At 42.7% G+C, this 447,847-nt stretch overlaps 7 protein-coding genes across 13 annotated transcripts in view; 4 read left to right on the top strand and 3 right to left on the bottom strand.

The window, feature by feature from the left end:
* Positions 1 to 17,753: 17,753 nt before the first annotated feature.
* On the bottom strand, positions 17,754 to 20,059 carry chst7 (carbohydrate (N-acetylglucosamine 6-O) sulfotransferase 7). Its single transcript, XM_078222425.1, has one exon. The coding sequence runs from the start codon at positions 19,984 to 19,986 to the stop codon at positions 18,760 to 18,762; it is 1,227 nt and encodes a 408-aa protein (XP_078078551.1). The 5' UTR covers positions 19,987 to 20,059; the 3' UTR covers positions 17,754 to 18,759.
* Positions 20,060 to 33,313: 13,254 nt separating this feature from the next.
* tubgcp5 (tubulin gamma complex component 5) lies at positions 33,314 to 93,578 on the top strand. 2 transcript variants are annotated; one of them, XM_078222423.1, is made up of 23 exons: positions 33,314 to 33,499; positions 41,124 to 41,177; positions 41,267 to 41,375; positions 44,495 to 44,591; positions 47,022 to 47,101; positions 48,814 to 48,949; positions 52,378 to 52,495; positions 53,514 to 53,603; positions 55,225 to 55,318; positions 57,509 to 57,755; positions 59,397 to 59,599; positions 61,453 to 61,568; positions 63,510 to 63,784; positions 69,010 to 69,214; positions 73,575 to 73,763; positions 74,537 to 74,719; positions 77,432 to 77,516; positions 77,639 to 77,759; positions 82,232 to 82,398; positions 86,697 to 86,822; positions 87,097 to 87,185; positions 88,492 to 88,592; positions 91,562 to 93,578. In XM_078222423.1, exons 1-23 carry the CDS (start codon positions 33,378 to 33,380, stop codon positions 91,606 to 91,608), a joined length of 3,054 nt encoding a protein of 1,017 aa, XP_078078549.1. In that variant the 5' UTR covers positions 33,314 to 33,377; the 3' UTR covers positions 91,609 to 93,578. The 2 variants fall into 2 exon arrangements, with proteins under 2 accessions (XP_078078549.1, XP_078078550.1); XM_078222424.1 differs by having other exon boundaries at positions 33,323 to 33,499; positions 61,453 to 61,578; positions 63,520 to 63,784; positions 91,562 to 92,853.
* Positions 93,579 to 106,667: 13,089 nt separating this feature from the next.
* Positions 106,668 to 295,028, top strand: cyfip1 (cytoplasmic FMR1 interacting protein 1). Its single transcript, XM_078222422.1, has 31 exons — positions 106,668 to 106,941; positions 145,345 to 145,468; positions 146,931 to 147,020; positions 148,721 to 148,798; positions 151,405 to 151,506; positions 154,490 to 154,671; positions 156,686 to 156,782; positions 159,878 to 160,006; positions 162,481 to 162,585; positions 167,188 to 167,279; positions 168,832 to 168,949; positions 177,542 to 177,664; positions 179,058 to 179,183; positions 181,254 to 181,420; positions 188,510 to 188,657; positions 192,043 to 192,196; positions 194,663 to 194,819; positions 198,843 to 198,939; positions 199,108 to 199,184; positions 199,280 to 199,388; positions 200,384 to 200,503; positions 202,218 to 202,417; positions 221,564 to 221,651; positions 268,400 to 268,543; positions 271,015 to 271,105; positions 279,262 to 279,392; positions 284,150 to 284,222; positions 287,750 to 287,844; positions 290,839 to 291,077; positions 292,784 to 292,931; positions 294,226 to 295,028. The coding sequence occupies exons 2-31, from the start codon at positions 145,352 to 145,354 to the stop codon at positions 294,388 to 294,390; spliced, it is 3,762 nt and encodes a 1,253-aa protein (XP_078078548.1). The 5' UTR covers positions 106,668 to 106,941; positions 145,345 to 145,351; the 3' UTR covers positions 294,391 to 295,028.
* An 8,279-nt stretch (positions 295,029 to 303,307) lies between these two features.
* On the bottom strand, positions 303,308 to 352,595 carry nipa2 (NIPA magnesium transporter 2). Of its 4 annotated transcripts, none has more exons than XM_078222445.1 (7): positions 352,440 to 352,595; positions 323,582 to 323,673; positions 316,210 to 316,446; positions 315,097 to 315,153; positions 310,667 to 310,757; positions 307,878 to 308,038; positions 303,308 to 304,363 (listed from the first exon to the last, which is right to left on the bottom strand). In XM_078222445.1, exons 3-7 carry the CDS (start codon positions 316,346 to 316,348, stop codon positions 303,720 to 303,722), a joined length of 1,092 nt encoding a protein of 363 aa, XP_078078571.1. In that variant the 5' UTR covers positions 316,349 to 316,446; positions 323,582 to 323,673; positions 352,440 to 352,595; the 3' UTR covers positions 303,308 to 303,719. The 4 variants fall into 4 exon arrangements, with proteins under 4 accessions (XP_078078571.1, XP_078078573.1, XP_078078572.1 ...); XM_078222447.1 differs by having other exon boundaries at positions 323,589 to 323,673; positions 352,440 to 352,570; XM_078222446.1 differs by lacking the exon at positions 352,440 to 352,595 and adding an exon at positions 350,936 to 350,990.
* A 29,082-nt stretch (positions 352,596 to 381,677) lies between these two features.
* nipa1 (NIPA magnesium transporter 1) lies at positions 381,678 to 395,106 on the bottom strand. Of its 3 annotated transcripts, none has more exons than XM_078222451.1 (6): positions 394,990 to 395,106; positions 394,730 to 394,911; positions 389,868 to 389,915; positions 386,813 to 386,903; positions 385,417 to 385,577; positions 381,678 to 382,319 (listed from the first exon to the last, which is right to left on the bottom strand). In XM_078222451.1, exons 2-6 carry the CDS (start codon positions 394,854 to 394,856, stop codon positions 381,808 to 381,810), a joined length of 939 nt encoding a protein of 312 aa, XP_078078577.1. In that variant the 5' UTR covers positions 394,857 to 394,911; positions 394,990 to 395,106; the 3' UTR covers positions 381,678 to 381,807. The 3 variants fall into 3 exon arrangements, with proteins under 3 accessions (XP_078078577.1, XP_078078578.1, XP_078078579.1); XM_078222452.1 differs by having other exon boundaries at positions 395,004 to 395,100; XM_078222453.1 differs by lacking the exon at positions 394,730 to 394,911 and having other exon boundaries at positions 394,990 to 395,092.
* An 18,407-nt stretch (positions 395,107 to 413,513) lies between these two features.
* LOC144499855 (macrophage-expressed gene 1 protein-like) lies at positions 413,514 to 416,833 on the top strand. The gene has a single exon (XM_078222420.1). It carries the CDS (start codon positions 413,614 to 413,616, stop codon positions 415,786 to 415,788), a length of 2,175 nt encoding a protein of 724 aa, XP_078078546.1. The 5' UTR covers positions 413,514 to 413,613; the 3' UTR covers positions 415,789 to 416,833.
* A 5,627-nt stretch (positions 416,834 to 422,460) lies between these two features.
* Positions 422,461 to 447,847, top strand: part of LOC144500100 (uncharacterized) — a 51,924-nt gene continuing 26,537 nt past the window's right edge. Inside the window, exons 1-2 of the mRNA XM_078222877.1 lie at positions 422,461 to 422,512; positions 446,030 to 446,401. Coding sequence (XP_078079003.1) covers positions 422,467 to 422,512; positions 446,030 to 446,401 — 418 coding nt within the window. The 5' untranslated portion in view covers positions 422,461 to 422,466. The remainder of the gene's footprint in view (positions 422,513 to 446,029; positions 446,402 to 447,847) is intronic.

The raw sequence follows: 447,847 nt of genomic DNA, 5'->3' as shown, positions 1-447,847 counted from the left end.
GCTGGCGTGTTGTTTATTCCAGTGACGTTGAAACACCCACCTTGAAAGACAGTTTCACTGAAGTGTGGTTTATAGACATCTGTTGAATGATGGAACAGTATTGTATCAGATGGTACTGGGGGAGTTTTTGAACCTCCTCCCCAAGTAGGTTAAGGGCTGGTTCAGGGCTGAATTTTAACAGTTTTGCCCGCATCCACAATTAATGATAATGAAGGAAATGGGCATCTCTCTTTTTCAGAAAACGGGTAACATTCTTGTTCTTGCATGATGCACAAGATACCAAGCTTAAAGCATTCTGACAACCTTAAACTTGATTGGGTCAATACTTTTCAGGATTACTGAGGCAATAGTGCTCACATTTCTCCGCTGCAGTCGAAGCAAATTGAATAGCTTTTCTGGCGACAGTGGGTCTTTCTCAATGATGCGGTCTGTTGTTGGTAGGTTTGTAACTTTTTAAACACACTTTGTTGGTTGAAAACCAGAGCTTGTTTCATTTTGATCTTTATCTTTGGAATTTGATCTGTTTAAAAAAAACACTGCGCGTACTCTGGCAATTAGAATTTATTCTGTGCTTTGAAGACTAAATGGTGCATAAAGGTAATCTTTACCAATGTGCAAAACATTCTCCAATTTCATGAGTTATATCGCTAACCTGGCAGCTTGCTTTTATAGCTTCTTCGATATAGAAAGATGCCTAAAGGTTGTTGACATAAATGAAATTAGATAAAAATTCACACTAAGCCAAAGGAGGCTTATTAAGAGGGGTGACTAAAACTTTGGTCAAAGAGGTATGATTTAGGAAGTGTCTTGAAGGAAAAGGCAAAACCCAGGAGGTGTCACGCCCAGACAACCAAAAAAAGATGGCTGCCTCTCAGGAAGTGGAGTTCTCTTGAGATTAGTAGAGCAGGAGGTCAGAGAGACAGGGCCAAGAAGGAATTTGGACATTGGTGGACTGGGAGCCTATTAGCAACTACAGAGATAGTGGGTAGATGGGACTTGGGTGGGAGTTAGGTTAGGAGGAACAGAGTTTTGGTTGATAGGAGGGTGGAAGGCTGGTAAGATAATTGCACTGGAGAGAGTATGCAGATAATCTTTAGCACGCTATTCCATGAAATGAGAGTGAAATTGAGTCTTGAGAGATGGAAGGCCGGTAAGATGATTGAAATGGTCATGCCCAGAGGCCGAGCAAGGCATGAAGGAGGTTTCAGCAGTGGGTGAACTGAGGTAGTGATGAAGACACATGGTATTAGAGAAATGAAATGGAAGAATAGGATCGTTGTGATGATGAGGATATGGGGTCAGAAGCTCAGCTCGGGGTCAAATAGGCTGTCAAGATTGCAAACTATCTAATCGACCTGAAGCAGTGGCCAGAGAAAGGGATGGAATCGGTAGTGACAGTGCTCCTTTTAAATTATTTCTACTTTCAATGTGCTCAGTTAGAGGCTGCTAGACACTTGAACAGAAACATGCTCTTCTTGGGATTGTTTCTCATGTTAAGAAACCTTCTCTTGAGTGGCAAGAAAATGGTGCCGATTTACACAGATATACCTAAACCAATTACCTAACTGCAACAAATATAATTTCACTTGGCTGCTCGTCCAGTATCATCGGCCAACGATGTTCAAATACAGTGAATAGGTTTTCTGATTTCTCCTGTTAAATGTAGAACCACCTGTGGATGTGTACCCGCACAGAAATCAACTTCTGCATCTGCTGCACTTGGCCTGGTTTTTCTACAGCCTTGCCTCCGCATTAGCAGGCCAGTTCTTGCTAAAGTGAAAGTGTGATCCTTTCCCACCCTCCTCCCCCAACGAGCCTTTTTAAAGACAAACGCGTGTTGTGCAAGTTTTTTTTAAAAAATGTCAAATGAGAGGTGTTCTGTCATATGGTCACTTACAAAATCACATGACGCATTGTGACCAACAAAATGGTGAGGTGGGGAGAAATTTCTCTAAGCAATTTCTCAGAAACCTTAATGGTTCTTTGGGCCAGTGTCCAATTGCTCGCATGTTATCAAATCACCATGATTTGTTCTGTGAAAGCCAGAACTCTGGCGTTTGGCTCTACATTTTCAACATGCACGCTGTTACCATTCGTGTCATTTTGTTCCCACACTGTATCACAAAGCAATTGAGTGCAAATGTGAAAAAGGGATCTGAGATCCTGTGGCATACAATCTGTGGTAATCTCTCTGAAATCGCAGATGTAACATTTTTCACATGGAACCATCTCTTGCACTCGAGAGAGTATGGCAGATAATCTTTAGCACTCTATTCCATTATGTGTGAGTGAAATGAAGTCTTGAGAGAAAATAGGAATTTAAATGTCCTGTTACGTGCAAGGGTTTCAGATGCCAGTTAGTTAAAATTCTGTTGCGTTTTAACAGAATCAGCACTTTAGCAACCAGCCCTCCGCGTTTCTCCATTACATTTTAAATAAAAAAACAACTGGGTTGGAGTGAAAGTTTAGCATATGTAGAGCTTCTATTTAAATTGCAAGTAAGTAACTGGTTTCAGTGTGGTCTTTGTGTATTTTGTGATTAGCCGTCCTCTGCTTTGAAAGCTATGAGCTTTGAATGAAGAAGCAGCCAGTTGTTAACAAGCAGCCCTGTGTATAAGACTCCATGCGAAAAAGTCTTGCCAAGTTCCCAATATGTCTTGTATTCAATCAAACCCATGAGTTAAAGCTGTGGGGAGGGGAAGAGCAATCTGTATTCTTTTCCTCTTGGTTCTACAGATCTTTAGTATTGTCGCCTATTTCTCCTCTGCTCACGCCTCTATCTGCAGCCAACAGAAGATATCCCAGAAAAAGGGAAACCCCTACTCAGAATTTATGTTCCCGTCTATTTTTAAAGAGTGTTTCTAGTGTTTCCGGTCTTCCAGCCTTCAAGAGTCTGTGACGGTTCCTAGGGGCCATTGCTATCATGGAGAGCTTAAGCAAACTTTAAATGATTCGCGATTTCCGTCCTGGTGTGCTCTATCAATATGGAAAGAGTTGCATCTAATCACAGACTGAATGAATTATGTGTTAAATATTTTTTTTGTCTCCTGCCCAACCTCAGCACACACACACACCAGGGAAAATGATGGGGGGGTGGCAGGGGGGTAAATTGGGTGCACTTACAGTCCTACTAAACGCATCTGTGAAGATGAGCTTTGTTTTTCCTTCTTCAGTCTATTTGTCCAACTTGGTGTGTATAGGAAGTTTGTTTCTTAGCCACCTACCCCAGCCAATGGCATCCCTAGCATGAGGGTTTGAGGCGGGTAGTAAGCAATCAAAGCACTCCATAACCCATCCCATTGCATCTTAGTGATCGTTGAAGTGTAGTTCTTGGATTTTTGAAAATAAATATTAATATATATTTTTCTGCTATGCAGAACTGTGCAAGAGATTTGAAGATGTAAATCGTAACAGGTCTTTAGAAAGTCATCTACACTGGGTGACGCTATTGTTGACTCCTATTGTTTTGTAGTCCTTTGCGTCAGGTTTAATTGTCTGCCCCATGCAAATTGTTGTATGTCTTGGGTCTGCTTTCATTTTACCTGAAAGGAAAGGGAAGAAAATATTATTTGTTTAATAATCTGGTAGAATGTGTATAGAATAGAAATTGTAGCGGGGGAGGGGGGGGGTAAAAGTAAATGTCCACTATAAAAAAAGAAAATTTATGTCTGTGTCGACAGTACTCAGTACAGCAAAGGTCAGTCACATTGGCAAGTTATCATTCGCTATTTTAAACGGTTGCTGTTTGTTGACTTCGGAGCTTGTTCATGTGCTTGTGCCATAAAAACAATGATTCCTTTAGTCGAGTGTAATGTCTTTTAATCGGTTGCATTACCGAGACCATCTGGACCCAAGATGACACTGAAATAACTAGCGTCCATTTGTCGAATGGTAGCTAACTTGACCCTGTGTTTCCAATCCAAACGTGAGTGGAGTAGTTTTCCTAATTCTAATAATGTGTACCACAGTGAAGATTAATGTACTAACGTAATCATGTCTCATCATGCATGGTACAGAAAGATTCAAGTGTATGTGTTGTCATAAAAATAAAAATGAAGATAAAACCAATTCTTCACATTGTTTGGCGGTTGTTTGCATCAGCAAAATTTATATTGCAGGGAAGAAAGTTGTTACACATGGCTCCATGTAAATAATGCACAGTCCAAATGCAAGTTGATGTGTGTTGTGCTAGCGTGGAAGGACGTGCTTTTGTGTCCACAGTTTTCCAGTTGTCTTCAGTGTCCGCTTTATCGTCTTGGTTTTGAAGATTGGATTGTTCCCCATTTCCACAGGATGAGGAAACTAAGGATAGAAAGTCTGTCTGCATCACACTCCTTTAAATAGTGGCTTTAGGAAGCATCTGGGTTACCTTCCTCTGAGGGAGTAACTAGTTAGTATCCAAAAGGAACTAACTTTCAGTCCTGTAAATAGAATCTCTACAGTGCAGAATGAGGCCATTCAGTCCATTGAGCCTGCACCGACAACAATCCCACCCAAGCCCTATAAATCGCGTCTGATTTTATTTGCCCTTGGGTCTGACAAAGGGTCATCCAGACTCTAAACGTTGGCTCCATTCTCCACAGAGGCTGTCAGACCTGCTGAGATTTTCCAGCATTTTCTGTTTTTGTCTCCAGCCCTATCCCTGTCACCCTGCTAGTCCCCCTGACACTAAGGGGCAATTTAGCATGGCCAATCAACCTAACCCGCACAGCTTTGTCACGGGAGAGGAAGTCGGAGCACCCGGAGGAAACCCACGCAGACACGGGGAGAATGTGCAAACTCCACACAGGCGTTGACCCGAGGCTGGAATTGTAGCCGGGTCCCTAGCGCTGTGGGGCAGCAGTGCTAACTACTGCGCCACTATGCCACCCAAAATGCAAAAGATAAAATCATACGAACCACTCACCTGCTCTGCCATCTAATAAGGTCATGGCTAATCCGATAGTACCCTCGAAGCTGCATCCTTTCTAGTCCCAGTAACCTGTTACCCCCTTGCTTACCAAGAATCTATCCACTTCTGCCTTAAAGATATTCTAAGATTCTGCTTCCAACGTCTTTTCAGGAAGAGAGTTACAAAAACTCTCAATGCCCCCAGTGAAAAAAATTCTCATTTCTATTTTAAATGGGCGATTCCTTATTTTTAAATAGAGGTTGCTTCAGGCTCTGGAGGATTTCACTCAGAATGAGTGTGTATGGGCACAGTGCCCTTCGCTTCTTCTGGTGTTACTATAGTAATAGGGAAAAAAAACATGTTTGTCTTTGTTCCAATCAGTTGAGACAAAACAAGTCCATTATTTGTATCGGACGTCACATGGATGAAAGCCAAATTTTCGACAGCGGAAGATAACCGGAGATTGAGCATTTTGTGTTCTACAATGTTGATTTGTGGATGAAACCAGAGTCATTGATAAAATCTTACAATGAACGTTGAATGGATTGTTCATGTCCTCATTTCAAAACAAAGAAAAGCACATACATTCTCATGTTCACCATTACCAGTTACACAACAATCATTTTTAAAAGTCATTTACCTCCTGAATGTGAATCACAAGTAAGACCAAATATTTAAAATGAATGTAAGCCAAAGCCAAGGCCAAGTATCTATTGCTTTTAAACCCAGTCTAACCATATGGCTAAACAAAATAGGGTGAGAAACTACAGCTGGATTTCGGACCTTCTGTACACTGCTCATTAAAGCCCTGAACAGCGGAAAACGAGCCAAATATCCTGTAATTTGGTAAGATTAGGTTGCTTAACAGAAGCTGACAAAGAAACAGGGAAGTTGGTAGGTTATATATCATGAGGATAGGCAGTTTGTGGTATGCTGTACGTAAAAACAAAAATATCTTGCTTAGTTCAGGCTAGGGCGGCATGGTGTCACTGTGGTTAGCACTGCTGCCTCACAGCGTCGGGGACCCGGGTTCGATTCCCAGCTTGGGTCACTGTCTGTGCAGAGTCTGCACGTTCTCCCCATCCCTGTGTGGGTTTCCTCCGAATGCTCTGGTTTCCTCCCACAGTCTGAAAGACATGCTGGTTCGGTGCATTGGCCATGCTAAAATCTCCCTCAGTGAACAGGCGCTGGAGTGTGGCGACTAGGGGATTTTCGCAGTAACTTCATTGCAGTGTGAATGTAAGCCAACTTGTGGCACTAATAAATAAACTTGAAAACTTACTAGCCATGGCTCCATTGGTAGCGCTTTCACCTCTGAATCACAAGGTTCCGGATTCAAGTTCAACTCCAGGGCTTGCAAGGCTGACACTCCAGAACAGTACTGCCAGAGTGCCGAACTGTTGGAGTTGCCACCTTTTGGTTAAGGCGTTAAACAAAGACCCCATCTACATACTTGGATGAATGTAAGAAATCTTTTGACACACTTTCAAGGAGAAGGAAAAGGCAAATTTTGATGATAACCAAATAGAGTAAAAATCTAGACCAATTGGCCTTTTCCAGTTCGCAAAAAGATATTCTCATAGTGTGACCATCAGAAAGTAGACATGCACAAGACCCTATTACACAATTGCTTTGAATCAAAGGGGTTAATTTAAAAATAAATTTGGCATCAGAAATTATTTTACTGTCAAAATTTGATTCCTCGAACAACTGATAATTATATGATTATTATTGCATGATAATTATAGCATTATCAACATGGGCCTGTGTTCTGGACTACTTTCGCTTTGTTGACCAGGTTAACATTTATGCACTGGGCTTTTTGTTGATGTGTGCACCAATCTCTTGTTACTTGATTGGAGAGGTCATAGCAACATAGGAATTAGGAGCAACAGTAGGCAAATTCAGCCCTTCGAATCTGCTTTGCCATTCGATCAGATAATGGCTGATCTCTCCCCAGTCTCAAATCCATCTCCCCGATTGTTCCCCATATCCCATATCTTTTTATATTCAAAGTATATCTATCTCTTTCTTGAAACCATTCAACAATTCGGACTCCACCGCGCTATGGGGCAGTGAGTTACATATATCACCAACCTCTGCGAGAAGTAGTTCCTCCTCATCTCAGTGTTAAGGTTTCTGTCTCTCAACCTATTCCTGTGACCTCTTGTTCTAGATCGCCCCATAAAAGGAAACATTTGGTCTACATTTACTTTACCAATCCCTTTTTAAAAATTTTATATACCTCGATCAGATCCCCTCTCATCCTAAACTCCGGTGAATATAAACCCAAACTGTTTAATCTCTCCTCGTACGTCAACTCATCGCGGAATCAATCTGATGAATCTCCTCTGAACTGCCTCCAATGCTACCACATCCTTTTGCAATAAATGCCAACATCACATTTTTATTACATGCTGCAAGGTTTGTAAGGTTTTTAAGGGTGGTCCACCTTCAACTTAAAGTTGGGTCCTTATTTGAGAATGCGCCATATTTTGACCCTGGTCACCAGAGGAACTCGTATAATTTGATTTTCCACTGTATTTCTGAATGCTTTTTAGTCTACTTTTGTGTTTTTAAATTTTCTTCCATGCATCTTTCCTTTTTCTCATCGTCTCAACTAGACATGGGAATTATTTAGGAATGTTCTTAAAAATGGTTTGTTTGCTGCTAAAATGATTTGAGTTGCTCATAGTAAGATCATCAAATAATGTGACCATTGTGTTACTTCTGGAAATAAAACAAAATGCAAGTCTATGGAAGGAAAGGCAGGGGAGTGGGGCTATTTGGATCAACACAACAGCCGCCTCCTGCACTGTATGATCATCAAATGTTGTTTTTACAGGTCTTGGCTTTAAGTTAACCCTCTCACTACTTTAGTGTTAAGCAATTGAACTGCCCCCAACCAACCAAGAGTATATTTCAGCAAGGTGAAATCCCGAAGGCAAAATCTCTACTAGTGAAAGCAGCAGACATATTCCAAAGATGTGCAGGTCCGAATTGTTGAATGGTTTCAAGAAAGAGATAGATATATTTTGAATATAAAAAGATATGGGACATGGGGAACAGGTGGGGAGATGGATTTGAGACTGGGGAGAGATCAGCCATTATCTGATGGATTAGCCATGCTAAAATTGCCCCTTAGTATCGGGGGACCAGCTAGGATAAGTGCATGGGGTGATGGGGATAGGGTCTGGGTGGGATTGTGGTCGGTGCAGACTCGATGGGTCGAATGGCCTCCTTCTGCACTGTATGATTTTATGATTCTATTCCCACATCTATATTCTTTTTCTGAATTAAAATGGTTGCTTAAAATCCAAATCATAATCCTAATCAATTTAATTGCATTTCAAGTGTTCTGTTCTTCACCAATCTATGTTAAATAAGCCTTTGCGATGAAAACTCGCAAAAATTTTCATATTAGCAGCTTTTGACTGGGAATCATGAATACACACAAGTGGTTGGAGCCTATTCCTTCAACACTTTGTCAGACTGTAAATCAGACAAAGGTTTTGCCACTGCTCTGTGAATCTATGAGATTATTAGTGTCAATGAGTTCTCTCATTGTGTTGGTGTCAGGGATGAGAAAAGGTGTGGAAAGCATCATAACTGGGCAAATAGGTTGAAGGAACTTGCCTTAGTTGCAAGGACACAATCAACAGCCAGAAAGTTGTAGTGCATTGCTAAAGGTCCCTATCAGATTTAGCTCATTTTGACTTTAACGGCTGTGATATTAAAACTTGCAGCTTCGAAGATTACACCCAATGTGCATTCCACACGTGCTTCAAACTTTCCACACGAGGATAAAAGCAAATTACTGCGGATGCTGAAATCTGATACCAAAAGACTTCCGGGGTGTGTGGGGGTCCTTAATTATGCTGGCTGCTTTGCTGAGGTACCAGACAGAGTCAATGGATGGGAGGCTGGTTTGCATGATGGATTGGGCTACATTCACGACATTTTGAAGTTTCTTGGGGTCTTGGGCAAGAGCAGGAGCCATACCAAGCTGTGATACAACCAGAAAGAATGCTATCTGTCTAGGTTGTAGAGTTTTCCAATCTTCCACCACACTTGGTCATCATCCCCACCACTCAGAATTACTCTGGTCACTTCTCACCTTCTCCATATCCCTTTTGTGCACAACATTCAGTACTATACAATACTTGGATCTAAAAGTAAAATTAGGCTATCAGTCAGTAAGTGAAGTCTGCTACAGACATTGTTTTTTCAACAATAGTTCATTTCCTTTTTGAGTATCAAGATAGGAAAAATTGAGAGGTTGGAGTGGGGGAGGGGCAGGAAGAAAATCACTCGAGGGTTGTGGGTGTCTGGAATTCACTGTCTGCAAGATTGGCAGCGGCAGAAACCCTCAATTTATTTAAAAGGTGTCTGGATGTACACCTCAAGTGCTGTAATCCACAGGGCTACAGATCAAATACTGGAAAGTGGGATTCTGGGTGGCTCAACCTTAGGTAGTGCAGATATGATGGGCCAAGTGGCTTCTCTCTGCTGTAAACGTTCTATGGTTCGAAGAGATCTAAGATCCGTGGTTCCCAACCGCTTTGCTGTAGCACACTGGTCTGCTGCAGGAAGCTTGCAAGTATGTCACAACCTGGAACAGGTTTTAAACTGACAAAGATTAAGAAAAAATCCGAGACTGGGACTTGAGAGTGTGGTGCTGAGAAGAATGGGGGGGAGAGAGGAGGCAGTGGGAGTGTGGTAGACCCAGAGCAGGAGTGTGGCAGACCCAGAGCAGGAGTGTGGCAGTGAGGAGAGTGGGAGAAGAGAGGAGGTAGTGGGAGTGCGGTGGTGAGGAGATAACGGGACAGCTGTGAACTTGGAGGTCAGGAGCAGTGGTAATGGGCTGCCAAGTTTAGAGATGTTCTTTCTGCAGTTGCATAGCCCATGGCCTCGGGAGATGCAGTGTCTGATGGTGAAGACCTGTCTCTGCCACTGAGGCAAGACTGTTCTCTTCCTGTTGGGGAACACTTCAGCGGTCACGGGTATTCAGCCTCTGATCTTCGGGTAAACATTCTCCAAGGCGGCCTTCACGACAACACAGGGTCGCTGAACAGAAACTGATAGCCAAGTTCCGCACACATGAGGACGGCCTCAACCGGGATCTTGGGTTCATGTCACACTATCTGTAACCCCCACGACTTGCCTGGACTTGCAAAATCTCACTAGCTGTCCTGTCTGGAGACAATACACATCTCTTTAACCTGTGCTTAATGCTCTCTCCACTCACATTACATTGTCTGTCTGTACCTTTAAGACTTGATTAGCTGTATTAGCATTGATTAGCATTCCAATCATTATTCTGTAAATTGAGTTTGTTTCTCTGTATGCCCTGTTTGTGAGCACATCTCCCACTCCACCTGACGAAGGAGCAGCACGCTCCGAAAGCTAGTGGCATTTGCTACCAAATAAACCTGTTGGACTTTAACCTGGTGTTGTTAGACTTCTTACTCTGCCACTGAGGTCCAGTTTCCTGTTAAACTGACCAAGCATTGCGTCGCTTTACAATCAGCCACTTTTACCACTTTTGTTTCATCACCTCTTTGTGCTATTTAATCTCTCAAGCCTTCTACACTATCCCAGACCTTCTCTTTCGACTTCCTCCCCATTCCCTTTCACATCACATCCCGATCTTCCTTCAGTTCCAAAGAAATCATTTTCAACTCGGTGAGTTTCAGCAGTGCATCTTGTAGATGTACACACTGCTATTACCGTGTGTTGGTGATGGAGCGAGTAAATGTTTGTGCAAAGGATGCCAATGAAGCAAGTTTCTTTGTCCTGGATGGTGTCAAGCTTCTTGAGTGTTGTTGGAGCTGCACTCACCCAGGCAAGGTGAGAACATTCCATCACACTCCTGACTTGTGCATTGTAGATGGTGGACAGGCTTTGGGGAGTCAGGAGGTAAGTTACTTGCCACAGGATTCCCAACCGAGTTGCTCCTCATTGCCTTAGTTTGGGTCTGTAGAACCTATGAGTGGGATAAATAGGCCCTCAAGCAGCCCATTTCCTTCTCAATTCTTTAGTCCTGTGCTATTCCCGAAAGCTCCTGCAGCAGTTTCTGTTGCTTGGCTTGTTCCTCCTTTTCCTTCAGACATGAGCAATAGCCAATTACTCCCATTTTCCAATAGTGCAAAAAGACCTCTCTCCAAGAGAATGGTGGTAATTACAAAAACACAATTTTAACAGTTATGTGAAAACAGTTATCATTACACCACCTTCGACTGTCTGGCTAGGTATCCAATGACCTCACAGTTTGCAGTGCCCACGAGTGTTCCTTTAAATGCCACCAGAAATGACCAGTTTTGACCCATACATTATTGGGTGGGTCCCACGCTGAACATTCAGTCATTATAGACATCAGAAGATCACAATTTGCACATTTTAACAAGGCCCCCATCTGTTTCAGCCTGTCATTCTGACCACCTAAGTCCATAGGACCAAGTGGCAAGTGCAGAGGACAATCTGCAGGCATGGTTTTTATGCCTCAGTTAGCATAACACAACCAGCCTGTTCTCACTCAGAAATTGGATGAAAATCTGCCAAGAATCATAGAATCCCTACAGTATAGAAGGAGGCCATTCGCCCTATAAAGCCTGAACCGACAACAATACCACACTATCGTCCTATATCCCCACATATTTACCCTACTCGTCCCCCTGACCCTAAGGGCCAATTTAGCATAGCCAATCAACCTAACCTGCACATCTTTGGAGTCTGGGAGGGAACCAGAGCCCCCGGAGGAAACCCACGCAGACACGGGGAGAACTTGCAAACTCCACACAGACAGTGACCCATGGCCGGAATTGAACCCGAGTCCCTGGCGCTGTGAGACAGCAGTGAGGCACTTTGCCACCTAGTCAAAAGGAAAACACACTGCAGGAAATCACATGGAGCATGAAAGAGGAACTAGGAATGTGGAAATCGCTACCATAAGCAATTGTTGAAGAGCAGTCCATGATCATTTCTTTTTACACGATAATTAGGTAGTTGTTTGAAAAAGATAATTAAAGGGTAATAGGATCAAGCAGGAGAGGAGAAACTAGACTTCATGAATCATGGAGAAAATCCTCGGTGCAGATTTGATGGTGTGAATAGCCTATTTACTTCTCAAATTTACCCCTGCCTTGGCTTCGATCAACTAACTCAGAATCAACTGGGTTTTGTATAAGGCACTTCCCTATTCTATAGTTTACACGTCTAAGAAAAAGACTTAACCTCTAAACTACAATGATGGTTAAGATTCGAATTTCATGTCATTACTATTGTATTTCTATCACCTGAAGGTACTAATTTAATGCTGGGTACAGTTTCACATTCCTTAAGTATTCCACCCAAGTGACTATTTTTCGAATATCGACAGGCAATTGATCTGGCTTTATGCAAGTGGGATAAACATATTCTGTTACCAGGTATCACCAACAGCAATCAAAAGCAGGAATGTCTATTGGCGTGCTCTCAATTTTCTCCCTTTAGAAATCTTAGAAGTCCTACAGTACAGAAAGAAGCCATTCGGCCCATCGAGTCTGCACCGACCACAATCCCACCCAGGCCCTATCCCCATATCCTTACATATTTACCCACTAATCCCTCTAACCTACGCATCCCAGGACACTAAGCGCAATTTTAGCATGGCTAATCAACCTAACCCGCACATCTTTGGACTGTGGGAGGAAACCGGAGCACCCGGAGGAAACCCACGCAGACAATGTGCAAACTCCACACAGACAGTGACCCAAGCCGGGAATCGAACCCAGGTCCCTGGAGCTGTGAAGCAGCAGTGCTAATCACTGTGCTACCGTGCTACCGCCTCAATTGACAGACTGTGAACCTTACTCTGTTTCTGTGAAAAAAGACAGAGACTTTAATAAAGTATTAAACTTCATCTGGGAGGATTGGAGAGAGCCAGCAGATCATGTATGATCAATGTACCTCGGTACATTTTACACCTTGGTGGATAGAATCATAGAATCCCTACAGTGCAGAAGGAGGCTATTCAGCCCATCGAGTCACCACCGACCATAATTCCACCCAGGCCCTATCCCCATAACCCCATACGTTTGCCCTAGCCAGTCCCCCGACACTAAGGGGCAATTTAGCATAGCCAATCCACCTCACCCGCACATCTTTGAACTGTGGGAGGAAACCGGAGCACTTCTTAATAATTTTCTTTGATCTAATGAATTCCGACTTTGGGCTTAGGCTGCACACCATTGCGCATTTACAAACTCTTCCCCACCCCCCTCCCCAACTTGCACAATGTCACATGGTGAGTAAATCGAAGGAAACAGCTTCCATCAGGGAACATTCAAAGTTCTATCTGACCGCCACAGATACTTAACCAATAAAAGTCCATCACAGACTATCTGTGTGACTGAATACTGATCATATGCATTTCATAGATAACATTCACTTTGTTTCTGGTGCCATTGTGTTCTGTAGATTTTCTGATCTCCTTATTAAAGACCTTTGGGCATTTTCAACCCAACATATGCCTAGCTACTCTTTAAAGAGTTGAATCGCCTACTAACCTTCATTGTGACCTTGTCCAAGACCTGCAGCACTGTAAAACTCCAATTGACCATGGGATTTCCCCACTGTTGCCGCACAGTGCCCAGGGACCCGGGTTCAATTCCTGGCTTGGGTCACCATCTGAGTGAAGTTTGGACATTCTCCCCATGTCTGCATGAGTTTCCTCCGGATGCTCCGGTTTCCTCCCATACTCCAAAAAGACATGCTGGTCAGGTTCATTGACCATGCTAAATTCTCCCTCAATGTACCCGAACAGGCGCCAGAGTGTGGTGACTAGGGAATTTTCACACAACTTCATTGCAGTGTTAATGTAAGCCTACTTCTGACATGACTAAAGTAAACTTTAAACTTTATTAATGATTCATTTTTAGGGGAAATATATGTATCATATTCAGAAAATAATAGTAAGTTCAGAATATCGTACTTACAGTGCAGAAGGAAGCCATTCAGCCCATCAAGTTAATGGTAGGGTGTTGGGGAGAGTTACAGAACAAAGTGATCTAGGGGTACATGTTCATAGCTCCTTGAAAGTGGAGTCACAGGTGGACAGAATGGTGAAGAAGGCATTCGGCATGCTTGGTCAGAACATTGAATACAGGAGTTGGGATGTCTTGTTAAAGTTGTACAAGAAATTGGTCAGGCCACACTTGGAATAGTGTGTACAGTTCTGGTCACCCTATTATAGAAAGGATATTATTAAACTAGAAAGAGTGCAGAAAAGATTTACTAGGATGCTACCGGGACTTGATGGTTTGAGTTGTAAGGAGAGGCTGGATAGACTGGGACTTTTTTCTCTGGAGCGTAGGAGGCTGAGGGGTGATCTTATAGAGGTTTATAAAATAATGAGGGGCATAGACAAGGTAGATAGTCAATATCTTTTCCCAAACGTAGTGGAGTCTAAAACTGGAGGGCATAGGTTTAAGGTGAAAGGGGGGAGATACAAAAGTGTCCAGAGGGGCAATTTTTTCACACAGAGGGTGGTGTCTGGAACAAGCTGCCAGAGGTAGTAGTAGAGGCGGGTACAATGTTGTCTTTTAAAAAGCATTTAGATAGTTACATGGATGAGATGGGTATAGAGGGATATGGGCCAAATGCGGGCAATTGGGATTAGCTTAGGGGTTTTAAAAAAAAAGGGCGGCATGGACAAGTTGGGCTGAAGGGCCTGTTTCCATGCTGTAAACCTCTATGACTCTAAGTCTGCACTGACTCTCCGACAGAACATCCCACCCAGGCCCTCTCCTCCAAACCCTACATCTTTACCCCACTGATCCCCCAAACCTACACATCTTGGGACACTAAGGGGCAATTTTAGCATGGCCAATGTATCTAACCTGTACATCTTTGGACTGTGGGAGGAAATTGAAAGGCAACTGGAGGGAGGTTTGGAAAACTTGGCTTTATGAGCCAATGGTCTTCTGATACTTAAAGCATTATTATAACAAAACCTGAAAATGTGTGAAAAGACAGACAGGAAAAGACCAGATTGTCCATTGAGCCTGTCAAAGCGATCATAACATAAAAAGCATCATTAATCAATCCCTATTAGAATAGATACAATCTCCTGGGAAAAGCGTAAAAAAACACAATTTTAAAAATCCTGAACTAATTCCGAGTGAAAAATTGAAACATTCCAATTTGTTCATAAGTTCATAAGATGTAGGAGCAGAATTAGGCCATTCGACCCATTGAATCTGTTCCGCCATTCGATCATGGCTGATATGCTCCTCATCCTCATTTTCCTGCCTTCTCCCCAGAACCCTTCAACCCATTATCAATTAAAAATCTGTCTAACTCCTCCTTAAATTTACTCACTGTCCCAGCATCCACCACACTTTGGGGTAGCGAATTCCACAGATTCACAACCCTTTGAGAGAAGTAGTTTCTCTTCAATTCTGTTTTAAATTTGCTACCCCTTATCCTAAGGCTATGACATCTTATCCCAGAATGCCCCACAAGGGGAAGCATCCATTCCACGTCTAATTCATCCATACCTTTAATTATCTTATATACCTCAATTTGATCTCCCGCCATTCTTCTAAATTCCAGAGAGTATAGGCTTAAACTGTTCAATCTCTCTCGTCATACGACAAACCCCTCAGCTCTGGAATCAAACTAGTGAACCTCCTCTGAACTGCCTCCAACGCCACTACATCTTTCCTCAAATAAGGGGATAAAAACTGTGCACAATACTCCAGGTGCTGTCTCACCAATGCCTTGTATAGTTGCAACAATACTTCCTTACCTTTATATTCTATTCCTTTAGCTATAAATGCCAACATTCCATTTGCTTTCTTTATTATCTGCTGTACCTGCATGACCCCATAAAATTATCATAAACAAGTTCCAAGAGAACGACAGGCATTTTTATACAGTGCCTGTTATGCAGTAAAATGTCCCAAAGGTGTCTCATAGCAGCATAATCGGATAAAAATGGCACTAAACCAAAAGAAGTAATATTAGAACAAGAGAGAAAAGCTTGGTTAAAGAGGTCAGTTTTAAGGTGCGTATTAACGGGGAGAGGTGACGAGGGGAGGTTTACAGAAGGAATTTCAGAGCAACAGCCTTAGTATTGCTGAAAAGAGACATGCTGTCGAAGCTTTTCACCTTGCACTCATCAGGACAGAATCGCAAGAACACCAAATCTCAAAGGGAACAACAATTTATACTGCATGAGGAAAGGGGGTTAATTCCTTGGCAAAATGAAGAGGCAATGCCATGGAGAATGTACAGGAAAATACAAGCCAGTCAGTCTAACCTCAGTGGTGGAGAAACTGTTGGAAGCAATTCTAAGAAACAGGATCAAGTTGCATTTTGAGAGGCAGGGATTAATCAAGAACAGTCAGCATGGTTTTGTTAAGCGGAGGTCATGTCTGACCAACTTGATTGAATATTTCAAAGAGATGACTCGCTGTGTAGATGAGGACAATGCATGTGACATAGTCTACTTAGACTTCAGCAAGGCTTTTGATAAGGTCCCACATGGGAGACCGATAGCAAAGGTAAGAGCCCATGGGATCTAAGGAAATTTGGCAAATTGGATCCAGGATTGGCTGAGTGGCAGGAAGCAGAGGGTGATGCTCGAGGGGTGCTTTTCTGGCTAGAAAACTGTGTCCAGTGGGATCCCGCAGGGATCAGTGTTGGGGCCCTTGCTGTTTATGGTTTATATAAATGATTTAGACTTGAATGTAGAGAAAGGTGCTGCTTCTTCAAGAAATGCATTTGAACACAAATATCAAACAAAAATATTTCCTCTACTCACCCTCATTGTCATGATGCATGGAGATTATGCATTGCATGTTCACAGTAAATCTGGTAGATATGTAACAATGATGGAATATGCAAAGAAGACTGGTGGTATCAAATGTACTTCTGAGTGTTTGGTAGAAGCAAATATATTGCACAATTTGCTAAATACTTCAATTTTTAACATCCTTTTATTTACATTTTTAAGTAAATGACAAGGGCATCGAAAATATGATAAAATTGGTGGAGAAAAGCCAAACACTTGAAATGACCAGGTTAACATCAGTACTAAACCAGGGTTTATTAACCATGGAAACTAATTCATTTGTAGGTCATCATGTTCACTAAACGCCACTACCACCCGCTCCACCACAATTATGAAGTTGACACTTGAAAATGAAAGAACTTGCATTTATATAGCACCTTTCACATCCTCAATACTGACCATGAACGGCTCGGTGGCACAGTGATTAGCACTGCTGCCTCACAGCACCAGGGACCCAGGTTCGATTCCTGGCTTGGGTCACTGTCTGTGTGGAGTTTGCATGTTCTCCCCCGTCTGCGTAGGTTTCCTCCGGGTGCTCCAGTTTCCTCCCACAGTCCGAAAGACGTGCTGGTTAGATGCATTGGCCATGCTAAATTCTCCCTCCGTGTACCCGAACAGGCGCCGGAGTGTGGCGACTAGGGGATTTTCACAGTAACGTCATTGCAGTGTTAATGTAAGCCTACTTGTGACACTAATAAATAAACTTTAAACCACTCTTCCCCAAGTGCATTTATCGTAAAATCATACAATCTGTACAGCGCAGAAGGTGGCCATTCGGCCCATCGAGCCTGCATCAACAGCAATCCCACTCAGGCTCTATCCCCATAAATTTACCCCAGTTCCCCTTGACACTAAGGAGCAATTTAGCATAGCCAATCCACCTAACTTGCATATCTTTGGAGTGTGGGAGGAAACCGGAGCACCCGAAGGAAACCCACGTGGACATGGGGAGAATGTGCAAACTCCACACAGACAGTGACCCATGGTCAGAATTGAACCCGGGTCCCTGGCGCTGTGAGCGCAGCAGTGCTAACCACTGTGCCACCGTGCTGCCATGAAGTATAACTTCGATTTGCATAACACCTTTCACAACCTCAGGACATTCCAAAACGCTTTGCAGCTGATGTGGAGAAAAACTGTAGGCAATTTATGGACATTAGGGCCACACAAATGTCAATGAGATGACCTCGTCATCTATGTTAGTATTATTGACGGAGGGATGTTTACAGTGTTGGAAATCTCCGTGATGTTCTTTAAATAGTGCGGTGAGATCTTTATATCCACCTGAGGACAATTGTTATTTTGTACTCAAATATGACAATTAACATATGTACAGAAAGATCCCGCAAACAGATGAATTTCTAGCTTTGGTGTTGTTCCAGAACGGGAATAGGAATGAATCGTTAGGAGACAGTCTGTCAAAAGACCAGTTTCTCTCCTGTGCATCTCAGCATCTTCTGTTTTGTCTTATTTCTGATTCCCAGTATTTTGTTTTCGTTTCTCGTGTCTTGTCCATTTTAGGAGGGGTGGGGGATATTTCAGGTGTACCTGGACAAGCAGGTGTAACTTCCCATCCAAAAAAGTGCAACTCTGACAGCCTTGTATTGTGTAAAAGCAAATTACTGCGGATGCTGGAATCTGAAACCAAAAGAGAAAATGCTGGAAAATCTCAGCAGGCCTGGCCGCATCTGTAAGGAGAGAAAAGAGCTGACGTTTCGAATCCAGATGACCCTTGCCTAAAAATTGTGTGCTCAGGTGGGCTAAAGTGAAAGTGAAAGGTCGTTCAAGGATTCTGATGGCATGAACGCCTCTTTTAAACTCTCTAAAATCAAGAGCCAATGACTTATATCCATCAGGTAAAGGGTACAAGGCAATTTGTTTTTTGCAACCTAAAGTTCATTGGCTGTACTTCAGTCACAGTTGATGAAGCCTCCGCTACTTACATGTTGTTTCCACTGAGTGAATGAGGTGATGTTGTGTTATTATTAATGTTACCTTGTTCCAGTCTCTGAAAGCTACACCCCGGGTGGCTCTACGTGTTGTCCACCTTGCTGGGGGGGTAGCCCAGCACTTGCATGGCCGCCTGACAGCTCTGTTCCACCTGCTGGATCTGCCACAGGCTCAGTCTTTTCTTCCAGGCGCTGACGGCCTCCTTGGCGTCCCTGGACGAGATGAGGAAGGGCTTGTCGGAGGAGTAGCCGGCGCCGCGGGTCATGTTCAGCATGTACTTCTCGGTGGCCGGCGTGACGGTGAGGTTGGCGAAGCCGTAGAGTGTCCTCAGGCCGCTCAAGGGCTGCAGCACCAGGTCCTCGTAGCGGATGGTGAGGTAGCGAGCCCGCAGCCAGGCCGGGGAGCCCTTCACCAGCTCCTGGTCCCTGCTCCAAGCCTCGCAGATCACCTCCAGGGCTTTGGCCACGTAGGTGTCCGCCCGCTGGGCTCTGTTGGACAGCCATGGCCCTTGGTTCTTCTGGGCCAGGTGTTTGCTCCTGAGCACCTGGATGCTCTCCTTGACCAGGGACTGCTTGGATTTCATGCGGGAGTTGTGCACGGCCCTGGGGTCCCTCACCAGCTGGACCACCTTGAGGTTGAGGGAGGGGTCGCCCATCAGGGGGAAGAGCACGGCGGCGTCCAGCACCCGGACGTCTTTGATGACCATCACCCCGTACCTCCTGCACTCCCTCTCCAGCTCCTGGATGTCCCTGGGCGCGCAGCGCTTCTCGCACACGCCGCCGTCCACCAGCTCCACCCGCTGCTTGCTGTAGGCTCCGCACAGCGGGGCCGAGCAGATCACCTTGTTGTTCCTCCAGCCGAAGACGGTGCGGGTGGTGAGCGGCCCGCCCGCCGAGTACAGCCGCAGCACCGAGAAGTCGCAGCGGAACAGCGAGCGCAGCATGTCCCGCACGGCGCCCTGCAAGCCGGCCGCGTCCCCCGGGTACAGCGCCTGCCACATCAGCCACATGGGCTCGTACAGGTAGAAGACCCCGGGGTGCTGGTTGAAGAGCTCGCCGGCGAACGAGGAGCCCGTTCTCCAGGTGGCGTGCAGGTAAATGTGCTGCCTGCCCTGCCCGTCCCGGCTCACGTTGCCCCCCAAATCCCCCCAGGACACCGGGGCCAGGGCGCCCGGGCACTCCCGGGGGAAGGGCAGCCGCTCCCTGGGAGACGGCACCTGATGGCGGCAGTCCTGGAAATAAGAAATCGCCAACAGCAGCAGGGAATAAATAACGATGATAATCAGACATCTGCTTTGGAGCAGCTTCATGGCATCTGCTGGTACCCTCCCTCCCTCTTTCCAAATGCCTTTTTTTTTGTTGCTTCTTTCTTGCCTTGCTTTATATCCTGTGAGAGTGTGTGTGTGTGTGTGAACGAGCGCCCCTCGCAGATGAGTTTACAAGAGCTTACAGGCAACAAGCTGCTTGTAACACCAACACAGCGGGGAAGCTGGTTCCATTCTGGCGGCCGTCATCCGAATAAACACGGGAAACCCGCCCAGAGACCACACAATATAAACAGCGTGTGTGTGTGAGAGTTAGGGGTAGAGATTAGGAGGCGTGTGTGAGTGAATGAGGGACAGAGTTTGAGAGGAGTGTGTGAGAGAGAGAGAGAGAGAGATAGGGGTAGAGATTAGGAGGCGTGTGTGAGTGAATGAGGGACAGAGTTTGAGAGGAGTGTGTGAGAGAGAGAGAGAGATAGGGGTAGAGATTAGGAGGCGTGTGTGGAGTGAATGAGGGACAGAGTTTGAGAGGAGTGTGTGAGAGAGAGAGAGAGATAGGGGTAGAGATTAGGAGGCGTGTGTGGAGTGAATGAGGGACAGAGTTTGAGAGGAGTGTGTGAGAGAGAGAGAGAGAGTTAGGGGTAGAGATTAGGAGGCGTGTGTGAGTGAATGAGGGACAGAGTTTGAGAGGAGTCTGTGTGTGTGTGAGAGAGTTAAGGGTAGAGATTAGGAGGCGTGTGTGGAGTGAATGAGGGGCAGAGTTTGAGAGGAGTCTGTGTGTGTGTGTGTGTGAGAGAGAGAGAGAGTTAGGGGTAGAGATTAGGAGGCGTGTGTGCAGTGAATGAGGGGCAGAGTTTGAGAGGAGTGTGTGAGAGAGAGAGAGAGTTAGGGGTAGAGATTAGGAGGCGTGTGTGGAGTGAATGAGGGACAGAGTTTGAGAGGAGTGTGTGTGAGAGAGAGAGTTAGGGGTAGAGATTAGGAGGCGTGTGTGAGTGAATGAGGGACAGAGTTTGAGAGGTGTGTGTGTGAGAGAGAGAGTTAGGGGTAGAGATTAGGAGGCGTGTGTGAGTGAATGAGCTCCGAAAGCTTGTGTGGCTTTTGCTACCAAATAAACCTGTTGGACTTTAACCTGGTGTTGTTAAACTTCTTACTGTGTTTACCCCAGTCCAACGCCGGCATCTCCACATCATGAGTGAATGAGGGGCAGAGTTTGAGAGGAGTCTGTGTGAGAGAGAGAGAGTGAGAGAGTTAGGGGTAGAGATTAGAGGCGTGTGCGAGTGAATGACTTTAACCTGGTGTTGTTAAAACTCTTACTGTGTTTACCCCAGTCCAACGCCAGCATCTCCACAGAGTGAATGAGGGACAGCGTTTGAGGAGTCTGTGTGTGTGTGTGTGTGTGAGAGAGAGTTAGGGGTAGAGATTAGGAGGCGTGTGTGAGTGAATGAGGGACAGAGTTTGAGAGGAATCTGTGTATGATTGATTTATTAATAGATCACATGTATTGGGAGACAGTGAAAAGTATTGTTTCTGAAGTGTGTGTAAGTGACTCGAAGAAAGAAAGGGGTAGAGACGGAATATGTAGTGGGTGAGGGAGAGATATTGAGAAGTGTGTGTGTGATTGAAGAGCCTGTGGGGGGTGATATTAGAATGACTGTAAGAGATAAAGCGGTAGAAAGTGTGATTGAGAGTATAGAAGTGAGCGAGGGAGAGAGTTTGAGAGGAGTGTGTTGAAATGAGATTGAAGAGTGTGCAAGTGACTGTAAGAGATAAAGAGTTATGGAGGACTCTGAGTGTGACTGAGAGTATGTGAGTGAAGGAGAGAGATTGAGGAGTGTGTGTCTGTGTGTGATTGAAGAGAGTAAGTGACTAAGAGAGAAAGAGTTAGCGAGGACTTAGTGTAACTGAGAGTATGAGTGAGGAAGATTGAGAGGAGTGTGTGGGGGTGATATTAGAGTGTGAGTTACTGACTGCACAAAAGCTCAGTTGATTGTGCTCTAAAAGTGAATACAAACAGAAATATTTTGTTTAGATACAGGGCCAAACTCCCGCGCCAACAGCGCCGTCGCCCGGGTAACAATGTGATTAAACAACGGGGGGCGTTGCAGGATTTATAGCTTGGCGGCGCAAGTGGAGAATGGTCTGCTCTGAAATCTTCCAGGAGGCAGTCATGGCTTCAATTTCACTCGCAGGCGGTTACAGATTATTTTAAAGTTTACATTGACTTTAGTTTACACTAATGTTAAAGTGCGCCTCGCTGCAAGGCTGGGCAGAAACCGAGCAGCGTTTTGGTTGTTCCTTCTGCATTGTATTTCTTGGGGATTTGTGTTTGCGTCACGGAGGAAATCGCCAGCTAATTATGTATAATCACCAACCCCTTCCGAGCAGAGCAGGAGCCGATGTTCCGAAGCCCCTCCGCCCTGGAGCCCTCTCAAGGGATGTGTATATGATGAAAGAGTGAATGATTTGTAAATTCATGTACTCATGTTTTAATAATGCATTTGCCCGCCGGCTGTGGTGTTGGTGCGAAGTGCCTCTGTTTCACATTAGCGCAGCAGTTCTTGTGGGTGAGCAGCTTTCATCCGGAATTAGCAGAGCAGGAGCCTCGGTGGAAGCGGAAATCCCCGGGGCTTCAGAGTTCAGTTCAGATCTCAGTCAACGCCCGATTTAAATGCTGTCCAGTACCAGTGCGGAACATGTGTGCACAGACTTGTTCGAATGTCATGATGTGGAGGTGCCGGCGTTGGACTGTGGTGGGCACAGTAAGAAGTCTCTCAACACCAGGTTAAAGTCCCAACAGGTTTATTTGGAATCACGAGCTTTCGGAGCGCTGCTCCTTCATTAGGTGAATGTAGCTCTACTGTCGGTTTGAGATGTGTGTATGGGAAAGGAACAACACGAGGCGAGCTTCCTCAGGGATGCTGGGCTATATTCTCAACTTGCTGCTTGGGTAGCTGCTCCTGATAGAAGCTGCGCCATTCCCTTTGATTTCCGTGTAATGGGAAATCGGGTCATTCCTGTCACCTGATGACCCTTCAGGTGGCAAGTGAAAATCTACAAAAGCGAAATGCTGCGGGTGCTGGAAATGTGAAATTAAAGGGTGGCACAGTGGCACAATGGTTAGCACTGCTGCCTCACAGCGCCAGGGACCCAGGTTTGATTCCCGCCTTGGGTCACTGTCTGTGCGGAGTCTGCACGTTCTCCCCGTGTCTGCGTTGGTTTCCTCCGGGTGCTCCGCTTTCCTCCCACAGTCCAAAGATGTGTGGATTAGGTGGATTGGCCATGCTAAATTGCCCCTTAGTGTCAGCGGGACTAGCTAGGGTAAATGTATGGGGTTGTAGGGATGCGGCCTGGGTGGAATTGTGGTCAGTACAGATTTGATGGGCCGAATGGCCTCCTTCTGCACTGTAGGGATTGTATGAAAACGGAAAATGCTGGAAATGCTCAGCAGGTCAGACTGAATCTGTTAACATTTCAAGTCATTGATCTCATCAGAAAAGGGTAATCGGGTCTGTTCTGGTGAAATAAAGGCAAAATCCTGCAGATGCTGGAATCTGAAACAAAAAAACAGAAAATGCTGGAAAATCTTAACCGGTCTGACAGCAGCTGTAGAGACAGAATAGAGCCAACGTTTCAAGTCCTGATGACCCTTCCGAAGACTTGCTGAGATTTTCTGTTTCTGTTCTGATGAAAGGTCATGAACAAAGATGAACTCTGTTTCTCACTCTCTACAGAAGCTGCTTGACTTGCTGAGTGAGTTGAAAATCTACTGGGTTAACTTACTGCTCATTGAGTGCAGCATAACTCACATCTTATCAATTCCTTAGATCAAATCTACTATCTACAAGATGCACTGCAGCAATACACCAAAGAAGCTTAGACAGCACCTTCCAAACCCGCGACCACTTCCATCTCGAAGGGCAAGGGCAGCAGATACATGGGAACGCCACCACCTGTGAATTCCCCTCCAAGCCACTCACCATCCTGACTTGGAAATATATCGACGTTACTTTGCAGTCGCTGGGTCAAAATCCTTGAATTCTCTCCCTAATGGCATTGTGGGTCAACCCACAGCATGTGGACTGCAGCGATTCAAGAAGGCAGCTCACCACCACCTTCTCAAGGGCAACTAGGGATGGGAAATAAATGCTGGCAAGCCAGCGATGCCCATATCCCACAAATGAATTTTAAAAAATGTTTTCAATCTCCATTTTACAGCTAATTCACAGATCTATAAGGAATGCCTTGGATTTGCTAAAATTAGAAGTGTCCCACTCTTCAGCATTAATCTAACTTTATTTTAGAACCATGTTACTTAGCTTTTCGGTTATTGAGACGAACAGACACAATCATGTTGAAATGAGCAATCCAGCACATCATTTTTCCAATTCATTTGCAAACACGTGTCCAGAAGATCAACTGAAATGGCATGAGATCGCTGATCGCAAAGTCAGTTGAACTAGATGAAGTTTATTTATTAGTGTCACAAGTAGACTTACATTAACACTGCAACTAAGTTACTGTGAAAATTCCCTAGTTGTCACACTCTGGCGCCTGTTCGGGTACACTAAGGGAAAACTTAGCATGCACCTGTGACTGTGGGTGGAAACCGGAGCACCCGGGGGAAACCCATGTAGACAACGTGCAGACGCTGCACAGTGACCCAACCCAGGAATCGAACTCGCATCCTTGGTGCTGTGAGGCAGCAGTGCTAACCACTGTGCCTCCATGCCGCCCCATGACAATTGCGAGAGTTTTCAGAACTGCCCTTCCAATAGTATTGTGTTACAAAATCTTGGCTACAAAAATTGCCTTCACAGCATCTGCTATTTCAGCACTATGAATACTGTTTTGGTGTAAGCCTGGTTTCATTTATGATTGGGTGTCAGCAATTGTACAGGGGGCGCCTGCCAGAAGTACGCAGAGTAGGAATATTGTGACACCAATCACAATACCACAGATTTGACTCCAGCGCTACCATTTTGAAGCTCAACCCTCCGGCAAATGCCTTAAACATGCACGGCTGAACACGTAATCAATCATCAGCAGGAAGGACACAGCACCAACACAATTTAAAAGGATCACCAACTACTTATAACTTAGTTGTTGATTAATCTCCACTGGTGGTTGTTGCAATTGGAGAAAATCATAGAAACCCTACAGTGCAGAAAGAGGCCAATTGGCCCATCAAGTCTGCACCGAGCACAATCCCACCCAGGCCTTACCCCCATATCCCTACATATTTACTCGCTAATCCCTCTAACCTACACATCTCAGGACACTAAGGGGCAATTTTAGCATGGCCAATCAACCTAACCCACACATCTTTGGACTTGAAGTACTTGGTTGTTTCCAGAACCCTTCAAAGCTGTTAAAGTCAACAGGGAGTGGTGTGGCACATACTGAAGAACTTAGTCCTGACTTCCATAAACCATTCGCTTCCAGGCTTGGGTGCAGTACAATACATTTCTCTTGAGCTAGGCAAGACAGAGAAAATACACAAAGGTGACACAAAGCAGGACACACTGCTGGAAGAGGGAGGAATTAAAGGTAGAAAAGGGCTCTCAGCAGGAAAGGGAGCAGTTCTACCTGAACCTCAGCAAGGAAAAGTGCGTGAGATATTCGTGCTTCAGTAAACATTTTGTGCTGAGATAGTAGGAGATTCTATAAATATTTAAAAAAGAAACAAGTTAACGAGATGAGTATTGGTCATGTAGGAAGTGAGTTTGGAGAATTGATCATGGAAAATCAGGAAATGGCAGATGAATTGAGCAGGTAGTTTGCATCAGTCTTCACTTTAGAGGATACAAGTAACATTCCGGAAGCAGCTATAAATCAGGAAATGGAAGGGAGAGAGGAACTCGGGCAAATTGCTACCATCAGCTAAGTGGTACTAAGCATATAAATAGTTGAAACTACGGGCTGATAAATGCCTGAGTCCTGATGGACTTCACCCGAGAGTCTTAAAAGAAGTGGTTAGTGGCTAGTAATAGATACATTTGTTTTAATTTTCTGAAGCTCCTTAGATTTGGGAAAGTTCAATTAGGATGGAAAATAGCAAATATAACTCCATTCAAAAAAGGATGGAAACAGAAAGTGGGAAACTAAAGGGAAGTTAGCTTAACATCTATCTGTCAGAGGAGAAATATTTGAAGCAATTATTAAATAAGTTATAGCAGGGCACTTGGATAAGTTCAAGGTAATCAGGCAGAGTCAACATGGTTTTGTGAAAGGGAAATTATATTTAACCAACATATTTGAGTTCTTTTAGGAAGTAATATGTGCTGTGGATAAAGGGAAAAAATTGGATGCACTGTACTTAGATTTCAAGAAGGCATTTGAAAAAGCGTCACATCAAAGGTTACTGCGGAAAATAAAAGCTCATATTACAGGGTAACATATTGCCAAAGTTAAAAGACTGGCTGGCTAACATGAAGCAGAGGGTAGTCATAAATGGGTCTTTTTAAGAATGACAAGATGTCATGACTGTCATGTCACAGGGATCACTGCTGGGACCTCAACAGTTTATAATTTTTATAAATGACTTGGATGAAAGGATGGTTGCCAAATTTGCTGATGACACAAAGATAACTAGGAAAGTAAGTTGCGATGAGGACATAAGGAAGCTCCACAAAGATACAGATAGGTTGAGTAGGCAATGAGCTGGCAAATGGAGTATAATGTGGGAAAATATGGAGTTGTTCATTTTGGCAGGAAGCATAAAAGACAAGCATAGTATCTAAAAGGTGTGAGATTGCAGCTCTCTGAGATCCAGAGGGATCTGGGCATTTTAGTGCATGAATTGCAAAAGGTGCGGGTACAGCGAGTAATTAGGAAAGCTAATAGAATGTTATTATTTATTTTGAGGGTAATTGAATAAAAGTATTCAGGAGGTTATCCTTCAGTTATACAGGGCATTGGCAAAGCCACATCTGTAGTACTGTGTACAGTATTAATCTCATTTAAGGAAAGATGCAAATGCATTAGAAGCAGTTCAGAGAAAGTTTACCAGACTAATATCCAGAATGGGTGGGTGGTCTTGTGGAAAGGTTGAACAGGCTAGGTTTATATCCGCTGGAGTTTAGAAGAGTAAGAGGTGACTTGACTGAAACATGGAAGATCCTGAAGGATCTTTACAGTGTGGATGTGGAGAGGATGTTTCCACTTGCAGGAAAATCTAGATTTAGGGGTCTGAGTTACTATTTAAAAATAAGGAGTTGCCCATTTAAAATGGAGATTAGGTGAATTTTTTTTCTTTGAGGGTCGTGAATCTTTAGAATTCTTTTCCTGAAAAGGTGGTGGAAACAGAGTCTTTGAATATTTTGAAGGCAGAGGTATTCTTGGTGAGCATAGTTTATCGGGGGTAGGCGGAATACAGATTTGAGGTTACTATCAGATCAGTCATGATCTTATTAAATGTCGGAGCAGGCTTGAGGGCCGAATGGCCTACTCCTGTTTCTTGTTTGTGTGTCCCTGGAACAGGACATGGACCCATAACCTCACTCAGAGGTGAGTGTGCCATCACTAAGTTATGGTACGAGTAGAACTTTTAAGGCTGTGACTCTATCAAATTAAATAGTTCATATTTTATTAACATAAAAATATTATCAGTTGTAGAGCATGTCCTGCTAGGTCTAATAATTTGAGAGCTGCTGCTGTATATAGTCTTATTCCTTGTTATCATATGCTGCAATCACAGATGATCACAACGACCTTCGCCCTAACAGCATAGCACTATCCTTTTTTTCTCCAATTAATTTTCTCTCATTCCCATCACAGGTACCAAATCTTGCTGGGACCATTTTATGTATTCTTGGGATTTGAGTTACATGAGCAAGGCTCGTGTTTATTGCCCTTGAGAAGGTAGTGGTGGGATGCAATCCACGTGGTGTAGGTACATGTGCACTGCTATTAGGGAGGGAGTTCCAGGATTTTGACTTGGTGGCAGTGAGGAATATGAATATTGTTCCAAGTGAGGATGTGTGCGAGTTGGAGAGGAACTCACAGGCGGTGATATTCTCAGGCGTCTGCAGCCCTGGTCCTTCGAGGTGATGGAAGTTGTGGGTTTGGACAGTGCTGTCAAAGGAGGCTCGGTGAGTTACTGTGGTGCATCTTGTGGGTGTTAGACTCTATGCTGCTCTGGTGGTGAAGGGAGTTCATATTTAAGGTGCTGCATGGGGGCCAATCAAGCGGGTTGCTTTGCTTTGGATGATGTCAAGTTCTGAGTGTTGCTGGAGCTGCGCTCATTCGATCAACTGTACGTCATTCCATTACACTCTTCACTTGTGCTTTATAGATAGTGGCCAGGCTTTGGAACATCGGGAGATGAGTTACTCACCACAGAATTCCCAGTCTGTGACCTGTTCTTGTAGCCACACTATTTTTATGATTAGTCCAGTCAAGTTTCTTTGAGTGCCAGTGTGATAAATGAAACTTTGCCTTGCTTGATATGTTATGTTTGGGTTTCTTTATTATTTTATATGTATGTGTACCTGAACACAAAAACAGGAAATGTAGAAAAACGGGCTATTTTCTGGAGAAAATGCTGGATGTACTCTGACATTATTTGAGTCAGGAGAGGTGTCTTGGATAAAAATCCTGAATACAGAGATGATAAATGAATAGTACTCCTTTCGTCTCAAATCCTGTTAGTGAAATCTTGGGAAAGATGTGAGTTGGCTAAATCATTTCTTATTCTTAGTCCTCACTAGAAAGTTAAGAGGGAAAGTGATAAAGGATATGAAAGTCAAAGAGAGAGTAGGGGAAGAGACTGGCAGCTAACCTAAAAGGGAATCCATTGTTCTTCTATAGGTTACAAAGAGCAAAAAGATAATAAGAAGGGTGGGGCCAATTCAGAACCAAAAAGGAGACCTATGCATGGAAGCAGAGGGTATGGATGAGTACCAAATGAGTACTTTGCACTGTCTTTAATAAGGAAAAAGAAGCTGCCAAAACAGTAGTGAAAAAAGAGGTAGAGGAGATACTGAATGCACTACAAATTGATAAAGAGAAGGTACTGGAAAGACTGGTTGGTTGATAAATCACCAGGAACGAATCGGATGTATCCAACGATGTTGTGAGAAGGGTAGAAATTCAAAGATACTGGTTGTAATTTTTCAATTCTCCTCAGATACACAGTGGTGCTAGAGCTTCCTATTAATATTAGAAATATAAGGAAAAGACATGTCTCATTGATTGACCTATTGGAATTTCATATACAATCTGGGGTGGTGACGGAGAACGTGACTGGAATTCTCTGGCCTCCCATCAGCAGGTTTCTTGGCAGCAGAAGGCGGCACATTATTCACTTGCGGCAGGATCTTCTGGTCCCACCGTTGTCAATGGGATTTCCCATTGTAGCTACCCAATGCTGCCGGGAAACCCAGGGTGGGGATGTGCTGCCAGTGGATCCAGCGAATCCGCCACTAGCGAATGGTGGAGAATTCCAGCCCATATTGTTTAACTGCTAGGGTACGGAAGTTAGGATGACAATCAGTTCCACAATCAGTTCCTATTTATTGACTACAGCTCAGCCTTCAACACTATTATTCCCACGAAACTTATCTCCAAACTCCGTGGCCTGGGCCTCGACACCTCCCTCTGCGACTGGAGCCTGAACTTCCTAACTCACAGACCACATAAGGATAGGCAGCAACACCTCCTCCACGATCATCCTCAATGCTGGTGCCCCACAAGGCTGTGTTCTCAACCCCCTACTATACTCCTTATACACCTATGACTATGTGGCCAAATTCCCCTCCAATTCAATTTTCAAATTTGCTGACGACACCACTTTAGTGGGTCGGATCTCAAACAATGACAAGACAGAGTACAGGAATGAGATAGAGAATCTGGTGAACTGGTGCGGCAACAATAATCACTCCCTCAATGTCAACAAAACAAAGGAGATTGTCATCGACTTCAGGAAGCGCAAAGGAGAACATACCCCTGTCCACATCAATGGGGACGAAGTAGAAAGGGTTGAGAGCTTCAAGTTTTTAAGTGTCCAGATCACCAGCAATCTCTCCTGGTCCCCCCCATAATCATAGAAACCCTACAGTGCAGAAAGAGGCCTTCTGGCCCATCGAGTCTGCACCGACCACAATCCCACCCAGGCCCTACCCCAATATCCCTACACATTTACCCGCTAATCCCTCTAACCTACGCATCTCAGGACACTAACGGTCAATTTAGCATGGCTAATCAACCTAACCCGCACATCTTTGGATAGTGGGAGGAAACCGGAGCACCCGGAGGAAACCCACGCAGACACGAGGTGAATGTGCAAACTCCACACAGACAGTGACCCAAGCCGGGAATCGAACCCAGGTCCTTGGAGCTGTGAAGCAGCAGTGCTAACCACTGTGCTACTGTGCCGCCCAAGCCGACACTATAGTTAAAAATGCCCACCAATGCCTCTACTTTCTCAGAAGACTAAGGAAATTTGGCATATCAGCTACGACCCTCACCAACTTTTACAGATGCACCATAGAAAGCATTCTTTCTGGTTGTATCACTGCTTGGTATGGCTCCTGCTCTGCCCAAGACTGCAAGGAACTACAAAAGGTCGTGAATGTAGCCCAATCCATCACGCAAACCAGCCCCTCATCCGTTGACTCTGTCTACACTTCTCGCTGCCTCACAAAGCAGCCAGCATAATCAAGGACCCTACGCCCCCCGGACATTCTCTCTTCCACCTTCTTCCGTTGGGAAAAAGATACCAAAGTCTGAAGTCACTTACCAACTGACTCAAGAACAGCTTCTTCCCTGCTGCTGTCAGAGTTTTGAATGGACTTACCTCGCATTAAGTTGATCTTTCCCTACACCCTAGCTATGACTGTAACACTACATTCTGCACTCTCTCGTTTCCTTCTCTATGAACAGTCTGCTTTGTCTGTATAGTGCACAAGAAACAATACTTTTCACTGTATGTTAATACATGTGACAGTAGCAAATCAAATCAAAAATCAAACAGGGATTCCACTCTATGTAAGCTGACTAGTACATTATGGTGGGATAGTACAAACAAGTCAGATTGGCTCAGTTGGTAGCATTGTTGTCTCTGAATCAAAGGGTTCTGAGTTCAAGTCCTACTTGAGCACAAAAATCAAGGCTGACACTCCAATGCTTCTCAATGAGATATCCACCCTCTCAGGTAGATGTAAAATAATCCAGAGTGCTATTTTATCTCTGGTGTCCTAGCCACAGTTTATTCCTCATCACAAAAACAGATTATCTGGGCCTTATCACATTTCTGTTAGCAAGAGCTCGGTGTTGTGAATTTACTGTTGTGTTTTCTACATTACAACAGTGACCATGCTCCTAATGTACTTATTGACTTTGGTAAAAATCCTGTACCTGCAATTTAGGACAGGTTCGATGTTTCTTGATGTGGACAGCTTGGAGTTTCATTCTGCCATGTTTTTGTTAGTGCAGTAGGCTTTCTGGAATTTCGTCCAATATTTGTTGCATATTTTATGTGGAAGTGTTTATTAATTGTACCATGTTCCAAAAGTTGCAGGCAATGCATTTTATATTCAGGCCACTATGAGAATTCTTTAGGGCTGGAAAGAATCCTTCTTTCTTCCTAAGTGGTACTGCTCAACCAACTGACAGATTATATGTCATTCCGTTGCCTGGGGTAGCAGAAACAATCTGTTGGAACAAACTTTAATGCGATGAAAGATCAAGTCGCGTCATCAGAAAATTAATAGACGAGTCATCAAGTCCATGACCAAACGATTGGGAAGATGAAAGGATATTTTAGCACGAAGAGTTGAAGCAAACTTGCTACTTTAATTGAAGTGTGGACAGCCAAGAGGGAGCCCATAAGGCATGGACTGGGTGTTGGGCAGCAATAGAGAAGCTAGCAGGGGAAAGGTGCAGCTTAGGTTCACATAAAGGGCGGTCTAAACTAGGCGTGGGATTTTGGAGTTTGGGTGAACAGGTTGAAAGGGGGACATAGGTGGACAGAGAGATAGACAGACACATTGTGAACCAAGAGGAGCAGAACCTCCTCGGGCCAAATTACTCACTGAACATAGTAAGAAGTCTCACAACACCAGGTTAAAGTCCAACAGGTTTATTTGGTAGCACAAGCCACAAGTTTTCAGAGTGCTCTGAAAGCTTGTGCTACCAAATAAACCTTTTGGACTTTAACCTGGTGTTGTGAGACTTCTTACTGTGCTTACCCCAGTCCAACGCCAGCATCTCCACATCACTGAACATATACAGTGAATATTACATGTATCTCAGTGGGACTGAAGCACCTCGGAGTGCAACTTTTTCTATGTAGACAACCTTTAAAATACCTCTGCAACATTTGTAAGACAATTGTAAAATATCTGAAATAGTTTCCTTTACTGTGTTGAAGCATCTCAAAATGTTACTTGATGTATGTAAAGAGCCTGAATATTATTACTTTTTGTGTGATGGTCACTTTGGAATGTTTGTAATGTTCTCAGAGATGTATGAATAAAGTATATTTTTGGGAAAAAAAAGACACACCATAGGTAGAGATTGATAGAAATCATCATATCGGCAGGTACTGAACTTTGATGATCGCAATCGTAATTTGTAACAGTTATGGGCAATCGTTACAATAATAAAATAATTGCACAATTAGGTGCATGTAAGCAGACGATTGCAAAATGGCATGGTGACACAGTGGTTAGCACTGCTTCCTCACAGGGTCAAGGACCCAGTTTTGATTCTCGGCTTGGGTCACTGTCTGTGCGGAGTTTGTACATTCTCCCCGTGCCTGCGTGGGTTTCCTCCGGGTGCTCCGGTTTCCTCCCACACTCTGAAAGACGTGCTGGTTAGGGTGCATTGGCCATGCTAAATCATCCCTCAGTGTACCCGAATAGGCGCCGGAGTGTGGCGATCAGGGGATTTTCACAGTCACTTCATTGCAATGTGAATGTAAGCCTTACTTGTGACACGAATAAACTTTAACTTAAACAGACCAAAGATGTGCGGGTTAGGTTGCTCGGCCATGCTAAAATTGCCTTAGTCCTGAGATGCGTAGGTTAGAGGGATTAGCGGGTAAATATGTAGGGATATGGGGGTAGGGCCTGGGTGGGATTGTGGTCGGTGCAGACTCGATGGGCCGAATGGCCTCTTTCTGCACTGTCGGGTTTCTATGATTCTATGCTTACAGTGCAGGGCCCCCTAAAGGGGGGGAAGCGGGGAGGGAAGAGGATGACTGCCGTTTAACTTTAAATACCAGTGGCTGCATCTGCGGGCTGGAAAAGGAGGCGGCGGATGCCAAAGACGTTGAAATTGGAATGAAAACGGTGACTCGCCCGGGCCCGGGATTTCCATAGCAACGGGCCTGACCTGACCCGGCAGTGTTTCCGGGGAGGGGGGGTAACACTTCCGGCAGCGCGGGACCGGGGCGATCTGTCAAAGTGGAGCTGTGTCTCCGCTTCTAATTTATAAACATGGCGCATTGGAATAAGTTCGAGAAGGATTTGAAGAAGTTGATCCAGTGCGTTAGCGGGGCCCGGCAGGAGGAGGATTCTGACTTCCAGTTGGCGCTGCAGTTCGCCTGGTCTAATGTCAGGTAAATGTCAGGTGATCAATGACCAGACGCCTCACTATTTACCCTCCACCACATCTGGGTTTGGAAGTGGCTTTCTGTCCTCTTGAGGTTTAGAGGGATGAAAGGTGTAGGGGTGGCACGGTGGCACAGTGGTGAGCACTGCTGCCTCACTGTACCAAGGATCCGGGGTTCGATTCTTGGGCCACTGTCTGTGTGGAGTCTGCACGTCCTCCCCGTGTCTGCGTGGGTTTCCATCGGGTGCTCCGGTTTCCTCCCGCAGTCCGAAAGACGTGCTGCTTAGGTGCATTGTCTATGCTAAATTCTCCCTCCCGTGTACCCGAACAGGTGCCGGAGTGTGGTGACTAGGGGATTTTCACAGTAACTTCATTGCAGTGCTAATGTAAGCTTACTTGTGGCACTAATAAATAAACTTTTTTTAAAAAACCTTCCCCTCTGCCCCAGGGGATTTGGAAGTGTGTTGACTTGGCTCTGTGTCCACTGAATTTTAGAAGGACAAGAGGTGATCTTATGGGAACTTATAAGTTCCTGAGGGGACTTGAATCTAAAACAAAAAATGCTGGAAAATTAGCTCTGATGAAGGCTCTGTTCTCTCTCCACAGATGCTGTCAGGCCTGCTGAGATTTCCAGCATTTTCTGTTTTTGTTTCCTGTTGAATTACTGGGTTGCAATAAAATTGCCTATTTCCGCTCCAAATCCCTATGTTCCTATGTTTAACTAATAACCAATAATCCTGGTGTCGAGAAGGCTAGTATACAAGATGTACTTTTGAGGCTGAATAATGCTTTGATCAAAGCCCATTTGGAGCATTGTGAGCAGTTTTGGGTCCCATGTCTAAGGAAGGATGTGTTGGTCTTGGAAAGGGTCCAGAGGAGGTTCACAAGAATGATCGCTGGAATGAAGAGCTTGTCGTACGAGGAATGCTTGCGGACTCTGGGTCTGTACTCGTTGGAGTTTAGAAGGATGAGGGGGGATCTGATTGAAACTTACAGGATACTGCAAGGCTTGGATAGAGTGGATGTGGAGAGGATGTTTCCACTAGTAGGAAAAACTAGAATCAGAGGCACCACCCCAGGCCAAAGGGATGATCCTTTAAAACAGAGATGAGGAGGAATTTCTTCAGCCAGGGTGGTGAATCTGTGGAACTCTTTGCCGCAGAAGGCTGTGGAGGCCAGGTCATTGAGTGTCTTTAAGACAGAGATAGGTAGGTTTTTGATTTATAAGGGGATCAGGGGTTATGGGGAAAAAGCAGGAAAATGGGGATGAGAAAAAAATCAGCCATGATTGAATGGCAGAGCAGACTTGATGGGCTGAGTGGCCTAATTTTGCTTCTATGTCTTATGACCAGGGACTAACAACAAAGAGGTACTGAGCAGCTTTACTTGCTGTGTGTCTGCCACACCCATGGGAGAACATCTCTGCTCCCACACTTTTTCATACTCGCACCATCCCAGCATCCGTGTGACCACCGAGTCAACATCTTCTCCGTTTAAGTTGGGACAACTGGTAGTGCTGAGGCGTAACGGGAAAAGAGAACAGTCACAAGATGTAAACTATTTACAACATAAAACGTTAAACAGAGTTAACAACAAATTGCTGACGCATAGGCCACTGTGTGTCCTTTCCCTGTCCTGCCTTTTAGAAAACCAGGTCCATTTGTAGACTACTGCATCATATTGTTTTTGAACCTTGTAAATGGTTTACTTGTGCACCCTAAGCATGTGATTGTGCCTGTTGGCTGTGCTTGAGATGCCTTTGGGTTGATGTCCTCAGTGTGGGTGGTATCAGGTGTCCTTACGGTGTGCCCAGTTGCTACAGGGCTTGCTGTGTTGGCCTCTGGAGGAGCCTCCATTTCCTTTGGCGCAGGGGGCCTGGAATGCAGGCTGGATGCATGAGGTACTGTGGTGGTGGTTGGAGCTGCTTCAGATAATTGCAGTTGGCAACACCGGTTTTGTACTCAGTGAGCATTGTCCAAAGCAGCCACATAGCTGTTTAGCTGTGGGGTATGCCTGTGTACCACTGCCAGTTTGTCATGGCTGCATGTGGTCTGGATCCTGACTGTTTGACCAGGCTCTAAAGGGCAGAGTGCGAGCATTTCAAGACCTATTGCCCCTTTGTCCCCGCTAGATGAGGGCACCATTCAAGTTTTTTTCAACTTTAGATTGCAAGAGGGTCTTGGCAATGGGGATCGTGGTCCTGGTGTGCCTGGAGAACATTTGCTGTGCCGTCGAGGGCAGACCCTGTCTCGGCAAATTTTGCCGGCTAGGGAGAGCAGCATAGATATCTGTGTGTTCTCGGACACATTTCTCAAGTGGGTGCTTGGCTGAGCGTACTGCCTGCTCTGCCAGGCCATTGGACTGTGGGTACAGGGGGACTACTCGTAATATGCTATAAGTCTCAGGTGTTTGCAAAGTCCCTGAACTCCCTGAAGACGGATTGGTGAGCATTGCCGTCATTATCCTCTGAAGGATGCCATATGCGGCAAAGTGTCTCTTCAGCTTGATTATGATCATGTTGCACTTCATGTCTGGTTGGTGGTCAATTTCGAACCAACCAGAGTACAAGTCGACTCAGACCAAGTGCTGTTTATTGTTCTATTCAAAGATATCATCCACCGTGAGCAACTATAGGAAGCGCAGTGGTTCTTTGGCTGTGCCAAATCTATGCTGGGAGGCATTTGCTGATGGGAGTAAAGCTGCTCAAACGACCAAGTATTGTAGCTACAGAGGGGCTGAAAGTGCCTGCTTGAACTTGTTGAATGTAACAGCGTGCTGCTCCTCCCAAAACCCTCAACATCTTGGTGGAGGAGCTGACAAAGGGGTCCATCATTCCAAGGAAGTGCTGCAAAGCGTACTCGTCCTCAGAAACGGACTGCTGTTACATAGCTGTTGTCTTGTCTGAATCTGGCTTCACACATGATCCACGTGAGAACCTAGTTGACCCTGAATCTGCACTTAGCAGGGTTGAGTTTTAACTGTATTGTCCTGATTCTGTTGAGGACTAAACTAAGATGTGCTTCATGTACTTGCGTTGTATGACCCCAGACCAGGATATAATTGACGATGATTTCGCAGGATTGTCCCACGAAGAGTTGCTCCATGCACCGTTGGAAGACCTCACTGCCAGTGGAGATTCCATAAGGCTTGTGGAGGAAACCGTATCTTTCTACCAGAGACATGAATGTAGTGAGTTTTGAGGACTATACATCCAGTGGGATTTGCTGGAACCCGCACTTTGCTTCCAAGATGCTGAAGACTCTGGCATTGGGCATGTCCGTTATAATGTGTTCGACCACCTGCAGAGGGTGATGAGGTATGAGCAATGCCTTCTTTAGGTGAACTTGGTGGATGCAGATCCTGACCATGCCATCGTTCTTTACTGAAACCCACTTTATGGCCTCGTCTATGGGGGCTGCGACCCCCCCAGTATTGTCATCTGGTCCAGCTTATCAACTGTTTCCTGCTTCATTGCTAGGGGAGCTCCTCTCCGAGCACAGACTGTCAGAGGTACCAAGTCATCAAGCATCTGGTGATGTATTACAGGTAGCTTCCCAATGGTGTTGCAGTTGAATAGATCTTTGTGCTTTATCAGTTCTGGTGCTTGGTGTTGCAGAGTGTGTGCATCTGGACCAAGTTGGATTTGCTCCATTGTGATGATGTCCCACAGACCCAATAGCAGTTTTACTTTTTGGTCAATGACATGAAGCTGAAAGCTGCATTGCAGGTAACGGAGGATAGGCACACCTTCTGTGCAGATAGTTTATCTTCTATACGCCACGAGATCCAGCCGAGTGTTAGGATCTGATGCAGTACATGGGTCGATTTCCCACAGCACCGTTGTATTTTATTTCAGTGTCGATCTTTACTTTTAGTTTTGCATTGCTGCAGGCAGTGTTTAATGTGAAAATCTCACCCTTCTCTGTAACGGTGTCCACGCTCACAGTAGAGTATTTTTGGAGGCTCAGTGCCTTGATGGGAGGGTGAGCTGTGAGAGGGAAACAGAGATCCTTCAGTGTGATTTGGACAAGTTGAGTGAGTGGGCAAATCAATGGCAGATGCAATATAATTTGGATAAATGTGAGGTTATCCACTTTGGTAGCAAAAATGGGAAGGCAGATTATTATCTGAATGACCATAAATTAGGATGGGGGAATGTGCAAAGAAATCTGGGTGCCCTCGTGAAGGTAAGCATGCAGGTGTAACAGGCAGTAAAAAAGACAAATGGTATGTGGCCTTCATAGCGAGAGGATTCGAGTGCGGGAGTTTGAGTGGGTGCATATGTGTGTGGGGGATGAGAGTGAGTGAGAAACGAGACTGGGCGTTGGAAGACAGATTCACAGTCATTGCCGTACACTCACTCTCCCTTGCACTCACTCTAATATGCAGATGAGCTTTTGCTCTCTCTTTTCCCCCCCACCCCCACACTCTCGCTCGCTCTCGCTCTCGCATACGCAACTTCCCACGGACAGCTGTCAATATCTCCACCCATCACTCCCCCCAGCCTTTGACTCCACATCTCAAATATGGGCCTTGCAGCCAGCATCTCCTCAAAGTGGCCCCGGCCTACTGGATTTCTCGGGTCTTGCTCTATGGCTCACTGGGTCCCCCTTTTCTAGCTTGCTGGGTCATCCAGGCTCCCTCTATCTGGCTCGCTTGGGCATTCCCTCTCTGGCTTGCTGGGTCATCCAGGCTCCCCCCTCTAGCTTTCTGCTCCTCTCTCTTAACCTCAACAGGAGCTTTTTCTTCCAGATTCCTGTTCTTTTCTTTGACTTAACAGTTATCATGGAACTTCCTTCTGTCCCATTCCCAGGTTTCTGGAACTTTCTTCTTTAGTTTGGGACTTGCTTTCTTTCTCTGTTCCAATAGATTCATTGAAAAACTCCTTTTTCACAGGATTTATCTTGTTCCAGCTGAACTCAAACTGCCTTTGCTGCCTCCATGGGCCCTTGGTTGCTCTGCAACAGGCAGTTTTTTTATACCCATGTTTGTTTGAGGGTTGTATAAACCTCATTTAAATGAAGAGCATTTTTTAACGTGAAACTAAAACTCAGGATTTCTTTAGCTAAACCTTAACACCCACAAAAAAATTACAAATTATTTAAGGTTACCTCTCTTTCCTAACCCAACCAAGAATCATCCAATTGAGTCATGAAGTTCTTTCCAATTGGCCATTTGGTTGGAGTGACAGGTGACTAATGGTGCGAGTGTGGGGCTGGGGCATTTGGTGACAGGAGGTTAAGTGATGACGTTTGCAAGAATATGTCTAACCAGAGTTGGCAACTCTAGAGTGTTAAGGAACAAATGTGACACTGAAACACACAAGGGAGCTAGATGAGGCCAGATTACCAATAGCTTGGTCCTTATGAAGTGCCTTAAAGGTGCTAAGAGATTTAGGGAGGGAATTACAGAACTTGAAGCCAAAGAGCTGAAGGCACAGCTCCCAGTGATGGAGCAATTGAAAATGGGAACGCAGTAGAGGCCAAAATTGGTTGCACGTTGAGATCTTGGAGGGTTGTAAGACTTGAGGGATTGCAGAGATATTGAGGGATGAGGCAAGGAAGATAAAGATATGAGAATGTTAAAATCTGGGCACTCTTTGTAGAGTAAGAAGTCTCACAACACCAGGTTAAAGTCCAACAGGTTTATTTGGTAGCAAATACCATAAGCTTTCGGAGCACAGCTCCTTCGTCAGATGGAGTGGATATCTGTTCAAGATATCTCTTTGTAGGTCAGGTGTGATGGATGAGCGGGACTTGGTGGAGGGATGGACTCGGTGACTAGGGAACAGAGTCTGTGACGGGGACTGAAGATAAAGCCTTCTATTTTCCCAATGCTGGAGGAAATCTTTGCTTGTCTAGTACTGGATGCTGGACAATAAATGAGAGTTTTAGGATGCTGGACCAGAGCCTCAAGTTATATTAAAATGCCAGATTATAATTTTTTTTCTATTTTGGCATAAATGTGAGGAAAAGATACTTCCTTCCAGGAATGATTCCACTGATAAATTCGGGATTTTTAAAATAGTGAAACAAACTTTATTTAATAACACAGTTTAAATATAAATCTATCAAATGAAGCAGCCCAACTATTAACAGTTGAACAATATTTAAAATTGAAAGGAAGCAACTTTACTTTGTAGCTTACGACTGTTTCAGTTCCAAATAAGCAACATTCCTCTTGGAGACTTAAATGCCACTTTAACTACAGTTAGCAACCATAAATATACTTGCTATAAATTGTGTTAAGGGCCTTGAAGCTTTCAGAGAAATAATGAGTTTCAGAGCAGCTTGCAGACCCCTATCTTCAGCAGACTCCCAGCTAGAATTGCAACTGAAAAACTGTAAAAGCTCCTTTCTCGCTGCCACACACCCGGTTTTTCACATGACACCTGTCAATCATCTTTAGTCAGAAATTCCAGGGGGATTTCTTGCACACCCAAAAGTCCATTAGCTCTATCTAAGTAATACATTCTTAGCAGGAAATGGGTTATTAACTTGCTTTTACACCCTTGAGATAAATGTTTTTCAGACACACTTGCTGCCAGCAGACTAAATCTGAAATTTTAAATATTCCCCTTAAACAAGAAAAAACAATATACTTACTTGCATTAATTGCGCTTGTATCATCACAATGGATTATAAATAAATAATACCGATGGTTGCAAATACGTGTTGGAAGGCCCAGAATTGAATACAGTGACATGAATTTAGCCCAGTGGTACTGTTACACTTTGTACATTTGCTGAATGGCATACACACTCCCAGTGTGGAAGAACATCCAGATTTGTGATGATCGATGGTTTATTTTGTGTTCCAAGTCGCTGCAGAACATCATTAACTATTTTTCTGTTTGGGGGAAACCCTCGTTTAGAAAATGCACTCATTAAAGTAGGGCAATTTGTGCTGCAGCATATATTGCCACCTAGTGGTCGGTGGGATGATTTTCTCGAATCGTGAAGCAATGGATAGGAGACCACGAGCAGGCATATTTGTGGTCAATCCACCTTTATCTGGTTTTTTGCACAGTTTTGATGTTCAGTTCAGATTTTGAAAGATGTTTGGGGGTAACGCAACTCTTCAACTTGGTTAATAGTTATCGTGACCATGTAAATGGGAAAAAGTTCATCGAATCATACAGTGCAGAAGGAGGCCATTTGGCTCATCGAGTTTGCACCAACCACAATCCCACCCAGGCCCTATCCCCATAACCCCATGCATTTACCCTCGCTAGTCCCCCTGACACTAAAGGGCAATTTAGGATGGCCGATCCACCTAACCCGCACATCTTTGGACTGTGGGAGGAAACCGGAGCACTGGGAGGAAACCCACGCAGACACGGGGAGAACGTACACACTCCACACAGACAGTGACCCAAGCTGGGAATCGAACCCAGGTCCCTGGCAGCCATGCTAACCACTGTGCCATCGTGCCACACCCTCTGGCCCCAGAGAATAGCTCTCTATTTTTGAAAAAATGATTGGTTATGCTGGTAGGATAGAATGTTTGCGACCACCAGTAGTACCTCGCTTTGTAAGAAGTAATATTTTATTCCCGGTTTAAGCTAGTTTTATCCCATTTCCTTTTCCTGTACCTGGTGTTTGATTTTTGACTTTCTAATTCTTCTTTCAGATTCCATCGGTTTCTCGATGTAGACAGCCACAAAATAACACGTGTGATTGACGGGTGAGCTCCTTCACTCACTTATGCATGGCCTTTATTTCAGAGCAGTCGTGAAATGCCAGCAACTGATGGCAACTCCTTTTACTTTTCAGAATCCATGAAAAGCTGATTATTCATTCAGAGCTCCCTAAAGCTGTAAGCTGGCGGAGGCTAACAAATGAGTTTTTGGAGTTGCCCCTTGAGACTGTCGAAGGAACAAAGGTAGCTGATGTTTTGATCTGAGGTTTTGTGTTATGTTGAACTGGACTTCACCGTTTGACAATTTTTGTAGACTCTTAAATGCTGAATAAAGTTTATCTGTATTTTTTAAAAAAAGCTTCTACTTGGACTTTCAAGATGTTTACGCTCAAATAATATTTCATGAGTGCCATATTCCCTCCAACATCTCGGCGAACAGCTACATATTTGTAATCCATTATCGTGTGTGTCATGAAGTTAGTGCACTTGGACATTATCACCACTGATCCTCGCCCTACCCTCCCTAACATCCATGCCTTTATGCTTTCTTTATTCATTCATGGGCTGTGAGCATTGTTGGCATCTCTAATTTCAGAGAACGGTTAAGAGGCGACCAAATTGCCGTGGGTCTGAGTCATGTAGGCCAGATGGCAGATTTCCTTCCCTAAAGGGCATAGGTGAACCCAGTTTGGTTCTTACAACATGTGGTCAGCATTGTTGATCCAGAAGGAACTCTTCCAGTTTAGACAATAAAAATATAACAGAACTTACTCCAACTTATAAATCAAAGAAAAGGTTTAATAAAGAAACTTCATTACTCCAGACTTGAGGCCTCACCCTGGGCCATTCCAAGTCCTCTAACAATTCCCAACAGGTTCTTATTTATGCTGGTCAGCTGATCGTCACATCATTCTGTCATTGGTTACATGGTTTACTGGGTCAGCTGACCCTTACAGATTGTTACCATTGGTCACATTACAACAGATCCAATGTTATCCCCGGTTACATTCTAGCAAGCTTTATATTCCAAATTGAATGTAAATTCCACCAGCTGCCACGGTTGGATTTGAACTCGTGTCCGCAGAGAATGAGCCCTGGATTACCAGTCCAGTGACATTGCGACTAGGTCACCATCTCCCTCCACCACTACCCGCTGGATAGCGAGTAGGAGTGCGTTTTCCTTATCTCCCTTCCCTCAATCTAACTGATCCCTGGCAAACAGCTGATTACGCACAGTGCAGGCACACTGCGCTCTTTGTGATGCTTAGTCACTGTGGATAAACCTGCTGAGCTGGTGGGAAGGGAATGATCACTGATTTTACATTCAGAAGATGATTCTGCAAGGAGTCCTTTTAAGTTTGAGCCGCGGGCTCATTGCAGAAAATGAGAAAATATTGTATTCCCCAGAACTGACGAGCTCCGTAAATGTAAATTATGAATGAGGGCACCTTTTCTCTTCTGCTGATCTGAGAATGTGTTCAGAGAGAATTTTTATACTTCAGATAGAAGTTGTGTTCGTTAGCTAATGAAACTGTGACATAACTGTACATTGCTTAACTTTGTCACAAAGTTACTAACTTTGAAACTGAGCATTACTTAGCCTACTTAATTCAAAGAGAAAATGGGCTGCTCACTCCAGCTTTTGGCCTGGTATTTGTTGAGTTTAAACAGTTCCAGTTATTTCTATTATTAAGAAGCAAGTTAGAATTTTACCTTTGTTTGAGACCTGAAGGAAACCAAGAGGTCAGTTTCACATTGACTATGCTTAATAAATTACGAAGTAAGACTTCAGGGAATAGGTTTTTGGAAGTAAATTATTTTAAACTTTTTGGATCAAGGGAAGTTAACACTGCTGATCTCAACACTGGCAAATGAGGTTCCAGGTTGAATATTATTTGTGCTGTGTTTGTTCAGCTCAGCTGTGTTAGCGACTGGGACAGGGCAGGGACCACGGTGACATGATGTGCAGAAGCTTGTAGCGGCCATTAGACCCGCCTTAACTTTTTTTTAGGAAGGTCTTCCGCATCTTGTTCCACTCAGGCACTTGACAGGCCAGCAGCAGGGCTTCCTTGGGGTGAAGGCCGGTCAGTCAGGAGCTGCTAGCCAATCAAAGACCGGCAGCTCTATTGAGTGACAGCACCACTGAGGAAATAGTGGCTGCTGCTGTTATCATAGAAAGAATCATAGAAACCCTACAGTGCAGAAGGAGGCCATTTGACCTATCGAGTCTGCACCGACAACAATCCCACCCATAACCCTTTGTATTTACCCTGCTAATCTCACTAACCTATACATCCCGGGACACTAAGGAGCAATTTAGCGTGGCCAATCAACCTAACCCGCACATCTTTGGACTGTGGGAGGAAACTGGAGCACCCGGAGGAAACCCACACAGACATGGGGAGAATGTGCAAACTCTGCACAGACAGTGACCCATGCCAGGAATCGAACCCAGGTCCCTGGGGCTGTGAGGCAGCAGTGCTGCCCCAACTGTCACCTACTCAAAGCACGATTGTGGCTCGATCCAAACCAGTGGTGAGTGATGGCTTGAGGGGACGCCAGCAGCTCAGGCAGATTGGTAGCTCTCACTGGGTCCCCTTTGCTGATGCTGGATCACTTGATCAGGCACTGATCAGTGCCTTTGAAGGAGGGACATCCTTAATGGGAGCCCACAAGCAAGCCTCCTGCACGGCGAGCACTCTGCCTGCTGCTGGGTAACCAGAGGTGGTGGGATGAGATCATCAAATGGACATTATTTCCACACTGACAAGCCTCAGTTTGTGGTGGATGGGAAGCCCTGCCATGGACCTAGGGGGGGGGGGGGGGGGGGGGGAGAGCTGGGCTTCTGCTTAAGTAAGTCACACTCAAACACAGCTCATCATGAGGAAGGGCACAAGATTCCACCCAATTAAATCTAGAATGGATAATGTGCCAGATTCCCACTTTTGATGGCTGTACAATGAACCCTCATGGAGGTGCCTGCATGTGATGCTGTATGAAAACATGCACGTCTGAGCGCTGTTCATGGGGTTAATTATACCCACTGAAGTAGTCAGTGCCTTTAGGAGAGAGGAGAACATTGAAAAGGCAAATGAATAGCAGAGTTGTACCGAACACACAAGCTCCTGGTTTGATGGTCAGATATCTCCTGAGGAGCACTGCTGTTGGCTGCAGTAATCTCTAAATTAAATTGACTCTCGGGGGAACTTTTTGTTAAATTAAAGTATTATACCTCGTGTCATTTAAAAGCAATTTATCAATGCATGGTTGCAATTGCAAGTCTTGACATCCATGTTTTATTTCTATATGTGACGTACTTCTTTAAAACTAATATTGAAGTGGCTTCCTTCCAAATCTTGCAGACTAAAGAACACTATGCAATACTCTCCCTCTTATTGGCCCTTTCTGATTCACCTTCCAATTCTCAGTACACTGAGAAGGCGAGACCGAAGGAAGAGGGTGAGTCATTATGTTAATCCTTTATTCATTTGTGATTTGATTTAGCAGACTGCTACATCAGCAAATGTCAATCCTTTAAGTAATTGTGCAGTTGTACATCTCATTAAGAAGCTTGGGCTCAGATTTGATTTAATGCGCACCTGTTCTGTTGGTTAAATGTTACACCTCTGGATGGCACAAATGTCTTTGAATGAGCTGGAAAAGCTTTTGTCTTTAACTTTTATTTCACTTTACATAATAAAAAAAAAAAGAAAATTGCCAAACTTTCTGAAAGAAGGAATAAAAGTCGAAGTTTAATGTCTTATAACGTCTTTATTAGAGTTAGAGGTCTGTTGAAGATTCCCAAGACCTGAAAAGTGAGCTTGCGCTTCTTTTTCCACATATGTGTTGAGTATTGTCAGCATCCTCTTTTTTTTTTTTGTTTCATGATGTGGAGATGCTGGCGTTGGACTGGGGTAAACACAGTAAGGAGTCTAACAACACCAGGTTAAAGTCCAACAGGTTTATTTGGCGTTTGCTACCAAATAAACCTGTTGGACTTTAACCTGGTGTTGTTAGACTCCTTACTACTTTTTTTGTTTCAGTCATCCATCTTCTGTAGCTTTTCACTTTCTGTTATACCTGAAGAAAAAACTGCAGACAGAAATTGGGGCACTTGCTCTGAAAATTGCACGGTGTACCTTGAACTATTTTGGCCCACATTCCTGAACTACTCCAATTCATTTACGTGTCCAGATTACCCCTACCAGGCTTGAACAGGTACAAAAGTCCTCCTTCAATTCGCTGCTACTGAGTTAAAGATGATTTCCCTGACACATAACTTTGCCATAACATTGCAGTGATGCCGCAGGTGGCACAGTGGTTAGCACTGAGGCCTCACCGCCAGGGACCGGGGTTCAATTCTGGCTTGGGTCACTATCTGTATGGAGTTTGCACGTTCTCCCTGTGTCTGCATGGATTTCCTCCGGATGCTCCGGTTTCCTCCCACACTCCAAAGATGTGCGGATTAGGTGGATTGGCCAGACTAAATTCCCCTTATGTCAAGTGGACTAGCTAGGGTAAATGCATGGGGTTATGGGGATAGGACCTGGATGGGTTTGTGGTCGGTGCAGACTTGATGGGCCAAATGGCCTCCTTCTGCACTGTAGGATTCTATGTAAGCTTGAAGAAAATTAGCTTCATCCCTCTCTGTTTCTCTGATTTTTACAAAGCAGCCTGGTTTCTATTATATAAACCCCGTTGAATGAAAACGGCAGGTGAAGCAGTGTTGATTGTGAAAGTATAATACGTACTTCATTTACATCAAAAAAATTGAAAGTGCAGCAGAAATATTCACCCTTCATCACACTTAAATTGTGTGTTGGATTTGAAATCTGGAGCTGATTTATTATACCTCAGAACTGGAAAATAAAACATACATTATCCCTTTGCAATCAAAATACCTTGCTCTCCTGTGTACAATATTTTTTATCTCGCTTTCCTGCTTTGGGAGGAAGGATGCAGGCATTCATTAATTTCAAAAATCATTTTTTTATTTCATCTGCATCATTATGGAAGGAGTATTTTCTTCCCTGTTAATTGTCCTTAATCATATTTTTTTCATTGAATGTCTTCATTTCATGACCTATTCCTTTTCTTTTCCTTCCTTAATTATTTTCTCCATTTCCTTTGAACTTCCTTTCCTGCAGGGCTCCAGTAACCTTGTCAGTAGAAAAATGTATACTGGCTTAACGTATTAAATTTTGCATTATAATCACAGATGGCAATTGTCTAATGTTAAATAATATTAAGCCAGAAGTGTGTAATTAGATTTAGATGGCCTTCATTATGAAGGGAGGAAATTAGGTTGCTTAATGGTTACAATTCTTTTGTTATTATAATGCAGCGGTAACCACTTGTGATTATATAACTAACATCAGAATACATTTTAAGAGGGAGATATGGGAGGTATATAAACTGAACACAGAGTGAAGCAGTTTGGGGAGATAAAAAGAGACTCAAAAATAGCCCAAAGTGTTAGCTTTTTAGGAACATTTTGGAGGAAAACATGGGTAGCAAAATGAGCCATTTTTGGAAGGAAATTAGAGCACAGGTTGGAAGAACAGCTACAGGTGGTGGACTGGAGGGTGTAGGGAAGGAGCAATCAATCCTTCAGAGTTGGAGAAAGCTTGACCGAAGAGGTGGGATTTAAAAAGCGTCTTAATGAATATGGAGTGATAGAGAGGCTTTGAGAGGGAATAATGGAGAGCAAGACCTAAGCACCCAAAGGCATGGCTGCAAAAAAGGCGGGGGGGGGGGGTGTAAAGGAAAGGTAAAGGAATTTTGATCAAGAATAAGAACTTTAAATCGGATGAATTGTGGCTCACTGTTAACTTTGATGTGGTTTTAGTGTCATAACTGCACTGACTGAGGTGTACTGTCTTTCTGCAGTGCAACATGATGATTTTGACTGGGGGAAATATCTGATGGAAGGTGAAGAAATTGATATTGGCCCATACCCAGACACTCCAGTGAGTAAACTACTTGGAACTATTTTCTTTCTTTGCCCTTTGGCTCTTCCTGTGCCATTACAGTTCAGAACCAACTTCCTCCCAGGGTTTATTGAGGCAATTGGCTATTTCCAAGATGGCTATTAAGAAATGTGTGCGAACAGCCAGGCATGATACTTAGTCCTTCTGAGGGGGGTGGGGAAATTTTCTGCTGTTTTCCTATGATGTGGAGCTAAGATGCACAACTCTGTTGAGAATTACTTTCAGAAAATTGTATCCCACTGAATTGCGTTGATTTCAACAGGTTATCCTGGAACATGAATATTTGTCACCTAATCTGGTGCTTCAGAGTATATTTTTCCCTGCCTGGTCCCTTTAAGCTTGTGGTTAAGTCATCATGACGCGAATTTGAGCAGCCCACATAGTCTACTCTCTGACGCTGTCCACTGAATTTTGATACGTTTGTTGGATTTTAGATTTGGGTTACTTTTCTATGTGATTTTTATATGGCCCATTCTTATAAAGAGTTGATGAGAAAGATTCTGAGAGCACCCTTGTGAAACACTTGGTCTTCTCATAAAATTTTACATTGAATTATAAGCATGTTAACACTGGTATATATCCAATACTCCTTGTTTAAATCTACAGGACATCAGCTTGTTTTATTCAGAAATCTACTGAAATTACATTTAATTATGTTGTTTGCATAGCTATGTAAGCATTTAGAAAGATAACATGGGTTTGCAATTAAGTGTTTGCAATTTGCTGCGTTGCTTTAGTTGCTTTGATTAGACTGGAGTACGTGCATAATCTCTTGGGTTTCCTTTCAATTTAAGATAGGTTTAGGGAAATGAGTTTTTTGTAACTTGGCCTTGTTTTCAATCTTGCTCCCTTGTGTTGCTAGAAGTCCGAGGATTGGCATTAAAATTGTGCATTTGTTTCTTAGTGGGTACTCTGCTCAAATCTTATATATTCCCCTCTCTTTTTCTGTTCTGTTTTAAAATATGCTGAGCTGTCTTGAGATCCAAAGCATAGCTTAAATCACCATATTCTACCCATCATCAAGAATATTTTCTGCAAATTCGCTCAACTCTATTCCTGTCCAAGTACTAAATCTGGAACCTTCATCTATGTTACAGACAGGTTCTTCCTCTAACACCCTTACTGCTGGCTTCCTGTCCTCCACCTGCTTTCAGCTTCAACTTGTCCATAGGTCAGCAAGCTGGATTCTGTCTTGCACTTGGGAAAAGAAACCTATTTATTACCCCCTCTTGATGAGCTGCAGCAGCTCCCTTGGTCCCTGACACATGGAACTTAAAATCCTCTATGTCTTCTTCAAATCCTCTTCATACTCTTGTTCCGTTCCATGTCTGTAGCTTTCCACAGCTGTGTGTTTTCATGTTCACACTTTAGCCTTCTAAGCATTCATCCTCTTTACTTTATCCCACCATTAGTGGCAGAGCTTTGAACCAAAAGCTCAACCCTCTGAAACTCTCTCCCTAAGTCCCTTCTTTGAGTTGCTTTTCTCTCCAATGTTGGATGCCTTTATAAGATCCATCTTTTCAATCAAGCTTTTGGTCACTTCTCCACACTTTCCAATATCCAACTTTGTTCTTCTCTCCACACTTTTTCACATTCAGCTTTGTTCTCCTCTTTCTTCTCCCCAGCCCCCATCTCTCAGTAAGACACTTTGAGATTGTTTCTATGCAATATAATTGTATTTTATTATTTAGGAGTGGTCTGACGAAGAAAGTGAAGAGGAGCTCCAAGAGTCTTTAAGCAGAGAAGATTCTGGCATTCAAGTTGACAAAACGTCACCGGAAGAACAAGCACAAATGAAGAAAGCAGCTCCGCATGTCTCTTCGAAAGGTTTGTTTTGTAAAAGCCTCGAGCTGTGCATTGATCCTGTTGGACTTAGTCCGTGTAGAAAGTTAGACCATAGGCTTGCTATGTAAATGCACAGCCTGGTGCAGAACTGGGGATCATATAGATTGGAAAGGTCCACGGTAAGATCCCTAGTCTGTGATATGTTGGTTGAACCTGAGCAGTGAACCCAAGACTAGGGAGTTGGACAAATAAGTAATGATTCTCACTGATTTTTATTCTGTATCCCCAATTGAGATAGATTATTTGGGCAGTGGGGAAGGACTGGATTGAGCTTTGCTGTGAATCGGCCTTGGTTATCTAAATTACTGACTGTCACTGTCTTAGCTGATGTGGAAAAGTGCTACCTTGGGAAATGTGGCAGACAGCCTCTGTAATTTGCAATCTGTTTATTCAACAACGAAAGGGATAGAATTGGGTGGGGGATAAGCAACAGTCTACAACATAAATACAGTTCAACTGCACTCCAAGTGTATGTATGCTTTATAGCAGGGCTTTCCACAGCTGGGAATCGAACCTGGGTTGCCGGCGTTGTGAGGCGGCAGTGCTAACCACTGTGCCACCGCTGCTGTGGGTTGCGTGACAAAATTTGGGGTTGAGAGAGCCAAGGCAGCATGGCCTCTGTGGAGTTCAGATGAGTGTTAACAGGTGTGGGACCCCGTTAAACCTTCGTGGTTTTTAAATGGTGGGCTTGGCCCAACTGACCCAATCTTTGAGCTTAATTCCTGCTCCAAAAAGCCAGTGAAAAGGTAGGTGCTTTTTATTTAAGAATCCTGCAGTGTAAACAGCTCCCGATCACACTCACCGCTCCCAACTCCCCATCACCACTGCTTGCACAGCTGTCCACCCTGACCCGTCACAGCAATTTCCAAGCCTGAAAATGGGTCACAGTGGGGGGGAAAGGTTTGGGAAGCGCTGCTTAAAGGGATGAGCGGTAAGCTATGGTTCTACTATAAACAGATTTAAACTGAATTGTGACCTTTATGACAGGATGACTATTTCATTTTTTTGCTAAGGGTTAGAAGCTATTTCATTGAGTTATGAGAGGTAGCTTTTCTGGCTCACCTTTCCTATTTTCTTGGGCTCTATAAGAACGTGACGTATCTTTTACAGAGTCATCTGATTCAGGAACTTTGCCCGATAGGGGAAGCAGGGTGGCACAGTGGTTAGCGCTGCTGCCTCACAGCGCCGGCGACCTGGGTTCGATTCCCGACTTGGGTCACTGTCAATGCGGAGTCTGCACGTCCTCCCCATGACTGCGTGGGTTTCCTCCGGGTGCTCCGGTTTCCTCTCTGTCCGAAAGACGTGCTGGTCGGATGCATTGGCCATGCTAAATTCTCCCTCAGTGTACCCGAACAGGCGCCAGAGTGTGGCGACTAGGGGATTTTAACAGTAACTTCATTGCAGTATTAATATAAGCCTACTTGTGACACTAATAAATACATTTTTAACGTGCCTTTAGTCTGTTATATGACCTTAATTTAGAAATATATAATATCTAATAATTTTGAGCTGAGTATACGGCTGCAAACACATGTGGGCACTTGGGACGTTTGTGCAAAAATGATCATAGTAGATTTGAGAGTCAAATCTAGATTGGCCTTTTGCATATATCCAAATAATGGCTCACAGAATGCAAGTTATCAGACAACAATCCTAAGTATTTATTATTTGCTTATTTTATCCAAAAGGTAGATGTGCAAAATGGTTGAACGGTCTCTTTACATGAGGAAAACACTGGAATTCATACTGTTGTTATGCTCTCCATTGACAACAAAGAACAATACAGCATAGGAACAGGCCCTTCACCCCACCAAGTCTGTGCTGACACAGATGCAACTCTAATCTAATATTTTCTTGCCACTATGTGGTCCATATCCCTCTATGCCCTGCCTATTCATGTATCTATCCAGAACTTTGTTTTAGAATCTGCTTCCACGACCTCCTCCGGCAGCGCGTTGCAGGCATTCACCACCCTCTGTGTGAAAAACTTGTCCCTTACATCTCTTTTAAATTTTCGCCCTCTCACTTTCAACCTATGCCCTTGACTATTTGACCCTTCGACCCTGGGAAAAAGACTCTGACTATCCACTCTATCCAAGCCTGTCATAATCTTGTAAACCTCTATCAGGTCCCCCCTCGTTCTCTGATGCTCCAATGAAAACAATCCAAGTTTGTTCAACCTTTCTTCATAGTCCATAATCCTCCAAACCAGGTAACATTCTGCTAAATCTCTTCTGCATCCTTTCCAATGCATCAACATCCTTCTACTTCTAAATTTCTTCAAACTCCTTCTAAACTCCTTCAACTTCTAAAAAGAGATATAAATTTCCCAGCAACTGATGGCGTTCTCTTGCTAGCAGCACTGCGAGTGTACCTACGCCAAATGGACTGGAGCGGTTCAAGAAGCAGCTCACCACACCCTTCTCAAGGGCAATTTGAAATGGGCAATAAATTCTAGCCTAGCCTGTGACGCCTACATCAAGGGTGAAGTTAAAAAAAAGATTTTGTGTTTTAAGACTTCTACTGTAACCAGCAAACTAATTCAACATAAAGTGACCTTTACTTAGTAGGCAACTGATACACCCAAATGAAAGAAGCACAACTGAAATACTTCGTTTCATGTTCCCAGTAGATATGTACTCTTAAAGATTCAGTTCCTCCCAGCTTTCCAGCATGTTCCGTTCCAGCTTAGAGTGGGCCTTCAAGTTTTGAAAGTTGTTCTATACAGCCTTTCCAGTAACTCAGAGCCATCTTGCAGTAGCAAGGCACTCTCCGGCTACTGCTAGGTTCTTAAAACTTCACAAGTTTTGTCTCTTTGAACAGGGAACCATTTCTCACCAGCATTCTGTTTGGTGTTTAACACAAAAGCTGTCCTTTTCTCTGCTTTCCACAGCAGGAGCTGTTCCTGTCTCCCTCTCCATATATCTGAGTATCTATAGGTTTGTAACTGGAAAATCAGCTGTCCCATCTTTATTGAAGCATGCAAGCTGGTCATTAGATTTTTTTTTATACATAGGTTTCAACCTGGGCCTCTTTCCCCATGACAGCCAAACCTTATAGACAGACTTCTAATCAGTAAGAGAATCAAGGGTTATGGGGATAAGGAAGGAAAGTGGAGTTAAGAATTATCAGATCAATCATAATCATATTGAATGGCGGGGTAGAATTGATGGGCCTAATGGTCTACTTTTGCTCCTACATCTTATGGTCACATGAGTCAGAGTTTAGTATGACCTCACCACCTCCCTATTTATTCAGGGCATTTTGTCTCACTTTAGATTCAAGGAAACATTTAAAACATGAAGTCGTAATTTGTAACCCTGTTCTAAAGAATTATTATAATTCAAATATTAGAAATAAAAAGCATTGGCTGAAAGGTATATCTGATGTTGTCTTCCTTCTTGATCCAGTTGGTGAGCCAGAAGCACGGTTGTGGCTGGAGCAGCATGTGGTCACCCAGTACTGGACAAACAAAGCATCTAAATTTAACCACAGCTTTCATCTGCATTCCAATTTAGCTGCTATCTGGTAAGAAAGCAGTTATAAATGTTATTTAATAATCCACATTGCGCAGCTAGTTCCTGAACAATCTACTGCGTAATAAGAGAATACTGACTCATGATTTTTATGAGTAGTTCAGCTCGTCTGAAAGTAACAATAAGATCCATTATTAAGACTGTCGCAATGAACTGGATGATGCTGTACTATTTTGGAGCGCAGCCCATAACTTGCGAGCTGTGGATTTTAGTTCACAATTGAGTTTGTAATTTCTTGTTGTGAGTAAGCACAATGAGCTGGTAGGTACTACAGACATAATGTGGGACAATCTCAGTAATAACTTCCATTTTAGTCATTCTTATGCACTTCCTGTTAGCTGGCTTTGGAATAAAATTTTCCAAAGCTTGGTGGGTGGACTGCACAGTGATTAGCACTGCTGCCTCTCAGTGCCAGGGACCTGGATTCGATTCCTGGCTTGGGTCACGGTGCGGAATCTGCACGCTCTCCCTGTGTCTGCGTGGGTTTCCTCCGGGTGCTCTGGTTTCCTCTCGGTCCAGAAGACATGCTGGTTAGGTGCATTGGCCATGCTAAATTCTCCCTCAGTGTCCCCGAACAGGTGCCAGAGCGTGGTGATTAGGGGATTTTCACCGTAACTTCATTGCAGTGTTAATGTAAGCCTACTTGTGACACTAATAAATAAACTTTAACTTTTGTTTACAATAAATTGTGGCATATAAGAGGACTCTTTTTTTGGCACCAAAAATCATGTTTAGACTCGTACTCGGCATATAAGTCAGTAGCCCCCTTTTCTATTGGGCTAAGAAGTGCTTCATTAGCGTTAGGAATCATTGGTGCCTGGACTTAAGGATACAATCAGACCAGAACCTGCTGAACCCCTCTGAACTGTACTCTTGTTAAAAGCCAACTGCACAGGAATGGAGTGACTCTATTAAAAGAATGAAATAGTTTAACGTACAGTCTATTAGTTTTGTTTGAGAACAAGACTAGGTTTCCTAATTGTTTGTAATTTACTAACTTTACTGTCTAGGGAGCAGCACTTGTACAATACTGATCCACTATATTATCCAGATGAACGAACATTTGTTACGGAAACCCAAGTGATACGAGAAACATTGTGGTAAGTATCAGCCAGTTATTACTTATGGAGGATTTTATAAATATTCTAAATGTTATATAATTCTGCAGAATGTTATGATTTTATTGCTCTTGAACGTAATGTCTTGTTGAATTACGCATAATTTGGAGTTGACTTTCTAGAAATCGCATTGGACAGTGAATCATTGACTATATTGTTGTGCACATAAATACGAGGTGATACATTTTCGTAGATCGAACCAGAGCAGGACTTACTCAGTTAATGGTAGGGCATTGGGAAGAGTTATAGAACAAAGAGATCTAGGGGTACAGGTTCATAGTTCCTTGAAAGTGGAGTCACAGGTGAACAGAGTGGTGAAGAAGGCATTTGGCATGCTTGTTTCATTGGTCAGAACATTGAATACAGGAGTTGGGACGTCTTGTTGAAGTTGTACAAGACATTGGTAAAGCCACACTTGGAATACCCTGTATAGTTCTGGTCACCCTATTATAGAAAGGATATTATTAAACTAGAAAGAGTGCAGAAAAGATATACTAGGATGCTACCGGGACCTGATGGTTTGCGTTATAAGGAGAGACTGGGTAGACTGGGACTTTATTTTCTGGAGTGTAGGAGGCTTAGGGGTGACCTTATAGAGGTCTATAAAATAATGAGGAGCATAGATCAGCCAGATAGTCAATATATTTTCCCAAAGTTAGGGGAGTCTAAAACCAGAGGGCATAAATTTAAGGGGAGAGGTACAAAAGTGTCCAGAGGGGCAATTGTTTCATACAGAGGGTGGTGAGTATCTGGAACAAGCTGCCAGAGGTAGTAGTAGAGGCGGGTACAATTTTGGCTTTAAAAAGCATTTAGACAGTTATATGGGTAAGATGGGTATAGAGGGATATGGACCGAAAGCGGGCAATTGGGACTAGTTTCGGGGTTAAAAAAAGGGACAGCATGGACAAGTTGGGCAGAAGGGCCTGTTTCCATGCTGTAAACCTCTATCACATGGCAACAAATTTGCACTCAGAGCAATGAGATGATCTGTTTTAGCACTATTGCTTGAGAGAAATATTATTCAAGCCATTCCGGAGATCTGCTCCGCTGTACTTTGAATTTGCCATCGGAATCTTTAACATTTCACCCAAAAGATGGCATCTCCAAGAATGCAGCGGAGTCCCTCAGTGCTGAACCGACATGTCAGCCTGGATCATGTGCTTAAATCTCTGGAGTGGGACTTGAATCATTTGTCTCAGAACCACAAGGGTTTTTACTGAGCCAAAGTTGATACTGAAGCCAGAAGTGCCCAAAGGCAGCAACACCTGGAGTGAGATAATCCTAAAACAGAATTGATAATGAAGAAAAAGAAACAGAGCAAGAACAAAATAAATTGATGTATATGAATGAAAGGCTCCAGCAATAAGAACAGGCAAAAGTTATGAACGGCTGGGGAAGGGAAAAGAAAAGAATAATAAAAACACAAGGGTAGCAAGAGGTAAGGAAATTTAAATAGGCAAGCAAATTTTTCACAACCAAATTTTCACATTCCTAATTTGGAGAGTCCTAGTTTTGTTTGTAGTTTTCACTATGAGCAATGCCATGATGTATCTACCAATGGATTGTGCAGTTTTTCATGTATTGTATTTCTTTCTGCATGCAGGTTATTGTCTGGTGTTAATAAGCTTTTTATGTATACTTTGCACGATGGAAAGATATCGGTGAGAACTGACATCATGGTAGCCCATCTGACCCAGGTATGTAACGCCACAGGACCATTCCTCGAGTCAGAAGATTGTGGGTTTAGTCCCACTCCAGAGATTGAGCACAAAAATCTAGGCTGATACTCCAGTTCATTACCTAAAGTTTTAAGTTTATTTATTGTCAGAAGTAGGCTTATGTTAACACTGCAATGAAGTTACTGTGAAAGTCCCCCAGTCACCACACTCCGGCGCCTGTTCGGGTACACTGAGGGAGAATTTAGCATAGCCAATGCTAACCTAACCAGCATGTCTTTCGGACTGTGGGAGGAAACCGGAGCACCCGGAGGAAACCCACGCAGACACGGGGAGAACGTGCAAACTCCACACAGACAGTGCCCCAAGCTGGGAATCGAACCCGGGTCCCTAGGCTGTGAGGCAGCAGTGCTGACCACTGTGCCACTGTGCCGCCCTAGAGAGTGCTGCGCTCTCAGAAGGGCAGAACGAGATATTAAATCGAGGCCCCATTTATTCTCTCAGGTGGACATAACAGAGCACGTGGCATTATTTCAAAGAAGGGTAGGGAAACTTCCTCTGGTGTTCTTGCCAATATTTATCCTCAATAAAAATCACTTAACAAAAAGACAGATTATACTCATTGGAATTCAGAAGAATGAGGGAGAATCTTATCGAAACATATAAAATTATGAAGGGAATAGATAAGATAGAAGCAGGGAGATTGTTTCCACTGGCGGGCGAAACTAGAACTAGGGAGCATAACTTCAGAATAATGGTGAGCAGATTTAGGACTGAGTTGGGGAGGAAATTCTTTACCCAAAGGCTTGTGAATCTGTGGAATTCCCTGCCCAGTGAAGCAGTTGCTGAAACCCTCCTTCATACCTTTCTTACCTCTGAACTCCTGGCTGGTCTCCTGCATTTTATCTTCCATGAACATGAGGTTATGCAAAATCCTGCTGCCCACGCTTTAACTCGCACCAAGATCCATTCATCTATCACCATTTTGCTCAGGGACTTGCATTGATTCCATATCAAGCAATGTCTTGATTTTAAAATTCTCATTCCGGTCTTCAAATCTCTCCGTGGTCTCACTCCTCTTTATCTCTGTCATCTCCTCCCACCCTATAACCCTCCTAGACACCTGAGCTCTTGAGCGTCCCAGATTTTAATTACTCTACGTTTGGTGGCCACCCATTCAGCTGCCTAGGCCCTAAGTTTTGGAGTACTCTTCCCAAATGTCCCTGCTCCTCTACCTCGCTTTCCTCCTTGAAGACACACCTTAAAACCTGGTGGCATTTTGTTTTCGAACGCTCCTGTGATGTGCTTTGGGACATTTTATTGTGTTAAAGGTGTTATAGAAATATAAGTTGTTGTTGTTGTGGCTTTTCGGTTTGGTTCGGTTGAAAGACAAATTCAAACTATGCAGTATTATGTATGCTGTTTGCATGTGTGGTTTATCAAGTCTCCAGTTTTGTACTATTTGTATTTACCGTGCCTTATCATGTCACTGCACCTCGAAGCTTTTGAAGTGCAGTGAATTACGAGGTAAATGCCTGTGTAAACCATTTGGACTTAAAATCGTATTATGTTTCCTGTTCATTGAAGATTTTGAACCAAATCTGTTACTTGGTGGAAATGCATTTAGTTGAAAGTCAACTTTGGTCGACAAAGTCTGAACAACTCTTATCATCATTGTGTATTTGGGGAAAGCTGGGGTGCTCAGTATGTCGAGTGATCTGTCACAGGTGGCAGTCGTCTTCTGGAGATTGTTTGATTATCTCGTGGAATTGGAAGGAATTTTCCAGCAGCTTCAGTTTTTTTCTGATATTTTTGTCTCCTTGAGCATTAGCATTAATAATAAATAGCCAGAGTGCAGCATCTGATTACACTATTTAATAGATGGGAGAATAATGTATGTATTTTGTGTGTTTTTATTAATAGGATGTTTTAAACTATTGTTTAAACTGTGTTTGGTTTAACTATGCAGTGAAAAGTACTTCACTGCTCACATTAATTATTCTTCTGTAATACATTCTTATTCAAACAGTAAGTTTTTTAAGTGTCCCTTTAACCAAGTAGGTAGGAATGAAGAAGTGTAAATGTAAAGGTCCTATTCTAAGTTTTTAATGCTGGTTCATCAACAGATTGAAACAAGTGTGATCAGCAAATATGGTGATTGGGGTTGTGTGCTTCCTTCAAATATTGGGCTAAATTCCCTTTTTTTTGCAGAATTGCCTGAGAGCAGTATTGGAACAGATTGCCGCTTACGGGCAAGTGGTGTTTAGACTACAGAAGTTCATGGATGAAGTTATTGGACACAGCTCTGAAAGTTGTCCACCTGGAACCCTGCCCGTGTGTAAAAAGTTTACTGAGCCCCCCTTTCGGACGTATCAATCTTTTGTGTGGGCCCTGCATAAATATTTCATAAATTTCAAGGAAGAACTTGTCAGCATTGAAAAGTGCATGATAACTAAAGGTATGCTTAAAACACTTCCCTTAGCTTGTTAGCTTTTTAACAAGTAATTTTTCTTGTTAAAATTATCATCCTCCACCCAACACATTACTGACTATCGTATGTTAGATGTTCTAATGTACGTTTAGTCTCAGAATTGGAGCAACAGCAGGAGATGCCCATTAGTACAAAAGATGTCCCTCAGAATTGATGCAAGAGCAGAGAAAAACAAATTGTACATCAGTATAATGATGAACATGACAGATTTTCCCCAAGCATCATCAACCTTGCTTATGTGGATAACTATTTATTCTTGTACTACATTGTACAAGTTGCAGAGTTCCAGGGAATTACATTTTCACAATGTCGAGCTCTGTAAGTAAGGATCCAAACTGAAGCTTTGGCACTGGTATTCTGGCAACTCCATAATTGTAATTGCTGCTTCAGATGCAGCTAACAAAGTTAGAAAGCAATGTATTTTCCTTTCCTCGCAATGGTCTGACACTTAACTGATATTTCATCTGACAAACTGTCTTGGAATATCTCTGTTACTTATATAGTATTCACATATACGTCATTGCCAGAAAATCAATCGCTCTGCCACTGGAGCTTATTCACTAGTTTTTATGATTATTTCTGAAGCCCTGGTTGGTTCAATCTATCTTCCATGATTTGAAATCTAAATGCCTTACTTTGCATGTTGGTTCCAATAGTTTACTGGGGAGTTCGGGAATTGTTCTAAAGTATTTACAGCAATTAGGAGGGTGGCACGGTGGAACAGTGGTTAGCACTGTTGCCTCACAGCGCCAGGGACCTGGGTTCAAATCTGACCTGGGTGACTGTCTGTGTGGAGTTTGCACATTCTCTCCGTGTCTGCATGGGTTTCCTCCGGATGCTCCGGTTTCCTCCCACATTCCAAAAATGTGTGGGTTAGGTGGATTGGCCATGGTAAATTGCCCCTTAGTGTCAGGGGGCAGGGTAAATGCATGGGCTTATGGGGATAGGGTCGGGTGGGACTGTTGTAGGTGCAGGCTCGATGGGTTGAATGGCCTCCTTCTGCACTGTGGAGATTCTATGATATTTTGAGAAAGAATAAGGATGGTTGCTGGATAGATGCTGTTACGGGGCTCCTCACCTCAGCTGTTTAGCTGATGTTAAGGAGGTGGGCAGCAGGGAAAAATATTAATCACTGTTTAAAATTTACATTTTCCCCATTGTTCCCCTTCTCGTGGTTGAAGGCTTGGACTCCTGTAGCATTTGTACAAGTGTCCTGCTAGACGGAGCTGGCTGAAGCGTTTTATCGGTGAAGATTTCAGCAGGGTCGGCCCATGACATTCTGTGCCAGTTGATTTAGAATGAGCTGGGATGGGCTGTGCATAATGATGGTTTCCAGCATTCAAGCAGGAGCTTTTAACTCATTCCTGTGCAAATATGCATTACTGACATCACTTTTGTGTGAGTTATTAAAATAATTTGTCAGGGTTTCCAAATCTTATTCTTTAAGATTGTTTAAGATCTTGTAAAAACACTGCAAGTAAGATTTCATCCCTTGCCAGAGTTTGATTCTCTAATGTTTCTGACGACTTCCTGATGGTAAAGGGCTAGACGATGTTTTTCTTACAGTTCTGTAACTAATTGACTGAACTTGTTATTTTTCTTTTTAAGATGAGACAGTGACCCTAGCAGCCGTACTTGAGAAACTGGCTCCTCGATTGTCTCAACTTAAGATGCTTCACAAGGTATTCAGTACAGGAATAGCAGAGGTTCCACATGATACTCCAAATGTAATCAGGGCTTCTCATCTCTTGAATACTCTGTACAAGGCTATTATTGAATATGACAGCGTCGGAGAAGCTGCTGAACAGACGGTGAGTGCATCTTTTATCACATCAATGCTAAGAAGCAAAATTCAATGTGTGGGACTGGGATGTTGAGTGGAAACCTATTAATACTATTGAAAGATGAAATGTTCACATCATTTTGCTGTTTTGTTTCTTTTTCGTACATTTTCTCTTTGTTTTAAAAGTGGCTGATCCATTAACTGGCGGAGGCGGGTTGGTGGATGGTCTTTCGACAACAGTAGCTCTCATCAAGTTGATTTTCCACAATGGTAAGCAATGCTCTAAGCTGTGCGACTAGCCCTGGTGCAGACTGTGTTAAGTTACCACATAAATGGCCCATGCACTTGGCCATGTACTACAAAAAATGTTTTGGAGTGTACGTTGATTATGATAGCAGGTTATCTGAATTCCAACCTGTTGTCATCCACAGAGATGCATTTCTAAAAGAGAGAGAATCATAGAACCCGACAGTGTAGAAGGAGACCATTCGGCCCATCGAGCCTGCACTGACAATAATTCCACCCAGGCCCTATCCCCGTAACCCCACGTATTTACCCTGCTAATCCCACTGACACTAAGGAACAATTTAGCATGGCCAATCCACTGAACCTGCACATCTTTGGACTGTAGGAGGAAACCTGAGCACCTGGAGGAAACCCACGCAGATATGGGGAGAACTCCACGCAGACAGTCATCCGAGGCTGGAATTGAACCAGGATGAACACGTGGGATTATGGGGATAGGGTCTGGGTGGAATTGTTGTCGGTGCAGTCTCGATGGGCCGAATGGCCTCTTGCGCTGTAGGGGTTTTATGATTCTTAACCCCTCTCTTTTCCTTCAAATCACTCCAACATTTTGGTTCATGTGTTCCAGTATCTCCTTTATGTGACTCAATGTCAGATTGTACTCCTATGCAGAATTTTGGGAAGTTTTATTACGTTAAAGGCATAATAAAAATCTTAAAATATAACTTGTGGTTACTTCTTTTTAACCAAAAAGCCATTTAATACATTAGAGATATGTTAATGAAATTAAATTACAGAGAGAGGAAAAATCACTTGGGACAGAAAAGCACCAGCTCCAACTGATCCCAGTTCACCACATTTCAGAAAGCCATTCTCCAATATATATAAAATGCCACTCAAATTAACAGAAAAAGAAAGTTTTCTGATGCAATTGTGGTACTCAAAGCATTCCTATCAGAAATTAGGGGGCAGATAGGAAAAATTAGTAAAGTGATTGATTGGCATATGGAATTGGCTACTTCTGATAACCATCACATGAACTCTATTAGAATTGCACCTCTGTGGATGACGACAGGTAGGAATTCAGATAACCTGATAACCTTCTTGTAGCATAACAGCCAAATGCATTCTGTTGCACAACTATACATTTGTGGTAACATAAAGGGGGTGACTTGCGCAAGGTTTGTGCCAGAGCTAACCGCACAGATTAGAGGGATCTGAAAACAAGATATTTTTATGTCAGAGCAGCTGAAAGTTCGGCACAGGTTCACATCTGTGCATTTAAGTTTCACTCGAAGCATTTGTAAGCAGTAGCAAGGTGCCTTACCCTAAAATTAGTAAAAGTTAGGGCTGAGTTATCAATGGTCACTCATGGGCAGTTTGACAAGTATGGCAGGGTGACAAGTATGCTCGATTGTTGAGGCAGAAATGATTGGGTAGGTGGTGATATTAAATGGTGGCATTCGATGGTAAAACTCATCACGTAGGTAGTTTTGAACCTTGACCAAGTGACTTAGAGTGACTGAGAAGGGAAACGTTGATTTTAATTTTGACAGGATTAGAAATAGGGCCATAAGAATTAATTGTGATGCTATCTTTATTTATCTTGAGCTTTAACCATCTTCCTCTCTGCAGGTATCACTTCTCTTTTCTTTATGGGTAGAAACTGTAAGGCCATATCTGGAGATTGTGGATGAATGGATAGTGCACGGAAATCTGTCTGACCCTGCAAAAGAATTCATTATTCAAAGGTACTATAATCTCACAATTATTTATTGTTTTTGATTACTTGGCTTTGATTGCTTTGGCATCCAAGGTAATGTCCACAGCAAGGTGTTAACCTTTTAAATAGGCTGAGAAATGTATCCAGTATTGCCGTTTCTTATTGCCCTCCACCGTACTGTCTTCCTCCATCGCCCCTTTGTTCTGAAAGTGCAAGCTATTATCAGGTGCCAATAGGTTTGAGATGCATTTTCCTACCTCCTGCAACTGAACATTTGTCAAAGCGGCTGATTATCAATGAGGCATGAATAATGTCTATTTGGCCAAGATATTTGAAGGTGACTGTCTCTTGTCAAATTATATTTCGGTCAGGATTCAATGCTTTCCGGAGGTGAAGTAAGAAAATTGGAAAGACATAGCTTTTTTTTGGGAAAGAAATTCAAATTTAGAAGAATGATGAGTACAGAAGGTTAAAATGATTAACCTGCAGTCAAAACATAAAGATTTGCAGCCATCAGAAAGAAGGAATTTGAATAAGTTTGACATCTTTCCATTCTCCTCGCCCTCAACCCCTTCCTCGTGAAGGCCTTGTATGCTTGGTGATTTTGGGCACTTTCAGCTTGGTTCACTTCCTGATTTCCACCACCATTGAATTGGCTGACACTGCCTACAGCTGATTTTCAACAGCTCATAGCAATTATTGCATAAATTGGAGAAGATTTAGCAGTCATGTGCCCCACAAATCATTGCTGGGCCCAATTTTGGTCACAAAACATCTATACATATAGATTATTTGAAAACAAACACGCCAAGATTGTTGAAATTTGCTAATGATAGATGGGCTTAAAAGTAGAGGGTTTGGCAAATGCTGAGGAGGATAGTAAAATGTGTAGACAGGATAGTACAACAGACAGAGAGGTGGCAAATGCGATTTAATGCAGAGAAGTATTTTGAGAATAAAAAACCGGGAATGGCAATACGCGGAATGGAAAGATGTTGAAGGGTGTGAGTGAATAATGACACCAAGGTGTTCAAATATCTAATTTCCAGGAAATAGGAGCATCTGGGTGTCAGAGTAAAAAACAAAAGGCCAATCGTGCTTTGAGTTTTATCAATCAAGTGATTAGTAAAGTGGGAATGATAAATTCATATATGGGTCATGTTAGGCTTGCAGTTTAAACACGCTATTATATAGAAGAGGCTTTAAAACCATGAAGATCATGTGCTGTGGATCCCAAGATACAGGAAACCACAGAAACTTGAAAGAGCTCTACTCTTAGATAAGGTTAACTTTAAAAAAGAAAATTTTAAAGAGCGGATTAATATAAAAAGATTATTACTTCTGACTGAGGAATTGGTGGCAGAAAATGTCCCTTAAGATGAGATGTTGAAGCCTGGAATGCTTTTCCACAGGGAGCAGGTATGTGGGAGTCATTGCAACCTTTAAGGAAAAATTGAATCAGGATTTGAAGTAGAGGAAGATACAGGGATATGAGAAGATAACAGATTATGGATTACTCTAAAAATGAGCCAGTACAAACCCGCGAGGTTGAATGGCCTAATTTGTTTGCTATAACATCCCACTTAAGTTAAAAATCATCTGAAGCTTTGATAATGTCATTTCAGTCTTTGGCATTTGGCCAATGTATGAATGTCCTTCGAGAAATTACAAATGTTAAGTAGTGCTACAACCAGCTGCAATGTGAGGCATATACGTCTTGAAGGGTGATGGTATTATAATCAGGGATAAATCAGTAGACCACAATTTTTGCCTCCTATTTATTGATATTTGAAAGATGGTGAGGGTAACTGCACAACAGGGTACAAATAATATCGCAGGAAACCTATTTAACATAAATATTGTAGCAATCACGGATGCTATAAAGTGCAGTGAATCACTGGAGCACTGCTTGTAAGGTGCTAGGTCTTTGTTTTTCTAATCTGTTCACATTGTTGTTTTTGCATGCTAGGAACAACAACGTCCCAGTGAATCACAGGGATTTCTGGCACTCCACCTGCACACTGTACAGTGTATCTGAAAAAACTGGGATGGCTGAGAACGTGGGTGATGGCGCGGGCAGCAGCTGCAGCATCGATCAAGAAAACTCCAGTAAACAACACACGATGGTCTCCTTCCTGAAACCAGTGCTGAAGCAGATTATTATGGCTGGCAAGTCAATGCAGCTGCTTCAGAACCTGGAAAGCAAAGACAACCCAGGCCCTCTGATGCAAAATGCTCACCGAGGTAAGGAAAATAGCTGCATTGGTGTAACAGTGACGATTTGGATGCATTTTCTGGCCTACGTTTCATTTCCGAATTACCACAGACAGTTTGCAGAACCTGTGAAATGCCAATTTTGAAAGTCACTGCATATTACGTTAACCGATATTGTGATAGTGCCTTTTTGAAACACATATTTTAGAAAATAACTTCTTTATTGAAGCCTTGGCTACTGCATATACTTCTCGATGTGAATCATCTGCATTCAGACGTGATCTCCAAGGCAAACCATGATCCAAGTACAGAAACAAATCATCCTTTTAAAACCTCTGTTTCAATATACAAAGTCTACCTTGTGCCTGTCCTAAAATTGGATAACTTTGGGGGGGGGGCGCTTCATAAAGCAGGGGGGGGGGGGGGGGCTTCATAAAGCATGAGGGTAGGGGCAAGAAAATGAGTCATTGATTTGTAAGTTTTTAAATGGCTGTAATGCACCAAATTCTAAGAAAAAAAAAGAGACTTCACAACCTCGAGACATCCAAAAGCACTTTACAGCTAATGGCGCACTTCTGAAATGTGGTCACTGCTGTCAGAGATGAACGAGTGCTAACACTGAGCCGTGGCTGACACAAAGCGTTACCAGATAGTCCCATCATGAGGTAGTTGATGCAGTGCAGATTTTGCTTTTAAAAGTGATGTGGTTCCTCTACTGATCAACAAGGGAATTGAAATGATTGTATTGTCCTGTCCATTACTAATTTGTCACTTTAACAATTCAAGTTAGTTTTCTCTTCCCCAAGTTAAACTAATAAGAACCCCTTTTCCTGATTATATACAATTGTGCATCCTTAAGCAAACATTTATTCGCTTGGTGCCAATTCGTAAAACGTGAAAGAGCTATAACTGATTCTTGGACAGACCGCTGCATCTCAGCTATGTTGTTTTGCTCCTGTTTGGCTGTTTGTCTCACATCAGATTGTGCTTATTAATGATTGTGGAATAGGGGAATGTTGTTGTGAATAGTGCACAAACCACCTAGATTGTTCTGTGCCCTGCAGTGTAATGCAGTACTAATTAGAATGCTGACCATCAGCACTCAGCAATTTTGTTCTTAAATTATCATGCACCAGTTAAATACTTTGTCAGCTCCTACGCACCATCCCTTTGCACAATATTGAATAAAAACTGGCATTTCTGTCAGATGAAAATTTAAAAGTTTTTAAAAACTTACTTGCATTAAGCTGTACAGGTGAAAATATCCAGTATCACTCGGGTGGATCCACTAATCATCTCATACAAATGTTATAGTTTGGCTTGCATTACTGCAGTGATAGGATTCTTGTCCTTGAATCGGAAGATCTTGGGTTCAAGTCCCAATCCAGACTCCCGTGACGAGAGGAGATAAGAATTGCAGTTGCTAACTACTGGGCTGTCATCCAGCAGCATACTTGTATCTGCTGGGAACTGACTGCTCCACCATTGTAGCCCCGGAGAACAGGACTTCAGATCTGCAGCATCTATAATTCAAATAGGACAGTTTCTATAATGTGTAGCTTTTTGATTTGGTTTATTATCGCCATGTATATTGGGATACAGTGAAAAGTATTGTTTCTTGCATGCAATACAGACAAAGCATACCGTTCATAGAGAAGGAAAGGAGAGGGTGCAGAATGTAATATTACAGTCATAGCTAGGGTGTAGAGAAAGATCAACTTAGTGCAAGGGAGGTCCATTCATAAGTCTGATGGCAGCAGGGACGAGGCTGTTCTTAAGTCAGTTGGTACGTGACCTCAGACTTTTGTATCTTTTTCCCAACGAAAGAAGGTGGAAGAGAGTATGTCCAGGGAGCGTGGGATCCTTGATTATGCTGGCTGCTTTGCTGAGGCAGCGGGAAGTGTCAATGGATGGGAGGCTGGTTTGCGTGATGGACTGGGCTTTGTTTGCCAAATCTGTAAGAGATTGAATTAGAGCATTGTTAGAGAGTTTAGAAGAGTTAAAGTTTTAAAAGTATAGAATGAGAGTAAAAGATAGAATTAGAGGAACAGCTTGCGAGAAGTCGCCACACTCCAGTGCCATGATTCACAATGCCAGTTCTATGTCCTGAGTTCGAAATTTACCCTTTTGTATTTAACAGTCATTTGAACATGATTAGTTTAAGCTATGATCTTTTATTATTCTGTCTGCTTCAGCTAAAATGCCCTACGGTTAAAAATACTATTACATTACTGTCAGATTATCCCCTTATTCATAATTTATTAAATTCACTTAGAGTTCTAAACCTGAAACTGAGACCCGGTTATAAACTCTGCCACTTTGAAGACTGAAGTAAGATTTAATGGAGGCAGAACTTAGTCCATACTTAAACGCAAATACAAAAAGATTTACTGTTCATTTTTTTCAATAGGTAACTGAAAACTGGACTAAGTCAAAGTAAGGATAGACTGTCAAGTTTTGTAGAGTTGGGATGCATGCATGTGAGTGATCAAAGCCAAAGTAACCGAGAATAAGAGTTTAATATGAATCACAAATTTAATAGACATTTTGGCGCCCTGGTCACTGCTCAACTGATGGGTCAGACAATTAACTCTGGGTCCTTTTACTTCTTTGATGTGGGTACTGAAGGCTCAAGCTAATGAACTAAATGACACACGTGTGCTCGTCCCCTTCTCTCCATCCACAACCCTAATGGATAAACCGCAGACTTTGTTGCTTTGTACTCTAGAATTGTAAGTGTGAGCTCCCATACTACAGTTCCATAATTGAACACACTGGAAGGCCATGTAGTATGTAATGTGTAGAGGGATTTTGTTTTATGCTTTGGTAATCTATTACAGATTCTACACTGATAACTGGTTCTATAGTTTTCTTGTGCTACTTTATGGTCAATGCAAGATGGGTGTGAATGTTTCTTCTGAAATGGGGAGACAGGAATCATCCTTGGATGATTTCCTTCTTAACATGCTGATTGCACAAGATTATTCTGGTTTGGTGATAAATTATTTTGATATCTTGAAAATTGGGGACCATCTTTCTACCTACTGGAACAATATTTTGCTTTATGGCGATTTTATTTATATGAATTTATACCAAATACATTTTTTTTATTGTAGACATTTGCAGAATATTTATCTGGACTATTTTTTAAAATGACTTCCAAATCCTTTTGAAGGCCATTTTCATAAGTTAATGGAGTAATTTAATTTGTTGGGGTAGATGGGGATAAAAAAATAAAAATCATGTGATGAGAGATGTTGTTATTTTTAATATTTTTCTGTGAAGCAGGCTTATGGGTCTGACTGAGTGTGGAAATAATTTAATTAAGCTGCGAACTGGTCGTCTGGTAGGGTTTGAGACATGAAAAGAGTGTAGGCGTTAGAGGCATGCATTTGAAATACGTATGGCTAAATGAATTTTCAAGAAGTAAACAAGCCGTAGGTAGAAATTTGCATTAGGAGATACGTAAGGGTTTGGATTTTCAGCTGTTGAATTCCAAAGGGGAATAAAAGATTTTACAACTTGGAAAATATGATAAATAAACAGGGGGAGGTTTTTAAAAAAATTTTTGGCCTCAAAGTGGTGGTCATAGGAGAACAAGATTTTTATATTTTGGAAAAGTTAAGTTTCAAAGAGGTGCCAAGGACAATGGAATTGAAAATGAAAGCGAAAATGGATATTTAAGAAGAGATGTTGAGCTATGTTGGGTGTGTAGCTACGTGAGACCTCAAGGGTTGTAATTCAGTGTTGGGAAAAGAGCTGTGAAGATCCAAGGTTTGAAGCAGCCATTCCACCAAGCCACAAAAAATGTCCGTTTTCCAAAGATCAGGGTTTGCTTTTGAAGTTGCGCAGCAAAATGGAAGTGAGGTTGAGAAGTTCTGTGATGCACCTTTCTGACAGTAACAGAAGATTTTCCTTGTGGTAATCTTACTGGAATTTTGTAGTTAAAATCTCTAAGTGAGTGTTGTCTGGACGATGTTTACCTGTGTGTACAACCAAGTAAGCTTCTTTTGAGGAAAGATAAACGCAAAATACTGCAGATGCTGGAATCTGAAACAAAAACAGAAAAATGCTGGAAAATCTCAGCAGGTCTGACAGCACCTGTGGAGAGAGAGTGGAGCCAACGTTTCGAGTTTAGATGACCCTTCATCAGAGCTGAGAGGAAAGAGATTTTGAGGAATGTTCTGTGGGAAAAAAAATAACTGTAACTGTAATCTTGTCTGTTTATATTTTATTGCTGTCTTGCTATTAAACCTTTTACTTTTAAAATCCCCAAAACATTTACTGAAATTTGTGGCTTTTGAATTCTTGCTGTCAGAATACAAAAACAATTGTGATATGTGGGCCGAGTTTTCCTTTGGGATTTGGTTTACGCCACAAATAACGTCTGGATCATAATTTGGAAACATGTCTCCAACCAATCCACTTTAATGGAATTGGAGGTTGGCAACTAACCCGCTCTCAGGAGTCAGGTTGATGGCTAAATACTTTTAAGGAGACTATGTGCCTCCATTTTAGCTTAAGTTTTATTTTCAGTAACTGGAGCATGGGATTCCTGGGTCTTGGGAATCCTGGCAGGTAAAAAGAGATGAGAAGGGCTGGACCGACGAGGCAAGTGACCTTGTAGCTGAGATTATGGACAGGTGGAGCCGGAGTTTGCCCCCGGCCCACCAAGCTTAACTTTTAAGGCACATCACGATAGGACCCCAGCGGTGGGTCAACCGCCACCCTTTCGTCCATGATCAACCCCACCCTCCTCCCATGATTCGCATCACCACCACCCCACCTCCCGCGAATGTTATCACTCTTTTTTCCCCTATCCCAAATAATGAGACATTCCCATCACCCCAGCCATGTTCCATTCAATCTCCACCATGATTTTCGACTTGCCTGATGTTGTAGCCAGCTGCTTTCCAGCCCAACAGCTAGCTACCCAGTCAACCTGCCTGACAGTCGAACGGGAAGTGCGGTGACAATGATTTAAAACTGGTCCTGCTATTAAATTCTTTAAGATCGGCAAGAAACCCATTCTTCTGCATTTTCCATGTGGATCATCCTCTGCACTTTACCCTTCCTCCCACCCCACTACACTGTTTATAGTTCTAAGTTATTATCAGGTGCAATATATTTAGCATTTCGGTGGTCTTGAGGCTTTTTAAACCAAGGCATCGATCTATTGCATTGAAACCCTGAATTATTTGGCTTTATAAAGGCTGTTAGTTGACAGTGTCTTATCTTTCTTGATTTGAGTGCAGATGCAGAAAGAAAGAGCTTATACGCGCTCTTCCTGGAGTCGCTTCAGTCCCGCCTTCGGTATCGAGAGGATGCTGAATCCTGTGAACATGCTGTACCAGAGCAACAAGCCACTAAAGAAAGCTTGATAAAGGTGCAGTCTATAGTGGCTCGACACCTTGAACTTGAAGATGTTCATGATCCTTTATTGGCTATAAATTTTGCAAGGTAATGTTTCTGAAATGAAAATGTGTCTGGTCTTTACTGTATCGATTATAAATTTTAGAGCCAAAAAGTAATTCAGTATTTTTTGTAAGTTTCTTTTTGGTGTAAATTTTATGCTATTCAACTTGAATGCTGGTACTGGGGAATGAGACATGTTGCGTGGGATTTTCCCCCCAAAATTCTAAGTGTCGAATTCGCGTAAAAACTGGAGTAAATCGCGCTGGTTTTTTCAGTGGGATTTTGAAAATGAGTCTCCCATAGTCTGTGAACTGCAGAGCGCACTAGCGTGAATATTATTAAAAATCAGGGGGTGGGGTCTATTCTCGCTGGAGAGGCCGGCAGCATAATGCTGAGAGGGGCCACTGTGCATACGCCGATCTGTCAGCGCCGAGAGTGATGCATGCGCAGTAGCCTTGCACTGCCAGCCTCTTGATCGCTGGCCAGCCCTATGACCTTGCATCGCTGGCCATGCGACCCCCCCCCCCCATGCTAAATTGCCCCTAAGTGTCAGCGAGATTAGTGGGGTAAATACGTGGGGTTACGAGGGATAGGGCATGGGCGGGATTGTTGTTGGTGCAGGCTAGATGGGCCTGCATAGTATGGATTCTATGCTAATACTCAGAAGGTTAAGGGATAATTTGATTAATGTTTTCAAAATATTAAGGGGAAGAAATGATAACTTGAGAGAAACTATTTCTGCTGGCTGGGGAGTCTGGGACTGGAAGGCAAAATGAAAACATTTGAAGACTGACATTTCAGGAGGAACCATAAAATCCCTACTGTGCAGAAAGAGGCCACTTGGCACATCAAGTCTGCACCAACTCTCCGACAGAGCGACTTACCCAGGCTCACCTCCCACCCCATTCCCATAACCCAGGCATTTACCCCGCTAATCCCCCTACCTACCCATCTCGGGACACTAAGGAGCAATTTCACATGGCCAATCCACCTAACCTGCACCATCTTTGGACTGTGGGAGGAAACCGGAGCATCCTGAGGAAACCCACGCAGACTCTGTTGCAGTTTCACTTCTTTTTGGGAGAAAGCTAAACGTAATGTGGCAGCTTTGACTACACATAGGCTCACATTGCAGATATGGCACAGAAGCAAGTTTTTCAGCTGTGTTTATACTCCAATTGCATCTCCTCCAACCTTTTCTCATCCAACTCAACACTTGTAACGGGGAGAATATGCAAACTCCGCACATTCAGTCATCCAAGGCTGGAATCGAACCCAGGTCCCTGGCACTGTGAGGCAGCAGTGCTAACCACTGCGCCACCTTGCAGGAAACATTTTGCCATGCAAAGCATGGTAGAAGTTCACAATTCTTCCACAAATGGCATTTGGTGCAAGATCAGTTAATTTTAAAACTTGAGGTTGATTGATCTTTTATAAGGCAAAAGTATGAAGGGACATGGGGCAAAGAATGTAAGGCAGCATGGTGGTGATACTGAATTAGTAATCCATAGGCCTAGAAAAATGCTGCAGAGATATGAGTTCAATTTAAATTAAAGTCGTTAATCTGGAATAAATAGCTAGTCTCAATAACAATGATCATGAAAACTCATCTAATGTCACTAATGTTCAGTCACTAAGGTTCACTAATGAATTTCAGGGAAGGAAATCTGTCATCTTTACTCAGTCTGACCTACATGTGCCTCCAGACCGACGCCAATCTCTTTAACTACCCTTTAAAATGGCCCAGCAAGCCACTCGGTTGCAGGTGTCTCACTACCTGCTCAAGGTCAGTTAGGGATGAGAAATACATATTGGCCTTGCTGGCAATGCTCACATCTCAGTAATGAATAATAAAAAAACAATAAGGTTGTAGATCAGCCATGATTTAATTGAATGGTGGAACAGCCTCAAGGGACTAAGTGATTTACTCCTGTTCCTATAACTGAACTAAGATGTCACAGCAATGCACCCTTTTAGCAAATGTTTCTTTTAAACTTTTTTGAGTGAACATGCGCATGCATTATTTATCCGTGAAGGAGGTCTGTGTGTTATCTGTCAGGATTCTGTGCGGCTGTTGCAGCTTAATGGTGCATTGCTTCACAGCCTCGTTTTACCAAGGCTTCTTGCAGCCAGTGGACACACAAGACTTTCATTCTATTAGTCTGGACCTAATTTTAGTCCATGGCCCAGCGATGAAAAGCCAACTCTCCGACAGAGCATCTTACCCAGGCTCACCTCCCACCCCATTCCCATAACCCCAGGCATTTACCCCGCTAATCCCCCTACCTACCCATCTCGGGACACTAAGGGGCAATTTCACATGGCCAATCCACCTAACCTGCACCATCTTTGCAAATTAAAAATGAGGCCCGTTCTTTTCGTAGCGAGGTGAAGCAATTGGCAGGAAGGTAATTGCAGCTTGCCCAGTCAGTGACTGCCTTTTAGACTGGCTTCATGCAATGCTTTCCCTGTAATTGGGGTGAACGTTGCAGTCATTTGGAAAAGATAATAGGTATCTCTTCACCACTTGGATATGACTCATTAAACAATACCTTTAAAATATTGGAGTTCATGGAGTCACCTATAAGTATAGCGGAAATGTTTATACACGGTGATAGTAGTAATATAAAATTGCTGTGAATTAAAATATTGGTTTCTAAACCTGGTTTTTGAACTTGTAGTTAGTAAAATTAAATTTGGAGGATTTCTTTCAAATGTTAATTGAATTGATGATGGGATTTTTCACTTTTATTATGTAAGAAAATTGCACCAGCTCTTTTAATATATTGACACTTTTACACAGGAATTGGTACCGAAAGCACTGCCTATGTACCGACAGTGTGGCTAAAGCTTTTTATGAAAAAGTAAATGCATGGGTATACAGGGAACGATTGACTCTTCCCTTTTGAAGGAAGGTTGAACTGTGACCTAATGGAGGTCTTTGAAATTGTAAAAGGTTTTGATAGAGTGGATGTGGAGCAAATGTTTCCTCTTGTGGACTAGAACGTAACAAGAGGCGATTAGTATAAGATAGTCACCAAGAAATCCAATAGGGAATTCAGAAAAAACTTCTTCATTCAAAGACTGATGAGTGGTTGAACCAGATGGTATAGATGCAGTTAAGGACAAACTAGGTAAAGGTGTGAGGGAGAAGGGAATTGATGGTTACAAGTGTTGAGTTGGATGAGAAAAGGTTGGAGGAGATGCGATTGGAGTATAAACACAGCTGAAAAACTTGCTTCTGTGCCATATCTGCAATGTGATCCTATGTGTAGTCAAAGCTGCCACCTTACATTTTAGCTTTCTCCCAAAAAGAAGTGAAACTGCAACAGAATCAAGCTCCGAATAAGAGACAATGATAAAGTTGCATTTACCCAGAGATGATGAGAGTGATTGTGATAAATGAAAATATCTGCAGTGGAGGTTGGAGTCCACTGTCAATGTTAAATCAGTACATAGGCAGTGCTTTCCCTTCATCTGATTTATGTAACACCTGGTCTAAGGAGACTTGATAACTTGGGATAGTATTCTATTTTTCTGCACTGATGTTCCTAATTTTGAAATGAAGTCCAAGTCCCACCCCAGGAGCATAAAAATCTAGGTTAACACTCAGTGCAGTACTGAGGGTCTACTGACCTGCCAGAGATGCTGTCTTTTGAATGAGATATTAACACAAGACTGCTCAGATGCATGTAAAAGATCGCATGGCATTATTTTGAAGACAAACAGGAGAGTTATCCCTGGTGCCCTCGCCTATATTTATCCCTCAATCCACATCAATTCCCAAAAACAGATTATCTGGGTGGCACAGTGGTTAGCACTGCTGCCTCACAGCTCCAGGGACCGGAATTCGATTCCCGACTTGGGTCACTGTCTGTGTGGAGTTTGCATATTCTCCCTGTGTCTGCGTGGGTTTTCTCCGGGTGATCCGGTTTCCTCCCACAGTCCACAGATGTGCGGGTTAGGTGCATTGGTTATGCAAAATTGCCCCTTATTGTCCTAGGATGCGCGGTTAGAGGGATTAGTGGGGTAAATATGTGGGGTTACGGAGATAGGGCCTAGGTGGGATTGTTGTCTTTGCAGACTGGATGGGCTGAATGGCCTTATTCTGCACTATAGGGTTTCTATGATGATTGGATATTATTACATTACTGTATGTGGGAACTTGCCACGTGCAAGTTGGCAGCTGGGTTTCCTGCATTGCAGCAGTGACTACACTTCAGAGGTACTTCTTTGCCCGCGAAGTATTTTGCAACAAGAACTGGTTGTGAAAAGCACTATATAAATACATATCCTTTTCTTAAAACAAAATTTGTAATGCAGTTGCTTAATGGAGAAATTGGCAATTTAACCGAACTGAGAACGTTGGTATGATGACTTGTTGATGCTGATTCAATTCTTGCAGGTTATACATGGAGCAAAGTGATTTTCATGAAAGATTCAGCAGTGGGGATGTTAACGTGGATAGGTCCTCTGAATCAGTGACCTGCCAGACATTCGAACTGACGCTTCGGTCATGCTTGTATCCTCACATTGATAAACGTTACCTGGAATGTTGTGGAAAATTAATGCAAACTCTAAAGACTGATTACAAGTAAGGGAAAAGTGAACGTGTTTCATTTAGATAGAGTAAAGTTTAACAACTTCATATATCGATTAAGGCAAATTGCAGGAGGATTTGAATTTTACTATGAATAAATTAGATTAATAAATTTGGAAGTACTTAATGAACAACTTTCAAATGCTTATTTTAATGTGAAAGGTTTTCAAAATGAGCTTCCTTACCTAGTTCAGCCTTTCATTCTTCCAAAAATTCACAAGTGTTTAAAATTAAATTTGCCTAATAATCTACTCTTGACCAATTAGACCTTCTGATCTATCATTTTCACCCTTGCTGATGCCCTGCCCTTTAATTCTTGTTTTTCACATGGGTTTCTCATTTAAAAAGAAAATTCCGTGTATAATGGTTGACCTGCCAGTAGCCTGTTGAATTCCCATCTGAAGAACATGAGATGCAACTCCAGTCTTCGCTAGCTTTTGGAATCGATGGTTTTGGGCGCGCAGATTTGCAAGTTAGAACTTTGTGCTGCTCAACCAAGATGGTAGGCAGCTGACCTATTCCTACAACTATGGCAGTGCTCCTGCAGTTGCTGGAAGAGAAGAGAATTGAGGAGCTTTCCCCTTTGAAACTTAAACAGCCAGTTCAATCTCCATCAAACCCTCTCACCATTTTTGTGGCAGCTTAACAGGTTGTAATTGTGAGAATTAAGTCACTTTGACCTACTGGATTTCTTGAACATATTGGGGGTGGGGGGAGAATGTTTTAAGTACTGAAGTGTAATAAATTATTTGTGTTCTTCCCTTTAGACTGGTGGAATATCTTCAAGCTATGAGGAATTTCTTCCTGCTGGAGGCTGGAGAGACCATGTATGATTTTTATGTGGCTATCTTTGATAAAGTAAAGGAAAAAGAATCCTGGCAGCACTTGTCATTTTTAAATGCCCGGTTACAAGAGGCTGTAGCACAGCACTATCCTGAAGATAGCTCTCGGTAGGTTGATACTTTTGGTTTCTAGCAAGTATCTGTACAAAGATATGTGACTAACACTAGGAGCCATAAATGAAACAAAAACAGAAAATGCTGGAAAATCTCAGCGGGTTTGACAGCATTGGTAGAGAGAGAATAGAGCCAATGTTTCAAGTCTGGATGACCCTTCGTCAAAGCAGCTCTGACGAAGGGTCATCCAGACTCGAACCGTTGGCTCTATTCTCTCTCTACAGATGCTGTCAGACCTGCTGAGATTTTCCAGCGTTTTCTGTTTTTGTTTCAGATTCCAGCTTCGCAGTATTTTGCTTTTATTTGAGCCCTATATTAAGGGAGTAACTGCTAAACCTAATAAGGAATTCAGGAGAAACGTCTTTACCCAGAGCAAGGTTTTGAATGTGGAGTTCACGACCATGAGGGGTAGTTGATGTGAGCAGCATAGATACATTTAAAGGGAAGCTAGATAACTGCGTAGAAGAGAAAGGAACATGTTCATGGGGTTAGATAACTAAGTATGTTGACAATAAACACTGGCATGTACCTGTTGAGCCAGTTTGTGCTATAAATACTGTGTAGTGTATAAAAATATAAGAAAACATGGATCAATAAAATTCCTTCAAATCCATTTTCCTAATGCACACTGTCATATGTTCTATACAATTTATTTATTTCCAGATGCAAATTTAAAATCACCAACCTAATTCCTGCAAATAGGCATTGAGTGAAGCTGCAGGGTGCCTTGAACCTTACAATTAACATCATTCGACACCTAAACTTGTTTTTTATTCATGATGTTCCTGTGGTTCCTGTAATTTATGAACAGTGGCATTCTGTGGAACATTTGGTTACTTCTTTCTATATTTTCACTAGAGGTTTTAGCAGTTTTAAACCACACATTCAGCCAACTTTTTTGCTACTGCTCTTTCTGGGGGAAAAAAATGTTCCCCACAGGAGGAAAGACCTTGCATTCATCTGAAACCATTGACTTTTTCCAGCATGTTAAATTGGTATGCAGCCAATGAAATTCTGGCCACTAATGTTATGTAAGCAAATACAGCAACCGGTTTTTGCACGGGTTCTCTCAAACAAAAAGGCAAATGAGATGAATGACTAGTTAATCTTGATGCTGATTGGGAGATAAATCATAGAATCCCTACAATGCAGAAGAATCATAGGACCCTACAGCACAGAAGGAGGTCATTCAGCCCATCAAGCCTGCACCGCAACAATCCCACCCAGGACCTATCCCCTTAACCCCAAGTAGTTACCCTGTCAATCACCCTGACGCTAAGAGGCATCCCACACAGACACGGGGAGCACAAACTTCACACAGACAGTCACCCAGGAAGAAGGAGGTCATTCGGCCCATCGAGTCTGCACTGGCCCTCTGACAGATCATTTTACCCTGGCCCTATCCCCATAACCCCACATATTTACCCCACTAATCCCCCTAACCTACACATCTTGGGACACGAAGGGGTAATTTAGCATGGCCAATCCAATTAACCTGCACATCTTTGGGCTGTGGGAGCAAATGTTGAGGCACAGAGAATTCTGCGCTCTTCAAATGGTTCCATGGATCTTTTATGTCGATTTCAACAGACCAAGCCCCGTTGCTCATCTGCCATGCAGCATTAATTTGAATAAATTATTCTGCAATTTAAATTTTCCAAACGTGCTCTCCTGCTGCTAGCACGTCTACCGTATCCAATTTGACAGGTGATGCACTCCTGGCTAAGTATGTGCGTGCACTTCCAGCCCAACATATTGGGGGCTTAGGCCGATTAGCCAGACTTCTAGGCCATATTATACAACTGAGATTGCTTCCATTTGCAACACTAACTTGTCTTTCAATATTAGTGATTACACCTCCCTGAGACTTGGGAATCAGTATGCAATGGGCATGTTTCCAATTAACTTATCATATTAAATAGGTGTTAAGTTCATCCTAAAATCTGCCAGTAATTCAAGAGTCAACCTTGGTCAGAAAGTCAGTGGTGACCATATTGGACTTGCTTTGTAACTACAACCATTTTAACATAGTACAATTTAAGAATGTTTCATTCTCCGCCTAACAAGCATGTTAAAAGTTAGCATTGTTATAAAAACAAATCATTAGTGGCATTGCATTAGATTCATCCAATAACTTCAAGTCAATTTGCAAAGCTCTGCTGCCAGTTTGGTTAACCCTTTTCCTTGGAAGTTCTCGAAGTCAGATTGCCAATTTACAGCTAAATTAAGGGCAATTATTATATAGTGGCCCCACGACTACCAGCAACAGGATTGAGATTGCCCAGGGACAACAGGCCTCATACAACGGGCTTTCACCCGCCTGTTTTGGCAGAATTTGTACCCATATTCCGTCCAGTGCATTCTACCTGTGGGGGCTGGGCACCACTGAGTTCCATGTTTAACTTCCATGTTATTCACCCTTTCCCAAATTCTCTTGAAGGTCAGGATGTTGAGAGCAACATGCAAATGGAAAAAGTGCCTCTTTTATTAGGCGGGCAGCATTAAGTTTAATCCTTTGTGCTGTGCGTGCAAGTCTCTTGATAAAATGAGATACTGTGACAGATGACTACCCACTATCATGCATTTGGGCTCATGTAGAATGTTGTTTTCTAAAACAAAACTTGTGCATTTGTGGCTTGAACGGTTATTAAAGTTATTACTATTGAATATTTTCATTTACTTTTGAACTTTTGCTTTCAACTGTAGGTTGTCCATATATTTAGAAAATATTGACATTGTAAAAAAGAGACTTCCAGTACATTCTATCGATGGTCTTACGTTGAGTTACAAGGTATGTTTAAGAAGTTTTTTCCACCCAAGATCTGACAAATAATTAAAGTTGGTTGCACTGATATATTTTCAAAAGGGTTACACTTTCTTATCTCTTCCCACTTCCCTATTTTTTTCAAATAGGTTCCTTGGCCTGTTGATATTGTTATCAGCTCTGAATGCCAGAAGATTTATAATCAAGTGTTCATACTTCTGTTGCAAATTAAATGGGCCAAGTACAGCCTGGATGTCTTGAGATTTGATGGTAGGATGAAGTTTCAGCATTTATTTGAAAATATTACTGGTAGATGTTTTTTAATGAGCAGATTTTGCACTGAGAACGTATTTACTCTAAACAGGTAGACTTGAAGTTAAAGTCAAAGTTTATTTATTAGTTACAAGTAGGCTTATCTTAACACTGCAATGACGTTACTGTGAAAATCCCCGAGTCGCCACACTCCGGCACCTGTTCGAGTACCTGGAGGGAGAATTTAGCATAGCCAATCCACCTAACCAGCACATCTTTGGACTGTGGGAGGAAACAGGAGCACCCGGAAGAAACCCATGCAGACACTGGGAGAATGTGCAGACTCCACACACACAGTGACCCAAGCCGGGAATCGAACTCGGGTCCCTGGCGCTGCATTTTTAATGTAATTAATTTAAAATAAATCTCTTTAAGAAGAAACTAATACGTTACGTTATTGCTCCTGTGGAACCCGGTAATTAACAGAACTGGCAGCCACTTACAAAACCCAGTCAAGCAAAGGTTTGCCCGCATAGATATTTGAATGCTGTAATTCACTGTTTCATTTCTGGCTGTTGGACCTTTCTCAGTGGATGGACAAGGTCTGTTTAGGCTAGTGAAGGGCAAGCCACACAGCTGGAGTGATATAACTCCATAATTGGAGGAAATGAAATCTATTTGTCTGTATGTGGAGATTGTGGAAACAACAGTCACCACAAGATTTGGCATCTTCTGGGGCATACACTAGCCTTTTCACCTGATACAGTTGTTGCCAACAGCTATATGGTAATTGCATCTTTACTCTCTCTACAGTTTCATTCCTTTATGGTGTGCTGCATTTTGATGGTGCCCATCTGAGCTCTGTAATTAGTGGCACTGCTTAAAACCCAGCACTTCCTCGTTAGCATAGTCGTTAGTATCCCCGCTTGTCACACGGGAGACCGGGGTTCAATTCCCTGACAGGGAGCTGCAAGATTTCCTGGCTGTGTTCGGAGAGCGAGTCTTGGCGGCACTGTGGCACAGTGATTAGCACCACTGCCTCACGGTGCCAGGGGACCCGGGTTCGATTCCTGGCTTGGGTTACTGTCAGTATGAAGTTTGCACGTTCTCCCCGTGTCTGCATGGGTTTCCTCCAGGTGCTCCGGTTTCCTCCCACAGTCCAGGTTAGGTGGATTGGCCATGCTAAATTGCCCCTTAGTGTCAGGGGGACTAGCTAGGGTAAATGCATGGGGTATTGGGGATAGGGCCTGGGTGGGATTGTGGTCGATGCAGACTCGATGGGCCAAATGGCCTCCTTCTGCACTGTAGGATTCTATGATTCTATGAAAAGATCCTACTTTTTTGTAGATGAGTGCAGAATCCAAACTTCATGCCAGATCTGGAGAGAATGTCCATTTTCTTGCCTTTGAATCATTTCTCACAGTAAACCTGCCCAAGTGGTATTTTTCTTTTTTTTTGCTGGAGTCAACTTGGAGTATAAAAATTGTTCCACGTGGAGGTTTAATCTCCTATTCCCCCTACAATTACAAAGTTAAAATAAAAGTAAAGTTTATTTATTAGTCACAAGTAAGGCTTACATTAACACTGCAATGAAGTTACTGTGAAATTCCTCTAGTCGCCCCAGTCCAGCGCCTGTTCGGGTCAATGCACCTAACCAGCACGTCTTTCAGAATGTGGGAGGAAACTGGAGCACTCGGAGGAAACCCACGCAGACAGTGACTCAAGCCGGGAGTCGAACCCGGGTCCCTGGAGCTGTGAGGCAGCAGTGTTAACCACTGTGCCACCATGCTGTATATGATTGTATACACGGTGGTGGTAGATGTCTGATCTGTTGTTAACCCATCTGAAAGAGAATTGACAAATGTTATGAAAAAAACTCAGTCAAATTTTGAGGTACTTTCAAATGCTCAGTGAGATGTGTGGGTTAGGTGGACTGGCCATGCTAAATTGCCCCTTAGTGTCAGAAGACTAGCTAGGGTAAATGCATGGGGTTGTGGGGGTAGGGCCTGAGTGGGATTGTGGTAAGTGGAGAGTCGATGGGCCGAATGGCCTCCTACACTGTATGATTCTATGAAAGATCCTATGAGAGATTGCACCATTTCTTTAATACTGTGTCATGTACATCAGGAAGAACACAAACTTTCACATTTGATCTTTGTTGAGTTAGTTGGTCTCAGCCAGAGCACTATTGACATGAACTGTTGATCTATATTCCTCGATCACTGAGAAGAAAATCAATCGCTAATCCTATTTCTAATTACTATCAGTGACCCCACCCAAGGTCAAATAGGTACTTGACACTCCATCTAGGTTTACAAAGGAAGTAATGACATGCTGGAGGAGTGGTGACACGATTGGAACTGTAGTCAAAGAACGATACAGCACAGGAACAGGCCCTTCGGCCCTCCAAGCCTGCGCCGCTCATGTGCCCAACTAGACCATTCGTTTGTATCCCTCTATTCCCAGTCTGTTCATGTGGCTATCTAGATAAGTCTTAAATGATCCCAGCGTGTCCGCCTCAATCACCTTGCTTGGTAGTGCATTCCAGGCCCCCACCACCCTCTGTGTAAAATATGTCCCCCTGACATCTGTGTTGAACCTTGCCCCCCTTGAACCTGTGACCCCTTGTGTTCGTCACCTCCGACCTGGGAAAAAGCTTCCCACTGTTCACCCTATCTATGCCCTTCATAATTTTATACACCTCTATTAGGTCGCCCCTCATCCTCCGTCTTTCCAGGGAGAACAACCCCAGTTTACCCAATCTCTCCTCATAGCTAAGACCTCCATACAAGGCAACATCCTGGTAAACCTTTTCTGTACTCTCTCCAAAGCCTCCATGTCCTTCTGGTAGTGTGGCGACCAGAACTGGACGCAGTATTCCAAATGTGGCCTAACCAACGTTCTATACAGCTGCAACATTATATGCCAACTTTTATATTCTATGCCCTGTCCAATAAAGGCAAACATGGCATATGCCTTCTTGACCACCCTCTCCACCTGTGCTGCCACCTTTAAGGATCTGTGGGCTTGTACACCCAGGTCCCTCTGTGTGTCTGTACTCCTGATGGTTCTGCCATTTATTGTATAGATCCCCCTTACATTAGATCTACCAAAATGCATCACTTCGCATTTATCTGGATTAAATTCCATCTGCCAATTCTCCGCCCAATGTTCCAGCCTATCTATATCCTGCTGTATTCTCTGACAATGTTCATCACTATCCGCCACTCCAGCAATCTTTGTGTCGTTCGCAAACTTACTGATCACACCAGTTATATCTTCCTCCAAATCATTTATATATATCACAAACAGCAGAGGTCCCAGTACAGACCTACAACTGGAAAAAGACCCCTCTGTCTTCTAGGGCTAAGCCAGTTCTCCACCCATCTAGCCAGCTCACCTTTTATCCCGTGAGATTAAACCTTTTGCACCAGCCTGCCATGAGGGACAAGCATGAGTTACAACTATTAGGCACAAGGAAAACAGAATTGGCAGAGGAAGGAAAATTGAAGATATGTTGGCCCAGAATTTGGTGGGTCCACAGTCATTATTCATGATTTTAAAAACACAATCTGTGGCAAGCGAGGGGGCTGCAAGCCAACACAAATTGCTGGATGCGTTGTGGGACGATGCCAATTGCTTCAAAAATGGAGTCTCATCTTTCGTCTCCCCATGAGTTTCAAGAAATTGCCAGATTTGCACTGTAAATATGAATTAAACTCACCCCAAAAGGCTAAGGCTGAGAATAGAGGGATCTTTCTCATGATGAGACTTATATTTCTGCAATGACACTCCACCCCGGAGGCCGAAAAAAGATACAAAAGTCTGAGGTCATGTGCCAACCGACTCAACAGCTTCTTCCCTGCTGCCATCAGACCTTTGAATGGACATACCTCATATTAAGTCAATCTTTCTCTACACTCTAGCTATGACTGTAACACTACCTTCTGCTCCCTCTCCTTTCCCTCTCTATGAACAGTATGCTTCGTCTGTATAACATGCAAGAAACAATACTTTTCACTGTATACCAATACATGTGACAATAATAAATCAAATCAAATCAGTTGAACTGACAATATCTCATTTCCCGTAGATAGCAAACTGTCCCAAAAGGTTTTTATGTTTTTCTCTTCCTCTCCGCCCGCCTCTTTTTATTTCACTCTTAATCCAAATCTTTTCTTCACTCCCTTTTCTGTATGTATTTTGGCTATACTTCACCGGGTTCCTTCTTCACCACTTTCTCCATCCCTAATTTTAATTTGTTAAGGAGATAAACTATTGGTCCTCAAGTTTCAGATGCCCCTTTGCTCTCGTTATCAACTTCCAGCAATTTGCAGAGCAAAACAATCTAGAGCCACAGGATGAGGAAACAAAATTAAGCTGTTGGGGCTCCAGCCAAAATTCTGAGCCATGGCCTTTAAAATTCAGCTGCAATATTGTATTAGACTGAAATGTAAAAGAACTGTTTTTAAAATTGTGTGTGTTTACAGAACATATCGACGCTCATGAGAAACCACAAGCAACTCCATTTGAAGATTCCAATTGGTCATTTGAAGCGCTGAAGTCGCCCGTTAGACAGCAAATTCATAGGATGTTTCTGCTTCGAGTTAAACTCATGCACTTTGTCAACAGCCTGCATAACTATATAATGACCCGGGTGAGGCTTCCTTTGTAAATAAGAGAAATGTCAAATAGATAAATGTTCAACTTTTGATTTCTTCAGTAGATCCTGGGATAGTTCTGTAAAGTTTTAACAGCTTTTTTGAAAGCTTGCCCTGCGGCTAAAGCTTATTTCTACCATTTTCTCTCCATAAAAGATTTGCATATTACAATTTCGTTCCATTATTTTTTGCGTATCTCTTCCCATACCAAACTGGGATGTGGAGTTGCTGGTGTTGGACTGGGGTAGGCACAGTAAGTAGTCTCACAATGCCAGGTTAAAGTCCTGATGTGGAGATGCCGGCGTTGGACTGGGGTAAACACAGTAAGAAGTCTAACAACACCAGGTTAAAGTCCAACAGGTTTATTTGGTAGCACGAGCTTTTGGAGCACTGCCCCTTCATCAGGTGAGTGCTCTGAAAGCTCGTGCTACCAAATAAACCTGTTGGACTTTAACCTGGTGTTGTTAGACTTCTTACTGTGCCAATACCAAACTGGTAAATAAATATGCTACCTGCAATCTCTGCCAAGATTGTTGTTGGAAAATCTTTCCCTTTTGTGACATTATGATTTTAGTGTTATAGATGAATCATAGAATCCCTACAGTGCAGAAGGAAGCCATTTGGCCATTCGGTCTGCACCAGCTCTTACCCAGGCACACCCTGTAACCTCACATACTGATCCCACTAATCCCCTTAACCTATATATCTTGGGACCCTAAGGAGCAATTTAGCACGGCTAATCAACCTAACCTGCACGTATTTGGTCTCTGCTATTTCTTCCTCAATATTTTAAAATACATAGATTCAAACACTCCAGAACAGGGACTTTATTCTCTGAATTTGTTTGACACATTCACTTTTAAATTCATTTGTCTCATTGCTCATCTTACCATTCAATGTTATATCTCCCTGGTAAACACCAAAGCAAAATAATTATTTACTAATTCTGCCATCTCTCTACCATTACCCGTATGTCTTAAGTTCATATAATGTATAATCCTAATCATTGCACATTACTGCCTTACAAACAAATGAATAATGTTGAGAGAATATTATATCCGTGGTGAATGGGGAGGAATATATTTATTTTTGTCATGTAAAGAAGACATGTTTCCTTTCTCTTGATCATCCATATGAAGGATACAGTGGCAGTATTTTTTGGGTCAGTTGTATATTTTCATATTAAATTCTTACCCAAAACTTTTGACCCCTAAGCTTCCCGCAAGAAATAAATAATTATGTAACTATACTACAGATCAGAAAAAACAGATTAAATAAAGCCACATGATTAAATTTGCATTGTAACCAGAGAAAATGAACAAGATATGATAGTTATGAATCTAAGTAGCACACACACATTCTGGAAATCACTTTATTCTTGTTATACCTTTGTATACATTATCAAACCTCTTCCTCTTGGTACTGAGAAACTTTGTACGTGATCTACCTGTAATCCCCCTGTAACATAGTGAATTTGGGATGGATCTTTGCAGTTTGGGAGAATTATACATTTATAAATGGAGTCAAAATTGAATCCCAAAGAAATTCATAATTTTTTGTACTTGCCCAGTAAAACTTCTGTATGCTACTGATCATAAGATCATAAGAAATAGGAGCAGGCGTAGGTCATTCGGCCCATCAAGCCTGCTTCACCATTTGACAAGGTCATGGCTGATCTGATTGTGGCCTGAACAGCACTTTCCCGCCCATCCCTATAATCCTTATCCCTTGTCAATCAAAAATCTGTCTAACTTGGCCTTAAATATATTAAAGACCCAACCTCCACTGCTGCCTGTGGAAGAGAATTCCAAAGCTAATAATCGTTTGAAAGAAGAAATTCTATCTCCAACTTAATTGGAGACCCTTACAAAAGTCCTCTCAGCATCTACCTTGTCAAGCCCACTTGGAATCTTATATATTTCAATAAGATCAACTCTCATTCTTTTAAGCTTCAATGAGTATAGGCTCAACCTCTCTTCATAAAGCAACCCCTCCATCACAGGAATTAGCCCACTGAACTTTTGTTGAACTGCTTCCAATGCAAGTATATCTTTCCTTAAGTAAGGAAATGAAAACTGTGCATATTAGTCCAGGTGCAGTTTCACCAATACCCTGTGCAATTGCAACTTCCTTACTTTTAGAACATAGAACATAGAACATTACAGCGCAGAACAGGCCCTTCGGCCCACGATGTTGCACCGACCAGTTAAAAAAAAAAACTGTGACCCTCCAACCTAAACCAATTTCTTTTCGTCCATGAACCTATCTACGGATCTCTTAAACGCCCCCAAACTAGGCGCATTTACAACTGATGCTGGCAGGGCATTCCAATCCCTCACCACCCTCTGGGTAAAGAACCTACCCCTGACATCGGTTCTATAACTACCCCCCCTCAATTTAAAGCCATGCCCCCTCGTGCTGGATTTCTCCATCAGAGGAAAAAGGCTATCACTATCCACCCTATCTAAACCTCTAATCATCTTATATGTTTCAATAAGATCCCCTCTTAGCCGCCGCCTTTCCAGCGAAAACAATCCCAAATCCCTCAGCCTCTCCTCATAGGATCTCCCCTCCATACCAGGCAACATCCTGGTAAACCTCCTCTGCACCCTCTCCAAAGCCTCCACATCCTTCCTGTAATGTGGGGACCAGAACTGCACACAGTACTCCAAGTGCGGCCGCACCAGAGTTGTGTACAGTTGCAACATAACGCTACGACTCCTAAATTCAATCCCCCTACCAATAAACGCCAAGACACCATATGCCTTCTTAACAACCTTATCTACTTGATTCCCAACTTTCAGGGATCTATGCACACATACACCTAGATCCCTCTGCTCCTCCACACTATTCAAAGTCCTCCCGTTAGCCCTATACTCAACACATCTGTTATTCCTACCAAAGTGAATTACCTCACACTTCTCCGCATTAAACTCCATCCGCCACCTCTCGGCCCAACTTTGCAACCTGTCTAAGTCTTCCTGCAAACTACGACACCCTTCCTCACTGTCTACCACACCACCGACTTTGGTGTCATCAGCAAATTTGCTAATCCACCCAACTATACCCTCATCCAGATCATTAATAAATATTACAAACAGCAGTGGCCCCAAAACAGATCCCTGAGGTACACCACTTGTAACCGCACTCCATGATGAATATTTACTATCAACCACCACCCTCTGTTTCCTATCCGCTAGCCAATTCCTGATCCAATTTCCTAGATCACCCCCAATCCCATACATCTGCATTTTCTGCAGAAGCCTACCATGGTGAACCTTATCAAACGCCTTACTAAAATCCATATATACCACGTCCACTGCCTTGCCCCCATCCACCTCCTTGGTCACTTTCTCAAAAAACTCAATAAGGTTAGTAAGGCACGACCTACCTGCCACAAAACCATGCTGACTATCATCTATCAATTCATTACTCTCCAAATAACTATAAATCCTATCCCTTATAATTTTTTCCAACATCTTGCCGACAACAGAAGTGAGACTCACCGGTCTATAATTCCCGGGGAAGTCTCTGTTCCCCTTCTTAAACAATGGGACAACATTCGCTAACCTCCAATCTTCTGGTACTATACCAGAGGCCAACGACGACCTGAAGATCAGAGCCAGAGGCTCTGCAATCACTTCTCTTGCCTCCCAGAGAATCCTTGGATAAATCCCATCCGGACCAGGGGATTTATCTATTTTCAGACCCTCCAGAATATCCTGCACATCCTCCTTATCAACTGTAATACTGTCTATTCTACTCCCCTGCAACCCAGTGTCCTCCTCAGCTATATTCATGTCCCCTTGCGTGAACACCGAAGAGAAATATTGGTTCAATGCTTCACCAATCTCCTCCGGTTCCACACATAACTTCCCTCTGCCATCTATAACTGGCCCTAAACTTGCCCTAACCAACCTTCTGTTCTTGACATACCTATAGAACGCCTTAGGATTCTCTTTAACCCTAAAAAAAAAGTTTTAAGTTGCATCTGTCTTGCAATCAAGGCCAGCCTTCCGTTTGCCATCCTAATTACTTGCATGCTAACGTTTTACTTAAGCGTAATTGCCGGGTAGAGTTTTAATTTTATGAAATGTGTTTTGTATAATGTATACAAAATAAAATGGTTATTACACCAAGAAAAAATTTGCTTTATGTTAAATGCTTTTAATTTCTATATTAGTAAAATCCAAGGATTTCTGTTTCAAAATTGTGAGTTAGCGTGATTTGCATGTTATGAATGCTGCCACTGAATAGCTACAACTAAAACCAATTGCTGTTTAATATTTTTCAGATATTGCACAGCACAGGTCTGGAGTTTCAGCACCAAATTGAGGAAGCTAAGGATTTGGACCAGCTGATAAAAATCCATTATAGGTACCTGTCCACAATCTATGACCGATGTTTACTTCGGGAAAAGGTGAGTTCGTTTGGAAGTTCGGTTAAATAGATTTAAAGGCAGATCCCAACTCTAGAACCAATATTGGCGATCTTTATTTAAATTAATTAACAGCATGTGCACGATTGGTGACCAACTGCTTCCACGTTCACAGATGTGGACGGCGAGCAATTACTTTACCAAAGTAACAAGTGCTTCTTTCAAATCTGCCTATTGTATTTTTGTTCCAATAAACTGTACCGGCGAGAGTATTGCATGTAAAATATTAATATCGGTGTTGTGAAATTTCTTTCAGATAAGCTTTGTAAAGGAAGCAATCATGAAAGTTTTGAATCTGGTGCTTATGTTTGCAGATCGTTGGCAGACTGGTTTAGGAGTTTCAAAGTACGTGGAGCTATTTTTTTTTTGGTTTCCATTTAAGTGTTGACAGTAGTTGCATTGAAACTAATGGCCTGATCTTTCCTCTCTTCGTTGGTTGCATAGGTGCATGTAAAGCTTCAAATTCATGCCCCTCTCCATTCCAGCATTCTATTCACCATTCTCTTTGCCAGGGCCATCAGTAAGAGAAATATCGGCTTATAGAGTTTTTAAAGTTTATTTATTAGTGCCACAAGTAGGCTTACATTGACATTCACTGACGTTACTGTGAAAATCCCCTAGTCGCCACACTCCGGCACCAGTTCGGGTGCACTGAGGGAGAATTTAGCATGGCCGATGCACCTAACCAGCACGTCTTTCGGACTGTGGGAGGAAACCGGAGCAAACCCACGCAGACACGGGGAGAACGTGCAGACTCCGCACAGACAGTGACCCAAACTGGGAATCAAATCCGGGTCTCTGGCGCTTGGAAGCAGCAGTGCTAACCACTGTGCTGCCCAAGATAGTGCAGCAAGCTTAAATCTGACACTTGTTTGATGCACTAAACCATTTCAGATTTTTTGTCATTGATTGGTGGGACACAAGTTTGATCCTCAACTTCAATTTCACCGTTTCCTAAAAGAGCACAACTGTTACCAAAAATGAGTAAATGTTACTTGTACTTTATTTAAAATGGGGGTGAGTGTTAGTTGTGTACCACAAGTCCTGTAATCCATCACTTAATCTTTGCATTTAATAATTTTGATTTTTTTCTCTCAAATATTCTCTTGAGGATTTTTTTGGTCTGTGTGCGCTGCACTAACACTTTCATACTATAGGGGCTGCTTTTGCTTATCATTTCAATCTTAAGTTTTAAACACCTGTACTTGCTCCACATTTATTTATTTTTAAAACTTCTTTGATAGTTCTAGTGTTCCAGGTATTGGAGTGTAGAATTCAAATCATATTGGGTTTGGTGAGAGTTTCAGTCTTTTTATGAGGCTGTTCCAACATTTTAATGTCCTCAGTTATTTTATCCGGGATTATTTGACTTCAGTAAAGCTTTAGCAGCCAACTTCCATTTCATAGCTGAGCAACAGAGGGAAGCTGCTGTAATTATGTATTTTCAGGTTTGTTGGCAACCAAAAAGGTTTGCAAAACGTATTGGGAAATTGAAATAACTGAGGACTATCTGATCTGACTTTTTAACCTAATGAAACAACTCTACCTAGAATCTCTTTATTCCAGAATGTTTTCTTCTTTCTGGATTAGCTGAAGACTTATTGATTGTAAACCCGACAATAATTATATATTCATTGAATTATCCCTGTAGAATTGAATCCATTGAGAAGATGGAATCGGATTTCAAAAACTGCCACATGTTTCTGGTGACGGTATTAAACAAAGCTGTTTGTAGAGGATCGTTTCCTCATTGTGAGTGTATCTTTGTTGTTTTTTAATGTTTTGACTCTGTATTAGGGAAGGGAATCGGCAGTGAACCTGATGAGGAGTTAATGCTTTAATAAGAGGAGGAGGAGAATGAGGAAACTACTGAAAAATAGGAGGAAGAGAAATGGTAGCAGTTTATTTAACCCCACTGCATTGCTGTTTGTGGAACATCAGTTCTTCAACTTCCTTGGAAGAAAATGCGAAGAGAAGTAGTTTTGTTTCAAACGCTCCAGTGAAGAAATTAGTTTGCGTATTGTCATGCCCAGCCAAGACACGCAGGCTTGCATCGAAGAAACCCATGCAGTTAGCAGTGCTGCTTATACCTTGAGAATCAACATAGCATAATGCAAACAAATTTCTCCCCCCCTTCACAAGTACCAATTTGATTGCCATAATGTCCTTAGTTGGGATATGTCCCCGTTCTAAGTTCTTTCAGTGATGTTAAATATGAGGGTGTTCTGGAGTAGCTCAATTGGAAACATCAATTGGTTCAAAGTGCATTGACTCTTGTATAGGTAATTGTGGCAACTATTTTGTGATGTGGAGATGCCGGCTTTGATCTGGGGTAAACACAGTCTCATGACACCAGGTTAAAGTCCAACAGGTTTATTTGGCAGCACAAGCCACTAGCTTTCGGAGCGCTGCCCCTTCATCAAGTGAGTGGGAGTTCTGTTCACAAACAGGGCATATAAAGACACAAACTCAATTTACAAAATAATGAATCATCATTATTAATAAATCATTATTTTGTAAATTGAGTTTGTGTCTTTATGTGCCCTGTTTGTGAACAGAGGTCCCACTCACCTGATGAAGGGGCAGCGCTCTGAAAGCTAGTGGCTTGTGCTACCAAATAAACCTGGTGGACTTTAACCTGGTGTGAGACTTCTAACTATTTTGTGCACAGATAGATTCCACAAAATAACAATGGGAAGAATCAAATGTCATTGTGATTTGTTGAGGGAATGTTGTTGGTAAGGACACTGGCAGGATGAATAGTACTGTGTGATCAGTGATATATGCATGGACAAACATTTAGGACTTGAGTTTAATTTCACATCCAAAGGACGTAATCTCAAAAATGCAACACTCCCTCAGCACTGCACTGGAATGTCATCTTAGATTTCATACTCAAGTCCTGGGGAGGGGCTTCTTTGTTAGTTTCCTAATATTTAGTGCCAAGGAGTGGAAATAGCCGCCCAATCTGAGCTGCAACAAGTGAAGAGATGTGAGCGAAGATTAGTTATCTCCTAGCAAGATGATGTGAAGTCAGACTAGAAATTTGAAGCATAGAAACAGGAGGAGGCCATTTAGCGTTTGTCAATGAGACGTAGGACCTAATTTCAGATACTCATTATTGCTTCATAGACCTCAATTATTACCTCTAATTAACAAAAACCTATCGATCTCATTTTTTAAATTAATAATAGATTTAGCATCAGTTGTCATTTGTGGAGGAGTTCCAAACTCCTACCATCTTTTGTTTGTAGAAGGTGTTTCCTAATTTTGCTCCTGAAAGGTCTGGCTTTAATGTTATCCCTGATGACTATGTCCCGATTTCCACACACCCCAACCAGTGAAAATTGTGTGTGTCTATCTACCCCCTCTGATCACCTTAACATCGTGATAACTTCTATCAAATCATCCCTTAATCTTCTCTGTTGCAGGGAGTAAAATTCTAGTTTTTGTAACCCCTCCTTGTAACTCAACCTCCCCAAAAAGCCAGCTATCACTTTAGTAAATCTATACTACCCTCACTCCAAATCCAGAATTGCTCACAATACTCCAGGTGTGGTCTGATCAGGGCTTTGTATAGCTGAAGCATTACTTCAACCCCATTGTATTCTAGTCCTCTTAATATAGAAGACAACTTTCAATTGGCCTTTGTGACCATTTTCTGCACCTGCTCATGACATTTTAATGATCTATGTTTCTTGAACCTCCAAGTTTCTTTGAACTTCCACTGTTTCTTCTACCTTTTCACCATTTAGAATCCTGCTCTATCTGCTTTGCGTCTGAAGTGGATGACCTCACATTTGCCTCACTGTCATCTCTTCGTAATGTTACATTTCTACCCACACAACTTGAAAAGCCACTTATCTTTGTGTCATCAGCAAATCTGGATATGCAGCTTTCTATCCCATCATCCAAATCATTAATAAATACAGTCAGCAGTTTGTGTCTTATCCCTTCTAGCCACTGGCTACAGAGTGCATTGCTGGTGGCATGGGAGCAGACTACCTATGTATCCTGATTGATGCCTGATGATCGATCATACAAAAATAAAATTAGAACATGGAAATGGGCAGTTCGACTCGTTTGATGTTCATCTCTCACCTAAACAATAGTTTTAATCCCATAGACCTGCACTGTTCCTATAGCCCTTTATTCCACCTTTACTTGAACCACCTACAGTATTTAACCTTCTCTTAAATGTTGACATGCTCTCTCCAGTCGTGCATTCCAAAATGCTCTATGTGGGGGAATGGATTTCTCCTGCTCCTTTCTATAAAGCTCATGCATTTAATCTTATATCTTTGTCTCACCTTTGATCTCTCATCTACTGAAAGCGGTCTGTTTCAAACTCCCTATTCCTTTATAATTTTAAACAGCTTTATCAAAACACGCTGAAATCGCCTGCATTGAAATGAAAATAGTCTCAACCTTTTAAATCTTCCTTTTGAATTACTGATCACTAATGCCAGACAATATTCTAGTAAGTCTGCTGTACTTATCTATATTGTCTCAATATCATTCCTACAGTGGGGAGTACACACAACTAAAAATATGAAAAGGATAATTACCTTTGACATTAGAGACCAGTTTGTGATGAAATGTGAAACTTTGTAAATGAATTGACATAGCTAATAAATCCTACCAAAACATTTTGAAGTACAGCTGTATTAATGATCAAGCATGACTTTAATTGATAACTTGGTTTCTCTTTAACTTCTCAGTGGAATCCCTGGCATCATCTCTAATGGCAGGAATGGAACAAAGCTAACAGTAAACATCATGAAGGCACCTGGAAAGATCTCCGTGCCAGAACATCTGCATTTGAAATGGATAATACCTAAAGTAATCTCGAAACCCATTTTTATTGAGCTCATCAAGACTTGCAAATTGTCTTCGATGGTAGGGGGGTGCATAGAATCTTCACCTAATTGTGGTGCTGGCCAATAACTCAATGTTCAACAACTCTTGTACAAATAGTTGCATCGGCCAGAAGGTGTTCATTTTACTGCAGGATTTAAGAGTTGAATCAGTGGCTGAACATTTGTTCTCATCAATGGGATGGCTGCTAAATGTTGCAGACTGCATTAGTTTTGAAGATGCTGATCATTTTATTGTTTCCAGTAAGAATCATGTAGTCTCAGTGAGACAAGTTTCTATTTTGTTTATCTTTCATTGCCTGTAAACTTCAAATCCACAAAAAAAAACATTTTAGCTATTTGGATCTACTAAATGAAGCTAATGTAAAGTTAATAATAAAGCTGTCACTTAAGGGATTCATCAAATTAACAAAGCTTGTTGTGGTCCCAGCATAAAAGCATGTAGGTGTGTTTTCTTTCATTTCTGAACCAAAAAGGAATATTCCCTGTATAAGTAACGCCCCGTGGGTACGATTTTACCAAAACAAATTCTAGGTGCCAAATGAGAATGAAAAAGGAAGAGTATTGCACCCATTTTTTTGGGCGAGCTTCCAGATGTTATCTCATGGCACTTAGAATTTTTAAAAATCCCAAATGTGATTCTCGCCAGTAAGGGTGGGGGGGAAGGCAGTTCTCACTGGGAAGCCAGCTGCTGACTATTAGGGGCATCACTACACATGCACACTGATCTCGCAGTGCGCTGTGTAAAAATGTACATAGTGCACTGGGAGATCTGTCACTCCCCCCACCCCGCTGGACATCCCCCCCACCCCCCCCCCCCCGATCCCCAATGCAGAGTACACCCCCTACCCCCCTCCACGTCTTGACCCCATTCCCCTTTATGGGCCTGCCCCCTTCAGGCCCAATGGACTGGTGTGACGAGCCGGTAAGATTGCCACACCCCCCCACCCCCCATATCTGAGATTTAACCAGTATTTTAATAATATATCTTGGACTCAAAACTAAATTTCTTGTTTCATCTGGAGTCTAGATTGTCGATTCAGCAAGCTAAAATGGGAGTAAACAGATATTTTTTTTTATATGTGGTTTTGTAAACAGAAGAAGTTAAATAAACTGAGGTTATACTCACATTCACTAAAACTTGGCAGTTTTCCACTGCAGGTGCTATCTCGGCGCTCACTTGCACAAAGGACTGATTTGTTAACCATAAGTGCAACTGGTCAGCCTTCTAGAGAGTAAAGAAAATACTGTAGACTCCACCCAGATTAAGAACAGTTTAAATATATTTTTAGTAAGATTTGCAAGATAAGACAATTTCCGTTGATCTCAGGCGGGAATTTCCGGTCTCGCCCGAGTGAGGCTGTAAATTCCTGCCCAAAGGCTTGAGACTAGCACACATGCAAATAGTTCTCTTCTGGTGAATTATTGTGCATTCACTTAATGCTTCTTACCCAATTTGTATTTCTCCCCAAGATACCCAAAACTGCACTCTAAATTCATTATTGCTTCAACTACAGAGCAAATACGTGTCTTCTCTACACTCAAACTCCCAGTAGCCTTGTAGTATTTCTTACCTCTTAGAGTTGAAATCTTTGTCTTTGCACGGTAGCACAGTGGTTAGTACTGCTGCCTCACAGCGCCAGAGACCTGGATTCGATTCCCGGCTTGGGTCACTGTCTGTGTGGAGTTTGCACATTTTCCCCATGTGTGTGTGGGTTTCCTCCCACATTCTGAAAGACGTGCTGGTTAGGTGCATTGACCCGAACAGGCGCCAGATTGTGGCGGCTAGGGGAATTTCACAGCAACTTCATTGCAGTGTTAATGTAAGCCTTACTTGTGACTAATAAATAAACTTTACTTTATGACATACATTGAGCTCTCTACTGTCTTTCTCTGTCACTTGACTACTGTCGCTAGGCAACAGCCCAATTTTTCCTACTTTTTTTCCGACATCACTAAACCTTTAACCAATTTTAAACCCATCTCTTTAACTTAAGGGGTTGTAAGACCTCATTAAAATGTAACTCACATATGTATATAAACAAACCTGAAAGATTGACCTTTCAGCTACAGGTCCACCCAGTCTTCTAGGTATCGACTCTCATCCCAAACCTACATGAAACTGAAACCTTTTTACCTTAACACACAAATATATATATTCAACATATAAATTCTACATTGTTCTGAACAATGGTAACCTCAGGAAGTTGATGGTGGGCCTTTCAGAAATGATCATGCTATTAAAAGTGAAAGGAAGATGATCTCTCTTGTTGGAGATGGCCACTGGCTAGCACTTGTGTACAAATGTTACTTGCTACTTGTCAGTCCAAGTCTGAATGTTGTCCAGATCTTGCTGCAGGCGGCCATAGACTGTTTCCATATTGGCGGAGTCAGGAATGGAACTGAATGCTGTGCAATCATCAGTGAACATCCTGACTTCTGACTATATGATGGTGGGAAAGTCATGAAGAAGAAGAAAATGATTGGGCCTGGGACACTACCCTGGGGATCTCATACAGGGATGCTTCAACAACTGCAAGCACCTTTCTTTTCGCCAAGTCTGACTCCAGCCAATGGAGCTTTTCCCCCCTGATTTCCATTGACTTCAATTTTGTTACAGTTCCTTGGACACGTGATCAAATGCTGCCTTGATGTCAAGGTCGTCTCTCTCCCATCAACTCTGGAATTCATCTTTTTGTCCATGTTTGGATCAAGGCTTAATGAGGTCCAGAGCTTATTGTTTCTGGTGGAACCCACAATAACAGCGATGAACAGATTTTTTGCTGAATAAGTACAATTTGATAACACTGTTGATGACACTATCTGTTACGTTACTGATTATTAAGAGTAGACTGATGAGATGGTATTTAGGCAGATTGGGGAGTTTTGAGGAGTGTTTTGAAGGAAAAGAGAGAGGTTAAGAATCTCTTCAGTGTAAAAGGAGGCCATTCGGCCCATCAAGTCTGCACCAACCACAAACACACCCAGGCCCTATCCCCGTTATCCCTATTTACTCTTGCTAGTCCCCCTGATACTAAGGGGCAATTTAGCACGGCCAATCAACCTCACTTAGCACATCTTTGGACTGTGTGAGGAAACCCACGCAGACACAGGGAGAAGGTGTAAGCGCCACACAGATGGTCACCTGAGGCCAGGATTAAACCAGGGTTCCTGGCGCTGTGAGGCAGCAGTGTTAACCACTGTGCTATCGTGCCACCCCAAATGAGTTCTTACTTAAGATCTTTAATTCAAGCTATAGCAGGGAAGCCTTGTCCATTAGTGACAGACAGCATGGTTTTGTAAGAGGGAGGTCGTGCCTTACAAATTTGGTGGAGTTTTTTGAGGAAGTGACAAAAACGGTTGATGAAGGAAGGGCCGTGGATGTCGTCTATATGGATTTCAGTAAGGCATTTGACAAAGTCCCACATGGCAGGTTGGTTAAGAAGGTTAAGGCTCATGGGATACTGGGAGAAGTGGCTAGATGGGTGGAGAACTGGCTTGGCCATAGGAGACAGAGGGTAGTGGTCGAAGGGTCTTTTTCCGGCTGGAGGTCTGTGACCAGTGGTGTTCCGCAGGGCTCTGTACTGGGACCTCTGCTATTTGTGATATATATAAATGATTTGGAAGAAGGTGTAACTGGTGTAATCAGCAAGTTTGCTGATGACACGAAGATGGCTGGAATTGCGGATAGCGAAGAGCATTGTCGGGCAATACAGCAGGATATAGATAGGCTGGAAAATTGGGCGGAGAGGTGGCAGATGGAGTTTAATCCGGATAAATGCGAAGTGATGCATTTTGGAAGGAATAATGTAGGGAGGAGTTATACAATAAATGGCAGAGTCATCAGGAGTATAGAAACACAGAGGGACCTAGGTGTGCAAGTCCACAAATCCTTGAAGGTGGCAACACAGGTGGAGAAGGTGGTGAAGAAGGCATATGGTATGCTTGCCTTTATAGGACGGGGTATAGAATATAAAAGCTGGAGTCTGATGATGCAGCTGTATAGAACGCTAGTTAGGCCACATTTGGAGTACTGCGTCCAGTTCTGGTCGCCGCACTACCAGAAGGACATGGAGGCGTTAGAGAGAGTGCAGAGAAGGTTTACCAGGATGTTGCCTGGTATGGAGGGTCTTAGCTATGAGGAGAGATTGGGTAGACTGGGGTTGTTCTCCTTGGAAAGACAGAGAATGAGGGGAAATCTAATAGAGGTGTACAAGATTATGAAGGGTATAGATAGGGTGAACAGTGGGAAGCTTTTTCCCAGGTCGGAGGTGACGATCACGAGGGGTCACGGGCTCAAGGTGAGAGGGGCGAAGTATAACTCAGACATCAGAGGGACATTTTTTACACAGAGGGTGGTGGGGGCCTGGAATGCGCTGCCAAGTAGGGTGGTGGAGGCAGGCACGCTGACATCGTTTAAGACTTACCTGGATAGTCACATGAGCAGCCTGGGAATGGAGGGATACAAACGATTGGTCTAGTTGGACCAAGGAGCGGCACAGGCTTGGAGGGCCGAAGGGCCTGTTTCCTGTGCTGTACTGTTCTTTGTTTGTTCTTTGTTCCACGAGGTAGCTCACAGATTCTCCAAACAAGGGAATAGAAGGGTTAATAAACTGTTAGGTTTGGTTACAGGCTATTTGCATGAACCAATAGAAATTGTACACTTACTCTAAAGTAATCAAATCTAATTAAACTAATTACTTCATTTGCTTCCCACAATAGTATTTAACCAATTACAACAACTCTACGCTTGCCTAATTACAATATCCAATCATCAACAAGGCATGCACACATAGCTATACTATCAACAAACCTGTCTGTGGTCCTTGACGTGGTACCCTGAGCAGTGAAATGGCTTCGATCAAAACGCAATCTGGGGCTGTTATCTGGAAAGCAGTGATGGATGTAGTTACAACCCTCTTTGGTCTATCAAAGCCTCCATTGTCCATTTTTTTTTCAGCTGTACCTTGTAGCCCTAGCAGTTTCTCAGGAACTTTGCTGCAGTCAATGATTTTTAACCCGCTCACCTTTCATAATAAGTGTCGTTTTTTTGTTGCGGATTCAAATCCTGCTCCAGAACTTGAGCGCCCAAATCTTGGTTGACACTGCAGTGCAGTTCTGAGAGAGTGCTGCATTGTCAGAGGTGCTGTCTTTTGGATGAGATGTTAAATGAAGGCCCGGTCTGCCCTGTCAGATGGACATAAAATATTCTATGGCACTATTTTGAAGAGGAGTGGAGGAGTTTTCCCTGATGCCTTGACCAATACTTATCCCTCAATTAACATCACGAAATCAGATTATCTGGTTTAATATCACATTGCTGTTTGTGGGGGAGTTAGTTGTCTGCAGATTAGCCACTGTGTTTCCTACTTTGCAACAGTGGTTATACTGCTCAAAAGAGAAATGTCTTAAAATGGTTGTAAAGCACTTTAGGTAACCCCCAGGCTGTGAAAGAAACTATATAAATGCAAGTCTTTTTCTTTTTAACTCGCCATATCAGTGTTTGTAAGAGCAGCAATGAATCTGGATTCACCAGTTGTAAACTTGATACTTTAACGTTAGTTTATACTAGTTACTGAGGCGAAGTAGTGAAAAAGTTGAGAACGTGAGTCATAGTTGAGATGATTATCTTATTCCGAGGGTGAGAACATATTCTATTTATAGCAATTGTAGGTTTTCAACTGGAAATAAGAACGTGTATTTTTTGTAGCTTCAGAGAATTAGCTACTGTTTTGTGTTAATGTCATAGTACTCCAATGCGGGACAGTGAGATGGAGCCTGACAGATCATGGCTAGTAGTATCTGAAAGCCAGAATACTGCACGGTGTGGAGTGCAGAACAGGTAAGAGGCAATGGTGGGGCAGCAATGGAGAAGGTGGCTTCTCAGTGAGGCACTGGCACACTGAGCTGGAGAGAGTGGCTGAGCGAATACGCAGAGTGCCGAGAATCACCGGCTCTGAGGATCATGCAGGGTTGTGACCTCAAGGGATATGAGCGGCAGCCCCAGGCTTGAGGTGAGTCCAGCAGTGGAGGTTTTATTGGAGTTACAAATAAGCTTACATTAACACTGCAATGAAGTTACTGTGAAAATCCCCTAGTTGCCACACTCCAGCGTCTGTTCGGGTACACTGAGGGAGAATTTAGTATAGCCTATGCACCTATTGGCGAGTACTAGTGGAGCCAGAGGGCAGGGATTCTGCTGTAATCATCACAATCAGGGTGACTAGTATTGTCAGTCAAAAAGTGTCACCATGTGCAGGTACAACAAATATTGGCACCAGTAAACAAGCAGATGGGTGTGTACTAAAGATGCCACTGGTGGTAAAAATTGATTTTGATTTGATTTGATTTATTATTGTCAGATGTATTAACATACAGTGAAAAGTATTGGTTCTTGCGCGCTATACAAACAAAAACATACCATTCATAGAGAAGGAAATGAGAGAATGCAGAATGTAGTGTTACAGTCATAGCTAAGGTGTAGAGAAAGATCAACTTAATACAAGGTAGGTCCATTCAAAAGTCTGACAGCAGCAGGGAAGAAGCTGTTCTTGAGTTGGTTGGTATGTGACCTCATTTTGTATCTTTTTCCCGAAGGAAGAAGGTGGAAGAGAGAATGTCCGGGGTGCGCGGGGTCCTTAATTATGCTGGCTGCTTTGCTGAGGCAGCGGGAAGTGCAGACAGAATCAACGGATGGGAGGCTGGTTTGCGTGATGGATTGGGCTGCTAGTGGGTGGATTGAACCCAATGCAAAGCAAATGAAGTTGGGCAAAGACGTATTCCAATTGACAGCAGGAATAGTGGGAAATTAAGGTCTTGTGGTGAACCATCGTTGGTTCCCACTGGATAGTACTGAGCCAGGGTCTGGCCAGTACTACAAGGATGTACATATGTTACTGTTGGGTTGTGCTACTTGTTGCTGTTGGGGTTAGGGTGGGGTTGTTACACCTTTGTACTGTAGTGTTGTGGTACATCCCAGTCGGGCTCCGCCTCCTGGGAGAGGTATAAAGGTCCCTGCTCTGGCTGGGACCCCTCAGTCTGGGATCGTGTATATAATTATTGGCTGCTTCATTACAGTAAATAAAAGCCTTTATTTCCCGAGCATCTAGCCTCGTGTTTGATAACGCGCATCAATTTTATTTACTGTTGTTAAACTCTCGTCGAAGAAAAAAAAAAGAGAGTATGGAGCAGATCCTGAAGCCGGAACGCCTTACACTAGATCCACGTGCGGTGGGCGCCTCTAACACCTTCGACCACTGGCTGAAGTGCTTCGAAGACTACCTGGCAGCCTCCGCAGCGGTCACCACAGATGATGACAGACCTCCGGGTCCTCCATGCGAGGGTAAGCGACACTGTCTACCTCGCGATCCGTGCGGCCATCGAGCTTCTGAAGAGGCGTTATATCAAACCGCCCAATGAAATACACGCTCGTTACCTCTTAGCCACTCGACGACGGCAGTCTGGCGAAACGATGGAGGAATATGCGAATGAGCTCCTACAGCTAGCCAGGAGCTGTAACTGCAAAGCTGTGTCGGCTGAGCAGAGCATGAACGACCTCGCCCGGGAGTCGGATCGTCGTACATTCGACTTAAACTATTGGAGAAAGGTAATCTTGACCTTACCCAGTCAATCGAGCTAGTGGAGATGCTGGAGACGGCCTCCAAAAGCTTAGTATTGTATCCAGAAGACCACGTGGAGACAACGTGGCAGGAGCAGTCGCCAATCCCTCCTCGTCCCTCGGGTTCGAAATGCTGCGTAATGGCGTGCTCACACTCGGACCAGACGACGGCAGCAGCTCCGGGCGGCCCGCGGTGTTACTTCTGTGGGGGAGCGAAGCATACTCGGCAACGGTGTCCCGCTAAGGCTGTGTTGTGCTCCGCCTGCGGTAAGAAAGGGCACTATTCGAAAGTGTGCCGATCTAAATCTAGGAACGGCAGTGCGGCCTGCGATTCTTCAGAGCTCGGCTCTTCGTCGTCGAAATCATCGAGGGGTTCATCCACGTGCGAGGCCAGGACGACGCCATTACGGTCGACGGAGTCGGAGGTGTGTGACCACCAGGGGTCGCTGAGTTTGGCGCCATCACCCACGTGCGACCTATGGGAGCGGCCATGTTGGTCGGCACCGACCACGAACGACCAGCAGGGGTCCTCCTCGTCGATTTCAGCTGCCTGCAGTGGCGCTCATGAACCAACGGTGGCGTCGATCATCCTGGACCAGGCCAAGCCTCATAGACTTGACAAATCTATGATGAACATCCAGGTAAATGACCACGTGATTTATTGTCTGTTTGACAGCGGGAGCACTGAGAGCTTTATCCACCCAGACATTGTGAACCGGTGTAGACTCCGGATTCAACCTGCCAAACAGACAATCTCTATGGCATCGAGGTCCCGGTCTGTCACCGTGCTAGGGAGTTGCGTGGTAACTTTGACGGTGCAAGGCACAGTTTACGAGCGTTTCAAGCTCCTAGTGTTGCCGTACCTTTGCGCGCCAATACTTCTCGGACTAAACTTCATGGTCCACTTGAGGAGTGTAACCCTACAGTACGGTGGACCACTCCCTTCACTGGCAGTGGGAGAACAGCAGCAGCCTCCAAATTGCCCAACGTGCCCCGCCTGTAGCCTCTCGACGCTGAAGATCACCACACCCTCCCTGTTCCAGAATCTTGTGCCAGGCTGCAAGCCCATCGCGACTAAAAGTAGGCGTTACAGCGCTGAGGATCGGATCTTCATTAGATCTGAGGTTCAGCGGCTCCTCAAAGAAAGGATCATACAACCCAGCACTAGTCCGTGGAGGGCGCAGGTCGTGGTGGTCAAGAGCGGGAACAAACCCCGGATGGTCATTGACTATAGTCAGACCATTAATCGATACACGCAGCTGGATGCGTATCCTCTCCCGCGCATATCTGATATGGTCAATCAGATTGCGCAGTACCGGGTGTTCTCCACCATAGACCTCAAGTCTGCCTACCACCAACTCCCCATTCGCCCAGAGGACCGACAATACACGGCTTTTGAGGCGGATGGTCGCTTGTATCACTTTCTCAGGATTCCCTTTGGTGTCACCAATGGGGTCTCGGTCTTCCAGCGTGCTATGGACCGAATGGTGGACCAGAACGGGCTGCGGGCTACCTTCCCGTACCTGGATAATGTCACCATCTGCGGCCATGGCCAGCAGGACCACGACACGAATCTCCTGAATTTCCTACGCACTGCATCTCGCCTGAACTTGACCTACAACAGGGAGAAGTGTGTGTTTCGTACGCGCCGTTTAGCCATCCTAGGATACGTGGTGGAAAACGGGGTCATTGGCCCTGATCCAGACCGTATGCGCCCCCTTTCTGAACTTCCCTTGCCTGCTAGTGCAAAAGCACTGAGAAGATGCTTAGGCTTCTTCTCTTATTATGCGCAGTGGGTTCCCAATTACGCGGACAAAGTCCGTCTGCTCATTAAGTCCACGACTTTTCCTGTAACGCCAGAGGCACGATTGGCCTTCAATAAATTAAAAGCCGACATCGCGAAAGCTACGATGCACGCTGTTGACGAGTCCATCCCCTTTCAGGTGGAGAGCGATGCATCTGATTTCGCCCTGGCCGCCACACTTAACCAGGCGGGTAGGCCCGTCGCATTTTTTTCCCGCACCCTCCAAGGCCCCGAAATCCGGCATTCAGCAGTGGAAAAGGAGGCCCAGGCCATTGTGGAGGCTGTCAGGCACTGGCGCCATTACTTGGCGGGAAAACGGTTCACCCTGATCACGGACCAGCGGTCCGTGGCGTTCATGTTTAATAACACGCAGAGGGGCAAGATCAAGAATGACAAGATCTTGCGGTGGAGAATTGAACTCTCCACCTATAACTACGACATCATGTACCGTCCAGGGAAACTCAATGAGCCCTCGGATGCCCTCTCGCGTGGAACATGCGCCATATACAGGAGGACCGTTTGCAGGCTCTCCATAATGACCTATGCCATCCTGGGGTCACTCGGCTCTACCACTTTATAAAAGCCCGCAACCTGCCCTACTCGGTGGAGGACGTCAGGTCCGTAACAAGAAGCTGTCGGGTTTGCGCGGAATGCAAACCGCACTTTTACCGGCCTGACCGGGCACATTTAGTCAAGGCCACTCGTCCCTTCGAGAGACAGAGTGTCGATTTTAAGGGCCCCCTTCCCTCAACAGATCGGAATGTGTACTTCCTCAATATCATTGACGAGTACTCTAGGTTCCCTTTTGTTGTTCCCTGCTCTGATACATCCGCTGCCACGGTTATCAAGGCATTCTGTGATCTCTTTATCCTGTTCAGGTACCCTGGCTACATTCACAGCAACAGGGGCTCGTCGTTCATGAGCGATGACTTGAGGCAATTCCTGCTCTCATACGGGATTGCCTCTAGTAGGACCACGAGCTACAACCCTAGGGGTAACGGACAGGTGGAACATGAGAATGCTACAGTCTGGAAGGCTGTCTTACTGGCGTTGAAGTCAAAAAGTCTTCCAGTCTCCCGTTGGCAAGAGGTGCTCCCTGATGCGCTCCATTCTATTCGCTCCCTCCTGTGTACGGCAACCAATGCTACTCCCCATGAGAGGATGTTTTCATTCCCTCGGAAGTCTTCCTCGGGGACCTCATTACCGTCTTGGTTGACGTACTCAGGACCCGTCCTCCTGCGGCGACATGTAAGGGCCCGCAAGTCCGACCCGTTGGTCGAACTGGTCCATCTCCTCCACGCCAACCCTCAGTATGCCTATGTGGCATACCCTGACGGGCGAGAGGACACGGTCTCGATCCGAGACCTGGCGCCAGCAGGGGACGTAGCAACCCCTGTCGCTCCCATACCCCTGTTACAAACCCCTTAACTCTTGTTTCTCCCCCGGACACGGCGCGGGCAGCATCGGGACCATTGCTTAACCCTTTTACTCCCGTGTACAGCTTGCCTGAGTCCAGAGGATGGTCGCCACTGCAGGGCGAGTCAGGACCCCATGGACTACCGTCACCTCAGGGTCAACCGGCCTGTGAGTCCGTGGAAGAACAGCTGGACGCCGCCTTGGGGAGAACGCCACCACAAGTGCCTACTCCGGTGTCACCGCCGGTATTGAGGAGGTCACAACGACGGTGCGGTCCCCCTGACCGTCTGAACTTATAGACTAATGACATTTTATTCTGTTTTTTTTGTACCCCGCCGGCCTTTGTTCTCAAAGGAGGGGTGAATGTGGTGAACCATCGTTGGTTCCCACTGGATAGTACTGAGCCAGGGTCTGGCCAGTACTACAAGGATGTACATATGTTACTGTTGGGTTGTGCTACTTGTTGCTGTTGGGGTTAGGGTGGGGTTGTTACACCTTTGTACTGTAGTGTTGTGGTACATCCCAGTCGGGCTCCGCCTCCTGGGAGAGGTATAAAGGTCCCTGCTCTGGCTGGGACCCCTCAGTCTGGGATCGTGTATATAATTATTGGCTGCTTCATTACAGTAAATAAAAGCCTTTATTTCCCGAGCATCTAGCCTCGTGTTTGATAACGCGCATCAGGTCTCTAAATGGAATTTATAAGTTAACTGTTTAAAAAACTGAAGTATGGATTGGAGAAATTCTGGGGATGAAGTCTGTTATAGAAGTAAGGTAGACCAATCATAGATACAAAAGCAAAATACTACAGATATTAGAAATCTAAAATAAAAACAGATAATTCTGGAAATAATTGGCAGGCCAGGCAGCATCTGTAGAGGGTGAAAGAGAGTTAATATTTTAGGTTGATAACCTGTCATCAGAACTGGGAAAAGTGAAAAATGCAATTGGTTTTAAACGAGTGAAAGGGGAAGGATGGAAAAATAGCAAGATCTGTGATTGGATGGAAGTTAGAAGAGACTAAAGTTGGTAGTGCCAGGCCAAAGGGAGTGGTAAAGGGACAAGAAACCAAAGATATGTTTGGAGGAGATATGAATTGCAGAATAACAAATGGTTGCCATCCAGAAGCAAAAATAAACAAAAAACAAGATTAAAATTGAAACATGCAAAGAAAATGGATGGGGGCAGAGATTACGGTCTGAAATTGTTGGACTCTATATTGAGCCCGGAAGGCTGTAGTGTGCTGAGTTAAAAGATGAGGTTCTATTGCTTGAACTCACATTGAGCTTAATTGAGACACTGTAGGTGGCTGAGTACAGAGTGAGAGTAGGGTAGAAAATTAAAATGACAGGCAACCAGAAGCTTGGGGATATGCTTGCAGAATAAATTTGATTTGCTTTATTTTTGTCACATGTATTGGGATACAGTGAAAAGTATTGTTTCTTACGTGCTATACAGGCAAAACATACTGTTCATAGAGTACAGAGGGGAGAAGGAAAGGAGAGGGTGCAGCTGGAGTTATGTCTGCAAACCAGTCACTCAATCTGTGTTTGGTCACCCCAGCGTAGACTAGAATGAGTTGTGAACAGTGAATACAGTATACTAAATTGAAATAGGTACCTGTAAGTCACTGTTCCAGCAAGAAATAGCATTTGGGGTCTTAGTGAGGAGAGAGGAGACAAAAGGACAAGTCTTGTCACCTTTGCTTCCATTGCCAATCTTGTGTCCTATGGCTCCTGACCCTTGTGTTCATGGGAACGATTTCTCACTATCTGTTCTGTCTAGCCCTCGAAGATAAGGAATTTCTTTTTTGCAGTAAATTGTTACAATTTGGAATGCACTACTTGAAGGGGTGATGGAGGTAGATTCCATGGTGGCTTTGAAAAGGGAATTGAACAAGCACTTCAAAGAAAATAATTGCAGGGCTGTGGGAAAAGGGCCAGAGAGTGACACTAGTTAAATTGCTCTTGCAGAGGGCTGGCATGGACTCATCAGGCCGAATAGTCTCTTCCTGTGCTGTAACCATTCTACCCTCAACTTCTCCTTAAGGAAGGATAGCCCAAGCTTTTCCACCTGATTGAAGCTGGTTAACCCATTCCGGCAAATCTTTTCTTGTACCCTCTCCAAAGCCTCCATATCCTTCTGGTAGTGTGGTGACGAGAACTGTACACAATATTCCAAATGTGGCCTAAATGTAGTTCTGAATCATAGAATAGAATATAGAATCTCTACAGTGCAGAAGGCAGCCACTTGGCCCATTGAGACTGCACCAATTCTCCAACAGAGCATCTAGCCCAGGCCCACCATCCCCACCCTATCCCCGTAATGCCATGCATTTCCCTGCTAAACCCCCCACATCTTGAAACAGACATTAAGGGGCAATTTAGCATGGCCAATCCACCTAATCCGCATATCTTTGGACTTGATCATGTTTGTAGTGTGAACTTTATTGGCCGCTCCTCTTCAGTTGCCATAACGTGAGATACAACCACACCAAATCCATAGGGCGCTGTGTCTCACACCAGCTGAATTTTCAAGTCTGGGTTAAAGTGGATCAATACTTCGGATTGCTTGAGCACGTCTTTAACTCCTTTGTATGCACTTTCACACTCTTTAGACTAATTCTGTTGTTGCTTAGTACAAAATAAAGTGTGAAATATCTTTAATAGTGTTGCAAGGTTTGGGATGAACTTCCCATAGAAACTAGAAGCAGGAGTACGCCATAATGCATCGGGTTATGGGGGTAGGGCCTGGGTAAGATTGTGGGTTGGTGCAGTCTTGATGGGTCAAATAGAATTCTACAGTGCAGAAGAATATCCTGATTTCCCCCCTTCCCCCCATATCCCTTGATCTCTTTAACCCTAAGTCCAAAGATGTGCAGGTCAGGTTGATTGGCTGTGCCAAATTAACCCTCGTGTTCGGAGGATTAGCAGGGTAAATATGTAGGGCTACGGGAATAGGACCTGAGTGGGATTGTGGTCGGTGCAGACTCAATGGGCTGAATGGCCTCCTTTTGCACTGTAGGGATTCTATGATACAAGAATGTTCACCCTACCACCACTCTATGATAGAAGCTATATCTAATTTCTTCTTGAAATCAGACGTTTTGAACTACTTTCTGTGATAGTGAATTCCACACATTCACCATCCTCTGGGTGAAGAAATTTCTCCTCCCCTCAGATCTAAAAGGTTTACCCCTTATCCTCAAACCATGACCCCTCCGTTCTGGACTCGCCCCACCATTGGGAACATTCTTTCTGAATCTATCCTCTAACCCGGTTAGAATTTTACAAGTTTCTATGAGATCCCCTCTCATTCTCCTAAACTCCAGTGAATATAATCCTAACTGACTCAGTCTTTCCTCATATGACAGAGCTGCCATGCCAGGTATCAGCCTGGTAAACCTTCGCTATACTCTATCTATAGAAAGGACATCCTTCCTCAGATAAGGACACCAAAACTGCACACACTATTTCAGGTGTGGGCCTCACCAACATCCTATACAATTATAGTTATAATTGATTACTCCTAAATACAGAAGCAGTTGCGTTATGCAGATTAAATCTGAGCAGTTCAGTGCAGATAAGAAAAAGGAAAAGCCACCTCAGTCAGGGCGTGGTGCTGACTGTGTGGTCGTGGAGGGGCGCGGTGGAGATACGTCGGCGGCGCACGCGCACTCCCCCTCGAATGCCGGCCCGGGCAAGCCGGCCCAACCCCCGTGTGCGCGCACGCGCAGCCTTCCTCGCCTGTCGGGCCAGTCGCCCGCTTGCCGGCCCGCCCCTGTGCGCACGCGCACTCTTTCCCCCCTCAATGCCGGCGCCCTGGCGGTCGCGTGTGTTGCACACGCATAATCTTCTAAACCCCAGCTTGCCGGCCCAGCCGTACGCGTGTGTGCGCACGCGCACAGCTTGCCGGCCCAGCTGTACCGCGTGTGTGCGCACGCACAATCTTCTCTTGCCGGCCCAGCCGTACGTGTGTGTGCCGCACGCGCAATCTTCTCCTCCGCTTGCCGGCCGAGCCGTACGTGTGTGCGCACGCGCAAGCATTCCCCAGCCTGCCTGCCTGCCAGCCCGGCCGCGCAGGCGCACTTCCCTCCCTCCCCGCCTGCTTGCGGTTGGTGCCGGGGTTTCGAAGGGGGGAGGAGGCAGCAAGAGGTAGGAGAGGCCGATAAACATCTTTGTGGTGGTGGTGGAGGAGGAGGAGGTACTCAGTCGCACTTCTGAACTCCGTACCAGCTGAGAGAGAGAGACCGACACCATAATAAAAAATATATATAACCTGTGAAGGATATAAGCAGAGCCATGGAGCCGCCCCGCCGCTGAAGGGGAGAGAGAGAGAGTCGGTAACCGGGAGAGGGATTCCTGTGGAAAAAGGCACCGCCATCAGTGGGTGAGGAATGAGCACCGGGGAAAACTCTGCCCCCAACCACCAACATTCACACCTTTTCATTTCTAGCTGTATTTATACTGCTTCGTGATTTCCTCCCCATAACTTCTTGTCTCCTCGACCGCTGCTATTATTATATATTATTTTTTAGGGTGAAGGGGGGGGGGGTTTGGATAGTGGTTGTGAACTTAGGCTCCAGGATTGGGAAAAGGCCGAGATTTCTCCACCTCTTTCCCACCACACACACACACACAGCCAGGAGTTTACTTCAAAAAAATTAAGTGCTGAAAAATCCGTGTTTCTCCCCTCAGCCGGAGTTTGGAAGCAGTTTGCAGAGTTTGTGAAGCTTGAATTCTTCATTTTCCCCAGCCACACCTACAGAAACTGGATCCCAGTCTGTCTGGAGCCCTGAGACACTGACTCCTTCACAAACTTTAAAACTCTCTGTCACTTGTTTTTTTTTCCCCACCCCATCTCTCTCTCTCGCTGTGAACTGTGTCCAGTTGTAAAGTTTGGTTGGGGTTATTTTTAAAAAGACTCTTCTTACTCGAGAGCGAAGGAAGACACGACAAATACTTAGTTAACTTGCGAGTGGGGCAGATCAGCTAAGTCGGGAGAGAATTGCGTGTTAAGAGTCTGTCGAGCCCAAAGTGCCTCCAATCACTGCAACGTTTGTTTTTCGGAAAAGTCATTTTTCGAGATAAAAAGATGGAAGTGACATGCTAGCAATTTTAAATAATAAAGGGGAAATGTTTAGTAGGTTGGCCGACATCCAAAAAAGTGTTATGGGAGGACCATGGAGGCGTGGAAGATTTGATGAAATGACCCGTTTAAAATGTCAAATTTCAGTTCCTGACTGAACATTTTCGGCTGATAGTTATACCTCTGGTTTTATGATGAGCTGCCCTCTCTTTCAAAGAGTGATTGGTTTTAAAATGATATTCTTCAGAAGTTTAAACTCGCCCCTCTTTTTACCACCTGCTTCATAATCTTGCAGCTATTATTTCCTAGCCTACCTGCTCTGGAGCTGGGATCTTGGAGAGGGATGTGTTTTTTAACGCTTTTAAATCGATGGATAGTCATGGATTGACTTTGGTCCTCCAGCAACTTGCTGCAGATGTTTGGAAATATCAACAAAAGGTCAGGGAGTAGTGTTGACTTTTACCAACTCCCTTACTCTATTTTCATTAAATGGTTTGCATAGTGCATTAGAAGTGGACTGATGGGTGAGATAATTAACATTTCATATTTGACACTTTGCTGTCTGTCAAAGGTTGTTAGGTTGTAGAGGTGTTGAAAAATTGTTTCCCACAATTAGTGTACACAATCAGGATGACAACTCTGAAGGGGTAGCAGTTTTTCAGCTCTGCTTGCATTTAAATTGTGATATGTGCTGAAATTTCACATGAATTCAGTATACATTTGATATTGTGATTTTGGTCAGTGAGAGCTCTTAAAACATTCCTTAAATATTAAGACAGGTTCTTAAGTCAGTTAATTGAGAGTATTTGTGCATTGAGGCAAATTATTTCCAGAGGCTGATGTGGAAGTTCACACGTTTGTAGCTGAAACTGTTGCTTATGTGTAAATGCATTGCAAATTGATGTGTGGTTCTGTTTTAAACATCTAACCACATCTTCTCTCCGTGTCAGCCATGGCTCAATTGGTAACACTCTTGCCTCTTGAGTCAGAATGTTGTGGGCTCAAGTAACACTCCAGGACTTGAGCACAAAAGGCTGACACTCGAGTGCAGCACTGAAAGAGTGTTCTGCTTTTAAAATAACCCTTTCGGGTTATTTTGCTGAAGAGCATGGGAGTTGAACAGATGTCCTAGCCAATGTTAGTTCTTCACGCAGCATCTCAAAAAGCTATCACATTGTTGTTTGTGGGACCATGTCCTGTGCAAATTGGCTGGAATGTTTCCTACATTATCATAGAATAGAATCCCTACAGTACAGAAGGAAGCCATTTGGCCCATCGAATCTGTACCAACCACAATCCCACCCAGGCCCTATTCCCGTAACCCACGGATTTACCCTGCTAATTCTCCTGGCACTCGGGTTAATTTACCCTAGCCAATCAACCTAACCCGCACATCTTTGGACTGTGGGAGGAAACCCACGCAGACACGGAGAAAGTGCAAACTCCACACACAGTGATCCAAGGCTGGAATTGAACCTGGAACCCTGGCGCTGTGAGGCAGCAGTGCTAACCACTGTGTCACCATGCCAACAGTAATTACACTTCAAGTTAGTTCTTTGACTGTAAAGAATTTTGGGTTCTCCTGAGGTCATGATTGAGGATATATAAATGCAAGTCCTTTTTTTCTTTTAAGATCATAATTTATCTATGATTCTTGTATCTTATCAGAATCCTTTTTATACATACTATCATGTATGTTTATTGGACTGCGAACTGATGTAGGTCAGTGAGTAGAGGGGTGATAGGTGAACAGGAATTGGTGTTGTCAAGGCAGCAGAATTTTGTATAAGTTCAAATTTATGGAGGGTACAATATGGGAGACCAGCAACAGTTGGAGTAAGTTGGAATAATTGCATCTAGAAGTAAAATAATACATGGATAAAGGTTTCAGTTTCTTTTAGTTCCTCTTTTATGCTAGACCCTCTCTCCCCTAGTACTTCTGGAAGTATGTGTGTGTCCTCCTTAATGAAGACCGGTCCAAAGTATTTGTTTAGCTTGTTTGCCATCTCCTTGCCCATTATGAATTCACCTGATTCTTGACCAGTCTCTTTCTCTTGACATATCTATAAAAGCTTTTGCAGTCAGTTTTTATGTTTTCTGCAAGCCTACTCTCATGTTCTACTTCCCCTTCTGAATTAAACCCTTTGTCCTCTCCTGCTGGATTTTAAATTTCTCCCAGTCCTCAGGCTTGCTGCTTTTTCTGGCCAATTTATATGCCCTCTCTAATACCAACCCTGATTTCCCTTATGATGTGGAGATGCTGGCGTTGGACTGGAGCAAACACAGTAAGAAATCTCACAACACCAGGTTAAAGTCTCGCAGGTTTATTTGGTAGCACAAGCCACTAGCTTTCGGAGCGCTGCTCCTTCATCAGGTGAGTGGGATTTCAGTTCACAAACAGGGCATATATAGACACAAACTCAATTTACAAAATAATGGTTGGAATGCGAGTCTTTACAGGTAATCAAGTCTTAAAGGTACAGAAAATGTGAGTAGAGAGAGGGTTAAGCACAGGTTAAAGAGATGTGTATTGTCTCCAGCCAGGACAGTTAGTGAGATTTTGCAAGCCCAGGCAAGTCGTGGGGGTTACAGATAGTGTGACATGAACCCAAGATCCCAGTTGAGGCCGTCCTCGTGTGCGGAACTTGGCTATCAGTTTCTGCTCAGCGACTCTGCGCTGTCGTGTGTCGTGAAGGCCGCCTTGGAGAACGCTTACCCGAAGATCAGAAGCTGAATGCCTTGTGACTGCTGAAGTGTTCCCCAACAGGAGGAGAGCACTCTTGCCTGGTGATTGTTGAGCGGTGTTCATTCATCCGTTGTCGTAGTGTCTGCATGGCCTCCCCAATGTACCATGCCTCAGGACATCATTTCTTGCAGCGTATCAGGTAGACAACGTTGGCTGAGTTGTAAGTGTATGTACCGTGTACCTGGTGGATGAGCATCATCTACTTACTCACTGACCATCCACCAGGTACACGGTTGTCTTAACTGTGTCACTCCCCATCTTCATGAAGAACTCTACCATACTATGGTCACTCTTCCCCAAAGGATCTCGCACCACAAGGTTGCTAATTAATCCTCTCTCATTACACAATACCCAGTCTAGGATGGCCTGCTCTCTAGTTGGTTCCCCGACTTATTGCTCGAGAAATCCATCCCTTATACATTCCAAGAAATCCTCCTCCTTCGCATTGCTACCAGTTTGGTGAGCCCAATCGATATGCAAATTGAAGTCACCCATAATAACTGCAGTACCCCCACTGCGCACACCTCTAATTTCCTGCACCCCTCTGAGATACCTGCACCTCTCTAAGTCTGGCTTCTTGACCATCCCCGATTCTAATAGTGTTCGTGGCAGTGCCTTTAGTTGTCTGGTCCCCAAACTCTTGACTACTCTGTGCCTTTCATTGTCTCTATCTTACTTTCCTCCTTTAGGACATACCTTAATAAAACCTATATCTTCAACCATACTTCTGGTCATCAGACCTAATATCTCCTTACGTGACTCTGTATCGTATCTTGTTTTCTAATGGTTCTTTGAAATACCTTAATGTTTTATTCCATCAAATGCTGTATATAAATACAAGTTGTTATATATGTGTATGTATATTTTGTATGTCTGTGGATTGATGCCAGTATCAAGCATACAAGTCACCAATAGTTGAATGTTGGAAATCTTTTGGGAGACCAGCCTTTTCTATATCTTGTGGGGGTGAAGCAGGGGAGGGGGCATTGTGTAGAAAGTGATTTGTATTGGCACGTCTCGTTTACCTTTGAGTACAACGTGCTGTTGTGGAGTCCAGCACACCTGTAAAATATGTACCTATTTCTGTAAAGGCACTTGATACAACAATGAACTGTAAACACAAATTGTACCTCAAGGGAGATAGTGATTTTAATTTACTTGACAAGCAGATGATGAAATGAGTTTGTATATAAATATTGCAAGTTGACTGATTCTTTTTAAAAACAAATTATGGAAAGCCTAATGTGGCATGAAGCTGAAAATAGCTAGTCATTCAATCAAAAGTTAAATGATAATACCATGGTAGCAACCATAAAATGTTTTACCAAACAAATGTTTGAAGTCAGTGAAAGTCTAATTTTTAATTGAAAAAAAAATTAATTGAACATACTGCTTATTGTGTGTGTAATACAATCTGGCATATAAAACTACATTCATTTCTTCAGCACTCGCATGTTTATGTCTACACTGAGCGCACAAGTCCATTTCCCCTCCCATCCTTATTTTACAACTAATAAATGCATGTTTAGGACTACACTTGTATAATGAGTTGGCCTCGATGTATGTTTAGGGTTATATCCATCTTAGAATTTGGCCCCTGGGATCATGCAGGCCACTTTGCCAAAAAGATGCATGGGAGTTTAAGACACTCTCACTCTGAGCAGGTCGTATATGGTGATGGATAAATGGAAGTGGTTCCTTCTGCAAACAGAATGAAGTACAAAGCTGGTTTTAAGCTAGAAGTTGTAACATTTGCTGACATGAGTTAAAAACTGACGTGTGAATAACTGTGAGACCAGGGACCAGCTGCTGGCCTGATCTTGAGAAGCCTAAATGTGAATGCCTCCTTGAAAATTGTAAGAATGGTTTCATTGGTACTGGAAAGGCAATGGCAATGCACTTGTGGGTCAAGTCAAACTCTGGGTCCAGCAAATTTAATGGATGGCAATGTCAGGTGTTTCGGGCACAAGATCTAAATCACTCAGACTACTGGAAGGTCTCAGTGCCAAAATTACCAGTTTCCAGTGATTCATCATCAGACAGCAACATAAACGTGAACACCTATTATGCCACATTGGTATGGATGAAATGTCCACAAATTTCGATATGCCCAGCAACATGGATGAAATGTCCATGAATTTCAGTGAACTGAAACATAGCAACTGAACTGTGAAGTGGAGCATTGTGAAGACAGTTCTAGTGAAACCCGCAGGATGTGAAATGGCGAGATTTACAGTGGTACTATCCTGCATGGTCGAGGGGACAAAATTAAACCCCGTGATAATTTTCAAATGTAAAACCATTCTGAAAATCAAGTTTCCTGCATGAGTTTGTGTGCATGTCCATGACAATGGTTGGATGGATAAGGATGCAGCGAGGTTGTGGATTGATGATGTGTAGAATAGACATCCTGGTAACCTATATAAATAATGCAGCTTATTAATATGCATATACAAATCCCATATAACTGAGATCAAGAAGCACCTATGAAGAAATAACACCCAAATTTCAGCTATACCAAGGGTCTAACCTCTAAATCACTCAGACTGGGGCGGCACGGTAGCACAGTGGTTAGCACTGCTGCTTCACAGCTCCAGGGACCTGGGTTCGATTCCCGGCTTGGGTCACTGTCTGTGTGGAGTTTGCACATTCTCCTCGTGTCTGCGTGGGTTTCCTCCGGGTGCTCCGGTTTCCTCCCACAATCCAAAGATGTGCGGGTTAGGTTGATTGGCCATGTTAAAATTGCCCCTTAGTGTCCTGAGATGCGTAGGTTAGAGGGATTAGTGGGTAAAATATGTAGGGATATGGGAGTAGGGTCTGGGTGGGATTGTGGTCGGTGCAGACTCGATGGGCCGAATGGCTTCTTTCTGTACTGTGGGGTTTCTACGATTTCTTCTATGATTCAACCTTTGTGTGCCAACATGGCATTCGAGGATCATGTTTGTGCCAATGGTTGGATGACTGATGGAGAAAATACTTTCACAAAGAGTGGAAATTGTGGGATGCTATTAATGCACAGTCATCATATCATTCAAAAAAATTCAGTGGATAGAGAGGAAGATGATTTGTTGTGGAAGAATGATTATGAAATGAAAAATGCTGCTTCTGATCCAGAGTGAGATTCTTAGCCAAAGAATCAGGATGAATTTAGTAAATGCTTTGCATCAAATGCCAGAGACAATTAATTTGATATGTAAATCATTGTTAGTGGTTCGCATTGCCCTTGTAGAATTATTCATTAAATAAAATCTGACATTGATTTAATTTGAATTATTGGTATGTTTTTTCACAAAATGGCGACCAACACCAACACTGGCGGTTCATATTCTATTTTCCGTATGTGAGTCAATTTGTATTTGTCAAAGGTTTTTTCAGAGCTTTAAAGATCAACTTGTACATTGCGATCAACAGTTTCACATAGCACAAAACAGCTACAATTTTAAACAACTTAATTGTGGAATCGCCGAGCAGGAACTGATAGCCAAGTTCCGCACGCATGAGGACGGCCTCAACTGGGATCTTGGGTTTATGTCACGCTACATGTAACCCCACCATTTGGCCTAGACTTACAAAATTCTACTAACTGTCCTGGCTTGAGACAATTTCACACTTTAACCTGTGATTATCCCTCTCCACTCGCACTGTCTGTACCTGTAAAGACTTGATTACCCGAAAAGACTTGCATTCCAACCATTATCTTGCAATTGTATCTTTGTCTATATATGCCGTGTTTGTGAAGCCTACCTCTCCACTCACCTGATGAAGGAGCAGTGCTCCGAAAGTTCATGATTCAAAATAAACCTGTTGGACTTCAGCCTCATGGTGTGAGACTTACTGTGCCACCCTAGTCCAAGACCGACATCTCCACATCATTCTTAATTGTTGTAAGGGAGGTTAAACAATTATAAACTCTGCAGTAAAAGTAAGTGTCGATGAGCCCTGCATTTTCTTATGCTAAGATATTTTGAGATATTTGAAAACAAGGATGAGAATATTAATGTCAAGATGTTACTTGGACAGGAGTCCACGTCCCTTAGGAAGCATAGGGGTAATGGGAAAACTGGGACTTGGAGCGAACTAAGACAAGGACAAAGCTATATAGTACTTTGAAAGTGAAGTCACTGTTATGTAAGAAGCTAGATTAACCTCAAAAAATGTTATCTATCTGGCGAGATATCGAATACAACTCTTTCTTGTATCCTAAAAATGTAACCAGCACTTGGATACTGCAGAACATGCCTGACTGGAGGGTGGTGGGGAACTCAGCATTTTTGGTTCAATATGGGAATAATCTTAAAGAAGCATCAACGATGTAAGAATGCTACGTCACTACTTTTTTATCAGTTCAATAAGTGTATACTTGTGCATTATTACATGTATTGTTCACATGTAACAACTGGGATAGTTTGAATTAAAGTTAGTAATGAATGAATTTAAATGCGTACTTTTCTGCATCATCTATGCCTCAAATATGATCATCTCGTTTATGTTGGTCCACAGCTAAATAATAAGCACATCAGAAAGGGATGGCTTAACTTTTATAAGACTATTAAAAAATCTTTCTTCTTGTATAGTAAGTATTAGGAACTAGTGGTGAACAGAAAAAAAAGTCATTTTGTTGCAGAATAATATTCGCAGCATTTGTAAATTACACTTGCAGTTGATATTATGTAAATCACTGATCCTCAACTTGTACTGTTAATGTAACAGTCCTGATACAGCTGAAGTATAAGCAGCTGTGATTCAACATGTTACTATTTTTGGCTATTTTTCTCAGTCTACTGCAAATTATTTGGTGCCACATCTTAAGACAGTTCCTCAATCCTGAGTTGGTTTGAACTCTTTTTAAAAAATCTTGAATCGCCTCTGCACTTATATTGACCATCCAGCAGTACATCATTCTAGGGGGTGGGGGTGATATTTAGAAATTTGGAAAAACCTCTGACTAGCTGCAGTGAATTTCAGTAAAAGTGGAAAATCTCTTGCAATCTGTCGCAAGCACCTGAATAGGTGAAAGGCAGGAAGTGGACTGTGCAAATCAAAATCAAAGTGCTGAAAATGTGCAGGTCCACCTGTGTCATTTATCTTGGATGTTGATAGGCTTAGGAAATAGGAATGTAGGAACAGAAGGAGGCCATTCAGCCCATCGAGCATCTCTGCCGTTCAATACGATCATGGCTGATTGGACACTTCAATGCCTCTTACACGCACTGTCTCCATAGCCCATTATGTTGCTGTTATAAGAAATCTATCAATCTCTACCTCAACCATACTCAATGACTGAGCTTCTACCTCTGGGGTAGAGTTCCAAAAATTCACAATCCTCTTTCTAAAGAAATCTCTCCCCATCTCTGTCCGAAGTGGCATCTACCCTATTTTGAATTTGTGCTGCTTGTTCTAGATTCCCCAGTCAAGAGAAGCATTTCACCTGAATCTACTCTGTCTATTCCTATTGTAAGTTTCGACCATTGCTTTTACTTAAGATTTACAGGGACGTCAGTTTTGTTTTAACACCAAATGAAATTGCAATGCTTATAAAAGAATGGCCTTTTATTAAAAAAAAATGCACCAGTAATAATCAAACCATACTTGCTCCTGGAAGTCATTTTAATAAACCGCCCAATTGAAGCAATTATTTGAAATTAAAATGTTTTAAAATTTGCTTGTAATAGGAAAGGAAGCGGGCATTACTGTTTTAGTTCCCTAGAACAGACTGTAAGGGATTCTAAAATGCAGGGAGCTTTGACATCGGAACAAAAAAAGTCCAAGAATCATGAGGAAATGGATAGGCTATACTTATATTTGTGGGAAAAAACTGCATAAACCAAAATGTCATGTAAATATACATATACCTCACACACAGTGTTATAGTTTACTGCGTACCACGGTATTGCATATTACTTTGCCGTGGGGGGGGGGGGGGGGGGAGAAATATTTCCCCTTCCTTTATCCTCCTCCTTGCAAAGATCATTCAACCACTCGAGCCTATTTTCCAACTCCATGGAATCATGTCTAATCTGTATTTTAACCTCACCTATTGCCTTGGCTCTGTCATGCTCGATACCCTTTCTCAACAAAAATGTATTAATCTCAAACTGGAAATTTTCCATTGACTTAGCGTCAGACCATTTCAGAGGAGACTGTGTATTTATGTTGCGTATGAACACCGAGTCCTAATTTTAGTTCTTTTCCCCCTTGTTCTGGTTTCACCAGGGGAAATGGTTTCTCTATCTCCACTCTATCAAATCCTTCAGTCACCTTGAACACCTCAATTGGATCCCTCCTTAATTGTCAATATTCAAGGGAAATTTCTCAAACCCGGCCTAGGCAACCAACAGAGATTTGGAAGGCCGTGACTAAGACATCAGCAATTTTCTCACATACTTTTAATATCCTGGGGTGGAAACAATTGGGCCCGAGAGATTTGTCAATCTTTAATTAGTTTCACCAACATTTTTATTTTTCCTTGTATAGTTGTGTGTAGTTAGTTCTTTCACCTGTTGAGTTATTTTCAGTTTCGTTTGGATCTCTGGTACTTTGACCTCATTCCTCTACTGTGACGGCTGACACAAAGAAGCTATTTAGTAAGTCTACCATTTCCTCATGTCCAATTGCAGTATCACCTGTGCATTCCAATGCACATTACACTTGGCAATCCTCTTATTATGGGACTATAGGAGCTGGACCCGGTCATTTATCCCATTGAACCTGCTCCACCATTCAATACAATCATGGCTGATCATACACTTTTGTGTCTTTGTCTCCACACTATCCTCTATCCCTTTATCCCATTGGTATATTTGTAAAAACCTTAATATCCTTCATATGCTTTTTCTCGTAATCCTTTTTTCAGGTCTTGCTACTGTTACTGTATCCCTTTGCTGTGTTTGTCTCTCTCTCCTGGTCCACAGAATCTCTAATCGAAAAGCAGAATACTGTGGATGATGGAAATTTGAAATATAAACAGAAAATGCTAGAAATACTCAACAGGTCAGCCAGTATCTGTGGAGAGAGAAAGATAGTTACCATTCAGGTTGATGAAAGGTCATTGATATAAAACATTCTTTTTCTCTCTCCATAGATACTGCCTGAACTGAGTATAACATTTTCTGTTTTACCTCAAACTGTATTATTCTTTGCCTTTGTGTCAGCCTTTCCTTTTAGTTTTGCACAATGTATCACTCAGTTCCCTTGTGGACTCAGGTTATTTAATTACATAAGTATACCTCTTGCCCTTGAGGGAGAATATGCTGATCCTTTATTCTAATGAATGCATTTTTAAAATACTTGCAGCTCTTCATCTGTGGTTTAAAGAATAAAGAAAATTACAGCGCAGGAACAGGCCCATCGGCCCTCCAAGCCTGCACCGACTTAACTAAAAACCCCCACCCTTCCGGGGACCATATCCCTCTATTCCCATCCTATTCATGTATTTGTCAAGAAGCCCCTTAGAAGTCAGTACCGTATCTGCTTCCACTAAATCCCCCGGCAACACGTTCCAGGCACCCACCATCCTCTGTGTAAAAATAAAAAAAATCTGCTTCGTACATCTCCTTTAAACCTTGTCCCTCGCACCTTAAACCTATGCCCCCTAGTCATTGACTCTTCCACCCTGGGAAAAAGCTTCTGACTCTCTACTCTGTCCATGCCCCTCATAATTGCGTAGACTTCTATCAGGTCGCCCCTCAACCTCGGTCGTTCCAGTTACTTTAGTCTATCATGGTCAGTTCTTGCCTCATCCCTCCAAAGTTTAAAATGTTGGCATGCAGGATGTGGACATAGCTAGGTAGGCCAACATTTATTGTCCATCCCTAATTGCCCACGGGAAGGTGGTACTAAGTGGCCTTGACCTGCCAGCAGTCTATATGGTATAGCCACATCCATATGCTGTTAGGAAGGGAGTTCAATTCTGTATTATGGTCACGGTTAGGTGTTCCCTTGCTGTTTAGATTTTTGGCTAATGCAGGATTATTATTTGTAGGTAAATCTAAGATTACCTATTCTTTTGGTTCAGGAAAATATTGCAGGGAAAAGTTTGAAAACACTTCAGGAATTGGCTACATTTGGAATTTGAGCTATTCTGCTTATCCAGTCTGTGAAAATTAAAGTATCTCTTAATAGCTACAAATCTGTTTTTGCAACAAGCTTCTTTGATCTCTATGCTTGTGCATCCAATTCCTTTTAAGTCTTCTATCTGGAACAATCCTCACCAAACTCATACATTATTTTCTATTTTACTCTATTCATGGTGTTCTCACTGCCTGCTCACCCTTACTGAAAGTTCTGCTTTAAATGTTGCAATATTGTCCGTTATCAATATTGCGACTTGTCTGGTTCCAATATCTTGTTCTTTCTAAAGATTATCCTTCAGCCGTGTTCTGTTTCGAGCCAGGTATTAGTGATTTAACGCTGGAAAGTTTATTTATTGTTAGTCACAAGTAGGCTTACATTAACACTGCAATGAAGTTACTGTGAAAACGGCCACCGTATCCTACCCTTTTAACTGAATTTGTGCTTATTTTACTTGTTTTATTTCTTAAAATACGTGCAGACGTGTATAGAAATTTCAGTTTGGCAGAAGACCATGTCCTGCTCTTGTGTTGCTTAGCTAAGCCATCATGCTGGGCTAATGCTGCATTAATAACCTCCAATACCTTTTCCAGTAACTTGTTCACGTGCTCCTAGATGCTGTATATTGACAGACTGCTTATCTTTCTATGAATTTTTCATAAGGGCAGTCACATAATAGTTATAAATGGCAGGAATCCTAGCCTTTTAATTTTTCTCTTAGTCAAGTATTAAAAAACTCTGCATATTCTAATCTTGCTTCTCGTACTAAATTAGAAAATAGGAGTTCATGGGCAGAATACTTGTTTTAAATTTTGTAATGCTGGTGTCACGTATCTTCAGTGACTCCATAATTTGAGATTGAGCTATTTGTGCAGTCTCCTCCGCAGCGATTTGTGTAGGTGTTGTAAACGATTGGCCTTTAGGGACCTCAACCTAGTGAGAGTAGAGAGTCTCGAATCCCTAATGTTTTATGTTTATTTTATTAGTGTCACAAGTAGGCTTAAATTAACACTGCAATGAAGTTACTGTGGAAATCCCTAGTCGCCACACTCCAGCACCTGTTTGGCTACACCGAGGGAGAATTCTGCATGGCCGATGCGCCTAACCAGCTCGTCTTTTGGACTGTGGGAGGAAACCGGAGCCACCGGAGAAAACCCATGCAGACACGGGGAGAACGTGCAGACTCCACCCAAGCCGGAAATCGAACCTAGGTCCCCGGAGCTGTGAGGCAGCAGTGCCATCCACTGTGCCGCCCTAGTGCACTAGGTGGTACATTGATGAGTTTTGCAATGATGCATGTCCATAACTTTTTTACTAAACAAATTGAGAGCATGATTGCTGTGTATCTGAAATACGAATAGAGTGGATGTTTCAACATTTGGACACTGAGCACAGGCCTGAACTTACAGAAAACTGAAAGGCCTGGATAGAGTGGACGTGGGAAAGTAGGAGAGACTAGGATCCAAGGGCACAACCTCAAAATAAAGATGTGGAGATGCGTTGGACTGGGGTAGGCACAGTAAGATGTCTCTCAACACCAGGTTAAAGTCCAACATGTTTATTTGGTCGCACGAGATTTCGAAGCGCTGCCCCATCATCAGGTGAGTGTAGAGTTGGGTTCACAAACAGGGCATATATAGACAAAGACTCAATTACAAGATAATAGTTAGAATGATTTGATTTATTATTGTCACATGTATTAACATACAGTGAAAAGTATTGTTTCTTGAGCGCTATACAGACGAAGCATAGAGAAGGAAATGAGAGTGTAGAATGTAATTTACAGTCACGGCTAGGGTGTAGAGAAGGATCAACTTAATGCGAGGTAGGTCCATTCAAAAGTCTGACAGCAGCAGGGCAGAAGCTGTTCTTGAGTCGGTTGGTATGTGACCTCAGACTTTTGGAAGAGAGAATGTCTGGGGTCCTTTGCCGAAACAGCGGGAAGTGTGGACAGAGTCAATGGATGGGAGGCTGGTTTGCGTGATGGATTGGGCACGATCTTTTGTAGTTCCTTGCGGTCTTGGGCAGAGCAGGAGCCATACCAAGCTGTGATACAACCAGAAAGAATGCTTTCTATGGTGCATCTGTAAAAATTGGTGAGAGTTGTAACTGACATGTCAAATTTCCTGAGTCTTCTGAGAAAGTAGAGGCGTTGGTGGGCTTTCTTAACTATAGTGTCGGGCTGGGGGACCAGGGCAGGTTGTTGGTGATCCACACCTAAAAACTTGAAGCTCTCAACCCTTTCTACTTCGTTCCCATTGATGTAGACGGGCATGTTGTCCTTTATGCTTCTTGAAGTCGATGACAATCTCCTTCATTTTGTTGTCATTGAGGGAGAGATTATTGTTGCCACACCAGTTCACCAGATTCTATATCTCATTCCTGTACTCTGTCTCATCGTTGTTTGAGATCCGATCCACTACTGTGTCATCAGCAAATTTGAAAATCGAATTGGAGGGGAATTTGGCCACACTGTCATAGTGTATAAGGAGTATAGTAAGGGTCTGAGGACACAGCCTTGTGGGGCACCGGTGTTGAGGATGATCATGGAGAAGGTGTTGATGCCTGTCCTTACTGATTGAGGTCTGTGAGTTAGGAAGTTCAGGATCCAGTCACAGAGGGAGGTGCCAAGGCCCAGGCCACGGAGTTTGGAAATGTTTCGTGGGAATAATGGTGTTGAATGCGAGTCTTAACAGGTAATCAAGTTTTTACAGGTGCAGACAATGAGTGCAGAAAGTGTTAAGCATAGGTTAAAGAGGTGTGAATTGTCTCAAGCCAGGACAGTTAGTGAGATTTTGCAAGCCCAGGCAAGTCGTGGGGGTTACAGATAGTGTGACATGAACCCAAGATCCCGGTTGAGGCTATCCTTGTGTGTGCGGAACTTGGTTATCAGTTTCTGCTCGGTGATTCTGTATTGTCATGTGTCTTGAAGGCTGCCTTGGAGAACGCTTACCCGAACATCAGAGGCTGAATGCCCTTGACTGCTGAAGTATTCCCCGACAGGAAGGGAACACTCTCGCCAGGTGATTGTCAAGCGGTGTCCATTCATAGCATCTGCATGGTTTCGCCAATGTACTATGCCTTGGGACATCCTTTCCTGCAGCGTATCAGGTAGACAACATCGGCCGAGTCGCAAGAGTATGTGCCGTGTACCTGGTGGATGGTGTTCTCATGTAAGCTGATGGCTTCCGTGTTGATGATCCAGCACTTCTTGCAGAGGGTGCTGTGGCAGGGTTGTGTGGTGTCGTGGTCACTGTTCTTCTGAAGGCTGGATAGTTTGCTGCAGACAATGGTCTGTTTGAGGTTGTGCGGTTGTTTGAAGGCAAGTAGTGTGGGTGTGGGGATGGCCTTGGTGAGATGTTCGTCTTCATCAATGACATCCCACCATCAGACTCACCATATGCTACTCTCCAGAATTGGTTGCATTCAAGGTCCATCAAGGTCGGTCACCTCAGTACTTCACTGTACCGCAAGCCTACAGGTAACCTCACGATGCCCCACTTCTCCAATTTCCACCTCAAACACGTTAAAGAAGCCATCCTCGATGGACAAGCCCTCCATATACACAGGATCTGCTCAGATGAGGAGGAACGCAACAGACACCCTCATAAGAACAGGATATGGCACTCGACTCATTGATCGACAGTTCCGACACACCACAGTGAAAAACCGCACTGACGACCTCAGAAGACAAACACAGGACAAGGCAGACAGAATACCCTTTGTCGTCCAGTACTTCCCCAGAGCGGAGAAGCTACAACATCTTCGGAGCCTTCAACATGTCATCGATGAAGACAAACATCTCGCCAAGACCATCCCCACACCTCCAGTACTTGCCTTCAAGCAATCCAGACCATTGTTCGCAGCAAACTACCTAGCCTTCAGGAGAACAGTGACCACGACACCACACAACCCTGCCACAGCAACCTCTGCAAGACGTGCCGGATCATCGACACGGATGCCATCATCTCACGTGAGAACACCATCCACCAGGTACACGGTACATACTTTTGCAACTTGCCAACATTGTCTGCCTGATACGCTGCAGGAAAGGATGAACCGTGGCATGGTACATTGGCGAGACCATGCAGATGGTAAGACGACGGATGAATGGACACTGCTCGACAATCACCAGGCAGGAGTGTTCCCTTCCTATCGGGGAACACTTCAGCAGTCAAGGACATTCAGCCTCTGATGTTCGGTTAAGCGTTCTCCAAGGTGGCCTTCATGACACACGACAACGCAGAATCGCCGAGCAGAAACTGATAGCCAAGTTCCGCACACGAGGACGGCCTCAACCGGGATCTTGGGTTCATGTCACACTTTCTGTAACCCCCACAACTTGCCTGGGCTTGCAAAATCTTGCTGTCCTGGCTTGAGACAGTTCACCCCTCTTTAACCTGTGCTTAACCCGCTCTCCACTCGCATTGTCTGCACCTGTAAAGACTTGATTACCTGTAAAGACTTACATTCCAACCATTATCTTGTAATTGAGTCTGTGTCTATATATATATGCCCTGTTTGTGAACCCAACTCTACACTCAACTGATGAAGGGGCAGCGCTCCGAAAGCTCGTGCTACCAAATAAACCTGTTGGACTTTAATCTGGTGTTGTGAGACCTCTTATTCCGAATAAAGAGACGACCCTTTAGAACTGAGATGAGGAGAAATTTCTTCAGCCAGAGGGTGGTGAATCTATGGAATTCATTGCCACAGAAGGCTGGAGGCCAGATCATTGGGTGTATTTAAAAGAGAGATAGGTTCTTGATTGGTAAGAAGATCAAAGTTTACGGGAAGAAGACGTGATGATAGGGTTGAGAAACCTAACAGACAAGATTGAATGGCGGAGCAGACTTGATGGGCTGAATGGCCTACTTCTATAACTTATGGCCTTATGAATGGCAGCAGCAATAAATAGAACGAGAGACCAGGACCCTCAATACAGAGTGTGGTGATGTGTAGTCGTGGCAGGAATAAATAGAACAGGTGACAGTACCCCAGCACATGAAACAAAGTCCAAAGATGTGCGGGTTAGGTTGATTGGCCAGGTTAAAAATTGCCCCTTAGAGCCCTGAGATGCGTAGGTTAGAGGGATTAGCGGGTAAATATGTGGGGGTAGGGCCTGGGTGGGATTGTGGTCGGTGCGGACTCGATGGGCCGAATGGCCTCCTTCTGCACTGTAGGGTTTCTATGATTCTATGATTCTATGAAACGTGAAGCTGAGTGGTGGCAGCATATAATCGCCAAAACAAAAATCAAGAACTGAAGTTGCAGGGCTGGTCATTGTTTGGTGAGTATTACCATAGTCTTTATTTCACTAAGTGATGCATTGGATTGAAGACATTTAGTTAGTTGTCCAATAGCTATTTCAACTTTGGTAAGCACTTTTAACAAATTTAAAATGTAAGTCTTGTGCTTTTCAAAAATTAACCTCTTTATAAAATAAAGTGAAGTCAGCATAACAGAACTGGCCGGTGAGTGCTTATTTAAGTCTTATGTTTATTTCTGTTAAGTCAATTAATAGTCTAATGAATAGAGGCAGGGCAGTTCGGTTTGATGCACATCCTACTCCATGTGAGAACTCCAAATGTATCGTATCCTGATAAACGAAGTGCATAAAGTGCAATCAGCAAGAGGAGCTTCCAGCTCCATGTTTCTGCAGCCTGAGTAGCAGCTGGCATTTCAGTGGTGCATCTAGAGGATGGATAGGGTCACTCTGTAGATTAAAGCTGTGCAGGTAGAGGCCACTATTGTCTCCAAGCACATACACCTTGCACTGCCTTCCCAGTAAAATAGTATGGATGGCCTACAATGTCTGACCATCAAACCATCTAGGCTTGCTGTCGGGCAGAGTTCAGAACAGGTTACATGATCCCCTTTATTTTACTCTAAATTTAAGGCAGTACCACTACATAACCTTAAACCTCGTAATTGTAACATGGTTTGAAATAGTGCCATTGGATCATTTCACACCAGAGGAGAGATGGAGCCTGAATTGTGTCTCACTTCCAACCAAACAGCATTGTTTCTGAACTGAAGTGGTGTGTCAACCTTAGTTTCTGCACTCAACTCCTGAAAGGGAGCAGCATATTTGCATTGTCAAGCATGAATGAAGGAATCTTTTCGTTGCAACTGCTCAATGCTACACTTGATCTGGTTTGAATCTAATGTTAGGCACCAAAAGTTCTATTTCCTTCTCTCACTGGCCTCCCTGCTACACAATTGTTTTTGCTGCATGTTTCCTGTGAGGCTACTGGAGCAGTAGAATTGACATTCCTGTCTGCAACCTTGAAGGTCAAAACTTGCGACTGTTAACTGTTTCTCTTTGCAAGTTTTAAAAAAAAATTAAAAACCCTGTGTACCTGCAATAACTCTCTTAATATTTGATTTATTATTGTCACATGTATTGGTATACAGTGAAAAGTATTGTTTCTTGCGTACTATACAGACAAAGCATACTGTTCATAGAGAAGGAAAGGAGAGAGTGCAGAATGTAGTGTTAGTCATAGCTAGGGTGTAAAGAAAGATCAACGTCGTGCGAGGTAGGTCCACTCAAAAGTCTTATGGCAGCATGGAAGAAGCTGTCCTTGAGTCAGTTGGCACGTGACCTCAGACTTTTGTATCTTTTTCCCGACGGAAGAAGGTGGAAGAGAGAATGTCTGGGTAGCGTGGGGTCCTTAATTATGCTGGCTGCTTTTCCAAGGCTGCGGGAAGTGTAGACAGTGTCAATGGGTGGGAGGCTGGTTTGACTAACATCCTTGCTGGTGGATTTGCAAGTGTTGTTGGGAAGAGTTTAAACTAATTTGGCAGGGGGAGGAGACCCAGACTGTTAGCAGAATAGGGACACAGTATAACATAGAAAAGCAATCAGATCAGAAGGAATACAGCGGTAGTAAGTTTCATGGGAGTAAGACAAGACTGGAGGGCCTCTAGTTTAATGCCAGGAGTATTTAAAGGTAAAACGGATGAGTTAAGGGCGAGGATTGATATGTGTAATTATGATATAATAGCTATCACAGAGAGTTGGTTGAGTAGGGGCAGGATTGGCAGCCCAAAGTCCCAGGATGTAGAATCTTCAGGCGAGACAGTGGAGGGGGCAAAAGAGGAAGAGGCATTGCATTATTAGTTAAGGAGGCAGTTACTGCAGTAAGGAGAGATGATATCTTGGAGGGGGCATCAATTGAAGCTTTGTGGGTAGAACTTAGGAATAAAAAAGGGACAGCTACATTGCTAGGTGTTTATTATAGATCCCCAGATAGTCAGCGGGAAATTGAAGAGCAAATATGTACGCAATTCGCAGAGGGATGTAAAAATAATAAGAGGGTAATTATATTAGGTGATTTCAACTTTCCCAACATTAATTGGGATAGCCATCATGTTAAGGGCTTAGATGGAGTAGAGTTCTCAAAATGTATACAGGAAAACCTCTTGGGTCAATATGTAGAGGATCCAACAAGGGCAAAAGCTGTGCTGGACCTAATTCTGGGAAATGAAGCCGGATAGGTGGTTGATGTTTTGGTGGAGGAGCATTTTGGTGATACCGACAACAAGATGGTTCAATTCAAATTTGTTATGGACAAATAAATTGACAAGTTTCAGAAAAAGGTTTTGGATTGGGGGAGAGTAGATTTTAACAAAATTAGGCAGGACCAGGCCAAGGTAGACTGGAATGAGTTACTTGTGGAGAAATCTATAGAAGAGCAGTGGGGGGTGTTCAAAGATGAAATGGGGAGGATATAGGCCCAACATGTTCCTTCTAGGGTAATAGGAAGGTGTAACAAACCCAGAGAACCATGGATGACCAGGGACATTCAGGATGCAATGAGAAGGAAAAGAGAGGCTTTTTAATAAGTGTAAGGGGAGTAAATCTGCGGAGGCATTAGTGGAGGACAAAGTGCAGGACGGAGCTTAAGAAATCAATTAGGAGAGCAAAGAGGGGATATGAGAAAGTAGGGAAAATCCTCAAATATTTGATAAGTATATCAATGGGAAGAAGATAACCAGGGAAAGAGTAGGGCCCATTAGGGACCAAGGGGGAAATCTGTGCGTGGAGGCAGGGGACATTGGTCAGGTGTTAAATGAATATCTGACATCTGTCTTCACCCATGGGAATGAGGAGGTATTTATGGAACTTGGGGAGCGAGACTGAGAGGCTCTGGAACAAATTATCATAGGGAGTGACAAGGTATTGGCGGGCTCAAAAGTGGACAAATCTCCAGGCCCGGATGAATTGTGTCCCAGGCTGTTGTGGGAGGCAAGAGAGGAAATTCCAGGGGCTCTGACCCAAAGTTTTAATTCCTCCCTGGCCACCGGGGAGGTGCCAGAGGATTGAAGAACAGCTAACGTGGCCCCACTATTTAAAAAAGGTTGTAGAGACAAGCCAGGGAACTACAGACCAGTGAGTCTCATGTCTGTGATTGGGAAACTACTGGAGAAGATTCTGAAGGAGAGAATCTTATCTCCATCATCTGGAGAGACAAGGTTTGATCAGGGATAGTCAGCATGTTTTGTCAGAGGGAGGTCATGCCTAACATTTGATAGAATGTTTTGAGCATGTAACAAGTGTGTATGGATGAGGGTAGTGCGGTTGATGTTGGAGACTTAGTAAGAAGGCTAATGCGAATGGGATACAGGGTGATCTGACGAGGTGGATTCATAGTTGGCTTAGTGGTAGGAGACAGAGGGTGGTGACAGATGGCTGCTTTAATGACTGGAAGCCAGTGACAATTGGCGCACCACAGGGATCCATGCTTTGCCCCCTATTGCTCGTCATTTATATAAATAACATAGATGACTATGTGGGGGTAGGATTGATAGCTTTGCCGATGACACAAAGATTGGCCGGGTGGTTAACAGTGAGATTGAGTGTCTTGGGTTACAGGAAGGTATAGACGAGATGGTCAAATGGGTGGATAAGTGGCAGATGGAATTTAACCTTGAAAAGTGTGAGGTGATGCACTTTGAAAGGAGTAATTTAACAAGGAAGTATACTATGAAAGGTCTGATACTGGGAAGTTCCGAAGAACAAGGGGACCATGGCATCTGAGGGCGGAAAGGCAGATTAATAGGGTGGTGAAACAGGCATATGGCACACTCGCCTTTATCAATCAGGGTATAGATTACAAAAGCAGAGAGGTCATGATGGAGTTGTATAGAACTTTGGTGAGGCCACAGCTGAAATACTGTGTGCAGTTCTGGTCGCCACATTATAGGAAGGACGTGAATGCACTGGAGGGGGTGCAGAGGAAATTTACCAGGATGCGACCTGGGATGGAACATTTACGTTATGAAGAGAGGTTGGATTGGCTTGGGTTGTTTTCGTTGGAGCAGAGAAGACTGAGGGACGACCTGATTGAGGTGGTCAAGATTATGACGGGCACGGACAGGGTGGATAGGGAGCAGCTGTTCCCCTTAGTTGAAGGGTCATTACGAAGTGACACAAATTAAAAGTGTGGGGTGGGAGGTTTAGGGGGGATTTGAGGAAAATCTTTTTTATTCAGAGGGTGGTGATGGTTTGGAATGCACTGCCTGGAAGGGTGGTGGAGGCGGGATGCCTCACATCCTTTAACAAGTACCTGGATGAGTACTTGGCATGCCATAACATTCAAGGCTATGGGCCAAGTGCTGGCAAGTGGGGTTAGGTGGGCAGGTCAGGGCACTTCATACGTTGGTGTAGACTCGATGGGCCGAAGGGCCTCTTTTGCACTGTAATATTCTGAGTGATGGACTGGGCTTCGTTCGCGACCCTTTGTAGATTCTTGGATAGAGCAGGAGCCATATCAACCTGCGATGCAACCAGAAAGCATGCTTTCTTTGGTACATCTGTGAAAGTTGGTGAGAGTCGTAATGGACATACCAAATTTCTTTCGTCTTTTGAGAAAGTAGAGGCGTTGGTGGGCTTGCTTAACTATAGTGTTGACATGGGGGACCAGGACAGGTTGGTGATCTGGGCATCTAAAAACCTGAAGTTCTCGACCATTTCTATTTCGTCCCCATTGATGATCACCAGATTCTCTCTGTTTTATCAATATTGGTCATGGCCGTGATCTTATTCTCAAACCGACCAGCCATGATCCTATTGAATGGTGGAGCAGGCTTGAGGGGCTAAATGGCCTACTTCTATTTTGTGTCCTGTGCCAAACTATTAAGAAATGACCACTGACTTTTTGATTTACCGAGCTACAACAAAATATGCAAGTTGTGCTGTGCTGATGAATAATACAAATTTACCTTTTTAATTGTGCACATTTGCATTTGATGATTTGAGTGTAACTCGTAATATGTCAATAGGGATTTAAGGAAAGCTTGCTGGCACAACCTCCTTTTTCCCTTGCAGGATAATAAGATGGGGCATACAATATAACTAAGATCTACGAGCAAGATGTAAACCTCAGTTCCAAACTGGAGACATGTAGAATCTCATCACTAATTCATCCAGAGAAGTTTGGAGTAGATTTTTACATAGGTCTACTCTATACCTGCTGAATCATTAGACATGGTTGCAAAGCTTAACCAAAATGAAAGGTGTGCTTTGCCCCCAGTTTTCAATGGAGAACTTGCATTATAATTTATTCAGGAGCAGAATTGAATGTGTGTGTTGGGTGGCACGGTGGCACAGTGGTTAGCACTGCTGCCTCACAGCGCCAGGGATCCGGGTTCAATTCCGACCTCGGGTCACTGTCTGTGTGGAGTTTGCACGTTCTCCCCGTGTCTGCGTGGGTTTCCTCCAGTGCTCCGGTTTCCTCCCACAGTCCAAAGATGTGCGGGTTAGGTGGGTTGGCCATGCTAAATTGACCCTAGTGTCAGGGAGATTAGCAGGTAAATATGTGGGGTTATGGTAGTAGGGCCTGGGTGGGATTGTGGTCGGTGCAGACTTGATGGGCTGAGTGGCCTCCTTCTGCACTGTAGGGATTCTATTCTAAATGTACCAATGGTGGAAGTTGAAAATTGTGTGCAAGTGAAATTGAAAAAGATGGTGATTGGTACGAAGGAATTGGTCAACGGTGGTGGCATAAACGCTTGTGAAGTTCACAAGCTCAATTGTACCATGTCAGGGATCCGGGTTCAATTCTGGCCTCGGGTGATTGTGTGCTGTTTGCTATCTTCTCCTTGTGTCTGCGTGGGTTTCCTCTGGGTGCTCCAGTTTCCTTCCACAGTCCAAAGATGTGCAGGTTAGGTGGATTGGCTATAAAAAATTGCTTCTTAGTGTCACAAAGATGTGTAAGTTAGGGGGGTTAGTGGGGTAAACACGTGGGGTTACGGGGATAAGGCCTGGGTGGGATACTCTTTTGGGGAATCGGTGCAGACTCGATGGGCTGAATGACATCTTTCTGCACTGCAGGGATTCTATGACTGTTGACAGCCTTTTCAGGGAGGGCTAAGAGAGGGGGGAGAAGGGAAAGGGCCAAGAATTGAAATGAAGAGAAAAGAAAGCTGGTTCTGCAGGACTGGTATGCCAACAAACAAAAGGAAGGTCCAGCACCTGATTCCTTGTTTAACTCATGAGGTGGTTGTGAGGAAGGTGACCTTGTTTACCACACTATTGTATATGGTTATTGGCAAGTATGATATGCTAGCTTTGTTTTTTTACACTCCCTATCACTTAAAGCACAATGTAGTGTGATTGCAGTGCATGAACCTTGCACCACTATCGTTAGCCTTTCACATATTGTACTTGTGTTATTGGTTCTGCTACTACAGCCTCCTTCGGTTATTTTGCATTCACTGATCCTCCACCAAGGTAAAGTATATGTACGTTGGTCTGGAAATGTCTGCTTCTGGGCAGGTGGATGCAAAACAGCCAAGCGTTCATCATCTTCATTGGGCAACCCATTGGTGACAGTGTTGTGATGAAAAAGCTTTGACACAAATGATAAAAGCTAATGAGAAACTCTCATCTGGGCAATAAATAAAATGGCTTTTTATACTGAAATTTCTAACTTATCTTTACTTAAACATGCATGCAAAACTGATACCCTCACAAGGTTGGAGACAAGCTACTCGTGTACTCGGGATATTGTGAAGATCCTGTTTGTTTCGGGTATACTTATTTTCTAATTTTGTTTGTTGAAATTGTGACTGGTCACCCATAGTTTCAATTCCAATGACCTGTAAATAATGATGTGAAACTAATATTTCCTCTTTCAGCGTAGCATGTTTAGCAGCAGTTTATTTGCATAAATACTTGTTGTGAAAATCGGCCAGTTTTGTCCCTCGTCTGTAACAAACCCAAATTTCTCCAGGTTCATTTTTAAGTTGATAGCTTTATTTATTCTGTTGCCATTTCCAGTTTCATGGCTTTGTGGAATCTTTGGGTGGGATCTACTGCGCAATCCATCACGATTTTGGTGGCGGGATGGGGGGGCGGGGAGAGAGAGAGAGAGAGGTGGGGTGTGCATTCAGCAGGAAGGAAAATCCCACTGGCGTGGACGGCTGGAAAGCTCTGGTCACAGTGTCCTTGTTCTGCTGTTTCTGTGCCAACTGCCTGCAAGAGCAATTCAGCTAGTTCCATTCCTCATTTTCCCTGTAGCTGTGAAAAATGATCTCTTCAGATAATTGTCCATTTCTCTTTTTTTGAAAGCCATGATTGAATCTGCCTGCACCACACTTTAGGCAGTGCATTCCAGACTAACCACTCAGCTATTCTTCATGTTGCTTTTGGTTCCTTTGTTGGTCACCTCAAATTAGTGCCCTCTGGTACTCGATCCTCCACCAATGGAAAGTCTTTCTCCTTTTCTATTCTGTCCAGATCCCCCATTATTTTAAACATCTTGAACAAATCGCCACTTAGCCTTCTGTTCCGCAAGGAGAACAGTCCAGCTTTTCCAATCTATCCATGTAACTGAAGCCCCTCTTTCCCTGGAACCATTCACAGCAAACCGTCCTGCACAATCTCTAATGCCTTCACGTCCTTCCGAAAATATTGTGCCCAAAATTGAACATACAACTGCAGTTAGAATCATAGAATCCCTACAGTGCAGAAGGGGGCCATTCAGCACATCGAGCCTGCACCGAGGCTGAAGTTCCCGTAACTTCCTCGCTTTTATATCCCATACCTCTCTTTATAAAGCCCAGGATTCTGCATGTCTTATTAACCACTTTCTCCACCAGTCCCACCACCTTCCATGATTTGTGCACAGGTCTCACTTCTTCCTGCACTCTGGTTAGAAATTTATTCTTTATTTGAGCTTTTTAAAACTTAAATAAAATAGTTGAATATTTTGGGAGCTTTGTATTTTTATTCTTTGCATGATGGATTTGGAATTGAAATATATTTGTGTTGTTCGTCAAATGAAGTCAAATTTAACAGTTACTTTTTTAAAAAAAAGCCGCACAGGACACTTTATGGACTATCCCAGCTCAGAAAGGACGAACTGTCTCATCCTTGGCCAGAGTGGTTCATAGCAATTTTTAGGCCAATGGAGAGTATTTTCTTCAAACCTCAGCCCGAGGTAGGGAGGAGAGGAAGTCAGTTCTATTGACAGGCCTATTGTCAAATCATTGGCAAGTCATGTTTTGGCTGGGAAGATAGAAATACGGACAAACATACTCATGGCAGTCAGGCAGGAACCATCTTGTTTCAAAACCTGCGATCTGGAGCTAGAACCTAAAATGCATTTTGGAGTGGGTGTTGTCTTATAGCAAGATATGCTACAATTGAGTGAGTAACCCACAAAAGGTAAAAGCACATTTATATTTTTACTTCCATTATTTGGAAGAGAAGTGAGATTGAGTTTAGTGTAATTTGCTTTTGACTGTTAATTCAGTATGTGCACTTGTTGTCTATGAAATTAATGATTTCTCTCTGGCCTCATCATATCAGTTGTTTCAATCTACCTGTAGTAACATTGAATATGCATGTGCAAAAAACACCATGCCCAGTTCAGACAATCCCAGGTTAAGTTACCTCTTGGGAAGTGCAGGTACATATCTAGACTTGAAACTTGTACTATTAATAATTTAAGAAAATTGGAGTATCTGCTTTGCCTCTTGTAATATAGGTGCTGGGGACAAGACAGTTAGCCAAGCATTGTCAAGTAGTCATTGCCAAATCCAAAGTTTGTTCAATTATCATCAATTCATCCATCAATTATTTTGGATCATGGGTGTTGCAATTCTATCCTTTTTAAGAATTAAGAGTTAAGAAAATTACAGCACAGGAACAGGCCCTTCGGCCCTCCAAGCCTGCACCGACCATGCTACCGACTTAACTAAAACCCCCTACCCTTCTGGGGACCATATCCCTCTAATCCCAAACTATTTATCTACTTGTCAAGACGCCCCTTAAAAGTCACTACCGTATCCGCTTCCACTAAGTCCCCCAGCAATGAGTTCCAGGCACCCACTACTCTGTGTAAAAATTCTGCCTCATACATCTCCATTAAACCTTGCCCCTCGCACCTTAAACCTACGCCCCCTAGTAATTGACTCTTCCACCCTGGAAAAAAGCTTCTGACTATCCACTCTGTCCATGCCCCTCATAATCTTGTAGACTTCTATCAGGTCTCCCCTCAACCTCCGTCACTCGAGTGAGAACAAACCAAGTTTCTCCAACCTCTCCTCATTGCTAATGCCCTCCATACTAGGCAACATCCTGGTAAATCTTTTCTGTACCCTCTCCAAAGCCTCCACATCCTTCTGGTAGTGTGGCGACCAGAATTGAACACTATATTCCAAGTGCGGCCTAACTAAGGTTATATAAAGCTGCAGCATGACTTGCCAATTTTTAAACTCAATACCCCGGCCGATGAAGGCAAGCATGCCGTAGGCCTTCTTGACTACCTTCTCCACCTGCATTGCCACTTTCAGTGACCTGTGTACCTGTACACCCAGATCCCTTTGCCTATCAATACTCTGAAGGGTTCTGCCATTTACTATATATTTCCTATCTGTATTAGACCTTCCAAAATGCGTTAGCTCACATTTACGAAAGCAATGTGACAGGCATGTAGAATCCCATCAGCGAAGGAAACAAACAGATTGCATGGCATAAACAGGATTGTACATGCTCTTTCTCTGCTCAGTGAGGTCTCCCATTGAACCATCTGTCTGCTGAACTGTTATGAAGAGATAAGAAAGGTGTGAAACCTGTCACTCATGGTTCTGAAGTGAGATGACAATCATCATCCGACAATAGAGACTGTAAATGTCCCCGGGACCGCATTCTGCCGGATTCCATCAAAGAGGAAAGGCGTCAGCAGAGTGGGGATGACCTCGCAATACTCGGTCTCAGCCTAACACATTGGCTTCACCTTTTGATATACAAGGAATTACTTTAGGTCATAGATAGTAAGTGAATATGATACTGGCGGCTCCTCTTTGTACTTTCTTGGATCTCCCTTGGTACCGCCTTTTTATTGGGAGGAAGTAAATAGAGGCAAAGGAAAAATTGTTCAATGTAAAAGTAAGTTCAACCAGGCTGAAGAGTAATGGCTGTGAGTGAAGGCTGGTTAGGCTTCTCTTCAGAAAGAATCAAAGAACCCTAAAAGGTTCCTGGTGAGGGATGGAAAGAGATGGTTAGAGCCAAGAAGCTGGTAACTGTTATAGTAGGGGCAGGCATTGAATGACTGGGAATGTAGGTGAGAAGAGACTAGACAGAATGAGGAAAAGATAAAGCTGAGGTAGTAAGAAATCAGCCATGTCAGGCAAGAATGGGCTGCATCATTGGGACTACCAGATTAGTACTACGTGTAGATCTTGAGAAGGAGGGAGAACAGGATAAGAAATTGGAGGTCTATGAGGATGGGGGCCCATGGACAGAAGATCTCCAGAGGAGATGGTCAGTGACAAGTCTAATGTTTAGTAGTGAGAGCATGATTCAGGGAAACCTTTCATCTTCCACTATCGCAAGGAACAACAGCAAATACTGTAGATTCTGATGGATCTAAAATTAAAACAGAAAATGCTGGCAGTACTCAAGGGGCTAGGCAGAATCCGTGGAGAGAAACAGATTTAATGTTTCAGGTCAATGATCTTTCCACCAGGTTCCTCCCATCCTAACTCAAACCTCGAGATTAATTTTGATGCACTCCTGTTAAGTGTTTAACTAGCTGAACCATTCGGGGTGTCTGTTTTCAATGCTTGCAATACCAATTTCTGAAGAGAAGGCCTCTTGTAAGTAACTATTTTTGGAAGTATTGTATTAGGAAGTTGAACTTTTCAGGAAGTTGAATGTACTTTTGTTATCTGTCCGTAGGGATATAAATGTGCCGTGCTGTATTTGGACCCTGATACTCAGAATAAGGGACTGTTTGTTTCAAGGAAATACACACATTTGCTTGAGGCAAGCTATAAACAGTTTTCAGTTCGGTAGGGGAGGGGTTTATTTCCTGAGTTTGAGTTCAAGATTCGCATCAGTACATAACCAGCAGAAAATCAGATTCTGTGAAGTAATTCTTTGCCTGCATTAGTGCATGTTTAAGCTGCTAGCCATTTTTAGGTTGCAAAGGTTCAGTTAGCTAAAAGTGCAGACACTTAAATGTTCATTGTTGTTGTTCCGAACCAACTCACCAATTTGTTGCATTCTATTGAAAGAACTCTCATTCCAACCATTATCTTGTAATTGAGTCTGTGTCTATATATGCGCTGTTTGTGAACCCAACTCTACATTCACCTGATGAAGGGGCAGCGCTCCGAAAGCTCGTGCTACCAAATAAACCTGTTGGACTTTAATCTGGTGTTGTGAGACTACTTACTCCATCTTCCTGCCCCACCCTTGCATAATTTCTCATAACACATCTATCTGCCGTAATCTGTTCTAATAAAAAAAACAATTTTGTCATGTTTGTCTTCATATTCTTGAGTCCATATCATTCCAGTCGATCTGCAGCATACCCCTTTCAGACCTTAAATGTCCTTGGACTCCCATCCTCAAGTGTGAATCATGGCTTTTGGCATATTTTGGATTCGTTGTGTGCACAGGGATGAGCACTGGGCCATAACTTGAAATTGGGGTAATGGTAGCATTGACAGCACCTGTTAAGCTGTTGTAATGTTATAATTAACCAAATGAATCAATCATTTATGATAGCTTTTTTTGCTTTGTATGCTTGTTCCCATGTTACGTTATTAAATTTTGATGGTTACCTCATATTAGAACCTATTTATAGCTGAAACTAAGTTTAAAATCTAATACCTGATTTTAAAAAAAATCTTGTGTTGTTATGGCACGGCAGATGGTAAATACCAGGCTGCCCAAATCCCAAAGGGAAACTTGGAGCAAGCTGTCACAATGGTTTGTAATTTGTATATTAGGAGAATTGTCTGAAGTGAAGATAAGTAAATTGCAGACCACTTGCTATGATAAGCATTTGACGAATTGTTAAAAATAAAGAAAATAACATTTCAAAACACAATAACACCTTTACTTGGTTAATAGTACTTTTTATAAACATTTCCTAAAATATATTGAATTAAGTGAACTCAAAGCTAAAAACCTCATGATGGCAGCAGTCCTGACAGGTTTTCTAATCTGTAAACTTCCAGTCACTTTACCACACAATGCCCTCCTGCTCTAAGGGAATTCTCATACAGACTCTCCTCTCTGAAGGTAGTGGCAAAGCTGACGTTCAGAGGTCTGGCTTCAACCAACTTTGTCCAAGGTCTCGCAGCCAAACGACAGCTGCCTTCAGTCTCTCTTAAAAATATTTTTCCATTTGATCTTCCACTTTGTTGTTTTTCAGTCCTTTAGAAGTTCATCTTCCAAGAGTTTATCAACTTTTAAATTACTTATGGCAACTATATTTACAAAGTAAACTTGCTATTTCACTTTGCGCATTTACAATCTCCCAGCTGTATACGTTTCTTTTCAAATCCAAAGTCAACTTTAAAATCACCTCTTGTCCGCCGAATGTAAATTCCTGGTCAAGCTGCTTCCCTGCCCCCCCCCTGTTCATTACCATTTCAACCACTTGACTTCACTGTCTTTAGTTGAATGAAACCAGTCACACCCATACGCTAACACACAAGCTTGTTTCTTAGTATCTCTTTACAATGGGATGTGGGAATTGCTGGCAAACAATATTGCCTATTCCTAATTATCCTTGCGAAGGTGGTGGTGAGACACTGCCATGAGCCGCTGAGATCCATCTGGTGTCCGTACATTTACAGTGCTATTAGGAAGGGAGTTCTATGTTTTGATTCAGCAACAGTGATGGAACAGCAATACAGATCCTGTGGCTTGGAAAGGAACTTGCTGCCTTTGACCATCTGGGTGAAAGAGGTCGCAAGTTTGGAAGGTGCTGTTGAAGGAACATTGAATTGCTACAGTGCATCTTGTATATAACACTTACTGCTGCTACTGTGTGGTGGTGGTGGAGGGAGTGAGTGTTTAAATTGGTGGAAGGGATACCAATCAAGCGATTGCTTTGTGTGTTGGATGGTGTCACTCAAAGCTGCTGGATCAGTTCTATTTCTGGTCAGTGGTAAATCCCAGGCTGTTGATAGGTGATGCTGCTACTTGCAGTCGCACAATCTCCTGCAATTCTGGCAAGTAACTGTCACGTTGATAAATAGAAGGGACTATTTTCCCTAGTCAAAATACCACTTCAGAATATGCTACTAGCAGCAGAGAATATGCCCCCAGTAGATATGACTTTTTGTAAATTTCTCACAGCTAATGCAAAATCTTAATTTACTATTTTAATTCTGGAAATTAGCTTCATGACTCATGTCAAGTTAAAAATCTGCCCTGATAATGCTGGGACTTTATGGTGCACATCTGTTGAGAGTCTGACCGCAGTGCAGGAGCAAATGGAAGAAATGTGCTGAGACCCTGCATATCTACAGCTTGTTATCCCTCAATCAAATCACAAAAACAGATAATTAGGTTATTATCACATTAATGCTGTTTGTGGGAGTGTGCAAAATTTACTGCCACTTTTCCTGGATTACAGTAGTGACTTCAAAAGTTCTTCATTGGCTGTAATGCACTTTGAGATGTCCAGTAGTTGTGAAAGACATGATATAAATGCAAGTTTTACTTTCTTTTGAACTTCCTTTGGAGTTTCTGGGGATCTATGCCTGGAGGGGAAAGGAATACTATATGATAAGAGAATCAGGAGCAAATAAATTGCCTCCTTATCTGGTTTCAAGGCTATTTTACTGGTCTGGATTTTCCTACTTCCACAACTGAGGCCAACTTTTTCGGAATGTTGGTATGCATCCATCTCACTTGCTTTATCAATCTTTTTGTGCCCTATCTTTTTAAAGCAGCCTCCGGAGTTTCTAGAACAGTGATGGTCAAATTAAGCTAGAAAACGGGCTGCGTGAATGGTCCTCATTCATCTCTGAGCCACAAGATTGAAATCAGGCTTGTCCATTAACCATGAATAAGATTAAATGTATTTAATACATACCAATGATTTCATAATGAGTTATCGAACAATACTTAGTTCTATTAATATATAAATAATTATCATCAATTTCAAATGGGAAAAATGAAAGAAAAATTTACATTTTGGAAGAAGAGTGAGTCTGTGGCTCTCAGTCAATGTTGTACACAATCAGCATGCACCTCACTTCATGTCCCCTTGTTTTCCATGCATGTCACTTCAGCCATACCAGTAGAAAAAAAACTAGCTGGATGGAAATCAGCGGAAAGTGGCAATTCTGCGTGAGGGCAGTGGTCAACATGTCTTGTGCATTGCAGGTTGTCCACCACTATTAAAGAATGTGTTGACTGCTGGGCACCCAAGATGTGCCAATAGTGATGCAAGTGCCCAACAGACCAATGCTAATTGAGGTAGTGAGAAGGTGCAAGTAATTTCTGGGTGCAGGTGGGTACAATTTTCTGGGATTGTGACTCTATACTGATTGTCCCATTTCAGGGTCCATGAAACTTTGAGTCCAGGTTACTGCACAAGGTGCAGTATGAATATCAACCACGGTTGAATGGTGGAGCAGACTTGATGGGCCAAGTGGCCTAATTCTGCTCCTATGTCTTATGGTCTTATAGTATGCCGTGAGTTGGAATACTAACATATTCTCCACACTGTTTTTGATTCAATATTATAACTCATTACTCAGTTCAATTTTGGTGGAAGTGTCTTATTTCTTAAATATAATTTTGAATTTGTGACATCAACAATATGGCATATAAATTTTAAATCTACTATGAAAAATTATAATTGAACTGATCCTTGTTGGAAAATAGCCACGTTAATTTTGTGTCATTATCAGTATACAAATCAGCCAACAAATTCAGGGATTAAGAGATAGATACACCTCGGATGCAAATCTTCAAAATTTGCTGGACAATTTACGTTGCTTCATTGTTTACTTTGCACAAACCCATCTCATCCTTGGTGGCCATTTATTTTAACACCGTGCCGGTATTGCACATTAATTGTCAATTAAATGTACCATAGAAATCAAGTTTTGGAATTAACCCTAAGTACCTTCTTAATAATATGATCATAATGGAATCTCAATAAACTTTGGTCTGGAAATGGTACAGTTTTTAAGTGTTCACTCATTCCTGCATGGAGCAGATTTTTCTAAGATTCTTAACAAAAATCATACTTTTTTACATTTTCTGAATTTACTTTTTTGTTCTTTTACTCCAATTTTTCTTTCCCTCAGTGGCCTAATGGATAAGGCACTAGCCTCTGGAGCCAGGGGTTGTGTTCAAGTTCTATCAGGGGTGAATTATTCTTTGGGCTGAAACAAACATTAAAAGATTTTTATGGGTGGCACGGTGGCACAGTGGTTAGCACTGCTGCCTCACAATGCCAGGAACCTGGCCTTGGGTGACTATCTATGTGGAGTTTGCACGTTCTCCCAGTGTCTGCATGGGTTTTCTCTGGTTTTCTCCCACAGTCCAAAGATGTGCAGGTTAGGTGGATTGGCCATGCTAAATTTGCCCCTTAGTGTCCTATGATGTGTAGGTTAGGTGGATTGCCCCTAAATTGCCACTTGGTGTCCAAAAATGTGTAGATTAACAGGGTAAATGTGTGGGTTCAGGGAATGGGACTAAGATGCTCTGTTGGAGAGTCGGTGCAGACACGATGGGCCGAATGGCCTCATGTACTGTAGGGATTCTATGATTATTTATGTACCCAGTTTTACACTTAATTCACCCTATTCTGTTTTTCATGTTTCCTTCTCAGTCCTGAAATCTCGTTGGTTAAGGAGCTAGGCTGTTGCTTTCCCTGGTGCTTTCAATTCCCAAATGCTCTCTCGTTCTCCCCACACTTGTATCAGCTTATACTTCCAAACAATGTATGGCCTAAAAATACTTTGAGCTGACGGATGCAGATAAATGCTGTAACCAACGGCGTGCATTGTAGATGCCTCACTCCAGCAAAATTATAATTAACTAATTGAAACAGCTTAAGCTGCTGCTATATTAGCAGCATAGGAATCGGGCAAATTTGCAATCATACCACCCGACATTTGAAGAAATTAAATAGTGCAATCTTCTCGCACGCAGTGCTCAATGATGCAATTGAAACAATTGAATCCGAGGGAGTCAAATCGCTGTCTTCATTCAGGAATTTATATTTTGGAAGTCTGTCATTCCTGAAGGTAAACTAAACATGCCTTGATGACCACATTAATTGGAAATGTTAGCTCCACCCTTGTTAAATTACTGCAGTTCCCATTACTGGCATGAGTAACACTGCGGCCTTGGGAAACACAGGAATGAAAACTGGAGTAGGCTAAGACTTCTATGAGCTTCTATGACTAGTTTTTTTTTTGAGGATCAGTTGGCCTTTCAACATTTCATATTTTAGCAAGTGATATGTTCCTCACTGCTCTTTAATTGCTTCCTAGCTCATCTTTATTCCCGATATGTCAAAATCTCTGGAGAGAAAAATCATTTGGAACTTGTCTCCTCAAGATATTATGTTCTAGCTGACAACCCCCCCCCCCCCCCCCCAATTTTTCCTACACACCGGTCAATTCTACTCAAAATCTGGTCCTAAGAAAGTACTTAGTAAAAAATGTTATTTTTTTTAGAAATCGATTAGCTGTTTGATCTTTAGATTTACTGAATTATCCTCAATTTTCAGCACAGTATTATGATGTAAATCCATCAAACAGTATAGAAAAAAAAAAGGTTTTGTTTACCTGACCAGCGCAGTATGTTAGCTCAATTATGTGAAGACTGAATTGGTGAATACTTTAGTTTGTTACCTCTTTGAATTCAGCAGAGACTGACTGATATTTAGCTGGACTGAAAAGATCCTCTATATTTTTGAATATTTTAACCAAGTTCTTACTGGCTGAAAACTCATGACACAAAATTGTTTCTAATTTGGCACTATAAATTGGTATCTTTGGATGTTGCAGCAGTTGATGAATGAAATTGTAAATGCATTAGGGGAATACTTTAGAGAATTTAAGACTACTTGCTTGGATGCAATTCCAGCCGTATAATATTCCATGGAGACTGAGTGAGAGACTGGTTGATCAGGAGTGAGTGTGACTATCCTGGTTGACCTGTGCCTCAAAATGCAACAGTTCCTGTTTATCCCAAGTGGTTTGTTTTCATACAGATGGATTGTAAGTGTGTGAAGTTAGCAAGATGGAGGAGTTTGTGCAAGGTGCCCTTGCTGTTATAAAGAGAAAAAAAACTATTAAGTCGAGTTGCAGACAATCATAGAACATAGAACATAGAACATTACAGCGCAGAACAGGCCCTTCGGCCCACGATGTTGCACCGACCAGTTAAAAAAAAAACTGTGACCCTCCAACCTAAACCAATTTCTTTTCGTCCATGAACCTATCTACGGATCTCTTAAACGCCCCCAAACTAGGCGCATTTACAACTGATGCTGGCAGGGCATTCCAATCCCTCACCACCCTCTGGGTAAAGAACCTACCCCTGACATCGGTTCTATAACTACCCCCTCTCAATTTAAAGCCATGCCCCCTCGTGCTGGATTTCTCCATCAGAGGAAAAAGGCTATCACTATCCACCCTATCTAAACCTCTAATCATCTTATATGTTTCAATAAGATCCCCTCTTAGCCGCCGCCTTTCCAGCGAAAACAATCCCAAATCCCTCAGCCTCTCCTCATAGGATCTCCCCTCCATACCAGGCAACATCCTGGTAAACCTCCTCTGCACCCTCTCCAAAGCCTCCACATCCTTCCTGTAATGTGGGGACCAGAACTGCACACAGTACTCCAAGTGCGGCCGCACCAGAGTTGTGTACAGTTCCAACATAACGCTACGACTCCTAAATTCAATCCCCCTACCAATAAACGCCAAGACACCATATGCCTTCTTAACAACCTTATCTACTTGATTCCCAACTTTCAGGGATCTATGCACACATACACCTAGATCCCTCTGCTCCTCCACACTATTCAAAGTCCTCCCGTTAGCCCTATACTCAACACATCTGTTATTCCTACCAAAGTGAATTACCTCACACTTCTCCGCATTAAACTCCATCCGCCACCTCTCGGCCCAACTTTGCAACCTGTCTAAGTCTTCCTGCAAACTACGACACCCTTCCTCACTGTCTACCACACCACCGACTTTGGTGTCATCAGCAAATTTGCTAATCCACCCAACTATACCCTCATCCAGATCATTAATAAATATTACAAACAGCAGTGGCCCCAAAACAGATCCCTGAGGTACACCACTTGTAACCGCACTCCATGATGAATATTTACTATCAACCACCACCCTCTGTTTCCTATCCGCTAGCCAATTCCTGATCCAATTTCCTAGATCACCCCCAATCCCATACATCTGCATTTTCTGCAGAAGCCTACCATGGTGAACCTTATCAAACGCCTTACTAAAATCCATATATACCACGTCCACTGCCTTGCCCCCATCCACCTCCTTGGTCACTTTCTCAAAAAACTCAATAAGGTTAGTAAGGCACGACCTACCTGCCACAAAACCATGCTGACTATCACCTATCAATTCATTACTCTCCAAATAACTATAAATCCTATCCCTTATAATTTTTTCCAACATCTTGCCGACAACAGAAGTGAGACTCACCGGTCTATAATTCCCGGGGAAGTCTCTGTTCCCCTTCTTAAACAATGGGACAACATTCGCTAACCTCCAATCTTCTGGTACTATACCAGAGGCCAACGACGACCTGAAGATCAGAGCCAGAGGCTCTGCAATCACTTCTCTTGCCTCCCAGAGAATCCTTGGATAAATCCCATCCGGACCAGGGGATTTATCTATTTTCAGACCCTCCAGAATATCCTGCACATCCTCCTTATCAACTGTAATACTGTCTATTCTACTCCCCTGCAACCCAGTGTCCTCCTCAGCTATATTCATGTCCCCTTGCGTGAACACCGAAGAGAAATATTGGTTCAATGCTTCACCAATCTCCTCCTGTTCCACACATAACTTCCCTCTGCCATCTATAACTGGCCCTAAACTTGCCCTAACCAACCTTCTGTTCTTGACATACCTATAGAATCTTCCTTGTAAGCACCGCAATTTGAAAGCCCCTGTTCAGCCTCCACACAAATCGGCTCCTTTCAACGTGCAAAGAATTTAAAAGGGCCTCTCACTTGAGTAAACCATCTGCGCACTTTCAAAAAGCAAATTAGAATTTAAAGTTTATTTATTAGTGTCACAAGTAGGTTTACATTAACACTGCAATGAAGTTACTGTAAAAATCCTCCAGTTGCCACAGTCCGGCACCTATTCGGATACACTGAGGGAGAATTTAGCATGGCCAATGCACCTAATCAGCATGTCTTTCAGGCTGTGGGAGGAAACCAGAGCACCCAGAGGAAACCCACGGGGAGAAGGTGCAGACTCCACACGCGCACACACACTGATCTGAGCTGGGATCCGGATCCCTGGCACTGAGGCAGCAGTGCTTGCCACAGTGCGGGGATGTTTGTTGCAGGTGATAGTGCAGGAAGATGGAGCTGGAAGTAGAAGGTCAGTGATGTCCCCAATGAACGACAGACTAGGCCTGAAGCACTGAATGGTTTTACATTTACTATGTATTCAAATTGCTCAACTAATTGTTAATGGACTGGACTTGTAATGAAATAGCCTTTTAAGTTTAGAGAAACTTGGTGGATGAGGTGAATGTTTATGGTTGGTGTTACAAATATCTCGGTAATGGTTCATGTTAATATTTTAGAGATTTTTCGTTCTAGGAAAATTAAGGTTTAACTATAAAAATTGGGATAAATGCAACTAAAGCAACTCTATTGCAATTGAAAGGTTGGGGCCATGTTGACTTAAGGGGTTAACAGCTAGAAAAGTAAGATCCTTAAGTACTGCAGCGGGCCAGGAATATCACACCTTAGATCTTTGGAAGTGAGGAGTTGAAATCGCTAATGAAGGAGCCAGCATTTTCGCAAGATTTTGCAACTCTGAAATTGTCTATTTTAAACAAAAGGTTACTGGTCCCTAATTTGATTGCAACACTGATTACCTTTTTTGTAAACATGTGTAAAACATGCGTATTTGTTTGTTGCACAGCTAAAGCTCAGATTCATTGAAATGTTGATTCTTTTTGCCAAAACAAAAATCCTGGAGGATGTGTCATTGGAGATTCAGGAACTATAGTACTTGGAGGATAGTTAAATATTATAATATTAGATTTCAAATATTGAACCAGTGTGAAAACGTCATCTTTACTGCATATAACTGAGCCAGCAGCACTTTGTGGCCCCTTTGCCTCTCTGTAGATAAATCATGTTTAGTGAAAGGACATGGTATTATGCAAACATTTGAATGAGCAGGAGTGGGCCACTCGGCCCCGTGAGCCTACTCCACTATTTAATAAGATCATGGCTGATCTGACTGTAACCACATTTCCACCTCCCCTGCAGAATCGTTCGAGCAAAGAAAAAGGGTATTTGGCCTATTGTGTCCATGCTGCTGTATGAAAGAGCAGGTCGGCTAGTCCCACTAGCTAACCCTGCAAATTCCTTCCCTTTAGGTAATTCCCTTTTTAAAGCCACGATTGAATCTGCTTCCATCACGCTCTAATGGCAGCGCCATGTAGATGAAAGACAGCACATATCTGTTGGTTAATTTGAGGCAGCTGCTAAATTTATTGATTCCGCTGACATAAATACTTCAAGTTTTGCTCTTGTGATTTGCAAAATAGCATTGGAACCACTCAATTGAATTACAGTACCCCGCCAGGCATCCATTATCCTATCTGAACTGTCCAACAGAGTTCTTCTTTCGCATTAAATATGTCAGTTTCTTTGTCGACTCCATGTTCATCAACCATCTCCTGTTATGGGTCTGACTCATCACTTTGCCTAAAAATAAAAGTATTACAACAGTAATGAAATTTAAGCATGATAATGGGATTGGATTTACTTTTAGTTTACACATTATGAAATAGATGGCAAAAACATATTCTGCAATGAAAATGTATATTTTTGTATAAAATGCACAGTGGAAAATAATCTGTCTCCACATGGCGTCTTCCTAGTGGTTTTATTTTGGTAAAAAACTTCCTGCGGGAAATGGTGCTGCAGAACCAATTATTTTAACTTTACTTATCTGTCTCATTATAGTGTTTCTCCTAGTCAGGCTCACAGTGAATTTAATCCATTTAATAAGCACAGCGAGTGAGTTCATTCATTCTTGTAATGCCCATAGGCGAAGAAAGGTTAAATTATGTAGCAGTAATCGGATGGAACCTACGTGTACATTTGTATGCTCGAGCCATTAGATAGACTTCATTCTGGCTTGAATTGAAAATAGAATCCTAGTTTATTACACTTGAATGAGAAAACATTATTGCTTTAAGTCTTTTCCCCACATCCCATTGGGACCATGTTAAAAAAATTAATGGTTGCTATTAATCCAATTTTATGCCCCTGCTTTTGAATAGAAATGCATATTAATGTAGGTGGCATTGTCAGGTAAGTGCTATGAAGTGGATGACTATTCAATTTCATTTTCCATTTCAGAGAGACCATGACTGCACAAGTGACCTTGGAAGATGCCCTGTCCAATGTTGACCTTTTGGAAGACTTACCATTGCCTGACCAACAGCCTTGTATTGAACCACCACCTTCATCACTGTTGTACCAAGTAAGAAGGTTTTGAATTTTTGATTAATTCGTTATCACGTTTAATCCACGCAATTTGTCGAATTAACTGATCTCTGCCACAGCAGAACAATAGTTTATAATAATACAGTTGACCTCATGCCATGAGTTAGTGAGGGGAGGAAAATCAACTGGAATTTTTCCTTCCATTTACCATTGTGACCCATGCCGAAAAGTATGTGTGCGCATGGCCTGGACATGCAAAATGTTGCCCTGGTTGCAGAATGTAGTGACGTGATAAACAAGCTCTTTTCTAATGCATTTATTAAGTTGCTGTGTTTAGTGACCAGAAGAATTCTTCCCCAGTGACTTGGCTCATTTTTGAGGCCTTTTACAATTGAATAATTTGCTGACACAGCCTTTGTTCATATTTGAAGAAAGTGGTACTATCGGCTGCAGGTATTCATTAAACTATCACAGTAAGAAATGGTAGTGTCAGAACAGGTTAGGAAAATGAAACCCCTCTGTCTTTCTCTCAGTAGCAGCTTGAGATGTTTGTTTGTACATCTAACAGAGCACAAATATTCCTTTTAAATGTTGTTCTGTGCTAGACCTTACATTGGCAAATCTCTGTTGTTTTTATTCTATCATGGACGTAGGGCATCCCCATTGATATTGGAAGGCAGTGGTATTGTCGTTGGACTGGCAATCCAGAGACCGAGCATAATGTTCTGATCCCACCATGGCAGATGGTAAAATAAAAACCTGGAATTAAAAGCCCAATGATGATCATGAAAGCCAAGTCGATTGTGGTAAATGATTTGGCTCCCGAATGTCCTTTAGGGAAGGAAATCTGCCACCCTTGTTTGGTTTGGCCTACATGTGACTCTAGAGTCACAGCAATGTGGTTGACTCTTAAGTGCCCTCAGGGATGGGCAATAAATGCTGGCCCAGCCAGCTACGCCCACATCCCATGAACGAATAATTTTTTTAAAAATGTGGTTGACTCTTAATTGCTGTCTGAAATGGCCTAGCAAACCACTCAGTTCAAGGGCATTTAGGGATGGGCAATAAATGCCCACATCCCCTGAACGAATAAAAAGAAACATTTGTTGCCCTTCCCTAATTGCCCATTCCTTGAGAGCAGTTAGGAGTCAACCTCTGGGTTACTAGTACAGTGCCATTACCACTGCACCACTGTCTACCATTGTGTTAAGTGTATCATTGAATCATAGAATCCATTCAGCCCATTGAGTCTGCACGGATCACAATCCCACCCAGGCCCTATCCCCACAACCCCATGTATTTTCCCTAGCTAGTCCCCCTGACACTAAGGGGTTATTTAGCATGGCCAATCCACCTAACCACATATTTGGACTGATTTAATATAAGCACCTTAGGGAATGAAACAGTAATTTCACCAGCAAATTGACTTGCAAGTTTGTTCTGTATTCAATCAATGTAATGCTTGGATTGACAGAATAACCTATTTTTTTTCTTTCTAGCCGAACTTCAACACCAACTTTGAAGATAGAAATGCATTTGTTACAGGAATTGCAAGATACATTGAGCAAGCAACAGTTCATTCGAGCATGGTAATGGAGATCACAGCAAAATTAATTTCTTCTGTGCAAATGTTCTCACCTCTTTGGGTCTGAGACTTAATTTGTGGCAGCACTAGCTTGACGTTGCATCTTGTCTCTGTCTTGAATTTCCTGTGTATTTCCTGTGTTTTGTGGCAAGTTCCCAAATTTCAACAGGGCAATTCTTATTTCTAAGAAAATCTGACTGGAGATCAGATCATAAGATCTGATTTCTGCACAACACAAACACTGCTCAGTCCAACCAGTTTGTTGCTTGTTAACTTCCATATCAGCACTAATACTAATCCCATGTGTTTGTCTGAATCCTAATTCCTTTATCCCCATTCTCATGATACACCCAAAAAACATGACATCACATTTACCTCAGTGACTAACTCAAGTGGCCTTACAGCTCTACTGCAGATATATTTTTTTCAAAATCTATTACATTAAGCCTTATGCCTGTGTCTCCTTATTCTGAACTATCCAACCAGTGAAAGCAGTTTGTTTCCATCTGCCCTTTCTATCCCTTCAAAAATTTTAAAACCTCCAAATCTCTCTGCATTCTGATTTCCTCCTCTGATTTAAATTTGAGCTGTATTTTGGGTCTGCAAAACTGGTTGCTTGGCTCAGTGGTGTTCTCATTTGACTTAATTTATACGTTCAAGTCTAAGTTGACATTTCAGTCAAGTTCTGTGGGAATTCTGCCTTACAGGAAAAGCTATCTTTTCAGACAGATGAATGTGCCCGCTCAGCTCTTGTTACTATTTGAAAAGGAGGAAGTTCTCGCACTGGCTAGGCTAACATTTATCCCACATCACTAAATAAAGTTAACTGGCCATCTATATTGTTTGCTGCTTGTGTAATGTGTGTTTGCCAGTTTTCTGTGGCAGTGTGTCAAAACTAATTCATAGGCTGTGAAATGTTTTGGGGATTGCTGAGGATGCTAAAGTTCCAACAAAGATAAGTTTTTATGCTGCTTTGTTTTAAGGGCACAGTAAACACTGGTTTCACGAGTGTGAAATCTTTCAAAATGACACGTTGTGTTGTGAACGTAATCATTTCTGAATCAGCATTTCTTTTAGCAAATTCGGAAAGTACTGGAAAACATAACAGATCTGGCAGCATATGTGGAGAGGGAAACCGAATTAACGTTTTGAGTCCACTACAGCTCTTTGGAAGAAGTGTTGTGTTGCACTCGCAATGTTAAACTGTTTCTCTCTGCACTGATGCTGCCAGACCTGCTGGGTTCTTACAGCACTTATGCTTTTACTTCAGATTTCCAGATCCATGGTATTTGCTCCTCTTTTAACATACTGGTTAAAAAATTTATATTTATTAGTCACAAGTAAGGCTTACATTAACAATGCAATGAAGTTACTATGAAATTCCCCTAGTTGTCACAGTCCAGCACCTATTTGGGGTCAATGCACCTAACCAGCATCTCTTTCAGACTGTGGGAGGAAACCGGAGCAAACACACGCAGACACGGTGAATGTGCAAACTCCGCACAGACAGTGACCCAAGCTGGGAATCAAACCCGGGTCCCTGGCGCTGTGAGGAAGCAGCGCTAACCACTGTGTCAAGCACTGTACCACCCCTGCTTCGAGAGCCAGCAGTGTGCTAAATAAGCCTTTTGTTCCACTTTGCTCAGATTATGGTTTACAGTGTCATTGTACAACACTGACTTTCCGCATTTCTTTTGCTTTCAGAACGAAATGCTGGAGGAGGGGCAGGAGTATGCTGTTATGCTGTACACTTGGAGAAGTTGTTCAAGAGCTATTCCTCAGGTATAGCAACCCGGATTTTCTAGAACTCCTTTTAAAATGTATTCTTTTCAAAAGAATTTTGAAATTTGGCCAGTTCCCTCTGTGTTGTTTAAAAATGAATTGGGGCAGCAATTGTTGCTAACATTCAATTTGTCAACTGTTTTTAAAAAAAAAAAGCCAGTTTTCAGTCAAACTTGTAGCAACTTCCTCTTATCAAGTTTCGGTTCCTTTTACAAGCAGGGAAAAGGTATGTTTATGATTGTATCTGTTAACACAAAGCAACTGCTTCATCAGAAGTGTTGTAAAAGTGTTTGTCATCACATGGCAATAAGTTCTAAATTCAGCAACATTTGCAGTATTATCAAAGGAAAAATTTGGATTTTTTATTGTGGAAAACTGTGGCCTTGGACTGGTGATCAAATTTTTCCATTTTACTTTTTCTTCATCTAATAATTTAATATTTTTAAGTTTAAATATTGGATTCACATTGAAGATTTAAACCTGAGAAATAATTGACTCCTGTGAATATCCTGTGCTGAGACTATCAACAAAACCAAATTCATAACCAAACCATATTCAATGAAGAGTGTAGGAGGACATGTCAGAAGCCACACCAGGCATACCTAAAAATGTGTCAACCTGGTGAAGCTGCAACACAGGACTATCTGCATGCCAAACAGCATTAGCAGCAAGTCATAGAGCTATGCAATTCCATAACCAACTGATCAGATTTCAGCTCTGCAGACCTGCTGCATCCACCTGTTAATGGTGGTGGACAATTAAACAGTTCACTGGAGGAGGAGGCTGCACAAATATCCCCACCCTCAATGATGGAGGAGCCCATCTGTACAAAAGATAAGGCTGAAGCATTCGCAACAATCTGCAGCCACAACTGCTGAGTGGATGATTCATCTCAGCCTCCTCCGGAGGTCCCAGCATCACAGATGTCAGTTTTCAGCTAATTCAAGTCGCTCCATGTGATATCAAGAAGTGGCTGAAAGCACTGGATACTGCAAAGGCCATGGGCCCTGACAGTGTTCTGGCAAAAACCCTGAAGATTTGAGCTCCAGAATTTGCCTGCCCCTAGCCAAGCTGTTCCAGAACAGTTACAACACTGGCAGCTGCCTGGCAATGTGGAAAATTGCCCAGATATGTCCTGTACACAAGAAACAGGACAATTTCAACCCAGCCAATTACTGCCCCATCAGACTATTCTTGATCATTAACAATGCTATCAAGTGGCACTTAGCAAAAACCTGCTCACAGGTGCTCAGTTTGGGCTCTGCCAGGCTCATTCAGCTCCTAACCTCATTGGTTCAATCCTGGACAAAAGAGTTGAATGCCAGAAGTGAGACAAGAGTGACTGCCCTCGACTCGAGGCAGCATTCGACAGAGTATGGCATCAAGTATCCTGAGCAAACTCAAGTTAACAGAAGCCAGGATGGGGGGGGTGGGGAACTCTTCGCTGGTTGGAGTCATACCTGGCACAAAGGAAGATGGTTGTGGCTGTTGGTGGTCAATCATCTCGGCTCCAGGACATCACTGCAGGAGCTCCTCAGAATCGTGCCCTAAGCCCAACCATCTTCAGCTGCTTCATCAGTGATCTACCTTTATGATCAGGTCAGAAGTGGGGATGTTCACAGATTACTGCACACAGATGACTGTTCAGCACCATTTGTGACTCCTCAGATATTGAAGCAGTTCGTGTTCAACTGCAGCAAGATCTGGGCAATATCCAGGCTTGGGCTGACAAGTGGCAAGTAACATTGGCGCTACGCAAGTGCCAGGCAATGACCATTTCCAACAAGATGGGATCTAACTGTCGCCCTTTGACATTCAATGGCATTACCTTTGTTGAATACCCCAATATTAACATCCTAGGGGTTACCATTGACTAGAAACTGAACGGGACTAGCCACTACTGTGGCTACCAGAGCAGGTCAAAGGCCAGGAATCTTGTGGCGACTAACTTGCCGCCTGACCCTCTCCCAAAGTCTGTCCACCATCTACAAGCACAAGTCTGGAACATAATAGAATACTTTCCACTTGCCTGGATGAGTGCAGCTCCAACAAGCTTGACGCCATCCAGGATAAAGCAGCCCGCTTAATTGCTATCCCTGCCCCATTCTATCCCTCCACTATTGATGAATAGTGGCAGCCACGTGTACCATCTACAAGGTTCCATGGACAGCACCTTCCAAACTCATGACTATTACCGTCTAGAAAGGCAAGAACAACAGTTGCCTGAAAACACCATCACCTGGTCACTCTAAGTCGCTCATTATGCTGATTTGGAAATTTATCATTGTTCTTTCATTGTCGCTGAGTCAAAATCCTGGCATTCCCTATCTAACAGCACTGTGGATGTACCTACACCTCGGGGACTGCAGCGGTTCAAGAAGGCAGCTCACCACCACCTTCTGAAGGACAACTAGGGATGGGAAATAAATGCTGGCCAAGCTAGCAATGCCCACATCACATAAATTAATTTAAAAAAAGACTTGCTGCTATTTTTGTTACATTTCCCCCATCCGAAATGGGCATTTCAAATGGTCTGCAAGGACATTTGCAGCACTGCAGAATATTGTTGTATGACAAATCTGATTCACAATTATGTTTTTCCACAGGTTAAATGCAACGAGCAGCCTAACAGGGTAGAAATTTATGAAAAGACAGTGGAAGTCCTTGAGCCAGAGGTCACAAAACTTATGAATTTCATGTATTTCCAGGTAAGCAATCAAAAAATAAATATGCATAGGAAGGCTTATTTGGTAAGCTCATTTCGCCCACTTCAACATGTCTATCCAGAATGTTTTCACAGTGCAGTGTCTAATTAAATGATTTCCAGGGTTTTACCTCCATTACTCTCTTTGGGAATCTATTTCTTCATCTTGTGTGAAGAAACATTTGCAGATATCTGTACAAAATTTGCCTTTTATTGGCTTCAACCTGTGACGTTGTCTTATACTCGCCTTCAGTTGAAAGAAATTGTCTGCATTTACATTCTCTATACTGCTGATTTGTACCGTACTCAGATCACTGTGGTTAGCTTCCTTACAAGACTAGTATTACAGAGACCCAAGGTAATGCTCTGGGAACCCAGGTTCGAATTCTTGGCAGATGGTGAAATTTGAATTCAAGAAAAATCTGGGATTAAAAGTCTAATGATGGCCGAGAAACCATTGTCGATTGTCATAAAAACCCATCTGGTTCACTAATGTCCTTTAGGGAAGGAAATCTCCTGTCCTTACCTTGTCTGGCCTACATGTGACTCCAGAGCTACAGCAATGTGGTTGACTCTTAAATACCCTCTCAAGGGCAACTAGGGGTGGGCAATAAATGCTGGTCCAGCAAGTGACACCCACGTCCCATGAAAGAATAAAAGGAAGGACCTAAATGTCTCCAGTATTTCTTTGTACCTTGCGCCTCTAAGACTGGAGATCAGCCTTGTGGCTCTTTGCTTTGTTTTCCAGGGCTTAAATGCTTCCTGAACTGGACACAGGTATGAGGAAGGATATATTGGCATTGGAGGGAGTGCAGAGAAGGTTCACCAGGTTGATACCGGAGATGAGGGGTTTGGATTATGAGGAGAGGCTGAGGAGATTGGGTTTGTACTCGTTGGAGTTTAGAAGGATGAGGGGGGATCTTATGGAGACTTAGAAGATAATGCGGGGGCTGGATAGAGTGGAGGCGGAGAGATTCTTTCCACTTAGTAAGGAAGATAAAACTAGAGGACACAGCCTCAAAATAAAGGGGGGTCGGTTTAAGACAGAGTTGAGGAGGAACTTCTTCTCCCAGAGGGTGGTGAATCTCTGGAATTCTCTGCCCACTGAGGTGGTGGAGGCTACCTCGCTGAATATGTTTAAAGCACGGATGGATGGATTCCTGATCGGTAAGGGAATTAAGGGTTATGGGGATCAGGCGGGTAAGTGGTACTGATCCACGTCAGATCAGCCATGATCTTATTGAATGGCGGGGCAGGCTCGAGGGGCTAGATGGCCTACTCCTGCTCCTATTTCTTATGTTCTTATGTTCTTATGTAACCTGACCAGAAAACTGTATTGTTGTTTTGGTTGTATTGATAAGCATTCTGTTGACTTTGTTGACCGTTGGCTCTTTATTGGTTGGATCAAGCCTCTTGGGCCCTTTTCAGCTTCAACTACAGCTATCTGAACAACATTCATGGTGTCTGTATAGTGCCCATTTTCCTTTCACTGTGCAGGATTTTACATTTGTCACCATTAAACTTCATCAAATGTTCTGCTCACTTGCAGATTTTGTTCCTCGTTCTGTAGTTTCTAAGCTGCTTCCTTCAATTCCCCAACTGTTAAGTTGAACAGTTTTCACTGGGTTTCTGAATCCAAGAGGTGGTCGTTTGCCCCCACGAACCTGCTACGCCATTCAATAATATCGTGACTGATCTGGTGTTTCAAATTCCATATTCCCTTCTATTCTCGGTAACCTTTGACTAATAAAAATCTATCTATCTGTGCCTTAAAAATATTCAATGATGCGGCCCCCACTGCCTTCTGAGGCAGAAAGTTCAAAGGTCGCACAGCCCTCTTGAGGGAAAGAAATTCTTCTCATCTCTATCCTAAAAGGGCAATGGCTAATTTTAAAACAGTGCTCCTAGTTCACCAACAAGACCAAACATCCTTTCCACGTTATTCCTATTTAATTGCTGCCTCTCTGAATTGGGTCAGCTTCCATATTACATTACTGGTCCACTATTCTGATGACCATCTCTATATTGTCAGACTGTACATCTGACATTTAAATTACAGATGAACTTGAAAATTCTACATATGGGCTTTGGGAAGAAGCTATTGTTCTCTCCTTCTCTTTAAGAAACATCACTCTTGAGATCCATCCCATCACCCTTCCTGGCTGCTTTTTAAAGCTGAACCAGATATTCAATTGACTTCTGCTTTAAAAATATTTGATGACCCTGCCTCCGTCACTCACTTGAGAAAAACATTTCTCTTCATCTCCATCTTAAATGGAAGACCCCTTATTTTTAAATTATCTCCCCTAGTTCTAGCCTCTCCCACAAGGGGAAAACGTCCTTACAGTTTCTACCCTATCAAGTCCCTCCGGATCTTTTATGTTTCAATAAGATCACCCCTCATTTCTCTAAACTCGAGTGGATACAGGCCGTCCAACCTTTCCTCATGTGACAACCCCTGTGGCTCCAGGTATCCCTTTCTATACCTCCCCCCTCTTTCTTCTCCTTTAAGATGCTCATTAAAACCTACCTGTTCTAACTGTATAAAAGTAAAATACTGCAGATGCTGGAATCTGAAACAAAAACAGAAAATGCTGGAAAATCTGAGCAGGTCTGACAGCACCTGTGGAGAGAGAATAGAGCCAACGTTTCGAGTCTAGATGACCGCTCTTCAGAGCTGAAACTCGAAACGTTGCCTCTATTCTCCCTCCACAGATGCTGTCAGACCTGCTGAGATTTTCCAGCATTTTCTGTTTCTGTTCTAGCCGTCACCTGTCCTAATATCTGATGTGACTTGAGTGCAAAATTTTGATTGATTTTCTCCTGTGAATCGCTTTGGGACAATGTTATGTTAACCACACTAGATAACTGCAAGTTGTTGTATAATTTTAACTGCCATTAGGTTTAGTTTTGCTTTTTTAACAATTGCTGGAATATGTGCATGAACTTGATTTACACTCCTAACTTTATTTGACTGTTTTCAACAGCGCAATGCAATTGATCGGTTTTGCAATGAGGTGAAGAGACTATGTCATGCAGAGAGGAGGCGAGACTTCGTTTCAGAAGCTTACCTTCTCACACTGGGAAAATTCATTAACATGTTCGCAGTGTTGGATGAGTTGAAGAACATGAAATGCAGTGTGAAGAACGATCACTCCGCATACAAACGGTGAGGCTTCATTTTGCAGATTGTCTTTTGAAGTAGTAGTACGTTGGAACCAAAGGACTGAAATTAGTAATGATGTGGAGATGCCAGCGTTGCACTGGGGTGGGCATAGTAAGAAGTCTCACAACACCACCAGGTTAAAGTCCCAACAGGTTTATTTGGTAGCACGAGCTTTCGGAGCGCTGCTCCTTTATCAAGTGAGTGACTTACCTGATGAAGGAGCAGCGCTCCTAAAGCTCGTGCTACCAAATAAGCCTGTTGGACTCTGACCCGGTGTTGTGAGACTTCTTACTGAAATTAGTATTAATTATTTTACTTATTTTAAAAGGGGAATACTTTGAGGGATGCCATGTTAATTGAAAAGTTGTAATATCGGTACATATTTTAGAAGCATGAGAAAAGAATGAATTGTGTAAGTTTATCAGGAGTAGTTAGTAATATTTAAGAGGCGCAAGTTTTGACTAACTGCAGTAACCGCTCGAGTAAGTCAGGATTTGTAAGTTTTCTGACAGTGAGCAACATCAGTATAGGAGCTTTTGAGTTTTAATCTAGTCACTTATTTTGCAGTGGAGTTACAGTTTCAATAGGTGCACCAATCTGGCAGAATTTCCTGATTGGATAGGGGATTGGGAATTTTTTTATTCATTCATGGGACATGGGTGTCGCTGGCTGGCCAGCATTTATTGCCCATCCCAAGGGCAGTTGAGAGTCAACCACATTGCTGTGACTCTGGAGTCACATGTAGGCCAGACCAGGTAAAGACGGCAGATTTCCTTCCCTAAAGGACATTAGTGAACTAGATATTTTTTTTCTGACAATCGGCAATGGTTTCCTGGTCATCAGTAGATTCTTAATTCCAGTTATTTTTTATTGAATTCGAATTCCACATCCACTGTGGGTTCGAACCTGGGTCCCCAAAACATTAGCTGAGTTTCTGGATTAATATCTAGTGATAACACCACTAGGCCATCGCCTCCCCAATGCTCAGGCAAATTAAGCAGTGCCACACTTGTACAGGTTAAACAGTCTTGTATCTACCTTCCTCTGAGAAGGGAAAGAAAGAGAGGTTAAGCTTGCAATTTTCAAATTGCAAGAAAAACCAAATTCTGTTGTAAATATCATAAATTTAATGAACATTATTACATTTAGTAGATTCTTAGAAAATTTATAAGTTGCATTTACGTAACTAATCGATTCCCTTTACCAGCAGAAACCATAATAAATTGAAGAGCAAAATAAGAACTTAAAATAGAGGAAATAATCAGGTCATCCAACATTTGTGGAGACAGAGTTAAAATATTAGGTCGTGACCTTCCATCACTGACTTGAAATGTTAACTCTCTTTCTCTTCACAGGTGCTGCCAGAGCTGTGAATATCCAGTGTTTTCTGTTTTTATTTCACATATCCAGCATCTGCAGTATTTTTCTTTTTTGAGTGTGAAATAGTTTTGCATAGTTTCGGATAAATTACAGATCAACCTGTAGTATCTGATTGGCTTTTAGTGGCGCATACACAAAGTTAAGGATCCTAAGTGATTTTTTTTGTGTTGCTGACCAAATATGTCTTTTGTCAGTGCACTGTTAAGACTTGGAGGCATTGGTATATAATGCACAAACCTCTAATTGTGACTAAAGATAGATGAACTTGAGGACAGTGCTTCATGTTGGCGTAATTCCACTGTACCATCTGCACTTCAAACTAAAGAGAGGAGGGTGGAATTGAAAATCTTCATGTTAAAAGCCTTATTTTTTGTTAACACGGGCTGGGCAATTTCTTATTGCAATAAACATCAGTTTCATCAGAGGGCAGTACTAATCATTCATTTTGAATCCTGTTGGTGACTATCTTAATAATTGCTCTGCTCCATAATGCTGAGGTAATTCTAATTTATTTTAAGTGGTTAGCTAAATGTGAAAGAACTTAAACTGCATATACAATAACTTTGTATTTTTTTATCCTGTATAATAACTTTGTGGCAATTACTGAATCAATCACCACATCTAAACTTTATTTCAGAGCTGCTCAGTTTCTTCGTAAAATGTCAGACCCACAATCTATACAAGAATCACAAAATCTCTCCATGTTTCTTGCAAACCACAACAAAATTACTCAGGTAGGTGTGTTTTATGCAATCAGTTTTGATAATTTAGTTATCAAAACTAAATTATCAAAAGGATAATAAGGACTCCTTTTTGAGTTGCTTCTACTTTTTTTTAACTAGTACATTCACCAAATGTACAAACTATTTGAAAATTCATCTGAATGCAAACTTGCCATCTTTACTTAATGCAAAATGTTATCGTGTTATTCTGTCATTTACGGTTCCTATTTTTCGTATAAAATTTAAAGTTAAGATGGCACTGTCTAGAGCAATGGCTTTGACTGATTCAAACTGGGTTCCGCAGGACCCCTGCAGGAGTTCTGCGGTTGGTTTGGCAGCGGGTCCTGACGAGAGCAGGGGCCATGGCTCCTGAGAAAAGCCGAGACACGGAGTTGGAGAAGAGCTGGGGGCTGGGGGTTGTGAGAGTGAGGTGGGTGAGGATGGGCATGAGTGCTCCCATTAAAAGTAACAAAAAGGTGAGACTTGGAAGTATTTGTTGAATAACAGAACTTTTTTTATTATAATGTATACATGTAAGACATAGAAGCATCCTTAAGTTTGTTTTTATATGTTTGTACTGATTATGCAATGGTCATGATTTTTTTGTGGTTCAATTCTTCAACATAATAAGAATTTTTCTCGGAGTTCCTTCAGTCTTGGGAGGTCTAAAGGGTTCTGTCACTGGAAAGGTTTGGGATCCTCGACTAGATCATCTGGTGGGAGGAGCATTTTTATCTATTTTAATTTGACACTATTGGATGAGCAAAAAATTTATTTTACTAAATATTGGGAAGACCGAAGCTATTACTTTCCATCTCTGCTCTAATTTCTGTTCTCTTGCTGCCGACTCTACACCTCCCTTGCATTAAATCTAAGAATAACTGGTCTGATTGCAATCTTGGTGTCATACTTGATCCTGAGATTAGCTTAGTGGTAGTGGTGCATAGATGCACCACCACTGAGACCATCTATCTTCATTTCTGTAATATCATGCAACCTTTTTCCTGTCTCAACTGATCTGCTGCTGAAGCCCTCGTTCATGTTTTTGTTACCTCTAGACTTGACTATTCCAATGAACTCCTGACTCTTCTGCCCATGTTTATCTTGTGCCAAGTCACTTTCACCTGTACATCTTGTGCTCACTGATTTACATTGGCTCCTGGTCCAGCAGAATCTTAACTTTAAAATTTGCACCTTTGAGAGGTCCTATATATGCTAATCCCTGTTTGCTTCAGTCCATGCAAAGACTTCATTTTAAGATATTTCTGCCTATGCAACTAACTCTGCTAACTTGACTACATGTAGAAACAGAAGGCTAAAGGTTAGCTAGAAATTGACTGCATTCCTGAAGGGTACACAACGCAGGCAAATAACAGTACAACCGCAGCTGCAAGGATTGTTGTTCTAAGTCGGAGACAGTCTGTGGAAAACATTTCCAATAACGAGATAACAGTTGAAATACAGTTTGGATTTTAGTGTGTGTTTTTTCAGTTTGTTTTCGAGATCCGATCCATGTGTTCAAGTTCAGTACAGGGGCTGGCAGTAAAAGCCAGTCTCCAAATTCGCTTTTCTTTTCACTTCTGTATGTTCTTTTAAGTTCTGTTCAATAAAGAAAACCATTTTAAAACTCGCATCAGTGCTGTCCCTTCATCTATTCAAACAAACAAATGGACCTAACAACCTTCTTTGGTTGAATTCCTCCATGGTCTTGTCTCTCTCTGTCTCTCTAGTCTTCAGCCCCACAACGAGATATCTACACTCTTTGTTCTGGCCTCTTCTGCACCCCTTCTGAATCCCCAGTTAAAATTGCTCTATGGTTGGTGGCCTTATCTTTAGCTGCCTTGGTCCAAAGTTCTGTAATTCCCTCCCTACACCTTGCCATGCCTCAACTTGCTTTCTTTAAGACACTCCTTAAAACCTGCCTTTGATTAAGCTTTTGGCTGTCGGGCCTAATATCCCCTTATGTGGCTGTGTGTCATATTTTATTTTGTAATGCTGCTGTGACATATCTTGGGATTTTGTTCATTTAAAGGCACGATATCTACAATAAGTTGTTTGTGAGCTGATGAATGAGCCAAGCGTGGAGTGAGAAATCAAGTTCTACACAGAGTCAAAGGGAAGTAAATTTATAGAAAAAGGAGAATTGAGAGCAGGAACTGCAAAGAGTAACACTTATGTTAGTAGTGCAGCATTTCACATGGTAAATGTGCTTGGAACAGAGTAGCCATTCTCTGACAATTATGGCAACCATTCTGCAGCAGCATGCAAACAGAATTGAGAAAAAGGATCAGTTTTTCTGTTGTTTGTGGTTTTTGCTGAGGGAAAAACATTTGCCAGAACACACTTCCATTTTGAAGTTATGCCATTTGATCTGTTACATTCACCTGAAAGCATAAATGTACCTTTGAGTTAAAATTATCCGAAGGGCATTGCATCAGCTCTCGCTCAGTATCTCCACTGAATTGTCAGTCAGACTCTAGTTAATGTAATCACCTTCAATTGTGGGAGCTCAACCCACAATCTTTTGTTCCAGCTCAATTCTAATTATGCCATATTGTCACAAAAAGATAAAAATGAACAGGCAATAAAAATAAAGTAGATTAACAGAGCACCAGGTGGAAATGAGTTCTGCATATTGGAGTTGAAGGGGTATGTGTGTATATTGTTCAGCTTTATCTTGGTAGAAATTAAATCCTTTTATTCTCAAACATAGAAATCTTAAATTGCATCTCTCTCTCTCAGTTGGCTTCTGCATATTGTTGTGTGATGCCAACCAGGAAGATCTCCTATTCCACCGTAGCTGTTCTTAGCCAAAGTATCTGAGGGTGCTAAAATGGCTCCACTACTGTCAGATCTCTCCTCCTCCTGTCTCTCCTCCTCCTCCTCCCTCTCCCCCTCTCTCTCTCTCTGTCTCCCCCCCCCCCCACCCCCCCCCCCCATGGTGGAGTAATTTTACTTCATGCCACAGCTCACACCAAAAGAATATGCATTTACATTGGGTGCTAAAGAGCTGCAGTTGCATCATAGAAAAAGTCACCTCCTACCTGAACAGCAAACTGTTTTGTGTAATAAATATATTTCTTACAAATGAACTGTTCTCTTTACAGTCGCTGCAGCAGCAACTTGAAGTCATTCCAGGCTATGAAGAGCTTCTTGCTGACATTGTAAATATTTGCGTTGATTATTATGAGAACAGAATGTACCTTACTCCTGGTGAGAAACACATGCTGCTCAAGGTATATATTTTTGCTTTCTAAGATAATTTATAGTTTGTATTCCTGAAATGTATCCTACTGGAATTAAATCTGTGCAACATTTGTTCAGTTCTAGAGACTTGCGCTGTAACTGAGTAGATTTATGATTATTTGTTTTACTTAAATAGTTTTGCTTAATGCTGCTTGTGTAGAGCTATAGCAGTACGTTAGGGTAACTTGAAAATGGTGCTTAGTAGTGCTCTCTATTGTAGGAAGAAAGTGTAAACTTACAGACAGGAAACATAATACACCCATGTAATGCAAATGCTTTTATTTTCCTTAGGGAGTTGTATTGGGAAGTAACACAATAGACATCCGTCAAGTTGAAGATGCTAATAGTTTTGTTAGTGTGTGCAGGATTTACGTTACTGGGGCTTTTCTGTGACCCTATGAAGGAGGTCTGACCCCTGACTTTGAACCTGCATACAAATGTAATTGCCATGAGTCAATTGTTTAGTGATGTTGCATGTGGGGAGTTGAAGCCAAGTGCAGGATTCGGGAGAAGCAAGGTTAGAGACTGGAGCTTGGGTGGATGTTGTGTGGGAAAAAAAGAGGAGAAATGAAGGGAGGGGTTTATTTGGACAAAGAAAATTCAGGTATAGATTTGTGCCAGGCACTGATTTGCTCCTGGGATTAGTGGAATGGTGTGTTGCCAGCCCTTAGTTACTGGCTGAGCAAGTGAGGGTGGGACTGGCTCCCAGGTCACAATTTCAAACTCTGAGGGGTGAGAGACTTGATTTATTTTTTCTTTGTTTGTTTGGGGAGGAGTGGGATTTGTGCTCTAAGGTGTTTAATATCTGATAAAGTGTGGTAATTAGTTTTCGCAGATGGGGATTTTCTGAGCAAAGAATGGGGTGTTGCCGTTTTTTCTTGTATGAGATTCTGCCTGGTGGTAGGCAATGATGGTGCAGCAAGACTTGTGCAAGGTGTCGCTCCATGCCATACTTCAATTGGGACTTTCCAGTCTGTTTTGGGGTTGGGGATGGGTTGGTGTGACTGTATCAAACAAATGTTTGGGTTCCATTTGGGCACTATTTTTAACTTTGTTGAAGTTAGATTTTTCAATGATTCCTGCAGTCTCGGGCCCTGACTAAGATTGGAAGGGGAAAGAAATGCTTCTCCAGAATTGAATTTTCTGCTCGGTTGTTGTACATGCTTGGAGGATTAATGTGTGTGCAAAAACGTGGTTGACCCTTAACCGCTCTCTGAAATGGCTTAGCAAGACACTCAGTTGTAGGAAAAAATGTAATCAACCCCAAGGACATGTAGGGATTCAAGAGGGCAGATGACCACCACATTTTCGATGACAGAAAATGCTGTCCACATACCGTGAATTAATAAAAAGAAATAGCAAACGTTTGTCTTAAGTTAGGGTGGTGGAAGCTGTGGGAGTAATTTTTTTCCACATACTGAAATGCTGGTTCAAGTGAGTGAAGGAATTGCTGTGTTCAATTGGAAATAATAGATTGACAGTTTCGATGCGTGTGAACTCTTTGGAAATTGTATTTTTGGAGTTAAAACCTAGGGTTCTTGTGCAGGGAGGTTAAAACTCCAGCTCTTTTACTGTTAGACTTGCATAAAAGAAGAAATTACATAATTTTTATTATAATGCATATTCTCTACATTGGTATTGGATGGCAAATTTCACTGCCAGTGCAGCATACAAGTGGAGGACTTCGCACTGAACAGTGTTTAAGTAGTACAAATGGGAATAGCAAGTACTGCATTTGAATGTTAACACTTTAAAAATGGATTTTCACAGTGATAATGCCATACCTGCATTTTCAGTGCATTCTGGCATGGATTAAGTGTTACTGTTTAATTGGCTGATAATGCCTGGAGAGAGCAATTTGTACGCTTGACATTTCATGTCTTCCCTGCAACACAAGAGCCATACAACTGAATTAGAGCATGCTGCTAGAAATCTGCCTACATTTTATGGTATAAGGCACATGAAGTGGCTGGCCCACATTTTCATGTCCGTGCCAAATTAGCGCTATAACTTGAATGGAGAGAAACATTTCAGGTTCGTTTTGATGAAAGATCATTGACCAGAAATGTTAACTCTGTTTCTTTCTGACCTGTTGTGTTTTTCCAGCAATTTTCTTTCCCATTTAAGATTTCCAATATCTGCAGTATTTTGTTTTTGTCTTCACCATAATTGAATGTTGATTAATTTGGGCATTTTCCAAATTATTTTTAATGTTCTGTATGTGGGTATACATTCACTCCTACTTTGCTAAGACTGGTTGGGGAGTAGAGTTCTGCTTTTGCTTGGAAGTATATGTTAAACGCCTTGACGGAGCTCAGTACAAAGACTGTATAACACAAAACCAGTGTTACACTTCGCCTACAAATATAATACGCTAGAAACTGTTTTACTGGTTTTTGAATATACCTTTTCAAGATGTTGTATTTTACGTGGAAGGTTAAAATAAAATGGGAACTTCTTGTAGGTGATGGGCTTTGGACTATACCTCATGGATGGAACAGTAAGCAACATATACAAGCTGGATACCAAGAAGAGAATAAACTTGAACAAGATTGACAAATTTTTTAAGGTAAGTAGGCACACGTTATTGCCTCTTGAACTAATGTGGGCAGCAAGAGTTCTTGTTGCCTTAGTCGGATCACTGTTACATGTATGTGTTTTTATTCGTGTACCATCAATTTTTTGTATCCATCTGTATTGCACTTCATTATTCAGAAGTAGTCTTCATTTTTTCCTCCTGCCTTGCATGTTTTAGATTAAACTTTGAGAACCCTTAAAAGCTAGTTGTTGTTCAGCAAGTCAAAATATTTTACATTAAACACTAAGAGGAAAATGTTGACGTGCATTTGTGTCAGTTGCATGCTGTTCACTTAATCTTGTTCAAAATGGGTTCCACAGTGCGGTGGAATAAAGGAAGCTGTTGGTGAGATGATTTTATATCTATGATGTGTTGAAGGGAGACATAAAACACAGCAGTTGGATCATGCAGTAAAAATACTAGTGCGTAGAGTCAGCCTTTTTTAAAAAAAAATTGAGAAATGTATGACACACTACCCCTCCACATTATTATACTGGAAAACATGGCCATTGTTTTGAAAGATGGCATTAAACCATAAGTGGTATAAAGTCAATATGTTTTGAATGAAAAGACTTAGTTCTGTATTTATCTCAATTCTTCCCAGTTGGTTAACCACTGTTTTCTCTATTGGTTTGACTTTCAGTCTTAATAGGTAGTACAATATGCAGTCAGAGACAACTGCAATAAAGGCAGATGTCTCATAAAATTGACATGTGGTTGCTTGGGCAAAACAAGGCTTTTGAAATTGTACTTTGGTTACCTATGGGAAATTGATTTATAAAAGGCTGCTTTCAGTTGCCAGTCATGTGGTATGTGATGCTTTGCTGATTATTTTCTGCCTGCTTTTTGCACTGGTACAAAATGCACCGAAGTGGTATTTTTATGTTTCTGGTGTGAAAGCCTAAATGCAAAGGACCAAATTTTGTTTTTCACGTACGCTGGTTGAATGGCTGATTGATCACAATGCTTGTATGATCTTTTCAAAAGGCTCTAACCATTTTGATGGGTTTTATTCAATGTAGTGAGCTGAACTGTTTGCAAGTTGAGCACTGACGGGGAACCTGTTCTTTGAAAGGATGGTTAATTGCTTGACAACACCTTAAAATAAAGGTTGGATATTTGGTGGGAGATGAGAAGGCTGTGTAATGGAGTGAATAAGTTAAGGTGCTGAATAAAGAACAAAGAAAATTACAGCACAGGAACAGGCCCTTCGACTCTCCAAGCCTACACCGACCATGCTGCCTGACTGAACTAAAATCCCCTACCCTTCCGGGGACCATATCCCTCCATTCCCATCCTATTCATGGATTTGTCAAGACGCCCCTTAAAAGTCAATATCGGATCTGCTTTCACTACCTCCCTTGGCAGTGAGTTCCAGGCACCCGCCACCCTCTGTTTAAAAACAAAATTTGCCTCGTACATCTCCTTTAAACCTTGCATAAGGATCTTGGAGGATAGCTGAGAGAATTCTGAGGGCTTGAAACTGCCCAGTCAATAAATAAATTCTCCTGGACCTGCTTAAAGTGGTTTGATTCAGTCCAAAAATATATTTGCAGATAACTACAAAGTCAATTATTGCTTGAACCGTCAAAACAACAAAAATGCATTTCCTGTAGTAGTTCTGAACATAAAACTGGTTCATAATATAGTTATTTTTTTACTTGCTGCATTGTTAGCACAGAACTTCTAATTTAACTGCGTCTCTGCTGACTTTATTGGAGTCATGATGTGGAGATGCCGGTGTTGCCGATAGCCAAGTTCCGCACACATGAGGACGGCCTAAACCGGGATGTTGGATTTATGTCACATTATCAGTAACCCCCCACAGCTTGCCCCTGGTCTTGCAGAATCTCACTAGCTGGTCTGTCTGGAGACAATACACATCTCTTTAACCTGTGTTGAATGCTCCCTCCACCCACATTGTCTGTACCTTTAAGACCTGGCTGGCTGTAGAGATTTGCATTCTAATTAGTATTCTGTAACTTGATTTCTGTCTGTGCACTGTTTGAGAGCAGATATCCACTCCATCTGACGAAGGAGCAGTGCTCCGAAAGCTTATGGTATTTGCTACCAAATAAATCTGTTGGACTTTAACCTGGTGTTGTGAGACTTACTGACTTTATTGGAACCAAGGGTAATAAAGAAAAAGCTGCATCTTCTGTATAACACTATTAGAAGGGAATGGTAGCATAGTGCTTATGTTACTAGTTTTTATTCTTTTACAGAATGTGGGCATTGCTGGCTAAAAGCCAGCATTCATTGCTCAATCCTTAATTGCCCTTGAGAAGATGTTGGTGAGTCATCTTCTTGAACTGCTGCAGTCCATGTGGTCCACAGTGCTGTTAGGGAGAGAGTTCCAAGATCTTGATCCAGCAAAGGTGATGGAATGGCAACATATTTCCAAGTTTGTCTGGTGTGTGGCTTGGAGAGGAACTTGAAGGCAGTGGTGCTCCTATACATCTGATGTCTTTGTCCTTCCAGGTGGTAGGCGTTGTGGGGTGCTATTGAAGGAGCCCTGGTCAGTTGCTGCAGTGCATTTTGAAGATGGTACACACTGCTGCCACTCAATATGTGATTAATGGGTTGCTAACTTAATTCTGGAGAGTGTTGAGTTTCTTGCAAGTTGTTGGAGCTGCACTCATCCAGGCAAGTGGGGAGTATTCCATTACATATTTTCACTGTGCCTTGTACATGGGGAGTCAAGAGGCGAGTCAGTTGCTACAGAATTTCCAGCTCTGAGCTGCTTTTGGAGGCACTAGTTGGTCCAGTTCAATTTCTGGTCAATGGTAATCCCTGGTATGTTGGTAGTGGGGGATTCAGCAATGGTGATGTAATTGAATGTAAAGGGGAGATGGTTAGATTCTCTCTTGTTGGAGATGGTCATTGCCTGGCACTTGTGGGCGTGTTCCTCGCCACTTGAGCCAAAATGTTGTCCAGGTTTTGTTGCAAGTGAGCACAGACTGCTTCAGTATCTGAGGAGTCGTGAATAGTGCTGAAGACTGGGATCATCAATGAGCATCCCCACATCCAACCTTATGATGGAGGGAAAGCCATTGACGAAGCAGCGAAGGATGATGTCAGTGGCCATGAGTGAATCAAACTAATTGTGAAGAGTTATTTAATAACACTGCCGCTGACACCTTCCATCATTTTGCTGATAAGGGTCGACTGATGGAGTGGTAATTGGCCTGTTTTGTCCTGCTTTTTGTGGACTGGATGTACCTGGGTAATTTTCCACATTGCCGGGTAGATGTCAATACTGCGACAACTTGACTAGAGCATGGCTATGTTTAGAGCAGGTCTTCAGTATTACTGCTGGGATGTTGTCAAACAGCCATTCGCTGTTTCTGATATCACAATGAGTGAGTTGGATTGGCTGAAGATTAGTGTCTGTGATGCTGATGGTCATCCACCTTACACTTCTTGCTGAGGTGGTTGCAAATGCTTTGGCCTTGTCTTTTGCACTGAGGTGCTGAGCTACCCCATAATTGAGGAAGGGGATATTTGTGGAGCCTCCTCCTCCTATTAGTTGTTTAATTGTCCACTATCATTCTCAACAGATTTGACAGAACTGCAGAGCTTAGATCTGATTAGTTGGTTGTCGAGTAACTATTGCATGCTGATTCTGCTAGTCGGCTTTTAAATAGATCTGTGTTGTAGCTTCATATTGGCATTTCATTATCAGATGTCTGGTGCTGCTTCTGGCCTACCCTCCTTCAGTCTTCATTGAACCAGGGTTGATCCCCTGACTTGATGATGATGATGGATTGGGGCAGATGCTGGCCATGAGGTTCCAGATTGTATCTGGACACAGTTCTGTTGCTGATGGATGCCAAGTTTTGAATTGGTCTGTTTGAAATTTATTCCGTTTATCATAGTGGTAGTGCCACATGACACGATGGAGGGTATCTTAAATATGACGACATGATTTTATCTTCACAAGGACTATGTGCATCTGTAACAGGCAGATTGGTGAGCACAAGGTCAAATTGGGTTTTCACTCTTGTTGGTTCCCTCACCAGCTGCCACAGATCCAGACTAGCACCTACGTCCTTTCGGACTCACCCAGCTTGGTCAGTAATGATGCTACTGAGCCTCTCTTACTGATGGACACTGAAGTCCCTCACCCAGAGTACACTCTGCCTTTGCCATTATTGCTGCCTCTTCCAGTTGGTGTTCAACATGATGGAGTACTGATTCGTCAATCGAGAGGGGACAGCAGATGTCAGGCTGTCAGCTGACTAGTCTGAGGGAAGCTCTCTCGATTTTGGCACCAGCCCCAGTTGTTAATAAGGAGGACTTTGCAGGGTGGGCAAGGCCAGTTGTGCTTTTGTGAAGACTTGCAAATAAGCAATGATTGATTGGCCTTGGCACTGGAGGGCCTACCCAGAATTCCTTTATAAAGCTAGTGATCTAGAGCAAGTAAAACTTGCAAACTGCCCAAAAGCAGCTTTGTGACATTTGAGAGTGACCAAAGTCGTAAAAACAACTTTGACTTCATCCTGAAATGAAATGCTTGAGTTGCAATGTGTGCATTATCTGAGTGTATCCAGAAAGGCTTCCTTCAAACATTTTATTTTGAATATGTTGCAGCAATTGCAGGTGGTGCCATTATTTGGTGACATGCAGATCGAGTTGGCCAGATACATCAAGACAAGTGCTCATTATGAGGAAAACAAATCAAGGTAGGTATCCAGAGCCATTTAACTGGTGAAGATATAAACATACCAATGCCTACTCAATGCAAACTGTTGTAGAAGTAAATGCAAGCAGCAGTTTCTGTTGCAAAGGAAAGGATAGTGGCGTTTCACAGCTTGGGTTTATTTATAACTTGTCCCCATACAGTGTGTTATATTTAGCTACCAAAGTTAGGAAGTTTGGTCAAGTGATTTAGCCCATTTCTTTGGCACCTGTTTAGGCAGTCCAAATCCAGTTGCTAATGGATTTGGGGGGTTGGGGGTGTTGCTTTGCTTAAGCACGTGGACACTGAGATTCTGGCTGAAATGTATTGTAATAGAGTAGAATGACTTCATTTTGAATCTGGGTGTGATAGACTTGCCTAGGAGTTCTTGATGTTAACACGCAGTTGTAGTACATTCCCCAATGCTAAATTCCAATTCAACGAGGTAAAGAAAACTTGACGATCTCAGCAACCTTAATTTTCCACATGATGGCGGCAGTCAGATGTCCAGCAGAATACATTACGTTACGTGCAGAAGGATGACTATTTTTTGTGGAAGGAAGGTGTCCTGGATTGCGTAGTTGAGATGTCAAAATTCATGGCTATCCCTCATTTTGGCCTGTCAGCCTTTTAAGAAAGGGGCAGTATTTAAGCAAAAATTTCCCTCAATAAATGGGTAACTTTGTACATAGCTTATGGAAGCAATGGGCTTGATGGATTGGCCCATTATCTTCTGTAACTGATAAATTATTTTTCACTGTTGAATTCTTGTTTGAACATGGGTATTAAATCAAATAATTTCAGTTATTTTGAATTTCAAATTGAAGCACACACATATTGTGTAACAAATAAATCTCCATAACGTAAAAAATCTTGCATTAATACTGCAGAATATGTAAAATAATTTTGTGTGTAGTGTTTTCTTAAAGCACCGCACTGCACTTTCGGGGAGTACTTAATGAGAAGAAAATCTTGCCAATACCCAATTAATTTTGTAGCAACTTATTTTCACTAATCGCTTGCTCTAATTCAGGGTCGCGGGGAGTCAGAGCCTATCCTGACAGATACTGGGCATTAGGCAGGATACACCCAGGACAGGATGTCGGTCCATGACAGGGTGCGCACACTCTGAGACAAACTGAGGGGCAAATTACTGTGACCAGTCCACTTAACCTGCATGTCTTTGGACTGTGGGAGGAAACCGGAGCACCCGGGGGAAACCTACGTAGAATGGGGAGAACATGCAAACTTCACACAGATCAGACACCCAAGATCAGAATTGAACCTGGGTCCCTGGAGCTGAGGCAGCAGTGTGAACCACTGCACCACCATGCCACCCGCAAATCTTTTTGTAACCTAAAAGTTAAAAATTAGGGAGGTTGAACATATTTGAGAAGTAAATTAAAGAGCTGCTTTCAAATATGTTACATTGGAAGCCGGACCATTCATTCAAGATTCTAATAACTGTTAATCTTGGACTTAATTAACATTTTTGCTCAATTAAGCAATTTTATGTCTTTTGTTTTCCCTTAATTGTGCCTGTGTTCTTGCTTAAGGTGGGCCTCCACATCTTCCAGCAGTAGTCCCCAGTACAACATTGTTGAACAGATGATTCAGATCCGAGAAGACCACATGCGCTTCATCTCTGAGCTGGCTCGCTATAGCAACAGTGAGGTAGGTGAAATTTAATTCCCAAGTTCAGGAATGCTTTATTTTGATGTAAGCATGTTTTTCCTGAAGAAACGAGAGGAGTGCTGCGGGTAAGCGCTTTTATTTTTTTAACTTACTTTTTCGCGGGTTTTTAAAAAAATATCTAAACCCGGAAGTGGTCGCGCAGGGAGGTCTGGGAGAGAGGGATTTTTTAAAAGTTACTCACCTCAGTGAATCGGCCTCATTGCTTCTTGGAAGTACAGCAGAGAGGGAGAGATTCGCGAGAGGAGTGCTGCGGGTAAGCGCTTTTATTTTTTTAACTTACTTTTTCGCGGGTTTTTAAAAAAAATATCTAAACCCGGAAGTGGTCGCGCAGGGAGGTCTGGGAGAGAGAGATTTTCTTTTCCCCAATAAATTGGAACAGAGAGGAATCCCGATACTCTACACTTGTAGAGTATCCCACCCTCCCTCCTCCTCTAACCTAAAAAAAAGACCCAGTGAGAGCAGGGCTTTGGAGAAAACAGGAGGAGGAAAGGTAAGTTTAAAATTTTCATTCACTTTTTTTTTCCCTGTGTGTTTAAAAAGGCAATTATGAGTGTGAGGCCAGTATGTTGTTCCCAATGTAGGATGTGGGAGGTCCTGGAGGCTCCTAGCCTCCCGGACAACCATATCTGTGCTGGGTGTGTTGAGCTGCGGTTCCTAAGGGACCATGTTAGGGAACTGGAATTGCAGCTCGAGGACCTTCGCCGGGTTAGGGATAGTGAGGAGGTCATTGACAGGAGCTATCGGCAGGTGGTCACACTGGGACCACGGGAGGAGGGTAACTGGGTAACAGTGAGGAAGGAGAAAGCTCGGTTGATGGTGAGCACCCCGGTGGATGTGCCCCTTAATAAAAAGTACTCCTGTCTGAGTACTACTGGGGAGGACAGCCCACCTGGGGGAAGCAGCGGTGGCAGTGTCTCTGGAGCTGAGCCTGGCCCAGTAGTGCAAAAGGGTAAGGAAAGGAGGGTAGTGCTAATTGGGAACTCTACGGTGAGGGGGTCAGATAGGCGTTTTTGCGGACACAGACGGGACTGTCGGATGGTGGTTTGCCTCCCTGGTGCAGGGGTCCGGGATGTCTCTGGTCGAGTCCCAGAAATCCTGAAGGGGGAGGGAGAGGAGCCGAAGGTCGTGATGCATATAGGTACTGCTGACATAGGTAGGAAGAGGGAAGGGGTCATGAAAAGAGAATATAGGGAGTTAGGTAGACAGCTGAGAAAGAGGAATGCAAAGGTAGTAATCTCGGGATTGCTGCCTGTGCCGCGGGAGAGTGAGAACAGGAATCGGTGGAGAATGAATGCGTGGCTGAGGGACTGGAGCAAGGGACAAGGATTTGGGTACTTGGATCATTGGGACCTCTTTAGGGGCAGGTGTGACCTGTTTAAAAAAGACGGGTGGCACTTGAATCCCAGGGGGACCAATATCCTGGCGGGAAGGTTGGCTAAGGCTACTGGAGAGACTTTAAACTAGAAAGGTTGGGGGGAGGGAATCGAAATGAGGGGACTGAGAGCGAGGAGGTTAGCTCGCAAATAGATAAGGAATGTAGACAGGGTAAGAGGGAGGTTAGACGAGTGATGGAGAAGGGAAGTGCTCAGGCTGAAGGTCTGAGATGTGTCTATTTTAATGCCAGGAGTGTAGTGAATAAAGTGGATGAGCTTAGAGCGTGGATTGCTGCTTCGAATTGTGATGTGGTGGCCATTACGGAGACTTGGATGTCTCAGGGACAGGACTGGGTGCTTCAGGTGCCGGGTTTTAGATGTTTCAGGAAGGACAGGGAGGGAGGCAAGAGAGGGGGGGGAGTGGCACTGTTGATCAGGGATAGTGTCACGGCTGTAGAGAAGGTGGACGCCGTGGAGGGATTGACTACGGAGTCTCTGTGGGTGGAGGTTAGGAACAGGAAGGGGTCGGTAACTTTGCTGGGTGTTTTCTATAGGCCGCCCAATAGTAACAGAGATGTTGAGGAGCAGATGGGGAAACAGATCCTGGAGAGATGTAGGAATAACAGAGTTGTCGTGATGGGAGATTTTAATTTCCCAAACATAGATTGGAATATCCCTAGGGCTTAGGGGTTTGGATGGAGAGGAGTTTGTTAGGTGTGTCCAGGAGAGTTTCCTGACACAGTATGTGGATAAGCCTACTAGAGGAGAGGCTGTACTTGATCTGGTGCTGGCTAATGAACCTGGACAGGTGGAGGATCTCTCGGTGGGTGAGCATCTTGGGGATAGCGATCATAATTCTATCTCCTTCACGATAGCATTGGAAAGAGATAGGATCAGGCAGGCTAGGAAAGTGTTTCTCTGGAGTAAAGGGAAATACAGTGTCATCAGGGAGGAAATTAGACGGGTAAATTGGAAGGAGGCATTCTTGGGGAAAAGTACCGAAGGAAAGTGGAGGATTTTCAAGGAATGTTTGTCTGGAGCTCTGCATGACAACGTTCCGATGAGACAGGGGGGTGTTGGTAGGGTACGGGAACCGTGGTGCACGAAGGTTGTGATGAACCTGGTGAATAAGAAAAGAGAGGCGTACAGAAGGTTCAGAGAGCTAGGAGGTGTTAAGGATTTAGAGGAGTATACGGGATGTAGGAAGGAGCTTAAGAAGGAAATTAGGAGAGCGAGAAGGGGTCATGAGAAGACCTTGGCGGGTAAGATTAAGGAGAATCCCAAGGCTTTCTACAAATATGTCAAGAGTAAAAGGATGAGATGTGAAGGCATAGGACCCTTAAAAGGTGAAGGGGGAAAAGTTTGTGCGGAACCGTTAGAAATGGCGGAGGTGCTTAATGAATACTTTACCTCTGTATTCACGGTGGAAAGGGATCTGGGTGGTTGTACTGCTGGTTTGCGGTGGACAGAAAGGATCGAGCATGTGGACATAAAGAAAGAGGATGTGTTGGAACTATTGAATGGCATCAAGGTTGGTAAGTCGCCGGGACCGGATGGGATGTACCCCAGGTTACTGTGGGAGGCGAGGGAGGAGATTGCGGAGCCTTTGGCGATGATCTTTGCATCGTCGATGGAGACGGGAGAGGTTCCGGAGGATTGCAGATGTGGTCCCTATATTCAAGAAAGGGAACAGGGACAGCCCGGGAAATTACCGACCGGTGAGTCTAACCTCAGTGGTTGGTAAGTTGATGGAGAGGATCCTGAGAGACAGGATTTATGATCATCTAGAGAAGTTTAGTATGATCAAAAGTAGTCAGCACGGCTTTGTCAAGGGCAGGTCGTGCCTTACGAGCCTGGTTGAGTTCGTTGAAAATGTGACCAAACACATTGACGAAGGAAGAGCGGTGGATGTGGTCTATATGGACTTCAGCAAGGCGTTCAATAAGGTCCCCCATGCAAGACTTCTTGAGAAAGTGAGAGGGCATGGGATCCAAGGGGCTGTTGCCTTGTGGATCCAGAACTGGCTTGCCTGCAGAAGGCAGAGAGTGGCTGTGGAGGGGTCTTTCTCTGCATGGAGGTCAGTGACCAGTGGAGTGCCCCAGGGATCTGTTCTGGGACCCTTGCTGTTTGTCATTTTCATAAATGACCTGGATGAGGAAGTGGAGGGATGGGTTGGTAAGTTTGCTGACGACACCAAGGTAGGTGGTGTTGTGGATAGTTTGGAGGGATGTCAGAAGTTGCAGTGAGACATAGATAGAATGCAAGACTGGGCGGAGAAGTGGCAGATGGACTTCAACCCGGATAAGTGTGTAGTGATCCATTTTGGCAGATCCAATGGGATGAAGTAGCAGTATAATATGAAGGGTACCATTCTTAGCAGTGTAGAGGATCAGAAGGACCTTGGGGTCCGGGTCCATAGGACTCTTAAATCGGCCTCGCAGGTGGAGGATGCGGTCAAGAAGGCGTACGGCGTACAAGCCTTCATTAATCGAGGGATTGAGTTTAGGAGTCGGGAGATAATGCTGCAGCTTTATAGGACCCTGGTTAGACCCCACTTGGAATACTGCGCGCAGTTCTGGTCACCTCATTACAGGAAAGATGTTGAAGCCATTGAAAGGGTGCAGAGGAGATTTACAAGGATGTTGCCTGGATTGGGGGGCATGCCTTATGAGGATAGGTTGAGGGAGCTTGGTCTCTTCTCCCTGGAGAGACGAAGGATGAGAGGTGACCTGATAGAGGTTTACAAGATGTTGAGAGGTCTGGATAGGGTAGACTCTCAGAGGCTATTTCCAAGGGCTGAAATGGTTGCTACGAGAGGACACAGGTTTAAGGTGCTGGGGGGTAGGTACAGAGGAGATGTCAGGGGTAAGTTTTTCACTCAGAGGGTGGTGGGTGAGTGGAATCGGCTGACGTCGGTGGTGGTGGAGGCAAACTCGTTGGGGTCTTTTAAGAGACTTCTGGATGAGTACATGGGATTTAATGGGATTGAGGGCTATAGATAGGCCTAGAGGTAGGGATATGATCAGCGCAACTTGTGGGCCGAAGGGCCTGTTTGTGCTGTGGCTTTCTATGTTCTAAACAATTATTTTTGGGGGGGAAGAAAGCAGGTGTAATGTACAGATGAGAAACCAAGCAGAACATAAAGCCATATTAATTGCAAGCGCCACATTTGTAGAATGTAGAAGTAGAAAGGGTCGAGAGCTAGATTTTAGGTGTCCAGATAACCAACAACCTATCCTGGTCCCCCATACCGACACTATAGTTAAGAAAGCCCACCAACGCCTCTACTTTCTCAGAAGACTAAGGAAATTTGTCAACTACGGCTCACAACAACTTTTACAGATGCACCATAGAAAGCATTCTTTCTGGTTGTATCACAGCTTGGTATGGCTCCTGTTCTGCCCAAGGCCGCAAGGAACTACAAAATGTCGTGAATGTAGCCCAATCCATCACGCAAACCAGCCTCCCATCCATTGACTCTGTCTACACTTCCCACTGCCCCGGCAAAGCATCCAGCATAATTAAGGACCCCACGCACCCCGGACATTCTCTCTTCCACCTTTTTCTGTCGGGGAAAAAGATACAGAAGTCTGAGGTCACGTACCAACCAACTCAAGAACAGCTTCTTCCCTGTTGCTGTCAGACATTTGAATGGACTTACCTTACATTAAGTTGATCTTTCTCTATACCCTAGCTATGACTGTAACACTACGTTCTGCACTCTCTTGTTTCCTTCTCTATGAACGGTATGTTTTGTCTGTATAGCACGCAAGAAACAATAGTTTTCACTGTTAATATATGTGACAATAATAAATCAAATCAAAATTTGTGTGTGGCAAGAACATATTTGTTATGAACTGTTGTGTCTCTACCTTCTCCCTAAGATGGAGGGAGAGAGAGAGACAGGATGCCACTTCAGCAACCTAGATTTCATACTGGTGATTGATCATGATCATAATTCAACACCGGTAAAGGAATGGAAAGCTGCATTCTGAATCCTCGAAAGAAGTAAAACATTTCAAATTAAAGGTGGTAGGAAGCTAAGAGCTCGGAATTTCAAGTTGTGATCTCAGAGGATTGTTAGAAGTCTGTGAAATCAGATTTTTTTTCTGGCTTGGGCACACTGCGTGGTGTAACAACAGTTCTGATTGAGGATTCCATGTCATTTATTTACCTGCATTTTTACCATATTGGTATATTACTTCTGTTGTCTGTATTAAATAATATTTCATACTTTGGGAGTGTGCCTATTAGGTGGTCCCAGATATTGTGCCAATATTTGCAGTCTCCTTATTCTTTCCTTCCCTCATTTTGGAATTGGAACCATCTGTAGCTTTTGTTTGGGGTTTTTAAGTCCAAGTCATTGATATAAAGTAGAAATGCCAGATGTCCCAGCAGTAAAGTACTTCACTCTAACCGCTTTGGTGTCATTCCACCAGCAAGTGCCAGCTGTTCCCCTTCTTTCAGCCAGTTCCATGTTTCATAAATTCTCACTGATGAGTTTTATGTAGCAACCTTTCACCCTTTTATCGAGAGTTCTGTGAAATTCCAGACACAGCTAGCCATAATATTTACTACAGCCCAGCTGAAGAAAACGTTAGAAGTTAGTTTGGTGAGATATTTGCTTTCAGAAGCAATAATGGCTTCTGATCACAAGGACTTATCAAACAGATAATCCTAGAGTTTGCTGTTATAACTGCAATAGCAACCAGTTTAATGAAATCCATGTTATTAAGACTTCAGTTTATTACCTTTTATGAATATTGGGACACCACTTTCTAATCAAGTAGGGCCTCCTCTGCATTCAGTCATGCTCTCAATGTCTGCCACAATTCTACAAATAAAAACCAGTTCGGCCAAATAAATATCCGTTACATTAGGTCTTTTCTCTTTTTGAGCCTTTAGTTATTATAAATCTCCATAAGTAGAGGAAAATTAGAACAACTTCTTCATTGTAGCTATCAATTTAGCTAGAGGTACAATTACTTTGTCCACAAATTGAATTTCATTGTTTAATATGCTGTAGACATGTTAATGCCAGAAATATTGTTGTATTACATGTTATAGGGTCACAGAGATTTACAGCATGGAAACAAGGCCTTTCGGCCCAACTTGTCCATGCCGCCCTTTTGCTTAAAATCCCTAAGCTAGTCCCAATTACCCGCATTTGGCCCATATCCCTCTATACCCATCTTACCCATGTAACTGTCATGGCTTTTTAAAAGACAATTGTACCCGCCTCTACTACTATCTCTGGCAGCTTGTTCCAGACACTCATCACCCTCTGTGTGGAAAAGATTGCCCCTTTGGACACTTTTGTATTTCTTCCCTCTCACCTTAAACCTATGCCCTCTAGCTTTAGACTCCGCTACCTTTGGGAAAAGATATTGACTATCTAGCTGATCTATGCCCCTCATTATTTTATAGACCTCTATAAGAACACCCCTCAGCCTTCTACGCTCCAGAGAAAAAAGTCCCAGTCTATCCAGCCTCTCCTTATAACATCAAGTCCTGGGAGCATCCTAGTAAATCTTTTCTGCACTCTTTCTAGTTCAATAATATCCTTTCTATAATAGGGTGACCAGAACTGTACACAGTATTCCAAGTGTGACCTTACCAATCTTGTACAACTTCAACAAGACATTCCAACTCCTGTATTCAGTGTTCTGACCAGTGCAACCAAGCATGCCGAATGCCGCCTTCACCACTCTGTCTACCTGTGACTCCAGTTTCAAGGAGCCATGAACCTGTACCCATATATCTATTTGTTCTGTAACTCTCCCCAACATCCTACCATTAACTAAGTCCTGCCCTGGTTCAATCTACCAAAATGCATCACCTCGCGTTTATCTAAATTAAACTCCATCTGCCATTCGTCAGCCCACTGGCCCAATTGATCAAGATCCGTTGCAATCTGAGATAACCTTCACTATGCCACCAATCTTGGTGTCATCTGCAAACTTACTAACCATGCCTCCTATATTCTCATCCAAATCATTGATATTAATGTCAAATAACAGTGGACCCAGCACTGATCCCTGAGGCACACCGCTGGTCACAGGCCTCCAGTTTGATAAACAATCCTGTACAACCGCCCTCTGGCTTCTGTCATCAAGCCAATTTTGTATCCATTTAGCTACCTCACCCTGGATCCTATGAGATTTAACCTTATGCAACAACCTACCATGCGGTACCATGTCAAAGGCCTTGCTAAAGTCCATGTAGACAACATCAACTGCACTGCCCTCATCTACCTTCTTGGTTACCCCTTCAACAAACTAAATCAAATTTGTGAGACATGATTTTCCACTCTCAAAGCCATGCTGACTGTCCCTAATCAGTCCTTGTGTCTCTAAATGCTTATAGATCCTGTCTCTCAAAATACCTTCCAACAACTTACCCACCACAGTTGAGGCTCACTGTAGTTCCCAGGCTTTTTCCTGCAGCCCTTTTATGTTGATATGTTGAATATAGTATGTGGAAATAAACCAGCACAATGCCCATCAACTGAATAAGGCAGCTTTGGGAGGAGGAGATGAAAATCTTGTCTACTCATGTTAAATTATGACTCTCAATTATTCAGTATGTGTAAAGAAATAGTGAGAGATGCAACTTAATATCATTATCTTTGTTACTGGGCAAAATTTGTTGTTTGTGACTGAGTGGGCGGCACGGTAGCACAGTAGTTAGCACTGCTGCCTCATAGCGCCAGGGACCCAGGTTCGATTCTTGGCTTGGGTCACTGTCTGTGTGGAGTTTGCACCTTCCCTCCGTGTCAGTGTGGGTTTTCTCTGGGTGCTGCGGTTTCCTCCCACAGTCTGAAAGGCATGCTGGTTAGGTGCATTGACCTGAACAAACGCCGGACTGTGGCGACTAGGGGAATTTCACAATAAGTTCTTTGCAGTGTTGATGTAAGCCTTACTTGTGACTAATAAATTATCTTTAACTTTTGGGTCACAGGCTAGAGCACTGATGGGAGGGAGCCCCTGTGTCGCCCATGTTGGGGAAAGCTGTCATGAAGTGCCCATCAGGCACTTCAATGACTCAGGATTAAGAGAACAATTGTTTAGTTGAATTGGGAGTGTATGTGAATGCAGTGCTGTATTTGACCGTAAACACCTTTCAGTGATTTATACTGCTACGTTGTGAGTTCTCTCACGAATAGGCCTTTTCCTTTCCCTTAATTCAACTCTTGCAGGTGGTGACAGGGTCAGGCCGACAAGAAGCTCAAAAAACTGATGCTGAATACCAGAAGCTGTCTGAACTGGCGCTACAAGGAATGCAGCTGCTGTCCCAGTGGAGTGCTCATGTTATGGAAGTGGTAAGAGAGCCAAAGAAGAAGAAATTATTACTGCTTAAAGTGGAACTATTTTTAAAAAAAATAGAACATTATTGCTCCAAAGTTTGGTGTGCTAATTTATCCTTCAAGTCACCTCTGCTAGCTTGATCCTGATCTTTCTAAAATCTGCCCTATCCAGACTGCATTCAAGTTGTGTACGATTTCCCTTTCTAGTTTGATCTTAAACATTATTATGTTGTGGTCCATATAATCAAAGAACCCCTACAGCGCAGAAGAAGGCCATTTGACCCATTGAGTCTGCACCGACCACAATCCCACCCAGGCCCTATTCCCGTAACGCCATACATTTACCCCGCTAATCCCCCTGACACTAGGGTGAACTTAGCATGGCCAATCAACCTAACCTGCACATTTTTGGACTGTGGGAGGAAACCGGAGCACCCGGAGGAAACCCATGCAGACATGGGGAGAATGTGCAAACTCCACACAAACAGACTCGAGGCCGGAATTGAGCCTGGGTCCCTGGCGCTGTGAGGCAGCAGTGCTAGCCACTATGCTGCCCCCATGTAGTTCCTCTTCCCAAAGTACCCATTCACAATTTGTCTATCCCTCACTTGTTTTGTTACTGAAAACCAAATCAAGCCATGCCTTTGCCCAAACAGACGTATAAAACTTGTGCTTTAGAAATTCTGCTGTCTTAATTCATTTTGAAATCTTGCTGAAAGTTTCTTGGATCACAAACTGTTCCTTTCTGTATAGCAGTGCAGATTTTACAGAAACCATTTTGATGTGGTGACACCATCTTGAAAAAGGGGGTTACATATGTAAGATATACAGCATAGAAACAGGCCATTTGGCCTAATCAGTCCATGAAAGTTTTTCCCCCTAATATGCTTGCCTAGTTTTCCTTAAATACATCTATACTATGCACTTCAACCACTCTCTGTGCTCGTGAGTTCTGTATTCTCATCTCTCTTTGTGTAATGAAGTTTTTTCTAAATTCCCTATTGGATTTCTTGGTTGCAGTCATATATTAATGAGCTCTAGTTATCTCCCCTAGGTGATCAATCTGTCTTAAGTTACCTCTGTTTAATCCTCCAAAATCAATAAGGTTTTTGAAACATTGAGAATGAAACAGCCATAGATTAATTGAACATATAGTACACGCATTCATACTTAAAACAACACTTAAGGATGCTTACAACCACTCCTACTTACAATTGGAGACTCAATTACATTTCAGTTCTAGATGCTGCACTTGGAGAGAATGAGCTGGCTGACTCGCTGAATATTTTCACTATTTTCTGTCTTTATTTCAGATTTCCAGCATCAACAGTATTTTGCTTTTGTTTAAAGTTGAAATGATTAGCTTTCAGTCTGTTCTTTGTCTCATTTTTATTTTATAATTTTACAGTACTCTTGGAAACTTGTGCATCCCACTGATAAGTACTCCAATAAAGATTGCCCAGATAATGCAGAGGAGTATGAGAGAGCAACAAGATACAATTACACAAGTGAAGAAAAGTTTGCACTTGTTGAGGTGGGACAAATAAGAATGCACATTTTAACCTATTTATTTTGAAAGGTTTCTTCCTGTAATGAAGTCCAGGATTTCTGATATAACAGGTTCAGTGCCAGTACACTTGTAATAACTCCGCGGAGGCGTAAGTCCCATCACCAAGTTACTTTATTTACACCATACATCTGCGCACAGCCAGCTCTCCAGTTGCTCCCTGCTGAATTGCAGGCTAGGAGTCTGACACACCTGTTTTAAATAGGGAGCATGAGGCTCCCTGATTTAACCATCAATTAGGACTCACCAGGTAAGTCTCTTAAGGAAGGGACTCATCGGATATTTCTTTTCATACCAACCAAATAAACTCAAATTAACTTAAGGACAAATTAAAAGGGGCAGCTCCCCAAGGGACTCATCAGGTAGTCATTAGCCTGGCTGAAGTCATTACAATACTTACGACATGCTCACTGCTTCCCCATTATAACTCTGCATTATTTTTCCACTCAGCTATATACCTATGTGTGTAATTGTTCAGCCCCGTTGGGACTACAGAGCAGCCATAATCTAAGGCAATATGTACAAGGGCAATCTATCTTGAATTTCTTTGCAGGCGTACGTGCCCGCCGCCTCCGTGTATTTTGAACACTAGGTGTCAGTCTCCAAACTTTGAACCATTGTTCCCCTCCAAATTCTTGCCCATTATTCCTGCAACTCCATGTTTGACTCTCACCAAATTACATCCTCTGATTATGACCAAGGTGCATTATCCCTCATCTTCCTGCTTGCCCTCAGTCAAACTTTGACTTCAAGCCAGCATATGACTTGAGTGTGACATCAAGGAGCCTTAACAAAATTGAAGTTGATGGGAATCGGGGTCAAGTTCTCCACAGGTTAGTATACTCAGCACACAGGTTGTTGGGAAGCCAATCATTTCCCTCAGTTCATTCCCTGGGGAAGTGTCCTAGGCCAAACTCTCTTCAGTAGCGTCACCTATGGGGATGTTTGCTGATGATTGCAGTGTTCAGTACCATTGCAACTGCTCAGATACTGAAGCAGTCCATACCTGAATCCAGCTAGACCTGGCCAGCTTTCGGGTTTGGGCTGATAAGTAGCATTCGCGCAACACAAGTGCCAGGCAATGACCCATCTCCCACAAAAGGGAACTTAATCATTTCCTCTTGGTATTCAATAACCTTAACCTTACTGAATCCTCTACTATCATATTCCTGGGGGTTACCATTGACCAAAAATACTGTGGTTACAAGAATAAATCAGAGGCTGGGAATTCTGTGCCAAGCAACTTACCTCCTGACTTCCCAAAGCCTGTCCATCATCTGCAGGGCACAGCTCAAAAGTTAGCTCCAGCTGAGAATAAGAGCCAAAAGTGATTTCTGGACAAATGCACAGCAGGATCTATAGTTGCCATGGAATTAAATGTCCACTTTTTGAAATGTGCACGTAACATTTACTAAGGCTTTGCAAAACCACCTTCATTAATGTAAAATTGCACTTTGGCTCATATTGAAGGTGGAAGGGACTTTGTAAATGCTTTTTTGCCACATATACCTCGTTAAAAAGTTGATGTTCCAATGCACCTGCCTGAATGCAATTTTAAAAAAAATTACATGGTTGGCTTTCCAGGGCTGACAATAGCAGCTGAAATTATAGCCTAATTAATGGAAGAAAAATACCCCCTTGGGAAAAGGCCTCATTACCTTGAAAAACTGGCATCATGAATTGCTGATGGACAGATTTTTAATAATCTGAAGATTCCTGAATGGTAGCACTGAACGAACTGAGTTTTGTTTCGATAAATATCTCGTCTTTTTGGTGAAATCAGTAAGTGAAAAAAATAAATTGTTAAATTTTGACTCCGACTGATTAAACTGGTCATTTAAAATTGGGTCTTATTCTGTGATGGCTGTAAGTGATTAGAGAGCATTCCTAAGATGCTAAACTTAAAATTACACCATTTTCGATTCTTCGAGTATTTAACTTTCCACACAATTAAAAAAATAACATGCTAATTTTTGTATTAAAACAAAAGTGGGTGCAGTAAACTTTTAAACTTGACTTATCTGTTTTGTGTTGCAGGTTATTGCAATGATAAAAGGATTGCAAGTGCTGATGGGTAGAATGGAGAGTGTCTTCAATCATGCAATCCGGCACACCATTTATGCTGCACTCCAAAACTTTGCACAGAAAACACTTCGTGAGCCTTTGCGCCAGGCCATCAAAAAGAAGAAAAACGTGATTCAGAGGTTTGTCTAAATTGTACATTAAATGTGATGAAACTCCTTTTCATCAGTTTTCCCCTCTTCCCTCGAAGAATATCTCACCTTATGTTGATGTCAATCTAAATATTGGCGGCACAGTAGTTAGCACTGCTGCCTCACAGCGCCAGGGACCCGGGTTCGATTCCTGGCTCGGGTCACTGTCTGTGTGGAGTTTGCACGCTTTCCCCGTGTCTGCATGGGTTTCCTCCGGGTCCTCTGGTTTCCTCCCACAGTCTGAAAGACGTGCTGGTTAGGCGCATTGACCCGAAGAAGCGCCGGAGTTTGGCGACTAGGAGAATTTCATTGCAGTGTTAATGTAAGCCTTGTGACTAATAAATAAACTTTAAAAAAAAATGTGCCTGTGATGATTGCAGTATTTTTGTAGAAATACAGCAGCACTCGGGGCTGATTTGAAAGATAGGATTGGGGACGGACGGGATTGCACTGACACATTAGGACATATGCTTTTGAATTGGGGTCTCAGCGTCTTAGTAGGTGACAATGGGATGTCAGGAGGATGGTGAGGTCATTAGATTTTGTATTTGAGTACTTACTATGTTACTTTTAGTGCGTTTGATTTTAAAACATTTTCTGGAATTCTAATGCTGTTTTCATATAATTGCATATATAAGATTTTGGTGTTTTCTGCTCCCTTTTAAGGCGGAGCAGACTTGGCAGGAAAGCTTTATTGTGAATTGATTTCATTGAGATAAAGTCAGGACAAGTTTATTAAATCCTCTGTTAAACTATGTCAACAAATTTAGGCGTTGCTTTACAGTTTAATGCAGAATATACTCATGTGCCAAGATCTGGATGGCAGAGCGCACACAGTAGTTTCTCTAATAGCTTTGATCTTTTGGTCTTCAAGCATTTTTCTAGACCAAAGAGCTACGGCCTGCTCATTTTTCTCCTAACTGGCCTCACTTTAATTTCTAGTATTATTCTTGAAAACCTTGTTTGCACCTTCTCCAGTGCCTCAATATAATTTTTACAAAATGGAGACCAGTACTGTGTTCTATACTCCAAATTACACATTTAAATAGGAAAAGAGTAACTAAAGCTAGTGTAGGTCCACTAGACATAGTGTCTGGGGAATTGATGATGGAAAACAAGGAGTTGGTAGATGCACTGAGCAGATACTTTGTGTCTGTCTTCAGGTACTTGAAAATCAAGAGGTGAAAGAACTTAAAACAATCACCATCACCAGTGAAAAAGTGCTGGGAAAACTATTAGACCTAAAGGCTGACAAGTCCCCAGGACCAGATGGCCTGCAACTGAGGATATTCCAAGAAGTAGCCGCAGAGGTAGTAGAGGCATTGGTGATAATCTTACAAAATTCTTTAGATTCTGGAAGGGCGCCAGCAGATTTGCAACTAGCACATGTAACACCTTCATTCAAGGAGGGAGGCACAAAGCAGGCGATCATAGGCTAGTTACCATACCATCTTTCATAAGGAAATTGCTAGAATCTATTATTAAGGAGGTTAAAGCAGGATATTTAGAAAATCATAATGGGATCAGATAGAGCCAACATGGTTTTGTGAAAGGGAAATTGTGTTTAATTTATTCAAGTTATTTGAGGAAGTAACAAGCAAGGTGGAAAAAGGGAACATTAGGTGTGGTGTACTTGGAAGGTTACTACACCACATATAGCACATGATGTAGGGTTACGTTTTAGCATGGATAAAGGATTGGTTAGCTGACAGAAAGCAGTATGTAGGAATAAATTGATATTTTTTGGATTGGTAAGCTATAACTAGTGGAGTGCCACAGGGGTCAGTGCTGGGACTTCAACTACCGGGGGAGATGATGGCCTAGTGGTATTATTGCTAGCCTATTAATCTAGAAACTCAGCTAATGTTCTGAGGACCACGGTTTGAATCCTGCCACGGCAGATGGTGGAATTTGAATTCAATAAAATAAATCTGGAGTTAAGAATCTACTGATGAAATCATTGTTGATTATCGGAAAAACCTATCTGATTCACTAATGTGCCTTTAAGGAAAGAAATCTGCCATCCTGACCTGGTCTGGCCTACGCGTGACTCGCGAGCCACAGCAATGTGGTTGACTCTCAACTGCCCTCAGGCAGCTAGAGACGGACAATAAATGTTGGCCAGCCAGCCATGCCCATGTCCCACCAATGAAAAATTTACAATCTATATCAGTAACTTGGATGAAGGGGTCAAATGTATTGTAGCTAAACTTAATGATGACACCAAGATGGGTAGGAAAGTAAGTTGTTCAAGAGGAGATAAAGGGATGTAGATAGGTTGTGAATGGGCAAAGATTTGGCAGTCGGACTCTAATGTGGGAAAATATTTACTCGTCCACATTGGCAGGAAGAGTAGAACAGTTCAGTATTTAAATGGAGACAGAATGAAGTAGTTCAGAGAAGGTTTGCTCGACTCACTCCTGAGATGAAGGGGCTTATGATGAAAGGCTGAACAGGTGAGCCAATTAGAATTTAGAAGAATGAAAGATAATCTTATTAAAACATCTAAGACCCTGAGAGGTCTTAATAGGTTGGATACCGGGAGGAGCTTACCTCTTGTAGGAGAGACTAGAACTCGGGGACACTGTTAAAGCATAAGATGTCTCCTTTTTAAGAAAGGGATGAGAAGAATTTATTCCCTTTCAGAGGGTCGTTAGTCTGTGAAATTCTCAAACCAAGAAGGCAGTGGAAGCTGGGTCATTGAATTAATTCAAGGCTGAGTTAGATTTTTGATAAGAGATCAGGAGTCATGGGAGCAGACAGGAAAGTGGAGATCATAAGCAAATCTGTCATGATCTTATCAAATGGCCAAATAAGCTTGAAAGGGCAGAATGACCTCCTCCTGCTTTGAAGTGTTGTGTTTCTGTCTGTATTTGATTGATACAATCTCATTTTCTTTCAGCTTCCCCTCTTTCAGAGGTTACTAGGCACCCTTCTCCATATACTAGACATCAACCTCCCACATCATGTATCACAGAGACTACTACAAGAATAATTAATTCATACTAACAATAAACTCAGAATTGAGAACTGCTGTTCTCAGAAGCTGAGACATGGAATCCCCAGAAGTCATAGAATCCTACAGTGCAGGAGGAGGCCATTTACCCATCGAGTCTCCACTGACCACAATCCCACCCAGGCCCTATTCCCATAACCCCATGTATTTACCCTAGCTAGTTCTCCTGACACTAAGGGACAATTTAGCATGACCAGTCCACGTAACCAGCACGTCTTTCGGACTGTGGGAGGAAACCAGAGCACCCAGAGGAAAGCCACGCAGACCCGGGAAGAGCGTGCAGACTTCGCACAGACAGGGAGCCAAGCTGGGAATCGGACCTGGGTCCCTGGCGCTGAGAGGCAGCAGTGCTAACCACTGTGTCATTGTGCCGCCCCGAATACCATGTCGGTGTTTGCCGTGAACACCTCAATCAAGTTTGATTACAGTTGCAATCCAAAGCACTAATCCGAGGTTGAAATAATGCCATATATTTGGGGGCAGAATAGGAAGGCTTGCATTGCACAAACAATGTGGGAATGTTTAATGTGATCACACGTGAGTGGGTATAACCTTTCCCAATCTTTGAGTGTAATAATGTGGCCATTAGTCTTTCAAGATCATATTTGAGCTGATTTCTTGACCACACTTGAGATGATGAGGGAAAATGTCAATGCAGCTTGGAAATTTGCTGAAGATATGCAAGATCAGTCGTTTAAGAGCAGATGCAAAATTGAGTAAAAATAGAAAAGGACAGTAGAATATTGAAGAGACTTTCTCCACAGAGCCTAAAAATTATAACTAAAATTTAAAAGTGAATGACGTTATGAAAAGTATCAGGGGCTGCAATATGTAATTTATTGTTGAATTGGAAGGATATTTGTCCTTCGATCAATAATCTGTGAATTATCCATCATGGGTTTGGAAGCCAAGATGTGGTTAAAATAAATCTTCATTGCTCTGGAATAAAAATGGAGCCAAACATTTATTTTTGATATTTAAGAACAAGTTTAGAACAATATTTTGAACTTTGGGTAGCCTTTGTCAATGGTTAAGTGAGTTTATCCTGTGGGTAGCTAATCATTTAACCTGAAGTCAGAGTGAGTAATTGACTCTCACTAGCTCTGACGCTGAGTGCTGTTCAATGACTGGTGCAGGATGTTCACCGGTAAAGACTTTGAGTGGAGCCAAGATTGTGTCTTGACTAAGATGCCTCTTGCCTTTTACGGTCATATAGCCTGATGGTCTTTGTTGAGATTGGCATGCAGGCTACCTATTTGAACAAGGTATCAGGGAGTAGCTGACACCAGTGGACCCATACTCCAGCAAGACATCAGCACCTTTAAAATGGGAGAGGTGAAAATGGATAATGCAATTGTAAAAAGTAATATGTTTGGATATGATTCTTCCTTTTGAAGAAGGTCCCAAAGAAAAATCATATTGGACTCATAGAAACATAGAAGATAGGAGCAGGAGGAGGCGATTTGGCCCTTCGAGCCTGCTCCACCATTCATCACGATCATGGCTGATCGTCCAACTTTAATCCTGCTTTCTCCTCATAACCTTTGATCCCATTCGCCCCAAGTGCTATACTTTGCCGCCTCTTGAATACATTCAATGTTTTGACATCAACTACTTCCTGTGGTAATGAATTCCACAGGCTCACCACTCTTTTTGGGTGAAGAAATTTCTCCTCATCTCTGTCCTAAATGGTCTACTCTGAATCCTCAGACTGTGACCCCTGGTTCTGGACTCACCCACCATTGGGAATATCCTTCCTGCATCTACCCTGTCAAGTCCTGTTAGAATTTCGTAAGTTTCTGTGAGAACCCCCCTCATTCATCTGAACTTCAGCGAAAACAATCCTAACCTAGTCAATCTCTCCTCTCACATCAGCCCCGCCTTCCCTGGAATCAGCCTGGTTAAACCCTCGCTGCACTCCCTCGAGAGCAAGAACATGCTTCCTCTGAAAAGGAGACCAAAACTGCACACAATATTCTAGGTGTGGCCTCACCAAGGCCCTGTGTAATTGCAACAACACATCCCTGCTCCTGTACTCAAAACCTCTCGCAATGAAGGCCAACATACCATTTGCCGCCTTTACCGCCTGCTGCACCTGCATGCTTACCTTCAACGACTGGTGCTCAAGGACACCCAGGTCCCACTGCTCAAGGACACCCAGGTCCCACTGCTCAAATAACTCGAAGCATAAACTCTTTCTTTCTCCTCAGATGCTGCCAGACCAGCTGAGCTTCTCCAGCACCTTTCTGTTTTTATTTCAGATCTCTAGCATCTGCAGTATTTTGGCTTCATTTTAGAGAGGAGCAAGAATGTGCCTTTCCTAAATGTATATCTTAATGTTTTGAATTGAAATTGATCATTAAATGCATGAATGCAGCAGTAGAAAATTTCTTGTTGCCAACTTTTAATGAAACCCATATATAATTAAAAATAAAAGCAAATACCTATTTTTACTTCTGCAGTTTGGAAATATTTAGATGGATAAACGTTTACAGTTGTTATAAATTTCTAGATGGTGAATTTACAATTTTAGGTAACTATCAAACAATTAAAATATACAGAACTGCGCTTGCCTAAATATAAACTATTATTGAAAAGTAACTAGTTTAAAAACTGGACAATATTGCTTTTGTTTGTTATCCACAAAAGCACTTAATTAACTCGGGATCTATCCTTTGAGTTAAAAATATTGATCCACTGAAAGGAAGAGTGATTTCCCAATTAGTATTTGTGGTTGTGATGTTTGTATCTAAAGTTTATGTTTTTGTAAAAGAACATTTTAGTTAAAAAGAAATGCAAGATAAAAACCCTATCAGGAGGGTGTGTTAAAAAAACCTGCCAGTAGGGTGTGCTAAAAAGCAATGTCCTGGATGTATCTGTATTTTGGAGGGAAAAGAATTGAAGAGACTTCAGGTTTTTCATGGGAAGCTCAGTTTAGTTCAGTTTGTGTGTGTGTGTTTGTACATTGTTTGGAGTGACAACACTTCAATGGTAATTACAAACTTGTGTTCCTTTTGCTTGATGATTAATCCACTAGGGGTTGAAATATAATTGGTTTACTTTTTAAATGCTTTTTTAAGTGCTTCAGTTCTATTTGGCAATTTTAAACTGTCCATTATAAATAGGGGATATGGCGGCATAGGGGTAATGTCACTCAGCTAGTGTTCTCGAGGCCCGGGCTAATGTTGTGTGGACATGGGTTGAAATACCAACATGGCAGCAGGTGGAATTTAAATTCAATTAATAAATCTGGAATATAAAGCTAGTCTCGGAAATAGTTTCACTAATGAAGCTTTGTGGAAGGAAACCTGCTGTACTTACCTGGCCTGGCTCACATGTGACTCCAGACCCAGAGTAAAGTGGTTGACTCTTAACTGCCTTCTGAATTGGCAAGCTACTCAGTTTAAGGACCATTGGTGATGGGCCACAAACGTTGGTCTTGCGAGTGATGTTCACATTCCATGAAGAAATAAAAATGTGTTTCAGTGCATTCACTGTTGGTTAAACTTTTAACTCCTGCATGTATAGCAATTATTAAAGAAATTATCAAATTTATTAATTAAATAGCTGTAGAAGTTTGAATGCCTAGTTTGTCATGAGCAATGCTAGTTGTCGTACTTTGCATGGGATTTGGTGTATGTATAGTGTAACACGAGTGAAGGCTTTCAAACTGTGCATACTGAATGTAATACATTTTATAAATTTGTACTTGAGCACTATAATATGTCAGATGTAAAAGTTGGAGTTTTCTTTACGCGACATAATACCTGCACTAATTTTGGAAGAGCAGATCTCCTAATGTGCCAGTGCAAGTTTCTGTTCGGCCTATATCTACCAGTGTCCATTTCTCTTCGAGTTTGCCATCAGTTGTGTAACTTGAGCAGAAATATATGGGAAATTACCATCCAGGTCACTTATCGATCATTGTCGATGATTTGAAGGTATCATTTTCTTACTGTAACTTTTCATAATTTCCTGTTCCCCATTTGACAGTTACACGGGGCTGCCAAACAGAAATGTATTACTGGAATTGATGCTGATATATTTGTCCTCTGTTTGTCTAGCGTTCTTCAAGCTATTAGGAAGACTATTTGTGATTGGGAAGTTGGACAAGAGCCAGTAAATGATCCTGCGCTCCGAGGAGAGAAAGATCCAAGAGGCGGCTTTGACATCAAGGTTTCACCCCGGGCGGTTGGACCATCCAGTACCCAGGTGTTTCTTTAGTGTAGATTTCTTGTTAATGATTTTGAGTTCAAATAAGCTAATTTGAATCTAAGCCATAGATGGAAATTGAGCTCTGAATTGTGTGCTGAACAATTGTGATTTCCTCATGATTACATGAGGGAAAGTAGCTGGAACTTAAAATTTTGCTGCTTTTTATTCTTGGTGTAGTTCAGCTAATGGAAAGGATAAGAAGCAACAAATCTGCAGGGAAATTAGAGTGACAATCATTATACGATAGTTATAACAGGGGGCTTAAATTACCCAAATATAGACTGGGATAGAGGTATTGTAAAGGACAGAGAGGGACAGGCATTCCTAGATTGTGTTCAGGAAAATTTTCTACAGTATGTGTCTAGTCTGACAAGAAAGAAGGTATGTGATTCTTGAAATGAGGTAGATCAATGTGTATGGGGGAGCATTTAGGAAACAGTGATCAAAGAGGCAGATGTCATGCAGGTCACAGAGGAGGAAACCCTGTCATGAGAAGGGTTCAAAATTGACGAGGAAGTATTGGATAAGCTGTTGGAACTTAAAAATTGGACAAGGCAATGCGATTGGACGAGATGCACCCAAGGATTTTGGAGGAGTGAGTGGAAATTGCAGGGACATTGGCCACAATCTTACAGTCCTTCCTGGACTCAGGAGGTGCTAAGAGAACTGGACAAATATTACACCCTTGTTGAAAAAAGGTTGCAGTGATGAGCTCAGCAATTACAGAGCAGTCCGTTTAACTTCAGTGGTGGGGCAGATTCTCAAAGCAATTATTCGGTATAAAATTAATAATCACATGGAAAACTGTGGATTGATTAGGAAGTGCGAGCATGGATTTCTTCAGGGAATATCATGTTTAACTTGCTAGAGATTTTTAAAGATATAAGAGAGGGTTGATGAGGGTAATGCTGTTGATGTGGTGTACATGGACTTCAAAAGGGCATTTGATACAGTGTCTCACCGCGGATCTGAGAAGTTATACAGAATAAAAAGGACAGTGGGAACATGGATTAAAAAATGGCGGAGTAGTAGGAAACAACAAGTAATGGTTAATTGATATTTTTCAGGCTGGAAGAAGGTTTGCAGTGGAGTTCCCCTGGGTTCAGTATTTGGACCCTTTTCCTGTTATATATTAATGATTTAAACCTTGGTGTGCAGCAGACAATTTCAAAGTTTGCTGATAGTACGAAACTTTGAAGCGTTGTAAACTGAGAGGACAGTGTAGAACTTCAAAAGGACTTAGACAAGTTGGTAGAATGGGCAGATAAGTGACAGAAAAAGTTCAATCCGGAGCAGTGTGAGGTGACTCCTTTTGATAGGAAGAACATAGCGAGGCAAAATAAAACAAGGGGTATAACTCCAAAGAGTGTGCAGGCGCAGCGTGACCTAGTTGTATATGTGCATAAGTCATTAAAAGTGGCAGGACTCCTCTGGAGAACAGTTAATAAAGCATATAGTATCCTCGGTTTTATTAATAGTAGCATAGAGCAAGGAGATTGTGCTGAATGTGTATAAGACAGTAGTTAGACCTCAGCTGGAGTATTGTGTACAGCTATGGGCGCCACATTATAGGAAGGATGTGAACGCATTGGATAATGTGCCGAAAAGGTATACAAGAATGGTTCCAGGGATGAGAAACTTGGGCGATGAAGATAGATTGCAGAAGTTGGGATTGTTCTCCTTGGAGAGAAGAAAGCGAAGAGGAGATTTTATAGAGATGTTCAAAATCATGAGGCAGTTGGACAGAGTAGATAGGGAGAAACTGTTCACACTCCTAAGAAGATCGAGAACAAGAGGACACAGATTTGCAACAGAAGTAAAGATGATGTGAGAACAATTTTGCACAGCGAGTGGTTTGGTTTGGAATGCACTGCCAGGAAATGTGGTGGAGGCAAGTTCAATCGAGGATTCAAGAGGGCATTAGATGATTATTTGAATAGATACAGGGAAAAGGCAGGAGATTGGCACTAAGTCATAATGCTCATTCAGGGAGCTGGTGCAGACATGATTGGCTGAATGGCCTTTTGTACCGGTGTGTGATTCTGAATGTCCCTTACTGATGCTTGATTCTTAACTTCTTAATGTGGCTTTTTACCAATTACCTGTAAAGTTGCAATTATGAAAAGCTAAATGTCATTATTTGTGCTTTATGAATATTAATTTGAATCCAATTAATGCTCTGTTTTGCTTGAATTGCAAATCAAAAAATTAATCCTTAACTGAAAATGTTATTAACAAATGCTTAACCCAGGCAACGCTGTTTTGGCTGGAGAGGAGCAGTCACTTAAGTTTCAGCTCTGAAGAACTTGATTTACAATTATTTTTAAGACCCTGTAAACAGCCAGTATAATTTGAATAGTTATTGCTACTGACGCCCCACCCCCCGTGTCTTGGTTTTGTAGCTGTAAGATTACAGAATATCATGGTACATATGCTTTATGCAATTTTGTTAATGTACCTTATACGTGGCATGTTTTGATAAGGGTGTACAGACAATCTAGACAATTGAATCAACTCTCACTTGCATTTCCTATGAATTTTAAAGGAATTTTGCTTCTCTGCAGCTCCCCTCTTGAAAATGTGAAGATGGTCTCTATCCATCCTTTCCTCTTCAGCATGCTTTTATAATTATTTTAATAGCTCCTAGCCAGTTTCTGCCTCTTTATGGGAAAAATGCCAAATCAAACAATCACCATGAGCGCTGTTTAATTAATTATCCTATTCAGACCGTGACAGTGCTGTATTTTAAAAGTTGCTGTCCTATAAGTGTAACTTGCATTGCTTGCTCTAGTAACACTGTGGAACATGGTAGTCCTAACATATTAACCAAAAATTCTTTTCTATTGCTACTTAACCAAGCTCTCACTCTCTGCTTTTCTTCCTAACTCTTAATGTCCGCTCTTGCCAACCGGTTTTAGTTGTACATGGTGCGTACCATGGCAGAGTCATTGATATCTGGAGAGCTAGCGAAGCAGCTAAAATCTCTGGGACTGGACAAAACACTCATTGCGATGAACACTTTTCTGAGGCGGTCCTACATCTATCCAACCATTTTAAACTTTGGTGGTAAGAAGAAAGCCTATTTTTATTTTGTTGCTGAAAGAAAGTCAGATTGTTCCACCGTGTAAAGGTTGAATATCCTGTAGTAAGCCCCTTCTCTATAACTGCAATATGGAAGCATGATACCTTTGTTAATTTAAAACATCAATTTGTTTCAGTTCTGGTTCTATCTGAGAATGTATTGCTGCGGCAAAAATAAATCTGATTTTGTAGGCAGTGTCCCCCAATGGTGGAACAGTTCGGCTTTCTCCCCTTAAATGTATAATGACTAATTTGCCCTTTACTTTTTCTTTGTTTTGTTTTACGTTTCCTGTTGGTGTAGCTCTACATGGTTAGAACTATGCTAGAGTCCCTCATTGCTGACAAAAGTGGCGCAAAGAAAACCTTGAGAAGTAGTCTTGAGGGCCCCACCATTTTGGCGATAGAAGAATTTCACCGGCACTCATTCTTCTACACTCACTTGCTCAATTTCAGTGGTAAGATATTTCTTCCACAGGAGACAGGGGAATGGGGCAGCTTGTATTTTGACCATATGCCATGAGAGATGTTAATAGGATTGTGAAGGAAAGCAGAGATGTTGAAGCAAATATTTTAATTGCAGGATCACTGAATGAATATTCAATTATGTTTTTAGTCTTAATGAATAAAGTTCCATTTTTAGGCTCTCAATATGCCAACATAAGAAATGGGAGCTGGAGTAGGCATTGTGGCTCCTTGAGACTGCTCTAACATTCAGTAGGGTTATGAGTGATCTTCAACCTCAACTCCACTTTCCTACCTTATCCCTCCTTCCCCTTAATTCCCTCAGAACATATGGATTAAATCAGCTTAATATCTGAAATTCTTGACAAAGCTAACTTTGCAGTTTGAGTTGCAATAGCCAGCAACACTGAAATGCCTTTACTTATTTTTGGTAAAATATTGGAGCCAACAAGACTTGTTCTTGTTTAATGCGTTGACTATATGGGAACTCATATTTCCACATCACAACTTCTCCCCCTCCCCCACACCACCACCACCATTATTTGGTTCTTTTGCTTGAATATTTTGTTTTTTGCATTTCCAAATAACTGAGCTATTTCAAATGGAGTTACTGCATTGAAACTAAATTCCTCATTTGCAGAAAGGTGAGGAAAGTGTAATTATGGATTCAATTGGTAGGTCGATTGATTATAAAATCTATTCACCGGCAGACCTGACGCAAGACATATTTATCGAAATGTGTAGTATCATCCTTATTTAGTTATGGTAGAAATTAATCATTTTAGAAAAATTGAATTATTAAAACAACGGAAGCTGTACAATGAGTTTAGGACATTGCTATCTGATAAGTGCAAAAGGCAAGATGCATTTTCCACGTATTTAGTTTTCTGGTTATCAACATTGTGAATGTGAGGACTGCCCTAATTATTTTGGTCCTTTGTTCATTAGTAGCAAAACACACACTTGTTCTGTGCTGCATCGCTGATGGAAACGTGGCACTTTCAAACATTCAAGATCCTCTGGGGAAAAAATTGTATCTTTAAATCTGTATCTCACCAGTTGAATATTGCAGGCAGTGGTGTAAACTGCTTCACTTGGGCTCGTTGTGCTTAAAGTTCTATCTTGTGTCGATAGACAAAATCATGAATAAATTCACAGTAGGGACCATCTCAACCTTGTTCGGTGTGGCAAATACATAGAGGAATTGCATCAATGCATAAAAGGCAAATTTCAAAGTCAGGATAAACACAGTGTGATATATTCTTACCCCATATCAGCTCTCTGAATTTTTGCATCCTTGCCTCTCATTTCAAGTAAAATTCAGATGAAACTGCAGTGGCACAGTGGTTAGCACTGCTGCCTCAGCACCAGGGACCCAGGTTCAATTCCAGCCTCGGGTTACTGTCTGTGTGGAGTTTGCACTTTCTCCCTTTGTCTGTGTGGGTTTTCTCTGGGTGCTTTAGTTTCCTCCTCCCACAGTCCAAAGATGTGCGGGTTAGGTTGATTGGGCATGCTAAATTGACCCTAGTGTCAGGGAGATTAGCAGGGTCAATGTGTGGGGTTACGGGAATAGGGCCAGGGTGGGATTGTGGTCGGTACAGACTCGATGGGCCAAATGGCCGCCTCCTGTACCGTAGGGATTCTCTGATTCTATCTCAATAAATTTATTTTCTGTAGTTTTTAAAATGCACTTGATTCTCATTTCAAGAGCTCTCTTACACAAGGTGGAGAAGCGAGGTGGACTGCAGTTGAGTTGCAACTTGGTCAATACTTGTGTCTGGTTTGTCTTGGATTGGTGTGTGCAGCATCCAGTGCATGTGTTAGTCCAATCAGAGAAAGTGCTAGTGCTTTCCCTTTGATATAAATTAGTAGTAAAATGGAGTAACATCCTTAGAAAATTCTGTGCCTGCAGTCACCTTCCCTACAACCATGACTTTAGAAAGCTATAAATATAGGACTGGGAAATATAAATAGATATGTTCCTTTTTATGTATACTTACTCTGGAATTGGCCAAAAGTGTTTTATTATAGGTATGAACATAGTTTACAAGGGGCATTTGATGAAAAATATTTTGCATGTAACAACTTATGCTTATGATAAATTTTTTGAAGCTTTCTTTTTTACCCCAAGTTAAATAATTTGTACTATAATGCTTCACTTGGTATAATTATAGGCATATGGCTTACAAAATACAATATATAAAATAAAATTCTTAGTTTGTTGCCTCTTTTAAGGATTGTTTAAACCAACAATACCAGCTTATTGTCTTTTAATGTTAAAATATTTAGCAAACCAAGACAGTGAAATATGATAAAAACTATCTTGCAAACATCATAGCTTTAAAGAGCACACAACAAATGTGTTACGACTATTACGAATCATTGTAAATGTATAATTGCCTACTTGTGCATGTTTGTATCTATTTAGTGATTTGTTGCCTTTGAATTTTTTTCTTAAGAAACTCTTCAGCATTGCTGTGATCTGTCCCAGCTTTGGTTCAGAGAATTCTTCCTTGAATTGACAATGGGAAGAAGAATTCAGTTTCCGATTGAGATGTCCATGCCCTGGATTTTGACTGACCATATTTTGGAGACCAAAGAAGCCTCCATGATGGAGTAAGACTTTTACTTAATTTAATTATCACTGTACTGCACGATGAAAGCATTTTGTTCCAGTAAAATTCAGTAGCTAAATGTGGTTTATGTTTCTCACACACCCCACCGCTAGCAGCCCAGCATTTAATCTGATATTTGTGGCACTACAATAATTTTTAACCATTTTACGAAGAGAGGCAAGAGAGTTAGAACAGGATAAGGTGCTCCAAGAAGAGAAGGCCTCATAGGTGTAAGGGGAATGACCAAGGTGGGACTTGGTAACGATCTTCATTTGGTGAATTCAGTATGTTTAATGCTCCGAAATTCATGCCCATCTTTGCCAGAACTCGTGGAAACATTGAAACTAGAAGCAGGAGGAGGCCTTTTGAGCCTGCTCCACCAATCATTTTGATCATGTCTGATCAACAAATTCAATATCCTGATCTCTTTCTCTCTCTATATAATCTTAACTGACTTAGTCTCTCATATGACAGACCTGCCATCCCAGGAATCAACCTGGTAAATCTTTGCTGCACTCCCTCTGTAGCAAGGAAATGCTTCCTCAGATCAGGACACCAAAACTGCACACAGTACTCCAGGTGTGGCCTCACCAATGCCCTATACAATTGCAGCAAATCATCCCTATCTTCAAATCCTTTTGCAATGAAGGCCAACATATCATTTGCCTTCTTTACTGCCTGCTGTACCTGCGTGCGTGCTTTCAGCAACTGATGCACGAGGACACCAAGGTCTGGTCGAGTATCCAGCTCTCTCAATTTACATCCAGTCAAGTAATAATCTGTCTTCCTATTATTGCTACCAAAATGGATGACCTCACTCTTATCCACATTATACAGCATCTGCCATACATATGCCCACACACTCAGCTTGTCCAAATCACGCTGAGGCATCTCTGCATCCTCCTCACAGCTCAACCTCCCATCCTACTTTGTATCATCTTCAAATTTGGAGATAATACATTTAGTTCTCTCTTCCAAATCATTAATATATAATGCAAACAGTTGGGGTCCTAGCACAGATCCCTGCAGAACCCCACTAGTTACTGTCTGCCAATCAGAAAAAGACCCATTTATGCCAACTCTTTGCTTCCTATCTCCTAACCAGCTTTCTATCCATCTCAAGACATTACCTGCAATCTCATGTACTTGTAGCCTGTTATATGAGACCTTGTCGAAAGCCTTCTGAAAGTCTAAATAAACCACATCCACTGGTTCTCAGTCAACTCTACTACTTACATCCTCAAAGAATTCCAATAGATTCATCAAGCATGATTTCCCTTTTGTAAATCCATGCTGACTTTGTCTGATTATATCACTGCCTTCCAAATATGGAGTTATGAAATCCTTGATAACTTTCCCAGTACCGACGTTATGCTCACTGGTCTATAGTTCCCTTTTTTCTCTCTTTCTCCCTTTTTGAATAGCGGACTTGCATTAGCTACCCTCCAATCTGCAGGAATTATTCCAGAGTCCAAAGGATTTTGGAAAACGACCACCAATGAATCTACTATTTCCAGGGCCACTTTCTGAAGTATTCCAGGATGAAGATTATCAGCCCCTGCTGACTTATTCACCTTCAATCAGATTCAATTTCCCCAAAACCATTTCTCTACTAATACTGGTTTCCTTCAACTCTTCACTAAAACGTGTTTCTCTTAGAACTTCTGGTACATTATTCATGTCTTCTTTTGTGAAGACTGAAGCAAAATACAAATTTAATTCTTAAGCTATTTCTTTACTTCCCATTATGAATTCTCCCATTTCTGACTGTAAGAGGCCTACATTCGTTTTTGTCAACCTTTTTCTCTTTAAATATCTATAGAAACTTTTACTCCTTGTTTGAAACCCTCCAATAAGATTTCCACTCGTCACAGTATTGAAACAGCTCTTATGAAACTCACAAATGACCTCCAATGTGACACAGTCTCAGAGAACTTTCCCTCCTCATTCATCTTGACCTGTTTGCAGTTTTTGACAACGGTTGGCCACATGATCCTCCACCGTCACCCAATTGAGCTGGGCCGCACTTAGCACTTTCCATTCTTATCTATCTCATACTAACCTGTGTATCACTGGCAATGGCTTCTCCTCCTCCTCCTCCTGTATCCTTTCCTCTGAGGATCTATCCTTGGCTCCTTCCTATTTTTTATCTCAGTCCCTCAGCAACATTATGTGGAAGCACAGTGCTGGTTTTCACATGAACGCTGATGACACCCTGGTCTACTTCACTGTCACGTCTATTGACTCCTCCCTTATTGCCAAACTATCATACTATTTATCTGACATCCTGTATTGGATGAGCTGAAATTTTCTACAGTTCAATATTAGGAAGACTGATGCTATTGTTGCCAATCCCTGTGTTCTGTGACAACTCCAGGAAGTTCCCTGTGTCCTGGTAGACCTGGTTCTTGGGAATGAGGCGGACCAAGTGTCGAGTCAGTACGTTTGGGGGGGCAATGATGATTGTATCATCAGTTTCAGGCTGACAATAGAAAAAGGGCAAAGAACAATCCAGAGTAAGAATTAACTAGGAGAAAACCAGTTTCAATGGGGTTAGAGCGTTTCTAGGCTGAATGAATTGTCGTCAAAGGTTGGCAGGAAGAACAACTGAACAATGAGCTACCTTCAAAAAAGATATTGTTCCGACACAGCCACCCACATAGTTTCAACACCAGCATTGGACACTCCTGAACTGTTTCTGCACTGGCCAAGACCTTTGTACAGCAAATTGGCACAAGTGGACCTTGCAGGGAACCCAGACTGCAGCTGTGGTGCACTCCAATCAATGACGTCCATCACTGAAGACTGCTCCCTGACAAAATTCAGCGGAGGGCTCAGAGGGCTCAATTTAGCCACTGGAAGCTATTGCCTGACTCGGTGATTACTGCACACACTAAAGAAAAGTCCAGGCATATTCCCTCGAAAGGGAAAGGTAGGACAAACTAAACCAGATCTCCATGGGTGACACAGGAAATAGAAATTAAAATGAAGAAGGAAAAGTGACAGATGTCAGGTAGAAAATACAATTGAGAACCAAGCTGAAAACATAAGGTTTAGAGGGGAGATGCAAAAGTAAAGAAGAGAATCAAAGATGGTGCATGAAAAGAGACTGGCAGCCGACATAAAAGGGAAATCCAAAGTCTTCTATAGGAAAGTACGTAGTAAAAGGGTGGTTTAAAAAAAGAGACACGATAAGGACCAAAAAGCGAATTTACACATGGTGGCACAGGGCATAGCTGAGGTATTACATGAATGCTTTGCATCTGTCTTTTCCAGAGAAGGTGCTACCCAGTCTATGGTGAAAAAGGAGGTAATTCGGACAGTAGAAGAGTTTAAAATTAATAAGGAGGTGATATTAGTTGTCTGTACTTAAAGTTGATAAGGCACCAGGACCAGATCAGATGCATCCAAGGATACTGAAGGAAGCGAGAGCGGAAATTGCGGAAGCCATAATTTTTTAGTCGTCTTTGGGCTCAGGTGGTGTAAGAGGACTGGAGAATTGAAAGCATTAGACCCTTGTTCAAAAAACATTTAAAGATAAGATCAGTAACTACAGGCTGGTCAGTTTAACTTTGGGATACCTCATTAACTCACAATGTTCTTATCTTGTACATCTAGTTTGGTACATCCGCAATTACTGATGAGTTTGCAACATCATGCAATGACCTATTCAGTAAATATGCAATTGGAGGAATTTACAAAACAATCATGGAATGCATGATGAGCACAACGATATCCACAGTTTATTCCAAAACATGAACTTTGCTTATCTATGCTGGTGTTTTGCAGTGCCAAGTGGTCTAAATATTTTGGCTTGACCCTGGGGCCAGGCAATCCGTTTTATTCCAGGGACAATTCAGATAATTCATCAACTTATCCTGTCCTGACCCAAAGGTCACATTCCAAGCCTGGATGATCCCATGATGCATCCTGATATGCCACTTCAGCCAGGCTGCTAATCCTAAATTATAAAGAAATATCTATTGAGCAGGCCTCTTTAACCATAACAATTTCTTCTTTGTAGATATGTATTATACTCCTTGGACCTATACAATGACAGTGCCCATTATGCACTTACTAAATTCAAGAAACAGTTCCTTTATGATGAGATTGAAGCAGAGGTAATTATTAATTAATTTATTCCTTCACAATTATAAATATTTTTTTCAGTTTGAATTAATGCCATTTGATTCAGTATTGATGTTGAGGTTTTTTACTTTAGTGTTGAATTTCATTAGACAAATTTCATGGCAGGTGATAATTGTGGAACATTTGTGCTTTATTTTTAGGTTAACCTTTGTTTTGACCAATTTGTCTACAAGTTGGCTGACCAAATATTTGCTTACTACAAGATTTTGGCAGGAAGGTATTGTTGAAGATCATTATTCAGATCTTTTACAACATTAGTAAAGGTTATTGCATTGAATACCTTTTATAAAATCATCTGTCCAATTTTTATAGCCTCCTTTTAGACAAACGGCTACGAGCAGAGTGCAAGAACCAAGGAGCTAATATACCAACACCTCCATCGAATCGATACGAGACTTTATTGAAACAAAGACACGTACAGGTGAGAGTTCCTTTTTCCATTATTGAGATGAAAGCCCAAGCTTCAGATTGCATACAGCATTAAAGTTAAAAAAGTGTGCTGCTGTCTGAAAGCAAAAATAAGTGCAGAAAAGAGAAAAAAACAAACTTGCAAAGGAAAGCAAACAAAATGGAATGTATCAAATTGATTAAATTGTCCTTCTCATTTAATATTAGCTACAAAAGTTGCATCAAATTTAATCATGCCAAAACCAAATTGTGAGGGAGCTAGTCAATACTCAGGAGGACTGAATAAACTTACAGGAGGGCAAAAATAAACTTGAAGAATGGGCTTTAACTGACAAATGAAGTTCAGCGGAGGCAAATATAAAAATGCATCTTGCTGGGAAGAATGGAGAGGTCAATTGTTACTTCGAAGGTGAAGTAGAGGAACAAAGCGATTGAAGAGTACAGGTACACAAATCACTAAAGATCATTCCATAGGTTAGCCAAGCCATAGAAAAGCAAACCAAGAGCTAGGCTTTATTTCTGGAGGGATAGAAAAAAAGTAGGGAAGTTATGCTCAACTTATATTGAGCCTCAGTCAGCCACGCAGAGTACTCTATGGTCGCCAAATAATGGAGAAGATATAGAAGCACTTGGAGAAGGTGCAGAGAAAATTTACAGAATTGATTCCAGAAATGTGAGGGTATACATATCAGAAAAGGAATTGACCGACTTGGCGTCTTTTCTATTGAAAAAAGAAGGCAGAATGAGGAATTCAGAAGAAATCTCTTGGCTCAAAGAATTGTAAGAATGTGAGACTCTCTGCCACAAGGAGTTGTGGAAGCAAACAGTATAGATGTATTTAAGAGGAAACTAGACAAGCAGTGCGAGAAGAGAATAGAGGGTTATGATAGATTATATGAGAAAAAATAGGAGGCTCTCCAGTGGAGCATGAATACCACCATGGACTGGTTGGGCTAAATGGTCTGTGTCATTTATCCTATGTAATATTTTAAATTTATTGTGTTGCAGCTTCTTGGTAGGTCAATAGACCTCAATCGGCTGATCACTCAAAGAATTTCAGCAGCAATGTACAAATCATTAGAGTTGGCAATTACACGATTTGAGAGTGAAGACCTGACCTCCATTGTGGTATGTATGCTATATCTTAATTAACTGGAGCTCTGTTTAAGTACTGAGTCATTTTGTCTGGGTACATTTATCTGCCAATTTTATTTTCCTAGTCTTTATTGCTCCTGTTGCCTAATATAAAAATTCTATAGCTTTACTGATAATTTCATGCTATTAAACAATAACTTTTAGATCACTCATGCCACGTGTATACCAAGTGATGATACTGTGCTATTGAGATATTTTATGTTTAAATAGTTACATGCGCCACAATTTTGTGCCTGCATTTGTTGTGACTGCAAACGGCGATGAGGGCACAAAATCTCGCGAGAGTCGGAAAATGAAAATCTCACCGGTGTTACCTTGTTTTCCAGTTGTTTTCTGTTTTCCCCTGCCCCTCGCTTGTGACATAATAAGATTCCTGCCCAGAACAGTCAGGAATCTCATTCCAATAAATTATAATACAATTAATGGGCTTCCCCGCACCGTTCCCCCAACAATAGAAATTCCCGTCAGGCACGGTTTACAACTGTCTTTGAAGAATTAGGAAGCAGTGGGCTGTAAAATCAAAGGGACCTGTGGGTGCATATTTGCAAATCTTTGAAGGCCACAAGGTAAGTTTATAAGATGATTGAGGATGCTGGGAAGTTTGCAGATAAACAAAACTCACCTAATCAAGCAGGTGCGCTCCGAAAGCTCGTGATTCCAAATAAACCTGGTGGACTTGAACCTGGCGTTGTGAGACTTCTTACTGTGCCCGTCCAAGTCCAATGCCGGCATCTCCACATCAGTACAAAACTTGGCAGTGCAGTAAATAGTGAGCAAGGTAATAGTAGACTTGATGAGATTATTGACAAGCTGATGAACAGGGAAGACTCCAATCAGATGCAATTGAATGCTGTAAATGTGAGTGATTATCTATGGGAGGAAGAATATGGAGAGGTTATATAATCTAAATGATACTGTTCTGAGGAGTGAAGAGTCTGGTGGTGAATATGAACAAGTCTGAAAGGGGCAGCTTATGTTGATAAGGCAGTTGTGAAAGCGTGTAGGATGCTTGGCTTATTAAATGGATGCAAGGAATACAAATGCATGGAAATCGTGTAAACACCTAAAATCCCTGGTAAGGCTTCAATTAGAGTATTGTCTGCAATTCTGGGCAGCACCTAGGGAAGGGTGTCAAGGTGTTGGAGATGATACAGTGGAGGTTGAGCAGATTGAGGTGTTTTAGTTACGTGGAGACATTGGTGATGATGGCATCCTAAAATTTGTGGAAGTATTCAAAATTATGAAACGTTTTGACTGAGCAAGCTGGGAGAAACTGCTTCTGCTGGCAAAGTGGTTGGTAATCACAGGTATCATAAACATCAAATAATGGGCAGAAGAGCTAGAAAGGAAATGAAGTGAAACCTTTTTACGCACACTGGTTGAGATTTGAAGCAGACTGTCCAAAAGGATGGTAGAAGCAGATTCCATTGGAACTTTCAGAAGGTAATTGGATTTGTACTTGAAGAGGACTTAGTTTACAGAAGAGTCAGGAAAAGGCGGGGACTAAATTAGATAGTACTTTCCAAGAGTTAGCACAGGCACAAAGAGCCAAATAGTTGCCTGTGCTGTAAGATTCTATAACTCAGCACAACACAATCGACCATTGGGAAAGCTGACTGTCCAAGATATTAATTGCATATTTGTGGTATTGAGGATTAACTTTTTCTGTTGTGATTTGGTTATTTAGGAACTTGAAGGTCTAGTGGAAGTCAACCGTATGAATCACAAGCTGCTCAGTAAATACTTAACCCTGGACAGTTTTGATGCCATGTTCAGGGAAGCCAATCACAATGTATCGGCACCATATGGAAGAATAACTCTCCACGTATTCTGGGAGCTGAATTATGACTTCCTTCCAAACTACTGCTACAATGGTTCCACACAAAGGTTTGATTTTTTAAATAGCATTTATGTTTAAGCGTAATCTGTCTGATAACTGGTTCTTGGTAACTTGCAAGTTTTGTAATCAACTCATTCTCAGTCATCTGCTGGTTAAAACTTTATTTATTTCAGTAATGGTCAAGATATGATGCCTATTGTTTTTGCTTAACTTGCACAAACTGTGAGTTAATGAGGAGGTGCTTGAAGCACAGTGATTAATTGTATTTCACCAGAATCGGCCCTGTCGTCTCATTGTACAAGCAATTCATAAATCTTTATCTTTGTGATTACCTTCTAAGAACCCAGCAGTATATAATAATGATAATGACATTTTACGCTCATATAGTGCCTTTATTGTTTACCCCAAGATACTTCAAAGTAATTTAATCAGATGAAAATTGACGCCGTGCAAAAGAATAGGAAATTTGAATGGTTTCTAAAAGCTTGATCAAAGAGGCTGATTTTAATGAGGGTCTTAGAAGAGCAGTGGAGACGCTTAGGAAGGGAATTTCAGAGCTTCCAAATTAGACAGCTGATGACATGGCTGCTAATAGTGGGACAGAGTGATTGGAGGATGCCTGGAGGTCCCAGTTTGGAGGAATGAGGTGGTCTTGGATGGTTGTCAGGCTGAAGGAAGTGATAGAAGTGGGGAGTGATGAGGCAGAGAATGGATTGAACAATGGTTGTTAATTTTGGAACAGGAGTTGGTGGGCAGAGTTCAGTGAGCACAGCAGTGATTGATAACCGGGATGAGATGCTGGTTGGGACATGGGGAGCAGTAAAATGTAATTTGATTTGTGTTTGTGCCGGATCTACACCAGAATGAAGCAGAACAAATCTTACTGCCCTACTCTTGCTCATTTCTTCGAATTTCCTGTGGGTTATGTTCACCTACTGTAAAAGGTGAAATGATCCCCTCTCTGCTTCTCGCTCGCACTCTTCACTGAAGTGGGAGGGAGTGAGGGGTCACAGGAGAAGGAAGTGGCAAGGAGGAAGGGAAGGAAGAGGGGTGGGAGGGAGAAGGATGTGGCAAACTGGAGGGAACAAAGGACTAAACAGAAGTAAGAAACCCCCTGTCTTCAAATGCAGTTTGGAGTTATGTTGTTTGTGTGATTTGGGACAAGAGCGTTTGTACATTCTTTCCTCAAACAGAAACATGAACAGTTGTCAGTCACAGTAGATTTTCCAAGCTACTTCTAATGTTGAAAATTTGTAAATTCTTCACATAATGTCGATTTTGTTACCGCAAACAGGGCAGATGGATCTGTCAAAATTCCATTCATCATGCAAAAAATTGGGATCCATTTATTCTGTACTGACATTATCTTGTGTTACTGGGGAAAGGAATAATTTAAAATTTGAGAAACTTGAGAATACCTACCATCTGCTTGACAGTTTCTTTCAGTTCAGTTAATAGCCATGCTGTCATGTTAGCATAATTTTATTATGAAATTATTCTTGATGGCAGTGGCACTCTTAGCTACTAGTTCTTAGATCTTAAAGTAATTCTACTGCTTTTGTGATCATTAAAGGTATTTTTTACTCAGCCACTTGGGGCGTTTATGAAAGTGGGAACAGCTTCATCTTTTTGTCGCCATCTTAGGAGTCCCTCAGAGTCGAGGATGAATTGCTTCCATACTCAAAATTAATTCTCAGGTGACTGATGAGTTCAATACGTGACTTACAGTGTCTGTCATGGGTGGGGCAGGCGGTGGTTGGAAGAGTGTTTGGGTGGGGTGCCCATGCACCCTTTCACTTTCAAAGCTTGGCTTCAGTTTGCTCTTGGCGATGAAATTCTAGGTGCTTTTCCTCCACTTCATGTGGTTTTGGGCCAGGGGTTCCCAGGTGTCAGTGGTGATGTTTTGTTGTTCAATGAGGCTTCCAGGGTATCCTTGTTCTTTTTGTACTTGTACCCAGGCAAGTTGTTTGTATTGTGAGGAGGCCCAGACATGTTTAGTTTTATCCTATTATATTTTTAAAGTCAGTGACAAGAGAGGACGATGGGCACTGTACTTCAAAACTTTTGTTTAAGCCCCTTTAACCAGTGTTAACGAACTGTTTGTCAAGTTATGATTTCTGATACCTACCCCAACATATTTTACTTCCCCTCAACCATCGCCTCTCTTACCCATTGCTGTTTAAGTCACCAGGAAATGACTGGATTGGAAATCTGATCATTTATTCTTCGACTGATTGTATTTTGGGTGTGTGCTGAAGTGTACAGATGCAGAGCTTCCGAGGGACAATATTTTTGGTACGCTCACCTGATGAAGGAGCGGCGCTCCGAAAGCTCGTGATTCCAAATAAACCTGTTGGACTTTAACCTGGTGTTGTGAGACTACTTACTGTGCCCACCCCAATCCAATGCCGGCAACTCCACATCAATATTTTTGATAGTTGCGCTACATTAAGTTAGGTCCTTACAGCTGACCAATGGTAGTGCACAACATAAACACCTGCGAACTATTTTCTCTTCTGATGAATACAGTGAATCTTTTGTCTGGGGCCATGTCTATAGTGTAATCAATATTTATGGTATACATCAATGTGCTATTCTGTTGTAAAAGCAAAATACTGCGGATGCTGGAGATCTGAAATAAAAGCAAAGTGCTGGAAAAACTGTGGTAGCAACTGTGGAGAGAGAAACAAGTTGATGTTTCATGTACAATATGACTCCTCTTTGGAATGATTATTCTGTTGAGTTCCTTGAAATATTTAGCTAACTCTCTTTGTGCACATTGCTGTTTATGAATGCATAGCAGTCAAAATCCTTGCAGGAAGGAATTCTGGAATTATTGCCACTAAAGATTCTAACAGTGGAATTGTCTTGTTTTTTATGGATTAGTAATTTATGTGAAGACAGGCCGAATTAATTAATCTTGACACAAACATAATTGCTTGCACAAAACCTTAATCACTGCAGCACCAAATTCTCTGGTGGAACAGGTTTGGGAGACCGAACGCCTGTTCTCATCACTGTTTTATCTGGCCGTTTCCTGTTTTAACAATTTATTTTAATGTATATTTGTATAAACCCTTTAAGAGCTGATGTTGTGTTGTACTTCCGCCCAATTTTTCTGAACACCGAGTTCCTGACACAGATCCAATTTGAACTCTCAGCACATAGCTAATGAGACTTAATTCAGGTTATTCATTGTGGTTTGCTCAGCATCCCACACGTTATTAGTGAGTATAGAGTTTTCTATTCTGATTTTGCTGTTTCAGCATAGTGATGAAAATCTGACCTGTTGAGATACTGGCTATTTTGAAATTAAATCAACACAGCAACAACTTGTATGTTGTGCCTTTATAATAACAATAGCCCAAGTCACTTCACAAGGGCATAATCAAAACTAAATTTGGTAATAAGCTATGTTAGGATAGATGACCAAAAGATCGAAGAGATAGATTTTAAGGAGTGTGTGGTGAAGAAGATTCAGGAAGGCAGTTCCTGAGCTTGTATATGTTTATGCTCAGATTAGCCTCTTCCCATCCTTATTTATCTAACTCCAACAACGTATCCTTCAATTCCTTTTTCTCTCATGTATTTATCTTTAGCTTCACTTGAATGCATCTGTTGAATGCTATTTGCCTCAACTCCTTGTGATAGCGAGTTCCACATTCTAACCACTAAATTCTAAGATGTTTTTCCTCAATTTCTTATTGGATTTAGTAAGTGTCTTACATTTATGATCTTTAATCCTTGTCTCTTCTGCTGCCGTCGCTGCCCCCCCCCTCTCTCTCTCTCTCTGTGTCTCTCTCTCTCTCTCTCTCTCTCTCTCAAGAAGAAGAAGAAGCATCTTCTCCTCTGTCCACCCTATCAAACCCCCTCATAAACTTTGGATGAGTTAGATTTAATTGTGTTGGGTAGAAGGTGAGAGGCTGACCAGGAAAACATTTGAATAGTCAAGTCAGCGGTAACAACGTTGATTTACAATGAAGCGCGCACAACTTTTATTTGCTGAGAATTGTCTTTAAAGTTTTACACTACAAGGAAACTGAATGTGGTAATACAAACTAGTGGAAGAGATGATCTTTATATTATAGTATTTACAGCACAGAACTAAGTCATTTATCCCAAAGTTTTTTGCTGATATTTATGCTCCGCATGAGGCTGCGCATATCATCCTCCATCGAACTCCATCAACGTGTACTACTCTCTTCTCTCATGTATTTATCTAGTTTTCCCTGAACTGCATCTATGCTGTTTGCCTCCATTACTCTTTGCAATAGCATGTTGCACATTCCAGTCACACTCTGGTTAAAGAAGTTTTCAATTCACTGTTGAATTTATTCATACTTATCTTGTACCTCTGATCCTGATTTCTGAGAGTGCCTACAAGCTGAAGCATTTTGTCTATGTCTCCACTGTTAAATCCTTTCATAATCTTAGAGAGCTCAATCAGGTCATCCCTCTTGTCGTTTTTTTCCAGTAAAAGTACCCCAGCCTCTGAAATCTTCCTTGATGTATGCAACCTCTCAGTTGTGGCATCTTTCCAGTATTTTTTTTGCACTTTCTCCAATGCCTCTTTATTCTTTTTTTGTAATTTGGAGACCACAATTGTTCACAATACTCCAATCGTGGCCAAACCAAGGTTCAGTGCAAGTTTAACACTGCATCCCCGCTTTTCAATTCCATCCCTCCAGAAATTCTTTTTTGTATGGCCTTCCTAACCTGTGTTTCTACATGTAGTGATTTGTGTATCTGTATCCCCAGAAACCATTGTTCCTCTACCTCATTTGGATACTTATTTTTCAAGAAATATGTCGCCCCCCTATTCTTCCTACTTCCTAGTTCACACTTGGAGTTCATGCGGTAATTGCATGCCCATTTTGCAGTACTTCCCTGAATTAACTGCAGTTAATTTGGTGTCATCTGCAAATTGTGAAATTTAATTTAATAATTTACATAGTTTGCTGAGTTCTGGAACACAGTAAAAGAACAAAGAAAATTACAGCACTGCAACAGGCCCTTCGGCCCTCCAAGCCTGTACCGACCATGCTGCCTGACTGAACTAAAACCCCCTACCCTTCCGGGGACCGTACCCTTCTTTTCCCATCTTATTCATGTATTTGTCAAGGTGCCCCTTAAAAGTCATTATCATATCTGCTTCCACTATCTCTTCCAGACGCCCATCATCCTCTGTAAAAAAAAAACTTGCTTCGTACATCTCCTTTAAACCTTGCCCCTCGCACCTTAAACCTATGCCCCCTAATTGACTCTTCCACCCTGGGAAAAAGCTTTTGACTATCCACTCTGTCCATGTCCCTCATAATCTTGTAGACTTCTATCAGGTCTCCCCTCATTTACAGTTCTGGTTTCTTTCCTAATAATCTAGACTTTAAGTGAAACGTTTGGTTCTTGTAGGAATCAGTTATAAACTGTGGTTAGGTTCTGTAGGATCTTCTGTCAGAAAAAAACAAATATTAAAACATTATACCCTCTAAGTTGAAGTATTTAACATTCTTGAATTCCTGCATTGGTAAATGAAGTCATTTTAAAAACATATGTTTACAAATATAAAAGAAAAATGTAACTTTTTACTTAGAATATTTTCTGCTAACTGCGGATCCTGCTTCCCAAATCTCCTGTCCCCATGAGGACACCTTGTCATTGCAGATCCTCCTCTTCTCCGACCCTCTTGAGTTTGGCCTCTCCCCTTCTCCAACCCCCCTCGTATCGCCCCTCTCCTCCCTGGCCTCTGAGTTGGAGCTTCTCCCGCCCCCTTGCTGAACGTCCCATTCTCTGACTCGTCCTCTTGCCACTTCCTCCTTCTGGACCTGTGTTCCTGTTGAGGATCCAAGTCCGATTTGAAGCTGGAGCTCCAATGTTGTGAAAGTGCGAGCCCCAGGGCTGCAGAAGTATCCAGCTGGAGCAGCTAAAATTGATGCATTTTTAAAACTGCTTCAAAATTGAGAAGTATGGGGTTATGAGAGTTTTTTTAAATTATGGGATATGGGCTTCGCTGGCCAGACCAGCATTTGCTGCCCATCCCTGATTACCTTTGAACTGAGTGACTTGCTAGACCATTTCAGGAGAAGTTGAGAGTCAGCCACATTGCTGTGGGTCTGTAGTTCCATTTCAGCCAGACCAGGTAATGACAACAGATTCCTTTCCTAAAAGGAACCAGATGAGTTTTCGTGACAATTGATGATAGTTGTTATGGTTACCATTACTGAGACTAGTTTTATATTCCATATTTTAATTTAGTTTAAAATCCACCAGCTGCTGTGGTGAGAGTTGAATGCATGTCCCCAGAACATTAACCCATCCCTCTGGGTTACTGCTCCAGTAAATTACCACTATATCAACAACTCCCCAAGTTAAAATACAGGAACCGAAAACACCAACTTTCAGTTTGAATGGAAATGGCACGAGGGTGCGCGACCAATCATAGCGCAGTTTGTTGGTCTTCTAAATATTATAATGAGGCTGTTTGCCTTCAATGAGCTCTTGAGGCAAGTGCTTTTATTGCTTTGCATGTGCACCAAGAGGAGCAAGACTCCTTTCTCCAGCTCCAGCAAGTCGGTCAGTGAGCACACCCATGACCTGTCTGCTCTCCGCAATCGCCATACAACACTCCACTCACCATGGTCCAGAGACTATGCCCCACTGCTCAAGATCAGCTGAACACCCCACCACCTCAACCATCCACAATCCAAACAAGCACCTTCAGTGACACCACCCACATGACCTCTCACACTCTTCCAATGTACTACCTTCTTATAAAGACTTTGGCTTTGCGATACCGCCTCCTTGTCCGAAAGTCCTGCAACTTGCAAATTGGTTTGCCTATGAGTGATAACCCCACAAAAAAATGTATCAAGCAACTCTTTTGTTAAATTCTGTAAATTATTTGGGAAACACGTTCTTTCATTTTTCCTAACGTCACAGCAATCCCACTTTTCAAACCCACACAAAATTCATGTCCAGGTTAAACCCAGGCACAAGAATCTTAATGTGTACATTTTAATGGGTCCAGAGGTCCTGATGTAAAGACATTAAAAGTCACATGCAGTTAAAACATTGAGATTCATTTCTCAAGGAATAGAATTCAGAGAGCTTACGTTCAACTACATTTGAGTACTGCATACAGTTCTAGTCTCTATTGAGAAAGGGTGCAGGAGCACTGCAAAGAGTGCAAAAATGATTCACAAGAATGATGCCAGAACTATCAAGAAAGATTGAGCAGACCTGATGGCCTTCTCTGGAAGAGAAATAGCTGAGAGATGAGTGGTAGAAGTATTCAAAATGTCTAAGGGATTTGACAGGGTAGTCATGAGAAGTTAGCATTTGTAGGAGTCCAAAAGTAAGGGTCATAAATATCGGATAGTCACTGATTGATTGATCCAGTAAGGAATTCAGGAGAAACATCTTTATCCAGAAAGTGATTTAGAATGTGGAATTTGCTGCCACATGGGAGTCATTGCGAATAGAATTGATGCATTTAAGGAGATGCTGGATAAATAAATGAGGGCATATGGAATAGAAGGAAATGTTGACGAGAAAGAGATCAAGTTAACCGTGTCCGATGGTTTCCAGGTTCATGTCCCCACTCCAGAACAAAAATCAATCCACTGTGATACTGAGTGCTGTGCTGTTGGAGTACCATCTTTCAGATAAAGTGTTAAACTGAAGACTCATCTATCCTTTCGAGTGGACGTAAAAGATTCCCATGGCACAATTTTGAAGGGAAGCAGTGGGAAGAAATAAATACTTGCATTTACATATCACTTTTCACAGCCATAGTACTTCTCAATTTTGAAGAACAGAGGAAAGAAAGATAGACTTGCATTTATATAACACTTGCCATGATCGTCACACTTCTTCATAAATGCTTTACAGCCAATGACGTACTTTTGAAATAAGGTCATTGTAGTGTAAGAAATGCCAAGTTGAGCACAGAAAAGTCCCATAAACAGAAATGGGATAATGGCCAGTTAATCTGTTTCTGTGATGTTGATTGAGGGATGAATATTGGCCAGGAAATGGGGTAACTCCTCTGTTCTTAAACTTTTAGCTTTCACTGACATCCAAAGTTTGAATTACAGCTCTTGACAGCAAGTAACATTCCTTTGCATTTCATGTCTAATCCTTACTGATGTTGTGTCACCTAACATTTTCCTTTGGTTAGTGGTCAATAATGTTGATGATTGGGCTTTACAGTTGAAATGTGAGCAGCAACTGGATGTTTAGTTTCAGTGCTATAAAAATATGCAATGGGTACAGTTGCAAAGTGGTTATATTATTGCACAGAGCTCTGGACTAATAACCCAGAGATGAGTTCAAATCTCACCACAGTCATTGGAAATTTAAACCTTTGTTAATTAAATGTGTAACTGAAACAACCCAGAAACTGCTAGATTGCTGTATTTATTTCACATTAGAGGATACCTATTGTCCTTCCAGCCTCCCATCCATTGACTCTGTCTACACTTCCTGCTGCCTCGGAAAAGCAGCCAGCATAATCAAGGACCCCCGCACCATGGATGTACTCCCTTTCATCATCATCCATTGGGAAAAAGATACAGAAGTCTGAGGTCACATACCAACTGACTTGAGAACAGCTTCGTCCCTGCTGCCATCAGACGTTTGAATGGACCTACCTTGTATTAAGTTGATCTTTCTCTACACCCCAGCTATGACTGTAACATTACATTCTGCACCCTCTCTTTTCCTTCTCTATGTCCAGTATGCTTTGTCTATATAGCGTGCAAGAAACAATAGTTTTCACTGTATACTAATACATGTGACAATAATAAATCAAAATCCCCACCGTGGCCTATATATAAAATTAGCCTCACAGCAGCATTGTTTCGACCACAGCAGACGTTATTTGCTGAGCAAGCCAAATCCCAGAGGGAAACTTGTCTAACTGATCATAACCTTTTTTTTGTATTTGAAAATGAGCAAATGACTATTATTCCCTGAAGCATAGGATTTTAAGCATTAGGATTTTAAAAATGTAAAGCTCTATTTTCATGAGGAGATAAAATACTTAAGCATAGAAAATTAAAGTTAAAACAGTCTTTATAAAGCATCACCCAAAAAAACCCACTTTGTCAGAACAAACAAGTAAACTATTTGGCAACAACTCCATTATATATTAACTACACTAGTCCAGTAATATTACCCAAGGCAAAATTGCTGTCACTTCAGTAAAGGTATACCACATGACTTCTCGAACAATTTCACTCTACTGTGGAAATCCAAGCAAATTCAGAAATAACTTGCTTTCTGGAGAAAAAAAGAATTTTCTGGTTTCACTCAATGGCTGTTTTATGTTTCAAACCTCTCAGCACAGATCTTGTCTCAGGACATCTCCCTCATACACACACCACAACTCAGCTCAATATCTTTTCTTAAATATCCTTTTCCCCCCTCCATCACCAATTCCATTGTCCTTAGCACCACTTTGAATTAATCTTTTCCAAACTATAAAGATCTTTCATGTTTTCTTATTGCCTCCACCTTGAGGTCTGATTAAAATTTTAATAACCTTCCTTTAGTAACTGGAGTAGAGTCCCCTGTGTGCCCCTGGAATGTTTACTGTCTCCGAGACATGGCATAGACAGATGTGATCCTGGTGTCTGCAAACGTATCTTCCATTGGTCAGTTTCACTGCCAAAGACACTGAACCACTTTGGCTGCCTGGAGTTATTCTCAACCAATGTTGGTTACTGCCAAAATCCCTTGGAGGCGCAATCATTCGAGTGGAAATGTCTCTCCTTGGCATGAGAGCCATGTCTTTCCTTCTGCCTTTCCTATCTCCTTCCCATTCTCGCTTTAACAACGGCATGTATCAGATGCAGGTGAAACTTTGGCTTCCCACCCATCAGTAATTCAGCTGGTGAGAGTCCTGTTGTAGTTTGTGGCGTGAGACAATACTGGATCAAGAACCGTGAGAGCTTGGTTCCCAAAATATCACCTGTCATTCTCCTCGATCCTTCTTTGTGTCTGAACAGCTCACTTTTTGCTAAACCATTTGAAGCTGGATGAAAAGGAGCAGTATGCATTTGACATATTCCATTCCTTTGCATAAGCCCTTGGAATGAATCACTCGCAAACGTACTGTTATCAGAAACAAGAGAATTTGGTAAACCAGGAGTTACAAAAACTGGTGTAGCTTCTCTATCATAATGAGAGTTGTGATGTTGCTCATAATGTGTACTTCTAACCACTTAGAATGTGCAACCACGATGACCAGAAACGTATAACCTATAAAAGGCCCTGCAAAGTGCACATGAAGCCTAGAATACACTGCCACGCATGTAGTGGAGCTGATGGCACCATCTTTTGGTTGAGCTGACACGCAGAATAGGATTTCACCTTGTTCTCCAAATCCTGTTCCACATTAGGCCACCAAACATATGACCTGGCTAAACTTCTCATTCGGGAGGCATCTGGGTGACTCTTGTGAACGTCATCCAAGACTTGTGAATGACTAGGTGGTGGGTAGCCCACTCTGTAGTCCCAATGGATACAACCATCCTGCACACTCAGCTCATCTTTCCGCTTTGCATATGGTCTCAATTTATATTTTCTTATAACAGTACGCCAATTCTGCATAAGGCACCCCTTCACCTGGGATAGAGTCGTGTCCCAGCCCATCCAGTACTGAATCTGTTTAGCGTTCAATGGAGGAAGTGACCATCTCTCAAGCAAGGGAATTATCTCTGGAGGAAATAGTGTCTTGGTGGGCATGTCTGGTGAAGGAAGATAACTTAATGCGTATGTGTTTGCATTGTCCTTCCCTTCCCTGTACACAATGTTATACTGGCAGGCTGACAATGTGAGAGCCAAGTGCTGTATTCTCACCGAGGCCATGGGATGAATGCACTTGGATTCACTGAAAAGACTCATCAATGGCTTGTTTGTAAATATAGTGAATGAATGACCAGAAAGGTACTGATGAAACAACAAAGATGATGGTTAGAACACCCTATGTCTAACTGCGAATATACCTTCTTGGCTGTTCTCAGCAAATGGGATGCAAAACCAATGGGTTTTTCTGACCCATCAGCCTGCCTATTTCTATTTCTGTAACATCGTCCAACTTCGTCTTTCTCATCTAATCTGCTGCAATTCACATTACCTCCAGATTTGACAATTCCATCACTTCCTTGGCTGCCCTTCCACATTCTACCCTGCTGCACGTGTCTTAAATTGCACCAAGTTCATCTGTCACCCCTATGCTCACTGACTGACATTTGTTCCCAGTGAAGCAAAGTCTCATCCTTGTTTTCAAATTCTTCTTGAGCATCTCCACTTTTAATTGCTCCACGTTGGTGGCTGTGCCTTTAGGTTTTGGGTCCTAAGCTCTGAAATTCCCTTCTTGCACATCTCTACCTTTCTACTTTTTTTCTTTCGTTGAAATATTTCATAAACCCTATCTCCTTGATCAAGCTTTTGGTCTTCTGACCTAATATGTCCTAATGTAGCTTGGTGTCCGTTTTGTTTGATCTTGTGAAGCGAATTGGGACGTTTTGTTGTTATATATCTTGTATAACTACACAGGGCCCTGTTCATTACAGGCAGAAAGAACATAGACACGCGTTGCGCCTGTTTCATCTAAAAATAAATAAATACAGCCATTCTCTTGTTCATTCCTCAGGGCATGCCTTGACCAATTAGTCAAGCTGTCTGGTTTAAATGTCAAACAATGTTTGGTAGTTAATTGTCAGTCACCATTAATTGGTGCAATCTCCATGGCAATGCCTCTATCAGTCAGAGTCCACTTGCCAATCAATCAGCTTTCTCTTCTCGTACAGTATAAAGTTGTTGCTCCTCCTAACATTGGCATTCTTGCAATTGTCCTGATGAGTGCAAGCCAAAACTGTATTTTTTCAGCAATATTCATTTTATAATACTCATAGCAGTATAGTTATAGTTCATTCAGTCAGTTTCTCAAAACCCTCTTTGGGTCCTCTATAAAAGTTGGTTTACATAGATGAGTGTATGAACTGTATCTAGACCGTATACTAAACTGTTACACTCTAGTAACATGCATTGAAATGGGATGCCCTTGTACACCCCTCCTGTTCTCTGAATTGCCTTAAAAGCACAAAGTTGACAATCCATGTAGTTCATCTAATTTAAATTTATTTTGAAGCAAGTTTAAATCTGTTTAACAGGATAAATATAGCACTTAAAGTTTGAAATATCAGTGGTTCTTTTAGTGACATGAAACCATTATTCATGTTCAGCTTTTCTGAGCAATAATTCCCTTTTAGTCGTGATGCACAAAGGTCAGCAGAGAGCATGAGATTTGAGCCTGCCACTTTGATGTCTGAGCCTTCACAATAGAAGATGAAAACTGTTCTTTATAATTAATCAAATATATTCCACTTCACGTTAACTTCTGCAGTGACAGACTAGAGACAAATGGAATTTGCAGATGTAAACCGCTTTGAATAAACAAATCTAACCAAGCAAGATTTGACATAATTAGACTTGGGGTCAGATAGGCATACATTTTACTCTATCATCAAGTTTCAAAGTTAAGGCAAAGAAATCTCATGAAGAAACCATGCTTTCAGTTTGAAGCAGTCATTGGTCAAGTTACAAATTCATTGAAAGAGATGAGAGAATTCAAGAATATAGACATGAAACATTCTAGTATTTCATATGTGCTTTACATATTGACCTATCATTTTCTTTGGCACCTTATTACTGTGGCTCAAATGGCTCCAACGACAATGGTACGTGTCAGTGAGTGCCTACATGTACTCTAGGTGATTTTTGGAATAAGGTGAGAGTTGTGACATGTGGAGCAGCAAGGATGTGTGATCATTTAGGCATTGCTGTATCCTGACTCAACCCAGAAGACAATTTGAATATACAAAGGTAGAGCATGTTCTCGAGAGAGAGGGGAAATGAGAAAAAGGAGTATATTTTCTATATTCAGGAGAGGCTGTGACTTGCACTTGTTTGCCAACCAGATATTTTTTCAGTTATTCTTTCATTTTTTTTCTTGGGATGTGAGTATCGCTGGTGAGACCAAGTTTTGTTGCCCGCCTCGAACTGCCCTTGAAAAGATGGTTCTTTCTTCTTGGCTCCTGCAGTCCATGTCATGGACGTACAGCCACTGTGCACCTTGGGAGGATGTTCCAGGATTTTGCAGTGACAATGAAGGAACAGCAAGATGATTCCAAGTCAGAATGCTGTATGACTTGGAAGGGAACTACAGGCAATGTCTACAGCCCTTCATCATCTTCAAGGTGATAGGATTCACAGACTTGGAAGGTGCTGTCAAGTTGCTGCAGTGTATGCACACTACTGTCACTGTGTTCCGGTGGTGGAGGGGATACATTTTTAAGGAGGTGAGGGGGTGCCAATCAAGCAAGCTGTTTTGACTTGATGGTATCAAGATTCTCAAGTGGTGTTGGAGGTTTTGGTCATCCAGGCAAGTGGAGAGTATTCAATCACACTCTTGACTTGTGCTTGTAGTGAGTCAGCAGGCTATGTACTTGCTGCAGAATTCTCAACCTCTGACCTGCTTTGGAGCTGAGTGGCCCTCCAAACAGAGCATTAGTGAGTGGGTTGCTGCTTGAAAGCACTGCTAACAACAACTTCATTAGTTTGCTGATGATTGAGAGCAGACTAAGGAGGTGGTAATTGGCTGGATTGGATTTGTCTTGGCTTTTGTGGACAGGACATGCCTGGGGAATTTTACACATTGTTGGATAGATGCCTATGTTATAACTGTATTGGTTGGCTAAGGGTGCAGTTGTCAGGGCCCATCGTCTTTGCTATATTCAGTTCCTTCAGCTGTTTCTTTTTATTTGTAGTGAATTGAATTCTCTAAAGACTGGCATCTATAATGGTGAGGACTACAGGAGGAGCCCAAATTAGATCATTCACTTGGCACTTCTGGCTGAAGATGGTTGCATATATTTCAGCTCTGTCTTTTACATTTGATCTGTCAGCTACGACTCTCACCAACTTTTACAGATGCACCATAAAAAACATTCTTCCTGGTTATATCACAGCTTGGTATGGCTCCTGCTCTGCCCAAGACCACCACAAACTGCAAAAGGTTGTGAATGTAGCCCGATCCATCACGCAAACCAGCCTCCCATCCATTGACTCTGTCTACACTTCCCGCTGCCTCGGAAAAGCAGCCAGCAAAATTAAGGACCCCATGCATCCCGGACAGTCTCTCTTCCACCTTCTTCCGTCGGGAAAACGATACAAAAGTCTGAGATCACGTACCAACCGACTCGAATAGCTTCTTCCCTGCTGCCATCTGACTTTTGAATGGACTTACCTTGCATTCAGTTGATCTTTCCCTACACCCTAGTTATAATGGTAACACTACATTCTACACTCTCTTGTTTCCTTCTTTACGAACGGGATGCTTTGTCTGTGAACCGTGCAAGAAACAATACTTTGCACTATGCTAATACATGTGACAATAGTAAATCAAACATTCATGCTATTAATGGAAAGGCTAGGTACTTGTAATCTTGAAACTTATTTATTTAATGCCTCTTTTATATCTGTGCTTACAATCTCAATGAACCTATGTTAAAATCCTGGATTATGTCTCCCATTTAGTGTTTTCCCAAAAATAAATTGTATGTTAATCTTTTTGTAACTTAACTGTCAGAGGATAGTCTCTTCTCTCTCTTCTCTGGACCCCCTCCATTGCATCTATCACGTTCCCCAATCCAATAATACCCTTTGGTATATAAAGCACCCAAAACGATAGACATTGGGCGTAATTTTCCTGTCCTGCCCGCCACAGGAATTGTTGAGGGCGGGGGCAGACCATACAAAGGTCCATTGACCTCGGGCAGGAGTTTCTGACCTTGGGGTGTGCGTGGCCAGAAAATCCCACCCATTGTTTCAGTTGGGACCTCAAAATGCCTTTAAGACTCATCCTATTACTGCATTAATTTGTTTGTAGCTTTACATTGAATGGATTGTTGGTCAACAGTTGAACCATGTAAGTGGGAGAACCCTAATAGGTTAGTAAAGTTTTTAAACCATTGGACATTAAGGCACTGACAGAACTACCAGCATTTAGTTAAATGATTCTTAAACCAAACTTATGAGCTAACAAGAAAACAGATTACACATATACAATGCAGCAAGAGATTTAGATAAATGATTATGATTTTAAAACACACATGCTGATCTTTTGAATGTATTAATGTATTTTTTAAGGTATATTGTTCACTTTTTAGTCGAGCAATTTGCTGCAAGGCATCATGGTAAAAGGCATTAGAAAAATGCCATATTCTAAGAGAACATTTAGACCTTGAGAATGTGCAAAGTTTATCAATGAAGTTTTGGGTGGAGAGAATATTTAGAGTATTTATTCATATTTCATGAATAGGGTTTATTTACTGTCCAGACAAGATGGATGCATGTCCAGATATGGAGTCATGTGTTAATCTGATTTGGCAGTAATCTATAAGGGAACCCGTGAGCACGTTCATTTGAACTTTGGGCTAGTGTCTGAGGTTACTAGACAACGCGGGAAGTGGGGTCAACTAAGACGAGAGATGGTTTCCTGATTTTACGCTCTAATAAAATGCTATTGTGCCAGAGGGTAAGATGTGATTGGTTAAGGTATATGACAGGTATTATTGTTGATTTACGTATACTGGAGGTGATTGATTTAAAGTTAATGGGAGTAATTGCTAAGAAAAACCTATAATCTGTTTTGAATTACGTACATCAGAAATTATTGGAGAGGCCTAGCTGCCCTATCTCAGAGCTGCCGTGACCCTTTGATGATTTCTCCGAGCAGCTGCTGGTTAAATAAAAATTAAGTCTTTAAACTGAGACACTGGCTTCGTGAGTCTTGTATTGTCTGAGATTTCTGACAATACCGACTACCTTGCAAACCCCGCCAACAAACTCAAAGCTTTATCTCTTTTCCTAAATGCTATTTTTTTAATGCTGTACTCTTGAATGGAACCCGAAAGACTGCCAGTCTTTGGGTGCCTGTGTATGTTTAATGTTGCTCATGCAGAAGAAAAGGGAATAAATATGTTATCAGTGAGCATCACAATCATTTGGATTAATTTGTCAGATAAGAACATAACATAAGAAATAGGAGCAGGAGTAGGCCATCTAGCCCCTCGAGCCTACTCCGCCATTCAATAAGATCATGGCTGATCTGATAGTGGTTTAGTTCCACTTACCCGCCCACTCCCCATAACCCTTAGTTCCCTTATTGATCAGAAATCTATCTACCTGTGACTTAAACATATTTAATGAGGTAGCCTCCACTGCTTCAATGGGCAGAGAATTCCAGAGATTCACTACCCTCTGAGAGAAGAAGTTCCTCCTCAACTCTGCTCTAAACTGACTCCCAAAGAACAGTACAGCACAGGAAACAGGCCCTTCGGCCCTCCAAGCCTGTGCCGCTCCTTGGTCCAACTAGACCAATCGTTTGTATCCCTCCATTCCCAGGCTGCTCATGTGACTATCCAGGTAAGTCTTAAACGATGTCAGCGTGCCTGCCTCCACCACCCTACCTGGCAGCGCATTCCAGGCCCCCACCACCCTCTGTGTAAAAAACGTCCCTCTGACGTCTGAGTTATACTTCGCCCCTCTCAGCTTGAGCCCGTGACCCCTCGTGATCGTCACCTCCGACCTGGGAAAAAGCTTCCCACTGTTCACCCTATCTATACCCTTCATAATCTTGTACACCTCTATTAGATCTCCCCTCATTCTCCGTCTTTCCAAGGAGAACAACCCCAGTCTACCCAATCTCTCCTCATAGCTAAGACCCTCCATACCAGGCAACATCCTGGTAAACCTTCTCTGCACTCTCTCCAATGCCTCCACGTCCTTCTGGTAGTGCGGCGACCAGAACTGGACGCAGTACTCCAAATGTGGCCTAACCAGCGTTCTATACAGCTGCATCATCAGACTCCAGCTTTTATACTCTATACCCCGTCCTATAAAGGCAAGCATACCATATGCCTTCTTCACCACCACCTCCACCTGTGTTGCCACCTTCAAGGATTTGTGGACTTGCACACCTAGGTCCCTCTGTGTTTCTATACTCCTGATGACTCTGCCATTTATTGTATAACTCCTCCCTACATTATTTCTTCCAAAATGCATCACTTCGCATTTATCCGGATTAAATTCCATCTGCCACCTCTCCGCCCAATTTTCCAGCCTATCTATATCCTGCTGTATTGCCCGACAATGCTCTTCGCTATTCCCCCTTATTTTGAGGCTGTCTCCTCTAGTTCTTGTTTCCTTTCTAAGTGGAAAGAATCTCTCTGCCTCTGCCCTGTCAAGCCCCTTCATTATCTTATATGTCTCTATAAGATCTCCCCTCAGCCTTCTAAACTCCAAGGAGTACAGGCCCAATCTACTCAATCTCTCCTCATAAGCTAACCCCCTCGTCTCCGGTATCAACCTGGTGAACCTTCTCTACTCCCTCCAAGGCCAATATATCCTTCCGCAAATAAGGGGACCAAAATGTTCCCTATGTACAGGTAAAAACGCAGTTGAGCTAGGTTACCGTTTTCTTCAAATCAGAATAGTTCTGTCAACTAAGAAGTCATCGTCTCTTAATGCATGTATTATTGTTCCCTACTTGTTTCTAAAATCTAGATTTCTTAACTTCACACACAGAAGCTTTCATTTTTATACTTGCTGAATTTTTAGATGAGCACAATGTTTTGAGTTGAATGCCAGTATGTCCAGTAGCAATGTTTATAGCCTATTTTGTGAGAAACATTCTTTGAATAATGTTGCCTTTTGATAATTAAATTAGTTCGCTTGACTTTGAGGTATTTTTATGTTGGGCATTAAACTGGAAAGTTTTGGGGTTTCTTTCCTGTTGGCACTGTAATTGCTTCTCTGACTTTGATATCACAGTAAGCAGTCACCTGCATTTATATGCTACTTTATCATGTCCTTGTGATGTCTCTGAGCACTTCACTAAAGAACCCATAACAAATTGATGACATGACTACTTAATCTATTTTTGGCCAGTTCTCTGTCAGCTGTCGTTGTGGATGGGTGCTATCTACCTTAACATATTCTGATTAAATGGCTATCCTGTATGTGAAAACTTGGAGGCTGAATTTAATCTGCTCTGGCTCAGGTAGCACTGTTTCCTTCAAGTCAAGATTGTGGGTTCAAGCTTTGCTCTAGAAACTTGAGCACAGAAGCTATTTTGGCGATACTTCAGTGCATTCCTGAAGGAGTTCTGTACCATCAGAAGAGCTACCTTTTGTATGAGCCATTAAACTGGGATCCTGCATGCTGCCTTATGTGGCACAACCCAAGAGGAATTGAATTCCCACAATGTTTGGTCAACATTTTACCCCCAACCACTGTCGTTAAAATAAGATTACTTAATGATCTATCATGGGACCATGTTTTGGAAAAATATATTGCTGCATTTCTCTATATTATGAGGGTGACTACATTTCAAAAGCACTCTTGTTGCTTGCGAAGTGCTTTGGGACAACTTGAAGTAACAAAAGCCTGTATGAATGCAAATTGTTTATTTATCTGTGCTGCAGCGTGATCAATACTTCATCACTTGTAACAAGTAGCCAGTGGATAGGAATGTGGCTGACAGTGAGACTGATTTTTACCATTGATTTCTCCCCAGTAAACACTGTGGAGATGAGGCAACTCTGAGGACTAAATCTCAGATCTTCCTGGTCTTTTCGACTATGTTGAGTCAAAGGGTGGCACGGTAGCACAGTGGTTAGCACTGCTGCCTCACAGCTCCAGGGTCCCGGGTTCGATTCCCGGCTCGGGTCATTGTCTGTGTGGAGTTTGCACATTCTCCTCGTGTCTGCGTGGGTTTCCTCCGGGTGCTCCGGTTTCCTCCCACAGTCCAAAGATGTGCGGGTTAGGTTAATTGGCCAGGTTAAAAAAAATTGCTCCTTAGAGTCCTGGGATGCATAGGTTAGAGGGATTAGTGGGTAAAATATGTGGAGGTAGGGCCTGGGTGGATTGTGGTTGGTGCAGACTCGATGGGCCGAATGGCCTCCTTCTGCACTGTAGGGTTTCTATGATCTAACTGTTGAAGAGCTTGATTTTTTAAAATCATAAACGTATTTGCACCATGTGTCACACTAACTATACCTCTACAAGAAAATAATGTAGTGCTTTCAGTAAAATGTCATATTTTCCATTATTCTTTTTCCCCACAGGTTTGTGCGTACTATACTGCCCTTCTCTCAAGAGTTTCAAAGAGATAAACAACCAAATGCCCAGCCACAGTATTTATATGGAACCAAGGTTAGTACATTCCGCACAATGTCTTGATTTACTATCAATTGCTTTCAGGTTGTAGGAATGAAGTAAAACCACATTTTAGTGTTGCTCAATTGTTGAAGATTTCAGTCTTTTTCAATTGTTCTTTCAGTAGAGAATTTGTTTGGTTTTGAGGTGGATCTCAAAAAAACCAAACCTGCCCAAGGCGGCTGAATGGACATTCTCCATAATCAACAAAGTAGCCTAATAAAACTCTTTTTTAAAAAAAATGTTGAATAAAATTTATTAAACGGTTTTCAAATTCCTATTGGCAGATCTCTGAGGCTGTGCTATAGACCAGAGAATGTATTATGCTTTTTAGTCTAAACTGCATTCTGTGAAAAAGTGTAAAATATGCCGTATCTTTCAATTATATTGCTCATGAGCAAAACACACATTCTCAATGTAATTGATTCTACTTATCTTCCCCTTCCTCTTTCTTAGTGTTATTTTTTGCCAGTCTTGCAATTTTTTAAATATGTTTTCTCTTGATTTCTATCTCCCCCTGCAATTCTCTATGGCTTTGTTTGAGTTTCTCACATCTTCGTTTACGTAAATACCTGTCATCTTTGCCGATTTGTTTTTCTTGCTGCATTTTGCTTTGTGTCTTTTTCTCCCTTTTTATATCTGTATGTTCCATGCTTTTTCTTGACCCCCTCATATGCTATGAAAACCTGTTTGCCAGTCATTGCTTTCCAAACCACTGCAGAAATGATCGCGTCCCTCACTCTACGGGATGATTATGCATTATCCTGTCACATTTGTGTGTGTAGCCTGGCAGTCTGAATTCGTGTTGGGAGGAATAAGCTGGGCCAAATAGGCAATAGAGATGCAGCTGTCAGTGCACTACTGAGTCTTAATTGATATATGTGCTGTCTGTGTTTGTCACCATTATGCTGAAGCTTGTTTCGTGTTGAATAATAAACAAACTTAAATTTACGTAGCCACTTTCACGTACATCCCAAAGTTCTTCAAGCACCTAATTTATCTTTCAAATGTAGTCAGTATTGTTTGGAGACAAATGCCATAGACAATTTGTGAAGTCTCCAGTGAAACTCTATCAAAATCAGTAATATATTTTGATGGTGTCACTTGACAGGTAAATAACAGGTGGGATCTCAGTATATCATCATTGGCAACCTTTCATCTAAATAAGGTGATGAACATACAGCAAATCAAATTAGTTGAGTATGGGGTCACTTCATATGCTGCACTTTTGCTGATGGCTGAAGAGGCCACTTGCAGGTTCTGCCGCAGGTTCGACAGCTGCATATGAAATTATTGTTGGATGTCGTTTTCAATAATGGCGCCTGTTACAAAGCCATTGATTGCCATGGTGGTGCATGATGGCCCCACCGGTGATGTTGCCATTTCCTTGTGTTGTCGATTAATGTCTCCCAGCTGCAAAAATTGATGTTTAGGCTCTTCATGCCCCACTTGCAGGCATCCTTGATGCAAAGTCTTGGGCATCCTACTGCTCTTCTGGCTCTGGCAACCTCACCACACAGAAAATCATTGGGAATTCATCCATCTTCCAACCTGGGGCGGCACGGTAGCACAGTGGTTAGCACTGCTGCTTCACAGCTCCAGGGACCTGGGTTCGATTCCCGGCTCGGGTCACTATCTGTGTGGAGTTTGCACAGTCTCCTCGTGTCTGCGTGGGTTTTCTCCGGGTGCTCCGGTTTCCTCCCACAGTCCAAAGATGTGCGGGTTAGGTTGATTGGCTATGCTAAAATTGCCCTTAGTTTCCTGAGATGCGTAGATTAGAGGGATTAGTGGATGGATATGGGGGTAGGGCCTGGGTGGGATTGTGGTCGGTGCAGACTCGATGGGCCGAATGGCCTCTTTCTGTACTGTAGGGTTTCTATGATTCTGTAAAGGTGCCTGAGCCGGCAAAGTCAACTTAATATCATATCTGTCAAAAAATAGCTCAGCTGGCATAGAGCATAGTCTTAACTGCTGCACTGGTGTCAAACTACATTTAGGTTCTCAGTCCTAGAGTGGGGTTTGAACCTTTGACCTACTGGCACAAGAGGTGAGAGTGCCACAATATTTACACACACTCATTATGATACAGCTGTATTTGCATTAGAATTGTGTGAGCAGTTGTAGTTTCGGAGAGATGATGTTTAGGATGTGAGGCATTTCTGCATGGGACCAGAATGTGCAAGGGCAGGGGCACTATCAAACCAGAAGTTAGGTTTACCTAAGGTTTGGGACTATGCATGGAAAACAGCACAATTGCAATTGAAGTAAAAATTGTGTTTGTGTACCCCAGAGATTTCCTTCTCATGGCTATTAACTTGAAAGCACACTTGTATCAAATGTTTTAAAAATCATTGTTTCTTCAACCAGCTAAACGGTCAGTTCCAAACATTAACATTGTGTTTCACACAGTAAAATGTCCCAAGGAGTTTCGAATTAGTTAGTACTTGGTGTCCCAAAAGCGTATACTAATTGACTTAGATTGCAATTGGGTGTAGTATGCTGCAGGTTTCAGGAGCCCTGACAGGAAAGCCCAGGCAAATGGAATATCTGGTAAAACCCAAACTTCAGGGTTAAGGGTTATTGGGTTGTATGAAGGAAAGTCATTCCTGGGATTAAGGAGATGAAATGACCAGAGCATGATTAACCAATGTGATTGACTTTAATTGCCTGTTGAAGTGGCTGAGTGAGCAACTCAGTTGTATCGAACAGCTACACAAGTGTTGAATAAGATTATAAAAGGGCAGACCACCCAGCATTTATTATACATGCCCAACGATGTGGAAAATAGTCTATGTATATTCTGTTCACAAAAAAGCCGGACAAATTCATTGAGGCTGGTTACCGCCCTATCGGTGTTCTCTTGATTATCAGCAAAGTTACAGAAGGTATCATTGACAGTACAATAAGTGGCACTTACACAGCAGTAACCTGCTCACTGCTCAGTTTGGATTCCGCCAGGGCCACTCAACTTCTGACCTCATCACAGCCTTGGTTCAAACAGGGACAAAAGAGCTGAACTCCAGAGGTGAGATGAGAATGACTGCCCTTGACATCAAGGCCGCATTTGACAGAATGTGGTATCAGGGAGCTCTAGCAAAATTATTGCCAATGAGAGATAGGGCGGGAAACTCCACTGGTTGGAGTCATATCTAGCACAAAAGGAAGATTATTGTTCTTATTGGAGGCAGTTCATCTCAGTCCCAGGGCATCCAACAAGAGTTAATCCGGTTGTGCTTGGCCCAAAAAACTTCAGCTTCAAAACTTCTGTTTCAATGACCTTCCTTCCCCAAAATTAGAAATCTGGATGTTCAATGTTGATTGTGTGTTTCTCCGTGCCATTTGCAGATTCTTCAGAGGGCAGTTGAGAGTCAACCACATTGCTCTGTGTGTGTGTGTCACATGTAGGCCAGACCCAATAAGGACGGCAGATTTCCTTCCCTAAAGGACATTAGTGAATCAGATGGATTTTTCCGACAATCGACAATGGTTTCATGGTCATCAGTAGATTGTTAATACCAGATTTGTTTTTAATTGAATTCAACTTTTACCATCTGCCAGGTCCCCAGAACATTAGCTGAGTTTCTGGATTAGTCTGGTGATAATGCTGCTAGGCCATCGCCTCCCCGTTTGTGACATGTGACACTGTTGTCCAACTAGTTAGTTGATATTTGAGCCAATCAGCTTGTTTAACTCGTTGGTTATTTGTGCAATTTACAATTTTTTTGCCTTCAGGTTTCTAATGCCTTTAAGCAGTATGGCACTGGAGATGTGCAGTAGGTACATGAATTTTGATATCTCCAGTGATGCCATGGCCAAGATAGCCTGTCTTTCAGGTCATTAAGTTTAAACAGCGTCCAGTTTTTGAGTAGTGACTGGTTTTGGGATCATAGCAACAAAACCGCACATTGATGTAGTAAAACACCCCAAGATGCTTCACAGGAGTTTGGAACAAAGTATGACACTGTGACTGAGAAGGAGATATTAGGAAAGATGACCAAAAGCTTTTGTCAAGATGATGGGTTTTTAAGGAGAGACTTAAAGGCAGAGGGATCCTGGGCAGAAATTCCAAAAGCTCGGGCCTATGTGGCAGACAGCATGGACGCCAACGATGCGGCGAATAAAGCAAGATTAAAAACAAAATACTGCTGATGTTGGAAATCTGAAATGAATACAGAAAATGCTGAAAATACTCAGCATCTGTAGAAAAAGAAGCAGAATTCACGTTTCAGGTCAATGGCCCTTCATATTAAGATAAGGGATGCAGAATTAGAGGTGTGCAAATATCTTGGGAGGATTATAGATTGGAGGAGGTTAGAGAGATGAGGAAGAGTGAAGCCACGGAGGAATTTAAAAACAAGGGAGCAAATTTTAAAATTTTCAGTTTAGTGCAGGTGATGTGATCTGTGTAACTGTATTCTGTGATTAAGTATTGCGTTCATTAAACGTTTATACTCTTTTTGCTTTTCTGCTGTGCTTGGATCCATCTCTGCAGTTTTTTTGATGAAAGAAGGTAAATCACCCTTTTTTCTGTTTTCGCTTTTTTTATTTAAAAAAATGATTATTGATGTATTCAGCAAGTCCTTCAGTGATGCTCCCACAGGAGAGAAATGAATTTGGACAGGATTTAGTCAGCAGGCTTGAATTAATGATATATGGCTAATAAAACACCTATTGAGCTGCAAATTGGACTGCTGGGAATTGCAACTATTGTGCTGGAAATCACCAGTTGCAGATGCATTATTTAAAGAAAGGCAAACATTGAACGAGCTGTTTCATTACTGTAACCTATTGAGAAGATATTTGCAGAATCCCCAAGAATAAAAAGTCATTGCTGCCAGTTGACAGAAGATTAAATAAATTTTTATTCAAAAAGCTTGGCTGTATCTTAGTGTCTTTATTGAGTTGTGCTGTACCAGTGGAAAAAGGCTTTATTTCTTCTTGTTAGAAAGTGATTCAGTTTCTTGTTAAAACATCTTGTGATGTAAAGGCAGAAATTGCTGGAAATGATGACGGATCACACACCTGAAACATGATGCTGCCTAAAGTGTTATGTATTTACAGCATATTTTGTTTTATTTCAGATTTCCAACATCCACAGTATTTGACTTTGTGACTTGCTATCCTTAGCTTATTTTTGTGTATTTTAATATCTAGACTTTTTGGGAAAAAGATATGGATTCAGAAGCTTAAACGAAGATAGGGATCTAGATGAGTATACGGCTTGTAGGAAGGGACTAAAGAAGGAAATTAGGAGAGCCAGAAGGGGTCACGAGAAGGCCTTGGCAGGTAGAATTAAGGAAAACCCTAAGGCGTTCTATAAATATGTGAAGAGTAAAAGGATGAGACGTGAAGGAATAGGGCCTATAAAAGGTGAAGGCGGGAAAATCAGTACGGAACCAGTAGAAATGGCAGAGGTGCTCAATGAGTATTTTGCCTCGGTTTTCACAGAGGAGAAGGACATGGGTGGATGTACTGTGGGCTTGCGGTGGACTGAAAAGATTGAGTATGTGGACTTTAACAAAGAGGTTGTGCTGGAATCTTTGCATGGCATCAAGATAGATAAGTCGCCGGGTCCGGATGAGATGTACCCCAGGTTACTGTGGGAGGCGAGGGAAGAGATTGCAGAGCCTCTGGCAATGATCTTTGCGTCGTCGATGGAGACGGGAGAGGTTCCGGAGGATTGGAGGATTGCGGATGTGGTTCCTATTTTCAAGAAGGGGAATAGGGATAGCCCAGGAAATTACCGACCGGTGAGTCTAACCTCAGTGGTTGGTAAGCTGATGGAGAAGATCCTGAGGGACAAGATTTATGAGCATTTAGAGAGGTTTAGTATGCTCAAGAATACTCAGCATGGCTTTGTCAAAGGCAGAGCGTGCCTTACGAGCCTGGTGGAGTTCTTTGAAAATGTGACTCATCACATTGACGAAGGGAAAGCGGTAAATGTGGTTTATATGGATTTTAGCAAGGTGTTCGATAAGGTCCCCCATGCAAGGCTTCTTGAAAAAGTGAGAGGGCATGGGATCCAAGGGGCTGTTGCCCTGTGGATCCAGAACTGGCTTGCCCAAAGGAGGCAGAGAGTGTGTATAGATGGGTCTTTTTCTAATTGGAGGTCGGTCACCAGTGGTGTGCCCCAGGGATCTGTTCTGGGACCCTTGCTGTTTGTCATTTTCATAAATGACCTGGATGAGGAAGTGGAGGGATGGGTTGGTAAGTTTGCCGACGACACGAAGGTTGGTGGGGTTGTGGATAGTCTGGAGGGATGTCAGAAGTTACAGAGGGACATGGATAGGATGTAAGACTGGGTGGAGAAGTGGCAGATGGACCTCAACCCAGATAAATGCGTAGTGGTCCATTTTGGCAGGTCAAATGGGATGAAGGAGTACAATATAAAGGGAAAGACACTTAGTACGGTAGAGGATCAGAAGGACCTTGGGGTCCGGGTCCATAGGACTCTAAAATCGGCCCCGCAGGTGGAGGAGGTGGTTAAGAAGGCGTATGGTGTGCTGGCCTTTATCAATCGAGGGATTGAGTTTAGGAGTCTGGGGATAATGATGCAGCTATATAAGACCCTCGTCAGACCCCACTTGGAGTACTGTGCTCAGTTCTGGTCGCCTCATTACAGGAAGGATGTGGAAAAGATTGAAAGGATGCAGAGGAGATTTACAAGGATATTGCCTGGATTGGTTGGCATGACTTATGAGGATAGGCTGAGGGAGCTCGGTCTTTTCTCCTTGGAGAGACGTAGGATGAGAGGAGACCTAATAGAGGTATATAAGATGTTGAGAGGCATAGATCGGGTGGACTGTCAAGAGGCTTTTTCCCAGGGTGGAAATGGCTGCTACGAGAGGACACGGGTTTAAAGTGCTGGGGGGTAGGTACAGGGGAAATGTTAGGGGGAAGTTTTTCACAGAGGGTGGTGGGCGAGTGGAATCGGCTGCCGTCAGTGGTGGTGGAGGCAAACTCAATAGGGTCTTTTAAGAGACTCCTGGATGAGTACATGGGACTTAATAGGATGGAGGGTTATAGGTAGGCCTAAAAGGTAGGGATATGTTTGGCACAACTTGTGGGGCCGAAGGGCCTGTTTTGTGCTGTAGTTTTCTATGTTTCTATGTAACTTCAAATCTTTTTTTTTTCGTAACTTCCATTTTAAAATGACTTGCCATATAAGAGGATATTGTTCATATTAAGACAGGGCAATACATTCCAATCTTCCTAGATGTGTTGTACAGGTGCATAGGGGTTATCATTATCAGGGTTACCTAATTATAGTGACTCAACAAACTAAGTTCTGTTCCTATTAATGGAATTGAGGATTTGTTGGTGTTTTCACGTTCAAATTCCAAAATTAATTTTTTGAAGAAAACACAATTGATGGCATTTGTATTTTGATTTTAAGTGCGTAATTCGGATGAAAACCTTTACAGTATACAAAATAAATTCTGGTCATTGAGTTTTTTTTCCCATTGGCCAGCACCTTGGTTCTACCTTGGCTTGAGCGTGACTGAATTTGGCACGTGTGAAATCACACATTTGCCAAAGTGACCAAAGAATATTGGTTTTACAACAGTTATTAATTAACAGGTCAATTCATTCACAATCTAATTCTGTTAATTTTAATTAAATTTTGGATTATGTGCTGCTTTTAAAATGAAAACTTTGATAATTAAGAAATTGACATATTTGTTTTGGCTTTATGGTTGCACTTGGTTCTGAGGCTGAAGGTCAGGCTTCAAGGCACTTTCCGGAGCTTGAGCGCAGAAAGCTAGTCTGACACTTCAGTGATTAAAAACAAAAAGTGCTGGAAATACGCAGCAGGTCAAGCAGCATCCGTTGAGACACTTCCTTTTCTCTCTCCACAGCTGCTGCCTGACCTGAGCATTTCCAGTTTTTCACTTTAGATTTCCAACAACTGCTGTATTGTGCTTTTTGCTTTGCGCTTTCCACTTTAGTACTGTATTGAGGGAGTTTTGTGTTTTCAGAGATGTCTTTTTTCAGAAAATGCTAGACATTTGACAGTCCAAATGGGGGTAAAATGTTGTCAACAATGGGTGATGCACCAGAAGCCAGGGTTGGGAGGAATGTAGAGTTCTTGGTTTCTCCCACGATGGCAGAATGTTTATGTCTGTAGCATAGTAATCCAGAGGCCTGGACAAATAATCCAGCTATAAGAATCCAAATCCTACCGTGGCATCCGGAGAATTTAAAATCAGTTCATTCTGAATTTTTAAAGCTAGTAATTGTGACCATGAAACTATTAATTCAACTGGTTCATTAATGCATTTTTGGGAACAAGATCTACTGTCCTTAACCCAGTGTGGTCAATATGTGACTCTTGACCTCGGTTGGCTCAAGGGCAGTTGGGGAATAAAGGGGCGGCACAGTGGCGCAGTAGTTCACACTGCTGCCTCACAGCACCGCCAGGGACCCTGGTTCAATTCTGATCTTGGGTCACTGCCTGTGTGGAGTTTGCACATTCTCCCTGTGTCAGCGTGGGTTTCTTCTGGATGCTCTGGTTTCCTCCCACAATCCAAAGATATGCGGGCTAGGTTGATTGGCCATGCTAAATTGTCCCTTAGTGTTAAGGGACTAGCGAAATAAATACGTGGCGTTACGGGGATCGGGATTGTTGTTGGTGCAGGCTTGATGGGCCGAATGGCTGCCTTCTGCATAGTAGGGATTCTAAATACTGACCTTGCCAATGAAGCCCATATCACTTGTATTCATAAGGAGGGGAATGGGGGGTGGAGGGCAAGATACAATGATGGTATTATAATTGAAGCATAAGGCTGAGAACTTAGATTTGAGGCATTGGAGCCAATATTGGCATACATATAAGAATTGTGAGGTGAGCGAGGTTTGCTGCAAATAGATTATGAGCAATCACATTTAGATGAGCCAATGCTTACGTAGGGTTGAGAGAATGGGAATATGTCCTTTGGAACAGCTGAGTCTGCAGGTGATAGGGTCATGACTGAGGGTTTCAGCAGAGACATGCACAATTTAGTGAAATGGAAATGAGCATTCTTTGTAGGATGCCATGATTTTGAAAAGCTTGTTCAACTCAACGCATGGCCAAGAGAGGGATGGATGTTGTGCCACAAGTATAGAGATTGTGATAAGGGCTGAAGACAGCAGCTTACATCTTGATGAACAAGTGAAAAAAATTGAATTCAAGACAGACATCTGGAGAAAATAGTGAAATGACATGGCTTTGGAGTACATTTGGGAGCTAATTCTGCTTGATTGTTGCCAAAATATACATGGCAGTTACTTAATCCAATTCTCTAAAACCAAAGATGCAAATGTTATATAACATTCCAATGTGCAACAGATCATGTACAGTTGTATGTGCATGCTGTTTCCTCACTTTTATTTTTGCCACTGGGTTTGAATTTTGATATTCGGAGTAGTAGAGGGCATAGCTTTTTCCATGGACACCTTACAAGTAGTTGTAAAAGAACAGTGAAGGTAGGTGATGACAGTAAATGAGAAGTGTTTGGGTTGGTTATCAGAGGAGACCGATTTAAGATAATAAACTAGCTAGACAAAAGATGAGATTTTTTTTTAACGCAATGAATTTATGGCTCTACTGGGTAGAGGAAAGATTTTTGTAATTTTTTTAAAAAAGTTGCCTTTTATATTTGATATTCAAGCGAAGAATTTTCAATTTTCTCTAGTCGGGTTGATAATTGGCTCCTTTAGGGATGTGTTGCTATGGTGGTGACCCTGTGCTTTAGTGGAACAGTTTATTCAGATTGCTTATTGTGAAACCTGTCTCCTTGTTCGTTCTTTGAGGATAAGATGACCATGTTGATCAGCTGGGGTGATTGCTGGTGTTCCAGTGGGCACGTGGGTGATTGCTCAGCCCAATCTGCATCTGGAAGCTGGCTCTTTGCTTTAGAGGTATGATTCTCGCTTTGGGATTTCCACTGATGGGAGAGGTTCTTGGTTCAAATCCTGGATACATGTTATCATTTGCGGATTGCATTCTCTGATGTGAAACCTGTACAGCGGAGGTCAAAACTATCACTCCTAAACATCGGTATTTGGTGAAATGTGGTCCGGTTTAGCTGAATGTACTCTAGAAATTCTAAAATGTTTGTGATTTGAACGTCGCAATGCTTAAAATTCAAGAAATATTGTCATTTTTTGTCGTGTTTGTGCTGGTTATTACATTTGGGTGCACAGGACACAATTCCAAGATTTACAGATGACACAAAACTTGAAGTACCATGAACTGAGAGGAGGATAGGAACGGACTTCTAAGGGCATAGGACAGGCTGGTAGAATGGGCAGACATGTGCTGGATCAAATTTAATGCAGAGAATTGTGAAGTGATACATTTTGATAAGAAGAACAAGAAGAGGTCATGCAAGCTCAAGGATACAAATCTGAAGGGAATGCAGGAACAGGGACACTTGAGGGTCTGTGCGCACAAATCATTTTGAAGGTGGCAGTATACTTGCGAAAGTGGTTAAAAAAGCATACAGGATCATGAATTGAGAGACACTGAATACAATGGGAGCGGAAGTTACAATTGACCTTTATAAACTTTGGTTCAACCTCGTCTTGCATATTGTGTACAATTCTGAGCACTGCACTTGAAGAAGAATGTGAAGACTTTAGAAAGGGTCCAGAAGAGATTTACTAGAATGGTTTGATGAATGAGAGACTTGGGTTATGGAGAAGCTGAGGTTGTTTTTCTTCCCTGAAGAGAAAGTTGAGATATTTGACAGAGCAGCTAAAAATCATGAGGGATCAAGACAGACTAAATAGAGGGAAAAACTGTTCGCTCTGATGGAGGCATTGAATACCAGGGGAGACTGATTTAAGATGATTCTATGAATTTATTACTGGATGATTTTACTAATATGAATCTTGCACAAGTATTAAGGAATGCATTAAAATTAAAGCAAAATACTGCGGATGCTGGAAATGGAAAACAAAAACAGGAAATGCTGAAAAAATTCAGCAAGTCTGGCAGCATCTGTGGACCAGTTAGCTCTGACGAGGTAATGCAGACTCGATGTTAACTCTGTTTCCATTCTGCACAGATGCTGCCAGACTTGCTGAGTTTTTTAGAATTTTATCCACAAATGCTGGCAGACCTGAGTTTTTCCAGCATTTTTAAGAACAAAGAAAAGTACAGCATAGAAACAGGCTCTTCGGCCCTCCCAGCCCATATCGACCATGATGCCTTAACCAATCTAAAAGCAAAACCTTTGTCCCTTACTCGGATGATATCCCTCTATTCCTATTCATGTTCCCATCCAGATGCCTCTTAAATATAGTTAAAGTGCCCGCTTCCACCACCACCTCTGGCAGCCTGTTTCAGGCACCCACCACTCTGCGTGAAAAACTTTCCCCACACATCTCCCTTAAACATTCCTCCTCTTACCTTGAACCTGTGCCCCCTTGTATTTGACACTTCCACTCTGTCTATCTGTCTCATAATTTTGTAGACCTCTATCAGGTCTCCCCTCAGCCTCTCTTTCGAGTGAAAACGATCCTAGTTTATTCAATCTCTCCTCATAGTCAGCACCCTCAAGACCAGGCAACGTCCTGGTGAACCTGCTTTACGGAACCTTCCTGTTTTTGTTAAGGAAAGCACTGCCCGAAAGAGTAGTGGATGCAGGTTCAACAGTAATCTGCAAAAGAACATTACATTTATACTTGAATATAAAAATTGTTGTAGGTTATAGGAAAAGAGCAAAGAAATGGGATTAACTGAATAGCTCTTTTGCTGTATGATTCTGTGACAGTCAGTTGGTTGGAGATGGAGAACCAGGTTCTGATTTTTGAGCTGGGTGTGAAACAAAGGTAATCAATAAGTGAAACTAAAGTATGAAGTCCTGAAAAATATAAATTTGCATTCAGTTGCTTTCACTACAGAACTGTCTTACTGCAATGCAATATTACCATTAGTAATAATGGGCATATTTAACAAAAATCTTTGTAATTGCACTATCCTAGAAGAACCAGGCACCATGGTAACATATCTAAACTGCCTTTAAATATTGTCTCACTGGCAGAAAAATCAATTTTTATCATGTATTTTCAGAAACAATAGTGGGCACCTTAAATTGTATTTAATGTTAATATGATTCATGGGCATCCATTCTTCTGACATTCATTTAGAGTTGGACTGTTTCATTATTTTATATCCAGGGATGTGATTCATACAGGAGTTGAAGATTGATTTAATTTTGACCACCACCTCCCACCATATGTGGTTAAATTTGATTTAATCGTAGTACGCTGGAGAAAGGCCAGTGCCTCAGCGCATTCGGATGTAGTTTTTTTTTGACTATTTGAGTGTACATTGAGCACAATATTAAACCTGGCCTGTTTTTGGGGCAAGGGCGCTTTTCTGTTGTTTGGCAGAAAAATAATTTGTTTCCTCAGCTCTGCATATTAACACAACTGATTGCCTCCCTTTTGTGTTTGTTCTTGACCATTTTGTAAATAATGCTTCTCAGCTGCTCTGGCCATTAAAAGCAGTTGTTGCCTGATTTTCCGTCTCCTAAATATGCACCTAATATCTTGCCATGTAGATTTCCTGCTGTGTTCCCCTTGCTTTGATGAAATATTGATCAGATGACTCTTGCAAGCTTGCTTGTCGTGATTTATGCTGCAGGGACGACAGTGTTTGTCGATTCTGTTTGTTTGCCTCATTGATTATTGCTTCGCAATGGTTGGACACATTTCTTACAACTTTATCCTTGGCTATTTGTGGACTACTTGTTTGCCCATTGTCCCCACATTCTACAATTATTCATATTAAATTTCATCTGCCATTGTTTCATCTGCCACCTCAAGTCCAGCTATCCGAAAGCTGGATGTGTCAGAAACCAGATTTTTTTTTTTAAGCAGGCCATGCAAGAACTTTAAATGAGTGATAAACCTCACTGGCTTGCTCAGGGAGTTTCTGCATCGGTGCAGTGATGTGCCGAGTAGTTGTTCGCTTCATATGCCTGGTGTTTTGAGTGACGTAGCGATCCCTGAACCTACCCAACCCAGCTCTGAAAACTTCAGGCAATTGTATCCATGTGGCGTTGTGCACCTGTTGTTTCCTGCACTCCGAATGATCAGATCAATCTTTGTCCCCACAGTACTTTACAATTGTTTAATTTGATTTTCATGTGTCCCCTTTTCACTGAATTAAGGGGGTTTCATTTTTTGTTCCGAAATCCAGCATAGACTCAGTCCCGAGATTGCTGATTTTGAGACACTGTGCCTATGTGACTCTCTGTATTTTCGATTGCTGTCTTCTGGGGTTCAGTTACTACCATGAACTTGAGATTGGCCAACATGCATTGAGCTTTTGAACCCAACTTGGCATCACGGAAATTAAAATGTAAAAGAGTCCAAATAATAATGACATGTATACATGTATTTGCTGTCTAACTGTTCTTAACAAGCACCCACTGAAAAACAGAAAAGCTTGAAAGATTCACCAGGCCGGCCAGTATCTGTTGTGAGAGAAGCCAAGTTAACATTTCAGATCTCTGACCTTTCCTCAGAACTGTTTTTGCCTTTCAGTTTCTTTTGATTCCCCATGGTAACAGTACTGAAGATGAGGCCAAAAGTATTGATCCCAGGTTTTGGATCATTATGCTGTGAAGTAAGGCTAAGAAATCTCAAAAGGTGTTGCTGAAAAAATATGTTTTGTCAAAGCTTTTGGTCTTGCACTTATCGGGACAATCACAAGAATACCAATGTTATGGGGAATTAACTGGTCAAGGCATTGCCCTGAGTGAAGGATAGCCATTCACTGGTTCATTCCCGAGGGCAATGCTGTGACCAGAGTCCAGCTGCCCAGTTCAAATTTTCAAGCCATGCTTGGCAGTTATCTGTCAGTGACCATTAACCAGTGACTTCTCCATGGCATGCTTCTACCCATCAGAATACACTTGCCAACCAGTCAGTACTCTCTTCACATAAAACGTAAGGTTGTTGTTTTCCTTGACATTAGTATTCTTGTGATTGTCCTGATGAGTGCAAGATGAAAAGCTTTGGCAAAATGTTAGTTTTCAGCAATACTCAAGTTCTGTACTACCAACCAACTCGATCTCGATTTCAGATTTTAAAATTCTCGTCCTTATTGTCAAGTCCCTCCCTAGCTATGTAATTTTCTCCAACCCTCTGAGACAAACACTTCTTGCCTTTTGATCGTTCCAGATTTACATGGTTCACTATTTGCAACCATGCCTTCAACTGCCAAGCCCCTAAGCTCTGGAATTCTCTCCCTTAGCCTGTCTTGTTCCTCTTCTAAGATGCTCATTAAAACTGGCCTTTTTGACCAATCTTTCCTAATGCGTCCTTATGTAGTTCATTGTCAAACTTTGTCTGATAATGCTCCCATGCCGCACCATATGTCATCCCAACACATTAAAAGGGCTATATAAATACAGTTCGTGGTATTTTAAAGTGAAGATAATTGGCCATTTGGCTGACAAATTGGGCAAATTTGAAAGGTTAAATGTTATGGTTTTGCTTATTATCTTAGGATCTAGTTTTTGTAAAAGCCAACCTTCAGCTTTGATCAGCTATTAATTTAAATTTAATTCTGCATTTAGTTAATTACCATGTCATACAAGCTGAGTCTAAACCTTAAAATGGATGTTGTACAGCTAATAGTATGGCCTGATATTTACAATGAGCTGTCTTAGCTGGTCAGTTACACTTCTAAATTTTTCAACCCAGTTTAATTAAACCTCGTTCTGTGAGAAACTGCTTTCCATGGTGGCCCAAATGCACAGGCATCATCCACCGATTTGGTCCAACAGGCGCACAATTTTGTGGTACATTACTGATTATTTGTGAAGCATGATTTTTGAACAAAAAGCAGACAGGAGGTTGGGGTGCCCCCGGGGGTGGGGGTTATTGGGATGGTGGTCATGTTGGAAAGGCATGAACGGGGAGAGAGGAGGGGAAGAGGAAATATTTGATCATTGTGTCAATTGGTAAAGTGCTTTCTTCTTCATCCAAACCTTGACTGGGCGGCATGGTAGCACAGTGGTTAGCACTGCTGTTTCACAGCGCCAGGGACCCGGGTTCGATTCCCGGCTTGCGTCACTGTCTGTGTGGAGTTTGCATGTTCTTCAGACATGGGTCTGTGTGGGTTTCCTCCCATATTCTGAAAGACGTGCTGGTTAGGTGCGTTGACCCGAACAGGTGCCGGAGTGCGGCGACTAGGGGAATTTCACAGTAACTTCATTGCAGTGTTAATGTAAGCCTTACTTGTGACTAACAAATAAACTTTAACTTTACTGTGAAGAAATTAGAACCTTACAGAGACACATGCAAAATTAATCTTTGCATTTATTTGACTATTCTGTCTAGAATGGGCAAAATTAAATAATTAAAGTCCATTTACCCAAATAAAACTGAGCAACGTACTTTTTTTTTGTAGTGAGCAGCCCATTAAATTAAATCCGTGAACCCTTTAAAATTTCTTGCACAGCCCAGCATGTGCAGTTACTTAAGGGGGCCAACTTGTATGCAGTCTGCACTGGGAAGTTTGGGTTGCTCGGTGGTCGTGCAGTTTAGAGAGGGCATTAGTCTCACTGTGACTTGGTGCTGATGCTAAGATCCTCTAATGGCAAATAACACATTCACAAATAATAAAAATGTCCCAACCCACATACTAATCACACTATTAGTTGCACTGCATCTACTTTAGGTTTAGCCACAAAGTTTGGATGGTCTAGTAATGAAATAGTTTGTAATTGGATTTAAATTAACAACTGATCGTGCAGTTTTCTTTTTGCATTGCTTACCAGAGTTTTCCATTGAGTTTCAATTCTTTGGGCTTTCTGATTCATTTTGGCTTTTGTTAATAAAATTGTGTCTGGCACATAAATTCTTCTGAAGGCCATCAGCTGTGGGGAAATGCAGTTTTGTTGGAAGTAATTTGAAATCATGAAGCTTTTAGTCTGCGATGAAATTGAGCAACTCCTCAGTAAAGAAATTTCTACTTAAATAGTTTGTAGCTGAGGACTGACATTCTTCTAAGAGTTGAAAAGGGGAAGCATTTGAATCGATCAGTTTAATATCTGGAACATTCTGTGCTGCAGCAGCTGGTCTGTTCACAGCGATTTTATTTGATTAATTTTGGTTGAATTTTTTTATGCCATTCAAAGTAGCACTGCATAAAATTCTGAGCACTCTCAGCTTGTATGTATAGATATATACCATGATTAGTACTTTGTGTTGTTGCCTTTGCCTCAATTGCTCTATTCCATGAATGCGACGTTCCTGGGTATACTCAAGTCCTTCTGATTAATGTTAAGAGGCATTGCCTAATTTGGTACAGTTTTGTTCTCTGAAAACATATGCACTTAGAACTGGGTTGAAACCTCCCAAAATCATTTCATGTAGGATCCTAAATGGACCAGCAACCGAGACTTTCATCCCAATAGTCTGAAGTGAATTTGATCCAGGAAAGAGGATGTGTTGGAAATTTTGAATAGCATCAAGATAGATAAGTCGCCGGGACCGGATGGGATGTACCCCAGGTTACTGTGGGAGGCGAGGGAAGAGATTGCAGAGCCTCTGGTGATGATCTTTGCGTCGTCGATGGAGACGGGAGAGGTTCCGGAGGATTGCGGATGTGGTTCCTATATTCAAGAAAGGGAATAGGGCTAGCCCAGGAAATTACCGACTGGTGAGTCTAACCTCAGTAGTTGGTAAGTTGATGGAGAAGATCCTGAGGGAAAGGATTTATGAACATTTAGAGAAGTTTAGCATGCTCAAAAGTAGTCAGCATAGCTTTGTCAAACGCAAATCGTGCCTGCAGAATAAGAGTTCTAACACCAGGTTAAAGTCCAACAGGTTTAGGTTCTTTACGCAGAGAGTGGTTGGGGTGTGGAATGGACTGCCTGCAGTGATAGTGGAGTCAGACACTTTAGGAACATTTAAGCGGTTATTGGATAGGCACATGGAGCACACCAGGATGATAGGGAGTGGGATAGCTTGATCTTGGTTTCAGATAAAGCTCGGCACAACATCGTGGGCTGAAGGGCCTGTTCTGTGCTGTACTGTTCTATGTTCTATGTTTATTTGGTAGCAAATGTCATTAGCTCATGGCATTTGCTACCAAATAAACCGGTTGCACTTTAACCTGGTGGTGTTAAAACTCTTACTGTGTTTACCCCAGTCCAACGCCGGCATCTCCACATCTTGCCTGCAGAAGGCAGAGAGTGGTTGTAGATGGGTCTTTTTCTGAATGGAGGTCAGTCACCAGTGGAGTGCCCCAGGGATCTGTTCTGGGACCCTTGCTGTTTGTCATTTTCATAAATGACCTGGATGAGGAAGTGGAGGGATGGGTTGGTAAGTTTGCCAACGACACGAAGGTTGGTGGTCTTCTGGATAGGTTGGAGGGATGTCAGAAGCTGCAGCGTGACATAGATAGGATGCAAGACTGGGCGGAGAAGTGGACGATGGACTTCAACCCGGATAAATGTGTAGTGGTCCATTTTGGCAGGTCAAATGGGATGAAGAAGTATAATATCAAGGGTAAGACTCTTAGCAGTGTAGAGGATCAGAAGGACCTTGGGGTCCGGGTCCATAGGAGGTGGTTAAGAAGGCGTATGGTGTGCTGGCCTTCATCAATCGAGGGATTGAGTTTAGGAGTCGGGAGATAATGATGCAGCTTTATAAGACCCTCGTCAGACCCCACTTGGAGTACTCTGCTCAGTTCTGGTCGCCTCATTCCAGGAAGGATGTGGAAATGATTGAAAGGGTGCAGAGTAGATTTACAAGGATGTTGCCTGGATTGGTTGGCATGCCTTATGAGGATAGGCTGAGGGAGCTCGGTCTTTTCTCCTTGGAGAGACGAAGGATGAGAGGTGACCTGATAGAGGTGTACAAGATGTTGAGAGGTATAGATCGGGTGGATTTTCGGAGGCTTTTTCCCAGGGCTGAAATGGCTGCTACGAGAGGACACAGGTTTAAGGTGCTGGGGAGTAGGTACAGAGGAGATGTCGGGGGTAAGTTTTTCACTCGGAGGCTGGTGGGTGAGTGAAATCGGCTGCCGTCAGTGGTGGTGGAGGCAAACTCGATCGGGTCTTTTAAGAGACTTCTGGATGAGTACATGGGACTTAATAGGATTGAGGGTTGTAGGTAGGTAGGGACATGACCGGCGCAACTTGTGGGCTGAAGGGCCTGTTTGTGCTGTATTTTTTCTATGTTCTATACCAGAAATAATTTGTTCAAACCCCAATCCACACGCAACACAATTTTATACCTTTCTGCCTTTTTTAAAAAAAAAATTGTTTTAATTAAAGACTGGCTTTTAGGGATGAAATTGGCCTTGCTTGACAGAGAATCAGCAGGACTGGGAGTAGAATGGTTGAGTTGTTAGTGCCCTTTTCATATTACGGCCCGACACCAAGTTCACTTCCTCAGTTTCAAATATAACTGGTTGATTTTAATTTGCATAATGGTGTTGCTGATAGTTCTCTTGCCTCTTCTCTGCAAAGAATATATGGTCTCATTTCTCGTTTATTTTAGATTGAAGATAATGTTCCTTTAACATTTTGATTTTCCTTTCTATAGATTTGCTGCAAGACTTTAAACTGAGAAAAATGTCACACTTTTTCAATTTTAAACCTGGATAACATGTAAAACAGACCACCAGTCATAGTTTTCGTTATTTTATTTCTTCTTATTATTGGTGTTCACAGTTTAACATACTGGCATTTAGCCTCCAGGAAATAATATAATGGAATGAAATTGCTGCATACAAATTAAACCAACTTAACCACAGCAGAATTAATAGAGGAACATTCCATGTCTATTTCTCTTTTGTAGTAGCACAATAACATTTGATAGAATTACAATTAAATGACAATGTCCAAATGCAGAGCATTCTGGCTTGAACACTAATACCAACACAAAATGACCATAGACAGGAAAAAGCAATTAAATCTAAAATCAACTAAAGTAAGTAAGTACAGCTATCCAAATATTCTAATATCTTAACTGATCACATGAAAGGTCACTGTTTAATTACTACACTTTTGACTGTCATCCATTATTCTTATTACTGAAGCTCGTAGATAATTTCTCAACATCTGTGCTGGATGGTGCAGCATCTTTTGAAGTGAAAGGATTTTCCGTTATGGTGTTCACCTGGGAATCTTCTCTGGCTCCACTTTCTGTATTGAGAGCAGCATTGCAGGGCATATCTAAGCGATCTTCAAGAGCGGTTTCCATCACATTCTTCTTCCAAGCTTCCATTCTTGCCTGATCAGAGCTCATGCCGAAGCCTTCAGGGTGTTCTCGTCTCTTGCAACACCAAATGTGGAGGCAGCCATATAATAGTACACCAGCAATGATGAGGAGAAGTATGCTGCTTGTCAACCATATTCCCAAAGCCAGGTCTTTCTTCCTGCTGGTAACCGCGGCAGTATTTGGGGGTGACGTGCTAAAGACTGTACATTGCTCATTGGTAGGGTTGACTGGCTGGCAGGTGATGCACAAGATGTACATGGTCAGTGGAGTCAGCTTCTCAATGGTCAACCAATTCTGACTGATGGGCACTTTTTCCTCTTTCTGAAAATTTTTCCGTGGGTATCCAGACAGTAGAGTATTCCAGTTGGGATGGTACATGATGCTGTAAAAATTATCGGCACAGTGAGCAGGAGAGGACCATGTCACAATTGCAGATGTGGACGATATGTTTTGTATGGCAATCTCCATCATACAATTTAATTATAATGATGTTTTTAAAAAATATATTTGCCCGAGGGCAGAAAATCTGCAGCCTTTAAATTCTTCTAACGATGAGAGCTATTTTAAATTTTATTACTGTGCACGCACAGGAGAAGATCATGTGAGGCATGTAGAAGTACCTACGAAAACGTGATCACTGTTGTACTCATCTGTTGCATTCAGAACATTCTGTAAATGAAAAGAAACCATGACTGTAAGAAATCTGTTCTTCATGCTGAGTGTTAAATGCAACAAGCAGACCAGCACAGCGTATTAAGCTTTTGATTAGTGCTCTTCAGAGCACGTTTCTGAAGTTACAGCTATAGAAATGATTCTTGAAAGTATAATTAAATAGGAAGCCTCTCTATCATTATGTTTGAGAAATAAGCTCGAACAGTTCTTTTGAAGGCTTACTCAAATCTGGATTGGCTCATTTTAAAATGCGTAGCAATGGCAAAAGCTGATTTCCTTTTACGTTTTAGCTAACAAACACAGCATGGTAAATTATAAGTTGGACTTGATGAAAAAGGAATAACCAGCATCATGTTTTGTTTTGACTCCTTGATCAGTTCAAAAAACTATATAGTATCTAAATGGCGCCTTTCGCATAGTCAGGACACCCAGAGTACTTTACAGCCAATGAAGTACTTTTGAAGTGTAGTTTATGTTGTAATGTAAGTATTGTGGCAAACTCCTCCAACCAGCAGTGTGATGGTGACCAGTAATTTGTTTAAGATACATATTGGATTATGGGATTAAAATCATGTCTCACAAATTTAATTGAGTTTTTTTGAAGACGTAACCAAGAAGGTAGATGAGGGCAGTGCAGTTGATGCTGTCTACATGGACTTTAGCAAGGCCTTTGACAAGGTACCGCATGGTAGGTTGTTGCACAAAGTTAAATCTCACGGGATCCAGGGTGAGGTATCTAAATGGATACAAAATTGGCTTCTTGACAGAAGCCAGAGGGTGGTTGTAGAGAGTTGTTTTTCAAACTGGAGGCCTGTGACCAGCGGTGTGCCTCGGGGATCGGTGCTGGGCCCACTGTTATTTGTCATTTATATTAATGATTTGGATGAGAATATAGGGGGCACGGTTAGTAAGTTTGCAGATGACACCAAGATTGGTGGCATGGTGGACGGTGAAGGAAGGTTATTGCAATTGCAGCGGGATCCAATTGCAGCGGGATCTTGATCAATTGGGCTAGTGGGCTGACGAATGGCAGATGGAGTTTAATTTGGACAAATGCGAGACGATGCATTTTGATTGAACAAGGGCAGGACTGGCTCAGTTAATGGTAGGGCATTGGGAAGAGTTACAGAACAAAGAGATCTCGGGGTACATGTTCATAGCTCCTTGAAAGTGGAGTCACAGGTGGACAGAGTGATGAAGAAGGCATTCAGCATGCTTGGTTTCATCGGTCAGAACATTGAATACAGGAGTTGGGATGGCTTGTTGAAGTTGTACAAGACATTGGTAAGGACACACTTGGAATACTGTGTGCAATTCTGGTCACCCTATTATAGAAAGGATATCATTAAACTAGAAAGAGTGCAGAAAAGATTTACGAAGATGCTACCGGGACTTGATGGATTGAGTTATAAGGAGAGGCTGAATAGACTGGGACTTTTTTCTCTGGAGCATAGGAGGCTGAGGGGTGACCTTATAGAGGTCTATAAAATAATGAGGGGCGTAGATAGTCAATATCTTTTTCCAAAGGTAGGGGAGTCTAAAACTAGAGGGCATAGGTTTAAGGGGAGTGATACAAAAGTGTCCAGAGGGGCAATTTTTTCACACCGGTTGGTGAGTGTTTGGAACAAGCTGCCAGAAGTAGTAGTAGAGGCGGGTACAATTTTATCTTTTAAAAAGCATTTAGATAGTTACATGGGTACAATGGGTATAGAGGGATATGGGCCAAGTGCGGGCAATTGGGATTACCTTAGGGGTTTCAAAAAAAAGGGCGGCATGGACAAGTTGGGCCGAAGGGCCTGTTTCCATGCTGTAAATCCCTATGACTCTAAGGATACATATTAATGAGGGCACCAGGAATACCTTTGCTACTCTTCAGAATAGTGCCACAGATCTTTTTGCATCCACACTGAGAGGGACTCATCCAAAAGACAGCATCTCTCAACAGTACACCACTCCCTCAGTGGATGGCTCCAAGCCAAGCTAGCCACACGGATTCCCGCCGACGATGGCAAGGTCTGCAAGACATAACAAGCTACAAGATGAAGGCATGTAAAATTGCCAGCACCAATGCACCCGCCCACCAATGAGCTCAATGCATTTGAGCTATTTTGAGCAAGAGGTCAGCGAGAACATGCCCTCCATCCTGGAAGCCTCAGACGAACCTGTATCCGTGGCCACCATTGCAGACATCAGAGCAGCCTCTTTGAGGGTCAACCCATGGAAAGAGAATGGCCCGGATGGGGTACCCAGACGAACACTCAGATCCTGCATGGATCTGCTGGCAGGGGTATTCGCAGACATCTTCAACTTCTCTCTACAACAATCTGAAGTTCCTATCTACTTCAGGAAGACGACAATCATCCCAATACCAAAGAAAAGCCAGGCAGCATTCCTTAATGACTAGTTTCCAGTGGCTCTGACATCCATCATTATGAAGTGCTTTGAAAGGCTAGTCATGGCACGAATCAATTCCAGCCTCTCAGACTACCTGGATCCACTACAGTTTGCCCACCGCTGCAACAGGTCCACAGCAGAGGCTATCTCCCTGGCCATGTACTCAACCCTGGAATACCTAGATAACAAAGACACCTATGTCAGACTCCTATTTATCAACTATAGCTCAGCCTTCAACACTATTATTCCTACAAAACTCATCTCCAAACTCTGTGGCCTGGGGCTCGGCTCCTCCCTCTGTAACTGGATCCTGAACTTCCTAACCCACAGACCGCAATCAGTAAGGATAGGCAACAACACCACCTCCATGACCATCCTCAACAGTGGTGCCCCACAAGGCTGTGTCCTCAACTCTTGCTATACTCCTTATACACTCATGACTGTGTGGCCAAATTTGATTTTCAAATTTGCTGATGACATCACCATAGTGGGACAGATCTCAAACAATGACGAGACGGAGTAAAGGAAAGAAAGAATCTAGTAACTGGTGCGATGAGGAAGAGATTATTTTCAATGTCAACAAAGGAGATAATCATTGACTTCAGGAAGCATTGTGGAGAACTTGCCCCTGTCCACATCAATGGGGACAAAGTAGAAATGGTCGAGAGCTTTAGGCTTGTAGGTATCCAGATCACCAACAACCTGTCCTAGCCCCTCCATGCCAATGCTATAGTTAAGAGAGCCCACCAACACCTCTACTTTCTCAGGAGACTAAGGAAATTTGGCATGTCCGCTACAACTCTCACCAACCGTTACAGGTGCACCATAGAAAACATTCTTTCTGGTTGTATCACAGCTTGGTATGGCTACTGTGCTGTCCAAGACTGCGAGAAAATACAGAGGGCCGTGAATGAAGCCCAGTCCATCACTCAAACCAGCCCCCCACCCATTGACACTGTCTACACTTCCTGCTGCCTCGGAAAAGCAGCCAGCATAATCAAGGACCCCACACAACCCAGACATACTCTCTTCCACCTCCTTCCAACAGGAAAAATATACTACAGTCTGAGATCACATACAACTGACACAAGAACAGCTTCTTCCCTGCTGCCATCAGACTTTTGAATGGATCTACCTCGCATTAAGTTGATCTTTCTCTACACCCTAGCTATGACTGTAGCACTACATTCTGCACCCTCTCTTTTCCTTCCCCATGTACAGTATGCTTTGTATAGTGTGCAAGAAACAATACTTTTCATTGTATACTTATATATGTGACAATAAATCAAATCGTCTCATTTTCACTGATGTGTACAAGAGCAATAGGCCTTGCACTGAACATTTGCACAACAAAGGTCCTCTACTTCCCATACCACACAGGATGGCAACCCCCACCCTCTCCCATTATCAAAATCCACAACGAGATTTTGGACAATGTGGACCACTTTCCATACCTTGGAAGCCTGCTGTCAACAAGAGCAAACAGTGATGATGAGATTCAACACCACCTTCAATGTGCCAGCACAGCCTTTGGTCATCGGAGGAAAAGTGTTTGAAGACCTGGACCTCCAATCCAGCACCAAGTTCATCGTTTTCAGAGCAATAGAGATATCTGCCCTCCTATATGGCTCTGTATATGCCACAGGCACTTAAAGATATGTACCACCACTGTTGCCTCCGCAGGATCCTGCAAATCCAATGGCAGAATAGGTGCATCAACATCCGTGTTCTTGCTCAAGCCAACATCCCCAGCATTGACCACGTTCGATCAGCTCCACTAAGCAGGCCGCATCATCCGCATGCCTGACATGAGTTTCCTGAAACAAGCTCTCTACTTGGAGCTTCGACACAGCAATTGAGCTCCAGGAGGGCTGAGGAAATGCATCAAAGATGTCCCCAAAGCCTCCTTGAAAAGGTGCAACACTCCATTGACAGCTGGGAATCCCTGGCCCAAGACGGCCCGAAGTGGAGGAAACTCATCCGGGAGGGAGGTGAATACTTTGGAGTTTCATCCCCAAGAGCAAGCTGAAGTCAGGCATTGAAAAGGAAAGGAGTGTGTGGCAACCCTAGCACCCCACCCAATCGGTCTGCCCCATCTGTGACGGAGACTGTAGGGCAGTCAGATAGAGATTGAAAAAGATCAAAAATAAGTTATGTCTGGCAGATCAGTACAACATTTTGCTATCTGGGATAAATATGTTTATTGCTGTGATAATAACGCTTACATATTGCAAAGCCAGTTCAGCTGTCTCTTCAGGCAGTTCACTTTCTGGAAACCAAGCCCACCTACAGGACCAGCCAAATACCGAAGCCAATCTTTCCGGAGCAAAAAGGAGCTGCAAAGGCCTTTACTAGGTTTAAAAGGTTCCCATGAACATGTATACTAAGTTTGTCCAGAATCACAATGTGCAGTGTCCTTGCTGGTAGTTCTACAATCGACTTGATATTCATACGCCGGCTATGTGAGAAGTATAGGGAGTAGGATATACCTCTCTCCCTTGCATTCCTAGATCTCACGAAAGCATTCTACACTATCAACAGGGCAGGATTGTTCAAGACTGGCCTGGAGATGATTGTCCTCCAACAAAAGTGACTGCAACCATCTGTTTTTGACATTCAGTGGCATTACAATTGCTGAATCCCCACTATCAAATTCCTGGGGGTTACCATTGACCAGAAACTGAACTGGACCAGCCATATAAACACTGGCTACAAGAGCCAGTCAGAGGTTGGGAATTCAACAGACAGAAACTCATCTAACTCAGCCTGTCCACCATCTACAAGTGAGGAATGTGATGGAAAACTCTCCACTTGACTGGATGAGTGCAATTCCAACAACACTCAAGAAGCCCAACACCATGCAGGACAAAGCAGCCTGCTTAATTGGCACCCCATCCACCGCCTCCAACATCCACTCCCTCCACCACCAATGCACAGTGGCAGCAGTGTGTACTATCTACAAGATGCATTGCAGCAACTCATCAAGTTTCTTTTGATAGCACCTTCCAAACCTGTGACCTCTAGCACCTAGAACGAGAAGGGTAGCAGGTGAATGGGAATACAACCACGTGCAAGTTCCCCCTTCCATGCTGTACACCAGCTTGACTTGAAACTATATCACCATCCTTCACTGTCACTGGGTCAAATTCCTGGAACCCCTTCTCTAACAGCACAATGGGTATACTTATATCACATGGACTGTGGCAATTCAAGGCTCACCACCACCTTCTCAAAGGCAATTGGGAATCAGCAGTAAATGCTGGTTCTGTCAAATAAAAATTGAAAATGGTTTGAGAAAATTGACGGTCCACCAAAGTTCCTTGTCCTCATGCACTTGTTTCGTGACAATATGCACTATACTGAACAGTTTAATGATAACACTCCGGATAATTTCAGTATGAAGAATGGAATGAAACAGGGCTGTCTCTTCACCCCCACTTTTTTTTAATGTATTTTCCACTCCATGCTCCTAACTGTTGCCTTCTGCAGATATGGAAAGAGTTTACCTGCATCCTCGGTTTTTCGGCAAGTACAATCTGTCTGGATTGAAAGTGAAGACAAAAACATAGCACGTCTTGATCAGAGAACTCTACGCTAACAATGCTGTGTTAATAGCCCACGTGGAAACCCACCCACAAAGACTCATGGATTGTCGCTGCAAGCCTGTAACTTCTTCTCCCCGACTATTGCCACTCTGACTCTCACTAAACAACACACGCTGGAAGTGGTTAGCAAATACTGCCACGTTGAGACCAGAGTGACAAACAACCTGACTCTTGATGCAGAACTCGATGCACACATAAGGAAGGCAGCACCACCTTTGGCAGGTTCACAAAATATATATGGGGACACAATGAGCTAATTGTTCAGATGAAGATGCTGGTTAATGAGGTCTGTGTTTCACACCATCTTGTATGACTGCGAAGCTTGGACAACTTACAGCTATCAGGAAAGGAACCTCAACAATTTTCATTTTGTCTGTGACGCTTGCTCAACAACTTATGGAAGGACAAAAGCACAAATTCCAGTTCCGTCAAAACAAACCTCCCAAGTATGTTAGCACTGATCAAGCAGAGGTCTCTTCACTGGCACAGGTGTATTCACAGGATGGAAGACTGATACATTCCTAAGGATTTTCTGTACAGCGAGGTAGCTGGAGCCAGAAGGCCAGTAGGATGACGAGAGCTTTGCTTCAAACATCCTTGCAAGCGCGATATGAAGGCTCTAAACATCTATTTTTAAGCCTAGTAAACACTAGCCAGCAACAGAGGGAAATGGTGACATTATCTGTTGGGCTGGCATGCACCACCATGATGATCAGTGGCTTGCCATCGGGGAACAATGTCAAAAATCAGCACCCTACAGAACAGATAACCACCTCATGTGCAGCACTTGCAGCAGAATCTGCCCCTCTCAGATTGGCTTTACAGCCACCAGCAAAAGTGCACTATCCCCTTCCCAATGGATTTGCTGCATGCCTGTTTTCCTGCGTAGATTGAAAGATTCCTAATAATGACGATTGCAAAGCAGCACCATCCAGTGGCAACATTTGAGTACTGTGACAGAAAAATAACTTCAAGGTGATAGCATTGGTGATATTACTTCTTGGTAATGTGTTTCTCGCCATTTTATAAAGAGTGGTCACGCCACCATTGTCAATCCTTCATGTATTGAATGCACAGAGTGCCCTTGAACCCTACTTGAATATGCTTTCCGTAGGCAAAAATGCGTTAAAAATTGAATGCAGCCAACTCCTTCACCTCTCCTTCATGCCATTTCAGCACCCAATTGTATTTATTGCATTCAGGTTACAAACGAGTAATCCTGTCTAGGTTGAGACACACATTTTATAAATGATTTGGGCTTTATATATTTTTAACCTCTATAATACACGAGATGTTTTGCTTTAGCTGTAGAAGACATATTTTAAGAACATAATTCTCATTCTTGGCTTTAACATAGAAAATTGGTGTCTGGCATTTCCTGATCAATTTAGTGTAGCCTACGCAATGCGATGGAAAGGACTCTGCATTCATTTTAGGATTGTATCTATCCTATTGATTTCTGCTGAAACATTGGAACACTTTGCTTAATCTGCCTACTATTATATAATTATTGTAATATATTTAATGTCCAAAGATGTAAGGAAATAAATATGACTTGCAGTTTGATTAAAATATTATCCTTCATATTGGACTCATGGACCTTGGGGGTTAAACTATCCATTTGAATTGAGTTTTGGCTAATGGATGGAAAATGGGACATTTTTGGGTTGGCAAGTTGTAACAAGCAGAGTGTCACACAGGTATGTTCTTGGGCCTCAATTATTTACAATCTTTATCAATGAGTTCGATGTCGGGACTGATTGTAGTGTATCCACGTTTGCTACTGATCACAAAGTTAGGTGAAAAAGTAAACAGAGAAGCTGAAAAGAATATAGACAGGTTAAGTGAGTGAGTAACAAGATGGCAATTAGAGTATTGTGGGAAAATGTGAAAGTGCCACTTCATTAGGAAAAATGTCAAAATAGATATTTTTGAAAGTCAAGAGCTTGATAAAAGGTGTGCGCGAGAATTTGGTTACCCCTTGTACACAAATTACAGACTTAACATGCACATATAAGCAAACAATTAGGAAGGCAAATTACATGTTAGCTTTTATTGCAAGGATGTTGAAGTTTAAGATGAAGGAAATCTTGCTGTGGTTATCGGGCTTTGATGAGATCACATCCACAGCATTGCGTACAGTTTTGGTATCCTTGCCTAAGGAAGGATTTACATTCCCTGGAGGGTTTGCAGCGGATTGATTCCTGGAAGATGGGTTGTCCTATAAGGAATGGACCTATACTCGTGTTTAAAAAGAAGATGGATCTCATTGAAGTCAATAAGGTTCTAAGGGTGGTCTACAGAATAGAGGCTGAGAGGCTGTTTTCCTTGAGTGTCTAGACATAATGTAGCGTCTCGAGGATAGGAGGACAGGTACTTTGAATTGAAATGAGAAATGTCTACATGTGAAGAGCTGTGAATCTTTGAAATTCTCTTGAGTTGTAGTGCTGTTGATGTATTTGTTCGAGGCTGAGATTGCTGAATTTTTGGGCACTAACAGAATGAATATATATGGAGCTAGGTTGGGGGAGTGAGGTTGAGGTGCAAGTCCTGCCATGATCTGATTGAAGGGTGAAGCAGGCTCAAGGGGCCGACATGTCTGCTGAGAGTCCCAGAGGAGCATTCTTGCTCTTCCAGATCCTATATAAAAAAACACAACTGTTTTGACCTCTTTTCAGATTCTCATCTTGCTGCCTTCACCTGAGTGGCAAAGACTTACCTGCTCGGCTTGCATTTTAAATTAGATAGTAATGAACTAATTTGAACCTGATGTCTTTATCTAAAGAAAGGCATCAACTTCACGCAGGTGTCCTTGCTGTCTGCTCAGAAGAGCAAGGTTATAATAGAAGAGGGTGGGTTCAGCCCTGGTCATCAGAGGATAAATCAGCCAGGCAATTATAACTACTCATCTGCCCGTTTGTGTCTCAGCTGTTGGGGTTAAAATGGCCTTTGTGTTTATTTGACTTCAAAACCAAATGTTATGGTTTTTTAACATTCAGTTCTACAGCTTTGCTTGAATTATGAATGTGCACAATAAATATTAGTTCAGTACGCAAGTAGCCCTGATGGAAGGCAATGTAATTTTGATGATCTTGAAACGTACAGTGGCAAATTTTAAGCCCAAAATCATTATTGATATTTTCATCATAAATACTTTTGGACTTTGAGGAGCCTAACATCCAATTCGCTATCTTGTTCAGTTCTTTCAGTTTACCAAATGTTGGTTGTAACCCAGACACACAGAATGTTTCTGAGGATTATTTCATCTGTCAAGCAAACATTTAACTTAATGGCCTATTGTCAGGAGCCTGAGTCCTTAGATTTAAGAGTATAATTCAGCTAAGTCCCTTTCCTTCTATTATATTCCATTCAACAAAAATTCTGCCTTTTGTAATGCACTATTTCAGCCTGTCACTCAAGGTGTAGGAGTTGAAGCAGAATCTATTATAAGCATGGTCTTTGATTTTTTTTTTAGGGTGGGAGTTGTTCATGAATATTTATTTAATTGGAAGCATATACTTCTATAGAACGCTAATTGCAAATATTTCGTCCGAGAGACAGTACTATGGTAGCTTTAAATGCATCAATTTCAAAGCAGATTTTCAGGATTCATTGAGTAAGCCTTATATATTTGTAAATAATTAAAATATAGCAAGCAGTACAAGCTTCAGCTAAATGCATTGATCTGACTGCATTTTTATCAACATGCTGTTTTAATTGCCATAGTTTTTAGCATTTTCTTTAAAATTCTGTTGCTCTTCATTGGCTTAGAAATGAGCTCTGTCACTAAGGAGAAAATGCATTACCGCGTGCGTATATTGCAGGTAATGCTTTTTGTTTGGTCATTTATACACTTTGAGAACCTTTCCCCACAAATTTAAAGGATAAACGATATTGTACAGAGAAGATCAAATATAAAACTCACCCCTGCTGTGAAGTGAAGCTTGCAGTTAATGGTTTTCTCGCAGAAATGTCCAAAGACAGCTTTTCACTGTCTCGTTTTTGTTAGTTGATTTTCTTTGTCGGTTGTATTTGCCAATCGTCTTCTCACAGCTCACAAAATAACGTGAGGTCTTGCTGCCTTTCTCCTGGCTTTTTCACTCCAACAGGATGTTCGCAATACTTCATTCTTTTGTTTTTATTACACTACTAACAGATTAACAGCACTGTGCATGTTCAAGTGGTTCTGCAGCAATCCTCATGAGAAACTGATTTATACTATCTACTTCGCTGCTGCTTTCTTACATGGGGAAGAAAAGAGAGTGTTCGGATTGTGCAATTCTGTGCTGCTGTGTTCACTCGGGTTTGGTTGCTTCAGGCGTATGGTCAGAATGAAGTGTGATATATGACTGTGATATTTGAGAGTACAGACCAGGGATTAATTTGATCATAAAACACTCAGGTACTAGGTTAAAGGTAGATGTGTTTCTGTAAATTAATATGATATCCCCATCAGCCTTGTGGGGGTTCATATATAAAATTAGTTTATATACTGGTGTTGTTTGTTAACCATATTAACTCCCTTTGCTGAAAATTGATAATCTAAGGTAGAGTAGATTTTTAAAGATACATGGTTCATTGTTTGCCATATGGGATCTCTATATTAATAGTGAAAATTGCAAGTGCTATTCCTTTAGATTTTTTGGAGGGAGTTTGTAAGTTAGCACATGAAAAGACTGATGAGGAACAAGTCAAAAGAGCTGTGTTCCACTTTCATCATGGTGGTCCTGATTAACGTTTAAATGGAAATGTGTGGCTTTGGACACGAAAATTGGTATCTGATTTTTTCACAAATTATTCGGGCTGTTTTTGCATGTGCTTTGTTGCAGAGTGGTTCAATGTGTACTCCTCTGTGACAGTTTCCCTTTCAAACTCCTCTCATATCTGGCTTGCCTTAATTACCTAAAGACTAAAGATTAAATAAGCTTGTCATTGGATGAAATGGAAATCAACCAAGTAACAAGTTTTAAAGAGGTGTGCCCTTCGTGTTGGCAAAATGAATGTGATTGCCAGATGTTTTTCATATTGGATTAATTTAATGCTTGTGAGAATTCGAGGGAGTGAAACGAAGGTTTACCAGGCTGATTCCGGGGATGGCGGGACTGATGTATGAGGAGAGATTGACTAGGTTAGGATTGTTTTCGCTGGAGTTCAGACAAATGAGGGGGGATCTCATTGAGACTTATAAAATTCTACCAGGACCAGACAGGATAGATGCAGGAAGGATGTTCGTGATAGTGGGGGAGTCCAGAACCACAGTTGAGGATTCGGGGTAGACCATTTAGGATGGAGATGAGGAGGCATTTCTTCACCCAAAGAGTGGTGAGCCTGTGGAATCATTACCAAGGAAGTAGTCGATGCTAAAACATTGTATGTATTCAAGAGGTGGCTAGATACTTGGGGCAAATGGGATCAAAGGTTATGGGGAGAAAGCAGGATTAGGCTATTGAGTTGGATGATCAGCCATGATCGTGATAAATGGCGGAGCAGGCTTGAAGGGCCAAATGATCTCCTCCTGCTCCTATCTTCTATGCTTCTATGTAATTCCACAAGTTATTTTTAAATTTTATTTTGGATGCAAGTGTTGAACTTTAGATGCATTGTATTTTTTTTTAAAAACTGACCCAGTGTACACTACAAATAAGGGACCATTCACAGCACTAAAACCTAGCACGTTACCACAATGTGTAGAGAGTAAATATCTAGTACTTTCTGTGCAAATGTTAATATAAAAACACATCACCCCTGCATGGCTTCTGAAGCTACCTTCCACGTTGTTACAGTAACACTTCTATATTTATAAAGCACCTTTAACAGGATAAAAAGGCCCACGGAGCGTCACAGAGCATCATGAAACAAAATATGACACTGAGCCACAAAGGAGATACTTGGTGGACAAGCTAAAGCTTGGTCAAAGAGGAGTGTCTTAAAGGAGGCAAGTGAAATGGAGAGGTATAGGGCAGGAATTGCTGGACTTAAGGCCTGGACAGTTGTATGTGTGGCCGACAATGAACAATTAAACTCAGGGATGCACAAGAGGCCATAATTAAAAGAATGTAGATATCTTGAATAGTTTTGGTGCTGGAGGAGATTGGGGATGGAGAGGGTTTGACGATGGAGGTATTAGAAAAGAAGAATGTGTCTGTGATGTGCCCATGCCCCATGGTTACTTCACATTGTGCTGGCTGGTTAATTCAGTGTTGCCATCTGCAATGCACCAGCTGCCCTGCTTGCCTGAAATTTCCATGACTTCCTGCTCACATTGCATCAGAACTTTTACATTGATCACTCCTCTTCTGGTCTTGACCCTTTCCCTGACACTGACAGTCTCCTTCTCCTGCATGGCAAAGTGGAGACTTAGTGGCTTGTCAAGAGACACCCAACTCCCTTGTCTCCATGCCACATAGTGGCCACACATTCTGACTGGTACCTAATTGCCTTATCATCCATAGATGTCACATGGTCTGGCTTATTTTGCCATGTGGTTCTGATGGCCACAGATTTTCAGCCTGCCCTCTCCCCGTCTTTGGGGAAGAGCACTCTTGCTGTTCCCATGTGGTCTCGAGGAGAACCTCCAGGGAGGCATTGCTGAACTGTGGGGCTGCTCTTTGTCTATATCCATACATTACCAAGACGATGATTTGGCAGATATGGGGAAGTGATCAGGATTACACTCCTGAAAACTGTCAAGGGGGATGGAGGATATAGAGTTATAGAAACCTTACAGTGCAGAAGAGGCTATTCGGCCCATTGAGTCTGCACCAACTCTGACAGATTATTTTACCAGACTCTCTGCCCTGCCCTATCCCCATAACCCCACGCATTTTCCATGGCTAATCCATCTAACCTACACACTTTGGGACACTAAGGGGCAATTTAGCATGACCGATTCACCTAACCTCCAAATCTTTGGATTGTGGGAGGAAACCAGAGCACCTGGAGGAAACCCACGCAGACAACCAAGTCCGGAATTGAACCTGGGTTCCTGGTGCTGTGAGGCAGCAGTGCTAACCACTGCCACCCAATGATTGGGGAAAAAAAACTGCAGGGGGAGGATCTTGCTGAAAACTTTCAGTTCTCCCGAAAGAGACTGGATGTGTGCAGAGGCAGGCCTGTTATAACCTATTCTAACCAGGAATTAAGTCAGCTGATGGCAAAGGTGAACATTACCTATTCACCCTCGCAGTGTAACCTGCATTGTAATTGTGTGCATTGTGACTCTGATATGTGACTGGAAGTAGCATCCGCTTCTGGTCCCACCATCAGGAGCCAGCTCATCATCTTAAATTTGAATTAATCTTAGAGTTATGGAATTTAAGTATCCATGATTGGATAATTAACATTTTACTAACATCAGGGCCTGTCTCATGAATAGTTGAACTATCGGATGACCATGAAATCAAGCACCTGACATCTCAGCATGCATGTGCTCCATTCTCTTTGATCAGATTGATGATTCAACCAGAGACAGGCCAAAAGCTCTATTTGAACTTTAACTGCTTCTGTGAACAAGCATGGTATTTAGTGATTAGTAATCTGATGCAATTGTTTCCTTAGATATGACAGATTAATGGTTTGGCTGTGAAAACTAAATTGCCATTGATCAGTGACTAGCCCCCTATCTCCAAACTTGAATTGTGCTCTCCTGATCAGTCAACCATTTTGTATTCCCCATAAACCTGAGCCTCGCTAAAACTCAGCTACCAATATCCAGCCACACCAGAGCCTATTACCCATGTCCTTGCTAAACTACAGTTGCTTTAGGGTGTGTGATGGTTTCAGTTTGAATCACAGAATCCCTACAGTGCAGAAGGATGCCATTTGAGCCCTTGAGCCTGTACTGACAATGCCAGCCAGGCCTTATGCCCGTAACCCCACGTGTTTATCGTGTTCATCCTACTGACGCTAAGGGGCAATTTACAATTGCCAATCAACCTAACCCACACATCTTTGGACTGTGGGAGGAAACCCACACAGATATGGGGAAAATGTGCAAACCATACAGCCGCCCGAGGCCGGAATTGAACCCAGGTCCCTGGCGCTGTGAGGCAGCAGTGCTAGCCACTATGTTGCCCGTGACAATTTGAAATTGTAAGTAACCTGTGTGTTTCAATCTTCCTCCAGCCTTACCCACCCTGAACACTGCATTCCTCGGAGTCTGGTGTCCATCCTTCCACTCACTCCCACTGGTGGTCGTGTTTTCAACTACTGACAACACAAAAATCTGGAATTCCCTTCTCGATTCCTTTACCACACCACTTCCTTCTCCTTTGAATGCCCTCTTTAAAATTGATCACTTTTACTTTGGCCCACCCCTCTTAATATCTTTGGATCAGTGTCAATCTTTGCCTGATTATATTTTTGAAGCATCTTGGGACATTTTTCCACATTGGCAGTTACATAAACACAAGTTTTTTAAAATCTTCAAAACCTATTGGCGTTTATTTATTTTTTTTACGACAGAACAGTGGGGAGGTTTCCAGCACCTGTGCTCTCCTTTATGTAACACACACAACCAAGCTTTCGGTCATCTTTCCTGATTGATGCTTTGCCTCCTGTCTATGTGCAATTTCAATCTGAGGAGATAGGGGGTATGTGTGCGGTAATTTTCAACTTCGGTGCCTGATTTAAATAAGCATGTTTAATAACGGATAGATTTTGCCCAAGGTGCAAAGTTGCAAATTACCCCGTTGCTCCTTGTTGTAACAGGCTTTTTTAAATGAAGCTTTTTGTATTTTTTTAATCATTGCCAATCAAGCTGACAAATGAATTGGAAAAGCTTTTTGGAGTAGTTAGCATATACAGGGATTTCAGACAGAGAACCTTGGTCAGAGAGACGGATAAATTGAATGATTACACGATTTATTTTATTTTGTTTGTGCAGAGAACTCCAAAACACTGGCTGTTTACATAAAACATATATTTTTCCTTACTGTAAATCTCAAAGCATGTTTCCTTCATCTTTTTCCCCCATTATTTGAGAACAACCTGGACAATGAATTGCAAATGCTTTTTTTGAGAGCAAATCAAAGGCAGGCATTTTTTAAAAACTGCAGAATAATGTTGACAAAGGCATTTGTGCTTTTATGTTTGCACTTGGAAAAAAAATAATTGCTTATGAAAAGGTGGAAGTTATGCAGCCAGCTGCACTAGCTTTGCCCATTAAATAACCAAAAGCAGAAGCCAAAAAATGTCAATTGTTCAACTTCTCATACAATTTTGATACGTCTCACAACCTCGCAGCTCTGTTGTGACTTTATGCATGCATTCACTCCATTTTGCTACCGTGCACATTTATTCCCTCTGTCACTTCCACTAAAACTCTAAATCCAACGTCTCTTGGTCACCATTTGCTTTTCCCTGTTGACTCGTCCTATTTCCAGGTTTTTGGATACAAGATTTTTCTCTGTTTCTTCCACCTGTCGCACTTTTGATTTGCTTTCAAATCCTTTGTAAAATAAGGTGTCCACAGTTGTGCACTATACTCCTGTCTCTGGTTTAATTTAGGCCTTGTACTCATTCAACAAGAACTCTTTAACCTTATGATATCTTTAATAATCTCTATCTCCACAGAAGACCTCACTTCTCCATTTAAAATTGTGCCATTTAAATTGTATTTGCTTTCTCCATAGTTACAAAATGAATTGCTTTCACACTTTCTGCGTTGAACTGCATCTGCTATCTACTTGTCTGTCCTGCTCGTCTGTATGCCCTTGAAGTCTTTTACAATCTTCACGATGATTCACCATCTTCCCTGCAGCTCCTGCATCCCATTTCTCCCACCCCAGGTTTGGTGCCATCAATAAATTTCCATACTTACTCCGAATACCTGGCTCTGGATCATTTAATGTAAACTGCAAATAATAGCAGCCCCAATGTGGACCCCATGGAATGCAACTCACTAAACTATTCCGTTCTTAGAAACTACCTTTAACCCCATCTTTTTGCTTTCTGCCTTCCGACTGTATATTTTCCCATGTGACCACATTTTCCTCTGTTCCATTTATCTATTTCATTTTTGCCATAAATTTCTTCTGTCGTACTGCATGTTGCTTGTTGACAGAATCCACAGCTGCTGCATTTCCTTTATCCTGTTACTCCCCAAATAATTTTATAAACTTTGGTGGAACGTGACCTACCTGAAAAAATTTATGGTGCCGATCTTCAGCCTGGGCCCCTGGGGGAGGTTGTGTGATAACCTTGGGGCTGTGGGAAGTGACAGATATCTGTGTACACTTGTATATAGTATACTGAGAGATCAAGGTGCATGCGCAATAGCACCCCTCGCAGTCAGCAGCCGGTTTCCCGGTAAGGGTAGACTCTATCAACTCCCCCTAATGGTGTGAATTACACTTTGCCTCTTTTCTTTTGCACTGAGTGCCATATGATTGCGTGTGGGAGCTTGCCTAACAAATGGGTGTGATTCTTTCCCATTTTCACGTTTATTTGGCACTTGGAATGTTTTTGATAAGATTGCCCCCTTTACTGTTCATTATTCCACTTGTCTGCTTAAGTCTTTTCTTTGTTTGTTTAGTAAAAGGTTACTCTTGCAAATCTTAAAAGCAATATTCTGAATATATCCTTTCCATACGTTTGTACGTGTTTAAGATTCTGTTTGAAGTCTCTTTTCCAGACAAGAACTCTTTCTCCAGTCTTTCCTTATATTTCCCCATCACACTGAATCCTCATAGTTTTAAGTTTGACATCCCCTTTTGTGCGGTAATCATCAAATGTTTGTTGGAAGTTTAGGTGCGCTATGTCGTAAGGATTTCCACAGTCCACTTGGAATGTTACTTCCTCAGGAAGTTGTGAAGTTTGTTTGGAAATGACATTACCTTTCTGAATTCGCGTTAGCTACTACTTCCTTGGTTATAATTATGCAGATGCACCCAAGTTTACTCCTGATGATTTCATTATTCTACATAGAATGGAGATTAATGAATTTGTAATTGTGTTATGTTTAATGCTTTTTTTTAAATGAAAAGGAGATAAAACATTAACCCGTTTCTAATCTCCCAATTTTACTTCCTGTGACTCCCTTAAATTAGTTGTCAGTACCTCACAAATTTAAACTTGATTGTTTTTCAGAACTTCAATATTTTTCTCTCTAGTATAGCAAACTTTGTGTTATCTACCAACCGCAGTTCTCTGCTTCTGAAACTTCTGATATTTCCCGAATATGAGAATTGCCAATTTGCCAATCGGAAGCAATTAGGAAGTTGCTCGGAACCTGTACCTCTGCACTATTATTTTATAACTTTAATTTGTGGTTGAATGTATTGTTAAAGATTAGAAGTAAAAAAATTATTCTCTTCCCGACGATGTTGCAAGTATTGCACTGTATTCCATTGGTAGTTGGAACGTTTCATTAAACTGGCATTTTTGATTAACTGGCAGCACCCATTCCCTGCGCGTGCCAGATAATAAAGGTTTTGTTATATTCCTCAGTTTTTCTTCAGTTCTGGGAGATATTTATCTTTCCTCCACACTGTCAGAAAGTATAGAAATCATTCAGGATTGCAACATCTGTGGCTACGACCGATCATCGGCAATTCCATGCCGTAGCCAGCTGCTCTCCGTTGCAGAAAGAAGGTCTTGGAGCAGTATTAAGCGGATGGAGCAACAAGATTTAAAATGTCATGTTTACTGAAGTGGCTGGGTGGTTGATTGAGGTTAATTCAGCTCCTTCGCACTGTTGGCCACAATAATTCATCATATTACCCTGATGATGTCACATTTTGAAAGGTTATTGAATTTCGTCAGTGTACTATATTGAATGTCGCATTTCCTGTATCTGTATTTTGATTAAATTGAAGGCTTCCTCATGTTCAGATATGAGTTCATTCGGAAAGAGGATTGATCCTTTATGACATTCATGCCATTCATTGCCTCCTTGATCAGATAAAAAAGTTTTCTCATGTAGCCAAGATTCTGAACCATGCCCAAGTTCTTTTTCCTTTCTCAGCAGCAATCTGCATGACATTCATTCGGAATTTCTTTTCTAAAGTGACCTCATTTGTATGAGGCAGTTCTAGAAATAGCCAGTGTAAAGGTCTCTTTGAAAGGTTTCTAACCATCCAAAGTGCTTTAGCGAAGGTTCATTTTCATTCAGTCTCCAATTCAAATTCCTTCATTTTAGCCTCGTTATTATTTCACTATCACAATTTGTTCGGTTTAGCTGAAGTCTTCATCAGCTTTCACTCGAAGGTTCTTTCCAGTTTTAAAATTTGGTTGTATGTTAAGAATCTTACCCATGCATCTGTTCCTGCTTTTTTTCCAACATCGCACAATTTCAAAATGTTTGCAACCTGTTTTAAACTGAGCAGAGGGATAAGTGTGACTCCATAGTTCACATAATGCAATGCCGTTCCTGGGTGTACCCAGTTTTTAGTGTGCTGCCTTAATTTTGCTAACTGACTGAGTTTTCCCCTGGAAACTAGCTTGATTTTAAATGTGCAATGAGGAAATGTAAGTTGGAATTTCTTCCACGGGCTTAAGTATTCTTCAGTCCTCGACTCCACTCATTTTTGCGGGATGTTGGGATCACTGCCAAGGCCAGCATTTGTCGTCCATCCATATAAATACTGTGGCTACAAGAACATGTCAAAGGCTAGGAATCCTGCAGCATGTTACTCTCCTCCTGACTCCCAAAGCCTATCCACCATCTACAAGGCGCATGTCAGGAGTGTGATGGAATACTCTCCACTTGCCTGGATGAGTGCAGCTCCCAAAATGCTCAAGAGATTAAACACCATTCAGGACAAAGCAGCCCACCTGATTGCTACCCCTTCCACAAACATTCAATCCTCTGCCATCGACAAACAGTGGCAGCCATGTTTACCATCTACAAGATGCCCTGCATGAACTCACCAAGGTTCCTTGGGCAGCAACTTCCAAACCCATAATGACTACAATCCAGAAGAACAAGGGCAGCAGATACTTGTGAATATCAATACCTGGAAGTTCTCCTTCAAATCACTCACCACCCTGACTTGGAAATATATCGTCGGTCCTTCATTGTCATTGGGTCAAAATCCTGGGATTTTCTCCCTCACAGCACTGTGGGTGTACCTACACCTCAGATGGCAATGATTCAAGAAGGTAGCTCACCACCACCTTCTGAAGGGCAAGTAGGGGTAATAAATGCTGGTCTAGCCAGCGACGTCCACATTCTGTAAATGAATTGAAATGCTTTTTTTTATTACCCTTCAGAAGGTGGTGGTGTGCCTCCATCTAGAACCAGTGCAGTCCATGTAGCATAGGTTGACCCACGATGCTGTTAGGGAGGGAGTTCCAGGGACAGTGATGTAGTTTAAAGTCAGGATGGTGTGTGGCTTGGAGGGAAACTTGCTGGTGGTGTTCCCATGTATCTGCTGCCCACGTCTTTCTGTGTGGTAGAGATCATGGGTTTGAAAGATACTGTTGAAGGAGCCTTGATGAGCTGCTGCAGTGCATCTTGTGTATGGCACACGCTGCTGCTGCTGTGCATCGGTGGTGGCAGGGGTTAATGCTTAAGGTGGTGGATGTGATACCAGTAAAGTGGGCTGCTTTGTGCTGCATGGTGTCAAGCTTCCCGAGTGTTGTTGGAGTGTACAACCCGGGCAAATGAAGAGTATTCCATCACACTACTGATTTGTACCTTGTACCCTGTAAATGGTGGACAGGCTTTGGGAAGTCGGGAGCTAGGTTACCCCAAAATTCCCAGCTACAGTATATGTCTGGTCCAGTTCAGTTTCTGGTCAATGGTAACCCCACGGATGTTAATAATGGAGATTCAGTGATGCTAATGTCAAGTGGTCTGTCCGGTTTTGTTCCTTTTTTGACTTTGTAGCTGTTTGGTTTACAATTGAAGTGACATGCAAGACCATCTCCAGAGGTTATTTAATGCGAGTTCACTGCTGTGGGTCTGAACTAGATAAAAATGGCAGATTTGCTTCGCTAAAGGATGTTAGGGGGCATGGATGGGGTATGCAGAGTCAGAGGGCTCATGGAGTGTATATGGGGACATGGAGAATATGAGAGATCACAATGGGCATGTGGAGTGGGTGGGGGATGAGGGATTTGAGGGCATGGCATTCATCATGACAACTGGGCTGATGGCCCAGAAAACAGAGGCAGACACTGCAGCCTGTTGACTTCACCATCCACCACCTCCAATGTCACCTCAGAGGCAGGCTGTTTTCACCCCGTTTCCCCAGAACACACGCATACCAAGTTGGGTCTTTTTAAAGGAGATGGGCCTGTTACGTCAACTTTCCCACCTCTTGCACAAAAATCCAGCTTTATGAGGAGTATTCAGTCTGGTTGAAGAGCCTTGTTGTTTCTTATTCTGTTCACAAACATCACAAATGCTCTGTAGAGGACTGCATTGTATCAAATGCCGGATTTGAACAAGTGTGCACTCAACAGCCCAAATCCGTCACCAGTGAGATGAACGACAATTATCTTCCTTTGCCACTGACCAACCTAATCAAGGCTCTTCTTTCTGTTCTCTGGGGAAAACAATTGACATTGGGTTTTGAACAGGAATGAGCCCCCTGACGTGATCACCTATCAATTTCTTAAAGGCAATTCTGTAATGGCTTGATATGTGAATGCAACATTTAACATCTTTCTCAGTCATATAGGCCAAAAAAATCACAATCAATCTTCAGTCTTTGCTGCATTGGCTCATCTGAGCCTGGTTGGCATTACAATTGAGCATCCTTCCTCAGGAGCAGGAACACAAGCCAAGGATTTTCTGATCACTATCCAGTGACCCATGTTAAAAGATGCTAACATGAACATCAGGGAAGGACAGATTCTTCTGGGATGCTCCCACTGTAGAATAGCTGGCATAAAATGAAATGATTGTATGATCATTTGTAAGCATTGCACAGGTTCTGAAATGTGGGAACGGTAAAAATCCAGTTGAAAGTGTACTTTGCATCCAAATTGCTGTCATCTGATGCGATTATTTAATTTTGAATTTTCGAAGTCGGACTAACTTTGCAGAGGAGACTCGAGGCAACTGAAATTAAAATTGTATACTCTGCCAAAGGATAAGCAGAATAGGTATTCAGAGGGGTCTCTCGACAAGTGATTGTTTTTCATTCTGTTTAAAATTCTTTCAGATGTTTTGTGCCAGAGGATTTTCTGTTGTTGCTTAGTCTTAGTGCACAAGGTAGGGCGTGTCATTATTTATCATTGATCCAATGGCTGACTGGAGGATTTGTTCTTGGATGGATGTGTATGGATCAAACTTTAAGAATATAGATTTTTTTTAAATCATTAAATACATGCGGGTGGGAAAAAATAGTTCATGATGCTGGAAGGGAATTTAATACTGAAACAATATTCACCAAAACACATCTAATTAAATGGAATAAATTTGCAACCAGACAAAAAGTAATCGATGAAATAATATATTATATAGTCCTTGATACAGGACCAAGAAGGCCCAGGCCCCACAGTTTAATGACTGATTATTTATTGACAGAATGGAAGTGGTAATGCAGATAAGGTTGTTCTTGTATAAAAACATCAGGATAAGGAACTAGAAAAGCAACAAATCAGAACATTTGATGGCAAATTGACTCAGTTTGTTCGCCATCCACAAGTCAGGAGTGTGATGAAATGCTCTCCACTTGCTTGGATGGATGCAGCTCTAGCAACACTCAAGACGTTTCACACCATCCAGGGTACGGAGCTGTGTGCTTGATTGGACCCACTTCATGTTAAACATTTATTCCCTCCACCAATAGGCTATGGCAGCAGCGTGTGTGTAATCCGCAAAATGCACTGCCAATAATTTATCAAGGTTCCTTCAACAGCGCCTTCCAAATCCCTGACCTCTACCGCCTGGAATTACAAGGGGAGCATGGGCACATACAGATTTTCACCTCAAGTCGCACACTATCCTGATTTGGTACTGTGTCACCATTCTATTATTTTTGCAAGGTCAAAGCCCTGGAACACCCTGGTTTGAGGGCAATGATGCCCACATTCCATGAATGAATAAAAAGAATTCGGAAAAGTTGCTCAATACAAAAAGAAAAACGGCTAATGATGGAAGTCTGAAATGAAAATAGAAAATATTGGAAGGGTACCCAAAGCATAATAATCTACAAATGCTGATTAGCTTGTTTCTGTATTTGCAACACTTTGTTTTCATTCGCTATTGGATTGCTTGTGCATGGTGATGAATATACCTGTAACTGTTTTATGTAAGATGGTAACTAAGTTGGAAGTGTTCAGCCTCGTTCCACAACATCCAGTAAAAGTGTAGATTGTTATAGGTAATTACAGGATTTCTGTTCATAGGGGGTTTCATGTTAACTGTTAACATCGGACCAAAAACCACAATGGCAAGAAAATGTTGCCTGACTCTTCAGTAAACCATGGAGTCGGTGACTCAGCCTGATCAAACAAGGGGTCGTCCCGTTTAATCCTTGACCTGCATATTTTCAGCTCGTCTTTTCTGACCCTGCCTTCCCTTGGCTGATTGCCATCTGACCACCTCTTCTGGAATAATTGTGTGGATGCAAGATAAGAATGGAATCAGACCCAGAATTGATGGCCTCCATTATAGGACTGCTGTAGCAAAGCTTACTCCAAAGCTCTGTGTTAGATTGTCTCCTTCTGATTGATTTTAAAAAGTGTTTGGTCTCAATGCATCAGTCAACCATTTGAGATTCATTCCAAGAAAGCTGCTTTCACTATTGTCAGTAATTGAATCTGTGGAAACACTTTCAAAAGAGACAGAATTGGAAGTGATTTTTTTTAAAAAACCCATTACACAACTAGTTAGTATGCTTACTACAGTATATTTGATGTAAAGCACATGCGTTGTATCCTGAAGGATGCAAATCCCTCTTCTGACCATCTTTCTCTTCATTAGTGAAAAAAGACTTAACACATTTGCTTAGTTATATTTTCTTATTTCTGCATTCAAGACAATTTTCCTCCTATGCCTCCTGTTAACATTGATCAAGTGCTGCCAAAATAATTACCTGGACACTGTAATACCAATCATTCTGGTTTATTAGCATGCTTTATTACTATTGTCTTTGCAATTTATACCATATTAATGAGATCAGAGAATCATTTTGTAACGAGGCAAAAGAAAATAAAGGCCACACACAATGGGCCAAATAGCCACCTCCTGTCCTGTTGAACTCGGACTTATTTCAATAGAATAGAATTTCATAGCATCCCTACAGTGCAGAAGGAGGCCATTCAGCCCATTGAGTTTGCACCAACCACAATCCCACCCAGGCCCTATTCCCGTAACCCCACATATTTACCCTGCTAATCCCCAGGCATTAGGGTCAATTTAGCATGGCCAATCAAGCTAACCTGCATATCTTTGGAGTGTGGGAGGAAACTGGAGCACCTGGAGGAAACCCGCGCAGACACGGGGTGAATGTGCAAACTCCACGCAGTGATTCAAGCCAGGAATTGAACCCAGGTCCCTGGCGCTGTGAGGCAGCAGTACTAACCACTGTGCTGCCCTTTCTTCCATCTCTCCTGAAATTCTTAGTTGGGCTAGAAGTCACTGATATTGCCAGCCTTCTCCAAATTGCAGGCTCCTCTTCTTTCCCGCATGCCACTTCTATCAGGCACTGGGACTCTTTAATTCTCCCATCCCCATGCTGCAAGGCTCTAAGCACATCTATCTCTCCAAAAGTATCCTAATTCCCCACTCCACAGGGGAAATCTCCAGGAAATTGCAGTGAGCAAAGTCATCAGCCCATGTTTCATCCTTGCATGTGCTACTAAATGCTCCTAAATACAAAGTACATTCCCAAATCTGTTGTGCTTTTCACCATTTTGTCTGAGGTTGTGATTACATAAATCAAAGCTCATGATATTAATGGTTATTCCCATCTTCCCTCTTTCTTCCATAGCTCCTCCTTTCTCCTGCTACCTCTTTTCTTTCTCTCATTCCCCCGCTTCAGTATCTCCCCTTTTACTCTTTCCCACCCCCCACCTGTCTCCTCACTCTTCCACCTCCCCCTTCACTTTCTTGCCTTCACTCCCCCCACCATCTCCTCACCCGAATCCCCTTCCCCACTCTCGCCCTCCCCCTCCGTTCTCTCTCAGCCTCCTCCCTGCTCTCCTCCTCCTCCTCCTCTCCCCCTTGTCACTCCACATCGCCTTTTATTCCTCCTGTGCTAGTTGAAATATAATATTGTCATTCTACGCAGCTAGTTTTCACCTTCCATCTGAAGCCTTTTAAATCAAGTGTCTCCAGTTGCTACGTTACTTCAAAGTTCATGGACCAGCCTTTCACTTTGACACAATTCTGGTCTGATACAAAATGCAACTATTCTTGACAGTGATTTTAAAGCGTGACAGAACCTTTCATGTTGCTAAATGTTTAACTACTGATTGCCTTTGACTATTTCGACTTCATCTTCTACCATTTGTATTTTGGTGTTACCTGTAACAGCAGTTTTTTGGAAAGACATTTTTTAAATCAGTTTTAACTTTGTCACTTCACATTTATTTTCAAGCCACTGTTACAAAGTTGGGAGATTTACCCTTTTCAAATATTTCTCTTTTATACCTTCAATTAATGTTACATAATCAATGAGACCAAAAGATATTTGACAGGTTGGGTTGTTTATCGATGTTGCCTTCATGATCAGTGGTCAATAAATTTGTCCCTCCATAATTAATCTTAAAGATTGAGTGATGCAGCGCATTCTTGTTTCGGATATACAGCACAGTGTTCTGTTAAGTTTTGATTGTAACTGGGTGCAAATCATTTACATTAATACGTACATTGAAATGCAGGTAATTAGCAATCCGTATAAAACGCATTGCATGGATTGATGATGAATAAACCATGCCAGCCTCAATTTAATGTGAAGTATGGCCAGTCAGATAGAGATGTTGCTGTTTGAATATCCACAGAAGCTTCTGCTGCTTATACTATCCCAGCACACCCTTTTGTGGTTAGTTCTTTGTCTTGGAAATTGCAAGGTGGTTTAGTAAAAAAAAATATTTTAGCCAGCCGTTTAATTTTATCACCTTGTGGCTGCCAGGATGTTTGTGCATTGCATTAGTGATGTCGTCGCCTGTGTTACATGTTGACAAATGAAAGCAGTGTGTCTATTGACATCACCATGGTGATGCACTGGCATGGTGGGATCATCTTTCTGTGTGAATATTTGGAATCAGCATCTAGGTAAGCTTGTAGATGAAGGTGGTCGTGTCACTTGAAGTTATGCTGGCCTAAGGCATCTGAGAACAGAGGCTGTTGAGTGTGATCAGTTAAACAAAATTGATCCTTACTTCTGGTAGTATTTGGTTGAGAGAGAAATGCTCGATTGGACATCAAGGCAGATCACCTGCACTTTGTGTCTTCAGATTATTTACGTGCACCTGAACCATCGCTGCAGTGGTTTAATCATAGAATCATTTCAGTGTAGAAGAGGCCATTTGGCCCATCGAGTCTGCACCGACTCTCCGAAAGAACGCCCCATCTAGGCCTAATCCCCTGCCTAACCCCATAACCCTATGCATTGATCATGGCCAATCCACCCAACCTGCATTTCTTGGACACCAAGGGACAATTTAGCATGCCCAATCCACCTTATCTTCACATCTTTGGACTGTGGGAGGAAACCAGAGCACCTGGAGGAAACCCACACAGACACGAGGAGAATGTGAAAACTCCACACACACACACAGTCGCCCAAGGCCAGAATCAGACCCAGGTCCCTGGCGCTGTGAGACAGCAGTGCTAGCCACTGTGCCACCGTGCCACCCCATGTCTCATCTGGTGGACCGTGCTCTCGACATTGCACCCTGACTAGTTCACTGATTTGTCAGCGTACATTATGTGCTCGTTTCTTGGAGTCAGGCTTGAGCCGATGAATTTTTATTTGGAGGTCAAGGTGCTGCTGTTAAGCTAGTAGCGCATTCTATTTTATTATATTTTATTTCTACAGCAGCCACCCTGGCTTTTCAGCCAGGATTTGCCAATTGATAATGAAGTAATGGCTTTTTTTTAGTCCTTTTGGATACTATGAATTTGGTTGGGCTAATTACACCACATCATTTCACATTGACCCTTGCACCCAGCTGAATTAACATGTTTATTCCATTGACCTGCTCTGTGTGTAAAGTTTTGTCCTGTACTCTAATGCGTTAAACCTGTTCTCCACCCCATCATCCTGAAGTTTATGGATGTGGCTGGGATTTGTGGGACCCGTCATGGAAGATTCGGCAGCCCAGCAAAAAAAAAAAGGTCCATTAACTTTTGGGGAGACTGTGCGATCCTATCAGCGGGCTGGGCCGGAAAATCTCTCCCTTTACATTTGCTGTGATGGCATTTTCACTGGTGGTGCATTAACTGTCAATCTTTTGGGGACTTCCCAAAAGATGTGGCACCACCTCTCTTTTATTTCCAGTTTCTCCCTGTAATCTATCTTCATTAATCACATGTTCTTTGTACAATTGAAATGATATGCCCATGGGATACAGGAGTCGCTGGCAAAGGCCAGCATTTTGTTGCCCATGCCTCGTTGCCCTTGACCTGAGTGGCTTGCTGGCTGTTTTAGGAAGGCAGTTAAGAATCAACCACGTTGCTGTGGATCTGGAGTTGCATGTCGGGCTGACCAGATTAGGATGGCAGATTTCCTTCCCTAAAGGACCAGATGAGATTTTAGCTCGCTGCTATGGTGGGATTTGAAACTGTGTCCCCCATGCGTTCACGTGGATTACAAGTCAAGCCACCTTACTTCTACGCTATAGTCTATCCCCACAATGAATGCTGTTCATTTGGTTATTGATGATACTTAGAAAGAAAACTCCGTTTAACAGCTTTTACTGATGTATTTATAGGCTCTGAACTTGGCATACAGCAGCATTTACAGCAACTACAAAAATTTTGTCGGCCCTCCTCATTTTCGAGCAATTTGCAAGCTTCTGGGCTATCAAGGAATTGCGGTGGTAATGGAAGAACTGCTGAAAGTTGTTAAGAGCCTTGTAAGTATATTTTATAAAATTGCACTGTTGCTATTCAAGCCTTTTACAATTGTTCAATCTTCAAATGCTTTTACTGTTGAACATCATCTCTAATAACCTCAAAGAGACCTCGTGAAGTAGTTACAGGTTTCGGTCCGTGAATGTATGCTGTTTAGTTGAGTGCATTTCATTTTTTTTCTCCTTTCTGATGAATTGTAAAGCATTTTCAGAAGATGCTGGCGAATTATCCTAAAAACACAACAGATCGCAATTTGTCACAGTTTTGGAAATGTTTATTTGGGCTTCGTCCCTATCAAAATAAAGGTGAATCTATGAAAACCAAAACAATGAAAGAAAGAAAACGGTCCAGATCTTCTGATCTCCAGATGATCGGCAACCGAACAAAGAGGCGCTTCGGGACCTTTCAGTTGTCCCATTATGCTGACTCTGTGGGAAATCCTCTGTGGAACATCCGCCCAGCAATTCCTCTGCTCCCCAGGACTCTCTAAAATAGTCTCCAACTCTAACTTAGAGTCAGAGACTTGAGGCTGTTCCAATGAACTTAACGCGATAGTTACCTGGAAATGTTAGACAGAAAAAGCATGGTCTAAGTCCAGACCAACTGATCCCCCCACCCCTCCCCAGTCACTCTCACTGATCCCCATTGACTACCCCACCAGACTCTTTCTTCTCTTCTCTTTCTTTCCACCCCCTGCCGGACCACGCCCTGATCCAACCTGACTAGTCCCCACCACCTGACTACCCCACCAATCCAACCTGACAGCCCCACTTGACACAGCAACACCAATCCCCAATTTAAAACCCCCACCTACCAGACTGCACACTTAGCTCATCCGCCTACCCACACGACCCATTCACTCATTTGGCACGGTGGCACAGTGGTTAGCACTGCTGCCTCACAGCGCTAGGGACCTGGGTTCGATTCCCGGCTTGGGGTACTGTCTGTGTGGAGTCTGCACATTCTCCCTGTGTCTGCGTGTGTTTCCTCCGGGTGCTCCAGTTTCCTCCCACAGTCCGAAAGACATGCTGGTTAGATGCATTGGCCATGCTAAATTCTCCCTCAATGTACCTGAAAAGGCGCCGGTGTGTGACGACTCGGGGAATTTCACATTAACTTCATTGCAGTGTTCATGTAAGCCTACTTGTGACACTGATAAATAAACTTTAAGCATTTATCCGCTCACTAGCATTCATCCGTCACTCATTCACTAACGTTCACCCTGGGCATTTGAAGTTACCATATGACAGCTAATGCCGTAAAAAGGGGTAATGACTTCGGCACTGATTCTCTTTGCTGCTCTCTGCATGGATTTCTGCACTGAGGGATTTCTTCTGCAGAGTGAATTGGAATTGTAGCCTTTTTAAAGATATTCGGGTGAGTGGGTGATCCTTAGTCTGATCAGCTTTGGATGCAATGGTTCCGACGCTGGTTGGAACATCTGTTGTATGAACAGTTCTCGAATTGTATGTGATGACGATTACACAACCCTCTATTGACATTAATGACGAGGTATGAATTTTAAAAATATCGTTCTGACATGGGCAAGACTCAAAAGTCTTTGTCTGCACGAGGAGCTTATAAAGAACAATGCGCTATAAAAATAGGTCTGCTCCTGGGACGAGAACAAAAATCAACCAGTTCAGGCCAGAACCTAGCAACTCTTCACTTCAGTTGCAAATAATCACATTTGATGTTTTATTCTAAAGCCAAGGCCAGGACAAACTTGGTAATAGTCACTGGAATCTGCATTCCACCAAGCACAAACCTTCCCGTTCCCCATCACTATCTTCTGACCTGATTTTGAAAGTAATTTAATAGTTGGTTGAAAAAAATAGAGAATATGTGAAGTGAGCAGGGTAATGGGATTAGAATAAGTGGAGAGTTGATGACCTGTTTCTGTGTAAAGAACTCTGGATGCTATGGTAACGACTAATATATAGCTCCAGGAATTGGTTCATCTTAAAGCCCCAGTTGCACAGTTTGGCTGTTAAGTGTTAGTTATATGTTTAGATTGTTAAAAATCCCCATTCCTATTGGTGTTGTTTTGAAGCAGCAAGGGCTTGTTGTGTTATTGGAATGTTCTAATTTCTGAGAGACTATCATTTGTAAATTATTAAAGATTTCTCACCTTAAGACCATATTAAAAATTTAATTCAAAAAAGCACGTTTTTTTCTTTCGTTTGTTGGTAACATGGTGTAACAACAGCAAGCATCTTAATTAGAAAGGGAGCATGAGAATTTTGAAGCAAGGAGAAAACATTTGCAGTTGAAACGCTATGCCAAACACACAATTCTATTCAATTAGGAGACAGAAATTCAAGCGTGGAGGCAAAAAAGAAGCAACTCTTCAGAGTCTTGATCTGCTGTGCATAATAGCCCAGGCCTAATGAATTAATTACATGTTTACGATTTATAAAAATGCTTTGCCGCTGATGTATTAACAGAATCCTTTCTATATGTTTAACCTCAGCTGCAAGGGACCATTTTGCAGTATGTGAAGACATTAATGGAAGTGATGCCTAAAATCTGCCGTTTACCCAGACATGAGTATGGTTCACCAGGTTAGTATAAGCTATAGAATTTCCAGAAGATTTATATTGTCAAGCAAAGATGACATTGTGCTCAATGAAAGGCTACATTAGAAACAACTGCCCCTTTTGAAGATAATTTCTACTCCCAATTTCTCCTGTTGCATAGTTTCGCCTCCAAATGCTAATGACTCATGCACAGATTCACATAATGAATACAGCAGAGAAATAGGCCATTTTCCCCAACCAATTCATGCCAGCATTCATGCTTCATTCAAGCCTCCTCCCATCTTTCCTTGTCTAACTCTATCAGCATAATTCTCTGTTCTCTTCTCCCTCGTGCTTGATATAATTAGAGAATAACTCTGTTAAAGTAATATCACGTGTCTACCAGAATGGTCTAGTTGAGCCAGATGGGTCGTGATGTGTTTTTTGTTGAGCAATTTTTATACTCTAACGGTTCTTGATTTTTCTTTAACCAGAAGCTAGAAAACCCACTTCCTTTATCGTAACTCAATTCTCTGATTTAGTGATTGGTCTGTTCTTGAAAAGACTGCTCGATCGATCATTTGTACTTGTACAGAAAATTTATTGCGGAAAACATTCCGATGAGTTAACATAGAGGACTTCAGAAAAAGTGACCGAGTGCTTAGTTGAAGAGATGAGTATTAAGGACCAAGATGGAAAGGTTTAAGAAGGCAGTTCCAGAATACTGAATCTTGGTGGTTGAAGCAGTGGCTGCTAATGATGAGGATGGGAAGTGCACAATAGAGCAGCGTTAAGGGAATGGACAATTTTAGGGTAGTTATTCTGTTGGATGATGTTATAAAGGGAGGGAGGGACAAGTCTAGAGAGGGATTTAAACACAAGGATGAGAACCCTAAACTTGAGTATTTGGAGCACCAGAAGCTAATGCTGGCTTGCTCCCCGCTGCAGGCTCCCAAATTTTCAATTCATTCTCAGCGGGGACCAACACAAGGGCACATTACTTTACAAGGACATGTTACTACTGCAGGCTCCGAGCCTCCAATGATCATTCAATAATGGCTCCTGATGCGTGTGATTATTCACCCTTTCCAGTTCTTTTTAGAAATGCTGCAATTTAATCAGCACTTTCCAATCCAATGCATATTGGCTTGATAATTGAGTGGAGTAGTGGTTGAACATACCTTTGTCTCTCACTCTAGTTGTCTTAGCATTCAATGAATGTACACAGTCCACGTAAAATGAAGACAAAAGCAAAATACTGCGGATGCTGGAATCTGAAGCAAAAACCGTAAATGCTGGAAGATCTGGGGCGGCACAGTGGTTAGCACCATTGCCTCCCGAGTTTCCTCCGGGTGCTCCGGTTTCCCCCCACAGTCCAAAGATGTGCAGGTTAGGTGAATTGGTCATGATGAATGCTCCCTTGGTGTACCCGAACAGGTGCCGGAGTGTGGCGACTAGGGGATTTTCACAGTAACTTCATTGCAGTGTTAATGTAACTTGTGACTAATAAATAAATAAACTTTATAAATAAACTTTGAAATCTCAGCAGGTGTGACAGCGTCTGTGGGGAGAGAACAGAGTAAGAAGTCTCACAACACCAGGTTAAAGTCCAACAGGTTTATTTGGTAGCAAAAGCCATTCAAGAGAATAGAGAAAAGCCACCCAAGAGAATAGAGCCAAAACTTCGCGTCTGGATGACCCTTCGTCAGAGCGAACGAAGCACTGACGAAGGGTCATCTAGACTCGAAATGCTGACTCAATTCTCTCTCCACAGATGCTGTCAGAACCACATAAAATGAACCTTTGTGTTTAAAAATAAACTGTTCCGGGAATGGGCAATAAATGATGGTCAACTAGCGAGGCCCATGCCCCTCGAATGAATTTTTAAAATGTTATTTGACAGGGAAGCAAGGATACATTATCTGTCCTGTCATTTTCTTCAATTTGTTTGGAATATTTTGGAGCATGCACCCAAAATCATCCCTCAGAAGTGTAACCTTCACTTAATTCTGTGACACTCAGTAATGTAACAGTGGGAGATTATATCACTTTTTAATTCACTACTGCTTACTGGGGAAGATATTCTGTTTAATTTCTTGTGCATATTGCTTTGAATTTTCAATTTTCTCATTGACTGCAGTATTAGAGGCTGCGTGGGCAATGTTTATTTGATGAAAGCAAGGTAGCTGTTCATGAAACCTGAACAATTAAAATCGGTGTTGTTTTAATTTAAAATCTAAGTAACTTTTTACAGTGTGCAATGGTATTTTTAAGTAAATGTGACTAGAGAGTTTAATTCATTTTATATTGATGGGAAATGGCCTTTTGTAGAGGTTCAAATGCCCTAAATCTTTCTTTAAAATCCCTCGTCTCCTACCAAGCCTTTAATGCTGTTCATTGATCAGAAGCTGGGATATTTGGGATTGGGCTAGTGCAGCTTGTCCATAGTGTTGTTATTGCCATCCGACTGAGTGCATGGAATTCAAATGTGAAAAAGCATCGGCAGGACATTGCACGCACTCTATTGTAGCACAGTTGTCTAGGATGCTATATTTTATGGAATTCCTTGACCTACATGTTTACAGACAACACTAGAAAACAATGTGTGGTTAATGTTAAGCTTTGAGGTGGGGGTAGAAAGGTGGCCTAGTAGTAATGAGCAGTAATCCAGAGGACCAGGCCGATGCTCTGAGGAAAAGTGTTCCAATCATGCCAAAGCAGCTAGTGGAATTTAAATTCAATTGATTAATCTGGAATTGAAAGTTCGTCTAAATAAAGGAACTATTATGGATTGTCATAGAAACCATCTTCCCTGGTCTTTCCTACATGTGACTCCAGATCTACAGCAATGTGGTTGACTCTTAACTACCCTCTGAAATGGCCGAGGAAGACACTCAGTTCACGGACAGTTAGGGATGGGCAACAAATGCTGGTCCAGCCCACATCCCATGAAAGAATACATTGAAAAAAAGATTCTCCCTGGAAAGACGGAGAATGAGGGGAGATCTAATAGAGGTGTACAAGATTATGAAGGGGGATAGATAGGGTGAACAGTGGGAAGCTTTTTCCCAGATCAGAAGTGACGATCACGAGGGGTCACGGGCTCAAGGTGAGAGGGGCGAAGTATAACTCAGATATTAGAGAGATGTTTTTTACACAGAGGGTGGTGGGGGCCTGGAATGCGCTGCCAAGTAGGGTGGTGGAGGCAGACATGCTGACATCGTTTAAGACTTAGCTGGATAGTCACATGAGCAGCCTGGGAATGGAGGGATACAAACGATTGGTCTAGTTGGACCAAGGAGCGGCACAGGCTTGGAGGGCTGAAGGGCCTGTTTCCTGTGCTGTACTGTTCTTTGTTCTTTGATTGCTTCAGATATACAGTATAACAGTAACTGTACATGGTTTACAAATATAAAATGCAATTCAGTCCTGAATACTCAACAGAAAGGGAATGTGGGTAAACTAAACTTGTCATATATTTTATAAAGGAAAGTGTTCTTAATAAAATCCTTCAAACCTTTTAAGTTTAAAATAATTGAAAAAAATGCTGTAATAAATCTATTTTAAAGTTGCATTCTAACATGTTTCAGCCCAAGTGCCCTTTAAACTAAATCTTAATAGGGTTGGGCTTATTGTTTATATTTCAGTGGGTCAGTAATGTGTTTCTGGACTTTTTTTCTAATGAGGTTTTTAATGCAAATACATTGGCAGCAATTTGCATTTTTATGGTGCTCACTACCCACCTCCACCCCCTGCAATCTTTGCTGATCGGTGCACAAAGAGATGCCACGCATGGGGAAAAGGATCAAGAAGGGTTTGGGGGCAAAAGTTCAATCAGAAATTGTCAGCATGCTTGTAAAGCTATAAATGACCAGGTGAATATGTTGAGAAGAGTTCCAGAGAGCATCAAAGGGATGGAATGAAGTGCAGGAGCAATGAATTGTTTGCTTTGACGAAGGGTCATCTGGACTCCAAACGTCAGCTCTTTTCTCTCCTTATAGATGCTGCCAGACCTGCTGAGATTTTCCAGCATTTTCTCTTTTGGTTTCCGATTCCGGCATCTGCAGTAATTTATTTTTAAGCAATGAATTGTTGGTGGGGCAGAGTGCGCGCGTGGAAATTTATGTCTGGAGGATATGGACTGTGGGGAAGAGACATTTGAGGAAGGATTGGTGTCAAAGGCTCTGATGATGTTGAGATGGAATAATGAACTGCAGTAAAATATGCTGTTACTTATGACTTTTGTTAATGCAGGTTGCAGTACCTGGGGTGAGCAGTCTAATTTAGCAGGGTGTAGTGGGAGTTCGGTTCCAAGGCACTAACACATTTCAGGATTTCAAAAAACAATGGATTAGTAAGAGTTGGGCTGCTTGGACAGAGAAACTTGGGGAGGAGGATTTTAAGGAGCAGGTGATGCTGGAAACATGTCATTAAGAAGGAGGAATTGGTTTGCCATAAAGGAACTGGTGAACAAACTAAGTTTAGTGAAGATGGAATGTATGAGCATTCATATTGAAATCTCTCCCAAAATAAGGTTCTTTTGGTGATAATGCAATTTTTTCTTCTTAAGCCGTAACACACTAAGACATATGAGCAGAAGTAGGCCATTCAGCCTATTGAGTCTTCTCCACCATTCAATGAGATCATGACTGCAGTCTGAATTTGGTACCATGCAGGAGTGCATTGGTCATCCTTGCTGCACCCATGAGCTGCATTTGCAATCTTGTGTTGGAACACTGCCTAATTGCTTTTCCCTCTCATTGACTAGCAGTAACCACCTGTTGTCTGAATTCAAAAAAAGCCTTCTCTTTTTATTGGTATTTTATTCATTCATCAAGGATCTATATTAGAGGATTTTCAATAATTCACATTAAAAAAGAGCAAGAAAATTAGAACATTAAAGGAAAGCACACTCTATTACCAGTGATTCTCAATGGTGAAAGCTGTGATTACAAAACATCCAGAATTAAGAATATCAACACACAGATGTGAGCCGGAATTTTCCAGCCGTTCGTGCCCTGCCGTCACTGCGGTGGGATCAGAGAATCTCGTTGGCAGGAATTTTCTGGCTGTAAAATCTGGTTAGGGTGACTCAAATATGTGCATAACTAAGCCAAAGCTCATAAACCTTTATGCACTGAGCAGAGAATAAAGTTGGACAGGTGGCACCTGACATCTTCTGGGTGCAAATGGCAATCTTACTGTTTGTACTTGAGAAAAGGTTGAGTGTTCTCTTGTCTCCCGGCACAGTGGTTAGCACTGCTGCCTCACAGTGCCAGGGACCTGGGCTCAATTCCCAGCTTGGGTCACTGTCTGTGTGGAGTCTGCACGTTCTCCCCGTGTCTGCGTGGGTTTCCTTCGGGTGCTCTGGTTTCCTCCCACAGTCTGAAAGACGTGCTGCTTAGGTGCATTGGCTGTGCTAAATTCTCCCTCAGTGTACCTGAACACGTGCCGGAGTGTGGCGACTAGGGGATTTTCACAGTAACTTCATTGCAGTGTTAATGCAAGCCTACTTGTGACTCATAAATAAACTTTTTTTTCGTTTTTTTCTCCTGAACATTCCCTTCAGGAATGTTACAATGCTTGCAGAATCCTGAATTATCCCATCCATATTTCTGAATTACATTTCCAAACTTGCCACGTGCTAATCCATTTATTAACATGCACAATCCCCAAAGACCAAACTGGTTACCAGAGAACATGTTTTGAACTTGTGACAATTCACTACATAATGCTATCAGGGTTGACAGGGTCGATCATGTAGCCATTCAGTGATGAACTCCACGTTGCTGTTTGTGAAAGTATTAGGTCGGTGCCCTGATGTGACGCATTGCACTATAATGTCCAACAATGTAAAAATACACACCAGTCAGTGGCATGACCACTTTATCAAGATATAGTTTAAAACAGCCTTCAATATTGCCAGTAGCTGTTTAAAAATACTGTAACCTAACAAAATAGAGGAAATTTATTAATAACTAACTAGTTGTCAGAATCCATATCCTTTTTGTTCTTCAGTTATGGTTCACCAGGAAAAGTGTGCATGTTTTGCTTGTACAATGGCCAATGTGCAAATTAGTTCTGCGCAATAGCTAAAGGGCAGCTGTAAGGAATAATTTGTGCGTTACGATTTTGATTTGGCAACTAAAATTGACAAGTGCGTGGCACTGCAGTGCTGCAAGCTGACTTCAGCATTGTAACATTTTCTGACCTCTTGTTTTCTTTGTTCCTGGTGATTGAAAGAATGAGGAAAGATGTTAGCTGTCTAATTTAGATTTTTTTTCATTCAACCCCAGTTAATGAGCATCCCTCTTATGTATTTCTTCATTCTCATGGGACTTTGAGCTTTATACTTCATATGCTGTTGCATTGTGACATGATTAGGTAATATAGTAGAGAAGTATGTATTTCTTGAAGCTCTGCATTTTCTGCAAACTGTGAAACCACTATTTGGTGAGTTACGATGTGTCCATATTCAGGCCAGAAGGATAGTGGCAATACATCCATTTTATGATAAATCATGCTGCCTACAATGACTGCATTTTGGTAGCGAGTAGCTCCTGTCTCCCATGAGTGTTAAGGATGTTAGTTCTTCGATGGATAACTAGCCACTGTCCGTTGTACGGGGAGTTGAGCTTTTTTAGGGTTCAGTTAGCATAGATTTGCCCATTTGGATGCGTCAGACCTCTCCAGCAGTCTCGGGCAGGTCTCCAGGTTGTTGTTGATTGGAGTTTGGACAGAAGGTGCAGGGCGGGTTGTGTTAGATCCTCTGGCTGGCTGTTTCAAACACTAGCTGTAAATTGGAAATTTGTAAAAATCTGAAATTAAAAGCCTAATGATAACCATTGCCAATTGTTATAAAACCCCATCTGGTTCACTGATATCCTTGAGGGAAGGAAATCTTTCGTCCTTACCTGGCCTGGCCAACATGTTTCTCCAGACCCACAACAATGTGGTTGACTCTTGAATGCCTTCAGGACAATAACCACTGCCCCAGCCAGAAAGTGAAATCTGCATTCAAATGATAGATACTGTAACACTTTGCATTCCTCAATGCCTTAGTAATATATTACTGCCCATGTCAAACACCCAGTTGAAAAGAAAATGCAGCGTTGTTTTAGAACCAACAAGGTCTTATCTCAGAACAAGTGGAATAAGATCACAGAAAAAATATTGTATTTTGGTAGTAACTTTTGACACTTTTCATATCTCAAAGCATTACATTGCTTTGACATAACACTAACCATATTTCAACGAACATCCACCATTTTGTGTATAACAAGATCCCACAAGTAATAAATGATTGACCAATTAATTTTTATTGGTAATGTTAGTTGTGCAAGAAATATTGGCCAGACACCAGGGACTGAGTTTTCAGGTGTTCTCCCCCCACATCCCAAAGTCAGGACTGGAGATGTAGCTGGTGGGGAGTGTGATGTAGTCTTTGAAAATATCTTAGTTTTGGGACACCATGATGCTGGCCCTTTTAGGGGAGGTGCGTTTAGGGCCCAAGAAGGCAATATACCTCCAATTAGCCTCATTATGAGCCTTTTTAAATTAAGTTTAGGAGACTGTGTAGGATTTTCCAGATGGCCCCCAGTTTCCTGACAGATCAACCGGTGGGCCAGGGTGTAATGCTTCTGGAAGACTTGGAGCCCCTTCCTGTCTGCCTGGTGAAGATACCCCCCCTCCCCCCCCAAGCAATAACGTCCACAATGATCACTTGGCTACTTTATATATTTTTAATCAAACGTATAAAAAGTGTCTGAAAGGGCACCTTTTTACTGAGCACCCTCCCAGTCACTTACCTGGTACTGGAGCTAGATGCTTCTTTGAAGCCTGAAATCCTCCAGTTTTGAGAGCCTGCCCACTGCCCCTAATTGAACAGGAAATTTATCATCCATGCCAACTTGAGTGCTAATCGACATGAAAACCTTAAATTTACTCAATTTCCCACTGGAGGTGTGTTCCTGACTCAAAAACAAACCTGGCTCATGTTACCCGCCTCCGTACCAAGAATTCAGGAAATCCTTTCTTTTTCTGAGTAATTTCAGGATGTTTAATGTCAGTCTGGAAAGGCTGATGAAGGTTTTTCACCTTCGTAACAAGTGTATAGAAAAGGTGAAGTTTACATTACCTTGTTTTATCTTCGTGAAATGTGGAATTGTTTAGATTTGACAAGTTGTATTTCTAAACAACAGGAATTCTGGAATTCTTTCATCACCAGCTGAAAGACATTGTGGAGTATGCAGAACTGAAGACTGTGTGTTTCCAAAATTTACGGGAAGTAGGCAATGCTGTTCTTTTCTGTCTTCTGATTGAGCAGAGTCTGGTAAGTAACATTGCATAACTAATGTACATGTGGTCCAGAAAGTTATTCGATAACGTGGATCCCCCCCAACTCATTATTTGAAAATCCATTGGAAATTGTTCCTTTTCACCCATCTGTCCTCCACCATCATGGAAAAAAAAATGCCAGTGAAGGCAATATGTTCATCCCCACGTGAAAGCTCTATGGGTTGAAGTAAATTGCATAGAAATGAGAAGCAGAATTTATTTTGAGGGTTTTAAAAAATATTTTACCATATTAAGACATTACTGTTTGCATAAATACAGTCATCCATTCTACAACCATTAAAGAACGTTGCTAAGGATTATGTAGTACATCAGGGCTATAACTTTCAGAAACGTGCCCAAGAAGTTGGGCCAGCTACATCTGTGTCAACTTAAAAGCATGAGGACTAATCACGGTGGTTCTTTGGTACCTTCTGAATGTCCTTCTGTGATAATGTGGAGATGCCGGTGTTGGACTAGGGTAAACACAGTAAGGAGTCTAACAACACCAGGTTAAAGTCCAACAGGTTTATTTGGTAGCAAACGCCACTAGCTTTCGGAGCTTTCAGAAGGAGCAGCGCTCCAAAAGCTAGTGGTGTTTGCTACCAAATAAACCTGTTGGACTCCTTCTGTGATAGCCAGAAAAGAAATGACTAAACTATTAACATTTGTGACCAAGCATATATTTAAGCATCAATTCAAATTCTACATTTCTTTGACCATGTGAATAATCAAATGATTATTTCAAATACTGAACCCTGGGTATTTGCATTTTAGGGTGATGTTACGATAATTCATGGCCGCATGACCAGTGTGCCATGAGGTATTTGACCATTTTGTTGTAAATATATTCTCTAACCACCTATCCTGTTAATAACCAGATACTTATTGAGCATGCTAATCAAACACAGCACTAATTGTCGTTGTAGTTTGTTCTCATCATAAAAGGCTCGGAGGAGAAACTCCCTCTCCGGTCACAGTCAATTTTATAGCTTAAACCACAAAATTTACAGCACAAAGAGAAGACATTGCATCCACTGGCTCTTTGCTGAAGCAGTGCAAAACTGTTTATCTCTCAATGCTTTAAATCCTTATCCACTTCTCCCTTAATAGAAGGCATTATCTCTGCTTCAGCTACTTCCTGAGGTAAGGGCCTGGGTGGGATTGTTGTTGGTGCAGGCTTGATGGGCGGAATGGCCTCCTTCTGCACTGTAGGGATTCTATTCTATTCTAAAATATCCTGTGCTCCAGCAAATCTGCGCATCAAAGATTTTTTCTCTCTCGCTGCTTTCTCAGTGATAAATTGTTAACTTGTCCTTGGTTTCCCCATCCTAAGGAAACAGATTTGTTTTCAAAGATAATGGACCAAGGTCAAACACTAAGGTTGAAAAGAATAGGAGGGAACATAAAAGTCATCAAGCAGTAGTGGTTGAATCATAGAATCCCTACAGTACAGAAAGAGGCCATTCGGCCCATCAAGTCTGCACCGACCAAAATCCCACCCAGGCCCTACCCCCATATCCCTACGTATGTTTTACCCACTAATCCCTCTAACCTACACATCTGAGAACATCAAGGGGCAATTTTAGCATGGTCAATCCACCTAACCCGCACATCTTTGGACTGTGGGAGGAAACCGGAGTACCCGGAGGAAACCCACACAGACACGAGGAGAATGTGCAAACTCCACACAGACAGTGACCCAAGCCGGGAATCGAACTCAGGTCCCTGGAGCTGTGAAGCAGCAGTGCTAACCTCTGTGCTACCGTGCCACCCGGTTGGGTGATGTCAATTCTGGCTGTATTAGTCTGTTACGGGTAGGAGGTGGTGAGGGCGTTCTGTTTAAACTTTATTTATTAGTGTCACAAGTAGGCTTACATTAACACTGCAATGAAGTTACTGTGAAAATCCCCTAGTCGCCACACCCTGGCGCCTGTTCAGGTACACTGAGGGAGAATTTAGCACGGCCAACGCACCTAACCAGCATGCCTTTCGGATTGTGGGAGGAAACCGGAGCACCCGGAGAGAACATGCAGACTCTGAACAGTCACTCAAGCCAGGAATCGAACCCAGGTCCCTGGTACTGTGAGACAGTAGTGCTAACCACTGTGCCACCATGCCACCCACAATGTTACAATGGTAGTGAGTTAATTCCAGTAAGAATGTCTGATGAATCTTGATTTTAGACTATTGAGGCAGGGATGTGGAAGGGAAAGTGGAACTTAATAGTCGAAGCTGGGATATTGACAAAACAAAGATTTTGGTCGGAGAGGGGGAGACGGGGGAGGAGAAAAAAAATGAGGGTTGAAAGAACGTTGACCTAATGTCAAGTGCAATGTTTTTCTTCTCCCTGGTTCAGAGGAGTGACATTTTTACTGGAGCCTCCTCCGATGTGGTGCAATTTTTAAGTCTGTGGCATTATAGTGAGGTAAGAGTTGTAGAGAAGAAAGGGAAACCAACTTTCTCAGAAACAAATGAAGGAAATGTGAGTTCTTTATGTAGTTTAAAGAATATAATGAAGTCAGAATGTCAGTAGATGAAGGATGCAGAGCTAAAAGAAAGTAATCTTTGTGATACATCAGCTTAGGGCTAGAACATTTGCTTCTGCCTGCATTTGAAAATACTGAATATGAATTATTTGTCAAACAATTATTTAATCTGTCTAAACTCCAATTATTTATTTAAAAACTGTGTCTTCAGCCAAATTCTTCCTTTACTTCTACCTCTTCTTCTGACAAAACCATGGCTCACTGATTACATAGAATCTAGATTATGGAAACTGGCCATTCAGCCCAACTGTAAGCAAGTAGAGCAGCATGTGACAAGCAGCAAATAGTGTGTGTGATGTGTGCAGCGGTTCTGTTCTTGTTAGTTATTGAACCTATAAAGTAGATCTGTCTGTCGAGCCATCATGTAGTGTATTTTCAAACAAACCAAACCTGCATCTAGTTTACCAATCCTGTATGTGAGATTCATAAACAAACAGAAACCCAGCAGTATAGACCAATATTTATACTTCATAAGAACTACCCACACTAATTATATTTGCCAACCTGCTCCCATAATCTCTCTATTCTCTTCTCTTCTTCATGTATGCAGCTACATTCCCCTTTAATGTCAATGTTATCTGCTTCAGTCTTTTTATTTGCCAGAGATCCACATTGTCTGTAAATAAATTGCTGCTAAATTCTTCATTTAACCCATTAGTGACTAATATTTATGTCCCATTGTTCCAGACTAAGTGGAGACAGTTTTTCCACGTCCACGCCATTTGAGTTCCTTCATAATTCAGATCCAGTGTCCTCTTAGCCTTTTGTTCTGAAGAGCCTAGGATGTTCACTCTTTCCTGATGGTTTTAATTCGGGGAAAGGAACCTACTCCACCCCCAACTTAGTCTGGTCTACGCATGACTCCGGTTCCGCACTATGTTGACCCTTAATGCTCTCAGCCCAAAAGGTAGTGGGCAGTAAAAACTGCTTTGTTGATATCACCCAAATCCGAATGACCAAAGAAATCATAAAATTAATTGCAATTTGGGATGAGAATGCTTAACATTCTGAGAATGTCTGAGGGGCTCCAAAATTGTGCATGCAATTGACAACCTCCTCGTAAAATGTTCTTGGGAAATGCAGCCCACTGCTAACAGCTTCACATTGACATTTTATAAATAAATAAATAGGCGGTTAGTAAATCATATTGGCATGTAATCTTCAAGATGCATCCTATTTAATATCAATGTTGAATGCTTCCTCCTTATTCAGTTTTATATTCTTTAATAACATTTTGACTTGTAGGTCAAATAGCCTGAGATTGAATGAGACTTTTGTAGGAAATTCTGCTTTTAGACAACTGAATATGAGTTTCAAGATAACCTTTCCCCTGCTCCAGTATATGGTGCTTATGTTTTTGCACTTTTTCCAAGGTTGTTCTGTATTGGGCTGCATTTCATTATCTAGTAAATTAGCAAAATATTTCACAGCCACAAATCTTTATGGCATTTTCAGTATTTCTATATCCAGGGTGATTCATTTCTGAACAAGGAACTCTGTTAACTCACACATTTGATTTGTGTACTCTAGATATTTCATGTATATTAAAAGCATTGTTGGATCTTTTTGCAGAGTGTTTAAAAGTTGCTCTTCAGACATTGTAAAAAGTTGGAATGAGTTTAACTTAATTCATCTGCAATTACTGAGTGCTTACAGAATGATATGGCGTAGAAGATATTGTTTGGGTCCATCATATATCTGAGGCTCTTTGAAGATTTATAGGAGTTTACAGCACAGAAAGAGGCCCTTAAGCCCATTGTGCCTTTGCCAGCCATCAAGCACCTATCTATTCTAATCCCATTTTCCAGCCCTTGGTCCGTGCTCGTTCCCCCTGGGTCCACAAATTTCTTGTCTATAGTGTATCTCTTTCTTTGAAAGTTATTACTGAATAATCCAATTCCCCTGTCATCTTCATACATGAAAGTACCTCAACTCTGCAACCTTTTCAGGAAGTTCCCAGTCAGTTATACCCTCCAGGGAAGAGGGGAATCCTTGTGAACCAAGCTTACTGCTCACTATCAGTCCATTGCCCTCCAACACAAATCTGCCACTGAATGTGATTAGTTAAGAATCAGACAATTATCACAATAATTAGCAGTGAAACCTATTTCATAAGTGATCTTTTATTTGTAATACAATAACATTTTTTTGTGTAGTTTTCTGCCCCACTTTAAAATTGTTGCCTGAATTTGTCTTCTCTCTTCAGTCTCTGGAGGAAGTCTGTGACCTGTTGCATGCAGCACCATTCCAGAATATTTTGCCAAGGATTCATGTGAAAGGTAATTGCTGAGAGCACTAATTATTCGCTATCCAGTGAGATTTTCTAGTCCCCCGTGTCAGAAATGTAAAAATAGTCGCTTGGAAGTATAGAACTCGAGAATTTCTTTTTTTTTAAAAAAAGAGACTTGTTGTTGAAGCTTTTCACCTTGCACTCATCAGGCCTGAGGCAAGAATGCCAAGTTTCGAAGCGAACAATTTCGACTGCATGAGAAAGGGGGTGTTGATTGGTTGGCAGGTCAACTTATTGATCGCGACTTTGCCATGGCGAATGCACCAAGAAGCTATTGTTCCCCCATGCTTTTGTTTATTGAAAAAAGATACAATGTCTGAACGTATTCCTTTTATCTACAGAGGACAGATCCCTGCATATGATTATATGTAGCTTCTAGCAAGCGTAAGTCAGTTATGTTGCGAGTCCAACTAATAATAAATTAGTTGTTAGGGCATTTCTTAGCACTCTCAGGATTGTTCAGCAAATGCTGCCTGATCACAGAATCATATCTAACATTAATATACTCTGCCTATTACCAACAGTTGGAGTGATGTGCTGTTTAATACAATCCGCCAGTCATCTGGATGTATGGTCTATATACCTAACATCGCACTGGGACTAAAATTCATATATATTATTTATGTGAAAGGCAGAATGTCCTTTTGGCTTGAATTCAGTATTCTGTTCGTGGAAGATGCCACTCGTGTTACGTGAAATGGCCAGCTTCACCTGTTGCTTAAACTTTTAAGATGCATTTCCCTTCCAGGGAAATTTATGGTAGACTGGGCACTATTTTGCTCCAAAAGTGGCGACCTTTGGCCCATTCATGAATGTGCGTGATACACAGCGAGCAATGATCTGATCAGGATAGCCATTATAGAGGATAACTTTGCATCTTATCTTGAGTTGCAACTCGTGCAGTTGAATTCAGCTTCAATGATGAGACAAAGTACAGGAATGAGATAGAGAATCTGGTGAACTGGTGCGGCAACAATAATCTCTCCTTCAATGTCAGCAAAACGAAGAAGATTGTCATCGACTTCAGGAAGCGTAAAGGAGAACATGTCCCTGTCTACATCAACGGGGACAAAGTAGAAAGGGTCGAGAGCTTCACGTTTTTAGGTGTCCAGATCACCAACAACCTGTCCTGGTCCCCTCATGCGGACACTATAGTTAAGAAAGCCCACCAACGCCTCTACTTTCTCAGAAGACTAAGGAAATTTGGCATGTCAGTTATAACTCTCACCAACTTTTACAGATGCACTATAGAAAGCATTCTTTCTGGTTGTATCACAGCTTGGTATGGCTCCTGCTCTGCCCAAGACCGCAAGGAACTACAAAAGGTCATGAATGTAGCCCAATCCATCACGCAAACCAGCCTCCCATCCATTGACTCTGTCTACACTTCCTGCTGCCTCGGCAAAGCAGCCATTATAATTAAGGACCCCACACACCCCGGACATTCTCTCTTTCACCTTCTCCCGTCAGGAAAAAGATACAAAAGTCTGAGGTCGAGTACCAACCGACTCAAGAACAGCTTCTTCCCTGCTGCTATCAGACTTTTGAATGGACTTACCTTGCATTAAGTTGATCTTTCTCTACACCCCAGCTATAACTGTAACACTACATTCTGCACTCTTCTTTCCTTCCCTATGAACAGTATGTTTTGTCTGTATAGCGCACAAGATACTTTTATGCTTTTCACTGTATGTTAATACATATGACAATAAATCAAATCAAAATGTATGTCCAAACCAATGGTGTTGCCATGAGATTTCCTCCGGGCCCTGCTCTCGCTAACACTTCTTTGGTTTTCGCAAGAAATACATTTTCGATTGAATGATCCCTAACCACCTACCCCTTGTATAGTTCCAATACATAAACTACACATTGTTAGATTAAAATCTGCAACTGCATGTAAGAATTTCTTTATACACCTTAATGTGCTCCATCCCACACCGAAATTCACCTTTGAAATAGAGCAATCTAACAAGCTCCCTTTGTCTACAAGCTGATTGAGAAATTCACTAATGGTTCCAAAGATTCATAACCTTCTGAGGAGAAAAATAATATTTTCACCCCTGTCTTCAATGGAGACCCCTTATTTTTAATCTGTGTCCCCTCGTTCTAGTCTCTCCTACAAGGGGAAACATCCTTTCAGCATCCACCCTATCAAGTCCCCGAGTGCCCTCAGGACCTCTCTTTCAATAGGATCACCTCTCAGTCTTCTAAACTCCAGTGAATACAAGCGCAACCTTCCTCGTAAGATATACACCCCCTTCTTCTATATCTTTTCTTTATCCATCTATATCTTTTCTTAAATATGGAGACCAGAACTGTACACAGTACCCTAGATGTGGCCTCACCAATGGCTTATGCAGCTGCAGAAAAACATCCCTGCTTTTGTATTTCATCCCTCTTGCAATAAACAACAACATCCCAATGTTCCTTATCACTTGTTATACCTGCATATTAATTTTTCCTGATTGGTGTACCTGGATACCCAGATCCATCTGTATCTCGGGGTTCTACACTTGCTTTCCATTTAAATATGTTGCTTTTCTATTCTTCCTATCAATCCCACAATCTCCACTTGATCAAATGCCTTCAGGAAATCTAAGTGCCTTACTAATTTAACCTCCTTACTATAGATTTCAGCAATTTCCCTATAAGAGATGTTATGCTAACTGGCCTGTAGTTTCCTGCTTTCTGCCTCTCTCTCCTGAATTGAGGAATCACATTCGCTATTCACCAATCTGATGGGACCTTTTCAGACTGAGGAATTTTGGAAAATTAAAACTAGTACACCTACTCCCAGTAGTCACTTCCTATGATGAAGTCAATCAGGACCTGGGGAGTTGTCAGCTTTTAGTTCTAATCATTTTCTCAGCATCCTTTCCCTGGTGATTATAATTGTTTTAAGTACCTCCCTTTTACAATTATTTCTGGGATGTTATTTATAATGTTGGCAGTGAAGACAGATGCAAAATACCTGTTCAATTCGTACACCATTTCCTTATTTTCCATTATTCCATTCTCATTCTCCAGGGGGTCAGCATACACTTGATCCATAAAACCGATAATCCTTTATCTGTTTTCCTGCAATGTTGTACTTTTATTTCGCTCAGAACGTGGCCAGTCTGTGGAGCCACAAACTTAATGGGACTGAATTGGGGTAACTCTTCCAGGTGGTGGTTACTATCTCTGGGTCCTCCTTTTAACTCCCCTCTTCTAGGTGGTTGCTGCCCATGGGTCCTCTATTTATCTTCTCATCTTTCTGTTGAATAAATGTGTATTCTGTGTGTGATGATGTGCTTGTGAAACCTGCAATAATAATATCAACTTGGAGTAAGTTTTCACTTGATAGTGATTGGAATGTGCTATCTAGACAGTGGTTTAGTGTGGATTTGAGATTAGGTTCGAGTACAGAGCAGCTAATTGCAGGGAATAGTACATGAAATACAGTCGGTACACGTTGAGTAATTTTTGATGCTTATGTTTTTATTAGTTACAAACATGTATTTAATTCAACAGAGGGGGAGAGGCTGGACACAAAGATGAAGAGACTGGAATCCAAATATGCTGCACTTCATCTTGTTCCACTAATAGAGCGCCTTGGAACACCTCAGGTAATTTATGTGGATGATAATATCCCCTCGTGCTTCTATTATAATAAAAAATATTCAAAGTGTTCTTCAACCAGTGTAATAGTCAACAAATATGCAAGCTCTCATAACTCCTAAAACATGAGTTGCTTTGTTGGGTAACTACAAGCTATATCTGATTCTCAGTCCATGTTGCACACTCTTCCTGTGGAAGATATCATTACTGTGCGCTAAAAGAATGTGCTCCTCACCCAATTATTGCCTGATGAGAGAACCCACCTACATTTAAATCAACATTGCTTCACCAACAGTTATTTTATTTGCACATTTCTGAATTGGCCTTAGTAGTCTGGAATCTGCCCCTCAGTTTAAATGGGGGGGGGTGGAAATCCCAGGGCTGAGGCAAATAGAGTGCTTCATGGAGAGGCATTTTCAGCAATGTAAATGGATACAGATTTATGTGATCTTTTCTTTAAACCAAAATTGTATTTTTCAATTGAAGGCCCTTGTCTGATATCATTTAGCAATAATAATTTTTTAAGAAAAGCATATCTGACACACATTTGTTGTCTATCATGTTGAAAGTTCTGTCGTCTTCCAAGTGCTCAGGAAACAAAGGTGTGTTAATTTGACACAGGTGCTGACGATACGGACCTCAGAGTGACCTTGCAAATCACTGGTTGGCTTTGCAATCTGACATCATCCATTGTTCTCTTAACAACACCTAGGTTTCATCAGCTTACATGGATATGGCTTCACTTCTTCACAGAAGAATTGTGCGTGACACAGCCTTTTTGTGTAACAGTGGGAGCAACTAATAGTTGAAGCTCTTTGTCAATCCCTGCAGTTCTTTTCTTATACCTCTGATCTCAGAACCCGCAAAGTACCCAGCGGAAATTTGTGCGTCATACTTTAAATAAGAATAAAAAAGCAGGCACTTGTTTGAAATGTACTGAAAAGCTCTCTCACCACATGTTTCTAGCCTTTAAATTGGCTTGCACTCAGTGTGTACTTAACAAGATTTAGGCTTAATCGTCTTAAAGTCTGAGTCATACCTGTTCTTCAGCAGAATGTTTTTTTTATAAAACAGGGATCCTATGCTTTTACCGTGAGCTGTGAGTAGCACCATGTAAGATTACTAATTTGTATAACATTTGGAGTTGTGTCTGGCACACTGGAGGCATTGCACTCTACTAAACCCCAACAAATTACAACTGAATGTAGTAGTAGTAGAGGCGGGTACAATTTTGTCTTTTAGAAAGCGTTTAGACAGTTACATGAGTAATGGGTAAAGAGGGATATGGGTCAAATGTGGGCAATTGGGACTAGCTTAGTCGTTTCAAAAACAAAGGGCAGCATGGACAAGTTGGGCCGAAGGGCCTGTTTCCATGATGTAAACCTCTATGACTCTGAAGTTTTTTCTTAAAATAGAAATAAACCCAATTATTATCTTCTGATTTTCCTGACTTGTGGATAACCTAGAGTTGATGAAGAAATAACTTGCATTTTTTATAGAGACTTTTGTGACCATGGGATGTCACAAAGCAATTTACAGCCAGTTAAGTACTTTTGAAATACATGGTTGTACCACAGGCAAACTGTGCACAGCAAGGTCTCTCAAATATTCATATGATGATGACTAGATAATCTATTCTTATGATGTTCGTTGAAGGATAAATAGTGACTTGGACACCGGGGAGGATTCCCCTGTTCTTTGTTGAATAGTCACACAGGATATTTATTGTAACTTGGCATTCATCAAGTTACATCTGTTTGTACATGATAAAATGAAATGTCCTGCATGCGTATTTCTATCACCTTATTCAAATATGGGATTTTTCTGTGGCAAATCCGAAGAGGGAAGTCCTCCCAACAGTTATCTTCAAATTGATTTCAGAATGTGGATAGTTTGCAGACTTGAATGGACATGCTGCTTTCACTCCGCTTACTTTGGTGACAGAATGTGTTAAGTTTGTGGAATATTGTTGCTGTCTTTATTAAAACAGCATATTCTTTGACCTTTACAGCAAAGTGCTATGCGTGCTGGAGATCTATCTTTTATTCAGTTTACGAAATGTGGGCATTGCTGGCTGGGCCCAGCATTTATTGCCCATCCCTAATTGCCCTCCATTTTAGAGGACATTTGAGAGTCAGCCACATTTGTGTGTGTCTGGAGTCGCATGTAGGCCAGACCTGCTAAGGATGGCAGATTTCCTTCCCAAAAGGATATTAGTGAACCAGATGGGCTTTTACGACAATCGACAATGGTTTTATGGTGATCATTAGACTTTTAATTCTAAATTTTTATTAAATTCAAATTCCACCATCTGCCATGGGTTCCCAGAGCATTATCCTGGGTCCCTGGATTACTAGTCCAGTGACAATACCACTACACTGCTGCCTCCCCTTCAAATCTAAAATATAAACAAAGTGCTGGAAAAATTCCGGCCTGGCAGCATCTGTGGAGAGAGAAACTGAGTTACCGTTCTGAGCCTGATATGACTCATCTTCCAGCATTTTCTGTTTTATGCCTCTGGACTTTTCTCAGAAGCACCATAGAAAGATCTGTTAGTGATATCTTCCTACGCATCACAGTTTAAGTAAAACTGTGGCACAAAATGTCTGCATTTTTCTGATTGGCCTGAATTTTCCAGGAGTCAGTTAAAAATATTGACTTACAAACTGTGTCCGTGTATCTCCTTCACAAAACTCCATTCATCAAGACCAGCTAGCACCTCTCGCAACGCCCTCCCCGTCCCCCAAAGCCCCGGCAATATCCTGCAACTCATTGTGAAAAAGACCATGAAATATCAGGCAGTTGTATTTAGAATTCTTGTGTACTAGTAGTGGTGGTAGTTGTTAAAAGTTAATTATTTTATGAATCTTGTAAGTTCCACTTGACTCATTGAAGTAAAAATGAGAAATTAAGCAGGTCAGTCTATGAGGAAGCAAACTCAATGTTTCAGGTTTGATAAAAATCACTAATCAGGATTTTTGTTTAAATCTCCCTGTAACCAGCAAGTAGCTATTGCAAGAGAAGGGGATCTGCTGACAAAGGAGCGACTCTGTTGTGGACTCTCCATGTTTGAGGTGATTCTGACACGAATCCGGCAGTTCCTGGATGATCCCATATGGCGAGGACCTCTTCCGAGTAATGGAGTGATGCATGTGGATGAGTGTGTGGAATTCCATAGGCTGTGGAGTGCCATGCAGTTTGTGTACTGTATCCCAGTGGGAGCACATGAATTCACTGTGGAGTAAGTGCCTTTATATTTTAAATTATAGTCTTCCTAATCCGCATGATGCTGCAAACCCTGACAAAAACTGTGAGCAGATAGGAGACCTGGGCACACACCTGATCGATGCTGTGTGTTTTTCTACTTATACTTAACTGAAGGTCCCATGGGGTGGATGACACCGAAGGATGAGAGGAACCTGTAAAAACACTATAAATTTAGAAGGTTCGGATAAGTGGCAGAGTGCTTTGGTTTTATCCAGGATTTTATGGGAGCAAAGATAAAAATGACATAGGCTGACCGTCCTCATGTCTGTGTGGTTTTATTCTCCTTGCTTTTTAGGATGTACCTGGCTTCTCTCCTCACCCCTGCCCCTATATTCCACTAGTAAAACTATTTTCTGTCCATTAATTTTTAAAGTTAAAGGTTATTTATTAGTCACAAGTAGGCTTACATTCACATTGCAATGACGTTACTGGGAAAATCCCCTAGTCGCCACACTCCAGCGCCTGATCGGGTACACTGAGGGAGAATTTAGCATGGCCAATTCACCTAACCAGCATGTCTTTCGGACTGTGGGAGAAAACGGGAGGACCCGGAGGAAACACATGGAGACACAGGGAGAACATGCAGACTCCACACAGACAGTGATCCAAGCCGGGAATAGAACCCGGCTCCCTGGCACTGAGGCAGCAGTGCTAACCACTGTGCCACCTCATGTATCCTATGCCAGATAAACCAATTAGTTAATTTAGTGCACCTAACCTTACAGCTGCTGAGAGTGTAGAGAATGGCACCTGATTATTGTGTCCAGTTCATGCAACAAGACACTCTGCTGTTTAACTAGATTGGGTGCACTCCAGACCATGAGGAATTTGAACTTTACTTATGAGTGATGGATATTAAAATAGCTTGAAAGTCTTCAAAAGATTTAATTCATTAGTTCAGTAATACTTCTGTTTCTGAGGAAGTAATATATTATGGAATCTTTTAGTTTCTGGTGTAATTGATACAAAGCATTGCATTTCAAAGTTGTTTAAACCATGAGCACATTTTTATTAAATGGATATAAAGCATCAAGTAGGCTGTGTTGATCAAATACAATCCAAGATGTCCCTCAAGCTGCCAGAAGCAAAGATTCCAAAAGAAGTAATATAAGTAATATGGACAGTGGTGATTTTTCTGATTTTATTTTTTGTCTCAGTTTCTTTTGGGTCAATCTCACCAACCTTTTCTCCACTCCTGAGGGCATGAACTCCTTACAGCAGTTCTACAAGCATGAGTCGTTCTCTATTGCCTGCACCCCATGTTCATCTGTTAGCATTAACAAGCAGTGGGCATCATTGCCAGAGCCTGTGCTTGATCTAGTCTGGTTTTCCCATGCACAGTTCCAATAGGAATTCCTGGATGGTGAGTGGAAACCCTGGCTGTTCCCAATCTATCCTAAGGTGCTGAGGGCAGTTGTCCCAGCTGATATAGCCAACTGAGCACAGACCAGGGATAAAACTTGGAACCTTCTTGGTCAGTACACCTCAGCTCCTCTTTGTTCAAACACACTGATCCCACCAGGGTAGCTTCTTGATATATGGGGTGATGTGGAGGATGTGCAGATCAAATTAACTTTCATTTTTCAAAAGGGAAAGACCTGTTTTAATGTATCAGATCAATCTTGAACCACTCAAACGCATGGTGCTACTTGGCATTAACCTTATCTTTAAATCACACAGGCAATGTTTTGGAGATGGACTGCACTGGGCTGGCTGTATGATTATCACATTGCTTGGACAGCAACGTCGATTTGATGTCCTTGACTTCTGTTATCATCTGCTCAAAGTTCAGAAGCATGATGGCAAAGATGATGTCCTCAAAAACGTGGTATGCTAACCTTGAAAGCGTTCGCATGAATTTGATCTGGCCACCATTATATTTGTATGATGCAGTCATTCGAGCACTGGATAACCCACATGTGGGCTGTTTCCAGGGAAGCACACCGAGACAAATATCAACTGCTGCTGGAGGGTCATCAATTCAGTGAAGGACGCACTTTGGTCCGCCCAAAACTTGCTGATCTTCCAGTTGAAAGATCTGTCCTCGACCGAGTGTTGCAGACTGGCACATTCCAAGGTCCAGGACTATGTGCTCAGGGACGTGCTCAAGCTTGGGGCAGCCGCCGCAAAGGCACAATGGGGAAAGGCCACCATGTAAAGCCTTTCAACCGAGGCAGACCGAGGGCCCGGTAACTGTAGAACACCCTCGGCCTGCGTAACTGTGTGCTAATCTGAAAAACAACAGCACACAGTAAAATCTAATGTATGTATGTAGTTTCAAGTACTGAAATGTAATGAATGTAGCGTCGTGTAAATAAGCATCGCATAGTACTGTAAAAATGACTGGGTTTTTTTTGCACTTTGTAATTTTTGGATATGTCATTTTGCAATGATTTATTTGAGAGTTTATGAATAAAGTATATTTTTTAAATTTAAAGAAACTAGAGAGGTGGGAATTGGTCCATGGTGACTTTGCATTGAGATGGAGTGCATCCTAATAGTGAAATATTTCACAGCAGGAAAGGGGTGAGGAAAAACCATTAATCCTGCAACAGGAATCTTAAAGTAACCAGTTGAGAAGCACTGTTAAATAGTAGACATGGTAGGTTTGTTGGCCTAAGCCATTCTCCCTGCTGAAGGAATCTGTAAAGATGGAGTAAGCACATGGGGGAAACATTCAGGAGATGGGGAGGCGATGGCCTAGTGGTATTATTGCTTGATTATTAATCCAGAAACTCTCAGCTAATGTTCTGAGAGTCTGGGTTCGAATCCCCACTATGGCAGATCGTGGAATTTGAATTCAATTTTTAAAAAAATCTGGAATTAAGAATCTACTGATGACCATGAAACCATTGTCGATTGTCGGAAAAACCTATCTGGTTCAGTAATGTCCTTTGGGGAAAGGAAATATCCATCCTTACCTGGTCTGACCTACATGTGACTCCAGAGCCACAACAATGTGGTTGACTCTCAACTACCCTTGGGCAACTAAGGATGGGCAATAAATGCTGGCCAGCCAGTGACACCCAAGTCCTACAAATGAATTTTTAAAAATTAAATAATTTTCTCAATCGTGTTAAGAAGTACTATATTATTGAGTATGTTTCCTTTCAAACTTACAGCCTTTGAAGAAAATGGTTGATAGAATTCGCAAATTCCAAATCCTCAACGATGAGATCTTTGCTATCTTGAACAAGTATCTGAAGTCAGGCGATGGTGAGAATGTACCTGTGGAACATGTCCGCTGTTTCCAGCCACCTATCCATCAGTCACTGGCGAGCTCATAAGAGGAAGTTAAACACTCGGGACAGTTCAAGCAATCCAAGGATATTTGTAATCCTAATAATCATAACTTTAATGTTCTGAGCGCCTGAATAACACAAATGGTTGATACTCTTGGTTTTAATGATGGGGGGGGGGGATGTTAGAGATTAAACATTTAAAGTGTTGGGTGATTATTTTATTTTTTAGGAGGTCAATGCACGGTTTGCTGTGGTTGAGGGTTTTTACTGATGTTTTTTGCCATCAAACACTACCAGCAATAAATACCTGGAAGGGATTGAAAATAAAACTGGCTATTTTTTAGAATAAATTTAGTTGCAAAGATTTAATGATAAATTTAATGTAATCAGAGTGTGACTTCTTTGTAATGCCATTGTTATAAAAGATTAACAAGTTTTTTTCCAAATCTTATATATTTTACTACACCTGCGTGCATTCAGTTTACTGGTGCTGTGCTAAAAGATGCCATTTTTTTCTACTCTATTCCAATAATATTTTTGCTCCAATTTTTTTCTAGTATAACACTTTTATAGTAAGTAAGCTTTTCCACAATTTATAGTTGCAATAGACATAAAAATGAACTCAAAACTTGTTTGAAATGTTTGCCAGTTTATATGGAAGAAATAAATATTTCAGCATCTAATTTTTATGCTTCGTCTACTTCACTTTTAGATTTGAATCACGAGTGCAATTGTTTAGTTCCTCCAGTGGCTTCTGCCTGCTGTGATGGGAGCCATTCAGGAATATCTCGGGGCTCTGGTCAGTGCCAGTCTCGGCAGATAGGGTGCTACAACTTTGCTCTCCGTAGCAATGAGCTAAAATATACAGCTTGGGTTCCGACTCCTGCTCACCGTCTAGTGAACATCAATTGGAAACTGCGTGTTTGTGAAGATCAGGTCAGGACAGATTTAGCCATGGTTGTAAGTAACCCTCATGCCTAGCTTGTATATAAATAGGAATTGTGACAAGATTGCAAGGCCAAGGGGCCCTGATGCCTGTTCCACCATGTCTGAGAGAAAATAAGTGTTCTCACGGAATGGAAGTGAGTGCAATTATTCACTGGTTAAAATGTGGCCTCCTACATGAATCAACAATAGCAAGCATTCTTTGCAAATATTTATTTATTGTTGTCACAATTAGGCTTACATTAACAGTGCAATGACATTACTGTGAAAATCCCCTAGCCGCCACACTCTGCCTGTACGGGTACACTGAGGGAGAATTTAGCATGGCCAATGCACCTAACCAGCACGTCTTTCGGACTGTGGGAGGAAACCCATACAGACTCCAACAGACAGTTACCCAAGCCGGGAATCGAACACCGATCCGTGGTGCTGTGAAGCAGCAATGCTAACCACTGTGCCAATGTACCCATTTGTATAGTTTGGAAAAGATCACGCAATTTGCCACAAGGTTAATTCGAATTTCTCAAGCCATTGTGAAAATTAAGAGGTAATAGAGGAGTAAATCTTGAAAACAAATTTATTTATATTTAAAGTTTATTTATTAGTGTCACAAGTAGGCTTACAAATAGAGAGAGCCTCATTGCCTCATTCTAACATTTCAATATATTTATTTCATAGCAATTTCTGATTTTGAACATCGCTGAATTTTGTTTTCTCCGCAAATCAAATTAATTTCTCTTCTGAACCCAGCCAAGTTCTAGATTTGAATCTTGTCTGTTTTTTAACCCCTACCAGGACTCTGGTAGTCAGTTTGGGCATTAAAATTCCCTCTGTTCTAATAATGTGTCTCGAGTTCCAAGAGCATCTTTTAGAATCAGTTTGATATCATTTGTGCCTTCCTTACAGCACTGTGGGTGTACCTACACCACATGGACTGCAGCAGTTCGAGGCAGCAGCTCACCACCACCTTCACGTGGACAATTGGGGATGAGCAACAAATGCTGGCCTTGCCAGCGATGCTCACATCCCATGAAATAATGTTTAAAAAATACAGATGGGTTGAAATGACCAGAATTCAGTCCATTTTTGATCCTTGAAGTCAGCAGAGACTTTTCTTCAAACTGGCTTGTAATCAAATCTGCACCCTAAATTGAAAGCTATGTTCTAACTTGTATATCTTAGTTCTATCTTTTTGTGAGTCATAGACCAAATTTAAATTTATGTTCATTAATTTGCATGTATCTAGAGTTGCCGATACTAACATCTCAGTGGTCTAATTTAGAGTTTGTTGACCAACCTGCTTCAAGACGGCGCTCTCCCAACATCTGGGGGTTGCACAGTTGAATTGAGTGGTGGATCACCTTTGTCTATGGGATATATATGAGTAGGGCAACAACAAGAGTGGCCTGTTCAGCCCTCATGACCATAAAAATATTCTTCTATTAATTTGTGGCTGATTTGTGCTTTCATTCCATTTACCTGTTTGCTTTTCAATATTCCTGATACCCAACATCATTCTGGCAATCTCTGCCTTGATTTTTTTGAAAGTTAATTTACGGGATGTGGGTGTTGCTGGCTCGCCCCAACATTTATTGCCCACCCCTAATTGGCCTTGAGATAGTGGTGGTGGGCTGTGTTCTTGACCTAGAGTCATAGAGGTATACAACATGGAAACAGGCCCTTCGGCCCAATTTGTCCATGCCGCCCTTTTTTTTAAAACCACTAAGCTAGTCCTAATTGCCTGCGATTGGCCCACATCCGTCTATACCCATCTTACCCATGTAACTGTCTAAATACTTCTTAAAGGACAAAATTGTACCCGCCTCTCCTACTACCTCTGGCAGCTTGTTCCAGACACTCACCACCCTCTGCGTGAAAAAAATTGCCCCTCTGGTCACTTTTGTATCTCTCCCCTCACCTTAAATCTGTGCCCTCTAGTTTTAGACTCCCCTACCTTTGGGAAAAGATATTGACTATCTAGCTGATCTGTGCCCCTCATTATTTTATAGACCTGTACAAGATCACCCTCAGCCTCCTACGCTCCAGAGAAAGAAGTCCCAGTCTATCCAGCCTCTCCTTAAACTCAAACCATCAAGTCCCAGTAGCATCTTAGTAAATCTTTTCTGCACTCTTTCTAGTTTAATAATATCATTTCTCTAATAGGGTGACCAGAACTGTACACAGTATCCCAAGTGTGGCCTTACCAATGTCTTGTACAACTTCAACAAGACGTCCCAACTCCTGTATTCAATGTTCAGACAAATGTTCTGACCTGCTGCAATCCATGTGGTGTAGGTATACCCGCAGCGTTGTTAGGGAGGGAGTTCATTCCAGGATTTTGATCCAGTGACAGTGAATGACTGGCATATTTCCAAGTCAGGATGGTGAGTGGCTTGGAGGGAAGCTTCCTACTCTTCAAGTGACCCCACAATTACTTTTGGGAGACGGGGGCTCCAGATATCAACTAACTCTGTGAAAAGCATTTCCTGATGTGAATTACAAATAGCCACACTTTAAATTTTAAGACTTCTTTTGTTCCGGATTCTGCCAGCAAAGGCACTAGTTTCTCAATCTACTCCCTCCATCCTTTCAAATACATCTCTCGACCATATAAACTCAAGAAAAAGCAAGTTGAGTTAATGTAACTGTTTTCAGTCCTGGCAAAACATCTTTCCTGAGGTTTGGTATTTAAATTGAATGCAGGACTCCAAACGGAATCTGACCAACGTTCTGAAGCATTACTTTATATAAAAACTGGAATTAAATGATAAAGATCAATATTCCATTAGCTCTTTGAATTACTTTGTTTACCAGTTCATTAAGTTTCAATGATGTGTATGGGGATATCTAAATCCTTTGTTCCATCAAGTGCCTGCAGTCACACCATAGCAAACATTCAATTGTCATTTCAAAATGGATTTCTTCACCCTTCTCCAAATTGGTTCATCTGTTACAGATTTCCTCACTCACTTAGTCAATGGCCCTTTGTAATTTCCTGTTCCCACCCACACAAGATGCTTCCTAATTTAATGTCTTCTGCAAACTAGGATATATAGGTTTCTATTCCTTTATCCAAGTCCATAATCATAGAATCCTACAGTGCAGAAGGAAGCCATTTGGCCCAGTGAGTCTGCACTGACCACAATCCCATCCAGGCCCTATCCCCATAACCTCATGCATTTACCCTAGTTCGTCCCCCTTACACTGAGTAATTTAGCATAGCCAATCCACCTAACCCACACATCTTTGGACTGTGGGAGGAAACCCATGCAGACACAGGAAGAAGGTGCAAACTCCACAGACAGTCACCCAAACTGGGATTCAAACCTGGGACCCTGGCGCTGTGAATCAGCAGTGCTAACCACTGTGCCCTGCCATATGTGGTGAAACCTGTTGAACAGAGTATATATCCCTTGGGATCACTTTTATTCTTGTTAACTATCTCCCAGCCAAACACTGACTGATGTTACAAGGTTGCGTTCAATTTTGCTAATAATCTCATGTGGGACCTTGGATTTTTTTCGGGTGGATAGAGCGGTCAATGGCTATTGTCACAATGAACTTCCAGAAGGCATGACTCATTCATCACAATGCCATGATGACGTGTACTGATCATCAAATATTTGCACACCAGTTTTCATTGACTGCATTACCTTAATTTTAAGCAATTATCTCAGTCTTATGTATGATTATTAGCTAATGTATTAAAACTTCCAAGTTGGACTGTGGCACAAACATTGATTAGTTTTAAAACTGAAAAATAGAAATCAATGTACTGACCTTGATTAGCTTAAGAAATATCTTGAATCTCCTTTAGTAGTATTATGCTCCTCACATCCCTCGTAACAAAATTAAAACTCCAGGATGCAGACTCTAATTTTAAAATATTTTCAATTGAATGGGTTGGGACAGAAACCAAACAGTCACAAGGAATGAGGGAAGATGAACACTCAAATCGTATCTGGAGAGTGTTTGTATATAGTTCAGATGACAGCTAATATGCTTACACTGCCTTTGGCTACTGCTCCATGCCACAATTATTGTAAATGACATGATCATTATTTATAGTAAAATATTAAGACATGAGCCTTGTTGCTGCAAAAATAGGTTGCTGCACAACGATGCAAATTATTTCCCATACATCTGTTCAAGTTGCAAATTGATGCTAATGAGACAATTAGAATATTGCAGAGATTGTACATTAATGCAAGTTGTTGTAGATGTTTGATAATCTGAATGAAGTGGAAATAAGTCTTATTCCATTGATTTTAAACTGGAAAACATCATAAAGGTCCATCTACTCCATCTGAAAGTTTTTTTTTAAAAAACTACACAATCTCTCATACTACCCTCAATGAAAGCAAATTGGGCTGGCAGTGTGACTCACTTGTGCATACTAGAAACTACCTTTATTTGCATACAGGGCCCTGTCCTTTGTAGAGAGGAGGAGCATGTCTATACACAGCAGCATTTTTAATACAACAAAAGCTTGGGGGGACAACTGTTCACCGGTGTATTCGCCATAGCGGTGCCTTTACCAATCAAAGCCCACTTGCCAATAGAAATCATAGAAACCCTACAGTGCAGAAGGAGGCCAGTCGGCCCATCGAGTCTGCACCGACCACAATCCCACCCAGGCCCTACCCCCACATATTTACCCGCTAATCCCTCTAACCTACACATCCCAGGACTCTAAGGGGCAATTTTTTTTTAACCTGGCCAATCAACCTAACCCGCATATCTTTGGACTGTGGGAGGAAACCGGAGCACCCGGAGGAAACCCACACAGACACGAGGAGAATGTGCAAACTCCATACAGACAGTGACCTGAGCCGGGAATCGAACCCGGGACCCCGGCGCTGTGAAGCAGCAGTGCTAACCACTGTGCTACCGTGCCGCCCAATCAATCAACACACTCTTTAAACTGCCCTAATGAATGCAAGACAAAAAGGTTTGACAACATCTCTTTTTTCAGCAATGACGATATATTGTTGCTATATTCAACTGTAGTTTATAAAAAAAATAAATTAGCACAGGCATTTAAAATGGAGAACCAGGAAATGCAGAGCAATTAAAACAACTACTTTAGTTCTGTCTTCATGGAAGACACAAATAACTTCCCAGAAATGTTTGAAAACCAAGGATCTAATGAGGAAGAATTGAAGGAAATAAGTTTAAAAATGTGCTGGAGAAATTAATGGGGCTGAAAGCTGATAAATCCCCGGAACCAGTTGATATACATCCCAGGGTACTAAAGGCCATAGTGGATGTGTTGGTTGTTGTCTTGCAAAATTCTGTAGATTCTGGAACAGTCCTGGCAGATTGGAGGGTGGCGAATGTAATCTCACTATTTAAAAGAGGAAGAGAAAACCGATTAGCCTAACACCAGTGAAAGGGAAATAAAGGACATCATAACAAATCCATGTGACAAAGTGTCCTATGAAAGAGAAATCCTGTTTGACAAACCTACTGGTGTTTTTTTTTAGGACATAACTAGTAAAATAGATAAGGGGAACCAGTGGATGTTATGTATTTGGATTTTCAAACAGCTTTTGATAAAAGTCCCATACAAGAGGCCAGTGTGCAAAATTAAAACACATGGGATTTTGGGATAGTATACTGGCATGTATTGAGAATTGATTAGCAGGCAGGAAACAACTAAATGGGTATTTTTTTAAAAAGGGACTAGTGGGGTCCTGCAGGGATTCGCAATAAATGTAAAGTTTAGCTGACCTCATCACTCATTCCCACCTAGTTTGATGCTGAGGAAGTAATGAGGCTTCAAGGTGATTTAGATGAGTTGAGTGGGCAATTACATGGCAGATATAGTATAAGGTGATAAAGTGTGACATTATCCACCTTGGTAGGAAAATCAGAATAGCAGAGTATCAGTTAACTGGTAATAGATCGGGAAATATTGATGTTAAAAGGGACCTGGGTGACCAGCAGTTAGGAAGGCAAATGGTGTTAGTTTTGGTCTTACCCAAAAGATATACTTGCCATAGAGAGAGTGCAGCGAAGATTCACCAGACTGATTCTTGGGGTTGTCAAAGGAGGAGAGATTAGATCGACTAGGCCTATATTCACTGGAGCTTTTTAGAACGAGAGGGGATTTCATCAAAATATATAAAATTCTGACAGGGTTGGACAGACTGGATGCAGGAATGATGTTTCCCCTGGCTGAGCGATCTAGAACAAGGAGTCATGGTCTCAGGATACTGGGTAGACCATTTAGGACTGAGGGGAGGAGAAATCACTTCAGAGGGTGGTGAACCTGTGGAATTCTCAACCACAGAAAGCTATGGAGGCCAATTCACTGAATATACTTCCTTAAGGAGTCGAGGGGTATGTGGAGAGAATGGAAGTATGGCATTGAGGTAGAGGATCAGCCATGATCATATTGAATGGCGGAGAAGGACCAAAGGGGCCACACTAATTACTCCTCTTTTCTATGTTTCTAATTGTTTCAATTATATTTAAAAATCTGTAGAATTGAGATTTACCAAGACTAATACCAAAGATATAGGGAGCCTAGGAGATCAGACTCTATTTATTAGAACAGAAATGATTAACAATTCAGATTGGTGTTCAAAAGGGAATGTGGTGGGGGACTTTCTCTGAATAACAAAACAAAAAATCCAGAGCAAACTATTTCAACTGAATCTTAAGTATAGGAGATCACCAAAAGAACACCAGATGTTGAGAAATGTTCCTATGAAAAGGGGCAGTAGAACATGGACAGCCATATGAAAAAAAGAATCCCTAATAGCTTTTAAAAGGGAAAGGGTGAAGGATTGTAACTAAGTGAATAGTTATGTGCTGCATAGCCTTTCAAGATGTAAGATTCTCTAATTTTGTGGTACAAAATATCAACAGACTAAACTGCATTCTAGCATAGTTGAGCTTAATCCCGACACACATTCCAGCTGGAATCACTGAATCTCTTGTCCCTTCACTTCATCCCTGGACTTGGGTATGCTAAAACTAATTAAATAAGGCAGCACAGTGGTTAGCACTGTTGCCTCACAGCGCCAGGGACCGGGTTTGATTCCCAGCTTGGGAATTTTCACGTTCTCCACGTCTGTGTGGGTTTCCTCCAGGTGCTCCGGTTTCCTCCCACAGTCCAAAGGTGTGCGGGTTAGGTGGATTGGCCATGCTAAATTGCCCCTTAGTGTCAGGGGGATTAGTAGCGTAAATATGTGGGGTTGCGGGAATAGGATCAGGGTGGAATTTCGATGGGCCTCTCTCTGCACTGTAGGGAATTTATGATTCTAAATCACTGCCATAATTGGCCTGACATCAACAAACTCAAATTGGACAAGACAGTTTCTTCAACTGAGTAGGTCAGTGAATACTAGGAAAGATACATTTTGAAAAGATCTAGTGAGTAAATTGCAGGACATAGAATTGGATAGAATAGAATGGGACAACGTGAGGAAAGCACTATTGTAAAATAAATGTAACTGAAAAGGCCAGAGTGCCAGAATCAAATGACACACTATGCCTGTCTGGCCAAATTTATTCTTTCCTTTGTTAATCCCTGCAGCATAACTACCTTAATTAATTTAAATTTGCTAGACCGATTTTAGTTTAATTTCTCCAAGGGGGACAAAACCCAGCAGCTGTAATTTCAATTTACATACATACAAAGAGCATGAGTCGGCCATTCAGCTCCACGCCAATTAAATCGTGGCTGATCTGAGAGTAACCTCAAATCTGCATGCCGCTTACCCAGAAAAACCATTCGCCCTTTGCTTACCAAGAATCTATCCACCTGTGCCTTAAAAATATTCACCCACATCCACCCTGTCAGGACCCCTCAGAATCTTATATGTTCCAATCAAATTGCCTCTTACTCTTTCAAACTCCAGCGGATGCAAGTCTAGCCTGTCTAACCTTTCCTCAAGACAACCCACCCATTCCAGGTATTAGTCTGGTAAATTTGTGGAACTCTACCTCAACACAAAGTTTCTTTCCACTTTATCTTGCTGACGTACTGTAAACATACTAAGAAAAAGTGAATCCAAAAGAATTTTATTTCAAACATTTAAAATTAAAACCCTCAGTGCATAAAGTACAGAATTGTTTTCAAAAAATATTTAAAATAATGAGTCAGCATATGTATTGTTACATGGTGATTTTTTTCCCCATTGTTATTTAGACCATGTAAACCACGATGCATCATTTAAAAGATGTTAAAAAAATGAGCCATGAAAAATAAGGCAAATAAAAATGCAATTTAATAACCCTTGGTCCATCCCAATCACACTGATGGAAAAATGATTGTCCCGAGAGACTCCTTTACAATAAGTGAAGTCACCGACACAGATGACCTTTTACAAGCAGCTCAATTCTGGTAACTATGACGGTAGAGTTACTATAGACAGGGCAGTGCTTTTCCTTTATCCATTAACATTGTTATCTGAATTTCACATGGTGATCATATTTCCATTTCTTCTGGAGGAGACCATCTCAGAGGAGTGCATGTCTGAACTCTCCGTGCAGCTTTCATTTTCCACATTGTGGTCTAACCGTTCATAATGTACACTCCCATTGGCAGCAAATCCCTTCTCCTCCTTTCTCATGAACACGGGCAACGTCGCCAGCGTTAAATTGATATCTTTAAAGGCATGCAACAAAAAGATGCCCACTATGATGGTGAAGAAGCCACTCAGGGTGCCAATGATGTCATCATTGTCCATGTGATACCATTCTTTAAAGAGAATAGCTGAACATGTCAAAACAGATGTAGTGAAGAACACATAATAAATGGGAGTCACTAAGGATGTGTTGAAAATATCCAGTGCCTTGTTCAAGTAGTTGATTTGAGTGCTTACGCAAGCTATAAGGCTCAGCAGAAGGATCCATGACAGAGAATGGGTAAGTACAGGCTTCCCGCCAAACTGTTCCTTAATAGCAATACCAAGACCTTTCACACAGGAGACAGAGAGGGCACCGATGACGGAACAGATGGTTATGTAAACCAGGATATTCGTCTGTCCGTGACGGGGTCCGACAACAAAAATAAGAATCAGAGAAACAATGATGACAAAAGTTGCAAACACCACAAAACCTGAAAGAGAAAAAAAAATTGTTCAGAGAATTCAATTTTTTTGTTTTTTCTTCACTTTAACACGAACCACTGTGGAATTGCTCAGCTTTGAGAGAAGTAGGCAGGCAGCCTACTCTTTATTCTCTCTCCTTTCTTCTTGATGATGCTGCTTGTTAGCTTTTGGTTCTGATCACTGGCAGCCTGTCATGTGGGGCACTGCAGAGGAAAACAGAACCGAGAGTTCTGCATTTTTTGGTCTGCATAGTTTAACTACACCAAACACTGCCTTTACCCAATAAGGCAACTGACCATGTAACATTCTCTTTAATTAGGAACAGAGCAAGAGTGACTTTGATAATGGAAGAACAGAAGGGCAAATTGAGGTGCAGAAGCTTATTGCCTTGACTCAGTGCCTTAGACAGATAGCATGCCGAGATCCATAATATGTCAAAATCGAAGGCATAAGATGATGTCCTATAATGCTGTGTACAACATACTCCCTACTAGTGTCTTTTCAGCCACAAAAATAAGACATTTTCTGCCAATTTAAAATGAACCCTCAACACAATTCTTCATTGTAGGGTTTTCAATTTTCCTGAAGCCACCCCTATGGATGAGATTTTCCTGCTAGAACACAAAGGACAGAAAATTCATTCAACAGAATTATAATCTCCTTTTCAGATGTAGAAAGCTCGTCATTGGCTTGTATCAGGACAAAACACTGAAATCTCATCCCAAGGATTGTGTAATTAATAGATCATCTGTGGTAATGACTTCAATAGCCAATCTGCTCACTGTCAAAACACAGAGGAGGAAAAGCTCAGAAAACACAAACCGGGAGAATGGCGCGTGTTTTATTTAGATCTGCAATGTTGTGAATCATACATGCGGCCAAAAAATGTTTCCTCAGCTCCTATCAAGCCAAATGAAACCAGTAGGCCGCATAGAGCAGGTGAAATGAAGATGCAAATCAGCCTACTTCACTGCTATTCATACGGGCAGAAGTGCCATTGCAAAATATGCTCTCTAAACACAATGTTATTAGCATGTTTAAGTATTCCACAGAGCAGTGTTTAATAGAAGCAGGGAAAACACAAGTTTTGTAGAATTGGAATCCTTTAGTAAGCTTATGGAGGGTGGAAGATGGGAGAAAAGCCGGCTGAGCTTCGGAATGGTTGAGGTTGGAGCATGGTACCATGAGTCAGGTAGGCATGGTTGAAAATTTCATCAGATCAAACGAAGCAGGGCTAAAACGGACATTATTTCGAAGGTGGAGGTCAATAGTCTTGGTGGACAGAATATGGTTCAAAAGCTCATGAGGGTCAAATCAGATACCAGGATTCCAAACAGTTTGATTCAGCTTCAGACAACTGAGAAGCAGAAGGATGGAGCTAATGGTGAGGGAATGGAGTCTGCAGTGGTGACAGCAGGCAATGGCTTTGGCATTCCCAATATTTAACTGGAAGAAATTTCTATTGTTCCAATATGTTCAACAAGCAGAGGAGTTGAGGGAGGTGGTGAGTTGAGGTAGAGCTGGGTGTCTCCAGTGCACACATGAAATCTGACCTTTTGTTAGCAGACAATGTCTCAGAGGGGCTGCATGTAGATGAGAAATAGGGGGGGCCATAAATAAATCCTCGCGGGATTCTAGAAGTAACAGGAGTGTGAAGAGAAGTCACTCTCTCCGGGTGCTCCGGTTTCCTCCCACAGTTCAAAGATGTGGTTAGGTGGATTTGCCATGACAAATGCTCAGGATTAGGGGTATAGCCTGGGTGGGGGTAGAGGGGAGTGGGGGGGGGGAAATGTTTACTGGGTCAGATGCTCTTTTGGAGAGTCCATGCAGACTCAATGGGCTAAATGACCTGCTTCTGCACTGTAGGGATTCTATGGACAAAATGAACTCAGAGGGATCATGAGGGGAGGAGAGATACAAGAGAAAGATTAGACTCTTCATCTAAGCTGGAGGGACCATATTCTGCTGTTCATATCCCGATTCATACTTAGTTCTGTTCACTTATCATCTGTGCTCGATGACCTACGTTGGCCCCTGGTCTAGCAGTATCTCAGCTTTAAAAATTCTCATTCTTTTACATTAATCCCTCCAGGGCCTTAGCCCATTATCTCTATCACTATCTGCCATGACAAATGCTCAGGGTTAGGGGTATCCTTCAGCCCCACAATCTTTTCAAAATTCTGCATTCCTCCAAATCTGTCCTCTGCATTCCCAACTTCCTTTGCTTCTCCATTGGCAGCTGTGCCATCAGCTTGTCCAGTCCCCAAGTTCAGGAATCTTCTCCCCAAACCTCTCTCTTCTCCATTCAAAACAACCTTGAAGCCTATCGCTTTAACCAAGCTTTTGGTCACCTATTCTAATGCCACCTTATGTGATTTGTCTGATAACTGATGTCTCAATGTTGTGAAGCACATCTGTATATTTTACTATGTCAGTGGTGCTACATAAATACCAGTTGGTGTATAACTGAAATGTAACAAGCAGCATCTGTTCTTATTCCTCCACGAGGAGAATCAATGGAGTTTTGTCAGTCAAAAGTTAAAGTTTATTTATTAGTGTAACAAGTAGGTTTACATTCACACTGCAATGACGTTACTGTGAAAATCCCCTAGTCGCCACACTCCAGCACCTATTCGGGTACACTGAGGGAGAATTTAGCATGGCCAATGCACCTAACCCCCCAGCACATCTTTCGGACTATGAGGGGAAACCGGAGCAGTTGGAGGAAACCAAAGCAGACACGGGAAGAACGTGCAAACTCCGCACAGACAGTGACCCAAGCCAGGAATCAAATCAGGGTCCCTGGCGCTGTGATGCAGCAGAGCTAACCACTGTGGCCATTGTACTGTCCCATCCTCATCAGGCTACTAGGCAAGTTTCATCACAAGACAAATCCCGTTGCAGATCAGGGTTATGGTAAAAATTATGGCAGATAAGGCAAAATAAAATCAATTTATAAAAATGTCAAAATAGAAAATTAAAAACTAAGAGTAGTGAAAGGAGAATATTTCAATTCCCCACCTCCTCACTTTTGTTCTTTTCGATTTTTTTCTTGATTAGTCGAGTAGGTTTAAGAAAAAAATAATTCCCATTTCTACAGCATTCTTCACTGCTTCAAGAGATTTCAAAGTGCTTGGCAGTCAATCAAATACTTTAAAATTGTACACACTGCCAGTGTTGTTATATTAGGAAGGCTGAAGGCTAAATTGCTGACAGCAAGGTTCCATAAACAGAAATGGGATAAACTGTGAGCTAATCTGGTTACAGATTAACACTCGTACCCAGCCTACAAGAGAGAACTTTGGTTGAATGCCTCATCAGAAAGTTGGCAACTCTGCCTGTACAGCCCTCCCTCAGTACGGCACTGAGTGTGTCAGTATAAATGTCATACTTAGTACTCAGGCTTGGACCTTGAAGTCAGCTTTCTGTCAGAGGCAAGAATGCTATTCACTGAGCCAAGGTTGCACCTTATTTATATCACTGCCATATAAAGGAACTAGAATGCAAAAGTGAGAGTGGTACCTGGATCTTTAAGTTTAACGGCCATTTCATGTATGGTTTCCACCTCTTCCTCTTGCGGTGCATGTATTACCATCACAGTAGAACCAATGATACTTAGAAAACAACCAAGTTTTCCATGGAGGTTAAGTCTCTCATTCAGAAAGTAAGATGACAGAACAGCACTATGGAAACAGAAAAGCCAACATATAAAAGAATGCAATATCTTGTTTAAAACAGATTAGATATTAAGGTAGACAAAAGCATGTAGCCAGTTACTTGATAACAATTGAAATTGTTGAATTGCTTAACACAGAACTGTCCGAGCACCACAGTAAGAGTTTTAACAACACCAGGTTAAAGTCCAACAGGTTTATTTGGTAGCAAATGCCATTAGCTTTCGGAGCGCTGCTCCTTCATCAGATGGAGTGGATATCTGCTCTCAACCAGGGCATACAGAGACACAAAATCAAGTTACAGAATACTGATTAGAATGCGAATCTCTACAGCCAACCAGGTCTTAAAGATACAGACAATGTGAGTGGAGGGAACATTAAGCACAGGTTAAAGAGATGTGTATTGTCTCCAGACAGGACAGCCAGTGAGATTCTGCAAGTCCAGGAGGCATGCTGTGGGGGTTACTGATAGTGTGACATAAATCCAAGATCCCGGTTTAGGCCATCCTCATGTGTGCGGAACTTGGCTATCAGTTTCTGCTCAGCGACTCTGCGCTGTCGTGTGTCGTGAAGGCCGCCTTGGAGAACGCTTACCTGAAGATCAGAGGCTGAATGCCCGTGACCGCTGAAGTGCTCCCCCACAGGAAGAGAACAGTCTTGCCTGGTGATTGTCGAGCGGTGTTCATTCATCCGTTGTCGTAGCGTCTGCATGGTTTCCCCAATGTACCATGCCTCGGGACATCCTTTCCTGCAGCGTATCAGGTAGTGGAGAAGCTACGACATCTCCTCTGGAGCCTTCAACATGTCTTTGATGAAGACGAACATCTCGCCAAAGCCATCCCCACTTCTTGCCTTCAAACAACCGCACAACCTTAAACAGACCATTGTCCGCAGCAAACTACCCAGCCTTCAGGAGAACAGTGACCACGACACCACAGAACCCTGCCACAGCAACCTCTGCAAGACGTGCCGGATCATCGACACGGATGCCATCATCTCACGGGAGAACACCGTCTACCAGGTACACGGTACCTACTCTTGCAACTCGGCCAACGTTGTCCACCTGATACGCTGCAGGAAAGGATGTCCCGAGGCATGGTACATTGGGGAACGTCATGATGTGGAGATGCCGGCGTTGGACTGGGGTAAACACAGTAAGAAGTTTAACAACACCAGGTTAAAGTCCAACAGGTTTATTTGGTAGCAAAGCCCTGTTTAAAGGTGCCAAGCAAACCGGAATGTGTACATTCTTTGACTACTCCCAAGCCCTGTTTGTGAACAGAATTCCCACTCACCTGAAGAAGGGGCTTGGAGCTCCGAAAGCTTGTGTGGCTTTTGCTACCAAATAAACCTGTTGGACTTTAACCTGGTGTTGTTAAACTTCTTACATTGGGGAAACCATGCAGACGCTACGGCAACGGATGAATGAACACCGCTCGACAATCACCAGGCAAAACTGTTCTCTTCCTGTGGGGGAGCACTTCAGCGGTCATGGGCATTCAGCCTCTGATCTTCGGGTAAGCGTTCTCCAAGGCAGTCTTCATGACACACGACAGCGCAGAGTCGCTGAGCAGAAACTGATAGCCAAGTTCCACACACATGAGGACGGCCTAAACTGGGATGTTGGCATTATGTCACATTATCAGTAACCCCCTCCTGGACTTGCACTGGCTGCCCTGCCTGGAGACAATACACATCTCTTTAACCTGTGCTTAATGCTCCCTCCACTCACATTGTCTGCATCTTTGGCTGTAGAGATTCGCATTCTAATTAGTATTCTGTAACTTGATTTTGTGTCTCTGTATGCCCTGTTTGAGAGCAGATATCCACTCCCTCTGACGAAGGAGCAACGCTCAGAAAGTTAATGGCATTTGCTACCAAATAAACCTGTTGGACTTTAACCTGTTGCTGTTAAAACTCTTACTGTGTTTACCCCAGTCCAACGCCAGCATCTCCACATCACGAGCACCACAGGACAGGAGGTGCCAAGCAAACCGGAATGTGTACATTCTTTGACTACTCCCAAGCTAGCATGAAACACTGCTGTGGAGTTAGTTCTCTTTTGTTTTGCCATATGACAGGTGTTCAGTACATTAAAATAGGGTGCAGGGAAAAAAATTGTTTCTTCCAAAATTGACACACACAAATGTAGTCCCTTAATAGATTTAAAATTGTTTGTTTGTACCTCTAATCAGATGCCTTTTAGGCAATACTTAATCGAGTCCCTTAACATCTTAACAGTGATTGGATACAGAATAATCACAAACAAATGGTTTTTATTGGCTGGGGATACTCAGTCGCTGTGCGCACATGTCCCAATATACATTAAAATTAATTAAATTCCATCCACAATTTGGGGAATTTTGTGCTCAAGAATGATGGACATTTCCAACCTGGGTGAGTTGGAACAGCACACAGTCTGGTCCCAAACTCAGATTTGCCAGGTTTCTCTGCAGAGATGGTCTATTTTTGCTCTGCTTTGAGGGAGACTCAAAACGTCCAGGGAGAGAAGTGTTCATGTTAAAATACTACAAGTTGCAATTTGGTATTATATTGATTTGGGTCATATTTTAGACTATTTTACACCAGGATTTGTTATTTCCTTTTTTCTCTGATGTCCAGCATCAATATTCTTACCTTACAAGGACACTAAGAGCTCCCAATGGAGTCACTAATGTGGCTGGAGCAAAGGCATATGCAGCAAAGTTAGCAGCTTCTCCAGCTCCCACTGCAAGATGAGGTAAAGAACCCAGTTAAAATTCTTGATGCATTTTTATAAGTCACAATTTAAGTTTGTTAGCACTGTCTGCATTAAAGGTGTTAACATTTTACAAAATCACAATGAATAGCTGTGAAAAAGCATTAAGTACAAGTATTCCATCCATCCCAGAGTATGGAGCCTGTAGAGTTTTTGTAACATTTCTATTGCACAAAGGCAAAATATTTATAACTCTAGATGGTTAGAGCAGAGTGAAAGTTGGGGATATACTGCTGTGTCCTCACATAGACTTCCATTAATTTAGTGTTTCCCATGATCAACAAATGGCTCAAAGTGGTATATAGCCAATTACATAATTTTGAAGTGTATATCTGTTGTGATGTAGGAAGTGCGGCAGCCAATTTACACACAGCAAACGCCCACAAACTGCGGTATGCTAATGCCCAGTAATGCCCTGATAATCTGTTTCTGTGATGTTGATGGAGGGATAAATATTGCCCAGGACACTGAGAATAACTCCCCTATTCTTCAAAACGGTGCCAGGAGATTTTTTCCACAGCCACTCGAGGAGGCAGATAGGCAGTGATTTAATGTCTGAATCAAAAGGCGGCCATTCCAACACTCCAGCAGTACGGTACTGGGGTGTCAGCCTTGATTTTTGTACTCAAGTCCTAGACTTGAACCTGGAACCCGGTGAATCAAGAGGCCAAAATAGCAAAGGCAATCATAGAAACTCAAACAAAAAACAGAAAATGCTGGAAAATCTCAGCAGGTCCGACAGCATCTGTGGACAGAGAATAGAGCCAATGTTGAGAGTCTGGATAACCCTTTGTCAGATTGTCGTTCGAGCATATAAGCTCAATTTGGCTTCAAATTATTAAATCCTTGGCACAGAACAGAGTTTTAAAAGTAATTTTACAGTAACATGCAGAGCTTTATTTATAACCACATGTTACACCAGCTAAGTTCAAACAATATTTAAGTTGTCAGCAAGCGTTTAGCCATTAGTTGATAAGAATCCGAGTTTAGATTGGAACACTTTCAATGTCTAACATAATTCCTAGAGCTGCACTACAAATGACCACAACAACGTACAGCATTAACCCTATTTAAAGTTTATTTATTAGTGTCACACGTAGGCTTACATTCATGCTGCAAGTTACTGTGAAAATCCCCTAGTCGCCACACTCTGGCGCTTGTTTGGGTACACTGAGGAAGATTTTAGCATGGCCAATCCACCTAACCCACACGTCTTTGGACTGTGGGAGGGAACCGGAGCACGCAGAGGAAACTCACACAGACACAGGGAGAACGGGCAGACTCCGCACAGACAGTGACCCAAGCCAGGAATTGAACCCGGGTCCCTGGTGCTGTGAGGCAGCAGTTCTAACCACTGTGCTGCCCACTTTAAAACTTTACTTTAAATGGGACATTCATCCAGAGTTCCTGATAATTATCCAACAATTCTGGAAGTGCACAAGTGGGAAACAGATGGAGGCCATTTGGCCGGTCAAGTCTGCACTGGCTCTCTGAGCAACTTGCCTAGTGCCAACTGACAAATTCAACTGAAGAATAAGTATTTGGCGAGGTCCTAGAGGCTGCCTATGGAATAGTTCAGGAATAAGAATGTAAGAAATAGAGCAGTAGTACATTCAGACAAGCTTGCTCACCTTTCAATAAGATCATGGCTAATATTCTGAGTTATAATCTCCCACTCTATTTCCTTAACTCCCTTGATTCCCTTTAGTATCCAAAAAAACCTGTCAATCCCTGACTTCAACACACAATGACTGCACATCCATGGCCCTCTATTGTAGAGAAGTCTACGATTCACACCCCGTGGACTGCAGACATTTCTCCTCATCTCTGTCGGATGGTGGTGTGTGTGTGTGTGCGTCTGCGTGAGCGCCCGCGAGATAGTGGCATAATGTCACTGGACTAGTTACCCAGAGGTCCAGGCAAATGCTCTGTGGACATGGATTCAAATCCTGCTCCGGCAGTTGGTGGAATTTGAATTCAATTAATAAAAACTAGTCTCAGTAAATGGTTACGATGACAAATATAACAAATTTTTGTAAAAGCCCATCTAATTCACTCATGTCCTTTAGAAATGAAACCCAGTCTGTCCTACATGTGACTCCAGATCCACAACAAAGTGGTTGGCTCTTAACTGCCCCTTGAAATTGACTAGCAAGTCACACAATTCAAAAGCAACTAGGGATGGGAAAAAGTGCTGACCTTGTCCCCTGAAATAATAAGTTCAAACACTTCAGTCCTGAATGGCAAACTCCTTATTCTGAGAATGTGACTTCAGATCTAGACTTCCTTAGGTAAGATGCCCAAAACCATACACAGCACTCTAGGCATTGTCTCACCAAGACCATTTATAACTGCAGCAAGATTATCATACTCTGATGCTATAATCCTTTTGTAATAAAGGCCAAAATGCCATTTGCCTTCCTAATTGCTACTATACTTAGAAACTAGGAGCAGGAGTAGGCCATTCGGCCCTTCGAGCCTGCTCCACCATTCATTTTGATCGTGGCTGATCTTCAAATTTAATATCCTGATCCCCCCTTCCCCTCATATTTCTTAATCCTTTGGCCCCATGTGCTATATCTAATTTCTTCTTGCAATCACACAATGTTTTGGCCTCAACTACTTTCTGTGGTAGTGGATTCCACACATTCACCACCCTCTGGGTGAAGAAATTTGTCCTCCCCCCAGTTCTAAAAGGTTAGCTCCTTATCCTCAAACTATGAACCAGAGTTCTGGACTCCCCCACCATTGAGAACATTCTTTCTGAATCTACCCTGTCTAGCCTTGTTAGAATTTTATAAGTTTCTGTGAGATCCCCATGTATGTTAATGTTCTGTGATTTGGGACAAGAACACCCAGATTTCTCGAGAGTCTCAACTTTGATCGATTTTCCCCAAAGTGGATATCTTCACATCTCTTTACAAGACATTCTATCTGCACTTCCCTGCCCTCTCACTCAACTTGTCCTTTTGCAGTCCCTTTGCATCCTCCTCACCTCTTACTTTCACACCTAATTTCAAGAAATCAGTGGTTTCAAGGATGAAAGAAGAGATGGAAGAGAGAGATGTAGGGTTCCTACGACATGAGCATGTTTCTTGGGGCGTAAGGGATCAATAGATATGGAGGGGGAAGGCGGGAACTGGCTAATGAGTTGGATGATCGGCCATGGTTATAATGAGTTGTGGAGCAGGCTCGAATGGCCTCCTCCTGCTCCTATTTTCTTTATGTTCTAAACTCTATTCTTATTGCTATTTTTAAAAGTGGACTTTTTGCTGAACCAAAAAGTTGGTTGCTATAAGTCACCTGACCAAAATGTTGGCCCTTTGTCTGAGAACCTCCATCAGGAGTTACAAGAACAAGTAGTTATTTTCTCAGCTTCTGGAATCTCACACCTTATTGTACAGACTCAATGTAATCACAAAGACCAGTACATCCAACCTTATTATGCTGAGACAGCTGCTAAAAGACTCATCTGGGACTGATCCGTCAAATGGAACCACAGGGATGTCACTTGCATCTGATGAGTCTGCCAGGATTTGTGCTTTCCCAAATACCAGACCCTCAACATGGATGGTATCTCTTTCAACAACTGATGATTGGCTCATTATCAGCCCTGAAATCAAAACGAATTCCAGGCACTGAAGTAATTGTGGAGAAGGTGACATGACTCCAGTGACCATTTTGAAATATCTGTTTGAGAACTGAGAACTAGTCAGTCTGCTGTTTTATCAAACTGGTGAGCCACCAAGAACCAAATCCCTCCAGGCAGAACAACAGCCTGGACCTCAAAACTGTCTCTGCTGGAAGATTTCATTCCAATTGCCTACAGAACTGACCCAGCTGCTGTGTACCTACGTCATCTTGTGGTCTGCATCAACTGAAAAGTGAACACTACAATTCCAGTTTTCAGCCAGCTGAATCCAGAAGCCGATAAGAAATAATTCCTTAGTGGACTCTGGCAATCATGTGAACTAATATTCATTTCAGTGGTTCTTGTACCAGAAAATGAATTTCCTCTATTCCCCTCCTTTATTGAAATGCGCGTGTATGTGCCTGTTTGGGGTGGACGTTGTGGATACAACCCTCCCCTCGAGTTTCGAATGTGGAAAATAAACAAACTCCTGAGTTAATTCTAACTTGAGTTTATTACAAGTAAATTGGATCGCAAAAACCCAAGGATTGGGAAGACACCGTTTGCTTATTGACAGATGGTCAGAGAAGATCAGTGCAGTCTTTCCTGTCTGTAACAGAAAGAAAATTATAGGAAAAGGAAATTTCGTAAGAGAAGCCACATTGCTCCAATACTTACTTGACAACAATCCAGCCCACCATAGCCACTCTTTAAGATATGCATGTCCGCCCTGACCTGTGAATCACAAGGAAACAGGATGTACTGAAAGAATTAAGTAATCAGCAATAGTTCTAATACGCAACACCTACAACAAGCAGCGGCAGAGTATTGGGACAATCTACGACAGTATTTATAAGTAGCCACATGCATAAAATCTCAATTTTTAAAAATACTTTTCCCAACATTACCACTATAGTTTGGTGGTCTGTATACCACTCCCACAAATGTTTTTTTGCCCCTTTGAGTTTCTTAACTCAACCCATACAGATTCCACATCATCTATGCTATTATCTTTCCTCAATATCGTATCAATATCTTCTTTAATCAACAATACAATTCCACCACCTTTTCCTTTCTATGTGTCCTGCTGTTTCTACTCTGACTAGCACGTGGCACTAGTAGTAATCCTGAGATCACTACCTTTGAGATCCTACTTTTCAGCAGCTTGCTCCCGATATTCCCCTGTTAGGATCTCACCCTTTTTTTAAACCTATGTTGTTTATATCACGTACTACGACCACTGGCTGTTCACCCTCCCCCTTTTAAATGGGTTGTGCATTTCAGCCTGAACCACCAACTGAAGCAGTGAAATTCAGACACCCACAACCCTCTGGGTGAAATATTTTCCTCATGACTCCTCTAATCCTTCTACCAATCACTATAAATCTATGCCCCCTGGTAACTGACCCCTCAGATAGGATAAAGATTTGAAGGAGAAAATTTACAGGGCCATGTGGAAAGGGCAGTGGGGTGAGATTAATTGGATAACTCTTTTAAACAGCTGGCCGTGTAGTACCATACTATGAAATTATGTCTCCAAGCAATCTGCCAGATAGAATAAACACAGGCAGAGGTACAATGCATTTTAAGCTGCGGAATAAGTTTTAAGCATCCATCATCTTGGCCAGCTGATAAGATGAGTTTCTATGACCATAATTACTCAAGATGAGTTATTTAACATTAGAAAACAAGATATGCCATATGAAAACATAGCTATGGACTTTTAAAACATTGTTCTCAGGATCACACGAACACGCACACGAACACGCACACACGCAGTCAAAAGCTCACCTGCTCGCATTGACCCTTTTTTGGCCAGTCTGAGGAGACCTTTCTTTTTTAAGATGAAACTTCCTCCGATAAAGATGCTGGAGCTAATGGCTAATGCTAAGCCAACATAAAAATCATATTTTCCTCTTTCCTGGCCCATTCTTCTTGGTATTGGCAAGCAGAAGTTTATTACATTAAGTACCGAACAGAGGCGCAGCCACTGGGACTGAGGCAAACAAGTAAAGGGAACAACTGGAGCTATGATCAAAACAAACATAAAAATAAATTTAAAACTTTTTCCTGACAGCAACTGCACAAAAATGCAGCAAAAGCAGAATAAATTAGACACCGCATCCTTCTGGCTTAGATAGGATTTTTTTACTGTTACTCATCTTCTTCCTCGTAGGCCGAGATTGTAATTACATTATAAAATGTTTACTTATCAGTGTCACAAGTAGGCTTGCATTAACACTGCAATGAAGTTACTGTGAAAATCCCCCAGTGGCCACACTCCGGAGCCTGTTTGGGTACACTAAGGGAGAATTTATCATGGCCAATGCACCCAACCAGCGCATTTTCAGATTGTGGGAGTATTGTGGTAGGGACATGTTCGGCACAACTCTGTGGGCTGAAGGGCGTGTATGGTGCTGTAGTTTTTCTATGTTAAACCGGAGCAGACACGGGGAGAACGTGCAGACTCCGCATAGACAGTAACCCAAGCCGGGAATCGAACTCAGGTACCTGGCGCTGTGAGGCAACAGTGCTAACTACTGTGCCACTTATCCTCCCAAGATACATCGCCAGGTTTCAAGTATTCTCATGTCATATTTAATGGATTACTGTAAGGTAATTCTCAGTTTTGTTCCTCACTTGCTAATATTTTAGTATAAGCCAAATGTAGTGGCTCCCCAAAATTTGTGATGAGAGCATAGCAGGACCAGAAAACCAGACATAATTCTATTAAAATGCTTTACTATATTTCACAAACTTAAATTAACGCAAACAAAAAGACGGATGAAATAAAAACAAGTCCCAAAGAAAAGTCATATTCAATTCAAAATGTTAAAACTCTTGTTTCTCTCTCCACCAATGCTGTCAGATTTGTTGAGTTTTCAGACTTGCCAAATGTTTATTCAGCGGAGGAGTAAGGAAAGATTGTTGGAAACAGTTCTGAAGATTTTTCAATTGCTTCACCCAACCCAGCCAAACCCCTGTTCTTAGCTCCCCTCATCTGACCTTACTTCCCTCATTCATCCCCCTTCACCCAAACCCATAAGAACATAAGAAATAGGAGGAGTAGGCCATCTAGCCCCTCGAGCCTGCCCCATCATTCAATAAGATCATGGCTGATCTGAAGTGGATCAGTTCCACTTACCCGCCTGATCCCCATAACCCCCAATTCCCTTACCGATCAGGAATCCATCTACCCGTGATTTAAACATATTCAACGAGGTAGCCTCCACCACTTCAGCGGGCAGAGAATTCCAGAGATTCACCACTCTCTGAGAGAAGAAGTTCCTCCTCAATTCTGTCCTAAACTGACCCTCCTTTATTTTGAGGCTGTGCCCTCTAGTTCTAGCTTCCTTTCTAAGTGGAAAGAATCTCTCCACCTCTACCCTATCCAGCCCCTTCATTATCTTATAGGTCTCTATAAGATCCCCCTCAGCCTTCTAAATTCCAACGAGTACAAACCCAGCTCATTTCTCCCTCACCAAACTGATACCGAATACTGACGTTAAGTCCAACACACGTGATACAACTTCCAAATGGCAACTCAACTGAACGAGCATTTTTAACAATGGCAAATTCAATGAAGTGCAAGATATTTTTCGGGTATGAATACATGCGTACAACTCCAGGGAATGAACTTGTGCGAGTTGCCCTTCAAATTGGGTGAAGACAGGTAACAGAAAAGAAAAAAATCAGACATTTATAGCCCTTGTAAATCCACCAATTTTAAACTAAATGCTGGCTCTGGTGACCTTTAGATTATTTCACATGCCAAACTTCCACTCAAATTGCCAGTTCAGTAAGCATTTTGTTTCCATCTTCTAACGTGCAGATCCTAGACAATTCTAACATGGCATCTCCACTGTCGTTAACTAATAATTGTTCTCTGGGGTGGAGAGAGATATACAAATTTTAAATTATAAACAGAACTGAAATTAGCAGCATGACAAAAGGAAAATTCATGAATATGTGCTCACCGGTTTAACATCCCATGTGTCTTTTCACTACAATAAACACCCAGTGCTAATTTAATATGAGTGAGTAAATGAGCATGAGACACCGGGTCTCAAGAGATTACTGAGCATTAATCTGTCTTGCATGATCTCCATCGACGATGTCAAGAACACAGAGAGAAAAACAAATAGAAATAAATTATAATAGTGGAGATGTTGGAAATGTGAAACTGCTGGAAAAACCCAGCAGGTTAGGCAGAATGGGGAAAGAAACCAAATGAGCATTTCAGGTTGACAACGTTCCATCAGAATGGAGAAAAGTTAGAAATGTAAAAGATTTTAAGCATGTGACATGGGAGAAGGTGAAAAAAAGAGGGAAAGGCATGTGATAGGATGGAAGACGGGAGAGATGAAATGACAAAAAAAAAGTTGAGAATGCAGGGCCGGTGGGAATGGCAATGGAACAAGTGAAGAAACAAAAAGCGGTGTCAAGAGGAGATGTGAATGATGAGCAGTTGCCCAAATTAAAACACGAGGAACAAATAAAACTAAAACCAAAGTGTTCCACTCCTCCAGCCTCAGTGTTCAGGAGGTCATTCTCCACCATTTTCGTGAGCTCCGTGCAATGCCACCGCCAAACACATCTCCCCCTCTGCATCCGGCATCCCAAAGGACCATTTCCTCCACAATCTCTAGGTTCACTCCTCAAATCACCCCCAACAACTCCTCCCCTTCCATGGCACCTTTCCACTCAAGTGCAGGAGATGCAAAACTTGTGCTTTTCATTACTCCTCTCTCCTCACTATTGTCGGCCCAAACATGGCTTTCAGGTGAGACAGTGATTTTTGTGTACTTTTTTTAATACTATATGTGCTGTTCACAATATGTTCTGCTTTAAATCGCGGAGACCAGTGCAGATTAGGTAAACGCTTTGTTCAGTTCATAAGCATGACCCAAAGCTTCCAGTAGCCTATCATTTTAATTCTCCACCTTGCTCGCTGCAACGTCCCAATGAAGCTCAACATTGTCTTGAGGCTCTGCACCTCATCTTTGGATTGGGCACTTTACAGTTCTCTATACAATTTCAGACCATAATTTCCCCTCCCCTAATTTGTTTCCTTTCTCATTCTAGGTTTTGGTTCTAGTTTTTGCTTTCTGATAGCAGCTGCTCATTATTGTGGCATTCACTCCTCCTCTGGACACATCTTTTGTCTCTACTTGTCCCACTGCCTTTGGTCTGGCATTCTCAAATCTTTTGTCATTTAATCTCTCCTGTCTTCCACCTAATCACATGCCTTTCCGTTTGCTCTTTTTCTGTCTTCTCCTCCTTATATGGTTAAAATCTTTTACATTTTTAACTCTTCCCTGTTGATGGTACCTCTCCAGAGCCATGAGGTGGCGTCTGTATGTAGTCCAAGTTTCTGAGTGTATAGAAGAATTAGGAGGACTGCCTTGTGCAGTAAGATCTTGGTGTCAGCATGAATGTCACGGTCATCGAAGATTCTCATCCTTACGAGTCCAAAGGTGGCGCTCATGGATTGGATATGATGTTGGATCTCTGCATCGATGTCACCCTTAGATTAGGTGTGGCTTTCCAGGTAGAGGAAACGTTCCACATTTGGGAGCACTTCTCCTTTGATCTTGATGGAGGGAGAGGCCGTATCTTGCTTTGGGGCGGGCTGGTAAAGGACTTGAGTCTTCACGACATTGATGCCAAGACTTGCTTCCGTGAAGTTGTCAAGCACAGCTTGGAGATTCTCTTGAGAGCTGAGATGCTTTTTAAAAAAAATATTGGTTTGATATTAGCCTATGCTGGATTAAATGTCTGAACGGAAAAAAAGCCAAGCTTTCAATTTGGATGCAGGTATTAACTCCCCTTCAAAAGGGAGAATTGTGAGGAAGAGAGAGAAGATCAGTGCAAACAGCTGTGACAAAAAACATACTGGCAGATTTACAGGGGCTGTGACTGCACGGTTCGCGTCAGTGCAAAGGAAAATCTGGCAAGAGTATAACAACCCCCCACCAGAGCTGAAAGGTTTATAATTCCACGGGAGAAGCCAAGGATTGAACTTTATAACTGTACATTATCTGCATTGCACACCAGCTGTGCGCATTAAATAAACATTTACTGAAAGACAAAATGCTGGAAAATCTCAGCAGGTCTGGCAGCATCTGTAAGGAGAGAAAAGAACTGACATTTCGAGTCCAGATGACCCTTTGTCAAAGAGGTGTTAATGGCAGTCCACAGAGAGAACAGAAGGCGTGAAGGATAGAGGAAAGCTGGGATTTTCCAGCAATTTCTCTTTTGGTTTCAGATTCCAGCATCTGCAGTCATTTGCTTTTAAACATTTACTGAAGTCCATTGTACCCCATTGGAAAAGTAGTGCTTTTACTGGTGCCATGAATAAGAAACATGTGAAGATATAGCACGACATTAATGATGGGCGAGTAATAGACATTCTATATTGGCCTGTGTATTATGAGAAACAATTATTTTCCTAAACGCAATTCATTTGTATAGGTTGCTGATAACAGTCCAAGTTGATGATATATTGCAACCCACCAAGTTGCCCAATGCTCTGATCATTGATCAAATTTGGAACCTGTCTTAAGGTTTTTCAAATGCATAGCCTGTCAGATATTTGTTGCTTTTCCTTAAATAATGTGATTTGAATAATCACATGGATAGGGCCAATGAACAAAGAACAAAACAGCACAGGAACAGGCCCTTCGGCCCTCCAAGCCTGCACCGATCATGTGTTCCTAACTAGACCATCCATTTGTATCCCTCTATTCCCAGTCTGTTCATGTGGCTATCTAGATAAGTCTTAAATGATCCTAGCGTGTCTGCCTCAACCACCTTGCTTGGTAATGCATTCCAGGCCCCCACCACCCTCTGTGTAAAATACCTTCCTCACATATCTGTATTGAACCTTGCCCCCCTTACCTTGAACTTGTGACCTCTTCTATTCGTCATTTCTGACCTGGGAAAAAGCTTCCAGCTGTTCACCCTATCTATGCCCTTCATAATTTTATAAACTTCTATTAGGTCGCCCCTCAATCTCTGTCTTTCCAGGGGGAACAACCCTAGTTTACTCAATCTCTCCTCATAGCTAATACCCTTCATACCAGGCAACATCCTGGTAAATCTTTTCTGCACTCTCTCCAAAGCCTCCACGTCCTTCTGGTAGTGTGGCAACCAGAACTGGACGCAGTATTCCAAATGTGGCCTAACCAACGTTCTATATAACTGCAACATCATATGCCAACTTTTATACTCAATGCCCCGTCCAATAAAGGCAATGTCATATGCCTTATTCAGCACCTTTTCCACCTGTGCTGCCACCTTTAAGGATCTGTGGACTTGCACACCCAGATCCCTGTGTGTCTATACTCCTGATGGTTCTGCCATTTATTGTATAGCTCCCCCCTGCATTAAATTACCAAAATGCATCACTTCGCATTTATCTGGATTAAATTCCATCTGCCATTTCTCCGCCCAATTTTCCAGCCTATCTATATCCTGCTGTATTCTCTGACAATGTTCATCACTATCCGCAACTCTAGCAATCTTTGTGTCGTCCGCAAACTTACTGGTCAGACCAGCTACATCTTCTTCCAAATCATTTATATATATCACAAACAGAAATGGCAGGCATTCATACATCATATAGTGCTCTGAACTGAAATCTGAAAGAGATTGCAGTGTTATACTTACTGCACGAGTCTTTTAGGATTCATGATTATTGCCGCAAGGACATACTGAAGAGTACTGGGACATATTATGAAGACAGTTCCATATAAAACAAAAGGTGAGTCCTTGTACAAGACCTTGGCGAGGCCTGATCTAGTACATTGGGTCTAATACTGGGTCGCTCAAATGATGGGAGATATAAAGACTCTTGAGAAAGAATTCAAAAGGAGGAATCAGACAGTGGCTGTATGAACAGCAAATTGTATCAGATAAACTAGGAAAAAATAAGGAACATGCACAAATACATAAGCACAGATCTAGCCTAGATGCCAAATGTTTTGTTTCACAGAGGGCCATCAACCGCTGGAAGAACTGGCTTGCTTATGCAGATGCATTGCACACATTCAAAAGGAAGACGCTGGCAGTTCTCTGCTGAGGCTGATATTACTACACACAAAAGATGTATGTCTCTCGGTCAATGTGGTCTCCTGAAATTTATTTTAATTGCCATTGAGGCTAAGAGGAATTGCCACCGATAATTTTCATTTTCACAGTACCTTTAACACAGTAAAACATCTGAAGGCGCTTCACCGGAGTGTTATCAAACAAATTTTGACACCGAGCCATATTAAGCAGATGTTGGGACAGATGGCCAAAAACAAAAGAGGTAGGTTTTAAGGAGAGTTTTAAAGGAGAGGGGGGTTTAAAGGAGGGATTTCCAGAGTTTTGGGCTCAGCCACCTGTAAGGCGAAGCAAGAAAAAAAATCAGGAACAGGGATCAGATCAGAACCAGTTTTTTTTTTTAAAAATAAAAAATACTGGGGGAAGAGCTGAAAGAGGTTTCAGAGATGTGGGGGGGACTTGCAATCAAGGGTGATTATTTTAAATTCAAGGCTCTGCTAGATACAGCCAACGTAGGTTGGCAAACACAGGAGTGATATCTACAATTCTTTTCTGCTGAATTAGCCGAGAGGCTTTTTATCTCTCTTGGGAGATTACACAGCTGCTGGTGGGAGAGAGATGTGGGAGTCATGGTGCTTAAATGTAATATGACTATGTGGGACAGGCTCGATAAGCCAGCTTGTCTGCTTTGTTTCATTGTTTTCATATGCTCAAATAGCCAGCTGTTTTGTAGTTATACGAAGCAACAATTTTCTGTCATATCGTCACAAACTTGTATTCACATGGTATTCGCACAGAATGTGCAGGTAAGAGTATTTGAAATACTGTACAATTTATGTGAATTAGAACTGAAGAACTTACAACCCAAAATCCCAGAGACACAGAAATGTTGTTAAATCCCAGAGACACAGAAATGTTGTTGGATATCGCAGGATAAGCCTGGAGAAGAGTACTTGCACACTGCTCCCGAGGACATGTTTTTGAATTAATTATGATGGACCGAATGATACTTCTCACCTTGTGTTAGACACAATTAACTAACAGGCATTGACATATAAAGGTAAACTGACGCCGTACGAAATGCAATCGATGATTAAGTAACTAAGTACAATACCTTGTACCTTTCTTCGATGAAAAATGTTAACATGCAGTTCCTCTTTTCAATAAACGCATTGGACTTCCATTTATAAATGATGTGCAATATATCTGTTGGCAGAAAATAAGATAATTGTTTACTTGTAAATGGTTTACAGCAAGAAAGGAATAGGCAAGAATAATTGCGAACAGCATTGACTGTGCTGTTGTCGGTCTGCTTTTTTTACGATGTGGAGATGCTGGCATTGGACTGGGGTAAACACAGTAAGGAGTCTAACAACACCAGGTTAAAGTCCAACAGGTTTATTTGGTAGCAAACGCCACTAGCTTTCGGAGCGCTGCTCCTTCGTCAGATGGAGTGGAAATCTACTCTCAAACAGGGCATATAGAGACACAAAATCAACAGAATACTGATTAGAATGCGAATCTCTACAGCCAACCAGGTCTTAAAGATACAGACAATGTGAGTGGAGGGAGCATTAAGCACAGGTTAAAGAGATGTGTATTGTCTCCAGACAGGACAGCCAGTGAGATTCTGCAAGTCCAGGAGGCAAGCTGTGGGGGTTACTGATAGTGTGACATAATGCCAACATTCCGGTTTAGGCCGTCCTCATGTGTGCAGAACTTGGCTATCAGTTTCTGCTCAGTGACTCTGCACTGATTCTTGCAGAATCTCACTGGCTGTCCAGTCTGGAGACAACACATATCTTTAACCTGTGCTTAATGCTCCCTCCACTCACATTGTCTGTATCTTTAAGACCTGGTTGGCTGTAGAGATTCGCATTCTAATCAGTATTCTGTAACTTGATTTTGTGTCTCTGTGCCCTGTTTGAGAGTAGATTTCCACTCCATCTGACGAAGGAGCAGCGCTCTGAAAGCTAGTGGCGTTTGCTACCAAATAAACCTGTTGGACTTTAACCTGGTGTTGTTAGACTCCTTACTGCTTTTTTTTTTACAGCAGGGAAGAACCTTATCTGAAGTTAACATAATTCAAGCTAACATCACAACATTTCAAACCACACATAAAATGTCCTAATCATTATCACAAAACTAAAGTTTAATAAACCCTAAAAGTACGGCCCACCTGACTGATCTCACACTAACTGGAACATCATTTTTCACATAAGTGAATCTCCTGTGGCCTTGTTAAATGTTCATTTGAGGAAATGGTAGGTATTTTAGACTCCAGCGAAGGGTCAGTAATCAGAGTGCACAGAATTAAGACAATTATCAAAAGAACCGGAGGCAACATGAGTAAAGGATTTTTTACACAATGGTGGGTTAGGATTTTGAACGCATTTCCTGGTGGTGTGGTGGATATTGATTTAGCAGTAGCATTTGAAAGGTTAGATAAATGGTCGTAGTTTTAAAAATTGGCAGGGACATGGGGAAGCAGCAGGAGAATGGGACTAACTGGGTTATTCTTCATAAGAATCAAGGGAAATTTCATAGCTGAATGGTGTCCTTCAGTGCTATGTTATATGATTTAATGTGTTAATGGTAACAGGTTGAACAAAGGACAAAGAACAAAGAACAGTACAGCACAGGAAACAGGCCCTTCGGCCCTCCAAGCCTGTGCCGCTCCTTGGTCCAACTAGACCAATCGTTTGCATCCCTCCATTCCCAGGCTGCTCATGTGACTATCCAGGTAAGTCTTAAACGATGTCAGCGTGCCTGCCTCCACCACCCTACTTGGCAGCGCATTCCAGGCCCCCACCACCCTCTGTGTAAAAAAATCCCTCTGATATCGGAGTTATACTTCGCCCCTCTCACCTTGAGCCCGTGACCTCTCGTGATCGTCACCTCCGACCTGGGAAAAAGCTTCCCACTGTTCACCCTATCTATACCCTTCATAATCTTGTACACCTCCATTAGATCTCCCCTCATTCTCCGTCTTTCCAAGGAGAACAACCCCAGTCTACCCAATCTCTCCTCATAGCCAAGACCCTCCATACCAGGCAACATCCTGGTAAACCTTCTCTGCACTCTAACGCCTCCACGTCCTTCTGGTAGTGCGGCGACCAGAACTGGACGCAGTACTCCAAATGTGGCCTAACCAGCGTTCTATACAGCTGCATCATCAGACTCCAGCTTTTATACTCTATACCCCGTCCTATAAAGGCAAGCATACCATATGCCTTCTTCACCACCTTCTCCACCTGTATTGCCACCTTCAAGGATTTGTGGACTTGCACACCTAGGTCCCTCTGTGTTTCTATACTCCTGATGACTCTGCCATTTATTGTATAACTCCTCCCTACATTATTTCTTCCAAAATGCATCACTTCGCATTTATCTGGATTAAACTCCATCTGCCACCTCTCCGCCCAATTTTCCAGCCTATCTATATCCTGCTGTATTGCCCGACAATGCTCTTCGCTATCCGCAAGTCCAGCCATCTTCGTGTCATCCGCAAACTTGCTGATTACACCAGTTACACCTTCTTCCAAATCATTTATATATATCACAAATAGCAGAGGTCCCAGTACAGAGCCCTGCGGAACACCACTGGTCACAGACTTCCAGCCGGAAAAAGACCCTTCGACCACTACCCTCTGTCTCCTATGGCCAAGCCAGTTCTCCACCCATCTAGCCACTTCTCTTTGTATCCCATGAGCCTTAACCTTCTTAACCAACCTGCCATGTGGGACTTTGTCAAATGCCTTACTGAAATCCATATAGACGACATCCACGGCTCTTCCTTCATCAACCGTTTTTGTCACTTCCTCAAAAAACTCCACCAAATTTGTAAGGCACGACCTCCCTCTTACAAAACCATGCTGTCTGTCACTAATGAGATTGTTCCGTTCTAAATGCACATACATCCTGTCTCCAAGAATCCTCTCCAACAACTTCCCTACCACAGACGTCAAGCTCACCGGCCTATAATTTCCTGGGTTATCCCTGCTACCCTTCTTAAACAACGGGACCACATTCGCTATCCTCCAATCCTCAGGGACCTCACCCGTGTCCAAAGAAGCGACAAGGATTTCCGTCAGAGGCCCAGCAATTTCATCTCTCGTCTCCCTGAGCAGTCGAGGATAGATGCCATCAGGCCCTGGGGCTTTGTCAGTTTTAATGTTCCCTAAAAAACCTAACACTTCCTCTCTTGTAATGGAGATTTTCTCTAACGGGTCAACACCTCCCTCCGAGACACTCCCGGTTAACACGCCCCTCTCCTTCGTGAATACCGATGCAAAGTATTCATTTAGGATCTCCCCTATTCCCTTGGGTTCGAAGCATAATTCCCCTCCTTTGTCCGAGAGGTCCGATTTTCTCCCTGACAACTCTTTTGTTCCTAACGTATGAATAGAATGCCTTAGGATTCTCCTACAACATGACAACACCATTATCTGAATGAGAACAGATGTTATCATTAGCATGACAATGCTGTCCAATGATTTCAACTGGAAACAAGACAACATTAAGAACTCAAGTCAAATAACTATCTGTTCCACACACACATTTCCAAGAAGATAAATTTTCAGTGCCAGTAGCCCATAAACTAAGCTGAGTTTTGCAGTTAGTGCATCCATGGATTATTTAATTCTACTTTCCAAAATTCTAACAGTAATGTGTAACATTTGCTTTGTAGCCTTTCAATTCTGTAATTTAAAAGACCCAAAGCAACATTTCAAGAACAACTCCTTTGCTCTTCAGTCATGGAGGCTTGGTTCTCTCCTGTTCCAGATAGCTAGAGGAAGACAGACAGAAGTGGAACCTAAGCTTTTATTTACAAAGACAACACTTCCAACATGAACATCCTACCCAACAATCGGTTCCAGTGTGCTCCAAGTGAATTACCCATTAATGCTCATCACCTAATGCAATTAAATACTCAATTACGTTACACTTGATACTTACAGTATATGTATTTTTCCAAAAAGTATTTATTGTGCTCCCCAAATTGGATATTATGCTCATTCAGTGTGTCTGGCTTATGAAACAAAAACAGAAGGTGCTGGAAATACTCCAGTCTGGCACCATCTGTGGTGAGAGGAAATAGAGTTAAAGTTTTGAGTCTGTATGATTCTTCCTCAAAGTTCTGAAGAGTCATACGGACTCAATACTTTAACTCTGTTTCTCTGTCCACAGTTGCTGCCAAATCTGAGTTTTTTCAGCATTTTCTGTATATGTTTCAGATTCCAGCACCCGCTGTAACTTGCTTTTATTTTACTGGCTGGACTTGTGTTTGAATCCCATATTTACAGGTAAGCTAAGCTGCTCACCTAGACTTTAACCATTGTACAGGTGGAGGACTGAACACCTATATTCCCTGATAATATACTACGTGCGTGCAGTCTTTGGTCACTCTCCCGAGTTTTTGCCCTTCTCTGCTGACTTCAGATGACGCTCGACATAACTTTGCCCCACTTTCAGATTTCCATTTTAAATTTGTTAACCAGAGCTGTGTGTATATTTTTGTTAATAGAATTATAGAAAGATACCAGGAGTTTATTCGGCCCATCGTGTATAGAAATATACACAACATTCGGCCCATCGTGTTTGTGCCAGCCAAAAAGGGGCTGTCCAACCTAATCCCACTTAGTCCCGAGCCTTGTTGCACAGTCTACTACATTTTAAAATGTATTGAGATTTCTGCCTCTACCACCCATTCAGACAGCCAACTGCTATATATAAATCTTTGAACAGGCTATCAACATTTTTATTATTTAAAGAAATGATTTTCTTCCACAGTGTGAGGTATTTGATGGGCAGCGATGAGGAAAATATACAGCAGCAAAGACAAATCACAATATATGTCCTGGAAAAAAATGATAGCTTCACGCTCAGTTTGTTACGCAAGTAACGGATGTCTCCCAGTCAAAAGGAGGTGGACTGCCTCACTCAACCTTCGCTCTATCGTCTACCCCATTACATTTGCAGCATCGTGAGCTTGTTGATTAGTGCTATTATATAAACATATTTTTCTGCACTCGCTCGGATTTAATGATGAGTTATTAACTATGATTTTTACACTGCATTGGAACCCATTCACAGTTCACTAAGCGATAATCTCCTGTAATAAACAATGCAATATTCCTCAGAAATCAATGGTAACTCATGCATGTTTATTCAGAACGTATTTACATTTGTCAACTGTTTCAGATTTTTACAATGCGCCCGAAACAGTTTTTCAATTAAATCCATGCAGGTGTTCTTCATTCTCTGATTCACAGTATTCTCAGAAACAAGGGCAGTGTCCTTAAAAAAATCATAAAGTTATCTTAGGTTGTCAAAACATTAGGGCATTATCCAAATGACTGCTCCCCTTGCCATGCAAAATATCAGTGCTTTGGAACAGCTTTCAGATTGTTTTTCCTTCAGGGTATTCTTGCTGCTATTATTTCAAAAGCAGCCTTTTGCTTTAGTTATGTTAATACAACTGTCATCTCGCATTTTGGAGGTAGAGCATTGGGAGAGACCACAGCAACAGCAAGATGATCACAGGAATTGAAGAACACTAGAAATCTAGTTAAGCTTTATTGAAGCAGACAGCCTCTCTTAGGCAACTTTTACTTTTTAAGCTTAGCAAGAGCAGGTACAAGCACTGATGCCAAAGCAACACATGCCTTTCTCCTTCTTTATTTTGATCTCTGCGTGTGTCCAAAGATCTGTTCAGGAGGAACATTGCATCATGAACAGCAAGCAGCAGTCCCACTGGGAATTTGATGCTGAGCATGTCCTGTTCATGAACATGAAGCAATGAACCAGCCAGCATAGAGCCCCAAGAGGTGGTCATTGTTGAATCAGGTCATATTTATACTGGTAAGTTCCGTTCACAGCAGACCACTACTATCTGAAGTGACAGCACTCTCAATGTAAAAGCAACATAAATGTTGCAAGTCACCTCTCCTTGAAGCATGTTGTGGCAAGTTCAAACTGATCCTGTTCAACTGGCCAAAGAAATGAGAAGCCATCCTCAAGGGACACGCATGTTGTCAGTCATAGAGTCAGAGGTTTACAGCATGGAAACAGGCCCTTCGGCCCAACTTGTCCATGCCGCCTTTTTTTTAAAAAAACCCGAAGCGAGTCCTAATTGCCCGCATTTGGCCCATATCTCACCCAGGTAACTGTCTAAACGCTTTTTAAAAGACAAAATTGCACCCACTTCTCCAACTACCTCTGGCAGCTTGTTCCAGACACTCGCCACCCTCTGTATGAAAAAATTGCCCCTCTGGACGCTTTTGTATCTCTCCCCTTAAACCTATGCCCTCTAGTTTTAGACTCCCCTATCTTTGGGAAAAGATATTGACTATCTAGCTGATCTATGCCCCTCATTATTTTATAGACCTCTATAAGATCAACCCTCAGCCTCCTACGCTCCAGAGAAAAAAGTCCCAGTCTATCCAGCCTCTCCTTATAACTCAAACCATCAAGCCCTGGTAGCATCCTAGTAAATCTCTTCTGCACTCTTTCTAGTTTAATAAATATCCTTTCTATAATAGGGTGACCAGAACTGTACACAGTATTCCAAGTGTGGCCTTACCAATGTCTTGTACAACTTTAACAAGACACCCCAACTCCTGTATTCAATGTTCTGACCAATGAAACCAAGCATGCTGAATGCCTTCTTCACCACTCTGTCCACCTGTGAGTCCACTTCCAAAGAGCTATGAACCTGTAACCTGAGATCTCTGTGTTCTGGAACTCTCCCCAACGCCCTACCGTTAACTGAGTAAGTCCTGCTCTGATTCAATCTAGCAAAATGCATCACCTCGCATTTATCTAAATTAAACTCCATCTGCCATTCGCCAGCCCACTGGCCCAATTGATCAAGATCCCGTTGCAATCGGAGATAACCTTCACTGTCCACTATGCCACCAATCTTGGTGTCATCTGCAAACTTACTAACCATGCCTCCTAAATTCTCATCCAAATCATTAATATAAATGACAAATAACAGTGGACCCAGCACTGATCCCTGAAGCACACCGCTGGTCACAGGTCTCCAGTTTGAAAAACAACCCTCTACAATCACCCTCTGGCTTCTGTCAGTCATCAAGATGTGGAGATGCCGGCATTGGACTAGGGTAAAGACAGTAAGAAGTCTCACAACACCAGGTTAAAGTCCAACATGTTTATTTGGTAGCAAACGCCACTAGCTTTCGGAGCGCTGCTCCTTCATCAGGTGAGTGGGAGATCTGTTCACAAACAGGGCACATAAAGACACAAACTCAATTTACAGAATAATGATTGGAATGCGAGTCTTTACAGCTAATCAAGACTTAAAGGTACAGACAATGTGAGTGGAGAGAGCATTAAGCACAGGTTAAAGAGATGTGTATTGTCTCCAGACAGGACAGTTAGTGAGACTTTGGAAGTCCTGGCAAGTCGTGGGGGTTACAGATAGTGTGACATGAACCCAAGATCCCGGTTGAGGCCGTCCTCATGTGTGCGGAACTTGGCTATCAGTCTCTGCGCTGTGTGTCGTGAAGGCCGCCTTGGAGAACGCTTACCCGAAGATCAAAGGCTGAATGCGTTTGTGCCCGTAGGTGCCCTGTTTATGAACAGATCTCCCACTCACCTGACGAAGGAGCAGCGCTCCAAAAGCTAGTGGCGTTTGCTACCAAATAAACCTGGTGTTGTGAGACTTCTTATTCTGTCATCAAGCCAGTTTTGTATCCATTTAGCTACCTCACCCTGGATCCCTTGAGATTTAACCTTGTGCAACAACATACCATGCGGTACACCTTGTCAAAGGCCTGGTCCCTCAAATAACTCAAGTGACCAAATCGACCATCAAATCTTTGTCAGCAGTATTAGCACCTAAGGTGCAATTTGAACTTGCAATCAAATCAGTCCAGCACTGGTCTTGCACCTTTATCAACCCTCATCTTATCCAAGCCATGTCAACAGCTGCCAGCAACATTTAGCATTGGGACTCTGCTTTGATAGAAAAACTTGCTCGGTACTATTTTCTTCCTGTCAACTGAATTTCGGGAAAAAAATACCCACACTGATGGCAAAGGTGAAGGAAAAGAAAATCAGACATTGAGTAATGAGATATATATAGTCATCAATTCCAATGCTGAGACTGAATCCACAGTCAGGTAATTACTAATCACCTATTAGTTCTTATTTACCTATAAAGCAGTTGTTCCAAACTAGAACTTGCGGTCAATTTCTAACAGGGGCAATCTGAAGTATTGCTTAACCTGAGAAAATTCTGTAATATAAATTCTTTGACAATTCATCATCTGAACTTGAGCTACTGAACACAATACCTTTAGAATATTTTCATTCGCGGTCTTTCAGACCTATCAATCATTTCCTAGTTTTGTTATGCCTATGGTCACGGTAGCAATGCACAAAGATTCTTTCCAATGTTTCTGAATGACAAAAACTCAGACCCAAGATCTTCTCACCAATGAGTGCTTCCACCCAAGAGGGTGGCACATTGGTTAGCGCTGCTGCCTCACAGCACCAGGAACCCGGGTTCAATTCTGGCCTCAGGTAACTGAGTGTGTGGAGTTTGCACATTCTCCCCGTGTCTGCGTACATTTCCTTCAGGTGCTCCGGTTTCCTCTCTCAGTCAAAAGGTGTGTGGACTAGGTGGATTGGCCATGGTTAATTGACCCTTAGTGTCAGGAGGGTTGGCAGAGTAAATACGTAGGTTTACAGGGATAGGGCCTTAGTGGGATTGTTGTAGGTGTAGGCTCGATGGGCCGAATGGCTGCCTTCTGCACTATAGAGATTCTATGAAAGATGCTGTCAGACCTGCTGAGATTTTCCAGCATTTTTTGTTTCAGATTCCAGCAGTAAAATGTAAAGCGTATCTTCCGATCAATTTTCTCAATCAAAAGAATCGCCGAAGGTCTTGGTGACAGATTCTAGCAATCCATTAGAGGCATTGCAAGTGCTTCTTCAATTGTACCTGCCGCATCCTTAGTGGATTTCCATTTCCCCAGCTCTCTGGATCCTTTGATCCTCCTGGAAGCATTGAGGTGAAGGGTACCACTTTCCTGCCTAAGTCAAAAATAACTAATTGAAAGTGGCATCCTGTGATCAGAATCACAGAATTGTTTCAGTGCAGGAGGCCATTCAGCCCATTGTGTCTGCACTGGCTCTCCGAATGAGCATTTCACCAAGCGATATTCTCCTACCTTCTCCCCAAAACCTTTTTATTTTCAAATACTCATTTAATTCCCTCTTGAATGCCTTGATTGAACCTGCCTCCACCACACTCTCAGGCAGGGCATTCCAGACCCTAACCAATTGCTGTGTGAAAAATTGTTTTCCTCATACTGCTTTTGCTTCTTTTACCAATTACCTTAAATCTATGCACCCTGGTTTTTGATCCTTCTGTCATTAGAGACAGTTTCCTAAACAGGCCTCTTGTGATTTTGAATACTTTGATCAAATCTCATCTCAGCCTGTTTTCCTTCAAGGAAGAGTATCCCAACCTTCAGAACTGAATGTACCCACCCCTGGAACAATTATTGTCAACCTCTTCTACACTCTCTCCAAGATCTTCACATCCTTCTTAAAATGTTGCACCCAACAGTGCACACAATATTCCAGCTGGGGTCTAATTAGTGTCTTATACAAGTTCAGCATAACCTCCTTGTTCTTGTATTCTATGCCGCTATTCATAAAGCCTAGGCTATGGCATGCTTTAACTGCTCTCTCAACCTGTCCAGCCACCTTTAATGACTTACGCAGATATACACCCAGGTTCCTCCGCTCCTGTACTCTCCATGTTCTTCCTACCAAAAGGAATCACTTCATATTTCTCTGCATTGAACTTCATCTGCCAACAATTTACCACCCATTCCACAAACTTGTCCACGTCCTTTGAAGTTCTACAGCTTCCTCCTCAAAGTTCACAATGCTTCCAAGTTTTGTATCAGCGGCACATTTTGAAATTGTTCGCTGTACATCAAGGATCATTTATATCAATCAGAAAAAGGAAGGGTCCCAATATCGACACTTGGGGAACTCCATTACAAACCTTCCTCCAACCTAAAAAAATCCATTAGTCTCTGCTTCCTGTCACTCAGCCAATTCTATATCCACGTTGACACAGTCCCTTTTCAGTTGCTTGAGAGTTATTTTAAATGTAGTTAATGCCTTGATGGATAAGCCCATCCAATTTCCTTTTCAAATCATTGATTGTTTCTGATTTTACCATCCTCACAGGCAGCACGTTCCAGTTCATTTCCACTTGCTGTGGAAGACTATGACTCTGATCTTATATTAAAGATTTTTGTTCTGAAGGACTTGCTTTCAGTTTGGTACAGGCAGTCAGAACCACAGAAATCAGATGTTTCATCCATTGGATGGCTCTTCCGTCCGCTCCTTCGCTGGAATATAATCAGGAGCAATAAAGGCACACAACTGTCCTTCAGTTATGATCTGATTTGTACTTCAAAAGCCCAGCTTTTACTATCTGCAGCTGAGATATGGCACAACATGAGCTGATCCCCGTTCCATATTTGCCATGGAAATAATACGTTATTTGTTCTTCGTCTCATCTATGAGGAAGCCTCATTAGGTGTAAAGAAACCCAAGTTTCTATTACACATTGATGACCTGGATTGAGAAGCTCAATGCAAATAGGTAAAAAAAGGGCATGCATTCAAAGAAAGCCACCTTAACACTACTAAAGAAAGAGATGAGGGATAAGCGTAAAATGGCAGATTAAATTTGACTGTGAAAAGGACAAGACAAAAAGAGGAAGGAAAGGTGAGCAATGCATACATTATTGCAATGAATAAGTAACACACAATATACAGAATAGAAATTCAGTCTGTGCTGGTGGTTAAACTCCATGAGTCTCCTCCCATTCCACCTATCACATCTCAATTGAGAGCAATCTGGAAGTTGTTCAGCACATCCAGCCTATGCAGAGCAACAATCAACAAAGCTAATAGAACCTTGAATTAAATAACCGGAACAGTAGAATACAAGTCAGGCGATTCACAATCAAACTGCAGAGATTCTGGTCAGATCGTATCTTTAAGTGTTGTGCTTAGTTCTGGTCTTTTTTTTTAAAAAAGTGCAGGGAGTGGTTTAGGTCTGGAATGCACTGAGTGCGGGTGAAGGAAGATACAATTCTGGCTTTCAAAAGAGAATTGAATAAATACCGGAAGAGAAAACAATCTACAGCAAAACAAGCTGAGTTCTGACAGACAACCAGCAACATTGCTTCAAGAACTGACAGTCACCATATTCAGTGAATATCATCGACCTCTGAACAAAAGAATAGCACTGAAACCAGTGGTGAGAAACACTGCATGCATTTCATATGAATGCAACATCAGACAATCACCTGTGAGATTCAAGTGTCCACTTGAATAAAGTGTAACTGCAGAGACAACGGGAACAGATTCAATTGCCCCTCTGAGCTGGAAACTCGTGCATTCAGTTTTCCCCAATGCGGGAGTGACTGCCCACCAGCTCTATTGTGGAAAGGGGGACTCACCCCACCGACTGACACACCGACGTGTTCAGAATGGGGAGAAATCCATTCGCCTCACAGTCAATGGAAAGCGATTCAAATCGATCATCCCATTGATTGTAAGATGAAAGCAAAATACTGGAATCTGAAACAAAACAGAAAATGCTGGAAAATGTCAGCAGGTCTGTGGAGAGAGTATAGAGCACAACATTTTGAGTCTGGATGACCCTTCGTCAGAGCCATTGATTGTCACCAGCACAGTCACATACTCGAGAGAAACTGTTTAGATGTTTCACTTGTGGGAAGGGATTCGCTTTGTTTTCCCACCTGTTGACACTTCAAAGAATCCAGTTGCTTTAAATACCTTATGAGAGAAGCTTAAAAGTTCAAAGCAGCTGAAGCACAATCCTCACTCAGAAGAAGCAGTTTAATCATAGAATACCCACAGTGCAGAAGGAGGCCATTCAGCCCATCATGCCTGCACCGACAACAATCCCACCAAGGCCCTCTCTCTATAACCCCAGATATTTACCCCACTAATCCACCTGACATCCCCCTAACACCAAGGAGCAATTTAGCATAGCCAATCATCCTGAATGGTGGTGGGAGTGGGAGGAGGAATGACCCCACCTGCTAAGGTGACCATGACTGCAGGAGCTGGATTCTTCTGTTATATGGAGAAGATGGATATGTTGTTGGAGAAGATTCTTAGAGATAGGATGTATGGCATTTAGAAAGGAATAAACTCAATAACGATAGTCAGCATGGTTTTGAGAGAGGGAGGTCATGCCTCACTAACCTGGTGGAGTTTTTTGAAGAAGTGACCAGAATGGTTGACGAGGGAAGGGCCGTGGATGTCGTCTATATGGACTTTAGTAAAGCGCTTGACAAAGTCCCTCATGGTAGGCTGGTGAAAAAGGTTGGATCTCTTGGGATAAAGGGGGAGGTGGCTAGATGGGTGGAGAACTGGCTTGGTCACAGAAGACAGAGGGTGGTAGTGGAAGGGTCTTTTTCCGGCTGGAGGCCTGTGACTAGTGGTGTTCTGCAGGGCTCTGTATTGGGACCTCTGCTGTTTGTGATTTATATAAATGATCTGGAAGGTGTAACTGGGGTGGTCAGTAAGTTTGCGGACGACACAAAATTGGCAGGACTTGCAGATAGTGAGGAGCATTGTCAGAAGCTACAGAAGGATATAGATAGGCTGGAAATTTGGGCAACTAAATGGCAGATGGAGTTCAATCCTGATAAATGCGAAGTGATGCATTTTGGTAGAAATAATGTAGGGAGGAGCTATACGATAAATGGCAGAACCATAAAGGGTGTAGATACGCAGAGGGACCTGGGTGTGCAAGTCCACAGATCTTTGAAGGTGACGTCACAGGTGGAGAAGGTGGTGAAGAAGGCATATGGCATGCTTGCCTTTATAGGACGGGGCATAGAGTATAAAAGTTGGGGTCTGATGTTGCAGATGTATAGAACGTTGGTTCGGCCACATTTGGAATACTGTGTCCAGTTCTGGTCGCCACACTTCCAGAAGGACGTGGAGGCTTTGGAGAGAGTACAGAGGAGGTTTACCAGGATGTTGCCTGGTATGGAGGGGCTTAGTTATGAGGAGAGATTGGGTAAACTGGGATTGTTCTCCCTGGAAAGATGGAGGATGAGGGGAGACTTAATAGAGGTGTATATAATTATGAAAGGCATAGATAGGGTGAACGGTGGGAAGCTTTTCCCCAGGTCGGTGGTGACGTTCACGAGGGGTCATAGGTTCAAGGTGAAGGGGGGGAGGTTTAACACAGATATCAGAAAGACATATTTTACACAGAGGGTGGTGGGGGCCTGGAATGCGCTGCCAGGCAAGGTGGTAGAGGCGGACACACTGGGAACGTTTAAGACTTATCTAGACAGCCATATGAACGGAGTGGGAATGGAGGGATACAAAAGAATGGTTTAGTTTGGACCAGGGAGCGGCGCAGGCTTGGAGGGCCGAAGGGCCTGTTCCTGTGCTGTATTGTTCTTTGTTCTTATATCATAAAAACATTAGAATTAGGTGGATAAACCCTTCAGCCTGCTCTGTCATCAAGTTATTTAAAAACATGAATTTATGCAACACCTTTCATGGCCTCAAGACATGCCAAAGTGCTTTGCAGCCAATGGAGTACCCGAAGTACTCTGAAGTGCAGAAAAACCAGCTGGTTTCCACAGTCAGGTGATACCAGACACCCCGTCTTTACTCATGTTGATTGAGGGATAAATATTGGCATAACTTCCCTCTTCTTCAATATAGTGCCATGGGATCTTTAACATCCACCTGAGAGGATAGACAGAGCCTCAGCTTAAAATCTCATCCATCTGGAATTCTGTCTTGAAAAGACTGGTAGAGGCAGAAAACCTCATTGCACTGAAATACTTGGATACGCACTTGAGGTGCTGTAACCCACAGGGCTAGGATCAAAGAGCTGGAAACTAACATTTAACTGGATAACCCATAGCGGGCCAAATGGCCTCCTCCTGTACAGCAAAGCTTCTTATGCTCCATAGTCAACAAAACAAAAGGGAAACATTCAAGCGTTAGTACAAGTGTGGAAAATAGGCACAAGGCTAAGTGTCCAAGACCGGAGTTAGACTTTTCAGTCTTAAAAGGAAATGGGCAAAGAAGTATTCATGTACAGTTAACAGTATAGAAAAAATACATGTGTTAAATGACTTTGAAGTAAAACTGCATGTACAAAATTAGGAAACATGGGTTCAAGCTAATGAAGGTCAAAGTTTGGTCAAATATCAGGAAATTCTTAATACAGATCGAGTTAATGGTGAAAATCCTGCAACCACTTTAGATTCCACTTGATGCTGCTATGGAAAGATTGTAGGGTATTTATGGAAGGATGAACTAAGATGAATGGCCTCTCTCATCTTTAATTATCTTGTGATCTGCAAGAAAGATCTGACTCAAATTGATCGTACATTTATCCAAAACACATCATTGCAGCTTTGATTTATAACATACTAAAAAGAAACTGGCTTTCATATTCATATTCATGGAACCAAGTTTAACTGACAAGTAAGCCTGAGATGTCTATCTATTTCTGGCATCTACTTCAAAAGGTTGTTGTTCTGCTGCTTCAATGTGAAACACACCGCAGTTGCTATCCCGAATGACTCTCGTACCCATAGAATTAATACAGTCTATAAGGGAAAGGCAACAGATTCCCGAACGTAAAATGGTACCCAATTGCAAAAATGACCCAAAGCTATTCTCAGGAGTCAGAAAATCAAAAGCTGCGACTGCGATCCACAGCCTGGAAATTCCTCATCACTTTTACAGAACGATCCGTTATGTCCAGCCGAACCGTTCTACAACCAAGCACAAAAACAACTGGCAGACGACTGCCCCAACTTCAGCCGTATTAAATTATTTCTATTGTTTTCCTATTAGTGCGGGAAATTTAACATGGATGACTTTATTTTAAGTTATTGGCCACTGAAAAGTACTGGAGACAGTACAGCTTGGCACACACGGAGGCGGGTGCGGACTTCAAAGTCAATTTCAATGGGGACAGAGGCGAGCAGTGGAAATGAAACCCAAATTTGACAAAATCTTGCTTGAAAGTAGTCTCTAACTACAATCTCAAAAACTCTTCACTGTAGTTTGTGGAACCTTACCGTGCACAAAACAGTTGCCACAGACTAAATAATTTGAGACAAGAGAATGGTAAACAGACGCAAATCTTTTTATCTTTAGGGAAAGTCAGCAACACTAAAGGGGTTTAATCGCTCTTTTCACATTACATATTCCATCATGCAGCTCGGGATTTTATAAGGGGAATTCTGACTGGCTAGATGAATGCAAAAAGTGGTAGAATCACTTCAAGGTAATGGGTTAAACTGGCGGAGGTGAAAAGCGTTGTTTCCTAGAACTAGCTATGCACAAAAATTTGCATTTAAATAAATTTAAGATAGTGGAGCAACCCACTGCAGTTCACAGGAATATAAAACAAAACGGAACAGATGGCTAAAAGATTGGTCAAAGTGGTAGGTTTTAAAGATAGTCTTAAAAGGACAGCAGCAGCAAGCCAGAGAAGTTTCGGGTAGGAACTCCAGAGCTTAGGGCCTGGGCAGCTGAAGGCATAAGAAGCTTTCTAAAAAAAAATTAATTTATGCAATCGGCCAACATTTATTGCCCTTCCCTAGTTGCCCTTGAGAAGGCAGTGGTGAGCTGCCTAATTGAAGTGCTCCAGTTCGAGGTGTAGGTACACCCACAATGCTGTTAGAGGTTCCAGGATTTTGATCTCGTGACAAGTGAAGGAACGGCAATATATTTCCAAGTCAGGATGGTGTGAGACTTCGAGGGGAACTTCCAGATGATCATGTTCCCAAGTATCTGCTGCCTTTGTCCTAGCTGGCAGTTGTTTGGAAGGTGCTGCCTAAGGAGCCTTGGTGAGTTCCTGCAGTGCATATTGTAATGTAGGATGCAAGGGTGTCTAAACTTAGACAGGCTCAAGCTAGGGCAGCAAGGAGACATGACTGAACCCAATCCACTGTTTAGCAGTGGGGGAAGGGGTGAATGTTTGTGGAAAGGGGTACCAATCAAACAGGTTGCTTTGTCCTGGATGGTGTTGGGCTTCTTGAGTGTTGTTAGAGCTGCACTCAACCAGTCAAGTGGAGAGTATTCCATTCCTCTCCTGAATTGTGCCTTGTAGATAGTGGACAAGGTTTGTGGAATCAGGAGGCGAGTTACTTGTCACAGGATTCCTAGCCCAAGAGCCTGCTCTCTTGCCACAGTATTTACATGGCTAGTCCAGTTCAGTTTCTGGCCAACTCTAATCCAAGATGTTGATAGAGGGGGATTCAGCAATGGTGATGCCATTGAACATCATGGGACAATGGTTAGCTTCTCTCTTGTTGGAGATGATCATTGCTGGCACTTGTGTGGCATGAATGTTAATGGCCATTTGTGAGCCCAAGCCTGGGTATTTTCCAGGGTCTTGATGCCATACTCAATGGTAATGCCCAAGATGTTGATAGTGAGGAATTCAGCAAAGGTAATGCCATTGAATGTCAAGGGGTATGGTCAAATGCTGCCTTGGTCTAGGGCAGTCATTCTCACTACACTTACAGATTTCAGCTCTTTTGTCCATGTTTGAACCAAGGCTGTAATGAAGTCAGGCGCTGAGTGACTCTTACAGAACCCAAACTCAGCACCAGTGAGCTGGTTACTGCTAGGTAAGTGCCGTTTGGTAGCACTGTTGATGACCCCATCCATCACTTTACTGATTATCAGGAGTAGACGGGTGGGCGGTAATTGTCCGGGTTAGGTTTGTCCTGTTTCTTGTGTACAGGACAATACCTGAGCAATTTTCAACATTGCCAGGTAGACTATTGCAAATGCTTCAGCCTTATCTTTTGCACTGATATGCTGGGCTCTTCCATCACTGATGGTGAGGATACTTGTAGAGCTTTCTCCTCCTGTTAGTTGTTTAATTGTCCATCATAATTAATAACTGGATGTGACAGGACTGCAGAACTTGGATCTGACCCATCGGTTGTGGGTTCGCTTAGCTCCATCCAATAACTACAGCTTATGCTGTTACATTGCAAATAATATAGCTTCACCAGGCTGAAACCTCATGTTGAGGTATGCCTGGTATTTGCTTCTAACATGCCCTCTTGCACTCTTCATTGAACTAAGGTTGATCACCTGGCTTGGTGGTAATGGTAGAGCGGAGGATATGCTGGGCCATGAGGTTAGATTCTGGTTGAATAGGATTCTGCTGCTTCTGATGGCTCACAGCTCTTCATGGATGCCCAGTTGTGAGTTGCTCGATCTATTCAAAGTCTATCCCATTTAGCAAGGTGGTCGTGCCACATACCACAATGGAGGGTATCCTCAATGTTAAGAAGGGACTTGGTCTCCATAAGGATTGCGCAGTACACCCTCCCACCGGTACATCTGCAGCAGGCAAGTTGGTGAGGATAAGGTCAAGTACATTTTTCCCTCTTGTTGGTTCCCTCACCATCTACTGCAGACCCAGTCTAGCTGTTATGTACTTTGGATTTGGGCAGTTCGGTCTGTGGTGGTACTGCCGAGTCATTCTTCATGGTGGGCATTTAAGTTTCCCATCCAGAGTACGTCCTGTGCCCTTGCATACTGCTTCCTCTAAGTGGTGTTCAATGTGAAATGTCGGCACCATGGCACAGTGGTTAGCATTGCTGCATCACAGCTCCAGGGACACGGGTTCAATTCTGGCCTTGGGTTACTGTGTGGAGTTTGCACATTCTCCCAGTGTCCGCGTGAATTTTTTCTGGATGCTCCAGTTTCCTCCCACAGTCCAAAGATGCGCAGGTTAAGTGGATTGGCCATGGGAAATGTGTGGGGTTACGGGGATGGGGTGGGGGAGAGGGCCTTGGTAAGATACGCTGTCAGAGAGTCGGTGCAGACTCTTTGGGCCAAATGGCCTCTTCTGCACTGTAGGGATTCTATGATGAGTACTGATTCATCAGCTGAGGGGTGACTGTATGTGGTAGTCAGCAGGAGGTTTCCTTGCCCTTGTGCCTTGAGATTTCATGGGGTCCAGAGTTGATGTTGAGGACTTGCAGGGCAACTCCCTCCCGACTGTAGACCACTGTGCTGGACCTGTTCAGCCAGTGGGACAGGACATACCAGGAATGGTGAAGATGGTGGTTGGGACATTATCTGTAAGGTCCGATTCCATCAGTGTGACTATTGCTTGACTATTCTGTGAGACATCTCACCATATTTTGGCACAAGCCGAAGATTTTAGTAAGGGGGACTTTGCAGGGTCAACAGGTTTGGGTTTGCTGTTGCTTCCTGTGCCTAGGTCAACGTGGGGTGGTCCGCCTGGTTTCATTCCTTTTTGTTTTCTTTGTAGCAGTTGCATAAAACTGAGTGGCTTGATAGCCACTTCAGAAGGCATTGAAGAGTCAACCACATTGCTGTGTGTCTGGAGTCAAGACCGAATAAGGACAGCAGATTTCCTTCCCCAACGAACATTGGTGAACCAGATGGGTTTTCCTGACAATTGACACCGGTTTCACTCAACTCCAAATTTTTCTTTAGAGTTCAAATTCCACCATCTGTATGGTGGGATTTGAACCTGGATCTGCTGGATTACCAGTCCAGTGACAATACCACTGTGCCACTGTCTCACCTGAAGAGGCCAAAATTGGAGGAGTGCAGATTTCTGCACCTGGGGGAAGATGTTAATTAGCTATTTTGAAACTTTGAGCCAAGTATAACAATATTTTGATCCACAAGGCAACTACAGTAAGGTGCAAGGTTGTCTCTTTACAACGAGGTGTGGCTCTTCTCTCATGGTTGTGAGTTGCAATTTTTAAAACTGCTCGCTGTTGCTTGTGGAACCTTGCTGTGCTCAAAGCAGTTGTTATTTAACCTGACAGACTGCACCAGATAATTAAGTTAATGCGAGGTGCTTTGGGACATTCGAAAGTCACAAGAGAACACTGGACAAATTTTTTTTGTCTTTAAAGAGGGTCCGCACACTTTGGGAATGGCGGGGGGGGGGGGGGGGGGGGGGGGGCAGCAAAGGAGGAGGGAAATTCGTAAGAAGGATGCAGTGAGAGTGGCAGAGGCAGAAAGGGCGAGGTGAGAATGATTTGATGGATGAAAGGAACGGGATAGATATGGCACGGAATGGAGAATTAAAGTAGTAGTATTATACTATTGCAAGTAGAGTTACTAATTTCACCTCAAATGTTTTACAGATCTTTGTTAATTCTGAGATTCTCCTTTAAATTTTTCTGTTCCAATTAATGCAATTTTTATTTTTCAAGTCCCATAACTATAGCCTCCTATCCTTGGAATAATCCTGATAAATTTATGACAGACTTTTCCCATGGTTCCAATATCCTTTCTACAATGGGTTACCCAAAACACACAACCATGGTCTAACTGACACTTTGTACAGATTCACCATCAAAACTGCATTCAATTATGCAATATATTTTAACCCATGATCACATTTTACCCCTTTGTTATGGCTTTTTTATTTTTTAATCCATCTGCAACAATCAGCTTTATAAAGCGATAAAAGCAAATTATTGCGGATATCTGAAACCAAAACAGAAAATGCTGGAAAATCTGACAGCATCTTTCATAGAATCCCTACAGTGCAGGAGCAGACCATTCAGCCCATCGAGCCTGCACTGACAACAATCCCACTCAGATTCTAGCTCCGTAACCCCATGTATTTACCCTGCTAATCCCCCTGACACTAAGGGGCAATTTAGCATAGCCAATCAACCTAGTCCACACATCTTTGGAGTGTGGGAGGAAATCGGAGTACCCGGAGGAAATCCATGCAGACACGGGGAAAATGTGCAAACTCCACATATACAATCCCCCGAGGTCAGAATTGAACCAGGTCCCTGGCGCTGAGGAAGCAGTGCTAACCACCATGCCGCCATGCCATGGATGAGGGCTATCCAGACTCAAAATATTAACTCTGCTCTCTTTCCACAGATGCTGTCAGACCTGCTGAGACTTTCCAGCATTTTCTATTTTTGTATGAACATTATAAAATGATTTACTTACACCTCCAAGTCCCTCTCGTTTTCCAATCCATTAAGAATCTATGTAGCTCCCATTTCTACTTTCTACACATCTTATTACTATCCCACACACCCCTCCCCTCTTTGAAAAATTTGCCTTATTTTCTCAAACATGCATTTATGTTATTCCCCAGCGGTCAACATATCTTTCTGGGCATGATCAGCAATACAAGTTTAACTTGTGCAAATCATTTATAACTTTGCTTCAATGCACGTATGTGCAGCAGGGTTGTATGTGCCATGACAAATTAGATTTTGCTGAACCAACAATAATGCAAGATAGTAACTGTGCAAATTTGAAGACTTTCACCAAATTTGAAAATGGAGTCTTCGGTATTTAAAAATGATTTTAGCATCATCCATAAAAACCAGTTCAAATCACTCAAAGTATAAAAGTACAAAGTTATGAAAAATTTGCCAGAAGTGTCCTCACCATCTACAACACTTCAGATATTGATGCAACCATGCCCTTGTGCAACGGAACTGGACAACCCTCAGGTTCAGATTAAGCGGCAAGTAATATCCAGGCCACACAAGTGCCAGGCAACGACCATCTCCAACAAGAGAAATTTTAACAATCTCTCCTAGATATTCAACAGCACTATCATTGCTGAATCCCTCATCACCAACAGCCTGGTGGTTATCATTGACCAGAAACTAAAATAGGTCAACCATATAGACACTGTGGGTACTGGCGCAGATCAGAAGCTATGAATTCTGCAGTGAGTAACTCACTTCCTGACTCCCAAAAGTCTGTCCTGATGGAATACTCTTGCCTGGATGTGTGAAGCTCCAACTACACAAGAGGTTCAACACTATCCAGGACAAAGCAGCCTACTTGATTAGCCTCCCCATCCACCATCTCAAACATTCACTCTCTCCTCCACCACCACAACCGGTGGAGTGTACCACCTACAAAGATGCACTACAGCAACTCACCAAGAATCCTTGACATCACCATCCAAACGCACAACCTTTACCACCTAGGCACAGGAAAAGGGACAACAAGTGCACGGCAACGCCATCAGCTGCAAGTCACACACCATCTTGACTTGGAACTATATTGCCATTCCTTTACTGTCGCTGTGTCTGGAACCTTGTCCCTAATAACGTGTTTGTGTACCTACACCAGTTGGACTGTTAATGCCTCAAGGTGGTGACTCATCAACAGCTTCTCAAGGGCAACTAGGGATGGGCAACAAATTCAGCCCTTGCTCCCATCACAGCGATGAAAAAGTAAAGTATCTTGAGGATAACACACCTAAGCATATTGTGCATAGTTCTGGACTCCACGTTACCAAAAGGTTGCAAAAGCACCTGAAAGGTTCAAAAAAGATTAAAAGAATACTAGAAATTATAACTATTAGGTTAGATGGAAAATGTTATCTCTAGAAACAAAACGCTGATGAGTGCCTAATAGAGGGCCCTTTTAGCAAGGTCAGCATAATACACCAATGCCATGCAAAACTCATAGGCTCCCATTATTTCTGGCACATTACCACAGATTTAAAAAGAAACTTTGAAACATTTGATAACCAACTCCATTTCAAGGCTGGAACACATCTAAGGGTTGAAATAAGTTGTACTTCGAAACCTGAGGCACAAGTTGCATCTTCATTAACCACAAGCTGCTCTATAAATATGGGGCCAGCTTACATATTTGATTTGATTTATTATTGTCACATGTATTAACATAGAGTGAAAAGTATTGGTTCTTGCGCACTACACAGACAAAGCATACCATTCATAGAGAAGGAAAGGAGAGAGTGCAGAATGCAGTGTTACAGTCATAGCTTGGGTGAGAGAAAGATCAACTGAATGCGAGGTAGGTCCATTCAAAAGTCTGATGGCAGCAGGGAAGAAGCTGTTCTTGAGTCGGTTGGTATGTGACCTCAGACTTTTGTATCTTTTTCCTGACGGAAGAAGGTGGAAGAGAGAATGTCTGGGGTGCGTTGGGTCCTTAATTATGCTGGCTGCTTTGCAGAGGCAGCAGGAAGTGTAGACAGAGTCAATAGATGGAAGGCTGGTTTGTGTGGTGGATTGGGCTACATTCACGACCATTTGTAGTTTCTTGCAGTCTTGGGCAGAGTAGACAACCTAGCCCCTTCTTAAAAAAAAGCTTACTTTACAATGGTATATACTTTCTTATAAGAACATAAGAAATAGGAGCAGGAGTAGACCATCTCGCCCCTCGAGCCAGCCCCGCCATTCAATAAGATCATGGCTGATCTGAAGTGGATCAGTTCCACCTACCCGCCTGATCCCTATAACCCCTAATTCCCTTATCGATCAGGAATCCATCTATCCGTGATTTAAACATATTCAACGAGGTAGCCTCCACCACTTCAGTGGGCAGAGAATTCCAGAGATTCACCACCCTCAGAGAAGAAGTTCCTCCTCAACTCTGTCCTAAACTGACCTCCCCTTTATTTTGAGGCTGTGCCCTCTAGTTCTAGTTCTTCTTCCACAATGTCATACATTTTCTTAGTAAGAAGTCTCACAACACCAGGTTAAAGTCCAACAGGTTTATTTGGTCGCAAATACCATAAGCTTTCGGAGCACTGCTCCTTCGTCCTTCCTTTGACGAAGGAGCAGTGCTCCGAAAGCTTATGGTATTTGCTACCAAATAAACCTGTTGGACTTTAACCTGGTGTTGTGAGACTTCTTACTGTGTTCACCCCAGTCCAACGCCGGCATCTCCACATCATACATTTTCTTCACATTGTATTAGGAACAGGGAACATTAGTGCATCTGTACTTCTTCCTCAAAATTATACTATTCATTTGATACCTGAAGCATTTCTTTAATAAATATTCACGGTGATGTTTCCTACTTATCTGTTGACAAGCATTGTTCACATGATGCTATCAGCCTTTGGGGTAAAATGTCACTAACTGTGCCATTTTGGCACTGAGCTCAATTTTTGCAACTCTACTGGTGTAGTCAAATAAAAAAAGTAATTAAAAATATTAGCATATGGAAAATATCTGGCATTTCTTTGGGTCCCTCGTTCCAACAAATAATTCTGTCATGGGCTTACTTTCTAAACAACCAAATACTCAGTCTTCAAGCAATCTCCCAGATTTCCCAACTACACTCCTGAGATATTGACTTTAATATAGCGAAACATGATGCAGCGTATATTATATATACATATATACAAAATAAAAGACACTGCCGAGTCAATTAAAAGGTAAAATCAACTTCAGGGGATGATCAGAAATCACTTAAGCTTGGTCTCGCTTTCTGACCTTCTTTCTGAACTGTTTATAGATTTATGGTCTCATACTACACTTTCTATTCTATATTTACTTCACATAATACAGTAAGGACCTGGTGTAGATTCAGTTATTTTTGCCAATTCGTATAATCCTGCTCTAGACTGCACTTTATTCAATCATAGAACCCCTCCACTGCAAAAGAGGCCATTCAACCCATCGAATCTATACTGACTCATTCACAGGAATCTCTCCCCCATCCTATCCTTGTAACCATACATTTACCATGGCTAATCTATTTAACCCACACAGGGCGGCACGGTAGCACAGTGGTTAGCACTGCTGCTTCACAGCTCCAGGGTCCTGGGTTCGATTCCTGGCTCGGTCACTATCTGTGTGGAGTTTGCACATTCTCCTCGTGTCTGCGTGGGTTTCCTCCGGGTGCTCCGGTTTCCTCCCACAGTCCAAAGATGTGCGGGTTAGGTTAATTGGCCAGGTTAAAAAAATTGCCCCTTAGAGTCCTGGGATGCGTAGGTTAGAGGGATTAGTGGGTAAAATACGTGGGGGTAGGGCCTGGGTGGGATTGTGGTCGGTGCAGACTCGATGGGCCGAATGGCCTCCTTCTGCACTGTAGGGTTTCTATGATTTCTATGATTCTGGGACACTAAGGGGCAATTTAGCACGGCCAATCCACCTAACCTGCACATCTTTGGACTGTGGGAGGAAACCGGAGCACCCGGAGGAAACCCACGCAGACACGAGGAGAATGTGCAAACTCCACACAGACAGTTACCCAAGGCCAGAACTGAACTCAGTCCCTGGCGCTGTGAGGCAGCTGTGCTAACCACTGTGCCACCATGCACCCACTTGAAAATCACTTGAAAAATTACAACATGCTACAGTCCACTGATAATTCAAGGTTACTTTGCATAAAATTTTAATTAAACAATGTAAATAACACAATCGTCAAAATTTCAGACTTCAAGATATTGTATTTTAAGTTAGCTCAAAAGTTATTTAACTCAAATTAAGAGACAAAAGAAAAAATGCTTGCACTTATTTGGCTCTAGGGCAGGTTCAGCACCCGGAAGGGGATGTGTGGCCAGTGAAGTATTTTTGAAGTGTAGCTACTGTTGTTCTGTACATGGTGTTAGAATAACTAAGTATACAACTGACAGAGAACATGAAGTCTTCGCAGATTCTAAATATGTCTGACCAATGCAGAGCAGAAATCTACAAAATGCATCACAGGAAGTTAAAATGTGTAATGTTTGGGTCATATAACGACGTAAATATTTCATCTAGTTCTGGTTACCAAAACACTCAGGTAGATGCTGTTTTGACGAAAGGTCACAGAGCTGAAATGCTAACTCTGATTCTCACTCCATAGATGCTGTTAGACCTGCTGAGTGTTTCCACATTTCCTGTTATTATTTCAGATTTCCGACCTCTACACTATACTATAAAGGAAAGACTGAAGATATATCTAAGAAACTATCTTTGAGGCACATGATTCATTAGGAAAGATTAAATAGAAAAAGTATATTACGAGGGGGGCAATTTTTCCATTCAGAAAGTGGTGTCTAGAACGAGCTGCCAGAGGCAGTAGTAGAGGCGGGTACAATTTTGTCTTTTAAAAAGCATTCAGACAGTTACATGGGTAAGATGGGTATAGAGGGATGTGGACCAAATGTGGGCAATTGAGACTAGCTTAGTGGTAAAAACTGGATTAGTTGGGCCGAAGGGTCTGTTTCCATGCTGTAAACCTCTATGACTCGGAGCAAGAAAAGTTGATGCACCTTCCAACTAGTAAAATAAATATTTAGAAATGCTTCATGCCTAACAATGAATGTATCGAATTGTCTCCCAAAGACACCAGAAAAGGCAACAGCCTGGAATTTTCAAAGAAACACCTAGATGCAGCAACGCTCAAATTTTAGGATCACTTGGATTTGATGGATAACTTAAAATGGGCTGAATGGCCTTGCTTGTGCATAAATAACTTGGCATCATGAATCAATAGCTGCTGTATGCTGCACGCTGCACTTTTTTTCACCACTTAGAGCAACAACCTGCTTGTTTTCGAGTCTTTGGCTGCACTAAATTTTTCATCATGCATCAAAATGTACACGTCCAAAGAAGACAAATTTCTGTACAAATTTTAGAATGCTATACACAGTTTTGCAGCACAGCTCCTAGAACAAAAGCCAACTATAATGTCATTTTCATCCCCAATGTACACTGCATCAAATAATGACAATCTCCCATGATGGCGACAAAAATATATTACAAGGAAGATTTCTCTATAGATGTCACACGATTATTGTTTATCACTGCAAAATATTACAACTTCCTACTTGTGAAATAGGACAAAGAGAAAGGCAAACATCATTTTCAGTCAGGACACGCAAAGTTGAGGTGCACAAATATCCTTCTCTTTTCTCCTAAACAACATTTAGTGCCAAAACCTGACAGATGGACTAACAGGTTTAACCAGCAATTGTTATAACCCTTGCCACATATCATGGCACCACCACCCCAACAATGCAACACTGTGTTGGCTGCTCATCTTAACAAGGATGCATTTAAAATAAAGGGTACAATTCTAAAGCTGGTGCAGGAGCAGAGTGATCTTGGTGTATATGTGCAGAAGCCATTGAAGGTGGCAGGGCAGGTAGAGTGGTCAAAGCACACAGTGCCCTAGGCTTTATCAATAGGGATGTAGAATACAAGAGCAAGGAGGTAGGGATCTGGAAAACACTGCCAGAACGTGGAAGCAACAGGTTTAAATAAGGCATTCAAAAAGGTAATCGGGTAGTTATCTGAAAATTAAGAACGGGCAGGGTTACGGGGAGAAAAGCGGTGGGAATTGACGAGATGGTGTTGATGTGATGGGCTGAATGGCTTCCTTCAGTGCAGTAACAATTTTATGAGGATTGGGAAAAATAAAATCATAAACAAATAACAGCAATTTAGTAGTATTTGTTTATGCAACACTGCATATTAATAAAAATGTACATTTGAAGCAGCATTACCTTACGAACTGTGTTCAGACAAATGTAACTGCCTCCACCTTTCACATTTTTAACCACTATGTTACCTGTGCTAAGGAAATAATAATATAGAATTTCTACAGTGCAGAAGGAACCCATTCCACCCATTGAGTCTGCACCAACTCTCCGAAAGAGCATCTTATGCAGGCGCATCCCCTGCCCTATCCCCGTAAACCCACACATTTATTCCACTAATCTCCCTAACCTACACAACTTCGGACACAATATGCATATCATAATCCCTACAGGGCAGGAGACAATTTGGCCCATCTAGCCTGCACCAACAACAATCCCTCCCAAGCCATCTCCATAACCCCACTTTTTTTTACTCTGCTAGTCCCCCTTACACTAAGGGACAATTTATCATGGCCAATCAACCTAACCCGCACATCTTTGGACTGTGGGAGGAAACCAGAGCATTTGGAGGAAACCCACACGGAAAAGGGGACAATGTGCGAAGTCCACACAGACAGTGACCCAAGGCTGGCGCTGTGAGGCAGCTGAAGCAGCAATGCTAACCACTGTGTCTCGGTGCTGCCCATCTATATATATATAGATGATGCAAAACAGTAAGACCAATCAGAAAGCAATTTAAATGCCAGAACTTCACCATTCCACACACACAGATATATCAAATGTGATACTGATCAAAATAATAAGTTTCCTAAACCAAAGCTGCTCATAATCTGAATGCATCCACCCCACTGGTCAGCAATAAAATTTGCCTCCATGGAGTCAGCAAAAATAAATGTAACTACGTGCACATTGGACCAAGGTGCAAGAGGTAATTAAAAAATCACAACTCTCTCTATATTTTGAAGCGTTTCTCCATAAAACTTCTAAAAGGAGATAAAAATGAATGTATTGTCTTGCCACACAGTTGACCTTTACTGATCTGCAGTTGAGTACATTTTCTTCACCATGAAAATAAAATGTGCTTTGTACAAGGTCAGATTCAAGGATTTTTTTGTCATCTTAAAACATGGTTTGAAAATTAAAGGTGACAGAGGAAAAATGCAGGAGGAATTTTGCACTAACACACACACATATGTATAAAACAGGGCGGCAAGTGCCGGCAGAGTTTATTTATTAATGTCACAAGTAGGCTTACATTAATGCTGCAATGAAGTCGCTGTGAAAATCCCCTAGTCCCAACACACCGACTCCTATTTGGGTACAGTAAGGGAGAATTTAGCATGGTCAAATGCACCTAACCAGCACATCTTTCAGACTGTGGGAGGAAACCGGAGCACCCGGAGGAAACCTACAGACATGGGGAGAACATGCAGGCTCCGCACTGACAGTGACCCAAGCTCGGAATCGAACCTGGGTCCCTGGCGTTGTGAGGCAGCAATGCTAACCACTGTGCCACCATGCCACCCACCTATACATAGATTATGCAAAACAGTAAGACTAATCAGGAAGCAATTTAAATGCCAGAACATCCCCATTCCACTCTCAGATATATCAAATGCAATACTGTTCAAAATAATAAATTTCCTAAACCAAATCTGCTAATAATCTGAATGCATCCATCCCACTGTCCGGAAATAAAATTTGCCTCCACGGAGTCAGTAAAAATAAATGTAACTACACGCACATTGGGCCAAAGTGTAAGAGGTAATTTTTAAAAATCACAACTCTATGTTGAGGAAGTGCTTCTCCATAAAACTTATGTGATTTCTCATATACAGAGGATGAAAATGAATGTATTGTATCACCACACAGTTGACTTTTATTTTAGCTGAGCTGCAATTGAGTACATTTTCTTCACACCATGAAATTAAAATGTGCTTTGTACAAGATCAGATTCAAGAAATATTTTTCTGTCAGCTTAAACATGACTTGAAAATTAAAGGTGACAGAAGAAAAATGCAGGAGGAACTTTGCACTAACTCACACATATATAGAACAGGGTGGCAAGTTTTGTGGAGGAGATTGTCAGCAGACTTTATTTATTAGCGTCACAAGTAGGTTTGCATTAACACTGCAATGAAGTGACTGTGGAAAACCCCTAGTCGCCACACTCCGGCACCTGTTCGGGTACACTGAGGGAGTATTTAGCACCTAACCAGCACAGTCTTTCAGACTGTGGGAGGAAACTGGAGCACCCGGAGGAAACCCACGCAGACATGGGGAGAACATGCAGACTCCACACAGACAGTGACCCAAGCCGGGAATCGAACCAGGGTCCCTGGCGCTGTGATGCAGCAGTGCTAACCACTGTGCTGTCCAGGGATAGACGTGAGTGCAGAATAAGGAAAGCCCTAACAGGGGCTCAAGGAGGAAGGCAGGTCCCTGTCAGCAGAGGGATTCAAGGTTATTGGGGGGGGGGGGGGGTGAGGGTGTAGTTGGGGGCGGCTCAGACCCTTTCCTCCCTGGGCTGGTGCAGGTGTCCTTCTGCCCGCGGGAGGCTCGGTGCTTGTTCGTCCCCCCCCCGCCTCCCGGGGAGAGCGTGATCTCCTGCGGGGAGGGGGCCTGCGGGAGGCGGTGCCTCCAAAGCCCAGCCACAGCGACTCTTCCCTCAGCGCAAAGCCCGGCCCTTCAGACCCGGCAACCCGCCCACTACCGCCACTTATTTTACACCCACAAACAGCCTCCCTTCATTTACTCACCGCCTGTCCCTCGCGGTGCTGCCCGCCGTCCCGCTCCTCATCCTCTCTCCCTCCTCACAACCCGCTCCTTATCACCCCTCCAACTGATAACACCACCGCATCAGACTAGGCCGCCCGCCAACTACTCCTCCTGCCACAGCGCCACCTGCCGCCCAGGAGGCCGCCCGCTGACTCCTCCTTCTACCACAGCGCCACCTGCCGCCCAGGAGGCCGCCTGCCGACTACTCCTCCTGCCATAGTGCCACCTACCGTCCGGGAGGCCTCCCCGCCGAGAATGAAGCTCCCCACTCACGAGATTTCTGTCACCACTTGGCCACTGAGCCATGATCATATATGTCAGGGCTGCTGCAGATGAATGGGAACACTCTCCCCTCCTTCTCCCTTTCTCTTCCCCTCCCTCCTCCCTTTCTGGCAGCACTGGAGCACAGTGGTTAGCACTGCTTCCTCACAACGCCAGGGACCCATGTTCGATTCCCAGCTTGGGTCACTGTCTGTGTGGAGTTTGCACTTTCTCCCTGTGTCTGCATAGGTTTCTTCTGAATGCTCCGGTTTCCTCCCACAGTCTGAAAGATGAGCTGGTTAGGTCCATTGGCCATGCTCAATTCTCCCTCAATATACGCTGAGTGTGGCGACTCGGGGATTTTCACAGTAACTTCATTGTGGTGTTAATGTAAGCCTACTTGTGACACTAATAAATAAACTTAAACTTCCCCTCCCCCTCCCTTCCCCTCCATGCATTGACTCCATCTACACTTCTCACTATCTCAGAAAAGCAGCCTGCATAATCATAAGAACATAAGAAATAGGAGCAGGAGTAGGCCATCTAGCCCCTCGAGCCTGCCCCGCCATTCAATAAGATCATGGCTGATCTGAAGTGGATCAGTTCCACTTACCCGCCTGATCCCTATAACCCCTTATTCCCTTACCGATCAGGAATCCATCTATCCGTGATTTAAACATATTCAACGAGGTAGCCTCCACCACTTCAGTGGGCAGAGAATTCCAGAGATTCACCACCCTCTGAGAGAAGAAGTTCCTCCTCAACTCTGTCCTAAACTGACCCCCCTTTATTTTGAGGCTGTGCCCTCTAGTTCTAGTTTCCTTTCTAAGTGGAAAGAATCTCTCCACCTCTACCCTATCCAGCCCCTTCATTATCTTATAGGTCTCTATAAGATCCCCCCTCAGCCTTCTAAATTCCAACGAGTACAAACCCAATCTGCTCAGTCTCTCCTCATAATCAACACCCCTCATCTCTGGTATCCCACGCACCCCGGACATACTGTCCTTCATCTTCTTCCTTTGGGAGAAAGATACAAAAGTCAGAGAATATGTATCTATTGACTCAAGAATAGCTTCTGCCCTGCTGCCATCAGACTTTTGAATGGACCTACCATATATTAAGCTGATCTTTCTCTATGCCCTATCAATAACTGCAACACCATATTCTGCACCCTCTTCTTTCCTTCTCCCCGATATAGTCTATGAATGGTATGTTTTGTCTGTAAACAATACTTTTCACTGTATCACAATACATGTGACAATAATAAATCAAATCAAATTCTCGCTCCCCCCACCCACCCACCCACCCACACACACACACACTTCACCTGCAAGTTTCCTTCCCGTCCAAGCCACACATTTGGAACTGTACTTGACTGGGTCAAAATCCTGGAACTCCCACACAACACTTGTGGGCGTACCCACACCATGTGGATGACAGTGGTTCAAGGAAGAGGTCCACTGCCACTTTCCCAAGGGCAAATGGGCATGGGCAATAAATGCTGGGATCGTCAGCGATGCCCGCATCCCATGAGCAAAAAATAAAAATTAACATGCCTCTCAAAGAATGGTTTTATTTATGATCATCCTGCCTTTCCTGGCGTCCCAAATTCTTCCATCCAATCGGACATCCTTTGGAAGAGCAATCACAGTTGTAGTCTAGAAAATGTAGCAGCTAATTTGTGCACAGCAAGACCCCACAAACAACAATGAACAGATCATCGGTATCAGTGATGTTAATTGTAGGATGAATGTTGGACAGGACACTGGGTAGAGCTCCTCCTGCTCTTCGCTTTCATAGTGTCTTTTACGTCCACCTGAGAAAGCAGATGCATTTGGTTTAACATCTCAAAAGAACGACAGCATCTTTTACCAACATTGCTGCACTCCCTTAGTACTACACCAAAGAGCCCACCTAAATTTTCATGCCCAAGTCTTTGGAATGGAACCTGAACCCAAGATATTTTGACTCAGTGCGACCAACCGAGGTAGAATTGACAATTGGGCAAGATACGTTAAACCTGTATTCCACCTTGGTTAGCCTACACTTGGAGTGGAATTTGGAGCGAAGCTAAAAGTCAGGCGGCATGGTGGCACAGTGGTTAGCACTGCTGCCTCACATCGACAGGGACCTGGGTTCAATTCTGGCCTTGGGTCACTATCTGTGTGGAGTTTGCACATTCTCCACGTGTCTGTGTAGGTTTCCTCCGGGTGCTCCAGTTTCCTCCCACAGTCCAAAGTTGTGCGGGTTAGGTTGATTGGCCATGCTAAATTGACCCTAGTGTCAGGGGGATTAGCAGGGTAAATATGCGAGGTTACGGGAATAGGGCCTGGGTGGTGCTGTGGCCAGTGCAGACTCGATGGGCCAAATGACCTCCTTCTGCACTGTAGGGATTCTATGATTTCCCTCGGGAAAACAAGTCAGAATCCTCACCTCAACACTTACGTGGCAGCCTAATGGTGGGTCAACTTTCCCACTGATTCATGTCATGTACCCTATTTGCATGCATTAACATATCATGAATGCTCATTAAAAATCACATTCTCCCCCTATTTACATACCACATCAGTGGGTATTTATACTGCTCTGATTCACGGCCGGATATAAGTGGTACACACCAGTCCACCTTCACCCGAGACTTTTTGGTGTGAACATCGTTGAAAGCTGACCTGCAACAGCGGTGCACCAACTTGTGGGTGCTGGCGGATGTAAGCAGGTCTGCTGGCACTGGGTGCTGCGGGGAGCAGGCAGGGCAACACTCTATCAGCAGAGACCAGCATGGGGTCAGTGGGCGGGGGGGGAGTGTGGAGGGGGAATAGGCAAAGACATGAGGGTAACGGGAACAAGGGAGGAGGTGGGAAGCTGGAGCCACGACAAGGAAGAGGGAGGTGGATAGAGTTAGTATGGCACAAGCAGTGAGGGGTGCATGCATACTCATGACTGAGGGAAGGGGGAGTTATTGTTGCACATGAGGGAAGGGGTGTACATTGATCCGTGACTTGGATAGGTGGGGGCAAGGTGGTTTAGTGTGAGTTCTGAAAGAAAATGTGGGGATGAATGTCATATTCCTAGGACTGAGGCCAAATGGTCAGGGTGGCTGATTAAAGGCAATCCTGGGACTCTGCGGACCACAGTTGGGGTTAGAGATTAAAGTCCTGGGACTTTGCTGGCTCGGACTATGCATGGCATGCACATTGTAGTCCTGGTCCAGGGAGGGACAGGCCTACGCAGGTAGCAGATAGCATGGAGTTGTCAGTGCCTCTCACTCAATGGTCCTGGCAGTGTCAGGCTTGGTACTAGGCTGCAGATGGAATAGGGGAGGCATCTGGAGCCTGTAAATGGGGAAAATGTAAGTGAAACTCTTGTGGGGGTAAGGTCTCTGTGCACAGAAACTCAAGATGGAGAGGGGTGAGGTTCACATGGGGACATCCACATTGATTGGTTCATGGTGAAAGGCAGGAATGTCCACAACAATCATCCAGGGTTACTAGGGCAGACTGGAATGCGACCAGAGGGACATAAACCGTGACTGGGGGAGGTTTGAAACTGGTCTGGAAGTGGAAGGGCAGCGCCACAATGAATGAAGATTGTACAGTGGAGGCTGCAGTCAATGCTGTCTTCTTGATGGCAGCGCTCAGGCTGAGGAGGAGAAGTGGTGTCCGGCCCCATTTAGCATAGCTTAAGACAAGAGCCCTGGCCTGAGGTGCATGGTCCTGGGGTGCCCAGGAAGACACAGAGGCTGAGGAGGTCAGACCCATCCCATGGAGGCGACTGGCAGAACTAAGGATCCATGGAAGGCACTGCTTCTATCTGGAACTGAGCGAGAGACAATGAAACAGATGTGTGTGTTTGTCAAGAGATGTGGTGGCTCATACCTTCTGCAGGAGGATCTGACACATTCTGGACTGCGAGCCGGGAATCGAACCCAGACCCCTGCTGCTGTGAGGCAGTAGTGCTAACCATGTCTCTCCTCCAGGGCACTTTGAGGGTGACACACAGGTGTTGGGAGCCACCTCTTTAACAGGTACCTCCTATCACCCAGCAGCCAACCCTAAAAGCACCACTGCAGATCAAACATCGTGGCACCTGGGAGTGAGTTGAATTGAGTTTGTGTCTTTATATGCCCTGTTTGTGAACAGAATTCCCACTCACCTGAAGAAGGAGCTTAAGGCTCCGAAAGCTTGTGGCTTTTGCTACCAAATAAACCTGTTGGACTTTAACCTGGTGTCATTGAACTTCTTACATTCTGGACTGGCAGCCCATCCCCTACCAGTGCCCCTGAAGGTCATCGCCGCACTCAATTTCTTTGCAAGCAGCTCATTCCAGAGATCCACAGGGGACCCGTGCAGCATCCCTCAGTCCTCAACACATAAATGTATAAAGGAAGTGACGGATGACCTCCACAGTAAGGTTCAGAATTATTTAAAGTTCATAACGGATGAAGCTAGCCAGGCTTCAAACTCCAGCTTCCCAGGAGTGCAGAGTGCAATCAATTGCAGGCACGTCACTTTGAGCTCTCCCTGGCAGCAGCCCCTGATCTTCACTAACAGGGAAGTGTCCCACTCCCTCACCGTTCAGCTGCTCTATTATCAGAAGCAGATCATGCATGTTTTTGCTAAGTACCCTGGGAGTTCTCACGACTTCTTCATTCTGAGTCACTCCCAGGTGCCACGATGTTTGATCTGCAGCGGTGCTTTTAGGGTTGGCTGCTGGGTGATAGGAGGTACCTGTTAAAGAGGTGGCCCCCAACACCTGTGTGTCACCCTCAAAGTGCCTTGGAGGAGAGACATGGTTAGCACTACTGCCTCACAGCAGCAGGGGTCTGGTTTCGATTCCCGGCTCGGGTCTCTGTCTGTGCGGAATCTGCGCATTCTCCCTGTGTCCGCATGGATTTCCTCCGGGTGCTCTGGTTTCCTCCCACAGTCTGAAAGACGTGCGGGTTAGGTGCATTTGGTAAATTCTCTCTCAGTGTATCCAAACAGGCGCCGGAGTGTGGCGACTAGGGGATTTTCACAGTAATTTCATTGCAGTGTCAATGTAAGCCTACTTGTGACACTAATAAATAAACTTTAAAAACTAAAAACAAGGTCCATCATTGAACAAACCATTCACATCCTGTAGACCCGCTTCTGTTGCTTGGACCATTCAGGTGAGGCTTTGTCATACTTTCCAAAGAGGGTGTCCTGCATCTTGAAGCTCTGTTGCACCCTAAACAACGTGTTGCTCCAAAAAGGTGATCACTTATCACAGTGAGACTTGGGAAGGCAGAGATGACAAGGATGATTTGGAAGGGCAGGAACTTGAGGAAGGCAACGATGGTCAGTTTCCATGTGAGGCTGTGGTTTGATATGGAAGGCGTGCCTGCATGCACACTGATAGCTACAAAGTTCCAGCAGGAATGATCCAGGCAAGGGGACCCAAGTGCCTTTTTCTTGCCTTGAGTGCCATGTCAAGTGATTCAAAAGGTTGCCACAAGCAGTGACTATACAAGCAAGGTCAGCTCTGACGAAGGGTCATCCTGACTCGAAGCGTTGGCTCCAACCTCTCTCCACAAATGCTGTCAGGCCTGCTGAGTTTCTCCAGCATTTTCTGTTCTTGTTTCAGCATTTGACCTTATATATTGAGTCTCCTTACTCTTGAAGAAAAGCTGAGGGTCATCTAATTGAGATTTGTTAAATCGTTAAAGGTTTGATTGAGTGGATACAGAAAAAAAGTTCCTTCATTTGTTTCTTTAAATTTATTCTTGAGATATGAGCATCATTGGCAAGACCAGCATTTATTGCCCATGCCTAATTGCCCTGGAGGGTTGATCTTGCCAATGAAGAGCCTGTTTCCATGCTGTAAACCTCTGTAAACCTCGAGAGGAAGTGATAACCACCTTCTTGAACCACTGAAGTTCATAGGTACACTCTCAGTGGTTTAATTTTCCTGCAGCTCTTTGATACAATCCAATGGGGGTGATCTAGGAAATTGGATCAGGAATTGGCTAGCGGATAGGAAACAGAGGGTGGTGGTTGATAGTAAATATTCATCATGGAGTGCGGTTACAAGTGGTGTACCTCAGGGATCTGTTTTGGGGCCACTGCTGTTTGTAATATTTATTAATGATCTGGATGAGGGTATAGTTGGGTGGATTAGCAAATTTGCTGATGACACCAAAGTCGGTGGTGTGGTAGACAGTGAGGAAGGGTGTCGTAGTTTGCAGGAAGACTTAGACAGGTTGCAAAGTTGGGCCGAGAGGTGGCGGATGGAGTTTAATGCGGAGAAGTGTGAGGTAATTCACTTTGGTAGGAATAACAGATGTGTTGAGTATAGGGCTAACGGGAGGACTTTGAATAGTGTGGAGGAGCAGAGGGATCTAGGTGTATGTGTGCATAGATCCCTGAAAGTTGGGAATCAAGTAGATAAGGTTGTTAAGAAGGCATATGGTGTCTTGGCGTTTATTGGTAGGGGGATTGAATTTAGGAGTCGTAGCGTTATGTTGCAACTGTACACAACTCTGGTGCGGCCGCACTTGGAGTACTGTGTGCAGTTCTGGTCCCCACATTACAGGAAGGATGTGGAGGCTTTGGAGAGGGTGCAGAGGAGGTTTACCAGGATGTTGCCTGGTATGGAGGGGAGATCCTATGAGGAGAGGCTGAGGGATTTGGGATTGTTTTCGCTGGAAAGGCGGCGGCTAAGAGGGGATCTTATTGAAACATATAAGATGATTAGAGGTTTAGATAGGGTGGATAGTGATAGCCTTTTTCCTCTGATGGAGAAATCCAGCACGAGGGGGCATGGCTTTAAATTGAGGGGGGGTAGTTATAGAACCGATGTCAGGGGTAGGTTCTTTACCCAGAGGGTGGTGAGGGATTGGAATGCCCTGCCAGCATCAGTAGTAAATGCGCCTAGTTTGGGGGCGTTTAAGAGATCCGTAGATAGGTTCATGGACGAAAAGAAATTGGTTTAGGTTGGAGGGTCACAGTTTTTTTTTTTAACTGGTCGGTGCAACATCGTGAGCCGAAGGGCCTGTTCTGCGCTGTAATGTTCTATGTTCTATGTTCTAATGGTTTGTTGGGTCATTCCAGAGGGCAGTTCAGAGCCGACCACCTAGCCTGTGTACCCGGAGTCACATGTAGACCAGACCAGGTAAGGATTCCAGATTTTCTCCCCTGAAGAGAGAACTGTATGGGTTTTTGCAACCTAGTGTTATAATCAATTCTAATCTTTATGACGAGCATTTTTTTCCAGGTTTATTAATTAAATTTAAATTCTCCCAGCTGCCGTGTTGAGAATTGCCGCGATTCTCCCTAAACATTTGAAGTGTCGAGCTGGCAGGAAAACTGGAGTAAATCACGCTGTTTTTTTCCAGTGGGAGTTCACACCAGAATCTCCCACACTCTGCGCAATGCAGAGGCAATAATCATAATGATGATTAAATTTCAGGGGTCGGAGCCTATTCCCACCCGGGAGACTGACAGTTCCAGAACTCTGCGCATGCACAGCGGCCTTGAACTGTCAGCTTGCAGTTTGCTGGCCAGTCCGGGAACCCTGCAGTGCTGCCCCTCCACTCCCCCACGGCCCGATCACGGCCCCCCCCCATCCGTTCCTGGGCCAGCCTTGACCCCAAGCCATGTACCGGACAGCTCGATCGCCAGCGACCCCCCCCACCCCCCACCCCCAGCAGTGACTATCCCCCCGGCAGACCCCACCGGGCAGAGGCCCACCCCCCCTCCCCGCATCCCGATAGACCACCCCCCCCCCCACCCAGCAGACCCCCCTGACAGACCCCCGCCCCCCGGCAGACCCCACCCCCGGCAGACCCCCTCGGTTAACCACTCCGCCTGCCCCGATCGCTGATATCCCTCCAGCTCCCATCGATCACAATGGCAGTGGCAGCGGGATCCCCCCACCCTGACCAATCACCCCCTAGGCTCTGCCCCAGCAGGCCACGCCCCCTGCAGGCCCCACACCAATATGCCCAGCCCCCTTGGCACTGCTCGTTGCGCGATGGGCAAAGTCAAGGTGCCCCCTGGGCATGGGCATTTTGCCCCTTGGGCAGTGCCAGGGACACAGGCTGGGACTGCCAGTGTGCCCATGCCCAGGGGACACCCCCATGACCTGATACCCTGGGGGCCCCAATTGCTCCCCCTTTACTCCAGCGGGGTCATCCAGCTAATTCCCCGAAAGTGGGGAGCTGGTCTGAACCCCGCTGGAGTGAAGTACAGGATGGGAGATGCTAGTGGGCCCGGAGAATTCAGTCCGGGGCCCGCTAATCACCTGAAAATATAATTAAAAACAGATGCCAAGTACTTACCTGGTGTTCTTGCCGGGTTCCAGCGTGGCTCAGATTCCGCTGGGTATCCGGCACTGGGAGATGCGCGCGCGGCGGGAATGCACGCCCAAACGCTGCCAATCAGCTGACACGCTGAAAAATTAGTGCGACAGAATGGAAGATTTGCTCCCCCATATCTCTGGAGCATTAGTCTAGGCTGCTGGATTACTGGTACAGTACTTCTATGCTACAATCATAGAAATCATAGAAACCCTACAGTGCAGAAGGAGGCCATTCGGCCCATCGAGTCTGCACCGACCACAATCCCGCCCAGGCCCTACCCCCACATATTTACCCACTTATCCCTCTAACCTACGCATCTCAGGGGCAATTTTTAGCATGGCCAATCAACCTAACCCGCACATCTTTGGACTGTGGGAGGAAACCGGAGCACCCGGAGGAAACCCACGCAGACACGAGGAGAATGTGCAAACTCCACACAGACAGTGACCCAAGCCGGGAATCGAACCCAGGTCCCTGGAGCTGTGAAGCAGCAATGCTAACCACTGTGCTACCGTGCCGCCCAATCATTGTGGGAGAAGACGATAACTAGAGATCTAAAAAATAAGACAATCACCAAGAAATCCAATAGGAAATTAAAAAGAAACTTCTTTACCCAAAGACTGATGAGAATGTGGAACTCTCTACACAGGGGTGTTAAAACAAACAGGGAAACTAGACAGGATGAGGGAGAAGGGAAGATGGGACTAAGCTGGTAGATTTATATCAGGAACGGTAAAGGAGGCTCGAGTGAAGCATAAATGCCAGCATGGACTGGTGGGCTGAATAGCCTGTTTCTGTACTGTCTTTCCTATGTATCATAGAACAAAAGAATCCCTACAGTGCAGAAGGAGGCTATTCAACCCATTGAGACTGCACCAACTCTCTGAAGGAGCATCTGATCCAAGCCCAACCCACTCCCCCTGCCCTATCCCCACAACCCTGCTCATCCACCTAACCTACATATCTTTGGACACTGAGGGAAAATTTAGCATGGCCAACCCACCTAATCTGCATATCTTCGGAGTGTGGGAGGAAACCAGAGCACCCGAAGGAAACCCACGCAGACACGGGGAGAACATGCAAACTCCACACAGTCACCCAAGGCCAGAATTGAACCTGGGTTCCTGGTGCTGTGAGGCAGCAGTGCTGACCACTGTGCCACCATGAAATATAATATGCCTATGCCAAGAAATATCCAATTAGTCCCATTCTACTGTTCATTCCTCATAGCCAAGGCAATATTTTCTGCATCATGTAGTCACTGTTATATATTTAAGTAGCTGCATGATTGCTTTAAGATCAGGTCACATGATTTGATGGTGATGTCATTAAAGTGTGACACAGGCGGCTGTTTTACTTTCAGTTTGTGTTCTGCACAGACAACATCTCTTTCAATAAAATCTGTTGTCGGATTTTTGATGCTACGTGTGCAAAAAATATTCTTTCCTTTTTAGAATCATGCAGTGCAGAAGATCCCTTTGGCCCATCGAGCCTGCACCAACACGCGAGAAACACCTGATTTCCCACCTAATCCTATTTACCAGCACTTGGCGAATAATAGGGGACCCAACACAGATCCCTGAGATTCCCTTGTTTAAAACCCACAACCTCTAACATAATTAGCACTTTACATTCACCCAGTTACTTTTTAAAGTTATTACTGAATTGAAACGGATCCTACCACCTGTACACCTGGATTATAGCGACATGCTGTTTTCAAATGATGTGGAGATGCTGGCGATGGACTGGGGTGGGCACAGAAAGAAGTCTCATAACACCAGGTTAAAGTCCAACAGGTTTATTTGGAATTACAAGCTTTCGGAGCGCTGCTCCTTCATCAGGTGAGTGGAGAGTTGGGTTCACAAACACGACATATATAGACAGAGACTCAATTGCAAGATAATGGTTGGAATGTGAGTCTTTGCAGGTCATCAAGTCTTTACAGGTACAGACAATGCGAGTGGAGAGAGGGATAATTACAGGTCAAACAGAAAAATCTCACCTCAGCTCTGGTTTGGGTGTCAGGAGGAGGTTGCTAAAACAAATGTTGGAAATGCTTGATCTCCATCAGCAAGTGAAAGATAGTGTGAGCCCCTGTCCGTCTGGCCAGCTCCGATATGTTCACCTGTGACTCACTATTCCGATTACTTTTGATAAGTTCAAATGCTGCAACACCACAATCATCTCCTTACAATGCAAGATGGCATGGTTGTTAGCACTGCCTCACAACGCCAGGGACCCGGGATTGATTCCCACCTTGGGTCACTGTCTGTGTGGGAGTTTGCACATTCTCCCCATGTCTGCATGGGTTTCCTCCCACAGCCCAAAGACGTGCAGGTTAGGTGAATTGGCCGTGCTAATTTCTCCCTCAATGTACCCGAACAGGTGCTGGAGTGCGGCGACTCGGGGATTTTCGCAATAACTTCATTGCAATGTTGATGTAAGCTACTTGTGACTAATAAATAAGCTTTACTTTACATGTTGACTTTTTGTGTACCTTGCTCCCATATCAGTATGAGCTCCTGTTTTCTTGAATCATGGTCAAACAAATCCCCACCATTCCCCTCGGCATGCCTGAACTTATTTTCAACTTATACTGATTTCTCCAGATAAAAATGTTGCTATGGAAACTTGTACATCATCTGAACTATGGTGTCTTTTAATAGAATAAACGTAGCCACTCTTTGTCCCAATCCTACTCAGGATCCTCCCCCAACATTTGCTTGCATTTCTGAGCGTGTTGGTAATGCTTCCTGCCGCCTGGAGAAGTTCATTAACTGCACTGCTGTTTTCCATCCATCCTTCATTTTTATCTGACCAATCCCTGGCTTTTCCCTTCCCTTTTTAGATCTTTGTGAAAACACCATTAGAGATACTGAAAACATACTTCAGCCACCTGAAGCATGATTTTTCCCAGCCTGTTTCCTGTGACGACTCCATATCTTTCTCCCACTTGCATCAGCAGTATTGCCTCCAGTTTGAAGATGGTGAAGAAGAGAAAGGGTTAATTTTTTTTGTACTCAATGTATTTTGTACCTAAAAGGTTGAACTTTGTACCTGGAATGTATCACAAACATAACCCTTCCTTATGGCTAGTCTCCCCTTTGTTTATATTGCTCCTGGTAGTAGTATAAGCCATTTGTTCATGTCTTTCATCTTTAACTTTTAGTAGTATAAGCCATTTGTTCATGGTTCCCTTGCTTGTTTATATCATTCTGATAAAACAGACAATTAAATGTAGATGTAGGGTTGTAAGTCTTACTTTTTCCGTAGGCTTGTGTATGATTTAAACAAAGGAAGCAGCTATCAAATGGTAGAGTGCGAGAATGGCCGTTTGAAGGAGGACTCCCACTGGGACAGCTGCAATCGCACACAGTCACTTCAAAGGAAAAGCTGCGGGAAGAGCAAGGGACCAGAGGTGGCACCTTGACAACAACGACCAGGAGAATTGTGCTTTATGACCCAAGGATACCAGATAGTCTCTAACCATGATCCAGAGACTATCAGAAGCTGTTATAGGAACTATAATTTATGATCAAGGACTGTTAACTGGACTTTGCTTCATGACTTGTATTGGGAACCCTGATGTATAAAGGTCCACACTTCTTGTGTTCAGTGAGAACTTTGGCTTCCGCTTTCAAGGGGTCAGGTTCTCCCTCAAGCTTGTGAGAATAAAGCCTGACTGTATTTTGACTCATACCAGCCTCAAGAGGTATATTTACCGACTTCAGATGGGCTACCTTCCACACCAGATGCTCTGAGATGTATCTTTTTCTGAATCCACAATCACCCTTCTATGATGGCCAACAGTGTCTTTGAGTGTTTCTATTCCACTCCATTTCCCGTGCCTTTATTGTCACCTCGTCCCCCTCTTATAAGAGCAGGGATCCACTTTTTCTCAATTTACACCCCACCAGCTTCTGCATTTGCCACATCATCTGTCATTTCCACCATTTACAACACACGGTGTTAGCACTGCTGCCTCACAACACCAGCCTCAGGTCACTGTCTGTGTGGAGTTTGCACTTGCTCCCTGTGTCTGCGTGGGTTTCCTCCGGGTGCTCCGGTTTCTTCCCACACTCCAAAGATGTGCCTGTTCGGTTGATTGGCCATGCTAAATTGTGTCAGGGGGATTAGCAGGGTAAATGTGTGGGGTTGCAGGAATAGAGCCTGGGTGGGATTGTGGTCGGTGCAGACTCGATGGGCTAAATGGTCTCCTTCTGCACTGTAGGAATTCTATGATTCTATGATAATATCATGAAGTCGGTTCGTTGTGGCAAGGGAATTAAGTATAGGTTGGCAAGGACAGAAGTGACAGGATACAGTGGAGGACGTTTGAATAAATGGTAAATTGTAAAGCATGAAGACTGGCAGAAACCAATTTGGAGAAGAAAAGCCTCACTATGATAAAGGCATGAATGACAAGTTTTGACAATAGTGGGGAAGACACAGGCAAGCAATGTTCCACTGGTAGAGGTTTGGTAATAGATTGAACCACAAGGGAAATGGCTCAGTTAAGGAGTGAGCAGATTCTATAGCTATGGAATTAACCCAAAGCAGATGAAAACATTGAGTTAAGGCCCCAAATGTCATCAAGACCTGAAGAGGATGGTTTTCATCTTGCTGACAAGGCAGTGTCTCTGGTGAACATGTGGGGAATAAATCCTATGCTTCTGGAATGACATTTTCAAAGGGGAGCATGTGAATAATGAAAAGGAGGGAATGAAAGGAGGAACACTCTGGTAAACTGGAGGTGTTTTTCTGAAAGGAAACAAGGGCGATTCGAAGGGATGCAATGCAAAATAACAAAACAATACTGTGACAGTGGATTGCAGAAGAGTGATATTGGAGAGTGATGAAGCTATCGACAGCGTGTCAGAAGTCAGAGAGTTGTCAAAGGACATAAGAAAAGACATTGACAAACTACAATTGTTACAGTTCTGGTCACCATATTACAGGAAGGATGTGATAACGCTGAAGAGGGTATAGGGGAGATTTATGAGGATGTTGCCAGGACTGGAGAATTTTACCTATGAGAAATGTTTGAATCGGCACACATTTTTAAATCTGGAACAGAGGAGGCTGAGGAGAAATTTAATTGAAATATTATAGATCATAGAAAGCGCCTAGTTGCCTTAACAGAGAGGCAAATAAGCAGAAGGATTAGATTTAAGATAATTGATAAGAATCCCCATAAAATCTTGTACTTTGGAGAATAGTTGGAATACTGAGGATAATTAAAGTGACCTCCAGAAGGCTGTAGCACATCTTTGGACTGGTCCCATGGAAATGAACAAACCCTCAAGATTTCCCCAGATAAGGAACTCATTGGTGTCGAGGGCAGGTGGTGGGAGTGGAGTGGGGTGTGAGAAAGAGAGCAAACATCTCAAGTTGGAAATGCTTGCTTTAATATATCTAAACAAAATCAAACTTTGTTAAAATGTGAAATCTGTTCTGCCAGTTAATTGCTGGGTGTTCAGATTTCTCTTTACATGTTAAAGTTAAAAGTTTATTTATTAATCATAAGTAAGGATTACATTAACGCTGCAATGAAGTTACTGTGAAATTCCCCTAGTCGCCGCACTCTGGTGCCTGTTCGGGTCAATGCACCTAACCAGCATGTCTTTCGGACTGTGGGAGGAAACCGGAGCACCCGGAGGAAACCCATGCAGACACGGGGAGAACATGCAGACTCCGCACAGACAGTGACCCAAGCCGGGAACCAAACCTGGGCGCTGTGAGGCAGCAGTGCTAACCACTGTGCCACCGCCCAAATGGGCTCTAACAGCCTCTGAAATTTCTCAGTTTCCCCATCATTGCTTCACTGTTAATAGGTTGATGGTTTGTAAATGTCAAGTTTATCTCCGTTTGTTTTTTTTTTGTGAAACACAATGTACAGTTTGAAATCCTCCAGTCCCCTGGCATCACCATTGTATCTCGGGACGATTTGATAATTCTGGTCAGAACATCCAAAATTTCCAACCTTACTGAGCTCAGTAATCGAGGATGCATCACATCCAGACTAGAAACATGAGGATTGTCAACCTTTTAATTGCCACCTTATCTATTTTTATTTTATCCAATATTACTGCCTCCTCTTTTATTGCCATTTTGGCAACCTCTAGTGAAGACAGACACAAAATGCCTTCGTAACTGAATCATGTCCCATCTCGCCACAAGGATATATCATTTTGGCTCCTAATTGGCCCCACCCTTTCCACAACTATGCTTTACTCATCATGTATTTATAAAAGGTTTCTGAACTTCCTTTAATATGTCACCATTCTATTCTCATTCTTTCTATATCTGCATCTGTAGCTGCACGCAAGGACTTCTTTATACAATTTAATGGGCCACACCATGTGCTCAAATTCATCTTTGAAAGAGAGTAAAAGTAAAGTTTATTTATTAGTCACAAGTAAGGCTTACATTAATATTGCAATAACGTTACTGTGAAATTCCCCTAGTCGCCACTGTCCGGCACCTATTCGGGTCAATGCACCTAACCAGCATGACTTTCAGACTGCGGGAGGAAACCGGAGCACCCGGAGGAAACCCACACAGACACAGGGAGAATGTGCAAACTCCACACAGACAGTGACCCAAGCCTGAAATCGAACCCAGGTCCCTGGCGTTGTGAGGCAGCAGTGCTGACCATTGTGCCACCGTGCCACCCCGTGTACTCAAATGAGCTCCCTTTCCTTGATGAGCTAGTTGTGAAATGTGCCAGGGGATTCTCTACTACCATAACTGGTCACTATACATGTCGGGATTCTTACAGTTCCACGTGCTATAAGATTGGTCTTATTGGCAACCTTGTAAATAGGGTCCAAGCCATTTGCTCATTGTGCAATCTTGATGCTGAAATAGGGCGTATCATAGTCATCCTGTGAGATAATGGCTAGCCTGATCAGATCACTGCTCGCAGAATAATCGCACACACTCATGAATGGGCCTTTTGGTCCTGAAAAGTGTCCAGTATACCTCGGATTGCCCTGGAAGGGTAAGATACCTTAATCATTTGAGCAACAGCTGAAGCTGGACTTCTCATGCTGCGACTCTGCAGCAGCAACACGGGTGGTATTCATCACTAACAGGAAGCTGTTGTCAAGTCATAAAGACGTTCTGTCTGTCACACAAATGAGTAATGTGGGATATAAATTTCAGTGCTGGTGTGATGCCAGGTATGTAGGCTGTACATCCAAAAGATTAGCGGATTGTACCAAACGGCATGTCCCTTCGGCTGTTCACAATGGGCAAGTACCTAAGCAGCCCGTACTTGCAAACTCAAAAGAGTGCTCAATATTAGATGTGATTCTGCAATTGGACAACATTTGTTAAACAATCTTGAATGTTCTAAGGATTACACTGATAATTTAAAATGATCACTCAGCCTTGCAGCACGGCTCACTTGTATCTTCTAAGCTATATATATATTAACATACAGGCCCTGTTTTTTGCAAACAGTAAGAACTTGTACACACATTGCACCCATTCCAACTGAACCAAATACCAAATAAGTGACAGTCATGCCCTAGTTTATTCCCCAAGGCAATACCTTGATCAGAGTCAACCCGCCTAGTTTGAATTCTGTGGACGGGTCATTTGGACTCTGAAACATTCACTCTATTTCTCTCCACAGATGCTGCCGGACCAGGGTTTACTCAGCATTTTCTGTTTTCATTTCAGATTTCCAGCATCGGCAGTAATTGCCTTTATTTGGTTTGAATTTAAATAAATTTTGGCAGTTAACTGTCAGTCATCAATTAACTGGTACATTCCTCCATGGCAACGCCTCTACCAACGTCCACTTGCCAACCAATCACCACTCTCTTCTCATGAAATATAAATTGTTGTTCCTTTTATATTTGGTATTCTTGTGAACATCCTGATGAGTGCAAGATGAAAAGCTTCAACAAGTCTCCCTTTTTCAGTGATACGCAACATCTGTACCACCAAAATGAATTATTCCGTACCTGGCAGTTCTTGATTCTAATGCAATTGCACCTGAATGTTTGGAACTCACTGAAGTTAACTGGTAGAGGGCTAAGTAATTTTACGCTTGATTGTTCCTTGACCTTTCCCATAACTATGATAAACTTGATATGATCAGTGTTCCCCAACTGCTCTCCCACTAAAACAATGCTCCAGTTGTCCCATTTCAGTCTGCATGACTAGACCCAGCATCTCTTCTTTCCTTATTGCATTGGAAACACACTGAGCAAAAAGGTTTCTTTTTACACATTCCATGAATTCACTCCCTAGTTGCCCTCAGCACCGTTATCCCAGTCCATATTAGGACAATTGAAGTTCCCTATAATCATTATGCCATTGTTCTTGCATCTTTCTGTAATTTGCCGACAAATTTGCTCCTCTGGCTCCTTCCCATTATTTGGTAACCTATAGCATTCCCCAATAGCCTGATAGTTTCCCGGTTGTCCCTTAATACTAACCAAATGTTACCGCCCCACCCGGCATGGGAATCGGAGTGGGCGAGGGTCGGAACATGGAAAGGTCCGTTGACCTCAGGTGGGATTTTACGGTTTTGGGACGAGCGAGACTGTAAAGTCCCACTCTTGGTCTTTCAGCCCTCAACTACAGTACGATAATAGTTTCCAAGTTATAATGTTGCTAGCACCCTCTTTTATTTCTTCCCTACCTTTCCTGAAAGCCAGTAATTCTCAATCCTCTTATCCCTTGAGCTAGGTCATTGTTATTGCCACTATGTCGTAGTTCCATAAGGCAACTAGTGCCTGCAGCTCATTAATATTAACATGCAATGTGTAGTTATGCACATGCACTCCAAATTCATCTTAGTCTGCCTCATGTTTTCCTCCCTCACTGGTCCCTATTTCTGAACTAATCAATATCCTTATACTGTTTGTCTCTCCTGATTGCATCTAAATCAGATTGTCCAATATTTGGACTACATTAGTAGATTATCACATCCATATTAGCCTGGTGCTACACTGTATAATTGATTTTTTAAAAACTGTCTATTTTACTCACACAGCTTGTTTTCCACTGTGTTAGTGAACAGTTAATAGTTCAGTATTTGAGATTACTCTTGCTACTTTTGATTAACATTTTACAAAACTTTAGTTATCAAAAAAATGTTTCTGACTGAAACTATGCAAAACATTTTAATTGCTGTCTAGTCTAATATTACACTCCTTGGTATAATCGGGTTCATTACAACCACATGCAAATGAATGGCATTAACGGAATAAGATTAATGGAAAGAGACGGAAGAATATTTCATTTATAATGAATGGATATGTGAAGACATGCCAGACTGGTTATGTCAAACTGAGATCCTGCCTGTCTATTCCTGTGGACATTAATGATCCCACTGCATTATTCAAAGGGAAGTCAAGCTGTTCTCATTGTCCTTATCAATCTTTACTCTGGCAGTGGACTAGCAACCGAGATGTTGGGAGTTCAAATTCTCCCATCAGAAGTTATGAAAACAAAATGAATGGTTATATTAAAAAAAAGACTCCGCTGGTTCAATTATGTCCCTTGGAGACAGGAACCTACCACTCTCTTGGTAGCTTCAGTCTCAGTTGCTTTCATGCTCTCTAACATGGGCAAGAAGATTAGGGCACACGGAGTTGGGGGTAGTGTGTTAAAGTGGATTGGGGACTGGCTATCCGACAGGAAGCAAAGAGTCGGAATAAATGGGTGTTTTTCCGGTTGGAGGAAGGTAACTAGTGGCGTGCCGTAGGGATCGGTACTCGGGCCGCAACTATTTACCATTTATATAGATGATCTGGAGGAGGGGACGGAGTGTAGGGTAACGAAGTTTGCAGACGACACAAAGATAAGTGGAAAAGTGAATCGTGTGGAGGACGGAGAAGATCTGCAGAGAGATTTGGACAGGCTGAGTGAGTGGGCGAGGATATGGCAAATGGAGTATAACGTTGATAAATGCGAGGTTATACACTTTGGAGGAAATAATAACAAATGGGATTACTATCTCAATGGAAACAAATTAAAACATGCTACCGTGCATAGGGACCTAGGGGTCCTTGTGCATGAGACGCAAAAGCCCAGTCTGCAGGTACAACAGGTGATCAAGAAGGCAAATGGGATGTTGGCCTATATTGCGAGGGGGATAGAATATAAAAGCAGGGATGTCTTGATGCACCTGTACAGGGCATTGGTGAGGCCGCAGCTGGAATACTGTGTGCAGTATTGGTCCCCTTATATGAGGAAGGATATATTGGCATTGGAGGGAGTGCAGAGAAGGTTCACCAGGTTGATACCGGAGATGAGGGGTTTGGATTATGAGGAGAGGCTGAGGAGATTGGGTTTGTACTCGTTGAAGTTTAGAAGGATGAGGGGGGATCTTATGGAGACTTATAAGATAATGCGGGGGCTGGATAGGGTGGAGGCGGAGAGATTCTTTCCACTTAGTAAGGAAGTTAAAACTAGAGGACACAGCCTCAAAATAAAGGGGGGTCGGTTTAAGACAGAGTTGAGGAGGAACTTCTTCTCCCAGAGGGTGGTGAATCTCTGGAATTCTCTGCCCACTGAGGTGGTGGAGGCTACCTCGCTGAATATGTTTAAAGCGCGGGTGGATGGATTCCTGATCGGTAAGGGAATTAAGGGTTATGGGGATCAGGCGGGTAAGTGGTACTGATCCACGTCAGATCAGCCATGATCTTATTGAATGGCGGGGCAGGCTCGAGGGGCTAGATGGCCTACTCCTGCTCCTATTTCTTATGTTCTTATGTTCTAAGAACATACGCATTTGAAAATCAAATTCCTGTTTAAAAAAAACTGGCCCCGCAGCAAGGCATTGAAGCAGATAATCTCAATCCAGTAGACTTGGCAAAGTCCGCCTCATCTGGAGCATCCATTTTGGGAATGGTTTTCATTTGATGTTAGATGTTGATCAATTCCTCAAAATTAATAATGATGTGACATTGCCGGCGTTGGACTGGGATGGGCACAGTAAGTCGTCTCACAACACTCGGTTAGAGTCCAACAGGTTTTTTAAAATACTCTTCCAATTCAATCAAATCAAGTCCGAATCATAGTCTCAACAAGTTGAGACATTTCCGATCCAGGCTGACAAGACAGGGCATGCAAGCCTCTACCCTGTCTTGGGCCTGATCTACATGAGCCAAGCTGATTGGAGGAGGCGCAGGTCTTCCTCCTCCAAGGCTTGATCTCATTTGCATCTCAGCCAAAAGGCCGAAATACCGCTTTAAAAAATTGCTTCATATGAAACATATGAAGCTTAAATGCAACCCAATGACCTCAACCAAGTGCAGCATCTGCATAACTACACTTGATCTTAGCCAAAAGGCCGAGGGGTAACACGAGCTTTCAGAGCGTTGCTCCTTCATCAGTTGAGTGGGAGTTGGGTTCACAAATAGGGCATATATAGACACAAACCCAATTACAAGATAATGGTTGGAATGCGAGTCTTAACAGGTAATCAAGTCTTTACAGGTGCAGAAAATAGAACAAAGAACAGTACAGCACAGGAAACAGGCCCTTCGGCCCTCCAAGCCTGTGCCGCTCATTGGTCCAACTAGACCATTCATTTGTATCCCTCCATTCCCAGACTGCTCATGTGACTATCCAGGTAAGTCTTAAACGATGCCAGCATGTCTGCCTCCACCACCCTACTTGGCAGCGCATTCCAGGCCCCCACCACCCTCTGTGTAAAAAACGTCCCTCTGATATCGGAGTTATACCTCGCCCCTCTCACCTTGAGCCTGTGACCCCTCGTGATCATCACCTCCGACCTGGGAAAAAGCTTTCCACTGTTCACCCTATCTATACCCTTCATAATTTTGTACACCTGTATTAGGTCTCCCCTCATTCTCCGTCTTTCCAGGGAGAACAAGCCCAGTTTACCCAATCTCTCCTCATAGCTAAGACCCTCCATACCAGGCAACATCCTGGTAAACCTTCTCTGCACTCTCTCTAAAGCCTCCACGTCCTTCTGGTAGTGCGGCGACCAGAACTGGACGCAGTACTCCAAATGTGGCCTAACCAGCGTTCTATCCAGCCGCAACATCAGACTCCAGCTTTTATACTCTATACCCCGTCCGATAAAGGCAAGCATACCATATGCTTTCTTCACCACCTTCTCCAGCTGTGCTGCCACCTTCAAGGATTTGTGGACTTGCACACCTAGGTCCCTCTGTGTTTTTATACTCTTGATGGCTCTGCCATTTATTGTATAACTCCCCCCTACATTAGTTCTTCCAAAATGCATCACTTCGCATTTATCTGGATTAAATTCCATCTGCCATTTCTCTGCCCAATTTTCCAGCCTATCTATATCCTGCTGTATTGTCCGACAATGTTCATCGCTATCCGCAAGTCCAGCCATCTTCGTGCCATCCGCAAACTTGCTGATAACACCAGTGACACCTTCTTCCAAATCATTTATATATATCACAAATAGCAGAGGTCCCAGTACAGAGCCCTGCGGAACACCACTGGTCACAGACCTCCAGCCGGAAAAAGACCCTTCGACTGCTACCCTCTGTCTCCTGTGGCCAAGTCAGCTCTCTACCCATCTAGCCACCTCTCTTTGTATCCCATGAGCCTTAACCTTCTTAACCAACCTACCATGAGGGACTTTGTCAAATGCCTTACTGAAATCCATATAGACGACATCCACGGCCCTTCCTTCGTCAACCGTTTTTGTCACTTCCTCAAAAAACTCCACCAAATTTGTAAGGCACGACCTCCCTCTTACAAAACCATGCTGTCTGTCACTAATGAGATTGTTCCGTTCTAAATGCGCATACATCCTGTCTCTAAGAATCCTCTCCAACAACTTCCCTACCACGGACGTAAAGCTCACTGGCCTATAATTACCCGGTTATCCCCGCTACCCTTCTTAAGTAACGGTACCACATTCGCTATCCTCCAATCCTCAGAGATCTCACCTGTGTCCAATGAAGAGACAAAGATTTCCGTCAGAGGCCCAGCAATTACATCTCTTGTCTCCCTGAGCAGTCTAGGATAGATGCCATCAGGCCCTGGGGATTTGTCAGTTTTAATGTTCCCTAAAAAACCTAACACTTCCTCCCCTGTAATGGAGATTCTCTCTAATGGGTCAACACCTCCGTCTGAGACACTCCCAGTCAACAAGTCCCTCTCCTTTGTGAAGTATTCATTTAGGACCTCCTCTATTCCCTTGGGTTCTTAGCATAATCCCCCTCCTTTGTCCCTGAGAGGTCCAACTTTTTCCCTGACAGCTCTTTTGTTCCTAACATATGAATAAAATGTCTTAGGACTCTCCTTAATCCTGTCTGCCAAGAACATTTCGTGACCTCTTTTTGCCCTTCTAACTCCCCGTTTGAGTTCTTTCCTACCCTCTCTCTATTCCTCCAGAGCTGCATCTGTTTTCAGTTGCCTGGACCTAACGTACGCCTCTCTTTTCTTTTTGATCAGATCCTCAATTTCCCTGGTTATCCACGGCTCTCGAATCCTACCTTTCCTATCCTTCCTTTTTACAGGCATATGCCTGTCCTGCAGCCTTATCAACTGTTCCTTAAAAGACTCCCACATGCCAGACGTGGACTTACCCCCTAACAGCCTCTCCCAATCAACAGCCACCAATTCCTGCCTAATCTGGCTATAGTTAGCCTTCCCCCAATTTAGCACCTTACCCTTAGGACAACACTCATCCTTGTCCATTACTATCCTAAAGTTAACAGAGTTGTGGTCACTATTTGCCACATGAGAGTGGAGAGAGGGTTAGCACAGTTTAAAGAGTGTATTGTCTCCAGCCAGGACAGTTAGTGAGATTTTGCAAGCCCAGGCAAGTCGTGGGGGTTACAGATAGTGTGACAATGATGCCAAGGTCCTGGTTGAGGCCGTCCTCATGTGTGTGGAACTTGGCTATCAGTTTCTGCTCGGCGATTCTAACAGAGCCTGATTGCGCCTTACACCAAACATATCATCTACCCACTCCTCATCACTGGCACACCATTGCTGACGTACAGAATATACTTTGGCAACTTGATAGATATAACCGAGGAAAGGACAAGAACAGCAACATAATGGGATCATTACATCGAAGTTGCACACCATTCTGGCTTGAAGCAGATACGACAATGACTTTTAAGGGGCATCTTGACAAATACATGAATAGGATGGGAATAGAGGGATGTGGTCCCCGGAAGGGTAGGGGTTTTAGTTCAGATGGGCAGCATGGTTGGTGCAGGCTTGAAGGGTTGAAGGGCCTGTTCCGGTGCTGTAATTTTCTTTGTTTTTTATCACTACCCTGCACCATTCCTGGATCAAAGTATAGATTTCCCTAAGTAACGCTACTGTGGAAGTACTATCACCGCAAGGGCTACACCAGTTGAAGAAGTGCTAACCATTGCCTTCTCATGGCTTCAATGAATGGGATGTAAAAGCAGCCTTTCCAACATCACCCACAAGCAAAACACTCAATGAGAAAATATCTGAAATAAAGTACTGGCTGCTTATGTATCTACGGGTCACTGCTGGCACAGAATGGCTTCCGTACCATCTTGCAACAAAAAGATTCGTTGTGTGAAGGGCTTCGAGATGCACTGTTAGGATTCCACTTCTAATCCAGTTCTGACCTCTGCTGGAGACTGCAGGCTAGAACAGGACCTAACTCTTCTGCAGTGATAGGGCCCAATTTTACCATTAAAACTTGGTAAAGTCGGGTGTGAGGCGATTAGCACGATCCGCGCTCGCGCAGATGCCCACTTTACCAAGACCTGAAGATGGTCACGATCTGAACCGCGCCCGAAACGGGTGCAACGGCGATTTAAATGCATTTGCATGCATTTAAATTGAATTAATGGGCTGCCCCTCCAACTTTACCAGCATTTCCCCCTTTACCATCGCGTTCGCCTGTCCAGATTTGGCGTGAAATAGACATGCTCGGCAAAAGGTCTGTTTCGGGCGCTCCAGCTTCTGAAGAGGTAAGTTCAGGGCTTCCAACGGCTCTCTAACTCAGATCGGTTGTGGGGGCGGGGGGGTAGGAGAGGCGGGCCAGATCATTCACTAGTGGAGGGGAAGGGGGGGAGGGAGGCCCGACCATTCTCTGGTTGCGGGGGGGTGGGGGGCCTTGGGGGTCCGCTGCCACTCTGCGGGTGATTGGTGGGGGGGGGGGCAGTGGAAGGAGGGCAGAGGGTTGCGATTGGTCTGGGTAGCGTGGGGAGGGGGGGGGGGTGGATAAGAGGGACAGTTATGTTGTGGGTGTGGGGTGATGTCTATGGGGGCCATCGATCCCGCTTTTCACTCCCAAGCCGCTTTATCCGCTTTGTGCGGCCGGGGTGCGATGTGACAGGGGCGCGTTTTTCAAATATTTTTTCTCACTGCGCGTGCGCAATTCAAAGCTCCGATCGGAGCTGCAGCGTTTCGGGCGCGATAAGCCCCGCCCACAGCGCGATTCAGACTCGCAATTCTTTTTCAGCCAAGTGCGTATGGGAGCGCTTGAGAAAGAGGGTTCCAAGTCGGATCTGAATTGTGCCCAGATTCAGCTCTTAGAATGAAAATGGTAAAAAATCGGGCCCACAGTTTCCAGCACTTCCTGTGAAAAAAAAACATGCCATCCTTTAACAACTTTGTGTTATAAAGAAATCTCTCCTAACTTGTCTCCCGACTCTGGGGCAATTGTAAATGTGTTCTACTAACCCCCCGAAAAAAATTCTTAAATTTTGAATGAGATACTAGTTCTCTGTTATATATGTAGATATATTGTATAAAAATTTGTTATTTATTCATTGGTTCATTTATTGTTTAATAAATTCATCCAGTAGTTATAAAAAAATAAGGCTCACAAGAACAGCTCAAAATGCGAACCTAAATATCGAGAGTAAAGAGGCTTGAAAAGATCCAAAAAACATAAATGGTTTTAACTTTTCCCTCTAATTAATTCCAGTAGTGAGAAAAGGATTCATTATCAGCGCGGATTATGAAAATTAGTCTTTATTACTGCGTTCAAGCTGAAACATGGCTTGCCATATCTATACATTGTAAAATTATAAAGCAATTTTTAAAACCAGTATTTTTGGCAAAGAAAGATAAAGTGTTACGCATGCACATATTTAATAAAATTTTCAGGCACAGTCTGAGACATGTTTCACACCAGCAGCACTGAAGTAGAATAATTCAAACTTACGATTTCATAAATCACCACACTCCTCAATTTCACAAAACTTCAAGTATTCTGTTCATTTCAATATTAGTGGAAACATTCCCTCATCACAAAATCCTTGACGTACAATATGCAACTTGAAGACATTTATATAACACACTACAAGCTTAATGTAGGCTCAGTGCATAGAACTAAATGCAAAAAGTTATACCCCCCCCCCCCCCCCCCCGCCGCCACCACCAAAGAATTGCATGTTACTTCAGGATGTTAAATATTTGATCAGGTTTTGAATGCCTTGGTTAAAGTCAAATTTAAAAATAAAAAAAGGTGGGGGAACATAGAAACTAGAAGCAGGAGTAGGCCATTTGGCTCCTGGAGCCTGCTCCACCATTCATTCAGGGCGGCACGGTGGCACAGTGGTTAGTACTGCTGCCTCACAGCACCAGGGACCTGGGTTCGATTCCCTTGGGTCACTCACTGTCTGTGCAGAGTCTGCACATTCTCCCTGTGTCTGCATGGGTTTCCTCCGGGTGCTCCGGTTTCCTCCCAGAGTCTGAAGGACGTGCTGGTTAAGTGCGTTGGCTATGCTAAATTCTCCCTCAGTATACCCAAACAGGCGCCGGAGTGTGGCGACTAGGGGAATTTCACAGTAACTTCATTGCAGTGTGAATGTAAGCCTTACTTGTGACTAATAAATAAACTTTACTCTACTTATTATGATTGTGGGAAAACTGACAGAAAAATGCCAGCTCACTAGAAAATACTAAAAAGAAAACAGAATGGTTATTCGGAAGTGTCAACTTTGTACTTTTGAAATGGTGAGAGTCAATAATTTCTATTGTGCAGAGCTATCCAAAAAAATTATTCACACCCATCATTAGGGCGGCACAGAGGCACAGTGGTTAGCACTGCTGCCTCAAGAGTCAGGGACCCGGGGAGAATTTTGCATTGGCCAATGCACCTAGCCAGCACGTCTTTCGGACTATGGGAGGAAACCGGAGAATCCGGGGGAGACGCATGTAGACACGGGGAGGACGTACAGACTCCGCACAGACAGTGACCCAAGCCGGGAATTGAACCCCAGATCTCTGGTGCTGTGAGGCAGCAATACTAACCACCGTGCCGCCCGTCAAAATGATACAATCATCACTAAATTACCAATCTCTCAGATAAATCCAATAGGAAATGGAAACCTGCACAAGAACAGTGAAGATTATCTCCAGAGGCTTCAGAGCAAGACATTGCAAGTTGATTAATTTGTGTTACAAGTCACCTAATCAGCACGTCTTTCGGCCTGTGGGAGGAAACCGGAGCACCCGGAGGAAACCCACACAGACACGGGGAGAACGTGCAGACTCCGCACAGACAAACAGTGACCCAAGCCAGGATTTGAACCCAGGTCCCTGGTGGTGTGAGGCAGCAGTGCTAACCACTGTACCACCCCACAGCATGGGGGAAGAAAGAGAGCTTTGTAATCTTCCAGCAGAAGAAATCGAACAAAAGTTCACACACCTAAAAAGTTAACTCTTATTTCTCTCTCTCTGCGGGTGCTGCCAGACCCGTAATCGTGAAGGCAGACAGGTGGATAAGTTGATAGAGTTCGCACTATTTGTATAGCTTAATGTTGGCTCCCTTTCCTGAGTGAATGTATCGGTGGTTCATGTTTGATTGCAAGACCAGACTGGTAAGATGGAGAAGCTGGCAAGTTCAGAGACTTAAAAATTATTTATAAAAAATACTCACTGGCGTGGAACAAAATATAAAGAAATCCAAAAATAATCTCAACCCAACAGCTGAATGACACAATAGCATGATCTGTGCTCCCCAATATACTACAGTTAGTGTTATGATCTGGAGGAGACCATTAACTTCTAAAATTAAATTCAAACTCCCAGTTAGTAATTGAAAGGAGTTACACCACAAGATTTCACATTTCAAATAAACTTTTATGATACATGAGTTAAAACAAAGCATATAGTAACTTAACACAGTATATTTGGTAAAATGAAAGTTGCCAAAGTCCCAGAGGACCAAACTCTCACCCATTTTTGAGAGAGAGCTGATTGTTGGTGAGTTAACCTGAGGGTCACCACTCCTCAGGCAAGGGACAAGATTGAGAAGGCAGGGCCTTCATGAAAAACCCCAGCCAGTACGGGAATTAAACCTATGTTGTTGCTCTGCATCACAAACCAGCCGTCCAGTCAACTGAACAAAACAAAACCAAAGGTGTGCCACAGCTCTCATGAATTTGCTTTAATTTTCCTCAGTGTTGCTTCTGTTCTCTAATATAGGAGATTACTAGGGGTCCTTCCACTAGGTTAATCTCAAACTCTCGTTAAGCACCTCATTGTACTCTTGCTCAGTAACTCCTACTCAGAATTGCCCCTGATTTCCAATAGCCCTTTTCTACTGGTCCACAGTTTATGGAAAATTCTCTCTCTCTGCTTCCAGGCTACAACTGCCTGTTTCTATGACGACTCCCAGAGATAAAAACAATACCAAAAAAAAACTCCCAGCAGTAACATGGCACACCTTGTATAAACTATAGCCCTCTACTCATTACACCTGTGTCAACCTATGACCAATTTATCCCCATTCGCTGCTTCCTGTTAGTTAATCAATCCCCCATCTGTGCTAAAACACCCTTCTCTATGAGCTCTAACTTTGTGTCATAACCTTTGATGTGGTATCTTGTTTCGGAAATCTTAGAATCCCAACAGTGCAGGAGGAGGCCATTTGACCCATCGAGTCTGCACCAACCACAATCCCACCCAGGCCTTATTCCCGTAACCCCACATATTTACCCTGCTAATCCCCGGACATTAAAATCAATTTAACATGGCCAATCAACCTAACCGCACATCTTTGGACTGTAGGAGGAAACCCACGCTAGCACGGGGAGAATGTGCAACCTCTACACAGACAACAATCCGAGGTTGAATTTGAACCCGCGTCCCTGGCACTGTGAGGCAGCAGTGAACCGAAGTGCAGCATATCCACACGTTCCCCATTATCCAGGTTGTTTGTTACTTCCTCATAGAATACCAGTAAATTAATCAAACATGGTTTCCCTTTCATAAAACTATGTTGACTCTGTCGGATTGCATTGAGAACCAAGTGCCCTGCTATAACCTCCTTGATAATAGATTCCAGCATTTTCACTATAGTAGGTCTTTGGCCAACTGACATGTTGATTCCTGCTTTCTGTCTCCCCCGTTTCTTGAATAGAGGAGTTACATTTGCTATTGGGTGGAATGGTGACATCATGGTAAGTAGAGCAAAAGTATCATCGGACAAGATGTCAGTTTTCAAAGGAGCAGTAACTCTTTTGCAAAATAACTGGAAATGTTAAGGGTAAAATCCCATACAAGTATATGAAGCACCAACACATGAATAAAGATTTAAAAGGAGTTCTTTAAAGAGTGTTACTGCCCAACGTTTTGTTGCAAGTCACAATTCTCAGCAACTTCTCTTGCCAATTGTTCCAGAGCACAGCTCAAATACAGTGCAACTACAGAGAGTGATGGGACTTGGGTCTCTGCTGTGATCTCTCATCTCATTACGTTCCACATGGGCAGTTGCTAAGTTGACCTTGAAAGAAAAGTTTCAGGCAATAGGCTGGAGGTGGTGTTGGTCCATTGCCAAGGCCAACACTTGTCAGCCATAGCTCAGTGTAGCACACTCGCCTCTGACACAGAAGGCTTTAAGATCAAGTCCCACTGCAGAGACTTGAGCACAAAAATCTGGACTGATGCTCCAGTATGGTAGGGGCAGCACGGTGGCACAGAATTGCTGCCTCACAGCGCCAGGGACCCAGGTTCGATTCCCGGCTTGGATCAGTGTGTGTGAAGTTTGCACGTTCTCCCTGTGCCTGCGTGGGTTTCCTCCGGTTGCTCTGGTTTCCTCCCACAGTCCAAAGATGAGCTGGTTAGGTGCATTGACCATGCTAAATTCTCCCTCAGTGTACCCGAACTGGCGCCGGAGTGTGGCGACTAGGGGATTTTCACAGTAACTTCATTGCAGTGTTAATGTAAGCCTACTTGTGACTGATAAATAAACTTTACTTTTACTGAGGAAGTGCTGCACTGTCAAGAGTTGTGGTTCTTTACATTATGTTAAACGGAGGCCTCATCTGTTCCATCTCAAGTGGATGCTAAAGGTCCTATGGCACCAATTTGAAGAGGAGGGAAGTTATCCCTGAAGACCTGGCCAATATCGATTCCTCATTAAAATCACAAAGAGAAATCTGGTCATTATCACATTACTGCTTGTGGGAGCTTGCTGTGTCAAATCTGGCTGCCGCATTTCTTACAAAGGGTGGCTACAATGGAAAAGCACTGCAGAGTGTGTAGGGATAGCCTACGGTCATTAAACATCCTATACAAGTTCAGTTTTCTTCTCTCCCTTTCTTAAAACAGCTACTATAGAGTCCGAAATGGCTTCAACTTCAAAGTACACTTCCTAAGATTCTCTCAAAGGGCAGCAATTGAAGGATAGTAAATGGTAAACAGTGGCAGAGAGAGAAACAGATCTGATACAGGACACACATGAAAAAACGGTAATGTTGCAAAAATATGCTGTAATTTCCAATATCTGTAGAAGTATTTATTTGTTCAAAAACTGAAATACAGAGATAGCAAATTCACAGGTTTTAGTGTTTCTTTGAAGTCATTTTTCTCAAGTCACTGGCAGAGATGCTGAATTCCTTGAAAACCTGCAAGAGGACGATTCCAACAGAAACTGTGATAAACCCACACAGCATTCCAAGAAAGTCGACAAATCCAACATCACTCCACTCTCGAAAGAGGATGGCCGATGCCAAAATGACCAAAACCGTGAAAACCACATAGTATATAGCACTGAATATGGAGGAGTCAAAGTGTTGCAGAGCCTTATTAATGTATATAAACTGAATGAGAATGCTGAAAACCAACGTTACCAACAGGATGATAAAGAGGCACAGCGCTCTTTGGCTCGACGGATCGTCACTAAATGCATCTTGAGCGGCTAAGCCAATACCTTTACTGCTGGGCACTGTAAAACTCCCCAGTAACGAACAAATACTAATATAAACCAGGACGTTGGTGGAGCCATGTATCGGCGCAATCCAGAAAATAAGCAGGATGAGAAGTGCCAGAATAATGCAGGTGTAACCAAGAAACACTGGAAGACAATAATTATTTTGAAAGTCAAAAATTGTTTAATTAACCACTCTCTGCCCCCAAACATACACATTATAAAACTATTGTTGGCATCACGTCAGACCTTGTTATTGGCAGTGAGGCTGTTTCCACTAGTGGGTGAAACCTGAACTAGGGGGCATAGCCTCAAAATAAGGGGGAGCAGATTTAGGACTGAGTTGAGGAGGAACTTCTTCACCCAAAGGGTTGTGAATCTGTGGAATTCCCTGCCCAGTGAAGCAGTTGAGGCTACCTCATTGAATGTTTTCAAGGTAAGGATAGATACATTTTTGAACAGTAAAGGAATTAAGGGTTATGGTGAGCGGTGGTGGTGGTGGTTGGGGGGGGGGGGGGGGGGGGGGGGTAAGTGGAGCTGTGTCCACGAAAAGATCAGCCATGATCTTATTGAATGGCAGAGCAGGCTCATGCTCCTAGTTCTTATGTTCTTATCATGTCAGACCTTGTTACTGGCATTAAATAATTCCAGCACAAGGACCATGGAGTTTTGCAACAAAACAGAAAAGGTTGTATCTGTGGAGAGAGAAGCAGAGTTAACATTTCAGGTCAGTGATCCTTTAACTCTATTCCTCTCACCACTAATCCAGTGAAGCATTATATGTTTTCATTTCAGATATCCAGTTTCCACAATATTTTGCCCATGTATTAATGGCCTTGTTCTGGTGCTACACAGCTCTATCATTCTATTACCCCATCTGTGCACTCAAGTGCACAATTCTCTGACTGAGGGTGACCTCGGTGTGCACCAGTGCTCTCAATAACAGTAGCAAATGCAGCAGAGAGAATGATACAAGTTTAGTTAAGTTTGGATTGTTCCTTTGGTTGAAAACCCAAATCAGTGCAATATTAGACAAAGAAGTGATCTAAAATAGGAAATAAATATTACTTAGAAACATAGAAAACTATAGCACAAAACACGCCCTTCGGCCCCACAAGTTGTGCCGAACATATCCCTACCTTTTAGACCTACCTATAACCCTCCATCCTATTAAGTCCCATGTACTCATCCAGGAGTCTCTTAAAAGACCCTATTGAGTTTGCCTCCACCATCATTGACGGCAGCCGATTCCACTCACCCACCACCCTCTGTGTGAAAAACTTCCCCCTAACATTTCCCCTGTACCTACCCCCCAGCACCTTAAACTTGTGTCCTCTCGTAGCAGCCATTTCCACCCTGGGAAAAAGCCTCAGAGTCCACCCAATCTATGCCTCTCAATATCTTATATACCTCTATTAGGTCTCCTCTCACCTACATCTCTCCAAGGAGAAAAGACCAAGCTCCCTCAACCTATCCTCATAAGGCATGCTACTCAATCCAGGCAACATCCTTGTAAATCTCCTCTGCATTCTTTCAATCTTTTCCACATCCTTCCTGTAATGAGGCGACCAGAACTGAGCACAGTACTCCAAGTGGGGTCTGACGAGGGTCTTGTATAGCTGCATCATTATCCCCAGACTCCTAAACTCAATCCCTCGATTGATAAAGGCCAGCACACCATACGCCTTCTTAACCACCTCCTCCACCTGTGGGGCCGATTTTAGAGTCCTATGGACCCGGACCACAAGGTCCTTCTGATCCTCCACAGTACTAAGAGTCTTTCCCTTTATATTGTACTCCTTCATCCCATTTGACCTGCCAAAATGGACCACTACGCATTTATCTGGGTTGAAGTCCATCTGCCACTTCTCCGCCCAGTCTTGCATCCTATCCATGTCCCTCTGTAACTTCTGACATCCCTCCAGACTATCCACAACCCCACCAACCTTCGTGTCGTCGGCAAACTTACCAACCCATCCCTCCACTTCCTCATCCAGGTCATTTATGAAAATGACAAACAGCAAGGGTCCCAGAACAGATCCCTGGGGCACACCACTGGTGACCGACCTCCATTTAGAAAAAGACCCATCTATACACACTCTCTGCCTCCTTTGGGCAAGCCAGTTCTGGATCCACAGGGCAGCAGCCCCTTGGATCCCATGCCCTCTCACTTTTTCTAGAAGCCTTGCATGGGGGACCTTATCGAACGCCTTGCTAAAAGACTTGAACAAACATACAGTAATATACCGAGAAGTCCATTTACTAATCAGACTTTCACATCAATTGCACCACTCAAAGCACATAAAATAGTCAATGAAGACAAAAAAAGCACACAATTAAAATAAAAATGGAAGTCTTGGGCTAAAAGTGTTCAAAACAATATAAATGGTGTTTACTAAGATCAGGTAGATAATTAACATCTTTTCCCAAAGATAGGGGAGTCTAAAACTAAAGGGCATAGGTTTAAGGTGAAAGGGGAGAGATACAAAAGGCTCCAGAGGGGCAATTTTTTCACTCAGAGGGTGGCGAGTGTCTGGAACGAGCTGCCAGAGGTAGCAGTTTAAAAAGCATTTAGACAGTTACATGGGTAATATGGGTGCAGAGGGATATGGGCCAAATGCGGGCAATTAGGACTAGCTTAATGGTAAAAATTGGGCGGCATGGACAAGTTGGGCCAAAGGGCCTGTTTCCATGCTATAAACCTCTATGACAGTGATGTGATCCGTGATACCCATCAGAATGGAGTTGAATGCTGGCAAGGTCCCAGTGGTTTGAAAATAGGCCAATGATGCCATTTTGGAAGGGGTGACACAGACACCCAACCCACCAGAGATCCAATCATATTAAATCAGTTCCAGGTGAAATAATTGGATTATCAGAACAAGTATTAGCTCTACAATCATAACCTAGCAAATTGCAGACAACGTGAACGCAGCAAGGGAAAGGTCCTACTTGACCAACCTCTTTCACATTTTCAGAAAGCGACGGCTTAAATGAATCTGGGAAAGCCCAACAATGTGGTGCGACTGGACTTCCAAAATGCATTTGATAAAGTTTTGAATGAAAAGCTACTCTGCAAAGTTAAATTTCAGAAAGGGTCGAACAGAAATTGGCAGAAGACCAAGAAATCATGGTTACTTGATGGAGGAGTTATGTCAGGTAGTCCTTCAGTGGTCAGTGTTAGGGCTCTCCCATCCACCTTAATTTACTTTCATGGCACACTATTGCAGTTATTCAAATTTACCTGGATCTGCTAGTTTCTCTTCCAGTTGCACTCTTGATGTTATACTCTCAGTTTTGGGAGCATGAATGAGAAGTACAATTGAACCTGCACAGCTCAATAGACATCCTAGTTTTCCTAACAAGTTTAGCTTCTCCTGCAACAAATAGGAAGCCAAGAGTGCCCTAGAAAGAAAGAAAAGATCAGGGTAGAAAAAGGAGCAGGTGAGTGAAAGAAGAGGAACATTCATTATATGCACATGCAAAAGAAACGACTGCATCACAAGCTCCCACATGGCAGACCTGAAGGGCCTGTTCCTGTGCTGTACTTTTCTTTGTCCTTTGTACCACGGACAACCGTACACCATGTCATCAAAGCAAATGATATTCCTGCCCTGTTATTATGAGAATTCAAAACAGCTACTGACGTTCTTCAGTAGTGTGTTCTCCACTGGATTCATACTTACAATTATTTCCAGTTGCAAGATTAGAGAGTAAAGGGCTGGATTAAAATAGCTGAAAATTAACACTAAATTGAGATTGTTTGAAGAGCTGGATGCTCCATCTCAGGAAATACCAATCAAGGGGCGGCACGGTGGCTAGCACTGCTGCCTTACAGCGCCAGGGACCTGGGTTTGATTCCCGTCTTCGGCCAATGTCTGTGCAAAGTCTGCACATTCTCCCTGTGTCTGCGTGGGTTTCCTCCGGGTGCTCCAGTTTCCTCCCACAACCTGAAAGACGCGCTGGTTAGGTGCATTGGCCATGCTAAATTCTCCCTCAGTGTACCTGAACAGATGCCAGAGTGTGGCAACTCGGGGAATTTCACACTAACTTCATTGCAGTGTTAATGTAACCTTACTAGTGACTAATAAATAAACTTTTTAAAAAAAACTTCACCTTGCTGATCAAATGTGATCAAATCATCTTTACATTAAAGTTTATTTATTAGTGTCATAAGTTGGCTTACATTAACACTGCAATGAAGTTACTGTGAAAATCCCCCAGCCGCCACACTCCGGTGCCTGTTCGGGTACACTGAGGGAGAATTTAGCATGGCCAATGCACCTAAGCAGCACGCCTTTCGGACTGTGGGAGGAAACTGGGAGCACCCAGAGGAAACCCACGCAGCCCTGGGGAGAGCGTGCAGACTCTGCACAGACAGTGACCCAAGCCGGGGGGATTGAACTCGGGTCTTTGGCGCTGAGGGGCAGCAGTGCTAACCACTGCGACAACGCGCTACCCACACAGCACTGTTCATAACTGCTGATACATCAGCAAGTGGACAAGAACATAAACATTCATTTACAAAAATGCTTAAATATCGCGGGGTGATGTCGCAACCCTGCAATTGACTGTAATAAAAAGCAATTGCCATACCATATGTAAATATATACAAGTAGATTGCAAGTGCAAAATAGTACCCAAACGGGACACCGAGGGCTCCTAGTGGTGTTACCAATGCAGCAGGGGCAGTGTTGTATGCTAAGAAGTTTCCTAGTTGAGCCAGTCCCACTGTAGTAAAGAAATGCAGAACATTAACTCATGCATGCGGGTTTCAAAACAAAAATTTCTTTAACCATTTATACCAGAATTAAATATCAGTAATTTCAACAACACAAGGGCAGTGCCAAATCACAGCACCAGTTGATGACACCCTAGGGTGGTTTTAATCTTCCCTATCCAACCTCAGAATCTACACTGACTTGTGGGAAAAATACCAAATCCAACATGTAATAAAAAAATATTTTTAAAAAATAGCAACATCAGATTTGCCCCCCACCCCCCCCTCTCCTCCCCGTTGTTCACACATTCTCAAGGGTCTCAAGTTTGATAGAGGTATTCAAACTCAGGAGGGGTCTTCGGCAGAGTAGATAGAAACTGTTCCCACTCATGTAAGGATCGAGGATGAGGGGGACACAGGTTTAATGTCATTGGCAAAAGTAGCAAAAAAGTGGCAAGAAGGAAAAACATTTTCACGCAATGAGTGGTTAAGGACTGCAATGCACTAAGTGTGTGGGGGGGCAGGTCCAATTGAAGCATTCAAAAGGGAATTAGACAGTTGTCTGAAAAGGAAGAATGTGCAGCGTTACTGGGAGATGGTGGGGGAAATGGCACCAGATTAATTACTCATTTGGGGAGCTGGTACAGGTGTGATGGGTCAAACGACCTCCTTCTGTGCTGCAACATGTCTGAGAAATATCTTGAATATCCTTTATTATCCTTAATCCTCTGTTGTTGCTATCTCTATGTAAGGGGACTTTAACAACAACTTGCATTTGTATAGCACCTTTGACTGAAGGAGCATGATGATCTGACACCTAGCCAGGCAAGTGGACCCCAGGTTTGTTCAAAGTAATTAAGTTTCGGGCAGTGTCTTGAGAATGGGGGGAAAGAGGTAGATAATTATTTGCACTAGCTCCTGTATTCCTTAAGCATTTTTGTTTATTTATTCTGTGATGGGATATGGGAATTGCTGACAGCACCTGCACTTGTTGCCCATCCCTAATTGCTCTTGATAGCTGTCATGGTCGTCATTACGGAGGCTGGCTTCTCATTCCAATTCTATTAATTTAAATTCCACCAGCTGCCATGATGGGATTAATTAAATTAATTTAAATTCCACCAGCTGCCATGATGGGATTTGAACCCTTTGGATTACTATTCCAGTGGCATTACTGTGACTCCCTTATCTCCCCTCAAGTCATTCATAGAGTCATAGAGGTTTACAGCAGGGAAACAGGCCCTTCGGCCCAACTTGTCCATGCCGCCCTTTTAAAAAAAAAAATGTCTAAGCTAGTCCCAATTGCCTGCGTTTGGCCCATATTCCCCTATACCCATCTTACCCATGTAACTGTCTAAATGCTTTTTAAAAGACAAAAATTGTACCCGCCTCTACTATCATCTCTGGCAGCTTGTTCCAGACACTCACCACCCGGTGTGTGAAAAAAATGCCCCTCTGGACACTTTTGTACCTCTCCCCTCAAACCTATGCCCTCTAGTTTTAGACTCCCCTAACTTTGGGAAAAGATATTGACTATCTAGCTGATCTATGCCCCTCATTATTTTATAGACCTCTAAGATCACCCCTCAGCCTCCTATGCTCCAGAGAAAAAGGTCCCAGTCTATCCAGCCTCTCCTTATAACTCAAACCATCAAGTCCCAGTAGCATCCTAGTAAATCTTTTCTGCACTTTTTCTAGTTTAATAATATTCTTTTGAGTATTTCCTCTTGTACGAGTATTTTATCTTCACTTTGTTCCCTTCCTTTTAAAAAAAAACCACAGTTTTTGCTTCCAGTCTGATGACGGCTTACAATGAAACATCAGCTCGTCTGTTTTTGCCCACAAGCAGATTGGCTCACTCAGCAGTTTCTGTTTTCATTCAGATTTCCTGCATTTGCACATTTTGCTTTTTCTTGTGAATCGCGTGATTTCAGCTGGGTTTAATACTGAGAAACAGTCACATGCTTAGGAATCTCTATCGCTCCTGATTGCTATTGCTCGAGGTGCGATGACTAAGCATTCAATTAATCCATTGTCACTTACTGTGAAGGCTTTCATATTAATAAATAATCCCCATGTGAACATTACACTGGAAGACTACACGGTGGAGGTTTATCCCAATAAAAATTGGCTAGTCTCGGAACAGATTGCTTCAAATGAAATGGTAGAAAAAGAGAGATGAGACACAACAACAATTTGCATTTACATAATAAGAACATAAGAACTAGGAGTAGGAGAAGGCCATCTGGCCCCTCGAGCCTGCTCCGCCATTCAATAAGATCATGGCTGATCTTCTCATGGACTCAGCTCCACTTACCCGCCCACACGCGATAACCCTTAATTCCTTTACTGTTCAAAAAAAAGTTGAGGTAGCCTCAACTGCTTCACTGGGCAGGGAATTCCACAGATTCACAACCCTTTGTATGAAGAAGTTCCTCCTCAACTCAGTCCTAATCCTGAACTTTTAGGGGGGGGGGGGGGGAGTTCCAAGATTTTGACCCAGCGACAGTGAAGGAACGGTGATATATGTCCAAGTCAGGATGGTGTGTGGCTTGGAGGGGATAAACGAGGTGGTGTTTTCGTGTGTCTGCTGCCCTTGTCCTTCCAGATGGTAGTGGCCATGGGTTTGAAAGGCGTTAAGGAGCCTTGCTGAGTTCCTGCAGCGCATCTTGTAGATTGTACACACTACTGCCACTGCGCATCGGTGGTGGAGAGAGTGAATGTCTGTGCATTTCAAGGAGCTTTGTAAAAAGGAAAGAGAGCTGGAGAGATTTAGGGATGGAATTCCAGAGCCTAGGGTCAAGGCAGCTGAAGACATGCACTAACAGTGGAGTGATTAAAATCAAGGATGCACAAGAGTCCAGAAATCTCAAAGGCTTCTTGGCCTGGTAGCAGTTACAGAAACAGTGAGGGGAAAGAGTCCATGCATGGAAAGATTTGAAAACAAGGATGAGAATTTTAAAATTTACACTTACATCCGACAGTTCCACTCCACCAAACCAATTCCGTTAAATAGGAAGCACCTGCCAAAAGGCAAGAGTTAGCATTGTCTTATTAGACAGAAAAATTCAGACATCTTGATTTTTGAAGGAAGGCTACGTCATCAACAGGGCTGATATCTCAAAATTCGCTGACCCACATCTCTCTCCACTGACTGGTATCACTGGCGAACCAGATTGCGGTTCATGAGCCAGGGAGAAGTGATAATCAGTTTATAAAACTATCTGACTAAGCCAGGGTCAAAGAACCTAAAACTAGTCAACTGCACAGCACATGGATGATTGTGGTCAAACACTTTTGCAAGCTTCAGTCGTTGATATTTAACTCAACTGCATAGGAAGCCTCCAGAATTCATTACATGACAGCTAGAAACACTTTGGACATCTATCCGAAAGTATTGAAGGGCAATCAAGTGAATTTGTCATCATCGTTATGTTTGGAGAATTTGATCCGAGTGAGGTCACTCTTGAATGAAGCTCCTGTTTAAAGACTACGCCAAATTTTCAAAACTCCCAGTTAAAATATTTTTACTTAAATTTTCTTTCACTATACCCCAACCATCATTACTTCCCAGGAATTCTGTTGGTATTTTTATTCATCTTTTCTGTATCTGTGCATTCATCTTTCTTAAATGCATTCCTAAATCTCTTTGCTATTCCATTCCATTAAGCGTCTACTATTTTCTATGTGTGTCCTCCTGTGCTAATTGACCTTCCGGGTAGTCCTCTCCTTGACAGAACTGCGATCCAGTTTCCTTCATAAACAGTACCGGAAAACAAATCCTATTAATTTCTCACATTTCAAACTGGAAGATAAAGTTGGTTTGTTTCTGTTGTATTCTGGCTCCCACTTTTTCACCTCCTGACTAAACTTGATGGTTTTCTTCTTTTTCCTTTTCCTGTTAGCTTCTCTCGACTTCTGCCCAAGAGGACCTTTACTACGGAAGACTTGATCTAATTCCTGCACACCTACCAACTTCTCTACTATGTCATGCATTGAGGTTGACCAACAGCTTCACAAATGACATTACTAAATAATGTTTGCTGCAAACATCTTAATCTTGTATCCCGCTTTGATTGGCAATGATTTATAACTATAAAAATCTTCGCATCCAAATTTCCCATCACCCTTTCGATATGTTGTTACATAAAAAGCACCTTTTATTCACTGACTTCAAGCCAAAAGCAGTTTCAATCATTTTGATTTGATTCATTATTGTCACATGTATTAACATACAGTGAAAAGTATTGTTTCTTGCATGTTACATATTCAACGCATACTGTTCGTAGAGAAGGAAAGGAGAGAGTGCAGAATGTAGTGTTACAGTCATAGCTAGGGTGTAGGGAAACATCAACTTAGTGCAAGGTAGGTCCATTCAAAAGTACAATTCACTTTCTATTCAGAATTAATTATGATGGGGTGGCACGGTGCTGTCACACAGTGGTTAGCACTGCTGCCTCTGGTTCCATTCCAGTCTCAGGTCACTGTCTGTGTGGAGTTTGCACCTGCTCCCAGTGTCTGCGTGGGTTTCCTGGAGGTGCTCTAGTTTTCTCCCACGTTCCAAAGATGTGCAGGTTAGGTTGATTGGCCATGCTAAAATTGCCCCTTAGTATCAAGGGACTAACAGGGTAAATATATGGGGTTATTGGGATAGGGCCTGGACGGGATTGTTGTTGGTGCAGGCTTGATGGGTCGAATGGCCTCCTGCACTGTAGGGATTCTATGATCTACAAGTTTTGAACATTGACAGAGTGAGGATAACAATCATCATTTCAAATGATTGTGTTTTTGAATGAAATCTATCAAATCGCCCTGTAAAGATATCAACTAAATCCCAAATGCATGTTATTAAATGGGCTGTATAGTAATATTAAAAAACTAGAAGTTTTTAAAATGCAAAGTCAGGTTTGACAAATTAAGAATTTTAAAATTACTGATTGGATGAATAAGTGGGACGCAGATGAGACAAGTGAATTTTCATTTTTGTAAGGTGTCTCACAAGAGATGAAATGCATCAGCATCTACGGAAAACTCAATAAACAAAAAATAAAGTGTTACGGTAAATGGATGTTGCTTGGATAGGAAGAGTTGAAAGTGGTGTGCCCAGGAGCCAGTGTCTGTGCAATATATGGGGGGGGGTTGGTGCTGTCGTGGTATGGTCACTGGACTAGTTATCCAGTAGGCCCAGGGTAACATGCTGGGGACCCAGTTCAAATCCCACCACGGCAGATGAAATTTGAATTCAATAAAAATCTGGACTGTGAAATCGTTGTCGATTATTGCAAAAAGCCATTTGGTTCAGTAATCTCTCTTAGAAAGATCTGCCATCCTTACCCCTAACTCCAGATCCACAGCAAATGTGGTTGACTGTTAAACATGCCCTGAAATGGCCTCTCATTTCAAAGGCAATTAGGGGTGAATGAATTTTTACAAAATCCGAGATAATGTACACCGAGATATACATGTACACTATCTCAAATGTATATTGTATAGATAGATACATAATTTGGGTGAGCGGGTTAAATTTGCTGGTGATACAGAAATAGGGACTTGGCAAACAGCAGGAAACAATTTAAGGCATAGACTTGTTAGCAGATAAACTGATTTGAAAATGCAATTTAGTGTGTAAAAGTATGAGGTAATTTATTTTGGAAGAAAAATAAGGAATGAGGATTGAAAGTAAATACTCAATAGAAACATGCTGAAGGGCGTGGATCAACAAAAAGGTTCAAATATACTGTACCCCACATATTCGAGTGCAGGCAAATAAAGCCATAATAAAAGTCACGAGATTTTTGATTATATAAATGGAGTATAGAATAGAAAAGAAACAATGATTGCTTGATTAGGCCACAGTTCTGCATCCTTCAATTATAGAAAGGACATAGTAAAGTAAAGTTTGTTTATTAGTCACAAGTAGGCTTACATTAACATTACAATGAAGTCACTGTGAAATTCCCCTGGTCGCCACACTCGGTTCCTGTTTGGGTACTCTGAGGGAGAATTTAGCACAGCCAATGCACCTAAGCAGCACGTCTTTTGGACTGTGGGAGGAAACGGGAACACCAGGAAGAAATGCACGCAGACACAGGGAGAACGTGCAAACTCCACACAGGTAGTGACTCAAGCCGGGAATGGAACCCAGGTTCCTGGTGCTGTGAGGCAGCAGTGCTAACCACTGTGCCGCCCAAGATGTTTTGCAGCACAAGTACACCAAGGTGATATTAAGAATGAGAATTACAGTTATGAGATTATCAAGATACTGGAAGTACGCCACTGGAGCAAGAGGAGATTCAATAGAGGTTTTCAAATTTGTGCGTTTTGAACAGGGAAAGACAATTTCCTCTGTCGGGAACCAGCAGCGAGCAAGTAGCTTAAAATTGTCAAAGGACTGATTTTCACTTAGGACTGTTACAACAGGGGATTTTCACCATAACTTCATTGCAGTATTAATGTAAACCTACTTGTGACACTAATAAATAAACTTTAAAACATGGAATGTTTTGCAATAGGAAGTGGTTGATTCAGAAAATAATTGATATGTATATAAGATATAGGAACAGATTTAGGCCATTTGGCCCATCGATTCCGCTCCATCATTCAATCATGGCTGGTCAAAGTTTATTTATTAGTCACAAGTAGGCTTACATTTACACTGTAATGAAGTTACTGTGAAAATCCCCAAGTCGCCACACCTGTTCGGGTACACGGAGGGAGAATTTAGCATGGCCAATGCACCTAACCAGCATGTCTTTTGGACTGTGGGAGGAAACTGGAGCACCCAGAGGAAACCCAGGCAGACACAGGGAGAACATGCAAACTCCGCACAGACAGTGACCCAAGCCAGGAATCAAACCCAGGTCCCTAGTGCTGTGAGGCAGCAGTGCTAACCAATGTGCCACCCTACCCATTTTCCTGCCTTCTCCCCATAACCTTTCAGCCCATTACCAATTAAAAATCTGTCTAACTCCTCCTCAAATTTACTCACTGTCCCACCATCCACCACGCTTTGGGGTAGTGAAATAAGTTCATAAGTTATACTGTGAGTCAGAACATATCACAGTACTAGGAAGAAACAGGAGGGCAGTAGGGTTGTAATGAAATGTCAGTTACATGTTCTGTGTCTTGAACAAATATTTCCTAAAGTCAAACCAGGATATATTTTTTAAAAAGACTGTTGCGGGCATTTCTTTGGATGAGAATAGAAATAATTTTAAGATTGAATCCGCATAGGAAAAAAAGCAAATCAGCAGATTTAACATACACAGGATGTTGGATAACACTACTTCTCCCTTGCAAGACAAAGTATGACTTTTAACTTTTTCCAAACAAGTGCAGCCAATTTGAAAATATTTTTCTAACACGAAAATCTAATTCAACGCAAATATCAAAGAACAAAGTAGTGTGTCACATTCACCCGTTAAATTCGTCCAAATCAAAGCTCAACACCCTGAATTTTATATTTTAATAGTGTTCAAATGCAAGTGAACATTATCCAATATATTTAGTGCAAAATTGCTTCTTTAGTACATTTAGGTGCAAAAAATAAATAAAACTTCAACTTTACCAGCATCATTGTGGTAGAACTGATATTCTTAAAAAATAACCAGCTGTAATATAGGAAGTGATGAGCATTTCCAGTCAGTGTGGTCAGTTTTAAATGTGAACATCAGGCTATTTGGATGACTCAATCCACGGGAAATCTGTAATAAGATTAACAACTGGGCATTGCCCAATAAAAGCAAAACCGCTTGGGAAATGTGTGTGTGTTTTTGTTCACTGTTGCCAGGTTTTAAGGTGGGGAATTTGTGGTGGTGAATTCGGTGGGGTTACGAACCTCTGCTCTCGGCTCGAAGGATGCCTTTTCTCTGCAGCACGAAAGTGCAGCCGTTCAGGAGGCTGGAGAGCAGGGCGATGCTGAGCCCTAGGGAGGCGCCTGCACTCTGCTCCCGCTCCATCCCCATCTCGCGCTCACCTGGCCAGGTACACACCGCCTCACCGCAACTCCCAACTGACAACCTGTTGCAGAACAGTTCACATTCAGTCATTTTCCTTCCAAATAAACGTCATTAACAACTCCAATTGCATCCAACCTACCAAAGATCATTTACCACGGGAGTTCTTTTGAAAGTAAATTTGTTTTTCGGGTTATTAAAACATTTCTTCCGTATTCTCAGCAACACACCCTGGTTTCAACGCATGCGCAGTGAGAGAGAAACTAAGATGTCTGCTGCTCCAAGAGATGCCTTGCCTGGAGCTCCCTCTAGCATTCCAGTGTCAGGACCCAAATCTCACATCAGCACATTCAGGATTTTTTTTTCTCTCTCACTTGTTGGGTTGGTTTGTTGTTGATTGGCAAGAGATTGCTGGAAGCCAATCATCTCTGACCCTAGGACTGAATGACTAGGGCGGCACAGTGGTTGCCTCTGCTGCCTCACAGCTCCAGGGACCCGGGTTCGATTCCCAGCTTAGGTCACTGTCAGTGCGGAGTCTGCACATTATCCCCGTGTTTGCATAGGTTTCCTCCAGGTGTTCCCATTTCCTCCCACAGTCCGAAAGACATGCTGGTTAGGTGCATTGGCCATGATAAATCCTCCCCCAGTGTACCTGAACAGGTGCCAGTGTGTGGTGACTACGGGATTTTCACAGTAATTACATTGCAGTGTTAATGTAAAAACTATTTGTGACTAATAAATAAACTTTACTTTCTTTTAAACTTTACTTTCACATCACTGCAGATGTTCTTCAGGGCAGTTCCAAAAGTCCCATCATTCTGCTGATTCATAAAATCAGAAGTAGGATCTGAGGATTGCAGAGTGTTCAATTCCATTTCAAGTTAAAGATTAAAGTTGATTTATAGTGTCACAAGTAGGCTTACATTATGGCACAGTGGTTAGCACTGCTGCCTCTCAATAAGACCACCTCTCATTCTTCATAGAATCCCTACTGTACAGAAAGAGGCCATTCAGCCCATCAGGTCTGCACCGACCACAAGCCCACCCAGGCCCTACCCCAATATCCCTACATATTTTACCCGCTAATCCCTCTAACCTACGCATCTCAGGACTCTAACGGGCAATTTTTAGCATGGCCAATCAACCTAACCTGCACATCTTTGGACTGTGGGAGGAAACCGGAGCAGCTGGAGGAAACCCACGCAGACACGAGGAGAATGTGCAAACTCCATACAGACAGCAACCCAAGCCAGGAATCAAACCCAGGTCCCTGGAGCTGTGAAGCAGCAGTGCTAACCGCAGTGCTAACCACTGTGCTACCATGCCACCCTGTCTTCTGTCTTCCTATGAAAACCATAAGTTTCTGTTGCAGTTGCTGCAATAAACTTTGTTACACGATACCAATATGTTGTCAATGAAACATTTTGAGACTCAGCCCAGAGATTGTGGATGATTGTGGCAATAAAGATGATATCGTGGCAATAAAGATGATATCGTGGCAATAAAGATGATATTGTTTTTTACAATATCATCTTTAGTTTGCTATTTTAGTAGAGATTAAACTTTTTATCTCCTGCCTTAAAATAATGGACAAAACAATATTATATGAATGTATCAAGCATTTTCCACCAGTATTGCTAATTGTTGGCTTAAAATATAATGAAGATAGCAATGAATCAAGAAACAAGTATATTACTTAATAATTGATTTATCCCAATGTACCTGGTTCACTGTTACCGTTTTCCACCCATTCTCTCATCTGAAATAGTATAAAGTAACAAATGAAAGCCTGAGCCCTCCCTGAGAAAATAAATACCATAAGTGGTGTTTAGGTGTAACAGTGCAATACATGCTCTCTCATCCAAGTATAGGCAAGACTACTGAAGAGAAGCAAGCAGCTACTATACAATACCATTGTCTTTATTTGACAATGCAAAACACTTACACATTAAAAAAAATGATATGCCCTACGTGGGACTCACATAACCACATGATTGCACAACAGTCAACAAGCGTGGATGCTGAGAACAACGCTTCCTTTTGTGGTAAATGCCGAAAGGATTGTTTTGCTCTTGCTTAGTTCCTTCCATGATGCTGTGCCGTTTTCCTGTTGGAATGCAGCAATATGAAGGTTACAGCTTCATAAAAGCAGTGTGTGAGGAGAGGGCAAAAGAGAAAATGAAATTTAAAGTTCTGTAAAAACAATCAAGTTGGGTGTACGAATACAGTTACAAAAATGCCACAGCTCCTACCTGTATCAGCAGATTATTCAAATATTTAATTTGATTTATTATTGTCACATGTATCGGGATATAGTGAAAAGTATTGTTTCTTGTGTTATACAGACAGAACATACTGTTCATAGAGTACATTGGGGAGAAGGAAAGGAGAGGGTGCAGAATATAGTGTTAGAGTCACAGATAGGGTGTGAAGAAAAAATACATCATATGAAAAATAAAACACAATTTAAATAGAAACACAACTGATGATGCCACCATCTCTTGAATAACATAATTATCAGAAATTAGCCTTTTTAAAATAGTTCCTTCAGTGATGATATATCTCCATTGTATTTCAGCTCCAATTCCCTGCAGCTTAGAGTGCTACGAAATGGGCCTGATACTGCAATGTCTTGCATGGTGAACTGTGGGGAAGTTCTGTGCAGAGGCCACAAGGATGGCAGGAAAATCAGTCACCCCTGGCTGGTCGTGTGTGTTTCCTAATCATCCAGCAGCCGCAGCATGGGGGTATTGAACCTGCACCTCTCACTGCTGTGCATTGATGTTCTGGGATGCTGTTCTAACAATGTCATTCTAGATTCAACTTAAATGCAAAAATAAAAAATTAGGAAATTGGCCTTTCAACCTTTGAGCATGAGTGTACTGAGCTCCCAAGGGAACTCATGGCAATGATATTAGACAGTTAGGGACATAAGAACATAAGAACTAGGAGCAGGAGTAGGCTATCTGGCCCCTTGAGCCTGCTCTCCCATTCAATAAAATCATGGCTGATGTTTTCGTGGACTCAGCTCCACTTACCCGCCTGCTCACTATAACCCTTAATTCCTTTACTGGTCAAAAATCTATCTTTGCTTTAAAAATATTCAAAGAGGTAGCCTCAACTGCTTCACTGGACAGGTAATTCCACAGATTCACAACCCTTTGGGTGAAGAGGTTCCTCCCCAATCTGCTCCCACTTATTTTGAGGCTATACCCCCAAATTCTAGTTCACCCGCCATTGGAAACAACTTCCCTGCTTCTATCTTACCTATTCTCTTCATAATCTTATATGTTTCTATAAGATCCCCCCCTCATTCTTCTAAATTCCAATGAGTATAGTCACAGTCTACTCAGTCTTTCCTCATAAGCCAACCTTCTCAACTCTGGAATTAGCCTAGTGAACCTTCTCTGCACCCCATCCAGTGCCAGTATATCCTTTCTCAAGTAAGGAGACCAAAACTGTACACAGTACTCCAGGTGTGCTCTTACCAGCTACCTTATACAGCTACAATGTAACCTCCCTGCTTTTAAACTCCATCCCTCTAGCAATGAAGGACAAAATTCCATTTGCCTTCTTAATTACCTGCTGCACCTGCAAAACAACTTTTTGTGATTCATGTATAAGGACACAAGATCCCTCTGCACAGCAGAATGCTGCAATTTTTTACCATTTAAATAATAGTCCATTTTGCTGTTATTCCTACCATGATGCATGACCTCACGTATACCAACAATGTACTCCATCTGCCAGACCCTTGCCTACTCACTTAAACTATCTATATCTCTTTGCAGACTTTCAGTGTCCTCTGCACACTTTGCTCTACCACTAATCTTAGTGTCATCTGCGAACTTTGACACACTACACTTGGTCCCTAATCAGTTATGTAAATTGTAAACAATTGCAGTCCCAACACTGATCACTACTAGTCACTGATTGCCAACCAGAAAAACATCCATTTACCCCCACTCTTTGTTTTCTGTTAGTTAACCAATCCTCTATCCATGCTAATACAGTACATGTAACGCTGTGCACCTTTATCTTATCTAGCAGCCTTTTGTGTGGCACCTTGTCCAATGCATTCTAGAAATCCAGATACACCACATCCCCTGGTTCCCTGTTGGCCACCGCACTCGTAATGTCCTCAAAGAATTCCAGTAAATTAGTTGAACATGACTTGCCTTTCATGAACCCATGCTGTATCTTCCCAATGGGACAATTTCTATCCAGATGTCTCGGTATTTCTTCCATGATGATAGATTGAAGCATTTTCCCTACTACAGAAGTTAAGCTAACCAGCCTATAGTCACCCACCTTTTGTCTACCTCCTTTTTTAAACACTGGCGTCATATTTGCTATTTTCCAATCTGCTGGAACCGCCCCAGAGTCCAGTGAATTTTGGTAAATTACCACGAGTGCATTTGCTATTTCCCCTGCCATCTCTTTTAGTACCCTGGGGTGCATTCCATCAGGGCCAGGAGACTTGTCTACCTTTAACCTCTTTAGCTTGCCCAACACTACGTCTTTAGTGATAATGATTGTTTCTAGATCCTCACCTGCCATAGCCTTCTTGTCATCAATTTTTGGCATGTTATTCGTGTCTTCCTGTGAAGACCGACACAAAATACCTGTTCAATGTCTCGGCCATTTCTTCATTTCTCACCATTAAGTCCTCCTTCTCATCCTCAAAAGGACCAATGTTTACCTTAACCACTCTTTTTCATTTTATATATTTGTAGAAACTTTTGCTATCTGTTTTTATATTCTGAGCAAGTTTACTCTAACAATCTATCTTACTTTTCTTTATAGCTTTAATATCTGCATTTTCCCATTTTTACCCATACTTGTTAATCAAACATAACCTCTAAAGTAATATGTTTAATATCAGACTATCTTTGCTTAGAGCCAAAAGAAGTGTATTGAGCCTTTTAATTTACAGAGAAATAATTCTACAAATTGGATGGAAGGCTCCATTTGAAATTTGAATTTGGAAATTCCTGAGTCATGCCTCTGCTGTCAGAGTGCAATGGAGTAGGATTCCCTATGCCAACAACCAAAGTCCTACAGCCCATCCTAAATCATGGTGACAGGACCTTTTCCATGGCTGGGTTAGTTGGTCCTTTCTCTGGGAGGGGGGGAATGTCTTGGGACCTTTGGAAGGCTCTGGTTGATTTGGAACCAGCTGGATTTATTGGATTGTGTGAGGGGCAGAATTCCCAGGGATTCCTTGGAAGCCCCTTTGCAAACTTTGAATTGATGCAGTAGTTAGACTACCTTGGATTCATGGTGACAGACCATCTGTCTCTTGCTGCAGAGCTCAATACACACTTGCTTGTGTGGCAGTCCTCTCAATGGAAAAGTTTTATTTATTTATTAGTCACAAGTGAGGCTTACATTAACACTGCAGTTGGCACTTGGTAAGGAGTGATGACCCCGAAAGCTTGGCCACGTTTGTAAATGGAAGGGGGTTGCATAACTAAGGAGGGCGGCATGGCGGCACAATGGTTAGCACTGCTGCCCAACAGCGCCAGGGACCCTGGTTCGATTCTCGGCTTGGGTCACTGTCTGTGTGGAGTTTTCACGTTCTCCCCATGTCTGTGTGGGTTTCCTCCGGGTGCTCCAGTTTCCTCTCACAGTCCAAAGATGTGTGGGTTAGGTGGATTGGCCATGCTAAATTGTCCCTTAGTGTCAGCTGGACTAGCTCGGGTAAATGCATAGCTCTTCCTTATTGAAATTCCTATCATAGCACCAATTATGGGCACAACTGTTATTGTATCTGAATATTAACACTTTAAAATAGATTTTGCTATTTGCATACAAACAGGAGAGTTTTCAACGCATTTTGAAATGAAATGTTGCAACCCATTTATTGATTTTAATACATAACAGATTTTTTAACCTGTGTATTTAATTTTTAAAACCAGTTCTAGGATATCGAGGGGGTTAAGGTTCAGGTACGTTTGGGAGAATTGTATTTTGGTAACATTGGAAGATTGTCCAAGGGTTTACTAGCACTGGACAACTACCCTGGAATTTGGGTGGTGATCCAGGGCTGTGGCAAAACTGTAGCAAACTTGTAGTTTGACACATTTGAGGTGGAATGTGAGGTTTAGTGTCCGAGTGAAATCCTGATGTCTGACGCATGACTTGTTCGTACTTAAAGTCTTCTACGATCACAGGCTGAAAGACCCTTGCTGATCCGGACACTGCTGAAAGAAAGAGAAAAGAACCCCCATTTCTATGATATCCTTCAGATCATTCCGAAGTTATCATCAGCTTTCTTCTGCAGCATAAAATGATGGACCACGCAGCAAGTCAAATCCGCCGGTGACATGGTAGCTTCATATGGTGCAGCAATGCTGATGACGGAAAAAACTAATAATCCAAGAGAGACCGTGTATGAAGTGATTATCGGGTGTTGCTGCTGGTTGTGTTTTCAGTGCTAGCATTTAATATGAAGAAGCTGTAGTCACTGATCATCATGGTTGCACACACCAGCGCACATGGTGATGTGGCTGTTTTCCTGTGTCATCAGCCAATGTCTCCCACATAGATTAGGGCCTTCATGTCACACTTGCAAGCATCCTTGAAGTAGAGCTTTGGATGTCCTACTGGTTACCTGATTCTTCGCTGTACAGAAAATCATAGAATTCTACAGTGCAGAAGGAGGCCATTCGGCCCATCGAGTCTGCACCAACCACAATCCCACCCAGATTCTATCCCCTTAACCCCATGCATTTACTTTAGCTAATCCAATTGACACTAAGGGACAATTTAGCATAGCCAATCCGCCTAACCCACACATCTTTGGACTGGGGGAGGAAACCGGAGCACCCGGAGGAAACCCATGCAGATACAGGGAGAATGTGCAAACTCCACACAGTGACCCAGGCCGAGAATCGAACCCGGGTCCCTGGGGCTGTGAGGCAGCAGTGCTAACCATTGTGCCACCATGCCACCCTCCTTAGTTATGCGACCCCCCTTCCATTTACAAACGTGGCCGAGCCATCGGGGTCTTCACTCCTTGCTGAGTGCCAACTGCAGTGTTAATATAAGCTTTACTTGTGACTAATAAAAAAAAAACTTTTCCATTGAGAGGACTGCCGCATTTGTGATTTTGCCCTTCCATGAGATGCTTAGGATGTGCAGCAACCAGCGAAGATGAAAGTCGTTGTGCTTCTTTGCTTGAGAGCTGAAAGTTATCTATGTTTCACAGCCACACAACAAGGTGCTGGAAACACAGGCTCTATAAACCCACAACTTGGTTCTCGGAATCAGCTTGATGTGATTCCCAGCAGGTTTTGTGAGTCGGCCAAAGAGAGCTGCTTTCCCTAAGTGTATATTGAGCTCTGCAGCAAGAGACAGATGGTCTGTCACCATGAATCCAAGGTAGCAGAATTTGCAGTGAGGTGTTACTTAGTGAGATTGAGGTAGTGATATGACATCCTGCCCCATGGTCATGGCTTTTTTGACACTTATTGTCAAGGAGAATAAGTTACAGGCCTGGCAGAGGCAATCCATCTCAAAGTTCATCGCAATCAATTAAGCACTTTTAAAGTAGAGTTACTATTACACTGACAGCTAATTTGCACAAAGCAAGATCCAACAACCAGCAATGTGATGTTGGTTGAAGAATAAAATTGGTCAGAAAACCGTGAGGCCTCACTGTTCCTCTTTGAATAGTACCATAGGATATTTTGTATTCACCTGAGAGGATGGACAGAGTCATCTAAAGTACAGGATCTTTGAGAATGCAGCACTCCGAGCGCTGGTACGCTGGTACTGGCAGTGTGTAATGACTTCAATCAGGCCATTGACGTTGACCTAATGGAGTATGAACTCCCTGATTAAGGATCCAATTGATGGGCGAATCAGAGAGTCTTGGCCTTGTACTTAACCGGAAATGTCAGTTCCTCTGTCACCCCCGGGGTAGAATGCTAACTGCTAGCACTCAGTGTACTTCTTTAGAGTTTGTAAATAAAGGGATTTTTGTGAAGGGACTTCTGCCTCTGAAGACTTATAACAGAGTGTCAGTCTCGATTGTTGGTTCAAGTCTCTGGAATGTAGCTTGAACCTACAACTTTCTGACTCTAAGGTGAGAATGCTCTCACTGAGCCAAGGCTAACCTCAAGGTTTCACTCTCAAGGCCATGGGGCCCAGCCACAATCCTTCTTGTCTGCTATTCCATCTCGAAGTCCATCCCTACTTTCTCCTCCCTGCCCGTCCACTGACCCTCCACCCTCAATTACGATTCTACATCAACTAAAGCGTCTAATTTCACTTCAGTAAAATCACCCGTCTCCAATTTTGGCCTCAACAAATTTGCTACCGCAACTCTCATCCATGCCTTTGTTACCACTAGGTTTGACCATCCCAATTCTCTCCTTGCCAGCCTCCCACCTTGCAACCTCCATAAACTGGAGTTCATCCTTCTGGTTTTTCATCAAACGTCCTGGCAACAGTTTTCTCAGAATTATTCCGATGTCTCTGTTTCCAGCTTTTCCCTGGCATGAACCGTCTCAAGAGATCTGCATCAGCACTTCACCCATCCTTCCGGCCAGCTTCAGCATCTCCTCATTTCCTCTCCTGAGTCCCCTTTACCCAACCCCTCGCATTCCACTTACGTCGGCACATCCAAAAACCCTCACTTGCACCACGCCGCACCCTGAGAATCAGAATGGCACCCATTCAATTGTAAGGGGAAAAATGTAAGAAAAGCACACTTTAAAATAGCTGCCTGGCACATAAAGAGTTAACTGGGAAAGGAACCATAAAACAGACACCGGCTTCCACTTATACAAAGATCACTTCAAATCAAACCCAACAGACAAGCCATTTCTAAATCACAGACAGTGACTTAAAGTAAACAAACACCTCAGGAAGCCAAGCCAAGGATCGAGACATCTTTTAGATAAGGAAAAACCCGAGACAAAGGGAATAGATTAGTCATAGGAAGAGCGGGAAAATATGAATGCAGGGAAACCGATTAGCACCTGAATGAGCCGAAACCAACCATTGATAGCCACAGACATAGGAAATGTACCCATTCATAAGAACAATACTATGTTAAATGTCTGTATCTGTTTGTATCTGCCTATAACGATTTGATAATGTTCAAATCACCGGTCCGTCTATTGTGTAAAAAGCATAAAGATGGACCGTTCCCGGCATTTTACTGAGAGAAGGTTTGCTACAGACATGTGCCTTGTCTCCACGGAGCTCCGTTGAATAAATTGTGTCTTTGAATCTCGAGATCTGACTACTAGTGGATTTTTCCCACAACACAATGTGTCGGGAAAGCCCCGACATGCGCAGAAATCATTCTCACTGGCATCCAGAGCCAGGAGAGAATCAGGCTCTGGATGACGACAGAGGATTGACAGCAGTGTCCAGCAACGGCAAGCCACGCTTGAAGGGGTAGTCCTCCGGTGGCACGGCTACTGACAAAAGTACAGGCCTGCTGATTTCCTATTATAAAACATAATGTTTCAGTTTTTCACTGAGGGCCTCTATCTCATTGCAACTGGGAAATAGGATCAGAAATCATTTACTAAAACAAAACAGACTAGCTGGGATAATTTAGGAAAATTTAAGGAGTGTCCCACTCACTTTTTCTGAGCAGGTCTCAGTGTTGGAGCGCCAGTTGTTATTTTCTGGTCTCAATGAGCCAGAGTGCTCAGTGAAGAGGAATTGTGTTTTGTTCTGGGAAATCAGCAGGGCTTTAACTTTGACTTGGTGTCAGTCTCCATGCTACAGCAGGTCCGACAAAGAAAACACCAAAGGTACACACACTAACTGGCATGGACTGGAACCTCTCTGTTCAGTTTAAAAGCAAACAACTTCTCGTTACTGGGAATATCTCCTCCACATATCATATTTAACCTCACACCATCATTCTTGGCAGAAATAACTCATCAGCTATTTATAGTAAACTCCCTTCCAGTTTTCCTCTGACTGTGTTAATCTGCCCTTCTACTGGTGTGATGTCTCACTGGCTGACCCTGTCGTGGTTCCCCAGGACGACAAAGGACTTTAGCCAATTGAAACAGAGAGTCCGAGTCTTGATCTTCCAGGTAGTAAGACTTTATTCTCCAGTACAAGACAACAAAGCCGGGATGTCCGGAACAATCCAACGAACCGCTCGCTTACAGTCTTTTTATACTCGCTGCAGTTACATGCCCCGAGATCCCTTATCTCATCCCCAAGGTTGGCTTTCTTTAACCACTATTGTTGCTGAGCCTACTGGTTATCTGCCTTGTTTTGGATTGGTCACTAATTGATGCATTACTTGCTTCATGATACCATTGTAGTTACAACCTTTGTCCTTGCCCAAATAGTTCTGTTTATACAACAATCGTGGCTTAGCTAGCCGAAGCCGAATAATAACAATAATAAAGAGAACATATTTACTTCATTCTTTCCTTTTTAGTCATAGTCACATTAAGTTGAGTAACTGAACAACAACCATTGTTTCCCAAGGCTGTTACTGCTTACATTCATTGATTATAAGTGATTAACATACTGATTCCATCACATTGGTCAACATACACTGATTACATTGACTATAATTGATTAACATACTGATCTCATCACATTTCAACATACAAGTTTTAGCTGATCTTCTGATGAGAGTATATTCTCTCACAACCCTTCTTCCTCCCCACCCATACACTTTACCCATCAACATGTGATAGTGGGTGTTGGCGAAATTATTTGGCTGATGTGAGGGGTGTGTTTGGGTATTTGGCTGAGACTTCTAAAGCGAGCCTGATGCTGTAATATCCTCACAGGTAGTCAGGAGGCAGCACAACACCAATCAGTGCTGGTGAAGGTAGCAGGTAAGTTCGTTGAAAGATCGCGAGCTTTCCTGCTTGCAGCTTTGGGAGCAAACAAAATTTCCCACATTTGAGATATGTTCTCCAGTTTAAAACAGCCTCTAACTGAAAACATCTATTGGCAGATGTTTTCTGCCAAAAACATCAGAAACTCCAAGGTATATTATGAAGTTAGCCTAGACCCTAACCTTCTTTGATTTTGGCATTTGGCTGAACATAAGGTGTTTTGCTCCAGGTATGATTCAATTGACCCACTTGGAAGCTTTTATTGAAACAAACTTTCTTTAACAACACAGTTCAGATATAATAAAAAGAATTAGCATAACTTTTATCAGTTAAAATTCTGAAACATGACAAGGTATAATTCTTAACAACTATCTATCTAGCCCCAGTGTAAGCAATATCCCCACAGACATAAATCCTTCTTCAGGATAAGTTAGCACAAAAATAGAAATGCTCAAGAGGGTGCTATGTTTCCAGCCTTTTAAACCCTCTTGATAGAGACAGAAAGACACATGTCTTCTGACTCCCATACAGCAGCCTCCAGAGAAAGTAACTTATTTCCTGGCAGATCCCACTCTCCAAAACCAGAGAGAGAAAGGGAGACACTTTTCTCTAACAATTCCAAGCATCAATTGACTTGATTTCCCTGTGTAAGCCGAGTCCCACCCAGTTACACGACTTTTCCTGTCAATTGACCTAATCAAGTCCTACTCTGAAAAAGCCCAAGGGAAAACGCAAAAATAATGGTGCTGCATCAGTCCAGATTAAAACAAACACTTTAGTAATTAAGATCAATTATGCTGCTGCAGTAACAAGAGCTGTCGGTTACAGACAATGCAGCACCGGTTAATAGAACTGGCTGCTAAAACAAATACTGCACAAGAAACATGACACAAAAACATTTCTTAAAGTATTGTTACAATAAAACGCATTGTGCATTGTGTAAAAACTGCTGCCTCCAATAACTGAGTGTAATAATACCAACTCTGGCTGGACATATTGTACGAGATGTCATCACATGACCTCCTACCTTCAACTGCTCCACCCCAGACTCCTGCCATTGGTTGCCCAACACACGCATCATGATGGGGCCCTGTCTTCCCAAGGTGTCTTGGTTTTGACTTTTGAAGATCTTGTGACCCTAATTCATCCAAAAACTCTTCTGCCCATATGCTCAAAGCAAATATTTTTCACCTGTGACTTACGTGTACATTGGCCAGTACAGCAACACCTCAATTTTAAAGTTTTGATCCTTGTTTTCAAATCCCTCCAAGGTCTCACCTGTCCTTGTCTGTTAAACCTTCTCTACTCCTACAACCCACCAAAAGCTCTGAATTTCTCCAATTCTGGCCTCTTGTGAAGAGGCGATGGCCTAGTGGTATTATGGCTAGACTAGTAATCGAGAAACTCAGCTAATATTCTGGGGACCTGGGTTCCAATCCGGCCACGGCAGGTGGTGGAATTTGAATTCAATAAAAAAATATCTGGAATTAAGAATCTACTGATGACCATGAAACCATTGTCGATTGTCAGGAAAAACCTGCCTGGTTCACTTATGTCATTTAGGGAAGGAAATCTGCTGTCCTTACCTGGTCTGGCCTACATGTGTCTCTAGAACCACAGCAATGTGGGTGACTCTCAACTGCCATCAAAGGGCAAGTAGGATGGGCAATAAATGCCAACCAGCATATCCCACGAATGAATTAAAAAAAATTGTGCCACTTGATTTTCCTTGCTCCATCACTGGGGGCCTTGGCTTCAGCTACCTTGACCTAGGACTCCTGAATTTCATTCCCGAATCTTTCCGAATCCCTACCTCTCTGTATTCCTTTAGGTTGCACGTTATTATTGCATGTTAGTTGGTGAGGATAATAGGAACTGATTCATACCTCATGCTGTGCTCAGTTTCATTTCCTTAATTTTTGTTTTTAAATTGACACTGCCCAAATTCCCCAAGTCAGCTGACAAGGCCTTTCTTTGAAGTTTTATATTAAGCTGCTTTGAAATTCACCTCAGCTAATTTTAGTCTAACTGACCCTGATCCTTCCCCCTCATCCCTAGGGATTGGGACAGATACCTGTATCGTACTCCTCTACCTTCCCTGCCCAATTTAAAACTCCATTGAATCCCACAGAGAGCAAAATGGAGGGGCAAGGTATAAAACAAGCTAAGTTAAGTTTATTTATTAGTGTCACAAGTAGGCTTACATTAACACTACAATGAAGTTACTGTGAAAATCCCCTAACCGCCACACACCGGCACGTGTGCGGGTACACTGAGGGGCAATTTAGCACGGCCAATGCGCCTAACCAGCACGTCTTTCAGATTGTGGGAGGAAGCTGGAGAACCCGGAGGAAATCCAGGCAGATACAGGGAGAACACGCAGACTCCGTACAGACAGTGACCCAAGCTGGGAATCGAACCCAGGACCATGGAGCTACGAGGCAGCCAGGTTAACCAATGTTCAGGGTGCCGCCCCAAGCTATTGCCTGTTTGTAGCTCCAACCCAAAACAAATTACACTCCCAACTAGAGGCAAGAACTCGCATTCCTATAGCGCATTTCATGACCTCAGATGTCCAAAAGTGCTTCATAGCTAATTAGTTACTTTTCAAATAAAGTCGCGGTTGTGAAGTGTGTATGGCAGCCAGTTTTCACACAGCAAAGTGGCACAGACAGCAGTGTGACAATAACCAGGGAATCTGATTTAGTGTTGGTGGTTAAGCGATAAATATTGGATGGCACAGTGGTTAGCACTGCTGCCTCACAGCTCCAGGGACCTGGGTTTGTGGAGGTCTGTCTGCACGTTCTCCCCGTGTCTGCGTGGGTTTCCTCCGGGTGCTCTGGTTTCCTCCCACAGTCCGAAAGACGTGCTGGTTAGGGTGCATTGGCCATGCTAAATTCTCCCTCAGTGTACCCGAACAGGCGCCGGAGTGTGGCAACTAGGGGATTTTCACAGTAACTTCATTGCAGTGTTAATGTACTTGTGGCTAATAAAGAAACTTTAATTTTAAATTTTATATATTGGTTCAGCACACTGGGCGGAGCTCCCCTACCCATCCTCCAACAGTGCATTGGAATCTTTCACACCAACCTCAGAATGCGGATGGGGTTTCAGTTTGACAGTTCAACCCAAAAGATGGTGGCCGGAATTCTCCGACATCGCCCGCGGTTGGGACTCTCTGGTCTCGCTGCAATGAACGGAGATTTGGCTGAGCACCAAATTCTCCGTTTTCGCTGGCAGCGGTGGCGGGGTGTACGGGATTAGAACAAAGAACAAAGAATAAAGAACAGTACAGCACAGGAAACAGGCCCTTCGGCCCTCCAAGCCTGCGCTGCTCCTTGGTCCAACTAGACCATTCGTTTGTATCCCTCCATTCCCAGGCTGCTCATGTGACTATCCAGGTAAGTCTTAAACGATGTCAGCGTGTCTGCCTCCACCACCCTACTTGGCAGCGCATTCCAGGCCCCCACCACCCTCTGTGTAAAAAACATCCCTCTAATATCTGAGTTATACTTCGCCCCTCTCACCTTGAGCCCGTGACCCCTCATGATCGTCACTTCTGATCTGGGAAAAAGCTTCCCACCGTTCACCCTACCTATCCCCTTCATAATCTTGTACATCTCTATTAGGTCTCCCCTCATTCTCCGTCTTTCCAGGGAGAACAACCCCAGTTTACCCAATCTCTCCTCATAGCTAAGACCCTCCATACCAGGCAACATCCTGGTAAACCTTCCCTGCACTCTCTCTAACGCCTCCACGTCCTTCTGGTAGTGCGGCGATCAGAACTGGACGCAGTACTCCAAATTTGGCCTAACCAGCGTTCTATACAGCTGCATCATCAGACTCCAGCTTTTATACTCTATACCCCGTCCTATAAAGGCAAGCATACCATATACCTTTTTCACCACCTTCTCCACCTGTGTTGCCACCTTCAAGGATTTGTGGACTTGCACACCTAGGTCCCTCTGTGTTTCTATACTCTTGATGACTCTGCCATTTATTGTATAACTCCTGTCTACATTATTTCTTCCAAAATACATCACTTCGCATTTATCCGGATTAAATTCCATCTGCCCCCTCTCCGCCCAATTTTCCAGCCTATCTATATCCTGCTGTATTGCCCGACAATGCTCATTGCTATCCGCAAGTCCAGCCATCTTCGTGTCACCCGCAAACTTGCTGATAACACCAGTTACACCTTCTTCCAAATCATTTATATATACCACAAATAGCAGAGGTCCCAGTACAGAGCCCTGCGGAACACCACTGGTCATAGACCTCCAGCCGGAAAAAGACCCTTCGACCGCTACCCTCTGTCTCCTATGGCCAAGCCAGTTCTCCACCCATCTAGCCACTTCTCCTTGTATCCCATGAGCCTTAACCTTCTTAACCAACCTGCCATGTGGGACTTTGTCAAATGCCTTACTGAAATCCATATAGATGACATCCACGGCCCTTCCTTCGTCAACTGTTTTTGTCACTTCCTCAAAAAACTCCACCAAATTTGTAAGGCACGACCTCCCTCTTACAAAACCATGCTGTCTGTCATTAATGAGATTGTTCCGTTCTAAATGCACATACATCCTGTCTCTAAGAATCCTCTCCAACAACTTCCCTACCACGGACGTCAAGCTCACCGGCCTATAATTTCCTGGGTTATCCCTGCTACCCTTCTTAAACAACGGGACCACATTCGCTATCCTCCAATCCTCAGGGACCTCACCTGTGTCCAAAGAAGCGACAAAGATTTCTGTCAGAGGCCCAGCAATTTCATCTCTCGTCTCTCTGAGCAGTCTAGGATAGATGCCATCAGGCCCTGGGGCTTTGTCAGTTTTAATGTTCCCTAAAAAACCTAACACTTCCTCCCTAGTAATGGAGATTTTCTCTAACGGGTCAACACCTCCCTCCGAGACACTCCCGGTTAACTCGCTCCTCTCCTTCGTGAATACCAATGCAACGTATTCATTTAGGATCTCCCCTATTCCCTTGAGTTCTAAGCATAATTCCCCTTCTTTGTCCCTGAGAGGTCCGATTTTCTCCCTGACAACTCTTTTGTTCCTAACGTATGAATAGAATGCCTTAGGATTCTCCTTAATCCTGCCTGCCAAGAAAATCTCGTGACCTCTTTTTGCCCTTCTAACTCCCCGTTTGAGTTCTTTCCTACTCTCTCTGTATTCCTCCAGAGCTCCATCTGTTTTCTGTTGCCTGGACTTAACGTACGCCTCCCTTTACATTTTAATCAGATCCTCAATTTCCCTGGTTATCCACGGCTCTTGAATCCTACCTTTCCTATCTTTCCTTTTTACAGGCACATGCCTATCCTGCAGCCTTATCAATTGTTCCTTAAAAGACTCCCACATGCCAGACGCGGACTTACCCTCGAACATCCTCTCCCAATCAACATCCACCAATTCCTGCCTAATCCGGCTATAGTTAGCCTTCCCCCAATTTAGCACCCTGCCCGTAGGACAGCACTCATCCTTGTCCATTACTATCCTAAAGTTAACAGAGTTGTGATCACTATTTGCCACATGTTCCCCTACCGAAACTTTGACGACCTGACCGGGCTCATTTCCCAGAACTAGGTCCAGTATTGCCCTCTCTCTAGTCGGGCTAACTACATACTGTTCCAAAGAACCTTCCAGTATGCATTTTACAAATTCCTCCCCGTCCGGAACCCCAGCTCTAAGCACTTTCCAGTCTATACCAGGGAAATTAAAGTCCCCCACTGCAACAACCCTATTTTTTCTGCACCTATCCAGAATCTCCCACTGGTGAAAACATCACACCTTCTCACCTATCAAGCCCCCTCAGGATATAAAATGTTTGAATAAGGTCACCCCTCACTTTTCTAAACTCCAAGGAATACAGACACAGACAACACCATTCAGCTCCGCAATCCAACTGTATAGTAAGAGGAGGAGGTCTTTCAGGACTGTGGACCTGTCCTGCCATTCAGTGAAATCACACCTGATCTGTACCTCAACTCTGTTTATTCACCTTAGCTCAATATCACTTGATACTCTCACCCAATAGAATCTTAGTGTAAGATGTGGCTCTCGTTGTCGTCCCACCAGTGAATCAGAGATGGCTTCAGATCCTGCTCCATACACATTCTCTGTGTAAAAAACGTGCCTCGTACATCTCCTTTAAACCTTGCCCCCCACACCTTAAACCTGTGCCCCCAAGTAATTGACTCTTCCACCCTGGGAAAAAGCTTCTGACTATCCACACTGTCCATGCCCCTCATAATTTTGTAGACTTCTATCAGGTCGCCCCTCAACCTCCAAGGTTCCAGTGAGAACAAACAAAGTTTCTCCAACCTCTCCTCACAGCTAATGCCCTCCATACCAGGCAACATCCTGGTAAATCTTTTCTGTACCCTCTCCAAAGCCTCCACATCCTTCTGGTAGAATTGAACACTATATTCCAAATGCAGCCTAACTAAGGTTCTATAAAGCAGCAACATGACTTGCCAATTTTTAAACTCAGTGCCCCGACCAATGAAGGCAAGCATGCTGTATGCCTTCTTGACTACCTTCTCCACCTGCGTTGCCATTTTCAGTGACCTGTGTACCTATACACCCAGATCCCTCTGCTTATCAATACTCTTCAGGGTTCTGTCTTTTACTGTATATTTCCTTTATTAGACCTTCCAAAATGTATTACCTCACATTTGTCTGGATTAAACTCCATCTGCCATCTCTTTGCCCAAGTCTCCAACTGATCTATATCCTGCTGTATCCTCTGATGGTCCTCATCACTATCTGCAAATCCACCAGCCTTTGTGTCGTCCGCAAATTTACTAATCAAACCAGTTACATTTTCCTCCAAATCATTTATTTATATTACAAACAGCAAAGTTCCCAGCACTGATACCTGAGGAACGCCACAAGTCACAGCCCTCCATTCAGAAACCCACCCTTCCACAGCTACCCTCTGTCTTCTACGACCGAGCCAGTCCTGCATCCACCTTTCCAGCTCACCTCTGATCCCATGCGACTTCACCTTCTGCACCAGTCTGCCATGAGGGACCTTGTCAAAGGCCTTACTGAAGTCCATGTAAACAACATCCACTGCCCTACCCTCATCAATCATCTTCGTCACTTCCTCAAAAAACTTGATCAAGTTGGTGAGGCATGACCTCTCCTTCACAAAACCATGTTGCCTCTACCTAATACATCCATTTATTTCCAAGTGGGAGTAAATCCTTGTCTCGAAGAATCCTCTCCAATAATTTCCCTACCACTGAGCACTGCTGCCTCACAGCGCCAGGGACCCCGGTTCGATTCCCGGCTTGGGTCACTGTCTGTGCGGAGTCTGCATGTTCTCCCTGTGTCTGAGTGGGTTTCCTCTGGGTGTCCCGGTTTCCTCCCACAGTCTGAAAGACATGCTAGTTAGGTGCATTGCGTCGGACTGCGGCGACTAGGGGAATTTCACAGTAACTTCATTGCAGTGTTAGCGTAAGTAAGCCTCACTTGTGACGAATAAATAAACTTTATTTTTTCTTTTAAGTTGTCCCTTAGTGTCAGGGGATGAGGAGGTTAAATACATGGGGTTACAGGGAGAGGACCTGGGTGGGATTGTTGTGGGCGCAGACTCCATGGGCTGAATGATCTCCTTCTGCATTGTAAGGATTCTATGATTCAATCTGTCCATTATCTATATTGATTAATGGTTGAAGGTCAATAAATGAACTATTTAAGTGAGGAGGGGCGGGAGTGGTGGTGCAGCGGGAAATGAAAATGACGCCGAACTTCACCTGATGTGTGGTGATTCTGGGCTTCCCCTTTGGAGGTTTCACAAGGCACAATCCCGGGTGAGATGAGGAAACAGAATGCTCTGATATAGAAGTCGAAATCGAGAGTTCACTCAGTCGCCCGGAGAGTGTGGCCAGGCAAGGAGCTGAGAGAGAGAGTTCCTGAAGGATGTTCCTGCTCTTGGTCAATGCCCTCCTGTGCACCCTGGCAGTGGGGGCAGTGCTGTCCGGCGGGGATGGGCTGACAGAATGCAGGAAGACCCAGAAAGGGTTGACCGCTCTGGAAGTTCTCCCCGGCGGAGGCTGGGACAACCTGAGGAACCTGGACCGGGGCAGGGTGATGAACCTCAGCTACTCGCAGTGTAGGACCACCGAGGACGGCCTCTACCTCATCCCCGACCAGGTGTACGTGGTGCCGCTGAAGCGGACCAGCATCGACATCGTGTCCGAGGTGATCCGGGACTGGCGCGACTACCGGAGCTCCACCAGCGCCTCGATCAACTCGGAGGTGTCCTTCCTTCCCATCCTGAACGGCAAGTTCTCGGCGGACAGCGAGAGGGTGAAGACCCACCAGGTGCGGGACAGCAGCGTGACCACTAGGATCCAGGTGAGGGACCTCATGTACCAGGTCAAAGCTCAGGCCAACTTCCAGCTGGACCAGGGCTTCAAGGAGCAGCTGATTCTGATTGGCAACTACCTCGAGAACAACCAGAGCAGAGCTGCCCGCTACCACTCAGAGCTGCTGGTCAGGGACTATGGCACCCATGTGTTGACCGGTGTCCATGCCGGTGCCAACCTGGTGCAGGAGGACCAGGTACGGTCCAGCTTCGTGTCGGACAGTTGGAGCCACAAGTCCAGCATCACCACCTCGGCCGGCGTCACCTTCTTCCAAACGGTCAACGTGGGTCTGGGTGTTCACTACGAGTCCACCGACCAGTTCTCCAAACAGTACCTGGGCAATCGTACGCACTCCCGGATCGAGAGCAATGGCGGAATCCCCTTCTACCCTGGGGTCACCCTGCAGAAGTGGCAGCAGGAGGTGGGCAACCAGCTGGTGGCCATCGACCGCTCCGGCCAGCCCCTCAACCTGGTGGTCAGCCCGGCCAGTGTCCCTGAGCTGCCCGAGCCCACGGTCAGGAAGGTGTCCCAAGCTATCGAGAGTGCCATCAGCCTGTACTACACGGTTAACACCCACCCGGGCTGCCTGGACCCCAGCTCCCCCAACTTCAACTTCAGGGCCAACCTGGATGACGGCAGCTGCCGGGACTCGGGCATCAACTTCACCTTTGGCGGACTCTACCAGGAGTGTTTCCCGCTCTCGGGGGACGATTCCCACTCTCTGTGCCAGAGGCTGGAACAGAGAAACCCCCTGACCGGTTCCTTCAGCTGCCCCCCCGGCTATTTGGCCACCCCACTGCACACGGGGGTGCAGGAGGAAGCTTACAGCCATTATGAATGCCAGCGGCACTGCCACACCTGCTGGCTGGTGGCCAGATGCTGCAACAACGTGTGCGGGGATGCCTATCATGTGCGCCGAGCCCAGTTCAAGGCGTTCTGGTGTGCGGCGGGCAGCCCGCTTGGCCAGCCCTCGGGCTACCTCTTCGGGGGTCTGTACAGCGCCGACGGGGCGGGAAATCCACTGACCAACAACCGTGGCTGCCCGCCCTCCTTCTACCCACTGACCCTGCTGCAGGAGCTCCGGGTCTGTGTCAGTGATGACACCGAGCTGGCCCTCCGCTACTCCGCCCCCTTCGGCGGCTTCTTCAGCTGCGAGACGGGCAACCCGCTGGCGGGGCCCCCGGACCACGGGCTGGGCCCCGACCTCCATGCGGAGAAGGCCAATCTTTCCTACCCCAAGAGGTGCCCAGCAGGCTACAGTCAGCACCGGGCTGCCATCAGCGACAGCTGCCAGGTTCTCTATTGTCTGAAGTCTGGCGCCCTGGACGGGATGAACCTGCCCCGCATCAACCTGCCCCCCTTCTCCCCTCCCCCCCTGCTGACCGTCGGTTCCACCAACACCGTGGTGGTCCTCTCCGACCACCAGCAGCAGCCCTGGTTCCGGGACAGCCGCACCAACTTGTGGAAAACGGCCCCTGCTTCGGGTGTCCGCCGCATCTTCCCAGAGACCACGTCCACAGGTGGGGGGGCGGCCGCCGCCATCTCCGTCTCCGTCACCCTGGTTGCCGTCGGGCTGATCGGCCTCGCTTACTACTACGGCAGGAAGCGCTGGAGGAACCATGGCTACCAGCCTCTGGAGAGATCCCCCGTGATTTCCCACTCTGAGACCGTGGAAGAACAGGACACGGAACAGCAGTGTCCTCAAGATCAGAGTGACCAAGTCTGATCAGAAAAGGCATTCTCCACTGGACTGGGGGACAAGGGGGGAGAGGGGGTGGTTGAGTGGGAGGGGGCACTGGGGCTGAAAACCTGGTTTCAACTCATCAAAGAGAACGGACACTGCAGTGCAGACATCGCTATAATCAGTCATGTGTTATATTGACCAAAAAGAGATTAATCAGTGAGTTCGTGGAGTGAGCAGTGTATTTAAGGGTCTGAGGCAGCAACCTGTAGTGTGACTTAAACTGGGTTGGATATCAAGAGATATGGGGAATGTGCAGGATTGCGTGGGATCAGGATAGGTGGGACATTTAAGGATACGGGGCAATGAGTGGGGAGAGTGGGGAAGACTCAGTAGGATATTTAAGGGTTGTAGGGAATTAATACGATAGAGGGGGATTAGGCTGGGTGGGATGGGGACTCAGTAGGAGGATGGGGTTGGACTGGGTAGGATATTAAGAGGTATGGAGAAATGGTAGGATCGTGTTGGATTAGGCTGGGTTGGACATTTAAGGGTATGGGGCAGTGAGAGGGGGAGAATAGGATTAAGGCTCAATAGGATATTTGAAGAGTGTAGGGAATGAATAGGAAAGAGGGGGATTAGGCTGGTAGGGATGAGGAGTCTGTAGGAGAATGGGATTAGACTGGGTGGGAAATGCAGAATGAATAGGAGAATTGATTTAGAATGGGTGTGGATCATTGTTGAGTTGAACACCAGCAGATAATGACAAGCTTATTTCTGTCTGAAAACATTATGTGAATCACATTGAGTTCCTTAAATTCAACAATCTTTGTTTTTTTATCCTCTTGGCATTATTTTTTGTTCAATATCTTAAAAGATATTTTGATTTTTTCAAAAAAGCCTTGCTTTGACGTTTGTGAATGTTCTGTCAATTGGTATTGCAAATGGGATGACTAGGAAAATGAGATGTAATTATATTAACCAGTGCAACCTCTCTATTTTGAGTGCTACTAATGTAATCACATGAGAGGAAGAAAAAAATACAATTTCAGAATGAAATTAATGTATGTTTGCTAAATAAAATTGAGTTGAATTCATTCACCTGTGTGTATTTCAGTAACAATTTTAATTTATATCACATTTTAAACATAGCAAAACATCCCAAGGCTCTCCACACTTTTTGATCTGCAAAGTTTATACTGAGCCACATAGGCAATCTTAGGTTAGGTGACCAAAGTCTTGGTTAAACTGGTAGATTTTAAAGAGTGCCCGAGAGGAAGTGAGAAAGATAGATAGGCCAAGAGGCTTGGACAACGAATTCCAGAGCTCAGGGCCTGGGCAGCTGAAGGCATGGCTGCCGTTGTTGTAGTGGAGGAAATTTAAAGAGAATAAAAACTTAAAAAGGGAATAAAAAGGAAAATGGCAAACGCTGGTAATGGGAAAATTCAGGAAATGGCTGAAAATGCTACTTCTCCATAGATGTTGACTGGCCTGGCCTGTGTCTTGCCTCTTTTTAAAAAAAAATCCTGCCTTAAGTTTATTCCTGTGCACCAGCCTTGTTTCTCAGTGATTCTCAGATTACACTTTTGACTTCAATACACCTCAGGCACCTACTCAGGTAGGGGCGGCACGGTGGCACAGTGGTTAGCACTGCTGCCTCACAGCGTCAGGGACCCGGGTTCAATTCTGGCCTTGAGTCACTGTCTGTGTGGAGTTTGCATATTCTCCCCGTGTCTGTGTGGGTTTCCTCCGGGTGCTCTGGTTTCCTCCCACAGATGTGGAGATGCCGGCGTTGGACTGCGGTAAGCACAGTAAGAAGTCTCACAGCACCAGGTTAAAGTCCAACAGGTTTTCCTCCCACAGTCCAAAGATGTGCGGGTTAGGTTGATTGGACATGCTAAATTGACCCTAGTGTCTAGGGGAATTATAGAGTCATAGTCATAGAGGTTTACAGCATGGAAACAGGCCCTTCAGCCCAACTTGTCCATGCTGCCTTTTTTTAAAAACACCTAAGCTAATCCTAATTGCCCGCATTTGGCCCATATCCCTCTATAGACATCTTACCCATGTAACTATCACATGCTTTTTAAAAGACAAAATTGTACCCGCCTCTACTACTACCTCTGGCAGCTTGTTCTAGACATTCACCACCCTCTGTGTGAAGAAATTGCACCTCTGCACACTTCTGTATCTCTCCCCTCTCACCTTAAACCTATGCCCTCTAGTTTTAGGCCCCCCTACCTTTGGGAAAAGATATTGACTAGCTGATCTGTGCCCCTCATTATTTTATAGACCTCTATAAGATCACCTCTCAGCCTCCTACGCTCCAGAGAAAAAGTCCCAGTCTATTCAGCCTCTCTTTATAACTCAAATCATCAAGTCCCAGTAGCATCCTAGTAGATCTTTTCTGCACTCTTTCTAGTTTAATAATATCCTTTTTAATAATAGGGTGACCAGAATTGCACTCAGTATTCCAAGTGTGGCCTTACCAATGTCTTGTACAACTTCAACAAGACGTTCCAACTCCTGTATTCAATGTTCTGACCAATGAAACCAAGCATGCTGAATGCTTTCTTCACCACTCTGTCCACCTGTAACTCCACATTCAGGGAGCTATGAACATGTACCCCTAGATCTCTTTGTTCTGTAACTCTCCCCAATGCCCTACCATTAACTGAATAAGTCCTGCCAGGGTAAATATGTGGGATGACGAGGATAGGGCCTGGGTGGGATTGTGGTTGGTGCAGACTATTGGGTCGAAAGGCCTCCTTCTGCAGTGTAGGGGTTTATGATTCTATGACCTAAAGCACCTACTCCCTTCAGTACCAGCACGCTATGATTGCAGTGCACATCTGCAGCATCTCCCAAACCTGCAACCTTCACTATCTAAAATAAGGGAAGAAGGTGCACGGGGACATCATCATCATCATGTTTCCCTCCAAGTCACACAATGTGCCAACTTAAAATATATTACCTTGTTCCCCCTCATAATCAGTGGGTTAAAAACTGCAGGAATACCTTCACCACAAGGACTGCAGTGGTTTAAGAAGAAAACCCACCATCATCATTTCAAGGACAACTATGGATGGATGAACAGTGAGTGCCCATATCACAACAATTCACTGTTAAAATGTTCACAAGGAACAACTTAGAGAGGTTCTTTTTTCTGCAAAATTATTTATTTTAGTGCTGACCCTCTGACTATTAACAGTCGTGGTGCACATGAATAAATATAAGTCAGGAATGAAAAAATGGGGAGAAACACAGGGCAGGTCAGCCAGAGTCTATGGAGAAGCAGTCTTTTCAATTATTCACGTCCCACGCAGTTATGCAGATGGATCATTTCTAGCTTGTTAATGAACTGAAGAACCTTTTCACATGTTACAGGTGTGATATATGTGTATATATTGTTTATTGGGGTTTGGGGTGTGGACTGTTCCTTTAAGGAGTGCAGGTCAGGTGACCCCTCAGCAATTAGTTCCTCTCAGGGTGGAACCCTGTTGAGCAGTCTTAGATCTGACTGTGAATGAGTGCACACCTTAAATAAAGAGCGCCCAGTGTTCAAGTTATCAAGCCTACCTCGTGATCCTTTATGCACCCTTAGTCATAGAATCATAAAATCCCTAGAGTGCAGAAGGAGGCCATTCGGCCCATCGAGCCTGCACTGACAACAATCCCACCCAGGCCCTATCCCCTTAACACAACCTATTTGCCCCACTAATCCCCCTGACACTTAGGGGCAATTTAGTATGGCTAACTCATGTCTGCGTGGGTTTCCTCCGGGTGCTCCGGTTTCCTCCCACAGTCCAAAGATGTGCGGGTTAGGTTGATTGGCCCTGCTAAAATTGCCCCTTAGTGTCCTGGGATGCGTAGATTAGAGGGATTAGCGGGTAAAATATATGGGGATAGGGCCTGGGTGGGATTGTGGTCGGTGCAGACTCGATGGGCCGAATGGCCTCTTTCTGTACTGTAGGGTTTCTATGATTTCTATGAATCCACCTAACCTGAATATCTTTGGATAGGTCCATAGGGTTACTCATAATAACAGGGCTTATTTTTCACCCATCAACAAAATTTACATGATATATAGGATGAAGATCCAAGGTTGTTGCGAGGGTATTCTGTCAAGGCGGTGCTCGTGGTTATTATGTGCCACTTAAGAGCTTTCCTGTCATCAAAACAAGTGATGATTGAAAGTTATTTTGTCAACATATGATAATCAAAGGCTGTTTGGTTCAAAATTAATTTTTAAATTGCACCCAAGACTGGATGAAGAAATGCAACACCTTTCAGCTTAATGCTTTCAGAGCATAGAACATAGAACAGTACAGCACAGAACAGGCCCTTCGGCCCACGATGTTGTGCCGAGCTTTATCTGAAACCAAGATCAAGCTATCCCACTCCCTATAATCCTGATGTGCTCCATGTGCCTATCCAATAACCGCTTAAATGTTCCTAAAGTGTCTGACTCCACTATCACTGCAGGCAGTCCATTCCACACCCCAACACTCTCTGCGTAAAGAACCTACCTCCGATATCCTTCCTATATCTCCCACCACGAATAAAACAACCGTATAATCAGTAGTCTGCCTTTTGTTCTCATTCGCGCTCAGAGGCGTGTATACACACAGAAAAGCAATTGGTTGAGGGTTTTTTTAAAAACATACTCAAATGTATTTTACCTGACCAAAGTTTTTGTATGTTTTGCTCTAGCATTTCCAGCAGTTCAGGTGAACAGATGTTTCTGACGCATTGAGGCAAATCGATATGACTGTTTGCTCAGTACTAAAGGGCCAAAATACATGACACATTCCACAAATCCATAATCCAACTTCAGCCAACATCATTTTGGGCAGAAGATAAATTTGTGTCAGACCTTGTTGGGTATAAATTGGTTGGTGTGGCTCCTACAGCAGTGACAACATTTTAAAAACACCTTGTTAGCTGCAAAGTGTTCTGTGAAAGGCAGTATATAAATGCAAATGATTTCTTTCTTTAAACATGCTATTCAAACCAAAGCTTTTGAAAGAAGACTAAGGCCTTCAAAAGATGAAAACTTTCTGGCGATGAAAGATACAAAAGACAACGGGCGGAATTCTCCAACCACGCTGGTCTAGAAGCCGGAAATTCCCGCCCGACCATTATTCTCCGCAACCCACCCGTTAAAATTCCAGTGGCGGGTGGGATGGGAGAATTCCGGCCAACTTAACTGATAAACTTACTCATGTTATTTTTAAGTGAGTGATTCCTCCAATTTTCTTCACAATAGTTGCCTTTCATTTTGTTTCATCTCTCGAGAAAGAATGGATTTTTTTCTTGGACCTTTATATTTACTGGCAGGGAAGTGGCAAATTTTCTCTCCCAGGCCTTGGTGTCATATTGATCCCGAGGTGAACTTTCAACCACACATTTGTACATCACTAATACAGCCAGTTTCCACATTTGTAACATTAAATTGTGGGTGGCACGGTGGCACAGTGGTTAGCACTGCTGCCTCACAGCACCACGGTCCCGGGTTTAATTCCAGCCTCGGGTGACAGCTTGTGTGGAGTTTGCACGTTCTCCCTATGTCTGCGTGAGTTTCCTCCGGATGCTCCAGTTTTCTCCCACACTCCAAAGATGTGCAGGCCAGGGGGATTAGCAGGATAAATGTGTGGGGTTACGGGGATGTTGCCTGAGTGGGATAGATGTCGATGCAGGCTTGATGGGCCGATTGGCCTCCTTTTGCACTGTAAGGATTCTGTGATTAACTGACACCACCCCACCTATGTTCATTTAATATTGAAACCTTTATCCATGCCTTTGTTATGTCTAGACATGACCAGCCTGCATAAGCTTGAAGTCATCCAAAACCCTGCCACCTGTATCCTATTGTGCACATCACCCCTGCACTTGCTGGCTGACCTTAACTCCTGGTTAATCAATGTCTCAATTTAAAAATTCTCATTCCTGTTTTTTTAAACCTTCCAGAATATCACCTGTTGTTGTGTTGTTAAATCTATATTCTCGATCTCATCCATTCTCTGCTTGATCTGGATGTTATTGATGTTGACACTAGGTGCAAAAAAGATAAAATGTTCCATTTGCCAACTTTGAAGCAACCATTTTGGTCATCGTAAAATGCCCCCCATTTTCCACTGGACAAATCAAATTGCTCTGTATCTTCAAAAGGTTCTTCCTTTCAACAGTTCCATTCGGGCGGCACGGTGGCACAGTGGTTAGCACTGCTGCCTCACAGCGTCAGGAACCCGGGTTCAATTCCAGCCTCGGGTGACTGTCTGTGTGGAGTTTGCACATTCTCCCCATGTCTGCATGGGTTTTCCTCCCATGATTGGCCATGCTAAATTTCCCCTTAGTGTCACGAGGATTAGCAGGGTAAATACTTGGGGGATAGGGCCGGGGCGGGATTGTTGTCGGTGCAGGCTCACTGGGCCAAATACCCTCCTTCTGTGCTGTGGGGATTCTATGATTAACCAGCTTGCGTGTGATTGTCAGAGCAAAGTATTTCCGAGAATTTTAAGATGTGTCGTTATTGGCAATGCTCACATCAGTAGTTCAGGAAACATGCTGGAATGGATTGGAACTTTGTTCGTTTGGTTTTCTTTTACCATTTAAGGACAGAAATCATAATCCTGTGTCACCAGGTTGTGAGGGTGGTGTTAATTTCTGGTGTAATGAGGAAAACTCTGAATTCTGACTGCGAACCAATTCAGAGCTGAAACAATGCAATCCTGCAACATCTATGTGTGCCTCCAATTCCTCAGTGTGGGTGAGTAAAACTGCTGGCAGCAGCTGAGGGACAAAATGATTGAGAATTCAGTTGACTGGGGACAACTAGGGACCTTTCTTATCAGAGTGGCATTGATTCTTTCAAGATACCACTGTAGCCTCTTTGGATCATCATTTGTGTCATTTTTCAATTCTCTGAAGTTATCTGAAAAACAACATCAGACAAAATAGATTTGTCTTCACAGTGGAACTTCTGAAACAGGAAGAGAAAAACTAAAGTAACTAATTTACAATTGTTTCATTCTGTTATTTGTTCATGGAATGTGGGTGTCCCTGGCTGGGCCACCATTTACTGCCCATCTCGAGGGCATGTAAGAGTCAACCACAATGCTGTGGATCTGGAATCACATGTAGTCCAGACCAGGTATGGTTTGGCAGATTTCCTTCCCGAAAGGATATTAGTGAACCAGATGGGTTTTTCCGACAATCAACAATGGTTTTATGGTCATCATTAGACTTTTAATTACGGGTTTATTGAATTCAAATTTCACCTGTCATGATGGGATTCAAACCTGGGTCCCCAGAGCATTGATATGGAGATGCCGGCGTTGGACTGGGGTGAATACGGTAAGAAGTCTCACTAGCTCACCGTGTTCACCCCAGTCCAACGCCGGCATCTCCACATCATGACTACCATCGACACCACAAACTGCTGGCTCCAAGTGGAGAGGATCTCCAAGAAGATAGCGCATATCGACACTTTAACCTGGTGTTGTGAGACTTCTCCCCAGAGCATTACCATGGGTGTCTGGATTACAAGTCCAGTGACAATACCACTGCACCACTGCCTCCCCTAATTGTTTGACAAAATATTTTAACTAGTGAGTTTGGCAGAACGTTTGATGTCCCTCAGCAAAACCATCTTCACACAATTCAACTAGTTCAATGATTTATTGAAAATTAGCTGGGGCTTTGACAGGGTAGATTGGAGGAAGTTGTGTCCGCTGATGGGAGGTGAGTAACCAAAGGACACAGGTTTAAGTTAATTGACCAGAAAGTTGGTGAAGAGGAAGTTGAGGGGAATATGTTTTGCTCAGTGAGTTGTTAAGAAATGAGATGTATTGACTGAAAGCCTAGTGGATGCTGTTTCAATAGTAGCTTTCAAAAGGGAATTGCCATATACTTGAAAAGGAGAAGTTTAGATGGGGACGGGGAAAGGGCAAGGGACTGGGACTATTTAGATAGTTCTTTCAAAGAGCCAGCACAGATACAATAGACCAAACGCCCTCCTTTGTGCTCAGTGATGATGTGAAAACCCCAAGCAAAAGACTTATGCAGCAACCAACAAAGGTTAAAAAGTACAGGTCAAAACTTAGTGGATAGGTGACACCAGTGCCCTGTTTTTCCAAACTTTCAGGGAGCTTTCTTTTGTTTGTTCTTTGTAAGAGTGCAAAGTACAAATGTTGCATAGATAACCAGTAATACTCTTACAATGTTATTATATAGTCTCGTAGAAATTGTTTATTTTATTAGTGTCACAAGTAGGCTTACATTAACACTGCAATGAAGTTACTGTGAAAATTGTGGCATTGTATCAGCAAGACAATGAACATAATGCTGTGTTTTTTATTGGTTGGAGTCACTTCATTTTGTGAGATTCTGGACCAATGTACAGCAATGGAGCGGCACAGTGGCACAATGGTTAGCACTGCTGCTTCACAGTGCCAGGGACCCAGGTTCAATTCCCAGCTTGGGTCACTGTATGTTCTCCCTGTGTCTGCATGAATCCCCTCTGGGTGCTCCGGTTTCCTCCCACAGTCTGAAAGATGTGCTGGTTAGGTGCATCGGCCGTGCTAAATTCTCGCTCAGTGTACCCAAATAGGCATCGGAGTGTGGCGACTAGAGGATTTTCCCAGTAACTTCTATAAACAATTTCTACTATACTATATAATAGCATTGTGGTAAGGCCACACTTGGAATACTGTGTGAAATTCTGGTCACCCTATTATAGAAAGGATATTATTAAACTAGAAAGAGTGCAGAAAAGATTTACTCGGATGCTACCGGGACTTGATGGATTGAGTTATAAGGAGAGGCTGAATAGACTGGGACTTTTTTCTCTGGAGCGTAGGAGGCTGAGGGGTGACCTTATAGAGGTCTATAAAATAATGAGGGGCATAGACAAGGTAGATAGTCAATATCTTTTCCCAAAGGTAGGGGAGTCTAGAGGGCATCGGTTTAAGGTGAGAGGGGAGAGATACAAAAGTGTCCAGAGGGGCAATTGTTTCACACAGAGGGTGGTGAGTGTCTGGAACAAGCTGCCAGAGGTAGTAGTAGAGGCGGGTACAATTTTATCTTTTAAAAAGCATTTAGATAGTTACATGGGTACGATGGGTATAGAGGGATATGGGCCAAACATGGGCAATTGGGACTAGCTTAGGGGTTCAAAAAAAAGGGCGGCATGGACAAGTTGGGCTGAAGGACCTGTTTCCATGCTGTAAACCTCTATAACTTCATTGCAGTGTTAATGTAAGTCTACTTATGACACTAATAAATAAACTTGGCTGTAGACTGTCTTTGACCTGCTCAGTTGCTTCCCACTACAATTTCTTTGTCTTTTAACGCTCCCCAAAACACAAGTCAATTTGTGCAATCTGTTCTTGCTATTGCATCTGCTATGCCAAAAAATGCATTTTGGGAAATCTTTAACGGTAACTGGCAATGCAGTAATACATTTAAAAAGTATTTTCACAGTAACTTTATTGCAGTGTAAGCCAACTTGCGACACTAATGAATAAAGTTTAAACAAGTTTCACCTCCCAATCTTAAATAATCTATACCAGACTGCATCTGATGTACATCATACATCCATTGGCTTTTATTTTTGTGAGAGATTTTCTCTGCAAGACCTGCCATTATTTGGGAAAAACGAGTTAACATTTGAAACAAGTTTTATATTTATGTTTTTTATATTTTTATCATTTGGCTATTTCATGCAGAGAAAAGCAAAGTAAATCTACGTTTAATGTGAGTAAAGGAAAAGTCAATAAATTATGGTTTTAGTATTAATACTTAAAATGTAATCATTTCTTCAGGTATAGTTGGAACTAATTCTTTCTCTCAGAAAAGCTAAGCTAAAATGGCATTTTTAATATTGCCTGTCCTCAAAGAAAGTGTTGTTTCCTACTGTGTTTGGAACCTATACTTATAATAAATTTCTCACAATTAGTTGTCAGAATTAGACTTTGTTGGATCCTGAGATTAGGGATGAGTATATTAATACAGAAGCAGAGAACGAACTTTACTGACCTGTGAATGCATGACCCTGATTTCCTGTTCCATGCTTCACCATTATAAAATTTTAAAACTATTTTCGATAGAAAATTTTAGATCTTGAAATTACTGTGTATGTCTGTGTGTGTGTGTGTGTGTGTGTGTCAGTGTCTGTGTCAATGTCTATGTGTGTGTGCGATTCCCCTTCTCCGGCTATTTTGAACAGATTAGTGTATCTGTCAGAATGTCAGACAATGGAATTAGAAGTCAACTTTGGAAATACCTATTTTATATAATCTAACTTTGCTTGATGTTACATTTCTTTAGAGTGAGCAACTAAAATACCCAAGAACGTTTAGCATAACATTTTCCAACTCGGTCAATCCGCAATAGATAATCTTGATTTGCAAGCTCAATGACAATATTAATGTTCAACAACTCAAATCATTCTGGGGTGGCGGTTGGGGGAGGCGGGAGGAGATTAAGTAGCGTTTCTTCGAAGTGAAAAACTGGTTTCTGGATGACATCTCATAGACTCAGTAATGAAATATGTGGACCCGTTGGACCTTCAGAACTCCAGACATATTGACGACAATGAACAAGCCAGTCTCATTAATGCAGCATGAAAGCTGGAAGTTTTTCACTTATCTCTAGATCACCATGTAAAGGAAAAGAGTAGGGTGACAGTGGCAGGACAATGTTTAATTGTAGTCCAACATCCAAGCAGTTTCATTTGAATAAATGCAGTGTTATCTACAAACCAGTCTCACTTCAAACAAATTCAGTTTCATTTTCCCCACTAAGATATGACTTGTTAAACATTGATACCTGCTTTTCCTGATGTATATTAAAGTTTTAAAGTTTCAGTTTATTTATTAGTGTCACAAACAGGCTTGCATTTACATTTAAAAAGTATTTTCACAGTAACTTCATTGCAGTGTAAGCCAACTTGCACCATTAATAAATAAACTTTAAATAAGTTTCACCTTTCAATCTTAAATAATCTATTCAAGACTGCATCTGAGTTACAAAATGTACATCATACATCTGTTTGTTTTTATTTTTGTGAGAGATTTTCCCTGCAGAACTTGCCCTTATTTGAGAAAAACGAGTTAACATTTGAAACAATTTTATATTTATGTTTTTAATATTTTTTATCATTTGGCTATTTCACGCAGAGAAAAGTCAAGTAAATCTACACTTAATGTAACTAAAAGAAAAGTTATTAAATTCTGGTTTTATTATTAATATTTAATATTTAATCATTTCTTCAGGTAAAGTTGGAATCTATTTATTTCTCTATAAGAAAAGCTAAACTAAAATGGCATTTTTAATATTGCCTGTCCTCAAAGAAAGTGTTGTTTCCTACTGTGTTTGGAACCAATACTTATAATAAATTTCTCACATCTAGTTGTCAGAACTAGACTTTGTTAGATCTTAAGATTAGGGATGAGTATATTAATACAGAAGCAGAGAAAGAACTTTACCGACCTGTGAATGCCTGACCCTGATTTCCTGTTCCATGCTTCACCATTATAAAATTTTAAAACTATTTTTGATAGAAAATTTTAGGTCTTGAAATTACTGTGTGTGTGTGTGTGTGTGCGTGTTTGTGTGTCAGTGTGTGTGTGTGTCTGTGTCAATGTCCATGTGTGTGTGCGATTCCCCTTGTCCGCTACTTTGAACAGATTAGTGTATCTGTCAGAATGACAGACAATGGAATTAGAAGTCAACTTTGGAAATACCTATTTTATATAATCTAACTTTGCCTGATGTTACATTTCTTTAGAGTGAGCAACTAAAATACCCAAGAACGTTTAGCATAACATTTTCCAACTTGGTCAATCCGCAATAGATAATCTTGATTTGCAAGGTCAATGACAATATTAATGTTCAACAACTCAAATCATTCTGGGGTGGCGGTTGGGGGAGGCGGGAGGAGGTTAAATAGCATTTCTTTGAAGTGAAACTGGTTTCTGGATGACATCTCACAGACTCAGTAATGAAATATGTGAACCCGTTGGACCTGCAGTACTCCAGGCGTGTTGATGACGATGAACAAGCCAGTCTCATTCATGCAGCATTAAAGCTGGAAATTTCTCACTTATCTCTAGATCACCATGTAAACGACAGTGGCAGGACAATGTTTAATTGTGGCCCAAGCATCCAAGCAGTTTCGTCTGAATAAATGTAGTGTCATCTACAAACCAGTTTCACTTCAAACAAATTCAGTTTCATTTTCCCCACCAAAGATATGACTTGTTAAACATTGATACCTGCTTTTCCTGATGTATATTAATTTGATTTGATTTGATTTATTATGCGAAGAACGTATTAACATACAGCGAAAAGTATTGTTTCTTGCGCGCTATACAGACAAAACATACTGCTCATAGAGAAGGAAACAAAATAGTGCAGAATGTAGTGTTACAGTCATAGCTAGGGTGTAGAGAAAGGTCAACTTAATGCAAGGTAGGTCCATTCAAAATCTGACAGCAGCAGGGAAGAAGCTGTTCTTGAGTCAGTTGGTACGTGACCCCAGACTTTTGTATCTTTTTCCCGAAGGAAGAAGGTGGAAGGGAGAATGTCCGGGGTGCATGGGGTCCTTAATTATGTTGGCTGCTTTGCTGAGGCAGCGGGAAGTGTAGACAGAGTCAATGGATGGGAGGCTGGTTTGCATGATGGACTGGGCTACATTCACGACCTTTTGTAGTTCCTTGCGGTCTTGGGCAGAGCAGGAGCCATACCAAGCTGTGATACAACCAGAAAGAATGCTTTCTATGGTGCATCTGTAAAAGTTGGTGAGAGTCGTAGCTGACATGTCAAATTTCCTTAGTCTTCTGAGAAAGTAGAGGCGTTGGTGGGCTTTCTTAACTATAGTGTCGTCATGAGGGGGACCAGGACAGGTTGTTGGTGATCTGGATACCTAAAAACTTGAAGCTCTCGACCCTTTCTATTTCGTCCCCATTGATGTAGACAGGAGCATGTTCTCTTTACGCTTCCTGAAGTCGATGACAATCTCCTTCATTTTGTTGACATTGAGGGAGAGATTATTGTTGCTGCACCAGTTCACCAGATTCTCTATCTCATTTCTGTACTCTGTCTCGTCATTATTTGAGATCCGACCCACTACGGTGGTGTCGTCAGCAAACTTGAAAATCAAATTGGGGGGGAATTTGGCCACAGTCATAGGTGTATAAGGAGTATAGTAGGGGGCTGAGAACACAGCCTTCTGGGGCACCGGTGTTGAGGATGATTGCGGAGGAGGTGTTGTTGCCTATCCTTACTGATGACCTCGACCTGGGCGTGCAAACAAATTCAGTTTCATTTTCCCTACCTAAGATATGACTTGTTAAACATGATACCTGCTTTTCCTGATGTATATTAAAGTTTCAAAGTTTAAGTTTATTTATTAGTGTCACAAATAGGCTTGCATTAACACTGCAATGAAGTTACTGTGAAAATCCCCTAGTCACCACACTCCAGTGCCTGTTCAGGTACACCGAGGGAGAATTTAGCACAGCCAATGCATTTAACCAGCACGTCTTTTGGACTGTGGGAGGAAACCGGAGAACCCGGAGGAAACCCATGCAGCCACAGGGAGAACATGCAGACTCTGACTCAAGTGACCCAAGCCGGGAATCGAACTTAGTCCCTAGCTGTGAGGCAGCAGTGCCAACCACTCTGCCACTGTGCTGCCCCATGACCTAGACCTGCATGGCATAAGTTCAAAATGTGAAGGTGACACAAACCTTGAGGGTGTGAACTGTGAGGAGGACAGTGAAGACATCAAGAGGGCATAAACAAGTTGGTGGAATGGGACAACACACATGGCAGATTATATTTAACATAGAGATGTATGAAGAGGTACATTCTGGCAGGCAGATTGAGGCAATTTAAGATAATGGGGCACCATGCCAAAGGGAGTTCAGGAACAGAGGACCTCGGGGTGTTTGTGCACAAATCATTGAAGGTGGCAGGGCATGTCGAGAAAGTGGTTAATAATAATACAAATTCTTGGACTTTATAAGTAGAAGCATTAGCTGGAATATTATTGCCATTCACGCTGGCGGGATTTTCCCATCCTGCTGCAGTGAATGGAGATTTGACTGAGTGTCAAATCCTCCAACCTCGCTGCAGCAGGAGCATGGCGTGAATGGCCGGTAAGATCGTGCCCATAGAGCATAAAAGCAAGGAAGTTATGATGAACCTTTTTAAAACACTGATTTCACCTCAACTGGAGTAATGTGTCCAATTCTTACTGCACTTGAGGAAGGATGTGAAGGCTTTAGGGAAAGGACTGACAACATTTATGAGAATTGTCCTTGATGATGCAAGACAGTTAGGTGGATAGATTGGAGAAACTGGAATTATAGAATCATAGAATCCCTACAGTGCAGAAGGAGGCCATTTGGCCCATTGAGCCTGCACAAACCAACAATCCCACCCAGGCCCTATCCCCGTAACCTCACGTATTTACCCTTCTACCCCCCCTGACACTAAGGGGCAATTTGCCATGGCCAATCAACCTAACCCATACATCTTTGGACTGTGGGAGGAAACCAGAGCATCCCCAGGAAACCCATGAAAACAAGGGGAGAACGTGCAAACTCCATAGTTGCCCGAGGCTGGAATTGAACCCAGGTCCCTGGCGCTGTGAGACAGCAGTGCTAACCACTGTGCCACTGTACCACCAATTGTTCTTCTTAGAGAAAAAGAGGTTGAAAGAAGATTTGATAGAAATGTGTAAAATCACGAGGTGTTTGGATAGAGTTGATATTGAGAAACTGTTCCTATTGCCAGAAAGGGCAAGAACTAGAAGACAGTATTTTAAAGTGATTGGCAAAAGAACCAATGGCAAAATACAGAAAAATCTTTTAACGATGCAAGTGGTTAGGATTTGGAGGGTGGGTGGAGGGAAGTACAGATTTAGGACTTTGAAAAGGGAATTGGATAAGCAACTAAAGTGAAAAGAAATCCAGCACTATGAGGAGAATGTAGAGGAGCGGTACAAGCTTCCTTTGCAGGAACCGGCACATACATGATGGGCTAAATGGCCTCCTTCTGTGATGTAACTATTCTATGGAATCCAGCCCTAGGTTAATTAATCATAGGATCATGCCAACCTGTATCCAAAACTCTGGATTTAGACTTGTGGGGTATCTTGATGGGAGGAAAAAAATGTCGGCCGGAATTGTCCGGTCGTTCACGCTGGCAGGATTCTCCAGTCCCGCCGGCAGCGCACCGCGCCCGTGTGTTTCCCGTCAGCGTGGGTTGGCGTCAATGGGAATTCCCATTGACAGCGGCGGGACCAGAGATTCCTCCAGCAAACAAAGTGCCACCTCCCGCCACCAGGAAATATGCGGCTGGGAGGCCTGAGAATCTCACCCAACAGCTCCATCAGTCAAACGTAAAATCTATTGGCATGGATTTCTCTGTTGCGTGTTTTGGAGGCTCTTTAGCATCTGCCTGACTGAAAAAAAAACAAATTAAAGTTGCATTTATTTAGTTGTTGTTTTCTTTATTTCTAATTTTCTCCTGCTTCCCTTGATGACACCTATTCATACCAGTTTCATAGGTGTCAGTTATCCTCTGTTGAATTATGAATGGCCTGAAACAGGCAGGAAGGTTCCCATATTACTTGAATGTGGTGTTGGGAAGAGCAAGAGTGGCCCTCCTGACCTTACATTAAAAGGACACAGGCGATTCTAACGCCCCATTGAGTGATTCCCTACCTCGTCAGCAAAAATAGGCATGCCCAAATTTCTAGATTGTAGTTTTAAAAACTTATTTCTGAGGATCTGAGCATGATTCACAAGGCCAGCATTTGTTGCTCATCCCTAATTCCTTTTTGAGAAGGTAGTGGTGAGCCGCCTTGATGTGCTGCGGTCCACCTGTCAGTAGACTATTCAACCATTTTGGTAGATCGAACCAGGGCAGGACTTACTCAGTTAATGGTAGGGTGTTGGAGAGAGTTATAGAACAAAGCGACCTGGGGGTACAGATTCATAGCTCCTTGAAATTGGAGTCACAGGCGGACAGAGTGGTGAAGAAGGCATGCGGCATGCTTGACGTCATTGGTCAGAACATTGAATACAGGAGTTGGGATGTCTTGTTGAAGTTGTACAAGTCATTGGTACGGCCGCACTTGGAATACTTTGTACAGTTCTGGTCACCCAATTATAGAAAGGATATTATTTAAACTAGAAAGAGTGCAGAAAAGATTTACTAGGATGCTACCGGGACTTGGTAGTTTGAGTTATAAGGAGAGGCTGGATAGAATGGGACTTCTTTCCCTGGAGCATAGGAGACTTAGGGGTGATCTTATAGAGGTCTATAAAATAATGAGGGGCATAGATTAGCTAGATAGTCAGCATCGTTTCCCAAAGGTAGGGGAGTCTAAAACTAGGTTTAAGGTGAGAGGGGAGAGATACAAAAGGGTCCAGAGGGACAACTTTTTCACACAGAGGGTGGTGAGTGCCTGGAACAAGCTGCCAGAGGTGATAGTAGTAGAGGCAGGTACAATTTTCTCTTTTAAAAGGCACTTAGACAGTTACATGGATAAGGTGGGTAGAGAGGGATATGGGCCAAACGCAGGCAATTGGGACTAGCTTAGTGGTTAAAAATAAGGACGCTTGGGCAAGTTGGGTCGTAGGGCCTGTTTCCATGCTGTAAACCTCTATGACTCTATTTAGAACATCAAAATTAAGATTGACTCTCTTGTCACCTGACCACCACACTCATCTACTTCCCATGGATGTCACTGATGCTCATCAAACAGCAGAAATAGTGGCTAATGTTTTCCCTTCCCTGATTTAGGGTCCACTGAGGGCGTTGGTAACACCCTAAGTGCTATTCCAGTTAAGATCAGAGCAACTTAGAGATAAACCATGGGACCTTTTCAGCTTCAGAATTTAAAACAAATTCTTTCATGTTGTAACCTTGGATTTATTTGAATATGCTGTTACAGGAAGTGTGTACTGTAAGTTTCTTGTTTAGTGAGCACATTATGACACAGAGTGTGGTTGGGATGCGGAACTCACTGTCACATGCGATAGTTGAGGAGGCTAGCATTGGTGATTTTTAAGGAGAAGCGAGATCAACAGATGAGAGGGAAAGGAGTTAGAAGGTTATTGTGATAATGATTAGATGAAGAGTGACAGGTGGAGGTTCATGTGGAGTATAAACATGGCATGGGCCAGTTGAGCTGAATGGTCTGTTTCTGTACTGTCCATTCTATGTATGTGATATGTGGTTGTGCTAACGTTGCGTCAAGCACTGCTGTACTCTTGACAATGCTTAGAGAAAAGCACCAATCAAACCCTTTAGATTTGTCACTACCAATATTTCCCAATAGGCACATTTTAAACAGTGTGGTCTTCCGAAGAGTTATTAATGAATAGTCATTCATTGGCTTTTCATGTAATCTCGCTGTATGCAAACTGGCTGTTGCATTTGACTATGAATGTGAAAGCTATTTTATAACCACAAGTTGTTCCTTTTCTCATTGACTCCTTCATTTGAATCAGAAGACTGGGGATTCAAACTTCATTTCAGGATTTAAGCATATAACTGACATTTGCGGGCAGTACTGAAGGAGTGTTACACAATTGGATTGCTGTTTTTTGGGTGAGTTATTAAAGTGAAACCTAGTCTGGCCTTGCAGTGAATGTAAAAGATCCAACGATGCTCTTCAAAGTCCTGCCCCTGATGTCTCTCAGTGTCCTGGTCAATATTTGTCACCATAACACCACATAAAAAACTGATAATTTATCACATTGCTTTTTGTAGGATTTGCTGTGTGCAAATAGGTCGCATTTTACAACCTCATCTCTGGAATGCAGCTCTTTTGTCCATGTCTGGACCAACATTATAATGATGTCAGGAGCTGAGTGACCCTGGTGGAACATAAACTGAGCATCAGTGAGCAGGTCATAGCTGTTTAAGTGACACTTGATAGCACTTAATGTCAATGACACATTCCATCATTTTGCTGATGATTGAGAAAGGGCTGATGGGATGGCAACTGGCCAGATTGGATTTGTCCTGCATTTTGTGGACAGGGCATACCTGGGCAATTTTCTACATTGCTGGGTCAATGCCAGTCTTGTAGCTGTTCTGGAACAGCTTGGCTAGGGGCACGTCAACTTCTGGAGTACAAGTCTTCACTACTATTGCTGAAACGTTGTCAGAACCCATAGCCTCTGGAGTGTCCAGTGCCATCACTCCTTGATATCACATGGAGTGAATCAAATTGGCCGAAATTGGCATCGGTGATTCTGGGGAGCTTAGGAGGAAGTGGGGCTGGACCATCCACTCGGTACTTCTGGCTGAAGATGGCTGCAAATGTTCTGGTCTTGTCTTTTGTCCTGATGTTCTGGGCTCTCCCAACATCGAGGATGGTAATATTGGTGCAGCTTCCTCCTCCTGTTAGTTGTTTAATTGTCCATCACCATTAATGACTGGCATTTGTTGCCATGGCACTAAGCTCTAGAATTCCCTCCCTCAACCTCTCCATCTCACTCTTTAAGAACATAAGAACATAAGAAATAGGAGCAGGAGTAGGCCATCTAGCCCCTCGAGCCTGCCCCGCCACTCAATAAGATCATGGCTGATCTGACGTGGATCAGTACCACTTACCCGCCTGATCCCCATAACCCTTAATTCCCTTACCGATCAGGAATCCATCCATCCGCGCTTTAAACATATTCAGCGAGGTAGCCTCCACCACCTCAGTGGGCAGAGAATTCCAGAGATTCACCACCCTCTGGGAGAAGAAGTTCCTCCTCAACTCTGTCTTAAACCGACCCCTCTTTATTTTGAGGCTGTGTCCTCTAGTTTTAACTTCCTTACTAAGTGGAAAGAATCTCTCCGCCTCCACCCTATCCAGCCCCCGCATTATCTTATAAGTCTCCATAAGATCCCCCCTCATCCTTCTAAACTCCAACGAGTACAAACCCAATCTCCTCAGCCTCTCCTCATAATCCAAACCCCTCATCTCCGGTATCAACCTGGTGAACCTTCTCTGCACTCCCTCCAATGCCAATATATCCTTCCTCATATAAGGGGACCAATACTGCACACAGTATTCCAGCTGCGGCCTCACCAATGCCCTGTACAGGTGCATCAAGACATCCCTGCTTTTATATTCTATCCCCCTCGCAATACAGGCTAACATCCCATTTGCCTTCTTGATCACCTGTTGTACCTGCAGACTGGGCTTTTGCGTCTCATGCACAAGGACCCCCAGGTCCCTTTGCACGGTAGCATGTTTTAATTTGTTTCCATTGAGATAGTAATCCCATTTGTTATTATTTCCTCCAAAGTGTATAACCTCGCATTTATCAACGTTATACTCCATTTGCCATATCCTCGCCCACTCACTCAGCCTGTCCAAATCTCTCTGCAGATCTTCTCCGTCCTCCACACGATTCACTTTTCCACTTATCTTTGTGTCGTCTGCAAACTTCGTTACCCTACACTCTGTCCCCTCCTCCAGATCATCTATATAAATGGTAAACAGTTGCGGCCCGAGTACCGATCCCTGCGGCACGCCACTAGTTACCTTCCTCCAACCGGAAAAACACCCATTTATTCCGACTCTTTGCTTCCTGTCGGATAGCCAGTCCCCAATCCACTTTAACACACTACCCCCAACTCCGTGTGCCCTAATCTTCTTCAGCAGCCTTTTATGGGGCACCTTATCAAACGCCTTTTGGAAATCCAAAAACACCGCATCCACCGGTTCTCCTCCATCAACCACCCTAGTCACATCTTCATAAAAATCCAACATGTTCGTCAAGCACGACTTTCCCCTCATGAATCCATGCTGCGTCTGATTGATCGAACCATTTCTATCCAGATGCCCTGCTATCTCCTCTTTAATAATGGATTCCAGCATTTTCCCTAGTACAGACGTTAAGCTGACCGGCCTATAGTTACCCGCCTTTTGTCTCCTTCCTTTTTTAAAGAGCGGCGTAACATTAGCCGTTTTCCAATCAACCGGCACTACCCCAGAATGCAACGAGTTTTGATAAATAATCACTAATGCATCCACTATTACCTCTGACATTTCTTTCAATACCCTGGGATGCATTCCATCCGGACCCGGGGACTTGTCCACCTTCAGTCCCATTAGTCTACCCAGCACTGCCTCTCTGGTAACATTAATTGTATTAAGTATTTCTCCTGCTGCCAACCCTCTATCGTTAATATTTGGCAAACTATTTGTGTCCTCCACCGTGAAGACCGACACAAAAAACTTATTTAAAGACTCAGCCATATCCTAATTTCCCACTATTAACTCCCCCCTCTCGTCCTCCAAGGGTCCAACATTCACTCTAGCCACTCTATTCCTTTTTATATATTTATAAAAACTTTTACTATCATTTTTTATATTAATTGCTAGCCTAGCTTCATAGTCTATCCTTCCTTTCTTTATCGCTTTCTTAGTCTCTCTTTGTTGTTTCTTAAATTTTTCCCAATCACTTGTTTCTCCACTATTTTTGACCACTCTGTACGCAGCTGTTTTTATTTTAATACTCTCCTTTATTTCCTTTGTTATCCACGGCTGGTTCTCCCTTTTCTTACAAGATCTTTAAGATGCTCGTTCAAACCTATCACTTTTATTTAGGAGCAATGGGTATTTATTGACAAGAGAAACTTCGGGCGACATGTTGGCACAATGGTTAGCATTGCTGTTTCACAGCTCCAGGAACAGGGGTTCAATTCCCGGCTTGGATCACTATCTGTGTGGAGTCTGCACGTTCTCCCTGTATCTGCGTAGGTTTCCTCCAGGTGCTCTGGTTTCCTCCCACAGTCCGAAAGACGTGCAGGTTAGGTGTATTGGCCATGTTAAATTCTCCCTCAGTGTACCCGAACAGGCGCTGGAGTGTGGCGGCTTGGGGATTTTCACAATAATTTCGTTGCAATGTTAATGTAAGCCTACTTGTGACACAGATAAATAAACTTAAACTTAGGTACAGGAGGTTTATGCAGCACCAAGGCTGCCCTGCGGCAGAGCTCCAGTTCTGCAAGCTTACAAGATGGTTCCAGAAGTAAAATGCCCGAGAACTCTCCCCGTTCTGGTGTGATAGAACATAGAACATAGAACATAGAAAGCCACAGCACAAACAGGCCCTTCGGCCCACAAGTTGCGCCGATCACATCCCCACCTCTAGGCCTATCTATAGCCCTCAATCCCATTAAATCCCATGTACTCATCCAGAAGTCTCTTAAAAGACCCCAACGAGTTTGCCTCCACCACCACCGACGTCAGCCGATTCCACTCACCCACCACCCTCTGAGTGAAAAACTTACCCCTGACATCCCCCCTGTACCTACCCCCCAGCACCTTAAACCTGTGTCCTCTCGTAGCAACTATTTCAGCCCTTGGAAATAGCCTCTGAGAGTCCACCCTATCCAGACCCCTCAACATCTTGTAAACCTCTATCAGGTCACCTCTCATCCTTCGTCTCTCCAGGGAGAAGAGACCAAGCTCCCTCAACCTATCCTCATAAGGCATGCCCCCCAATCCAGGCAACATCCTTGTAAATCTCCTCTGCACCCTTTCAATGGCTTCAACATCTTTCCTGTAATGAGGTGACCAGAACTGCGCGCAGTACTCCAAGTGGGGTCTAACCAGGGTCCTATAAAGCTGCAGCATTATCTCCCGACTCCTAAACTCAATCCCTCGATTAATGAAGGCTAGTACGCCATACGCCTTCTTGACCGCATCCTCCACCTGCGAGGCCGATTTAAGAGTCCTATGGACCCGGACCCCAAGGTCCCTCTGATCCTCTACACTGCTAAGAATGGTACCCTTCATTTTATACTGCTGCTCCATCCCATTGGATCTGCCAAAATGGATCACCACACACTTATCCGGGTTGAAGTCCATCTGCCACTTCTCCGCCCAGTCCTGCATTCTATCTATGTCTCGCTGCAACTTCTGACATCCCTCCAAACTATCCACAACACCACCTACCTTGGTGTCGTCAGCAAACTTACCAACCCATCCCTCCACTTCCTCATCCAGGTCATTTATGAAAATGACAAACAGCAAGGGTCCCAGGACAGATCCCTGGGGCACTCCACTGGTCACTGACCTCCATCATTCACTTTCAGTTGTCATTTGTCCCTCAGGTCAGGTGACCCTCTATTGCTGCACTGTCTTAAAGAGACAGACACCCACAACATCTCTCCTCTCACAAATCTACCACTGTGAGCAAACTTTTGGTAATTGACACTAATATCTTTTGTTTGATGACAAAATAGGAACAAGTGTAGACCATCTAGCCCTTCAAGCCTGCTCCAACATTTAATAAGGTGATCCTCACCCTCACTATCCTGCCCAATTGCTGCATCCTTTAAGAATGTATTCATGCAGGCATCCCTTGAACTGAATGATTTGCCAGGCCATTTCAGAGTGCAATTAAGGTTCAATCACATTGCTATGGGTCTGGAGTCACATGTAAGCCAGATCAGGAAAGGACGGCAGATTTCCTTCCCTGAAGGACATTAGTGAACCAGATTTTTAATTCTAGAGTTTTATTGAATTCAAATTTCACCATCTGCCATGGTGGGATTTAAATACCACAACGCTACCACCACTACCTCCCTGAATCATCTGCAAATCTAGCAAATCTCAGGCTTGAATATGCCCAATATCTGTCCACTGAGAAAGAGAGTAATACTGCACTGAAGCACCTTGAGATGTTTTCTTACATTAAATGCACTATGTAAATACCAATTGCTGATGTTACCATGCATCTTGTAGATAGCCTGGTCCTATTAATGCACTCTCAATATGATTACTAAAATAGAAACAACCAGGGTAAGATTCCACTCTTGCACACTCGTGGTAGTAGCTTGTCTTCCCTTTATATCCCCAGCCCAATTTTCATTCTGAATGGCTTCTGTTGAAAGGTAAATCAGCCATGGTGCATAACCGTTGGACTAATTTTCCAGCACCTATTTTGCATCCCTAAAAAGTTCAGTTCTATCTCTAGCAAGCCGGCGTTCAAAAGAAACAAAATAGATCACCATTTGGTTTGTGTCCTTTTTTTCAAAGAAAAGCTGACTTGAAGTGTTAAATTTAGCATACCGTTTCCGGAGGCAAACTGATTGCTGTCCATTTCAGAATTTGAACATACATTACTCTCCTCACCATTGTACGATCACTAAACTGTATTGCAATTATTTTTAAACTTTGAATTTCTCCAAATGTTTTATCATATAATTGTTATAATTTGTGAGACATTACCAGGGTGCTTTGACTTACGACTGACAAAATACAATGTAAATTTGGACTGAACAAAATGACAGTGATCAGAATAACATAAAGACCACTCAGATAGTTTGGACCTTTAAGCAGTGTGAGTGGTGATTGATTTGCAAAGACAGGTTGCATTCTTCTGCAGAACAAACAATTGCCTGAGAAGACCAGGGAACCACTGGTTAGATCATGATGTTTGAGGCAAACAATTCAACAACAGTTTTATTAATTAGGTTGTTACGGTTTAATGGCAATTACATTGTTACAGTAAGAGTTTTAACAACACCAGGTTAAAGTCCAACAGGTTTATTTGGTAGCAAATGGCATTTTCTACCAAATAAACCTGTTGGACTTTAACCTGGTGTTGTTAAAACTCTTACTGTGTTTACCCCAGTCCAACGCCGGCATCTCCACATCATAATTACATTGTTAAGCAGGTGAAGGCTATTTGTGGGGATGGCTGGAACACTGGCTGGTTGGAGTAATGTTGACTATGAACTAAGTCAATAAACTTTCTCCGGCAAAGAAAGTAGCTATGTCGTAGTTTTAACTCGATCAACCATTGTGGAGCCTATTAAGATTTTTACAGCACCAATAATGTAATAAATGTCTAGTGGCATTTACAGGAGTGTTATCAGACCAAATCTGACAATGTGCCACATAGGGATATACTAGCCAGCCGGAGGGGTTTCGGAGGAAATGTCTCGAGCTTGATGCCTGGGAGTTGAAGGCGTAGTGGTGAATTCAGTTTTATTGAAGCAATGCATCAGCATGTTACTGAGGCTAGAAAAATGTATGCATGATTTAGTTCAATGTTAAATTCATTCATTTTATCTCGGGTGCTATACTTTGTTTTTAAAATTTCTAAGTAAGAGAGGTGAAAACCAAAAAGAATTCCGTTCCCTAGCTGTGAAACAATAATCTTTGTATGTTTGTGAACATTGATTAATGTTAGCACCAGACTTGGCTCCGATGCCATTTGTGGTTAAAATGTTCATCCACTCTCTATCTCAGTACAAGCAGGAAGAATGGTCACTTGAGGTACCAGAGGGCAAGTGGCAGCCATGGAGGTGAACTTTAGGTGTCAAGGATGGGGAAAATTTGACCAGTCTGGTGGGAGTCATATCCAGCACAAAGGTTGTTGGAGGCCTATCATCTCAGTCCCAGACATCATTGCAGGAGTTCCTCAGGGTAGTGTTCGATACCCAGCCATCTTCAGCTGCTTCATCAATGACCTTCCTTCCCTCATAAGGTCAAAAATGGTGACGCATGTTGATGATTGTACACTGTTCAGCACTATTTGCAACTCCTCAGATACTGAAGCAATCCGGATCCATATGCAGCAAGACTTGGACAAACATTCAGGCTCTGGCTGATGAGTGAAAAGTTACATTTGCACCAGACAAGTGCTAGACCATCTCTAACAAGAAGGAACACAACCATCTCCCCTTGACATTCAGTGGTATCACCTTCACTGAATCTCCCAGTATCAATATCCTGGGGGTTACTGTTGACCAGAAACAGAACTGGACCAAATATATAAACACTGTGGCTACAAGTGCAGGTCAGAAGCTGGGAATTCTGCAGTGAGTAACTCACCTCCTGACTCGTCTACCATCTACAAGGCACATGTCAAGAGAATGATGGAATACTCTCCATTGCCTGGATGAGTGTAGCTCCAACAACACTCAAGAAGCTCAACAACACCCATCCACCACCTTAAATATTCACTCCCTCGACGACTGATGCACAGTGGCAGCAGTCTTCACAGTCAAGATACACTGCAGCAATTCACTAAGGCTCATAGAGTCATAGAGGTTTACAGCATGGAAACAGATCCTTCAGCCCAACTTGCCCATGCCACCCATTTTTTTAACCACTAAGCTAGTCCCAATTGCCCATGCTTGGCCCATATCCCTCTATATCCATCTTACCCATGTAACAGTCTAAACGCTTTTTCATAGAAATCCTACAGTGCAGAAGGAGGCCATTCGGCCCATCGAGTCTGCACCAACCACAATCCCACCCAGGCCCTACCCCCACATATTTACCCGCTAATCCCACTAACCTACGCATCACAGGACTCTAAGGGGCAATTTTTAACCTGGCCAATCAACCTAATCCGCACATCTTTGGACAGTGGGAGGAAACCGGAGCACCCGGCGGAAACCCACGCAGACACGAGGAGAATGTGCAAACTCCACACAGACAGTGACCCGAGCCGGGAATCGAACCCGGGACCCTGGAGCTGTGAAGCAGCAGTGCTAACCACTGTGCTACCGTGCCGCCCTGTGGCTTTTTAAAAGACAAAATTGTATCCACCTCCACTACGATCACCGGCAGCTTGTTCCAGACACTCACCACCCTCTGTGTGAAAAAATTGCCTCCCTGGCCCCTTTTGTATCTCTCCCCCTCACCTTAAATCTATGCCTTCTAGTTTTAGACTCCCCTACCTTTGGGAAAAGATATTGACTATCTAGCTGATCTATGCTGCTCATTATTTTATAGATCTCTATAAGATCACCCCTAAGCCTCCTACCCTCCAGAGAAAAAAGTCCCAGTCTATCCAGCCTCTCCTTATAACTCAAACCATCAAGTCCCGGTAGCATCCCAGTAAATATTTTCTGCACTCTTTCTGGTTTAATAATATCCCTTCTATAATAGGGTGACCAGAACTGTACATAGTATTCCAAGTGTGGCCTTATCAATGTCTTGTACAACTTCAACAAGACATCCCAACTCCTGTATTCAATGTTCTGACCAATGAAACCAATGCCTTCTTCTCAACTCCGTCCACCTGTGACTCCACTTTCAAGGAGCTATGAACCTGTACCCCAGATCTCTTTATTCTATAACTCTCCCCAAGGCCCTACCATTTACTGAGTAAGTCCTGCCCCAAAATGCATCACCTCGCGTTTATCTAAATTAAACTCCATCTGCCATTCATCAGCCCACCGACCCAATTGATCAAGATCTCATTGCAATCCGAGAGAACCTTCTTCACTGTCCATATACTTGGAAATATATTGCCATTCTTTCACTGCTGCTGGGTTAAAAGTCTGGAACTTCCTTCCCAAATGCACTGTGGGTCTATCTACACCATATGGACTGCAGTGGTTGAAGAAGGCACCTCAACACCACCCCTTTCAAGGGCAATTCGGGATGGGCAATAACTGCTGGCTTAGCTAGTGATGTCCATATCCCATGAATGAATAAAAAATAATAAAACAAACTTCAAAATGAACACAAAAAACGAAAATAATGTCATTATATTTTCAGTGATTGGATTTGTGAATGTAAAATTTGTGAATGTGAACTGTATATGTGGCATCCAATTTGTTCACAGCAAGGTCTCACAAACGACAACATGATAATGACCAGGTAACAGGTTTTATTGCGATATTCAGGAGAGGGATAAATGTTGACCAGGACACTGTGATAACTCTCCTGGGGTTTTTGACAATAACTTCATTGCAGTGTTAATGTAAGCTTACTTGTGACACTAATAAATAAATAAACTTCAAAATAGTACCATGGAATCTTTTACTTCATCTTGAGAGGTGGACAAGTCTTTGCTTTAATGTGTCACCCAACAGTGCAGCATTCAAGTCTTGATATTGTTTTGTATTCAAGTCCTGAACTGGGACTTGTACCCATAAACTTCTGGACTTGAGGCAAGGGTACTACCACTTGAGCCGTGCCACTGCATAAAAGGGTACACAGCTCTTCATCAGAACTCAACTTATTTATATATAACACATATTGTGCCATAGGTACTCAGTTACCTTGTATAATTGTTTCAATATGTAATGTAACCAACTGAAGTCTTAAGTAAACCTAAGATAAAAGCAAAATAAGTAAACTTATTTGCAGTTTTTCTGTCTTGTGCAACAAAATTGTAAAGCTGTATATAAAGAAAGATTTTCCTTGAACCAGTCCAGAAATTGTCCATCCCCCAATTTGATACTTATTTATATTCTAGGGAATACCAACATTTAGCAACAGAGGGCAATAGTTAACAACTGGAGATGAAAACACTGCTGAACCTTAGCTCCTAAACAGACTTCAGAAACACAGAAATAGGATCATTAGAATTTATTAATCGCTTCCTTTCAAGGCTTTCTTTTGTCGGTCTATTTCCAAATAAGTCGATCTACCTGCATGTAAATACTGTTCAAGTAAATTCCTAGTAAATAATTATCAAATAACTTTCATCTGGTCTTAAACACACTTTATTCGGCAGGTTGCATGTTTGGATGTATTTTGTACCCGAGTACTAACCTTTAGTGATCTTTGCACTTGGAATTCAAGTTTATTTTCTCTGTCACATCTCTTAGTCTGTCATTGTTGAGAATTTATTCCATTTGTTATTCTCCAATCCAAGATTGATGCATTTACGTAGGCTGGGTAGCCAGTTTCAGTTTAACTATCAACCACACTCATATTGTATTTACTGTTATAAATAACAAGGTCAAGAGGACCATTGTTAAACGCTAACATGTGGCTTCTTGTCACACATTCTAAAAGTTTTGTTTATTAACTAATTATTGATATTGTAGTAAATGCCATTCATGAAGCAGATGATTAAGTAATATACCTTTATCAAGTTATGATCAATGATTCGCTGCAGTATAAAATTTCCATTGAAAAGCCTGGATCTACATTAAAAAAATTAATACTATACAAACATAAATGGTGGCACAGCGGTTAGCACTGCTGTTTCACCGCGCCAGGGATCCGGGTGGAATTCTGATCTCGGGTGACTGTCTGTGTGGAATTTGCATGTTCTCCCTGTGTCTGCGTGGGTTTCCTCCACAGTCCAAAGATGTGCAGGTTAGGTGGATTGGTCATGCTAAATTGTCCTTTAGTGTCCAAAGGTTAGGGGGATTAGTGTGGTAAGTACATGGGGTTATGGGTAAAATGCTCTGTCAGAGAGTTGGTGCAGACTCAATGGGATGAATGACCTCCTTCTGCACTATAGGGATTCTACAAACTTCAGAGCTGACAGTGATTGTTTAAATTAATATTTTATTCAAATTTTGATAAGCTACAGGACATCATATTCTGTCAAACTCTGGCTCAAGAATAAGATACATTATTCAATCTGATTAGCAATAGTAAGGAAAATATTCTGTTCCACATTTTCTAACAAAGCTCATTGAATAGAAAATGAAATGGGAACACTGGTTCTACAATGCTCGATGCAGATACTAAAGCTAACTGCACTGCCCCCTGCTGTCTCAGTAGAATGCAACTAACTGAGCGAAATCTCTCAACTGGACTATTGAGTGTCTTTTAAGACAGAGATAGATCGGTTCTTGATTCATAAGGGGGCCAGGGGTTAGGGGGAAAAGGCAGGAGAAAGGGGATGAGAACAATATCAGCCATGATTGAATGGCAGAGCAGACTCGATGGGCCGAGTGGCCTAATTCTGCTTTTATGTTTTATGGTCTTATGGTCTTATGGACTCCTTTGCACAGTTCCATTTCCACCTATCCAAAGCTACCAGTGCATCTCCAGAAATATCTTCTTTGGAATTCCCTTTCTAAACTTTTCCGCAGCTTTCTCCATCTTCAAAAATTTATTCAAAACCTGTAATTTCAACTTAGCTTTTGGTCCACCCCCCATTTCTCCCTTCTTGGTTAGGTGTCCATTTTCATTATGCCGATGTATTAAGCCCCGAGGGATGTTTTTCATGTCGAAGATGTTATAGAAATGCAAACTTATTGTTGATACAAAACCTGAGACTCATTAGAGATCACTCGTGGGCAGACATACAACTCCCAAAATGTTCGTTACCAACATTGCAGATTTGTGGAAATCGCTGCCCCAAAGTGCGGTGGAGTCTGAATTGTTAAATGGTTTCAAGAAGGAGATAGATATATTTCTAATTAAAAAAAAGGGATAAGGGGATGGGGGAACAGGTGGGGAGATGGATCTGAGACCAGGGAGAGATCAGCCATGGTCTGATTGAATGGCGGAGCAGGCTCGAAGGGCTGAATTTGCCTACTTCTGCTCCTAATTCCTACGTTCCTATGTTATAGTTAGAGAGTCATAGAGTCATGGAGGTTTACAGCATGGAAACATGCCGCCCTTTTTTTTAAACCCCGAAGCTCGTCCCAATGGCCCACATTTGGCCCATATCCCTCTATCCCCATCTTATCCATGTAACTGTCTAAACGCTTTTTAAAAGACAAAATTGTACCTGCCTCTACTACTACCTCTGGCAGCTGGTTCCAGACACTCACTACCCTCTGTGTGAAAAAATTGCCCCTCTGGACACTTTTGTATCTCTCCCCTCTCACCTTAAACCTATGCCCTCTAGTTTTAGACTCCCCCACCTTTGGGAAAAGATATTGACTAGTTCTGACTAGTTTCCCATTTGTGTAGAGAGAAGCCTGGGAGAGAAGGCAAGTTACAAGTTTAATCCCTGGTGGGTACTCGGATGAAAGTAGGTGATACAATTAATCTCATTAGACTACATTTACAACTCTATTGTCTGTTCATTATTCCTCATAAACTTCACATATTACATTCCATACACAGTTCCTCCTCCCTGGATTCCTGCTATATTGAAACCATGGGATGAATTTTCCCATTCCGCCAGCCACGCGAATCGTAGTGGGCAAAGGGCGGACCATGGAAAGGTTCGTTGACCTCGGGCGGGATTTTCCAGTTTTAGGGCGAGCGAGGCTGGAAAATCCCACCCCATGTCCCATTTCACAGTCCCTTACCCTGAATGGTCCTTTGCAATTAGCATTATAGGGCACCTTCCCTCCCCCCAACTCAAGATTTGATACCATTGAATTGCCACTTCTTCCATTTACTTTATCTCCTCTTCTACTCTTTTCAGTGTTGGTTGTATCCAATGCTGTGAACTTCAGCTATTCTCGATTTCACATAGATTTGTCAACAAAAGGAAAATTTCAATGGTTCATGATAAACAATTAACTTCTAAATAAGGTTGACACTGAAATTATGGCACATTATCTTGTGTTTCTATTTTAGCTCTGCTCGCCTTCCTTGAACTGACTGTTGGAGCTGAAGAGGAGGTGTCAATGACCGTTGGAAATATTGCTCCACTTAGTTGCTTAATCCCAGGGCAACTTCCATATGACCGTCCCGTGAGCTGGTACTGGACGCCACAATATCCAGAGTGCAGCAGTTACAATGGTGGCAAGATCGTGGACATCTATCCCGATGGGCGAATAGTCTTCGAAGAAGAGTTCAAAGGGAGAGTACTCGTGTACCGATCGAAAATAAAGAAGGGTGATTATTCCATCACACTAAGAGGAATAAAGATACCCGATTCAGGAGAGTTCATCTGCACCCATGACTACCTCTCTGAAGAGAAGAAAGTGAAGCTAATCGTGAAAACAGGTGCGTGAGAGAAAACAGCAGATTTTCACATATATGAATTAAATTATTTTCCAATTTTCTCAGCTCCTTTTCTGTGGACAATGATTCTGTCCAGTGTACATTTACACCGGTGTCAACAGCCTCCAGAAAAGTGACCCAGGTGGCCATTCTTTATGGATGAGTCGAGGCACTTTAACCTAACTGGCTGAGTCACAAAATGCAAAGGGTAATTGTTAAGCTTGTATCTACATGGGAAGGGGTGACTGTCAGGGTCCTTTGGGTTTTAAGACTGGGGTTATTTGTTGCTTCAAGTGTGTGTTTAAGATTTGGGGGAAAGGAAAGGAGCCGGTATAGCTGCGTTTGCTGCTGGTATAAAGATTGCGAGGGTCATAAATTGGAAATCAGCAGATCAATGGAAGATAAATCCAAGCAAGTCAGAATAGTGGGCCATAAAAAATGTGTTGTTTAATGTAGAAAAGTGAAGCCATAAGATTGAGATAGGATAAAACCAACATGAACTATAGAATCAGTGAGGATAATTTACAGGAAAAAATAAAGAGAAGGAATCTGGGATTTTCTTTTTTGAGAAAAACACACTTTAATCATCACTGGTGGGTGCAGATAGAATTTCCTTATGCCTCTGTGTGAAGTGCTGAGGGATGTTGTTCATGTTAAAGATGCTATATAAATGCAAACTTAAAAAAAAAAATTTATAGGATGTGTACATCGCTGGCTAGGTCAGCATTTATTTCCCATCCCTATTTGCCCTTGAGAAAGTGGTGGTGAATTGCCTTCTTGAATCACTGCAGCCTTCAGGTGTAGGTACACCCACTGTGCTGTTAGGGAGGGAATGAAGGAGACCCATGATTTGTCAGGTCTTGGAGATGTCAACCACAGAGCTCAAGGCGAAAGTGGTTTTAGTTAAATGACATGCATTTTGAATAATTTTGAATTTTTTTTAACGGAACATTTGGAGGGGGAGGTCTTCATAGCTGTTGCACATTGGTTGGGGATCACTAGTCTAGAAGGACAAGGATTCTGACTGAGTGACAGGGAAGGAACGGCGATATATTTCAAAGTCAGGAAGGTCAGTGACTTGGATGGGAACCTCCAAGGATAGAGCATACACCACATCAAAGGGTATATAGCTCCCAATAAAGCACAGGTCATTTACCAATGCAGCAAACTGGTCCAGATGACAGCACAAACCCTAAGTGCAAAGCTCATGTAGCACCTTCCAACCGCAGGCGTCTAGACCAGTGGTTCCCAGCCTTTTATATGCCATGGCACACCTCTATACTATAAAAAAAATTGAGGCAGACTTCTTATTTTCTCTGTCTTCTTCCCTTACTTCAAACTTAATTTTTAATTTCTCCCTTTTTCTTTAACCTCTTTCTGTTTCTCTCGCTTCTCCCAGGGCTTTTGCACCCTTTTTGAGTTTTTGCTTTTTGTGTGGGTGCATGGGAC

Source organism: Mustelus asterias, chromosome 10 (genome assembly GCF_964213995.1).
Source record: "Mustelus asterias chromosome 10, sMusAst1.hap1.1, whole genome shotgun sequence".
Lineage (NCBI taxonomy): Eukaryota > Metazoa > Chordata > Chondrichthyes > Carcharhiniformes > Triakidae > Mustelus > Mustelus asterias.
The sequence above is the reverse complement of the archived record's forward strand: the minus strand, read 5'-3'. Positions and strand labels throughout refer to the sequence as shown.

What these genes read in the sequence shown, in the direction of transcription:
- LOC144499855 (XM_078222420.1), top strand. Translation starts at nt 413,614, where the DNA reads ATGTTCCTGCTCTTGGTCAATGCCCTCCTGTGCACCCTGGCAGTGGGG.
- nipa2 (XM_078222445.1), bottom strand. Translation starts at nt 316,348, where the DNA reads ATGGGCCAGGAAAGAGGAAAATATGATTTTTATGTTGGCTTAGCATTA. An exon ending in AAAAGGGTCAATGCGAGCAG is followed by an intron (nt 315,154 to 316,209) that starts GTGAGCTTTTGA and finishes TGTGATTCACAG; the next exon opens with GTCAGGGCGGACATGCATAT. An exon ending in GTGGGCTGGATTGTTGTCAA is followed by an intron (nt 310,758 to 315,096) that starts GTAAGTATTGGA and finishes CTCATCTTGCAG; the next exon opens with TGGGAGCTGGAGAAGCTGCT.
- tubgcp5 (XM_078222423.1), top strand. Translation starts at nt 33,378, where the DNA reads ATGGCGCATTGGAATAAGTTCGAGAAGGATTTGAAGAAGTTGATCCAG. An exon ending in TCCAATTTAGCTGCTATCTG is followed by an intron (nt 52,496 to 53,513) that starts GTAAGAAAGCAG and finishes TTTACTGTCTAG; the next exon opens with GGAGCAGCACTTGTACAATA. An exon ending in GAGAAGCTGCTGAACAGACG is followed by an intron (nt 59,600 to 61,452) that starts GTGAGTGCATCT and finishes TCCTCTCTGCAG; the next exon opens with GTATCACTTCTCTTTTCTTT.
- chst7 (XM_078222425.1), bottom strand. Translation starts at nt 19,986, where the DNA reads ATGAAGCTGCTCCAAAGCAGATGTCTGATTATCATCGTTATTTATTCC.
- nipa1 (XM_078222451.1), bottom strand. Translation starts at nt 394,856, where the DNA reads ATGGGGATGGAGCGGGAGCAGAGTGCAGGCGCCTCCCTAGGGCTCAGC. An exon ending in GCCCTCGGTGTCCCGTTTGG is followed by an intron (nt 385,578 to 386,812) that starts GTACTATTTTGC and finishes CTTTCTTTCTAG; the next exon opens with GGCACTCTTGGCTTCCTATT. An exon ending in AGAGAAACTAGCAGATCCAG is followed by an intron (nt 382,320 to 385,416) that starts GTAAATTTGAAT and finishes ATTGTCTTCCAG; the next exon opens with TGTTTCTTGGTTACACCTGC.
- cyfip1 (XM_078222422.1), top strand. Translation starts at nt 145,352, where the DNA reads ATGACTGCACAAGTGACCTTGGAAGATGCCCTGTCCAATGTTGACCTT. An exon ending in TATGAGGAAAACAAATCAAG is followed by an intron (nt 167,280 to 168,831) that starts GTAGGTATCCAG and finishes TTCTTGCTTAAG; the next exon opens with GTGGGCCTCCACATCTTCCA. An exon ending in CTCGCTATAGCAACAGTGAG is followed by an intron (nt 168,950 to 177,541) that starts GTAGGTGAAATT and finishes CAACTCTTGCAG; the next exon opens with GTGGTGACAGGGTCAGGCCG.